The 576716-nt window shown below is 41.8% G+C and overlaps 5 protein-coding genes and 1 pseudogene across 11 annotated transcripts; 4 read left to right on the forward strand and 2 right to left on the reverse strand.

The window, feature by feature from the left end:
* Positions 1–491: 491 nt before the first annotated feature.
* On the forward strand, positions 492–147686 carry akap6 (A-kinase anchoring protein 6). Its single transcript, XM_088354684.1, has 23 exons — positions 492–692; positions 3276–3467; positions 4934–5111; positions 23185–23294; positions 23379–23538; positions 26101–26622; positions 28052–28315; positions 29559–29690; positions 29758–29883; positions 33605–33853; positions 41360–41482; positions 49215–49311; positions 51204–51376; positions 88711–88841; positions 92199–92319; positions 103494–103637; positions 106956–107186; positions 121443–121526; positions 121611–121763; positions 128573–130957; positions 133540–134748; positions 140131–140199; positions 146785–147686. Exons 2-23 carry the CDS (start codon positions 3331–3333, stop codon positions 146824–146826), a joined length of 6840 nt encoding a protein of 2279 aa, XP_088210810.1. The 5' UTR covers positions 492–692; positions 3276–3330; the 3' UTR covers positions 146827–147686.
* A 15125-nt stretch (positions 147687–162811) lies between these two features.
* Positions 162812–413544, forward strand: npas3 (neuronal PAS domain protein 3). Of its 3 annotated transcripts, XM_088354315.1 has the most exons (13): positions 171790–171816; positions 230439–230540; positions 249369–249448; positions 255961–256205; positions 300793–300875; positions 331211–331300; positions 364446–364632; positions 390882–391000; positions 393501–393694; positions 397983–398089; positions 406451–406598; positions 409845–409960; positions 410768–413544. In XM_088354315.1, exons 2-13 carry the CDS (start codon positions 230538–230540, stop codon positions 412129–412131), a joined length of 2736 nt encoding a protein of 911 aa, XP_088210441.1. In that variant the 5' UTR covers positions 171790–171816; positions 230439–230537; the 3' UTR covers positions 412132–413544. The 3 variants fall into 3 exon arrangements, with proteins under 3 accessions (XP_088210439.1, XP_088210440.1, XP_088210441.1); XM_088354313.1 differs by lacking the exons at positions 171790–171816; positions 249369–249448 and adding an exon at positions 162812–163244; XM_088354314.1 differs by lacking the exon at positions 249369–249448 and having other exon boundaries at positions 171320–171816.
* A 4833-nt stretch (positions 413545–418377) lies between these two features.
* sptssa (serine palmitoyltransferase, small subunit A) lies at positions 418378–420783 on the reverse strand. Its single transcript, XM_088354843.1, has 2 exons — positions 420615–420783; positions 418378–418742 (listed from the first exon to the last, which is right to left on the reverse strand). The coding sequence occupies exons 1-2, from the start codon at positions 420715–420717 to the stop codon at positions 418639–418641; spliced, it is 207 nt and encodes a 68-aa protein (XP_088210969.1). The 5' UTR covers positions 420718–420783; the 3' UTR covers positions 418378–418638.
* Positions 420784–422040: 1257 nt separating this feature from the next.
* On the reverse strand, positions 422041–428490 carry eapp (e2f-associated phosphoprotein). The gene is made up of 6 exons (XM_088354841.1): positions 428337–428490; positions 427632–427819; positions 427403–427504; positions 424954–425053; positions 424759–424884; positions 422041–422734 (listed from the first exon to the last, which is right to left on the reverse strand). The coding sequence occupies exons 1-6, from the start codon at positions 428405–428407 to the stop codon at positions 422464–422466; spliced, it is 858 nt and encodes a 285-aa protein (XP_088210967.1). The 5' UTR covers positions 428408–428490; the 3' UTR covers positions 422041–422463.
* A 54441-nt stretch (positions 428491–482931) lies between these two features.
* Positions 482932–551427, forward strand: prkd1 (protein kinase D1). 5 transcript variants are annotated; one of them, XM_088353914.1, is made up of 21 exons: positions 501490–501923; positions 519107–519245; positions 521203–521334; positions 522098–522273; positions 522346–522369; positions 523495–523702; positions 524885–524962; positions 525035–525242; positions 526053–526176; positions 526285–526362; positions 526457–526621; positions 528096–528207; positions 530744–530796; positions 533778–533850; positions 533967–534073; positions 535635–535796; positions 539780–539878; positions 539955–540115; positions 541544–541650; positions 546656–546741; positions 548415–551427. In XM_088353914.1, the coding sequence occupies exons 1-21, from the start codon at positions 501732–501734 to the stop codon at positions 548619–548621; spliced, it is 2691 nt and encodes an 896-aa protein (XP_088210040.1). In that variant the 5' UTR covers positions 501490–501731; the 3' UTR covers positions 548622–551427. The 5 variants fall into 5 exon arrangements, 4 of the variants coding, with proteins under 4 accessions (XP_088210042.1, XP_088210040.1, XP_088210041.1 ...); XM_088353915.1 differs by having other exon boundaries at positions 523498–523702; XM_088353916.1 differs by lacking the exon at positions 501490–501923 and adding an exon at positions 482932–482992 and having other exon boundaries at positions 522098–522369.
* LOC148352098 (U2 spliceosomal RNA) lies at positions 490845–490981 on the forward strand (annotated as a pseudogene).
* Positions 551428–576716: the final 25289 nt, after the last annotated feature.

Genomic DNA, 576716 nt, shown 5'->3' on the forward strand with positions numbered 1-576716 from the left:
TTATCTTTTATTTCTCACGCTCTCTCCCTCTCTCTCTTTTTCTTTCTTTGTCCCGCCCTCTCTCCTTTTCCCTCCCTCTTTCTCCTATTTCTTTATCTCTCTTTTTCTTTCTCTTTAATCTACTAGTCCGGCCCCCGACAGAATGTTTGTTCTATCGTGTGGCCCCTGAGTTCAAATGGGTTTGACACCCCCTAAATGTTGTCAAAATCCCAAATCTGTTTTTGTATTTTGAACTAGTTTGTTCTGCCCAACCAGGAAAGCAAAAAGGAGGAAAATGGAGCGGTGGGGGTTATCTTCCCACTCCTCTTCTTCCCCGTGGAATGGAGTGCCACACCCTTCCATCCAACCACAGCGCAGTCCCGCCTTCTCCATCCCAACCTCAGTTACCCCGGCAACAAGAGGCCCCTCTCCCTCTCTCTGACCCCTCCCATTCCTCCCCCCCTCCTCCCTGTCCCTCTCCTCTTCTCTCTGCTGGTGTTTCCCATCCTGAAGGTGCCGCATCATCTCTGAGTGTAGCATTAGCATCGCGCCAGCTAGCGCCGCAGTGAGACTGCTCCGTCCGCCGAGGGTGGTGTCCCCTCCTCCGTCCGGCCCATCCGTCCTTCATCTCTATTCCCTCCGGCATCCATCCGTCCGGTCGGTCTCTCCGACGAGTACTACTCGATTCCAGGGAAGACACTTACGCAGATGGGGTAAGTATTCTCCTGAATTGGTGCGAGTGTGTGATGCTACCTACTGGGAGTGGCTAGCTCAAGTCAAGGTAGCTAATTCGGGGACCTGAAATCCAGTTCCAGGCCAAAAGTGGGGCGAGACCCTCCTCAGCTTTATTCTGGTGACCCCGCCTGCACGGGCCCACGCCTTGCGTTCCTGGCCCAACCCTCCAAAAGTTTCCCAGGCTTGGGTTGGGATGCCGATTCTGGTTTCTAGCGTTGTGGGAATCCTTTGGATGGTTTTAGGGTCAGGTTAGGTTGACTGGGAGAGGGGTGGGGTCAGAGGAAACTGACAGAAATGGCTCAAACTACGATAAGATAAAAGGTTGATGATAATAATGAAAAGGGTTTGTAATCGTTGCTGTTGAGGTGTCAAGTTATGAGAGGGAGAAAGAAAGAAATGCAAAGAGAAATAGAAAAAGAGGAGAGAAAAGAGAAGGAGGGAAAGAGAGAATGGGAGAAAGAAGAGGAAAGCAAGAGAGAGAAAAAGAAAGAGAGTGCATAAGAAAGTAAAAAGACCCAGAGAGAGAAAGATACAAAGAAAGAGAAAATGAGAGACACAGTGAGCGAAAGAGAAAGAGAGAGGGAGAGAAGGAGAATAAGAGAGAAGGGGAGAAAGAAGAAGAAAGCAAGAGAGAAAAAAGAAAGAGAGAGCAAAATAAAGTAAAAAGACCCAGAGAGAAAAAGATACAAAGAAAGAGAAAATGAGAGACACAGAGAGTGAGAGTGAAACAGAAAGAGAGAGAGAGAACGAGAGAAAGAGGGGAGGGGAGAAAGAAGAGGAAAGCAAGTGAGGAAAAAAGAAAGAGAGAGAGAGAGAAAGAGAGAAGGGGAGAAAGAAGAAGAAAGCAAGAGAGAAAAAAGAGAGAGCAAAATAAAGTAAAAAGACTCAGAGAGAAAAAGATACAAAGAAAGAGAAAATGAGAGACACAGAGACTGAGAGTGAAACAGAAAGAGAGAGAGAGAACGAGAGAAAGAGGGAAGGGGAGAAAGAAGAGGAAAGCAAGTGAGGAAAAAAGAAAGAAAAGAAAGAGAGAGAGAGAGAAAGAGAGAAGGGGAGAAAGAAGAAGAAAGCAAGAGAGAAAAAAAGAAAGAGAGAGCAAAAGAAAGTAAAAATACCCAGAGAGAGAAACTTACAAAGAGAAAATGAGAGACATAGAGAGTGAAAGAGAAAGAGCGAGAGAGAATGACAGAAAGAGAGAAGGGGAGAAAGAAGAAGAAAGCAAGAGAGAAAAAAAGAAAGAGAGAGCAAAAGAAAGTAAAAAGACCCAGAGAGAGAAACTTACAAAGAGAAAATGAGAGACACAGAGAGTGAAAGAGAAAGAGCGAGAGAGAACGAGAGAAGGGGAGAAAGAAGAAGAAAGCAAGAGAGAAAAAAAGAGAGAGCAAAAGTAAGTCAAAAGACCCAGAGAGAGAAAGATACAAAGAAAGAGAAAATGAGAGACACAGAGAGAACGAGAGAAACAAAAGAGATCAAAAGAGAAATATTGAGAGAGGGAGAAAGAGAGAGAAAGAAAGAAATCCAAAGATGGATCGAAAGAGAGAAATAGAGAGGGAAAGAAAAGAGAAGAAGAGAAAGAGAGAAAGGGAGAAAGAGAGAAGGGGAAAGCAAGAGAGAGAAAGAGAGAGAAGAGAAAGTTAAGAGATAAAAAGAGAAATATTGAGAGAGGGGGAAAGAAAGAGAGAAGGGTATAAAGAGAGAAGGGGAAAGCAAGAGAGAGAAAAAGAGAGTAAAGAAAAAAAGGAAGAGAGAGCAAAAGAAGATAAAAGACAGAGAGAGAGAAAGAGACAAAAAAAGAACAAAGAAAGTGAAAAAGGGAGACAGACAGAGTGAAAGAGAGAAAGAAAAAGGGAGGAAGAGAGAGAGAAATAAATACAATTACGGCGTTTGAGAGAGGCACCTGGCTTTGGCAAAATCAAATTGACATATTTCAACCTGCAGCTCATTTTTCTCTTGCGCTTCCCTCAGCGTTGTCTCGCGGGCCAGATTCAACCCCTTAGCGGGTCTGATCCAGCCCGCGGGCCGCCTGTTTGACACCTTGGTATGGAAAATGTCTTTACCTCTAGACTTTAAGCCCCTTTAAACTACCTTTCAAGTTAAGTGTTAAATCACCTTAAAAGCTTTAACTCTGAGTCAAAATTCTGAATCATTATTTACCCATTCAGGATGTAAAAACGATACAAAAAACGATACCAAAAACTAATAATTTGGCATTGATAATCGATACAATTTTACTCATTTACTCTCACCTTTTCTATGTTAATTCTATTTGTTATGCTTTTAAAATGTTTGTCTACTTTGTTCACTGCCCTCAGTATCAAAAATGGTATCATCCAGTATCGGTATTATCTGTGTGTATGTGTTTTTCTCAGTCAATAGTGCCTTTTGTTACCCTGAAGTGACATCACAGTGATGTCATCATGTCTTCTCAGACTATTCAGCGACATCTCCGTTATAAGTAATAGAAAATCAATAATAAGTCACTTTTTTTCTTATATCCTTTTATCGCGCCGGGGCTTGTCGTCACGGCGACCCTCGATTGACTATCGTTGTTGACGCCACAGGCACCGCGGGTGAAAGGAATCTGCCCCTATCCGTCGCCTCGTCGTCTTGGTAACCATGAGCGTGGCGGCCCTGTCGCCCCTGAGCCCCGAGCCTCCCACCCCCATGCTCACCGCGGCCACGCCCACTTTACCCCAGGAGGGGGCGGGGTCAGCAGGACCCGAGATGGGAACAATCGAGACGGCGGCCGACAGGTAAACTACCGTACTTAATCGTTAAAGTTAAATATGAGTCGACACATTGGATGCAATGGGAATTGAACCCGGGTCGAAGTGGTAAGTGGTAAAAGCACGAGTGATTTAAATAAGTGTTTGGCAACCACTGGGCTGCGGTCCGGTACCGGGCTTTGGATCATTTGGTACCAGGCCGTACAGAAAGAAAGGAAAAAGTCTTATTTTTTTGCTTTTACCGTATTTCCTAGTGTATACGAGCATTTTTATTCACCCCCCCAAAAAAAATCACAGTTTTAATGTGTATCATACCGATGCAGTACATCACTATATTTGCATCCTTACCATAAGGCCGTAAGAATGGTAGATGACTAAGGAAAAGGCATTAGATATTATCTCTTCATCACTCTTTTATTACTCCTGGTGCCACTTTGTAAAGGAGCATTATGGGAAAGAGTTCAGCCCAAACAACGTTGGCCATCATGGTTGCGAGAGGAAAAATAATGTGATATTGGGATAAAATCGAATGCCTTTTCTTATGTTTTCTAGTTCTTTAGTGGTCTAGTGCAGGGGTGTCCAAATTTCTCAGAAAGCTGGTATGATTTGGTGAAAATAGATAGATAGATAAATAGATAGAAAGATACTTTATTCATCCCCGTAGGGAAATTCACACTTCCAGCAGTATCCTTGTGTTGAAAAATAAAATAATAATCAAATAAAAGAAATAGAATACAGAAATACCTAATATAACGTTTTTCTAGAGAGTATTTAAATAGTGCTCCGTAAAATACACACTAATTAAAATAGGGTAATATGCAAATGTGAGGGTGGGGTTTAATGTGGGCTTTTACTCCCCCAGGTGGAGTTAAAGAGCCTCATGGCATGAGGAAGAAATGATCTCCTCAGTCTGTCCGTGGTACAAGATGTGTTAGGGCATTCTATGCCACCTGGCAATAAATTCACCCTCCGTGAAGGGTTTGCAGCGCCTGACAATCATTTCAATTTCACTCGCGAGTTTTCATGAAAAAGCGCTGCTGTGCCGTTAAAACAGCTTCAAGTTGCTTCGCCTTTTCACAGGGTTTGTTTCCAGTTAGCTTATTTTTAGTCAGCTTGTTTTGTCTGATGCACTCATGATATTGTATTCTTTGAAAAGAGACACAGTCTTTTAGCAAATTAGGCAGACGCAGTTGTTTCGGATTTAGGTGACAAAATACTCCAATTTCCATATGTCTTGGAAGTGGCGGCCCTCACAGTCAATTTTCGTTGTTTTTTTTGTTTTGTTTTTTTACTTTCGCTGTTTTGGAAATGTTTCACAGGAAGCCAAGGGCAAGGTGTCTGATGATGAATCGGTCTTTGAAGGACATGAATGAAATACATTGTCAACTTTATGTTATTTTATGTATATACAGGAATAAATCCAGCTAATTATTGTGAGAGCGAATATGAATATAAGTGATGCTGTCTTTGACCCCGCCCCTTTATACCACCAGGACCAATGAGAGGCGCCCCCCGCCGGTGCAGGTGTGCGCCGATTGGCAGGTGCTGCTTCACCTGCCGCAAACCGAGGCTTGGCTCCGTGCTAGCGGCGCCAGGGTGGCGCGACTTACCCATTCGGTGGCGCAGGACGGCGACCACCGGCACGTAGACACGCACTTGCTGCAGCTCAAAGTGAGTGATATCGATTGTAATATCGATTTTCTTTCACGTCATTGTCAGAGACCAAAAACGGAGACAGGACACACGTAATCGAGTTCAAAAAAGGGGTCAAAGCCGGGAATCAAACAGGAACCAGGACAGGAGAAAGTCAGGGTCGAAAAGGCTTGCCTAGCAGGAGCTGAGGTTTGCAGACGGACTGACAACCGGTGACAGCAAAACGGGGGTATAAAAATTGACTGATATCCAATCATCGTCCGAGGCAGTTGGCAAAGGCATGAGTAATCATGAGAGTTATAGTCAAAACAATAGCAACATTTGCTAGCATACCTCCCGATAAACATATAATTGATCTGGTTAATGGAAACACCTTGAAAAATTACATAGGTAATTAAATTAAAGGTAAGGAACGTCGAGTAACAATACCTTAGTCAATATCGAGCTGATCGCCCATTTTTTTCCACTGCTGGCCTGTAGTGCAATGTTTCTCAACTTCTGGGTCGCGGCCAAATTTTGGTACCCGTTTTCAGTGGGTAGTGGTGGCAAAATGGAGCCCCGCTAAGCAATGTAGCCCTGCAGGGAAATGCTCCACACACTCGTAGGGGCTTCAAGATTAATTTCGTCGACTACGCCATCATGTGGACAGATAAATGTATAACATGCTTGCTTAAAACCACATGTCTTGGCCCTCACAGTCAACTTTCGTTTTTTTGTCGCTATGTCGGAATTGGCGTGAGTGTAAAATTTGCTATAAAAAATTCAAAAATATATATACCCAAGAGGTTTCTTTTTTGCAGATAATTTTGCCTGCTTTTGAAAAAGTACATGTTATCAATAATGTGCGATAGCTAGTTTGTAAGGAATTGGAAGTGCATATTTCTGTGATTCCCAGGTTTAAGGCAACACACACCTCGAATCACGGTTCATGAACCACTCATCTAGAATATTCGTCACGTGCTTCAGGGATTTCAGGAACACATCACTAGTCAGGGGACTTCGCCTGGGCAATAGATTACTATACATCCATCCATTATCTGCACTGCTTATCCTCAGTAGGGTCACGGGGGTGCTGGAGCTATCTTCAGGCAGTGGGCAGGGGACACCCGAAACTGGTGGCTATCTCACTCGCTCATTCACACCAAGGGACAATTTGGACTGGTCAAATAACCTAAATGTGGGAGGAAACCGGAGTGCCCGGAGAAAACCCACGCAAGCACGGGGAGAACATGCATACTACACACAGGGGGTTCGATCTCTTGACCTCAGAACTGTGCCGCACACGCGCTAAGCACTGCGCTGCTGTGCTGCTTCAATAGAATACTAACCAAAACAAAATAAATAAAGGTTAATTAAACTCCTTCACAATAGATGGCGCTAATGCCACGCAAATGCAAGTTAACATCCGCCATTTCACGTCAAGGACCTAGGTGAGGAAGCACAGCGCAGAAACAGATTAGTGCAGCAATGGAAGCCTTTATTCAGACGGGGAGTCAGGTATCAGGGTAACAGTATCGAAATCACCAAAGGCAGCAGTCGTGGTCCAAGAGGCAGGCGAGGGGTCGGTGATCTGCTAAACTCACTTTAGCAAAGATGGCAGTCCAAAGATCCGGCAGGAGGTCATTGAGAACCAGGAGGGCAGGCAAGGGTTCGGTACACTGTGGTAAACAAGACTGTGACAAAAGAGCTTAGGACATGACAAACTAGCCCAGAGCTTCTTCTTCTTGGGGTTTAACGGCGGTTGGCTTCCATCTCTTCCATCCTCGTCACCATTCCCCTACTCAAATCCTGGTAAAGGAGGAAACGGAGGGTTTAAATCAGGGGTGTCAAACTCATTTTAACTCGGGGGCCACACGATAGAACAAACATTCTGTCGGGGGCCGGACCAGTAAATTAAAGAGAGAAAAAAAGAGAGAAAGAAATAAGAGAAAGAGGGATGGAAAAAGACAGAGGGCGGGACAAAGAAAGAAAAAGAGAGACAGGGAGAGAGCATGAGAAATAAAAGATAAAAAGTGGTGAGAGAGGGGGAAAAGAAAGGGAGAGGAAGAAAGAAATCCAAAGAGAAATAGAAAGACAGAAGGAGAGAAAAGAGAAAAGTGCGAAGGGTAGGAAGAGAGAAAGAGAAAACAGAGAAAAGGAAAAAAGGAAGTTAAACCAAAAGAGGTTAAAAGACACAGAGAAAGAGACAAAGAGCAACAAAGGAAGAGAAAAAGAGAGACACAGAGAGTGAAAGAGACAGAGACAGAATGGGAGAAAAGGGGTGGAAGAGAGAGAGAGAGAGAGAGAGGGAGAGAGGGAGAGGGAGAGGGAGAGAGAGAGAGAGAGAGAGAGAGAGAGAGAGAGAGAGAGAGAAATAAATACAAGTACAGTGTCTTTGTGAGAGGCACCTTTCTTTAGCAACACCAAGTTGACATATTTCAACCTACAGCTTGTTTTTCTCTTGCGCTTCTCTTAGTGTTGCCTCGCGGACCGGATTCAATCCCTTAGCAGTTAAGTTCAGTGTTCTCACTCTCCGTTTGTCAGTCGGTCAACGAACCTCTGCCCTGCAAGATGAGGGTTCTGACTCGGTCCTGTTTTCCTTTTGGTATTTACTATCCGGTATTTTTCCCGTCTATTTTGTCCTGTTTAATATCGGTTTCCAGTCTCGTTCCCGTCTATTTTTGTCCTGTTTATTATTCTCTCCAGTTTTCGTTCTCGTCTAGTTTCTCCTGTCGGTCATCGACATCCTGATTTGTTGTCAATCCTGTCTGTCCCTTCCTGTCCGGTATCGACCCCATCTGTCTGATATCAACTCGGGCAATTGGAATCGGTCTCGTCGGTCTCTGGCTTCCTGTCCTTCCACGCCAGACCGGCTACCTAACGTGCATGACTCCCCATTTCCCGTAAAATAAAAGGCTTGTGTGAGAACGTCACGCGATTGGGTCCTGTATCTGTTCTGGTCCTGACACCCAGTGTGTAATATTTTGTCTAATGCAAACAAAAACCACGGAGGCAACCTTAAGTAGGGATTCCACTATGTACAAGAAATACAAATTTCTCAACCTGTGATCATTTTAAATATAACCATAAACATCAACCAGTTGAGGGTGTCCCCTGCCCACTGCCCGATGATTGCTGGGATGGGCTCCAGCACCCCCGCGACCCTACTGAGGATAAGCGGTGCAGCTAATGAGATGAGATGAGATGAGATGATAGTTTTTGCCTCGTATTCAAATCAATGTTGTTGGTTTTTATTTTACTGAATGAAGGTTTTTTTGTACAACTAGGATGCACTAAATATTGCACACTGTCCCTTTAATGTGAACTATTCAAATTAGGACAAATTCATATCTTAAAAGTTACCAGTGAGTCAGTGTTCAAATGTGTGAATGATTCTTCGCGCTTAACCCCATACATCATGTGTACTGATACCAGTTGTCGATATCGAGTTGATTGCCGAGTTTATTTCACTGTATTGGCTCTTTTGACTGCTACCCTGTAATGGCTGTTTTCCTCTAAAAATAGATTCAATTTCATGCAATTCTATAAGAAAATGATCCGATTTGTTTTTCGAAAGGACATTTTATTTATCAAGATACTTGTGGTATCGGTACTGGTATCAAATGATAATCAAACGAATACAAAATGTTCAAATGAAGTTGATATAAAATCTAAAAAGTTACCAGTGAGTCAATTTGCAAATGTGTGAATGATTCTTCGCGCTTCACCCTATAGATCATTTTCATTGATACCAGTTGTCGATATCGAGCTGATTGCCGAGATTATTTCACTGGATTTGCTCTTTTGACTGCTGCCCTGTAATGGCTGTTTTCCCCTAAAAATAGTAGCAATTTCATGCAATTGTATAAGAAAATGATCCGATTTGTTTTTCGGAAGGAAATTTAATGTATCAAGATACTTGTGGTATCAGTATTGGTATCAAATGGTAATCAAATGAATACAAAATGTTCAAATGAAGATGATATAAAATCGAAAAAGTTACCAGTGAGTCAATTTGCAAATGTGTGAATGATTCTTCGCGCTTCACCCTATAGATCATTTTCGTTGATACCAGTTGTCGATATCGAGCTGATTGCCGAGATTATTTCACTGTATTGGCTCTTTTGACTGCTGCCCTGTAATGGTTGTTTTCCCTTAGAAATAGGCGAAATTTCTATAAAATTCTATAAGAAAATGAGCAGATTTGTTTTTCGGGAGGAAATGTCATGTATTAAGATACTTGTGGTATCGGTACTGGTATCAAATGATAATCAAACAAATGTGAAATGTTCAAATGAGGACGATTTAAAATCTAAAAAGTTAGCAGTGAGTTAATGTGCAAATATGTGAATGATTCTTCACGCTTGACCCCATACATCATGTGTACTGATACCAGTTGTCGATATCGAGCTGATATTTGCGCATTTGACCGTTGCTCTTTAGTGGCTGTTTTGCACTTAAAAATATCAACGATCTCATGGAATTCTCTAAGAAAACAAATAATTTTTATTTTGGGGAGGACATTTCATGTATCAAAATATGAGTGGTATCGCTACTTGTATCACACCACGACCAACAATGGAAATAACCAAATGAGAACTTGGAAAAATCTAAGTTACCAGCGAGTCAGTTTGCAAATATGCAAGTAATTTCCTGACTCTAAGCCATCCCGTTTCCCATCATGCCTTTCTCAGCCTCCGGATGCTTACGCAATATTCTAATGCTCGTTTTATTTGCTTGATTTATTTTGCTCACTTGAATAATTCAACATCCGTTTACGTAAGAGGACGGATGTGCTCATGCAATTATGAAATCATCATATCTATGACGTCATGAATTAAACATTGAGAAATGAATACGTGTAGCTAATAAGTCATTGACTTGATTTAAACGGACTGTACTGTATTAGAGGTTGGAAGTCAACGTTTGCTGCCATCTAGCGGCGAAAAATCAGATTGTCGCTAACGACTATAAACTGCTCATTTGTGTTGATAAAACGTTATGTTATATTATTATTATTATTATTATTATTTTCAAATCGATACAAAAGGCATTTTTGTGTTACTGATAAAAATCCTTATCTTATTTGACTTTATTGTGGTTTTACGGCGACAATTCACCGAAAAACCGTGCTAATTCTAAACGGGTATTTCAAGGGGGACATCTAGTGGTTACTTGGTACAATTACAACTCATACGTATTTTAAATGGTCTGGGAGCTAGAAAAAGCCAAATAGCCTTATAGCACGGGTGTCAAACAGGCGGGCCGCAGGCCAGATCAGGCCCGCTATGGGATTGAATCCGGCCTCAGAGAAGCGCGAGAGAAAAACGAGCTGCAGGTTGAAATATGTCAACTTAATGTTGCCAAAGCCAGGTGCCTCGAACAAAGACACTGTACTTTTATTTCTTTCTCTCTTTCTCTCTCTCTCTCTCTCTCTCCCCCTCTCTCTCTCTTTCTCTCTCTCTTCCTCTCTCTCTCTCTCTCTCTCTCTCTCTCTCTCTCTCTCCCCCCTCTCTTTCTCTCCCACCCCTTTTCTCCCACTCTCTGCCTCTGTCTCTTTCACTCTCTGTGTCTCTCTTTCTCTTTTTAACTTATTTTGCTCTAACTTCCTTTTTTCCTTTTCTATTCCTCTCTTCCTACCCTTCGCACTTTCTTTTCTCTTTTCTCTCCTTCTGTCTTTCTATTTCTCTTTGGATTTCTCTCTTCCTCTCCCTTTCTTTCCCCCTCTCTCACGACTCTTTTTATCTCTTTGGTTTCTCACGCTCTCTCCCTCTCTCTCTCTTTTTCTTTCTTTGTCCCGCCCTCTCTCCTTTTCACTCCCTCTTTCTCTTATTTCTTTATCTCTCTTTTTCTTTCTCTTCAATCTACTAGACCGGCCCCCGACATACTTTAACTTGATTACTTTCAATTACTTTTGGATTACTCCAATACCAAATATGCTAATAAAAGACAAAAGAAAGTAAATAGGAATAAAATGACTCAATTTTGTGCAGGCTTGGGGAGTAACGGAATACACGGAACGGCAAAAATGATGTCGGCAAGCTGTTTGGGTTTATTTTCATTTTGTTTCTGTCGCATTTGATGTTCGTTTTGCCGGAGATCAAAGAGATCAAAGCCAGGAGAGAAAGCTTACCACGTGTTGTGAGTCATCATTTGATTCCTATTTAGTTTCTTTTGTCTTTTATTAGCATATTTGGTATGGGAATCATCCAAAAGTCAATGAAAGTAATCCAGTTACAGTAACCCTACCCAACCCTGCTTATCAATAATGGCAGGGGGGAAATATATGAACATATTTGTAGGTGAAAATGTTTGTGTGTTTATCCATCTTTCTGCCTGGGGCGCTTTTTGCCGCTTCGTGACCTTCACGTTGTCCCCAAGGACGCCATTAGTGTGTGTGTGTTTTTGTGTATGTGAGGCCTGGCATGCCATTGCAAGCTGCAACAGCTGCGTGAAAAAAAGTTGTGGCACGCCGTGATGTCCTGTTGGTAAAGTTTGTCAACCAGCGGGCCACGAGAGTGCGTCGGGGTGTCGAGCAGGCGGCCTGCGGGCCGGATCGGGCCCGCTATGGGATTGAATCCGGCCTGTGAGACAACGCTGAGGGAAGTGAAAGAGAAAAAAGAGCTGGAGGTTGAAATATGTCCACTTGATGTTGCCAAAGTCAGGTGCCTCAAACAAAGACACTGTACTTGTATTTCTCTCTCTCTCTCTCTCTCTTTTGCTCTCTCTCTATCTCTCTTTTGCTCTCTCTCTCTCTCTCTCTCGCTCTCTCTCTCTCTCTCTCTCTCTATCCCTCTCTCTTTCACTTGCTGTCTCTCTTTTTCTCTTCTTTTGTCCCTCTTTGTCTCTTTCACTCTGTCTTTTTACCTTCTCTTGCTCTTTCTTCCTTTTTTCTTTTTCTCTCTCTTGTCTCTCTTTCTCTCTCTCGCTTGCTTTCCCCCTCTCTCTTTCTCACCGTCTCTCCTTCTCTTATTCTCTTTTCTTTCCTTCTCTATTTATCTCTTTTGATTTATCTTTGGATTTCTTCATTTTCCTGTCTTTCTTCCCCCCTCTCTCACTATTTCTCTTTTTATCTATTTGGTATCAAACATTCTCTCTCTCTCTCTTATTTTCTTTCTCTCTTACTCACTTTCTCTCTTTCTCTTCTCTTTTCTTTCCTTCTCTATTTATCTTTGGATTTCTTTCTTTCCCTCTCTTTCTTTCCCCCTCTCCCACTATTTCTCTTTTTATCTATTTTGTTTCAAACATTTTATCCCTCTCTCATACTCCCTTTCTCTCTTTCTCTTTTTCTCTTTTCTTTCCTTCTCTATTTATCTCTTTCGATTTATCTTTGGATTTCTTCATTTCCCTCTCTTTCTTCCCCTCTCTCTCACTATTTCTCTTTTTATCTCTCTCTCTCTCTCTCTCTCTCTCTCTCTCTCTCTCTCTCTCTCTCTCTCTCTCTCTCTCTCTTATTCTCTTTCTCTCTTACTCCCTTTCTCTCTTACTCCCTTTCTCTCTTACTCCCTTTCTCTCTTACTCCCTTTCTCTCTTTCTCCTCTTTTCTTTCCTTCTCTATTTATCTTTGGATTTCTTTCTTTCCCTCTCTTTCTTTCCCCCTCTCTCACTAATTCTCTTTTTATCTATTTTGTTTCAAACATTCTATCCCTCTCTTGTACTCCCTTTCTCTCTTTCTCTTTTTCTCTTTTCTTTCCTTCTCTATTTATCTCTTTTGATTTATCTTTGGATTTCTTAATTTTCCTGTCTTTCTTCCCCCCTCCCTCACTATTTCTCTTTTTATCTATTTGGTATCAAACATTCTCTCTCTCTCTCTTATTCTCTTTCTCTTTTACTCCCTTTCTCTCTTTCTCTTCTTCTCTTTTCTTCCCTTCTCTATTTATATTTGGATTTCTTTCCTTCCCTCTTTTTCTTTCCCCCTCTCTCCCTATTTCTCTTTTTCCATTTTGTTTTTCTCTCCCTCTCTTTCTCTTATTTCTTTCTCTCTCTTTTCTTTCTCTCTAATCTACTAGTCCGGCCTGCGAGAGAATGTTTGTTTTATCGCGTGGCCCCCGAGTTAAAATAAGTTTGACACCCCTGGTCTAGTGTGTTACAGGAAAGTTTATTTAGCAAAAAAATTAAAGTATACGTTTATGTTTGACTCAATACAAGATGCCACACTTTCAAAAACTGTGCGTGTCTTTGATTATGTGTATGGAGATGGGGGGCAGCGTTCCCTCTAAGCTGCGCGCGTGCGCAATTGCGCACGGCTCGCACAATCTCAGCGCACAAAAATCAGGGCTCAAAATTACTAAATAAGAAGCAACTTAAGTCAAAGTTACAGTGCATGAAGGTCAAAATACACGGGTTCCCCTGACGTTGGGTCCTAAATGCGGTATTTTGAAGTCGAGTTGAAGGTGAACAAAGTTGAGTAAAGTTAGTAGAGTTGGTCGAGAACCGGCTTCTTCGGCTCGGCTCACTAAAAGGAACCGGCTCTTTCGGGTCCTAAACGGCTCTTCGGGTTGTTTTTGCTTCTTTTATCCCAACATGACCAAATGTTATGTTAACTTATGCACAAAATGACTTAAAGGAAGGGGGGAATAGAACAAAAAAGAAAAAAATACCAAAATGAAAAAGTAGTGAAAAGCTGAGAAAAAAAAAGAAACTAAAGGAAGAGGAAAAAAAGAAGGAAAAATTTAGAAAAAAAGCCAGAAAAAAAGAAAAGAAAGAATGTAGGAAAAAGGGAAATAGAGAACAAAAAGAAAAAAGTAACAGCTCGGAAAAAATAAACACAATGAGATTTTTTTTTAAAGGAATTTAAAAAAAAGTAGAAAAAAACACAGAAAAAAGAAGAAAAAGTTTGTGTTGCATTCAAATAATTTCCAATAATATCAAGTGAATCTTGTTGCCAACATTGTACTTCCACTAAAAAACGTGAATAAGTACGGTTCTGTATCTTACAACCGACTCAATAAGCCCCCAAAAATGTTAATATGCGACAAAATATATCAGGAAATAAAAAGAAATGGATATCTTGTGAAAGAATTGTAAGAACAAACGACCTTTGTACATGAGTCAATTCATTCAAAAGAGAAAAATCATTTTGCATTGCTGGAAACTCAGCGAAATATCAAGTTTTGGACATGTTTGATAATGAATTATCTTGCCACACTTGGGATTATGGTTGCTCACTGTTGTTTCAAGCGTTGCTCACCAACTTTGTGTGAACGCTCAGACCCGTAAGGAAAATTACAGGGAACCTTGCTGTGGGGCAATGTGTTTGTGCACTTTGTGGCAAAATATTGTGCGCGTGTCATACAGTGTGTGATGAAGTTTTTGTAGTGAGGGTGAGACGGGTCCCAAAATAACTGGCAACTGTTGCCCCCCCCCACCCTCCACTTCGCCACCACCCAATGAAAGAAGCAGGTCAACACGCATACACTAGTGTATGCACGTACACAACTACACTAACGCACACTTAGTCATAGGCTCACACAAACACTCGCTCAGAAATCCAAGACACGGCGTGGCGTCCAGACAGAAGTTTGGTTCCTGGCAGTTTTTGATTTTTGATTTCAAACTCCTTAGAAGAAAACAAAGACAAATAAGGTAAGAAATATGACTTTTTGGTGACATTTTTGTGGACCTGGAGAGAAAAGGTTGCAGGGGAGTGATTGGTCTGGAGGGTTTTGGTGACCTTGCTCGGTGATGTCATCCAGTGGTGGTTGCTATGGTTACGTGAGGCGAAGAGCAAATGATAGTGTGATCTGTTGACTTGGAAATGGTTGTTTGTAAATATGTCCGTTCTTTTTTTTAATTTATGATACTGATACCAATATCGATACTGATGATTAATCATCAAAGAGGTAACGTATTTTTGGAGTCTATTATTTACAGTAGGTTTCTTCATTTTTCTCATGTTGAGGTTTTTGAGTTTTTCCTTACTCTCATGTAGGTTTTAGATCAGGGGATGGTGTCATAGGTTTCTTCATTTTCCTCTTGTCTAGGTTTTTGAGTTTTTCCTTGCCCTCATGTAGGTTTAAGATCAGGGGATGGTGTCATAGGTTTCATCATTTTCCTCATGTTGAGGTTTTTGAGTTTTTCCTTGCCCTCATGTAGGTTTAAGATCAGGCGGTGGTGTAATAGGTTTGTTCATTTTCCTCATGTAGAGGTTTTTGAATTTTTCCCTGCTCTCATGTAGGGTTTAGATCAGGGGATGCTGTAATAGGTTTCTTCATTTACCTCATGTTGAGGTTTTGAGTTTTTCCTTGCTCTCATGTAGGTTTTAGATCAGGGGAGGGGGTCATAAGTTTCTTCCCTTGACTCATGATGAGGTTTGTAGTTTTTCCTTGTCCTCATGTAGGTTTTAGATCAGGGGATGGTGTCATAAGTTTCCTCATTTACCTCATGAGGTTTATAGTTTTTCTTTGCCCTCATGTAGATTTTAGATCAGGGGATGCTGTAATAGGTTTCTTCATTTACCTCATGTCTAGGTTTTTGAGTTTTTCTTTGCCCTCATGTAGGTTTTAGATCAGGGGATGGTGTCATAGGTTTCTTTATTTTCCTCATGTAGAGGTTTTTGAGTTTTTCCTTGCCCTCATGTAGGTTTTGGATCAGGGGATTGTGTCATAAGTTTCTTCATTAACCTCATGTTGAGGTTTTGAGTTTTTCCTCGCCCTTATGTAGGTTTTTTATTAGGGGATGGTGTAATAGTTTTCCTTATTTTCCTCATGTTGAGGTTTTTGAGTTTCTCCTTGCTCTCATGTAGGTTTTAGATCAGGGGGTGGTGTAATAGGTTTCATCATTTTCCTCATGTAGAGGTTTTTGAGTTTTTCCTTGCCCTCATGTAGGTTTGAGATCAGGGGATGGTGTCATCGGTTTCTTCACTTTCCTCATGCAGAGGTTTTTGAGTTTTTCCTTGCCCTCACATAGGTTTGAGATCAGGGGATGGGGTAATAGGTTTTTTATTTACCTCATTTCTAGGTCGTTATTGGGGACGGGAGAACAGACGTGGTCGAGATCAAAACAGGTTGTAATTAGGGATGGGAGAGTAGACGTAGTCGAGATCAAAACTGATCGTAGCGGCAGACAAACAGGAGCAAAAAACAGACAGGCGAAAAAGGGCTTGCCGTGTAAAAACAGAGATTTGCAGACGGACCGACAATGGGGAACTGACAGGACAGTTTAAATACTGACATCGAGCCAATCTGTCAACAAGCCGCAGCTGGCGCCACACGGGCGGGGCCAATTGGGCGCCATGGCAACCGTGACAAAAGGAGGTCTTCATTTGCTTGAAGAGTGCTATAGAAATGCAGACCATTTTCGAATTTTGTCATATGATGAGGGGAAAATACTGGAATTACACAATTACGTACTTGGAAACATTGTAAACATGGTGTTGTTGGAATTAACTATCAAAATGTACCGTTTACCAAATTGTTCGAATTAGTTATCTGACTCCATTAACCAAACACAACCTACATTCGCACAACATTTTATGCGCGCTCGTTTTTTGAGGGAAAAATTAACTGGAAAACCGACATTTCCACACGGGGGCAGATTTATTTTCATTAACAATTTAACTAAGTGTACTCCATCGAAAACAGCCAAATTAGTGACGTTTTAGTCTGTGGGAAGCCTTTTACTCAAGTCCTTTAGCTTTCTCCTATTGGCCATTTTCTCCCCGCAAAATGGCGTGCCGACTCTTCCCATGGGTGTGCCATGGAGGCCCCCTGGGCTTCACCGTTTTGTAGAAGAGTCCCGATGTCTGGGGTACTCAAAACAACACCGAGCGTTTCTACGTCATCAGGGTCTTTCTGCGTCTGGATGTACTGATTATCTCATCAGCCTTACGTCCCGTTCCCGCCGTTCCTGTAAACAACATTTTCCACCAGTGTGCCCTGACCTCGCACCACAGCCCAGTCAGTGAATATATTTTGCATTAAATGTAATTTGTATTCAATCGTATAAAATCCTTTATAGTCAAATCTACAAAATCCTTCAGTGTCTACTATATTTTTTTTATATTTATCTAGTATCTTTGATAATAAGATAGCATATTTCAAGTTTCCTCGTCGACATCAACCTCTTTGACCCTCTCGTGCAAATGACTCTCTTTGGAGAATTCAACCTCGGTTTGCCACCTTTGAAGCGCCGCATTTGACGGCGGTCCGGCAGATGGGAGGAGTTTGAAGGTTATTGGTCGAAACGGGCACCGCCTTTTGATGTTTTTGGCGCCTTTGATGCCGGCAGGGGGGGAATGACCTGACAGTGCGATTACACGTGTGTGCCCTGGCACATGAAAGACGCGAAGGAGTATCAGAAAGTTACAACGAGGCACTCGTCGGAGTTTTAAAGTGACGTGACACCTCTTTGATGATTCAAGCGGATTTCATGACACTGACAGAATGGGCCCCTTCTCCTCTCCTGGGGCGCTTTTTGACGTCCCAGCGGATCGATTCGGAGGCGTAGGCGTTTGTTCTCCGGTGTTCAAATAAAAAGTTGGCCTGTTTGATTCCCCTTGCGAATGGAGTCCCGCAAAGCTTTGATGAGACAGGTTTGGAGGTTGGCAAGGGTTAACGTTTGATGAAGGAGGAAGTTTGGCCGTAAGAACCTCCAAAACGAGTTGACCCAGAGGTGGTGTTTTCAGGAGGAAATGAAAGGTTTGAATTAGGGGTGTCGAACGGGCGGCACGCGGGCCGAATCAGGCCTGCTAAGGGATTGAATCCGGCCTGTGAGACATTGCTGAGGGAAGTGCAAGATGAAAACGAGCTGGAGGTTGAGATATGTCCACTTGATGTTGCCAAAGCCAGGTGCCTTTCATAAACACTGTACTTGTATTGCTTTCTTAATCATCCCTCTCTTTTTCTCTCACTCTATCTGTCTCTTTTTCTTCGTCCCTTTTTCTCTCAATCTCTCTCTCTCTTTCACTCTCTGTCTCTCTTCTTTCTCTTTCTTTGCTCCTCTTTGTCTCTTTCTGTGTCTTTTTACCTTCTTTTGCTCTCTCTTCCTTTTTTCCTTTTTCTCTCTTTCCTCTCTCTCTCTATCTCTCTCTCTTGCTTTCTCCTTCTTTTTCTCCCCTTCTTACTCTGCTCCTTCTCTTTTCTCTTTCCCTCTATTTCTCTTTGGATTTAATTCTTTCTCTTTTTTCTCCCTCTTTCACTATTTCTATTTTTATCTTTTGTTTCTCACACTCTCTCTCTCATTTTTCTGTCTCTTTTGTTGTCTTTTTATCTTCTTTTGCCCTCTCTTCCTTTTTTCCTTTTATCTCTTTTCTCTCTTTCTCTCTCTTGCTTTATCCTTCTCCCCTTCTCTGTTTCTCTCCTTTTCTCTTTCTCTTTGGATTTCATTCTTTCTCTCTTTCTTCCCCCTATCACTATTTCTCTTTTTTATCTCTTTTGTTCCTCACGCTCTTTCTCTCTTTTTCTCTCTCTCTTTTTCTCTCTCTCTTTTTTGACCCTCCCTCCCTACTTTTCTCTTTCTCTTATTTCTTTCTCCCTTTTTTTCTAATCTACTAGTCCGGCCCCCGAGAGAATATTTGTTCCGGAGTGAAAAGGATTTTGACACCATTGTCACCCTGGTTCACATTGTCGTTAGGTGTGAATGGGCGAGTTGTCTGTCCCTGTGAACTGGTTGCCAGCCAGTCACAGGGTGTCCCCTGCCCACTGCCCGAAATTAGATGGAATGGGCTCCAGCACCCCCGCGACCCTACTGAGGATAAGCGGTGTAGATAATGGACGGATAATCCGCATAGCTGTTTTAACTCAACAGTTAATACAAAAATGAAGCTTTTAATTAAATCTTACATATTTGAAGCTACTTTATGACTTAGGTTGAATCTTTAAAGATGCTTTATCTCTGGTTCTACAGCAGCTTTAATGCTTTTTGTTACAAAGCTTCATTCCCCTCCATTTTAACAGCACAAAAAACGCCCCCATGTGGACTCTAAACGCATCACGTGCCGGTCTCTCTTGTACTGTTAAAGCCCGTGTGCCCGTGACCAGTGTTCCCTCTAAGCTGCGCGCGTGCTCAATTGCGCACTGCTCGCACATTCTCAGCGCAAAGAAAATCTAGCCAACGCACAAAATTGAGGGCTCAAAATTACTAATTAAGAAGCGACTTAAGTCAAAGTTACAGTGCATGAAGGTAAAAATACACGGCTTCCCCTGACGTTGTGTCCTAAATGCGGTATTTTGAAGTCGAGTCGAAGTAGAACGAAGTTAAGTAAAGTTAGTAGAGTTTGTCGAGAACCGGCTTCTTCGGCCCGGCTCACTAAAAGGAACCGGCTCTTTCGGGTCCTAAACGGCTCTTCAGGTTGTTTTTGCTTCTTTAATCCCAACATGACCAAATATTATTTAGAATTATGCACAAAATGACATAAAGGAAGGGGGGAATAAAACAAAAAAGAAAAAAGTACCCAAAAAAGCTGAAAAAAGAAACAAAAGGAAGAGAAAAAAAGAAGGAAAAATTTAGAAAAAAGCCCAAAAAAAGAAAAGAAAGAAATGTCGGAAAAGAGTAAATAGAGAACAAAAAGAAAAAAGTAACAGCTCGGAAAAAATAAACACAATGAGATTTTTTTTAAAGGAATTTAAAAAAAAGGAGAATTTTTTTTTAGAAAAAATAAGAAAAATTTTGTGTTGCATTCAAATCATTTCCAATAATATCAAGTGAATCTTGTTGCCAACATTGTACTTCCACTAAAAATGTGATTAAGTACAGTTCTGTATCTTACAACTGACTAAATAAGCCCCCAAAAATGTTGATATTATGCGACAAAATAGATCAGGAAATAAAAAGAAATGGATATCTTGTGATAGAATTGTAAGAACAAAGGACGTTTGTAGGCCGTACAACCTTTGCAATAGTACATGAGTCAATTCATTCAAAAGAGAAAAATCATTTTGCATTGCCGGAAACTCAGCAAAATGTAACTTGATGTCAAGTTTTGGACATGTTTGATAATGACTTAGTTGCCACACATGTGATTGCTGTTGCTCACTGTTGTTTCAAGCGTTGCTCACCGACTTTGTGTGAACGCTCAGACCCGTAAGGAAAATTACAGGGAACATTGCCCGTGACCTACATTATGGTGGTGGACCACCGCAACCTCATCTCATGAGACGGCAAAGGTCATCTAAATTTACCTCTGGAGCGTTTATAGCGTCCCGGCTGGCTACTTGGTCCACTCGGCACTCTGTCAGAACTTGATAACAGGCGCTGGCAAATTTCCTCTTCTGGTTTGGTAACGTCGGAACTAGAGAACTTGTCTTGAAGAAAGTACAGTTAGGTCGTAGTGAGTCAGGATTACATTTCAGACACAGCGACAAAGCAACATTACAAATAGATATACATGCAAAGCAGGGGTGTCAAACTCATTTGAACTCGGGGGCCACACGATAGAACAAACATTCTGTCGCGGGCCGGACGAGTAGATTAAAGAGAAAGAAAAAGAGGGATCGGGGCGGCAGTGGCTCAGGAGGTAGAGCGCTCGTCTTGGGATCAAGAGATCGCAGTTCGAATCCCGGCTCCTCTGTGTTACATGTCAAAGTGTCCTTGGGTAAGACACTGAACCCCCAATACCCCCAATAAGCAGGTGAGCGCCTTACATGGCTGCACGGCCGCTATTGGGAAATGTGAAGCACATTGTAAAGCGCTTTGGGAAGTCATTGACTTGAAAAGCGCTATATAAATGCAGATCATTTCATTTCATAAAGAAATAAGAGAAAGAGAGAGGGCGGGACAAAGAAAGAAAAAGAGAGAGAGGGAGAGAGCGTGAGAAACAAAAGATAAAAAGTCGTGAGAGAGGGGGGAAAAGAAAGGGAGAGGAAGAAAGAAATCCAAAGAGAAATAGAAAGACAGAAGGAGAGAAAAGAGAAGAAAGCGCGAAGGGTAGGAAGAGAGAAAGAGAAAAGAGAGAAAAGGTCAAAAGGAAGTTAGAGCAAAAGAGGTTAAAAGACACAGAGAGAGAAAGAGACAAAGACAGAGTGGGAGAAAAGGGGTGGAAAAGAAAGAGAGAGGGAGAGAAATAAATACAAGTACAGTGTCTTTGTGAGAGGCACCTGGCTTTGGCAACATCAAGTGGACATATTTCAACCTGCAGCTTGTTTTCCTCTTGCGCTTCTCTGAGTGTTGTCTCGCGGGCCGGATTCAATCCCCTAGCGGGCCTGATTTGGCCCGCGGGCCGCCTGTTTGACACCTGTGATGTAAAGGAATAATGAAATGGTATTCACCTTGCTATGATGTAACTTGAGCTGGTTGAGTGGAGTAGTGGGTGGTTGCAAAAAGGGGAGGAGACTGCAAGGTCGGATCATCAAAATGATACCGATTTTAAACCTTCCACCTTCAAGGATTTTCATGCTGTTGGGAATTAAATATGAAAATGGACCGTTTACCAAATTGTTCGTATTAGTTATCTGACTCCATTAACCAAACACAACCTACATTCACACGACAATTTATGCGCGCTCGTCTCTTGAAGGAAAAGATGAACAAGAAAGCCGACATTATCACACGGGTGCAGATTTAATTTCATTAACATTTTAACTAAGTGTACTCCTTCGAAAACGGCCGAATTAGCGACGTTGGAGTATCTGGGAAGCCTTCTTCTCAAGTCCTTTAGCTCTCTCCTATTGGCCATTTTCTCCCCGCATAATGGCGTGCCGGCTCCTCCCATGGGCGCGCCAAGGAAGCCCCCCCTGGGCTTCACCATCTCGTCGAAGAGCGTCGCGATGTCTGGAATACTCAAAACAACACCGAGCGTTTCTACGTCATTAGGGCCTTTCTGCGTCTGGATGTGCTGATTATCTTATCAGCCTTACGTCCCGTTCCCGCCGTTCCTGTGGACAACATTTTCCACCAGGGTGCCCTGACATCGCACCACAGCCCAGCCAGTGAATGTCTTTTGCATTAAATGTAATTAGTATTCAATCATATAAAATCCTTTATAGTCAAATGTATAAAATCCTTCAATGCCCTCAGAAGATTACCTTGCTTTAGGGTAACAATTCACATGCTGTGCTCCATGGTTATCATGTTGTTACTTCTCCCTTTAGCATCAATACAATTTTTGGGACCCATGGCGAATAAATAGAGTAAAATACAGTTTTGTATTTACAAAGCACATCAGATTCTGAGCTATATGAAAGGACAGAAAGGCATTATGGGAGTTACTTCTGTCACGGTTGCCATTTCCCTCACTTGGGCCCGCCCGTTTGGCGCCAGCTGCTGCTCGTTGCCTGATTGGCTTCCCTCCTATTTGAACACAGTGCTCTCATTCACTCCTTGTCAGTCCGTCAACGAACCTCTGCACTTGCAAGACTTGTGTTTTGACTCTGTCCAGTATCCTGCTCATGTATCTAGTATCCAGTATTGATCCCGCCTGTCTCGTTCTGTTCGGTATCTTCCTCCAGTTTCCAGTATCTGGTATCGATCTCGCTTGTCCCTTCCTGTCCAGTATCTCGCTCCAGTCTTCAGTATCGATTCCGCCTGTCTTGTCCTGTTCGGTATCTTCCTCCAGTCTCCAGTGTCTGATATTGATCCCGCCTGTCTCGTCCTGATCGGCATCTTGCGCCAGTCTCCAGTATCTGGTATCGATTGTCTGTCTCGTCCTGTCTGGTATCTTGCTCTAGTATCCAATATCCGGTATCGATCCAGTCTGTCTCGTCCTGTCCGGTATTTTACTCCAGTATCCGATATCGATCCCGCCTGTCTCCACCTGTCCGGTATCTTACTCGTGAACCCTTTCTCGATTCGGTCTGTCTCCACAGACCTACCCGGTATCCGTCCTGTCCAGTATCTTGCTCCAGTATTCTGTGTCAATCCTGTCTGTCCTGTCCGGTATGTTACTCGTGTATCCGGTCTCGACCTCATGTGTCCAGTCCTGTCCGGTATCTCGCTGTTGTATCCAGTATCCCATAGCCGGTCTTGATCCCGACTGTCCCGTCCTGTCCCTTTCTTGTCTATCCGCTATCGATCCCGTCTGTCCCATCCTGTCCGATATCTTGCTCGTGTATCCGGTATCGATCCCGTCTGTCTTGACTGGTTTCGATCTCTTCTGCCCAGCGATCGTCGAATCGAGATCATGTATACATGTGTATGCTCATGATATCTGCACTTTTGTGCTTTTTTGCTGATCCAGGACATCTGCGAGGACATCTCTGACCATGTGGAGCAGATCCACGCTCTCTTGGAGACCGAGTTCTCCCTCAAGCTCCTGTCCTACTCGGTCAACATCATAGTGGACATCAGGTAAGTGACGCCGCGACTACACCCCAAAAACCATATCACAACCGTACTCAGATTTGATACGTTTTGTCTGTGGTGGTGTGCCAGGACCGTGCAGCTTCTGTGGCATCAACTGAGGGTTTCAGTTCTGGTCCTGAAGGAGCGACTCCTTCGCGGTCTGCAGGACCCCAACGGGAACTTTACCAGGCAGACTGACATCTTGCAGGCCTTCAGCCAGGACCAGGACCAGGGTCAGGATCAACACCAGGTATGTCCTACAGTCGATTGTAAAGAGGGAGAACTATGATTCTGGAGGACCAGGGGTTCCCGACCCTGGTAGATAATTTTGGGTTAGATCAATTTTTGAATAAATACTTATTTGAACAAAAGGATAGATTAAAATTGGATTAGGCTATTAAAAAGGAGAGACAGAAACAATATAATTGCCAAAAACTGAGTGATTTAGGAGCTTCATAACAAAGCCATGTGAGAACCAAACCACTCAACAATCAATTTTTGCAACATTTTATACCACCTGGGGTGAAAATTGAGACTATTAATGATTAAAACATAAGAATGGTCGGATTACCTTAACTCATTATGGAGAACAGACTTTAGGTTGTAAGAAGAGGGACATTAATGTTTTTTAACTGTCACGACCGGAACAAACAGTGGACCCAAATGCGTAACGTATCGCACAACACTTTATTAAGGTATCGGGCAGGGATCAGGGAGAGACGAAAAAAAACAGCGATCTGGTGCTCGCTGGGCAGGTGGAACAGGAAGCCCCCGTAGCCGGGGCCGGAAAGCAGAGCGTGATCGTGGATCGGAGCAAGTCAGGTAGCCGGGACAGGAGAACAGAGCGTGGATCGGAACAAGTTTGGTAGCCGGGACAGGAGAACAGAGCGTGGTCGTGGATCGGAAGAAGTCAGGTAGCCGAGACAGGAGAACAGAGTGTGGATCGGAACAAGTTTGGTAGCCGGGACAGGAGAACAGAGCGTGGTCGTGGATCGGAACAAGTAAGGTAGCCGGGACAGGAGAACGGAGCGTGGATCGGAACAAGTTTGGTAGCCGGGACAGGAGAACAGAGCGTGGATCGGAACAAGTTTGGTAGCCGGGACAGGAGAACAGAGCGTGGTCGTGGATCGGAACAAGTAAGGTAGCCGGGACAGGAGAACGAAGCGTGGTCGGGGATCGGAAGCTAGTCAGGGAACCAGAGACCATCGGGAAGACTTTATTAAGGTATTGGGGGGGATCAGGGAGAGAGGAAAAAACAGCGATCTGGTGCTTGCTTGGCAGGTGGAACAGGTAGCTCCCCGCTGCCGGTGACAGGTTGCGAGGCAGACAGCCGGGGACAGAGAACAGAGCGTGGTCGTGGATCGGAACAAGTAAGGTAGCCGGGACAGGAGAACGGAGCGTGGATCGGAACAAGTTTGGTAGCCGGGACAGGAGAACAGAGCGTGGATCGGAACAAGTTTGGTAGCCGGGACAGGAGAACAGAGCGTGGTCGTGGATCGGAACAAGTAAGGTAGCCGGGACAGGAGAACGAAGCGTGGTCGGGGATCGGAAGCTAGTCAGGGAACCAGAGACCATCGGGAAGACTTTATTAAGGTATTGGGGGGGATCAGGGAGAGAGGAAAAAACAGCGATCTGGTGCTTGCTTGGCAGGTGGAACAGGTAGCCCCCCGCTGCCGGTGACAGGTTGCGAGGCAGACAGCCGGGGACAGAGAACAGAGCGTGATCGTGGATCGGAGCAAGTCGGGTAGCCGGGACTGGAGAACAGAGCGTGGATCAGATCAAGTTGGGTAGCCGGGACAGGAGAACAGAGTGTGGATCGGAACAAGTCGGGTAGCTGGGACAGGAGAACAGGGCGTGGTCGTGAATCGGAAGCAAGCCAGGGAACCGGAGACCATCAGGAAGACTTTATTAAGGTATCGGGAGGGATGAGGGAAAAAGGAAAAAATAGCGATCTGGTGCTCGCTGGGCAGGTGGAACAGGAAGCCCCCGGGGCCGGTGACAGGTGGTGAGGAAGACAGCCGGGGCCGGAGAGTAGAGCGTGATCGTGGATCGGAGCAAGTCGGGTAGCCGGGACAGGGGAATAGAGCGTGGTCGTGGATTGGAGCAAGTAGGGTAGCCGGCACAGGAGAACAGAGCGGGGTCGTGGATCAGAACAAGTTGGATAGCTGGGACAGGAGAACGAAGCGTGGTAGGGGATCGGAAGCTAGTCAGGGAACCAAAGACCACCAGGAAGCCAGGGGCAGGGGATCGATGGCAGTAATCAGGGGAAGCAATCAGGCAGGAAGACGAGGTAGGGCAGGCAGGTCGCAGGATGCAGGAACAGGTGGGAATCAAAACGGGAACAAGAGTCAAAAGTGCTTGCCTTGCATGTGCTGAGGTTCCCTGACGGACTGACCAAGAGTGACCGGAAGGCAGCGCTTAAACAGGGAGAGGGATAATGAGGAAACGAGTGGCAGCTGGGGCTGAAGGAGTGACAAAGTGAGGGTAATCAGCGGGCAACTGAGAGGATCGTGACATTAACTATGTATGTAATATAAGCGTTTGCTTCTTACTACCCCTTTTCGAACATATTATGTAACGTTATATTGTTGTTGAGTTATTGTTTTTGTTCTGTTTCTTATTTTGATGTTCGAATAAAGTTTTCATTCATTCATTCATTCAACTATCGAATGCAAACAAAAAGAGTAATCACAGTTGCAAAAGTTGACTCCATTCCTCTGACAAATGTCCCAATGCGTCCCCAGCAAAGATGATGCGTCTAGGATCGAAAACACTGCTCTCATCCAACGCGCCTACTCTCGTTGCTTTTCAGACCAGTCGACTCGACGCCCTGACCGAAGTCGACGACTGCGGCCAGCTGACCATTCGTTGCAGTCAGGACTATTTCTCTCTGGACTGCGGCATCACAGCCTACGAACTCAACGACTACAGTCCAAGCGACGAGACTCGAGACAACCAGGACACTGTCCGGGACACCGAGCAAGTCTCGGAAACAGACGCAGAAGAAAACAAGGAATCGGGAGCACTCAACCAGGATGCCCGGAACTGTTTAGCTGCACTCGTAACCTCCGAAGATTCATTCAACTGCAACCGTCCTGCCGGGGATCAAAGCGAGACAGAAAAGTGTCCCCAGTTGGCAGATAACCACAAGGGGGAGCCGTCTTCCTTTGAAGGAGTCGCGCCGATCTCAAGCGAACCTGAAGAAAACAAGAGAGTCTCTGAGCAGGAAAACCAGGACCAACTCGCCACCGCCATCCCTACCACCCAAATGGATCCTTTGAGGGATCGTCTGGATCGCTCCAAGTTCTGTTTGGAGCTAGAGTCGGGTTGTCAGGTAACTGATTCACAGTGAGTAGCATTACCAGCTAGCGTCATTAGCATTGCAAATTATTTTGAAAAATCGCGATATGATATTCAGTAGAGCCCCAGGATATGACAATGAAATTGTCGTTCAGCAGGGGATAGAAACCTTATTTTAACTAAATAAATACATTAAAATAAGAGAAAAGTTTGTAGAAATTGCTAGTTGTTGTCATGAACCAGAACAGGATCAGGACCCAAACGCGTGACGTTTCTCATACAAGCTTTTTATTTTACGGGAAATAGGGAGTCATGCACGTTAGGCAGCAGTCTGGCGTGAAATGATAGAAAGCCAGAGGCCGACGAGATCGATACCAATTGCCCGAGTAGATATTGGACGGATGGGGTTGATACTGGACAGGACGGGACAGACAGGATTGATAATGAAACAGGATGTCGAAACTCAACAGGACAGACTAGACGGGATTGAAAACTGGAGAGAAAAATAAACAGGACAAAAATAGACGGGAACGAAACTGGAAACCGATATTAAACGGGACAAAAATAATTGGGAACAATACCGGACAGGGAAGGGAAATAGGACTGAGTCAAAACCCACGTCTTGCGGGGCAGAGGTTTGTTCACGGACTGACAAAGGAAGAATAAGAGCACCGAGCTTAAATAGACGGAAAGCCAATCTGTCAATGAGCCGCAGCTGGCGCCACACGGGCGGGGCCAACTGGCCGCCCTGGCAACCGTGACAGTTGTGTGTAATATACGTGAATATGATTAAAGTACAGTGCAGATAAACATACATGTAAAGAAAAAATGGAATTTTATTTACCTCTCGTTTGAAGTGGCTGTTCAATTGGAGTAGCGGGTGAATGCGAGGAGATGGCGGAATAAAAATAAAAATAAAACAAATTTGGAACATTCCACCTGCCATGCAATATAGCGAAGATGACGATTTTTGTGTCGTCATCGTATTTCTTGATTATCACAAGCTTTGCTTCCACGGTGTATCTTTTTTTTTTTGCTTCTCTCTTTAGCACCGTTTTAAACATTGAGACTCATAGCGAACGAATACAGTACCAAAAATGATACAAAATTGTATCGCTGACTTGCAAAGATTTTACATAGCACACGAAATTCTAACCCGAATAGAGAGAAAGGCATTGTGAGAGGTAGTTCAGCCAAAATTGTATTGGCATTTTTATGAAGCTGTGATGAAAACCAATAGCATAGGAGTATTTTAGATGATGTCCACCAATAGTAGACTGGCTTCTTAGCGAATCTGTTTAGAGGGGCAGGAAAAAATATAATTCCTGAAAATGTCTTAAGGTGAGGGACCATATCCCGGGGGTCTACTGTATTTGCCCTCACCTTTTTATCCTTAAAAGGTATCAAAATATTCCTGTGATTTGAAGCCAGTCTTCGGGTCTGATCAGTTTTTCGTGCACCAGGTCATGAACGGTGGCAGTATTCGGGATCCCATGACGACTAACGGGAATTCCGGGGAAGCCCCCTTACTCGCATCAGATCTGATGTCCCAGAGAAACCGAGTGGACCCTCTCACCTACAGCGATGGCGACTCCGACCTATCTGCCCCGTCCCCTACCATGGATCAGATCCTGTCTTCGGACCTGGAGGCCAGCGGGGAGGACTCAGACCCCAGACCTCCTTCTGGCAAGACGCCGTCCTGGTTGATGAAACAGAAAAGACACAAGGTGAGAAATTTTTGCTTGTTAAAGTTCTCTGTGTTCTAGGCAATCTAGGTTTTGGGAGTAACGGGATACAAGTAACGAAGTTGTCATGAACCGGAATCAAAACAGGATATCAAAATTAGGACAAACTAGACGAAATTGGAAACCGATATTAAACAGGAACAAAAACAGGATATTGAAATTAAACAGGACAAACTAGACGGGAACGAAACTGGAAACCGATATCAAACAGGACAAAAATAAACGGGAACAATACCAGACAGGGAATGGAAACAGGACTGAGTCAAAACCCACGTCTTGCGGGGCAGAGGTTCGTTGACGGACTGACAAAGGAAGAATGAGAGCACTGAGCTTATAAGACACAAGGTGATACATTTTTGGTTGTCAAAGCTCTCTGTGTACTAGGTCAATCATATATTTGCAAGCTTTGGGAGTAACGGGATACATGTAACGAAGTTGTCATGAACCGGATCAGGATCAGGACCCAAATGCGTGACGTTTCTCACACAAGCTTTTATTTTACGGGAAATGGGGGCAGTCATGCACGTTAAGAAGCAGTCTGGCGTGGAATGACAGGAAGCCAGAGGCCGACAAGATCGATACCAATTGCCCAAGCAGGTATCGGACAGATGGGGTCGATACCAGACAGGACGAGACAGACAGGATGGATATCAAAACAGGATATTGAAATTAAACAGGACAAACTAGACGGGAGCGAAACTGGAAACTGATATTAAGCTGGACAAAATAAACGGGAACAAAAACAGGTTATTGAAATTAAACAGGATAAACTAGATGGGACCAAAACTGGAAACCGTTAGTAAACAGGACAAAATAAACGGGAACAATACAGGAAACAGGACTGAGACCCACGTCTTGCGGGGCAGAGGTTCATTGACGGACTGACAAAGGGAGAGCGAGAGCTATTCCAGCTATCTACCTTGGTCATATCCCTCAAGAGTGGTGAGCGACAGCAAGACAAACACATACAATAACAAAAAAAAAATTAAAAAGGAAAAAAATAGCAAAAATGCTAATGATAGATGACAAAAAGTAAATGAGTAAAATAAAGGCCATGTTTGTTTTGTCTATTATGAGCATATTACTTTAGCAAAGTAATCCAAAATTAATTGAAAAATAGCAAGTTACTTTGCTGCAATATTAAGGTAATATTACTGATTACAGTAACTGTATCCGATTACATTTTTCAAGTTACCTTCTCAATCTTTTATATTTGGTCCGCCAGGAGTTCTTGCCTTCAGGAGGGGATTCGAACCCAGAGCACTGGTACGGGTCGGAGGAGTTTTTAGCGCTCCCCGTTCAGATCCACAAGAGCGACATTTTGGCTATCAACCTGGAGAGTCTGGCCCAGTCACTGGTGTGTGGAATTTGGAGATTTTGTCTCAGAAATTCCGAATCCTCAACGTTTTTACGATTTGTTGCAGAGACCCGGTGGTGAGAACCTTAGTCCTGATGCTTTGCAGGATGTGGATGACTGGGAACTGACAGAACTCAATCACGAAAACTGGGATTCTTCGGAGAGTGGGGACGGGGTCTCTTCCTCACCGCTGGTTAGTTTTTTGTTCCCGTTCCATCGGGGTTCATTCGTTCCTTCGTCATTTTCCCCACTAGTTGATTTTAACACACATCGTTTCACAGGCCCTTGTCTGCTATTGGTTGACATCGCATGAAAATGTCAAGTCATGTTTACAGTGGAACCTCCTTTTTCGAACGCCTCTCAGTTCGAACAAATCAGGTGAAAAAGGAAAAGTAGTGCGTACAACCATTGCATTTAGGAAATAAATAATAGCAAAATATGAAGGAGGTGTGCGAGTGTCTGATCTTGCTAGGGAATACAGCATGGCTAAATCTACGATCAGTACGATACTAAAGAATAAGGAGGCGGTGAAATCTAGTGATGCGGCTAAGGGAGTGAGTGCTATAAGCAAGCAACGGCCACAAGTTTTGGAAGAGGTTGAAAAACTTTTGATGATTTTCATAAATGAAAAACAGTTAGCGGGATATAATGCTAGTGAAGAGATGATTATTGCGAAAGCACTAAAAATGTACAGTGATTTGTGACAGATTCATTTGGGATATTAATCTCTGGCTGATATGAGAGTCAAGGAAGATGCAGATTTGATATCAACAGGAGGCCCCCAGTTACCGCGGGGAGAAAAACGGACCCACTCCTCTGAATGACTCCTCTTTCTCACCGTGGCCCAGTGACGCGATTGTTTTTATTAGAAGAAGTCAAGCAGTTGTAAAAACATAACATGATGAGTTTCCTGTACCCTTCAAAATAAAGACTGAAAGTATGCGTGTTTTTAAACAGAATCATATAAAAGAGTAGAAAAATAGAGAACAAGTATTAAAAAACAGTATGAAAGCAAGTATATTCCATCAGAGCCATTTGTAACGTGAAAAAATTACAAATAACTAGATGTAATATACCTTACAATTTGCCACCTGCGCCTTCTGCTGACCACCACAAAGGTAAGAAATTTTTACACGTTCATTTTAGGGTAATCTTTCGTACGGAAGATTACGATAACGCGAACGTACGATTAGCCTGGGTTAGCTTCATGTTTACGTTAAACATTCAAGGTAAACATTCAGGGTGTTGGAATGGAGCCCAACGTTCAGGGTGTTGGAACGGAGCCCCCTTTCCAATGAACCGCTCACCACTTGTTGTGGAGACCCCGACCCTGGTGCTAAATGACTTGTAAACGACCTGATTTTTATTTTTATTTTTACACGTTCATGTTAGCGTCATCTTTCGTACGGAATATTACGATAACGCGAACGTATGATTAGCCTGGGTTAGCTTCATGTTTACGTTAAACATTCAGGGTGTTGGATCGGATTAAAACGATTTACATTATTTTTAATGGGAAAAATGATTTCGGTGATCGAACAAATCGGTTTTCGAACAGGGTTCTGGAACGGATTATGGTCGAGAACTGAGGTTCCACTGTATTAGTATAGCCTTTAATCACAAAGAGTCTCAAAGGGCTGCACAGATCAAAGACTATTGCAAACTCATCTCATCTCATCTCATCTCATCTCATTCGCTGCACCGCTTATCCTCAGTAGGGTCGCGGGGGTGCTCGAGCCCATCCCAGCAATCATCGGGCAGTGGGCAGGGGACACCCTGAACTGGTTGCCAGCCAATCGCAGGACTATTGCGAACTATCAAAGACATTTTTTTGCATTTGTGAAACCTTCAATATCTACACAATAGTAAACAATGCTTTTGATAAACACAAATGCACTTTGCTGAATCATATTATAAGAACACTGAACTGATGCAGAAACAGTGCCTAAACGATGTGGACATGCACGAAACATCATCCCTCTCCAGGGTTGGTTAGGGGTTACTTTAACTGGATTACTTTCAATTACTTTTTGATTACTCCAATACCAAATATGCTAATAAAAGACCAAAGAAACTAAATATGAATAAAATGATGACTCACAACACGTGGTAAGCTTTCTCTCCTGGCTTTGATCTCTTTGATCTCCGGCAAAACGAACATCAAATGCGCCGGAAACAAAATGAAAATAAATCCAAACAGCTTGCCAACATCATTTTTGCCGTTCCATGTATTCTGTTACTCGCTTGGGGAGTAACAAAATTTAGTCATCTTATTCATATTTAGTTCCTTTTGTCTTTTATTAGCATATTTGGTATTGGAGTAATCCAAAAGTAATTGAAAGTAATCCAGTTAAAGTAACCCTACCCAACCCTGAGGAAGACAAACTATTAAACTGAGCTTCTTTGATGTGTAGACAAAGATCTGATCAAAGCCACCTCCTTGTTTCTAATGGTGCTTTTTTTATGCTGAAACCATTCCCAGAGGTTTGATACTTCCCGATGAGCAGCACAGAACACTTTATAATAGTTGTTTTTTAATAATGAAACAAGAAAATTGCTGATATGGTATGGCCGACTTACCTCCCACAATGCCTTTCTCTTCTTTCATTCAGTTCAGTTTAGAATCTTGTGTGCTTCGTAAAGATTTTGCGAGTCGGTGATTCAATACTGTATCATTTGTAGTATTCGCTATGGGTCCAAAGCTTGCAGTGATGCTGAAGGCGGAATAACCTTGGAAACAAAATTATTAAAACAATATTTTGTAATAAACCATGGCTGGAGAAAAAAGGAAAATGTCTCGGACATTAACCAGAAGCGGACAAGGAAATATTTGAGTGGTCTTAAGGAAAAAGACTAAATGGATATGGGGTGTCTCAAAATTGAAAGGCATTGGCTCAGGAAGTAGAGCGCGTGTGCCTTCTTCGTATTTTGGTTCTTTTTGTTTCCATGGTTATCATGTTTTTCTTTCTCCCTTTCGCATCACTGCAAACAATGCAAGTGCAGTATAAGATCACTGAGACTTTATACAGTGCACAAGATTCCCATTCGATCGAAGAGACAGAAAGCCTTTCTGGAAGTCCAATAGCTCTGGAGGTAAAGCGCTCGTCTTGGGATCAAGAGGTCGCAGGTTCGATTCCCGGATCCTCCGTGTTATATGTCGAAGTTTCCTTGGGCAAGACACTCAATCCCTAATGCGCCTGATAAGCAGGTAGTTGCCTGCTATCGGTGTGTGAGTGTGTGTGTGAATGGGTAAGTGTGAAGCAAATTGTAAAGCGCTTTGGGAGGTCTTCATTGACTTGAAAAGCGCTATATAAATGCAGACCATTTACCCTCAAGTAGGCACACCAATTGTTACCTTTTCTTAGTTGCATGGCTGTGACGACACAACATTATTAAAAATAAAGGGGCGATTAAAGCTGAGAAATATTTTAAGGGCATAACATTCCTCACCAGTGGAAGTTTTTAAATCAGTTTCATTGAAATCCACTGTCTCCTCCACCTCTGCATCCACCTGCTACTCCATCGGACCAGCCCATGTCATGTTACACCAAAAGTAAATAAAATGTGATTTATTCCTTTGCGTGTATATTTGTTAGATGTTTATAACATATGACAAGTACTCACTATATGCTGTTTAGTTATTTTTATGTTTTTATCTGGGGTACGAGGTATTAGCTAATTAACATAGGTTTCTATCCTCTTTGTGATCCCTACTTCAGAACAGATGGATGTCATTTCTTTTTTCCATCTTCGCAACATTGCTAAAATTTGTCCCATGCTGTCCCATTTCGATACCGAGATGATAATTCATGCGTTTGTTACCTCCCGTCTTACTGTAATGCCCTACTCTCTACTTCAACTTGGTAGCAGCCTAAATTTTAATAATGGATCCCACCTCTTGCTTCTTCCTCAAGGGTCCAGTCAGGCAGGACCCGTTGGGTCAGCTAAGTCCCGCCTTCTCCAACGACACCGCCCTCTCATTGGACGGAAGCATCGAGTCCGGTAGACTGAGCAAGCTTCAGTCCGAAGACGGGGAGGAGCGATTGCCCGGGTCTTTGGCGCCTCCTGTGGACGGACGTGGGAGTGCCACTCTGGTGAGGCAACTTCTGGAGGACGTGGGCCGGGACAGAGACAGAGATCCTGATGTGTGGGACAAAATGGAGGTAAATTTAATAATTAATCGCCCCCAAAAAACCTGAATATTTGTTTTTCAAATGACCGCATTTTCCAGAAAATAAATCGCACCTTTAAACCTTAAATTGGCCAGATATTTGAACATGCGCCCTATCATCCAGTGCGCCTTATACGAGGAGAATATGAGAAACGCTTTAGCATATTTGAGCAATTACGGATCAGTCGATGAATGATATTTTTCGAGCAACGAGGGCTCTGGCGAGGCCGCCACGAGTGATGGATCTGCGTTTTTTAGCTAATCCATCATCTCATCATCTCACCTGCAAAGGTCGCGTATGATTGGCAGGCGGATTATTGACGAGGAGGCTGACTAATCAGTCATATCTGTCCTATTGAATATGGCCCGATGTCGATACGCAGACGAATTTTGATGCATCATCAACGAGACCACTCGGCCTCCTGCTTGTTTTTTTCCCGCTTATTTCTCCCGACTTCTTCCCTGTTTTCGCTCGCTTTGGGTTTCACGTTGTTTTTAGTTGAGTGCTGTTTTGATGAGCAAAACGAAAGAGTAACATAGTCTCAAAGGGTTGCACAGATCAAAGACTATTGCAAAGGAAAAAAAAGAAGAAACGGGTCCAGAAACAGGTCGGCAATAGGTATCAGGCAGGAAAAACAGGGCAGGATAATGTCGGATAGTACAAAGCTTGCCTAGCTGAGAGAATAGGTTCGCAGACGGTCTGACGGCTTCCTCTTGAAAGACAGGGGTTTAAAAAGAGTCAACAGCCAATCAGATCCTGTGGCTGTTGGCGCCAACGGGGCAGCTGCAGATGCCCCGAATCAGTAATCATGACCTTGAAATCACAACTTAAGCTAACAGGGAGCCAATGCAGGTTAGCTAAAATCGGGATCATGTGGTCAAACTTTCTTGTCTTGGTTAAAAGCCTCGCTGCAGCATTTTGTACCAGATCCAGGCTCTTGATCTTGGACTTTGGGAGACCGGAGAGTAGGGCATTACAGTAAGACGGGAGGTACAAACGCATGAATTATAATCCCTGAATCCGACAGAGACAGCATGGGACAAATTTTAGCAATGTTGGGAAGATGGAAAAAAGCTGTTCTAGTAATATTTTGAATATATATATGACACCTACAGAGCAGTTTTTGAGAAAAAGTCACGGCTTTTAGATGGACCAATAACCAGCATTTCGGTCTTTTCAGAGTTAAAGCGCAAGAATTTGAGTGACATCCATTCTTTTATTTTAGTGAGGCTGGCCTCCAAATTTCCACAGTTTAGTGTGGCAGATGGGAACTGATATTATACTTGCAAATAACACCTAATGGAAGCATGTAAATTCTGAAGAAAAGGGGGCCAAGTACTGAACCCTGCGGAACACCACAGGTAACACGAAAGGGCTCAGATGTCATTTCACCATATTTAACATAGTGCGTCCTATCTGAGAGGTAGGATCTGAACCATAAGAGGACTGTTCCTGAGAGACCAATCCATTTTTCCAACCGTTCTAGTAAAATATGGTCCACAGTGTCAAAGGCAGCACTTAGGTCCGGCAGCAGCAAGACTGATGAAGAGGAGATACTATTTGGGCTGAAAATTGTCCTGATTTTATGGCTCATTTTTCTCTTATTTCACTTTTGAAATAATTCCTCAAACCAGCTCAATCATCTGTAATGGTAGAGAGCAGATCTTTCTTTTAACCCAAAACGCCAGTGATTCGGCGATCGATGGGCGGAAGACGTCAGGCAGCAGTCTGGCGTGGAATGACAGGAAGCCAGAGGCCGACGAGATCGATTCCAATTGCACGAGCAGATATCGGACAGATGGGGTCGATACAGACAGGATTCATATCAGGCACTAGAGACTGGAGTCCGATGACAAGCAGGACGAGATCGACGGAAACGATACCAGACACTGGAGATGGAAATTAAACAGGACAAACTAGATGGTAACGCTACCAGACACTGGAGATCGATAACAAACAGAACAAAATGACCGAGAACGAAACTGGAGATCGATATTGAACAGGACAAAATAAACAATACCGGGCAGGAAACCGGACAGAGTCAAAACCCACGTCTTGGGGTTGCAGAGGTACGTTGACGGACTGACGAAGGGTGGGTGAGAGCACTGAGCTTGAATAGGAGGGAAGCCAATCATTCAACGAGCCGCAGCTGGCGCCAAACCGGCGGGACCAATTGGGCGCCATGGGCAACCGTGACAATTATTAGTATTTGCTGATTTTGTTTATTTGAGGGATTTTTAGTATAATGTTTTATAAATATTACAATTTGAGGAAATTACATTATTATGTAACTATTGTTGGGATTTAACTATCAAAATGTACCGTTTTACCAAATTGTTCGAATTAGTTATCTGACTCCATTAACCAAACACGACTTACATTCATCCAACAATTATGCGCGCTCGTTTTTGGAGAAAAAAATGACCAGGAAGCCGGCAATTCCAAACGGGGGCAGGTTTATTATTCCTAACAGCAGAACTAAGTGTACCAACAGGAGACGGCCCCCATATGAGTTCCCTGGGATCATTTATACATTTCAATAAACAAATCAAAGACATCCTACTATTCCCCCATTGGCCATGTGCCATCTGCAGCCAACCCCAGCCTTCTCCCATTGGCCATCTTCTCCCCGCACGATAGCGTGCCGGCTCCTCCCATGGGCATGCCAAGGAAGCTGCCTGGGCTCCACAATCTCTGGTCGTCCTGCGTCACCCAGGCATTCTGTAATCAGAAGTGTCCTAGACAAAACTACTGCCATTTATGCATTCCACACAGCCTGCCCTGACCTTTTATTGTACATTGAACTAAAGCAGTCAATGAATATCTTTATTGCATTAAACTGAATACATGTAACTTGTAGTCAATCGTATAAAATCCTTTGTAGTCAAATGTATAAAATCCTTTACTATTAACTACATGTTCAAGAAAATAATTGTTGTTACTTGCAGCGCCCCTAGAAAAATAGTAAAATTAGAAGAAAAAATAAAATTCAGTGACAGGCTTTGGGTAAATCAGGATTATTTCCCATTATTGCCTTCTAAAAAGTTGAAAATATTGTAATTAATAGAAGATAATCCTTTAAATGAGAAATGTCAATTATTTATCTACATTCTACGGTTTGAGATGTATTTATTTAATTTCAATTTTGTTACCGATACTCGCTCATCTTTATTTCTATGCCCTGTAAATTCCTAAATCCAAACAGTTTTCACTCTTAAAATATGTAAATGAGTGCTACAAACATCCCGGAATGCCGAATAGTTTGAACCCACGCTGTGCCAGAGTGAAGAAGGCCTTAGACTTCATTAAGCTCCACAGACCAAAGCAATCGAGTTACGCTCACGCGCACGCAGGCAGTCTCGTCCCTCATTCCTTCGTGCTCTCGGCTAATTAGCTGATTAGCCGCTTAATTAGCAGCATGTAATGGTGGCGACGGATGAGCGGCGTAATTGAGGAAGTGAAGAAGAAGAGCTCCTCCTCCGTTTTTGTTTTTTTTAATCCCGATTTTGCCGCAGCGCCGTTCCACGCCCGGAACGCTTTATTTTATTTTTTTTTAACTACGATTTTTGAGGACTCGAGAATATTAAAGACCCAGTGTGTAATGTTGGACCACTAGATGGCACTGTCGTGTAATACGGACAAAAACCAGTGGGACAAAAAGCAGCAAGATGGCAGACAAACATGGCTGCACTAAATATTACGCACTGTCCCTTTAAAGCCACAGTGTGTATTATATAGTGACTTCATTCATCGAAACAAAACACTATTGATTCAAATAATATGCAAAAACACATTTACTATCCAAAAACATAAAGATTTGTAGGTTAAATTTCTTTAATAATTATTCTAAAAAAAAAATGAAAAATCAGAAATGTCTTACTACTACGGAAGCCTGAATGACCATTTTGCAAAGGTAGCTCGTCCCAGTGGAGCTTTTCGTTTACAATTACCCTCCACGGCTAAGTCGTGCATGTGGTGGTGGCCGAGTCCCATGATTCAGGCATCTAGTGCTTTTTTTTCACTGTTTCATTCTCTAGCCGGTCATATTAGCCACTTGGCTGAAGGTTATGGCTCGTTGCTAGCCGCTATTGTTATTGTCAGTTGCTCCATGAGTTCTGTGATTCAGGCACATAGTGCTCTTTTCTACAGCTGTTTCCTTCTCTAGTCACTTGTGTTAGCCACTTGGATGTAGGTTATGGCTCTTTGCTAGCCGCTACTGTTATGGTTAGCTGCTATGTGAGGTACAAGATTCAGGCACCTGGTGCTTTTTTCTCCTCCAGCTGTTTCCTTCTCTAGTCACTTGTGTTAGCCACTTGGCTGTAGGTTATGGCTTGTTGCTAGATGCTATTGTTATTGTTAGTTGCATCGTGAGTTCCGTGATTCAGGCACCTGGTGCTCTTCTCCACAGCTGTTTCCTTCTCTAGTCACTTGTGTTAGCCACTTGGCTGTAGGTTATGGCTTGTTGCTAGATGCTATTGTTATTGTTAGTTGCACCGTGAGTTCCGTGATTCAGGCACCTGGTGCTCTTCTCCACAGCTGTTTCCTTCTCTAGTCACTTGTGTTAGCCACTTGGCTGTAGGTTATGGCTTGTTGCTAGATGCTATTGTTATTGTTAGTTGCACCGTGAGTTCCGTGATTCAGGCACCTGGTGCTCTTCTCCACAGCTGTTTCCTTCTCTAGTCACTTGTGTTAGCCACTTGGATGTAGGTTATGGCTCTTTGCTAGCCGCTACTGTTATTGTTAGCTGCTATGTGAGGTACAAGATTTAGGCACCTGATGCTTTTTTCTCCTCCAGCTGTTTCCTTCTCTAGTCACTTGTGTTAGCCACTTGGCTGCAGGTTATGGCTTGTTGCTAGATGCTATTGTTATTGTTAGTTGCATCGTGAGTTCCGTGATTCAAGCACCTGGTGCTCTTCTCCACAGCTGTTTCCTTCTCTAGTCACTTGTGTTAGCCACTTGGCTGTAGGTTATGGCTCGTTGCTAGCCGCTATTGTTATTGTCAGTTGCTCCATGAGTTCCGTGATTCAGGCACCTGGTGCTCTTCTCCACAGCTGTTTCCTTCTCTAGTCACTTGTGTTAGCCACTTGGCTGTAGGTTATGGCTTGTTGCTAGATGCTATTGTTATTGTTAGTTGCACCGTGAGTCCCGTGATTCAGGCACCTGGTGCTCTTCTCCACAGCTGTTTCCTTCTCTAGTCACTTGTGTTAGCCACTTGGCTGTAGGTTATGGCTCGTTGCTAGCCGCTATTGTTATTGTCAGTTGCTCCATGAGTTCCGTGATTCAGGCACCTGGTGCTCTTCTCCACAGCTGTTTCCTTCTCTAGTCACTTGTGTTAGCCACTTGGCTGTAGGTTATGGCTTGTTGCTAGATGCTATTGTTATTGTTAGTTGCTCCATGAGTTCTGTGATTCAGGCACATGGTGCTCTTTTCTCCAGCTGTTTCCTTCTCTAGTCACTTATGTTAGCCACTTGGCTGTAGGTTATGGCTTGTTGCTAGATGCTATTGTTATTGTTAGTTGCTCCGTGAGTTCCGTGATTCAGGCACCTGGGGCTCTTCTCCACAGCTGTTTCCTTCTCTAGTCACGTATGTTAGCCACTTGGCTGTATGTTATGACTCTTTGCTAGCCACCACTGTTATTGTTAGTTGCTCTGTGAGGTAGAAGATTCAAGCACCTAGTGCTTTTTTCCCCCCTTTTGTTTCCTTCTCTAGTCACTTAGGTTATCCACTCGGCTGTACGTTATGGCTTTTTGCTAGCCGCTACTGTTATTGTTAGTTGCTCTGTGAGTTACAAGACTCAGGCACCTGGTGCTTTTTTCCCCCCTTTTGTTTCCTTCTCTAGTCACTTAGGTTATCCACTCGGCTGTAGGTTATGGCTTTTTGCTAGCCGCTACTGTTATTGTTAGTTGCTCTGTGAGTTACAAGATTCAGGCACCTGGTGCTTTTTTTTGACCCCAGCTGTTTCCTTCTCTAGTCACTTATGTTATCCACTCGGCTGTAGGTAATGGCTCGTTGCTAGCTGCTACTGTTAATTTTAGTTGCTCTGTGAGTTACAAGATTCAGGCACCTGGTGCTTTTTTTTTACCCCAGCTGTTTCCTTTTCTAGTCACTAGTACTATGTATTTATATAAGATTATCAAAAACATGATCCATCTCTCGCCGTTCTCTCCTCAGCGTTTTGACGTCGGCTCTTCCTTCAATCATCTTTATCGTCTTCATCTTGCTCATCTTCCTACCGTTTATCAATACTTTTCATTTACATTCCTCCTTTATTGATCTTTTTTTTCCTCCCAAAGGGTCACGCTTGGAATTTACATGCCGTCATACGCTTCACCGAGTCCAAAACTTTTCTGGAACTTTACGTAATGACGGAATTTTTCATTATTTTAAAATTCCATTTGAATACAAATATTTTCTTTTATTTTAACTAAAAAAACCTACATTTTTTTTTTTTTTTTTTTTTTTTTACATTTTATAATAAAAATAAATATTTGGATGTATTATAATGGTTTGATGTTTATATTTTATACATTATTTTACATTTATATTTTATTTCTTGAACGAAAAAAATAAATTGGCAATTCTAGTATCAAGTTCAATTAGATAAATATTATTCTTGCGTTTAAAAAGTCTTAAATCTATTTTGTGTTGAGCTGCGCTTTCTCCTTGTTCCGGGTTATGCTCTTATTAGCCAGCAGGGGGCAATAGCACTCCGTCGAATCTTCCTAGAAGTTTCTTTTAACTCAGTGCAAGCGTAAAACGCTGTATACACTTATATACTATATATTCTTATTTATTTAAATCAATTAAAAAATATATATCTATTTTAATCTAAATAAAAATGCAGTTATAGATTCGTTTAGTCTTTTGTATTCTGTATTTGTTTTAAAAAAGGATCGTTTTTAATAGACTCCAGAATTAATTTTTCCTCAATCCTTCAAATCTTCATTTTTTTTAGCCACCTAGAAAGTTGATTCACCATTTTCATAATTTGAGTTTATTAATGGAAACAGAAGGTTTCATTTAAAGGGGTATAAAGCAATATAAAGACAATAAAAATAAAATACCCTCTGAATGAATCTCATCTAATCCATCTAAATGTATATTTAAATCATGTTATGCATGTGTGTGTGTGGGTTTGTGTGTAAGTGTGTTCGTATGTGGCTTATAGATTCCAAAAAGACTAAACTGATTTTCGTGAATGTTTACACAGTTGTACTTTAGGCCTCTGGGAGCGTTTTTAGCTAGGTTTTGTATCAAGGCAACCTTAATAAATATTGACAAAATTGATAAACATCTGCTTTTGTGTACAATCAGTTCTGGAGCTGTATATAGCAATGTGGCTCTTTGACACTCTTTGGCGCTTTTTCAACAAACTAAGGCCCCAACAACCTCACCCAAGGAGAATGCCCAGCAACGTTGGGCCATTATGATTGTAATAGATAAAGAAACCCTTCTTTTTCTATCTCTGATTTTTGCACTCTGGACCCTCTCTTGCAGAAGTTTGAGAGTCAGCTGGATGGATTTATCGTCTGGCTGCGAGGGTCCCTGGACCGCACACGAGACTGGACGCCGCCCGCCGCCCAATTGGACCCTCTCCGCCTCTACCTGGACACGCACCTGGTCAGAAAAAAACCCTCCGTTTTGTTGTCTTTTTCTTCTTGTCTGTCTCCTGCTGTAACATTTTCCATATTTGATGGCACTTCATTTTTTTCTTTTCTCATTTTTGCGCTTGTCCACCCCGGCTTTTTGGTGGACAGCATACAGCAGCCTATTACATTCTCAAACAAGACAGTCACGCCCACCAAACACACACTTACACAACATGCACCCCGTGATAGCATTTGTTGTGTGCTGTCTGCTTCAGAACACAGTGATTGTATTTTTTTTTTAACTAATTTTACGATTTCTCTTCATTCCTGCTCATTTAGCTTTTCCTTTTTGAGTCTAAGGTTCACTGGAGAGTGAAAGAATCATTGCTGGTACAATTTAGTAGAATAAAAAATATGTTTTTGAATTGTGAATTCATGCATAATGTTATTGGTAAATCAATGATCAAAGGGTCTTTATTTCTTCTTCTTTTCCTTGATTATCTTTTGTTTTTCTTGCTTTTTTCTTCTTTTTTCTCTGTTCCCTTTTCTGATTGTTTTTGTTTCTTTTCCCTAGCATTTGACTTCAATTCCCCAGATTGATTTTTGTGTTTTTTCTTCTTTCCTTTTTTTTTAAAATCCCTTTTTCTTTTTTTTCCTCGTTTTTCCTTTTTTCTTATTTTTTTTGTCTTTTGTTTCACTTTCCTAGCTTTTTACTACAGTTTTTCTTGTCTTTTTGTCTTTTTTCTCTCATTTCCCCCCCCCCATTTTTTTTTTTCATTTTTCATGCCATTTTCATTCAAAATGGGATAACGACATGACGAGAGAGAAGGAGAACAAGATAAGGAGAAAGAAAAGGAGATAACGATAGAGAATTAGAGAATTAATTTTTGGTGGACAGCATACAGCAGCCTATTACATTCTCAAACAAGACAGTCACGCCCACCAAACACACACTTACATAACATGCACCCCGTGATAGCATTTGTTGTGTGCTGTCTGCTTCAGAACACAGTGATTGTATTTTTTTTTTTTTACTAATTTTACAATTTCTCTTCATTCCTGCTCATTTCGCTTTTCCTACTTTCTCTCCGTCACAGTTCCCTACCTTTGGATTCCTTTGATCCACCTCTCTACCTAAAGCCAACCCCCACCTCCCTGACTCCGGCCCCTCATTCCCCACCTCAGTTTGCCGTCTTTTACTGTCTCTCTTGATTTCACTCTGTCCTGATTTGTGGCCAGGGGAGAAAAATCAAACAATCAGCTACAAACACAGGAGAGAGAGAGAGAAAGAAAGGGTGACAGAAGGAAAGCGAGAGAAAAAGGTTTGGAGAGACAGACATGGGGAGGGACACGGAGCAAGAGACATGAAGAGCGAGAGAGAGAGAGAGAGAGAGAGACAACAGAGAGAGAGAGAGAGAGACAACAGAGAGAGAGAGAGAGAGAGAGAGAGAGAGAGAGAGAGAGAGAGAGAGAGAGAGAGAGAGAGAGAGAGAGAGAGAGAGAGAGAGAGAGAGAGAGAGAGAGAGAGAGAGAGAGACAAGAGAGAGAGAGAGAGAGAGAGAGATATGAAAAGAAAGAGAGAAACAGGCATGGAAGCAGAGACTTGGAGGGAGAGACAGACATGGAGAGACAGACATGGAGGGAGGGACAGACATGGAGAGACATGGAGGGAGAGACAGAGAGAGAGAGAGAGAAAGAGAAGATTATATAATGAGAGAGAGGACAAGAATATAGGAAAGAAAGAGAACGAGATAATGAGAAAGAGAATGAGATAACGAGATGACGAGAGAGAAGTAGGAGATAAGGAGAAAGAAAAGGAGATAACGATAGAGAAAAAGAATGAGATAACGAGAGAGAGAGGGAGAGAGAAAAAGGAAGAGAGAGAAAAAGAGTGAGGGAGACAGAAAATGAGAGAATAAAAATAAATAAAAAAATTTAAAAAGAGAGAGAAATAGAGTGAGAGAGAGAGCGAGAGGGAGTAAGAAAAAAAGAGAGAGAAAAAGAAAGGAATACAGCCAAAGTGTTTTTGTGGGCGGCGCTTGGCTTTCAAGTGGACATATTTAAAACCGCAGCTCATTTTTCTCTTGTACATTTCGCATTGCCGTCTCGCTGGCCGGATTCAATATGTTAAAATAGCCCCGTAAAATATATAGAAGAAAAGGTGTATAATATTTGGACTGACTTGAGTCATTTTTATCATCCTATTTTTTAAAATATTTGATATTCTCACCTTTGACCCGCTGCTCCACCTAAGCCACTCCCCTTTCTCCCTGACCCCGCCCCCCCCAATGTCTGCCGTTTTTCCCCGTCTCTCTTGATTTCACTCTGTCCTCATTTGTAGGAAAGAAAATCCAGAAATTCAAAACAAACAGCTACAGACATATGGACCTGCACGCATAAACACGCACGCGAAACCAAAGTGCGATGAGACGAAACATGGCCACGTGCGTGCGCGCGCGAGAACAGATTGTGTTTGCGTTGTAGATGGAAAATATATACAAGCGGCCCTGTTTTAAAGACGCGCGCGCGCGAGCTGTTTTGCATTCATTTGCATGTTCCTGGACAGACTTCCAAATGAGCACGCAGATCGTCCCTCCCTGCGGAACAGTGATGTGTCCTTGGCGGACGAAACGGCTCGATGAGCCGGCTCTTGGAGGGGAATGTCGGGAGCCGAAAGAATCATTGCTGTTGTGATTTAGTAGGATAAGAAATTCGTTTTTGAATTATGAATCTATGCATAATGTTATTGGTAATGGAGTGATTAAAGGGTTTTTATTTCTTCTTCTTTTCCGAGATTAATTTTCATTTTTCTTGCTTTTTTTCTTCTTTTTTTCTCTCTCCGGTTCCTTTTTCGGATTTTTTTTGTTTCTTTTTCCTAGCATTTGACTTCAAATTTCCCTGATTTATGAGTGTTTTTTTTCTTGCATTTCATTTTAAAACATTTTTTCTTAGTTTTTCTTCTTCTTTTTTATTGCTTTTTCTTTTTGTTTTCCTTTCTCCTTTTTTCTTATTTTTTTTCTTCTTTTGATTCATTTTCCTAGCTTTTTACGACCATTTCTCTTGTCTTTTTGTCTTTCTCCTCCTTTTTCCCCCACATTTTCTTTTTCATTTTTCATGCCTTTTTCGTTTCCATTTTTCTCTATCATTTCTGTTTTTTGTTTCTTTTTGTCCCGACTGTTTTTTTTTCTCTTTTTAACTCCCCCGTTTTATGCTTCTTGTTTATTTTTCCCTTAACTTTTTAATTCTAGTTACTTGTTTAGTTCTTCTTTTGTTTCTTCTTTTCCTAGGTTTTTCACATAGCCTTTTTTTCCAGTCTTCTTCTAGTTTTTCTTTTCCTTTTTTTAGCGTTTTTTTCTCCTTTTTCCATTTTATGCTGCATTTCTTTCTTTTTCCCCTATTTTTTTCTTCTATTTTGTTGCTTTTCTTCTTGTTCTTGTTCAAATCTGAATGTCAATGAAGACCTCCCAAAGCGCTTTACAATTTGCTTCACACTTACCCATTCACACACACACACACACACACACACACACACACACACACACACACACACTCACACACACTGATAGCAGGCATCTACCTGCTTATCGGGGGGATTCAGTGTAGCCGGGACGGGGGAGGAAGGGCGATAACGAGTCCAGAAAAGAGGTCGGCAACAGGTATCGGGTAGGAAACAGGGAAAAACAGGACGATGGCCGGGACAGAAGAGCAGGGCAGAAACGGGTCCAGAAATAGGTCAGCAGCAGGTATCAGGCAGGAGAAAACAGGGCAGGAGATTGTCGGAAGGTACAGAGCTTGCCTAGCTGAAAGCATCGGTTTGCAGGACGGTCTGACAGCTTCCTCTTGGAAGCCGGGGGTTTAAAAAGGGTCAGGGAACCAATCAGCGCTCATGGCTGTTGGCGCAATCATGACAAAATTGCCTTTCAAGATGACATGTTTTTGGTGTTGGATTTCATCAAATACATTGCCCCCCAAAATGCGACGTATACAGTGAGTGCCAGTTATACACGTTTTTCCCTCATTTATTCGGCATTTTTTGGCTCCGGAGAGAATTATAGACCAGAATATTCGGTAATTGCATTCCAGGAACGAGTTCCTTAGTAAGGCGTATTTGTTGCAAGCGCCGAAAGGGCGACTGGGAGCGCCGGTTGGCTTCAATTACAGTCAGTTTGCGCTAATCGCGGAATGAAAATAAACAAGGATGAAACGGCATCGCTAACAGGCTAACCGACGCTTTGTAGCCGCGCGCTTGATAGTCACGCCGGCGCTTTGTAGCGCGGCGGATCGGCGGGGCTTTTACGTGGTTCTTTTCGTTTTTTTTTTTTTGATGTCGATCACAATTTCTGCAGCGTTGGCTTTGATTGGATCGGCGTTGGCGCGGGGTTGCGCGTGTGCGCGAGCGTCAAAGTCAAGCCTCAATGTCACGGGGGCCTATCAGTGCGCCGCACACCCGGGCTAATATGCTAATGCTAAAGGAGTCAAAGCGCGGCAGCCGGCGCAGAGGTGCTCGGGGCTAATATGCTAATGCTAACAGGTAATCTGATGCGGCGCGCTTTGAAGCGGCTCCTTTCGCCGGGGTTAAGATTATTACCTGGAGGATTCTATTTAATGTTTGTGCTGAGAAAACATGTGCGTGTACAGTTTCTCACTCAAACGCACGAAAATCTTCAGACCCGAGAGTTTTTCGAGTTACGGGTTTTAAAAAGTGTTTCTACCCCATGAGATGAGTTGCTAAACAATGAACTTCCAAAATATCTTTGTTTTTTATTCAAAATATTTGTATTTGTTGTAAGATTACGTGGCAGATCTGATGAGAAGAATACAAAAGCAGCATCAACCAAATTTCCTGAGGAAAGGGGTGAATCTGCTTTGTACCCCGACCTATAGCCAGTCTCATGGTGGCCCCCTCCCCCCTCAGTGGTTTGTCCGATTATGCCTCATTCGAAATTTGGTGAAAAAAAAGAAGATATGAGATGAAGCTCAGGCGTGCTTGCAGGTAGTCAATGTTAGAATAAAATAAAGTTCATTATTATACCGTAGGGCAGCACGGCAGCGCAGTGGTTAGCGCTTGTGCAGCACAGTTCATGTCATGGGAACCTGTCGTGGGTTCAAGTCCAGCTCCGGACATCCTGTGTGGAGTTTGTATGTTCTCCCCGTGCTTGCGTGGGTTTCCTCCGGGCACTCCGGTTTCCTCCCACATTCCAAAAACATGCATTTCAGGTGAATTGGCCGGTCCAAATGGTCCCTAGGTGTGAATGAGTGAATGAGTTGTCTGTCCCTGTGTGCCCTGCCATTGGCTGGCAACCAGTTCAGGGTGTCCCCTGCCCACTGCCCGGAGATGGCTGGGATGGGCTCCAGCCCCCCCGCGACCCTAAGGAGGATAAGTGGTACGGCTAATGAGATGAGATGAGATATTATACCGTATATCCACACCCATTTGGCCCACTGTTTTAAAGGGCGCGCTTTCCTTGGTTCGGATTGGTTTTTTTGTCTGCTTACACGGCGCATCAGTATCCAGTGTCTGGCATCTTGCTCCAGTATCCAGTATCTGGAATCGATCCATCTGTCCCGTCCTGTCCGGTATTTTGTTCATGTATCCAGTATCCGGTATCGATCTCGTCTGTCCCGTCCTGTTCGGTATCTTGCTTTTGTATCCAGTACCCAGTATCAATCCCGTCTGTCCCGCCCTGTCCGGTATCTTGCTCGTGTATCTAGTATCCGGTATCGATCCCGTCTGGGCCGTCCTGTCCGCTATCTTGCTCGTGTATCCAGTATCTGGTATCGATCCCGTCTGTCCTGCCCTGTCCGGTATCTTGCTCGTGTATCCATTACCCGGTATCGATCCGGTCTGCCTTGCCCTTTCCGGTTTCTTGCTCGTGTATCCAGTACCCGGTATTAATCCCGTCTGTCACGTCTGTCCCGTCCTGTCCGGTATCTTGCTCCAGTGTCCAGTATCCAGTATCAATCCCGTCTGTCCTGCCCTGTCCGGTATCTTGCTCGTGTACCCAGTATTCAGTATGAATCCCGTCTGTCCTGCCCTGTCCTGTATCTTGCTTGTGTATCCATTATCCGGTATCGAACCCGTCTGTCGCGTCCTGTTTGGTATCTTGCTTGTTTATCCAGTATTTGGTGTCAATCCCTTCTGTCCTCCCCTGTTCGGTATCTTGCCCCAGTATCCACTATCCGGTATCGATCCCGTATGTCCTCTCCTGTCCGGTATGTTGCTCGTGTATCCAGCATCCAGTATCGATCCTGTCCCTCCGGTCCTGTCTGGTATCTTGCTCGTGTAATCAGTATTTGGTATCAATCCCCTCTGTCCTGTCCGGTATCTTGCTGTTGTATCCGGTATCGATTCCGTCTGTCGCGTCCTGTCCGGTATCTTGCTTGTGTAACCAGTATTCGGTATCAATCCCGTCTGTCCTGTCCTGTCCAGTATCTTGCTGTTGTATCTTGTATCGATCCCGTCTATCCTGTCCAGTTTCAATCTCTTCTGCCCCTGGCTTCCTATTTTCCCGCGCCTGACTTCTATGTCTCACTTCTTCCGCCCAGCGATCGCCGAATCGCTGGTGTTTGTGTTCCCGCGCATGACTGCTCTGTTTCCGTAAAATAAAGCTTGTGTGAAAACGTTACGTGTCTGGGTCCACCTTGCTTCGGGCACCCAAATTGCTAGCTACGGCTCTGGAGACACATAAGAATATTTTAGAAAATGATTTATTTTGGAATCCGTATCAGTGACAATAACAACTGAACAAAACACAAAAATAGAAGGAGAAAATAAAATACTCACGCATGGATAGAACCACTACATGTCACGGCCGGAAAAAGCAATGGACCCAAATGCGTAACGTTTCACACAATGCTTTATTAAGGGATCGGGAAGTCAGGGCGAAAGGAAAAAGACGGCTATCTAGTGCTCGCTGGCTAGGAGGAGCAGGAAGGCCTCGCGACCGGTGACAGGTGGCAAGTTGAGTAGCCGGGACAGGAGAACGAAGCGTGGTCAGGGATCGGGAGGAAGTCGGGTAGCCGGGACAGGAGAACAAAGCGTGGTCGGGGATCAGGAGCAAGACGGGTAGCCGGGACAGGAGAACGAAGCGTGGTCGTGAATCGGAAGCAACTCGGGTAACCAGGGACGATCGGGAAGCCAGGGACACGGGATGAATACAGGAAACAGGAGACGGAATCAGGCAGAATGCACAAACCGGTCGGGAACAGAACGGGAGCCAGCGTCAAAAAGTGCTTGCTTTGTCTGTCCTGAGGTTTGCTGACGGACTGACAAGGAATTTACGAGAATGATGTGCTTAAATAGGTAGAAGGCTAATTGGGGAACGAGTGTCCGCTGGGGCTGAAAGAGTGAGCGCAGGTGATTTTCCAACACCATCCAGCTCCAACTGAACGACACATGAAAGGAAGATGACACAAGAATTATATAAAGCACCTTTCAAATGATTTGCCATTAAAAGAGCCGTTTAAAAACATTCAGTGTACAATAAGACGATAAATTCCTGCACCAGAACAAAACAGCGATGAAAGCGCCATTACGGCCAAACCATGAAATCCAGCAGACTCACTAACCAGCTGTAACAAAACATGAAAGGGTAACTGAACAAAACATGAAAGTAGACATGGAATAATATCACGAAACACTAAGTAGATCTAAATGAACAGAACATGTAAGGAAGAATTTGCAATAATTGTAACAACACAAATTTTGATGGACTATAATGGACCGTAATAAGTAATCGATTACTTTCTCCATTTTATTCCAGGAGTTCAAACTCAACGTGGATGGGAAATCGGCACTGAAGGAGAGCATCATGGAGGACGGGGCCGCTCTTCTGGCCCTCATGCCCACCCACCAATCAGGTACGCCGCTCACTCGGACCCTTTAAATTAATTATTCATTTTTTAGATTAACACCTTGACCTTCAGAGAAGGACACGCCCCCTAAAAGATTTGGGGGTATCGGCGTTTAATAGGCAATGCCGGGCTTGAATACAGAACATGGAAGTCACGGTTGAATATGAAGAAGTGGTTTTCTTTAATCGTAGGATTGTTGGGAATTAAATATCAAAATGTACCGTTTACCAAATTATTCGAATTAGTTATCTCATTCCATCGAAAACAGCCGAATTAGTTTTAGTCTGTGGGAAGTCTTTTCTCAAGTCCTTTAGCTTTCTCCTATTGGCCATCTTCTCCCCGCATAATGGTGTGCCAACTCCTCCCATGGGCACGCCAAGGAAGCCCCCCTGGGCTTCACCATCTTGTCGAAGAGCGTCACGATGTCTGGAATACTCAAAACAACACAGAGCATTTCTACGTCATCAGGGCCTTTTTGCGTCTGGATGTGCTGATTATCTTATCAGCCTTATGTCCCGTTCACGCCGTTCCTGTAAACAACATTTTCCACCAGGGTGCCCTGACCTCGCACCACAGCCTAGCCAGTGAATATCTTTTGCATTATATATAATTTGTATTCAATCGTATGAAATCCTTTATAGTCAAATGTATAAAATCCTTCAGGATGAAAATGGTGAAAGTAAGAAAAGACTTGTTTGAAATACAGTCCAAATGCCAACCCCGCAAAAAAGGATGAAAAAGGATGAGTTTATTCGAGAATATCTAGGAATATCACATACTTGCACGCACAACAAAATGATGATTTCAATGATGAGATATATAGGTATTTCATCCAGTTAGCTAGTTAGCTAGACCACCTTTAAAGATGAAGTATAGTCATGTCGCTTGCGTTGCCTTCAGGACTTCGGGACATCCTACGCATGTTGTTCCTGCCTTTCCTATTTCCTTCCACTATTCTTTTCTTTGATTCTTTTTTCTTTCTTTTTTCCAATCCTAAATTCATTTCCTTTCTTCCTTCCTTCCTTTCTACCATTTTATTTCCTCATGTCTTCTTCATATCTTTCCTTACTTTCTTTTTCTTACTTTCTTTCTTTTTTGCTTCTTTGTCTCTTTCTTTCTTTCTTTCTTTCTTTCTCTTTCTTTCTTTCTTTCTTTCTTTCTTTCTTTCTTTCTACACATTTCCTTCTTTATATCCCTCTTTTCTTCCCTCCATCCCTCCAACCTTAAACAACATTTTCTACCAGGGTGCCCTGACCTCGCACCACAGCCCAGCCAGTGAATATCTTTTGAATTACATGTAATTTGTAATCGATCGTATAAAATCCTTTATAGTCAAACGTATAAAATCCTTTAGGATGAAAATGGTGAAAGAAAGAAAAGGATTGTTTCAAATACAGTCCAAATGAGATGTCTTCTTCATATCTTTCCTTACTTTCTTTTTCTTACGTTCTTTTTCTTACTTTTTCTTTTTTGTTTCTTTGTCTCTTTCTTTCTTTCTTTCTTTCTTTCTTTCTTTCTTTCTTTCTTTCTTTTCTTCCCTCCAACCTTAAACAACATTTTCTACCCGGGTGCCCTGACCTCGCACCACAGCCCAGCCAGGGAATATCTTTTGCATTACATGTAATTTGTATTCGATCGTATAAAATCCTTTATAGTCAAATGTATAAAATCCTTCAGGATGAAAATGGTGAAAGTAAGAAAAGGATTGCTTCAAATATAGTCCAAATGCCAACCCAACCCCGCAAAAAAGGATGAAAAAGGATGAGTTTATTCGAGAATATCTAGGAATATCACATACTTGCACGCGCAACAAAATGATGATGATGCCAATGATGAGATATTTAGGTATTTCATCCAGATTGGTCATTGCATATTCATGTCGTTTGCGTTGCCTTCAGGACTTCGGGACATCCTACGCATGGTCTCGGGCCAATGGGAGCAACTTCAGCTCCAAATCCGGCGGCAGCACGCATGGATGCTCCACGCTCTCCGCCTGATCCGGGCCCGCCTCCTCCTGGAAGCCGGCCAATCAGAGCAGCCCGTCCCGGAGCGTCCGGAAGAAAGCCCTAAAGTAAGAGACATTTTTAAAATTTCTTTCTATCTGTTCGACGTTCCCGGATTCCAGAATGTTCCTTGACTTCTTGTTCGTTATGCTAACGACTTGCTCGCGTAATTAGCGCTCGTCTGACTTCAACGCGACCTTGCCGGAAAGGTGCGCTTGTAATAAACGTATAGAATGATAAAGGCTCCTCCAATATTTATAAGATATTCATTACCAAAGATTAGATAGGCACTTGTATCAATAATTCAGGATTCTTCGTCCTCTGCATGGATTTATGGTCGGCAGATGCGTTGGGGGATAACAAACAGTGACAGTAGGTGGCGCTGTGACGAAATGAGCAAGGGTTAGTGGAGGAGAATCGGGGTGAAGATTTTGCTCCTTAAGATGCATTGTTCCATCCGTTTATTTGTTCATTCATCTGTCAATGTCCTACGGTCGTTTACTCCTTCATTTCTCTGTTGTGTTACTATTCTTCCTTCTTTTGTTACTTACTATACTTTTCTTTCGACATTTCTTGGTTACACAAACACAACTCCTTCCTTCTTTGGAACCTTCCTTCCTTTCTTCTGTTATTCCTTCATTTCCTCATTCCTTCCACTATTCTTTTTTTGGATTCTTCTTTCCTTCTGTTTTCCTATCCTTAATTTTTTTCCTTCCTTTCCTTCATTCCTTCCTTCCTTCCTACCATTTTATTTCTTCATGTCCATCTTTCCTTCGCTTGTTTCTGTCTTTCTTTTGTTTTTGTTTCTTTTTTTTTTTCTTTCTTTCTTTCTTTCTTTCTTTCTTTCTTTCGACCCTTTTCCTTCTTTATTTACCTCTTTTCTTCCCTCCTTCCCTCCAACCTTTTTCATTCTTTATGTCCCTCCTTAATTCCTTCTATCTATCAATTTATCTATCTATCTATCTATCGTTCTATCGTTCTATTGTTCTATCCATTATTCTATCGTTCCCTCTATAGTTCTATTGTTCTATCTATTGTCTATCGTTCTTTCTATCATTCTATCTATCTATCTATTGTTCTATCTATCTATCATTCTTTCATCTATCTATAGTTCTATCGTTCTTTCTATCATTCTATCCCTATCTATCTATCGGTCTATCGTTCTATCGGTCTATCGTTCTATCTATCTAGCTATCTAGCTATCTAGCTATCTAGCTATCTATCTATCTTTCTATTGTTATTTCTATCATTATATCGTTCTATCTATCTATCTATCATTCTATCTATCGTTCTATCGTTCTATCTATCTATCATTCTTTCGTTCTATCTATCCTTCTATCGTTCTATTGTTCTATCCATCGTACTATCGTTCCTACTATAGTTCTATTGTTCTATCTATTGTTCTATCGTTCTTTCTATCGTTCTAATCTATCCATCTATCGTTCTATCGTTCTATATATCTATCATTCTTTCGTCTATCTATAGTTCTATCGTTCTTTCTATCATTCTATCCCTATCTATCTATCGGTCTATCGATCTATCGATCTATCTATCTAGCTATCTAGCTATCTATCTATCTTTCTATCGTTATTTCTATCGTTCTTTCTATCATTCTATCGTTCTATCTATCATTCTATCTAGCGTTCTATCGTTCTTTCGTTCTGTCTATTGTTCTATCATTCTTTCTATCGTTCTATCTATCTATCTATCTATCTATCTATCTATCTATCTATCTATCTATCTATCTATCTATCTATCGTTCTATCTATCGTTCTATCGTTCTATCTATCGTTCTATCGTTCTATCGTTCTATCGATCTATCGTTCTATCGATCTATCGTTCTATCTATCTATCTATCTATCGTTCTATCTATCTATCGTTCTATCTATCTATCGTTCTATCTATCTATCGTTCTATCTATCTATCGTTCTATCTATCTATCTATCTATCGTTCTATCGTTCTTTCTATCGTTTTCTTTATCCATCTATCGTTCTATCTATCTATCTATCGTTCTACCTACCTACCTATCTATCTATCCATTCGTCTCTCTGACTTTCCATCCTTCCATCATCCCACTCCCTTCATCCGTCCTCCACATTTTCAGTTCACCGTCACTCCGTCTCTCCTCCACCTTCCATTCCTTCTCGTCTTCCTCCTCCTCCCATCCCCTCACACCGCCCCCCGCCACCCCCCACTCTGGGTCTCTTGTGTGTGGAGGGCCGATTCATGTAAATGTCAGGAAATATCACAGTCGGGGTTGTGGGATTAGGCGGCGAGCAAGACGATACACCGATACCCGCAAATATAACGCTCTGACAAGACCACCGGCGCGGGGATTAGGACGCCGGCGCGCGCGCAAGCCGTCACCGGCGCGCACGGCCTTACGAGATGTCTGCAGCGTGTCGCCGCATCTGAAGGATTTGCCGCGCGTGTGGCGAGATTTGCCGAGTGACATCTGTAGTGTTTTGTTGCACTTCGCGAGGTGGAGGGAAAGGTTGGGACGGGTAGGGGGGGGGGGGGGGGTGTTTAATACGAGCGCCCGAGTGGTGTAATATTTAACAGCTTAGCGGGATTTGTCTGTCACATTACACGCGCCCACGGAGGAGGGCGAGGGGCGGGGGAGTGCCGGGTCTTTGGTCCCATCGGTTTTTCGCGAGGATCGGCGACAAACAAAAAAAATGAGAACGTGAGAGGAAATCAAAGTGGAAGATCAGCGATACGATCTTATAAAGATGATTTTGGTTGCAAAAAAAACACTCAAGTGACATGTCCAATTCCTTATTATTTTTCTTTATCGGTTCCTAAATCTCGAGTTTTAACTCGGGGGGCCACACGATAGAAGAAACATTTTCTCGGGGGCCGGACGAGTAGATGAGAGAGAAATGAATACGAGAGAGAGTGGAAGAGAAAAGGAGAGAAGGTGGGACAAAGAAAGAGAGAAAAGGATAGAGAGAGATAAAAGAGAGAGAAAGATAAAAGAGAGAGAGAGAGCATGAGAAACAAGAGATACAAAGACAAATAGCGAGGGAGGAGGAATAAAAGAGAAAGAATGAAATCCAAAGAGAAATAGAAAGAAAGACAAGAAAGAAAAGAGAAAGGGAAAAAGAGAGAGAGAGAGAGAGAGAGAGATAGGGAGAGAGAGAGAGCATGAAAAACAAAAGAGATACAAAGACAAATAGCGAGAGAGGAGGAAAAAAAGAGAAAGAAGGAAATCCAAAGAGAAATAGAAAGAAAGACAGGAGAGAAAAGAGAAGGGGAGAAAGTGAGAGAGAGAGAGAGAGAGAGAGAGAGAGAGAGAGACAGAGCATGAGAAACAAAATCGATACAAAGACAAATAGCGAGAGAGGAGGAAAGAAAGAGAAATTCATAGAGAAATAGAAAGAAAGACAGGAGAGAAAAGAGAAGGAGAGAGAGATAGAGAGAGAAAGAGAGAGAGAGAGAGAGCATGAGAAACAAAAGAGATACAAAGACAAATAGCGAGAGAGGAGGAAAAAAAGAACGAAATCCAAAGAGAGAGAGAGAGAGAGAGAGAGAGAGAGAGAGAGAGAGAGAGAGAGAGAGAGAGAGAGAGAGAGAGAGAGAGAGAGAGAGAGAGAGAGAGAGAGAGAGAGAGAGAGAGAGAGAGAGAGAGAGAGAGAGAGAGAGAGAGAGAGAGAGAAAGGAAAACAGTAAAAATAGGTAAAAAGACACAGAGAAACAGACAGAGGAACAAAGCAAGAGAATAAGAGAGACAGAGAGAGAGAAAAGGGGAGGAAGAGAGAGAGAAATACAACTACAGTGTCTTTGTGAGAGGCACGTGGCTTTGGCAACATCAAGTGAACATATTTCAACCTGCAGCTTGTTTTTCTCTTGCGCTTCTCTGAGCGTTGTCTCCCGGGCCGAATTCAATCCCTTAGCGAGCCTGTTATAATAATATTAATAATGATATTTGTATTTGTACCATCCCTTTGATTTTGGGTTCTTCATTGTTAAATTGCTGCTAGAAAGTACTAGTGTCAGCTATCATTATGAGTAAAGTACCCTAAAAAGTGCTGGTTTTAATAAAAACACCTGGTATCGTTACCATACCTAGTAGAGGTAAGATTTTAGGCGCGAACCAGGCCAAAGCCCGGCATAAAATGTCAATCATTACGTTCAAGTACTTTTTTCTTTCTTTAATTATCCACCCGTCATTGTTCATTGTTTTTTTTTCTTTGTGATGGATCCGCGCAGCGCGGCATCAGGGTTGGGTAGGGTTACTTTAACTTGATTACTTTCAATTACTTTTGGATTACTCCAATACCAAATATGCAAATAAAAGACAAAAGATACTACTGGTAAATGTGAATAAAATGATGACTCACAACACGTGGTAAGCTTTCTCTCCTGGCTTTGATCTCTTTGATCTCCGGCAAAACGAACATCAAATGCGACAGAAACAAAATGAAAATAAATCCAAACAGCTTGCCAACATCATTTTTGCCGTTCCATGTATTCCAAGCCAGCACACAATCAAGTAATTTTATTCATATTTAGTTTCTTTTGTCTTTTTTTTAGCATATTTGGTATTGGAGTAATCCAAAAGTAATTCAAAGTAATCAAGTTAAAGTAACCCTACCCAACCCTGCGCGGCATGCACGCTCGACGACACGTGCGGTCGAAGGCACTGTTGGACCTATAAAAGCGGGCGCCTGGTCGGGTAGGGAGAAGAGTCGGACAAAATCAGCCTTCCTCCTCCCGAGTCCTCACAAAAAAATATGAAAATTTGGGTTTGCTTTTGCCTCGGTCACTCACATCAAGTTAAAAGGTTGGACTCGAGTGAGTTCGGGCTGTAATACTAACAAACCCGAGTCCTTTAAACATTCTCATACATGCACTGAGATACTCCTGAGAAGCTGTCATGTGGTTTTCTGGAACCTCCCCCAGGGAAAAACCTGCAAGTGGGTTTGAGGTGGGGTTTACCCTATGAGCACATGGCAACACAAAAATTGTTTTAGGAACCACGCACCAACACACACCTGACGTACTTTTTGCTCATCATCATTTTTTTCCTCCGTGGTTGTTTGGAGAAGGAGGACAGGAAATATTGAGGTAAAAAGTGATAAGTGACCCCCTGGGTGGCACTTCACACAGCTTGTGAATAATGTCTGTGTGTTGCGTGTACCGATGTGGTATTTTTCTTATCAGTGTAGCTGCTGGAGACAGCTTGTTGGCCTCGGGCGTCCATTTCACCCCACAGACCACACTCGTTTTTTGTGTGTGTGTGTGCAGAACAGGTGTGGGGGTGGGTGAAGGTAAAGAGGGAAGAAAGGAAGGACGAGCAGGTAACGATGTCATGTTCTTGCCCTGAGGAACCATCAAACTTTTTTTTCCATCAAGGAAAAGTAAACTTGTTGCAAACATGGAAAAATGTATTATATTCAATTAACAGTCTGAGGCATGGTACTATAAAAAGGAAATTAGGTATAGTTACTCACTACTTCTTCCAAAAAGTAACTGATTTTGTCACGGTTGCCATGGCGCCCAATTGGCCCCGCCCGTGTGTCACGGTTGCCATGGTGCCCAATTGGCCCCGCCCATGTGGCACCAGCTGATGCTTGTTGACAGATTGGCTCCCTGTCAGTATTTAAGCTCTGTCCAGTCCGTCACCTTTTGTCAGTCTGTCTGCGAATCTCTGTTTTTACACGGTGTTGGGAATTAAATATTAAAAATGTATCGTTTACCAAATTGTTCGAATTATTTATCTGACTCCATTAACCAAACACCACCTAACAATGTGCGCTCGTTTCTTGATGTGAAAAGACGGACAAGAGACCGGCATTTCTACACGGGGGCAGATTTAATTTCTTAAATAATTTAACTATGTGAACTCCATCGAATTAGCCGAATTAGTGTCGCTCGAGTCTCCATCAAGCCTCCTCTCTCGATTCTCCCTCTCGATCATCTGAAGTTCTCCTGGCCCACGTTTTTTTTCCGCGAGCGAGTGTGCCGGCTCCTCCCATGGGCGTGGCAGGAAAACTCCCACGCGGCCCCACCATCTCGGAGAAGAGCGTCCCGATGTCTGAAAAAACAGCAGAGCGCTTATCAAAACAACTTCTCCAAACAAAGCCTGTCGTTCTGCGTCAGAGTTCTGTTATCAAAATTCCCCAGCCAAAACATTCCGAATTTGGATCATCGTGACCTGTCATTGAACTTCAGCCCACTCAGTGAAAATCTTCATTGCACTCAATAAATGTAACTTGTATTTAATAGTAAAATGTATAAAAAAAGAGGTGGTCAAGATCAAAAGGGGTCCTAACCGGAAACAGACGGGAGCATAAACAGGACAGGTGGGAGTCAGGGTCGAAAAAAGGCTTGCCTAGTATACACTTAGGTTCTCAGACGGACTGACAACAGATGACAGAAAGGAATTGGTTTGAATAGGCACAGGGAGCCAATCAGAGTCCGAGGCAGTTGGCGCCAAAGGAGCGGGCACAGGTGAAGCATATCGGTAATAATGACATAAAGACGCACAGAAAAATACATAAACACACAAAAATGTACGTAAACATGCACAGAAAACATACATAAAGATCGTGATAAAGGGAGTCACAACTAAACATGGCTTGATGTGACTCGAATCATGTGCGGTCCATTATTAAGGTTTCTTCATTTTCCTTATGTTGAGATTTTTGAGTTTTTCCTTGCCCTCGTGTAGGTTTTAGATCAGGGGATGGTGTCATAATAGTCTGTGGTCTGTGACGCCCTTTGAGACTCCTTGTGATTAAGGGCGTCACAACTAAACATGACTTGAATCATGTGCGGTCCGTTATCAAGGTTTCTTCATTTTCCTCATGTTGAGATTTTTGAGTTTTTCCTTGCCCTCGTGTAGGTTTTAGATCAGGGGATGGTGTCATAATAGTCTGTGGTCTGTGCCGCCCTTTGAGACTCCTTGTGATTAAGGGCGTCACAACTAAACATGACTTGAATCATGTGCGGTCCGTTATCAAGGTTTCTTCATTTTCCTCATGTTGAGGTTTTTGAGTGTTTCCTTGCCCTCATGTAGGTTTTAGATCAGGGTGTAATAATAGTCTGTAGTTTTCAATAGTCTGTGGTCTGTGACGCCCTTTGAGACTCCTTGTGATTAAGGGCGTCACAACTAAACATGACTTGAATCATGTGCGGTCCGTTATCAAGGTTTCTTCATTTTCCTCATGTTGAGGTTTTTGAGTCTTTCCTTGCCCTCATGTAGGTTTTAGATCAGGGTGTAATAATAGTCTGTAGTTTTCAATAGTCTGTGGTCTGTGACGCCCTTTGAGACTCCTTGTGATTAAGGACGTCACAAATAAACATGACTTGAATCGTGTGCGGTCCCTTAACAAGGTTTCTTCATTTTCTTTATGTTGAGGTTCTCGAGTATTCCCTTGCCCTCATGAAGGTTTCAGATCAGGGGATGGTGTCATAATACTCTGTAGTTTGCAATAGTCTGCAGCTCTTTGTTACTCTTTGTGATTAAGGCTGTCACAAATAAACATGACTTAACTTGACTCTAAAACACAGGTGTCAAACAGGCGGCCCGGATTGAATCCGGCCCGCGAGACAACACTCAGAGAAGCGCAAGAGAAAAACAAGCTGCAGGTTGAAATATGTCAACTTGATGTGTGCCTCTCACAAAGACACTGTACTTGTATTTAATTCTCTCTCTCTCTTTCTTTTCCACCCCTTTTCTCCCACTCTCTGTCTCTGTCCCTTTTACTCTCTGTGTCTCTATTTTTCTCTTCCTATGTTGCTCCTTGTCTCTTTCTCTGTGTCTTTTTAACTTCTTTTGCTCTAACTTCCCTTTTTCCTTTTTTCTCTTTTCTCTATCTCTCTTCCTATCCTTAGCGCTTTCTTTTCTTTTTTCTCTCCTTCTGTCTTTCTATTTCTCTTTGGATTTCTTCCTTCCTCTCCCTTTTCCCCCCGCTCTCACGACTTCTCTTTTTATCTCTTTTGTTTCTCAGGCTCTCTCTCTCTTTCTTTATCCCCTCCTCTTTCTCTTATTTCTTGATCTCTCTTTTTCTTTCTCTTTAATCTACACGTCCGGCCCCCGACAGAATGTTTGTTCTATCGTGTGGCCCCCGAGTGAAAATGAGTTTGACACCCCTGCTCTAAAATGTTTATGCCTATGCTCCAAAGCGATATTGATATTGAAAAGTGCACATGCAAAAAAAAAATCGCATAAGTAAATTGCATATATTTATATATATATAGATTTTTTCTTTTAATGCTACTGGAGAATTTTAAAAAAAGGGCGTTTAGGGTCCTTAAAAAGTGCTTGAATTTGGCCATGAAAAAGGTGTACAAACCCTATTTTTTTCTTCCCACAACATTGGAAGAAAAATCCAAAAGTTTGAAAATCCAATGTGTCTAAAAACAAGTTGGAAAACAAACTTGAAAGTTTGTTTGCGTGACGTTTTTTTACATAATGTTTAATGCATGCCTTCGTATACCTGTAGGTGTCCGTGCGTGTGCCGGTAGCTTTTTTTGCATATACACACACACATCGTGCATGTGGGGAAAAAATTGTAAATGACCGCGACTTAAACGCGGATTAAAAGCAACATGGAGCTCCGGGTTTAATCCTAAATTATGGAAATTGAGAGTGCCGGCGTCTGATTGGTCGTTTCAGGTATCGAGCAAGAGTCCAACTGCGCATCGTTTATTTTTTTTAGCTTCTCAAGATTGTAGGAACCTGGGGACATTATTGAAATGAGTCGCAAGACCTGCCACATGCAAAGAATGTTTACGCTCGTTAAGCCTTAAAGTCAGTCTGAAAAAGTGATTTTGTATATATATATATATATATATATATATATATATATATATATATATATATATATACAGAGAGAGAGAGAGAGAAGAGAAAAGAGAAGAGAGAGAGAGAGAGAGAGAGAGAGAGAGAGAGAGAGACGATATAATTAGAAAAATGTTCAGAAAAGGGGTTAAGAAATCAATCAGGAATCAGGACATGAGGGAGTCAGGGTCGAAATGGCTTGCTTAGCGTGAGCTGAGGTTTGCAGACGGACTGACAATGGGTGACAGGTACAGATACATGGATAGGCATAGAGTAGGGGCCAGGAACCTTTTTGACCCAAAGAGCCATAAAAGCCAAAAAATGTTTTAAAAAGAAAGTGAGCGAGCCACATCATATATTTTCAGACAAAATTGAAAAAACTGCCAAACATGCTCTCTAGACAAAAGCTAATTCTTCATCACATTTTATTTTACTGTGTGTCATTTGATGATTTACTCAAATGTATGAAATGATAATAAGGCCAAATCCTGCCATTTACAATTTGTCTTCCACCTTAAGTTAAGAGTGTTGAGGCCATTTTTTCCATGAAATTTGTCCTTAATAACGGTTTCAAAACAACATGCATGCAAAGTTCTTTTGTAAAAATGTCACAAATTACTGCAAACGATCAGCATATCATCACTTTCGGTGTAGACTGCACTAAGTGAGAGAGAGAGAGAGAGAGAAGGAAGTGCCTTGCGCTGTGTGCAGGGATCCGCCCACCTTTACTGCTCACCCAATCAAAGTCAGCGTTTTTATTTCAGTTGAAATGGTTTCTTATCGAACTTCTGCATTCAGTTGCTTCGGCTTTATATGCACCAAAATCGTGATGAAATCACTTGACTTTGGAACGCCACAGAGAGATGTGCAGAGAGAGAGAGAGAGAGAGAGAGAGAGAGAGAGAGAGAGAGAGAGAGAGAGAGAGAGAGAGAGAGAGAGAGAGAGAGAGAGAGAGAGAGAGAGAGAGAGGAGAGAGAGAGAGAGAGAGGAGAGAGAGAGAGAGAGAGAGAGAGAGAGACGATATAATTAGAGAAAAGTTCAGAAAAGGGGTCGGTGCCGGGAATCAAACAGGAATCAGGACAGGAGGGACTCAGGGTCGAAATGGCTTGCCTAGCGTGAGCTGAGGTTCGCAGACGGACTGACAATGGGTGACAGGAAGACGGGGGTTTAAAAAGAGACAGGCAGCCAATCAGCGTCCGAGGCAGTTGGCACCAAAGGGGCCAACTCAGGTGCCTCGCATCAGTAATCAGGACAGGTATATCATTAAAATCACCAATACAAAAAATATCCTGAAATATATATTATGAAAAATATTCTTTGTAATTCTTACGATGTTTTTATATGTAAAAAATTGCAAAAAAAAGGCGTAAAATCATTTTTCTCTTCCTAGCCTTATCGGGACGTTACATGTCATGGTGAGCTAAATGAAATATGCAAATGTAATAATGGGAAATAATGAAGGCGGCTGGCGGTGGCAGGTATTGACACGCAGCGGTCTCCCAACACCCCCCTCCGAAAAAATCTCATTCATAAAGTCAATTTATGGAATCTAGATTTTCAATACGAAGCCCGATCCTCCGATCCTCTTTACTCTTTTCGCGTTGAGGCTTTTCGCCAATATTTAATTAGGAAGATTTAAGAGTGTTATTTTGACGCCCCCCCCACCCCCCTCTCATTAAAACTAGTCACACTCCGATGAAAGTTTCCTTTTTTCATCAAACGCCGCTTAAACGTTTCGTTTCAATCAAAGTCGGGACAAATAAACCCAAAATTCAATTAGGGAGTGTGGGATGACGAAGAACCAGAGACAGGAAGTCGTGCACTCTTTTTACTTGATTACATTTACTTAGAGCAGGGGTGTCAAACTCATTTGAACTCGGGGGGCCACACGATAGAACAAACATTCGGTCGGGGGCCGGACTAGTAGATTAAAGAGAAAGAAAAAGAGAGATGAAGATATAAGAGAAAGAGGGAGGGAAAAGAAGAGAGAGGGCGGGACAAAGTAAGAGAGAGAGGGAGAGAGCGTGAGAAACAAAAGATAAAAAGTCATGAGAGAGGGGGAAAAGAAAGGGAGAGGAATGAAAGAAATCCAAAGAGAAATAGAAAGACAGAAGGTGAGAAAAGAGAAAAGAAAGCACAAAGGGTAGGAAGAGAGAAAGAGAAAAGAGAGAAAAGGAAAAAAGAAGTTAGAGCAAAAGAGGTTAAAAGACAGAGAGAGAAAGAGACAAAAAGCAACAAAGGAACAGAAAAAGAGAGACACGGAGAGTGACAGAGACAGAGAGTGGGAGAAAAGGTGTGGAAGAGAGAGAGAGAGAGAGAGAGAGAGAGAGAGAGAGAGAGAGAGAGAGAGAGATGGAGAGGCATATAGAGACATAAAGAGAAAAACATGGAGGGAGAGAGAGAGAGAGAGAGAGAGAGAGAGAGAGAGAAGCAAAAGAGATAAAAAAAGAAGTCTCTCTATCTCCTTCTCTGGAAATTCTCTCTCTGGAAATTGTCCCTCTCAAAATTATCTCTGACTCGCTCAAAGTTCTCTCTCTCTCAAAATTCTCTCTTTCTTGAAGTTCTCTCTCAAAATTCTCTCCATTTGTTTCTCAAAATTCTCTCTCACTCTCTCAAAATGATCTCTCTCTTAAAATTATCTTTGTTTCTCAAAATTCTCTCTTTGACTCTCTCAAAATTCTCTCTTTCTTGAAATTCTCTCTCAAAATTCTCTCTCAGACTCTCTCAAAATGATCTCTTTCTTAAAATTATCTTTGTTTCTCAAAATTCTCTCTCTGACTCGCTCAAAATGATCTCTTTAAAAATTCTCTCTCTTTCTTGAAATTCTCTCTCAAAATTCTCTGATTGTTTTTCAAAATTCTCTGTCAGACTCTCTCAAAATGATCTCTCTCTCAAAATACTCTCTTTCTCGAAATTCTTTCTCAAAATTCTCTCTTTCTTGAAATTCTCTCTCAAAATTCACTCTTAAAATTCACTGTCAAAATTCTCTCTCTTAAAATTCTCTCTGACTCCCTCAAAATGAGCTCTCTCAAAATTCTCTCTCTTTCTTGAAATTCTCCTTCAAAATTCTCCCTCAAAATTCTCTCTGTTTCTCAAAATTCTCTCTCAGACTCTCTCAAAATGATCTCTCTCAAAATTCTCTCTCTTTCTTGAAACTATCTCTCAAAATTCTCTCTGATTGTTTCTCAAAATTCTCTCTCAGACTCTCTCAAAATGATCTCTCTCAAAATTCTCTCTCTTTCTTGAAACTATCTCTCAAAATTCTCTCTGATTGTTTCTCAAAATTCTCTCTCAGACTCTCTCAAAATGATCTCTCTCTCAAAATTCTCTCTCTTTCTTGAAACTATCTCTCAAAATTCTCTCTGATTGTTTCTCAAAATTCTCTCTCTGACTCTCTCAAAATGATCGCTCTCTCTCAAAATTCTCTCTCTTTCTTGAAACTATCTCTCAAATTTCTCTCTGATTGTTTCTCAAAATTCTCTCTCTGACTCTCTCAAAATGATCTCTCTCAAAATACTCTCTTTCTTGAAATTCTCTCTCAAAATTCTCTCTCTTTCTTGAAATTCTCCCTCAAAATTCTCTCTCAAAATTCTCTGTTTGTTTCTCAAAATTCTCTCTCTGACTCTCTCAAAATTATCTGTCTCAAAATTCTCTCTCTTTCTTGAAACTATCTCTCAAAATTCTCTCTGATTGTTTCTCAAAATTCTCTCTCTGTCACGGTCGCCTTGGTGACCAGTCTGCCCCGCCCCCTGGGCAACAGCTGAAAGCATTTCCACTAATGGTGGGTCTGTATTTAAGGCTGCATGGTGGGCTCTGCGGTTGCGGGTTCATTAATACTCATTATTCACAATCCCGTTCTGTTATGCCTTGTCCTGTTTTAGTCTGTTATGCCTTGTCCTGTTGAGTTCGTGCCGGAGGAACTCTGTATTGTTCTGTTTTGCCCCGGAGTATTGGGCGACTTTTATTTTATTAAATAAAACCTATGGATCGTCAACGCATTTGAGTTCTCCCTTCATGCCTCCTGCCTCCGTTCTGGTCCGGTCACCTTCCACGCCACCACGTCTCGCCCCGTGACAGAATGAACCCGCCAACAAAGAGAACTCAGCGAACGATCCCAGCGCGACTTGGGGAGAGCTGGAGAGCGCAGTTCGGCAGGCGCCTACTGAGTTGGCCTTCCCTGCTCGTTCGAACCACGGCCCCGCCCGTCGTGGCCCTTGCTGTGCCTCGAATCGACTCACGGGAGGAATTGACGCCTGCCTGTTCGACTCCCAAGCCTGCCTGTTCGACTCCCATGCCTGCCTGTTCGACTCCCATGCCTGCCTGTTCGACTCCCATGCCTGCCTGTTCGACTCCCATGCCTGCCTGTTCGACTCCCATGCCTGCCTGTTCGACTCCCATGCCTGCCTGTTCGACTCCCATGCCTGCCTGTTCGACTCCCATGCCTGCCTGTTCGACTCCCATGCCTGCCTGTTCGACTCCCATGCCTGCCTGTTCGACTCCCATGCCTGCCTGTTCGACTCCCATGCCTGCCTGTTCGACTCCCATGCCTGCCTGTTCGACTCCCATGCCTGCCTGTTCGACTCCCATGCCTGCCTGTTCGACTCCCATGCCTGCCTGTTCGACTCCCATGCCTGCCTGTTCGACTCCCATGCCTGCCTGTTCGACTCCCATGCCTGCCTGTTCGACTCCCATGCCTGCCTGTTCGACTCCCATGCCTGCCTGTTCGACTCCCATGCCTGCCTGTTCGACTCCCATGCCTGCCTTGAGTCTCCCTGTACTGATTTTGTTCAGTCTTTCCTGTCCTGTCTTGTCTGTTCTGAACCTGAACCCCCAGAGTGCGACTCTTCTGAACCTGAACCCCCAGAGTGCGACTCTTCTGAACCTGAACCCCCAGAGTGCGACTCTTCTGAACCTGAACCCCCAGAGTGCGACTCTTCTGAACCTGAACCCCCAGAGTGCGACTCTTCTGAACCTGAACCCCCAGAGTGCGACTCTTCTGAACCTGAACCCCCAGAGTGCGACTCTTCTGAACCTGAACCCCCAGAGTGCGACTCTTCTGAACCTGAACCCCCAGAGTGCGACTCTTCTGAACCTGAACCCCCAGAGTGCGACTCTTCTGAACCTGAACCCCCAGAGTGCGACTCTTCTGAACCTGAACCCCCAGAGTGCGACTCTTCTGAACCTGAACCCCCAGAGTGCGACTCTTCTGAACCTGAACCCCCAGAGTGCGACTCTTCTGAACCTGAACCCCCTGAGTGCGACTCTTCTGCATCGGCCTGACCTGAGTGCGACTCTTCTGCATCGGCCTGACCTGAGTGCGACTCTTCTGCATCGGCCTGACCTGAGTGCGACTCTTCTGCATCGGCCTGACCTGAGTGCGACTCTTCTGCATCGGCCTGACCTGAGTGCGACTCTTCTGCATCGGCCTGACCTGAGTGCGACTCTTCTGCATCGGCCTGACCTGGTGCGACTCTTCTGTAGAGGCCTGACCTGAGTGCGACTCTTCTGTAGAGGCCTGTCCTGTTTACCTGTTCTGATTCTGCTCTGATTTTGCCTGTCCAGCTTGCCCGCCGGACCCCGCCCTGCCGAGCGCCGATTCCGATCCGCCCGACGCAGATGGCGCCTGCCTCTCCCCGTTCCTGCGTGTTCGGAGGAGGGAGCGGGGTTGCCCCAATCGTGAGCGTCGAACCATTCCGGGGCGTGAGGTTGTAATTTTTTCTTTTTTGGGACCTCGGGAGCTGTCCCTTAAGAGGGGGGCTCTGTCACGGTCGCCTTGGTGACCAGTCTGCCCCGCCCCCTGGGCAACAGCTGAAAGCATTTCCACTAATGGTGGGTCTGTATTTAAGGCTGCATGGTGGGCTCTGCGGTTGCGGGTTCATTAATACTCATTATTCACAATCCCGTTCTGTTATGCCTTGTCCTGTTTTAGTCTGTTATGCCTTGTCCTGTTGAGTTCGTGCCGGAGGAACTCTGTATTGTTCTGTTTTGCCCCGGAGTATTGGGCGACTTTTATTTTATTAAATAAAACCTATGGATCGTCAACGCATTTGAGTTCTCCCTTCATGCCTCCTGCCTCCGTTCTGGTCCGGTCACCTTCCACGCCACCACGTCTCTTGACACTCTCAGACTCTCTCAAAATGATCTCTCTCAAAATTCTCTCTCTTTCTTGAAACTATCTCTCAAATTTCTCTCTGATTGTTTCTCAAAATTCTCTCTCAGACTCTCTCAAAATGATAGCTCTCTCAAAATTCTCTCTCTTTCTTGAAACTATCTCTCAAAATTCTCTCTGATTGTTTCTCAAAATTCTCTCTCTGACTCTCTCAAAATGATCTCTCTCTCAAAATACTCTCTTTCTTGAAATTCTCTCTCAAAATTCTCTCTCTTTCTTGAAATTCTCCCTCAAAATTCTCTCTCAAAATTCTCTGTTTGTTTCTCAAAATTCTCTCTCTGACTCTCTCAACATTATCTCTGTCTCAAAATTCTCTCTCTTTCTTGAAACTATCTCTCAAATTTCTCTCTGATTGTTTCTCAAAATTCTCTCTCAGACTCTCTCAAAATGATCGCTCTCTCTCAAAATTCTCTCTCTTTCTTGAAACTATCTCTCAAATTTCTCTCTGATTGTTTCTCAAAATTCTCTCTCAGACTCTCTCAAAATGATAGCTCTCTCAAAATTCTCTCTCTTTCTTGAAACTATCTCTCAAAATTCTCTCTGATTGTTTCTCAAAATTCTCTCTCAGACTCTCTCAAAATGATCTCTCTCAAAATTCTCTCTCTTTCTTGAAACTATCTCTCAAAATTCTCTCTGATTGTTTCTCAAAATTCTCTCTCTGACTCTCTCAAAATGATCTCTCTCTCAAAATACTCTCTTTCTTGAAATTCTCTCTCAAAATTCTCTCTCTTTCTTGAAATTCTCCCTCAAAATTCTCTCTCAAAATTCTCTGTTTGTTTCTCAAAATTCTCTCTCTGACTCTCTCAAAATGATCTCTCTCTCAAAATTCTCTCTCTTTCTTGAAACTATTTCTCAAAATTCTCTCTCTGACTCTCTCAAAATGATCTCTCTCTCAAAATACTCTCTTTCTTGAAATTCTCTCTCAAAATTCTCTCTCTTTCTTGAAATTCTCCCTCAAAATTCTCTCTCAAAATTCTCTGTTTGTTTCTCAAAATTCTCTCTCTGACTCTCTCAAACTGATCTCTCTCTCAAAATTCTCTCTCTTTCTTGAAACTATCTCTCAAAATTCTCTCTGATTGTTTCTCAAAATTCTCTCTCTGACTCTCTCAAAATGATCTCTCTCTCAAAATACTCTCTTTCTTGAAATTCTCTCTCAAAATTCTCTCTCTTTCTTGAAATTCTCCCTCAAAATTCTCTCTCAAAATTCTCTGTTTGTTTCTCAAAATTCTCTCTCTGACTCTCTCAAACTGATCTCTCTCTCAAAATTCTCTCTCTTTCTTGAAACTATTTCTCAAAATTCTCTCTCTGACTCTCTCAAAATGATCTCTCTCTCAAAATACTCTCTTTCTTGAAATTCTCTCTCAAAATTCTCTCTCTTTCTTGAAATTCTCTCTCAAAATTCTCTCTCTTTCTTGAAATTCTCCCTCAAAATTCTCTCTCAAAATTTTCTGTTTGTTTCTCAAAATTCTCTCTCTGACTCTCTCAAAATGATCTCTCTCTCAAAATTCTCTCTCTTTCTTGAAACTATTTCTCAAAATTCTCTCTCTGACTCTCTCAAAATGATCTCTCTCTCAAAATACTCTCTTTCTTGAAATTCTCTCTCAAAATTCTCTGTTTCTCCCCGGCACCAATCGCATCTCCCGGAACTAATGATCTCTCTCTCGCGCGCACGGCACCGTGAAGAGCGCGCAAACTCCTTCACGCGCGGCTCTCGCAATCACACGCAGGACACTCGCCGCCTCTCGCGCATAATTGCTTGCGAACCGATCGGAGATGCGACGCGGACGCAAAAAACACGCAGCCGTCTCATCTACTTAGCGGGGCTCGGCGCAAGGATCCGCAAAGGTCATCCGATCCGGCGCAGGCAGAGCGCCTCAATCAGGGAGCTAATAAACAAAACGGGCAGCGCGCAATCATAAACGGGCGGGCGAAAATGGGAGCGCCTCACTTTGTTTAAACGCGCGTCGACTTCCATTTATTAGGACGCCGGCGCGTTCATTACGCGTGGAGATTGCGCTTTCGGATCCATCCAAGTTCTAGCCTGGGAGGGAAAACCCAATTGCAGAACAGAACGTCAGATGGCAGTAAAGGAATTCAGTGTTCGATTAATAATCCTGAGTGTTTATGTGTTCTCACTAAGGGTGTAGGTTTAGACTTTGCATTGGTGGGGACACAGCAGATCATTTTAAAGCGATAATATGTCAAGACCAGATCGGACACAGGACCCACTTGCGTGACGTTTCCATACCTGTCAACTGGGTTGTGTAGGGTTACTTTAACTGGATTACTTTCAATTACTTTTGGATTACTCCAATACCAAATATGCTAATAAAAGACAGGAATAAAATGACTACATTTTGTGCAGGCTTGGGGAGTAAGGGAATACTTACCACGTGTTGTGAGTCATCATTTTATTCATATTTAGTTTCTTTTGTCTTTTATTAGCATATTTAGTATTGGAGTCATCCAAAAGTAACTGAAAGTAATCCAGTTAAAGTAACCCTACCCAACCCTGCATGTAGCATGCAGCCAATAGCCTTTAAGCTTCATTTCCGCATCTGTAACTATTAGAGCTTAGATCGGGCCAAAAAAAATCCAGCCCGAACCCGACCGAGTAACGGGTTTTGCGGGACGGAGCCCGAAGAAAACTTGAAATGTCATATTTTATTCGTGAGGACTCGAGAGGAGGAAGTGATTTGTGATCACAAATTCAAACTAAGTGGCCTTGATAGCATGGTGTCATGATGACTGATTTGCATCACCTGTGCCCAGGGTTGGGTAGGGTTACTTTAACTTGATTACTTTCAATTACTTTTGGATGACTCCAATACCAAATATGCTAATAAAAGACGATTCGTTATCTCCAATCCAATATTGCTGTGAGCAGGAACCAGCAGAAGGTACTTTTGTCGGGAGGTGCATTGTTCTAGCTTGCTAAGAGATGAACTAAACTCGGGCAGCTACAATCCATTATCACCAATCCAGTATTGCTGTGAGCAGAGACCAAATATAGGGACTTTTGCCGGGAGGCGTGTTGTTCTGTCCCTCCTGAAATTAACCGAACGCGGGAAGCCACGATCCATTATCTCCAATCTAGTATTTCTGTGAGCAGGGACCAGCAGAAGGATCTTTTGTCGGGAGGCGGGTTGTTCTGTCCCTCCTGAAATGAACCAAACTCAGAAAGCCACGATTCGTTATCTCCAATCTGATATTGTTGTGAGCAGGGACCAGCAGAAGGTACTTTTGTCGGGAGGTTCATTGTTCTGGCTTGCCAGAGATGAACTAAACTCGGGCAGCCACAATCCTTTATCTCCAATCCAGTATTTCTGTGAGCAGGGACCAGCAGAGGGCACTCTTGTCGGGAGGCGCGTTATTCTGTCCCGACTGAAATGAACCGAACTCGGGAAGCCACGATCCATTATCTTTAATTCGATATTGCTGTGATCAGGGACCAGCAGAGGGCACTTTTTTTGTGAAGTGTGTTGTTCTGTCCCGCCTAAAATGAGCTAAACCCAGGCAGCCACAATCCATTATCTCCAATCCAATTTTGGAGTGAGCAGGGACCAGCAGAAGGTACTTTTGTTGGGGGGCTTTTTGTTCTGTCCTGCCTAAAATGATCTAAACCCAGGCTGCCACAATCCATTATCTCCAAATAGTATTTCTGTGAGCAGGGAAAAGCAGAAGGCCCTTTTGTTGGGAGGTCCATTGTTCTGGCCTGCCAGAGATGAACTAAACTCGGGCAGCCACAATCCATTATCTCCAATCCAGTATTACTGTGAGCAGTGACCAGATGAAGTGACTGTTGCCGGGAGCCGTGTTGTTTTGTCCCGCCAGAGATGAACTAAACTCGGGCAGCCACAATCCATTATCTCCAATCCAGTATTGCAGCGAGCAGGGACAAGCAGAAGGTACTCTTGTTGTTGTTCTGCCCACCTAAAATAAAATACACGATTGGGGGAGAATGGATTTCTCACCATCAATTCAAGGCTATTCCAAATCAAACCTCCAATCCATCGACTTAAGCTGACGCGACGTCATCGCTTTCGAAAAATACGGCCCATCAGCATTTCAAAAAGCGAAAACAAACGGATGATACCAGATTATCACGCTCCGCTCGTGACCTTGAACGAAAAACAACACCGTATACGCAGAAAAACGCGACGAGCGCACACATGGGATTAAACGTGAATTCGGCGCGCGTGCACGTATGTGAAAGTGTGCGACTGATATTCGAATGAGAGTCCGCTTTGGTCTGGATAGAATGGGTAATGATACAGGATCGATAATGGATATGAGGACGGAGCGCTCCCGTCGATACCGTAATGAAGTTGAAGGCGTGACGAGAAGCTCGGTTTTAGTCTCGGAGATGAAGACGAGAAGGAGCCTGAGAAATTTGATCATGAGTGGAAAAGATGAACAGGAAGCCAAAATTTTCACAAGGGGGGCAGATTTCTTTTCCCTGAAAATTTAACTAAGTGTACTTCATCGAAAACGGACGAATTAGTGACGTTGGAATCTCTGGGAAGCCTTTTTCTCAAGTCCTTTAGCTTTCTCCTATTGGCCATCTTCTCCCCGCATAATGGCGTGCCGTCTCCTCCCATGGGCGTGCCAAGGAAGCCCCCCTGGGCGTCGGATTGTCTGGAATACTCAAAACAACACGTTTCTACGTCATCAGGGCCTTTCTGCGTCTGGATGTGCTGATTATCTTACGTCCCGTTCCCCCCGTTCCTGTAAACAACATTTTCTACCAGGGTGCCCTGACCTCGCACCACAGCTCAGTCAGTGAATATCTTTTGTGTTAAATGTAATTTGTATTCGATCGTATAAAATCCTTTATAGTCAAATGTAGAAAATTCTTCAGGTTCGAAAAGAAGTGTTGTGCTTCGAATGGCACCCAAGAGGTTTTTGGACCGATGCCTGGATAGATGAATGGGTGAATGGATGGATGAGTGGGTAAGTTTGGATGGAAGGATGGAGAAAATTATTGATGAATGGATCGTGAATGGATGAAATTATGAACTAATAATGGATTGATTAGACTATGGATGGATTTAAATAAGATTATTGATAGAGTAGAGGCAAGTAAGATTGTCAGGCTCGGGCTGGGTTGGGCTTCAATACTCACAGGTCGAGTCGGGTTAGATTTTTTTTTTTTTTTAGGCCAAATCTTACATCCAAGATGGACAGATAGATGAATGAGTGGATGGATGAAATCATTACTAAATCGATAGATGAAATGATTAACAGATGGATGAGTGGAAGATGAAATTATGAATTAATTGATGGATGGATGAAATGATTAATGAGTGGATGGGCGGGTGGATGGATTGATAGAATAATTGATTGTTTTGGATAAAAGGATGGAGTTAGACATGATTAATGGATGAATGGTGGATGGATGAATAGATAGATACATGCATTTATAAATGGATGGATGAAATGATTAACAGATGGGTGGAAAAATAATATTATGAATGGATGGATGGAAGGATGGTTGAAATTATTATTTGATGGACGCATGAGGGATGAAATGGTTAATGTTTTTTCCTATGTTTTAGCTTGTTAGCTTGAATGTGAGCTAGCATTTTAGCATATTTTGGATGAAGACATGTCAGGTGTCAGGGTGGAAAAGGGGGGGGCAGGTGCTGCCGCGGCTCCCAGTAATAGAGCTAATTAACATTAGCCACCATGCTAATTAACATGCCGGCTAATTAGGAAGTCATTAAGAAGTATGGCAAAATGAGATGAAGGGAGCAAAAAAAGAGGGAGGAGACACGAAGAGCATCATCTCGAGGAAAATTAGCGAGTGATGTCTAGCGTCTGTCCAAGCAGTCACCATCCGTCAGTTCGTCTTCTGTCCGTTCTCCGGGTTGATGAAAACGAGTAGTGGGATTTCCAAGATGCACCTGAAAGCAGCGCCGGTTTTAAAGGGATGGTGTGTGGTATTCGACTGCTAGGTGTCACTGTATCGTGTTTGTGCAGGGGTGTCAAACAGGTGGCCTGCGGGCGGGATCAGGCGTGTTAAGGGATTGAATCCGGCCCGCGAGAGAATGCCGAGGGAAGTGCAAGAGAAAAATGAGCTGCAGATTGAAATATGTCCACTTGATGTTGCCAAAGCTAGGTGCCTCTCACAAATGCTTTACTTGTGTTTCTCTCTCTGTCTCTCTCTCTCTCTCTCTCTCTCTCTCTCGCTTGCTTTTCTCTCCCTATCTCGCTTGTCTTTCTCTCTCTCTCTCTTTCTCTCTCTCTCTCTCACGCTCTCTCTCTCGCTCTCTCTGGGGCTTTTCCCTCTCTTGCTCTCTCTTGCTTTTATCTCTCTCTTTCTCTCTCTCACTCTTGCTTCTCTCTCTCTCTCTCTCTCTCTCACTCTTTTCTTTTGCTCTCTCCTTTCTATCTAACTTGCTTTTCGCTTTCTCTCTCTCTTCTCTCTTGTTTTTCTCTCTCTGTCTCTCTCTCTCTCACTTTTCGCTTTGTGTCTCACTTGCTTTTTGCTTTTTCTTGTTCTCTCTTTCTCACTCTCTCTCTCTTGCTTTTCTCACTTTCTCTCTCGCTTTACCCACTCTCTTTCTCTCGCTTTCCCCTCTCACTTTTCCCTTCTCTCTCTCTTGCTTTATTTCCCTCTCTCTCTGTCTCGCTCTCTCTCTCTGGCTTTTTGCTTTCTCTTTCGCTCGCTTTTCACTTTCTCTCCCTCTCTTCTCTTGCTTTTCTCTCTCTCTGTCTCATTTTTCGCTTTCTCTCTCACTTGCTTTTTGCTTTTTCTTGCTCTCGCTTTCTCTCTCTCTCTCTCTCTCTCTCTCACTCTCACATTTTTCTTCCCTTTTAGACTTTTCCTTTTTCTTCCTTTCTCTTTTTTCTGGCTATTTCTCTTTGACTTCTATTTTTTTAATGTTTTTATTTTCCCACCTTGTTCTTTTTTTCTTTCCTTTTCTGGTTTACTCTTAATTCTTTAAATTTGTTCTCCTTTTTTAAATTTTTTTCCCATTTTTTTTACATCCCCCTTCCTTTCTTTTCTTTCTTTTTTGGTTTACTCTTATCTTTTTCAATTTTTTTCCAATTTCATTTTCTCATTTTCCCCTTTTTTATTTTTCCCACTTCTTTTCTACATTTTTTTACATTCCCCTTATTTTTTTTTTCTTTCTTTTTTGGTTTACTCGTATCTTTTCTTCCACTTTTTCTTTTTTGCTCTCCAGATTTTTCTCTCTTTTTCCTTTTTCTCCTCTTTCTGTATTTTCTATTTTCTTTCTTTGTGAACATCAAGACTAAAGAGTGAGAGAACATAATATTGCGTTCTGGTCACTTTGAGTCTCCGTAGTTTTATTCTTTCCTATGCTTCTCAGCACTCGTTTTAGTGACACCATGCACGTATCGTGTTCAAATATTACACACTGTACCTTTAAAGAAGTGGCCTTAAAACTTTGTTAGCCTTTTTGTTTGGGGGCGTGGCGATTGTCCGGCGGTGCGTTCAAGTATTGAACCTGGCGTGGAAATAATCCAACTCGCGGGGAAGTCGCCAAACAATTAGCGCTGGCGCTAACTACATCGCTAGCCGGATTTTATGCTGACCTGGCGGAAAGACGACACTGATTTTTCGGTTGTCTCTCTTCCTCCCTCTTCCTACTTTCCTCGAATTGTTTTGCTCCCGATCCATTCCCGCTCGCCGCCATATTTAATTAAAATTGTATTTTAAAACATAATTAACTTTTTAATCCCCGAGACAACCGCAAATACCGCACACCCAGGAACACACCCGAGAATTTAATAGGATCAAAGAAAAGCAAAGACTTCGAGTTAAAAAATGATGAATTACGAGCCACCGTTTCCACTTAGAGAGAAAGTGTTTGTAGATCAAAGAGAAAGAAATGAAAAGAGAGTGGGGAAGAAAGAAAGAGAGAGAAGATGACAGATACAGAAAGAGAAAGAGATCAAAAGAAAGAAAGGAAATGAGAAGGAAATCAGGCAAGAAAGAGAGAGAAAGAAATGGACTAAGCGGAGAAAAAAGAAAGAGGAAAAAAAAGAGAGAGAGAGCATAAGAAAGTGAGAAAGAGAGAAAAAAAGGAGAGGGAAATATAGACGTAAAAAGAGTGAGAGAAAGAAAGGGAGAAAGAGTTAGAGAAAGAGGAAGCAAGAGAGAGTGCGTGAGAGAGAAACACGGAGGAGATAAAAAAAGATAGCGAGAGAAGGAAAGACAATGAGTGTAATAACATTGGGAAAGAGAGAATAAAGAGAGAGAGTAAGAAAGGGACTAAGCAAAGAAAAGAGAAAGAGAAAAAAAAGAGGGTGAGAGAGAGCATAAGAAAGTGAGAAAGAAAGAGAAAAAAGAGAGGGAAATAGAGACGTAAAAAGAGTGATAGAAAGAAAGGGAGAAAGTTAGAGGAAGAGGAAGATAGAAAAGCAAGAGAGAGAGAGGGAGAGAGAAACACAGAGAGAAGGAGATTAAAAAAAGAGAGCGAGAAAAGGAAAGACAATGAGTGTAATAACATTGGGAAAGGGAGAATAAAAAGAGAGAGAGAGAGAAAGAAAGGGATTAAGCTGAGAAAAGAGAAAGAGAAAAAAAGAGAGAGAGAGAGAGAGCATAAGAAAGCAAAAAAGAGAGAGAAAAAGGAGAGGGAAATACAGATGTAGAAAGAGTGAGAGAAAGAAAGGGAGAAAGAGTTAGAGAAAGAGGAAAATGGAAAAGCAAGAGAGAGAGGGAGAGAGAAACAGAGAGAGGAGATAAAAAAAGATAGTGAGAAAAGGAAAGACAATGAGTGTAATAAGATTGGGAAAGGTAGAATAAAAAGAGAGAGAGAAAGAAAGGGACTAAGCTGAGAAAAGAGAAAGGCAAAAAAAAGAGGGAGAGCGAGAGCATAAGAAAGTGAAAAAGAGAGAGAAAAAGGAGAGGGAAATACAGATGTAAAAAGAGTGAGAGAAAGCAAAAGAAATACTTAGAGAAAGAAGAAGATGGAAAAGCAAGAGAGGGAAAGAGGGAGAGAGAAACACAGAGAGAAGGAGATAAAAAAGATAGCAGGGAGGAAAGACAATGAGTGTAATAACATAGGGAAAGGTAGAATAAAAAGAGAGAGAGAGAAAAAAAGGGACTAAGCGGAGAAAAAAGAAAGGCAAAAAAAAAGAGAGAGAGAGAGAGAGAGAGAGAGAGAGAGCATAAGAAAGCGAGAAAGAGAGAGAAAAAAGAGAGGGAAATAGAGACGTAAAAAGAGTCTCTGTGTCATTCTTTCTATTTCTCTTACTCTTTCTTTCTCTTTTTCTTCCTCACTCTCTCACTTTCTTTGTGCATCTTTTTCTCTCTCTCCCTTTCTCTCTTCGGTTAGTTCGTTAGTGAATGTGGACTACATTTTTTTTCTCTTCAGCGAGGGAAAATTCTTTCCCACAATGGCTAACGAGGCCGTAAAAGGTGAGCCGTCTGCCGGCGCCCCCCCCCAGGACGCTCATTTAAATATTTCATCAGCATAACCGGTGCCAGCGACCCTCGGGAGTGGGCAACTTCGGGAAACGTGCCAAGAGTTGTAAAACATCTATCTGATTCCATGACGATGTCAGAATAGTATCGGGAGGGGGCGGGGCTACATCTGCTTTCCAGATTATTACTTCAGGAATTTCAAGCTGGTGTGTCGAGGTTTTTTTGGACCCATGCGGGGGAAGCAGGAACTGGAGGCAGGGGCGCTCAAAAGGCTGAAGATTCTTGGGGTTTTCTCCTCTTCGCTAGGACAGGAAACCAGTCACGGGAATGGGCCTTTCTCCTCGCTGCCAGGACAGAAAGGCCAAGCGCGGCTGAGGGGCCTTCTCCCCACTGTCAGAACAGAGGGGCTTTGTCTCCACTGCTAGGACAGTAAACCAGGTGCAACTGAGGGCCTTCTCCTCACCGCCAGGACAGAAAAACCAGGTGCGGCTGAGGGGCTTTCTCCCCACCATCAGAACAGCAAAGCAGGCGCGGCTGTGGGGTTTTCTCCCTTACTGTCAGAACAGGAAAGCAGGCGCGGCCATGGGGCTTTTCTTACACTGTTAGGAGAGTAAACCAGGCGCGGCTGAGGGTCTTCTCTTCACCGCCAGGACAGGAAACCAGGCAGGGCTGAGGGCCTTTCTCCTCGCCGTCAGGACAGAAAAACCAAGCGCGGCTGAGGGGCTGGCTTTCTCCCCACCATCAGAACAGGAAAGCAGGCACGACCGAGGGGCTTTCTCTCCACTGCTGGGACAGTTACCCAGGTGCAGCTGAAGGCCTTCTCCTCACTGCCAGGACAGGAAACCAAGCAGGGCTGTAGGGCTTTTTCCTTGCCGCCAGGACAGGAAACCAGGCGCGGCTGAGGGGCTTTCTCCTTACCAGCAGAACAGGAAACTATGCTCGGCCAACAGGCTTTCTCTCCACTGCCAGGACAGTAAACCAGGCGCGGCTGAGGGATTTTCTCCTCACCACCAGGACAGGAGAACAGGCACGGCTGAGGGGCTTTGTCTCCACCGCTAGGACAATAAACCAGGCGCAGCTCAGGGCCTTCTCCTCACCGTCAGGACAGGAAACCAGGCGTGGCTATAAGGCTTTTACCTTGCCGCCAGGACAGAAAACCAGGCGCGGCTGAGGGGATTCCTCCCTGCTGGCAGAACCCGAAACCAGGGTGCTGCTGAGGGATTTTCTCCCCACTGCCAGGACCGGAAACCAAAAGCCGCCTCTACCGTGTGGTCAGGTCATTTTAGTATGTTTTCAGGGTGATGGACCCATGCGGGGGAAGCAGGAATTGAGGCTGCGGTGCTCAAAAGGAGGAAGTGCATTTATTGACAAAAGGAACACAAAGTGACAAACAAATATGGGTTTATAATACAACGAAATGTCCAAACCAAACCTGACAAAGTCAAATTCAGAAACCAAGACCAAAACTGGAAATGGAAAATGCAAGGAGCAAAGTCACAAAGAAAAACAGAAATAAAAATGATCAAACGACGTGTGCTGTTCAGAATGTCCTTATAAAGGTGGCAGAATAATTAGGGACGGGTGTGTGGTTATTGGACACACCTGTCCTCAGTTTCAAACACACTCAGCGCCCCCGGTGGACGGAGGTCGCCTCGCCTTTCCCGCTCTCCTTTCCCCGCCGCATCTTCGTCATCTTCCTCCTCCTCCGACTCTCCGGTCAAAGCGGAATAATTGTCAATGAATATTTAACAAGGTTTCCGAGGGACGGGTAGACATTATCCCCACGACTCGCACTAAAACACACACACGTGGTCAGCGGTGCGTCGCGCTCGCACTGGATTTCAAGGTGGGGGAGCGGCCGAGGGGCCGTCTGATGATGAAGTGCAGAACAAACAGTAAATAAAATGCCTGGGCGATACAGTAACCGTGACACGCTACGTTACGCTAGGCTAGGCAGCGGCTGACATTTTCTTGTGGCGGTGACATTGAAACCAGGCGGTAGAGGTCGTCGGGCCGATCCCGTGCAGACGGGGATCCGGTACGGGAACGGAACGTTTCGAGGTGCGGAACTAGCCGGATGCTAACCGATAGCGGCCGCGTTTTATTCGTTCGTTATCCGCGCTCGCAAACATCTCTCTATAACGTCCATTTTTCAGGAAAACTCGGGATCAAATCGCTTTTCCAATTTGCGTTCATAAAAAATAGATTTCTTATGGTAAAAGGGATAATGGTTAAGGGGATAATGGTGAAAAGACCGCCATCAAAACAACAACACATGTTTATTTGGAGTACATTTTGAACTATCATATATGGCGGGGGTGTTAAAAGGTCCGGCCCGCTAAGGGATTGAATCCGGCCCGCGAGACAATGCTGAGAGAAGCGCAAGAGAAAAATGAGCTTCAGGTTGAAATATGTTCACTTGATGTTGTCAAGGCCAGGTGCCTCTCACAAAGACACTGTAGTTGTATTTCTCTCTCTCACGCTCTCTCGCTTTTTTCTCTGGCTCGTTTTCTCTCTCTCACTTGCTTTTCTCTCTCTCTCTCTCTCTCTCTCTCTCTCTCACTCTCTTGCGCTTTTCTCTCTCTTGCTCTCTCTATCGCTTGCTTTTATCTCTCTCTCTCTATCGTTTGCTTTTCCCTCTATATCTCTCTCTTGCTCTCTCTCGCTTTTTTCTCTCACTCTTCCTCTCTCGCTCTCTTTCTCTTGCGCTTTTGTCTCTCTTGCACTCTCTATCGCTTGCTTTTATCTCTCTCTCTCTCTCTCTCTGTCTCTCTATTGATTTTTTTCTCGGTCTCTCTCTTGCTTCTCTCTCTCTTTCTCTTTCTTTCTCTCTCACTCACTTTTCGCTTTCTCTCTCTCGCTTTTTGCTTTCTCTCTCACTTGCTTTTCGCTTTTGCTCTCTCTCTCTCTCTCGCTCTCTCTCTCACTTTTTGCTTTCTCTCTCTCGCTTTTTGCTAATCTCTGACTTGATTTTCGCTTTCGCTTTTTCGCTCTCTCTCTCTCTTGCTCTCTCTCGCTCTCTCTCGCTCTCTTTCTCTTGCGCTTTTCTCTCTCTTGCTCTCTTTATCACTTGCTTTTATCCGTCTCTCTATCTCTGTCTCTCTCTCTCTCTCTAACTTTCCCTACTCTCTTGCTTTCCCTTCTCCCTTTCACCTCTCTTGCTCTCGCTTTCCCCTTCTCTATTCCTCTCTCCCTCTCACTTTCTCTCTCTCTCTCTTGCTTTTCTCTCTCTCTCTCTCTATCTGGCGCATTTCTCCCTCTCTCTTTCGCACTTTTATCTCTCTCTCTCTCTCTCTCGCACTTTTTAGCCGTGTGCCGCTTACAGTTAGGGTGTTATCCATTCTACTTGTCCCTTACTACCTACCTTGTCTTTCCTTTGGCGCCTACCACCAGGAGACGTTTGGTATTTCGTGAACCTTCAAACGCCGAACGCCGCCCCCCGATAATGTTACGGCGGGATGGCACGTGCTCTCCCGTGGGAACGCGTTCCCCCCCCGGCGGCGGCGGCGGCGCTTTCGCGCGGCAGCTTGCGTCGTCGTCATCGTCAACCCTCACGGCCAATCTGCCGGCCATATAAACGTCTGGTGCCCGATGACAAACGACGGCTCAATTACCTTATCTGCTCTGATTTACCGTGCCTCTCAGGTGCAGAGACGAACACGCGCACGGAACGCGCGCACCCTTTTCCACCGCGCCATTTGCGCGTTCGCACTATGTACCGTCATTGGTAAAGTGCAAAATGTGGTGAGCTAGCTTGGAGAAACGGCAGATTTTCGCAGATAAACCCTTTAATTGTAAAGTACATTGCAGTCCGGGTCATTGTGTCCGTGTTTTAAAAGTACAGCTATGATTTAGTCCAGGGTTGAGTAGGGTTACTTTAACTGGATTACTTTCAATGACTTTTGGATTACTCCGATACCAAATATGCTAATGAAAGACAAAATAAACTAAATAGGAATAAAATGATGACTCACAACACGTGGTAAGCTTTCTCTCCTGGCTTTGATCTCTTTGATCTCCGGCAAAACTAACATAAAATGCGACCTGGGTTGGGTAGGGTTACTTTAACTGGATTACTTTCAATGACTTTTGAATTACTCCAATACCAAATATGATAATAAAAGACAAAATAAACTAAATATGAATAAAATGATGACTCACAACACGTGGTAAGCTTTCTCTCCTGGCTTTGATCTCCGGCAAAACGAACATAAAATGCGACAGAAACAAAATGAAAATAAATCCAAACAGCTTGCCAACATCATTTTTGCCGTTCCATGTATTCCGTTACTCCCCAAGCCTGCACAAAATTTAGTGATTTTATTCATATTTAGTTTTTTTTGTCTTTTATTAGCATATTTGGTATTGGAGTCATCCAAAAGTAATTGAAAGTAATCCAGTTAAAGTAACCCTACCCAACCCTGGGCACAGGTGATCCAAATCAGTCATCATGACACCATGCTATCAAGGCCACTTAGTTTGAATTTGTGATCACAAATCACTTCCTCCTCTCGAGTCCTCACGAATAAAATATGACATTTCAAGTTTTCTTCGGGCTCCGTCCCGCAAAACACGTTACTCGGTCGGGGTCGGGTTCGGGCTGGATTTTTTTAGGCCCGATCTAAGCTCTAATAGTTACAGATGCGGAAATGAAGCTTAAAGGCTATTGGCTGCATGCTACATGCAGGGTTGGGTAGGGTTACTTTAACTGGATTACTTTCGGTTACTTTTGGATGACTCCAATACCAAATATGCTAATAAAAGACAAAAGAAACTAAATAGGAATAAAATGATGACTCACAACACGTGGTAAGCTTTCTCTCCTGGCTTTGATCTCCGGCAAAACTAACATAAAGTGCGACCTGGGTTGGGTAGGGTTACTTGAACTGGATTACTTTCAATGACTTTTGGATTACTCCAATACCAAATATGCTAAAAAAGACAAAATAAACTAAATATGAATAAAATGATGACTCACAACACGTGGTAAGCTTACTCTCCTGGCTTTGATCTCTTTGATTTCCGGCAAAACTAACATAAAATGCGACCTGGGTTGGGTAGGGTTACTTGAACTGGATTACTTTCAATGACTTTTGGATTACTCCGATACCAAATATGCTAATAGAAGACAAAAGAAACTAAATAGGAATAAAATGATGACTCACAACACGTGGTAAGCTTTCTCTCCTGGCTTTGATCTCTTTGATCTCCGGCAAAACTAACATAAAATGCGACCTGGGTTGGGTAGGGTTACTTGAACTGGATTACTTTCAATGACTTTTGGATTACTCCGATACCAAATATGCTAATAAAAGACAAAAGAAACTAAATAGGAATAAAATGATGACTCACAACACGTGGTAAGCTTTCTCTCCTGGCTTTGATCTCCGGCAAAACGAACATAAAATGCGACAGAAACAAAATGAAAATAAATCCAAACAGCTTGCCAACATCATTTTTGACGTTCCATGTATTCCGTTACTCCCCAAGCCTGCACAAAATTTAGTGATTTTATTCATATTTAGTTTTTTTTGTCTTTTATTAGCATATTTGGTATTGGAGTCATCCAAAAGTCATTGAAAGTAATCCAGTTAAAGTAACCCTACCCAACCCTGGGCACAGGTGATCCAAATCAGTCATCATGACACCATGCTATCAAGGCCACTTAGTTTGAATTTGTGATCACAAATCACTTCCTCCTCTCGAGTCCTCACGAATAAAATATGACATTTCAAGTTTTCTTCGGGCTCCGTCCCGCAAAACACGTTACTCGGTCGGGTTCGGGCTGGATTTTTTTAGGCCCGATCTAAGCTCTAATAGTTACAGATGCGGAAATGAAGCTTAAAGGCTATTGGCTGCATGCTACATGCAGGGTTGGGTAGGGTTACTTTAACTGGATTACTTTCAATGACGTTTGGATTACTCCAATACCAAATATGCTAATAAAAGACAAAAGAAACGAAATAGGAATAAAATGATGACTCACAACACGTGGTAAGCTTTCTCTCCTGGCTTTGATCTCTGGCAAAACTAACATAAAATGCGACCTGGGTTGGGTAGGGTTACTTGAACTGGATTACTTTCAATGACTTTTGGATGACTCCCATACCAAATATGCTAATAAAAGACAAAAGAAACTAAATAGGAATAAAATGATGACTCACAACACGTGGTAAGCTTTCTCTCCTGGCTTTGATCTCTTTGATCTCCGGCAAAACGAACATAAAAAGCGACAGAAAAAAAATGAAAATCAATCCAAACAGCTTGCCAACATCCTTTTTGCCTTTCCACGTATTCTGTTACTCCCCAAGCCTGCACAAAATGGAGTCATTTTATTAATTGACTTAAAATCTTTAAATCAGTAAACCAGCCATAACTGAAGTGCTAAGGAGCAAGGGATCTCTGTAGTCCCTCAATTTTAACAAGCACTCCGCTGGCCCCTGTCGACTGGGTGAAATGGAGAAGGTAGGTAACAGCCCTGGTTATTAGAATCACTTGTACTGAAGCAGAAAAACATGCAGGACACACAGTCGCCAAGAACCCACCCTGGGATAATGGATTGCAGCCACACCGGTGCTTTCCATTTTAGGCGGAAAGAACTGAAAAATAGCCACCATGCATGACACAAATTTGCCTTTTCTCTATCATTGCCCTTAGCAATATGCCACAATAGATAATGGATAGAGGCCAATACAGTGCAGTTCATTTTAGGGAAACATTTCAGCGGCCCGTCCCATTAAAAGAATGCTTATTGTCACCCCAATAGTCGACCAGGGATAAGAGATCACTGCCACAAGGGCGCATTTCATATTGTTGTGGCCAGAATGACACACTTCATGACAAAAGTGCTTTCTGCTGGTCCCCAGTCACAGCAATATGGAATTGTGGGTAATTGAACGCGGCTGCTCAATTGCAGTTCATTAAGAGTAAAGAATAGAAACGAAAAAAGAGCCGCCAGACTTGACAAAAGTGTCTCCTGCTGGTCCTTGCGCACAGCGATATGGTAATATGGATAATGGATTGCGGCCGTGCGTTTGCAGTTCATTTTAGACGGAAAATAACGTAAAAAAAAAAAGAAACGCCGATAAAAGTGTTGAAGAACACAAAATCATTCTAGGTAAGGAAAAAGAAACTCGTTTACTCGTTTCTAGCCATTGTTACCAACGAAGAAGAAGATGTCCGATAAATCCATCCCCCAAGAAACCCAACGCCAGTATTTTTTTTTCATGATATAAACCAGGGGTGTCAAACTCATTTTAACTCGGGGGCCACACAATAGAACAAACATTCTGTCGGGGGGCGGACTAGTAGATTAAAGAGAAAGAAAAAGAGAGATAAAAAAATAAGAGAAAGAGGGAGTGAAAAGGAGAGAGGACAGGGCAAAGAAAGAGAAAGAGAGAGAGGGAGAGAGGGAGAGAAACAAAAGATAAAAAGTCGTAAGAGAGTGGGAAAGAAAGGGAGAGGAAGAAAGAAATCCAAAGAGAAATAGAAAGACGGAAAGAGAGAAAAAAGAAAAGAAAGCGCAAAGGGTAGGAAGAGAGAAAGAGAAAAGAGAAAAAAGGAAATTAGAGCAAAATAACACAGAGAGAGGAAGAGACAAAAAACAACAAAAGAAGAGAAAAAGAGGGTCACGGAGAGTGAAAGAGACAGAGAGTGGGTGGAAAAGAGAGAGAGAGAGAAGAGAGAGAAATAAATATAAGTACAATGTTGGCTTTGGCAACATCAAGTTGACATATTTCCACCTGCAGCTTGTTTTTCTCTTGCGCTTCTCTGAGTGTTGTCTCGCGGGCCGGATTCAATCCCTTAGCGGGCCTGATCTAGCCCGCGGGCCGCCTCTTTGACACCTGTGATCCAAACCATCTCATTTCGCGCGAGCACCTGAAAAGAATACGAGAGGATGAAAGCATTTTCCCTTGGCCTCTCCCACCAATCAATTCCATCCATTCATTAAATACTTCAGAAAAAAACATTTATTAATTTAAGAACATGGATATTTTATTTTGTATCTTGTGTGTTTCTGAATGCAAATAGGTGAACCAATGGCTTTTGATTGGCTTGGAGAGCACCGAGGTGGGGGGGATGTGTAATTGAGTCGCCGGGCGGATTTGCGCACATGTGTGTTTTATCCTGGTGGTCTGAATTATTTCTCTCTCTCTCTCTCTCTCTCGCTTTTTTCTCTCACTCTATCTCTCTTGCTCTCTTTCTCTTGTGCTTTTCTCTCTCTTGCTCTCTATCGCTTGCTTTTATCTCTCTCTATCTCTGTCTCTCTGTTCATTTTTTCTCTGTCTCTCTCTTGCTTCTCTCTCTCTCTCTCTCTCTCTCGCTTTTTTCTCTCACTCCATCTCTCTTGCTCTCTTTCTCTTGCGCTTTTCTCTCTTGCTCTCTCTATCGCTTGCTTTTATCTCTCTCTCTATCTCTGTCTCTCTATTCATTTTTTCTCTGTCTCTCTCTTGCTTCTCTCTCTCTCTCTCTCGCTTTTTTCTCTCACTCCATCTCTCTTGCTCTCTTTCTCTTGCGCTTTTCTCTCTTGCTCTCTCTATCGCGTGCTTTTATCTCTCTCTCTATCTCTGTCTCTCTATTCATTTTTTCTCTGTCTCTCTCTTGCTTCTCTCTCTCTCTCTCTCTCTCTCTCGCTTTTTTCTCTCACTCTATTCCTCTTGCTCTCTTTCTCTTGCGCTTTTCTCTCTTGCTCTCTCTATCGCTTGCTTTTATCTCTCTCTCTATCTCTGTCTCTCTATTCATTTTTTCTCTGTCTCTCTCTTGCTTCTCTCTCTCTCTCTCTCTCGCTTTTTTCTCTCACTCCATCTCTCTTGCTCTCTTTCCCTTGCGCTTTTCTCTCTTGCTCTCTCTATCGCTTGCTTTTATCTCTCTCTTTAACTCTGTCTCTCTATTCATTTTTTCTCTGTCTTTCTCTTGCTTCTCTCTCTCTCTCTCTCTCTCTCTCTCTCGCTTTTTTCTCTCACTCCATCTCTCTTGCTCTCTTTCTCTTGCGCTTTTCTCTCTCTTGCTCTCTCTATTGCTTGCTTTTATCTCTCTCTCTATCTCTGTCTCTCTATTCATTTTTTCTCTGTCTTTCTCTTGCTTCTCTCTCTCTCTCTCTCTCTCGCTTTTTTCTCTCACTCCATCTCTCTTGCTCTCTTTCCCTTGCGCTTTTCTCTCTTGCTCTCTCTATCGCTTGCTTTTATCTCTCTCTCTATCTCTTTCTCTCTATTCATTTTTTCTCTGTCTCTCTCTTGCTTCTCTCACTTTCTCTCTCACTTGCTTTTCGCTTTCTCTTTCGCTCTCTCTCTCACTTTTCGCTTTCCGTCCCTCTCATTTTTTGCTTTTCTGGGGGGGATGTGTAATTGAGTCGCCGGGCGGATTTGCGCGCATGTGTGTTTTATTCTGGTGGTCGGAATTATTTCTCTCTCTCTCTCTCTCTTGCTTTTTCCTCTCACTCTATCTCTCTTGCTCTCTTTCTCTTGCACTTTTCTCTCTTTTGCTCTCTCTATCGCTTGCTTTTATCTCTCTCTCTATCTCTGTCTCTCTATTCATTTTTTCTCTGTCTTTCTCTTGCTTCTCTCTCTTTCTTTCTCGCTTTCTCTTTTACTTGCTTTTCGCTTTCTCTCTCGCTCTCTCTCTCACTTTTCTCTTTCTGTCCCTCTCATTTTTTGCTTTTCTGGGGGGGGGGGTGTGTAATTGAGTCGCCGGGCGGATTTGCGCGCATGTGTGTTCTATTCTGGTGGTCTGAATTATTTCTCCACGCTCCCTAATGAAAAATAAATGGAAGCCACACACACACACAAAATATATAAATAATGTTTTTCCCTTAAACCGCATACGCTATGCGCGCAATAGCGGTAAAATACTCGAGTATTATGAAAAAATTGTAGATAGAATGGATATTTTAAGAAAAAAAAAGTAGAACTAAGGCATTATATAAGCCACAGATATATTCCCATTGAGAGTACTCAAATTAATAGATTAGGATTACTAGTAAAAGATGTACAGCAGGGTTGTCAAGCTCATTTTAACTCAGGGGCCACACGATAGAACAAACATTCTGTCGGGGCCGGACTAGTAGATTAAAGAGAAAGAAAAAGAGATAAAGAAATAAGAGAAAAGGAGAGAGGGCGGGACAAAGAAAGAAAAAGAGAGAGCGTGAGAAACAAAAGAGATAAAAAGTCATGAGAGAGGGGGAAAAGAAAGGGAGAGGAAGAAAGAAATCCAAAGAGAAATAGAAAGGCAGAAGGAGAGAAAAGAAAGCACGAAGGGTATCAAGAGAGAAAGAGAAAAGAGAGAAAAGGAAAAAAGGAAGTTAAAACAAAAGAGGTTAAAAGAGAGAGAAAAAGACAAAAAGCAACAAAGGAAGAGAAAAAGAGAGACACAGAGAGTGAAAGAGACACAGACAGTGGGAGAAAAGGGGTGGAAAAGAAAGAGAGAGAGAGAGAGAGAGAGAGAGAGAGAGAGAGAGAGAGAGACAGAGAGAGAGAGAGAGAGAGAGAGAGAGAGAAATACAAGTACAGTGTCTTTGTCACAGGCACCTGGCTTTGGCAGCATAAAGTTGACATATTTCAACCTGCAGCTTGTTTTTCTCTTGCGCTTCTCTGAGTGTTGTCTCGCGGGCCGGATTCAATCCCTTAGCAGGCCTGATCCGGCCCTCGGGCCGCCTGCTTGACACCTGTGATGTACAGTGAAGAAAATAAGTATTTGAACACCCTGCTATTTTGCTACTTCTCCCTCTTGGAGGGGTCTGACATTTTCATCGTACGTGCATGTCCACTGTGAGAGGGATAAACTAAAAAGAAAAATCCAGGAATCACAATGCATGATTTTTTTTAACAATTTATTTTTGTGATATAGCTGTATTTGAAAACCTGTATATCATCTGGAATTCTGACACTGAAAGACCTGTTAGTCCGCCCATGAGAGGTCCACCTGCACTCCATGTATCATCCTGACCAATGTTCCCTGTAATTTTCCTTACGGTCTGAGCGTTTACACAAAGTCGGTGAGCAACGCTTGAAACAACAGTGAGCAACCGTAATCCCAAGTGTGGCAAGATAATTCATGATCAAACATGTCCAAAACTTGACTTGAAGTTACATTTTGCTGAGTTTCCGGCAATGCAAAATGATTTTTCTCTTTTGAATGAATTGACTCATGTACGATTGCAAAGGTTGTACGGCCTACAAATGTCATTTGTTTTTACAACAATTTTTTCACAAGATTTCTATTTCGTTTTTTTTCCTGACATATTTTGTCGCATAATACTAACATTTTTTAAGGCTTATTTAGTTTGTTGTAAGATACAGAACTGTACTTAATCACATTTTTTAGTGGAAGTACAATGTTGGCAGCAAGATTCACTTGATATAATTGGAAATTATTTGAATGCAACACAAACTTTTTCTTCTTTTTTCTGTGTTTTTTTCTACTTTTTTAAAAATTCCTTTAAAAATTGTGTTTATTTTTTTCGAGCTGTTACTTTTTTCTTTTTTTCTACATTTCTTTCTTTTCTTTTTTCTGTCTTTTTTCTAAAGTTTTCCTTCTTTTTTTCTCTTCCTTTTGGGGCGGCAGTAGCTCAGGAGGTAGAGCGCTCGTTTTAGGATTAAGGGATCCCAGTTCGAATCCCGGCTTTTCCGTGTTACATGTCGAAGTGTCCTTGGGTAAGACATTGAACCCCCAATTACCCCCAATAAGCAGGTTAGAGTCTTACATGGCTGCAATACAAGGCCGCTATTGGGAAATGTGAAGCACAATGTAAAGCGCTTTGGGAAGTCATTGACTTGAAAAGCGCTATAGAAATGCAGATCATTTCATTTCATTTTGTTTCCTTTTTTTCTCAGCTTTTCACTACTTTTTCGTTTTGGTATTTTTTTCTTTTTTGTTCTATTCCCCTCTTTCTTTAAGTCATTTTGTGCATAATTTCACTTAATATTTGGTCATGTTGGGATGAAAGAAGCAAAAACAACCCGAAGAGCCGTTTATGACCCCAAGGAGCCGGTTCCTTTTAGTGAGCCGAGCCGAAGTAGCCGGTTTTTGACCAACTCTACTAACTTTACTCAACTTCGTTCTACTCTGACTCGACTTCAAAATACCGCATTAAGGACACAACGTCAGGGGAACCCGTGTATTTTGACCTTCATGCACTGTAACTTTGACTTAAGTCGCTTCTTAATGAGTCATTTTGAGCCCTGATTTTTGTGCGCTGGCTATATTTTCTTGTGCGCTGAGAATGTGCGAGCAGTGCGCAATTGCGCACGCGCGCAGCTTAGAGGGAACACAGATCCTGACTCATATGAACCTTTTATTATCTTTAGTTGGGGGTCACCAGTAGTGCATGGAGAGTGGTTGTCTACTGGTTAGGTTAGAAGTTAAAAAGACACAGAGAGAGAAAGAGACGAAGAGTAACAAAGGAAGAGAAAAAGAGAGACACAGAGAGTGAAAGAGACGGAGACAGAGACTGGTAGAAAAGAGGGGGGGAGAGAGAGAGAGAGAGAGAGAGAGAGAGAGAGAATAGCAGAAAGAGAGAGAATAGCAGAGAGAGAGAGAGAAAGAGAAACAAAGAGAGAAAAAAAGAGACACAGAAAGTGAAAGAGAAAGAGAGACAGAGAGTAAGAGAAAGGAGAGAGAGAGAGAGAGAGAGAGAGAGAGAGAGAGAGAGAGAGAGAGAGAGAGAGCATGAGAAACAAAAGAGAGAGAGAAAAAGAAATACAAGTACAGTGTCTTTGTTCGAGGCACCTGTCTCTGGCAACATCAAGTTGACATATTTCAACCTGCAGCTTGTTTTTCTCTTGCGCTTCTCTGAGTGGTGTCTCGCCGGCCGTATTCAATCCCTCAGTGGGCCTGATATGGCCCGCGGGCCGCCTGTTTGACACCTGTGCTTTAAACGAAGCACCACACCTTCAAATTTAGAAATTTGGGAAAAATTTCCTTCACTCGAAAAACAAGATGGACTCATCTACCTGTTGTCGTTTTTCTCTTAAAGCGCTAATCCGGAAAAACACGATTGTCCGTCGTACGTTGTTTAAAATTTCGGTTGTTTTGCCCCGCCTCTTCCAGGTGGAGCTACCATTCAGTTGCCATGACGCCCAGAGGGACAGCCTCCGGCAGATGGCCGCAAAACTCGCCGGCCTGCGCTACAGTCCTCCTACCTGCGGGGGGCGCTACATACACTCGCCGGACTCTCACAGGTTTGTCCAAGGGAGGAATGTGAATGTCTGTGTTTTTGACAGAGCTGTCAAAACTGTCAGCGGGGGGGCTACCCGAATATTCCAAACAATTTCGGCGCTAATGTTGAGAAAAAATGTCCGCCGATCCTGCCCGGACCCCCGACAAATGTATGAATAATACAAAAGCGAAAACGTGGACACACAGGCGGCATAATAAAACAGCCAGGGTTTGTACGTGTGTGTGTTAACTTTTATGCCATTGGGTCCCAAAACCCGATAGCATTCATATTTGATGGGCTCTTGCCTCAAGGGAGGGAGGGGGGCCATAATGGGGGGGAGTTAGGTTAGGCAACCTTGTTTTCACACCGAACCAGTAGACAACCACTCTCCATGCACTGCCTACCATTCACTACTGGTGGCCCCTAACTAAATATAAATATAAACTAACCAACCCCAGGGGTGTCAAACTCATTTTAACCTGGGGGGGCCACACGATAGAACAAATATTCTGTCGGGGGCCGGACTAGTAGATTTAAGAGAAAGAATAAGAGAGATAAAGAAATAAGAGAAAGAGGGAGGGGATAAAGAAAGAGAGAGAGAGCCTGAGAAACAAGAGATAAAAAGAAAAGTCGTGAGAGAGGGGGGAAAAGGAGAGGAAGAAAGAAATCCAAAGAGAAATAGAAAAATAGAAGGAGCGAAAAAAGAAGAGAAAGCGCGAAGGATAGGAAGAGAGAAAGAGAAAAGAGAGAAAAGGAAAAAAGGAAGTTAGAGCAAAAGAAGTTAAAAAGACAGAGAGAGAGAAAGACAAAGAGCAACAAAGGAAGAGAAAAACAGAGACACGGAAAGGGAAAGAGACAGAGACTTGGAGAAAAGGTGAGAGAGAGAGAGAGAGAAAAACAAAAGAGATAAAAAGAGAAGTCAAGGGGGAAAAAGGGAGAGGAAGAAAGAAATCCAAAGAGAAATAGAAAGACAGAAAGAGAGAAAAGAGAAAAGAAAGCACAAATGATAGGAAGAGAGATAGAGAAAAGGGAGAAAGGAAAAAAGGAAGTTAGAGCAAAACAAGTTAGAAAGACACAGAGAGAGAAAGATACAAAGGAAGAGAAAAAGAGAGACACGGAGAGTGAAAGAGACAGAGTGGGAGAAAAGGGGTGGAAAAAAAAGAGAGAGGGAGAGAGAGAGAATTAAATCCAAGTACAGTGTCTTTGTTCGAGGCACCTGGCTTTGGCAACATCAAGTTGACATATTTCAACCTGCAGCTTGTTTTTCTCTTGCGCTTCTCTGAGTGTTGTCTCGCGGGCCGGATTCAATCCCTCACCGGGCCCGATTTGGCCCGCGTTCCACCTGTTCGCCACCTGTGGTATAGACGGTAGGGAGAATATCAGTATATCATTAGGGAGAAATTCAAGATCTGCCGTGAACTCACTCAGTGCCATAACGTAAACATACATTTTCAGAAGAGTAATTTTTTAACGATTCTAAAGGCAATGAGGCTACTGTTTCGTAAGTGTCAAGCCTCTGTGAATGATATCAGTATGATATATCACCACTAGATGGCAGGAGTGACTTGGATCAACACTTATTGCCTCCTTTCGTTCCTGTATCCATCGTATTAGACTGTATGGCAGTGTGTAGATGCCGGCCTATATGGCAAGTAGTGTAGTGATAAAAGCTAATATACAGACGCTCCCCTACTTTGAATTACGAATATTTTTTTCGGGATGTCAAAAACTATCCGGACATTGCTGTAAGTTCGATTGTGTGCACCTTCATCCGAGTATAGGACAGTTCTGTTCTGCTACTTTCCGCCGCTACCACCGTGTGGCGCTGTGGGAGCTCACCCAGCATCCACCCCGAAGAAGAAATCTGGCTTCTACTTCCTGGTTTGTGTGTATACACACTGCACTGTATCTCTAGCACGCTAAGAACTTCGATATGGTTGGTGTAAAGTGTAAAGAAGAGGCAAGCGGTTTCTCTTGAAATGACAGTGGAATAAGAAAGCTTGATGCGGTTGAGAAAATGGTTGGATCACTTTTTTTCCGTCCACTTTTTACCATGGAGGAGGAAGTCGCCTAACTCTTGAAGCGCATCTTCCAAGAGTAAGTTGAACTCAACTTTGTTTATCTTTATAGAGCATATTATTTTATGTAATTTTTCTTTTTTAGTACAAAACAATACAGGTTACTTATACAAGCCTTAAACATACTTCTTAAACATTTAAATTATAGGAGGAAGTCGCCTTACTCCTCCAAAAGTAAGTTAAACTTAACTTTATTTATCTTTATAGTCAAGTTACAAACGATCTCGTTTGTAAGTGGGGCAGCGTCTTTATAAGTCAAGATTCAAAGCCTTATTCATTCTAAAAAAATATGCCTTCGTCATCGTCGGGACGGAGAGGGATGACGTTTCGTGCACCACAGAGGAAACCGGAAACATCTATCTATATCTGTCTGTCAATGGATCGATCGAGCTCTCTTTCGCTCTCTCTCTCTCTCTCTCTTTCTCTCTCTCTCTCTCTCTCTCTCTCTCTCTCTCTCTCTCTCTCTCTCTCTCTCTCTCTATTCTTCTATCTATCCTTCTATTTATCTATTTATCACACACACTCTCTCTCTATCCTTCTATCTAGACATCTATCTGTCTATCTATCTATCTATCTCTCTCTCTCTCTCTCTATCCTTCTATCTAGACATCTATCTATCTGTCTCTCTCTCTCTCTCTCTCTCTCTATCTATTGCTCTCTCTCTCTCACTATCTTTCTCTCTCTTTCTCTCTCTCTCTATCATCTATCTTGACATCTATCTAGACATCTATCCATCTATCTCTCTCTCTTTCTATCTATCTAGACATCTCTCTCTCTCTCTTTCTCTATCCATCTCTCTCTCTCTCTCTCTAGACATCTATCTATCTATCTATCTATCTATCTATCTATCTATCTATCTATCTATCTATCTATCTATCTCTAGACATCTATCTATCTATCTATCTATCTATCTATCTATCTCTATCACTCTCTCTTTCTCTCTTTTTCTTTCTCTCTCTCTATCTATCTATCTGTCTATCCATCTGTCTATCTATCTATCTATCTATCTATCACTCTTTCTTTCTCTCTTTTTCTTTCTCTCTTTCTCTCTCTCTCTCTCTCTCTCTCTCTCTCTCTCTCTCTCTCTCTCTCTCTCTATCTGGACATCTATCTAGACATCTGTCTGTCTCTGTCTCTGTCTCTGTCTCTGTCTATCTGTCTCTGTCTATCTGTCTATCTATCGTTCTATCATTCTCTCTATCTAAGTTTCTCACAGAGGCCAATCCCGTGCGTCGACCAGTCCCATCCCTCTGAAAATGTCCGCCCTGGTAACTCCATTTCTCGACGTTCCTCCCTTTCAGCCTGCAAGATTTAGAGAGCGCTTACGACGAGCTTTGGGATTGGCTGACGGACGTGTGCGACGCGCTGGCCGACGAAAACCAATCGCTGACGTCGGAACAGCACCGAAGGCATTTGCTACAAGTAAGGCCCGCCCACAAAAAACACACAAACTCATGTACCAAAGCACATTTAATTGGAGTATACGTTGAACAAAGATAAAAAAAACACGCCCAATTCTCCAAAACCCACACAAACTGAAACCATCTTGCAGAAAACCCCATGCAGACCATTTGGATGATACAGAGTGGTCATGGGAGAAAGTTTTGTGGTCAGATGAGACCAAAAAAAAAAAATTTTGTTCATCATTCCACTAAGCGTGTCTGGAGGAAAAAGAATGAAGAGTACAATCCAAAGAACACCATCCCTACTGGGAAGCATGGGGGTGGTAGCATCATGCTTTGGGGGTGTTTCTCTGCATATGGGACAGGATGAGTGAAACCCATGTTGATTTGCTCTGAAAAAACAGTACCCTAGATAAAAAAAAAACATTGAAATATATTATAGTACATACTTGAAAGTTTAATAGACATGCATGTGATTAACATTATAAATATAAAGGAAAAATGAAATTGTATCCACCTTTAGTGTGCCATGACTCGAGCTGGTCAAGTCTAGTACCGGCTGGATGCAGGGGGGGGAGGAGACAGCGGATTTGAAATGAAAAATTTTTCAAACCTTTAACTTCCTTCTTTTCCTTTCTTTAATCGCCTTCTTATTATCAATGATTTTTGCGATTGTTGATTGGTTAAGGACGTGCAACATAGTGAGGGTATTCATTCATGTGCTTTCTTTGTATTTCTTGATCATCACAAGCTTCGTTTCCATGGTTATCATCTTTTCATCATGGTTATCAATTGTTCGAATTAGTTATCTGATTCCATTCACCAAACACAACCTACATTCACGCAACAATTTATGCGCGCTTGTTCCTTGATGGAAAAGATGAACAAGAAAGCCGACATTTTCACACAGGGGCAGATTTCATTTCATTAGCAATTTAACTAAGAAAATGGCCGAAATAGTGACGCTGGAATCTCTGTGAAGCTTTTTTCTGAAGTCCTTTAGCTCTCTCCTTATTGGCCCACGTCTCCCCGCAAGATGGTGTGCCGGCTCCTCCCATGGGCGTACCAAGGAAGCCCAACATGGGCTCCGCCACCTCGCCGCGATGTCTGGAAAATTCAAAACAACACCGAGTGTTTCTACATCATCAGGGTCTTGATCTCAAAACATCGTCCTCCGTCAGAGAGAGAGAGAGAGAGAGAGAGAGAGAGAGAGAGAGAGAGAGAGAGAGAGAGAGAGAGAGAGAGAGAGAGAGAGAGAGAGAGAGAGAGAGAGAGAGAGAGAGAGAGAGAGAGAGAGAGAGAGAGAGAGAGAGAGAGAGAGAGAGAGAGAGAGAGAGAGAGAGAGAGAGAGAGAGAGAGAGAGAGAGTCCTGTTATTGAAATTCACTCGTCAAAGTACTCTGCATTTGGAACAGCGTGACCTGTCATTGAACTCCAGCCCAGTCAGTGAATATCTCGCATGAAACTCAATAAATGTAACTTGTATTCAATCGTATAAAATCCTTTATAGTCAAACGTATCAAATCCTTCAACGCTCATCCAAAGTAAATGCACCAACATGGCGACACACAAACACACCCAAAACGAGAGACACGCAAAAAAGGATAATGTATCTCTCCATTCCCTGGCATTGTTTGATATAATTCCCCCTCCAGTATCAGCAGCGTCGGCCATGACTAATTCATAGTCCAACACGCTCACCTGGCCTGCGAATTATTGATAAGTGTAAAGATGAAGCTAATTTCTCCAAAGGAGGCCGGCTCAAATATTCATCCGCGTATGAATATTCATGAAGCGCATCAATCTTCCATGAGGAAGGAATCGCCGGCCGCCGCCTCCGTCTCCTTTCTCGCTTTCGCCTTTTTTTGATGTGTCAAGCGCCGCTACTGAAATATTGATGCTCCTCCTCGCCGGGCCCAAGGTCGCCATCTTGTCCGACCACGTCGCCGTAGCCATCGAAAAACTCCTTCTCCGCCTTATTAGTATTCGCTCCATTAACATTGCTGATCTTTTCGCCATCGGGGGGAAAAAATTGGCCGGTTATCAACTCTCGGGGAGGCACCGATGCAGGAAACGGGTCGTAAGCCGGGTCGGGAGAGCAGACGCAGTCGGGATCAAAAACGGGTCGTAAGCCGGGACGAGAGAGCAGATGTGGTCGGGATCAAAACAGGTCGTAGTCGGAGACAAACGGAGAGATCAGAAACGGGCAGGTGGAAAAACGGGTGCAAAAACGGAACAGGCAGGAGTCAGGGTCAAAAAAGGCTTGCCTTGAATCAACAGAGGTTCGCAGACGGACTGACAACAGGGGACAGACAGGACTTGGTTCAAATACAGACAGGGAGCCAATCAGAATCAGTTGGCGCCAAATGAGCGGGTAGACTTGAGTCACCCTCATGTAGGTTTTAGATCAGGGGATGGTGTCATAATAGTCTGCGACGCCCTTTGAGGCTTCTTGTGATTAAGGGCTCGATTAACATTGCTGATCTTTTCGCCATTGGGGGGAAGAAATTGCCGGTTCTCAACTCTTGGGGAGTCACCGATATCGGAAACGGATCGTAAGCCGGGACGGGAGAGCAGACGTAATCGGGATCAAAAACGGGTTTTAAGCCGGGACGGGAGAGCAGACGTGGTCGGGATCAAAACAGGTCGTAGTCGGAGACAAACGGGGAGATCAGAAACGGGCAGGTGGAAAAACAGGTCCAAGAATGGGACAGGCGGGAGTCAGGGTCAAAAAAAGGCACGCCTTGTATCAACAGAGGTTTGCAGACGGACTAACAACAGGGGACAGACAGTCAGAACCCACGGCAGTTGGCGCCAAATGAGCGGGTAGACTCAAGTCACCCTCATGTAGGTTTTAGATCAGGGGATGGTGTCATAATAGTCTGCGACGCCTTTGAGACTTCTTGTGATTAAGGGTTCGATTAACATTGCTGATCTTTTCGGCATCGGGGGAAAAAAAAAATCACCGGTTCTCAACTCTTGGGAAGTCACTGATATCGGAAACGGGTCGTAAGCCGGGACGGGAGAGCAGATGTGGTCGGGATCAAAAACGGGTTGTAAGTCGGGACGGGAGAGCAGACGTGGTCGGGATCAAAAACGGGTCGTAAGCCGGGACGGGAGAGCAGATGTGGTCGGGATAAAAACAGGTCGTAGTCGGAGACAAACAGGGAGATCAGAAACGGGCAGGTGGAAAAACGGGCGCAAAAATGGGACAGGCGGGAGTCAGGGTCAAAAAAAGGCTTGCCTTGTATCAACAGAGGTTTGCAGACGGACTAACAACAGGGGACAGACAGTCAGAACCCATGGCAGTTGGCACCAAATGAGCGGGTAGACTTGAGTCACCCTCATGTAGGTTTTAGATCAGGGGATGGTGTCATAATAGCCTGCGACGCCTTTGAGACTTCTTGTGATTAAGGGCTCGATTAACATTGCTGATCTTTTCGGCATCGGGGGGGAAAAAAATCACCGGTTCTCAACTCTTGGGGAGTCACTGATATCGGAAACGGGTCATAAGCCGGGACAGGAGAGCAGACGTAGTCGGGATCAAAAACGGGTCGTAAGCCGGGACGGGAGAGCAGATGTGGTCCGGATCAAAAACGGGTCGTAAGCCGGGACGGGAGAGCAGATGTGGTCGGGATAAAAACAGGTCGTAGTCGGAGACAAACAGGGAGATCAGAAACGGGCAGGTGGAAAAACGGGTGCAAAAACTGGACAGGCAGGAGTCCGGGTCAGTAAAGGCTTGCCTTATATCAACAGAGGTTCGCAGACGGACTGATTACATGGGACAGACAGGACTGGGTTCAAATACAGACAGAGAGCCAATCAGAACCCACGGCAGTTGGCGCCAAATGAGCGGGTAGACTCGAGTCACCCTCATGTAGGTTTTAGATCAGGGGATGGTGTCTTAATAGTCTGCGACGCCCTTTGAGACTTCTTGTGATTAAGGGCGTCACAAATAAACATGACTTGACTTCTGAGTTTAAGGTTTAAAACTCTTTCAACTCAAGAATTAAGATGACATGTTAAATTTTAGTTTTACCATTTGTTTTATCCTTTTTCACTTCAAAGTCTGTACATGTTTTACCTAGGAGTGCCATGTCTAATCTCATTGCACACAATGTTTCACAACCTTGATATCATCGACAGTGTTGAGAATTAAATATAAAAATGTAGCGTTTACCAAATTGTTCGAATGAGTTATCTGACTCCATTAACCAAACACAACCTACATTGACCAAACAATTTATGCACGCTCGTTTCTTGAGAGAAAAGGTGAACAAGAAAGCCGACATTTTCACACTGGGGCAGATTTCATTTCATCAGCAATCTAACTTAGTGTATTCCATCGAAAACGGCCGAATTAGTGTCGTTGGAGTCTCTGGGGAGCCCTCTTCTGTAGTCCTTTCTCTCCTTATTGGCCCACGTCTCCCCGCACAATGGCGTGCCGACTCCTCCCATGGGCGTGCGAAGGTGGCCCCCCCTGGGCTTCACCATCTCGCCGAAGAGCGTCGCGATGTCTGGAATACTCAAAACAATGCCTGCCGTCCTCCGTCAGAGTCTGTTATCAACAGAACTAGACAAAATATTTTGCATTTGGAACAGCCTGAACCAAAGCCTACTCAGTGAAAATCTTCATTGCATTATGAGTCAATCGTATAAAATCCTTTATAGTCAAATGTAAAAAAATCTTTCAACAGTAAAGACAATTCAGTTAAATGATTTAACAGTTTTGAAAAATGAAAGTGTAAAAAAAACTCATTTTTGAAGGCTACAAATTTAAATGATGAGTCAATCGTATAAAATCCTTTATAGTCAAATGTATAAAATCCTTTATAGTCAAATGTATAAAATCTTTCAACAGTAAAGACAATTCACTTCAATTCAGCTAAATGATTTAACAATTTTGAAAAATGAAAGTGTAAAAAAAAAACTCATTTTTGAAAGCTACAAATTTAAATTATGAATCAATCGTATAAAATCCTTTATAGTCAAATGTATAAAATCCTTTATAGTCAAATGGATAAAATCTTTCAACAGTAAAGACAATTCACTTCAATTCAGCTAAATGATTTAACAATTTTGAAAAATGAAAGTGTAAAAAAAAAACTCATTTTTGAAAGCTACAAATTTAAATTATGAATCAATCGTATAAAATCCTTTATAGTCAAATGTATAAAATCCTTTATAGTCAAATGGATAAAATCTTTCAACAGTAAAGACAATTCACTTCAATTCAGCTAAATGATTTAACAATTTTGAAAAATGAAAGTGTAAAAAAAAACTCATTTTTGAAAGCTACAAATTTAAATTATGAATCAATCGTATAAAATCCTTTATAGTCAAATGTATAAAATCTTTCAACAGTAAAGACAATTCACTTCAATTCAGCTAAATGATTTAACAATTTTGAAAAATGAAAGTGTAAAAAAAAAACTCATTTTTGAAAGCTACAAATTTAAATTATGAATCAATCGTATAAAATCCTTTATAGTCAAATGTATAAAATCCTTTATAGTCAAATGGATAAAATCTTTCAACAGTAAAGACAATTCACTTCAATTCAGCTAAATGATTTAACAGTTTTGAAAAAACGAAAGCGTAAAAAAACTCATTTTTGAAAGCTACAAATCTAAATTATGAGTCAATCGTATAAAATCCTTTATAGTCAAATGTATAAAATCTTTCAACAGTAAAGACAATTCACTTCAAGAGAGTTTTGAAAAACGAAAGTGTAAAATAAAACTCATTTTTGAAAGCTACAAATCTAAAAATATATAACAAACTACTGAAAGCCCCCCCCCACCCCCCACCCTCAAAAAAGGTCTCCATCACGCTATCCTAACAATACTAAAATGTAAATAACTCCATGTCCTAAGGCGCAACGGAATAGCTGTTTATTGGGAACTGTCAAGCCGTCAAGGTGTCAACCTCCATAATGGCGAGGCCACGGGTGACGAGGGTTTGCATGTTCTCCCTTCACCTTCTTTTTATCTACCTGCCGCTTTCGCCGAGTGTGCGTTCGCACGCTCTTGTGTGTCTTCTTTAGAATAGCTCAGCCAATGGCTGCGTTCGCCTCTGTGCGACCATTAAAGAACCTCGCTGTGTTCCCCCCGAATGCCGGGGGAACTCGACCCTGTATCCATAGTAACACCGGGAGCCCACAAAACTTGTTCTATTTTCCTTTTTTCATCGGCGGGTTTTTTTGGCAGGGTCCGACTCTACTGTTTATTGTGATCTTACGGAGGCTATGGAAGTGGGGGGGGGGTGTTGACACCAGCAACTTTGTGGATCTGGACCGCCGGTGTAAATCTCGGCTGAGGACGGAGGCCCGGGGAGCGGCCCGACCCGCTATTAATACTTCGATGCTAATAAAAATAAGTCGAAAAATCCCTGCAGGAGTTTTGAAAGGGCAATGACTCTTGCGAGGTGGGAAGCCGCAGGTGCCGAGAAGTAGGAAGTTGTTTGCCGGAGTTGTTGTTGTTGCCAACTGATGAGGCGATGATCAAATAAAAGTACAACTTTATCGTTTTGGACTTTGGAAAAACCGAGTTGGGACAATATTAACTGTAAAGCAAAATAATGTAAACATTGTTTTTAAACATTGAATTGAGGCAAGGCAGAAGGAAGAATGGAAGCAAAGAAGGGAGGAAAGAAGAGGACAAAGGACGGCGGAAGGGAGGGGCATATGGAAAAAGGAAGTGATGGAAGAAGGAAGGTAGGAAGAAAAGGAAGGAAGGTCAGAAATAAAAGGGAGGGAGTGAGAAATGGGGCAAAGGATGGAGGAAGCAAGAACTGAAAGATGAAAAGATGAAAGTAAAGAAGAAGGCGATGAAGGACTGAAGGAAGGAAGGAATTAGGCAAATGACGGAGGAAGGAATGTACTGAACAATATAAAGGATAGAAGGAAGAAGGGAAGGGAGGAATTAGGCAAATGACGGAGGAAGGAATGTACTGAACTATATAAAGGATAGAAGGAAGGAAGGAAGGGAGGAAGGAAGGAATTAGGCAAATGATGGAGGAAGGAATGTACTGAACAATATAAAGGATAGAAAGAAGGAAGGAAGGAAGGAAGGAAGGAAGGATGAGATGGATGAAGGAAGCAAGGGAGGAGGTAGGAAAAAGAAGGGGAGGCAGAAATAAGGAAAAGAACGGAGGAAGGAAGGACTAAAAATTACAAATAAGGAAGGAAGGAAGGATGGATAGAAGGAAGCAGGAGAGAGTGAGAAACGGGGAACAGGACGGAGGAAGGAATGACTGTAAGATCAAAGGAAGGAAGGAAGGAAGGAAGGAACTAGGCAAAGGACAGAGGAAAGAAGGACTAAACTATAGAAAGGATGGAAGGAAAGAAGGAAATTGAGGAAGGGATAAGCCAAAAGACGGAGAAAGCAAGGACTAAACAATAAGAAGGATAGTAGGATGAAAGGAAAATGGAGGAAGGAATAAGGCAAAGAATGGAGGAAGGAAGGACTGAACAATAGAAAGGAAAGAAGGAACGAAGGTTGGAAGGAAGGAAATGGGAGGAAGGAATAAGGCAAAGGAGGGAGAAAGGGAGGACTAAAAAATAGGAAGGATAGAAGAAAGGGAAGATGGAAGGAAGGAAAAGGGAGGAAGGAATAAGGCAAAGGATGGGGGTAGGAAGGACTGAATGATTGAAAGGATGGAAGAAAGGAAAAGGAAGGAAGAAATATGGTGAACGGTGGAGGAAAGGAGGACTGAACGATAGAAAGAATGGAAGGAAGGAAGGAAAAAAGGAAGGAAAAGAGAGGCAGGAACAGGGTGAAAGACGGAGGAAGAAAGGACTGAACGTTAGAAAGGATGGAATGAAGAAAGGATCGAAGGAAGGAAAAGGGCGGAAGGAATAGGTCGAAGGACGGAGCAAGGAAGGACTGAACGATAGAAAGTATTGAAGGAAGGAAGGATTAAAGAAAGGAACAAAGTAACGGAACTAAGGAAGATCCGAGGAGCCTTCTGATTCGAACATCACGCGTGTCGTGTGTCAACTCAAAAACCACATCAAGCCACCGTGTCCTTGAGATACTCCGCTTGAAGGTCACTTACGTTTTGCCTTCAAAACGGGCAAACACACTCGCGGGAACTCAAGTGTGCGTGAGAGCGGATAAATGGAGTGTCAGTGTGCCACTTCCTGTCCTTTCATTGCCTCTGGGACATTGAGCTCAAGAGGCCGCATTCACACACGGGCAAACACAAACTCAAGCGCACGCCGTCTGCGCGATTCTTTCCCGCGCACACACATTGGGCCGGAACACAATCAGGCAAAGCGAAACCGTTTCCGAGCGAATAACGGAGCAGATGATAGGGCGGAGTCGCCCTCAAGGGGCGGAGTCGCCCTCAGGGGGCGGGGCCCGCTGACGCATCAGCCCCGCCTCCTCCGCTCGACCGGCATACGGCAGCCGAGGTGGCGCTCGTTTGTTTCAATTAGTTCTGAACGATGTTTGATGGCGGCCGTCCAGATGCCAAGGAGGAGAGTTACATCCGACCGGATTTCCCATGAGGCTGTGGGGCGCCTCGGACGGGACGAGGGTCGGGGTTTGGAGATGACCTTTGACCCTCTTTGTCATTCCAAGAACCTGAGTAAAGACTCAAACGTAAAGTTTTGAGAAATTGGTTTTAGATATGGATGGAAGGATAGATGGATAAATACCTTCATGGATGGGTGGATGAATTGATGGATAATGAAGGAAAGCATATGTATGGGTAGATGAAAAGCTGGACAGATAGAAGAAGTTCTGGACGGATTGATGGATGGAGAGAGAAATACATAAGTGGATGGATGGATTGATTTATGGATAAATGAAGACCTGGATGGATGGGTGAAAGGTTTGATGGGTAGGCAGAAGAAAGACATGAATGGATGGATGAAGGCATGGATGGATGAAGACCCGGATAGATAGATAGACCTGGATGGCTTCATGGATGGACAGATAGATTGATGAATGGATGCAATCATTGATAAGCGAACGATTAAGACCCCCGGATGGATGAAATATAAATGGGTGGATTAATTGATGAATTGATGGATGGGTGATGGCTAGATGGATGGTTAAAAGAAAACCTGGATGGATGAATGAAGACTTGGATGACTGGCTGAATGGATGGATTGATGAATGGATGGATAAAATCACGAATCAATGAATGATTGAAGACGGATGAAATACTAATGGATGGATTGATCGATGAATCGATGGATGGGTGAAAGCTAGATGGATGGTTGGATGAAAACTTGATTGGGTGAATGAAGACTTGGATGACTGGCTGAATGGATGGATTGATGAATGGATGGATGTAATCATGAATATGCGAATGATTGAGAGCCCCAAATGGATAAAATACAGATGGATGGATTAATTGATGAATCGATGGGAGGGTGACGGCTATATAGATTGTTGGATGAAAACTTGGATGGATGAATGAAGACTTGGATTACTGGCTGGATGGAAGGATAGATTGATGACTGGGTGGATGAAATCATGGATAAGTGAATGATTGAAACCCCCGGTTGGATGAAATACGAATGGATGGATTGATTGATGAATGAATGGGTGAGTGGCGGCAAGATGGATGGTTGGATGACAACCTGGATGAAACCCTGGATGAATGAATGAAGACCTGGATGACTGACTGGATGGATGGATAGATTGATAAATCGATAAAAGTCTGAATAGGTGAACGGATGAAGACCTGGATGGATGTATGAAGACCTGGATGACTGGCTGGATGTTTGGATAGATTGATGAATAGATAAAAGCATGGATGGGTGAATGGATGAAGACCTGGATGGATGGATAAAGACCTGGATGACTGTCTGGATATTTGGATAGATTGATGAATAGATAAAAGCATGGATGGGTGAATGGATGAAGACCTGGATGGATGTATGAAATCCTGGATGACTGGCTGGATGAATGGATGGATTGATGAATAGATAAAAGCATGGATGGGTGAATGGATGAAAACCAGGATGGATGAATGAAGAAGACCTGGATGACTGGCTGGATGGATGAATAGATTGATGAATAGATAAAAGCATGGATGGGTGAACGGATGAAAACCTGGATGGATGGATGAAGACCTGAATGAATGGGTGGATGAACGGATAAATTGATGAATAGGTAAAAGCATGGATAGGTGAATGGATGAAGACCTGGATGGATGGATGGAGACCTGGATGACTCTCTAGATGGATGGATAGATTGATGAATAGATAAAAGCATGGATGGGTGAATGGATGAAGACCTGGATGGATGAATGAAGAAGACCTGGATGACTGGATGGATGGATAAATGATGAACAGATCAAAGCATGGATGGGTGAATGGATGAAGACCTGGATGGATGGATGAAGTCCTGGATGACTGGCTGAATGTTTGGATGGATTGCTGAATAGATAAAAGCATGGATGGGTGAACGGATGAAAACCTGGATGGATGAATGAAAAAGACCTGGATGACTGGATGGATGGATGGATAAATGATGAACAGATCAAAGCATGGATGGGTGAATGGATGAAGACCTGGATGGATGGATGAAGTCCTGGATGACTGGCTGAATGTTTGGATGGATTGCTGAATAGATAAAAGCATGGATGGGTGAACGGATGAAAACCTGGATGGATGAATGAAGAAGACCTGGATGACTGGATGGATGGATGGATAAATGATGAACAGATCAAAGCATGGATGGGTGAATGGATGAAGACCTGGATGGATGGATGAAGTCCTGGATGACTGGCTGAATGTTTGGATGGATTCCTGAATAGATAAAAGCATGGATGGGTGAATGGATGAAGACCTCGATGGATGTATGAAGACCTGGATGACTGACTGGATGTTTGGATAGATTGCTGAATAGATAAAAGCATGGATGGGTGAACGGATGAAGACCTGGATGGATGGATGAAAAAAGACCTGGGTAGCTGGCAAGTTGTTTAAAAAAATGAATGAAAAAAAAATCAGATGAGCAAATGAATCTTCAAAGAGACTTTCCAAGACAAAGGTATAATGAAGACACATAAAGGCTGACGACTTCCTTCGCCGTTCCGGAACGTTCTCCGGCAAAATGATCCGCTGGCGTGAATACATCATGACTTCTCATCCATGTCCTCCCCTCCTTTTTCCCATTATCAGCATTTATCTCCAAGTTTTGTATCTCATTGATTTTAATGACGGTGTTCACAGAGCAGCCATGGCGAGCTGATGGCCATGGAGGAGAAGAAGACGGCTCTGCTGTGCCGGGTTCAGGCCTTGAGGACAAGATCACGCCTGCCGGAAAGTTTCCGGAACAAAATACGAGAACTGGTGGACAAGTGGACACGGATGGAGGTAGAAATTCTGTCTTTGTCCTATTATCAAAATGTAGCGTTTACCAAATTGTTCGAATGAGTTATCTGACTCCATTAACCAAACACAATCTACATTCACCCAACAATTCATGCGCGCTCGTTTCTTGAGGGAAAAGATGAGCAGGAAGCCAAAATTTTTTCACGGGGGAAGATTTATTTTCCCTATAAATTTAGCTAAGTCTACTCCATCGAAAATGGCCGAATGAATGATGTTGGAGTCTCTGGGCAGCTTTTTTCTCAAGTCCTTTAACTTTTTCCTATTGGCCATCTTCTCCCTGCATAATGGCGTGCCGACTCCTTCCATGGGCGTGCCAAGGAAGCCCCCCCTGGGCGTCTGGAATACTCAAAACAACGTCATCAGGGACTTTCTGCGTCTGAATGTGCTAATTATCTTATCAGCCTTACGTCCCGTTCCCGCCGTTCCTGTAAACAACATTTTCCACCAGGGTGCCCTGACATCGAACTACAGCCCAGTCAGTGAATATCTTTTGCATGAAATGTAATTTGTAGTCAATCGTATAAAATCCTTTATAGTCAAATGTAGAAAATCCTTCAGGTTCGGAAAGACAAGTGTTGCGCTTCCAATGGAACCCAAGAGGTTTTTGGACTGTTTCCCAGATGGATGAAATGATAGATGGATGGATGGATGAATGGAAGAGTCGGTAGATTTGGATGGAAGGATGGAGAACATTTCTGATGAATGCATTGTGACTAGATCTTTTACATTAAATGTAATTTGTAGTCAATTGTATAAAATCCTTTATAGTCAAATGTATAAAATCCTTCAAAGGACATTTTGAACAGCACACGTTATAGGGTCATTTTCAGTTCCTCTGTCTTTGCTGTATTCGGTTTGGTTTGTGTTTCTGGTTTCTTGTATGTAAGGTGCCTTGTGCCCACCTTCCTAATAATAATTTCCTTCATTTTTTAATCAATCATATCTTCCTTTCTATCTTTTTTTTCACCCCTTCCTTTTCTCCTTCCTTCTTTCTTCCTGCCTGACCTTAAGCATCCTTTCTTTTTATCCTTCTCAACCTCAGGCTTGCTTCCTTAGTTCGTTCCTTCCTTCCTTCCTTCCTTCCTTCCTTCCTTCCTTTCTTTCTTTCTTTCTTTCTTTCTTTCTTTCTTTCTTTTTTAACCCTAAGCATCCATCTTTTCTTGATTCTTCCTAATTTTCAGTATTCTTCCTTCCTTTCTCCCCTCCTTTATTCCTTTCTTCCCTCCTTCCTTATTTACTTCATCTCTTCCATCTTTTTCTCTTTCATTCATTTGCCTTCTTTCCTTCATTCCTTCCTTCTTTTCTTCCATTCTACCTTCTTTCCTCACTTTCTTCCATCCATCTGTCCGTCCTTCCCTTCTTCCTTCTTTCCTTCCTTCCTTTTTTTCTTTCTTCCTTTTTTTAACCCTAACCATCTGTCTTTTTTACTTCTTCCTACCTAGTTTCCATTATCCTTCCTTCCTCTCTTCCCTGCTTTATTCCTTTCTTATTCCTTCCTTATTTACTTCATCCCTTTCAGTTTGGCATTCAGTTTGGTTTGTGTTTCCGGTTCCTTGTATGTAAGTTGCCTCGTGCCCACTTTGTTCCCGGTTTTGATCATATATACCATCCTTCTTGCGAGCCCCCCTTCCTCAGACCCCGCTTCCCCCGCATGGGTCCATCACCTCCAAAACGTAACAAGTTGGCTCCGCCGGTCCCCCGGCGTCCCGAAGAACTTTAATCGGCGTCTGCTCACGGCGGCGGAAGAGCGAGCGAGCGTCGGTTTCATTTGCGAGAGGTTGGCTAACACGCGTCGCGCGCTAACTTTTGCGGCGTCTTCGGGGACGACGCAGATGGCGCCGCCGTCCTCCCACACTCGCTTTTCCCGGCGTTCCCGTTTGTTCCTCGGCGGGAACAAAGCGCCGACGCCGTCTTTCATCGGCGGTGATGAGACGGCGCCAGATGTGCGCGGCGGAATTAATCGGCGAGGGCGAGACGCCGACAAACTCGCAATAGAGTGACTTCCTTATTGCTTTTTTTCCTTCGTTCTTTGCTTTCTTTTTCTTCCTTCTTTCTTTGAGTTAGTTTTCTTGATGACTTTCTTGCCCCGACCGCATTATATTTCTCATTTCTTAATGCTGCTTTCTTGTTTTCTTTTAATCCTTGCATTCCTTAATTTGGTTTCTCTTCCTTTCCTTCATTTTTTTATCATATCTTTCTTCCTATCCTTTTTTCTCTCCTTCCTTCTCCCCTTTCTTCTTTCTTCCTGCCTGACCTTAAGCATCCCTTCTTTTTATACTTCTTCTCAACCTCAGGCTTGCTTCCTTTGTTTGTTTGTTCCTTCCTTCCTTTCTTTCTTTCTTTCTTTCTTTCTTTCTTCCTTTTTTAACCCTAAGCATCCATCTTTTCTTACTTTCTCCTAATTTTCAGTATTCTTCCTTCCTTTCTCCCCTCCCTTTTTCCTTTCTTCCCTCCTTCCTTATTTATTTCATCTCTTCATTCTTTTTTTTCTTTTTCATTCGTTTAGCCTTCTTTCCTTCCTTCCTTCCTTCCTTTCTTTTCTTCCTTTCTACCTTCTTTCCTTCCTTCCTCATATTCTTCCATCCATCTGTCCATCCGTCAGTTCTTCCCTTCTTCCTTCTTTTTTTTCTTTCTTCCTTTTTTTAACCCCAAGCATCTGTCTCTTTTTACTTCTTCCTACCTAGTTTCCATTATCCTTCCTTTCCTCTCTTCCCTGCTTTATTCCGTTCTTATCCCTTCCTTATTTACTTCCTCCCTTCCCTCTTTTTCTCTTTCATTCGTTTTGCCTTCCTCAGTTCTGAAATCTACATCCATGTCCTTCCTTTCCTTTTTAATATGATTGTTAATTATCATTTCTAACTTAACTTTACTTTTTTCCTTCCTTCCATCCTTCATTTTTCCCTTCCTTCCTTCTTTCGTTCCTTGCTACCTTCCTTCCTTTCTTCCGTCTGTCTCTACGTCCGTCCGTCCGTCCGTCTGTCCTAACTCCCTCCCTCCCTTTCTTCCTTTCTTCCTTTCTTCCTTCCTTCCTTCCTTCCTCCCTCCCTCCTTTCCTTCCTTCCTTCCCTCCTTCATTGTTTTTTTCTATCACTTTTCAATGTTCTCCTCCAAAATGTGTTTCTTGCTTTTTCTCTTTCTTTCTATGCTTCTTTCTTTAATGTTTTCCTCTCTTTCTTTCCTTTTAACCTAAATTATTACTTTTCCTTCCTACTTTTTGGACTTTTCTATAATCAAATTCAATTATCCCTATTTCTTTCTGCAAATGATTGACAATTTTTTGGTCCCCATCTCCTCTCTCAGAACATTCTCTGTGGACAACCGACTGAAAAGGCATCCGGCCTTGCTCACTCCTACGCGCAGGGGTCACCATCAACCCGGTCACCTTCGTCGCCCCCTCCAGGCTCCCCGGAGCATCTGCGGGCAAGCGTCAAGGAACTGAAGGCATGGCTTCGACACACCGAGCTGCTCATCTTCAACTCCTGCTTGCGGAGACCTCAATGCGACGCCCACCAGCAGCTGGCCAGCTTCAAGGTGAGCAGGACCCCGCCCCAAACACACATTGTATAGGGAGAGGCCAAGGAATGGCATTCCATTTCTGGGGCAGGCTTCTTGCCTTCATACCTACCTTCCTTCCTTCCTTCCTTACTGACCTCCAATCCCATCTGTTTTCCTTCCTTCCGTCTTTCTTTTCTTTCTTGCTTCCTGACCTCCAGGCCAACTTTCCTTCCTTCCTTCCTTTTTGACCTCCAATCCCATGTTTGCTTCTTTCCTTCCTTCCTTTTTATACTCTTTCCTTCCTTCCATCCTTCCTTCTTTTTTGACCTCCAATCCCATCCTTCCTTCCCTCCTTCCTTCCTTGCTTGCTTCCTTGCTGACCTCCAATCCCATCTTTTTTCCTTCCTTCCATCTTTCCTTTCTTTCTTAATTCCTGACCTCCAGGCCCACTTTCCTTCCATTCCTTCATATTCTTCTTTTTCTCCTTCCTTCCTCTCCAGCATCCTTCCTTTCTTATTTTGAATATCCTTTGTTTCATTCTTGACCCACTGCCGCATAATTCCTTCCTTCCGTCTTTCCTTTCTTTCTTCCTTCCTGACCTCCAGTTTCACCTTCCTTCCTTCCTTTTTGACCTCCAATCCCATGTTTCCTTCCTTCCTTCCTTCTTTCATTCCGTCCTTCCTTCCTTCCTTCCTCCCTCCCTTCTTTCCTTCCTTCTTTCCTTCCTTCTTTCCTTCCTTCCTTCCTTCCTTCCTTCCTTCTTTTCCTCTTTTTGACCTCCAATCCCATCCTTCCTTCCTTCCTTCCTTTCTATTTCTCTTTCTCTCTCCTTCCCATCTTCCTTCCCCTCCTTCATTCTTATCAGTCTTTCCCTCTTCCCTGCCTTCCTGACCTTGAGAATCCTCACTTTCTTATGTAACTCTAGCGATCTTCTGTCTTTCCCTGCTGACCTGGAGCTTCTTCTCTTACTTCCTTTCTTTCTTCCTGACTTTGAGCATTTTTCCTTTATTCCTGACATCGAGCATCCTTCTTTCCTCCCTGACTTCTAATATCCTTCCTTCCTTCTTGACCCACAGCCGCATGATTCCTTCCTTCCTACCTTCCTTTCCTCCTGACCTCCAGTCTCATCCTTTTCTCTCTCTCATTCCTTCATATCCTTCTTTTTCTCCTTCCTTCCCTCCAGCATCCTTGCTTCCTTCTTTTGAATATCCTTTCTTTCATTCTTGACCTCCTGCTACCTTCCTGTCGTTTTTTTTTCTTTGACCCTCCCTACCTCACCTGCCTCCATGCCTTATTTCCTTGATTCCATTTGTCGAGGCATAATCTGACAAGGAAGTTCCAAAAGTAAGTCCAACCAACTTTTAATGTCTTTGTAAACAAGAAGCGATAAGCGACGCTACATGGAGGCGTTAACGAAGGCCAAGGACCTATAGAGGGAAAAAGGAAGGAAGGAGCGTCGCCGCCACGGGACGCTAACAGGATTTTAATCAGCTGGTGTCACACAGAGAACAGCAGCTAGCACTTTTGATTAGCCTAGCGTCATTGCACGCAAGCACACACTGAAGTCAATGTATGCAAATGAGTGTGACATGCATACGGACAAGCAGGTCATTGACACGCAAACGTGTGTGCGCAAATATTTTTTGTGACGAGTTTCGAATGACACGCAACATGTGGCCCAAAAACTAGCTGTAGCAACACGCGAAGGTCCGATGTCAAAAGTCCTTATATGGTCATGGGAAAATGTTTTAACGTTTTAGCCAATAAGCAAAACCAATATTTCATTCTATGTTTTATACATGAAAGAGTTATGTGTTTTAAATACTTAACTTTTGTATGCGTAGGTCTTCATCATTATCAGCTAATAACTAAGCTACAAACTGAACTAACTTCTAATATCTGAGTTACTAACTCAGTTCTTTACTACCTTAGCGACTAACTAAGCTTGTATCTGAGCTTATAACTCAGCTTCTGATTGAGTTACTGACAGACTAAGCTACTCACTCACTCACTCACTCATTATTTATCATTATCAGCTACTAACTAACTAAGCTACAAACTGAACTAACTTCTAATATCTGAGTTACTAACTCAGTTCTTCACTACCTTAGCGACTAACTAAGCTTGTATCTGAGCTTATAACCCAGCGTCTGATTGAGTATCTGACAGACTAAGCTACTCACTCACTCATTATTTATCATTATCAGCTACTAACTAACTAAGCTACAGGCTAAACTAACTTACCTACTGATTGAGTGACTGACTCACTCATGTACTAACACACTTAACTCAGTCACTAAACCTACCTTCACTACTAACTCAGCAAGTTTATAACTCAGCTACTGAGTTAATGATATATTCTACTAACTCACTCACTAATTCAGCTATGTTAGCTACTAACTTGGCTAGTTTTTGAGCTTATAACTCAGCTAATGATTGGGTAACTGACAGACCCAGCTACTCATTCACTGACTCCCTCACTTGGCTGCTAACCTACTAAAAACACGACCTAACTACTGGAGTTACTAACTCATCTTCTAACATGGCTACTTAATGAGTTACTGACTAACTCATCTACTAACGCATTCATTCAGCTACTAACCAAATTGGTTAGTAACTGATCCTCCAAGTAAGATAACGATTCAGTTACAGACTGACTCAGCTACTGGGTCATTAAATCTGCTACTAATTGAGTAACTGAGTCTCTAACTCAGCTACTGACTGAGTTACTAACTCAGTTTTTAACTACCTTAGCTACTGACTAAGCTAGTATCTGAGCTTATAACTCATTTTTCGATTGAGTTACTGAGAGACTAAACTACTCACTCACTCACTCACTTGGCTGCAAATTACCAAAAAACTACCTAACTACTGGAGTTACTAACTCATCTTCTAACTTGGTTACTTACTGGCTTACTGACTAACTCATCTACTAACTCATTCATTCAGCTACTAACCAAATTGGTCCGTAACTGATCCTCCAACTAAGATATCGATTCAGTTACAGACTGACTCAGCTACAATGTTATTAAATCTGCTACTAATTGAGTAACTGAGTCTCTAACTCAGCTACTGACTGAGTTACCAACTCAGTTCTTAACTACCTCAGCGACTAACTAAGCTTGTATCTGAGCTTATAACTCAGCTTCGGATTGAGTTACTGACAGATTTAGTTACTCCATCAACTATTAAATAAGCTAGCTATTCTGCAATTAACTGAGTAACTGAATAACTGAACTGTTAACTTAGCTACTGACCAAATTACTGACTAAATCAGCCACAAAAACTCACTCACTCATTTGCTATCTATTCAGCTAACCAAACCACCAACTTGGTTACTAAATGAGTTCTCTCTCAGCTGCGGATTCAATCATTAACTCAGCTACTAAGTCATTTTATCTGCTACTCACTCACCCACTCATTCACTCACTTGCCTGCTAAATTATCAAAAAACTACCTACCTACTGGAGTTACTAACTCACCTTCTAACTTGGCTACTGACTGAGTTACATACCAACTCATCTACTAACTCACTCATTCACTAACCCATTCAGCTACTATCTAAACTACCAAATTGGTTACTAACTGATCCTCCAACTAAGATGCCGATTCAGTTACAGACTGACTCAGCTCCTATGTCATTAAAACTGCTACTAATTGAGTCACTGAGTCTCTAACTCAGCTCCTAACTGAGTTACTGACCCAGGTTTTAACTACCTTAGCTACTAACTATGCCAGTATCTGAGCTTATAACTCTGCTTCTGATTGAGTTGCTGACAGACAAAGCTACTCACTCACTCACTCACTCACTCACTCAATCATTTGGCTGCTAATTTACTAAAAAACTACCCAACTGCTGAAGTCACCTTCTAACTTGGCTACTGACTGAGTTACAGGCCAACTCATCTACTAACTCACTCATTCACTTACCCATTCAGCTTCTAACTAAACTACCAAATTGGTTACTAACTGATCCTCCAACTAAGATACCGATTCAGTTACAGACTGACTCAGCTACTATGTCATTAAATCTGCTACAAACCGAGTAACATACTGAGTCTATAACTCAGCACCTGAATGAGTAACTAATTCAATTACTAACTACCTTAGCTATTAACTCAGCTAGTATCTGAGCTTATCACTCAGCCTCTGATTGAGTTACTGACAGATTTAGTGACTTACTCAACTATTAAATAAGCTAGCTATCTGCGATTAACTGAGTAACTGACCAACTGAACTCTTAACTTAGCTACTGACTACTGAATAACTTGACTCAGCTACTGTGCCCTTAAATCTGCTACTAATTGAGTAACTTAGTCTCTAACTCAACGACTGACTGAGTGACTAATTCAGCGCTTAACTACCCTAGCTACTAACAGGGTTGGGTAGGTTTACTTTAACTGGATTACTTTCAATGACTTTTGGATGACTCCAATACCAAATATGCTAATAAAAGACAAAAGAAACTAAATATGAATAAAATGATGACTCACAACACGTGGTAAGCTTTCTCTCATGGCTTTGATCTCTTTGTTCTCCAGCAAAACGAACATAAAATGCGACAGAAACAAAATGAAAATAAATCCAAGCAGCTTGCCGACATCATTTTTGCCGTTCCATGTATTCCGTTACTCCCCAAGCCTGCACAGAATTTAGTCATTTGATTCCTATTTAGTTTCTTTTGTCTTTTATTAGCATATTTGGTATTGGAGTCATCCAAAAGTCATTGAAAGTAATCCAGTTAAAGTAACCCTACCCAACCCTGGTCCTGTGCTAAAAATAAATAAAAAAAAATCATCAATAAGCACGGAAAGACTATGGACCTTTGGTGTATTGTTACTTGAGCTGGTTGAGTGGAGTAGCGGGTGGATGCAGGGCAGGGGAGGAGATGGCGGATCCTGCAGTGGTCTTTTATTAGCATATTTGGTATTGGAGTAATCTAAAAGTCATTGAAAGTAATCAAGTTAAAGTAACCCTACCCGACCCTGGTTGTTATCAAAGACAATTAAGACATTTCATTCAATTATAATGATAAAAAATATGTTTTATTCCTTTTGACAATGTATGACGTAAATCTTTTTTAAATGTAACTTTTTTTATTTAAAAAAAAAATCAGTCATACATACTTATTTCTATGATCTACGTTCAGTGCAATATGTACATGATAGAAATTGTTACATCAAATGAAATATTAACTGTAATATTGGTTCAATGATCTATATTTCATTAATTGTTTTATACAATACATAAACTAGGTAATCTTTTTTTTCGTTACAAAAATTCAGGTCATGTTTGCTTCAGTATTCGAATCAAATCTCGGAATTCGAACAAACCCGAACGCAGCATGGGTGAGTGAAATGAGCGGCCATTTTGGCTACTCAGTTAGCATCATTTTAACACGTGTTTTAAAATGTATTTAGTTTCTTTTGTCTTTTATTAGCATATTTGGTATTCGAGTCATCCAAAAGTCATTAAAAGTAATCCAGTTAAAGTAACCCTACCCATCTCTGGCTACTAACTAAGCTAGTATCTGAGCTTATAACTCATCTTCCGATTGAGTGACTGACAGATTCAATTATTGACACACTTAGCTATCAAATAAGCTAGTAACTCTGCTAACTGAACTCTTGACTTGGCTACTGAACACGTTATTGACTAACTTAGCCACAAACTTACCCATGCATATAGTATCCTTTCAGGTATTATGATTTATTATTGAAATAATACTGATTTAATAAAGCAGACAAATGCAGTGCAGCAAAAACATAACCGTGAAATGCGCTCCATGAACAGTTTTTATGCAAAAAAGCCGAGACTTCTCATCTATGGCAGTTAAAGCCCTCCCCAGCCTAACCTCCCCCCCACCGCCAGGACTCTGCTAGCTCTTAATTGAATTAGCGCTCCACTAAGATAGCACGTCGCCACGCCGCGCTCCTCCGGTGGGCCCCGGGCATCCCGCGACTCCTGGTTGTTGGCCTAAAACTCTGTGGGGGAGAGAACGGGGGAGCCTCAAATTAATCGACTCTCACTTCCACACTCGCACGGGCGCGGTTCCTAGAAGGTTGAACTTCTCAGAAAGTCTGGCTGTGAAATGTGAGGGCGTGTGTTTTCCTTGATTCCTTCACTGTCTTTTTCCAGTCCATCTTTTCTCATTTACTTCCTCACTTCCCTTCAACCATCCCTCATCCTAGTTTCTTACTCTCCTCCTCCCCTTTCTTCCATCCCACTCTTCTTCCATACTTTGTTTCTTCCTTCTTAACCTCTAGCATCCTTCCTTCCTTGCATTCTTCTTTTCTTACCTCCTTGCTGCTTTCCTCCTGTCTTTTCTTCCTTCCCTCCATTGCTCATTTCTTCCTTCCTGACCTTGAGCCTCCTTCCTTCCTTCCTTCCTTCCGTCTGTACTTATTTCCTTCTTAACCTCCATTATCCTTGCTCCATTAGCCTTTATTCATTTTCTACGCCTCCCTCCCTCCTTCCTTCGTACCTTCCTTCCTTCTTTTCTGACCTCCAGTATCATTCCTTCCTTTCAACTGAAAAGAAAAGTAAACAATTTTATGTAAAAGAGCCAAGATTTATCGTGTATTGCTAAACCCCTCTACTTCTACCCTTTCTTCCTTTTTTCCTTCCTTCCTTCCTTCCTTCGTTCCTAACCCCAGCATTATTCCTTTTTTCTGTCTTTCTTTCTTTCTGTCTTTCTTTCTGTCTTTCTTTGTTTCTTTCTGTCTTTTTTTCTGTCTTTCTTCCGTCTTTTTTTCTGTCTGTCTGTCGTCCATCTGACTCTCCTCCTTTTTTCACACTCCTCTTTGGTCTTTCCTCATCTCCTCTTTCCCTACCATCCCTTCTTCCTTCTTTCCCTCCTTCCTTCCTTCCTTCCTTTCCTCATTCTTTCCTTCCTTCCTTCCATCCATCTTTCCTTCTCTTCTTCCATCCCACTTTCCTTCCTTCCTTCCTTCCTTCCTCCCTCCCTCTCATCCTTCCCCCCTTCCCTCATTCCTTCCTTCCTTCCTTCTTTTCTTCCTTCCATCTTTCCATCCTTTCTTCCATCCTTCCTTCCCTCCTTCCTTCCTTGCTTGCTTCCTCCCATCCTTCGTTGCTCCCTCTCATCCTTCCTTCCTTCCTTCCTTTTTATACACCCTTGTTCCTTTCTTCCTTCCTTTCTCACTCCCTCTGTTCCTTTCTTCCTTCCTTTCTCACTCCCTCTCTTCCTTTCTTCCTTCCATCCTCTCTTCCTTTTTATACACTCTTGTTCCTTTTTTCCTTTCTTTCTTCCTTCCTCCCTCCCTCTCTTCCTTTCTTCCTTCCTTCCAGCCTTCCTTACCTCCCTCCTTTTTCACACTCTCCTTCCTTCCTTTCGTTCTTCCTTTCGTCCTTCCTTCATTCATTCCTTCCTTCTATCCTCCCTCCCTCTCCAACTTAAAAAAAAAATGTCGGATTAGAGCCGGAATCTCCAAAAGCTTCTAGAAGGCGACAAAGGTTTATGTAAAGAACACGGCGACATGGACAATGATGAATAGGAAGGCGTTTGCGTTCCGAAGCCTCTCGTTAAGAGGCGCTCGTAACGGAGGGGTTGCGGGTCCGGCCGAGCAGGTGAGATGTTGCCGTGGCAACCGGAGCGGCAAACACCCCGGCCTTTCATCTCGACGTCGACCCTTCTGAAAAGACATAGGAGACTAAGGGGGTCTTTGATCAGCTGAAAGCCAAGCCTCTTGGAATGAAGGCCGGGGGAGCGAGGGCAAGATGGAGGGTGAGGTGCAGGCGATCATTTGGCGGGAATGAAAAAAAAAAATCGCAGCTTGCGAGAAAAGGTGTGGGACAGGTGAGTTGAAACAAGAAACAAAAATTATACTCTTTGCAGTCGCGACCAATCACTCAACTAATCAATTCACTCGGCTAGTTAATCACACACAAACTAAATCACTCAGCCGTGAATTCAGCTACTACCTCAGCTACTGATGGTGCTGGTACTGACCGAGCTACTAACTGACTTAATAATTCATCCACTAACTAACTAAGCTGAAACTTCTGACTTACCTACTGACTCACTCAAGTACTAGCTCACTCACTTGTTCAGTCACTCACTAATTAAGCCACAAACTTTCTAACTTGACCAGTTTTTGAGCCTATAACTCAGCAAATGATTGAGTTACTGACATACTCAGCTACTCACTCACTCACTCACTCACTCGCTCAGTTGGCTGCTGATTTACAAAGAAACTACCAACTACTGAAGTTACTAATTCACCTTCTAACTTGGCTACTGACTGAGTTACAGACTAACTTATCTATTAACTCATTCATTCAATCACTCATTCAGGTACTAACTAAATTACCAAATTGATACCTAACTGATCCTCTAACTTAGCTACCAACTTAGTTGCAGACTGACTCAGCTACTAAGTCTCTAAATCTGCTACAAACCGAGTAACATACTGAGTCCCTAACTCAGCTCCTGAATGAGTTATTAATTCAATTACTAACTACCTTAGCTAATTACTCAGCTAGTATCTGGGCTTATAACTCAGGCTCTGATTGAGTTACTGACAGATTTAGTTACTCACGCAACTATTAAATAAGATAGCTACTCTGCCATTAACTGAGTAACTGACTAACTGAACTTTTAGCTTACTACTGACCAAATTACTGACTAAATCAGTCACAAACCCACTCACTCATTTGCTTTCCATTCAGCTGACTAAACCACCAACTTGGTTACTAAATGAGCTTCTAACTCAGCTCCTGATTCAATAATTAACTCAGCTACTAAGTCATTTTATCTGCTACTGTGTTACTAACTCAGCCTCTAACTCTACTACTGCCTGAGTTACTGTCTAATTCAGTTACCAACTACCATAGCTACAAACCTCTCTACTATCTGAGCTTCTAATTCAGCTGCTGATTCAATCATTAACTCAGCTACTAAGTCATTTTCTTCTGCTACTGAGTCACTAACTCAGCCTCTAACTCTACTACTGCCTGAGTTACTGTCTAATTCAGTTAACAACTACCTTAGCTACTAACTTTTCTACTATCTGAGCTTATAACTCTAATTCCAATTTATAACTGTATGTAATTGACCTACTGACAGACTCAGCTACTCACTCACTCCCTCTGGGATTAAATCAGTTAGTAACTCAGCTACTAATTCTGTTATTGACTGAGTTACACAGTCGATTGCAAAATTAGTAGCTGAGTTACCAACTTGCTAGCTGAATTGCTAACTAATAGAACTTTAAACTTAGCTACTGACCAGTTTACGGACTCAATCAGCCACAAACCCACTCACTCATTTGCTATCCATTCAGCTAACTAAACCACCAACTTGGTTACTAGATGAGCTTTGAACTCAGCTGCTGATTCAATCATTAACTCAGCTACTAAGTCATTTTTTCTGCCACTGAGTTACTAACTCAGCCTCTAACTCTACTACTGCCTGAGTTACTGTCTAATTCAGTTACCAACTACTGTAGCTACAAACCTCTCTACTCTCTGAGCTTCTAACTCAGCTGCTGATTCAATCATTAACTCAGCTACTAAGTCCTTTTATCTGCTACTAACTGAGTTACTAACTCAGGCTCTAACTCTACTCCTTCCTGAGTTACTGTCTAATTCAGTTACCAACTAGCGAAGCTACTAACCTTTGAAATGAAATGAAATGAAATGAAAACCTTCTACTATCTGAGCTTTTAACTCAGCTACTAAGTCATTTTTTTCTGCTACTGAGTTACTAACTCAGCCTCTAACTCTACTACTGCCTGAGTTACTGTCTAATTCAGTTAACAACTACCTTAGCCACTAACCTTTCTACTATCTGAGATTTTAACTCAGCTACCAAGTCATTTTTATTGCTACTGAGTTACTAACTCAACCTCTAACTCTACTCCTGCCTGAGTTACTGTCCAATTCAGTTAACAATTACATTAGCTACTAACCTTTCTACTACCTGAGCTTATAACTCTAATTCCAACGTGTAACTGTTTGTGATTGACCTACCGACAGACTCAGCTACTCACTCACCTCCTCTGGGATTAAATCCGTTAGTAACTCAGCTACTAATTCTGTTATTGACTGAGTTACGCAGTCGATTGCAGAATTAGTAGCTGAGTTACTAACTTACTAGCTGAATTACTAATTAATAGAACTTTCAACTTAGCTACTAACCAGGTTACGGACTAAATCAGCCACAAACCCACTCACTCATTTCCTATCCATTCACCTAACTAAACCACCAACTTGTTTACTAAATGAGTTTCTAACTCAGCTGCTGATTCAATCATTAACTCAGATACTAAGTAATTTTATCTGCTACTAACTGAGTTACTAACTCAGCCTCTAACTCTACTACTGCCTGAGTTACTTTTTAATTCAGTTACCAACTACCGTAGCTACTAACCTGTCTACTATATGAGCTTATAACTCTAACTCCAACTTATAACTGTACATGATTGACCTACTGACAGACTCAGCTACTCACTCACCCACTCTGGGATTAAATCAGTTAGTAACTCTGCTACTAATTCTGTTACTGACTGAGTTACGCAGTTACTGACTACGTTACTCAGTTAGTGACTGAGTTACGCATTTACTGACTGAGTTACGCAGTCAATTGCAAAATTAGTAGCTGAGTTACTAACTTGATGGCTGAATTGCTAACTAAAAGAAGTTTAAACTTAGCTACTGACCAGGTTACGGACTACCTGATCTACTAACTCACTGACTGTTTCAATCCCACCGCATACTTATGGATCCCTTTCGCAGTAGTTTCGGTTCTTTGGTTTCCACTCGCTTCTCCTTCCTCTACTTCTTCCTCCGTGAAGAATTTCCCGTCTTCTTCCAGACCCGACCGACGTTAATTCGTCCCTGCGTTTCTTTTCTTACGACGTCGTCTCCACGCTACGTCACGCCGGTGGTTTGGGTTAGGGAGCCAAACCTTCACCCGGCAGACACACAAACGCTGGTTCGCCCGCTGTTTGGACTAGCGTGCCGGCAGCAAATATGCTTAACTGCCGACAAGCGGGGGGCGGCAAAGACACAGCGTGTGTTTGTGTGTGTTTGCTTGTCGGCGTGTTTAATATTTATCGGGAAAAAAATGAGGAGAAAACGTAAAGGGAGTGCTTCTCGGTGAGCTGGCGGGATTTGCATAAATTGTTTGCGGCGGACGCGTCTTTTCGTGTGGGCAGAGTTGGCGTATACACACAAACTCACAAATGTAACTCTTACATGCACACAAATACATATTTATGCACATTTAGTGTCAGTACAGTAGTACTACAGCAATAACATGCAGCAAATCGTACCATCCATTATCGGCACCGTTTATCCTCAGGAGGGTCACGGGGGTGCTGGAGCCCATCCCAGTCATCTTCGGGCAGTTGGCACACAGAGACAGACAACTCACTCACTCATTCACACCTAGGGACAATTTGGACCTGCCAATTAACCTGACATGCATGTTTGTGGAATGTGGGAGGAAACCGGAGTGCTGGGTGAAAATCCACGCAGAATGGAGAACATGCAAACCCACACAGGAAGGCTGGTAGCTGGATTCCAACCCATGACCTCAGAATTGCAATTTGTAACTGTCATGGTTGCCATGGCGCCCAATCGGCCACGCCCGAGTGTGTCACGGTTGCCTTGGCGCACAATTGGCCCCGCCCGTGTGTGTCACGGTTGCCATGGTGCCCAATTAGCCCCCCCGTGTGGTGCCAGCTGCGGCTCGTTGAGAGATTGACTTTCTGTTTATATAAAGCTCAGCGCTCTCTTGCTTGGGTGTCGGCCCGTCAAACAAACTTCTGCCCCACAAGGCGTGGGTTCTGACTCGGTCCTGTTTTCCTGTGATATCTCCAGTCCGGTATTGTTCCCGTTTATTTTTGTCCTGTTTAATATCAGGTTCCAGTTTAGTTTCCGTCTGTTTTGGTCCTGTTTATTATTTTCTCCAGTTTTCGTTCCCGTCTAGTTTCTCCTCTTAGTTATCGATATCCTGATTCGTTGTCATTCCCGTCTGTCCCTTCCTGTCCAGTATCGACCCCATCTGTCTGATATCAACTCGGGCAATTGGAATCGGTCTCGTCGGTCTCTGGCTTCCTGTCCTTCCACGCCAGACCGGCTTCCTAACGTGCATGACTCCCCATTTCCAGTAAAATAAAAGGCTTGTGTGAGAACGTCACGCGTTTGGGTCCTGTATCTGTCCTGGGTTGTCATGAAAAAAAAAACTAAAAAACCTGTCTATTATTTGGTTGAGTACTAGTATCATAATTCAAATGATATTGGAATGGTTTTAAAACAGCATAGACATAATTTTAGTATACTTTAAAAAACTAGCAAGATAACTTAAACTATAGCAAAGCACAAACTATCTAAAGACGTTCTCTGTAAAAAGAAAGGTTTAAATTAACCGATTCATAAGTTTATGAAGCAATATTTGATTAATTTTAATTTAGATCGATTAAAGATCTGTTTTAAAATGCAGCTTGATCATTCAAAATGCACCACTCACACAGCAATTATCAATTTCTCAATTGAATTATAGGAATTACCGTAGATTCCGGACTATAGAGCGCACCTGTTTATAAGCCGGACCCACCACATTTTAAGAGGAAAACTGATTTTGTACTTACACAAGCCGCACCTGTGTATAAGCCGCGTACGCCCACATTAAAAAAATGTAACACAAACACAAAATTAACCCAAACCCGACTTTAAGTCCCGCGATTGAAACTGAATGTCCTTCATTAAAGTACACAGTCCAAAAATCACAGCCGGCAAAATGAACAGAAAATGATACCGGTACTTAAGGTTTGATGCAGACCTGCAGAGTCCGGGTCCCGTTGAAAGTAATCCGAGGAAAAAAGTGTATATTTCCAAAGGTAAGGGTGGGAAAAATGTATATCCACTATTGTCCGCCGCGTCCACAAACAGGTCTCACCTTTACCCTACTTCCCGCCATCCCGCGTTTGTAACGCCCCTTCTTTTTGTTTCGCCCTTGCAAAACATATCAGAATAAGTGTCTCAAAACAATACATTACAAAAATATACAGTTGCAAATACGTGTTATACATGGTTACACATATTTACAAAGAAAGACGGTATACCGAGAGAGTTTTCAAAGCTTTAATAATAATAATATAACTTTCATCCCAAACGGTGCCCGTGACAGGGCAGTTAATGGTAGCAACATGCTACTAACACGCTCGCAACACAGTAAACGGGTCTGTTAAAAAACATACCGTACTTGTAAAAAACACGGTAAACCGTCCTTATCTTCCTCCTTAGAACTGAAGCCATCAAAGTCCTCTTCCTCAGTGTCGGAAAGAAACTTTGTCATATAGACGTCGTCCCACGCTCCCATCCACTCCTGATTCTGTGCCCTCCTCTCCGTCACGCAGCAGACCGGCTTTTCGGAACCCGTTGGGGATGGTGGATTTTTTAATGTGCCTTTCTTTTTGCATGATGAGGGTACGTTTACGCTAATTTAATTCATGCACAAGCCAAGAAGTTGCAGTCTTCCTCGGCGCATATATTCCACCGGTCTAAATCTTACCTTGTGTACTCGGGCGCCGCTGGCGGCCGTTAGAAAAATGACATAAATTGGCCGCATCAAGTCAAGTCAAGTCATTTTTATTTGTATAGCCCGAAATCACGAAGAGTCTGAAAGGGCTTCACAGATTATTACACTATATTACACAGACTATTTTTCAGCCGACGAGAAGAGTAGGTTATTCATATGCTATGGAGTAGAAGTGAGTTTTAAGCTTAGATTTAAACATTTCCACTGAGGTTGCAGATCGGATCTCAGGGGGAAGAGCATTCCACAGCACCGGTGCCCGGATGGAGAACGCTCTCGAACCAGCGGAACACTTCTTTGCTCTCGGGATCACCAGAAGACTGGCACTCTCAGATCGTAGGCTTCGGACCGGGACATAGGGGCAAATCAGATCTGAAAGATAAAAGGGAGCAAGTCCATGTATGATTTTGTATAATACTAAGAGAACCTTGAAATCACATCTAAGGCTAACTGGGAGCCAATGCAGTTTAGCCAAAATCGGTGTTATGTGATCGTACTTTTTTGTCCTAGTTAAAAGCCTCGCTGCGGCATTTTGTACCAGCTGAAGAGACTTGATTCTAGACTTCGGGAGACCAGAGAGTAGTGCATTACAGTAATCGAGACGGGAGCTAACAAACGCATGACTGAATAAGCCGCAGGGTTGAACGTTTGGGAAAAAAGTATCGGCTTATAGTCCGGAATTTACGGTAGCTTTTTTTAAACGTAACAGCGCTGCCCTTTTTCTCCCATAGAGCTTGTGTTCGGAGATTCGCGCCCGGCGCCGAGCCATCTGCTCGGTTTTGAAACTCTGCCAGAAACTCCTGCAGCTGAACCAGGTGAGAAACCCAACATAAGACAATCTAGGAACCGACCCATCTAACTGGACCGCCCGGCGTGTTTTCTTTTCGAATTTCTTTTAGCCGAACCCGGCGGGGGAGGCGGACCCAGAGGTGGAGCAGCACCGGCAGGCTCTGCAGCTGCTGTCCATCAACCTGGAGCGGAGGTGGGAAGCCATAGTCATGCAGGCGCTGCATTGGCAGAACCGACTCAAGAAGGAGCTGGGAGAACATATGGTAGGAAGCCCTGCCCCCATCGTCTTCGATGCTAAAAGTGAAAATGGCCCAATAGCTGTTTTCGGGATGTTTAAGGATGCGTGATAATGTTTGGCCTGATGGTTATTTTCCAACTTTTTTGGAGCTAAGGCACACATTTTTTCATTGAAAAATGTCAAGGCACACTATCCATTGTAAGTTTAAAAAAAAAAAATCTTACACTGATAAATAAATTAATGTTAAGTTCAATGTTCCCTGTAATTTTCCACGGGTCTGAGCGTTCACACAAAGCAACGCTGGAAACAACAGTGAGCAACCATAATCCCAAGTGTGGCAAGATAATTCATGATCAAACATGTTTTTTTTTTTTAACAAATTTAGCAACTTCAAACACCGTCATCCGATACCGGTAGTCTATCTATAACTTGACTTTTTACATCAAGTTACATTTTGCTGAGTTTCCGGCAATGCAAAGTTATTTTTCTTCTTTTGAATGAATTGACTCATGTACTATTGCAAAGGTTGTACGGCCTACAAACCTCGTTTGTTCTTACAATTCTTTCACGAGATATCCATTTCTTTTTATTTCCTGATATATTTTCTCGCATAATATTAACATTTTGGGAGGCTTATTTAGTCGGTTGTAAGATACAGAACTGTACTTTATCACATTTTTTAGTGGAAGTACAATGTTGGCAACACGATTCATTTGATAAAATTGGAAAGTATTTGAATACAACACAAATTTTTTCTTCTTTTTTCCGTGTTTTTTTCTACTTTTTTTTAAATTCCTTTAAAAAAAATCTCATTGTGTTTATTTTTTCCGAGCTGTTGCTTTTTTTCTTTTTGTTCTTTATTTCCTTTTTTTCCTACATTTCTTTTTTTCTTTTATCTGCCTTTTTTTTCTAAATTTTTCCTTCTTTTTTTTCTCTTCCGTTTGTTTCTTTTTTTCTTAGCTTTTTACTACTTTTTCATTTTGGTATTTTTTTCTTTTTTGTTCTATTCCCCCCTTCTTTTAAGTCATTTTGTGCATAATTGTACATCATATTTGGTCATGTTGGGATTAAAGAAGCAAAAACAACCTGAAGAGCCGTTTAGGACCCGAAAGAGCCGGTTCCTTTTAGTGAGCCGAGCCGAAGAAGCCGGTTCTCGACAAACTGTACTAACTTTACTCAACTTTACTCGACTTCAAAATACCGCATTTAGGACACAACGTCGGGGGAACCCGTGTATTTTGACCTTCATGCACTGTAACTTTGACTTAAGTCGCTTCTTAATTAGTCATTTTGAGCCCTCATTTTTGTGCGCTGGCTATATTTTCTTGTGCGCTGAGAATGTGCGAGCAGTGCGCAATTGCGCACGCCCGCAGCTTAGAGGGAACACTAGTTAAGTTATTACTTTGAGTTCTTTGAGTTCTGATATAAATTACTAATCCCAAGAAAATGGAATCAACGAACCAGGCTGTTTTGAAATAGCACACACAATTTATTACACAGAGAATCAATGATGGAAAAAAGTAGGGAGGGGGAGGCGCCGGAGATTATGGAAGTTTTCGACCGCTGAAAGTTACCTGCACAAAAAGAAAGTTTCCACTATAATGCTAGTTGATTTGGGGAGATTTCATTGTACAGAAAAAAATGCTTATTCCCAAGAACCAGCAAACATGGTGTTAAATCTGAAACCTGCGTAGAGATTTGGTCTCGTGCTCCGGATGGTCCCAACGCATTGCCCACGTGCTGAACTTAAGGCCGCAGTGCAGGCCCGCGCAGCCGCGCTATGCGGCCGACGTGCGATGAGTCAGTCAGGGAGGAGAAGAAGAGGCCGAGCTATCGCTCAGCTCCTCTTTTTATATGGACCAGGGACGCTTGACCGGATCATGCCTCTTTGGGCGTGGTCACAGATGTCCGAGACTACCAGTATCGGATGACGGTGTTTGAAGTTGCTAAATTTGTTAGAAAGCCAAAGAAGTGAGAAATTAGCGTAATGCCCATCCAATTGACATAATTACATACGGTGAGAACATTCTAACGAATCTTTGTGCTTATCAGTAACAAAAAAGTAGCTCTTAGGGTATAAAAGTTTGGTGTCCCTTTCTCTAGTCTCTCCAACACCACTTTTAAGGACATGTTTGTCAACGCTGCATAATATTCACTTCATCATAAACTAAAATTAGGACACACACAACAAAAAAATAATTGGTGTTTGTGTCAATTTTTTAAAAAATATTGAATGCCCCCAAAAAGTTATCGGTATCGCTCTGTAGAAGCAACATTTTATCGTTTTTTGGTATCGCTAGGGGAAAAAACAGTTATTGTGCATTTGTAGTTATATTTGTAATTTGAATATTCGAGAATTTTTCCGGTATGATTTGTGAATTCAGTTGTTTTTATTTTTGCAAGTACAAAAGCTTTTAGAAGCAAAAAATGTCTACATGTGGAAACACAAGGATGACAAATATGGCCGCCGGGACGGCGTAACCTTGGCACTCGAGTCATTTGACTTCCCGTGCGGAGACGACAAACAACGACTGCGCTTTAGCTTATAAATGAAGGCGACTGCCGCCCGATCGGCCCGACGTACGTTTTCCCGACTTTGTGTTTGCCATTGTGCTTTTGTGCGCTCGCGGCGGACACTCCCCGTCCGTCAACGTGAATCATGACTATGGAGAGACGAACAGCATCATCGGTCAGACACTAGTTCTAGGAGTAAGGGCTTGGCCCCAAAGTCAAAGAACGGACATCCCTCGCTTTTTCCGGTGAATGGGAAACGTAAATCCGTAAAGCAGAATTGCTGCTTCATAAACAGTCAAATTTACCTCGAGATGACGTCCTTACCGACTGAAAGTATAACACTGAGAGAGAGAGAGAGAGAGAGAGAGAGAGAGAGAGAGAGAGAGAGAGAGAGAGAGAGAGAGAGAGAGAGAGAGAGAGAGAGAGAGAGAGAGAGAGAGAGAGAGAGAGAGAGAGAGAGAGAGAGAGAGAGAGAGAGAGAATATCGAGTGGAAAAAAAATTGGAGTGAAAGAGCATTTTGAGAGAGAAGGAGAGATAGAGAGACAAAAATTTGAGAGAGCGATAGAGAGCAAATTTCAAGAAAGAGAATATTTTAAAAGAGCAAAAGATCAAGAGAGTAAGAATCCAGAGAAAACAAGAGAGAGAAATTTGAGAGAGAGAGAGAGAGAGAGAGAGAGAGAGAGAGAGAGAAGGCGATTTAATGAAAGAGAAGCAAAAGAGAGAGAATATCATAACATAAAGAAAGAGATAAAGAATATCGAGTGGAGAAAAAATTGGAGTAAAAGAGCATTTTGAGAGAGAAGGAGACATAGAGAGACAAACATTTGAGAGAGCGATAGAGAGCAAATTTCAAGAAAGAGAATATTGCAAAAGAGAAAAAGATCAAGAGAGTAAGAATCCAGAGAAAACAAGAGACAGATAAATTTGAGAAAAAGAATGAAGAGAAATGAAGGAGAGAGAGAGAGAAATGAGTGAAAAAGACGGAGAGAGAGCGAAATGACGGAGTGAGAGAGAAAATTAAGAAAGAAAAAGAAAGAGGGAGAGATAATAAGTGAGAAAAGCAAAGAGGGACAAAAGAAGGGAAAAAGAAAGAGGGAGAAAAAGAAAGAGGGAGAGAAAAACAAGGAAGAAAAATAAAGGAAGAAAGACCGACAAACAAAAAAAAAGGAAGATAAAAAGAGAGTGAGAGAGGAAGAGAGACAGAGTAAGCACAAAGAGAGAGTGAAAGAAAGAAATGAAGTAAGAGTAGAAAGAGAGATAAAGGGAAGATAGAGAGAAACATAAAGAAAGGTAAAGAGAGACACAAAGAGAAAAGGAAAGAGGAAGAGAGAAAAGGAAAGAAAGAGAAAAGGGAGAAAGAGGGATAAAAAGAGAGAAAAGCAAGAAAGAGATAAAGAAACAAAGATAGAGCAACAGAGAGAGAGAGAGAGTGAGAGAAAATAAGGGAAAGAGCATGACAAAGAAAGAAAAAAAACTGAGAGAGAAGATAATGATAGGGAGAAAAAGAAAGTGACAAAAAGAAAGAGAGAATAAGAAGCAAAACAGAGCAATAGAAAGAAAGAGGGTGAGCAAAAAAGAAAAGAGAAAAAAAGGGGAGAAAGACATACACAAAGGGAGCGAAAGAAAAGGAGAAAGAGAGAGACAGAAATAAGAAGAGAGAAAAAGAGAAAAATAGCAAACAAGAGAAAGAAATCGAGGCTCGCCCGGCCCTGGCGACATCCAGTGGACATATTTAAAACAGCATCTCTTTTTTCTCTTTCGGGCCCCCCCTCAGCGTCGTCTCTCGGACCCAAACCCATCCCTCGGTGGGCACGATCCGGCCCGCGGGCCGCATTTTCAACAACGAAAGCAAAGGAAACTCCGCCCTCGGGTGTCGGCCTTATCGGAAACACACAAATCCGTTTTGCATACGCACTCGGCCAAACTAGTTTATGAGATTAATAGGCTATGAATGACTAATATGCCCCAACACACACACACAGAACCACATTCATATTAACGAGATGAAGATCAATTTGTATAATTATGTCGGCGCAAGTGAACAATTCCGGCGTCTAAGCACATTCGGCCAGCCCGAGGATTTCGCTGCCGTGTTTACGTCCGACTCTGAATTATTCATCGCTTTTCTCTTCTCAGATCTTCTCACTTCTCACTCGGAGAAACGCCTTTATTGTTTCTTATTTTCGTTTGTTTTTTTTGTTGCCGGGCGAAACTTCATGAATCATTGTCATCGGTGTTTTTTCTAAACTGCGCGCGTAGTAATTAAGAAGCGACTCAAGTCAAAGTTACAGTGCGTGAAGGTCAAAATACACGGGTTCCCCTGACGGTGTGTCCTAAATGTGGTATTTTAAAGTCGAGTCGAAGGAAAACGAAGTTGAGTAAAGTTAGTAGAGTATGTCGAGAACCGGCTTCTTCGGCTCGGCTCGCTAAAAGGAACCGGCTCTTTCGGGTCCTAAACGGCTCTTCGGGTTGTTTTTGCTTCTTTCATCCCAACATGACCAAATATTATGTAAAATGATGCACAAAATGACTTAAAGGGAGGGGGGAATAGAACAAAAAAGAAAAAAATACCAAAGTGAAAAAGTAGTGAAAAGCTGATTAAAAAAAGAAACAAAAGAGAGAGCTGGGAGGAAAAGAGAGGGAGAAAGAAAAAGAAAAAAGGGGGGAAAGAGAGCACAAGGGACACAGAGAAACGGGGAGGAAAAAGAGAAGAAAGGAGAAAGAGAAATCGATAGAGAGAGGGCGAGAGAGAGAGCTGCTAGGAAAAGAGAGGGAGAAAGAAAGAGAAAAAAGAGAGAGAAAATGAGAGAGAGCACAAGGGACACAGGGAAAGGGGGAGTAAAAAGAGAAGAAAGAAATGGGAAGAGAAGAAAGTCAAGTCAAGTCATTTTTATTTGTATAGCCCTTAATCACAAAGAGTCTCAAAGGGCTGCACAGGTTATTACACAGACTATTTTTCAGACTATTATTACATCATCCCCTGATCTGGAACCAACATGAGGGCAAGGAAAAACTCCTTGAGAAACCTTGAGAAGGGGCCGCACAGGAGAAAGAGAGAAATCAATAGAGAGAGGACAAGAGAGAGCTTGGAGGAAACGAGAGGGAGAAAGAAAGAGCAATAGAGAGAACACAAAATTGTGGGAATGGGAGTAAAAAAGGAGGTGGATAAATGGATAAGAAGAGAAAAAAGAAGGAACATTTTAGAAAAAAAAAACAGAAATGAAGGGAAAAAGTAAATAGAGAACAAAAAGAAAAAAGTAACAGCTCGGAAAAAATAAACACAATGAGATTTTCTTTTATAGGAATTTAAATAAAAAAGTGGGAAAAAAAACCCGGAAAAAAGAAGAAAAAGTTTGTGTTGCATTCAAATAATTTCCAATAATATCAAGTGAATCTTGTTGCCAACATTGTACCTCCACTAAAAATGTGATGAAGTACAGTTCTGTATCTTACAACCGACTAAATAATTCCCCAAAAATGTTAATATTATGCGACAAAATATATCAGGAAATAAAAAGAAATGGATATCTTGTGAAAGAATTGTAAGAACAAACGACCTTTGTACATGAGTCAATTCATTCAAAAGAGAAAAATGATTTTGCATTGCCGGAAACTGTAAAAAAACTGTAACTTGATGTCAAGTTTTGGACATGTTTGATAATGACTTAGTTGCCTCACTTGGGATTGCTGTTGCTCACTGTTGTTTCAAGCGTTGCTCACCGACTTTGTGTAAACGCTCAGACCCGTAAGGAAAATTACAGGGAACATTGATTGTCATGTTTTAAATGGTTGTAACATGAAGTGAAGACGTCGTTTGAAAGTCAAGTGTCACTCACCAGGACAGGAAACAGGAATGAGAACCCAATCGCGTAACGTGACTCACAGTTTATTAGGGAGAGGAGGAACGCGCGCACACTCGATCCGGGGATCGATGGTCGCGGAAGTGGATTGAAATCACGACTAAAGAGTGGTCAAAATCAAACAGATCGGGCCGAAAATAAAACAGGATCGAAGACAGTCAAATTCACAGGACTTGGCGTATCACACAGAGTCTTTAATCCATGCATCTTTAAATTCAAACCATCTTAACTTAAATCAATTATCGCTTAGTTAAATCTGTAACACTTACGTTAACTGTCGAATTAAAGCAAATTAAACATACAAAATGATAATTTTCCCTTAACAGTTTGAGTTAAAGTTAAAGCTTTAACTCTGAGTTAAACATTTAATCCATGCACTAACTTTAAGTTTAAGCCATCTTAATTTAAATCAATTATGGTTTAGTTACTTACAAAACGATGATTCTGTCTTATCTGCAGGTCCCTGGGAACTTTCTGGATGAAGGCTTGTTGGACCCCCACCAAGTGACCCCTCCCCAAGGTCCTATGGCAGCCTCAGGTCCGGATGACTCATGGGAATGGGACGAGACCGATATGACCCTGACTGAACCTTCAGAAATACCAGAACCTGACCTAACGCACAACCTTCCCTGCTCAGAGAACAGTTTACCTTTGGATGACATCCCAGGGAATGACCCTCCTCAGATGAGTTCTCAGGTAAACCCACCTGTCTACCAGGTGTATAGCCTTCAGACGGTGGAGTGGGACAGACATCCAGAGCTTCCCCACCTGAAGAACAAGCAGCACATTTTTCAAAAGAGCTTGAGTAAGGACTCAAATTTCTCATCCATGGAGTCCCTTCCGGACCTCTTGGGTGGGTTGGTCCCAGGTGAGCGAGGTGGTGAGAGGAGACTCCAGAGGGAAGAAAGCAGGGACAGCGGACGATTGTCCGGCAGCCGTCACTCAGGAAGCGAAAGTGGAATTGTAAGCGACGGAGGAGAAGTTGATATGATGTGCCGTGAAATACTAGGCGATAAACGTTTGGACGTGACCAGTTTGACAGTGCACAAAGACGACCAAGAGAAGGACAGAATCCAAAGAATCTTAATAACTACTGAGAAAGGGAGTTCCAAAGACATTGAGATCTTGATGAAGGATCATCCTGACCATAGTTTAGATAAACTTCCCGAACTGTGCCACACAACCGCCAGTCCTGTCTTATCTCCAGGATCTTCCTTAGACTCCTTGCTGTCCCTGGGCTGTGAACTATTTCCTTCCAAAGAGCACCTCCATCGCAGCGCCTCCCTAGAAAGCGGCTTGGCCGTTTGTCAAAACCAAGATGGCGACACCAGCACCAGCCTGATCAGCCTAGTGGAGCTTGACCTGTGCCAGAACAAAGACGGTCCAGAAAAGGGAACGCAAGGGGAGCTGTCTTCTGGAGAACTGAGCAGGAGAACCCTTGATCTCTTAAAACGCCTGGAGAACATTCAGAGTCCTCTAGCAACAAAGATGACCCGTAGCGTTTCGGACATGACACTCCGCAGTAGATCTCCTCTCCACCGACGATTGGTTGCTGGCCGTCGGTCTCGGTGCCCCCACAAGGCTTTTACATCACTCATCAACGAAAACTCTGCATCGCTTACTGAGTTGAGCAGTGCCGAAGAGTCGTCGATTGGTTCCGAAGACATCACCGTTCTTCCCAACCACAAGAACCCACTCTTGGATCAAACTTACGCTGGGTCTGGAAAGCAGAACACCTTCAGGAGGTGCTGTAAGAGGAGCGGTCACCGGGAGGAGGTGGAATCCGTTAGCTTGAGCATGGTGGTAAACGTCTCCTGCACTTCTGCTTGCACCGACGACGAAGACAACAGCGATCTTCTGTCCTCTTCTACCCTCACTCTTACCGAGGAGGAGATGGGAGTCCAGGAGGAGGAGGAGGAGGAGTTGCTGTCACTCGATTCTTCCGGGAAAGAGGATGAGGATTGTGATGACGAGGCAGCTATGGAGGAGTCCTACATGCTGGGCTTGGACTACATGAACAAGGAGCTCCGAGCATGGGTGCGACCACCTCCGCGCACCTTAACTGAAACTGGACTTTTGGATGAACTTCAGTGTGGGACCAACACTGAGCAGGGACACCTGAACCCCACAAAGCAAGTCAAGGACGAGGAGGGCCGGAGGAACACCGCAAGGAACTTCATCAGCCAGTTTGTGGACGATGTTGAAAACGGGAATGTAGAGCAGGGCTGCCCCAAAAGCAGAGATGAAGATGACGAACTCTTACGAGAAGAGTCTGTGGTGTTCACCACGAGGGGAGAACCGTTCGGCATGAGAGGAGAACATCTCAGCACCAGAGAACCTCAAAGAGTGAATGAAACAGTTCTCGCTAGTGGAGAAGAATCAATCAGAAACTCCTTCTCCAAAACAGAGGACAGCGTGAACCCACTTCCATCTTCGCCGTCTTGTGAGTTCCTGCCTACCTCCTCTTTAGTGGGGCAGCTCAAAGGGGAGATACCATGCCAGAGCGCCCGCTCCTGCCTCGACAGGAAGGCCATCACCATCCAGGAGAAGTTCAAATTTTCTTCGCTGGTGACAGAGGAGAGCAGGAGCAAACTCCGAGACAAGCATTCCTGCCTGCCCACCAAAAAATGGAAGAGCTCCCACGGCTCCCAGTGTTGCCGGCATTCCTCCGCCTCCCCGGCAAACTCCCCCACTCAGGGGAGGGAGGCTGTGCACGACTTTGTCATGGAGATTCTGGATTTGACTTCGGAGGCCCGACGTAGCAAAGAGATTTCCGGGCAAGAAGGCGTCAACAAGTCCGACACTGAGTCAGGCCCCGCCTCCTTTCAGCATATCAAAGAAAAGGTAAAAAAAAAAAACCCACAAAATTTACATTTGGTACAATACAAATCAAATCCAGCTACGGGACTTACTGTGTGGAGTTTGTATGTTCTCCCCGTGCTTGCGTGGGTTTCCTCCCACATTCCAAAGACATGCATTTCAGGTGGATTGGCCGGTCCAAATTGTCCCTAGGTGTGAATGAGCGAGTGAGTTGTCTGTCCCCGTGTGCCCTGCGATTGGCTGGCAACCAGTTCAGGGTGTCCCCTGCCCACTGCCCGATGATTGCTGGGATAGGCTCCAGCACCCCCGCGACCCTACTGAGGATAAGCGGTGCAGCTAATGAGATGAGAGATGAGACATTACAGAAGGAGAAACCACTGCTTAGAATGAACATTGGACAGAACTACATTAAAAGTAGAAATATGCAAGTACCGATGCTTATTGTCAGTATCGGTGCCGATACCAGCTTTATTTCACAGTGCGATACCAGAAAGGGGCTGCCCTGTTATTGTGTGAATACAATAGATAGATAGATAGATGGATACTTTATTCATCTACTAGTGTGAACTTAGGGAAATTCACACTTCCCGCAGTATCCCTTGTGTTGATTATTAACAGATTAACAGGATGGTCTCGGGGTGCTGTGTTGTAGTTTAGCAACAGCGGAGTGGATGACATCACACGCTAGGCCAAAAGTTCGACATCCCTGCAGCAGATGGACATCTTTGCGCCCAGGGTTACACCACCTCATGTTCACATAGATAGCGGGTCCGCCTCCTCTCCGCTTCCCGCAGGCTTTTGTGTCTCTGTCTGCCCTAACAGCGCTGAAGCCGGGTAGCTCCACGTTAGCGTCTGGGATGCTAGACGTGAGCCACGTTTCCGTAAAACACAGCAACTGCATTCCCTGTACGCTTTGATGTTTTTCACCAGCACAGCCAGTTTGTCGGTCTTATTTGGTAGAGAGTTCACACTTACCATAATTATGGACGGTACCGCTAGCCGCTTAGCCTTAGCTCCGGCCCCCCTCATCACGCGAGTTGATTCCTCGAATAAACGCATTTTTGTGCGTTAAAACCCATAACCATAGGATAGAAAGTAATCCAAAGTGTCGTTGTCAAACGGGACGAAAAACACAGAAGATAGAAGCAGACACTTAAAACAAAAAAATCACGAAAAGAGCAAAATAACAAGGAGCTGCGGCAAAGGCTGCCGCTCGCGGCGGCACTTATCATGTTATCACCAAAGAAGAATAAGTATATTATAAGTAGTTATATGAATCATAACCCATAGTCCATGCAGTTCAAATGGAAAGTAAGTTGGAGGTATTTCTGTCAAAAGAATTGCTGTAGACATCAAAAGCTGGTTTTGTATCGATGACTACTCAACTGTTTATTGATATTAGTCTAAAAGTATTGAAACCCTGTTTTAAATAAGTAATATATAATACTAAAGAAAGTGTCACCAACGTGGTTCTCGCAGCCACCAGGTTCCCTAAGAACACCCAAGTACCCTGCAGTCTAGTCCTGAAAATAGCTCACGAGTGATGTCATCGGGTCATTATCCTCATGTTGAGGTTTTTGAGTTTTTCCTTGCCCTCATGTAGGTTTTACATCAGGGGATGGTGTCATAATAGTCTGTAGTTTAGAATAATCTGTGGTCTGTGCAGCCCTTTGAGACTGTCCCTTCTCAAGGTTTCTTCATTTTCCTCATGTTGAGGTTTTTTGACTTTTTCCTTGCCCTCATGTAGGTTTTAGATCAGGGGATGGTGTCATAATAGTCTGTAGTTTGCAATAATCTGTGGTCTGTGCAGCCCTTTGAGACTGTCCCTTCTAAAGGTTTCTTCATTTTCCTCATGTTGAGGTTTAGTGAGTTTTTCCTAACCCTCATGTAGGTTATAGATCAGGGGATGGTGTCATAATGGTCTGTGATATGCAATAGTCTGTGGTCTGTGCAGCCCCTTGAGACTGTCCCTTCTCAAGGTTTCTTCATTTTCCTCATGTTGAGGTTTTTTTGAGTTTTTCCTTGCCCTCATGTAGGTTTTAGATCAGGGGATGGTGTCATAATAGTCTGTAGTTTGCAATAATCTTTGGTCTGTGCAGCCCTTTGAGACTCTTTGTGATTAAGGGCCATACAAATAAACTTGACTTTACTTGACTTCTGTCTAAATACATGAATAATTCTTCCAAAAGTATTTTTAAAATAAGCTTATTATTTATTATGTAAATACTGAGTGCCCTTAAACAAGGTAAATGTTTCAATGGTTGACTGAGCCCACTTTTATAATGACAACTTGTTAATAACTTAGTAATAACATAGTAGTAACATAATAATAACATAAGTTGTTATATAAGGTAGCTCTTCAGTAACAAAAGTTGCTTTTCTGACTCCTGATTTAAACCGTTTTTGACAAAGCAAGTACGGTATTGGTTGCACTTGACGTTATTTCTAATTAGCCAAGCTTTGCATCTCTTTTCGTTTGTTTGAAGGGCAAACGCGGCGCGGCCGTCGTTCACTGCTTCCCTCTAATTGAATCGATCGCTCGGCGGGTCGCGAGCTAGCGCGCTAATTTCTTGTCTTGAGCTTCGTGTCCTCTGTCCTTGCCTCAGGTGACCCAGCATTCCCATCAGCCATTGCACCTGCGCAACGGCGACTTCTACGCCTACCTGTCGCTCTCGTCCCACGACAGCGACTGCGGTGAAGTCGCTCAGCGCGTCGACGACAAAAGCGCCGCGCCGTCTCCGATACCCAGCCCCGATGTCCAGGACGAGGAGACGCTTTTCCCGGCCTGCACTGAAGAGGTCTACCTAGGTCCGCCGCTTTGTTACAGCCTGCCGCCTCCCAATAAAACGCACAGACCGTCAGGTCCAGATGGCTTTCTGGAGATGGATGAGGTCTGCAGGTTCCTGGAACCTCGGTATGGTGAATCCTACCGAGGCTCACCTCTATGCTACGACATGCCATTAATTGAGAAGACACCACAGATCTCCAAACTTGAGGGCTCTCCCCCCGAAAATAAAACACCTCACACATCAGATGTCTCGGAGCCTCCTTACAGCTGCTTCTCAATCGACGATGGGGTTCCACAGGGCTCCAAACTATGCCCAAGCAATATCCCAAGGGCATGGCCTCAAAGTTGCTTAGCCCAGGAGAAGGTAGATGTCTTAGACCCCAAAGAGGACCACAGTGTCTTCTTTGCTGTCCCAGAACCTCCCTACAGCTCATTCTCTATTAATGAAGGAGTTCCGCAGGGCTCAATACCCTGCCCCAGCAAGATATCCAAGACAGAGGGTCCGAGATCCTTCTCAGAAGGAAAAGCGGCCCAGAGTTCTGTCCCCGTTGTCCTGGAGCCCCTTTCCGGCGCCTTGTCTGACAACAGAGAGGCTTCGGGTGAGGAAACCCAGAGCCTCGGAGGCCGCGACGCGCGATGGAGGCAGGAGGAGGCGCGTAGTAATGAGGCAGCTCCTTATCTTAATCCCCGGGCGCGTGTCGCCCCGATAGACTCCTTGCCGGCCCAGTGTTTGGCAGATACTAAAACGCTTCAATCCAATATTGGCGGCGTAATGACCAAGATAAGTGTCGGCGGCTCCGCGACAAATCCCTCAAAAGAGCCGCCCGCCTCCGCCCGCGCCGCCGCCACGCTTATTAATCCCAAAATTAACTGCGGACCGATCAAAGAGACTGATAGGGCGGCGGCGGCGGGGAGGCGAGGGTCGGCCAAGGCTCCTGGCGTCAAGCAGCCCGAAGGAAGGCCGGGGGAGGGACGGAGGCAAAAGGAAGCCAGGACGAGCACGACAACCATGGCCAAGAAGAAGCAGGTTGGTGTCATGGAGATTAAAATGATGCACCTGGCTCTCCCTTTACCCCCTTCACACCTACATTTTTCTGCATGTACCTTTTCTTTATATTTGTATTGAAATGAGAAGTCAGTGTTGTATACATACCTGTCGCGCTCCGGGGCTCCATGCCCTTACAAACTGTCGTATTTTCCCTTACATAATTCAAAATAATCGTACACCATATTTTTTTTTCAAACGTGTATATTTATCTAATTTAACATGTTCTATTGTACATGTGTTCCGTTACATCATAAATATTGTTAATTAACATTTTGTTGTGAGATACTGAGTTGCTCGACATGAATGAGGTTTATTATAAAAAAAAAGTTCAAAATTTAAGTAGCTTGGACGTTCACTGTAGAAGGAAAAAATAAATGCAAATAGAATCAAGTAGAATTTTCTTATTCAAATTATGAATTCATTTTCTGCATTAAATTATTCTTGGTAATATAGCGATGAAAGGGATAGCCACAAATCTGTCTTTTTTCATTTTCTCCTTTTTATACTTCCTTTTTTTCTTAACTTCTTTTAACAACATAATAAATCGTAATATAACGCATCAAAGCAAGTGAGCCGTTTGAGAGCCGGCTCTCTTTAATGAGTTGAGCCGAAAAATCGGGTTCTCTAAAAAGAGACGGACTTCCTTTCACTACATAACTACCACATGAAATCCGAGGCGGCAGATGCATGCGCACAGTAGCATCAAACCGCTCGCTTCGTTTGAAACACAAAAAAAGATAACGAGATAGAGGCTACCGCGGAGAACTCGTTTGACTTGATTGATTTGCCGTTTGGTGATAGTCGGTGTATACCGGATGGTACCCATCATTGACAAATTTGCATTTTTACGTACAGTTTTTCTTTCGTCTTGAAATGCATAATAAACATACTTTGTACGGCAAAAACGTACAGGTTGACAGGTATGTGTATAATACCTATCAAAATGTGACTGTTTTGAATTATACTATGGTGCAGCCCTGGAATATGACATAGATAGATAGATACTTTATTCATCCCCGTAGGGAAATTCACACTTCCAGCAGTCTACCCCGTTGTTTATTAACAGATGAACATGATGCCCAAGGGGTGCTTATAGCGGAGTGGATGACGTCACGCTAGTCCAAAAGTTCGACATCCCTGCGACAGATGGAAATCTTTTCTTTGTGAAAATCCAGGGATACACCACCTCGTGTTAGCAAGTCCGCCTCCTCTCCGATTCCCCCCGGCTTTCGTGTCTCTGTTTAGCGGCGTTGAAGCCGGATAGCTCCGGGTAGCTCCGGGTGGCTACACGTTAGCGTCCGGTCTGCTAAACGTGAGGCACGTTTCCGCAAAACACAGCAACTGCGCTCCCTGTGCGCTTCGATGTTTTCCACCAGCACTCGATGATCTTATTTGGTCGTGAGTTCGCATTTACCATGATTACGGATGATACCGAAGACTTATAATGCCGCTAGCCGCTTCGCTAGCTCCGGCTCTTCTTCCACGATAGGCCCCTTCATCACGCCGGCACGAGAATTCTTCAGGGCAAGGAGTTGATTCCTTGAATTAACGCATTTTTGTGTGCTAAAACCCATGTCCATAGGATAGAAGTAATCCAGAGTGTAGTTGTCAAAACGGGAAAAAAAACACCGAAGATAGGAGCAGACAATAAAACAATAGGGCAACTGCTGGAAAAGGCAGCCGCTCGTGGCAGCGCCGCTTTGATCTATGACATGTATGTGTTTATGTGTACAGCGGGGTATAAAAGAACATATAATAATCCTGAACCCCCTGGTACTCAAAATAATACATGATAATGAAAAATTATACAATTTTAGTCCCAATTATCGATTAGTTAAAACCATTAAACCTAGCGAGGGTAGCAATTAGTGTGCCCTCTTCATATTTCTTGATAAGCTTCCTTTCCATGGTCATCATGTTTTTGCTTATCCCTTTTGGATCACTCAAGCCTTGGGACCCACAGGGTATAAATACTTTATATGAAAATTTGTCATGATTACTGATGCGGGGCACCTGAGTCTGCTCCGTTGGTGCCAACAGCCGCGGACGCTGATTGGCTGCTTCTTCTTTTTTAAACTGACGCTTTCCTGTCAACATTTGTCGGATCGTCTGTGAACCTACGCTACACGCTAAGCAAACTTTTGTGACTCCTGACTCTATCCTGCCCTGTTGTTCTGTCTGATTCCCGTTGCCGACCTCTTTTCTGCTCCTCCGTCCCGGCTATCGACCTGTTTTTCCTCGTTCTCGACATTGCCTGCGCTCGACACGGAAGTGCCACTTCCGCGTTCCTATCGATCTGCTACCCGTGACTGACGATCCCCGGATCGTTGGTGCAAGTCCTTTCCTCCTTCTAAATAAACTGAGTAAAACGAAACGCAATTGGGTCCCGTCTCCATTCCTGGTTTGTGACAAAAATACAGTACTGCATCACCGGGTTGCAAAGTTTTTGATGCTGTGACTCAAACCAATAGCAGAGCAGTCTTTTATTTGAAGTCGACCAATGGCAGACGGGCATCTCGGAAACATAACTTGTCATTCACACGATCACTACATACATCATTTCTTGTTGTTGTCGTATAGTGGGGGAAATTCCGTTACGGTAAATGTCAGAAACCAGAATGGAAACAGGACACAGTAGCGTAACGTTTCCCAGGGGGCCAAAGCGAGTCAGAAACCGGGGAAAACAGAGTGTACAAGGTCAGGAGCCAAAACGAGTCAAAAAGCCAGGACACAGACGGGAGCAAAAACGGGCGGGAGTCAGAGTCAAAAAGCTTGCCTGTCATGATTGCCGATTCAGAGCACCTGTGACTGCTCAATTGGCGCCAGCAGCCCTGAGAGCTGATTGGCTGATGAACTCCTTTTAAACCCCCGGCTGTCAAGAGATCCCTGTCAGATCGTTTTGCTAACCGTTGCTCCCAGCTCGGCAGGCTCTCACGTTCAGACTCTGTTCCTGCCCTGTTTTTCTCTGCCCGATACCTGTTGCCAACCTGTTTCCGGACCTGACTCTGCCCCGTTCTGCCTTCCCGATCTCCGACTTGTTTTGCCCCGCTACCTGCCTGACACCCGACCTTGTTTCCGAACTTGACACCGCCCTTGCTCTCCCGTCCCGGCTAACGACTTGTATTACCTGGCAATCTTCAACCATCCTCGCTCGACACGGAATTGCCACTTCCCTGTTTCCATCCCCCTGCTACCATTGTCCGTCGATCATCGGATCGTTCCAGGTACGTGACATTGCCTAGTGTAACTGAGGTTCGCAGACGGTCTGACAACCGGTAGCAGAAAGCCGGGGGTTTAAAAGGTGGCAGGGAGCCAATCAGCGTCCGAGGGTGCCTCGCATCAGTAATCATGACAGTAATGATGTTGGACCGGGGCGGCAGTAGCTCAGGAGGTAGAGCGCTCGTCTTGGGATCAAGGGATCCCAGTTCGAATCCCGGCTCGTCCGTGTTACATGTCGAAGTGTCCTTGGGTAAGACACTGAACCCCTAATACCCCCAATAAGCAGGTTAGCGCCTTACATGGCTGCAAGGCCGCTATTGGGAAATGTGGAGCACATTGTAAAGCGCTTTGGGAAGTCATTGACTTGAAAAGCGCTATAGAAATGCAGATTATTTCATTTAAAGTACAAAAAAAACGTTGTAAAGCGGGGTCGCTGTATCCCAGGGTAGACTTCATGACGAATTATTCAGCTGAATATTTACTTCTTAAATATCTTTTTCATCAGGGTGGAGATTCGTCAGCATTTTCTAATTCATTTCTTTCCACTCTAATGCTTTTTAACATCAATGTTATGCTAATTTGGGGTCCCGGTCCTTATCCTCCGCAAAGAGCCTTCTCGATTGGAGTTTTTCTCTTCGGGATGCACATTTCGTCCTCCCTTCTCCGTCCCCCTTCCCCTCGCCCCCTGAGGTGTTAATGCAAGGTGGGATTTGCAGACGTCTCACTTTCAGGTCCAGGGAACAACATCAGCATAATTACTATCAGTCACATTTGATTAGGATTCATCAGCCTTGAATTAGCGCATTTGAGCTTTTTTTTTCCCACCCCCCCCCCCTCTCACTTTTCTATTTCCTCATGCAAATCAGCTTCGCTAGCGTCTCGATTTAGCAACTTTTAGCTGTTTTGATTCTTTGTCTGCTTTTGCACGCGGCGCTGCATAGCAATCAGCCGGCCCTTAAAGAAGCGCTACGTGACCATTGACGTGTTTGGCCGTCACGCTTCTGCCTTGTTTGTGCGCATTTTCGACACGGAGACCAAACAAAACAACGCTTTGCAATTATTTTGCCCTTCGCTACGCCGCGCTTCGGGTATTTTTCCATTATGACCATTATTCTTATATGAATTACCGTACTTTCCGCACTATAAGGCGCACCTAAAAGCCTTTATTTTTTTCAAAAGCTGACCATGCGCCTTATAATACAGTGCGCCTTATGTATGGATCAATATTAAGTCGCAAAGTCTTGCAACTAAGGCAAGCAGACGCCGACTAGATTTTCCCCCGGAGGCGAAGTCGTCCGCGGTGTATGCTGGGATTTATATAGCGGCGTTTCATTTCCTAACCAATGTGTCAATCATCATTCGAATCAGTCACTATCGGCTAAAGTTATTCGGAGGTAAAGGGGGCGGATCCTTTTTATCATTTACAGGCTTGCATAGGCTAAAGGGGCAAAACAAAGCCTGCAATTGGCCGAAAAAGATGAATGTGAATAGCACGTTGGGTTGACGGCATAGAGAAAGCATTTTTTACTATTCTGTATTTGTAAATATTTTATTCTCCTGGATTTACTACACTCACAGATATAAGAGGACCATGGTTGCACATTATTATTGAACACAATGACTTCGGTGAGCTACTCTGGCTATATATTTTCCCTGTATCTTGTTTCAGACTGAACTCGATGTTTCTGTGATAAGCGGTGCAGATAATGGATGGAATGGAGTGTTTATTTTTAAATTAAACTCAATTCCAAGTGTTTATTGTCATATGCACAGTAAAGTTGCGAGCGAAAAAGAAAATAGAAACTAAGGAATGATTGGCATTTCTTGAATCCCAAGATTTTAACCTTCCGAATGATGGAACGATGCATTTGAGTGACAGGTCACATCGTACGGACACCGCATCCGCACGTGTTCTCGACACGTATTTGCTTCTTTGCAAGCTTTGGGAATGTTAAGGGGGTAAAAAGTTGGACTGAACTATCTGACTGTTTTGTCGACGTTCCCATTGTAGCGCCTTATAATCCGGTGCGCCTTATGTATGGGAAATATAGGACCAAAAACTATTTTTGGGGGGTGCGCCCTATAACCCGGTGCGCCTTATAGTGCGGAAAATAAGATATTTCATTTTTCTTTCTTTGGCAGGTGAGCGCTGTCAATCAAACTGGGAAGTCCACGCTGGGGCGGAGCCAGGTCTTGGTTCGGCAGATGAGAGTAAGTTACGGCAGAAAAGTGTGTTAAACTGTCGGGTTCTGGCAACACACGAAAAAAGATTTTATAAAACGACTCATTTACAGAAAAAGAATCAGTATTGGACCGTGTACAGGAACAGAACAAGAAAGTTTACCAATATGTGTGGAATTCATAGGCATCAAAGCTTCAGGCTCAACCACACATCCCGTCTACATTATGTTGAGACTCTAACTAGATCTAAATGAAAAGACGCATGATATGTTGGTCTACCAAGTGGTTTTGCCGGAACAAAACATGAAAGCACAAGAAAGAATGCTACATGATCACGCGTGGAAAGAACAACTAGTACAAAACAATTCAACATTAAAGGTGGACAATGCAGGATATGCTGGAAGACTTACTTGATCTAACTGAACAAAACATGAATGGATGAGGAAGCAGGAAACATACTCCTATATGGAGTGAACAACTATCTAATGTTCCGATAGCTATAAGCCGCAACGGATCAAAACATGAAAGTAAAAGATGCAGGATATTTTGGAACACTAACTAACTCTAACCGAACCAAACATAAAAGTACGAGGATGCAAAATTGGATGGAATAAAAAAATGTTTGACTAGTTCTTACTAAACAAAACAGGAAGGAACAAAGATGCAGGAAACATACTCATACGTGTACAGGAACAGAACAAGAAAGTTTACCAATATGTGTGGAATTCATAGGTATCAAAGCTTCAGGCTCAACTACACATCCCGGCTACATAATGTTGAGATGCTAACTAGATCTAAATAAAAAGACGCATGATATGTTGGTCTACCAAGTGGTTTCGACTGAACAAAACATGAAAGCACAAGAAAGAAGGGAACATGATCACGTGTGGAAAGAACAACTACGTCATGATCCAACATCATCTAGCAGTACAAAACAATTCAACATTAAAGGTGGACAATGCAGGATATGTTGGAACACTAACCAGCTCTAACTGAACAAAACATGAATGAATGAGGAAGCGGGGAACATACTCACATATGGAATGAACAACGATCTAATGTTTCTGATAGTTATCACCCGCAACGGGTCAAAACATGTAAGTAAAAGATGCAGGATATTTGGGAAGACTAACTAACTCTAACTGAACCAAACATAAAAGGGCAAGCATGCAAAATTGGATGGAATAAAAATTGTTTTAATATCTATCCATCCATCCATTATCTGCACCGCTTATCCTCAGTAGGGTTGCGGGGGCGCTGGAGCTCATCCCACCCATCTTCGGGCAGTGGGCAGGGGACACCCTGAACTGGTTGCCAGACAATCGCAGGGCACACAGGGACAGACAATTCGCCCGCTCATTCACACCTAGGGACAATTTGGACTGGACAATTAACCTGACATGTTTTTGGAATGTGGGAGGAAACCGGAGTGCCTGGAGGAAACCCACGCAAGCACGGGGAGAACATGCAAACTCCACACAGGAGGTTTGATCTCACGACCTCAGAACTGTGCTGCACACGCGCTAACCATTGCGCCGCCGTGCTGCCCTACTGTTTTACTAGTTCTTACTAAACAAAACAGGAAAGGACAAAGATGCAGGAAACATACTCACACGTTAATAAAACGACATCATTTCCGAAACCAACCCACTCTAACAGAAAAGAACACGAAAGGCAAACGATGCAAGATATTTTGAAACACTAGCTCTAACTGAAGAAAACATGAATGATTGAGGAAGGAGGAAACATACTCACACATGGAGTGAACAACTATCTAATGTTCCTATAGCTATAAGCCGCAACGTATAAAAACATGAAAGTAAAAGATGCAGGATATTTTGTAACACTAACTAACTCTAACTGAACCAAACATAAAAGGACGAGGATGCAAAATTGGATGGAATAATTTTTTGGGGACTAATTCTTACTAAACAAAACAGGAAAGGACAAAAATGCAGGAAACATACTCACACGAGAAGAAAACGACATCATTTCCGAAACCAACCCACTCTAACAGGAAATAACACGAAAGAAAGACAATGCAAGATATGTTGGAACACTAACTTTAACTAAAGAGAAACGCACAGAAAAAGATGACGCTGTATGATGGAACACAAACTATTAACAAAAACGTGAGCAGTATCTAACTGAAAAAAAACATGAAAGAAAACAACACAGGCTCTTAGGACACAAACTGCACAGGAGTTTATGTCACATGATCTAACAGAAACAAAACATTGAAGAAGACAATGCAGGAAATGATAGAACACTTATTCTGACTTAACAAAACATTAAATGCAGACAGCAAAGGATATGTTAGAACACAGAGTCTAAACGAACAAAAACATGGAAGAAAGACAATGCTGGATATGTTGGAACACGAACTGCCACAAATACATGAATTGACGTAACGCAGAATCACTGAACAACACATTAAAGTTACCCTTTGAGTAATAATTAAAAGAACATCAGAGAACACTCACTATTTCCAACTGAAAAACACAAATAGAAAGAAAACACCAAGATTTGTCGGACACTGACAAAATCATGAAAGGAAATGTCGGTCGTCAAACTAACTGAACAAAACATGAAAGGTCACGGAGGACATACACTTTTTGTGACATATCTTGAAAACACTAAATCACAATCCATGACCTCAACAATCAATCTGAGGCTCCAAGTTGACAAAATCGAGCTGCTTGCCGGATTTTCTATTGTAATTACAATGTTATAACAATGTTATTACATTGTAAAATCAAACGAAGATGAGAAATGAGTGCCGGTGAGCGCGTGTGTGTGTGTTTTGTGTGCCTATGGCTGCCTGCAGGGCTAAGCAAACCTCAGTGCCCCTGTACCTTACACACGTGCGCACACACACCTACACAACAGACACACAGCCCTCAGGGCAGGGCACACGAGTCCTGGAGACGCCATGACAGCCCAACAGCTGCAGGTTTTTGTTGTAACACACACAGATACACAACCTGAAAGTGCACGGAGGATATCAGCCATGCATACATGGGAGGCTGACCCCCAGCCTTGCCCACCTGTGCAATTAAAGCAATGCCGAATCCGGCTCATGATGTGCGCCGTGACCCAGACGGCAGGGGGGTCCGGCAATCCTCTAGTGTATTTTGTTTGGTTTCGTGTGCATACGAGATTTTGAAGCCACAAAAATACTAGAAATGAAACAACACGGGAAAAGGAGCTTGTGTTAGGTTCTTTCTAGCACACAATGAGAAATGTTGATTTGTGACGCCCTTAATCACAGAGAATCTCAAAGGGCTGCACAGACCACAGATTATTGCAAACCACAGACTATTATGACACCATCCCCTGATCTAAAACCTACATGAAAGCAAGGAAAAACTCAAAACCTCAACTTGAGGTAATGGAATAAAACTAATACACCATTCTCTGATCTAAAACCTACATGAGTGCAAGGAAAAACTCAAAACCTCAACATGAGGTAATGGAAGAAACTTTTTCAACCATCCCCTGATCTATAACCTACATGAGGGCAAGGAAAAACTCAAAACCTCATGAGGTAATGGAAGAAACTTATGACACCATCCCCTGATCTAAAACCTACATGAGGGCAAGGAAAAACTCAAAACCTCAACATGAGGTAATGGAAGAAACTTTTTCAACCATCCCCTGATCTAAAACCTACATGAGGGCAAGGAAAAACTCAAAACCTCATCATAAGGTAATGGAAGAAACTTATGACACCATCCCCTGATCTAAAACCTACATGAGGGCAAGAGAAAACTAAAAACCTCAACATGAGGTAATAGAAGACACCTATTACACCATTCATTGATCTAAAACCTACATGAGGGCAAGGAAAGCCTCAAAACCTCAACATGAGGTAATGGAATAAACCTATTACATCATCCCCTGATCTAAAACCTACATGAGGGCAAGGAAAAACTCAAAACTTCAACATGAGGTAATGGGAGAAACCTATTACATCATCCCCTGAGCTAAAGCCTACTTAAGGGCAAGGAAAAACTCTAAACCTCATCATGAGGTAATGGAAGAAACCTATGACCCCATCCCCTGATCTAAAACCTACATGAAAGCAAGGAAAAACTCAAAACCTCAACTTGAGGTAATGGAATAAAACTAATACACCATTCTCTGATCTAAAACCTACATGAGGGCAAGAGAAAACTAAAAACCTCAACATGAGGTAATAGAAGACACCTATTACACCATTCATTGATCTAAAACCTACATGAGGGCAAGGAAAGCCTCAAAACCTCAACATGAGGTAATGGAATAAACCTATTACATCATCCCCTGATCTAAAACCTACATGAGGGCAAGAAAAAACTCAAAACTTCAACATGAGGTAATGGGAGAAACCTATTACATCATCCCCTGAGCTAAAGCCTACTTAAGGGCAAGGAAAAACTCTAAACCTCATCATGAGGTAATGGAAGAAACCTATGACCCCATCCCCTGATCTAAAACCTACATGAAAGCAAGGAAAAACTCAAAACCTCAACTTGAGGTAATGGAATAAAACTAATACACCATTCTCTGATCTAAAACCTACATGAGGGCAAGGAAAAACTCAAAACCTCATCATAAGGTAATGGAAGAAACTTATGACACCATCCCCTGATCTATAACCTACATGAGGGCAAGGAAAAACTCAAAACTTCAACATGAGGTAAATGAAGAAATGTATGACACCATCCCCTGATCTAAAACCTACATGAGGGCAAGGAAAAACTCAAAACCTCATCATAAGGTAATGGAAGAAACTTATGACACCATCCCCTGATCTAAAACCTACATGAGGGCAAGAGAAAACTAAAAACCTCAACATGAGTTAATAGAAGACACCTATTACACCATTCATTGATCTAAAACCTACATGAGGGCAAGGAAAAACTCAAAACCTCAACATGAGGTAATGGGAGAAACCTATTACATCATCCCCTGAGCTACAGCCTACTTAAGGGCAAGGAAAAACTCTAAACCTCATCATGAGGTAATGGAAGAAACTTATGACACCATCCCCTGATCGAAAACCTACATGAGCAAGCTGCTCACAGAATCAGCTCGTGTTCCGAATGCGAAAGTGGATCTTCCGGAGTGGTAGATCGTATTGTCGTTGACAGAAAAACAGGGCGATAGGAGAGCAAAATATGGTCGGGGTCAAAAAACGAGTCGTATTCCGACACGGGAGATCAAAACGTGGTCGGGGTCAAAAAACAGGTCTTAGCCGGAGACAAATGGGGAAATCAGGAATGGACGGGTGTAAAACGGGTAAAAAAGCGGGACCGGCAGGAGTCAAAACGCTCGCCTTGTAGATACAGAGGTTGGCTGACGGACTGACAACAGGCGAGTGAAAGGACTGAGCTTAAGTAGGACGGGGAACCAATCAGGAAGCCAGCAGCGGGCACAAGTTAAATTAATTAGTCATCATGACACTGTGGCTGTTTTTAAAGTATATAATATTAAAAGGCACTGCCAGACAAAACATGCGGTGTGTTGTTTGCTTATCATCCTCACATGGTTACTCTGTGCCCTGCTATTGTTATGTTCTGGATTCGCAAAAACAAAAATAGAACACAGAAAACAGGCGGTTAGGATAGCTTCATGCTAGTACACAATGCAAAAACAAAATTAGCATCATGTTCAAGCTTGTCATATATTCTTTATCCTCTGTGTTTTGTACCATTGTTATTATCATCACATGGTTACTCTGTGCCTTACTCGTGTTTTTCCTCACGTTTCTTACTTACAAAAATATAACACACAATAAAAAGAGGTTATTTTAGCTTCATGCTAGCACACAATGCAAAAATTAAGAATGAGCATCAAATTTAAGATGGTCATATATTATTTATCATCGGGATAAAAAAATCCATTACTGAAAGTTAACCTGTTTAGTTGAGTGCTTAGCGTCACGTGGTTAGGTTAGCTTAGGTTAGCTTCATGTGAGAAGACAATGCAAAAATCTGCCAAGGGGCTAACAGAATTAGCATCATGTTCAAGCTTGTCGTATATTCTTTATCCTCTTTGTTTGGTACCGTTGTTATTATCATTACATGGTTACTCTGTGCCTTGCAAGTGTTTTTCCTCGCGTTTCTTACTTACACACAATAAAAGGAGGTTATTTTAGCTTAATGCTAGCACACAATGCAAAAAAATCAATTAAGAGGCATACAGAATTAGCATCAAATTCAGGCTGGTCATATATTATTTGTCACCTGGAGAAAAAAAATCCATTACTAAAAGTTAACCTGTTTAGTTGTGTGATTAGCATCACGTGGTTAGGTTAGCTTAAGTTAGCTTCATGCGAGAAGACAATGCATAAATCTGCCAAGAAGCTAACAGAATTAGCATCGAGTTTAGGGTTGTCAAATATTAGTATATTTTGGCCGAAACTAAGTATATTATTTTTTGTTTATTTTCACCTGCATTTCCTTACACTGCCCCCTGGTGGCCGTTAATGACAAGAGGCGAAACATAAGAACCAGGCGTGCGCAGTACTGCCACTCCCCTCTAGGGAAAGATGGCGTGCCAGATCCTGACATGCAGTCAACATTCAAAAAAGTGAATTTTTTTTATCCTTTTCTTCTTCTTTTTGTCCAGACCGGCCCCGCAAGAGCGGGTACAATTCGGGTCCAGGTTTGAGGGTCCACGTTGCGGGACCAGCAAGACCTGAAAACGCTTTGCAAGAAAAAGAAAGAAGGGAGGAAGTCATGAAGAAGAAACGAGAAGAAGAAGAGATAATTGAAGAGATGATCAGTCTGTTGGGTCATAAACTATAACACACACACATACTGTATATTTACACCCGGGGTCACCAAGGTGGGGCTACGGGCACCAGGTAGCCCACCAAGATCACCTGAGTAGCCCGCAAACCAGTTCTGAAAATAGCTTACTAGTTATGTGTCATTGTGATTTTCTAGGAAATGTGATATCTAACTAGCATGAGAAATCATTGACACTACTACTGCAGCTTCTAGTGATTGCAGTACGATCCTGTAATAACATAATAGTAACGTAGTAATACCATAGTAATAACATAAGTTACTCTGGAAATGCCTAGTTTCGCTAATCGGTAGCTCTTAGCCTTAAAAAGGTTGGTGACCCCTGATTTTTACACTTGCACACACAAAACAAGACTCTATCCACAAACTTTTCATACGCTTGTCAAGATATATGACCCCTGTGACTGTTTCTATTTTTGGAGGAGATGCTGAAAGTTGAACACAAAAAAGGACATGACAAATATGCAAACGCACACAAAAGTGTACATGCATAAACAATACACACGCAAACCCACACTTGTCAAGATTTATAACCCACACGACAGTCCAGCGGAACAAACCAAAAACAAAAACATTCTAAGACACACACTAAAATGTGTGTACTTGCACAAAAAAATACTCGCACAAAAACATGCTTGTCAAGATTTATGACCTGTGTTAATTTATTTTTCCGTGCTGAAAGTTTTACACAAAAAATGATAAGACAAATTCCCAAACACACACGTGCCAAGATTTTTGACCCTCAATAACTGTTTTTTTTCGGGCTGTCATGCTGAGAATTGAAGACAAAAATATGACATCACACAAAGAATAAGTATAAATGCTGAAACACACATACACACACACACGTTTCGAGATTCATGCTAAACTATGTTCAGTTTTTCAAATACCTGTCAGGATTTATGACCCCAAGACTATTTTTTCTGCCAGATATGCTGGAAGTTTAATGCAAACAAATAATAATACACACATAAAAAACACAACTATTTACTAATATGTAAATTCACAAATACCCACTACAAGATTTATGACCCTGGTGACTGTCTTTTTAATGTCAGAAGTGCTGAAAGTTGAACGCAAACAAGTCACAACATACACCCCCCCCCCACACACACAGTGTAAATGCACAAACAGGCTGGTCAAGATTTATAACCCCGAGACTGTTTTCTATTGGATATGCTGAAAGTTCAACACAAACAAATGACAACACATTAAAAAAGAAAAATACTAACAAAAGTGGAAATTCACAAACACACATAACAAGATTTATGACACCTGTGACTGTCTTTTTAATGGCAGAAGTGCTGAAAGTTGAACGCAAACAAATGACAACACACGCATACAAACACACAACTGTCAAGATTTTTGACCACCAAGACTGTTTTTCTGCTGGAAATGCTGGATGTTTAATGCAAACAAATGACAAAACACACATTCAAAAACAGAAATACTCACAAAAGTGTAAATTCAAAAACACACGTGACAAGATTTATGACCTTGGTTGACTGTCTTTTTACTGTCGGAATTGCTGAAAGTTGAACGCAAACCAGCCACAACTCACACATAGTCTAAATGCCCAAACACACACTTGTCAAGATTTATGACCCCAGGGATTGTTTTTTCCACCGGATGTGATGAAAGTTGAACCAAAAATATGACAACACACACATACAAACACATACACTTGTCAAGATTTATGACGCCCACTGCTGAATGTGTTGAAAGTTGAACCAAACAAACCAAAACACACACATCAAAAAACATAAATACCCACAAATGTGTAAATTCCCAAACAACCACGACAAGATTTATGACCCTGGTGACTGTCTTTTTAATGTCAGAAGTGCTGAAAGTTGAACGCAAACAAGCCGCAACACACAGATACCAACACACACATAGTCTAATTGCGCACACACACACACACACTTGTCAAGATTTATGACCCTTACGTCTGTTTTTCCTGCTGAATGCGATTAAAATGTGGAACCAAAAAATGACAACACACACAAACACATACACCTGTCAAGATATATGACGCCCAAGACTGTTTTTCTGCTGAATGTGTTGAAAGGTGAACCAAACAAACCAAAACACACACATCAAAAAACATAAATACCCACAAATGTGTAAATTCCCGAACAACCACAACAAGATTTATGACCCTGGTGACTGTCTTCTTAATGTCAGAAGTGCTGAAAGTTGAACGCAAACAAGCCACAACACACACATACCAACACACACATAGTCTAAATGCACACACACACACACACACACACACACACACACACACACTTGTCAAGATTTATGACCCTTATGTCTGTTTTTCCTGCTGAATGCGATTAAAATGTGGAACCAAACAAATGACAACACACACAAACACATACACTTGTCAAGATATATGACGCCCAAGACTGTTTTTCTGCTGAATGTGTTGAAAGGTGAACCAAACAAGCCGAAACAAACACATCAAAAAACATAAATACAAAAGTGTAAATTCCCAAACGACCACGACAAGATTTATGACCCCGGTGACTGTCTTTTTAATGTCGGAAGTGCTGAAAGTTGAATGCAAACAAGCCACAACACACACATACCAACACACACACAGTCTAAATGCACAAACACACACTTGTCAAGATTTATGACCCCCCTGCCGGATGTGTTAAAGGTTGATCGCAAAAAAAAAAAGGAATTAAAACGAGCTCTGCCTTTTCCCAGTTTGGAAGCTGAACTATGTCGGAGTTTATTTGTGCCTTGTTTAGGACGACGTCGAGGACGAATCGGTGTGTAGTCGTGAAGGCGGGACGCTGCTTTTGTGCATTTTCTTCGTGATCGCATGAATTTGTTTATCACAAATGTTTTTGTTGTTTTTTTACGCTACGTCTTTGAAGAGTGAAAGTCGTTGAGAAATGAAGTCAATTTGCTAAAAACGAAAGAAGTGATGTTTCATCAGATATCTCGTAGCATCTTATCTCGGGAAAGGCATGCTAGGCTAGGCAAATCATCAATAAACATTCAAAATGGCCGTCGTCTTTGTTTCGGTTTTCTGGATGACGTCGTCTATCCTTACCTTGTTTCTCTGTGTCTTCGAACATGGCGTTCTCGAAGCTAAATGACTTGTGTAGGGATAATTTAAAATCCGTTTTTAGGGAACGTGGTGCTAAGGTATGCTAATGCTAACGACCCTTAAAATAGGTTTTAAGAAAAATATTTTCAGCAATTTTTTTTCTATTTTTTTTAATCAAAAATGCTAGGCTAAAGCTAACTGCTTTTGCAGTTGTTGTTCTTTTCCATAAATTAACACGGGTCATTTTCAGGGAGCATCATGCTAACCTATGCTAATGCTAACAATCAGCTAGCTTAGTAAATTATTTTTTCCTCAGCTAAGCGTAGCATTGTTCCAATAAAATATGTTTAAATTTTAGCTCGTTCGTTTGTTTCCTTCAACCGTGCTAGGCTACGGCTAGCTGCATCTTTATTTAGTTTTAGTTTCAATAGCCCACAAAAACATCTTTTTAAAATGTAATTTTTGCAGGAAAACTGATTTTTCTTTGCTCATGTAGCAATTTATATAGTCCATTAAGGAACATGGTGCTGGCCTATGCTAATGCTAACTATCTGTTTTGCTAAAATAAGTTAATATATTCTTAAGCTTTTAAGATGTTCTTTATTTTGCTAGAGTGTTTTGTGCAACTATATAAACTATACAAAAAAAAAAAACTATGCTATGCTATACTATGCTATGCTAGCTGGTGCTTCTTTGTTTAATATACAACAAAAACTCATTTTTAAAACGAATCCTGTAATTTCACGTGTTTTTAGGATGTGTATGTAAGACAAGCATACTCCACCTTGGGGAACATCATGGGAAGCTATGCTAATGCTAACGATTTTTCAGTTATTGTAATCAATATTTTTAGCTAAGCTAATGCCTTTTCAACCGTTCAATTTTAATCAATTTTGCTAATTTGTTAGGTGCAACCACGCTATGCTATGCTATGCTATGCTATGCCATGCTAACCACCATTTTGAAACGAATATTTTCACATGAGAAACGTGTTTTTTCTATATGTAAGTCAATCTACAATCCATCCTTAGGGAACGTCACGGTAAGCTATGCTAATGCTAACAATTTGCCAGTTATTGGAATCAACACTTTTTTTTAATTAAGCTAAGCTAATACCTTTTTCAACATTTCAATTTTAGTCCATTTTGCTAATTTGGCAACTGTGCTATGCTATGCTATGATATCCACCATTTTAAAATGAATATTTTCACATAAGAAATGTGTTTTTTGTATGTGTGTGTAAGACAATCCACAATCCATCCTTGGGGAACGTCATGGTAAGCTATGCTAATGCTAACGATTTGTCAGTTATTGTAATAAAATAAAAAATAAGCTAAGCTAATACCTTTTTCAATAATTTTATTTTATTCAAATTAGCTAATTTTTTTGTTGCAGCTGTGCTATGCTATGCTATGCTATGCTATAGTATCCACCTTTTTAAAACCAATATTTTCACATGAGAAATGTGTTTTTTTTGTTTGTACGTAAGACAATGCACAATTCATCCTTAGGGAACGTCACGGTAAGCTATGCTAATGCTAACAATTTGTCAGTTTTTGGAATCAATTATTTTTTTTTATATAAGCTAAGCGAATACCTTTTTCAACAGTTCAATGTTAGTCCATTTTGCTAATTTGGTTGTTGGAACTGTGCTATGCTATGCTATTCTATGCTATGCTATTCTATGCTATATTTGCTATGCTATGCTATATTATGTTATGCTATGCTACGCTATGCTATAGTATCCACCTTTTTAAAACAAATATTTTCACATGAGAAATGTGTTTTTTTCCTTATGTAAGACAATCTACAATCCATACTTACGGAACATTATTGTTAGCTATGCTAATGCTATCGATTTGTCAATAATTGGGATCAATACTTTTTTGTATGAATTAAGCTAATACCTTTTTCAAAAGTTCAATTTTAGTACATTTGGTTATTTGGTTGTTGCAATTGTGCTGTGCTATGCTATGCTATGCTATGCTATGCTATGCTATGCTATGCTATGCTATGCTATGCTATGCTGTGTTATCCACCATTTGAAAATGAATATTTTCACATAAGAAATGTTTTTTTTTTCCAGTACGTAAGACAATCCACAATCCATTATGGTAAACCATGCTAATGCTAACGGTTGGTCAGTTATTGGAATCAATCATTTTTTTAATCTAAGCTAAGCTAATACCATTTTTAACTGTTCAATTTTAGTCCATTTCGCTAATTTGTTTGTTGCGACTGTGCTAGGCTACGCTATGCTACTGCTAACCCACAAAATATTTTTCGGCGTATATTTTTACTTCGCAAATGTTTGGGTTTCGTTCGTTTGCGTAACAAGTACCCACGATGGCTCTTTTCGCCCGGCGAGAAGTCAACCGATTGTTTACGTTCGACTTGTTTATAATTATCCCCGTCGTCATTTCTCCGATATTTTCATCCTGCCCTCAATCACGTCCACTTTTCCCGAAGAAAAACTTGTTTTTTTTCCTTCTTCGCCACAAGGTCACGATAATCATAAACACGCTGAAAAAAAAGATCGTAAAGAAGATGAAGACGTCTTTTTATATGATCTTAACGTCGCTCTGATTGAAGGAGCCCCCGAAAATGATCCCGACGCTCCCTCTTTAGAATTATTCATTAAAACGTCGGAAAGAGGCGACCGCGACGCCGTCATGCAGATTTTCGCATTTGTTTGCGTCGCCTATTTTTTCTTTTTCTCTTTTTTTTCCTCATTCGTTACGTTTTGGTTGACGTCGCGTTAAAACGGGCAGAGAAGACGGCTTGTTTTTGTCTTTTGGTGTACTTTTTCAGACGGTAGACGGAGAGAAAGAGTGATAGGGGAGGGAGAGATAGGGAGAAAAACTGATAGAAAGATTGGGGAGAGGTGGAGAAAAGAGAGAGGAAGAGGGGGAGAGAAGAGAGAGAAAAGAGACAGAGAGAAATGATTGAGAAAGAAAGAAAGAAAAGAGCCTAAGAAATAGAAGGGGAGAAAATATAAAGAGTTAAAGAAGAAAGAATAGCGTGAGAAAGAAAGAAAGAAAGAAAGAAAGAAAGAAAAGAGCGACCGAAAAAGGGGGAGAAAATATAGAGAGTGAAAGAAGAAAGAATAGCGAGAGAAAGAAAAGGCAAAAAAGGTAAAAGGGAGAAAGACGAGAAAAGGGAAAGAAAGTGAGAACAGAGAGAGAGAGAGAGAGAACACAATGAAATAAGAAAGAGAGAGAGAGAGAAAAGAGAAAGAAGGTGAAAGAGGGGGGAAAGACTACAGAAAAATGAAAGGAAGAAAAATGAGAGAGGAAAGAGACACAGAAAGAAAAAGGATAGAAAAAATAGAGAAAGAAAGGAGGAGGGGAAAAGGGACATAGAAAAGTAAAAGAGAGTGAGAGAGAAAATATAGCGAGTGAAAGAAGAAAGACTAGAGAAAGAAAAAAGAAAAGGTAAGAGAGGAATAAAGAGGGAAAGAAGACAAAAGAAAAAGAAAGTGAGAACAAATGAAGAGAGAGGAAAAAAAGTGAAAGAAGAAAGACTAGAGAGAGAAAAAAGAAAAGGTGGATGAGGGAAGAAAGAAAAAAGGAGAAAGAAAGTGAGAACAAACCTAGAGAGAAAAATAAGAGCTGAAGACTAGGATAGTGAAAAATGAGGTAGACAGAGCAAGAAAGATAAAAGGAGATAAAAGTGAAAGAAGGGGAAAGACTAGAGAGGAAGAGAGAGAAAATACACACATAAAGAGAAAAGATAGTGAAATAAAAGAGGGGGGTAAGTAAAAGAGAGTGAGAGAGAAAACATAGAGAGTGAAAGAAGAAAGACGAGAAAGAGAACGAAAAAAGAAAAGAGAAAAGAGAAAAGGTGAGCGAGGAAAGGGAGAAACATGAGAAAAGGTAAAAAAAGTGAGAACAAATGGAGAGAGAGAAAGAAGAGTGGAGACTAGGAAAGAGAAAAATCAAATAGAGAGCGCAAGACAGAGAAAACAAAGAAAGTGAAAGAGGGGGATAAAACAGAGAAAAAAGAGAGGAGGAAAAAGAGAAAGAGAGACAGAAAGAGAAAAAAAAGACAGAAAAGAGGGAGGGAAAAAGAGATGGTTAAGAAAAGTAAAAGAGAGTGGCAGAGAAAATAAGGATGAATATATACAACTTTCAAAATTTAGCTGGGTTGAGTTTTAACAAAGGTCTCTCGTAAAGATGTGAGTTCCTGTTTCAGTTTCCATTTCACCAATCCACACTCCTTTCCTATAAAAACTGTGGTCAGCCATTTTTAGATGCATTTTCTAAGAGGAGACCTTCTTCTAGTAGAAGTATTAGCGCAAGCTAGCTGTAAACACTGTCGGCAATACTAACTTCTTCATAATAATTTTTTTTGGTAATGGCTATATTTTAATGACGTCATATTTTCAAATTATGCTAATGGACTCATGTTAATAAGTTATGCTAACAGATACATTCTAAAAAGTGATGCTAACAGATACATTCTAAAAAGTGATGCTAACGGCTAAATGCTAACTTCTTTATGCTAAAAAATGTTGGTAATGCCAATATTTTAACGACTTCATATTTACAAATTATGCTAATGGGTACATGTTGATGAGTTATGCTAATGGATACATGCTAAAGAGTGATGCTAACGGCTAAATGCTACCTTCCTCATGGTAAAAAAAATTTGGTAGTGGCAATATTGTAACGACTACATATTTACAAATTATGCTAATGGCCTCATGTTGATGAGTTATGCTAATGGAAACATGCTAAAAAGTGATGCTAACGGCTAAATGCTAACTTCTTTGTGCTGAAAAATTATTCTAATGCTAACCTGCTAATGACTCAGCAAATTGAATGGGCTTGATGCATTCTGGATGGGCCAATTCAAATGGAATGGCTCATTCCTTTCGAACATGTACATTTTAAATTTTTTAAATGTGTAATAACAGTGTTATTACTATGTTATTACCATGAATGTGTTTTTTAGACCTCCACAAGGCGTATCCTTGTTGCTAACGGTTGTGGGTCCATCTCAAATGAACATTCCAGTACCGGGGGAGGGGGGGGGGTGTGGTCGGAGTCCCCTCACAGAACCAAGTAAAAAATGACAATTACATCTTTCTGAGTTAATAACTTTATGCTAACTCATAATGCTAACAACTCAACGCTACTGGTTCTCTACCAACATCTGCCAGATCAATCACAACTCTTACAATTGCCGCGGGAATTGTCTAGTTTTATTTTGTAACCTTGTAATAAAAGTCCTTAATCGAACTACTTTCATGTTTCTTGGTCCAAATCTTCGGTCCAGTCCCGGGAGTTTGAACACGGGGCCCTGGAATGTCTCCGCCAACAAAACCTAGCTTTGAAACCCTGATTCTGGGGGCGTGGCCATGCAAATGAATCCAAACATCCGTCCAAATGTAAACGGATCACTTCCGTTATCTGGTACTTGAACGCATCTCGGGGACTGTAATTAATCGAGCGCGTCCACGTGTCCACGCGCGCGCGTGCGGCAATCGCGTCCGTCGGAAAACATTTCCGAAACAATTTGATGTAAAAGACTTCGAGGGGCCCGAAAGGCCACGCACACAAAAAAAAACCCCACAAAAAAAAAAATGCAAAGTGGAGATGACGGCGCCGTGCGTGTGCGCGCACCACGCGGTGACGGCTGCGATCAATCATGGCGACGCCTGCGCGCGTGCGCGCGGGAGAGACAAAGACGTAAGTCGACTATCAATCACTTGCGTATTGAAGTGCACGACTCAGATAACGGTGAGGGTGCGCGTGCGTGTGAGCGCCTGCACGCGTGGGTCAGTGCGTGTGGGTAAACTGTCACGCGTGGGTGGACGGCGTGTTTGAGTTTCTGTGTCGAGTCATTTTCGTCACAGATGTGCTTCCCGCGAGCCAGTTCTGGAAATCGGCCATTGTGATTTACTGGGATATGTGATATTCAACAGGCATGATGTTCTAATCCCATCCTATTTACGATAATGACCACCGGGTAATAACATAGTAATAACACGGTAACGACTTAGTAATAACCTAATTTGTTAATCCATGAAACCGGTATCGATTTGCGCTAATCGGTGACAAAAAGTCAGTGACCCCTGACCCAGAGCTTCGATAGTTATTGTTACCGATACCACCAACAACAAAAAAATGCATAATTTAAAAGAATTACTGTTAAACGGCAGAAGAAAATTGTTTATTTTATGTTTTTTTTAAGACTGATACTATAATTCAAATATTCCAGATATTTCGATACTGCATATCAATACTCTCTCTACATGGAATTCCATGTCCTCCCATGGGCGTGCCAAGGAAGCCCCCCCCGGGCGTCGCGATGTCTGGTATACTCAAAACAACACCAAGCGTTTCTGGATGTGCTGATTATCTTATCAGCCTTACGTCCCATTCCCGCCGTTCCTGTTTTTTTTATTTAGCTTTTTAATTAAAATACTTTTTGAATAGTTTTTTTCGACCCTGACTCCCACCTGTCTTTGCTCCCGTCTGTTCCCCGGCTTCGACCCGTTTTTGATCCTGACCACGTCTACTCTCCCGTCCCGGCTTTCGACCTCTTTTCGTCCCCGACCACGTCTAATGTCCTTTCCTGGCTTACGACTCGCTTCCGACCCCGACCACGTTTTTGCTCTCCTGTCCCGGCGACTGACCCGTTTTCCATTCCCGACACCGCCATCGCTCGCCACAGAAGATCCACTTCCGCGTTCAGAGTGAACTGCTTACCGCGTCCAGCAATCACTGGATATGTAATAGTTAGTAAGTGAATTACTCTATTTTAAAAGTAACTAGTTACCACTCACCAGGGAAAGTAAGAATATCTGTTACTTTAAAAAAGGTTGTTCTGTGTCAAATTATTTGACATTTTCAAAGCAGTACTTGAGTCAGTTGAATAGAGAAGAACAGATTTATCCGACACTCAGAGTGCAACAAAAATAAACAATATAATACAATAACAATCAGCAGTAAACAATATAAAGTGAGTTTAATCATTTAAATCTAACTCTCACAACCTGAGACAACTGGTCAAGTAGACATAGCCTACTGTACTTCAAGTATTTTCTTTACAACAGAAGTCAACTGTAAAATAATATGAGGTGAGTTTTACTCTATGGAATGAATTACAATCTCTAGTCGGACAACTGATCAAGTAGACATATGCTACTGTACTTCAAATATTTTCATGCAATAAAAGTAAACAGTTCAACCGTATAAATTTAACACTGCAATGTAAAATAAATAGATAGATAGATAGATAGATTTCTACTGCTCGAAATTCACACTTCCAGCAGTATCCTTTTGTTGTTTATTAACAGGATGGCCTCGGGGTGCTGTGTTGTAGTTTAGCAACAGCGGAGTGGATGACGTCACACGCTAGTCCAAAAGTTTGACGTCTCTGCAGCAGATGGAAATCTTTGTGCCCAGGGTTACACTACCTCGTGTTCACGTAGATAGCGAGTCCGCCTCCTCTCCGCTTCCCGCAGGCTTTTGTGTCTCTGTCTAACAGCGCTGAAGCCGGGTAGCTCAAGATAGCTCCAGGTAGCTCCGGGTAGCTCCACGTTAGCGTCCGGGATGCTAGACGTGAGCCACGTTTCTGTAAAATATGTTAAACTCTCACAACCTGTGACACTGGTCAAGTAGAAATAGGCAACTGCACTTCAAATATTTTGTTCACCACAAAAGACAACAGGAAAACAAAATAAGGCAACTATCCCATCCCTCTCTCTATGTTATGTTATGTGCTTAATAACACAAGAACTGCATTACCCATAATGCCAAATTGTTACTGAGCATGCTTGGTGTGTTCCTTGAGTTTTACAGTTGTATGTTATGTTTTACTTGCGAGTGACACGAAAGTAAACACCCATCTACTCGCCTCATCTCAATTTTTTCAGAATAACATGACGCTTTTGACTGCAGTAACGGTATTGGTGGAAATAGTAATTAGTTACATTACCCCATTACTGAAAATGATCATTCAGGACAGGGGTGTCAAACTCATTTTAACTCGGGGGCCACGCGATACACCAAACATTCTGTCGGGGGCCGGACAAAGAAAGAAAAAGAGAGAGCGGGAGAGAGCGTCAGAAACAAAAGATAAAAAGCCGTGAGAGAGGGGGAAAAGAAAGGGAGAGGAAGAAAGAAATCCAAAGAGAAATAGAAAGACAGAAGGAGAGAAAAGAGAAATGAAAGGGTATGAAGAGAGAAAGAGAAAAGAGAGAAAAGGAAAAAAGGAAGTTAGAGCAAAATAGTTTAAAAGGCACAGAGAGAGAAAGAGACAAAAAGCAACAAAGGAAGAGAAAAAGAGAGACACAGAGAGTGAAAGAGACAGAGACAGAGTGGGAGAAAAGGGGTGGAAAAGAAAGAGAGAGAGAGAGAGAGAGAGAAGAGAAAATGGGAGAAAGAGAGAGAAGAGCAGAAAGAGAGAGAGAAAGAATGGTAAAAAGAGAGGGAATAGCAGAAAGAGAGAATAGTAGAAAGAGAGAGAGAGAGAGAGAGAATGGCAGAAAGAGAGAGAATAGAAGAAAGACAGAGAATAGCAGGAAGAGAGAGAGGGAGAGAGAGAGAGAGAATGGGAGAAAGAGAGAGAGTAGCAGAAAGAGAGAGAGAGAGAGAGTAGTAGAAAGAGAGAGAGAGAGAGAATGGGAGAAAGAGAGAGAATAGAAGAAAGAGAGAGAGAGAATAGTAGAAAGTGAGAGAGAGAATAGTAGAAAGAGAGAGAGAGAGAGAGAGATAAAATGGCAGAAAGAGAGAGAATAGCAGAAAGAGAGAAAATAACAGAAAGAGAGAGAAAGAGAAACAAAGAGAGAAAAAAAGAAACACAGAAAGTGAAAGAGAGAGAGAGAGAGACAGAGAGAGAGAGAGAGAGAAAAAAAGAGACACAAATACAGTGTCTTTGTTCGAGGCACCCGGCTTTGGCAACATCAAGTTGACCTATTTCAACCTGCAGCTTGTTTTTCTCTTGCGCTTCTCTGAGTGTTGTCTCGCGGGCCGGATTCAATCCCTTAGTGTTCCTGATCTGGCCCGCGGGCCGCCTGTTCGACACCTATGATTTAGGATAATATTTATAATGGTTTTTGTCACATCACTGGTGAAAACCCACCAATGGTATCGCTGATGGTATTTATATTGGCCCATCCTTAGTTTGCAAATACCCGATAAGGATGAGTATCGGATACCGAATATCGATATTTCCCACTTATCGTTTTTTGCTGGATCTGTGATATTTTTCTCGAAATGTGTGTGTTTCCGTCACCGCCTTTGTGCGTGACAGTGACAAAAACAGGAGTGGATGTGGATTATCAATCATTTGCATGCGAGGGCGGAACGTTAAAATAACAGCGCTGCCCCCCCCAACGCCCCCCAACGCCCCCCCGCATCAACCGTAATTCCCGCCAGCAGTTCATTCATCACGCCGGTCCGAGGAGGCGGCCGCCACGTTACCGTGGCGATTACGCCGGCCGACCTTCGACCTTCGACCCCTCCCAGGTCCGTCCGACCTCATCCATCACGGCCTAGCCGTCATCGGATATGAGCGCTAGCGCTTTCGCCCGATGACGTTTGATTGGTCCTCTCGCTCGTCTCTCGTCGTCACGGTAACAAGTCGGGACGTCTTCATCGTCCGCGTCGTCGTCGGCGGCCGAAAAGTCGTGATTAAATGAGGGAGAGGGCTACGTGGTGCGTTCGAGAGCACGAGGTAATTTGTGGGACTGATGTCAAAGTTAGAAAGTTGTGACTTTCTGCTGACTTTTGGGGGGCTTCCTGGTGCCCCCCACCCGCATTTTGGTGACCATAAACAAGTTAGTCAAAGTACGACTTTAACCGTTACAGGGAGGGGTTAGGTGTTGTTGGGAATGAAATATCAAAATGTTCTTCCCGCATAATGGCGTGCTGACTCCTCCCATGGGCGTGCCAAGGAAGCCCCCTTTTTTACTGTTATCTTTGGGGGGCTTCCTGGTGCCCTCCACCCGCATATTGGTGACCTTAAACAAGTTAGTCAAAGTACGGCTGTAATCGTCACAGGAAGAGGGGTAGGTGGTGCGTTCGAGAGCACTCAGTAATTTGTGGGACTGCTGTCAAAGTTGTGACTTTCTGCTGACTTTGGGGCGCTTGCAGGTGCCCCCCACCCACATATTGGTGACCCTAAACAAGTTACTCAAAGTACGGCTTTAACTGTCACAGGAAGGGGGTAGGTGTTGTTGGGAATTAAATATCAAAATGTACCGTTTACATTCTTCTACCCGCATAATGGCGTGCCGACTCCTCCCATGGGCGTGCCAAGGAAGCCCTCCCCTGGGCGTCGCGATGTCTGGTATACTCAAAACAACACCAAGCGTTTCTGGACGTGCTGATTATCTTATCAGCCTTACGTCCTGTTCCCGCCGTTCCTGTAAACAACATTTCCCACCAGGGTACCCTGACCTCACACCACAGCCCAGTCAGTGATATCTTTTGCATTAAATCTAATTTGTAGTCGATCGTATAAAATCCTTTATAGTCAAATGTATACAATCCTTCAGTGGCACGTTCAAGAGCACTAGGTAATTTGAGGGACTGATGTCAAAGTTAGACATATAATAGAAATTTAGTCCAAACTGAGACATTTTTAGACCTATTTTAGACTACTAGTCCAAACTTAGACATCTACTAGAAGTCTATTAGAGTCCAAACGTAATTGTCCAATAGACATTTACTCTAAACTTAGACATATATTAGACGTCTATTGGGCATCTAGTCTACGATTAAACATCTTTTATACCACTTTTAGACGTCTAATTTAAACTCGGACATGTATGTAAGATGTCTATTAGACATTTAGTATAAATTTAGACTGATAGTCTTATAAACGTAGTGTCACGGTTGCCATGGCGCCCAATTGGCCGCACCCGTGTGTGTCACGGTTGCCATGGTGCCCAATTGGCCCCGCCTGTGAGGTGCCAGCTGCGGCTCGTATAAAGATTGGATTTCTGTCTATATAAAGCTCAGCGCTCTCTTGCTTCGGTTGTCAGCCCGTCAAACGAACTTTATTGTTGTCCTGTTTAATTTTGGGTTCCAGTTTAGTTTCTGTCCTGTTTATTATTCTCTCCTGTTTTCGTTCCCGTCTAGTTTCTCCTGTTCATTTTCGATATCCTGATCCGTTATCCGTCCCGTCTGTCACTTCCTGTCCGGTATCGACCCCATCCGTCCGATATCAACTCTGGCGATTGGAATCGGTCTCGTCGGTCTCTGGCTTCCGGTCTTTCCACGCCAGACCGGCTTTCTAACGTGCATGACCATTTCCTGTAAAATAAAGGCTTGTGTGAGAACGTCACGCGATTGGGTCCTGTATCTGTTCAGGTTCTGACACTTAGATATCGAATCAATGATAATGGTTAAAAGTTAAACAGATTTTAAAATTCCTTTTTGTCATCTAGTATAAACTTAGCCATCTATTATATCTAGTCTAAGTATAAGATAATAGATGTATTTAAGGTTTTTACTTACTGTTGAAACACTTTATGACAAAAACCCACAGAACAAACTGTAAACACCCAAAACTCCAGCAAAGCACCTAGAGCAATCTGATTGGGTGAGCGCTAGGAATTGGGAAAGCTATAAACACAGCGCGCACCCTCCTTCTCCCCCTTGTAAATAAATACATTGGTATCCTGGTTTGCAGTCATTTCTGACATTTTTACAGAATAACTTTACTTGCACCTTGTTTTGAAAGCATTGTTTAGGACTCAGGTGTCAAACAGGCGGCCCGCGGGCCAGATCAGGCTCGCTAAGGGATCGAATCCGGCCCGTGAGACAAAACTCAGAGAAGCGCAAGAGAAAAACAAGCTGCAGGTTGAAATATGTCAACTTGATGTTGCCAAAGAAAGGTGCCCCGAACAAAGACAATTTACTTGTATTTCTTTCTCTCTCTCTCTCTCTTTCTCTCTTTCCCTCCCTCTTTTCCACCGCTTTTCTCCCACTCTCTGTCTCTGTCTCTTTCACTCTCTGCATCCCTCTTTTTCTTTTCCTTTGTTGCTCTTTGTCTCTTTCTCTCTTTTTAACTTCCTTTTTTCCTTTTCTCTCTTTTCTCTTTCTCTCTTCCTACCCTTCGCGCTTTCTTTTCTCTTTTCTCTCCTTCTGTCTTTCTATTTCTCTTTGGATTTCTTTCTTCCACTCCCTTTCTTTCCCCCTCTCTCACGATTTCTCTTTTCATCTCTTTTGTTTCTCACGCTCTGTCCCTCTCTCTCTTTTTCTTTCTTTGTCCCGTCCTCTCTCCTTTTCCCTCCCTCTTCCTCTTATTTCTTTATCCCTCTTTTTCTTTCTCTTTAATTTACTAGTCCGGCCCCCGACAGAATGTTTTTTCTATCGTGTGGCCCCCGACTTGACACCCCTGATATAGAGTGTTTAAATAGTGCTATGTAAAATACACACTGTAATAAAAATAGGGTAATATGCAAATGTGGGGGTGGGGTTTAATGTGGGCTTCTACTCTTCTGGGTGGAGTTAAAGAGCCTCATGGCATGAGGAAGAAACGATCCCCTCAGTCTGTCCGTGGAACAAGTCTTTTAAAATGACACTTAGCCATATTGCTGCTTTATGATGCAATCACGGCAGCTTTTCACAATAAAACAAAGGTTTGATTCCGGTCCACTCGTGCATGGAACGCGTCATCACCGAGCGCACCCACGGACACGCGTGCACGCCACATTCCTCCACAAGTGCGCGCGCACACCCGCGCTCAACCTATTGCTGCGCTGCAGAGCTCACGTGTACGCGCCCCCAGCCGGCAGTCGGACAGACCAGCGGCCACTCGGCGGGGAGGATGGCCGCGCACCAGCTGCCTCTCTCGGCTTGCGAAGCGGAGACGCGCCGGCCGGAGCGCCACACCCACGCGCGCGCAACTATCAATAAGAAGAAAAAGAACAGTTTATTTCTCTTCAATTAACTCACTTTTTTTTTTCTTGCACCGCTTGTTGCTTTTTTTGCCTCCCCCCTTCTCTTTTTTGGACCGGAACCATGATCCGGACTTCCGAAGGTTAAGAAGAAAAGAATCGAGGTTCTGTTCCAGACCGGCACCATGATTCGGATCTTCCCGGACTTCAGCGTGCAGGTGACGGCGTCGGGTGCCGGTGGAGGCGTCGGCGGAGGGACGGTGAGCGGAGCCCCGGTGGGTCGCATGCCGGTCCCGGGAGCGACCAACGGAAGCCCGCAGAGTGTGCAGGGACTTCCGGGATACCAGCAAAGGTACCAGGGGACCTGTGGCATGCAAAAGTAGAAATTTGTTATTCCATAATCCATTATCGCTGTCAGGCCGGGTGTCTCTTTTTGCTGTTCGGTCCACCAAAAAGTGAACGGTACTCGTCCGGCCGCGATCTATTATCCCTGATGGCTTATTGCACCCCTTTTTTCGCTATATTTTTTTCCTAAAATGATTTGCACTCGTGCTGCCACGATCCGTTATCCCCGATCTCATATCGCTGCCCACCGTCAAAGAGCACTTGTGTCAGGAGGCGAGTCGTTCTGGCTCAACTGAAATAAAATTCATAGAGTGTCCACAATCCTTTATCCCTGATTATCTATTGCTGAGAGCAGGAGGGAACCTATGGCTTTATTATTATTATGTTTTTCTAAAATGATTTGCACTCGTGCTGCCACGATCCGTTATCCCCGATCTCATATCGCTGCCCACCGTCAAAGAGCACTTGTGTCGGGAGGCGAGTCGATCTGGCTCAACTGAAATAAAATTCACAGAGTGTCCACAATCCTTTATCCCTGATTATCTATTGCTGAGAGCAGGAGGGAACCTATGGCTTTATTATTATTATGTTTTTCTAAAATGATTTGCACTCGTGCTGCCACGATCCGTTATCCCCGATCTCATATCGCTGCTCACCGTCAAAGAGCACTTGTGTCGGGAGGCGTGTTGTTCTGGCTTACTGAAATCAAATTCACAGAGTGTCCACAATCCTTTATCCCTGATTATCTATTGCTGAGAGCAGGAGGGAACCTATGGCTTTATTATTATTGTTATCTGGTTCAGGCCACATAACCGTGTTTTTGAGTTCCACCTGAAATGATACGCACTTTTTGGTTGCGATCCATTATCCCCATTATCTGGAGTTTTGGCGCTCCCTAGTGGCTCCCAGGCGCTTTTTCAAAATTGTGTGATAATAGAAAATATTATGGTTTCTGTTGGAGGAAAAAAATGACGTTTTCCGATGAACATTGATGTAGACAATAGCATTTCACGGATCCGTTTGCTTTGCTTTGTCCCAAGACACACCACTTCCTGTGGTGTGTCTTGGGACAAGTACGGCCTGGCGGCACCCATCCATTTCCTGGCCGTTTTTTTTTTATTTTGTTAATGGTTTGCTTCCCACATGATACAAATAGTACCGATTGCCATGGTTACCATTATAAGAAAAAGCTTCCTGTTTTGAACCAGATACAGCAACTTCATCATCTGGTCACCATTCTGGTCATACCACTGTTCAGAAATGTGCCGGACCTCAGCCTTGCTGGGCAGGGGCACGTGACAATACTCGAATTCGATCTTAAATCACTGGAGAAAATCAATTTTGTCGCAAAATTCTGAGTATCGCATCGTAAGATATGCATTGCATCCCCGGTAGCTCTCATATTTTTGTTGAAAAATAAGCTTTGATTTTGTGATTTATTGAATCTCTTTGACCAGTAGAGGGCTTTGCTTTTCATAGATTTTTGTATCTGTATTCAAATAATTTATGCCTTTAAATGAATAAATTACTAGACGTATGGACACAAATGGTTTATATACAATATGAGGCTTATATTAGGGTTGCAACAACCAATCGATGGAATTGATTACAAATATATGAAAAGCATTGGCAACTCATTAGATCATCGATTTATTGTATCAGGTGATACACGAGTCACTAAGTATGTTAAATCAATGCAAATAAGAGTGCACACAATTCTGTTGTGACGCTGAGAGTTGTAGTAACACTTTAGTCCGACAGAGGGCGCCAAAACCGTTTTGATATAAAATGATATTTTACCTTTTTCATTATTTCTAATACAAAATAAATAAATAAATATAAAATTCCAAGCAAAAATGACATGAAAATGTCAACTTTTTTTTAGTGTTTGACTGTTTCATCGTGAAACAAAGTTAACCATTTTCAAGGGAACACAAAGTGCTGCAGAATTACAAAGAAGAAAATCAGAAAATAATGAAGTAAAATAATAATAATGTTTACCTCTATCCTTTTTTTGTTATAGTCAAGTTAATTGAAAAAATACTTGTATTTTTTTTATATATCATATAATATTCTGTTATTTAGAGGACTATTTTTTTATCCTTCCAAAAGATTTGAATGAAGAGAGGGAAATTAAAAAGGCTTTTAAGTAATCCGATTCATCGAAAAAATAATCAACCGATACATAGATTATAAAAATAATTGTTATAAAGCTTTTGATTATTAGCTTCTCCAGAAATATATGTTTTTGGGTTGGCTCATTCAACATTTCTCTATATAGGCCAGGGTGGGGAGGGATGTCGGTTCGTGTCTCTTTTCACTTGACTCTTCCCTGACGAGCCCCCCCTTCAGTCCCCTCGCTGAGGACTCCAGGATCCCTGTTTGGGACTCTGAGCTCCCTCAGCTCCTTTACTTCTTTGGCCGTCTCTTGTGCTCACAGTGTGAATGATTGCTCGGTGGTCTCGCACAGTGGGTTGTTTTTTTCTAATCATCGCACGCGGCGGGGACCCTGGCGCACACAAACACAGATACAAAAACACCTTCAGGTATTCCCTAGACAAGTGGCTCTCTGATGAAGTGTAACAGCTTTGAGGAAGGAGGGGGGGGGACATCAATCAGGGACGGACCCCCGCCCGGGTCCTCCGAGGGGAGGCCGCCGTTATTTAAATGCGCCGACCGGGGAGGATTTGCGCTTCCGAGCCTCCCGGGGAAGCTTCCGTCTGACGGGAACTTGAACCAATCTGGGGGCTGGTGACCTGAAAGACCCCCTCCCTTACCCGTAACACCCCCCCTCTGAACTCGCTTCCTACCCTCCAACAACAGCCCGTTTGTTCCGAGATTGATGCGCATTGGAGCGCCTCCTCCTAACCTCAACGTAGTTGCCCGGCTGGACAATGCCATAAGGTGGCGATAGTGTTCCATTTTTGGGGTGAATTAGAGGCTTTATAATTCTCATCTCATGTCATTAGCTGCACCGCTTATCCTCAGTAGGGTCGCGGGGGTGTTGGAGCCCATCCCAGCAATCATCGGGCAGTGGGCAGGGGACACCCTAAACTGGTTGCCAGCCAATCGCAGGGCACACAGGGACAGACAACCCGCTCGCTCGTTCACACCTAGGGACAATTTCAAACAGTTGATCCCTCTGAAATGCATGTCTTTGGAATGTGGGAGGAAACCCACTCAATCACAGGGAGAACATACAAACTCCGTACAGGAAGTCCGGTAGCTGGATTTGAACCCACACAGGAGGTTCCCGAGACCTTAGAACTGTGCCGCACACGCGCTAACCGAGTGTTAAAGAAAAAGAAGAAAAGGAGAGGGAAAGAGAGAGAGTGAGAAAGAAAGAGAGGGAGAGAAAGACAGAAAAAAAGAGAGAAAGATAGAGAGAGTTTTCAAGAAAAAAGAAGAGAGAGACAAAGAGAGAACATGAGAGCGTTTTAGAAAAATAGAGAGAAAGAGAGAGACAGAGAAAGAGAGACACTTTAAGAAAAAGAGAAAATAAGAGAAACAAAGAATGGGAGAAAGAGAGACAGAGAAAACGGGAAGAAAGAGAGAGAGAGAAAGAGAGCGCACAGGAAATCCGGTAGCTGGATTTGAACCCACACAGAAGGTTCCCAAGACCTTAGAACTGTGCCGCACACGCCCTAACCACTGCGCCGCCGTGCTGCCCGCTTTATAATTTTGTCATGAATAACTCCCAGGCAAGATTTTGGCTTCTGTGCATTTTTATAATTTTCTGATGTTACTTTGCCCAGATAATGTCACAAGCCAGAAACGGAGACAGGACCCAATGGCGTTCGTTTAACTCAGTTTGATTGAAAAAGAGAGCAGTGCTTGCTTCCAAGATCCGATGATCGTTGGACAGGGGTAGCTGATGGCAGGAACGCGGAAGTGGCACTTCCGTAAGAGCGAGGATAATCGTGGGTGGCAGGAAAGCTGGTCGATAGCCGGGACGGGGGAGCAAGGGCGGTAACGAGTCCGGAAAAGAGGTCGGCAACAGGTATCAGGCAGGAAACAGGGCGAAACAGGTCGATGGCCGGGACGGAGGAACAGGGCAGAATTGGGTCCGGAAACAGGTCGGCAACAGGTATCAGGCAGGAGAAAACAGGGCAGGATGATGTCGGAAGTACAAAAGCTTGCCTAGCAGAGAGCATAGGTTCACAGACGGTCTGACAGAAAAAAGGTCGGCAACAAGTATCAGGATTGGCCGGTCCAAATTGTCCCTAGGTGTGAATGAGCGAGCGAGTTGTCAGTCCCTGTGTGCCCTGCGATTGGCTGGCAACCGGTTCAGGGTGTCCCCTGCCCACTGCCCGATGATTGCTGGGATGGGCTCCAGCACCCCCGCGACCCTACTGAGGATAAGCGGTGCAGCTGATGAGATGAGATGAGATGAGATAAAGTACAAACATTTAAAAAATCAAATAAAAAAATATATATGTCATAGTTTTACAAAATAATAAACAAAAAAAAGGTATAGACTCAAAATAATTTTACAAATAATTATAATATTACCTCCCAGAAAATATTTACCAAAAATGAAAGAACTCAAGAATAAATACAAAATTAAAAACAAATACATTTGAATAAAAAACACTTAAACAATTAGCAAAACAAAAACAATAATTGAAAATAAATAATAATAATAAAGTTTTTCCTAAATAAAAAAAAAGGTTCAGGCTTTACTTGCCCAAGACAAACCGCAGGAAATGGTACCCCTACAACCCTAGTGCTTTAGGGATCCAACCAACCAACCAACCAACCAACCAACCAACCAACCAACCAACCAACCAACCAATTAACCAACTATCCAACTATCTAATCAACCAACTGACCAACTGACCAACTGACCAACTAACCAACTATATAACTAACCAACCAACCATCTAACCAACTAACAAACTAACCAACCATCTAAACAATTAACCAACCAACTAACTAACTAAATAACTTACTAACCAACTATATAAACAACCAACTAACCAATTATCTAACCCACCAACCAACCATCTAACCATCAAACCATCTAACCAACCAACCACCCAACCAACCAACCAACTAACCAACCATTCAACAAACTAACCAATTAACCAACCAACCAACCAACCAACTAACCAACTATCCAACTATCCAACTATCCAACTATCTAATCAACCAACTGACCAACTATATAACTAACCAACCAACCATCTAACCAACTAACAAACTAACCAACCATCTAAACAATTAACCAACCAACTAACTAACTAAATAACTTACTAACCAACTATACAAACAACCAACTAACCAATTATCTAACCCACCAACCAACCATCTAACCATCTAACCATCTAACCAACCAACCAACCAACCAACTAACCAACCATTCAACAAACTAACCAACTAACCAACCATTCAACAAACTAACCAACTAACCAACCATTCAACAAACTAACCAATTAACCAACCAACCAACCAACCAACCAACCAACCAACCAACCAACCAACCAACCATCTATATATCTGTACTCAAAAGAAAAGTAATGCATAATTGATTCCAGCAGCGTCAACTCGCTCATCAGCTCGATACCAGCTTAGGCAAAACGACGTTTTCAATGAGACGGTTTCCCCCAGGGAGTCGTCCACGCCATCGGTCACGCGGACGTCCCTCCGCGCCGATAGCGGGCGGCTTTCGACGAAAACCTCTCGGCCCTCAAATCCCTGGGCGGCCATTCGGGAGTCCCGACTATCCCCGGATCGTTTTCAGCGTAGCACTAAAAATTTGGCTCCGTCCAATCGGTTCGATTCATTTCTCGTTTTGTGGCGCTTTCTGAGGACTAATAAGCCTTTGACCTTGAGAGGTCGTCGATTGGGGTCATCTCGCGTCAAGCTAGGCGACGCTAACCGACGCTCAATCGTCTTTTTGTTTTGTTTCAACAGTAATTGACACGAAAACAGTCGTTTGAATGAATGAATGGAAGGCCTTTATTGTCCTCATAGGTAAACAAGGTAAACATTAAGGGTGGGGGGGATCGATACAAATGTCGATATTATCGATACTGAGCAATTATGATACGACATAAATTCAAACTTTCAAATTGAATCCAACTACTGAACTTATTTCGACGAGACACTCACAAAGTAAAGTGAGTTGTATTTATTTTTCTCTCTTTTTCTCTTTCACACTCTGTTTTCCTTGAAAACTCTTTTTTCTCTCTTTCGCCCTCCCTCTCTCTTTCTTGCTCTTTATGGATCTCTCTTTTTTCTTTTTCATAGTCTCTCTCGCTCTTTTTGTCTTTTCTTCCTCTTGTTGTTTTTCATGTTTTCTCTCTGTCTCAGTGTCTCACTTTTGCTTTTCTTCCTTTTGCTTTCTCTGTCTTTCCCTTTTTCTATCGTTCTCCTTTTTAAATTCTCTTTCTTTCTTACTCTTTTCCACTAGCGCTCTTTCTCTCGCTCTTTCGTCCCGTTTTCTTTGTCTCTCTTTCTCCCATTCTTTGTTTCTCTTATTTTCTTTTTTTCTTAAAGTGTCTCTCTTTCTCTGTCCCTCTCTTTCTTTCTTATTTCTCTCCTATCTCTCTCTCTCTCTTTTTCTTTAACACTCTCATGTTCTCTCTTTGTCTCTCTCTCTTCTTTTTTCTTCAAAACTCTCTCTATCTTTCTTTTTTTCTGTCCTTCTTTCCCAATCTCTCTCTCTCTTTCCCTCTCTCTCTCTCTTCTTTTTTCTTTAACACTCTCTCTCTTTTTCTGTCTTTCTCCCCCTCTTTTCCTTGCCACTCTCTCTCTATCCCCCCCTCTCTCTCTTCTTTAACACTCTATCTTTTTTTCTCTTTTTCTGTTTTTCTCTCCCTCTTTCTTTCCCACTCTCTCTCTCTTTCCCCCTCTCTCTCTATCTTCTTTTTTTCTTTAACACTCTCTCTATATTTCTCTCTCCTTCTCTGTCTTTCTATCCCTCTCTTTATTCCCACTCTCTCTCTCTCTTCTTTTTTTCTTTAACTCTCCCTCTATATTTATCTCTCTTTTTCTGTCTTTCTCTCCCTCTCTTTCTTTCCCACTCTCTCTCTCTTCTTTTTTTCTTTAATTCTCTCTATCTTTCTCTCTCTTTTTCTGTCTTTCTCTCCCTTTCTTTACCACTCTCTCTCTCTTTCCCTCTCTCTCTCTCTCTATCATCTTTTTTGCTTTAACACTCTATCTTTTGCTCTCTTTTTCTGTCTTTCTCTCCCTCTCTTTATTCCCACTCTCTCTCTCTCTCTCTCTCCTTTTTTTTAACTCTCTCTCTATATTTATCTCTCTTGTTCTGTCTTTCTCTCCCTCTCTTTCCCACTCTCTCTCTCTCTCTCTCGTCTTTTTTGCTTTAACACTCTATCTTTCTCTCCCTTTTTCTGTCTTTCTCTCCCTCTTTCTTTCCCACTCTATCTCTCTTTCTCTCTCTCTCTATCGTCTTTTTTGCTTTAACACTCTATCTTTCGCTCTCTTTTTCTGTCTTTCTCTCCCTCTCTTTCCCACTCTCTCTCACTCTTTCCCTCTCTCTCTTCTTTTTTTCTTTAACTCTCTCTCTATCTTTCTCTCCCTTTTTCTGTCTTTCTCTCCGTCTCTTTCCTTCCCACTCTCTCTCTCTTTCCCTCTCTCTCTAATCTCTCAACCACCCCCTGTGAGAATGTTTTTTTCTACCATTTGGCTGCTGAGTTCAAATAAGTCTGACATCTCTGACCTAGAGAGATTTGCTTCTTTTTTTGATATAATAAATTTATGGTGGCCCGAATAAATTATCGAACGAGCCATATCTAGCCCGCGGGCTTTATAGTTGACAGGTATTTTGCAGTATTTTTAATTTTTTGAACAACAAATGACACAAAAACAAGCGCACCCAAATAGATTTCTTTTTTTTTATTATCAGGCTTTTTTGGGAGCGTTTCATTTTCCATCAGCCAACAGGTCCACAACCACGCAGGAACTTTATGACGGGTGCGCGTGCGCGTGCGCTTTACAAGGTAGTTTTGCCCCAAATCGCCCCTCCCCTCCCGCCCCCCTCTTCCTCGCACGCCCCCACCTTGCGCTGACATTGGATGCAACCTGTAAGACGCGACCGGGGGGGAATTCAATCAACACGCGCGCGGAAGTGCGTGGAGTCGGTCGCGCGCACGCACGAGACGAGCGGCGTGTTTGCTTCACGCAGGATAATTCCACGCAGCCCTCGTTTGAGGACGCCGGTGAGGGAGGGGGGGGTCACTCGCCGCTCTCCACCGGCGTGTCATCCTCTTGAGGAGTTTTTTTTTCGATTCCACGCGTGGGGAGGAGTGGAAGCAAGCTTCGGATCTCTTCGGTGGAGGATCGGATCGACGGAGGTGTTTCCCCCCCGGTCCTCCCCTCCCTCGCTCGGCATGCAACCCGCCGAGAGACGTCCCCCCTTCCGAAGAAGCTGACGAGCGCGTGCACGCGTGGACATGGCTTTGTCTCGCGTGGCCGTGACGCATTGGCGCGGCTGCCGACGCCTCGCTGAAGAAGACTGAAATCCCCCCCCCATCCACACTCCTCCAGTGACCCCCCCTCCTGAATATGGCGCCCACCAAGGCCAGCATCCAGCACGAGCACGCGCGCACACAACGGTAAAGCGAGCGTGCGTGCGTGTGTGTGTGTGATTGGAGAGCAACAGTGTGGCGTGAGATGGCGTGCGCGCGTTTTTTTCGAGGGAATGTTGGAGTGCGCGTGCTTGTGCGTCCGCATGAAGTTTTATGACACGTGAAGGCAACAGCGGGTCACGTGGGTGAGGTTGAGCCTCGTTCATTGGTTGCTTAGGAAAATGTTTTTGTTTGTATTTGTTGTCTTAGGTTTTTTTATTGATTGACGGTTTTTTGGTCGATTTTTGTTTTAATTTTGGAGACTTGTAACTTATTCCAGGAAACAAATGGAGCCTTTTTTAAGTTTTTTTTTAAATTCTTGCGATTATTTTGGTCCAATTTCAATCGTTTTATCTTGTTTTATTTTGAAAAGTATCCCGAACCCCCTTCCCCTTTTGACTCCCAAACTCATTCTTTTTTTGTAATATTGACTGCTGTTTTTTTCTTATTTGTTATTGTTTTATTTTGAAATCTCGCAGCTGCGTTGCAAATAGATTCCCAAGTCCCTTCCCCTTTTCTGTCCTAAGATCATTTAAAAAAAATATTCTATCTTGGTTTTTGTGGTCCGATTTCGGTTCTGTTTTTCTTTTATTTTGAAAACTCGCAACTTACTTCATTAGAGAATCCCATACCCCCTTCCCCTTTTGACTCGTAAACTCATTACTTTTTTGCAATATTGACTGCTGTTTTTTCTTATTTGTTATTGTTTTATTTTGAAATCTTGCTGAGTTGCAAATAGATTCCCAAGTCCCAAGATCATTTTTTAAGAATATTCTCTGTCGGTTTTTGTGGTCCGATTTCGGTTCTATTTTTCTTTTATTTTGAAAACTTCGTAACCTATTTCAGAAGACAAAGCCCCCCCCTTATTTCCTCCTAGACTTGTTATATTTTTCAATAATGTGTGATGTTTTGTGTGGTCCAATTTCAACGGTTTTATTTTATTTTGAAAACCCTCAACTAAGTTCACTAGACAAATATAGCTTCCTAAGCCCCTCCCCCTCTTGGGGTCCCACGGCGGCGCAGTGGTTAGCGCTTGTGCGGCACAGTTCATGTCATGGGAACCTGTCGTGGGTTCAAATCCAGCTCCAGACTTCCTGTGCGGAGTTTGTATGTTCTCCCCGTGCTTGCGTGGGTTTCCTCCGGGCACCCCGTTTTCCTCCCACATTCCAAAGACATCCATTTCAGGTGGATTGGCCGGTCCAAATTGTCCCTAGGTGTGAATGGGCGAGCGAGTTGTCTGTCCCTGTGTGCCCTGCGATTGGCTGGCAACCAGTTCAGGGTGTCCCCTGCCCACTGCCCAGAGATGGCTGGGATGGGCTCCAGCCCCCCCGCGACCCTAAGGAGGATAAGCGGTACGGCTGATGAGATGAGATGAGACTATTGATATCTTTAAATATTTCAAGTACCACTTGTTCGGTCGCTTGTTTCAAAACGTTTTTGTGGCAATGTGATTTTTATCTTTCAAGTAAAAAAATCGAATAATTTTAATCATTATACGGTTAAAATAAATGAATCTTACTATTTATATGCATCTTACCCCAAATATGTGTAAAGTTACAGTCCCTGAAATTAATCAAGCATCAGAGTCACAAAAGCTTGCCTAGCAGAAAGCATAGGTTTGCAGACGGTCTGACAGAAAAAAGGTTGGCAACAAGTATCAGGCAGGAAACGGAGCAAAACAGGTCATTTTGGATCATTTATTTATTAAATTCACTGTAAATGTACATGTTATCTTGAAAGGAAATTTAATAAAAGAAAAGGAAATGGAGAACAACAGGCTGAATAAGTGTACTAAAGAACATGCTTACCAAAGCTTTACTCCCAAATCACGAAACCCAACAAAATTTTTGACTTCAGTGTCATTTTTACCAGTAAACAACTCCTTCAACTCTGGATAAGCCGCTTTCTTCTTCCGGTTCGAAAAATGTCCACCCACCATAGGGTAATGATCATCACAGGCCTAGAGCGCCCTCTGGTGGTTTAGTGTGAAAATAACATGTGAAGTGATATACAGTTGGAACTTTTAACCACTAGGGTTGTAGGGGCTCCATTTCCTGTGGTGTGTCTTGGGCAAGTACAGCCTGGTGGCACCCATCCCTCTCCAGGCCAACATACCGGGAGAGTTAACTGTGGTGTTTGCTGTTTACTTTCCACCGCTAACCGTTTCACCGGATGCTAACGTTAGCATAGCGCTAAATCTCCTGCCCGCTGCTATCAATAAACAGCAGCTTGCACACCCCAACGGAGCTTTATCGTCGACGGCGACTTTAATCGGGCATGTTTATGGACTGTACTCCCAAATCCGTTCAATATGTGGACTGAGCAATTCGGGAAAAACACTGGACTATGTGTAATGTAAGTTCAAACATCAAACATTCCGGTTGTATCCACCAACTCTGTTTGTCCCTAGGCGAATTTGATTTACAGCACCGGTCATACAAATTTAACACTCATCGATATATTAATTAAGGAATGACCTACAGTATATGGGTTTTTCCGGGCCGATACTGATTATTAGTATTAAAAGGAGGCCGATAACCGATATTTGGAGCCGATATTCAATTGCTGTAAAACCTTGTAAATTGGCGTTATCATTTTTTTAAATAATTCAAAATAAGACAAAGATTTCATGTTATATATTCAAACAGAACTTTAGTCATTATCTGAAACCTTTTAAAGTAAATACATTAGAATTCCAACACAACTAACATGGCTAACGATTACCTAACCCCCCCCAAAAAACAGTGCAGGAAATAAAATGAAGCTGAGCAGAAACTTGTTTAAAGTTAGGCTACAGAAAACCCCTCATTTTTGATTTTCCAATACATAAATCGAAAATTGTATTTATCCAACACGTCTTAAATGACTTAAAACAAAAAGTATAACAAGCAACGGAAATTTTAACAGAGCTGGCAGATTGAAAAATGTGGGCTCTCCTGTTTTAGACTCAGATTGATGAACTAATGTTATGATAAGAGCTAATAGATCAGTCTCCACCCGAACGTGCTGACCTAGAACAAGATAACTACACTTTTTACACTATCTTTTAATCGCACACACACTTTTCTACCGCTGACTTTTTAAAATGTCAATATTATCAGCGGCTTTGACTCACAGGCTCGAAAAGCGCTATATAAATGCAGACCATTTACCGGCATGTCGGCACTCAGGAGTTAGCTGTGCAAACTTTGTTTACTCTGCTTATTTGTCCTGCTTCAGTTGCAAGTGAGACAGAAGGCAGGAGAGAGGGAGAGAGGCTGAGCTGTATCTGAGCCTGAATAATTGTCCTGTCGGAAAAATCCAAATGCAGACACCGATATTCGTCAAATTCCCAAATAACGACCCATCCAGATGATCGGCCCACTCGATAATCGGTAGACCTTTAATAATAATGTGTTGATAATTTCATATATAAGTTTCCCTGGAGTATAAGTCGCACCCCTGGCCAAACGATGAAAGAAATGCCACTTATAGTCTGGAAATTTTATTTTGGTGTGTTTGTTTTTATTTTTCCAGATTAGTGATGAAACCAGAATTGGGCAGGAACTTTCAATTCAATATAAAAAAAAAGAAAAAAATCTATTGTCAGGAAATTTCACCCTCTGCATTCAAACATTTGGCTCAAGTTTTTGTTGGCGAATAGTTGTTGTTTTTCCTCATTTCATGTTCCAAAAAAAAACCCAAAAAGACGCTCAGTGTTTTGGATTTGGAATTTATTCCCCCAGGAAATTCCCAGCATGATCATTTTATCATCAAAACGCCGGCAGGTCTGTCTGTTTTTGTGTGTGTGTGTATTGTGTTCATTTGGGTTTATGCACAATTGTGCGTGTGAACGTGCATTTGTGTTTATTAACAATTGTGTGTGCACAAGCATTCGTGTTTATTCACAATTGTGTGTGCACAAGCATTCGTGTTTATTCACAATTGTGTGTGTACAAGCGTTCGTGTTTATTAACAATTGTGTGTGCACAAGCATTCGTGTTTATTAACAATTGTGTGTGCACAAGCATTCGTGTTTATTCACAATTGTGTGTGCACAAGCATTCGTGTTTATTAACAATTGTGTGTGCACAAGCATTCGTGTTTATTAACAATTGTGTGTGCACAAGCATTCGTGTTTATTAACAATTGTGTGTGCACAAGCATTCGTGTTTATTAACAATTGTGTGTGCACAAGCATTCGTGTTTATTAACAATTGTGTGTGCACAAGCATTCGTGTTTATTAACAATTGTGTGTGCACAAGCATTCGTGTTTATTCACAATTGTGTGTGCACAAGCATTCGTGTTTATTCACAATTGTGTGTGCACAAGCATTCGTGTTTATTCACAATTGTGTGTGCACAAGCATTCGTGTTTATTAACAATTGTGTGTGCACAAGCATTCGTGTTTATTAACAATTGTGTGTGCACAAGCATTCGTGTTTATTAACAATTGTGTGTGCACAAGCATTCGTGTTTATTAACAATTGTGTGTGCACAAGCATTCGTGTTTATTAACAATTGTGTGTGCACAAGCATTCGTGTTTATTCACAATTGTGTGTGCACAAGCATTCGTGTTTATTCACAATTGTGTGTGCACAAGCATTCGTGTTTATTCACAATTGTGTGTGCACAAGCATTCGTGTTTATTCACAATTGTGTGTGCACAAGCATTCGTGTTTATGCACAATTGTGTGTGCACAAGCATTCGTGTTTATGCACAATTGTGTGTGCACAAGCATTCGTGTTTATTCACAATTGTGTGTGTGCACAAGCATTCGTGTTTATTCACAATTGTGTGTGTGCACAAGCATTCGTGTTTATTCACAATTGTGTGTGCACAAGCATTCGTGTTTATGCACAATTGTGTGTGTGCACAAGAATTTGTGTTAAGACATAATTGGGTGTCGACAAGCATTTGTGTTAATGCACAATTGTGTGTGTGTGTGTGTGCACGAGCATTCGTGTTTATGCACAATTGTGTGTGCACGAGCATTTGTGTTTAGGCATGTTTGTGTGAGTGTGTGTGTGTGTGTGTGTGCGTGTGTGTGTGCACGAGCATTTGTGTTAATGCACAATTTTGAGTGCACAAGCATTCGTGTTCATGCACAATCGTGTGTGCACGAGCATTTGAGTTTATGCACGATAGTATGTGTGCACGTGCATTCGTGTTTGTGCCCAATAGTGTATGAGTCTAAAATCATCTGAAGCGTGCGCATCTTGGATTGAAAAATGGCTTTTCTCCATAGAGAAAGGTGGAACGTTGACAAAGACTTGTTGAATAATGTCTGTGGTCTTATGGGAGGAGTGGAAGGCACCCGGATGGAGATCGGGTTCCAAACCATTAACTCATTTTATTGGGAAAATAACACCAACGGGGTTCAACAAAACTACAGTACAATGCTAGTATAACATGCTAGCACATGTTGACTGTTACTGCTCACCTTGCACAATGTTGACTATTTTTTTGCACTATGATGACTATTTTTGCACCAAAAGCATAATTGCACAAACCCTCACGATACCAAACTGTATTACGATACCAACTGTGTGTAACATCCTACATGCCGACATTTCTTGTGTAAATATTGTGTAAACTATAACTATAACCTTATCCTCCTTGTTTTATAACCTTATCTTCTCTGTTCCTTTATCTTCTTGGCTTTTTTTTACCTCACCGTGAATGTGTGAAACTGGAGTGTCACGCCCAATTTCGTTGTCACAAGATGTTAACCCATTTTGTAACAATGACAATAAAGGTATATTCTATTCTATTCTAAAGAGTAACGGCAAAGCTTCCCGAATGAAACAAAAAGTAGAGGTTCAACAATGAGTTGGTCACTTTTTTTAATCATCAATTTAATCGTCAACTTTTATCTAAATTGATTCATACTTTTTGGTTTTTGAATCCAATCCATTTAACCAACACGTTTTGTTCATAGAATTAAGCTCAACGTCAGTAATTTAATTGTTTAATTTAATTGTTTTTATGACATATTTTGTGACACATTTTTGATCAAACCAGAAGGCAAATAACCCCTTTTTGAAATGCCTTCCAAATTTTCTCCCAAGTTGTGCCAGTCCCCTCAAAATGGCCGCCGCGTCTGCCTGTAATTCATCTTTTAATTTTTGCCGTCGGCATTCATCCGTCTTGCCTGCCCCTCGGCCGCCCCCCTTTACCGCCGCCGTCCAATCACACGTGCCATCTGCTCTGCCCCCCCCCAATTCCAAGCACCAGCCACTTTCCTGCGAGCTGCTGCTAGCGTAGCGAGCGAGCGAAGATCCATTTCTGGAGGCGTTTGAGCCCCGATAGGCATCTGGAGGAGAACAAATTAATTTCCAGGTAGCGAGCGAGACGGGGAGTCGCCCCACCGGGGTTGGGAACACCAGGAAGATGGCGATGAAGGGGCAGGACCAATGTTCTCTCTAATTTTCCTTACGGGTCTGAGCGTTCACACAAAGTCGGTGAGCAACGCTTGAAACAACAGTGAGCAACCATAATCCCAAGTGTGGCAAGATCATTCATTATCAAACATGTCCAAAACTTGACATCAAGTTACATTTTGCTGCAAAATAATTTTTCTCTTTTGAATGAATTGACTCATGTACTATTGCAAAGGTTGTACGGCCTACAAACGTCGTTTGTTCTTACAATTCTTTCACAAGATATCCATTTCTTTTTATTTCCTGACATATTTTGTCGCATAATATTTACATTTTTGGGGGCTTATTTAGTCGGTTGTAAGATACAGAACTGTACTTAATCACATTTTTTGGTGGAAGTACAATGTTGGCAACAAGATTCACTTGATAGAATTGGAAATGTTTTGAATGCAACACAACACACTTTTTCTTCTTTTTTCCGTGTTTTTTTTCTAATTTTTAAAATGATTCCTTTAAGAAAATCTCATTGTGTTTATTTTTTTCCGAGCTGTTACTTTTTTATTTTTGTTCTCTATTTACCTTTTTCCTACATTTCTCTCTTTTCTTTTTTTCTGGCTTTTTTCTGAATTTTTCCTTCTTTTTTCTCTTACTTTTGTTTCTTTTTTTCTCAGCTTTTTACTACTTTTTCATTTTGGTATTTTTTTCTTTTTTGTTTTATTCCCCCCTTCCTTTAAGTCATTTTGTGCATAATTCTACATAATATTTGGTTATGTTGGGATGAAAGAAGCAAAAACAACCCGAAGAGCCGTTTAGGACCCGAACGAGCCGGTTCTCGTCAAACTCTACTAACTTTACTCAACTTCGTTCTACTTCGTCTCGACTTCAAAATACCGCATTTAGGACACAACGTCGGGGGAACCCGTGTATTTTGACCTTCATGCACTGTAACTTTGACTTGAGTCGCTTCTTAATGAGTCATTTTGAGCCCTGATTTTTGTGCGCTGGCTCGATTTTCTTGTGCGCTGAGAATGTACGAGCAGTGCGCAATTGCGCACACGCGCAGCTTAGAGGGAACAATGGGCAGGACCAAATCGCATATTAACGCCGCTTCCTGTAGCTAGACATTTTTTAAATGTAGCTCCACTTTTAGTAGAAGTTGTACATTCGTTTTTGGTACCCTTTTTGAGCACAGTCTTGTTTTTGTGACACTTAAATTTCCAAGACTAGATCATCTAAGACTGGGGTTAAGAACCCTTTGACCCAAAGAGCCATAAAAGCAAAATATTGTGATTGGTTTTCTAAGAGAGAGAGAGAGAGAGACGTACCATATATTTAAATCAAAATTTTCAGCGCATTTTATGTCACTGTGTTTTGTTAGATTATTTGATAAAATTGATGAAATAAAAATAATAATGCTTGTGTCCCATATCAACAAACTACTCAAACTTCATTTTACCCTTCATTTTTTTCATAAGTAACAGTTTCAAAACAAGGTGCAATTAGAGTTCTTAGGTAAAAATGTCACAAAATACTGCAAACAAGGATACTGCTGATTTACTTTCAATACAGACAGCACTGGGTTGACATAAGTGTGCTGTGTGCATAGCTCCACCCACCCTTACCGCTCACCCAATCCAATTGATCTGTGTGCTTGGCTGGCATTTCTGGCTGATTACAGTTTTTCTGTGGGTTTTTAAACATAAAGTGTCTCAAGAGAGAACCTAAATCATTTAATGAGCTTCCATATAGAGGATTCCTTAGCAACATACAGCCTAAACAGTGTCTGTCGATGGTCTCCTTACGATGAGGCACAGTTTTGGGCATTCCAACATTGGGGATTTTGATATACCACTCCTATTCAGACTGACCAATCAGGTTATCGATAATAGCAACAAGCAATAACAGGAGAACCAAAAACGAATATTAAAGAAAAATAGCTCAATGTTGATGAGGTGCTGTGATTTTAAGTGGATCAAGTCATCGGTTATATCAATACCAAGTTCTGATAAGAGTAGGGATTTATTTATTTATTTATTTTAATTTTCTTTACTTAAATAATCCAAACAAAAACAACAAAAAACATATTACACAATGTATCAAACTCATTTAATTTTTTATTTGAAATATTAAAAAAACAAATATTTTAAAAAATACAATACAACAGCATTTATGATAATTCCTGTTTTTTCATTTTTAATGAAATAATGAATAAAAACTAAATTGAAGGTTTTTAAAAATAATAATAAAAAAGAGTAATAAATGAAAAAACATACAACAAAAAGTATAATCATTTTTAAAATAATGAAAACAAATTTAAAAAATCAAAATGTTTTGTTATATTTCTTTGAAAATAGAAAAAAATACTCTATTTAAAATTAGCATGTACAGTATATAGTATACAGTGAATAGGCAGCACGGCGGCGCAGTGGTTAGCGCTTGTGCGGCACAGTTCATGTCATGGGAACCTGTAAAGGGTTCAAATCCAGCTCCAGACCTTCTGTGCGGAGTTTGTATGTTCTCCCCGTGCTCCCACGTTCCAAAAACATGCATTTCAGGTGAATTGGCCGGTCCAAATTGTCCCTAGGTGTGAATGAGCGAATGAGTTGTCTGTCCCTGTGTGCCCTGCGATTGGCTGGCAACCAGTTCAGGGTGTCCCCTGCCCGGAGATTGCTGGGATGGGCTCCAGCCCCCCCAGCGACCCTAATGAGGATAAGCAGTGTAGCTGATGTGTGATGAGATATACAGTATAATCCTTCCTGATGAGATCAGATAATATCGGTATGGCTGCACGGTATCGATGGTGGATCAATTGTATCGGGAAAACACTAAATAGGACCGATACTAAAATATGAGTCAAGTGTCACTGTTGATAAGCAAAACGTCTCTGGTGAAACCCAAAGAAGTAGTGGAGATTCCTAAGGCCACAATAAAAAGAAAATTAAAATAGAAAAAAATGCTAATACAGTACTTTCTCACATTTTGGGGGTTAAAAAAAAAAACATTATCCTCCTTCATTCCTTCAGCATCTTCCATTCTCTCCATCCTTCCACTTCCCTTGTGGTCCTGCTCATCTTCTCTCGGTTCTTCCTTCTCGGAGTGTTTGTGTGAGTGCGCGATAGTGACAAAGTGTGCGAGGGTTGTTGGAGCTGCTGAGTGTGCAGCCTTAGCAAGCGCTAATATCTACCTGTCCTTGAAAACACTCTTCAATTACGCCTCGGACGCCTTTAACACGGCCGCCCCGCTCCCAAGACACACACACACATATTTGAGGGGATTTTGTACTCTCACTTCAGATTGTTGTTTCGACACTATGTAAAAATCCCTCGGTAATGGAAGTAAATGGGGACTGGAACCCCCTGTGATATAGGAAAATCCACAAATAAGCTAACCCTATTTTTAAATGGGTTCCATCAGCCCCTACTTGCAGCCATAGTAGATCAGGGATAATGGATCTCAGTCCCGCTCGTGCTGTTCATGATACGTGGGAAAAAAACGAAGGAAAGAACTGCCACACATGACACACATCTGCTCTATCGGCCGCCACTCTCAGCAATAGTTTACTAGAGATAATGGATCGCAGCCAAACTGGTGCGGTTAGTCAGGCGGGCTCCAATGGCACACTTCAGCAGCCCCGTACAATGATTAAATGCGCTCTGCAGGCCCCCACCTCTAAGCAATAGTCGACTGGTGATAATGGATTGCTGCTTCAACGGTGCATTGCATTTAGAACAGCACGCCTCCTGAATAAACTGCATGTCAACGTTACAGCAATATGGGATTGGAGACAATGGATTGCGGCCACACGATTACAGTTAATTTTAGGTGGAAATGACAGCAAAAACGGGCCGCCAGGCCCCTAAACACATGAGCTCTACCAGTCCACACTTGCAGCAATATGCAAGCAGGGATAATGGATCGTGGCCTCACAAGTGCATTTCGTTTTAGGTGGAAATAATGGGGAAAAAAAAGCCACCATACATTTGTTCTCTCGTCCCCTGCTCTCAGCAATAGTTTACTAGAGATAATGGATTGCGGCCCAATTGGTGCGGGTTATTTCAGGCGGGCCACAACGGCACACTTTAGCAGCCCCATACAATTATAAAACTCGCTCTGCAGGCCCCCTTCTCTCAGCAATAGTCGACTGGTGATAATGGATTGCTGCTTCAACCGTGCATTTCATTTAGGTGAGCGAGAACAGCACGCCTCTTGAACACAGTGCATGTCAACGTCACAGCAATATGGGATTGGGGACAATGGATTGCGGCCACGTGATTACAGTTTATTTTAGGTGGAAATGACATCAAAAACTAGCTGCCAGGCCCCAAACACAAATGAGCTCTACCAGTCCACACTTGCAGCAATATGCAATCAGGGACAATGGATTGCAGCCACACAATTGCAGTTAATTTTAGGTGGAAATGACAGCAAAAACGGGCCGCCAGGCCCCTAAACACACATGAGCTCTACCAGTCCACACTTGCAGCAATATGCAATCAGGAACAATGGATTGCGGCCACACGATTACAGTTTATTTTAGGTGGAAATTACATCAAAAACGAGCCGCCAGACCCCAAATCCAAATGAGCTCTACCAGTCCACACTTGCAGCAATATGCAATCAGGGATAATGGATCGTGGCCTCAAAAGTGCATTTCGTTTCAGGTGGATATTATGGGGAAAAAAACAGCCACCAAACATTTGCGCTCTCGTCCCCTGCTCTCAGCAATAGTTTACTGGAGATAATGAATCACGGACTAAATAGTGCAGTTGATTTTTGACGGGCCACTTTAGCAGTGATAATTAGTATCGGTATACGCAGTGACTGAACTGGAACTGATAATATTTTGATGAATTATTTTATGTTCAGTAGTGAGTTCCTTTGGCTTTTCTTAATTATATGCCAGGATACATATCGTAATATCAGCTTTAGATATCGGTTATTGACCACTAACAGTTAGTATCGTATCAGTAGTTTCTGAATTGGGACAGATAATTATTGGATTCATTTTATGTATAATTTTGGGTTGTCTGATTTTTTTTTTTTAACTATATGCCAACATTTTTTACTCTAAGTAAAACTGAATATTAGCTTGAAATATTGGTTATTGACCATTAACAGTTGGTATCGGTATCGGTAGTTACTGAACTGAAACAGATAATAATTTGATGATTGATAACATGCTCAGTTTTGGGTTTTCTGGATTTTCTTAACTAAATGCCAGAATTTTTTACTCGAAGTAAAACTGAATATTAGCTTGAACTATTGGTTATTGACCACTAACACTTGGTATCGGTATTGGTAGTTTCTGAACTGAAACAGATAATAATTTAATGATTGATAACTTGTTCAGTTTTGGGTTTTCTGGGTTTTCTTAACTATATGCCAGCATTTTTTACTCCAAGTGAAACGGAATATCAGCTTTAAATATCGGTTATTGACCACTAACAGTTGGTATCGGTATCGGTAGTTTCTGAACTGAAACAGATAATTATTTGATGATTGATTTTATGTCCAGTTCTGGGGTTTTGGGGGTTTCTTAACCATATGCCGCCATTTTTTTACTCAAGTCAAACGGAATATCAGGTTTCAATATCAGTTATTGACCACTAATAGTTGGTATCAGTATTGGTAGTTTCTGAACTGAAACAGATAATAATTTGATGATTGATAAGTTGTTCAGTTTTGGGTTTTCTGGGTTTTCTTAACTATATGCCAGCATTTTTTACTCCAAGTGAAACGGAATATCAGCTTTAAATATCGGTTATTGACCACTAACAGTTGGTATCGGTATCGGTAGTTTCTGAACTGAAACAGATAATTATTTGATGATTGATTTTATGTCCAGTTCTGGGGTTTCTGGGGTTTCTTAACCATATGCCGCCATTTTTTTACTCAAGTCAAACGGAATATCAGGTTTCAATATCAGTTATTGACCACTAATAGTTGGTATCAGTATCGGTAGTTTCTGAACTGAAACAGATAATAATTTGATGATTGATAACTTGTTCAGTTTTGGGTTTTCCGGGTTTTCTTAACTATATGCCAGCATTTTTTACTCCAAGTGAAACGGAATATCAGCTTTAAATATCGGTTATTGACCACTAACAGTTGGTATCGGTATCGGTAGTTTCTGAACTGAAACAGATAATTATTTGATGATTGATTTTATGTCCAGTTCTGGGGTTTCTGGGGTTTCTTAACCATATGCCGCCATTTTTTTACTCAAGTCAAACGGAATATCAGGTTTCAATATCAGTTATTGACCACTAATAGTTGGTATCAGTATCGGTAGTTTCTGAACTGAAACAGATAATAATTTGATGATTGATAACTTGTTCAGTTTTGGGTTTTCCGGGTTTTCTTAACTATATGCCAGCATTTTTTACTCCAAGTGAAACGGAATATCAGCTTTAAATATCGGTTATTGACCACTAACAGTTGGTATCAGTATCGGTAGTTTCTGAACTGAAACAGATAATTATTTGATGATTGATTTTATGTCCAGTTCTGGGGTTTCTGGGGTTTCTTAACCATATGCCGCCATTTTTTTACTCAAGTCAAACGGAATATCAGGTTTCAATATCAGTTATTGACCACTAATAGTTGGTATCAGTATCGGTAGTTTCTGAACTGAAACAGATAATAATTTGATGATTGATAACTTGTTCAGTTTTGGGTTTTCCGGGTTTTCTTAACTATATGCCAGCATTTTTTACTCCAAGTGAAACGGAATATCAGCTTTAAATATCGGTTATTGACCACTAACAGTTGGTATCGGTATCGGTAGTTTCTGAACTGAAACAGATAATTATTTGATGATTGATTTTATGTCCAGTTCTGGGGTTTCTGGGGTTTCTTAACCATATGCCGCCATTTTTTTACTCAAGTCAAACGGAATATCAGGTTTCAATATCAGTTATTGACCACTAATAGTTGGTATCAGTATCGGTAGTTTCTGAACTGAAACAGATAATAATTTGATGATTGATAACTTGTTCAGTTTTGGGTTTTCCGGGTTTTCTTAACTATATGCCAGCATTTTTTACTCCAAGTGAAACGGAATATCAGCTTTAAATATCGGTTATTGACCACTAACAGTTGGTATCGGTATCGGTAGTTTCTGAACTGAAACAGATAATTATTTGATGATTGATTTTATGTCCAGTTCTGGGGTTTCTTAACCATATGCCGCCATTTTTTTACTCAAGTCAAACGGAATATCAGGTTTCAATATCAGTTATTGACCACTAATAGTTGGTATCAGTATCGGTAGTTTCTGAACTGAAACAGATAATAATTTGATGATTGATAACTTGTTCAGTTTTGGGTTTTCCGGGTTTTCTTAACTATATGCCAGCATTTTTTACTCCAAGTGAAACGGAATATCAGCTTTAAATATCGGTTATTGACCACTAACAGTTGGTATCGGTATCGGTAGTTTCTGAACTGAAACAGATAATTATTTGATGATTGATTTTATGTCCAGTTCTGGGGTTTCTGGGGTTTCTTAACCATATGCCGCCATTTTTTTACTCAAGTCAAACGGAATATCAGGTTTCAATATCAGTTATTGACCACTAATAGTTGGTATCAGTATCGGTAGTTTCTGAACTGAAACAGATAATAATTTGATGATTGATAACTTGTTCAGTTTTGGGTTTTCCGGGTTTTCTTAACTATATGCCAGCATTTTTTACTCCAAGTGAAACGGAATATCAGCTTTAAATATCGGTTATTGACCACTAACAGTTGGTATCGGTATCGGTAGTTTCTGAACTGAAACAGATAATTATTTGATGATTGATTTTATGTCCAGTTCTGGGGTTTCTGGGGTTTCTTAACCATATGCCGCCATTTTTTTACTCAAGTCAAACGGAATATCAGGTTTCAATATCAGTTATTGACCACTAATAGTTGGTATCAGTATCGGTAGTTTCTGAACTGAAACAGATAATAATTTGATGATTGATAACTTGTTCAGTTTTGGGTTTTCCGGGTTTTCTTAACTATATGCCAGCATTTTTTACTCCAAGTGAAACGGAATATCAGCTTTAAATATCGGTTATTGACCACTAACAGTTGGTATCGGTATCGGTAGTTTCTGAACTGAAACAGATAATTATTTGATGATTGATTTTATGTCCAGTTCTGGGGTTTCTGGGGTTTCTTAACCATATGCCGCCATTTTTTTACTCAAGTCAAACGGAATATCAGGTTTCAATATCAGTTATTGACCACTAATAGTTGGTATCAGTATCGGTAGTTTCTGAACTGAAACAGATAATAAATTGATGATTGATAACATGTTCAGTTTTGGGTTTTCCGGGTTTTCTTTACAATATGCCAGCATTTTTTTACTCCAAGTAAAACTGAATATTATCTTGAAATATTGGTTATCGACCACTAAAAGTTGGTATCGGTATCGGTAGTTTCTGAACTATTACAGACAAGTATTTTGGGCTGAAAAACCATTTTTTTCTCGCTAGTGTCCACTCTAGAAACTCAGAAACAGTATCTTGAATAATCCGTATAGGATTTTCTGGTTTCCACGCGTCCCCAAAGAATTTCGTACGATTGACCGAAGAAGAAAGCGGCCATTTTGTTTTGGACAGACTCCAAGTTTGTTGTCCTTGCCAGATGTCGCCCGGCGCTAACCCGAGTTTCCACCGCACGCGCACTCGCCTTAAGTGTTTGTTTTTTGTGCGGGTGACCTTATCGGCAAAGCGCACCCCCCGCCCCAAAAACTTTGAAGTTATCGAGTGTCGCGGCGTTGGCATTTGAACTCTGCAGCCTCCAAATTACCAAGGTGACACTTGTGGCATTTAGCGCAAAACGACCAGGAGAAAAACACACAAACACGGAGGTAAACACGCGCACAGGCGCCATCGTAAACTTTTGCAAAGGTTAAATGGTTTAAGGTAAAATGAGTCGAGTGAAATGTTGTAGCGCTTGAGCTAGCCTCACAACTTTAGCCGAGGAAACGGACGTGTGTTGGATTAGCTTAGCGGGGTTAGCACAGACTTCTCTAACTTTAAATATGATTTATTATCGCTTATGTGCAATTAAAGCTAGGTAAACCATTTGTTAACATTCAAATGCTATCCCTGCTAGCCTAGCGTAGTCTACCTTGGTTGATTGTTAGCTTCGGAAGGACGCTATCCTAGCGGAAATGGAGGGAGCACTTGTCTAGCTGGACCGTTTTTATTTTGATGAAATGAAATGCTAAATTTAGCCTAGCATAGTCCAGCCGCGTTGAGTGTTAAATCGGGGGACGCTAGCTTAGCATTGGCGCAGACGGAGACAGCAACTGTCCAGCTGAACTTTTTTTCTGGAGGAAATTAAAAGCTAGCCTAGTTAGCCTAGCACTGTCCAGTCGCATTGAGGGTTAGCTCAGGGAGGATGCTAGCTTAGCTTATCTTTGAATTTTTGTAGATGTAGGGAGCAACAGTCTGAATGCGCTGCTTTTGTTTTGATGAAATGCTAGCCCAGGTAACCCAACATATTCTAGGTTTCTAGTAGCTGAACCCTTTTTATTTTGACGGAATGAATTGCTAGCCTAACATCGTCCAACCTTGTTGAGTGTTAGCCTAGAAAGGATGCTAGCTTAGAGAGAGAGAGCATAGATAGAGGGAGAAACTGTCTAGCTGAACTATTTTTATTTTGAGAGAATTAAATGCTATCCAACTCAGCCTAGCATAGACTAGCCTTATTGAGTTTTAGCTTCGAAAGAATGCTAGCCTTGCATTAGTGCAGATAGAGCCACTGTCTTGCTGAAGCCTTTTTGTTTTGATTAAATTAAATGATAGCCGGGTTAGCTTAGCTTATTTTCTACCTGAGTGTTAGCCTATGGATGCTAGCCTAGTATTAGCGCAGACGGAAGAAGCAAATATCTAGCTGAACCCTTTAATATTTTGATAAAATTGAATGCTAGCCCATTTAGCCTAGTATAGTCCAGCCGCATTGAGTGTTAGCTCAGGGAGGATGCTAGCCTCGCTTATCTTACCATTAGCACACTGGACTGTTTTTGTTTTGATGAGATGCTAGCCCAGTTTACCATTATATTCTAGCCTATTTGAGTTATGGCTCGTAAAGGAGCAGAGGCTAGCATCAAACCTTTTTTTGTTTTGATTAAAATAAATGATGACCAGGTTAGCCTACCATCTTTTTTTCCCGAGTGTTAGCCTAGGAAGGATGCTAGCCTAGCATTAGCGCAGACTGGAGACACAAATGTCTAGGTGAACCCTTTTTATTTTGATGAAATTAAATGCTAGCAGTTTGTCTAGAAAAGTCTAACCTTGTTGAGTTTTAACCAAAGAAGGATGTTAGCCTAGCCTATCATATCATCAGGGGAAAAACTGTCGTACTGGATTAGTTTTACTTTGATGAAATGCTAGCCCAGTTAGCCCAACATAGTCCAGCCTGGTTGATTTATAATTTAGGAAGAAGCATAGCCTAGCAAGTGTCTAGCTGAACCCCTTTTATTTTCATGAAATAAAATGCTAGCTCAGTTAGTCTAGCATAGTCCAACCTTGTTGTATCATAGGAAGGATATTAGCCTAGCATAGCAATAGCGCAAATGAAGGGAGAAACTTTTGACAGCCTGTCAAGAGAGTTTTTAGAAACGAGTCTAAGACAATTTTCCCCCTAATGTTATGATAGGCTAGGCTAACATCCTTTCTTGGCTAAAACTCAACGATGTTAGAGTTTGCTCGGCAAACTGTGCTAGCATTTCATTTCATCAAAACTAAAAGGATTCAGCTAGACAATTGCCTTTCCCGTCTGTCCTAAAGCTAGGCTAGCATCCTTCCTAGGCTAAGACTTGAGCATAGTCTAACCTTGTTTTATCCTGGCAAGGATACTAGCCTAGCCTAGCATTAGCGTAAATGCAGGGAGAAACTCTCTTGATGGGCTGTTTCGAGACCCTTTAAGCGACAGTCGTCAAGAGAGTTTCTAGTATCGAGTCTAGTCAGTTTTTTCCCCTAATGCTACAATGGCTAGGCTAACATCCTTTCTCGGCTAAAACTCAACGAGGTTAGACTTTCCTAGGCAAACTGTGCTAGCATTTCATTTCATCAAAACGAAAAGGATTCAGCTAGACAATTGCCTTACCCGTCTGCGCTAAAGCAAGGCTAGCATCCTTCCAAGGCTAACACTTGGACATAGTCTAACCTTGTTTTACCTGGCAAGGATACTAGCCTAGCCTAGCAATAGCAGAAATGGAGGGAGAAACTCTCTTGATGGGCTGTTTCAAGGCTTGTCAAGCGACAGCCAATCAAGAGAGTTTCTAGTTACGAATTTAGTAAGACAGTTTCTCCCCTAATGCTATGATAGGCTAGGCTAATATCCTTTCTGGGCTAAAACTCAACGAGGTTAGATTTTGCTAGGCCAACCGTGCTAGCATTTCATTTCATCGAAACGAAAAGGGTTCAGCTAAACAATTGCCTTTACGGTCTGTGCTAAAGCTAGGCTAGCATCCTTCCAAGGCTAACACTCTGACATAGTCTAACCTTGTTTTACCTTGGCATGGATACTAGCCTAGCCTACCATTAGCAGAAATGGAGGGAGAAACTCTCTTGATGGGCTGTTTCGAGGCCCGTCAAGCGACAGCCCGTCAAGAGAGTCCTTTCCTGTCTGCGTTAAAGCTAGGCTAGCACCCTTCCTAGGCTAACACTTGAGCATAGTCTAACCTTGTTTTATCCTGGCAAAGATACTAGCCTAGCCTAGCATTAGCGTAAATGCAGGGAGAAACTCTCTTTCCAGGCAGAGGAAATTGTCACTGCGGTCAGTGTTTAGGGGGCGGGCAGCAGGTTGAGGTGCTCACCAGTGGAACAAATTGAAAACCAAGCGCTTATCAATCACCGCGCGGGGCGCCAACTTTTATTCATGCTAGCAAATTGAAAACAGATGTTTTATTTGCGATTCAGATTTGGATTTCTTTGGGTTACTCTTCCTTGTGAAGTGGGCAGAGGGGCAGTTCTTCGACTGGCCTCCAGGGGCTTGTTCCGAGCCCACTACTATTTTAGCGCTCATTTATTTTTGATCCTGTTTGCTAACGATGCTGTAATAACACTTTCTATTTTCGTTTTTTTTTTCTTAGAAACTCAAAACACCCGCGAAGATGGAAAGCGTGAGGTCCATGACTGCTCGCGGATATTAATGAGAATGATAGCGGCTTTAAAAGCGAGTCCGGAGTCTGTTCCGCACGCTGACCAAAGTCATTAGCGTGGGCGGCGCACACAAAAGCGTGAAAAGACACAAACGCACTCTTTTATCCCCTCGTCCTCTTGATCATTGCAGCTCTGCTTACCTTTTAGTCCCCGCTTTCATATTTGCTAATAACGTCTCGGAAGGGGGACATGATCTTCACCCAGTCTAGTCGGCAGGTCGTGGGAGGAGCCAGAGGAGGTGGGGGCGGGGCTATGTAAATGAGTTTATGAATGTAAAAAATAGTTTTTAATATAAGTATTTGATCGATTGAGCTATGAAGTGTTTTCACCCTTATCTGCACCGCTTATCCTCAGTAGAGTCGCGGGGGTGCCGGAGCCCAGCTGTCTTTGGGCAGTGGGCAGGGGACACCCTGAACGGGTCGCCAGCCAATCACAGGGCACAGAGAGACGGACAACCATTCACTCGCTCATTCACACCTAGGGACAGTTTAGACCGGCCAATTCACCTGAAATGCATGTTTTTGGAATGTGGGAGAGAACTGGAGTGACTGTAGGAAACCCACATAAGCACGGGGAGAACATGCAAACTCCACACAGGAAGGTTCGATCTCATGACCTTAGAACTCTGCCGCACAGACGCTTACCACTGCACCGCCGTGCTGCCCCTTTAGTTAACATGTTCAACTAATTTTATAGAAACTTACTCCAGGTCACCATGGTAACATCCTTATGTTCGATGGTTACATGGGGCGGGGCTATGTAAATGAGCGTAAAATATAGTCTCCATCTTTTGATAAAAATATGAGAATATGAGCGACAAAATACTGTGTCCTTTAGTGAAAAAGTTTGAATAGTGTTATTTTAACACTTAAGGTTCACTCCAGATCACCATGGTAACAGCATCCTTATGTGCTATGATTCAGCGGGGGCGGGGCTATGTAAATGAGCATTTGAGCAAAAAAATGGTCTACATTTTTTGACAAAACTATGAGAATATGAGCAACAAAATGCTGTGTCCTTTAATAAAAAAGTTTGAATATTTGTATAGTAACTCATGTCATTTTTAACACTTTAGTTTAACTCTCGATCGCCATGGTAACAGCATCCTTATGTGCTATGATTTAACGGAGGCGGGGCTATGTAAATGAGCATTTGAGCAAAAAAAATATATATAATGAAACTATGAGTATATGAGCAACAAAATGTGTCCTTCAGTAAAAAAGTTTGAATATTTGTATAGTAACTTGTAAGTTATTTTAACACTTTAGGTTCACTCCAGATCACCATGGTAACAGCATCCTTATTTGCTTTGATTCAACGGGGGCGGGGCTATGCAAATGAGCATTTGAGCAAAAAAATATAGTCTCCATTTTTTGATAAAACTATGAGAATATAAGCTAAAAAATGCTGTGTCCTTTGGTGAAAAAGTTTGAATATTTGTATAGTGTTATTTTAACACTTTAGGTTAACTCCAGATCACCATGGTAACAGCATCCTTATGTGCTATGATTCAATGGGGGCGGGGCTATTTAAATTAACATTGGAGCGTCAAAATGGTCTCCATTTTAAAATGAAAATATTTGAGAGTGTGAGCTACGAAACGTTGTGGTCGTCCGTGTCAAGAAAATCCTGTTTTTAAAAAAAAATAAGGTACACTCCAGGTCACCATGGTAACAGCATCCTTGTGTGATGAGTAAACGGGGGCGGGGCTATGTACATTTTTGAGCATACAAAAAAGTCCAAATTTTTCAAGAGTTTGAGCTATAAACATGTTCAACTAATTGTATAGGAACTTACTCCAATGATTGTATGGGGGCGGGGCTATGTAAATGAGCGTTAGAGTATGAAAATCATTCTTAATTTTTATGAAAGTATTTGAAAGTGTGAGCGACAAAATTTTGTCTCATTCAGTGAAAAAGTTTGAATATTCGTGTCGTAACTCGGCGTTAATAAAAATACGCTTTTCTATTGATTGCGGCTCCAGGGGCTTGTTCCGAGCCCACTACTATTTTAGTGCTCATGTATTTTGGATCCCTTTTGCTAACGATACTGTAATAACACTGTCTATTTTCGTTTTTTTCTTCGGAACTCAAAACGCCCACAAAGATGGAAAGTGTGAGGTCCAGATATATTTGGTTTTTTTTTGGTCCAATATGGCTCTTTGAACATTTTGGAGATAAGGATTACTTTGCAGGATAACAATTTCGTATACAAGTAATTTCATGTTAAATCTTAATATTCTTTTCCTTGTTCTCGTTTTCTGCGTTCACTCTCAGATCCCCCACCACAATGTCAGAGTTGGAAACCGTTACCAGCTACAGTTAGAGTAAAAATGATTTGATCCCTTGTTATTTTGTTTTTTAAAAGTTTGTATATGTTAGCTTGTTAGCTAGCACGGCTAACGCTATCCCAAGTTTCTCGAAATAGCGTTTTTTGCGCTTTCCGACCAATTGAGACATCATCCGACGGCCGCACAATTTTGATTTGACCAGTTATTGCCGGTGGTGTTGAATAGTATAGCTGTTTTGGTGTATGTTGTTTAGTGTTTACTGACTTTGCCCGGTGGTTACTACGGTCTACTGCCGTCCGTCATGGTGTCGTCACGTGGTTGGATCACATTTGTCAATACGTCTATTAGAGTCGGTGGGAAAGTGTTTGCCTTTTTTTGTGTGTATGTTGCGCATAGGAAAGTGTGTTTGTCTTGTTTGTGTGTGTCCTGTGCGATATTTGTGAGTTAATGTATATCTACTGTATATGTTGGTACACATGGTTTTTTGTGCGTGTGTTTATCTATCTCTCTATCTCTCTCTATTTATCTATCTCTATCTCTCTCTCTATTTAATAATAATAATAATAATAATTTCCTTTGTATTGTCATTCTTTGTAACAATGTACCCAGAACGAAATGTCGATACACCTGACCCGTTGTAGCGAGCCGATGCAGCCGCAGCCAACAGAGGGCGCCGCCATTTTTACCAATGTTATAAGGTATGACTCGGCCGAGGCGCGAACCAGCGACCTCCCAGTCTCAAAGCGGGCGCCCTACCATCTAGGCTACTGAGCTGGTATCTATCTCTATCTCTCTCTCTATTTATCTATATCTCTCTCTCTCTCTCTATGTATCTATCTCTATCTCTCTATCTATCTATCTCCTTCTATCCATCTATTTATCTCTATCTATCTATCTCTATCGCTATCTCTTTCTCTCTCTCTTTTTCTCTGTCTTTCTCCCTCTTTCTCCATCTATCTCTTTTTCTTTTTCTCTATCTATCCATCTCTTTTTCTCTTTTTCTCTTTCTATCTATCTCTTTCTCTCTGTGTGTCTCTCTCTCGCTTTCCCCCTTCACTCTTTCTCTCTCTCTCTCTCTCTTGCTTTCCCCCTTCGCTCTTTCTCTATTTCCCTCTCTCTCTCCCTCTCCCCTTCTCTCTCTCTCTCTTTCTCTCTCTTTCTCTCGCCTTCCCCTTCTCTCTTTCTCTCTCTCTCTGGCGGCTTTCCCCTTCTCTCTCTCTCTGGCTTTACCCTTCTCTCTCTCTCTTTTTCTCACCTTCCCCTTCTCTTTTTCTCTCTCTGGCTTTCCCATTCTCTCTTTATCTCTCTCTTATCTCTTTATCTCTCTCTCGCGCTTTCCCCCTTCACTCTTTCTCTCTCTCTCTCTCTCTCTCTCTCTGTTTCTCTCTCTCTCTCTCTTTCTCTTGCTTTCCCCCTTCGCTCTTTCTCTATTTCCCTCTCTCTCTCCCCTTCTCTCTCTCTCTCTTTCTCTCTCTTTCTCTCGCCTTCCCCTTCTCTCTTTCTCTCTCTCTCTCTGGCGGCTTTCCCCTTCTCTCTCTTTCTCTCTCTCTCTCTCTCTCTCTCTCTCTCTCTGGCTTTCCCCTTCTCTCTCTTTCTCTCTCTCTCTTTTTCTCACCTTCCCCTTCTCTTTTTCTCTCTCTCTCTCTCTCTCTCTCTGGCTTTCCCATTCTCTCTTCATCTCTCTCTTATCTCTTTATCTCTCTCTCTCTCTTTCCCATTCTCTCTTTCTCTCTCATTTTCCCCTTTTCTCTTTCTCTCTCTCTCTGTGTCTTTCAATGTGCATATTCACGTTTGTGTGTGCGTGTATACGTTGATATGTGCGTATTTATATTTTGGTATATGCAACCATGAGAATGTGTTTCTGTGCAGTTTGTGTGTCTTGTGCCTGTTCACATTTGTGTGTCTTTGTGTGTCTTTGAGTATATATACGATGGCATACCATGGGAAAGTGGGTTTATGATGTTTGGTTTTTTTGCGCATATTGGTGTGTATATGTTAGTGTGTGTTTTTTATAAGGTTTTCTGTGAGTCGTGGTGTTTGTTTCCACGTACACGGGCTCGTTGGTATGTGTGGTATATGTTTGTGTGTGTATATTGTGTGTGTGTGTGTGTCTAGCCACGTTGCTGTTCTCGAACTTGTGTGACCGAGAAAAAAAATAAATAAAAACAAGTATATTTTCCAAGCGCAGATAAGAGCCGGTGTAACTTTGCCGGCTGTTTATTTACATTTTAATAACGTTCATCCTTCATTGGCGCTGTCAAGATGGCTGGCTTAAGAGCTAGCGGGCGTGCTAACGTGAGCCGGCGCTTCAGCTTACCTGTCTGTGGATTCTTGGGGACATTTTTGACTTCATATTTATTATATGCTGCTGCCAGGAGTGGCAAAAATGTCATATCACGAGTTTTGCAAATAACATTACTGTCTAGATTTTGATGACAAATCTTTAAAAAAATGGTCATTCCTTTATTCTTTCTTTCGAACAGTCATTTCTTCTTTCATTCCAACAATCATTCCTGTCTTCTTAATTTACAACAATCATTCCATTCCTTCCTTACATTTTTCCTTTCTTCTTTTCTCCCTTTCTCCCTTCCTTCCTTCCTTCCAACCATGATTCTCCTCCTTCCTTCCTTCCAACCATGATTCTCCTCCTTCCTTCCTTCCAACCATGATTCCCCTCCTTCCTTCCTTCTTTCCTTTCAATCGTGATTCCCCTCCTTCCTTCCTTCCTTCCTTTTAAATGTGATTCCCCTGCTTCCTTCCTTCCTTCCTTCCAACAGTGATTCCCTCCCTCCTTCCTTGCTTCCTTTCTTCCTTCCAACTGCGATTCCCTTCCTTCCTTCCTTCCTTCCTTCCTTCCTTCCTTCCTTTCTTCCTTCCTTCCTTCCTTCCTTTCAACCGTGATTCCCCTCCTTCCTTCCTTCCTTTCAACCGTGATTCCCCTCCTTCCTTCCTTCCTTTCAACCGTGATTCCCCTCCTTCCTTCCTTCAGTCTTTCCAACCGTCATTCCCCTCCTTCCTTCCTTCCTTCTAACCGTGATTCCCCTCCTTCCTTCCTTCCAACTGCAATTCCCTTCCTTCTTTCCTTCCTTCCTTCCTTCCAACTGTGATTTCCTTCCTTCCTTCCTTCCAACTGTGATTCCCTTCCTTCCAACCGTTATTTCCTTCCTTACAGCTGCGATTCCCTTCCTTCCTTCCTTCCTTCCTTCCGTCTTTCCAACCGTTATTTCCTTCCTTCCTTCCTTCCGTCTTTCCAACTGTGATCTCCTTCCTTCGTTCCTTCCAACTGTGATTCCTCTCCGTCCAACTGTTATTTCCTTCCTTCCAACTGCGATTCCCTTCCTTCTTTCCTTCCTTCTCTCTTTCCAACTGCGATTTCCTCCCTTCCTTCCTTCAAACTGTGATTCCTTTCCTTCCAACCGGGATTCACCTCCTTCCTTCCTTCCTTCCTTCCTTCCTTCCTTCCTTCCTTCCTTCCTTCCAATCGTGATTCTGTTCCCTCCTTCCTTCCTTGTTTCTTTTCAATAATCATTCACTCCTTCTTTCTAACAATCATTTAGTTCCCTCTTTTCTTGCTTTCTAACATTTCTTCCTTCCTTCCTACCTTCTAATCAATTTAAATAAACTTTTCTTCTATTTAATCATTTTCCCCCTTCCTTTGTTTTAATTTTCCCCCCTCTGTCATGGGAAAAATCCATCCATCCTTTCCCTGCACCGCTTATCCTCAGCAGGGTTGCAGAGGGTGCTGGAGAGGAGACACCCTCAACTGCTTGCCAGCCAGTAGCAGGGCACACAGAGACAGACAACCATTCATATGCTAACAAATGAATAGGCAGAATTTGGAGTCTTCAAATCACCTGCCATGCATGTATTTGTAATAGAATAGAATATAGAATAGAATATACCTTTATTGTCATTGTTACAAAATGGGTTAACATATTGTGACAACGAAATTGGGCATGACACTCCAGTTTCACACATTCACAGTGAGGTACAAAGCCAAGAAGATAAAGGAGCAGAGAAGATAAGGTTATAAAACAAGGAGGATAAGGCTATAGTTAAAATAGGTTGCGTGCCCGGAGGAAACCCACGCAGGCACGAGGAGAACATGCAAACTCCGCACAGGAAGGCTGGTAGCTGGATGAGCAATGATTGTGTTTTTTTTAAAAGCTTAATCTGGCGACTTGAGATACAATCAAATATTTCAATCCGTTTCAGTTTTTTTTTTTGTAACCGTGTGTGAACGCTGACCCGCACTTGTCCCCTGTTTTTGTCCTTTAGGCGTCTAATTGGGTGCCTGTTTAGAAAAGGCAAAGGTGTCGAGTGGGTGAAATTCCCAGAATGGATCTTTTTAATTCTAAGGACCCGTAGTCGCTAATTGCTAGCTATTAACAAACTGCAGGGGGGGGGGGGTCACTTCAAGTTGTATGTGTGCGCTTGCGTGATGGAATGTCCAAATAAGGTCGTGTGTTTCCTGGTGGGAAACGGATTGTGTGTTGTGGGAATAATGGGAATGTGTGTTTTCAAGAAAAGCACTTAGCATTAGCATTGTTCGGCTAATTGGTATTGCCAAGCAAGCATTGCAAGTTGTATTTATTATTTGTTTGTTGCTATTTATTTATTCGTTTACCTGCAAAAATAGAGATCATTTGTTCCTTCCTTTTATATTTCATATATAAGACGTACAGAATTTTAAAATTTTTAACAAGTCATTATAAAACTCATGAAATAATTAGTAATGAATATTGGCGTAGACTATATATTAGAATAGATAACAACATGCAGTTATGTTGTAATTACTATTTAGAAAATAGACTGCTCTCTCACTCTCTCTCTCTCTTTCTCTCTCTTTCTGTCTTTCTCTCTCTCTTTCTCTCTCTATTTCGCTCTCTATTTCTCCCTGTCTCTCTCTCTCTTTCTCTTTCTCTCTCTTTCTCTATTTCTCTCGCTCCCTTTTTCTCTCTCTTTCTTTCTCTATTTCTCTCTCTCTCTTTCTGTTTTTCTCTTTCTTTCTCTTTTTCTCTCTCTCTTTCTTTCTTTCTTTCTTTCTTTCTCTGTTTCTCTCTTTCTCTCCATTTGTCTCTCTCTATATATATATTTCTCCCTGTCTCTTTCTCTTCCTTTTTCTTTCTCTGTTTCTTTTTCTTTCTCTCTTTCTTTCTCTTTCTCTTTCCCTATTTTTTTCTCTCTCTCTCTCTTTCTCTCTCTTTCTGTCTTTCTCTGTCTTTCTCTCTCTTTCTCATTCTATTTCTCTCTATTTCTCCCTGTGTCTCTCTCTTTCTCTTTCTCTCTCTCTCTCTCTTTCTTTCTTTCTCTGTTTCTCTCTTTCTCTCCATTTCTCTCTCTCTATATATATATTTCTCCCTGTCTCTTTCTCTTCCTTTTTCTTTCTCTGTTTCTCTTTCTTTCTCTTTCCCTATTTTTCTCTTTCTCTCTCTCTCTCGCTCTCTTTCTCTTCATCTCTCTCTCTCTATCTATTTCTGTATTTCTCTCTTTCTCCCTTTGTATCTTTCTCTTTTTGTATCTTTCTCTCTCTACCTCTCTCTCTCTCTTATTATTTATATATATTTATGTATAATCTCTCTCTCACGCAGACAAGAAATGTTTTTTTATTCATTTTTAAAATATACTGCTTATAGTTAATATAAAAATACATATTACAATATATTCTGTATATTATTTTTAATAAAATATATTTGATTATACATTTCTGAATGTATCTAAATTCTTAATGTGATATAGTAATTAGGATGGCACAGTTGTGGGTGGTTAGCGTGTCTGAGGTTGTGTTTTCAAATCCAGCTACCAGCCTTCCTGTGTGGAGTTTGCATGTTCTCCCCGTGCTGGCGTGGGTTTCCTCCGGCCACTCCGGTTTCCTCCCACATTCCGAAAACATGCGTGTCAGTTTAATTGGCCGCTCCAATCTCGGAGACAAGCGTCCCGATGTCTCTGGTTCCTCAAAACAACAGAGAGCGTTTTTCAAAACAATCCCTGCCGTCCTCCGTCATCAGGGCCTTTCTGTGTCTGAATGTGCTGATTATCTTATCAGCCTTACGTCCCGTTCCTGCCATTCCTCTAAACAATATTTCTTACCAGGGTGCCCTGAACTTTCACTGCTCATTGAATACAGGCACAGTCAGTAAATAACTACAGCATTAAACTCAATAAATGTACCGTATTTTGCGCACTATAGGGCGCACCGGGTTATAGGGCGCACCCCCAAAAAATAGTTTTTGGTCCTATATCTTCCATAGATAAGGCGCACCAGATTATAAGGCGCTACAATGGGAACGTCGACAAAACAGTCAGATAGTTCAGTCCAACTGATTACCCCCTTAACATTCTGAAAGCTTGCAAAGAAGCAAATACGTGTCGTAGACACGTGCGGATGCGGTGTCCGTACGATGTCACTCAAATGCATCGTTCCATCATTCGGAAGGTTAAAGTCTTGGGATTCAAGAAATGCCAAACATTTCTGTGTTTCTATTTCCTTTTTTGCTCACAACTTTACTGTGCATATGACAATAAACACTTGGAATTGAGTTGAATTGACTCAACTCATCACAGAAACATCAAGATTGTTCTAAAACAAGATACCGGGAAAATATAAAGCCGCATAACTCACCTAAGTTCTCACGTTCAATAATGATACGCAATCATGGTCTTCTTACAACCGTGAGTGAAGTAAATCCAGGAGAGTAGAATATTTACAAATACAGACTAATGAAACATGTTTCTTTATGGCGTACTGTAGCAAGCTTGCTACGCCATTGCTAAACTCGGCTGATTGAAGGGTTTGTTTTGGGCATCTAGCCAATCCGAGGCTCCGAATAACTTCAGCCAATAGTGATCGATTCAAATGATGATTGACACATTGGTTAGCCAATGAAACGCCGGTATATAAATCCCAGCATACACTGCGGACTTGCTACGCCATTGCTAAATTCGGCCGATTGCAGGGTTTGTTTTGGCCATCTAGCCAATCCGAGGCTCTGAATAACTTCAGCCAATAGTGATTGATTCAAATGATGATTGACACATTGGTTAGCCAATGAAACGCCGGTATATAAATCCCAGCATACACCGCGGACTTGCTACGCCATTGCTAAACTCGGCCGATTGCAGGGTTTGTTTTGGGCATCTAGCCAATCCGAGGCTCCGAATAACTTCAGCCAATAGTGATGGATTCAAATGATGATTGACACATTGGTTAACCAATGAAACGCCGGTATATAAATCCCAGCATACACCGCGGACTACTCCACGTTCGGGGTAAAATTGAGTCGGCGGCCGTTGAGTAAGTTGCGAGACCTTGCGAATTTAATATTGAGCCATATATAAGGCGCACTGCGTTATAAGGCGCATGGTCAGCTTTTGGAAAAAAATAAGACTTTTAGGTGCGCCTTATAGTGCGGAAAATACGGTAACTTGTATTCAATCGTATAAAATCCTTTATAGTCAAATGTATAAAGTTCTCAAAAAGCGCTTGAATTTGGCCATGAAAAAGGTGTAGAAATCCTGTCAAACAACTTGAATATTTTCAGCGAGTGTCTGCGGTCGTTTGTGTGTTCCCAATATTTGAGATGAAGATACGTATTAAAAAAAAAAAGTCGATTTGCATATCTGAGCCGCGCCGCATTTTTAATCAACGTCCCTCTGCAAATAATTTGTTGTTGTTATTGTGAGAGAGGGGGGAGGAGGGCGCCATTTTGTTTCCTCACTCCCGAGGTTAAACGCTTCTAAATGCTTCCTTCATCTCTGCACGTTTTCATTCCGACATCACGAAGGCGCTTGTTGCAGTTTGTCTCTTTCCTTTGACTCGGAGTTGGACTTCCCACCGCAGTTCATTCACTCGCTAATAAGTGAAGAGCTCCGGCGAGCACGCGCGCGCGCGCGCACTCGCGCACACATTCGCTCAGGGCCACGAAGCCGCCGTGACAGAAATTGGGCAGCGGGTTAATAACTAGCAACGATCGTCACACTGCCCGGGGACGCGCGCCAGCGCGTGCGCTCTAGTGTGTGCGCGGGCGTGGGCGCGGCGGTACGCGTGTGTGCGGGCAGCTCGCCGAAATATGAGTTGGTGTCAAGGAGGTGAGGCTGGATTACAGGTAAAGGGTAAAGGCAGTCATTTTTTTTTAAAACTTTTCTTCTTTCCTTCCTCGTATAAGTCCTCTTTTTCTAACATTCCATCCTGCCTTATTTTTAATCTTCCTTCCTTCCTTTCTATTTAACAACCCTTGATTCCTTCCTTCCTTTTTAACAACCCTTCCTTCCTTTTTAACAACCCCTCCTTCCTTTTTAACAACACCTCCTTCCTACCTTCCTTTTTAACAACCCTTCATTCCTCCCTTCCTTTTCAACAACCCTTCATTCCTTCCTTCCTTTTAACCACCCTTCATTTCTTCCTTCCTTTTTAACAACCCTCCTTCCTTCCTTCCTTTTTAACAACACCTCCTTCCTACCTTCCTTTTTAACAAACCTTCATTTCTTCCTTCCTTTTTAACAACCCTTCATTCCTCCCTTCCTTTTCAACAACCCTTCATTCCTTCCTTCCTTTTAACCACCCTTCATTTCTTCCTTCCTTTTTAACAACCCTCCTTCCTTCCTTCCTTTTTAACAACCCCTCCTTTCTTCCTTCCTTTATAACAACCCTTCATTCCTTCCTTCCTTTTTTAACAACCCCTCCTTCCTTCCTTTTTAACAACATTTCCTTCCTTCCTTTTTAACAACCCTTCCTTCCTTTTTAACAACCCCTCCTTCCTTCCTTCCTTTTTAACAACCCCTCCTTTCTTCCTTTCTTTTTAACAACCCTTCATTCCTTCCTTCCTTTTTAATAACTCTTCATTCCTTCCTTCATTTTTAACAACATTTCCTTCCTTCCTTTTTAACAACCCTTCCTTCCTTCCTTCCTTTTTAATAACTCTTCATTCCTTCCTTCATTTTTAACAACATTTCCTTCCTTCCTTTTTAACAACCCTTCCTTCCTTCCTTCCTTCCTTCCTTCCTTCCTTTTTAACAACCCCTCCTTCCTTCCTTCCTTCCTTTTTAACAACCCCTCCTTCCTTCCTTCCTTCCTTTTTAACAACCCCTCCTTCCTTCCTTCCTTCCTTTTTAACAACCCCTCCTTCCTTCCTTCCTTCCTTTTTAACAACCCCTCCTTCCTTCCTTCCTTTTTAACAACCCTTCATTCCTTCTTTCCTTTTTAACAACCCTTCGTTCCTTCCTTCCTTTTAAAAACCCTTCCTTCCTTTTTAACGACCCCTCCTTCCTTCCTTTTTAACAACCCTTCCTTCCTTTTTAACAACCCCTCCTTCCTTCCTTCCTTTTTAACAACACCTCCTTCCTACCTTCCTTTTTAACAAACCTTCATTTCTTCCTTCCTTTTTAACAACCCTTCATTCCTCCCTTCCTTTTTAACAACCCTTCATTCCTTCCTTCCTTTTAACCACCCTTCATTTCTTCCTTCCTTTTTAACAACCTTCCTTCCTTCCTTTTTAACAACCCCTCCTTTCCTTCCTTTTTAACAACCCTTCATTCCTTCCTTCCTTTTTTAACAACCCCTCCTTCCTTCCTTTTTAACAACATTTCCTTCCTTCCTTTTTAACAACCCTTCATTCCTTCCTTCCTTTTTTAACAACCCCTCCTTCCTTCCTTTTTAACAACCCCTCCTTCCTTCCTTTTTAACAACCCTTCCTTCCTTCCTTCCTTTTTAATAACTCTTCATTCCTTCCTTCATTTTTAACAACATTTCCTTCCTTCCTTTTTAACAACCCCTCCTTCCTTCCTTCCTTCCTTCCTTCCTTCCTTCCTTCCTTCCTTCCTTCCTTCCTTTTTAACAACCCCTCCTTCCTTCCTTCCTTCCTTTTTAACAACCCCTCCTTCCTTCCTTCCTTTTAGCAATCCTTCCATCCTTCCTTTTAACAACCCTTCCTTCCTTCCTTTTTAACAACCCTTCCTTCTTTCCTTTTTAACAACCCTTCCTTCTTTCCTTTTTAACAACCCTTCCTTCTTTCCTTTTTAACAACCTTTCCTTCCTTGCTTCATTTTTAAATACCCTTCCTTCATTTTTAACACCCTTCCTTCCTTCCTTCCTTCCTTCTTCCCTTTCTTCTTTTTAACAATCTTTCTCCCTTCCCCTAAAAACCATTCCTTCCTTTTAACAGTCATTCCTTCCCTCCAACTTTCTAACAATCCTCCCTTCCTGCCCTCTATCGTTCATTTTAACCCGCTTCTTTCTTTTTTCCTTCAGTCTGTTCTCCAATCCTTCCTTCCATTTTTTTTATCACCCAAATCTTTCTTTTGTCTGTCTGTCCCTTATTCTTTCAGTTTTTCATTTATTCCTTCAATGCTGCTTTTCGTTTCCTTCATTATCACTGTAACCCCTCAATTTTTCTGTCCATCTGCTCTTTGTCTTTCCTCATTCCTTCTTTCCTCCACTCCTTTACATTTTCTTTTGTGCTTACTCCTTTCTTTCCTTTCTTCCCCTTTTCCTTTTTCCATCCTTCCATTCCTTCCACCCTTCCTCCTGTCCAATGCTTGTCCTCACTCATGTTCCCGTCTCTTTCTTGTCTGACTTCCTGTAAGACAATCGATCTGGTAGAAAAACGTAACTCCCGATTTCTCAATTCTCAATCCTTCTTTCATTCTTGGTCCTTCATCTCCGGCCTTCTCGTCTCATCGTCCTTCTTCCCGTCTTCTCTTTGTCTCCTCGTCTTCTCTCTTCACATCCGTCCCCTCACGTTCCTTGTTTCTCTTCTTATTTCCTCCCCCGGTGGCCTCTTGTCCTTTTTGTTTCTTCCTCTCGAGTGAAGTACACCCGGTCAAGTCTTTTTTTTTTTTTCCGCCGTCGCCTTCGGAAAATAAATGTTTCATTCCGTAAAGCGTATTGCGGCGTCCCTGACAGGTGTAATTGTGAGGGCGTCATCTGTTCTTGTTTGCAGAAAATGCATTTGCGTCCGTCTCTCTTTCCCGCCGCCTCTCTCGCTCTCGTCCTAATCTGGCCGCCATCATCGCGCTGTCCGGCCGACAAATCCCCCCGTTATTTGAACAGATGCTCGGGAATCCATTGTGCTGATAAGTTGCCTCTAGTTAGCATTTAGATTACCCGCAAAAATGGAACAATTTACTACTCTCCCTCCCAGCGTAAACCCCCTTTCCCGCCATCATTTCGTCCTCTGACGTTTTGGACACCCCCCCCCTCGCTCCCCTGCCCTGCGCTTTGGTCCTCCCCCCTACCCAAGCCCCAACACCCTTCAAGTGTGTGTCACGCTTTGTGCTCCGCTGCTTTGCTAGCAATTACACTGACGACTGTGTTAGGAGGCGAGGGAGGGGGCGGAGACAAACGCAAACGGTGGGAAAATAGGTTTTAGCATGTCGCTAACTCTTGTTAGGAGTTAAAATATTAAAATGTACCGTTTAACGAATGAGTTCGAATTAGTTATCTGACTCCATTAACCAAACACAACCTACATTCGCCTAGCAATGTACGCTCGTTTCTTGATGGCCGGCATTTCCACACTGGCGGCAGATTTAATTTCTTAAATAATTTAAATAAGTGAACTCCATCGAATTAGCCGAATTAGTGTGGCTCGAGTCTCTGTCAAGCCACCTCTCTCGATCTTCTGCTTCCTTCTCTCGCCCACGTTTTTTCCGCAAGCTGGTGTGCCAGCTCCTCCCATGGGCGTGCCGGGGAAGCCCCCACGTGGGGTCCACCCCCTCGCCTCGATGTCTGGAAAAACTCAAAACAGCAGCACGTTGATCAAAACAATGCCTGCCGTCCTTTGTCAGAGTCCTGTTATCAAAGTTCCCCAGCCAAAACATTTCGAATTAGCCGAATTAGTGTCGCTCGAGTCTCTGTCAAGCCACCTCTCTCGATCTTCTGCTTCCTTCTCTCGCCCCACTTTTTTTTCCGCAAGCTGGTGTGCCAGCTCCTCCCATGGGCGTGCCGGGGCAGCCCCCACGTGGGGGTCCACCCCTTCGCCTCGATGTCTGGAAAAACTCAAAACAGCAGCGCGTTGATCAAAACAATGCCTGCTGTCCTTCATCAGAGTCCTGTTATCAAAGTTCCCCGGCCAAAACATTTCGAATTTGCCGAATTAGTGTCGCTCGAGTCTGTCAAGCCTCCTCTCTCGATCTTCTGCTTCCTTCTCTCGCCCCACGTTTTTTCCGCAAGCTGGTGTGCCAGCTCCTCCCACGGGCGTGCCAGGGAAGCCCCCACGTGGGGGTCCACCCCCTCGCCTCGATGTCCGGAAAAACTCAAAACAGTTTTAGCGTGTTGCTAGCTGACGTCCGCTAAAAGTTGCAAATGGTAAAACGTACATTATCTTACAAACAGATTTACCTTCTTTATCCTCTGCAGACAATTCGATTACAAGGTAGTTTGCATGAGCAAACTGCTCAATTGGTATTTGGTAATGGCATCAGAAACAATAGTGCCACCTGCTGGGTAAGATTATTACAACTTAATCTTACCACTAATTTACTTTAGCTAGCACTGACGTCTTTATAGAATACTGGGAAGTATAATCATACGCTAGCTATTAGCACAACTTATAGGTGTACCTTTTTTATCCTCTGCAAAGAATTTGATTTCTGAGTAATTTTATTTTACAATTTTCTGTAACAGTATTGGATTATTGTGTATTTTACGATAGCATTATCGGTATTTGGTATTCGTATCGGTAACAATACTACCACCTGTTAGCGAAAACTGTTACAACTCAATCTTTCCAATAATTTGCTTTTGCTAACTTTTCGCTTGCAATAAAAAGGACAACTGTGTTCGGAGGTGAATGGTGTGCGGACCCAAGCGCAAATAGTGGGGAAATGTTTTAGCATGTGGCTATCTGACCACTCGGAACCATTAAATTTGACGGACGCTAAACTGCTTAATACTTTTTTATAAAATACTATGGAAAATATGAATTTGCTTATTTTTAACGCATCTTAAAGGTATACCTTCTTTATCCTCTGCAAAGAATGAGCCTACTGATGAGCTTGCGCTGATGTTATAGGTATTTGGTTTTGGTATCCCTTAACAACACTGCCACCTGTTGACAGAGATTGTTACAACTCAATCTCACCACCAGTAAATGGACTGCATTTATGAATTGCTTTAACCAGTCGGAGGACCTCCAAATCGCTTTACAACACACTTCACACTTTACTCATTCGCACACAGGCGCACACACCACTACCGGAGTCATCCATGCAAGGCGCCGGAGGAAACATTTATTTGCTTTTGCTCACTTTTTGCTAGCAATTTAACTGAGGAGCTTGCTAGTAGGTGGAGAGTTAGCATGGAGCCAAACTTTTGGAAATTAGCTGTTAGCATGTTGCTAACTGCTTACTGGTAATGGTTGTGTTTGGCAGATGGAGAAAACGCTACTTTTTTTTTATAAAAACTGGGGAAAGGGAATCACTTAGATTTCCTCACTTTTGTTGCACCTAAGACTTATAACATTGGTAAAATGGCGGCGCCCTCTGTTGGCTGCGGCTGCATCGGCTCGCTACAACGGGTCAGGTGTATCGACATTTCGTTCTGTGTACATTGTTACAAAGAATGACAATACAAAGGAAATTATTATTATTATTATTATCTTACAGGTATACCTTCTTTATCCTCTGCAAAGAATTAGATGACTGTAGTTTTAAAGTTACAGTGTCTGGAAATCGTCGAAGACTAACTGCAAAATACATTTAGATTTATCATAAGGTATCGTGATGTTTGCGGATACAAATACCAGGATCCTTTTTACGGTCAGGAATGAGAAAAGGCAAAACGACGAAGAGAAAAAGGCCAAATGAAATAGTTTTCCAGATGTTTTCACACCAGCGTAATTGGTGTTTGGTATCGATGTCAAGTGGGGTACAGTTCAATCTTACTATGAAAAAACTAGCGATTTTATCTGAAGTGATGCCATTTTTTTTCAAACTTGGCAGGGTCATCACGCCTGTGATTTTAAATGAGTTTCCTGTGATTGCGCGTTCAATCTGAGTGTTTGAAGACTAGGCAAAAACACATCATTTTTTAAATTGTGTATCTAAATAATTCCTGCTTGATGTTTGTGTTTGTGGTATTTGACAAGAATTGTGTAATATTATGTTCTATTCCACCTTAAAGATTGTGTCCGTAACTTCAAAAAATCCTACTCGCTGACGCCATCTTTTGTCTGAAATCATCATTGCAGCCTCTCTTAAGCTTCTTGTGTTGTGTGTGCACGTATGCGACTCTTAGAATTTGTCAAATAAAGTTTTCAGAAGATGTTTATTCTAAAAGCAGACATTTTCATTGGTTCAATAAAAAATGATTATTTTTTTAATAATTTAGGGGTTAAAAAGGCTGCCATTTTTTTCCTTTACAAATTTTTGTACTCGTATTGTTTGAGTGAAAAGCCATGAATCATAGGAGTCGAAAAAGAGAACTCGAATTATGAATATTTACTTATTAAATTGTCAAGACCAGAACAGAGACAGGACCCACTTGCGTACGTTTCTCTCAGTTTTATGCAATATTGCACAACCGTTACGATACCAACGTTATCACGACACCAACGTTATCACGACAACCCTGTATGTAACATCCCACATGCCGACATTTCTTGTGTAAATACCATGTAAATTATAACTATAGCCTTATCCCCCTTGTCTTATAACATTATCTTCTCTGTTCCTTTATCTTCTTGCTCATACCTCACTATGAATGTGTAAAACTGGAGTGTCATGCCCAATTTCGTTGTCACAATATGTTAGCCCATTTGTAGCAATGACAATAAAGGTATATTCTATTCTATTCTATTGGGAAGAAGGAAAAAGATTGCACACACACGATTGCTGGTCGCGGGGAGCAGGTTGCTCTGAACGCGGAAGTGGTATTTCCGTGGCGAGCGATGGCGGTGTCGGGAGCAAAATGAACAGGTCAGTAGCCGGGACAGGGGAGCAAAAAACGTGGTCTAGATCAGAAAATGGGGCGAAGCAGGGAAACAGACAGGACAGGAGTGAGTCAGTGTCGAAAAGCTTACCTAGCGTAAGCTGAGGTTCGCAGACGGACTGACAACCGGTGACAGAAAGACGGGGGTTTAAAAAGTGACGGGGAGCCAATCAGCGTTCGAGGCAGTTGCTGCAAAGGAGCGGGCACGGGTGCCTCGCATCAGTAATCATGACAAAAATAAAGCAGACTTTTTATGACTTACATAAAAATAAATTTGTTTTTTTGAATTCTACTACTACTTCTAAAAGGACTACTTAATGTGTTCTTATCGTGAAGCAGCCCGAGCAATATGCCCCAAAATATGTAAAACAAGAGTCTTGGCGTGAGAGGGAGAGCTCGTTTGATTATCTTCATCAGCGTACAAAACAGAAGTCTCATTAGTCTTCAAACAATTGGCTTTTTATATCCTAATACAACATCTCGTATTACTTTCGCCCGTCTCCCTCGCACGTGTTTATCTCAAAATGCACGCTACCAGACAGAATGTTTTGTCCTCTTTCGACTTTACCAATTTCCAAGAACTGTTGGGGTCGGCTTGACCGCATGTTCCCCGCCAAGAAGAACTTGGCAAAGAAGAATGTCATTCTTAGCAGCCCAAGGCGATTATTAATAACATTCGCGGACGCTTACACTCGGGAGAAACAAGCCGGGAATTTCCCGTTTTAAACTAATGCGTTCTTCTTATGTCAGCTCGACTCCAATAATCCACAACATTCTGCCCCGAACAGCCTTGCTAAATGTGAAATGAAAACAGAAGGTTTATGTTATAAGGGCTCTTTGAACTGTGTTGGGTATTTAATAGAGAAAATATTGTACTTTCAACTACATGATGAGACCTTAAACGACACACCCCAATTTTTCCTATTTTGATTTATTTTTTTGCGAGAAAAAAATCAAGAAGTTTTTTCGGAATCCACATTTTTTGAGCATTTTTCCCCTAATGAAAGAGAGCGAATTTATACAAACACAGCGACGTAGCGGGTGATTGCCATGGCAACAGGCCCCATCATGCAGTATTGATACTTGTTATTGTTTTTGTTTGGCGTCGCGCGGAAGGAGCTAGCGCGACCTTGGGTGTCAGCCGATGACTGTCTCGGCTAATTTGCAGCTGACGTCTCCTCCGCCTTCGTCGCCGCCTTCGTCGCCTTCTTCATCCCGGCCTCTTCCTGTCCCTTAGCGCCGCCACGGAGCTCGCAATCCTTCACGCTCGCGCAACAGGAAATTAAAGGGGGCCCCCCCCCCTCTCCTCCCTTCCAGGGCCACTTTTTGATTTGTGGGAGGCGCTATCGCTAATGAAAATCACTGAAAACACTTGTCGGTTGGAGCCACAACACAACATCGGGCGTCGTGATACGGCGCTAGTGTTTTTGCAGGAACCGAAAATATCAAAGAGCTTGTTTGTGTCTTTTAATTCTAGCTAAGATCTTTTTCCGGGGGTTTCCATCATTTTGGCTTTGCTGATTTTCATTACGTTGTTTTTTTTTAGAGCCCCGCCATACCGTTGTATGGCAAAATTGAGTGTTTTCAAGATTTACCTTTCATAAATGGAATAATTCTCTTAGGCTGCCACTCCAGGCCTTCCATAGAACTGCACCTGTGGTCTTTTATTTCCTCACTAGCGTCCTCAAGGTGGAAATTGACAGCTGAAATCTCTGAGCTAGCTTTTTTTGTATCCTTCTTTTTAACCATGGGGCAGCAACTCGCGGCTCTGGAGTTGCATGCAGTTTTTTGGCGCTCCGTAATGGCTCCCTGCAGAAATGTTTGATAATGGAAAATGAGAGTTACTGTAGGAGGACAAACATGACATAGTTTCTTATTGTTTTCCAATAAATATAGGTCTATACAGTCTAGAATATACATGTGTTGTCTTCCTTATCAGCGGCGCGGTGGATAGCGTGTGTGCGGCACAGTTCTGAGGTCATGAGTTCTAATCCAGCTGATTTTCATTACGTTGTTTTTTTAGAGCCCCGCAATACCGTTGTATGGCAAAATTGAGTGTTTTCAAGATTTACCTTTTCATAAATGGAATAATTCTCTTAGGCTGCCACTCCAGGCCTTCACTAGAACTGCACCTGTGGTCTTCTATTTCCTCACTATGGTCCTCAAGGTGGAAATTGACAGCTGAAATCTCTGAGCTAGCTTTTTTTGTATCCTTTTAAGCCATGGGGCAGCAACTCGCGGCTCTGGAGTTGCATGCAGTTTTTTGGTGCGCCGTAATGGCTCCCTGCAGAAATGTTTGATAATGGAAAATGAGAGTTACCGTAGGAGGACAAACATCGTTTTCCAATAATTATAGATCTATACAGTCTAGAATATACATGTGTTGTCTTCCTTATCAGCGGCGCGGTGGTTAGCGCGTGTGCGGCACAGTTCTGAGGTCATGGGTTCAAATCCAGCTACCAACCTTCCTGTGCGGGGTTTGCATGTTCTCCCCGTGCTTGAGTGGGTATCCTCTGAGCACTCCGGCTTCCTCCCACATTCCAAAAAACATGCATGTTTGTTAATTGGACGGTTCCAATTTGTCCCTAGGTGTGAATGTGCGAGCGAATTGTCTGTCCCTGTGTGCCCTGCGAAATAGAAGAGCGATTCTTCCACTGTATCACACCAGCTCGGTGGACTTAGGGTTGGGCGGCCGCCCAGGACTGGCAGGTCACAGGTTGAAGCCTTGGTTGAGTCATACCTTACATCAGTGGTACCCATTGCCTCCCTTTTTGGCGCTCGGCATTAAGGGTTGGAATTGGGGGTCTTGATGATATTGTGTGTAGAATAGTTGTGGGTCAGAGCTTACCAACAGAATGAGGACACACTTGTTTGGACAGGAAATTGCTAAGAAAGCCAAGTTTTGATTTGGGACAGCTGGGCGGTTGGAACGGACAGAAAGTTGGCTGGGTCAAGAAATCTGCTTGAAGTTCGGGGAAATGGCGTAATTTTGGAGAATCGAAAGAGGACGCACACACTCCGGGAGAAACAACACGTGATATTTCTGACGGGAAACGGAGGGTCTAATCGCTGATGTCTTTGAGAGACGAACGAGAAACGCTGTGGAGCTTTGATGAAGGTTAATAAACGGCTATCTCCCTTTCTCTCATATCGTCTGCGTATGTTTTGGGGCGAGGCCCATATACGTTCTTCTCCAAAATAATAATGACTAAAACATCAGAAAATATCTTACCCAAAAAAGTTCCATCCCATGGGAGGAGCGTTCCCCACCTTTGCTTTAAAGCAACGTAGAAAGGTTCTGAAATGCCAACGGTGATCTTGTTTCCTGACTTGATCTTCTCCATCCTTTCATTGACATCTCCCACGATAAGAAAGCAACCCCCCCCACCGTCGCCCACCCCCCACCACCTGTCCGCCACTGTCCTTTCGGGCTTTTAGGCAGCTGCATGGGAGCAAGGTCACCGGCAATTTGTGCCCCTTTTGTGTGGGCTTCTTCTCCCTCTGGCTTTCTACTCTCAGGCTGGCACCAGGCCAAAAGTCAATGTCTTCATCCACTGCTCACTTTGTGTATACTGGTATATGTACTGTATTTATTCATGTATAGAGCGCACCCATCCATCTATTATCTGCACCGCTTATGCTCAGGAGGGGGTGCTGGAGCCCATACCAGCTATCTTTGGATAGTGGGCAGGGGACACCCTGAACTGGTCGCCAGCGAGTCTCAGGGTACACAGGGACTTGCATGTTTTTGGAATTGGGAGGAAACCGGAGTGCCTGGAGGAAACCAAGGTGAGCACGGGGAGAACATGCAAACTCCGCACAGGAAGGCTGGTAGCTGGATATGAACCCCTGACCTCAAAACTGTGCTGTTTTGTAGAGGTTTTTGAGTTTTTCCTTGCCCTCGTGTAGGTTTTAGATCAGGGGATGGTGTAATAGATTTCTTCATTTTCCTCATGTAGAGGTTTTTGAGTTTTTCCTTGCCATTATGTAGGTTTTAGATCAGGGGATGGTGTAACAGGTTTCTGCCATTACCTCATGTTGAGGTTTTGAGTTTTTCCTTGCCCTCATGTAGGTTTTAGATCAGGGGATGGTGTCATAGGTTTCTTCCATTACTTCATGTTGAGGTTTTGAGTTTTTCCTTGCCCTCATGTAGGTTTTAGATCAGGGGATGGTGGAATTGGTTTCTTCCCTTACCTCACGTTAAGGTTTTGAGTTTTTCCTTGCCCTAATGTAGGTTTTAGATCAGGGGATGGTGGAATTGGTTTCTTCCCTTACCTCATGTTGAGGTTTTGAGTTTTTCCTTCACCCCATGTGGGTTTTAGATCAGGGGATGGTGGAATTGTTTTCTTCCATTACCTCATGTTGAGGTTTTGAGTTTTTCCTTGCCTTCATGTAGGATTTAGATCAGGGGATGGTGTAATAGATATCTTCATTTTCCTCATGTCTAGGTTTTTGAGCTTTTCCTTGCTCTTATGTAGGTTTTAGATCAAAGGATGGTGTAATGGGTTTCTTCATTTACCTCATGTAGAGGTTTTTGAGTTTTTCCTTGCCCTCATGTGGGTTTTAGATCAGAGGATGGTGGAATTGGTTTCTTCCCTTACCTCATGTTGAGGTTTTGAGTTCTTCCATGCCCTCTTGTAGGTTTTAGATCAGGGGATGGTGTCATAATTGTCTGTAGTAGTTTGCAGTAGTCTGTGCAGCCCCTTGATACTCCTTGTGAATAAGGGCTATACAAATAAACATGACTTGACTTTTTGACATATACAATTTAAAAAAATACATGTACACAAAATTAAGGGAAAAATTACATATATATTCAAAAACTAAGACATATATATGCATTAAATTAGGGAAAATATATATATTTTAATTTATAGAAAAAAATTATTAGCATTTACTGTACAATATATAACTATAAATTAGAAAAATTAAATGTATATTATTTCAGTTTTTCTTCCTGCTTATCTTCACTGAGGTATCGGGTAAATATGAGATCATTGGGAAAAATTTTATTTTTTGTAAATAAGTGAATAGGAATTTCCCTGAATGTAAGCATATTTGTACATACTTTTAAAAAATGCTGAAAATTAAAAAAAAAAATACAAAAAAACATAAGGATTATTACATGAGAGTGGTATATATTATTATTATTATATTATAATTATTTTTTGGATGAAATCAAGTCAGCGTTTATTTCCCCAAAACTGCTTCTTATCAATGTTTCTCTCTTTGCATAGCGCGTGATAAATATTCATGCCCATTGGCTATGCTTCCTGTGTGTGTCTTTGTGTGTGTCTTTGAGTGTATCCGTTTCCTGCGCTTGCTCATTAATGTGTTTTGGCTTTTGTGAATGCAGGACATGGCTTGTTTACATTGGAATGTTTTGAAAACACGGACCCGATATTGGCGCTAACGCGCTCCCATTAGCATTAGCATGCGTGTCGAAAGTTTTAACGTTCCTTCCTCCGTTAAATTTCGTTCCTTCCTTGCTTCCTGCCTTCCTTCTTTTACTCCTTCTCTTGTACCTTAATTCCTTCTTCCATACATTCCCTTCTTCCTTCCCTTTCTTCCCTTTCCTTTCCTTGTACTTTCCTCCACTCCCCTCCTTTTTTTCTATTCTACCATGTCTCATTTCTTTATTTTTAACCTTCCTTTTTTCTCTGTACCTTTATTCTTCCTTTCATTTCCCCATTTTCTTTCCTTCCTTGCTTCCTGCCTTCCTTCTTTAACTCCTTCTCTTGTACGTTAATTCCTTTTTCCATACATTCCCCTCTTCTTTCCCTTTCTTCCCCTTCTTTTTACCCTTTTTTTCTATTCTACCATGCCTCATTTCTTTATTTTTAACCTTCCTTTCATTTCCCCCATTCTTTCCCTCCTTGTTTCCTGCCTTCCTTCTTTTACTCCTTCTCTTGTACCTTAATTCCTTTTTTCATACATTCCCTTGTACCTTCATTCCCTTCTTCCTTTGTACCTTCCTCCCCTCCCCTTCTTTTTACCCTTTTTTTCTATTCTACCATGCCTCATTTCTTTATCTTTAACCTTCCTTTCATTTCCCCCCTTCTTTCCCTCCTTTCTTCCTGCCTTCCTTCTTTTACTCCTTCTCTTGTACCTTAATTCCTTTTTCCATACATTTCCTTCTTCCTTCCCTATCTTCCCTTTCCTTTCCTTGTACTTTCCTCCACTCCCCTCCTTTTTTTCTATTCTACCATGTCTCATTTCTTTATTTTTAACCTTCCTTTTTTCTCTGTACCTCTATTCTTCCTTTCATTTCCCCTTTTCTTTCCTTCCTTGCTTCCTGCCTTCCTTCTTTAACTCCTTCTCTTGTACCTTAATTCCTTTTTTTCATACATTCCCTTGTACCTTCATTCCCTTCTTCCCTTGTACCTTCCTCCCCTCCCCTCCTTTTTACCCTTTTTTTCTACTCTACCATGTCTCATTTCTTTATCTTTAACCTTCCTTGTTCTCTGTACCTTATTCTTTATTTCATTTCTCCCTTCGTTCCCTCCTTGCTTCCTGCCTTCCTTCTTTTACTCCTTCTCTTGTACCTTAATTCCTTTTTCCATACATTCCCCTCTTCTTTGCCTTTCTTCCCTTACTTTCCTTGTGCCTTCCTCCCCTCCCCTTCTTTTTACCCTTTTTTTCTATTCTACCATGCCTCATTTCTTTATCTTTAACCTTCCTTTCATTTCCCCCCTTCTTTCCCTCCTTGCTTCCTGCCTTCCTTCTTTTACTCCTTCTCTTGTACCTTAATTCCTTTTTCCATACATTCCCTTCTTCCTTCCCTTTCTTCCCTTCCTTTCCTTGTACCTTCCTCCCCTCCCCTCCTTTTTACCCTTTTTTTCTACTCTATCATGTCTCATTTCTTTATTTTTAACCCTCCTTTTTCTCTGTACCTGTATTCTTCCTTTCATTTCACCCCCCTTCTTTCCCTCCTTGCTTCCTGCCTTCCTTCTTTTACTCCTTCTCTTGTACCTTAATTCCTTTTTCCATACATTCCCCTCTTCTTTGCCTTTCTTCCCTTACTTTCCTTGTGCCTTCCTCCCCTCCCCTTCTTTTTACCCTTTTTTCTATTCTACCATGCCTCATTTCTTTATCTTTAACCTTCCTTTCATTTCCCCCCTTCTTTCCCTCCTTGCTTCCTGCCTTCCTTCTTTTACTCCTTCTCTTGTACCTTAATTCTTTTTTCCATACATTCCCTTCTTCCTTCCCTTCTTCCTTCCCTTTCTTCCCTTCCTTTCCTTGTACCTTACTCCACTCCCCTCCTTTTTACCCTCTTTTCTATTCTACCATGCATCATTTCTTTATTTTTAACCTTCCTTTTTTCTCTGTACCTGTATTCTTCCTTTCATTTCCCCCCCTTCTTTCCTTCCTTGCTTCCTGCCTTCCTTCTTTTACTCCTTCTCTTGTACCTTAATTCCTTTTTTCATACATTCCCTTGTACCTTTATTCCCTTCTTCCCTTGTACCTTCCTCCAATCCCCTCCTTTTACCCTTTTTTCTATTCTACCATCCCTCTTTTCTTTTTTTAACCTTCCTTTTTTCCTTCTCTTTTATTGTTTTCTTTCCTTCCCTTGTTCAATTCTTCCTTTCTTTCCCCTTTACCGTACTCTACCATACTTCCCTTTATTCTTTCATACCTTTTGTCCTTTTTTCTTCTTGAACTTTCCCTCCTTCCTTTTACCTTCTTTTTCCTCTTACCTGTATACTTCCTTTCATTTTTTTACCTTCCTTTCCTTTTTTAATTCCTTGTACCTTCCTTTTAAACCCCTCCTGCACTTTCTTTACTTTTTCTCTTGCATCTTCTTCATTTCCTTCCCTTGTACCTTCATGCCTTCTCATATACCGTACTTCCGCCCCCTTCCTACTTTCATACTTTCGCTTTTACCTTCCTTCCTTCCTTTTTCTACAGTACACCATCCCTTGTACTTTTCTTTCTTTCTTCCATATTACCTTCATATCCCCCTTGTACCTTCATTCCTTCCCTTATACTTTTTCACCTACCTTTATTCATACCTTCCCTTGTGCTTTTAATCCTCCCTTCCCTTTTACCTTCCTTCTTTTCCGCTTTCCTTTATTCCTCCTTTCCTTTCTTCTTTCCCAGGTACCATCCTTCCTTTTTATACACCTTCCCCTGTACTTTTTTTCCTTCCCTTGTACCTTCATTCATTCCTCTGTACCTTCTTTTTTTTCTTTCCTCTGTACCTTCCCTTATACTTCCTCCACCTACCGTCTTTTATACTTTCCCTTTTACCTTCTGTCCTTTCTTCCATTGTACCTGCCTTCCTTCTTCTACTCCTTCCCTTATACCTTTCTACCTTTCTTCTTTTTTACCTTCCCTCTTTTCTTTCCTTATACCTTCTTTCCTCCCTATATACTTTCTTACCCTTCTTTTATTCGTACCTTCCCTTGTACTTTCCATCCTTCCTTCCCGTTTTACCTACCTTCTTTTTCTTTTACCTTTATTCTTTTGTTTTTTCCTTACCCTGTCCCTTTGTTGTCTCTACTACACATTCCCCTGTACTTTCCTTCCTTTATTGCCTTGTACCTTCTTTCCCTTCTTTTCTTTTCCTTTCCTTTCCTAAATCCTTCCCATATACTTTCCTCCCCTTCCCTCTTTTGTACCTTCCTTTGTTTCTTTCCTTTCCTTTCCTCTCCTGATTCCTTCCCATAAACTTTCCCCCCCTTCCCTCTTTTGCACCTTCCTTTGTTCCTTTTTTTTCTTTCTTTTTCTTTTCCTTTCCTTTCCTTTTGAACCTTACCTCATTCTTTCCCGTATATTTCCCTCTCCTTCCTTCTTTCATACATTTCCTTGTACTTTCCATCCTTCTTTCCCTTTTATTTTCCTTCTTTTTCTTCTACTTTAATTCTTCCTTTCGACTTGACCGTACACCTTCCTTTTTTCCTCTGTACCTTCATTACTTCTTCCTTTTTTTCCTGTTCTTTTCGTTTCTGGTCCTTTCCTTTCCTTTGTACCTTACATTATTTCTTCCCATATACTTTCCTCCCCTTCCCTCTTTTGTACCTTCCTTTGTTTCTTTCCTTTCCTTTCCTCTCCTGATTCCTTCCCGCTCCTTCCCTCTTTTGTACCTACCTTTGTACCTTCCTTTGTTCCCTTTCTTTCCTTTGTTCCTGTCCTTTCCTTTCCTTTAAACCTTATCTTATTCTTTCCCGTATATTTCCTTCCCCTTCCTTCTTTTACACATATCCTTGTACTTTCCATCCTTCCTTCCCTCTTATTTTCCTTCTTTTTCTTCTACTTTTATTCTTCCTTTCTTCTTTTCCTTTCTTTCTTACCCTGTACCTTCATTCTTTTCTCCCACTACTTCCCCTGTACTTTCCTTCCTGTTATCATCTGTACCTTCATTACTTCTTTTTTTGTCATTTTTCTTTTTTTTTCTGGTCCTTTTCCTTTTTCTTTTTCCCGGTCCTTTTCCCTTTTCCTTTTCCTTTTCCTTTTCCCGGTCCTTTTTCCTCTTCCTTTTCTTTTCCCGGTCCTTTTTCCTTTTCCTTTTCTTTTCCCGGTCCTTTTTCCTTTTCCTTTTGCCTTTTTCTTTTCCTTTTCCCGTTCCTTTTCCTTTTCTTTTCCCGGGTCTGTTTTCCTTTTTCTTTTTCCCTGTCCTTTTCCCTTTTTCTTTTTCCCTGTCCTTTTCCCTTCTCCTTTTCTTTTCCCGGTCCTTTTCTGTTCCGGGTCTGTTTTCCTTTTTCCCTGACCTTTTCCCTTTTCCTTTTCCCGGTCGTTTTCCCTTTTCATTTTCTTTTCCCGATCCGTTTTCCTTTTCCTTTTCCCGGTCCTTTTCCCTTTTCATTTTCTTTTCCCGATCCGTTTTCCTTTTCCTTTTCCCGGTCCTTTTCCCTTTTCATTTTCTTTCCCCGATCCGTTTTCCTTTTCCTTTTCCCGGTCCTTTTTCCTTTTCCTTTTCTTTTCCCGGTCCTTTTTCCTTTTCCTTTTCTTTTCCCGGTCCTTTTTCCTTTTCCTTTTGCCTTTTTCTTTTCCTTTTCCCGTTCCTTTTCTTTTTCTTTTCCCGGGTCTGTTTTCCTTTTCCTTTTCCTTTTTCCTTTTCCTTTTCCCTTTTTCTTTTTCCCTGTCCTTTTCCCTTCTCCTTTTCTTTTCCCGGTCCTTTTCTGTTCCGGGTCTGTTTTCCTTTTTCCCTGTCCTTTTCCCTTTTCATTTTCTTTTCCCGATCCGTTTTCCTTTTCCTTTACCCGGTCCTTTTTCTTCTTTCCGTTTTTCCTTTTCCTTTTCTTTTCCTTTCTTTTCCCTTTTCTTTCCCTTTTCCTTTCTGGTCCTTTCCTTTCCTTTGTACCTCACATGATTCATTCCCTCGTTCCTACCTTCCTTCTTTCTGTCCCACAGTATCTTCCCTCCCTTTTCCGACCGTTTACATTCAAATCTTTTCAACTCGCGTAGACACTATCCCCACCACTGCGCTCGTATTAGCATTAGCACGCGTGTCGAAAGTAATAACGTTTCTCTCCGCGTGGCAAAAACACGCTAAAGTTTTGTGGATTTCTTCGGCGTTTTGTTTTTTCGTTTAAGGAAAAAAAACGAGTTATAAATAAAATTTACATGGCCGTTTTCCGGAATTGAAAAGCGGAGGCGGCGAGTTATTCGCTAGCGGCGAGGACGACCTTGACGCCGACGGCTGGAGAGTTTTTCTTTGTGTCTGTTTGAGTGTTTTACTTGTAATGAAATGCGCACGTCCGCTAAAGGCGTGATTAGCATATATATTGTATTGACACACGCTTGCGCTTTCCTTTTTTTATTCTTCCTGTTTCCTTCGAGTGCGACTGTTTCTTTTTTTTTTGGGACGATTTTTTTTCTTTATCCGCGCCGCATGCCACCTCCGCAGTGGTCGGCCATTATTTACACTCCACCTCAACAGGGAATTAGGTACGGGAAATAAAAAAATAAAGAGGCGGCCTTCCGCGCCGCTTTGGTTGATGTCGGGATGTGATGATGTCATGGTTTGGGATGAGGTCGGGTACTGGGATTGGATTTTTTGTTGATGGTAAAATTTTGGATGTGTTTGAGTGAGTGGTGGATTGTTGCTTATACTTCCCTTCTAACTTCCTTTATTTGCTTCCTTCTTTCTTTCTCCAATTTCCTCCTACCTCCTTCCTTTTCCCCCTACTACCTTTTGCTCATCTTCTAACTTTCCCCCTTTCCTTCTACCTTTTTTTTGGCCTTCCATCCTTCTTTCCTTTTCTACTTCCACTTTCTCTCCTTTCTTCCAGCCTTCTTCATTGCTCCTTTATATTTTTTTTCATTTTATCTGGCTTTCCTTCCGTCCCCCTCTCGTGCTACATTCTTTCTTTCTTTTCTTCCTTCATTCTAATAACAACTCATTCCACCTTCTCTTTCCCAACAATCATTCCTTAATTCATTCTTACTTTCTGACTATCCTTCCTTCCTTCCTTCCTTCCTTCCTTCCTTCCTTCCTTCCTTCCTTCCTTCCTTCCTTCCTTCCTTCCTTCATTTTTTTAAACCTCCTTTCTTACCTTCTTTCTTTCTCTTCTTTCCTCTGTTTCCTCCTTTCTGCCCTACTACCTTTTTCTCATCTTCTACCTTTCCTCCTTTCTGTCTACCTTCATTACTCATTTCATTTTGTCGTTCATTTTTTTGGCCTTCCATCCTTCTTTCCTTTCCTTTTTCCACTTTCATTCCCTTCTTCCAGCCTTCTTCATTGCGCCTTTATATTTTTCTTCATTTTATCTGTCCTTCCTTCCTTCCTTCTCTCATCTTTTTTTCCTTCTTCATTTTAATAACGACTCATTCCACCTTCTCTTTCCCAACAATCATTCCTTAATTCATTTTTTCTTTCTGACTTTCCTTCCTTCCTTTCCTCAAGCCTTCATTTAATTTTTCTCATCTTCGTTTTTCTTACCTTCTTTCTTTCTCTTCTTTCCTCCGACTTCCAATCCCTCCTTTTCCCCTACTACATTTTACTCATCTTCTACCTTTCCCCCTTTACTTCTACCTTCATTACTCATTTCATTTTGTCGTTCATTTTTTCGGCCTTCCATCCTTCTTTCCTTTTCTTTTTTCACTTTCATTCCCTTCTTCCAGCCTTCTTCATTGCTCCTTTATATTTTTTTGCATTTTATCTGTCTTTCCTTCCTTCCTTCTCTCCTGCTACATTCTTTCTTTCTTTCCTTCCTCATTCCACCTTCTCTTTCCCAACAGTCATTCCTTAATTCATTCTTACTTTCTGACTATCCTTCCTTCCTTCCTTTTCGTCAAGCCTTCATTTCATTTTTCTTGTCTTCACTTTTCTTACCTTCTTTCTTTCTCTTCTTTCCTCCGTTTCCTCCTTTCTGCCCTACTACCTTTTTCTCATCTTCTACCTTTCCTCCTTTCTGTCTACCTTCATTACTCATTTCATTTTGTCGTTCATTTTTTTGGCCTTCCATCCTTCTTTCCTTTCCTTTTTCCACTTTCATTCCCTTCTTCATTGCTCCTTTATATTTTTCTTCATTTTATCTGTTCTTCCTTCCTTCTCTCATGCTACATTCTTTCTATCCTTTTTTCATTCTAATAATGACCAATTCCACCTTTCTTTTCCCCACAATCATTCCTTAATTCCTTCTTTCTTTCTGACTTTCCTTCCTTCCTTTCCTCACGCCTTCGATACTAATTTCATTTTTCTCCTTTTTTTATTACCTTCTTTCTTTTTCTTCTTTCCTCCGACTTCCAATCCCACCTTTTCCCCCTACTACCTTTTCACTCATCATCTACCTTTCCCCCTTTCCTTCTACCTTCATTACTCATTTCATTTTGTCGTTCATTTTTTGGGCCTTCCATCCTTCTTTCCTTTTCTTTTTCCACTTTCATTCCCTTCTTCCAGCCTTCTTCATCGCTCCTTTATATTTTTCTTCATTTTATCTGTCATTCCTTCCTTCCTTCTCTCACCTTTCTTTCCTTCTTCATTCTAATAACGACTCATTCCACCTTCTCTTTCCCAACAATCATTCCTAAATTCATTCTTTCTTTCTGACCTTCCTTCTTTCCTTTTCTCACGCCTTCGATACTAATTTCATTTTTCTCCTTTTTTATTACCTTCTTTCTTTTTCTTCTTTCCTCCGACCTCCTTTCCCTCCTTTTCCCCCTACTACCTTTTTACTCATCTTCTACCTTTCCCCCTTTCCTTCTACCTTCATTACTTATTTCATTTTGTCATTCATTTTTTGGGTCTTCCATCCTTCTTTACTTTTCTTCCACTTTCCTTCCCTTCTTCCAGCCTTCATTGCTCCTTCATATTTTTCTTCATTTTATCTGTCTGTCCTACCTTACTTCTCTCCTGCTACATTCTTTCTGTACTTCTTTAATTCTAATAACGATCCATTCCACCTTTCCTTTCCCAACAATCATTCCTTAATTCCTTCTTTCTTTCTGACTCCTTCCTTCATCCCTACCTTCCTTCCTTTCTTCACACCTTCAATACTAATTTGTTTTTTCTCATCTTCATTTTTCTTACGTTCTTTCTTTCTCTTACCTTTCTACCTCAGTTCCCTCCTTTTCCCCTACCACCTTTTTACTCATCTTCTACCTTTCCCCTTTTCTACCTTCATTACTCATTTCACAGAGTCGTTTTTTTTCTGTCCTTTATCCTTCATTTTCTCCCTCTACCTTCCTTTCCCTTCTTCCAACCTTTATTGTTCCTCTATTTTTTCTTACATTTTTTTCTGTCCTTTGTTCCTTCTTTTCTTATCTCCTTTTACATTCTTTCCTTCCTTCTTTGTTTCTCACAATAATTCCTTTCTCCTTTTCTTCCTGCCTTTTCTAACAATCCTTCCTTCTTTCCTTCCTTTCCTCCTGCCGTCAATACACCTTTTGTTTTTTTCCTTCCTTCTTCTTATATCCTTTCTTTACATTCTTTCCTTTCTTCATGTTTTTCTGTCCTTTGTTCCTTCTTTCTTATCTCCTTTTACATTCTTTCCTTCCTTCTTTGTTTCTCACAATAATTCCTTTCTCCTTTTCTTCCTGCCTTTTCTAACTATCCTTCCTTCTTTCCTTCCTTTCCTCCTGCTGTCAATACACCTTTTGTTTTTTTCCTTCCTTCTTCTTATATCCTTCCTTTATTTACATTCATTCCTTTCTTCACTATTCCTGTCTGTCTTGCCCTTCTTTTTTCTCTTCCCATTAAGTCCCTTTATTTCTACCCTACATTCTCTTTTACCTCTCTACCTTCGATTCTTTACTCACTCCTACTTTGTTTCCTTCCTTTTTTTCTGTACTGTTTCTTTCTTTTAAAGTTCATTTCGCATTTCATATATTCCTTTCCCTCTTTTTTCTGACCTCCTTTTCTCGTAACTTCATCGTTTTTTTTTCCTTTCTTTCTATGCCTAGTTCTTTTTTCCACCTTACTTTCATTTTTTCCTTACTTCTTATCCAAGGTAATTTCTCCTTTAATTTTTTTCCTTTATTCCTTCTGTCAGCCCTACCTTTTCCTCCCCTTCTGCATTCCTTCCTTTCTTTTAAAGTTCATTTCGCATTTCATATATTCCTTTCCCTCTTTTTTTTCTGACCTCCTTTTTTCCTAACTTCATAGTTTTTTTCCTTTTTCCCATGCTTACTTCTTTTTTTCCACCCAACTTTCATTCTCTCCTTACTTCTCATCCAAGGCAATTCCTCCTTTTATTGTTTTCCTTCATTCCTTCTGTCTGCCCTGCCTTCTGGAGGAGTGGACAGCAGAAGAGCGTTTTCAAGCTATTCGCTTTTCCCATGCGCTCACATCTTGCGTCTCCACGGCGACCGGATGCCTTTTTCATTGAGCGTGTGTCTCCATGGGAGTGAAAGGAAGCGAGGGGACCATTAAGCCAAGGAGGATGAGGGAGTGAGGCATGATGGGAAACTATGCACACTGCCTATATTGTTTTTGGGGGGTTTCAACTCCACATGAGACTTGAGCTGACTAGTTAAGGTTGTGGGGTCACATATTGTCACATGACCACAGTATAAAATCTTGGCCTTCATTCTTCATTTTTTTTCTTCTTTTCTTCCTTCATTTTTCCTTCCCTCGCATTTAACTTTCTTCCTTTCCTTCTTTTCTCCTGAATTTCCCTATTTCCTCATTTCCTTCTTTCTCTCCTCCCTTTCTTCCATTGTTTCTTATTTCCCTTGTACCCTTCTTCATTCCTCTTTTTGTACTTGGCCTTTGCTTTCACTTCTACCATCTTTTTATTCCTACCTTCATTCTTCTTTCCTTTTTTCTTCCTCTTTTGCCTTCTTCCAGTCCTCCTTCCAGACCTTTCTTAATCAATGTACTTTACCGTGCACCTTGCTCCTTATTTACCTTCTTTCTTCCTTCATTCTGCCTTTATTTTTTTTCTTTGTGTTTCTTCCTTCCTTCATACCTCACTCTCTTCCTTCACATCTTCCTCTCTTCCTCCCTTCATACCTTATTCTGTTCTTCCCTTTCTTCCTTCCTTCCTTCCTTCATACCTTACTCTTTCTTTCTCCCATTCCTCCTTGTTACCTTACACTTTTCCTTCCATCCTTCCTTTATACCTTACTATCTTCCTTCCATCCTTCCTTCATACCCAACCCATTTTCTTCCATCCTTCCTTCATACCTTACACTTTTCCTTCCATCCTTCCTTCATACCTTACACTCTTCATTCCATCCTTCCTTCATACATTACGCTCTTCCTTCCATCCTTCCTTTTTACCTTACTCTCTTCCTTTCCATCCTTCCTTCATACCTTATTTTCTTCCCTCCATCCTTTCTTCATACATTACTCTCTTCCTTCTATACTTCCTTCATACCTTACTCTCTTCTTTCCATCCTTTCTTCATACCTTACTCTCTTTTTCCATCCTTTCTCCATACTTTACTTTCTTCCTTCCATCTGTCCTTCATACCTTACTCTCTTCCTTCCATCCGTCCTTCATACCTTCCTTCTTCCTTCCATCTTTCCTTTATACCTTACTCTCTTCTTTTCATCCTTCCTTCATACCTTACGCTCTTCCTTCTATCCTTCCTTCATACCTTACTTTCTTCCTTCCATCCTTCCTTCATACCTTACTTTCTTCCTTCCATCCTTTCTTCATACCTTACTTTCTTCTTTCCATCCTTCCTTCATACCTTACTTTCTTCCTTCCATCCTTCCTTCATACTTTACTCTCTTCCTTCCATCCGTCCTTCATACCGTACGCTCTTCCTTCCATCCTTCCTTCATACTTTACTCTCTTCCTTCCATCTGTCCTTCATACCGTACGCTCTTCCTTCTATCCTTCCTTCATACCTTACTTTCTTCCTTCCTTCCATCCTTCCTTCATACCTTACTTTCTTCCTTCCATCCTTTTTTCATACCTTACTTTCTTCTTTCCATCCTTCCTTCATACCTTACTCTCTTTTTTCAATCCTTTCTCCATACCTTACTCTCTTCTTTCCATCCTTCCTTCATACCCAACTCCCTTCCACCCTTCCTTCCTTTATACCCAACCCCCTTCCTTCCATCCTTCATTTATACCCATCTGCCTTTCTTCCATCCTTCCGTCATACTCAACTCCCTTCCTTCCATCCTTCCTTCATACCTTATGCACTTCCTTCCATCCTTCCTTTATACCTTACTCTCTTCCTTCCGTCCTTCCTTCATACCTTACATTCTTCCTCCCATCCTTCCTTCATACCTTACTCTCTTCTTTCCATCCTTCCTTCATACCTTACTTTTTTCCATCCTTTCTTTACTCCTGACTCTCTTCTTTCCATCCTTCCTTCATACCCGACCCCCTTCCTTCCATCCTTCCTTCATACCCAACCTCCTTCCTTCCATCCTTCCTTTATACCCGACCCCCTTCCATCCTTCCTTCATACCTTACTCTCTTCCTTCATCCTTCTTTTATACCAAACCCCCTTTCTTACATCCTTCCTTCATACCCACTCCCTTTCTTTCATCCTTCCTTCATACCCAACTCCCTCCCTTCCATCCTTCCTACATACCCAACTCCCCTTCCTTCCATCATTCCTTTATACCTGACCCCCTTCCATCCTTCCTTCATACCTTACTCTCTTCCTTCATCCTTCTTTTATACCAAACCCCCTTTCTTTCATCCTTCCTTCATACCCAACTCCCTCCCTTCCATCCTTCCTACATACCCAACTCCCCTTCCTTCCATCATTCCTTTATACCCAACTCCCTCCCTTCCTTACTTCCTGCATACCTTACACTCTCCCTTCTTTTGTACCTTCCCTTGTACCGTCCTCCTTTCCGAATTCCACTACTCTTTTCATTCCCCCTGGAAAGCGTAAGTGAAGGAGATTCCAAAATCCTCTGGTTCATCCTTTCCCCCTCCTTCCTCTTGTGGCACGCCGGCTCGGCCCTCCCCCACTCACTCTGCTCCCCCCCCCCCCCCTCCTGTCTTCCCACCCCCACCGCTCCTCTCACCCCCCTGCACAAATCAGATATGACAGGAAATATTGTCCTTGTAATGGAGACTCAGGGCACTCCGCCTCAATGTGTGCAGCTAAATAGGCCTGATATACATCAACACACACACACACACACTCCCGCTCTCACTCTTTGCACCGCGGCGCACAAACACAAGCACGGGCAGAGTCAAGTCAAGTGAATTATTGGTCTGCGCTGTGACGGTCATCTGGGTTTGTTGTCATCATGGCACAAAAGCTTTTATACGGTTAGCCGCTAATTGGACGCCGCTTGATTACAAAAAGTGTGATTGTCTTTTGGTGTTGGCGTTTGCCTTTGCGGAGGTCACCGTGACATAGGTGGGCGGGGCTTAGCCGTTTTATTTATTAGGAAGAGTCAATATGTCGTTTCATCAGATTGACCTCCGAGTTTTATTTTGAAACTCATTTGCATGTTGACAGTGTTGGGAATGGATATCAAAATGTACCGTTTACCAAGTTGTTCGAATTTTGTTCGCGCGCTCGTTTCTTGAGGGAAAAGATGAACAGAAAAGCCGATTTAATTTCATTAACAATTTAACTAAGTGTACTCCATCGAAAACAGGCAAAAGTGTCATTGGAGTCTCTGGGAAGCTCTCTTCTGAAGTCCTTTAGCTCTCTCCTATTGGCTATCTTCTCCCCGCTTGCCGACTCCTCCCATGGGCGTGCCAAGGAAGCCCCCCTTCACCATTTCGTCGAAGAGCGTCGCGATGTCCGGAATACTCAAAACAACGCTGAGCGTTTCTCAAAACAACGCCTGCCGTCCTCCTTCAGAGTCCTGTTATCAACAGAACTAGACAAAATAGTTTGCATTTGGAACAGCCTGACCTGTCATTGAACTAAAGCCTACTCTGTGAAAATCTTCATTGCATTATGAGTCAATCGTATAAAATCCTTTATAGTCAAATGTATAAAATCCTTCAACAGGAAGTCTTTGTGTTGTCCCCCAATGGTGTTTTGGCTTGCAGACGACGTTTCTATTTCAGGGAGGGGTACGGTCTGGCGTCTACTAAGAGCAGCAGAAAATAATCATTATTTTTCATATCATTAGCCGAGTAAGGAAGTAATTAAAATTTTACCTCTACCCTCAACACAAAGTATCAAAGAGCGGCACAGTGTTGGCAACCTTTCGCTCAGTCATTGAGATCGGTGTTACGGTCTGACATACCTCCCATCACCAGAAGGCCCCAACCCGGGTTTGAACTGGGCACAATGGTTCATCCTCCGAAACCATAACAGCTGATGTGCGATGGGACACACTGGGATCGTCTTGGGATCAAGAGGTCACAGGTTCGATTCCCGGCTCCTCCTTGTCATATGTCAAAGTGTCCTTGGGCAAGACACTGAATCCCTAATACCCCCAATAAGCCGGTAGGTGCCTTGCATGGCTGACTCCCTGTTGGTGTGTGAGTGTGTGTGTGTGAATGGGTAAGTGTGAAGCACATTGTAAAGCTTGGGAGGTCTTCATTGACCATACAAACGCAGACCATTTACATTTCTTTTAGTAATTTTGATTCTTCCATCTACTTCTGCTTACACTTCTATGGCTTTTATTCTTTTGTCTTATACTCTTGTTCTACTTTTACCTCTTCTACTTCTTATACTTCTTTGTCTATTTCTTACTCTCCTCTACTCCTTTCTACTCCTTGTTCTTTCACTTTTATCTCTTCTTCTTGTCCTTTTCTTTTTCTTGTACTTTTTTTTCTCCCTTTCCTTCTCCTTTTTTCCTCTTTTCATTTTCTCCCTCCCTTTTCTTTCTTCTTTTTCTTTACTTCCTTCTCTTAATAGTTACTGTCCATGTCCCTTTCCCTTTTCACTTTCATCTACTTCTACACATACTTCTTCTTTTTTATATTTTAGTTTTCTTCTCATTTTCCTCTTCTCCTTTTTCAGTGTTTCTTTTCCTCATTTGTATTAACCTCAACTTATTCCATATCCTCCTTTTCCTTCTCTTTTTCTTCCTCTCTTTCTTCTCTCCATTTTCTTAGCCAGAACAAAATAGACATGCTGTATAAGCAGGGTTGGGTAGGGTTACTTTAACTGGATTACTTTCAATGACTTTTGGATGACTCCAATACCAAATATGCTGATAAAAGACAACTGCAGGATCCGCCATCTCTTCCCCTGCCCTGCATCCACCTGCTACTCCACTCAACCAGCTCAAGTAACAATACACCAAAGGTCCATTGTCTTTCCGTGCTTATTGATGATTTATTTATTTATTTTTAGCACAGGACCAGGGTTGGGTAGGGTTACTTTAACTGGATTACTTTCAATGACTTTTGGATGACTCCAATACCAAATATGCTAATAAAAGACAAAAGAAACGAAATATGAATCAAATGATGACTCACAACACGTGGTAAGCTTTCTCTCCTGGCTTTGATCTCTTTGATCTCCGGCAAAACGAACATCAAATGCCACAGAAACAAAATGAACCCTACCCAACCCTGTGTATAAGTAATCCTAGAAAATTTTAGCGAGCTACTCATAAGGAAAAAGGGGACTTCTATTTTTTTTCCATTTTTTTTCCCCTTTCTATCTTCTTCTCCCTCGCTAACCTTTGCGGCAGACATGAGGAGCGTTTGATTGACTCGATCTGGCAGACGACACGCTTTCTCTCACGCTGCTCTCGAGGTGCCGGGCGGGATGCTGCTAACATCAAAGGCGTTGCCGGCGCTTTAAACACTTCAGAAAACACTAAACCCTTCTCGCCCCACTACCACCAACACCTACCGTCCATCTTCCCCCAAAACCCGCCCACTGCGTTTACCAATCTCACCCAAATTCATTCTAGCGTCATCACCAGGGTTGGATAGGGTTACTTTAACTTGATTACCGTAAATTCCGGACGATAGAGCGCACCTGATTATAAGCCGCACCCACCGCATTTTAAGAGGATAACCGCTTTTGTACTTAGACAAGCCGCACCTGTACATAAGCCGCATGCGCCCACATCAAAACATGTATCACAATCACAAAATTAACCTGACTTTGAGTCCCGCGATTGTTACTGAATAGACAGTCCAATAACCACAGCCGGCAAAGTGAACGGATAATGATACCGGTACTTAAGATTTGATGCAGACCTGCAGAGTCCGGGTCCCGTTAAAAATAATCCAAGGGAAAAAAAAGTATATTTCCAAAGGTAAGGGTGGGAAAAATATATATCCACTATTGTCCGCTGCGTCCACAAACACGTCTCACCTTTACTCCACTTCCCGCCAGCCCCGGTTGTTTTCACCCCTTCTTTTTGATTCTCCCGTGGAAAACATATCAGAATAAGTCTCTAAAATAAATACATTACAAACATATACAGTTGCAAATACATATTATACATGGTTACACATATTTCCAAAGAAAGACGGTACACCGAGAGAGTTTTCAAAGCTTTAATAATAATATTATAACTTTCATCCCAAACCGTGCCTGTGAAGGGTAGCAAAACGCTACTAGCAACACGCTCGCAATACACTAAACGTGTGTGTTAAAAAAAATATACGGTACTTGTAGAAATCACGGTAAACCGTCCTCATCTTCCTACTTATAACTGACGTAATTAAAGTTGTCTTCCCCAGTATGGGGAAGAGACTTTATCACACGTCGTCCGACGCTCCCTTATTCAAAAACACGCTAGCAACACACTCGCAAAGTAAGGTTTACGTGTTGGCTCAGCATTTTCCCCAGAAAGACATTCTACTCTTCTAGACCAGAATTACATTGAACATTAACTCCATATTTTACAGACAGTCATGTTGGGTACCTCAGACGTAAAAAAGCAACCCGGAAAAAGCTGACTCAACACATTTGTATTTGTGGCCTCAGAATTTCCCCCGGAAAGACATTCTACTCTTCTAGGCGAGAGTGACATTGAATATCAACACCATATTTTGCAGGCAGTTAGTTAGGTTACCTCAGATGTTCAAAATGCCCCCCCAAAAAGCTGACCCCGCACATTTTGTTTTATTAACTCAGTATTTTTCCCAGAAAGACATTCTACTCTTCTAGACCAGAATTACACTAAACATCAACACCATATTTTACATGCAGTCAGGTAGGCTACCTCAGACGTAAAAAAATGACCTGAAATGGCTGACTCAACATATTTGGTTTTGTTGACTCAGCATTTTCCCTAGAAAGACATTCTACTCTTCTAGGCCAGAGCAACATTGAATATCAACACCATATTTTACAGGCAGTTAGTTGGGTTACCTCAGATGTACAAGAAAAAAACAACTTGAAAAAGCTGACTCAACATATTTGGTTTTTTTAACTCAGTATTTTTCCCAGAAAGACATTCTACTCGTCTAGACCAGAATGACATTGAAAATCCACCCCATATTTTACAGGCAGTTATTTAGGTTACCTCAGTTGTACAAAATGCCCCCCAAAAAGCTGACTCTGCATATTTGGTTTTATTAACTCAGTATTTTTTCCAGAAAGACATTCTACTCTTCTAGACCAGAATTACATTGGATATTAATCCCATGTTTTACAGGCATTTAGGTGGGTTACCTCAGACGTAAAAAAATGCCCCCCAAAAAGCTGACTCGGCACATTTGGTTTTGTTGACTCAGAATTTTCCCAAAAAAGACATTCTACTCTTCTAGACCAGAATTACATTGAATATCCACCCCATATTTTACAGGCAGTTATTGAGGTTACCTCAGATGTACAAAATGCCCCCCAAAAAGCTGACTCTGCACATTTGGTTTTATTAACTCAGTATTTTTTCCAGAAAGACATTCTACTCTTCTAGACCAGAATTACATTGGATATTAATCCCATGTTTTACAGGCATTTAGGTGGGTTACCTCAGACGTAAAGAAATGCCCCCCAAAAAGCTGACTCGGCACATTTGGTTTTGTGGCCTCAGAATTTTCCCCGGAAAGACATTCTACTCTTCTAGGCCAGAGTGACATTGAATATCAACACCATATTTTGCAGGCAGTTAGTTAGGTTACCTCAGATGTTCAAAATGCCCCCCCAAAAAGCTGACCCCGCACATTTGGTTTTGCTGAGTTAGCATTTTCCTCCAGAAAGACATTTGACTCTTCTAGATCAGAAAGACATTGAATATCAACACCATATTTTACAGGCAGTTAAGCAAGTTACCCTAGATGTGAAAAATGCCCAAAAGGTTTTTCTTTTACAGTTCTTTGAGACTTGTTGCGATTAAGGGCTATACAAATAAATATGACTAGACTTGACCCATTTTTCTTGTATTTATTATCATTTCCCACACAATGAAATGACTTCATGCTTTAAGAAAAGATAATTGTTGGACTAATGGTTTTAATAGTCTGTGATTATTTAACAATTGAAATAGCGTTTACGGCTGCAAATAATGGCTCCCTTTCAATAAACTTGTCACATGTACACATGATAGCATAGTTTTCGTCTTCTTTTAACGCTTAAATTATATATGTCTCTTTTTTTGGGTGTGTGTTCCACAGTGACCCCTACTGGGAGCGTCCGGCCAATGCGGGCAGCTGCTCGGCCGCCCGGCCCAAGACCCTTCACCTGGCCGGAGGACAGCAGCATACCTCGTCGCCATGGTAACTTACCTCACACTGTTTCAGCAACGCCGATTTTGACGCTATTGCTAATGCTAATTTATGTAATGCACGGACTATTGATGATGTAATCTGGTATTCCCACCGAAACCTATCGTATTTTCCGCACTATAAGGCGCACCTAAAAGCCTTTATTTTTTTCAAAAGCTGAGCCTGCGCCTTATAATACAGTGCGCCTTATATATGGATCAATATTAAGTCTTGCAACTAAAGCAAGCAGCCGCCGACTCGATTTTCCCCCGAAGGCGAAGTCGTCCGCGGTGTATGTTGGGATATATATACACCGGCGTTTCATTTCCTAACCAATGTGTCAATCATCATTTGAATCGATCACTATTGGCTAAAGTTATTCGAAGGTAAAGGGGGCGGATCCTTTTCATCATTTACAGGCTCGCATAGGCTAAAGGGGCGAAACAAAGCCTGCGATTGGCCGGAAAAGATGAATGCGAATCACACGTTTGGTTGCGCTACGGCATAGAGAAAACATTTTTTACGATTCTGTATTTGTAAATATTTGACTCTCCTGGATTTACTACACTCACGGTTGTAAGAAGACCATGGTTACGTATCATTATTGAACGTGATGGCTGCAAGAGAACTTGGGTGAGCTATGCGGCTTTATATTTTCCCGGTATCTTGTTTTAGAACGATCTTGATGTTGCTGTGATGAGTTGAGTGAATTAAACTCAATTCCAAGTGTTTATTGTCATATGCACAGTAAAATTGCGAGCGAAAAAGAAAATAGAAACTAAGGAATGGTTGGCATTTCTTGAATCACAAGACTTTAACCTTCCGAGTGATATTTGGAACGATGCATTTGAGTGACATCGTACGGACACTGTTTCCGTACATGTCTGAGACGCGTATTTGCTTCTTTGCAAGCTTTGGGAATGTTAAGGGGCTAATAAATTGGACTGAACTATTCTACTGTTTTGTCCACGTTCCCATTGTAGCGCCTTATACTCCGGTGCGCCTTATGTATGGAAAATATAGGACCAAAAACTATTTTTGGGGGGCGCGCCCTATAACCCGATGCGCCTTATAGTGCGGAAAATACGGTACTTCTTTCTTAGTTTTTGAGTGACTATTTTCATATACGACGTTAGCTTAGCATTGGAGTTGTGGCGAAGATCGGAATGACATCCATATTTTTTAAAATGGTGATTTTGATCGCTCGATTTTGCATATTTGGTTGGGATTATATTATGAAGGACAAGGGTGAAGAGATAATGTTGAGATGCTAATATTCAGAGGATTTAAGTTTTAATCCAAAAGGTATACAAACGATTAAGAATTCAAATATTTGGCTTTTAGTTACTTTGTTCCACTTTTAGTTGTATTTATTATTCTATTTTAAAATGTATCCAAAGCATGAATTGTTTATAAAATTAGCTTAATAGTTTATAATTTTTCACACCTACTTAATATTTTTGTCCTTGATACGAAAATATTAAAATAACAGAATAATTGTGTATGGTAAGTACTACCGATTTTTTTTATTTACATAATTATGATTAAATACAGGAATATTTAAATATTTTTTACCTTTGGTGGGATGTGACTTGAACTGGTACGAGGGAGTATCGGGTGAATGCAGAGAAAAATGGGTTTTAAAACTTGCAATGATTTCCATTTCCTTAAGCTTCATTGTTTTGATCACCTCTTTATTCTTAATAATTGTACTAATTAGTTATTACCTTTGGCGCGTGCTAGGTTCTGAGGTCATGAGATTAAACCTTCCTGTGTGGGGTTTGCATGTTCTCCCCTTGCTTGTGTGGGGTTCCCCAGGTCACTCCGGTTTCCTCCAACATTCCAAAAACATGCATGTCAGGTTAAATTGGTCCAAATTGTCCCTAGGTGTGAATAAGCGAGTAAGTTGTCTGTCTCTGTGTAGCAACCAGTTCAGGGTGTCCCCTGCCCACTGCCTGAAGATGGCTGGGGCTCCAGCACCCCCGCGACCCTACTGAGGATAAGCGGTGCAGAAATTGGATGGATGGTTATTACCTTATTCTTTAGCGAGGGCAACAAAGCATGTATTTGTATTTATTCATTATGCTGAGTTTGTTTCCATCCTCATCATATTCTTGCTTCTCCCTTTAGCATCACTGCAATCCTTGAGACCCATATCCAATTCACTGTACAAAAAATATAGTATTGTATCGCGCTAAATGGCAAAGTGTTTATGGAGCTCTCGAGATTTGGAAGAGAAAGGCATTGTGGGAGGTAGTTTGGCCAATAGCATATCTGCTCTTTCATAATGCCGTGGCACGAACTAATCGAGGTCAACCAATAGCAAAAAGGCATCTCGGAAACATATGACACTGCAGTTTGATTTGGGACGAAAAAATCGGTTCTTGATATCAAATAGTGGGGGAAATGCTGTAACGAGGAGTCAAAAAAACCTCTAATTCCACGTATAATGCGAAAACATCCTAAATTCGGGATACTATCACCCCAGGGGTTGACAGTACTCTTCGGAAAACGTGTGTGGGTTTGTGTTACATAAAGCAACTGTAGAATGGCTCTATTGTCCCCTATCTATTCTTCCCTCTCCGCCCGCTGAGCTCTTTGTGGAAAAAAAAAAAAGCGGATTTGGAATATCATAGCGCGAGTGCGTAGGAGCGCTAGCTAGCGAGAGCGTGTGTGTAGCAGACGTGAAATGAAAGGAGGATTTGTGTAAAGTCAGTCCCGGCGTAAAAAAAGACGACAGTTATTAGCTCATTACAGGACGAGCTTAAGTCACACTTGTTGGCGGCGACTGCGTTATTATGCTGGCAATAATCCCATTGGAAAGGGAATAATGGATTATTAGGCAATCTGAATCGTTTAGATGCCTTGAGACCAACGAATAACCCCGTATACTGTAATCCCTCGCTACTTCGTGCTGGGTACTTTGCGGTGTCGCAGGTTGAAAAGTGTTCTGTGATCCATTATCCCCTGAGCACATTTTTGTCGAGCCAGGCAGGTTTTTTTTTGTGGGTTACACAAATAAAAATGACTTGACTTTTAGGTGAAAATACCGTATTATTATAATCAATAACAATATATATTTTGTGTTCTATTCTGTGTGAATATAACCATTGACTGCAGTTCCCTTTTTGGCCAGAGGTGTCAGTGGCGAGGTAAGAAAGTGACAAATCTACCTTCAAATATCAGGTCAATTTTTTTTTTTTTTTTACGAGTGCAGTTCAAAAATGCGCACGTATGGCCCCTGCGGTACACAATCGGGGATAATGGATTTCAAACAAAATCGTGTATTTCATTTTAGGAGATTCAGAACAAAACGCCTCCTGACAAAAGTGCCTTCTGACAGTCCTTGCTCAAAGCTATATGGGTTTGCGGGTAATGGATCACAAGAGCATGAGTAATGTTGATTTCTAAACAAGTTCTCTCTTTTTCTCCTCTTTTATCTCCTTCTCTCTTTCTTTCTTTTAATTTCTCTTTGGATTTCTTTCTCTCTCGCCCCCTCTCTCACAATTTTTTTTTTTATCTCTTTTGTTTCTCAAGTTCTCTCTCTCTTTTTTTTCTCTCGCTCACTCTTTCTCCCTTTCTCTTTTTCCTTGTCCCACACTCTCTTTTTCTCCTCTTTTATCTCCTTCTCTTTCTTTCTTTCAATTTCTCTTTGGATTTCTTTCTTTCTCGCCCCCTCTCTCACTATTTCTTTTTATCTCTTTTGTTTCTCAAGTTCTCTCTCTCTCTCTCTCTCTCTCTCTCTCTCTCTCTCTCTCTCTCTCTCTCTCTCTCTCTCTCACTTTCTCCCTTTCCATTTTTCCTTGTCCCACACTCTCTTTTTCTCCTTCTCTCTTTCTCTTTTTCAATTTCTCTTTGGATATCTTTCTCTGTCTCTCTCGTTCCCCCTCTCTCACTATTTCTCCTTTTATCTCTTTTGTTTCTCAAGTTCTCTCTCTCTCTCTCTCTCTCTCTCACTCTTTCCCCATTTCTCTCTTTCCTTGTCCCACACTCTTTTTCTCTGTCTCTCTTTTTCTCTTTCTTTGTTCATCTTTGTCTCTTTCTCTCTCTGTGTCCTTTTACCTTCTTTTGCTCTCTTTCTTTCTCTCTCTTGCTTTCCGCTTCTCTCTTTTTCTCCTCTTTTATCTCCTTCTCTCTATCTTTCAGTCTCTCTTTGGATTTCTTTCTCTCTTTCCCCCTCTCTCACTATCTCTTATCTCTTTCGTTCCTCAAGTTCTCTCTCTCTTTCGCTCTCTCTCTTTCTTTTATCTCCTTCTCTCTTTTTCTCTTTCAGTTTCTCTTTAGATTCCTTTCTGTCTTTCCCCCTCTTTCACTAGTTCTTATCTCTTTCATTCCTCAAGTTCTCTCTCTCTCTCTCTCTTTCTCTCTCTCTTTATTTTACCTCCTTTTCTCTTTCTCTCTTTCAATTTCTCTTTGGGTTTCTTTCTCTCTTTCCCCCTCTCTCACTATTTCTTATTTCTTTTGTTCTTCAAGTTCTCTCTCTCTCTCTTTCTCTCTCTTGCTTTCCACTTCTCTTTTCCTCCTCTCTTATCTCTTTCTCTCTTTCAGTCTCTCTTTGGATTTCTTTCTCTCTTTCCCCCTCTCTCACTATTTCTTATCTCTTTTGTTCCTCAAGTTCTCTCTCTCTCTCTCTCTCTCTCTCTCACTTTCTCCCTTTCTCCCTTTCTATCTTTCCTTTCCCACACTCTTTTTCTCCTCTCTTTCTCTTTTTCAATTTCTTTTTGGATTTCTTTCTTTCTCTCTTTCCCCCTCTTTCACTATTTCTCTTTTTATCTTTCTTTTCTCAAGTTCTCTCTCCCCCTATCTCTCTTTTTCTCTCCCTCTCACTCTCTCTGTTTTTTCTCCCGAGAGAATGTTTGTTCTATCGTGTGGCCCCCGAGTTAAAATGAGTTGACACCCCTGGTCTAGACTTAAAAAAGTACAGGGTTTTAAAAAAAGGGGGCCACCTAAGCTGCCACCCAAAAAAAAAAACGTCGCCGTTTTCCTCCGACAAACTCATCACACGCTTGCTCTGCCGCCTTCACAAACAATCAGACAAACGAGCGCTCTGATCGATACTCGGCGACGGACGGAAAGACGGGCGAGAGGCTGCACGGGAACACTTCAAACGCACCCGTTTTTTTCCCTTTTTTTTTTTTTTTAAACAAACACGCACGCCGGTGAGTGAATTCGATTCATTATTAACGTGCCCGCCGGCAAACAAAGACGACGAAATCTAGGAGAAAAACACAAAGACGGAGGAGATGTTGAATCATTGAAACGGGCCACAACAAAAACAAAAACAAAAAGAAGAAAAAAAAAACGTTTTCCAGGTGACGGAGGCGGGAACGAAAGAGCAGGAAGTGACTTCCAAGGCGCCATCAAAGACACGGCAAGGAAAAACACAAGGAATTCCCCACCTGGGCCACATTTGATAGCGATAACAGAAATCATACATTCACAATCATTCGTAACAACGCTCTGTAGGATTTTGGCCCACTCTTCTTTGCAAAATTCAGTATGTCAAAAAAGATAAAATGGATTTTGTGGTCTACAGATTTTTTGGGGAATAAAAACATCAAAATGGCTTAACATTTAAAAACAAATACCCTTTAAATGATAGTGGTTGAATTTGTTTTTGAAATGTGGTATCCAAATTCCTCAATTTTCTGCTGAGAGAGAGAGATATGAGAGAGAGATGTGAGAGAGAGACCGAGAGAGACCGAAAGAGAGACAGAGTGTGACAGAGACTGAGAGAGAGAGAGAGAGAGAGAGAGAGACCGATTGTGACAGACTGAGTGTGACAGAGAGACCGAGAGAGACCGAGTGTGACCGAGAGAGAGAGAGAGAGACCGAGAGAGAGACCGAGAGAGAGAGAGACCCATTGTGACAGACCGAGTGTGACAGACCGTGTGTGACAGGGACAGAGAGACCGAGAGAGACCGAGTGTGACAGAGAGAGAGTGAGACAGAAAGACAGAGAGAGAGAGACAGAGAGAGAGACAGAGAGCGAGACCGAGTGTGACAGAGAGACAGAGAGACCAAGAGACCGAGTGAGACAGAGAGTCCTCGAGAGAGGCCGAGAGAGAGACCGATTGTGACAGACTGAGTGTGACAGAGAGACCGAGTGTGACCGAGTGTGACCGAGAGAGAGAGAGAGAGACCGAGAGAGAGAGAGAGACAGAAAGACCGGAGAGAGAGAGAGACCGAGAGAGACCGAGAGAGAGAGAGACCCATTGTGACAGACCGAGTGTGACAGACCGTGTGTGACAGGGACAGAGAGACCGAGAGAGACCGAGTGTGACAGAGAGAGAGTGAGACAGAAAGACAGAGAGAGAGAGACAGAGAGAGAGACAGAGAGCGAGACCGAGTGTGACAGAGAGACAGAGAGACCAAGAGACCGAGTGAGACAGAGAGTCCTCGAGAGAGGCCGAGAGAGAGACCGATTGTGACAGACTGAGTGTGACAGAGAGACCGAGTGTGACCGAGTGTGACCGAGAGAGAGAGAGAGAGACCGAGAGAGAGAGAGAGACAGAAAGACCGGAGAGAGAGAGAGACCGAGAGAGACCGAGAGAGAGAGAGACCCATTGTGACAGACCGAGTGTGACAGACCGTGTGTGACAGGGACAGAGAGACCGAGAGAGACCGAGTGTGACAGAGAGAGAGAGAGACAGAAAGACAGAGAGAGAGAGACAGAGAGCGAGACCGAGTGTGACAGAGAGACAGAGAGACCAAGAGACCGAAAGAGAAAGAGAGAGACCGAGTGTGACAGAGAGAGAGAGAGACAGAGGGAGAGAGAGACCGAGTGTGACAGAGAGAGAGACAGAGGGAGAGAGAGTGATAGAGAGAGCGAGAGTCCGAGTGTAACGGAGAGACCGAAAGAGAAAGAGAGAGACCGAGTGTGACAGAGAGAGAGACAGAGGGAGAGAGAGACCGAGTGTGACAGAGAGAGCGAGAGAGAGAGAGAGAGAGAGAGAGAGAGACCGAGTGTGAGAGAGAGCGGGAGACATCAAGGCCACATTACTGCATTTCAATTCAATGTCAATCCGGACTTTGCTTTGGCAACTCCAGAGAGCTATTTTGTTTTTTTGTTTTTTGTTGAGCCAATCAGATCGTTTTTTTTCAGATCGTTGTTCTTCTGCATGATCGTAGAGAGGCAGGAAATCATGGCTGGTAGTTCTCCACCAGGATCTTCTGTTAAACACCAGAATACATGATCCCGTCAACCACAGCAAGTTATCCTGGCTCTGAGGCAGCAAAGCATTCCCAGACCATCACACTGCCACCACCATGCTTTACAGTTAGCGTCATGTTCTTTTCGTCAAATGCGTCAAATTTTTGTTAAGGGCGCACTCCGTCCAAAAAGTTACATTTTCCGAAACTCTTGAGGATAACCAAGATGCTTTTTTGGCAAATGTGAGACGACTCTTTGTGTTCCTCTGCGACGGCAGTGGTTTTCGCCTGGGAACTCTCTCATGGATGCCGTTTTTTGGCCAGTGTCTTTCTTAACTTGGATATTTTTCGAGGTTCTTTTGTAAACTCCCGGAAAAACCGTCGTCGCACTCTTTGAATCATCTTTGTTGGTCGACCACTTCTTGGAAGATTTGCCACTGTTCCCAGTTTTGTACTTTTGTGGATAATGGCTCTGGCAGTGGTTCGCTGGAGTCCTACAGCCTTGGAAATGGCTTTGCGACCTTTTCCGGAGTAATACGTATCAATCATTTATTTTCTTTTACTTACTTACTTTTTTACTTACTTACTTAATTACTTTTTCACATAGGGTAAGATGGGCTTTGTTTTTTTTTGTGCCTTATTAAATAGAAGCAAAATTTTAAAACTGCATTTTGAATTCCTCTGGGCTGTTGCTTCTCCCTTTAGCACCACTGCAATGCTTGAGACCCATATCTAATTCACAGTACAAAAAAATACAGTATTATATCGCAAAGTGTTTACAAAAAACTCGAGGTTTGGAAGAGAAAGGCATTGTGGGAGGTAGTTCAGCCAATAGCATATCTGCTCTTTCGTAATGCCGTGGCAGAAACTAACTGCAGACCAGTATCTTACAGTATATGAGGTCAACCAATAGGAAAAAGCCGTCTCAGAAACAACACCACGATTTTATTATTAAAAAAATTCAAAAGAAGGTAACAAAATTGATGACGCTACAAAACGCTTGGTACATTGTGTGATATTAAAATTTGTCTGATGATGTAAAATATTTTTGAATGATAAATATGCAAAAAACATCAAATTAAGGAAGGGGGCATATACTTTTTCCACGGTGCTGTAATCCAATTAAGGTCTGACTCTGAGTTTTCTGATCGTAATGGTTGAGATATTTGATGCTGCAAAGCACTCTGGGATTTGTAGTACAGTACATAGATTAATAAACTCCAGCTAAAAAAGCCACATGCGTATGAGTCGATTCCTCAAGGACGTTTTCGTTTTATTTTCTGCCCTCACGGAAAAATGCTACAGTTGTATACATCCTTATATAGTGTAAGTCCATACTTTTTGGGAGCCGTGTTTCGAGGTATTGAAACAATTTTTTCGGAATGCTCCAGAAATCCAATGTTCCGTTTTGAATCGGATTATTGGCTACATGTAAACAGAGTCGTATTTTAGGACAGATTTTCTCTTTTGTCAGTTCTTACCTCACTGCTGACACCTCAGGCCAAAAGTGGAACTGCATCCTTTGTATGAAAAAAAAATACGGGAAGCCGGGATTATAAATGTGCCTTCAATGAGTCGTATTTGTGTTGATGTTGTGTTGCGCATCGATTTACTCGACGCGCGGAAAACATTAAAGCGATAGCGCATTAGCGCTAGCTCCCGCGAGCTAGCTCACCTGAGGAGCTGGCTTTGATTTCTGCCGCAGCCGCCTTTGATTATTTGCGGTTCTTCATTTTGAGGTTTTAATTGAACCGAGTAGTGTGTATTTGTTTGTGTCTGTAGCCCGTGAGTATATAAACTAAAATAAAATGGATTTTGTGGCCGTCAGATAATTTTGGGGAAAAAAAAACATCAAAATGGCTTAAAAATTTAAAAACAAATGTGTCAAGACCAGAACAGGAAACAGGACCCACTCGCGTAACGTTACTCACAGGTTTATTGGGGAGAAGGGAAAGGCTCGTACACACAATTCGGAGATCGCTGGTATTTCCGTGGCAAGCGATGGCGGTGTCGAGAGCGAAAAAAAAACAGGTCAGTAGCCGGGACGGGGGAGCAAAAATCGTGGTCGAGATCAGAAAATGGGTCGTTATTCGGGATGGGAGAGCAGACGTGGTCGAGATCAAACAGATGGTAGCGGGAGACAAACAGGAGTAAAAACACGGGACAGGCGAAAAAGGGCTTGCCGTGTAAAAACGGAGATCCGCAGACGGACCGACAAAAGTGACGGGACAGAGTTTAAATACTGACAGGGAGCCAATCCGTCAACAAGCTGCAGCTGGCGCCACACGGGCGGGGCCAATTGGGCGCCATGGTAACTGTGACACACACGGGCGGGGCCAATTGGGCGCCATGGCAACCATGACCAAATTCCCTTTAAATAATTGGGGTTGAATTTTTTTTTTTTGAAATGTGGTATCCAAATTCCTCAATTTTCTGCTTAAGCAGAGTACTCCTAATTTATGTCATGAATAATTGATATCAGAAAAGATAGGTTCTAAAGTCCTATATGGTTTATATTGTAGTTTGTTGTATTTTATGTTCACTTGTAGTGTAAAAATACTTAAAACAGTGATTTTTTTTTAAATGTTTATTATTTTTAAAATTAATAATTGCTTGTTTTTATGTTTTATATACATGTATATAAACTGTATGTATTTTAAAACAGTCTAATTCGTTTTTTTTTTATATTTGTATTATTATTGATTACTTATTTCCAATAGTAAGTCAAATTTTTGTTAACTTTTATTTTAAGTATAAGTATTGTGCCGTTAGGCAATATTTTTTGAATTCATGTTTATTAGTTTTTGTATTTTATAATATATATATATATATATATATATATATATATATATATATATATATATATATATTTTTTTTTTTAAATTAAAAAAACAGGAATAATTTTGAAATAATACCATCTTCACTGTTCAACAGTGTACGACATTTTGTGTCAATACCATGTAATTTAATTTGTAGTTATATTTATAACTAATATTAGTAATCACTGAATTACATGGAAATATATTACAAAAATTAAAAAACCCCAAAATTGTATTTCTTTTTAAATCATCCTTAAAAAAATACCGCTTTTTATAAATAATGACATATTGATATATATCCGATTAAAGTGAACTGAACCCAATCATCATCTCATCTCATCAGCTACACCGCTTATCCTCAATAGGGTCGCGGGGGTGCTGGAGCCCATCCCAGCAATCATCGGGCAGTGGGCAGGGGACACCCCGAACTGGTTGCCAGCCAATCGCAGGGCACACGGGGACAGACATTAAATGATTCTCTTGTGAATCCGATTTGAATCAACAGAAATGAAGTGTAATGCTCAGCTGCTGTATCCGCCATCTTAATTCTTTTATTTTGAAGGTCTTCCCGACAGGAAGTTCCGGCATAAAAGCTCGACTGGACTCCATAAAGTTTTGGAGGTGAACAATAGAACTAAAATATTGTATAATTGCCACAGATTTAAACTAAATACGTTAATAATTGAATAAACAGTGGTGGGCCTCATCAGGGATGACAACGACCTGGCCTACAGAGAGGAGGTGGAGCAGTTGGTGGGCTGGTGCAGGGACAACAGCCTGGTCCTGGTCCTGAATGTCGACAAAACTAAAGAGATCATTGTCGACTTTAGGAAAAACCAGCCCAACCATGCCCCACTTTGCATCAACAACAAGGCTGTGGAGGTTGTCAGCAGTATCAAGTTCCTAGGGGTGCACATTACAAACAAACTCACCTGGTCCGTAAACACTGCATCACTGGTTAAGAGGGCACAGCAGCGCCTGTACTTCCTGCGGAGGATGAGGAGAGCCCACCTGCCCCCACCCTCCCTCATTACATTCTACAGGGGCACCATAGAGAGTATCCTGACCAGCTGTATCTCTGTGTAGTGTGGAGGCTGCAGCGCTACCGACTGGGGTAGTGTGAGGAGGGTAACGAGGACAGCAGAGAAAATAATCGGGACTACACTTCCCTCCATTCAGGACATTGGCCAGAAGCGCTGCCTATCCCATGCAAAAAACATTACCGGGGACCCCTCTCACCCCCATCATGGACTGTTCACTCTGCTAGCCTCTGGGAAGAGGTACTGCAGTGTGCGGTGCAGGACCACCAGGCTCCGCAATAGTCTAGTCCCCCTGGCCATTAGACTGTTAAATGGTCAATCTAACATATAGTTAACTTAAATCTAAACGGCTGCTAATCTGACTTTTGCACTACTGGCAGTTTTTTTTATAGCTTGCCACTCCTTGCACATTGCTCTCTGCACTATTGTAATTACAGCGTTATTGTTACAGTGTTAATGTTACTGTGTACCTGACTTGTTAACCTGACTGCCCATATTGCACATCTGGTTAGCTACTCTTCTTGCACTATCGGCACTATGGTAAAATACTACACGTAGCCAAAATACAATACAACATTATTTATATCTGTACATTCAAGGAAACTGTGGGGGTCAGATGCATCGACATTTCGTTCTGTATACACGTGTACTAGAATGACAATAAAGTAGATCTGAATCTGAATCTGAATCTGAACAAATCACATTTTTGATTGTGTTCCTATTATTCGGACTATAAGTCGAAACTTAACGCGAAAAGACCAATTTTCGAAACTTGGCTTGAAGTCCCTTTCGAGAAAATTGAGCACGTAGCGCTCGCTGCAAGCTTGATGGACAGTTTCCATGATGGCCGTCCCCTTCATCATCTTCCTCATCTTCATCTTGCGGTCGTCGCCGTGGCGATTGAGCCGAAAGTCGCTACTAAGGACCCCACCCCCGCCCCCCATTCCCTTATAGTCTGTCCCCCATCATCGGGTCTCCATTTTCCGCCGTTCTGCTCGGCTTCCCGCACAAAGGAGATTTAGCCGCCAATCCTCTCCCGATAGGCCGAAATTAGGGGAGGGTGGACGATAGGCAGGACTTGGTGTACATTTCACACAGTCGTAAAAAAGATTATTTACTCTTTGAGTGCCGTCGACGGAACTACCCGTCGTAGGAGCTTTGAGTGTTGTTGACGGCTATGTTCCGTCAAGGCGATTTATTTAAAGAGAGAGAGAGAGAGAGACATAGAGAGACAGAGAGAGACATAGAGAGAGAGACAGAGAGAGAGAGACATGGAGAGAGAGAGAGAGACAAGGACAGACATAGAGAGACATAGAGAGAGAGAGACAGACATAGAGAGACATAGAGAGACATAGAAAGAGAGAGACAGACATAGAGAGAGAGAGAGAGAGAGAGACAGACATACAGTAGACAGACATAGAGAGAGCGAGAGAGAGACAGACATAGAGAGACATAGACAGACATAGAGAGAGAGAGAGACAAAGAGAGAGCGAGAGAGAGACAGACATAGAGAGACATAGAGAGAGACATAGACAGACATAGAGAGAGAGAGAGACAGACGTATAGAGAGACATAGAGAGAGACAGACATAGAGAGAGAGAGAGACAGACGTATAGAGACATAGAGAGACATAGACAGACATAGAGAGACATAGAGAAAGAGAGAGACAAACATAGACAGACATAGAGAGAGACAGACATAGAGAGACATAGAGAGAGAGAGACAGACGTATAGAGACATAGAGAGACATAGACAGACATAGAGAGACATAGAGAGACATAGAGAAAGAGAGAGACAAACATAGACAGACATAGAGAGAGACAGACAAAGACAGACATAGAGAGAGAGAGAGAGAGAGAGAGAGAGAGAGACAGACATAGACAGACATAGAGAGAGACAGACATAGAAAGACAGAGAGAGACAGACATAGACAGACATAGAGAGAGACAGACATGGAGCGGCGATTTATTTAATGACGAAGCAATGCCTTGGTCACCTCCCCTAAGAAACCCCCCTAAGTCTATTTTATACTGAAGTGACAAACTCCAGCCACTAGTTGGCAGTAACTTCTTTATGACCGGGAAAATCAACTTGAGCTAAAAGTTAAATTGGAGAAAATTAGCTTGCGGTTCGGTCAACATTTTGACACGATTAGGCCTTCTAGAAAACTGAAGGTGAGCTATAACTATCATAAGTAGTTCATGTTATCGGACTTTTGATATATTTGCTTTGACGTTTTTATTGTTTAAGTTCTCGTGCATCCATTCAATATTGTGGATGTGAAGTGTGAAAAAGAGGCGAGCCGTTTTTTTTAAATGAAAGTGGAATACGAAAGCTTGATGCGGTGGAGAAAATGTTTTTTTTTTTTTCGGCCACTTTTTACCACGGAGGTGGACCTCTTGAAGCGCATCTTCCGAAAATAAGTTGAACTTAACTTTATTTATTTTTATATTATACAATGTTTAGTTTTTGGTACAAAACAATATAGGTTGCTTATACAAACCTTTAACATACTTATATACAAAATGATAGCACTGAAGCAACTTACCAACAAATTGACTTTACGAACAATCGTCCGGAACCTCGTTCGAAAGTGGGGCAGCGTCTGTACTCCGACATCAAAAGAGCTGTACGTAATTTGGAACTTTGTTACTCCCTGTGGTGTGTGACGCCCTTTGAGACTTCTTGTGATTAAGGGGGTCACAAATAAACACTTGACTTGACAGGACGGCACGGGGATTGAGTGGTTACCGCGTCTGCGGCACAATTCTGAGGTCATGGGATCAAATCCAGCTACCAGATTTCCTGTGCATAGTTTGCATATTCTCCCCATGCCTGTGTGGGTTTCCCCCGGCTTCCTCCCACTTTTCAAAAACATGCATGTAAGGGTAATTGGTCTGTCCCTGTGTGCCCTGCCCACTGTTAGAGGATAGCTGGGATGGGCTCCAGCACCCCCCGTGACCAGTGTTCCCTCTAAGCTGCGCGCGGGCGCAATTGCGCACTGCTCGCACATTCTCAGCGCACAAGAAAATCTATCCAGCGCACAAAAATCAGGGCTCAAAAGCACTCATTAAGAAGCGACTTAAGTCAAAGTTACAGTGCATGAAGGTCAAAATACAAGGGTTCCCCCGACGTTGTGTCGTAAATGCGGTATTTGGAAGTCGAGTCAGAGTAGAACGAAGTTGAGTAAAGTTAGTAGAGATGGTCGAGAACCGGCTACTTCGGTTCGGCTCACTAAAAGGAACCGGCTCTTTCGGGTCCTAAACGGCTCTTCGGGTTGTTTTTGCTTCTTTAATCCCAACATGATGATGACAAATATTATGTAAAAGTATGCACAAAATGACTTAAAGGAATGGGGGAATAGAACAAAAAAGAAATAAATGAAAAAGTAGTGAAAAAGTAGTGAAAAGCTGAGAAAAAAAAGAAACAAAAAGAAGAGAAAAAAGGAGGAAAATTTTAGAAAAAAAGCCAGAAAAAAAGAAAAGAAAGAAATGTTGACGTTGTGTCCTAAATGCGGTATTTTGAAGTCGATTCGAAGGAGAACGAAGTTGAGTAAAGTTAGTAGTTTGTCGGGGGACCGGCTTCTTCGGCTCGGCTCACTAAAAGGAACCGGCTCTTTCGGGTCCTAAACGGCTCTTCGGGTTGTTTTTGTTTCTTTAATCCTAACATGACTAAATATTACGTAAAATTATGCACAAAATGACTTAAAGGAAGGGGGGAATAGAACCAAAAACAAAAAAAATACCAAAACGAAAAAGTAGTGAAAAGCTGAGAAAAAAAGAAACAAAAGGAAGAGAAAAAAAAGAAGGAAAAAATTAGAAAAAAGCCAGAAAAAAAGAAAAGAAAGAAAAAAGTAATCAGAGAACAAAAAGAAAAAAGTAACAGCTCGGAAAAAATAGACACAATGAGATTTTTTAAAATAAATTTTTAAAAAACAGAAAAAAAACAGGAAAAAAAAGAATAAGTGTGTTGTGTTGCATTCAAATCATTTCAATGATATCAAGTGAATCTTGTTGCCAACATTGTACTTCCACTCAAAAATGTGATTAAGTACAGTTGTGTATCTTACAACCGACTAAATAATTCCCCAAAAATGTAAATATTATGCGACAAAATATATCAGGAAAGAAAAAGAAATGGATATCTTGTGAAAGAATTGTAATAACAAACGACGTTTGTAGGCCGTACAACCTTTGCAATAGTACATGAAAAAAATGTAAACTTCGTGTCAAGTTTGATAATGGATTAGTTGCCACACTTGGGATTACGGTTGCTCACTGTTGTTTCAAGCGTTGCTCACCGACTTTGTGTGAACGCTCAGACCCGTAAGGAAAATGACAGGGAACATTGCCCGTGACCCTACTGAGGATAAGCGGTGCAGATAATTAATGGATGGATGGACTTGACTTGATTTGGGCCTGTGACGATTATCCATAGTCACCGCGTTCAATGCCATCGACGTCTACACCCGTCCAACGTCTCATTTTACCATAACAAGCCACTAATCAGTTATCGAGACTGTTTTTTTCCTCCCCACCCGTTTTTTTGTTAATAATTCACCTTGGGCTAGACATTGGGCGACATCGCAAAGTCCCGAGAGAGCACAGATGCTTTTCTGATTGGACGTCCACTTTGTTAGCGTGACCCGACCTCGTCACCGAAGGACGACGGAGCGTTCCATCTGTGCCTGTCCAGGGGGGTGTCGGAGTGGGCGGCCTCACCCATTTTTTTTTTCTCAAGCTACCTGTTGGCGGTGAAACCCTGACACCGGGAAGACGAGTGGAAGAAAAGATAATAAGAAGGTGGAAACAACAATCTCTATGCGCTCAAGTAATGATAGCTTGCTGGTGATGGAAATGGAGCGAGCTGGCATATGGAGGAGGGGGGGGGGCAAAAGGTTGCAATGTGCAAGAAAAGAGAGAAGCGAGGGAGGGGTCCAATCAAAAGAAAGGTAGCAAATAGGGAAGGGAGGAAGGAATCGAGAAAATGGAAAAAAGTTCACGCGGTTGGTGACTGCTTCATGGGAGGATTTCAGATGAGGAATTCATACGTTGTATAAAGAAATGGAGTCAAATAAATCGGAAATAATAAAAAAAAATCAAACGAGTTGAGATAATCACGAAACTGAATGGAAAGTTTGTCACAGTTGCCATGGCGTCCAATTGGCCCCGCCCGTGTGGCGCCAGCTGCAGCTTGTATACAGATTGGCTCCCTGGCAGTAGCTCAGGTGGTAGAGCGATCGTTTTAGGATTAAGGGATCCCAGTTCGAATACCGGCTTGTCCGTGTTACATGTCGAAGTGTCCTTGGGTAAGACACTGAACCCCCAATACCCCCAATCAGCAGGTTAGCGCCTTACATGGCTGCATGGCCGCTATTGGGAAATGTGAAGCACATTGTAAAGCGCTTTGGGAAGTCATTGACTTGAAAAGCGCTATATAGATGCAGATCATTTCATTTCATTTTATTAAACTCTGTCCTGTCAGTCCCCTTTTGTCGGTCCGTCTGCGAATCTCTGTTTTTACACGGCAAGCCCTTTTTCGCCTATCCCGTGTTTTTGCTCCGTCTGCTCTCCCGTCCCGAATAACGATCTGTTTTTGTTCTTGACCAAGTCTACTCTCCTCTCCCGGCTTCGACCCATTTTCTGATCTTGACCACCTTTTTGCTCCTCTATCCCGGCTACTGAACCTACTCCCCGCGACCAGCGATCTCTGGATTGTGTGTGCGCTCCTTTCCCTCCTTCCCAATTAAACTGTGAGAAACATTCAGCTGGTATACAGATTGGCTCCCTGTCAGTATTCAAACTCTGTCCCGTCAGTCCCCTTTTGTCGGTCTGTCTGCGAATCTCTGTTTTTACACGGCAAGCCCTTTTTCGCCTATCCCGTGTTTTTGCTCCGTCTGCTCTCCCGTCCCGAATTACGACCTGTTTTGATCTCGACCACGTCTGTCTCCCGTCCCGAATAACGATCCGTTTTTGTTCTTGACCACGTCTACTCTCCTCTCCCGGCTTCGACCCATTTTCTGATCTCGACCACGTTTTTGCTCCTCTATCCCGGCTACTGAACCTACTCCCCGCGTCCAGCGATCCCCAGATCGTGTGTGCACTCCTTTCCCTTCTTTCCAATAAAACTGTGAGAAAAGTTACGCGAGTGGGTCCTGTCTCCGTTCTGGTCCTGACATACTTAACTTTATACCATATAAAACTAGTTAAAATAAGTCATGATAATAGCAAATTTGTATTCGAATGATAAAATAAATATCAAATTTATTTATTTTTTTAAATCAAGAAAGCAACTATAATAAAATTGTAGTCAGATAGTAAAATATATATCAAATAATAACATTTACAATAAGTAATAATAACAAAATTGTTGTAAAAAGTCAAATTCATTTTAAAAAATGTAACATTCCTTTATTTACTATAATTTATTTTGAAAATACAGTAAAAAAAGAAATAAATATTTCCAGAAAATGTCTTAAAATATTCTAAAATAAGAACTAAAAATATTTATTGAAATATTAATATTATTTTATTTGAGAAACCACTTAATATAAGCTAAATAAGGGAAAAAATATATATTTTAAATATTTTTTAACTGATAAACATGCTAATAAAAAATAATATAATTAAAAAAATTGAAATATAATTATTAAGAATATTCATAATTTCCTTGAAAAACAATTAAAAATAATCCATTAAAAATAGTAAAAGTATTTTAATTGAAAAACAAGGTAAATTACACTTAAATAGAATACAATTTGTAAGATTAATATTATTATTATTTTCCTTATTGGTAGAACGATTGCATTTAAGTAAAGTAAGAAAATATGACTTTAAGATTATTATTATCGTTTCAAAATGAAAAATAATACTAAATATTAAAATACAAAACTAAGATTATCATTATAGTTTTAATAGAAAAATGTGAAATACTGTTTCATTAAATGTTCAAAATATAAACATATTAATGTTAGATACTGTATACTAAAATAATCAATATTTTAAAATGCAATATACTATTGTACAACGCATTTAAGATTATTATACTTATTTTTTGATGAAATAAATTACTAAATTACTAAAATACTACAATAAATATTAAATATTATTATTGTTAATTTCTTTAATGGGAAAACAATCACAAATCAAGAAAAATGAGTATTTTATCTGAAACACGATTTAAACTACCGAATACTAAAATGCAGAAATAATAATTTGAGATTATTATCTCATCTCATCTCATCTCATTAGCTGCTCCGCTTATCCTCAGTAGGGTCGCGGGGGTGCTGGAGCCCACCCCAGCAATCATCGGGCGGTGGGCAGGGGACACCCTGAACTGGTTGCCAGCCAATCGCAGTGAGATTATAATTGTTTTTCTTATTTTACTAGGAATAAAAAAACAATGTGAAATATACAGTAAAGCCCAAAAAACTCTGCAGGTGTGATCCAGCAGGTTCTCTCGATGTTGTTTTTGTTGCGCCGTTCGGTCGACGGGATTTCTGCGTGTTTTGGCTTCTTTGAGCCGGCGTGCCAGCGTGTTGGAGGCCAAAGGTGTGTTGTTTCCACTCTCTTGCCAAACTAATTAGTACTGGAGAGCTGCGAAGCCTGCAGAGATTACGCCACGCTGTGCGCGTGCAGGTGTGTGTCTGTGCAAGTGTTTGTGTGATGTCGTGCCAAAGTAGCTCTTTGCTTCTGTTTTTCGCCACTCTCGTACAACTCAAACACAAACAGTGCGACTCCCACGCGTCGCCGCAATATGTGGGATGATTGTATGTGTTTGTGTGTAGTGTGATAGTCGTATGATCCTTCTTTGTCATTTTCATCTACCCAGGTCTTCATCTATACATCTTGGTCATCAGACATCAATCCTTCCATCCAGATCTTCATCCATCCATCAATCCTTCCATCCAGGTATTCATCCATCCATCCAACTTTTGGGCAATCAATGTATCCATCCAGGTGTTCATCCATCCATCAATCCATTAATCGGTCCTTCAAGCCATCTATCATCTATCCTTCCATCCAGGTCTCCATCTTTCTGTCTACCATCCAGGTCTTTATCTCTTCAACCATCTTTTTATCCCTTCATATCTTTGGCCATCAATCAAATCAGAGTTCTACATATCCATTGTTGTATTCAGCTATGTATCCATCCACCCACCCAGGATCTGTCTATCCATCCATCCATCCATCCATCTAGATCATCAGCCATCCATCATTGTATCAGTTCAGATATTCAGCTATCCATCCACCCATCTATCTATCCATCTGTCTATCCATCAATTCAGCCAGATGTTCATCTGTCCATCCATTCATAAATCCCTCCATTTTAATTAATTCAACTGTCTTTTAATCCATCCATCATCTATCCATTTATCCAGGTCTTCGACCTTCTGTCTATAATTCAGGTCTTCATCTATCTATCCAACAATCTGTTCATCCATCCATATCTTCATCCGTCAATCCATCCAAATCTTCAATTCCAGCCAGGTGTTCACCCATCCATCCATCAATCCATTAATCTGTCTTTCAACCCATCCATCATCCATCCATCCATCCATCCATCCAGGTCTCCATCATTCTGTCTACCATCCAGGTCTTCATCTGTCTATCCATCCATCCATCCAACCAGATCATCATCCATCCATCGTTGTATTAATTAGATATTCAGCTATCCATCCATCCATCCATCCATCTATCCATCTGTCTATCTAATCCATCCATCTGTCTATCTATCCATTCAGCCAGGTGTTCATCCGTCCATCCATTCATGAATCCATCATTTTAATCCATTCAACTGTCCTTCAATCCATCCATCATCTATCCATCTATCCAGATCCTTCTGTCTAGAATTCAGGTCTTCATCTGTCTATCCAACCATCTGTTCATCCATCCATATCTTCATCCACCCATCAATCTATTCATATCTTCATCCATCTATCAGGTATTTGGATACCCATCCATCCACCCATCCACCCACCCAGCTCTTCATCTGTCTATCCATCCATCCAGATCATCATCCATCCATCATTGTATCAATTCAGATAGTGAGCTATCCATCCTAGTCTTCCTCCCTCAAACCATTCAGGTATCTATCCATTAATCCATCTATCCGTCTGTCCATCCTTTCATCCATCCATCCAAATCCTCATCTGTCAGTCAATCATCTATTCAGGTATGCATCCATCCACCAATCCATCCATGTTTTTTTTGGAATGTTTGTAAAAATGAGCATTGACGGAGCTTCACCGAACCACCTTCAATTTGGTGGACATGTCCACCAAAACAAGTTTAATGGACATACGTCATACATTGAACAAAAAGTCGCCCATTTTAGTTGGATTAACAATTTGAAGCAGGAAAAAACAATTTCAAATAAACAGATAAAGTGTACCTGAGATGTAAACGAGACACCAAATCCATCATTTTGACTGAGAAGCCAATTTGAACCCCCCCCCCCCCCCCCCCCCTCATTGCCCACATTTTTAAAAATTCTGTCCCAAGAACTCACGCTCTAAATCTGACAGAAAGTCGGCCATTTTGTTTTGAGACGTGCCATCCCTGATCAATTCTGACAGCGGTTCCGCCGATGGACATCTGACATCTCTGTCCTGACGGGACACGCGGAAAAGTCTCAAGGACAAAAGGCAACGGCGCGTCGGCCATTTTGATTAGAAAGCGCTCATTTGGGAGTAAACGGCGCTGATGGAAACGGATTGCGCCCTTCGAATCAATTACCGCATGTTAATTTATCAATCTGGACGCTTGACAAGCAAACCCCGAACGCTGCCGGCTTTGTGGCTCCTCCAGAAGGTGCCTTGGGGGGTTGAGGTGATTTACAACCCCCCCTCCGAGCCACCTCTTGGTCTTATCTCCTCGTGCAAGTCACTCAACACACTTTTTGCCTTTTTTCCTCAAATTGTTGCTCGAAACCTGAGGACGTTTCCAGCCTCGCTCGCAGCGTTAAAAATCACTTCCCCCCCGATATCCCCCTCTTCCCCAGTGTCTTCCTCAGCCTCTTTCCCATCATCAACTTTCCAGTTAATTGGCATTTTATCACAATGTGGTAATATTGATAAAATTCCACAAAAATTGTTTTCGGATTGGTGTGCAAAGTAGAAAGAGATGAAAAGTCGAGGTGCGTTCGTGGTCTGCATAAAAGTGCGGGAATGATCATGCTTACCTCATTCTAATATCGCAATACCTCGTTTATCGCGGTTAATTGTGATCGGAACGCCCGCAGTTTGCGAAAATTTGCGCCTGTAGCAATAATCAATTGGGGATAATGGATCTCGGCTGCATGGGTGCTGATCAATTCAGCATACCTGTCAACCTGTACCTTTAAGACGAGTACGACGTACAAGGAAATCTGTACGGAAAAACGCAAATTTGTTAATCTCATGCGTCTGCCGCCTGGGGATTTCCCATCATGCATCATTCCGAAAAAAAAAAAGGTATAGTGTACGATTATTTTGTATTTTGTACAGGAAAATGCGACAGTTCGTACGGGCATGGAGCCGTGGAGGTTGACAGGTTTGATTCAGGCAGAAAGAAAACTGAAAAAAAGCCGTTCTCAGCAATTGTCGACCAGGGATAATGGATCGCGGCTGGATAGCTGCTGGGTTTTTTTAGATGGAAAGAATGGGGAAAAAATTTGTTCTCGGGACCCCTCTAAGCAATAGTCAACCGGGGATGTTGAGGCAACACAAGTGTTGTTCATTTTAGATGAATATGTCACAAATTTTCTCTCTCTGCCCCTCCTATCATCTAAAGTCGACTGGGGATAATCGATTGTGGCCAAAACACCGCAGTTAATTTTAGAAAGCCCGCAATGGCATGCTTCAGCCTCTGAACTGAAAAAAAAGTGCTCTGAGGGTCTCACTAATCGTTGATCAGGGGCAAGAGACTGTGGCCACAACCTTTGACCAGTTTCCTTTTGCAGCCATGGGATTGGGGATAAGGGATCGCAGCCACACGGGTGTGGTTCATTTCAGGTGTAAAAAGCAGCAAAAGAAGAGTTGCCTGTTCTTTTTAGGTGCAAAACAATCATAAAAATGAGCCACCTCGCATGATACGTCTGCTCTCTTGGCAAAAGTTGACTGGGGATAATGGATTACGGCTTGAACAGTGAAGTTCATTTCAGGCAGGCCATAATGGCACACATAAGCGCCATGAACCTAAGAAAGAAAAGCGCTCTGCCGGACCACGCTTGCAGAAATAGTCGAACAGGGATAATGTATAATGACTACAACTGCGAATTTCATTTTAGGTGGGGCAGAAAGGCAAACACCAAAATTGCCTTTTGCCAATCCCCTTTCGCAGCAATATGGGATTGGGGATAATGGATCATGCCACCGCGAGTGCAGTTCCTTCTAGGCAGAAATAACGGCAAAAAAAAAGCCGCCAGGCCAGACAAATGTGTGCCCTGACAATCACCCCTCACAGCAATGTGCGATAGGGGAGAACGGATAACAGCCACAACCTTGCATCTCTGATCTGGCCCGCCCCCCCAGACAAAAAGGCCTTCTGCAGGTTCTCACTCACAGCAATAAGGAATTGGGATTGAGTGATCTTGAACCAAAAAGGGATTGGGGATAATGAATAAGACTGCAAGAGTGAGGTTAGTTTTAGGTGGAAATAACGGCAAAAAAAAGCCGCCAGGCCCTACAAAAGTGCAGTCTGTGTTTGCATCAATATGTGATTGGGGATAATGAAGTGCAGAATATTTTTGCTTTGAATTTTAGGTTTGGCCAGACCAGAATGCCCAAGTGTCTTCTGCCGGTCCTTCCTTGCAGCAATATTGGATTGGAGATAATGGAGCATGGCCACATGACTCTATTTCATTTTAGGTGTAAATTACGGCAAAAAACAAGCTGCTGTTCCCGACAAAAGTACTTTTTGACGGTCCCTGCTTGCTACACAATATTCGATCAGGGATAATGGATTACAGCCGCTCGAGAGCAGTTCAATTTTTGTGGAACAGCATAGCAGAAAAGAGCTGTTAGTAGCAATAGTTCACTGGGGAGAATGGATCGCGGCCACAACCGTCCATATCATTATAGTCAGTCCAGAATGGCACGTCTCTTGATAGAAGTCCCTTCTGCCGTTCCCTACTTTCAGCTATACGTGATCAGGCATAATGGATCTTGGCCTCACGAGTGCAGTTGACAGCACGGCAAAGAAAGAGCCACCAGGACCGACAAATGTGCTATGCCGACCCTTGCTCGCAGCAATAGTTGACCAGGGATAATGGATTGTGGCAAAAACTGACCATTTCATTTTAGGCGGTCCTACATGGCTTGCAGCTTAACAGAAATGCCTTCTGCTGTTCCCTACTTGCAGCTATACGCGATCAGGGATAATGGATCGCATCCGCACAACTAGAGTTAACATTTTATGGAACAGTGCGGCAAAAAAAAAAAGCCGTCACGCTCGACAAAAGCACGTTCTACCCGCCCTCGCTTGCAGCGATATGGGAGAGGAGATAATGGATCGCAATTCGCACTGAGGCCGCGATGTATTGCAATGAAAGTTATTTTTCATTCTATTTTTCAACATTTATTTCCCAGCCAGCTTCTCCTTTCTGTGTGTGCATAGAGTATTTCAGTATCGGTAAATCTGCCCGGCGACCGGGCCGCCCTGTCACATGACGCACGCACCGTTTGACCTCTAATTGACCTACGCGTTAAACTTTGACCTTGGCGCTACGCTAGCTGCCAAGCGCCAAAACACACATCTTACTTCCCGCCCGACAAACGCGACGCAGCTCGCTGAGCTTTACGACGTCGCTCGCACGCTGCCTCTTTAAAACGCCATCAAGTCGCCGCACGACTTTACGACGTACTTTCGACGCCTTTTTTTTTTTTCCCCGTGCGCGCACACACGGCCACACCCGGGCACGCATTCTTACCATCCATCACAAACTACGACCCGCGGGCTACATGCTAAGCTTTTTCATTCGACGCGCCAATCAAAAAAGGGAAAAAATACGTAAAAAATTGGAAGTTATTTGTTGTGTTAGCTACCTTAGCTACGTTAGCTAGGGACTGTTAGCTAAGGGCGTTAGCATGATGCTAAGGGAGGTTTTGGCCTGGCAAAATAATCATCCTATTTATTGGACATTATTTGTTATATTAGTACAGTAAAAAGGTTTGAATATCGGTCTTGTCATCGTAGTGTCTCAAAGTTAGCAAAGGATTGTTAGCATAATGCTAATGGATGTTTTAGCCTAGAAAAATAAACATCACATTAAAATATTAAAATATTTGTTGTATTAGAACAGTAAAAAGTTTGAATATTGCCTTGCCATCAAAAGAGTAGCGTTTCAACGTTAGCTAGAGACTGTTAGCTAAGGGTGTTAGCATGATGCTAATAGATGTTTTAGCGTTGAAAAATAAACATATTATTTGGACATTATTTGTTGTATTAGTACAGTAAAAAGGTTTGAATATCTGTCTTGTCATCAAAAGTGTAGTGTCTGAAATTTAGCAAAGGATTGTTAGCGTGATGCTAATGTATGTTTTAGCTTGGAAAAATAAACATCACATTAAAGTATTAAAATATTTGTTGTATTAGAACAGTAAAAAGTTTGAATCTCGCCTTGCCATCAAAGAGTAGCGTCACAACGTTAGCTATGGGCTGTTAGCTAATGGCCTTTAGCATGATGCTAATGGATGTTTTAGCCTGGAATAATAAACATCACATTAAAATATTAAAATATTTGTTGCATTAGAACAGTAAAAAGTTTGAATATCTGTCTTGCCATCAACAGTGTAGCGTCTCAATATTAGCTAGGGACTGTTAGCTAAGGGCGTTAGCATGATGCTAATGGCTGTTTTGGCCTGACAAAATAGGCATCATATTTATTGGACATTTTTTGTTGTATTAGAACAGTAAAATGTTTGAATATCTTTCTTGTCATCTCAACTTTAGCTAGGGGCTGTTAGCATGATGCTAGCTCCTGTTTTGGCCTGCTAAAATAATCAACAAATGGATCAAATATTATTTGTTGTATTCCTTCCTGTCGGCTATATTTGCTGTTGAAAGGGTAGTTAAGAACTGTTAGCATAAAGCTAACGCTTATAATGGCCTAGCAAAATAATCAACAGGTGAATCGCTAATTAGCTTTGGTACAGTGAACATAATATAGAATATTTTGTTGACGACATTTGTTATCGGAAGTGTCTCAATGTTAGCTTTTATTTGGGCACTGTTAGCGTGAAGCTAAAGCATGTTTTTAAATAAATGCTAAATGGTGATTAAGTATTTGTTGTATTTGTACAGTGAAGATGATATAGAATTAATTTGTGGACACTATATGTCACCAAATAGGTCTTGTCTCAATGTTAGCCATGTGCTAAGGACTATTAGCCTGTTAGCTAAGGACCGTTAGCATGACGCTAATGCTAATTTTCACTTGGCAGGTTACAAGCCCTGCGCAAGGAGAAGTCCCGGGATGCTGCCAGGTCGCGGCGCGGGAAAGAGAACTTTGAGTTCTACGAGCTAGCCAAAATGCTACCGCTGCCTGGCGCTATCACTAGCCAGCTGGACAAAGCGTCCATCATTCGCCTCACCATCAGCTACCTGAAGATGAGGGACTTTGCCAATCAGGGGGACCCGCCCTGGAACCTGCGCATGGACGGACCGCCCCCCAACACCTCCGTCAAAGGTACGAGAATATATGCCCGTTAAGATAATGCTTTCTACACTATTGTTGTTCATACACGAAATGTATTTAAAAAAAGAAAAAAAACCTCTTGTTTGGTTCACAAATAAATGTTAGACCGAAACAGCATACAGTATTATCTCAGTTATCGGGGGGCAGAACGTAAAAAAAACCTTTCATTTACTTAATTATATTTTAATTACTCAAGGACAAACCCAATATACAGTCTCGAATATTTGTTCAACAAACAAAAGTTCTGTACTTTAAAAACGTTTTTTTATAAATACTGCGGGGCAACCTCCAGTTTGATTTTGATTGACTGTCAAATAATAATTTTACAAATAATTTTGCTGTTTAATTCCACCACTTCATGAATTAAGAACCTGATCCACTTTACGTCACGTGATGCTTTGTCGCCATCGTGTGGATGTTATGGAAAACTGCATTTACCTTTCAGTTCTCTCCTAGAGAAACCACATATTTTTCTATTATCATTTTTTAAAAATGCACCAGAGAATCACTAGGGAGCGCTGAAAACCGGTGTGTTGCCCCTTAGCAGGTTTAGCGGGTGGAAAGGTCAAAATTTGTTGGCCATAGAAAGCGTCTTCCTCTGTTTAAACGATCATAAGGCAGAACAAAATGCCCTTTGAAAATCTGCAAAGCAGTTAACCAGCAAAAACCGAAGCGCAAAGTATGGAGGTAGCTCTGTATATGCTACTTTTGTTAGCTTATCATGTTTTGCAAGGTACATTTTAAAATACTCGAGTACAGTAAAACACAATATCGTGTTTTTTTAATTTTTGGCAGGGTTGGAGGAAAATCACAGATTTTGATTTTATTTTGATGTTGAAAACATACAAAAACACAGACAAGCTTACAAAGGGACGGACAGATGGACAGAAGGACAGATGTTAGCTAGCGTGCTAACCAATCGTCTTTTCCCGGCACGGCGACCTTCGCTTTGATTTTGTTTTTGTTTTTTGCTGAAGAAGCTAACAAGTTTTACCTTTGAAATCTACAAGCGTGTGCGTTTGTGTCCTGGATCTCCAAAGTGAGGCGGCGCATACGGTCGCCTCACCGGAGCAGATGGCGTCATTGTTGTCGGCACTTTGAAGAGTCGCGTGCATTTTAATGAAAGCGACCCAAACACCTGCCTGTGTGTCCGCGTGTGTTTTTGCCACGTTTTTTCGCTGGTGTCGCATGAGGAGACGCCTCGACAGCCGTCTTAGCTGTTTGCGCGTAAGACTTGCATCAGGTGTGTTCCCATTCCACACCTGTAGGGGGCAGAACAGTAAGGATGAAGTTCTTATATAGTAATAATCTCAGCGACGGCTATAGACGTCCATTATGGATGAAGGCTACACAGTTTTTTTCTCAATTCTTATGTAAAAGTTGCATCGGGTGTGTTCCCATTCTAAGCCTATAGGGGGCAGAACATTTAGGTCAAGGTTAACACACCGTATATATTCTTCATTTGCCAAAGAAGTCTATTAAAAACATCTGTTTTCCAATTTTTCTTATAGTGTTTTGAACACGGAGTCCATATTTTGGACTTGTTTTCCCGGTGTTACACATCTGTCTTAGGTGTTTGCGTGAAAAACTTGCATCAGGTGTGTTCCCATTCCACACCTGCAGGGGGCAGAACATTCAGAGTGAGGTTATTACATGGTAATTAACTCAGCGGCGGTTATAGATATCAATTATAGTTGAATGCTACACAATTTGTTTTCTTAATTTTTATGTAAAAGTTGCATCGGGTGTGTTTCCATTCCAAGCCTATAGGGGGCAGAACATTTAGGTCAAGGTTAACACACCGTATATATTCTTCAACTGCCAAAGAAGTCTATTAAAAACATCTGTTTTCCAATTTTTCTTATAGTGTTTTGAACACGGAGTTCATATTTCGGACTAGTTTTCCCGGTCTTACACATCTGTCTTAGCGAAATACTTGCATCAGGTGTTTTCCCATTCCACACCTGTAGGGGGCAGAACATTAAGGATGAGGTTATTACATATTAATTAACTCAGCAACGGCTATAGACGTCAATTATAGTTGAATGCTACACCATTTTTTTTCTCAATTTTTATGTAAACATTGCATCAGGTGTGTTTCCATTCCACACCTGTAGGGGGCAGAACATTAAGGATGAGGTTCTTACATAGTAATAAACTCAGCGACAGCTATAGACGGCAATTATAGATGAACGCTCCACAATTTTTTCTAAATGTTTATGTAAAAGTTGCATCAGGTGTGTTTCCATTTCAAGCCTATAGGTGGCAGAACATTTAGGTCAAGGTTAACACACCGTATATATTCTTCAACTGCCAAAGAAGTCTATTAAAAACATCTGTTTTCCAATTTTTCTTATAGTGTTTTGAACACGGAGTTCATATTTCGGACTAGTTTTCCCGGTCTTACACATCTGTCTTAGCGAAATACTTGCATCAGGTGTTTTCCCATTCCACACCTGTAGGGGGCAGAACATTAAGGATGAGGTTATTACATATTAATTAACTCAGCAACGGCTATAGACGTCAATTATAGTTGAATGCTACACCATTTTTTTTCTCAATTTTTATGTAAACATTTCATCAGGTGTGTTTCCATTCCACACCTGTAGGGGGCAGAACAGTATGGATGAAGTTCTTACATAGTAATAAACTCAGCGACGGAAATAGACGTCAATTACGGATGAACGCTACACAATTTTTTCTCAATTTTTATGTAAAAGTTGCATCGGGTGTGTTCCCATTCTAAGCCTATAGGGGGCAGAACATTTAGGTCAAGGTTAACTTACCGTATTAATTCATCAACTGCCATGGAAGTCTATTAAAAACATCTGTTTTCCAATTTTTCTTATATTGTTTTGAACACGGAGTCCATATTTTGGACCAGTTTTCCCGGTGTCACACATCTGTCTTAGCTGTTTGCGCGAAAAACTTGCATCAGGTGTGTTCCCATTCCACACCTGCAGGGGGCAGAACATTCAGAGTGAGGTTATTACATGTTAATTAACTCAGCGGCGGTTATAGATATCAATTATAGTTGAATGCTACACAATTTGTTTTCTTAATTTTTATGTAAAAGTTGCATCGGGTGTGTTTCCATTCCACACCTGTAGGGGGCAGAACAGTAAGGATGAAGTTCTTACATAGTAATAAACTTAGCGACAGCTAGACGTCAATTATGGATGAACGCTACACAATTTTTTCTCAAATTTTATGTAAAAGTTGCATCAGGTGTGTTTCCATTCCAAGCCTGTAGGGGGCAGAACATTTAGGTCAAGGTTAACACACCGTATATATTCTTCAACTGCCAAAGAAGTCTATTAAAAACATCTGTTTTCCAATTTTTCTTATAGTGATTTGAACACGGAGTCCATATTTTGGACCAGTTTTCCCGGTGTCACACATCTGTCTTAGCTGTTTGCGCGAAAAACTTGCATCAGGTGTGTTCCCATTCCACACCTGCAGGGGGCAGAACATTAAGAGTGAGGTTATTACATGTTAATTAACTCAGCAACGGCTGTAGACGTCAATTATAGATGAACGTTACACAATTTTTTTCCCTAATGTATATGTAAACATTGCATCAGGTGTGTTCCCATTCCACACCTCTAGGGGGCAGAACAGTAAGGATGAGGTTCTTACATAGTAATAAACTCAGCGACGGCTATAGACGTCAATTATAGATGAACGCCACACAATTTTTTCTCAATTCTGATGTAAAAGTTGCATCGGGTGTGTTCCCATTCTAAGCCTATAGGTGGCAGAACATTTAGGTCAAGGTTAACGCACCGTATATATTCTTCAACTGCCAAAGAAGTCTATTAAAAACATCTGTTTTCCAATTTTTCTTATAGTGATTTGAACACGGAGTTCATATTTCGGACTAGTTTTCCCGGTCTTACACATCTGTCTTAGCTGTTTGCGCGAAAAACTTGCATCAGGTGTGTTCCCATTCCACACCTGTAGGGGGCAGAACATTAAGGATGAGGTTCTTACATAGTAATAAACTCAGCGACAGCTATAGACGGCAATTATAGATGAACGCTCACAATTTTTTCTAAATGTTTATGTAAAAGTTGCATCAGGTGTGTTTCCATTTCAAGCCTATAGGTGGCAGAACATTTAGGTCAAGGTTAACACACCGTATATATTCTTCATTTGCCAAAGAAGTCTATTAAAAACATCTGTTTTCCAATTTTTCTTATAGTGTTTTGAACACGGAGTCCATATTTTGGACTTGTTTTCCCGGTGTTACACATCTGTCTTAGGTGTTTGCGTGAAAAACTTGCATCAGGTGTGTTCCCATTCCACACCTGCAGGGGGCAGAACATTCAGAGTGAGGTTATTACATGGTAATTAACTCAGCGGCGGTTATAGATATCAATTATAGTTGAATGCTACACAATTTGTTTTCTTAATTTTTATGTAAAAGTTGCATCGGGTGTGTTTCCATTCCAAGCCTATAGGGGGCAGAACATTTAGGTCAAGGTTAACACACCGTATATATTCTTCAACTGCCAAAGAAGTCTATTAAAAACATCTGTTTTCCAATTTTTCTTATAGTGTTTTGAACACGGAGTTCATATTTCGGACTAGTTTTCCCGGTCTTACACATCTGTCTTAGCGAAATACTTGCATCAGGTGTTTTCCCATTCCACACCTGTAGGGGGCAGAACATTAAGGATGAGGTTATTACATAGTAATAAACTCAGCGACAGCTATAGACGTCCATTATGGATGAACGCTTCACAATTTTTTCTCAATTCTTATGTAAAAGTTGCATCCGGTGTGTTTCCATTCCAAGCCTATAGGGGGCAGAACATTTAGGTCAAAGTTAACAGACCATATTAATTCTTCAACTGCCAAAGAAGTCTATTAAAAACGTCTGTTTTCCAATTTTTCTTATAGTGTTTTGAACACGGAGTCCATATTTTGGACTAGTTTTCTTTTCCTTGCGCGAAAATCTTGCATCAGGTGTGTTCCCATTCCACACCTGTAGGGGGCAGAACACCCAGGATGAGGTTATTACATGTTAATTAACTCAGCGATGGCTATCTACATCAATTAAAGATGAATGCTACGCAATTTTCTTTTCAATTTTTATGTAAAGCTTGCATCAGGTGTGCTCCCATTCCACACCTGTAGGGGGCAGAACATTAAGGATGAGGTTATTAGATGTTAATTAACTCAACGACTGCTATAGATGTCAATTATTAATGAAGGCTACACCATTTTGTCTCCAAGGTTGACGGAGAACTTATCAGCGTTACGAGCATCGGGTTTTTATTCAAGCCCCCCACCCTCTCGACATTTCCGCCCTGTTTAAGCATGAATCAGTTTTTTGTGCAGGTTTGTTTGTGTGCTACTATGTTTTTCCTGGTGTTGCACAAGTAGACACTTTGACCACCATTTTAGCTGTTTTAATGTAAAGTTGCATTAAGTGTATTCTCATTCCAAGCCTATAGGGGGCAGACATTTCAGGACGAGGTTAATTTACCGTTATTACTTACCGAATTCCATAACTTGTCAGGACCACAACGGAGACGGGACCCACTTGCGTAACGTTTCTCACAGTTTTATTGGAAACAAGGGAAAGGAGTGCACACACGAGCGATGGCAGTGTCGGGAACGGAAAAAACAGGTCAGTAGCCAGGATAGAAGAGCAAAAAATGTGGTCGGGATCGGAAAACATTCGAAAGCCAGTAGAGAAGGGGAGACGTGGTCGAGATCAAAAACGTATCATTATTCGGAACGGGAGAACAGACGTGGTCGAGATCAAAACAGAAAGTAGCGGGAGACATACAGGAGCGAAAAACGGGACAGGCGAAAAAGGGCTTACCGTGTAAAAACAGAGATTCGCAGACGGACCGACGAAAGGAGACTGACAGGACAGAGTTTAAATACTGACAGGGAGCCAATGTGTCAACAATCTGCAGCTGGCGCCACACGGGTGGGACCAATTGGGCGCCATGGCAACCGTGACATAACTAGCTTATAACTAGTAAATAAAAACTATTTATCAGCGCCGGTTTCATGTAATTTAACTAATTAATTTCAATTCATAAATTTAAGAATAAGTAAATTTACCATCAAGCAGATTTAGAAATTCTCAATATCCTGAATTAATGTAATAAATGTATTAAAATGGTAAAACCCTGACCCTAGCCCTTTTTTTGTCCTTCATAATAAGATGCCTTAGCTAAATGGTTACCGACAAACAATCAGCAAAATAGTCACCATTTACTTATATAATCATGAAAATTTTTTTTGAATACGAAACACATTTTTATTTTATTTTAAATGGTCTTCTATATTAAGGTGTAATAACTTCAATTAATTAATTAATGATCATTTGGAAAAATAATCTGCGCTAATGTTTATAACCAATAAAATATTTGGAGAATTTTGGATAACTAACTAACCAAATCCTCAGATTTAATTTTTTTTGTCTTTCATCTTAAGGTGTAAAACGAATCAATTAATTGACAAAAAATCATTAAGCACACGTGATCTTAAACCTACAGTACCGTTTAAAAGTTTGTGGTCAACCAGACAATTTTGTGTTTTCCATGAAAAGTCAAACTTTTTTATTTTTCAACTCTTCCCATTCAACCACTTGAATTTCTTCGCTTTGACATTCAGAGCACTGGGCAGAAATCACATCACACCCTTTGGAGGCATTTGCCATGCTTAGTTTATAACAAATGAGTTGCAAAATACATAGAAAGTCAAGTTGGGACATTGGGAAGGTAAGAATGAATGAGTTGTATTTAAGAAAAATAATTTTATCCTCACTTATCCTTGAATTTCTTCGCTTTGACATTCAGAGCACTGGGCAGAAATCACATCACACCCTTTGGAGGCCATTGCCATGCTTAGTTTATAACAAATGAGTTGCAAAATACATAGAAAGTCAAATTGGGACATTGGGAAGGTAAGAATTAATGAGTTATATTTAAAAAAAAAAAATTTATCCATTAAACTTCGCCAAAGATTGGACATTTTTAAGCAACCCAAAATTTTGAATGCTAGTGTATATACAGTGAAGAAAATAAGTATTTGAACACCCTGCTATTTTGCTATTTCTCCCACTTAAAAATCACGGAGGGGTCTGAAATTGTTATCGTAAGTGCATGTCCACTGTGAGAGAGATAAACTAAAAAGAAAAATCCAGAAATTTCAATGCCCGCCACTTGGGGGCGCCACTTGATATTTTGCCGCCTTAGGTAAACCGGGAAGCGTCGTTATTCTGAAAGCGAGACGTTTGAATAAGAAAATTGCGTGGAGCTAGCGTCCAGGTCTTCTTTGCGTCTTGTTGTTTGTCTCGTCACGAGCCGAAGATAATGGGCATGGCAACAATTGCACAAAAGCTTAGCGGGGGGGCGGTTAGACGGTTGTAATAGCTGCAAAATAATCCACTTTGTTAGCGCGAGACGATCGGGACAATTACGTGCAACGGCGCTTTGACGTTTTGTCTCCTTGCTAATCTGTTCTCCATTTTTTCTTCGCAAATAGGGAGATAAATACCTTTCCTCACTTTTTAAGGAGAGAGTCATACATAAGATGGTTCTTTGATAACAAAAAAGTAAAACCCATTACAAAGAAAAATCACACGTACAAAAAACAATTTCGTAAACACTCGTTTGAGGCAATTAATGGAGACCAAAACCCCAAAATCTGAAAAAGTAAGCCCGAACATAAAAAATGACAGCCCATGGTCTCAGCAATAGTCCACTGGGGATAATGGATTGAAACCAAAACAGTGCAGTTCATTTAAGCTGAGCCACAACAGCTCACCTTACCGGCTTAAACCGGAAAAATCTCTGCCTGCCCTTGCTCTCAGCAATAGCCGACCAGGGATAATGGATGGCCAAAACAGTGGTGTTCATTGTACGCAGGTCACGATGGCACACTTCTGCATCTTTAACTAAAACACATTTTTAAAAGTACTCTCCTAGCCCCTTCTCTCAGCAAATGTCAACTTGTGATAATAGATCATGCCACAACCATGCATTAATAATTTTAGCCGGAACAGCAACCCTCCAAACAGAAGTGCTCTGTGCCAGTCCCTGCTCAAAAACAATATGGGATTGGAGATAATGGATTGTGGATGCACAGGTACAGTTTATTTTAGGCAGAAAAAAAAGCAGATACAAAAGAGCCCAAGGTCTGACTTAAAGTGCCCTCTACTGGTTCCTCGCTTCCGGTAATAGTCAACTTGGGATAATAGATCAAATTATTTATCACCACCAGTTTCAGGACAGGTACTGTCCATCATGGGTGGAAAGAATTGGAAAAAAAAATGCCATGTATGACCCAAATTTTCTCTGTTGGCCCCCTTCTCTCAGGAATTTGACAGCGGATAATGGATCAAAACAGTACAGTCCATCTTGGGTTGGCCACAACGACATGCTTGAGCATCCCAAACTTAAAAAAAACAAACACTTTTTTTGGCCCCTGTTCTAAACAATAGTCAATTAAGGATAATGGATCTCAGCCACAACCGAGCATATCATTTTAGGCTGACCAAAACAGCATTCCTCCCAACAAAAGCACTTTCTGCCAGTCCTCTCTCACAGCAATAGGGGATTGGGGATAATGGACCGGGGCTGAGGTTCGCATCAGTGCAGTTCATTTTAGGCGGGAATTATCCCAACAACAAAAAATCCATTCGGCCTGGAAAAAGTGTCTTATGTTGGTCCTCATTCGTAGCAATATGGGATTGGGGATAATGGATAGTGACCACTCACGTGCAGTTACTGTTAGGTGGAATTAACGAGAAAAAAGAACCCAAAAAGTGTGTTCTGTTGGTCCCTGGCATCATTAATACGCGATCGGGGATCATGAATCACATCAAGTGCAGTTCATTTCAGGCGCATGCTAACAGTTAGCAAGAAATAAGCGTCGGGGTTAGCCGTTAGCGACGACGCGAAGGTCACGGTCAAGGACATCCGTCCCCCGGACGTCTGCGCTAACGCGGTTAGCGGCACGCTAACGCCGCCGGCTAATCTGTTTACGGACGCTTAAGACAAATGCGATTGTGTGATGTCATTTCAACGGCTTTCGATTGGCTTAGCCGATGTTGACTGGGTGTCGCTTAGCAAGCTGTCACCCGATTGGTCGGATTGCTTTTTGGGTATGTTTTTGATGCGCTTCATTGGGTTTTGATTTTTTTTGAAGTTGAGTTTTCTATTGCTTCTGTTTTCGTCTCAAGTAGATTCAAAGTGCAGGAAATTTAGATTCTTGTTTTGTTTTTTGGACTTATTTTCAGAAAGTTTGGATTTTTTTATTATTGTTGTTTTGATACTTTTTCTGTTTTTTTTTTTTTTTTTTTTTTTTTTTTTTTATTTTTTTTTTTCTATATTCAGCTTTTTCTTGCAAATTTTTTTTTCCAGACAATGATTACATTATTTTTCAGTTGCTTTGATTTTTCTCAATATCTTGATTAATCCCCGTGTCATTTTTTCTTCTTTTTTATTTCATGAATTTAAATTAAAAAAATATAAGAAAACTCTTGTTTTAAATGGTGAGTTACCAGTTAATCCCAAGTGACTCGCCAAATATTTCTTGTGAATTGTTTCAACTAAAAGAGTTAGTTATAAGCTATAAGTAACCATCCATCCCATTATCTGCACCGCTTATCCTCATTAGGGTCGCGGGGGTGCTGGAGCCCATCCCACACAGAGAAAGGCAACTCACTAGCTCATTCACACCTAGGGACAATTTGGACCGGCCAATTAACCTAACATGCATGTTTTTGGAATGTGGGAAGAAACCGGAGTGCCCGGAGGAAACCCACGCAAACACGGAGAGAACATGCAAACTCCTCACAGGAAGGTTCGATATCAGGACCTCAGAACTGTGCCGCACACGCGCTAACCACTACGCCGCCGTGCTGCCCGCTATAAGTAACAGTTTCTTTATTGTTTCATTAGAATGAAACTGATATAAAATCCATTATTCCTTTTTCCAAAAATAAGTATTTTGCACAAGAAATACAAACCAAATCGCAAAATAGTTAACTAGTTTATTACGAGTTAATTAAAGAAAAAAAGACTTATTACTCACTGGGTAATTTTGGAAGTTCGACACAAGCTATGAGTAGCAATTTTATGACATATTAAATTTGTTTTTATATCCATTATCCCTTTTTTAAATACATAATTTTTTTCTGTTCCCGACACCGCCATCGCTCGCCACGGAAGTCCCACATTTTACAAAAAGGAAAATACAAAGACCTATAAAAATGCCGATAAAATTATCAGGTGATTTCAAAAGAGAAGAAAAACGAGAAAGAGAAGAAGAGGGAGAGGGACAGATAAATAGAAGAAGAGAGAGAGCAAAAGAGAGATAGATTAGGAAAGAGAGAAAAGAGAAAAGAAGAATGTGAGATGAGAAGAAAAACAAGCAAATACAGAAAGAAAGAGAAAGATGGAGACACAGAGAAAGGAAGGAAGGGAATGGAAAAGGACAGAAAGAGGCAAAGAAAGGGAGACAAATGAGAGAAAAGAGAGGGAAATGAGAAAGAGAGAGAGAGAAAAAGATAAAAGAAGTAAACTGTCACGGTTTCCATGGCGCCCAATTGGCCCCGCTCGTGTGGCGCCAGCTGCGGCTCGTCGACAGATTGGCTTTCTGTCTAATTAAGCTCTGTGCTCTCACTCTTCCTTTGTCAGCCTGTCAACAAACCTCTGCCCCGCAAGACGTGGGTTCTGACTCGGTCCTGTTTCCTGTTGTTATTTCCTGTCCGGCATTGTTCCCGTTTATTTTGTCCTGTTTAATATCGGTTTCCAGTTTCGTTCCCGTCTATTTTTGCCCTGTTTAATTTCAATATCCTTTTTCAATATCTATCCTGTCTGTCCCGTCCTGTCCGGTATCGACCCCGTCCGATATCTGGTCAGACAATTGCTATCAATCTCGTCAGCCTCTGACTTCCCGTCTTTCCACGCCAGACCGCTGCCTTACGTGCATGACTCCCCATTTCCTGTAAAATAAAAGCTTGTGTGAGTAACGTCACGCATTTGGGTCCTGATCCTATTTTAGTTCATGGCATAAACATGACTTAACTTCGTTTTACTATTCAATTGTGGCAACTAAAATCTAAGAACTCGTTTTTTTTTTCAATTATTAAATTTGCATTGAAATTGATTTAAAATTAAAAAATATACATAAAAAATATATTAAAAATATATATATATAAAAAATATATATTTTGGCTAGGAAAATCCTTAAAAAATGATATTTTATTTCTGGGCTAGCATTAAAACCTCACAACAGGGAAACACCAATTCACAAGTACATAACATAAATGAACAAATAAATCATTTTCTTATCGACAAAAAATCCGCTAATGGTGCCAGTAACCAACGACAGGAATGCATCTTTGTGTGCGTGTGCTTTCATATTTCTTAGTGTGTCTTTTTGTGGCCTTTGGTGCCCTCTGCTGCCCTCGGCATGCATAATAAATTAGCAGTTGGCGCTCAGAAACGCAAGCCCGTAAATTCCGGTAAAACTGCACGGACGTGTGTGTGTGTGTGTGTGTGTGTGTTTGTGTGTTGTTGTGCTGCTGCGGGATGCTGCAAAGGTCAGGCTTGTTTGTGTGTGGCAGCAGATGTGGAGAGCGCGTGACAGCGAGTCAAAAGGCGCAACACTAAACTGCAGAAGAGCAACTGATGGGTCAATTAACGCAAAAGGGCAAGGGGGGGGAAATGCCGGAGGGGGGGGTGTCGGATAGGGGGGGTCGGGCGAAAAATATGGACTCCGTGTTCATAACGCCGACAGTTCCACAACTTTTGCATCGTCCACTTAAGGAAAAGTTGCCAAACAAAGGTCTAGAATTCATGTCTATAGCTGTTAATGAGTCAAATACGGTTTTATAGCCTCGTCTTGCAGGTTCTGCCCCCTACAGGTGTGAAATGGGAACACACCTGATGTACCGTAAATTCCAGACTATAGAGCGCACCTGATTATAAGCCGCAGCCACCACATTTTAAGAGGAAAACCGATTTTGTACCTACACAAGCCGCACCTGTATATAAGCCGCATGCGCCCACATTTAAACATGTAACACAAAATGAACCCAAACCCGACTTCAAGTCCCGCGATCGAAATTAAATGTCCTTCGTTAAAGTCCACAGTCAAAAAAATCACAGCCGGCAAAATGAACGGAGAATGATACCGGTACTTAAGGTTTGATGCAGACCTGCAGAGTCCGGGTCCCGTTGAAAGTAATCCAAGGAAAAAAGTGTATATTTCCAAAGGTAAGGGTGGGAAATATATATCAGATGAACACATTTACTCACGCAACTCCTTTTTCTTTAAATGACTTTTTACCCCCTCTTCTTTCCTTGTCTGTCCCTCACCTTTAGCGGTCCCCACTTAAACTCGGCACCCCGCGTTTGTTCCGTCCCTCCTTTTTCATTCACCCGTGCAAAACATATCAGAATAAGTGTCTAAAATAAATACAAATAAATACATTACAAAAATATACAGTTGCAAATACATATTATACATGAGTTACACATATTTACAAAGAAAGACGGTACACCGAGAGAGTTTTCAAAGCTTTAATAATAATAATATAGCTTTCATCCCAAACGGTGCCTGTGACAGGGCAGTTAATGGTAGCAACAGTCGAGCGCCGCTGGCGGCCGTTATAAAATTTACATAAATCGGCCGCATCACTGTATAAGCCGCAGGGTTGAAAGTTAGGGAAAAAAGTATACTTATAGTCCGGAATTTACGGTAATTTTTACAGCTAAGACAGTGTTGCGACACTGGGATTATAGTTTGCATTGTCCACTTGAAGAAGAAGTTAGGTTAGAGATGTCTAGAAATGGTATCTATAGCTATGAAAGGCCTCAGTTAGAACCCTAGGGCCCCCTACAGGTGCGATGTGGGAACACACCTGATGCAATTTTTACACACAAATACCGTAAATTCCGGACTATAGAGCGCACCTGATTATAAGCCGCACCCACCACATTTTAAGAGGAGAACTGATTTTGTACTTACACATGTCAGAGGGACCAGAACAGAACAGGAAACCCCAGAGCGTTCGATACAGTTCTTTATCTAGGGAAGCGTACAAGGCTAGCAGGAGACGCGATGGCCGTCGGACGTCAGCAGCGGCGCCGGGAAAGTAGCTTCGGAACACGTAGCCAATCGGAGAGCGGAAGTCTAGCAGGTCAAGTTTACCGGGACTGGAGAGAAGATCGTAGCGTGGGACGGAAGCAGGTCGGATCGGAGGCAGGCAGAATCAGGTAAACGGATCAAGACGGAACAGGTAATCAGGAGAGTCATACATGGAACAATCGTAATCCTCAGACGAAGAGGTCTCGGCGTAGCGTGCTTAAAAAGGGAACATAAACCAATCAGAGGACGTCCACGTGATAGCTCCAGGTGACTCTAGTTAGCAATCACGACAACACAAGCCGCACCTGTATATTAGCCGCATGCGCCCACACATGTAACACAATCACAAAATTAGCCCGAACCCGCAACTGTAACTGAATATAAAGTACACAGTCCAAAAACCACAGCCGGCAAAATGAACGGAAAATGATACCGGTACTTAAAGTTTGATGCAGACCTGCAGAGTCCGGGTACCCGTTGAAACTAATCCAAGGGAAAAAAGTCTATATTTCCAAATGTAAGGGTGGGAAAAATATATATCCACTATTGTTCGCCGCAACAACAGGTCTCACTCACCTTCACCCCACTTCCCATCAGCCCGCGTTTGCTCCGCCCCTCTTTTTTTAATTCGCAAAACATGGCTCAGGAGGTAGCGCGCTCGTCTTTGGATCAAGAGATCGCAGGTTCGATTCCCAGGTCCTCCGTGTTACATGTCGAAGTGTCCTTGGGTAAGACACTGAACCCCTAATACCCCCAATAAGCAGGTTAGCGCCTTACATGGCTGCACGGCCGCTATTGGGAAATGTGAAGCACACTGCATGTAGCTTGAAAGCTGCGTCATGTGCCTTTCTTTTTGCAATTTGCATGATGAGGATATGTCTACGCTAATTTAATTTGTGCACAAGCTAAGAAGTTGCAGTCTTCCTCGGCGCATATATTCCACCGGTCTTAATCTTACATTTGTACTCGAGCGCCGCAGGCGGCTGTTAGAAAAATGACATAAATTGGCCGCATCACTGAATAAGCCGCAGGGTTGAACGTTTGGGAAAAAAGTAGCGGCTTATAGTCCGGAATTTACGGTAGCTAAGATTGTAGACTTGAAGAAAAGTTGGCATAGAAATGCCTATAATTTTGGTATTTTACCGTCAATGGCAGTGGAAGAGTTCATTGCGGTGTAATCACTTTGTCCTAAACATTCTGCCCCCTACAGGTGTGGAATGACAACGCGGCTGACTTTAACATGCAAATAGTTAATAATGTTGACTTGAAGAAAAGTTGGTAAAGAGATATCCAAAATTCTCATCTGTAGCTATCTATGGCAGTTGATGGGTTAATTTTGGTGTAAAGTCAGCAGTTTGAACCCTCTGCCCCCTACAGGCGTGATATGGGAACACACCTGATGCTAACATCTTAGACAATTTTGCGACACCGGGAAAATATAAACTCCTTGCTTATAACGTCGACAGTTCCACTAGTTTGTATTGTCCACTCGAAAAGGTTGGGAAATAGATTTCTAAAATTGGCTTCTATAGTTATCAATGGCAGTTGATGAGTTAATTGCGGTGTAATGACCCCAGCTAGAACCTACTGACCCCTGCTGGTGTGGAATGGGAAAACACTTCATGCAACTTTTACACAAAAACAGTTAAGATTGTAGACTTGATGAAAAGTTAAGACAGACATGACTAAAATTGAGGTAATTTACTGTCAATGGTAATCGATGAGTTGATTTACAGTGTCGTCGCCTCATCCTGAGCATTCTGCCCCCTACAGGCTTGTTGATTTTTGTTTTCACCTTTTGTCCTTATTCTTTTTTTTCCCTTCTATTATCTTACTTGTCTTTTTTTTAATTTTTCCCTTTTTTTCCCTTTATTTCTTTTTTTTTTTCATTTTTCACTTTACTTTTGTTTTTTTTTCTTCCTACTTTTTCTATTTTCTTTTTTCCTTTTCTCTTTTCTATTTCCCTTTCTTAATTTTTTTCTTATTTTTTCACCTTACTTTTGTTTTTTTTCTTACTCTTTTATTTCTCTTTTCCTTCTTTCCTTTTCTCTTTTCTATTTTTCCCTTTTAAGTTTCTTTTTTCTTCTTGTTTCTTCCTTTTCCCTTTTTTATTCTTCTTTACTTTCAATCTTGTTTCATCTTACTTTTCCTTCCTTTTTCCTTTGAGATTATCTTTTTCTTAGAAATGAGAACTTGAGACTCTGTAAATGATATCCTCCTTTGTGCTTTGTAGCACTCCTTTTCACTTGCACTACACAATACAGCAACAGCTAGTGGCCCAATTTTACACACTGTCCTTTGAAAAATAAAATCAGAAGCGGGGATTCTCCCACCCCGGAGAACCTCCTTTCCCCGGCCCCTTTTTTTTCAAGGTCACCTTGAAGCCACACGAGTGACTCGTTCCTGTAAACAAGGTTCAAACAGAAGCCCCTCCCCGTCGCACCCGGCCCCCTCCCCGCTTTTAAACCCCCCCCCCCCCCGTCCGTGATGAGTGATGTCACAACGAGTGAAAGTGATGCGAAGCATCACTTCATCCCGCGCTGGAACGACCTTGGCGCCGACCTTGGCTTTAAACACTTCTCACCTGCCCACGAAGACACGGGGGAAAGGAATGCTTTTCATGTCTTTGTGAAAGCCGGCCGGAGGACACCCAGATGAATGGGAGAGAACGGATAAACAGGGGTGGGTGTAGACATAAATGAGGGGAGGTCTTCTGAGGTACGGGAAGGGGGGGGGGAACAGTTGGGGGGTGTCATATTCGCAGGGTTGGGTAGGGTTACTTTAACTGGATTACTTTCAATGACTTTTGGATGACTCCAATATCAAATATGCTACTAAAAGACAAAAGAAACTCAATAGGAATAAAATGATGACTCCCAACACGTGGTAAGCTTTCTCTCCTGGCTTTGATCTCTTTGATCCCCGGCAAAACGAACATAAAATGCGACAGAAACAAAATGAAAAGAAATCCAAACAGCTTGCCGACATCATTTTTTGCCGTTCCATGTATTCCGTTACAATTAAATAATACTGCTTAAGGTAACTGTTCTGCCTTTGAGAAACATATAGAGTGGTCTTGGAGTGCCCTCTTGTGGTTAATATGCTAATTGTTTGTTGCTAAAAGGAAACAAAAGAGAAGCGCAGGACTTTGAACTCAGCTCAGGCGCCAAATTTCCGTATGTATAGAATGTAATGTGATTACTTGAATGATGATTTTTATTTATGATAATGTTTTGTAATCAGGGTTGGGTAGGGTTGCTTTAACTGGATTACTTTCAATTACTTTTGAATTACTCCAATACTAAATATGCTACTAAAAGACAAAAGAAACTCAATAGGAATCAAATGATGACTCACAACAAGTGGTAAGCTTTCTCTCCTGGCTTTGATCTCTTTGATCGCCGGCAAAACGAACATCAAAGGCGACAGAAACAAAATGAAAATAAATCCAACATCATATTTGCCGTTCCATGTATTCCGTTACTCCCCAAGCCTGCACAAAATGTAGTCATTTTATTCCTATTTCGTTTCTTTTGTCTTTTATTAGCATATTTGGTATTGGAGTCATCCAAAAGTAATTGAAAGTAATCCAGTTAAAGTAACCCTACCCAACCCTGCTTTTGTATTGAACTCCATTACTTCCTATATTCCTCTTTCCGTGTGCCGTATTGAAGCTGAACGTCCATTGTCAAAGCAGAACGGCAGAATTCATGTCAGTTTACAGCAGCCCATTGACACAAATAGGTGATCATTGATAGCAACAGTTCAAAGTATGTGCTTGCAGCAAGATAGAGACTTCATATTAGTCATCAAAGTAAAAAAAGAAAGTATCTTGATCAGTGCTGGATTGAAAAAATGGCCTTGAAAGTGCTTGAAACGAGTCAACTAAGTCATTGTGTGGTTTTTGAAATGTAAAATGAAATTACCAGGGGTTGGGTAGGGTTACTTTAACTGGATTACTTTCAATGACTTTTAGATGACTCCAATATCAAATATGCTAATAAAAGACAAAAGAAACTAAATAGGAATCAAATGATGACTCACAACACGTGCTAAGCTTTCTCTCCTGGCTTTGATCTCCGGCAAAACGAACATAAAATGCGACAGAAACAAAATGAAAATAAATCCAAACAGCTTCCCAACATCATTTTTGCCGTTCCATGTATTCAGTTACTCCCCAAGCTTGCACAAAATTGAGTCATTTTATTCCTATTTAGTTTATTTTGTATTTTATTAGCATATTTGGTATTGGAGTAATCCAAAAGTAATTGAAAGTAATCCAGTTAAAGTAACCCTACCCAACCCTGCATATTCGTGTTCAGTGAACTGCAAAGTTTTCGGCGCTATTTGACAGAAAGGAATTCAAATCCTTCAAACACAGGTGTCCAAACTGTGGCCGGGGGGCCATTGAGGCCCACGTATAACATTTTAGTCCAGGGGTGTCAAAGTCATTCTAACTCGGGGGCCACACGATAGAACAAAAATTCTGTTGGGGGCCGGACTAGTAGATGAAAAAGAAAGAAAAAGAGAGGTAAAGAAATAAGAGAAAGAGGGAGGGAAAAGGAGAGAGGGCAGGACAAAGAAAGAAAAAGAGAGAGAGGGAGAGAGCGTGAGAAACAAAAAAGATAAAAAGTCGTGAGAGAAGGGGAAAAGAAAGGGAGAGGAAGAAAGAAATCCAAAGAAAAATAGAAAGACGGAAGGAGAGAAAAGAGAAAAGAAAGCGCAAAGGGTAGGAAGAGAGAAAGAGAAAAGGGAGAAAAGGAAAAAAGGAAGTTAGAGCAAAAGAAGTTAAAAAGAGAGAGAGAGAGACAAAGAGCAACATAGGAAGAGAAAAAGAGAGACACAGAGAGTGAAAGAGACAGAGACAGAGTGGGAGAAAAGGGGTGGAAAAGAGAGAGAGAGGGAGAGAGAGAAATAGAAATAAAAGTACAGTGTCTTTGTTCGAGGCACCTTTCTTTTGCCACATCAAGTGGACATATTTCAACCTGCAGCTTGTTTTTCTCTTGCGCTTCTCTGAGTTTTGTCTCGCAGGCCGGATTCAAACCCTTAACGGGCTTAATCTGGCCCGCGGGCCGCCTGTTTGGCACCTGTGTTTTAGTCGCTTGCCGCGAATCGTGAAAATAACACAGGCTCCTTTGCAGTGTGCAACAATTTTTTTTTTCAATATCTAAAGATACAAGTTATGAAATAGTTGTTTTTATTAAGCTGATCATACTTGGAAATGTCTTAACTAACCCTAGACGTGAGGGTCTTTTCTGTTAAAGTCACAAAAAAATAATCATTCAAAAATAATAGAAATTAAAATAAAACTAAAAAACGAAATGGAAATTAAAACAAAACAACAACTAATAGAAAAAAAATCAAAGAAAAAATGAGCAAAAGAACTAAAACAAGAAACAATCACCAAACCAAATAACAAAATGAAAATAAAACAAAAACACAACAAAATAGAGTAAAACACATTTAAAAGACACACAATCGGAACGCACCAAAAAACTGCCAAAACTAATGAGAAAACTACCAAAAGTAATCAACAAAGAAAAAAAAACACTAAACAAAACTAAAACTAAAAAAATCTAAATAACAAAAGAAGTCACCAAACAAAACAAAACAAAACAAAACAAAACAACAACAAAAACAAAATTATAAAAGCAAAACAGAAAAGAAAAACTGGGAAAAAAACTACAAAAACTAATCGTGAAACAAAAAGAAAAAAAAATGACAAAACAAAACATGAAAACAAAAACAACAAAACAAAAATCACAACATCAAAATAAAAAGAACTAAACAGAGTCACAAAAACAAAAACACAATTATAAAAGCAAAACAAAAAACAAAAGTGGGGGTGGAAAACTTCCAAAACAAACAATTTAAAAATCACAAAACAAAACATGAAAACAAAAACAACAAAACAACAAACAGATATGAAACAAAAACAAAACATGAAAACAAAAACAACAAAACAAAAATCACAACATCAAAATAAAAAGAACTAAACAGAGTCACAAAAACAAAAACACAATTATAAAAGCAAAACAAAAAACAAAAGTGGGGGTGGAAAACTTCCAAAACAAACAATTTAAAAATCACAAAACAAAACATGAAAACAAAAACAACAAAACAACAAACAGATATGAAACAAAAACAAAACATGAAAACAAAAACAACAAAACAAAAATCACAACATCAAAATAAAAAGAACTAAACAGAGTCACAAAAACAAAAACACAATTATAAAAGCAAAACAAAACACAAAAGTGGGGGGGGAAAACTACCAAAACAAACCATTTAAAAATCACAAAACAAAACATGAAAACAAAAACATCAAAACAACAAACAGATATGAAACAAAAACAAAACATGAAAACAAAAACAACAAAACAAAAATCACAACATCAAAATAAAAAGAACTAAACAGAGTCACAAAAACAAAAACACAATTATAAAAGCAAAACAAAAAACAAAAGTGGGGGGGAAAAACTACCAAAACAAACCATTTCAAAATCACAAAACAAAACATGAAAACAAAAACAACAAAACAACAAACAGATATGAAACAAAAACAAAACAAACAAAAAACACAAACAACAAAACAAAAGTCACACAAACAAAAATAAAAAACCGACAAAAACAAAGGCAAAAAAAGTTTGCAAAGATAACAATCAAAACTAATCACAGCTCAAAACAAAAAAGAAAGTCTAAACGAAAACAAAACCACAGATTCCAATGAATCAAAAACAAATCAGAACTGCAACCAAAACCGGAAATCTCATTACAAAAACAAAACAATAAAAATAGAAATAAACTGATGAAAACAGATTTTAAAAAATCAAACAAGTAAAGAAAAAATCAGAAAACAAACAAAAAACAAAAAAGCGAACAAAACAAATAAAAAAAAAAACTAAAACGATAGTTTTTTAAAGTATTTGGTGATTTTAAAAAAACAAAAAACCTCAACGTGACCTGTGCACTAAAAAAAATCCAGTGACAAAAATTAACAAAGAAAATAAATAAAACTACTTCCAAACATTGATTACTCTTCACATCATTAACAAACGTTATCCTTATTATATTTTCAAATTGACTCAATAACTTGAGTGAAATAGTACCTAGACTGAGAACAATGGTATGTCATTTACCATTTTTTACTTTTTCTAATGTTCTTCTATCAAAAAGATTCATATTTAATGAGCAAAATTCTCTGCATTTAACTTTCAGCAGTGTGTAACCTTCAGTAGTTTTCTTTAGAGGAAAAACTTTGGACTCTTGTGTTTTGGACGAAAAAACAGCCCTAGAAAAAAAAAAGAAAGATAAATAACTTTGAAGTTCTTGGAAACGATCAATTAATCCCCAACACAAAAAGCGCTTCTCCTCCCGGAATTGATAAATTCAGAAACCCCCCAAAAAGAGAACGCAAACATCGTTTCTCACTGGCGTCACATTATTGCATCATTTACACGCGCATTCGCAGTCAATCCATTTCCCATTTTTTATTTCGGTACGTCTGGCTCGGAGATAAAATCCACTTTTTGACGCATTTAGGTCAGGGGTGCGATACCGTGTTTGTACCGCTAGCATCGGGGGCGCCGCGGCGCTGTTTTACCTCAAAGGTTGGTAAGAAGAAGTGTACGGGATCCAACCTACCAACCTATCTACCCACCTACAGTTGGCGCAAGATATTATAGACGATGCATGAAGATGAATAGAGGATAAATAATGAACTCTCAGGTAAAGGTAAATACCTCCGTATCCTTCGCGTTTGCAGTATTTTGTGACATTTTCCCAATTGAACTCTGCTCGCACCTTTCTTTAAAAATTATTATTCATGACAAAATGCACAGTTGAGGCCACAATCCAATATCCCCATCTGACTATCGCTAAAACCAGAGGCTGTCAGAGAGCTTTTTTTCTGAACTTCACTGTTTTAGATACAATCCATTATCTCTAATCATATTTGCCGAAAGAGGGAAACAACAGGTGGCAGCACGGCATTGCAGTGGTTAGCGCGTGTGCGGCTCAGTTTTGAGGTCATGGGTTTAAATCCAGCTACCAACCTTCCTCTGCGGAGTTTGCATGTTCTCCCCGTGCTTGCGTGGGTTTCCTCCGGGCACTCCGGTTTCCTCCCACATTCCAAAAACACGTTAATTCAGTCAGGTTAATTGGCCTGTCAAAATTGTCCCTAGGTGTGAATGAGCAAGCGAATTGTCTGTCCCCGTGTGCCCTGCGACTGGCTGGCAACCAGTTCAGGGTGTCCCCTGCCCACTGCCTAAAGATGGCTGGGATGGGCTCCAGCACCCCTGTGACCCTACTGAGGATAGGCGGTGCAGATAATGGATGGATGGATGGAAGGATTGGAAATAACAGAAGGCAATTTTTGCTGTCTGTCCTGCCTAGAATGAAATGCACATTTGTTGCTGAGATCCATTATCCCAGGTCGAATAGTACTGAGAGCAGGGGCCAGGCATAGGGAATTTTATCCAGTTATTGCCGCTAAAGTGTTCCATTGTGGCCCACTTAAAATGTGCTGCACAATTCTAGCCACTATGCCTTATCTACTATAGCCGAGGGCTGGGCTCCAAGATGACAAATTTGTATCGCTGATGCGTGCCATTGTGGCTGCAATGTTTTTGACATGATCCATTATCCTTAGTCGATTATTTTAGCTGTAAATAAAGAGCAGAGGTGCGGCCGTGATCCATTATCCCCAGTTGGCTATTGCTGAGAGCAGAGGCTGGCAAAGTGTTTTTTCACCAGGTTCATACCGCTTAAGCATGCCATCGTGGCCTGCCTAAAATGAACTGCACTGTTTTAGACGCAATCCACTATCTGCAGTCGACCATATCTGAGAGACAGCAAATTTGCGTCATGCATGGTGTCTCCTCTGTGTTTTTTTTTTTTTTGCTTAAAAGGAAGACATAATAGGCAGCCGTAATCCATTATCCCCAGATGATCATTGCTGTCGAGAACTTTTTTTCTTCCTGCTGAAGCATGCCATTGTAGCCTGCCTAAAATGAACTTAATCATACTCATATTTGCTGCAAGAGGGGAACAGCAGAAGGCACTTTTGTTGGCAGGCTTTCTGTTCTCTCCCACCTAAAATCAAATGCACATTTGTGGCCGAAATCCATTATCCCCGGTCGACTTTCGCGTAGAGAAGGGGCCCGGCATAGCACAATTTTTTTGGTTTATTGCCGCTAAAGTGTGCCATAGTGGCCCACTTAAAATGTGCCGCACTATTTTAGCCGCTATTCTTTATCAACTATAGTTGAGACCTGTGGCCCAGGAAAGCAAATTCGTGTCATGCTTGGTGATTCTTACTTTTCTGCGGTAAATGAAGAGCAAAGGTGCAGTTGCAATCCGTTATCCCCAGTCGAGTATTGCTGAAAGCAGGGGCTAGCAGAGTGCTTTTCCGGGAGGGGTTCTTGCTGCTTAACCGCCCCTTTGTAGCCTGCCTAAAATGAACTGCACTGTTTTAGACGCAATCCATTATCTGCAGTTGACCATATCTGAGAGAGAGCAAATTTGAGTCATGCATGGTGTCTCCCCTATCTTTTTTCTTTTTTGCATAAAATGAAGACCAAGTGGGCAGCCGCAATCCATTATCCCCAGATGATTATTGCTGAAAGCAGGTGCTATCAAGAACTTCCTGCTGAAGCATGTCATTGTGGCCTGCCTAAAATGAACTTAATCATATTTGCCGCAAGTAGTTGAGACCTGGGGCCCAGGAAAGCAAATTTGTGTCATGCGTGGTGATTCTTACTGTTCCGCGGTAAATGAAGAGCAAAGGTGCGGTCGCAATCCATTATCCCCAGTCGAGTATTGCTGAAAGCAGGGGCTAGCAGAGTGCTTTTCCGGGAGGGGTTCTTGCTGCTTAACCGCCCCTTTGTAGCCTGCCTAAAATGAACTGCACTGTTTTAGACGCAATCCATTATCTGCAGTTGACCATATCTGAGAGAGAGCAAATTTGAGTCATGCATGGTGACTCCTTTATCTTTTTTCTTTTTTTTGCATAAAATGAAGACCAAATTGGTAGCCGCAATCCATTATCCCCAGATGATCATTGCTGAAAACAGGAGCTGTCAAGAACTGTTTTTCTTCCTGCTGAAGCACGTCATTGTGGCCTGCCTAAAACGAACTTAATCATATTTGCCGCAAGTAGTTGAGACCTGGGGCCCAGGAAAGCAAATTTGTGTCATGCCTGCTGATTCTTACTGTTCTGCGGTAAATGAAGAGCAAAGGTTCGGTCGCAATCCATTATCCCCAGTCGAGTATTGCTGAAAGCCGGGGCGAGCAGCGTGCTTTTCCGGGAGGGGTTCTTGCTGCTTGACCGCGCCATTGTAGCCTGCCTAAAATGAACTGCACTGATTTAGACCCGATCCATATTCGCCTAAAATGAACAGCACCCGCGAGCTTGTCCAAAGTGTGTGTGCGTAAACTTTTGCGACAAGAACACACAGGATGAATTGGTTTCTGTACACTATTGGTTCCTATTGTGTCCTTATCAACTTCTAATCAGTTGTGTGTGTTTTGTGTGTATTTGTGTGTGTGTGTTTTGGGGGTGTGTGCACATTTTCCCATAAGAGTCGTGCCTCAGCCCCACGATGAGCATCATACATCATAGTTCCACCGTACCAGATAGCTTATCTCTCTCGTGCATAAACACACACATGGGCACACAAAACGCACACAAGCTCACTGGGAGTTATTATTATTGTTGTTGTTTTTTTCATTTGGCGCGTTGAGATAAAACATAGATTGGATGTGATTGTCAAACAGCTTGCCAGGAAGCGCCCTGTTAGTTTATCATGTTACGTGTTAAAAGCTCCCAACCCCTTCCCCCCAAAAGAATGCGAGAGTGTTCATGTTTGTGTGCGTCTGCAGGCTTGGTTTATTTTTCAGGAATACATATATATTAGAGGAAAAATCGGGCTTAAAACATTCAGCCCGACCTGACCCGAGTCGCGTATACAAACCCGAACCCGACGGATTAAATTGATTTGATAAACAAGCCGAAATAAACCTGAAGTATTAATTCTCCGCTGATGTAAACATAAAGCTTTAATCTGGCTGTGCGTACTTTAGCGCTTAACTGTGCAACTACGCATTTTGGCGACGTGCAGCGAACAAAAGTGAAACTTAACAAAATGGCACCTAAAAGAAAATCAAATTCTACAAAATACAAGCTGCAAATAGTGAAAGATTTGTCCCAAAAGCAGAGAGGAAGTTTATAAAGCTTGTAAGCTATTGGCAAGAAGCAGAAATGACATCTGAGATGAGGGAGGTGGAAGGAGGAAGTCGCGCGTCTTTTACACGGAGGAGGAAAATGTCTTTGGATTCAGTGATTTTGAGTTTAACTGATAATTTGGTAAGCGTTTTCTTTATCTATATAGTTACTTGAGTAAAAGTAAGTGCATGCTGTGTAGATCTACAAAGGGAAAAAACAGCGAGATAGAAGAAAATGATTGACATTTATTGGGAAAATAGGCAGGGTCTACGAAACTCCTGACCATGCCTTTTATACTGCATTACAAAGTAATAAGAATGACAATGATAAAGAATTACATCCAAAAATAAAATACGCTTAACTTTTTGGCAGACTTTTTCTTCTCATTTTAAGTTCCTTTTATGCCTTTGCTGTCACGGTTGCCATGGCGCCCAATTGTCCCTGCCCGTCACTTTGCTTTTGTCCGTCCGTCTGTGAATCTGTTTTTACGCGGCAAGCCCTTTTTCGCCTATTCTGTGTTTTTGCTCCTGTTTGTCTCCCACTACTATCTGTTTGATCTCGACCACGTCTGCTCTCCCGTCCCGTTTTTGCTCTTGAACACGTTTACTCTCCTCTCCTGGCTTTCGACTTGTTTCCGATCCCGATCACGTTTTTGCTCTTCTATCCCTACTGAACCGTCTTTTCCGTTCCCGACACCGCCATCGCTCGCCACGGGAGTCCTTCTTCCACGTTCAGAGCGACCTGCTCCCTGCGACCAGCGATCACCGGATCGTGTGTGCGATCCTATCCCTTCTTCCCAATACAACTATGAGTAACGTTACGAGAGTGGGTTCTGTTTCCGTTCTGGTCCTGACATTTACTATTTTTAGTGTGTTTATAAGAAACAAGAAAAGTCTTCATTGGAATGAGCAAATTGTTTTATTAGAGCAGATGGTCGACCATTTCACTGTAATCCCTGACACTGCCCCTCCCACTTCACTTACGAAAAGCCGCGAAGTACACCCAACTTTTATGTAATGTATAATGGATCACAGCCACACCGGTGCTGTTCATTTGAGGCGGAAATTATGGAAAAAAGAGCTGCCCCACGTGACAGATTTGCTCTCTCTCTCAGCACTACTTGACCGTGGATAATGGATTGCAGCCAAACCAGTGCATTTCATCTGATGTGGGCCAAAATGGCCTGCTTCAGTGTCCCAAACTGAAAAAAAACAACTCTTCCGGTTCTTGCTTTTAGCAATAGTTGGCTGGGGATACAGACGCTCCCCTACTTACGACCATATCTTCCTACTTCGAATGTAAACATCTCTCCTTCACTGGCCCGTAATCCCACCGCTGCCACCAATTCAGCGTGTGTTTTGGGTGGGTAATGGAATGCTCCACGTTCATGAAAAAATACTCAGAATCACTTAGTCTCTTTGGAGGGTGACAACCGTGAGCACCTGTCTATTGGAAACACACCGAAGTCTTTTCAAAACTAAACTCTCACGCTCCATTACACTCTCGTGACATACAACGCTCTTCTGACCTCATGCGCACCTCAATTTCTACGCCTACTCCCCCTCCAGCGCTCTAAGAATGTTGACGAAGTGTAAAGAAGAGGCGAGCCGTTTCTATTCAGACGAAAGTGGAATAAGAAAGCTTGATGCGGTTGAGAAAATGGTCGGATCGCTTTTTTCGTGCACTTTACCACAGAGAAGGACCTTTTCAAGCCCATCTTCCAAGAGTGAGTTAAATTCAACTATTTGTCACGGTTGCCATGGCGTCCAATCGGCCCCGTTTGTGTGCCGCCAGCTGCAGCTTGTTGACAGATTGGCTCCCTGTCAGTATTTAAACTTTGTCCTGTCTACTTTTGTCAGTCCGTCTGCGAATCTCTGTTTTTACACGGCAAGTCCTTATTAGCCTGTTTTTGCTCCTCTTTGTCTCCAGTTACGATCTGTTTTGATCTCGACCACGTCTGTTCTCCCGTCCCGGATAATGATCCGTTTTTGTTCTTGACCACATCTACTCTCCACTCCTGGCTTTTGACTTGTTTCCGATCCCAAACACGTTTTTGCTCTTCTATCCCGGTTACTGACCCGTTTTTTCCGTTCCCGACATCGCCATTACAAAACAATACAGGCTACTTATACAAGCCTTAAACATACTTACATAAACCTCAAACATACAAAATATAGCACTAGAGCAACTTACGAAACAATTTCACATTACGAACGATCGTCCGTAAGTAGGGCACCTGTAATGGAATGCAGTAAAAGCGTTCCACTTCATTTTGGCTGGGCCACAATGTCCCACTTCAGCGGCCCCTGCTTTCAGAAATAGTCCACCAAGGATAATGTATTGCAGCCACAACTGTTCATTTAATTTTAGGCCGGTCAGAACGACATTCTGACAATTATTCCCCCAAAAATCATCTTAAAAATATAGTGAAATATAAAATAAAATATAAATGTAAATAGTCTGCATTTATATAGCGATTTTCAAGCCACCGAAGACTTCCCAAAGCGCTTTACAATGTGCTTCACTTCACACTCATTCATTCACACACACACACTCATACACCGATAGCGGCTGTGAGATACGATTGGGAGACAAATATAATACTTTCTGGGCTGAATGCAATGCATTGCATTTGGCATAAGAGTGCTACTGCACCCTCAACACATTGTCCCCACTGTCAAGCATAGTGGTGGCAGCATCAACCTCTGAGGTTGCTTTTCTTCAGAATACTTCAAAGTAGCAGTCGAAAATTAATTTTCATTTTCAGACTTTTGAAATATTTCTATGTTTTCTTTAGGAAAAAGGAGTTTTATATACTGTTATTTTAAAGCATTGAAAATTCTGAAATATTTCAATGCTTTTCTCGACGTTTTCTTCCTCTCCTGGCCGTTTTTTGTGTCTGCGTGTGTTGGGGTGTGTTTGTGTGTAACATCAAGCCGGCGTGCTAATCGATTGATGTGGACATGTGTGAAGCGACGGCACGTTGTTCGACACCGCCCGCTGCCACCTGTGCGCGACAGCGAGCAGGTGCGAGTCAAAAACGGAGATGGGATGAGATCTTGTTAGGTGGCTGCTTGCCACGGAAACTCGTTTACGTTTTCTATGAATTAAAACACTGAGATAATACACACAAAATGTAGATTTCTTTTTTTTAAGTACTGTTATCCTTTGCTACTTTGCGCTTCGTACTTTGCGGCCTTAGTGCATTATGGGTTCGAAAAATGTTTTGGGATCCATTATCCAGGATCGCATAGTGCAGCGAATGGAGGCAGCCGCAGCGCATTTTAATTAAACCGCACACATCCGGCCGCAATCCATTATCCGCAATCTGTTATCCGCAATCCATTATCCGCAATCCATTATCCGCAATCCATTATCCACAATCCATTATCCGCAATCCATTATTGCTGTGAGCTGAGACCAGCTGAGCACACAATTAAAACTCTTTTTGCTTTTTGCTGTTATAACCGCCTAAAATGAACTGCACTCATGCAAATGATATTCATTATTTTGGGATACAGTTTTCCCAATCCCATATTACTGCTAAAGGGTTGGGTAGGGTTACTTTAACTGGATTACTTTCAATTACTTTTGCATGACTCCAATACCAAATATGCTCATAAAAGACGAAAGAAACTAACTATGAATAAAATGATGACTCACAACACGTGGTAAGCTTTCTCTTCTGGCTTTGATCTCTTTGATCGCCGGCAAAACGAACATCAAATGCCACAGAAACAAAATGAAAATAAATCCAAACAGCTTGCCAACATCATTTTTGCCGTTCCATGTATTCAGTTACTCCCCAAGCCTGCACAAAATGGAGTCATTTTATTCATATTTAGTTTATTTTGTCTTTTATTAGCATATTTGGTATTGGAGTAATCCAAAAGTAATTGGAAGTAATCCAGTTAAAGTAACCCTACCCAACCCTGTCCATTATTCAGGATCACATGGAGCAGCCACAGCGCATTTTGAGAGATCCTATTGGCTCTTTTTTGCCATTCTGTGCTGCAAAAATTGAACCGCACACATCCAAGCCGCAATCCATTATCCGCAATCCATTATTGCTGTGAGTTGAGACCAGCTGAGCACAAATTAATACTCTTTTTGCTGTTATGTCCGCCTAAAATGAACTGCACTCATGCAAATGATATGCATTATTTTGGGATATACTCTTCCCAATCCCATTTTACTGCTGATGGGGACCAGCAGAGCATGTTTTTGTTGAACCGGTGGCTCTATTTTGCCGTTCTGTCCACCAAAAGGTGAACTGCTATCGGGCAGCCGCGTTCTATTATCCCCTATCCCATATTTCTGTAAGCAGTAGGCGAGCAGAAAGCTGTTTTGTAAGGGAGCTCATTGTATTGGCCTGTCTAAAAATAAATGCAGGGTTGCGGCCACAATACATTATCCTCAGTCGACTAGTGCTGAGACCAGGGGCTGCCTGTGTGCTTTTTTTCTTGCTGCTAAAGCTTTCCGTTGTGGCCCCTCTAAAATGAACTGCACTGCTTTGGACGCCTCCTATTATCCCCAATCCAATATTGCTGTGAGCAGGGGTCTGCATTTATGTCAGAAGATGTGTCATTTTGGCCCGTCTGAAATGAAATGCACTGTTGTGGCCGCAAACCGTTATCCCTCTGTCTACTACAGCTGAAAACAGGGGCCGGCAGAGCATATTTTATTTTTTGGGTTCAGACCGCTGAAGCGTGCCATTGTGGCTGCGATGTTTTTGACATGATCCATTATCCTAGGTCGATTATTGATGAGAGCGGCGTGCCCAGAGGAGATTTGTGTCATGCATTGTGGTTCCATTTTCCTTTCTTTCCACCTAAAATGAACAGCACCCGTTCAGCCATGATCCATTATCCCCCGTCTACTGTTGCTGCAAGTGGGGGCTGGGAGAGCGCATGTTAAAAATGGAGGAGGGACTACTTAGCAGATTTTTGAGAAGTTCTGGTCCTCAATAACAAGGATAAACAAGGCAATACTTTACTAATGTTTTCATATACAATAAACACCCTCACTTCCCCTTTAAAGTCCCCATGGTGTCCTCTACTACATCTGCCTTACACACCTACACGAAGTGGGCGCACCACACTATTGGGCATGACACACATTTTGAACAAAATATGTCAGAAGATGTGTCATTTTGGCCCGCCTGAAATGAAATGCACTGTTTTGGCCGCAAACCGTTATCCTTCTGTCTACTACTGCTGAAAGCTGGGGCCGGCAGAGCACATTTTTTTGGGTTCGGACCGCTGAAGCGTGCCATTGTGGCTGCAATCTTTTTGACATGATCCATTATCCTAGGTTGATTATTGATGAGAGCGGCGGGCCCAGAGAAGATTTGTGTCATGCATGTGGTCCCATTTTCCTTTCTTTCCATCTAAAATGAACAGAACCTGTTCAGCCACAATCCATTATCCCCTGTCTACTCTTGCTGCAAGTGGGGGCTGGGAGAGCGCATGTTAAATACATAATATACGTACAATAAACGCCCTCACTTCCCCTTTAAAGTCCCCATGGTGTCCTCGACTACATCTGCCTTACACACCTACACAAACAGGGCGCACCGCACTATAGGGCATGACACACATTTTGAACAAAATCCAATACTTTAATGCTCGCCTTACAGTCATGATGATACAGTATGTTTGTATATATATCATTTTTTTTCACCGTCGACCTTCATCTGACTGTGTCGTCTTCTCTTTTAACAAGTTTATTTCCTTTTTTTTATTGGCTCTCAACAAAAAAACCCAGGCCAAGAATATGTCAAAGTCGGAAGTTTATTGCAACTTCCATTCTTGGCAAGCATCCCTTTGTTTTCGATATTTGCGTCACGAGACAGTAGAGTTGAAATATTGGCTTCTACGCCGAGATTTTTCTGGATGGCTCGTCTTTACTCTTTAGCAACAATGAAGTCCCAGAAAAGACTGCGTCCAAACGGCTTTTTTACATGTATCTTTAAAATGATATCAGATTCGATACAAGTGATAGAGCGATCCACAAGTGCTCGACGATACCCTAGGAGAGTCCCTTTTACTTTATTCTTTCTTCCATTTTCCTTCTTCCTTTCTAGCCACAATACAATCCATAGAACCTGAAACGAATAAGCAGGACGAAGGTCCTTCTGGAGCCGGGGTGGGAAAACTACAGCCTGCGGGCCACATGTGGCTAGAAATTGTGACAGAAGCTGGCGCCACATGGGTGGGGCCAGTTTGGCGCCATGGCAACCGTGACATAAAGTTGAGTTGAACTCACTCTTGGAAGATGGGCTTGAAGAGGTCCTCCTCTGTGGTAAAGTGCACAAAAAAAGCGATCCGACCATTTTCTCAACCGCATCAAGCTTTCTTATTCCACTTTCGTCTGAATAGAAATTCGTAATCCGGCCTCCGAACGAAAATGGTGACAGTATAATGACAATATGTATCAGAGTAAACATAGTACTACCACAAAAAGATTTTGTGCCAGTTTTGTCTCCCTATCTCTTTGTGTGTCCACTACAAAAATACGACTACAGAAATACTACAAGAGAACAACAAAATTACTACAAGACTTAATATCCATTTTAGTACTTAAAAACTGACACATAATAAATACATGTACAGTATTATTACATAAATACAACACAAATATTTCTATAGATAATTCACAAAGTTCCTGATGGCAAAATATTAGAAAAACAATACAAAACACAACAACAATACTACTACAAAAGTAAATATCAAATGTATTACTTAAAAATGGCTACCTAATATATTATTTTGCTTTCATTCTGAAAAGAAGAAAATACTACATAAATACTACTACAGTAAGACTATATCACAGATTTACGACCGAAAATCTATTACAATACTCTCTCTATATATATATATATATATATATATATATATACTTGAAAAATACTACAACAACACTTCTACAGTAATATTGCCTAAATACTACATAGACATTTTACCAAATTCCTGCAACAAAAATCTTTAGTAAAACAAGACAAAACACAGCAACCGTAATACTACAAAACTAAATATCAAATTTAGTACCGTATTTTCCGCACTATAAGGCGCACCGTGTTATAAGGCGCACCTTCAATGAATGATATATTTTTAAACTTTTACCATAGATAAGGCGCACCCCATTATAAGGCGCTATAAGTGCATCCTGGTTTAAGATCAGGTAATTGTGCAATTTTGTAATTGTAATCCTGTGCAGTCCTTCGAGACATTTTTGTGATTAAGGGCGTCATAAATAAATGTGACTTAACTTGACTTGGCTACAGGAGAGCATGAAGTTACGTTATGCAACCATTAGATGGTGCCGCGCTAAAGGGAATGTCAACAAAACAATCAGATAGGTCAGTCGAACTTTATTAATAGATAACAAACAAGCTTTCCACAACTCCATTCACTCCCAAAATGAATAAACAGCTGTTTTATTATTTTCTCTGAGGTAAAGCATTTTCGTGACCCATCTTTAACATCTTTGAACAACAGCAAGGCATAACATTTTACTTTTCCTCCATTTAGTCAACACGCAAAAAAACGTCTGATACTGTTATGGTAAATTAAACGTTAGTGCAATCGCAATATAGTGACACTCGTAATGTGCAAAAACAATAACAGTAAAGCAATAACATAATAACTGTAAAATGTAAAACGTAAACACACACCAAGTAGGACCACCTCTGAATTCTTTAATGTTAAGTTCCCGTGCCAGCGCTGTTGCCTTCATTCGAATAGTTATTGTACTGACACTTCTACTTGCTGCTCTTTGTTCAACAACCCACTGTTCAAGTGTGTCCTCTAACTGTGGCCATCTCGCTTTATTGCCACGGAAACTTTGTTTAGTCTTCCTTACTTGGCCATCGATTCATTAATGTTGAACTCTCTCGCTGCTGCTCTATTCCCGTGTTCTACTGCGTGACCGATCGCCTTGAGTTTAAACTCTGCGTTGTAAGCGTGTCTCTTAATAGGAGCCATTTCAGGGTCCTTATACAAACGCGCAAATAAAAGAGAATCGTTGTTTAATATTTCCCAGTATGCACAGCGCACTTCTTCTACGCGGAAAATGGAGTCGGTGGCTGCTTACCGTAAGTTGCGAGACCTTGTAATTCAATATTGATCCATATATAAGGCGCAGCGGATTATAAGGCGCATAGTCAGCTTTTTAAAAAAAATTAGATTTTATGTGCGCCTTATAGTGCGGAAAATACGGTACTTAAAACAAGGACCTCATATATTTTTTTTACTTTATTTGTGAGCGATTGATACCAATTTAATGAGACTAATCTTATTAAAAACGAAGGAAATGTAACCTGTAATTATATGGATGTTTATTTATTCATAGTTAAAAAAAATGGATCTCCAGGATCGACCCTATGACCAACATTTATGAACCCAATATGGGCCCGCACTCCAAAGGTTTGCCCACCCCTGTCTTTGAGGGTATATGACCAACTACTTAAATAAAAAAAAATATATACAGGTGGCGTTAGTCTCAGTGCCAAAGACGGCTATCAACGTCCAACTTCCCTCCACAACAATTGATTCCGCAGAAGAACAGAAAAAAACCGAAACTTCCCGTGTACTGTGGCGATCCCCGTGCGGGTATTCAAGCCTTGTTCAGTTCACCGCTGGGGCGTCATGGCCCCCAACTAATTACACTTTGTGTGTGTGTGCGGTACAGTAGGCTGCTCCCTAATTACTTGTCTGCGCTCTCTATTCCCCCAATGCCAATAGCGTCCTGCCTGGCTGGATCCTCACTCGCTCTGTGTGTGTTTTGTGTGTCTTTGTGTGTTGTAAAGACACCAAAGGTGTCTATCAAAGGCGGACATTACGGTCGGTGTGAATTGAGCCCACCGAGCGTCCCGGAGCGACCTTCACGCGGCCTGCAGACCAAAACCAGGGCAAAGCGAAAGCGCGCCACCTTTTACGGTTCAAAACGGATAACTCCGCCTCCCCCCCAGTCAGCTACCGTCTCATAGGTTGGCAAGAGCTTGGTAGTGTTAGGGATTAAATATCAAAATGTATACCGTAAATTCCGGACTATAGAGCGCACCTGATTATAAGCCGCACCCACCACATTTTAAGAGGAAAACCCATTCTGTACATACACAAGCCGCACCTGTGTATAAGCCGCATGCGCCCACATTTTAAAATGTAACACAAAATTAACCCAAACCCGACTTCAAGTCCCGCGATTGAAACTAAATGTCCTTCATTAAAGTCCACAGTTCAAAAATCACAGCCTGCAAAATGAACGGAAAATGATACCGGTACTTAAGGTTTGATGCAGACCTGCAGAGTCCGGGTCCCGTTGAAAGTAATCCAAGATAAAAAAGTGTATATTTCCAAAGGTAAAGGAGGGAAAAATATATCAGATGAACACATTTACTCACGCAACTCCTTTTTCTTTAACCAACTTTTTACCCCCTCTTCTTTCCTTGTCTGTCCCTCGCCTTTAGCGGTCCCCACTTAAACTCGGCACCCCGCGTTTGTTCCGCCCCTCATTTTTCGGTCACCCGTGCAAAACATATCAGAATAAGTGTCAAAAATAAATACAAATAAATACATTACAAAAATATACAGTTGCAGGTAAAGTTAGGGAAAAAAGTAGCGGCTTATAGTCCGGAATTTACGGTAGTTTACCAAATTGTTCGAATTAGTTATCTGACTCCATTAACCAAACACAACCTACATTCACCTAACAATGCACGCTCGTTTCTTCATGGAAAAGATGGACAAGAGACCGGCATTTTCACACGGTGGCAGATTTAATTTCTTAAACAATTTAAATAAGTGAACTCCATCGAATATGGCCGAATTAGTGTCGCTCGATTCTCTGTCAAGCCTCCTCTCTCGTTCTCAGCCTTTTTCCTCTCGGCTCACGTCTTTTCGCTAGCGGGTGTGCCGGCTCCTCCCATGGGCGTGACAGGGAAGCCCCCACGTGGGCTCCACCACCTCTCCTCGATGTCTAGAAAACAGCAGAGCTTTTATCAAAACAATGCCTGCCGTCCTCCGTCATCAGGGCCTTTTCTGCGTCTGGATGCGCTGAATATCTTATCAGTCTTACCTCAGGTGCCCTGAACTTTCACTGCTCATTGAACTTAAGCCTACTCGGTGAAAACCTTCATTGCACTCAATTAATTTTACTTGTATTCAATCGTATAAAATCTTTTATAGTCAAATGTATAATATCCTTCGGTAGTTAGCTTGGTAGTTAACCGTCCCGAGCGGGTACTCTAATCCCTAGTTTATCTTGGTTAGTGAGGACTAGATATGTGACATGTCCCCCCCACACCATTTTTAACATGTGCTCTGCCGACTTCCGTTTGCAGCAATACTAGACTGGGGATAATGGAGCGCGGCTGTATGGGTGCGATTCATTTTAAGTGGAAAGAACGGGAAAAACAGACACAAATTTGTTCTATATTCCGCAATAGTCATCTGGGGATAATGGGTCTTAGCTGCATGGGTAGACCCCCTTTTTTTTAGCATGCACTTTGCCGGCGTCCTCTCGCAGCATTTGCCTAGTGGGAATAATGAATCGCAGCCACTTGGGTGCTATTCATTTTAGACGGATAAAATAGGGGAAATTTGCTCTATTGACCCCCGTGCTCAGCAATAGTCAACGGGTGATAACGGATTTTAGCTGCATGGGTCAACCCCCCATTTTGAACATGCGCTCTGCTGGCCCCCACTCGTAGCAATTGTCTAGTAGGAATAATGGATCGCGGCCACTTGGGTGCTAGTCATTTCAGGCGGATAGAATGGTGGAAAAAGAGTTAATATGCATGACAGAAATTCTGCCGCCATGCTCAGCAATAGTCAACTGGGGATAATAGAACTTGGCAGCATGTGTGCTGTCCGTTTTAAGTGGAAAGACTGGGGAAGAGAAGCCTGCCACACATGACTCAAATTTGCTTTATGAAAAAGTTGACCAAATATAATGGATCACAGTGGCACAAGTAATGTTCATTACAAGTGGAAAGAACGAGAAAAATAGAGTCCTTACGCTTGAAACCAATTAGCTCTCTCAGGCTCTGCTGTCAGCAATATGCGACTGGGGATAACGGATCACAGCCAAAAAAATGCAGTCCATTCTAGGCGAAAAGAGAAAACTTGGCCCATGCCCTCACTATCAGTCAACCAGGGATAATGGATCATGGTTCAAACAGTGCATTTTCTTTTAATTGGGCCACAATTGCACTATTTAGCTTCCCCAACCTGGACAAAAATGTTCTCTGTCAGCCCCAGCTCTCACTAATAGTCAACTAGTGATAACGGATTAGTGCATTTAACTTTTTGCTGGACTGAATGGCAAAGAAGAATCACCAGGCCTGATGAAAAAGCGCTCTGCCGGCCTTCACACTCAACAATATGCAACTGGGAATAATGGATTGCAACCAAAACAATGCAGTTCATTCCAGGCGAACCAAAATGGCACACTTCAGAAGCCTGATTAAGAAAAAAACTCTGTCAGGCCATGCTCTCACTATCAGTCAACCAGGGATAATGGATCATTGATGAAACCGTGCATTTCATTTTTGTGGGGCCTCAATGACACTCTTCAGATTCCCCAACCCAAACAAAAATGTGCTCTGTCAGCCCCTACTCTTACCAATAGTCATCTAGGGATAATGGATCAGTGCATTATTTTTGCTGGACAGAATGGCAAAGAAGAGTCGCCAGGCGTGACAAAAAAGCGCTCTGCCGGCCTCCACTCGCAGCAATATGCAACTGGGAATAATGGATTGCGACCAAAACAATGCAGTTCATTTTAGGCGGACCACAATGGCACACTTCAGAAACCCGATTAAAAAAGAAAACTGTCGGCCCGTGCTCTCACTATCAGTCAACCAGGGATAATGGATCATGGATAACACTGTACATTTCATTTTTGGTGGGCCTCAATGACACTCTACAGCTTCCCCAGCCCAAACAAAAATGTGCTTTGTCGGCCCCTGCTCTTACTAATAGTCATCTAGGGATAATGGATTAGTGTATTTTTTTTCACTGGACAGAATGGCAAAGAACAGTCGCAAGGCCTGAGAAAAATGCGCTTTGCTGCCCAGCATTCACAGAAATATATGATCGGGGATAATGGATCTTGGAATAATTTTCAACTGCCAATGCACTGAGGCCACGAAATACAAAGCGCAAAGTAGCGAGGCATGACAGAATTACTCGCTGGATGAAAATGATTCTTCTTGACGCTATGAGCACAGCTAGCTAATCGTCGTTTTATTTTGAAGGAAGGAATGTTTTTTTTTGTTGTTGTTTTTTTTAAGTTTTATTTTATTCCGTAATGAACGCCCGTAGATTATTAACGCCAACGCTCGGGGAAATTTCAAAGAGGCCTCTCAAAGGCGCCTAATTCCTATCGCATCGATTCAAACGCCCGCGGCATCGATGACTATTTAAACAGCCCGGGGGATGGGAGAGGGTGCGCAACGTTAGCACACCCCTAGCATATGCCACAGCTAAGGTGGGCAAACTATGGCCTGCGAGCCACGAGTCAGGCTTTTTCATCCGGCCCGCCGAACAGAAATGGTCAAAATATCACGTGAATATATTTGTTACAGTGAGTAAATATAGTACTACTCATGAGTATGTCTGAGGGCCGACTATTCAGCCTGGAATTCCCTGACCAATCCTTAACAAATCCACCCTCTGTGAAAGGTGCGTAGTGCTCGACGATCGGCATTGCAACTTCGTAGCTCGCCTTTGTAGCATTTTCATTTGACTTGCAAGTTCTCGTAAAAACAGCTTCCAGTTGCTTTACCTTTTCACAGCATTTGTTTCCAGTTAGATTTCTATAGTCAGCATGTTTTGCCTGGGAGTGCCTCTTGGTATTATATTCCTTGAAAACAGCTTCAATCCATTGACAAATTAGGCAGACACTACTGTTTCGGATTTTGGTAAGAAAAAAAAAATACTCCAGTTTTCACTTCTGGAAGTGTCAGGGATTGACATTATTAAGACTATTTAGTGGCTATATTTGCACAGATAAAATACATGTATATAGTTTAATTCTACATGATGGTGGAAGCAAAGAACTTACGTCCTTCCTGGCTGAGGTTCCAAACAGAGAGAGGGAGTGGTTAATTTCCCGTCAAGAGAAATCAGTACAGACAAGAACATGACTTCAAAACAAAAGAATACAAGATTGATAATCGTACAAGAGATATAATTACACTCATTGTTGAAACGTTACTTTATGTGTGTGTGTGTGTATGAGAAACATTGTTTTTATATTTAGTAATATAAAAACAAGCTAATTACCTTGAGACAGAAATTCAAGAGATTTACATTGAAAACCTGACAGGAAGCGGCGGCCCTCACACTCAACTTTCCTTTTTTTATTTACAGTCACCATGTGGGAAATGGGGTAAGATAACATTTTCAGAGAAAGCCAATGGAAAGGTGGCCAAAGGGCTACTGCCAGAATCTGGTAAAAGATTTTTATTTTATATTGTGGTCATTATTCCTGGCGGGCCACATATTATTTATTTTATGACAGAGGCTGCGGGCCAGTAAAATTTTCATCATGGGCCGTAATTGGCCCCCGGGCCGGTCTTTGATGAGCTTCCATATAAAGGTTTATTTAGCGATATACAGCCAAAACATCGTCTGTTGGTGTGACACCTTGACTGAAAACTGTAGTTGCAATTTTGTCCTATATATATTATAATGGTTGCATTTTACATCCGAGCCATATGTACTCATTAAAATAGCCATATATGGCCCGCGAGCCATAAGTTTCTGACCCCTGCGATAAAGCTACGAACCGTCGCATTTGTTTTGGTGGCTATTTGTGCAAGCGCTGCATGACTGACTGGCATTTTACACCAGAGTCGTGCACACATGTCTTGTAAACTTTGCCCCGCCTTTATTGACGAGTGCCATTAAAACCTGCTTCTGATTGGCCGGCGGTGACAATTATTGTTGGCCAAACACTCCATCACCTTTCGGAGCACCCTGAGAAGTATGCCCCAAAATATGCACAAAAGTACACGGAAGCTTTGAAAAGAGAGGGAGAAGCCGTTTATTTCGTTCGTCGGAGTCCAAAACAGAGGTCTCCTTCGTCTAAGAGACAATCAGTGTTTTTATACCCTCTTGAGCAAAGACATTCTTAGTGCGTCCCCTCGCGATGACGCACTTCTTTTTTCACATTGTGCATGCTTTACGGGAATGGACGGGAATGTTTTTTCAGAATGTTTTCGTCCCCTTTCGATTCTCCAAAGTTACACAATTACCAAGGAAATCGTTGGTTTCGGCCTGACATCTAAAATCCTATCAGCTTGCCAGGGGAATATTGTTATTTTGCAACCTATTCCAAACCAAGCAAGTGTTTTCATTAATAACACTCGCTGACATCTAAACTCGGGAGAAACAAGCCTGGAATTTCCCGCCTTAAACAAATGTGTTCTCCTTACGTCAAGCTCGACTCCAATAAACCACAACAGACCCAAATAACAAACTGAAACTATAATTCCTCGAAAGAAAATGCAGTGTTTTGCGGTTACACTATGAATCAGTGTTTATTATGATTGGATATTTTCAATACAAGCTACAAGTTGAAACTAATGTCAGGAACTTCAAGCGAAAGAACAAAGTTCAGCCTGGTGTCAGGAAACCTTAAGAACAGATGGCAAGCAGAAATGAGGAAGTTACGGTTTCCTGCTGACCAATACAACGCCTAAAAAAATGACCTAAAACTGAGAATTGGCTGAAAACACAAAAATGTGCTACCGATAGCAAGCAGAAAACAGATGTTGCGGTTTCCTGTTGACCTATACAACACCTCACCTGCTATTTCCTGTTTCCTGGACTTTCCCTTACTGCTACTTCCTGTTTCCTGGACTTTCACTTTCTGCTACTTCCTGTTTCCCTTACTTTCTCTTCCTGCTACTTCCTGTTTCCTGGAGGTTCTCTTCCTGCTACTTCCTATTCCTGGACTTTCGCTTCCTGCTACGTCCTGTTTCCTGGACTAGCTTTTCCTGCTACTTCCTGTTTCCTGGACTTTCTCGATAACAGATGGCAAGCAGAAATGAGGAAGTTACAGTGTCCTGTTGACCTATTCAACACCTCAACTGCTATTTCCTGTTTCCTAGACTTTCCCTTCCTGCTACTTCCTGTTTCCTGGACTTTCACTTTCTGTTACATCCTGTTTTCCTTACTTTCTCTTCCTGCTACTTCCTGTTTCCTGGAGGTTCTCTTCCTGCTACTTCCTATTCCTGGACTTTCGCTTCCTGCTACGTCCTGTTTCCTGGACTAGCTTTTCCTGCTACTTCCTGTTTCCTGGACTTTCTCGATAACAGATGGCAAGCAGAAATGAGGAAGTTACAGTGTCCTGTTGACCTATTCAACACCTCAACTGCTATTTCCTGTTTCCTGGACTTTCCCTTCCTGCTACTTCCTGTTTCCTGGACTTTCACTTTCTGTTACATCCTGTTTTCCTTACTTTCTCTTCCTGCTACTTCCTGTTTCCTGGAGGTTCTCTTCCTGCTACTTCCTGTTTCCTGGACTTTTGCTTCCTGCTATTTCCTGTTTCCTGGACTATTTTTTCCTGCTACTTCCTGTTTCCTGGACTTTCTTGAGAACAGATGGCAAGCAGAAATGAGGAAGTTACGGTTTCCTGTTGACCTATACAACACCTCAACTGCTATTTCCTGTTTCCTGAACTTTCCCTTACTGCTACTTCCTGTTTCCTGAACTTTCACTTTCTGCTACTTCCTGTTTTCCTTACTTTCTCTTCCTGCTACTTCCTGTTTCCTGGAGGTTCTCTTCCTGCTACTTCCATTTTCCCTTACTTTCTTTTCCTAATACTTCCTGTATCCTGGACTTTCACTTTCTGCTACTTCCTGTTTCCCTTTCTTTCTCTTCCTGCTACTTCCTGTATCCTGGAGGTTCTCTTCCTGCTACTTCCTGTTTGCTGTACTTTCGCTTCCTGCTACTTCCTTGTTCTCGGACTATCTTTTCCTGCTACTTCCTGTTTCCTGGACTTTCTCGAGAACAGATGGCAAGCAGAAATTAGGAAGTTACGGTTTCCTGTTGACCTATACAACACCTTAACTGCTATTTCCTGTTTCCTGAACTTTCCCTTACTGCTACTTCCTGTTTCCTGAACTTTCACTTTCTGCTACTTCCTGTTTTCCTTACTTTCTCTTCCTGCTACTTCCTGTTTCCCTTTCTTTCTCTTCCTGCTACTTCCGGTATCCTGGAGGTTCTCTTCCTTCTACTTCCTGTTTGCTGGACTTTCGCTTCCTGCTACGTCCTGTTTCCTAGACTATCTTTTCCTGCTACTTCCTGTTTCCTGGACTTTCTCGAGAACAGATGGCAAGCAGAAATGAGGAAGTTACGGTTTCCTGTTGACCTATACAACGCCTAAAAAAAAGAACCTGAAACTGAGAATTGGCTGATAACTAAAAAAATGTGCAACAAAAGGCAAGCCGAAAACAGATGTTGCGGTTTCCTGTTGACCTATACAACACCTCACCTGCTATTTCCTGTTTCCTGGACTTTCCTTAAGTGCTACTTCCTGTTTCCCTTACTTTCTCTTCCTGCTACTTCCTGTTTCCTGGAGGTTCTCTTCCTGCTACTTCCTATTCCTGGACTTTCGCTTCCTGCTACATCCTGTTTCCTGGACTATTTTTTCCTGCTACTTCCTGTTTCCTGGACTTTCTTGAGAACAGATGGCAAGCAGAAATTAGGAAGTTACAGTGTCCTGTTGACCTATACAACGCCTAAAAAGAACGACCTGAAACTGAGAATCGGCTGATAACACAAAAATGTGCAACAGAAGGCAAGCAGAAAACAGATGTTGCGGTTTCCTGTTGACCTATACAACACCTCACCTGCTATTTCCTGTTTCCTGGACTTTCCTTAAGTGCTACTTCCTGTTTCCCTTACTTTCTCTTCCTGCTACTTCCTGTTTCCTGGAGGTTCTCTTCCTGCTACTTCCTATTCCTGGACTTTCGCTTCCTGCTACATCCTGTTTCCTGGACTATTTTTTCCTGCTACTTCCTGTTTCCTGGACTTTCTCGAGAACAGATGGCAAGCAGAAATTAGGAAGTTACAGTGTCCTGTTGACCTATACAACGCCTAAAAAGAACGACCTGAAACTGAGAATCGGCTGATAACACAAAAATGTGCAACAGAAGGCAAGCAGAAAACAGATGTTGCGGTTTCCTGTTGACCTATACAACACCTCAGTCCGTCAGTCGTTTCTATCAAAAAGGAAGTGCGGGTTCTAGACAAGGAATTACTTCGAAACTCAAACTTAATGACACACTCACACACACATTAGTAAACGCTTTCAGTAGTGTTTGTTTTTGACCGTTTCTGTTTGTTAGCACTCGTTGCTTAGCGCCGAGAGCGTAGCCGCGGGGCTTTTATCATTCTCCTTTTTATTTTGTTGTTTGGGAATCTCCGCGGTCCTCTTAACGCACCGGGTCTTTCGAAAGATGATTTTGAAGATGAAGACGAAGCGTGCCGGGAATGGTGTTGGCTATTAAACGAGCTAGCCTGATGACATCATTAATGGCGAGCAACGTTGCGGCGGAGGAAGAAAGAGGAAGGGGTGCGGGTCCGGGTAGAGTCAAAGGTTTGGATTTGTCCTAATGAGGTCTGCGGGGACCCCACAAACACCTCGGGCTATGAACGCAAAAGCACACTCCACCTGACTGTCCGTCTGGTATTCATATTAATGCTTTCAAATGTTTTTTCTTCACTTCCTGTTTCCTGGACTTTTGCTTCCTGCTACTTCATGTTTCCTGGACTTTTTTTTCCTGCTGTTTTCTGTTTCCTGGACTTTCACTTCCTGCTACTTCCTGTTTTCTGGACTTTCTCTTCCTGCTGCTTCTTGTTTCCTGGACTTTCTCTTCCTGCTACTTCTGGTTTCCAGGACTTTCTCTTTCTGCTACTTCCTGTTTTCTGGACTTTCTCTTCCTGCTGCTTCTTGTTTCCTGGACTTTCTCTTTCTGCTACTTCCTGTTTCCTGGACTTTCTCTTTCTGTTTCCTGGACTTTCTCTTCCTGCTACATCCTGTTTCCTTGACTTTCACTTCCTGCTATTTCCTGTTTCCTGGACTTTCTCTTTCTGTTACTTCCTGTTTCCCGGAATTTGGCTTCCTGCTACTTTCTTTTTCCTAGACTTTGTTTTCCTGCTACTTCCTGTTTCCTGGACTTTCTTTTCCTGGTACTTCTTGTTTCCTGGACTTTCTCTTCCTGCTACTTCCTGTTTCCTGGACTTTCTCTTCCTGTGACTTCCTGTTTCTTAGACTTTCTCTTCCTGCTACTTCCTGTTAACTGGACTTTCTCTTCCTGCTATTTCTGGTTTCTTGGACTTTCTCTTCCTTCTACTTCTGGTTTCCTGGACTTTCTATTCCTGCTATTTCCTGTTTCCTGGACTTTCCCTTTCTGCTACTTCCTGTTTCCTGGACTTTCCCTTACTGCTACTTCCTGTTTCCTGAACTTTCTCTTTCTGCTTCTTCCTGTTCCCTGGACTTTCTCTTCCTGCCCCGTCATGTTTCCTGGACTTTCTCTTCCTGTTTCCTGGACTTTCTGTTCTTGCTACATCCTGTTTTCTGGACTTTCTCTTCCTGCTTTTTCCTGTTTCCTGGAATTTCGTTTCCTGCTACTTTCTTTTTCCTGGACTTTCTTTTCCTGCTACTTCCTGTTTCCTTTACTTTCTCTTCCTCTTCTTCCTATTTCCTGGACTTTCTGTTCCTGCTACTTCCTGTTTCATGGAGTTTCTCTTCCTGACACTTCACGTTTCCTGGACTTTTGCTTCCTGTTACTTCCTGTATTCCTTACTCTCTCTTCCTGTTACTTCCTCTTTCCCCTACTTTCTTTTTCCTGGACTTTCTTTTTCCTGCTACTTCCTGTTCCCTGGACTTTCTGTTCCTCTTACTTCCTGTTTCCCCCAATTCCTCAAATTGGAGTATTTTATGTTTAATTATTTCCCACTTATAACCCAAGTTTTATTTGATTTCAATGCTGGACTATAAAAAAAATCAAATCTTCCACATTGAAAAAAATGGATTTTCCTGATTTATGGATATTAATCAGATGTTTTTCTAGATAAAAGTTGAATGTTTCTAAGTAAGTGTTAAATTTCGAAAGAAAAGTCAAATGTTTTTGTTCGAATAAAAACATTTTATTTTTATACTAAAATCAAATTTTTAACCCCAAAAGAATTATGGGAATTTTTCCTGAAAACGGCGAATGTGGTCCAGAATAGTGCTCCAAAAATTCAGGATGTTCATTTTGTATATTTCTTACACATTCATGTAAATAAATAAATACACTAGTTATTCATGTTCCCTGAAATAATGTAGGTAAATGTTTTTTTTTCGAATATTTTTCTAGATTTTTTTTTTTGTGTTGGGGAAAACAATTTTTTGATAAAAATGTTGCCTTAAAAATGTATTTTTTTTTAGAAGACGTTAAAAATCCTACCAAATAAATATGTAAAACCTGGACATTTGTTTTTCTGGTTAATTATTTTTACTCTTTGAAATTGTATTCAAAACTCTTGACAGAAAAAAACTTTTCTTTGTTTTCTTTTTCTTTTTTTGGGTAATCTGCCGAAATCACCGCACTTCCTCCTGCGTCTTCAAGAACAAAATATGAAATGTCAGGTTTGTTTCCAGCTCCGTCCCTCAAATCAATTTCATTGGTCGGGCTCGGGCTATATTGGGCTTCAACACCCGCGGGCTCGGGTCAGGTCGGGCTGGATTTTTTTAGGCAAGATTCTACCTCTACAAAAAAATGTCCCAAATACTTCCCAAAAAACTGAAATATTACAACCTGATATTTATTTTATAAGTGAATAGTTTCGTGGATAATGTAAAATGTGATTTTTTTTTTTTCTGGAAAAAAACGCTTTCAAGGGGTGATTAGCATGTGGCTAACCTGCAAACGCTGCACAGCTGACCTGACTGGTTCCTCTTGTCCTGTGCAATGTGTGTTCGTCACGCCAGGCTGGCTCAACGTGTGTGTGGACCTTGTGAGTGCGTGCACGTGATTGTGCACGCACGAGCGTGTGATTGTGCACGCACTTTTTGTGTGTACGTGTGTGTTTGTGCACGTGAGGCTTGGCTTGTTTCAGTGTGTCTGAGTCTCACCGAGTCTTCTTCTGTCCTGTCCTGTGCTTTCTCTCCTGTTGCGTGTGCGTTTGTGTGCATGTGCGTGTGCACGTGTGTGTGTTTGTGTAGCGATCGGCAACCAGAGGAGGAGGACCCCCAGCACTTTGGCCTCGGACCTCTTTGAACCACACCTGGGCAGCCACATTTTGCAGGTAGGACCGCCCCCATAAGTCTCACTCATACAGTATACCAAATGTCATATCACATCATATTAACTTGATTACTTTCAATGACTTTTGGATTACTCCAACACCAAATACGCCAATAAAAGACAAAAGAAACTAAATATGAATAAAATCATGACTCACAACACGTGGTAAGCTTTCTCTCCTGGCTTTGATCTCTTTGATCTCCGGCAAAACGAACATAAAATGCGACAGAAACAAAATGAAAATAAATCTAAACAACTCATCATTTTTGCCGTTCCATGTATTCCGTTACTCCCCAAGCCTGCACGAAATGAAGTCATTTTATTCCTATTTAGTTTCTTTTGTCTTTTATTAGCATATTTGGTATTGTCCTTAAAAAGTTTGGAATAAAATATTTTATCTTTTAAGTATGTGTTAACAATGCCCCGCCGAGTTCAAAGAGCCTTTATATATATATATGTTTTGCACCGCGTTACCTGCTTTGATCTTACTTTTATCATCGGTATTCTGCCCACAGAGCGCATTAGGCTAGACAAAAGGAGGTGGGGGAGAAGGGGGTGGTGGAGAGTCATTTCCTGTGAGTGCTGGTTGTTTTCCTTTATTCTAGGATGAAAATGGTGAAAGTGAGAAAAGGACTGTTTCATCTCATCTCATTAGCCACACCGCTTATCCTCAGTAGGGTCGCGGGGTGCTGGAGCCCATCCCAGCGATCATCGGGCAGTGGGCAGGGGACACGCTGGACTGGTTGCCAGCCAACCGCAGGGCACACAGGGACAGACAACTCACTCGCTCATTCACACCTAAGGACAATTTGGACCGGCCAATTCACCTGAAATGCATGTCTTTGGAATGTGGGAGGAAACCGGAGTGCCCGGAGGGAACCCACGTAAACACGGGGAGAACATACAAACTCCGCACAGGAAGTCTGGAGCTGGATTTGAACCCAGGAGGTTCCCAAGACATGAACTGTGCCGCACACGCGCTAACCACTGCGCCGCCGTGCTGCCCAGGACTGTTTCAAATACAATCAAAAAAACAACCCAAACCATTAAATATTTAAAAAAAAAATGTTTTTTTCGAGTGCGTCTAAGAGAGACATGACGAGCACGCAGCACTCAGGCAGCTTGTTAGAGGCTGCAATGATGATTTCGGCCAGAAGATGGCATCAAGAAGTAGAATATTTTTGAAGCTACATACACCACCTTTAAAGCCCCATTGTGTAAGATTTGACCACGAGATGGCAACGTTGTCTAATATGACAAAAAAAGTCCCACAGAACAGCGTAGCAGCAAGATGCCAGACAAACAAGCGACCTCTGGGTAGGGATTCTAAGAAGAATTAGAAATACAAATTTCTCGGCCTACAATTTTTTTTTTTATCAAAACATTAACATTGTTATTATAGTCTTTACTGATTGAAAGGTTTTGTACTACCGTAAATTCTGGACTATAGAGCGCACCTGATTATAAGCCGCACCCACCACATTTCGGGAAGAAAACCGATTTTGTACATACACAAGCCGCACCTGTATATTAGCCGCATGCGCCCACATTGGAAAACGCAATTCAAACACGAAATTAACCCATACCCGATAAAGTCCAAAAAACAGCCGGCAAATTAAACGGAAAATTATACCGGAACTTAGGATTTAATGCAGACCTGCAGAGTCTGGGTGCCCAAAAATATATATCCACTATTGTCGGCCGCGTCCACAAACACGTCTCACCTTTACTCCACTTCCCATCAGCCCGCGTTTGCCCCGCCCCTTCTTTCTCATTTGTTCGTACAAAACATATCAGAATAAGTGTCTCAAATAAATACATTACAAAAATATACAGTTGCAAATACATATTACACATGGTTACACATATTTACAAAGAAAGACGGTACACCGAGAGAGTTTTCAAAGCTTTAATAATAATATTATAACTTTCATCCCAAACCGTGCCTGTGAAGGGTAGCAAAACGCTACTAGCAACACGCTCTCAACACAGTAAACAGCTCTGTTAAAAAAACATACCGTACTTGTAGTAAGCACGGTAGACCCTCCTCATCTTCCTCCTAAAGAGACTTTGTCATATAGACGTCGTCCCACGCTCCCTTATTCAAAAACACGCTAGCATCACGCTCGCAAGGTAAAGTTCACGTGCGCTAGCTGTTTCCTTCTTTATCGGACTGCTCGTTTGCTTTTAGCTTGAAAGCTACGTCATGTGCCTTTTTTTTTTGCAATTTGCACGATGAGGATATGTCTACGCTAATTTAATTTGTGCACAAGTTAAGAAGTTGCAGTCTAAATCTTCCCTTTTGTACTCGAGCGCCGCTGGCGGCCGTTAGAAAAATGACATAAATTGGCCGCATCACTGAATAAGCCGCAGGGTTGGACGTTTGGGAAAAAAGTAGCGGCTTATAGTCCGGAATTTACGGTCCTTGGAGCCACTAAATATTTCACTGTACCCCTTTAACATGATAGTTAGCGTGTTAGCTAGTGCGTTAGCTAGCGTAATGTCCTCCTCCCCCCAACAGTTCTTCAATAAGTTGTCCGGTCTGGCGGGTTTAATCCCCGTCCCGCCCCTTGCGTAGCGCGTAGGCGTCGCTAAGTGGCTAGCTGGCATTCATTAGCGGTGCGTTCGGGCGCGATCAATCACGCCGCGCTCTTCAAATGTCATCGGCAAACTTCTCACAATCAATTATGGCCGCCGATTAATGAGGCCAATTTGCAGACACGTCCCGTACGGTGTAAAGGTTAATATATGGACGTTTACATTTGCGTCGAGGTGACCATTGCGCCGGCTGGTTAGCGTGCGTTGACGTTCCAGAAGGACATGCTATGCTAGTCACGATTGGAAGCACCTGATAGGACAATTAGCGCTAATGCAGACATACAGGTTCATAATATGTAGTAAATACTGTAATCCCTCTTTTATCTCGGTCAATGGGGACCAGAACCCCCAAGATATGCCATAAATGTGTTCTGCCAACCCAGGCTTGCAGAAATAGTCAACCAGGGATAATAGATCACGGTTGCATGGGTGCTGTTGATTTTAAGCAAAAAGAACTAAAAAAAGAGTCGCCATGCATGACTCAAATTCGCTCTCAAGGCTCAAGCTCTCAGCAATAGTCCACTGGGGGTAATGGATTGCAGCCCAAACAGTGTTCATTTTGGAAGGGTCACAATGGCACACTTTAGCAGCACTAATTGAAATATGAATTATGCTCTGCCAGTCCCTGAGCAGGGATAATGGATCACAGCAACAATTGTGTATTTCAGCACGCCTCCAGGGAAGTGCCTTCTGCCGGTCCCTGCTCGCAGCAATCTGCAATCAGAGATAACGGATCACGACAGCAAGGGTGCAGTTATTATTAGGCGAAAAGGATGGAAAAAAGAGCCACTATGGATGGCACAAATTTGCTCTCACTGTCCCAGCTCTCGGCAATAGTCGACTGGTGATAAAGGATCACAGTCACAAAGATGTAGTTTATTATACGCTTCATCGGCATAAACTAAAAACAAAATGCGTCCTGCCGGCCGTGCTTTCCATTATTGGTGACAATGAATCTCAGTTTAAACAGTTAACTTTTTTAGAGAGACCACAATGGCATACTTCAGCATTGCTAACTGGAAATAGGCGCTTTGCCGGCCCCTGCTCAGAGCAATAGTCGACTGGGGATAAAGGATCACAGCCCAAACAGTGCAGTTCATTTTGAAAGGGTCACAATGGCACTCTTGAGCAGCATGAATTGAGATATAAATTATGCTGTGCCAGTCCCTGACCGGGGATAATGGATCACAGCCACAACTGTGTATTTTCATTGGCATTGGCTTCTGTCGGTCCCTGCTCGCAGCAATCTGCAATCAGGAATAATGGATCGTGATTGCAAGAGTGCAGTTATTTTAAGGTGAAATTGGTGACAATGGATTGCAGCTCAAACAGTTTAATTTTCTTTTAGAGAGACAACAATGGCATACTTCAGCATCACAAACTGGAAATAGGCGCTTTGCCGGCCCCTGCTTGGAGCAATAGTCGACCGGGGATAAAGGATCACAGCCCGAACAGTGCAGTTCATTTTGAAAGGGTCACAATGGCACTCTTGAGCAGCATGAATTGAGATATAAATTATGCTGTGCCAGTCCCTGACCGGGGATAATGGATCACAGCCACAACTGTGTATTTTCATTGGCATTGCCTTCTGTCGGTCCCTGCTCGCAGCAATCTGCAATCAGGAATAATGGATCGTGATTGCAAGAGTGCAGTTATTTTAAGGTGAAATTGGTGACAATGGATTGCAGCTCAAACAGTTTAATTTTCTTTTAGAGAGACAACAATGGCATACTTCAGCATCACAAACTGGAAATAGGCGCTTTGCCGGCCCCTGCTTGGAGCAATAGTCGACCGGGGATAAAGGATCACAGCCCGAACAGTGCAGTTAATTTTGAAAGGGTCACAATGGCACTCTTGAGCAGCATGAATTGAGATATTAATTATGCTGTGCCAGTCCCTGACCGGGGATAATGGATCACAGCCACAACTGTGTATTTTCAATGGCATTGCCTTCTGTCGGTCCCTGCTCGCAGCAATCTGCAATCAGGAATAATGGATCGCGATTGCAAGAGTGCAGTTATTTTAAGGCAAAATTGGTGACAATGGATTGCAGCTCAACCAGTTTAATTTTCTTTTAGAGACCCCATTTGCATCCTTTAGCGACACAAACTGAAAAAAAGCGCTTTGCTGGCCCCCTCACAGCAATATTCAAACGGGGATAATGGATTGCAGCCCATACAGTGAAGTTCATTTTGGAAGGGTCACAATGCCACACTTGTGCAGCAGGAATCAAAAAACATTTTATGCTCTGCCGTCCCTGACCAGGGATAATTGATCACAGCCACAATTGAATATTTGATTGGCCCGCCTCTCGAGAAAAGCCTTCTCGCAGCAATATATAATCAGGAATAATGGAACGCGACTGCAAGAGTGCAGTTATTATTTGCTAATGTTAGGTGGGCCGCGATAGCATGCTTCATTGACACAAACTAAAAACAAAACGCGTCTTGTGGACACCTGCTCTCCGATCGTTAAATGGTGATAATGGATTGCAGCTCAAACTGTTTCGTGCACTTTGGCGGTCCCCACTCACAGCAACGCTATCGGGGGATAATGGATCATGGCCGCACCGGTGAATTTCAATTTTGGTGGACGGGCCGCAAAAAGGAGCTGTAATTTTCCGGCCAATGCTCGCATCAAAAACTGCAATTAGGGATAATGGATTACAGAATAATTTGGGTGGGGCTTACACCACACCAAATTACATTTTGCCGTTTGCTCGATTACAGCTGGGGGCGGGGCTTAAACACACATGTCCTGTGTCTTCTTGACAGGTGAGGGGCGATTGGAGGTAGGGGGGCTTTTGTTTTGGTCTGGGGGGGATTGTGGGGGGTGCGCTCCAAGGCTAGCCGTGAACTTTGACCCCCTCTACCTCCCCCTGTGGCGCCGGTGTGTCATTAGAACCTTGAGTGGTGCAAGACTGACACAGTAGGGGCAGAAAATAGAAATGAAAAAAAATATACTCTCCCCTCCCCCCTCCATTCATCTTTAATGGCGATCTGTCGTTCTTTTCCGTCGTGCGCGTGCGGCGCCGCCCGGTGTCGCAGCAGCTGGCAAGGCCAGCCCCCAGAGGCATTGTGGGTAAGCGAGGGAGGGGAAGGCGACGGCACCGGTCCCATCGGCAATCTGTTGCCCGTCCAAGGCGTCAATCCTGTAAAGTGTGGCATCGTTTAGCGCGACGCGGTTCCCGGGTTGTTTGTTTCGTCCTTGGCGGTGTCTCCGACGGGCGGGGCTTGATTCGGATGCTGTTTTGAGACATGAAATGAAATGAAATGATCTGCATTTATATATCACTTTTCAAGTCAATGACTTCCCAAAGCGCTTTACAATGTACTCCACATTTCCCAATAGCGGCCTTGCAACCATTTAAGGCGCTATTATTGGGGGTATTAGGGGTTCAGTGTCTTACCCAAGGACACTTCGACATGTAACACGGACGAGCCGGGATTCGAACTGGGATCCCTTGATCCCAAGACGAGCGCTCTACCTCCTGAGCTACTGCCGCCCCATGGCATATAAAATGTAATATAGAAACCGGAAGTGATGTCACAGTTGTAATAAACAAACAGGAAGTGATGTCACAGTTGTAATAAACAAACAAGAAGTGATGTCACTTCTGATTATAACAACGTGTAATGAAGAAACCGAAAATGATGTCCGTCTGATTATAATAACATGTAATGAAAACAGGAAGTGATGTCATGTCTCATTATAATATGTAATAAACAAACAGGAAGTGATGTCATGTCTCGTTATAATATGTAATAAACAAACAGGAAGTGATGTCCGTCTGATTATAATATAATGTAAAGTTGGCCGTTTTGGATATGTGCATTTCTCAAAATTCAATGCAATGAAAATAACTTTATATTCCTAAATATAAAAACAATCTTTCTCACACACACTCACATAAAGTCACGTTTCAAACATCAGTCTAATTATATCTTTTATACGTTTATCAATCTTATATTCTTTTATTGTGAAGTCGCGCTCATGTGTGTTCCTTTTCCTGTTTGTGTCAATAAAACCACACCTGACCGGAAGTCCCCAGTTCTGGGTCATCCTCGAGGTGGATTTTATATCTTAATATCTGTTTTTACTTGGGTAATACTGCCACCAAAGAGTTTATATAATGTTTATCCCAGTTCGAGCCGGGATTTAAACTGGGATCCCTTGATCCCAGGACGAGCGCTCTACCTCATTTTCGCTGGGGACGCATAGTCTCAAATCAACGTATGTCCCCGGGACGCAACCTTTTTGCTACAAAATTGTCATTATTACCCGATTACTTTTCTTTAACAAAGATTTACCGCACTCCTAACTTTTCGTCAGACATATCCGCCATTGTTGTTTTGGTCTCGCGGTTCGAGTTTTCGTCAGTCGACAGTGATGGGAAGTCCGTCTTTTTTTAGAGAACCGGCTTTTTTGGCTCAACTCATTAAAAAGAGCCGTCTCTCAAACGGCTCACTTGCTTTGATGATTGATATTACGAAATTTGTTGTATATGGAAAAAAGGGAAGTATAAAAGGAGAAAATAAAAAAAGACAGGTTTGTGGTTATCCCTTTAATCGGTATATTACCAACAATAATTTGAGAAAATGAATTCATCATTTGATGATTAAAACTGAATGAATATATAGATTTATATCATATATTTGTCGCCGATTTACGATTTCACCCTCGGTAACACTCAATTTTGGGGAGCCATAGATCTCTGTTAGGACCCATAGATTTTTGAGCATGCGAGTCCCCGGGACCCATCACTTTTCATCACTTCCTGTTTGTTTATTACAACCGTGACATAACTTCCGGTTTCTCTATTACATTATGTTATAATCAGACGGACATCACTTCCTGTTTGTTTATTACATATTATAATGAGACATGACATCACTTCCTGTTTTCATTACATGTTATTATAATCAGACGGACATCATTTTCGGTTTCTTTATTACACGTTGTTATAATCAGAAGTGACATCACTTCCTGTTTGTTTATTACAACTGGGACATCACTTCCTGTTTGTTTATTACAACTCTGACATCACTTCCTGTTTGTTTATTACAACTCTGACATCTCTTCCTGTTTCTCTATGACATTATATTATAATCAGACGGACATCACTTCCTGTTTGTTTATTACATATTATAATGAGACATGACATCACTTCCTGTTTGTTTATTACATATTATAATGAGACATGACATCACTTCCTGGTTTCATTACATGTTATTATAATCAGACGGACATCATTTTCGGTTTCATCATTACACGTTGTTATAATCAGAAGTGACATCACTTCCTGTTTGTTTATTACAACTGTGACATCACTTCCTGTTTGTTTATTAGAACTCTGACATCACTTCCTGTTTGTTTATTACAACTCTGACATCACTTCTTGTTTCTCTATGACATTATATTATAATCAGACATGACATCACTTCCTGTTTTCGTTACATGTTATTATAATCAGACGGACATCGTTTCTTTGTTTGTTCCCACCAAATGTCACATTTCCTTTCCCTCTCCTAGATTCCCTTTCCTTACTTATCCCTTTCTTTTTTTTTCCTTTTTTTTTCTCCGCTTTTTTCTCCTGCCCAAAGCGGCGTGCGCCCGCTTGATTTCCCGGCCGCTCGGCTAATCAAAACGCATGAAGGCCGTCAGGCCAAATGAAGACAAATGGAGGACGGCGCCGCTTTGGACTCATTAGCCGTGAGGCGACGCCCTCCCCCGCCTCTCGTACACACCCGCCACGTCTCAATTTGGACCCCGACTCGAATGCGCTTGATTGGTTCTGTGACCGATGAGACATTTTGTACTTCCGTCAGTGGCCATTGGGGGCAGTGGAATCCAGTGGAGAGGCAATCAGAATCCTTAGTCTCACTATCACCCTCTGTGAGGCACAGCCTTATCTGCCTCCCCTGATTGCATTCGACTAGTAGAATAATCAGTCAAACAACATTCATTCGACATCCCAATGAGAATCCTTGGTCTCACTATCGCCCTCTGCCATGAGGCAAGAGAATTGCATGCCTCGTCCGGCGTCTGCAGACGCTCAGCACAGAAATATGTTACATACTATTTGTTTTAACATTTCATGTATTTTACTTTTCTTTTCTTTTCTTTTTCTATTTTTGCATGATGACAGATGAGGCGCAGTTTCATCTGCCTCCCCTGACTGAATGTCAATGAAAGAATCATTACTCAAACAACATTCATTTGACATCCAAATTGGAATGCATTGTCTCACTCTCACCCTCTGCCATGAGGCAAGAGAATTGTGTGCCTCACTCTCAGTACAGTTACAGGTTACATACTAATTCTATTAATAATATTCATAATGTAACCATTTTAAATCCTACTTTTCTATTATATCACCTGCCTCCCCTGGCTGCATGTCACTGGTACAATCATCATGCAAACATTCCTTCAACATCCAATTGTAAATGCTTGGTCTCACTATTTTCATTTGCCATGAGGCAAGACATTTGTGTGCCTCACTCTGCATCTGCAGACGCTCAGCGCAATAATACCTTACATACTAATTGTATGAGGAAAATTCATACTATAACGTAACCATTTTAAATTGTATTTTTCCATGATGGCATGTGAGGCACAGCCTTATCTGCCTCCCCTGACTAGTAGAATAATCAGTCAAACAACATTCATTCGACATCCAAGTGAGAATCCTTGGTCTCACTATCGCCATCTGCCATGAGGCAAGAGAATTGCATGCCTCGTCCGGCGTCTGCAGACGCTCAGCACAGAAAAATGTTACATACTATTTGTTTTAACATTTAATGTATTTTACTTTTCTTTTATTTCATTTTATTTTTCTATTTTTGCATGATGACAGGTGAGGCACAGCTTCATCTGCCTCCCCTGATTGCACTCGACTAGTAGAATAATCGGTCAAACAACATTCATTCGACATCCAAATGAGAATCCTTGGTCTCACTATCGCCCTCTGCCATGAGGCAAGAGAATTGCATGCTTCTTTTATTTCATTTTATTTTTCTATTTTTGCATGATGACAGGTGAGGCACAGCTTCATCTGCCTCCCCTGACTGAATGTCACTGAAAGAATCATTATTCAAACAACACTCAATTGACATCGAAATTGGAATGCATGGTCTCACTCTCACCCTCTGCCATGAGGCAAGAGAATTGTGTGCCTCACTCTGCATCTCCAGACACTCAGCGCAATAATACCTTACATACTAATTGTATGGAGAAAATTCATACTATAATGTAACCATTTTAAATTATATTTTTCCATGATGGCATGTGAGGCACAGCCTTATCTGCCTCCCCTATTGCACTCGACTAGTAGAATAATCAGTCAAACAACATTCATTCGACATCCCAATGAGAATCCTTGGTCTCAGTATCGCCCTCTGCCATGAGGCAAGAGAATTGTGTGCCTCACTCTGCATCTGCAGATGCTGAACACAGAAATATGTTACACACTATTTGTATCAATAATATTTATAATAAAACTAAAAGACTCATTATTCAAACAAGGTTTTTCGAAATCCACAAGGGAATCCATTATCCCACTACCGCTTTCTGCCATGAGGCACAAGAACTGTGTGCCTCACTCGGCATCTGCAGAGACTCAGTGATATGTTGCTTACTAACTATATCACAGGTGTCAAACTGTCGGCCCGCGGGCCGGATCAGGCCCGCTAAGGGATTGAATCTGGCTCACGAGACAAAGCTGAGGGAAGCGCAAGAGAAAAACGAGCTGCTGGTTGAAATATGTCCACTTGATGTTGCCAAAGCCAGGCGCCTCTCACAAACGCTGTACTTGTATTTCTCTCTTTCTCTCTCTCTCTTTTACTCTCTCTTTCATCCTCCCTTTTTCTCTCACCTTCTATCTCTCTCTCTTTCACTTGCTCTGTCTCTCTTTTTCTTTCTTTGTTCCTCTTCTCTTTCTCTGTGTCTTTTTACCTTTGGCTCTCTCTTCCTTTTTTTCCTTTTCTCTGTTTTTTTTCTCTCTCTCTCTTGCATCCCCCCTCTCTTTCTCCCCTTCTCTCTTTCTCTCCTCTCTTTCTCTCTTTCTATTTCTATTAGGATTTCTTTCTCTCTCTCTTTCTTTCCCCCACTTTCACAATTTCTCTTTTTTTCTATTTTGTTTCTCATATTATCTCTTTCTCATTTTTGCCCTCTTTCTTTCTCCCTTTCTCTTTTTCTTTGTCCCACCCTCTCTTTTTCTCTCCCTCTCTTTCTCTTATTTCGTTCTCTCTCTTTTCTTTTTTTTAGGAAGGAAACAAAGCCTATACAACAAAGACAGTTAAAACATCTTCTTTGTTACTTTATCTCTTTGTTTTCCTTATCCTCACTGTAAAATGTGGAACTGGAGTGCCACGTCCAATTTTGTTGTCACAATATATCCCATGTTGTAACAATGACAATAAATATATATTCTATTCTATTCCTTCTTTCTCCCATCTCTCCTTTTCATCCTTTCTTTTTCGTTCTTTCTTTCTCCATTTCCTTCTCTTTCTTTCTTTCTTTGTTTCTTTCTGTCCATCTCTCCATTTCATTCTTCCTTCCTGATTAGTCCGGCCCCTGAGAGAATGTTTGTTCTATCTTGTGGCCCCCTAGTTAAAATGAGTTTGACACCCCTGAACTATATCAATAATGATCATAACATATTGTAACCATTTACTGTAAATTCCGGACTATAGAGCGCACCTGTATATAAGCCGCATGCGCCCACATTAAAACATGTAACACAATCACAAAATTAGCCCAAACCCGGCTTTGAGTCCCGCGATTGTAACTGAATATAAAGTACACAGTCCAATAACCACAGCCGGCAAAATGAACAGAAAATGATACCGGTACCTAAGGTTTAATGCAGACCTGGACAGTCCGGGTACCCGTTGAAACTAATCCAAGGAAAAAAAGTCTATATTTCTAAAGGTAAGGGTGGGAAAAATATATATCCACTATTGTCCGCCACGACAACAGGTCTCACTCACCTTTACCCCAATTCCCGTCAGCCCGCGTTTGCTCCGCCCCTCTTTTTTAATTCGCAAAACATATCAGAAGAAGTGTCTCAAATAAATACATTACAAAAATATACAGGTGCAAATACATATTATACATGGTTACACATATTTACAAAGAAAGACGGTACATGGAGAGAGTTTTCAAAGCTTTAATTATAATATTATAACTTTCATCCCAAACCTTGCCTGTGAACGGTAGCAAAACGCTACTAGCAACACGCTCGCAACACAGTAAAGGGGTCTGTTAAAAAAAACATACCGTTCTTGTAGAAATCACGGTAAACCGTCCTCATCTTCCTCCTTATAACTAGCGTCATCAAAGTCGTTTTCCTTCAGTACGGGAAAGAGACTTTGTCAAATAGACGTCGTCCCACACTCCCTTATTCAAAAACACGCTAGCAACACGCTCTTAAGGTGAAGTTTACGTGCAGTAGCTCTGTTTCCTTCTTTATCGGACTTCTCGTTTGCTTTTAGCTTGAAAGCTACGTCATGTGCCTTTCTTTTTGCAATTTGCATGATGAGGATTTGTCTACGCTAATTTAATTTGTGAACAAGCTAAGAAGTTGCAGTCTTCCTCTGCGCATATATTCCACCGGTCTAAATCTTACCTTTTGTACTCGAGCGCCGCTGGCGGCCGTTAGAAAAATGACATCAATTGGCCGCATCACTGAATAAGCCGCAGGGTTGAAAATTTGGGAAAAAAGTAGCGGCTTATAGTCCAGAATTTACGGTATAAGTTTTTGATTGTATTTGTCCATGTTGCCAGGTGAGGCACAGTCTCATCTGCCCTTCCTTGTCACTCCTACAATCATCTATCAAACCTTCATCCGATGTCCCTGTTATTTTTTCCCTAAGTGATTCTAAATAATAATAATAATAATCCATTTGAGAGGCCTTAGAAGTCTGTCAGCCGTCTCATCGGTTCGGGATGCTAATCAGCGCGAGACATTAGCATAGCCGCGGCTCGTCGTTCATCACCATTAATGACCGGGAGCGCTGACTGATGATTCGTCACTATAGCCGCTTCCTACAATGCTAGGCTAATATTACATCCTAATAACGTGATGTCATTTCCTGTTGAACGAGGTCATCGCTCGCCCTTCGTCCCGACGGGACAAGGTCGTCTCGAACCAGGTGTTAAAGTCGATCATTATTAAGACTATTTCGTGGCCATATTTACACAAATAAAATACATATATTTACGGGGCGGCAGTAGCTCAGGAGGTAGTGCGCTCGTCTTGGGATCCCAGTTCGAATCCCGGCTCGTCTGTGTTACATGTCGAAGTGTCCTTGGGTAAGACACTGAACCCCTAATACCCCCAATCAGCAGGTTAGCGCCTTACATGGCTGCAAGGCCGCTATTGGGAAATGTGGAGCATATTGTAAAGCGCTTTGGGAAGTCATTGACTTGAAAAGCACCATATAAAATGCATTTCATTTCATTTCATATATATTGCTAAAATCGAATCATACCCAAGAGCAGATTTTACTCACGTCCTCCATGTGATGTTGATAGAAGGGAAAGAGACCCCGCCCACAACGTAGGCGTGATTTATTATACTTCAGGGAGAAACGGCACACATGAGCATTTCACAATAAAAGAATATAAGCTTGTTAAACGTACAAGAGATGCAATTAGACTGATTATTGAAACCTTACTTCATGTGTGTGTGTGTGAGAGAGATTGTTATATTTTGGAATATAAAAACAAGTTATATTCACACGGTGAATTCCGAGAAATATTACAACCAAAACGGCAGCACGGCGGCGCAGTGGTTAGCGCTTGTGCGGCACAGTTCATGTCATGGGAACCTGTCGTGGGTTCAAATCCAGCTCCAGACTTCCTGTGCGGAGTTTGTATGTTCTCCCCGTGCTTGCGTGGGTTTCCTCCGGGCACTCCGGTTTCCTCCCATGTTCCAAAAACATGCATTTCAGGTGAATTGGTCGGTCCAAATTGTCCCTAGGTGTGAATGAGCGAATGAGTTGTCTGTCCCCGTGTGCCCTGCGATTGGCTGGCAACCAGTTCAGGGTGTCCCCTGCCCACTGCCCGAAGATGGCTGGGATGGGCTCCAGCCCCCCCCGCGACCCTAATGAGGATAAGCGGTACGGCTAATGAGATGAGAGATGGCCGGTCCAAATTGTCCCTAGGTGTGAATGGGCGAATGAGTTGTCTGTCCCTGTGTGCCCTGCGACTGTCTGGCAACCAGTTCAGGGTGTCCCCTGCCCACTGCCCGAAGATGGCTGGGATGGGCTCCAGCCCCCCCCGCGACCCTAATGAGGATAAGCGGTACGGCTAATGAGATGAGAGATGAGATTACAACCAAAACGACCAACCTATCACAGGTCATCGACTCGTTTACCTCAAAGACGATGTGGTTTTCCGTCTTCCCGGCTCGACAGGAAGTGCTGAAGTCATCGAGGAAGTGACATCACGCCTTCTAACGAAGATGGTCGACGGGTGTATTTTTTGTTTTCCGAACAGTTTCTTTGCAGACAGTTTGCCGATACGCACAGCCGCACACGCGGCATCTTGCTGTTATTGACACGTTGACCTTTCCTGACTCCCCCGCGCCCTCACCTCAGTGGCCCCTCCCTTCCCCCGCCGCTCGCCCGGCCTCCCGCATAATCGCCCCCTCGCCCGCCGATCGATGACTTCATCCCGATCGTTCTATCAGCCAATCAGCAGCGAGTTGACCTTTTTGGACTTGGCAATGATGGCGCAAAAAATGACCTTTGCAGAGCGAATGTCAGCCAGACGGCCTGACAGTCGGCACAAGATCGAGTCATGTTGGCCGGATGTTGCCTCCGCTAAACAGGAAGTGACTCGCCGAAACAGGAAGTGTAAACAAGTAAACAGAATGTACCCCCCAGAGCAGGGGTGTCAAACTCATTTTAACTCAGGGGCCACACGATAGAACAAAAATTCTGTCGGTGGCCGGACTAGTAGATTAAAGAGAAAGAAAAAGAGATAAAGAAATAAGAGAAAGAAGGGGGGAGAGGGCGGGACAAAGAAAGAAAAAGAGAGAGAGAGAGCGTGAGAAACAAAAGATAAAAAGTCGTGAGAGAGGGGGAAAAGAAGAAAGAGAAAAGAGAGAAAAGGAAAAAAGGAAGTTGAGAAAGAGCCAAAGAGCAACAAAGGAAGAGAAAAAGAGAGACACAGAGAGTGAAAGAGACAGAGACTGAGACAGAGTGGGAGAAAATGGGTGGAAAAGAGAGAGAGAGAGAGAGAGAGAGAGAGAGAGAGAGAGAGAGAGAGAGAGAAACAAAAGATAATAAGTCATGAGGGAGGGGGGAAAGAGAGAGAGAGGCAGAAAGAAATCCAAAGAGAAATAGAAAGACAGAAGAAGAGAAAAAAGGGTATGAAGAGAGAAGGGGAAAAGAGAGAAAAAGAAAAAGGAAGTTAAAGCAAAAGAGGTTAAAATACACAGAGAGAGAAAGAGACAAAGAGCAACAAAGGAAGAGAAAAAGAGAGACACTGAGAGTGAAAGAGACAGAGACAGAGACAGTGGGAGAAAAGGGGTGGGAAAGAAAGAGAGAGAGAGAAAGAGAGGGAGAGAGGGAGAAAAAGAGAGACTCAGAGAGTGAAAAAGAAAGAGACAGTGGGAGAAAAGGGGTGGAAAAGAGAGAGAGAGAAATAAATACAAGTACAGTGTCTTTGTGAGAGGCAACTTTCTTTGGCAACATCAAGTTGATATATTTCAACCTGCAGCTTGTTTTTCTCTTGCGCTTCTCTGAGTTTTTTTCTCGCGGGCCGGATTCAATTCCTTAGCGGGCCTGATCCGGCCCGCGGGCCGCCTGTTTGACACCTGTGCCCCAGAGTAATGTTCCCTGTCATTTTCCTTACGGGTCTGAGCGTTCACGCAAAGTCGGTGAGCAACGCTTGAAACAACAGTGAGCAACCGTAATCCCAAGTGTGGCAACTAATCCATTATCAAACTTGACATGAAGTTACATTTTGCTGAGTTTCCGGCAATGCAAAATGATTTTTCTCTTTTGAATAAATTGACTCATGTACTATTGCAAAGCTCAGTGGCCTTGGGGGTATGGCGCCCGCCCCGAGACTGGGAGGTTGTGGTTCAAGCCTCGGCCGAGTCATACCTAAGACTTAAACATTGGTACCCGTTGCCTCCCTGCTTGGCGTTCAGCATTAGGGGTTGGAATTTGGGGGTTTGGTCACCTGACTCCCAACACCTCAGTTGGGTTGAGCGGGGGGGCTGGGAATCCCCTCCTCTAAATCAATCCCCCAAAAAGAGTCAGAAATGACTCTAGCCACCTCCCACTAGAGCACAGGTGTCAAACAGGCGGCCCGCGGGCCAGATTAGGCCCGCCAAGGGATTGAATCCGGCCCGCAAGACCACACTCAGAGAAGCGCAAGAGAAAAACAAGCTGCTGGTTGAAATATGGCAACTTGATGTTGCCAAAGCCAGGTGCCTCGAACAAAGACACTGTACTTGTATTTAGTTCTCTCTCTCTCACTTTCTTTCTGCCTTTCTTTCTGTCTGTCTTTCTTTCTGCCTTTCTTTCTTACTGCCTTTCTTTCTGCCTTTCTTTCTTTCTCTCTTCATACCCTTCGCGCTTTCTTTTCTCTTTTCTCTCCTTCTGACTTTCTTTCTGTCTTTCCGTCTATCTGACTTTCTTTCTTTCTGACTTTCTTTCTTTTTGACTTTCTTTCTTTTTGACTTTCTTTCTTTCTGACTTTCTTTCTTTTTGACTTTCTTTCTTTTTGACTTTCTTTCTGACTTTCTTTCTTTCTTTCATTCTTTCGTTCTTTCTTTCTGACTTTCTTTCTTTCTGACTTTCTTTCTTTCTTTCTGACTTTCTTTCTTTCTGACTTTCTGTCTTTTTTTCTGTCTTTCTTTCTGTCTTTCTGACTTTCTTTCTGACTTTCTTTCTTTCTTTCTTTCTGACTTTCTTTCTTTCTTTCTGACTTTCTTTCTGACTTTTTTTCTGTCTTTCTTTCTTTCTGTCTTTCTTTCTGTCTTTCTTTCTGTCTTTCTGACTTTCTTTCTTCATACTATTCGCGCTTTCTTTTCTCTCCTTCTGACTTTCTTTCTTCATACTCTTCACGCCTTCTTTTCTCTCCTTCTGACTTTCTTTTTCTCTTTGGAATTCTTTCATCCTCTCCCTTTCTTTTTCCCCTCTCTCACGACTTTTGATTTTTTGTTTCTCACGCTCTCTCCCTCTCTCTCTTTTTCTTTCTCTTGAATCTACTAGTCCGGCCCCCGACAGAATGTTTGTTCTACCGTGTGGCCCCCGAGTTAAAATGACTTTGACACCCCTGCACTAGAGGGATATGGCTGTGGTATATATATATATATATATATAACTACTGCAAAGGTTGTACGGCCTACAAACGTCGTTTGTTCTTACCATTCTTTCGCAAGATATCCATTTCTTTTTATTTCCTGATATATTTTGTCGCATAATATTAACATTTTTGGGGGCTTATTGAGTCAGTTGCAAGATACAGAACCGTACTTAATCACATTTTTTAGTGGAAGTACAATGTTGGCAACAAGATTCACTTGATAGAATTGGAAATTATTTGAATGGAACACAAACTTTTTCTTCTTTTTTCTGTGTCATTTTTTCTACTTTTTTTTTTAAATTCCTTTAAAAAAAAATCTCATTGTGTTTATTTTTTCCGAGCTGTTACATTTTTCTTTTTGTTCTCTATTTACTTTTTCCCTACATTTCTTTCTTTTCTTTTTTTCCGGCTTTTTTCTAATTTTTTGCTTCTTTTTTTTCTCTTCCTTTTGTTTCTTTTTTTTTCTCAGCTTTTCACTACTTTTTCATTTTGGTATTTTTTTCTTTTTTTTTCTAGTCCCCCCTTCCTTGAAGTCATTTTGTGCATAAATTTACATAATATTTGGTCATGTTGGGATTAAAGAAGCAAAAACAACCCGAAGAGCCGTTTAGGACCCGAAATTCCTTTTAGTGAGCCGAGCCGAAGGAGCCGGTTCTCGGCAAACTCTACTAACTTTACTCAATTTCGTTTTACTTCGACTCAACTTCAAAATACCGCATTTAGGACACAACGTCCTTTTAGTGAGGCGAGCCAAAGAAGCCAGTTCTCTACTAACTTCGTTCTACGTCGACTCGACTTCAAAATACCGCATTTAGGACACAACGTCAAATGTCGTTTCTTTTTTATATCAAAGTGATTTTTCAAGCCACACCCTTCGCAAAGATTGTTTTTTCCTTTCCTTTTTTTTTCCCTCCAGTCTTTTGTCCCCAAACTCTTTGTCCCTCCATTGCTCACCTTCCTTCTAAATTGCTTTTAATCACGCCTCCTGTTCCCCTTCGTTCGGCCTTGATTTCTTAACTTGTCGCTTTGCCATACATCACACCTTTTTCTTTCCCCCTGCATTTGTTTTTCACGTGCGCGATCCCGCACACACAAGGGAGCGCGCACGCTAGCACCCAGTCTCATTTGTCAGGCCGACAGTAACATTTAAAGCGGCCGTTGTGAATGGTTAAAAGATGGCCTCATCTTCATTGCGCGCGTGCCGCAAAGAGCCGATCGATGCGGTAATCTACGGAAGGTGGAAAGCGGCGAGAGAGCGAGAAAAGCATTCAGTGGCGCTCGCTAATCAATGGCACGTCTTTCTTTTACTCCCCGAATGTCCTCATTTGGGCGGCGGGTGAAGTGCTGCCATCTGCTGGACATATCGGAAAGGCATTGGATTACGGTATTTTCTTGATAGATAGATAGATACTTTATTCATCCCCGTAGGGAAATTCACACTTCCAGCAGTATCCTTATGTTGTTTATTAACTGATTAACAGGATGGCCTCGGGGTGCTGTGTTGTAGTTTAGCAACAGCGGAGTGGATGACGTCACATGCTAGGCCGAAAGTTCGACGTCCCTGCAGCAGATGGAAATCTTTGTGTTCAGGGTTGGGTATGGTTACTTTAACTTGATTACTTTCAATTACTTTGGGATTACTCCAATACCAAATATGCTAATAAAAGACAAAAGAAACTAAATAGGAATAAAATGACTCAATTTTGTGCAGGCTTGGGGAGTAACGGAATACATGGAACGGCAAAAATGATGTTGGCAAGCGGTTTGGATTTATTTTCATTTTGTTTCTGTCGCATTTTATGTTCGTTTTGCCGGAGATCAAAGAGATCAAAGCCAGGAGAGAAAGCTTACCACGTGTTGTGAGTCATAATTTTATTCATATTTAGATTATTTTGTCTTTTATCAGCATATTTGGTATTGGAGTAATCCAAAAGTAATTGAAAGTAATCCAGTTAAAGTAACCCTACCCAACCCTGGTTGTAGTTTAGCCACAGCGGAGTGGATGACGTCGCATGCTAGGCCAAAAGTTCGACGTCCCTGCAGCAGATGGAAATCTTTGCGCCCAGGGTTACACCACCTCGTGGTCACGTAGATAGCGAGTCCACTTCCTCTCCGCTTCCCGCAGGCTTTTGTGTCTCTGTCTGCCCTAACACCGCTGAAGCCGGGTAGCTCCACGTTAGCGTCCGGGATGCTAGACGTAACCCACGTTTCCGTAAAACTCAGCAAACTGCACTCCCTGTACGCTTTGATGTTTTTCACCAGCACAGTCAGTTTGTCAGTCTTTTTTGGTAGAGAGTTCACATTTACCATGATTACGGACGGTCCCGAAGGCTTATAATGCCGCTAGCCGCTTAGCTAGCTCCGGCTCTGCATCCACGATAGGGCCCCCTCATCACGCCGGCACGAGAATTCTTCAGGGCAAGGAGTTGATTCCTCGAATAAACGCATTTTTGTGCGTTAAAACCCATAACCATGGGATAGAAAGTAATCCAAAGTGTAGTTGTCAAACGGGACGAAAAACACCGAAGATGGAAGCAGACAATTAACACAATAAATCACAAAAAGAGCGAAATAACACGGAGCCCCCGGAAAGGCTGCCGCTCGCGGCGGCGCCTATGATATTAATATGGGTGCACCTTCAAAAATTTTCCTTTTTTACAGTAAACCTTTAATATTCACAGTTAATAGGGACAAGCCCCCCCACTCCCCGCAAGAGTGAAAATCCGCAAAGTAGCATCGCACCCTCATAAAAGCCCCCAAGGGTCAAACTTATCTCGATATGACACGCTTATCGACTGAGAATAGACAACTGGGACAAAATAACATATAGATCTATAAATAAAAACAAAGAACACAAAAATCAGATTTGAATAAATCGTCTTTGGGCAGCACGGCAGCGCAGTGGTTACCTCTCGTGCAGCACCGTTCTGAGGTCTTAAGATCGAACCTCCTGTGTGGAGTTTGCATGTTCTCCCCGTGCTTGCGTGGGTTTCCTCCGAGCACTGCGGTTTCCTCCCACATTCCAAAAAAACATGCATGTCAGGTTAATTGGCCGGTTCAAATTGTCCCTAGGTGTGAATGATCGAGTGAGTTGTCTGTCCCTGTGTGCCCTGCGACTGTCTGGCAACCAGTTCAGGGTGTCCCCTGCCCAGTGCCCGAAGATAGCTGGGATGGGCTCCAGCACCCCTGTGACCCTACTGAGGATAAGCGGTGCAGCTAATGAGATGAGATGAGGAAGGTTTCTCCTTCCAGTGCAAAAAAGCGATTTAGAGAGTGGCCGGCTAGCTCCTCGCTAGCATCTTGTAACTTCGGTCATGTCTCTGTGATAATTAAATACAAGGGTCACGAATGTAGCGGTTTCCCCCGAGTTGTCCTCATTTGGGCGGTGGGTGATGTCCGCGGGCGTAAAGTGCTGCCATCTGCTGGACATATTGGAAAGGCATTGGATTACAGTATTTTCTGGATACCCCGCAAGAGTGAAAATCCACAAAGTAGCATCGCACCTTCATAAAAGCCCCTAAGGGTCAAACTTACCTCGATATGACACGCTTACCGACTGAGAGTATAAAACTAGGACAAAATAACAAATATAGATCTACGAATAAAAACAAACAACACAAAATTGGATTTGAATGAATCGTCTTTATCGTCATACAAAAATAAAAGAAAATAGCAAGGTTTCTCCTGTAAGTGCAAAAAAGCAATTTAGAGAGTGGCTGGCTAGCTGCACGCTAGCATCTTGTAACTTAAACTTCGGGCATGTCTCTCTGATAATTATAATACAAAAGTCGCGAATGTAGCGGTTTCCCCCCGAGTTGTAGCTCCAAGTCATCCGTTTCATGGGTAATGGATCTGGCGTGGGTGAGATACAGGCTGTACAGGCTCCACACTGTAAAGTGAAATCTTGTCGTTTAATGGGTAAAATGTCTTAAAGGGAGGCCCCAAAAATCTCATTTCACCCTGTAATATGGAAATGTCGTACATAATGTTTTGTTGGTGCTGTATAGTGAGAGGAATTCTGTTAAAATGCCCCCCAAATAATTTCACACCATAAAGTGAAAACGTCGTACAGGTATATTTTCTTGGTGTGGTATCGTGGGAAAAATACTGTAAAGAGGGGCTTAAAAAATCATATTCCAAACCATAAAGTGAAAACTTTGTTTTTTAAGTTTTGTTGGTATTGTATAGGGTGTAAAACGCTGTAGTTTTTTAAATTTCACACTTTAATGTGGAACAGAGTGATATCACACATGTGGTTCTGGTTTTCTTTAATTTCAAGATGAAAATGGTGAAAGTAAGAGAAGGACTGTTTCAAACATAGTCCAAATGCTTGCCCGGACCCTAGAGAAATAGAAAAAAGGAAGAGCTTAGTTTAGCGCTTTTTAGATCTTCACACGCAACGAGAAGAGCAGCAATTAGAATATTTATGAATTTCATACTTAACTTTTAAAAATTGGCCTAAAAAAATCTAAACCATACTGCAAAGTTATGTCATAAATAATCTTTTGATGTTTTTATTTATAATAGGGGAAATTCTGTTCAAAGACCCCCCCCCCTAAAAATCTTTTTTTTCACTCCGTAAAGTGAGAGAAGAAAAAGTGTGGTATAGTGGGGAAAATGCTGTAAAAAGGGGCCTAAAAAATATATATTCCAAACCATATAGTGAAAACTTTGTTTTGTTGTTGTTGTATAGTGGGTAAAATTGTCACGGGGGACCAGAACGGAGGCAGGAGGCAGGAAGGGAGAACTCAATTGCGTTGACGATCAAAACTTTTATTTACCAAAATAAAAGTAGTCCAAAACTCAGGGACAAGACAGAACAAACAGGCTTTAACTAAAAACGTGCAAACACAGGTTTCTTCCGACTCAAACAAAACAGGACAGAGCAAAACAGAACGGGAAATGCAGACAGAAAATGCAAAACAGAAACTGCAATGAGCCACTACCCGTAAAACCCAAAACCCCCCTTAAGTAGCAGACGCGCAAATTAGGCGATCTGCTTCAGCTGTTGCCCAGGGGGCGGGGCCAGCCGGTTGCCACGGCGACCATGCTGGACACGACAAAAATGCAGTATTGTTTTACTTTATTTCACACCTTAATGTGGAACAGAGTGATATCACGGGTGTGGTCCTGTTTTTCTTTAATTGTAGGATAAAAATGGTGAAAGTAAGAAAAGGACTGTTTCAAAAATAGTCCAAATGTCAGCCCAGACCCTAAATTTTTTTTCACAATCTTAGATTTTCACACGCAACAAGAAGATTGCAGGCAGAAGATGGCGCCAGCAATTAAAATATTTTTGAAAATTCATAATGCACCTTTAAAAACGGGCCTAAAAATATCATCACTGCAAAATGAAGATGTCATAATGTTTTCTTAGTGCTGTATAGTGGGGAAAATGCTGTAAAGAGGGGCTTAAAAAATTATATTCCAAACCATAAAGTGAAAACTTTGGGTTTTATGTTTAGTTGTTGTTGTAAAGTGGAGAACATTTTGTGAAGAGATGTACAATTTTTTAAATTTCACACCTTAATTTGGAGCAGAGAGATACTAGCGTGTGGTTTCTTTGATTGTAGGATGAAAATGGCGAAAGTAAGAAAAGGACTGTTTCAAACATAGTGCAAATGCTAGCCCAGACCCTAAAATTGTTTTTAAATCTTAGATTTTCACGCGCAATATGAAGATTGCCGGCAGAAGATGGCGTCAACAATTAGAATATTTTTGAAAATTTATAATCCACCTTTAAAAATGGGCCTAAAAAAATCTTAAACCACACTGCAAAAAGATGTCATGTTTTCTAAGTGCTGCATAGTGGGGAAAATGCTATAAAGAGGGGCCCAAAAAAACTATATTCAAACCATAAAGTGAAAACTTGTGTAGGATGAAAATGGCGAAAGTAAGAAAAGGACTGTGGTACGGTGGGGGAAAATCTGTAAAGAGGAGCCGGAAATTAACAATCAGCTTGAAATAAGTCCAAAACGCCTTAAGGCGGGGTAATTGTATCTCGGGGGAGGGGTGGGGGGATTCAGTCTACTGTATTTTGCGAGTGTGTTTGTGTTATATCGACATTAAGAGCAACAGTCCAAAGTAGTTTTTCCGTGTCTGCAGACTGTTTTTTTCAACATTTTCATTCCGCCTAATAGGACAAAGCAATTTATTTTGGCGAGCACGCCCGCACACACACACACCCACATACACACGCCGCAAATCAAATAAATAACCGCACAATCAAAATCGCAATTACCTGCGGAATTTGTGAAGGGTAAACAAAGCCCGCACGCAGGCGGCGTTAGCGTCCTAGTTAGCATGCCGAAATGAATACAGTTAGATCCGAAGCAATTTCCTTTTATTTATCTTAGCGGCCGTGCATAAATAAAGGCAAGGGCATCCAGGCAATTAGCATAATTACTAGGAGGCGGTCAGAGCCTTTTGTGATTCGCACCAATATGCCGATGGAGACAATAGGATGCGTGCGCGACCATATTCTTTCTTGTTTTCTTAACTTCTCTTCCGTCTGTGACGCACGCGCCCGGGGAGCCTGGAGGCGCGTGCGTTATTAATATGTAAATAAGGTGCAGGGGCGGGGAGGGGCCTTAGAGACAATATCCAGTCCGACAGGCGAGGTCAGCTGACCGGGGATACGGCGCTCTCGATTCCGATTGGTCCGGCTGGTGAATATTAATGAGGCCTTCGAGGAGTGAGACAATACCAGATTTTTTTTAAAATAAAAGATGGTTTCGCCTTATAGGGGGGAGAAGAACACTGTTCGAAAGACGTAGTGATCGTGAGAGAGTTTCAGTAGTGTGTGAGAGTTTTTGTGATTTGGGTTATTGTGTGTGTGTTTCAGTGGCGGCTGACAGTTCCCTGTGATTTGTGTTAGTGAGAAAATGCGAGTGTTTCAGTAGTGTGTGTTTCCTGTGATCCGTGTCATTGAGTGTATGTGTTTCAGTAGTGTGTGAGAGTTTCCTGTGATTTGTGTAATTGAGAGAGAGTGTGTGTTTTTCAGTGGTGTCTGAGGATTATCTGTGATTTGAGTTATTGAGAAAATGCGTGAGTTTCAGTAGTGTGTGCGAGTTCCCTGTTTTTTTGTTATTTTGAAAATGCGTGTGTTTCATTAGTGTACCTGAGTTTCTTTTGATTTGCGCTATTGAGAAAATGCAAGTGTTTTAGTAGTGTGTGAGAGTTTCTTGTGATCTGTGTCATTGAGAGAGTGTATGTGTTTCTCAGTAGTGTCTGAGGATTATCTGTGATTTGTGATATTGAGAAAATGCGTGAGTTTCAGTAGTGTGTGAGAGTTTCCTGTGATCTATGTCATTGAGAGAGTGTATGTGTTTTTCAGTAGTGTCTAAAGATTATCTGTGATTTGTGATATTGAGAAATGCATGAGTTTCAGTAGTGTGTGCGAGTTCCCTGTTTTTTTTGTTATTTTGAAAATGCGTGTGTTTCAGTAGTGTACGTGAGTTTCTTTTGATTTGCGCTATTGAGAAAAGGCAAGTGTTTTAGTAGTGTGTGAGTTCCCTGTGTTTTTTGTTACTTTGAAAATGCGTGTGTTTCAGTAGTGTGCATAAGTTTCTTTTGATTTGTGTTATTTAGAAAATGCAAGTGTTTCAGTAGTGTGTGAGAGTTTCCTGTGATTTGTGTAATTGTGAGAGTGTGTGTGTTTTTCAGTAGTGTCGGAGGATTATCTGTGATTTGTGTTATTGAGAAAATGTGTGTTTCAGTAGTGTGCATAAGTTTCTTTTGATTTGCGCTATTGAGAAAATGCAAGTGTTTTAGTAGTGTGTGAAAGTTTCCTGTAATCTGTGTCATTGCGAGAGTGGATGTGTTTTTCTGTAGTGTCTAAAGAGTATCTGTGATTTGTGATATTGAGAAAATGCGTGAGTTTCAGTAGTGTTTGCGAGTTCCCTGTGTTTTTTTGTTATATGGAAAACGCATGTGTTTCAGTAGTGTACATGAGTTTCTTTTGATTTGCGTTATTGAGAAAATGCAAGTGTTTTAGTAGTGTGTGCGAGTTCCCTGTGTTTTTTGTCATTTTGAAAATGCGTGTGTTTCAGTAGTGTGCATAGGTTTTAGTCGTGTCTGAGAGTTTTCTGTGATTTGTGTTGTTGAGAAAATACGAGTGTTTCAGTAGTGTGTGGGAGTTCCCCGTGATCCGGGTCATTGAAGGAGAGTGTGTGTGTTTTTCAGTAGTGTCTGAGAATTATCTGTGATTTGTGTTATTGAGAACGTTTCAGTAGTTTGTGCGAGTTCCCTATGTTTTTTATTTTGAAAATGCGTGTGTTTCAGTAGTGTGCATGAGTTTCTTTTGATTTATGTTATTGAGAAAATGCAAGTGTTTCCATAGTGTGTGCGAGTTCCCTGTGTTTTTTGTTTTTTCAAAAGTGCGTGTGTTTCAGTCGTGTCTGCAAGTTCCCCGTGGTGGGTGTTATTAAGAAAATGCCTGTGTTTCAGTAGTATTTGGGAGTTTTCTTTGATTTGTGTTATTGAGAAAGTGTTTGTGTGTGTTTTTGTCGTGTCTGAGAGTTTCCTGGGATTTGTGTTGTTGAGAAAATACTGTGTTATTAAGAAAATCCAAGTGTTTTAGTAGTGTGTGCGAGTTCCCTGTGTTTCTTGTTATTTCAAAAGTGCGTGTGTTTCAGTCGTGTCTGCGAGTTCCCCGTGATTTGTGTTAAGAAAATGCCTGTCTTTCAGTAGTATCTGAGAATTTTCTGTGATTTTTGTAATTGAGCAAGTGTTTGTTTGTGTTTTAGTAGTGTCTGAGAGTTTCCTGTGATTTGTGTTATTGAGAAAATGGGTGTTTTTTAGTAGTGTGTGAGAGTTCCCTGTGATCTGTGTCATTGAGAGAGTGTGTGTGTTTTTCAGTGGTGTCTGAGGATTATCTGTGATTTGTGTTATTGAGAAAGTTTCAGTAGTGTGCGCGAGTTCCCTGTGATTTGGGTTATTAAGAAAATGCCTGTGTTTTAGTAGTATCTGAGAGTTTTCTGTGACTTATGTTATTGAAAAAGTATATGTGTGTGTTCTAGTAGTTTCTGAGAGTTTCCTGTGAATTTGTTATTAATAAAATGTGAGTCTTTTAGTAGTCTGTGAAAGTTCCCTGCATTTTTTGTTATTTCAAAAGTGTGTTTCAGTAGTGTGTGAGAGTTTTCTGTGATTCGTGTTATTGAGAAGGTGTATGTGTGAAATGTATGTGCTAAAGCTAAGCTAATTCTTTTTTTGAACAGTGTGTTCGAATTACATAACTGTCGATCCTTGGTGCAACAATTAAAGCTGGGGTGCGTCGTTTGAAGTGTCTTTAAAAAGTTGAAAATGAAACATTTAGTCTTTTGAGTAATGGTTATTAATGCCTGAGTTCGAAGAGCCTTTACTCTTTATTTTCCATTGCGCCTATCTGCCTTTATCTTACTTTTATCAGGCAGAACAAACCCCAAAAAGATGAAAAAAGAAAAGTTTATTTAAGCCTCTTAGAAATGCATGCAAATCGTGTGTTACTCTGCCGCCATCTCCTGGCTTAAAGTCATGATTGCAGGCTCACGTTTCCAAATCCCACACCCCACCTTTAAGCAAAGACTACTCTAGCTAGTTATCTTTATCACTCACTTTTTTACATTAGCATCTCATGCTAAATTAGCACTTGTTCGAGCTATTCTTCAAGGTCATACTCTTTTATTTGACGCTTTTTTAAATGATCGTCGCATCGAACTGCGTAATCTGCAAGTCGCTAAAGCTAAGCTAACGCTAATGTTGTTTACTATCTGCCAGTCACACACTTAAAAGACAAGACGCACACTTCCACGCACACGCCTCGTGTGTCAGTGGGGATTCTGGTGTAATTACCGAGCTGGCTTGTGTGTTTTTGTGTGTCCGTGTGTGTTTTTGTGTGTCACTCGTCTTACTTAGCGCAATCATCTTATCTCGCCGTTGTGAGAAAGGTGCACACCTGCCGTGCGCGTGCACGTATGTGATAGCATGCGCCCGTGGAGTGTCACGGCATGATCTTGGCATAAATCCACCATTAGACACACTCCGCTGTGTTTTTGTGTGTTTGTGTTTGTGTGACACACACGCTTTAATAATGGATCGGATAGAATGGAATAGAACGCCTTTATTGTCATGACACAGAGTGTCATGAAATTCTAAGCTGCCCCGTATAGTGCACATATACACATAGAGCCGGCCCAAGGCATAAGCGAGCTAAGCGGCACCTTAGGGCCCCGCAACCACTAGGGGGGCCCCAAGAGTGTGTCCACTCAAAATTACTTCTACACAAAAACAACAAAAATACTACACAATAACTACAAAACTTAATATCAGATATAGTGCTTAAAAACAGGGACTTTATATATTATTTTGCTGTCGTTCTGAAAATGAAAAAAAAGTTGTATATTACTACAAAAATACGGCTACAGTAATACTACAGTACAAAATACTACTAGAGAATGATTCATTCCAAAAATACTAAAAAAAGACAACGACAGCAATAGTGAACAAATTCTACAAAAATATCACAATGGAAATACGACAAAAATTCTACAAAAATACTACAAATAATCTACAAAAATACTACACAATAACTACAAAACTGAATATCAAATATATTCCTTAAAAACAGGGACCTCATATATTATTTTGCTTTTGTTCTGAAAATGAAAATAAGTTATATATTACTACAAAAATATTGCTACAGTAATACTACAGCACAAAATACTACTAGAGAATTATTCACTCCAAAAATACTAAAAAAAGACAACGACAGCAATAGTGAACAAATTCTACAAAAATACCACAATGGAAATACGACAAAAATTCTACAAAAATACTACAAAAATTCTACAAAAATTCTACAAAAATTTTACAAAAATACTACAAAATTATTGCTTTGGAAATACATCAATTATACTGAAACATTAAAAAAAACAATACTATAATGTAAAAAAACTACCTGAGAAATATTACTCCAAAAATACTACGACAAGATGTGTACAACAGAAATACTGCAAATTTCACCCATAGCGATACTACAGAATTTATCCCATGAAAATATCACAAAGATAAAAAAACAGTAATACTACTACAGAAATACTACAGATATAACCAGGAATATAATTGAGTCAATTTTGGCAGAAAAGACCTTTTCTTGCTAGGAGTATTCTTTTATTTATCTTTCGTCGAATCGTTCGCTTCAAAACGCGTGTTTTCCTTGCCTTCGCGGTCTTCTGAAGAATTTCTCCGCCGTTTTTTCGTGCCGGAATTATTGCCGTTGTTATCACTTTCTGCATTATGTTTCGACTTATTATCGACCCTGAAGAAATGACCATTTTTTTGTTGATTTGCACCTAACACCAACTGTTTAATGTGCTCAATTTTTGCTTACATAGTTCAGTACCTTTGGGAAATTCTGTGTCAATATTAGCTTGTTACAGAACAGGAATGGAGACAGAACCCAATTGCGTTTGTTTACTCAGCTTTATTTAGAAGGAGGAAAGGACTTGCACCCACGATCCGACGATCACGGGTAGCAGATAGCTGGGAACGCGGAAGTGGCACTTCCGTGTCGCGCGAAAGCAGTGTCGAGAGCGAGAAAAACAGGTCGATGGCCGAGACGGAGGAGCAAAAAACATGAACGGGTCCAGAAAAGAGGTCGGCAACGGGGATCAGACGGAAAACAGGGCGGGATAGATTCAGGAGTCACAATAGCTTGCCTAGCGTGTAGCAAAGGTTCGCAGACGATCTGACTAATGTTGACAGGAAGGCGGGGGTTTAAGAAGAGTACAACAGCCAATCAGGGTCGGCGGACTCAGGTGCCCCGCATCAGTAATCATGACAGTGTTCAAAATGACGCTGAAGATTTGATGTCTTGAAATGGGATATCGTGGTACTGCATCATAAACAGAGTGATTTCCCATTCCGTTCAACAAAAAAACTAAACATCTTCCCATTCTTCCTGAAATGCCCTGTGTTCATCTTCATTTTTCCCTTTCGCTTTGCATTTTGCCATTTTGACCATGAGAGGAACAGTCTGCACGCTCATGAAATGTTTACTTAAATTCCCGGCATTAGACGTAACCTACGCAGATGATTGGTAGTCAGTTATGTGTCCGGAGCAGCATAAAAACAACAAATCTGCCAAATTCATTTCATAATATTATTTATTTTTTGTTATTAATTCTGATGGATTCAAGTGTGTTTTAAGAGGGGAGAAAAACTAAACATGAAACGAGGCAAAGAGCCACATTTACAGTGGAACCTCGGTTCTCGACCATAATCCGTTCCAGAACCCTGTTCGAAAACTGATTTGTTCTATCACCGAAATCATTTTTGCCATTAAAGATAATGTAAATCGTTTTAATCCGTTCCAACACCCTGAATGTTTACCTTGAATGTTTAACGGAAACATAAAGCTAACCCAGGCTAATCGTACGTCCGCGTTATCGTAATCTTCAGTATGAAAGATTACGCTAACATGAACGTGTAAAAGAAAAAAAAAATCAGGTCGTTTACAAGTCATTTAGCACCCGGGTCTCCACAACAAGGGATGAGCGGTTCATTTGAAAGGGGGCTCCGTTCCAACACCCTGAAAGTTGGGCTCCGTTCCAACACCCACATAAAGCTAACCCAGGCTAATCGTACGTTCGCGGTATCGTTATCTTCCGTACGAAAGATTACGCTAACATGAACGTGTACAAAAAAAAGGATAAAGAAAAGAATTATGGATAGGATTTCTTACCCTTGTGGTGGTCAGCAGAAGGCGCAGGTGGACCGCCGTTGCTTGCTTTATAGCACTCACTCCCTTAGCCACATCACTAGATTTCACAGCTTCTTTATTCTTTAGTATCGTACTGATCGTAGATTTAGCCATGCTGTATTCCCTAGCAAGATTAGACACTCGCACACCTCCTTCATATTTTGCAATTATTTCTTTCTTAAATGCAATAGTTGTACGCACTACTTTTCTTTTTTCACCTGTAGCAACTTTGCTGCTTGCACTGACTTTCTCCGGAGGCATAATAAGGGGCTAAAACACCCGTACGCCGCTCAGCATCGCACCCTAGCGTATGTGTAATGTAAGATCGAACATCAAACATTCCGGTTGTATCCAGCAACTCTGTTTGACTCTTCCTGTCTGCTTCTGTGAAGATCGAGTTCCACACTGACACAGTATAGGTCACCAGGCTCTCTATGGTGGAGCACTAGAAGATCACCAGCAGGCTTGTGCTCAGTGGTTCTTTTGGGGCACTCTCAGGAACTGTAGGTTCTGCTGGGCCTTTTTGACCAGGGCTGTCCTGTTGGTTGTCCACAGAGATGTGGACCTCCAGGAATTCCAATGGCTGCCTTCACTCCACACAATCACCGTTGATGTAGTATCAAATGGCGCATGAATGATATTCATAACGATACGCGTTTTTTGTGTTTCAGTCCCTGGATGGTTTCGTATTTGCACTAAACAAAGAAGGACGCTTCCTGTACATCTCCGAGACGGTTTCCATCTACCTGGGACTCTCTCAGGTAAGTCTATGCTGGCTATGTCCAACTCTTAGCCCATTCGGCCCGGCTACATCATTTTACATGGCCCATGAGAAGATGCTGAGAGAAGCACAAGAGAAAAACGAGCATCGGACAACGACCCGCAGTTTTAGATATGTCCACTGGATGTCGCCAAAGCTAGGCACCACTCACAAAAGACTCACTGTAACAGTATTTGCTGACTACCATTAAGAAATCAGAGAACATTTAGGAAATCCATCTCAATGTTATTTCACAAAAAAATAAAATTACGGATGCGCTATGTAAGAGGGCAATACGAGAAATACAAAATTAGAAGAAAATTTACTTGCAAACAGAATACAGCGACATCTATTGGTTAAATACACACTGTCCCTTAAAAATATATATTTTTTCCTGATATCATTGCGGATTAATCAAGAATTTCTCAACAATTTTGTCTTTGTGTCAAATCTTGAGTGACACGCACATTTTGATCATCGTCACTGCGCCTCCTGGTGGACAAAATTGGCAACAACTCATTTTGTAGATAAAAATTAAGTCATGTTCGCAACTGTATCGTTTTATGGGTTGGACTACCGCTTTCTGTCCCTTCATCTCCTAAAATCTGGTGTCCACATGAACAAGAAGCTCAGAATTTAGGAGATGATTTTAAAAAGTCTGCCTATTTTTTTTAATTTATTTATTACTTTTATTTTTTTTTTCAAAATTTGAACAAGAACAAAAAAATCTTCAATGGAGACTAGTATTTTACTCTATGGCAGCTTTATTTTGAAGTAAGACTTCATGTGTAAAAATAGGGTGCGAAATAAATAGTGTGGGCGATACTAGGAATTTTGCTATCCATCCCGTCAAAATAAAATAAATGTTCTATTTGTTTATGATCTACAATACAAACTTTAGCAATATAATAAAAATATACATATTACAATTACTGTTTATGAACAAAAGTCAAGACAATCAAACCAAAACAGTAGCAATGTAAAAAAAAAATACAAAAGTAAAATAATCCACATGGCAACTGTACCTTCCATTCCACAATAATTTCAAAATAAAGTCAAAGTGTCAATAGTGTAAAGAATACAATGAAACAACAACAAGAGTATAATTAAATAAAATACTTCGACAACAAGAACTGTTTTAGAACAAATATCAAGAGTGACTAGACAACTCAAATATTTTTCATTGCACAGTATTTTGAAAATAGGATGCAACTTGAAAATTACAGTACATATTTATTTTCACACTTCTGTCAATAGTATATATTATTTCACAGTTTTTTTCAACAAAAAGAGAAAAAAAAACAAATATTATTTTTGTGGGGATTTTTCTGGCTATTATTTTGAAAATCGTTAGGATTAAAACAAGTTATTATTTACCGCAATCAGTAAACGAATTTGCCTCTAGGTGTTGCTTGTGCGCCACCATATTTTTTTCCGAAGGATGCTAGAATTTCCCACACTGATAAAAAAAAATATTACTTTGAGTTCTTTGAGTTCTGATATTAATTACTAATCCCGAGAAAATGGATTCAATGAACCAGGCTGATTGAAAGAGGACACACAATTTATTAACACAGAGAATTATTGATAGGGGGTAAAAAGGGAAGGGGAAGAGCCAGAGATAGTGGGAGTTTTCGACCGCTGAAAGTTACTCGCCCAAAAGGAAAGTTTCCACTATAATGCTAGTTGATTTCGGGGGGATTCTCTTGTACAGAAAAAAACGCTCATTCCCAAGAACCAGCAAACTTGGAGTTAAATCCTTTTACTTGTTGTTGTGGAGAGATTTGGTCTCGTGCTCCGAATGGTTGCAACGTGTGGGCCAGGGACACTTGACCAGATCATGCCTCTTTGGGCGTGGTCTCAAATATTTAAGACCACCAGGATCAGATGACGGTGTTTGAAGTTGCTAAACTAGTTAGAAAGCCAAAGAAGTGAGACATTTGCGTAATGTTCTGTACTTAAGAAACATTATTTTATCAATACATAGCCTTGGATGTTTTAATTACATTCAAAACTTCATGTTATCGGTTTTCATTGTGGTACATGGTGAATTGGTACATTCGGGAACTGTCCAAAAGGGGACGCTGTAGTTCCATCCATTCCTTAGGGAATTATTTGAAACAAAGAAGGTGGATGTCATTTTTGTGCTGGGCTTATCAGCTCTACTGTTCATTTTTGCGCTTTCGTTTAGGGTTGTGATGGCCCTGGGGAAAAAACTGTCTGTGAGCCTGTTTGTCCTAGTTGTGTGGGATGTATAGTGCCCCCCAGAGGACAACAGATCAAAGAGATGGTGGCCAGGTTGCTAATTGTCTTCTGGACTGGAGAGCCACTGATGATCTTTTGGGCTGTGTTGATTACTCTCACAAATGAGCCTTTCATTTGATACCTTTTATTGAAACCGATACTTCGAATTACACATCTCTATCCATTTCTATTATCGCCCGAGCTCTCCAATCAGGGCTCGTTTAATTCCGTGGGCAAAGACGATTGTCAACAAAAACGATCTTCATTTACAATCTCATCAACCTTCTATTTGTCGGCGCGCGCTCGTAAGCTAGCTAACGAGTCGCGCTCGTCCCCGTCGATTCACTCTCCACTGACTCCGTTTAATGGAGGCCCCAAGGTCGAACTTTGACCTTGACGGGGCTAATATCTCGTTAGCAAAAGAGATGAGAGAGCGAGTGGGAGTGAGACGTCGATGAAAGCTTGTTATTTTTTGTTTGCAGTGCTAACATTTTGATAGCATAGAAAGAAATTTTTCTAGACGCTGGTGGAAAAAAAGATGGAGGAGACAAACTGGGGTCTGTGAATAATCTGGTCAGGAAGAGCCCCGATCTTCATTAAACCGCCATTTATACGGTATTAAATTCCGGGAGTAGCTTTGTAACCTGAAACGTTTGTAAGTAGAGACGCCTTTTGCATGTAAATGCGCTAATCCGTTCCAAGACCCGCAAAAGTGTGATATTTTTTAATACGTCCTAAAAGAGCAACAGAACATGGAACAAATTCATTTCATTCATGTAAAAAAAGACAGAGAATAAAGGAAATTATAAAAATATTTATTTACCTTTCATATGGCTACTTTGTGTACTTGTCCTCAGCAGTGTTTTTTTTGCCTCGCGTTCCTTGAAAAACTGATCCAAAGACATCTGCTTTTATTTGCTTTTGATATTCCGTCATTATAAGGAGCGATAGCCTGACCTGTCAACACTTTATCTGGGTAATTCCTTTCCACAAATTTCGGGTTTCATGGATTTTGCCTAAATATTTTTAAATTGGGCTGATGGAATGATTGCTGCATCCTCCTCCTTGTTGTCTCTGAACTCCTTCCGCGCGGCGGTGTGTGTTTTCATACCTTTCTATTTTCTCTTGCTTTTTTCCGATGGCCAGTAAAAGTCTCTTCCTCTTCCTTTCCCCCTTGTCACTTTTCTGCATGTCTTTCTGGGGGTCAATTGTGAATGATAGGTCCTTGTAACGGTACTATCCAGTAGACTGTTTACAGAGCGTGAAGGGGACACGAAGGGCATGCTGTGATTCACGCACATGCACCATGTGCCAGGTAGAACTCCGGGAGCAGTAAATTGGCAGTGTATTTGTGACTTTTTATCCGAAAACGCCTTTGTAACAAGAGGCAATATTTGTAACCTGAAACTTCTGTATGTCGAGACATTTGTAAGTATGGTAGCACTCTTTCAGTATGTAACAGTCGTCATCACTACTGGACATCTCTCGTAAAAACATCTTCAAGTTCGGTTAGGACTGATAACTCCTACTTGCCGTAATGGTTTTCCACAATAATGAACAATGAGTTTTTTTATTTCTAAGGAGCGCCCTCTTGTGGTAATATCGTAGTATCGTATCCATCTATCTGTCTGTCTGTCTGTCTGTCTGTCTGGCTGGCTGGCTGGCTGTCTGTCTGTCTGTGTCGGACGGACGGACTGTCTAATGTTATTGTCTGTCTGTCTGTCTGTCTGTCTGTCTGTGTCGGACGGACGGACTGTCTAATGTTATTGTCTGTCTGTCTGTCTGTGTCGGACGGACTGTCTAATGTTATTGTCTGTCTGTCTGTCTGTCTGTCTGTCTGTGTCGGACGGACGGACTGTCTAATGTTATTGTCTGTCTGTCTGTCTGTCTGTCTGTCTGTGTCGGACGGACGGACTGTCTAATGTTATTGTCTGTCTGTCTGTCTGTGTCGGACGGACGGACTGTCTAATGTTATTGTCTGTCTGTCTGTCTGTCTGTCTGTGTCGGACGGACGGACTGTCTAATGTTATTGTCTGTCTGTCTGTCTGTCTGTCTGTGTCGGACGGACGGACTGTCTAATGTTATTGTCTGTCTGTCTGTCTGTCTGTCTGTCTGTCTGTGTCGGACGGACGGACTGTCTAATGTTATTGTCTGTCTGTCTGTCTGTCTGTGTCGGACGGACGGACTGTCAAATGTTATTGTCTGTCTGTCTGTCTGTGTCGGACGGACGGACGGACTGTCTAATGTTATTGTCTGTCTGTCTGTCTGTCTGTCTGTCTGTCTGTGTCGGACGGACGGACTGTCAAATGTTATTGTCTGTCTGTCTGTCTGTGTCGGACGGACGGACTGTCTAATGTTATTGTCTCTCTGTCTGTCTGTCTGTCTGTCTGTCTGTCTGTCTGTCTGTCTGTCTGTCTGTCTGTCTGTCTGTGTCGGACGGACGGACTGTCTAATGTTATTGTCTGTCTGTCTGTCTGTGTCGGACGGGCGGACTGTCTAATGTTATTGTCTGTCTGTCTGTCTGTCTGTGTCGGACGGACGGACTGTCTAATGTTATTGTCTGTCTGTCTGTCTGTCTGTCTGTGTCGGACGGACGGACTGTCTAATGTTATTGTCTGTCTGTCTGTCTGTCTGTCTGTCTGTCTGTGTCGGACGGACGGACTGTCTAATGTTATTGTCTGTCTGTCTGTCTGTCTGTGTCGGACGGACGGACTGTCAAATGTTATTGTCTGTCTGTCTGTCTGTGTCGGACGGACGGACGGACTGTCTAATGTTATTGTCTGTCTGTCTGTCTGTCTGTCTGTCTGTCTGTGTCGGACGGACGGACTGTCAAATGTTATTGTCTGTCTGTCTGTCTGTGTCGGACGGACGGACTGTCTAATGTTATTGTCTCTCTGTCTGTCTGTCTGTCTGTCTGTCTGTCTGTCTGTCTGTCTGTCTGTCTGTCTGTCTGTGTCGGACGGACGGACTGTCTAATGTTATTGTTTGTCTGTCTGTCTGTGTCGGACGGGCGGACTGTCTAATGTTATTGTCTGTCTGTCTGTCTGTCTGTGTCGGACGGACGGACTGTCTAATGTTATTGTCTGTCCGTCTGTCCGTCCGTCCAATGTTATTCTCTCTGAAATATCGAAACTTGCACCCGTTACCTCTCCTGGTGAATGTAGCAACGGTTATTCTAGTTCAAATTTAATGTTTTTGTTTTAAATTATCTCAAAATCCAAATGTTTGAAGCATGGAATTTAGTGTGTATACTTTTTGAAGATTAGCCTTCCTCGTTTAAGACTTTTGTCCATGATCAAACGCCTTCGTGAAAATTTTCTCGAGCGGTCGCCCATTTTCCCGCCACCGCCATTTCGCCCCCACGCGGCGTAATCATTAGCGGCAAAAACAAGATGGAGGACGAGGGGACGTTTGATGAAACGTCCCCGTTGCTAACACGTGAGCACAGACGCGCTAATCGCACGCTAAGCGCTACGTCGGCTAGCGCGCGATAAAAGCCAAAGAACAAGATAAGCGTGGCATGCTTGGGGGACCCGTGTGACAATTAATCAATTATTTGATAGACATCATCAATCAATGCCGGAGGTGGAATTAATCCAGGGGGTGAGGAAGTTGGGGGAGCCGGTGGGGGGGTTATTTTTTTTGACGAGCTTTCCTTTTTAATTGACTGAAGCGATTGTTCGTCGCCTCACGTCACCTGATACTTATGCACAACAAAATCCGACTTTGATTTTAAGTTGGATATGGCTACTTTGTGTACTGGTCCTTAGCAGTGTTTTTTTTGCCTCGCGTTTCTTGAAAAACTGATCCAACGACGTCTGCTTTTGTCGGCCTTTGACATTCCGTCATTTTAAGGAGCGATATCCCGACCTGTCAACACCTTTTCTGGGTAGTTCCTTTCCAGAAATTTTAGATTTCATAGATTTTGCCTAAATATTTTTAATTTGGGCTGATGGAATGATGGCTACATCCTCCTCCTTGTCGTCTCTGAACTGCTCCTGCCCAGCGGTGTTTTTTTTTCATCCATTTCCATTATCTCTTGCTTTGTTCCAATGACCAGTAAAAGTCTCTTCCTCTTCTTTTCTACTTGTCCACTTTTCTACATGTCTTTCATGGGGTCGATAGTGAATGATAGCTTCTCGTAGCGTTAGTATGCCGTAGACTGTTTACAGAGTTGGAAGGGGACACGAAGAGCATGCTGGGATTCATCCACATGGACCAGGTGCCAGGTAGAACTCCGGGAGCAGTAAATTGGCAGTGTATTTGTGACTTTTTATCCTAAAACGACTTTATAACCAGAGGCAATATTTGTAACCTGAAACTTTTGTATGTCGAGACATTTGTAAATAGAGGTAGCACTCTTTCAGTACGTAACAGTTCCCCACAACAATGAACAATGAGTTATTTTAGCTTTCCTTTTTAATCGACTAAAGCGATTGTTCTTCGCCTCACGTCATATGATACTTATGCACAACAAAATACGACCATTTTATTTTAAGTTGGAGAATTGTATTTGTTTTCCAGTACCTGTCGTCCCGGGGTCGCCATTATACGAGGTTGTCACCGACGATGATGATGGGTAGACGAGGAAGGAGCCACTTAATTGAGCCTTCCCGGTGGACCTCCTCGCACACACATTCATATTTGATGACTCTCGAGCTAGCGTGTCGTTACGACGGAAAGGGGTCTCCGACAAGTCCTGGAGAATCCACGAGGCTATAATTCCGCTTTTATTTTGACATTACCGACTTCATGAGAAGCAGCGGTGCGCACAAATCGACGTAATGTGGTGCTAAAGCTCAAGGCCTTCTAATTTAGTGCAAAGAGTTACCAGTTTGATGCGCGTGACTAAGATAAGAACCGTATTCAGTCATGATGCTATTACATTGTTATTACTATGTTATTACCAGGTTATAACAATAATGGTTGCGCACTATTTTGGGGGGGGGTGTTTCCCTTTTTTGGAAGGGTCATTGGCACTTGAGAATGGAAAACCCAAAGAGTAAGACTGACTTAAGATGGGGACTAAAATGGTGTTGATATTTAATATTGTTCGATATCGGAGTCAACCAATTCAAAGTGCTGAGTCAGCTTTTTGGAGCATTTTTCACATCAAGGGTAACCTACCTGACTGCTAGTGAAATATGGTGGTCATATCTGAAAATGCAGATTCAACAAAACCAAAAGTGCTGAGACTAATTTTTGAGCAACTTTCGCATCTAGGGTAACCAGTCAGTGGGCTACTTAGAATTTCTTAGGGGGCTATAAGGGGCCTGCTTTAATTTTGACAGCACTAATTAAGTAAGAGGCAGTGCTGCACACAAATAGACATAATGTGGTGCTAAAGCTCCTGCTCTTCTGTCTTAGTGGAAATGGCTACCAGTTCGATGTGTTTCTACAATAAAAATGTATTGTGAATTTCCCTTCGGGGATGAATAAAGTATCTATCTATCTATCTATCTATCTATGTATTTATCTATCTATCCATCTATCTATCTATCGTTCTATCTATCGTTCTATCTATCGTTCTATCTATCGTTCTATCTATCGTTCTATCTATCTATCTATCTATCTATCTATCTATCTATCTATCTATCTATCTATCTATCATTCTATCTATCGTTCTATCTATCTATCTATCTATCTATCTATCTATCTATCTATCTATCTATCTATCATTCTATCTATCGTTCTATCTATCTATCTATCTATCTATCTATCTATCGTTCTATCTATCTATTGTTCTATCTATCTATTGTTCTATCTATCTATCGTTCTATCTATCGTTCTATCGTTCTATCTACCGTTCTATCGTTCTATCTATCGTTCTATCTATCTAACTATCGTTCTATGTATATATATATATATATATATATATATATATATATATATCGTTCTATCTACCTATCATTCTATCGTTCTATCTATTGTTCTATCTATCTATCTATCGTTCTATCGTTCTATCTATCGTTCTATCGTTCTATCTATCGTTCTATCGTTCTATCTATCTAACTATCGTTCTATTTATATATCTATCTATCATTCTATCTATCTATCAATCTATCTATCTATCTATCTATCTATCTATCTATCTATCTATCTATCTATCTATCTATCTATCTATCGTTCTATCTATCGTTCTATCTATCGTTCTATCTATCGTTCTCTGTATCTATCTTTCTATCTATCAATTTATCTAGCGTTCTATCTATCGTTCTATTTATCTATCTATCGTTCTATCTATTGTTCTATCGTCTATCTATCTATCTATCTATCTATCTATCTATCTATCTATCTATCTATCTATCTATCTATCTATCTATCTATCTATCTATCTATCTATCTATCTATCTATCTATCGTTCTATCTATCGTTCTATCTATCGTCCTCTGTATCTATCTTTCTATCTATCCATTGTTCTATTGTTCTATCTATCCATTGTTCTATCTATCCATCGTTCTATTGTCTATCTATCGTTCTATCCATCATTCTATCGTTCTATCTATTGTTCTATTGTTCGATCTATCCATCTATCTATTGTTCTATCATCTATCGTTCTATCTACCTATTGTTCTATCTATCTATCGTCTATCCATCTATCATTCTATTATTGTTCCGATGTTACTATTACCAGGCAAATATTGATGTCATTATTGACAGAAACAGTTTTTTTAGAGAAGGATATTAAAATATTTTAAAAAGTGTATACTTGTACTTCTCTTTTTATTTAAAGAAATATAAATATGTGCAAAACTGCCCTTTTGGTTTTCCGATACATACCAATACTTGCTCTCCAAACTTTTCAAGTCGCTTTGGCGACATCCAGTGAACATATTTAAAACTGCAGGTCATTCTTTTGACAAGGAGCTGCTTGTTTTTTCCCCTATGCTTCTCTCAACATCGGCTCGCGGGCCGGATTCAATCCGCCGATGGGCCTGATACAACCCACGTGCCGTTGTTTGGTGACCCCTAGGGTTTTTCCTCAGACCGGGATTTGCCGCCCTCTTGTGGCTGATTTACCGACAGGAACGAGAAATGTGAGGAATGAAAATTGCTATTAATTTCTTTATTTAAAAATATGGAAGATTTGAGTGATATCGGTAACCTGTATCGGTAACTTGGATCAATACAAAGAATAAACACTCTAAAAATGCATGCATGGGGGGATTGGAATTGTGGGAGAAAACGGGGAGAGGTTAGGTCGGGAATCGGTTGGGGTGCCGACCCCTCCCGCCTCTCGCCGCATTGGTTCCCATTTCACGCACCCGCGAGGTGAAGCCAGCGCGCGACCTTGACAAGGACGTCGCGCATTTCAATTCGGCTTTTCAAAAAAGTTCTGGCTTTTTTGTTCTTTTTTTTTTCTTCTCTCGTCGAGTCGTTTGTTTCGGTCGGATTCACTCGTGAAAGTTGAAAATTATTTGAAGGTCCGACCTCGGCAAGGTCGGACGAAAAAAACAAAACGCTGTTTTTCGTAAAATATTCAAAGAACTTTACGTGACCTTGAGAGAATAGTAAACAGCTAAAGTGTTCATTTGCTAATGATGTTAGGGTCATAAACTTTCATGGCTATTAAGAATATTAATTTAGGATTCATTGCAAATTATTCACGTTTTATTTTTGGCATATGGGTTTCATGTTCGAAGTTTCCCGAAAGCACATCGCCCACATAGTGCTCTTCATTTTAGGCAGAAAGAATGGAAAAAGACAGCTTTAAAAATGAGACAAATTTGTTCTCTTGACACCTTCTCTTAGTAATAGTCGACTGGGGATAAAGGATCGCGGCCACACGGGTGCTGTTCATTTTAGGCTAAAAGAACAGGAAAAAAGATCCACCAAGCATCATGCAAATTTCCTCTCTCTGCCCCTCTCTCTGCCCCTCTCTCTGCGATAGCAGACCTGGGATAACAAAACAAAGCTAAAACAGTGCAGTTCATTTTAACCGGGCCACAGTGGCATGCTTCAGAAGCCCAAACTGAAAAAATATGCGCATTGCTGGCACGCGGTCCCAACAATGGTCAACCGGGGATAAAGGATTACAGCTGCACAGGTGCTGTTCATTTTAAGTGTGAAGACCTGGAAATCAATAATCACTAAGCACGATGCATTTTTGCTGTCTCTGCCCCTCTTCAGCGTTACCAGACCATGGATAATGGATCAAAGCTAAAACAGTGCAGTTCATTTTAACCGGGCCACAGTGGCATGTTTCAGAAGCCCAAACTGAAAAAATATGCGCACTGCTGGCCCGCGCTCACAACAAAGGTCAACCGGGGATAAAGGATTGCGCCTGCATGGGTGCTGTTCATTTTAAGTGGGAAGAAATAGAAAAAAATATCCACCAACCATGATGCACATTTGCTCTCTCTGCCCCGCTCTCTGCGATAGCAGACCTGGGATAACGAATCAAAGCTAAAACAGTGCAGTTCATTTTAACCGGGCCACAGTGGCATGTTTCAGAAGCCCAAACTGAAAAAATATGCGCACTGCTGGCCCGCGCTCACAACAAAGGTCAACCGGGGATAAAGGATTGCGCCTGCATGGGTGCTGTTCATTTTAAGTGGGAAGAAATAGAAAAAAATATCCACCAACCATGATGCACATTTGCTCTCTCTGCCCCGCTCTCTGCGATAGCAGACCTGGGATAACAAAACAAAGCTAAAACAGTGCAGTTCATTTTAACCGGGCCACAGTGGCATGCTTCAGAAGCCCAAACTGAAAAAATATGCGCACTGCTGGCCCGCGCTCACAACAAAGGTCAACCGGGGATAAAGGATTGCGCCTGCATGGGTGCTGTTCATTTTAAGTGGGAAGAAATAGAAAAAAATATCCACCAACCATGATGCACATTTGCTCTCTGCGATAGCAGACCTGGGATAACAAAACAAAGCTAAAACAGTGCAGTTCATTTTAACCGGGCCACAGTGGCATGTTTCAGAAGCCCAAACTGAAAAAATATGCGCACTGCTGGCCCGCGCTCACAACAAAGGTCAACCGGGGATAAAGGATTGCGCCTGCATGGGTGCTGTTCATTTTAAGTGGGAAGAAATAGAAAAAAATATCCACCAACCATGATGCACATTTGCTCTCTCTGCCCCGCTCTCTGCGATAGCAGACCTGGGATAACAAAACAAAGCTAAAACAGTGCAGTTCATTTTAACCGGGCCACAGTGGCATGTTTCAGAAGCCCAAACTGAAAAAATATGCGCACTGCTGGCCCGCGCTCACAACAAAGGTCAACCGGGGATAAAGGATTGCGCCTGCATGGGTGCTGTTCATTTTAAGTGGGAAGAAATAGAAAAAAATATCCACCAACCATGATGCACATTTGCTCTCTCTGCCCCGCTCTCTGCGATAGCAGACCTGGGATAACAAAACAAAGCTAAAACAGTGCAGTTCATTTTAACCGGGCCACAGTGGCATGCTTCAGAAGCCCAAACTGAAAAAATATGCACACTGCTGGCACGCGGTCCCAACAATGGTCAACCGGGGATAAAGGATTACAGCTGCACAGGTGCTGTTCATTTTAAGTGTGAAGACCTGGAAAACAATAATCACTAAGCACGATGCATTTTTGCTGTCTCTGCCCCTCTTCAGCGTTACCAGACCATGGATAATGGATCAAAGCTAAAACAGTGCAGTTCATTTTGACAGGGCCACAGTGGTATGCTTCAGAAGCCCAAACTGAAAAAATATGCGCACTGCTGGCCCACGCTCGCAACAATGGTCAACTGGGGATAAAGGATTGCGCCTGTATGGGTGCTGTTCATTTTAAGTGGGAAGAAATGGAAAAAAATATCCACCAAGCACGATGCATAATTGCTCTCTCTGCCCCTCTTCAGCGTTACCAGACCATGGATAATGGATCAAAGCTAAAACAGTGCAGTTCATCTTAACCGGGCCACAGTGGAATGCTTCAGAAGCCCAAACTGAAAAATTATGCGCACTGCTGGCCCACGCTCGCAACAATGGTCAACCGGGGATAAAGGATTGCGGCTGAACGGGTGCTATTCATTTTAAGTGGGAAGAACTGGAAAAAAATATCCACCAAGCAATATGCATATTTGCCCTCTCTGCCCCTCTTAGATAGCAGACCATGGATAATGAAACAAAGCTAAAACAGTGCAGTTCATTTTAACCGGGCCACAGTGGCATGCTTCAGAAGCCCAAACTGAAAAAATATGCGCACTGCTGGCACACGCTCGCAACAATGGTCAACTGGGGATAAAGGAATGCGCCTGCACGGGTGCTGTTCATTTTAAGTGGGAAGAAATGGAGGAAAAAATATCCACCAAGCATGATGCAAATTTCCTCTCTCTGCCCCTCTCTCAGCGATAGCAGACCTTGGATAACGAATCAAAGCTAAAACAGTGCAGTTCATTTTAACCGAGCTACAGTGGCATGCTTCAGCAGCCAAAACTGAAAAGAAATGCGCACTGATGGCCCCAGCTCGCAACAATGGTCGACCGGGGATAAAGGATCGCAGCTTCACAGGGGCTGTTCTTTTTAGGGGGGGAGAATGGGAAAACAGACCTGCCAAGGATGATGCAAATTTGCTCTCTCTTCCCTCGCTCTTCGCGATAGTCAACTGGAAGTAATCACTGCCAAAAGAGTGCAGTTCATTTTAGGAGGCCACAATAGCACACTTTAGCGGCTCGAACTCGAAACAATGGTCAACTAGGGATAAAGGATCGCGGCTGCACAGGTGCTGTTCATTCATCTTATCTTTTTATTTAACCTGGGTGTGGAGAAAACATTTCTCGCCAAAATGAACTCAGAAAATAGATGTGGTAAATCTTCCTAGCTATTGTTTCTGTGAATATAAATCCCATGTTTTGATTTTGACTTTAACTCCGGGGAAAGAAAAAGAGAGATAAAGAAATAAGAGAAAGAGAGAGGGAAAAGGAGAGAGGGCGGGACAAAGAAAGAAAAAGAGAGAGAGGGAGAGAGCGTGAGAAACAAAAGAGATAAAAAGTCGTGAGAGAGGGGGAAAAGAAAGGAGAAGGAAGAAAGAAATCCAAAGAAAAATAGAAAGACAGAGGGAGAGAAAAGATAAAAGAAAGAGCAAAGGGTAGGAAGAAAGAGAAAAGAGAGAAAAGGAATAAAGGAAGTTAGAGCAAAAGAAGTTAAAAAGACACAGAGAGACAAAGAAACAAAGAGCAACAAAGGAGGGGAGAGAGAGAGAGAGAGAGAGAGAGAGAGAGAGAGAGAGAGAGAGAGAGAGAGAGAGAGAGAGAGAGAGAGAGAGAGAGAGAGAGAGAGAGAGAGAGAGAGAGAGAGAGAGAGAGAGAGAGAGAGAGAGAGAGAGAGAGAGGTACAATGTCTTTGTTCGAGGCACCTGGCTTTGGCAACATCAAGTTGACATATTTTCTTCTTGCGCTTCTCTGAGTGTTGTCTCGCGGGCCGGATTCAATCCCTTAGCGGGCCTAATGTGGCCCGCGGGCCGCCTCTTTGACACTTGTGATCTAAATCGATCCTTGTGATTAGATATTATGTGAAATTTTGTTGCATTATTTTTTGTAAATGGACGATTTTTGTGGTCATTTTTCTACCAATTTTGATCAGTGTTTCTCAAAAGGTGGTTCGGGACCCTAAAGTGAGTCGCGGATCCATTTTCAGAGGGTCGCGGGCCTTCATTTCAAACTTGTTTGGTTTTCAAAATAAGAGCTGCTAAATTAAATACGATTCCCGTCGAAATATGGAAGGACCGCCTACCGTAGCTAGGGGGGTCAAAAAATGACGCTATAAACATGCTAATTGGGACAATTAGACCCCCTCCCCTCATTTTTTGTCCCCGCTATTGTTCCTCTGCTGTTCCTCATCCCCCTCGCTCCTCTTTTTCCATCCTGCTGTTATTGTGATTTCCGCGGCGTCGCAGTAAAAACCCCGAGCGATACCTCGGGGACGGCCGCTAAAGGAGTTGACGACCCGCCGGGGCAGAGCGGCCCTAAAGTTGAAGGTCGTTCAAAGGCGTCCCGGCGCTGGTTTAGGGAGGGGGCGGGGCTTATGAGCGGCAACCAATGACGCGGGCGAGGAATGCAAAGCGAGTCGGTAGGATGTGAATCAGGGGTGTCAAACTCATTTTAACTAAGGGGGCCACAAGGTAGAACAGACATTCTCTCAGGGGCCGGACTAATGAGGAAGGAAGAATGAAATGGAGAGATGGACAGAAAGAAACAAAGAAAGAAAAGAGAGAAGGAAATGGAGAAAGAAAAAAAAAAGAAAGAAAAAGAAAGAATGAAAAGGAAAGATGGGGGGAAAGAAAGAAAGAGAGAAGGAAATGGAGAAGGAAAGAAAGAGAAAAAATAAAGAAAAAGAAAGAATGAAAAGGAAAGATAGGAGAAAGAAGGAAAGAAAGAAAGAAAAGAAACAAAGAAAGAAAGAGAGAAGGAAATGGAGAAAGAAAGAAAGAAAAAAAAGAAAGAAGGAAAGATGGGAGAAAGAAGGAAAGAAAGAAAAAAAGAAAGAAGGAAACATGGGAGAAAGAAGGAAAGAAAGAAAGACTAGTAGATTGATGATAAAGAAAAGAGAGAGAACAAAATAAGAGAAAGAGAGGGAGAGGTAAAGAGAGAGGGTGGGACAAAGAAAAAGAGAAAGGGGGAAAGAAAGACAGAGAGGTAAAAATGAGAAAGAGAGACAATATGAGAAACAAAATAGAAAAAAAGAGAAATTGTGAAAGAGGGGGAAAGAGAGAGAGTGATAAAGAAATCCTAACAGAAATAGAAAGAGAGAAAGAGAGAAAAGAGAGAAGGGGAGAAAGAGGAGGGGGATGCAAGAGAAAGAGAAAAAACAGAAAAGAAAAAAAAAGGAAGTGAGAGCCATAGAAGGTAAAAAGACACAGAGAAAGAAAGAGAAGAAGAGGAACAAAGAAAGAAAAAGAGAGACAGAGCAAGTGAAAGAGAGAGACACAGAAGGTGAGAGAAAAAGGGAGGACGAAATAGAGAGAGAAAGAGAGAGAGAGAAAGAGAGAAATGCAAGTACAGCGTGAGAGGCGTCTGGCTTTGGCAACATCAAGTGGACATATTTCAACCTGCAGCTCGTTTTTCTCTTGCGCTTCCCTCAGCTTTGTCTCGCGGGCCAGATTAAACCCCTCATCGGACCTGATCCGGCCCGCGGGCCGGCAGTTTGGCACCCGTGATGTAAATGAAGTCGATCATTTTTATCGACGCCGGCGATCGATGGGCTGCGGAAGGTCAACGGCGCCCCCTGGAGACGCCGAGGCAATTTCAATCCCAACCCTGGAGGAGGTCACGCGTGTCCTTTGCAATATGGAGGGGAGGAAGGGTTATTTGCGTTTTCTCAGGTGTTTTATTTGCGTGGTTGCATTAGAACTGTAGATTGAAGTGAAGGCGGTAACCTTGGCAAGTTGTCGTTTTTCCGAGCGCACTTGAATGCAACGTCCACATTAGAATGACAGTAATTGCTTGTTTATTGCGGTTAATGGGGACCTGATGCCCCGCAAAATGTTAAAATCCGAAAGGTAGCCCCACCGTTTTTCACAAGCGCTCTGCCGGCTTCTGCTCGCAGCAATAGTCGACCCGGTAATGGATCATGGCCTCACAGTTCACTATAGCCATTACGCACAAATTTGCCATCCAAGCCCCTGCCATCACTAATAACAGATCGCAGCCAAAACAGTGCATTTCATTTCAGGCTAACCACAATGGGATGCTTCAGATTGGGGGATAATGGATCGCTGCTGCAGGAGTGCAGTTAATTTTAGGCAGAAGTACAGTAATGGCCCCCGCTCTCCCGCCCCTGTTTGCTATAATAAGCGATCAGGGATACTGGATCGCGGCCACACAAGTGCAACTTAGTGCAATTTACTTTTTGCTTAAAATGAACGGCAAAAAGAACAGCCAGACCCGACAAATTGATCTGTGCTGGCCTCTGCTCGCAGCAATAGTCGACGGAGTAATGGATCCTGGCCTCACGGTCCATTATAGCCACTACGCATTAAACAAATTAGGCCATGTCAGCCCCTGCTATCAGTAATAATGGATTGCAACCCAAACAGTGGATTTCATTTAAAGTTAACCACAATGGGGTGCTTCAGATTGGGGGATAATGGATCGCTTCTACAGGAGTGCAGTTGATTTTAGGCAGAAGTACAGTAATGGCCCCCGCTCTCCTGCCCCGTTTGCTATAATAAGCGATCAGGGATACTGGATCACGGCCGCAAAAGTGCAATTTACTTTTTGCTAAAAAGAACGGCAAAAAGAAAAGCCAGGCCCGACAAAATTGATCTGTGCTGGCCTCTGCTCGCAGCAATAGTCGACGGAGTAATGGATCCTGGCCGCACGGTTCATCATAGTCACTACCCATTACACACATTTCAGCCCCTTCCATCAGTAATAATAGATCTCAGCCAAAAACAGTGCATTTCATTTGATTCTAAACACAATTTGATGCTTCACATTGGGGGATAAAGGATCGGTTCTACAGGAGTGCAGTTAACTTCAGGCAGGAGTACAGTAATGGCCCCCGTTTGCTATAATATGCGATCAGGGATACTGGATTGCGGCCGCACGAGTGCAATTCACTTTTTGCTGAAAAGAACGGCAAAAAGAGAAGCCGGGCCCGACAAAATGATCCGTGCTGGCCTCTGTTTGCAGCAATATGGAATCGGGGATAATGGATCGCGGAATATTTTTCAACCTGTGATGCACTGAGCCCACAAAATACAGATGGCGCTGTAGCGAGGATATACAGTCGACATTTTTGTCCTAATTAACATTGAAAATATTATTTGTCTGACGCGGAATCTTTCTTCTTTTTCATGTGAAGTGAGGGAGAAGGAAAACGAGGAGGGGGCATTAAAGGAGGGAGGGGGGCGAGGTCATGTGATCACTGCTGACGGTCACTCTAAAGTTTTCATTTAAGTGCAAATCCGTTTCATTGTCGCCTCCTCCTGAGACGTGTCGGCACAAATCACTTTGTTGTGGCTTTAGATACCGGATACTTTCTCTTTTTTTCTTAGATTTGGATTTTATTTCATTTTTATTAAAATGTTTAGATTCCTAATCAACTCAATTCATTTTTAGAATAGAATAAAATAGAATATACCTTTATTGTCGTTACAAAATGGGTTAACATCTTGTGACGACGAAATTGGGCATGACACTCCAGGTTCACACATTCACAGTAAGGTAAAAAAGCAGAGAAGATAATGGAACAGAGAAGATAAGGTTATAAAACAAGGAGGAATAGAATATACCTTTATTGTCGTTGTTACAAAATGGGTTAACATCTTGTGACAACGAAATTGGGCATGACACTCCAGTGTCACACATTCACAGTGAGGTAAAAAAGCCAAGAAGATAAAGGAACAGTGAAGATAAGGTTATAAAACAAGGAGGAATAGAATATACCTTTATTGTCAATGTTACAAAATGGGTTAACATCTTGTGACAACGAAATTGGGCATGACACTCCAGGTTCACACATTCACAGTGAGGTAAAACAAAGCCAAGAAGATAATGGAACAGAGAAGATAAGGTTATAAAACAAGGAGGAATAGAATATACCTTTATTGTCGTTGTTACAAAATGCGTTAACATCTTGTGACAACGAAATTGGGCATGACACTCCAGGTTCACACATTCACAGTGAGGTAAAAAAGCAGAGAAGATAATGGAACAGAGAAGATAAGGTTATAAAACAAGGAGGAATAGAATATACCTTTATTGTCGTTGTTACAAAATGGGTTAACATCTTGTGACAACGAAATTGGGCATGACACTCCAGTGTCACACATTCACAGTGAGGTAAAAAAGCCAAGAAGATAAAGGAACAGTGAAGATAAGGTTATAAAACAAGGAGGAATAGAATATACCTTTATTGTCAATGTTACAAAATGGGTTAACATCTTGTGACAACGAAATTGGGCATGACACTCCAGGTTCACACATTCACAGTGAGGTAAAAAAAAAGCCAAGATAATGGAACAGAGAAGATAAGGTTATAAAACAAGGAGGAATAGAATATACCTTTATTGTCGTTGTTACAAAATGGGTTAACATCTTGTGACAACGAAATTGGGCATGACACTCCAGGTTCACACATTCACAGTGAGGTAAAAAAAAGCCAAGAAGATAATGGAACAGAGAAGATAAGGTTATAAAACAATGAGGATAAGGTTATAGTTTATTATTTTCAAAAAGAAAATTTGTGTTAAAAGATAAAAGATATAGAATACAAAAATACCCAATATAACGTTTCGCTATAGAGTATTTAAATAGTGCCACAGAAAATACACAGTTTAATAAAAAATAGAGTGGGTTTTTACTCCCCCGGGTGGAGTTAAAGAGCCTCATGGCATGAGGAATAAATGATCTCCTCGGTCTGTCCGTGGAACAAGACTGTGACAGCAGTCTGTCGCTGAAGCTGCTCTTCAGCTCGGAGATGATTCGTTGTCGCGAATATGGGTGGTCAATAAATTATTCTAACAAACAATTTATCGACCCGTTGAATCAAAGAGCCGAGTTTATTCTTCTCAAAACTCGCCTTTTTGGAGCACCACATACGTTTCGAGGTCATGATCTCAGGAAAACGGATGAAAAACCTTGTTGAGTTAACCTGAAGGTGTTTTAGGTGTTCTCTTTACCGTTTTTGTTAGTTCAATATACTTTCATCAAGACACTCTTGGATTTATGGACTTTTATCTTACTGTCACGAGGGAGACCGGACCAGAACGGAGGCAGGAAGGGAGAACTCATTTGCGGTGACAATCATAACTTTTATTTAACAAAATAAAAGTCGTCCAAAACTCCGGGACAAAACAGAACAAAAACATTCTTACACTCAGAATGGGCAGGTACAGGTTTCCTCCGACTCAAACTAAACAGGACAGGGCATAACAGAACGGAAAACGTATAATGAGCCAGCCCCCGCAATACCCACAACCCAACCTTAAGTAGCACACACGCAATTAGCTGATTTGCTTCAGCTGGTGCCCAGGGGGCGGGGCAGACCAGTCGCCACGGCGACCATGCTGGGCATGACATCTTACTAATCATCTACTGAAGAAGCTTGAAGAGAACACAAATCTCATCTCATCATCTCATCAGCCGTACCGCTTATCCTCATCAGGGTCGCGGGGGGGCTGGAGCCCATCCCAGCCATCTCCGGGCAGTGGGCAGGGGACACCCTGAACTGGTTGCCAGCCAATCGCAGGGCACACAGGGACAGACAACTCATTCGCTCATTCACACCTAGGGACAATTTGGACCGGCCAATTCACCTGAAATGCATGTTCTTGGAACGTGGGAGGAACCAGAATGCCCGGAGGAAACCCACGCAAGCACGGGGAGAACATACAAACTCCGCACAGGAAGTCTGGAGCTGGATTTGAACCCACAACAGGTTCCCATGACATGAACTGTGCCGCACAAGCGCTAACCACTGCGCCGCCGTGCTGCCAGAACACAAATCAATGATAGGAAAATAAAACAAAGACAACTAGAAGTTGAGAACTTAAACTCGCGCCATTTGGATAGACATTGGCTTGATTATTACGTGCATTTTGAGTTCCCTCTTTAACTTCACCCCAATACCTAGCAACGAGATGTTCTGCGAAGTTCTGCTTTGATGAAGATGACGGCCCAGGCGTTATGTCCTCAGCTATAGAGCGATGAGGAATCCTGGTGGGCTTGAGGACCACAGGATGCAGGGCGATGAAGCAGAGGTTGACTGCTGGTGGCTTGTTGAACTGAGACTTGGTCAGGACCGGCCAGGATTTGGATCCAGTTCTTCCTGTTAGGATATGCCTTCTTGCTGGCCAATTTCAGACTCTCCTTGCGAAGTGAGACGTGGACCAGTTCTCGGTTTCGGTCTACTGGGAGGGGCGGACCACTGTGGTGGAGTTGTCACGGCAACCTTTGATGCGCAAATGCTAGCTAACGCCCCCCTCCCCAACCTGATATTCCACCAGTATCATTCAGATAATATGTCTATGTGATTGACTTAAAACACAGTATTCACTTCACATATTTTGACATTTTTTGATCATTTTCTGACATTGCGAAACAAAATTCTGACCAAACGTTGAATACTCTACATCGTAAACAATATTTTGACGTTGTAAAAGCCGACAAAAATATGTTTTTCAAATTTGATTTTCTTTAGAAAACGACACTGTTATACTTCTTTTGAAATTGATTAGTTTTCTTAAATTGGTTTTGAAACAATTAGATCACAGGTGTCAAACAGGCGGCCCGCGGGCCAGATCAGGCCCACTAAGGGATTGAATCCGGCCCGCGAGACAACACTCAGAGAAGCGCAAGAGAAAAACAAGCTGCAGGTTGAAATATGTCAACTTGACGTTGCCAAAGCCAGGTGTCTCTCACAAAGACACTGTACTTGTATTTATTTCTCTCTCTCTCTCTCTCTCTCTCTCTCTCTCTCTCTTTCTCTCTCTCTCTCTCTCTCTCTCTCTCTCTCTCTCTCTCTTTCTTTTTCTCTTTTCCACCCCTTTTCTCCCACTCTCCCTCTCTCTCTCTCCTTTTCTCTTCCTTTGTTGCTCTTTGTCTCTTTCTCTCTCTGTGTCTTTTAACCTCTTTTGCTCTAACTTCCTTTTTTCCTTTTCTCTCTTTTCTTTTTCTTTCTCCCTACCCTTTTCACTTTCTTTTCTCTTTTCTCTCCTTCTGTCTTTCTATTTCTCTTTGGATTTTTTTTCTTCCTCTCCCTTTCTTTTCCCCCTCTCTCGCGACTTTTTATCTTTTGTTTCTTAAGCTCCCTCCCTCTCTCTCTTTTTCTTTCTTTGTCCCGCCCTCGCTCCTTTTCCCTCCCTCTTTCTCTTATTTCTTTATTTCTCCTTTTCTTTCTCTTTAACCTACTAGTCCGGCCCCTGACAGAATGTTTGTTCTATCATGTGGCCCCCGAGTTCAAATGAGTTTGACATCTCTGAATTAGATTGAAATAGTATATTAGGTGTTTTGCAGTATTACTGTAAGATTTTTTTTTTTTTAGTATTTCTGAAGTCGGATTTTTATTGAAGTTCCGTAGTTTGTCGTTGTTGTAGTTTTATTCTTGTAGTATTTTTGTCGTATATCTGAAGTAATTTTTTGTCGTATTTCCATAGAAGTATTTTTTTAGTATTTCTGTAGTACTTTTGTTGTATTTCGATTTTTTTGTTGTATATCTGTAGTATTTTTGAATGTCAGTAGTTTTAGGATTATAGTAATTTTGTAGTATTTTTTTTAGTACTTTTGTATTTTGTAATATTTCCATATACTAATGTTTTCTGTATATCTGTAGTATTTCTGTAGTATTTTTTGTAGTAGTGTTACTGTAGTTTTATTTTTGTATGATGTTTGTGGTATTTCCATAGGAGGACTTTTATAGTATTGCTGTAGGTGTAGTTTGTAGTATTTTGGTTGTAAACATCTTGTAGTAGTATTTTTGAAGTAATATTTCTGTAATAGTTTTTTTACATTATAGTATTGTTTTTTTATATAAATATTTCAGTATGAGTATAATTGATGTATTTCCAAAGAGGTATTTTTGTAGTATTTTTGTAGAATTTTTGTAGTATTTCCATAGAAGTATTTTTCTGTTGTAAACTTTTTGTAGTATTTTTGTATTAATATTTCTCTGGTAGTTCTTTTACATTATAGCATGCTGTATTTATATTTTTTTAGTATTTCAGTAGAAGTATAATTGATGTATTTCCAAAGCAATATTTTAGTATTATTTTTGTAGTATTTCCATTGTAGTATTTTCATATTTCTTTAGTATTTTTGTAATATTACTGTAGTTTTTGTGTAGTATTTTCGAGTAGTAGTAGTATTTTGTAATATAGTTTTATTGTAGTAGTATTTTGTATTTTTATTTTTAAAATAAAATTAAAATAATATATGAGGTCCCCGTTTTGAAGGACTATATTTGATATTTCGTTTTGTATTTCTTGGGTAGTATTTTTGTTGTATTTCTGTAGAAGTATAATTGATGTATTTTCAAAGCAATATTTTAGGATTATTTTAGTCGTATTTCCATAGTAGTATTTTTGTCATATTTCTTTTTTTAGGTTTTTTTGGTAGTATTTTTGGAGTAAATCATTCTGTAGTAGTACTTTGTAATATAGTTTTACTGTTGTAGTATTTTTGTATTTTTATTTTTAGAATGAAATCAAAATAATATATGAGGTCCGGGTTTTGAAGCACTATATTTGATATTTAGTTTTGTAGTTCTTGTGTAGTACTTATCTTGTATTTCTGTAGAAGTGAGAACCACCAGGAAAAGTATGTGTGTGTCTGCGTGTGGAGTCAAACTTTGGAACAATTTACAAGATGAGATCAAACAATGTAGTATTGTAGTATTTTTGTCATATTTCTTTAGTAATTTTGTAATATTACTGTAGTATTTTTGGAGTAGTAGTAGTAGTAGTATTTTGTAATATAGTTTTATTGTAGTTGTATTTTTATTTTTAGAATGAAATTAAAATAATATATGAGGTCCGGGTTTTGAAGCACTATATTTGATAATTAGTTTTGTAGTTCTTGTGTAGTACTTTTCTTGTATTTCTGTAGAAGTGAGAACCACCAGGAAAAGTATCTGTGTGTCTGCGTGTGGAGTCAAACTTTGGAACAATTTGATAGACGAGATCAAACAATGTAGTATTGTAGTAGTTTTGTCATATTTCTTTAGTATTTTGGTAATATTACTGTCGTTTTTGTAGTATTTATGGAGTAGTAGTAGTATTTTGTAATATAGTTTTATTGTAGTAGCATTTTTGTATTTTTATTTTTAGAATAAAATTAAAATAATATATGAGGTCCGGGTTTTGAAGCACTATATTTGATAATTAGTTTTGTAGTTCTTGTGTAGTACTTTTCTTGTATTTCTGTAGAAGTGAGAACCACCAGGAAAAGTATGTGTGTGTCTGCGTGTGGAGTCAAACTTTGGAACAATTTACAAGATGAGATCAAACAATGTCCAACTATTCACTTTTTGGAATAAAAATACAAAAAAACATTACTGGCGGAATACAGAGATGGAGAAAATGGGTGATACGAGAGATTAGGAATAGTGCGTCTAGAAGTGACAATGGTGGCACTGTAAAAGTGAACCACTCTTGGGGGCCCCCTAGTGGTCGCGGGGCTCTATGCAGCCGCTTAGCTTGCGGTGTGTGTCGGTGTCAGCAGGTCGAAGAATCTTTAGCGATCCGGGCCACTGAGACGCCAATGTGTGAGAGCCGGCATCGATCGCCCGCTTCCTGCTCCTCTGGGGCTCCTCTCACACATACGGGAGTCAGTTGCGTGTTGTCGTTCCAAACACCCAAAATGCATTGCAACCAATGTTCCCTGTCAAAATGAATAAAGAGTAAAATGACACAATAACCTGATCTTAAACCAACATGCGGGCAAGGAACAACTCAAAAGAGAAACCTTGAGAAAGTTTTTCATTTGAATCCACTGTATTCTCTACCTTTGCATCCACCCACTAACTCCACTATACCAGATCAAATCACGTCACACCAAAAGTCAATAAAATTTCACTTTTCCTATACACGTGTGTTTATGTTATTGGCGTATATTGCATATTTGGTTACCTGCTATATCATATTTTGCTATTTTAATGTTTTTTGTGGGGTAATGGGGGGTTCGGAGCTAATTTCCTCACTATACTATACGGCATTTTTACCTGGGGTCACCTGCAATGTTCCTCTAATTTTCCAGGGGTCTGAGCGTTCACACAAAGTCGGTGAGCAACGCTTGGAACGACAGTGAGCAACCATAATCCCAAGTGTGGCAACTAATCCATTATCAAACTTGACATGAAGTTACATTTTGCTGAGTTTCCGGCAATGCAAAATGATTTTTCTCTTTTGAATGAATTGACTCATGTACGATAGAGCGCACCTGATTATAAGCCGCACCCGTCACATTTCGGGAGGAAAACCGATTTTGTACATACACAAGCCGCACCTGCATATTAGCCGCATGCGCCCACATTGAAAAAAACGCAATTCAAACATAAAATTAACCAATACCCGATTAAGTCCAATAAACACAGCCGGCAAATTGAATGGAAAATGATACCGGTACTTAAGATTTAATGCAGACCTGCAGAGTCCAGGTGCCCGTTGAAAGTAACCCAAGGAAAAAAGTGTATATTTCCAAAGGTAAGGGTGGGAAAAATATATATCCACTATTGTCGGCCGCGTCCACAAACACGTCTCACCTTTACTCCACTTCCCGTCAGCCCACGTTTGCTCCGCCCCTTCTTTCTCGTTTGCTCGTACAAAACATATCAGAATAAGTTTCTAAAATAAATCCATTACAAAAATATACAGTCGCAAATACATATTATACATAGGTGACACATATTTACAAAGAAAGACGGTACACCGAGAGAGTTTTCAAAGCTTTAATAATAATAATATAGCTTTCGTCCCAAACCGTGCCTGTGAAGGGTAGCAAAACACTACTAGGAACACGCTCGCAAAGTATAGTTTCCTTCTATATCGGACTGCTCGATTGCGATTACCTTTTGTACTCGAGCGCAGGCGGCCGTTAGAAAAATGACATAAATTGGCCGCATCACTGAATAAGCCGCAGGGTTGAACGTTTGGGAAAAAAGTAGCGGCTTATAGTCCGGAATTTACGGTAATTGGAAATTATTTGAATGCAACACAAACTTTTTCTTCTTTTTTCCGTGTTTTTTTTCGACTTTTTTTTAAAATTCCTTTAAAGAAAAATCTCATTGTGTTTATTTTTTCCGAGCTGTTACTTTTTTCTTTTTGTTCTTTATTTACTTTTTTTCCTTTGTTTCTTTCTTTTCTTTTTTCCGGCTTTTTTCTAAATTCTTCCTTCTTTTTTTCTCTTCCTTTTGTTTCTTTTTTTCTCAGCTTTTCACTACTTTTTCATTTTGGTATTTTTTTCTTTTTTGTTCTATTCCCCCCTTCCTTGAAGTCATTTTGTGCATAATGTACATAATATTTGGTCATGTTGGGATTAAAGAAGCAAAAACAACCAGAAGAGCTGTTGAGGACCCGAAAGAGCCGGTTCCTTTTAGTGAGCCGAGCCGAAGAAGCCGGTTCTCGACAAACTCTACTAACTTTACTCAACTTCGTTCCACTTCGACTCGACTTCAAAATACCGCATTTAGGACACAACGTCGGGGGAACCCGTGTATTTTTACCTTCATGCACTGTAACTTTGACTTAAGTCGCTTCTTAATTAGTAATTTTGAGCCCTGATTTTTGTGCACTGGCTAGATTTTCTTGTGCGCTGAGAATGTTTAGAGGGAACACTGATGGCAGCGTTGGTGTTTTGCTTCCTTCACGGTCGGCGTGAGGTGATTGTTTTTGAGCATCCTGCGTTCCGTTTGCTGTAATAGATCACGTTCTATCACACTCAGGTGACACGCAAACACACGCCGACACGCCAAAGACTTCATATCGGAGCCTTCATTTGTCATCTTTTGAGCGGCTGACAAGCAGAGTGTATTTATTTCGGTGTGTCGGTGTGTGTGTCGCCGAGAAATTCATCCTCGTTCATCGGACTGATAACATACTTGTCCTATCTGTCCAAACGCTCACACTTTTAGTGGTAATCCCGCCTGTTGGCAGGCATCCCATAATAACAAAGTATAAGTAGGAAACCGCTTCCAAAACGTTCCCCGTGAAGGATTTTACTCATTTGACTATAAAGGATTTTATACGATCGAATACAAATTACATTCAATGCAAAAGATAACGTAAGAAAAAGAAAGTAAGGAAAGATATGAAGAAGACATCTCATTTGGACTGTATTTGAAACAATCCTTTTCTTACTTTCACCATTTTCATCCTGAAGGATTTTATACATTTGACTATAAAGGATTTTATACGATCGAATACAAATTACATGTAATACAAAAGATATTCCCTGGCTGGGCTGTGGTGCGAGGTCAGGGCACCCGGGTGGAAAATGTTGTTTACAGGAACGGCGAGAACGGGACTTGTTTCCTTAACTGTGCTTCATGCGTTATACGGGATTGTGTGTGTCCTAACATGCCACTCGAATTTCCTCAAGTCGTCAGCCAGGGCCAAGTTTGACCAGCTCTACCTCTGGTTCTCAAGGGCAGCATGTCCTGTCTGGTTTTTGAAGATTCTCTATTCCAATGCAGGTGATTCCAAGCTTGCTAATGGATCCATAAATTGTGTGACGGATTTTATACATTGGATTATGAAGGATTTTGTACGATCGAATACAAATTACATTTAATGCAAAAGATATTCACTGACTGGGCTGTGGTGCGATGTCAGGGCACCCTGGTGGAAAATGTTGTTTACCGGAACGGCGGGAACGGGACGTAAGGCTGATAAGATAATCAGCACATCCAGACGCAGAAAGGCCCTGATGATGTAGAAACGCTCGGTGTTGTTTTGAACATTCCAGACATCGCGACGCTCTGCGACGAGATGGTGAAGCCCAGGGGGGCTTCCTTGGCACGCCCATGTTAGGAGTAGGCACGCCATTGTGCGGGGAGACGTGGGCCAATAAGGAGAGAGCTGAAATAAAATGAAATCTGCCCCCGTGTTAAATTGTCGGCTTTCTTGTTCATCTTTTCCCTCAAGAAACGAGCGCGCATAAATTGTTGTGTGAATGTAGGTTGTGTTTGGTTAATGGAGTCAGATAACTCATTCGAACAATTTGGTAAACGCTACATTTTGATAATTGATTCCCAAAAGCCATCACATACAAGGCCTTGCAAAAGTATTGGCCGCCCAATATCTTTGATTTAATCTTGTATTTTCTCAGAATCAACAACACGTGAAACACAATTGTGAAAATAAACCAAATGTATTTCAAGTTTTAGACTGCTTGGGTAAGGTGATAAGGTGTTCACGTGATGGAGTGGGCATGGCGTCGGAAATAAGGTTGCATGGACAGGTGCTGGAAGAAGTTGAAAGCTTTAGGTACTTCGGTTGGGATGTGGCTGCAGTTGTTGTTGTTGTTTTTGAGTCACTCAAGGCGCCTAAGGTAATCCTTAGTAGCGCTAGACTCGCTCATGGGAGGCTCCGTAGTTCTCCGAAGGAGAGGGGGCTGCGACTGTCCTGTGCCGCCAGGCCTGATGGGGTGTGACCCAAGCAAACCAAGCCTCTGAAGTCCTTATACGTTTGGACAGGCCGGTGCATGATTCATGGAAGCCCCGTGGGCAGGTAGTACAGGTGATTGGGGTGTGGTCGCAGCGAATGGTTCGAAAGCACCACTGGCATTTGGACTGGGGGCCAGGGTTGCTCTCGATGTCGCCCGCCCTAAGAAGAACAGAGAGAGGAGAGTAGAAGAAAGATTACATAGAGAAAGAGAGGGACAGATAGAAAGAGACAGACAGACAGAGTAAAACGCAAGAAGGGGGAAAAGAGTGAGAGAGGTGGGGGGGGGAGAGTAGGAAAGAGAGGGATAGAGAAAATGAGAGACAAGAGTGTAAAGGGGGAAGAGAGAAAAGGAGAGACAAAGAAGGAGAGAGGACCAGGAAAGATAGAGAGAGCGAGTCTGAGTGGATTGAGTTGGATTTGTAAGGCTCCCCCGGGAGAGAGCCCTTCGCAGGACACCACAGGAAGGTTCCTAGTCTTTGTCCTGCGGCTGCAGTTGTTGGAGTGGAGTGCGAGGTATTGCACAGAGTGAATCAAGGAAGCATAGTGATGAGAAGAGTGATGAGCAACAAGAGTATGAGTATGGATGTTAAGAGGGGACTGTATGAGAGTGTGATTGTGCCGACTGTGTTGTATGGTGCAGAGACTTGGAGCCTGAACGCAGATTTTAGAAGGAAATGAAATGTTTTTGAGATGAAGTGTTTGAGGAGTATGTTAGGAGTGACAAGATTGGATAGTTTGACAAATGAATGTGTGAGAGACAAAACTGGAGTAGTAGTGGAACTGAGAAAGCGTGTGGATAAAAGAGTACTTGGTTGGTTTGGACACATGGAGAGGAATGTTGAAGAGGATCTACAGAGCAGAAGTAAATGGAAGGAGACCAAGAGGAAGGCCACGATTGACATGGATGGATGGACTTCTGAGTGCGCTGCAGGAAAGAGGTCTAAATATAAAGGAAGCTAGGGCTCTTGTTGGTGATAGGAATGAGTGGAGAGGTGTTGTCAAAGGATAGTGGGCTGTTGGACGCGTTCTAAGGGATGGGCAAGGTACCTGTATGATGCGGCAGGGGTAAACCAGTGAAAGGTGTCGGGCCCTGCTGTTGAACAGAAGAGTGTGTTATGTCACCCTGACCCGAGTGACTTCTGGTGTCCCGTTTCATCTGGAGGGACGAAAGCATGACCAACTTGGGTGCCGAGGTGCTTAACTTGTTTGGATGTTTGGGCATTTGGGTTGGCCATGGTCCAAAGAATTTGGTGTTTTTGCTAGATTTTCCTTTTCTTTAAAATTGTTTTTATTTTTGTATGCGTTTGTCTTGCTGTTGGTCACCCCCCTTGAGGGAGATGACCAGGGTAGATAGATAGAGGTAGATAGGTAGATAGACCTCATAGCTCGTCTTTGTAGCGTTTTCATTGGACTCGCAGGGTCTCACGAAGAAGCGCTGCTGTGTCGTGAAGACAGATTCCAGTTGCTTCACCTTTTCACAGCATTGGATTTCAGTTAGCTTTTCGTAGTCAGCTTGTTTCGTCTGGCAGTGCCTCTTGATGTTATATTCTTTGAAATTAGCTAAAGTCTCTTGGCAAATTAGGCAGACGCAGTTGTTTTGGATTTCGACTAAAAATACGTCAATTTCCACTTGTCGTGGAGTGCCGGCCCTCACAGTCAACTTTCCTTTTCTTATTTACTGTCGCCATGTCGGACATGGGGCAGGCTAAAATTCTCACAGAAAGCCAAGGGCAAGGTGTCAGAAGGGGGCTACTGCCATTCGCTGGTAAAATGGTGATTTTTATTTTTGGGGGGTACAATTTTATTTCATACTGCGGTCAACATACCTGGCAGGGAACATATAATTGATTTTACCAGAGGCCAAGGGCCAAAAGAAATTCGATCACGGGCCCCAACTGGCCCCAGGGCCGGCCTTAGGACATGCCTGCTCTATAGGATTGAGGTCTGGACTTAGGGCTGGCCGTTCTAACACCTAGATATTGTTTGATTTAAACCATTTGTTGATAGCTTTATATTTAGGACTGTTATTCCGTTGGAAGGTTTACCTGCACCCGTCTCAGGTATCTTGCAGACTCCAACAGTTTTGCTGCCAGAATCACCCTGATTGGCTCTATCCATCTTTCTATCAACTCTAATGATAATACCAGTCCCTGCTAAAGAAAATCAACCCCAGAGCATGAGGTTGCAACCCCCATGTTTGATTGTGGGGATGGTGTTTTCAGGGTGATGTGCAATGTTACTCTTACATCAAATGTAATACTTTGCATTCAGCCCAAATAGTTCAATTTTGGTGTCCTCTGACCAGAGTACCTTGTTCCGCATGTTATCTGTGTCTCCCATGTGGCTTCTTGTTAACACCAAACGGGCCATTTTATGGTATTCTTTCTTGTGAAAGGATAGTGGGATTGTGGACGCGCTCTTAAGGATGGGCTGGGCACCCGTATGATGCGGCAGGGGTAAACCAGTGAAAGCTGTCGGGCCCTGCTGTTGAACAAAAGAGTGTGTTGTGTCACCCTGAGCCGAGTGACATGGCCGCTTTCTGGTGTCCCATTTCATCTGGAGGGACGAAAGCATGACTAACTTGGGTGCCGAGGTGCCTAACTTGTTTGGGTGTTTGGGCAATTGGGTTGGCCATGGTCCAAAGGTTTTTATGTGGGTTTTTTTGCTATTTATTTCCCTTTTATTTTCTTTGTTATTGTATGTGTGTGTCTTGCTGTCAGTCACCCCTCTTGAGGGATATGACCAAGGTAGATAGATAGATAGACGACCTATAGTTGTCCAATGTGATTCGTCCCACATCACCTGTGTAGGCCTGCAAGCCATCCAATGTGATAATGGGCCTCTTGGTTGCCACACTAATTAGTTTTCTCCTTTTTTAGGCCGAAATTTTAGAGTAACGGCCAGTTCTTGGTATGCTCTCTCCATTTTGTTATTTTTGCTCACACGGGGGCTCTGCGAGATCTGTAAATCTTGCAAAATCTTCTTGTATCCCATTCCTGGGTTGAACTTTTACACAACGCTATCCCAGACCTGCCTGGTGTGTTCTTTGGTCTTCGTAATGCTGTCTGTTTTCCAGTGTATCCTTTCACAGACCTCTGAGCCTATCACAGAGCAGGTACATTTCAACTGAGACTTATTGACACACAGGTGCATTCTGTCTTTGTTAGTCGTTTAGATCAACATTGGAGTCAGTTGGCTTAACAAACAGGAGCCAATGTTTTTGTAAGTAGAGTATAAAATGGTTTCGCGTCACGATTCTGTCTGATACTTAGAATATATTTTCAGTTTTGGAGGTAAAAGTTTGAAGACTGAAATGTGGCAATATGACAAAAAGTTCTTGGGGGACAATAATTTCACTAGGCACTGTGAATAAACTGCTTTTCTTTTTAACTTTAAGACCCAATTTTATGACCTATACCCTACTTTAAACTAAAACGTCCGACTTCCTGTTTTGTGCTATCCTAACAAAAATAAACAAACCGGTTTCCACGCCGACGAGGCAGACCGTCACAAATCTTCGAGTCAAGAATCGGTGCGAGGAACGTCCGAGTCGAGCCGAGAACGGGCGCTAGCTCGTTAGCGACCGACGACTAATTATGCGCCGTCAAAGTCGGAATATTATCCCACTTAGCTCATGTTTAATGTCCTCATTAATTTTGCGCGCTGCCAGCCAGCCCACATCCATTTATTTGATTACTTCTTTGCAAAGTCACCAGGAGCTCAAACATTCGTCGCCGGGCACTGCCCGTGTGTACGTACGTGCGCTAGTTGGCGCGCACGTTTTCAAGCTAATGAAAACGCCATCAAAGATTGAGATTAATGGGAAGCTGTAATATTTTTAAAATTAACCTCCTTGTTTTTATTGCCGCCATGTTTTATTTTCAGGGTACATTTGTTTTACTCACCCTTCAAACGCCGATTGAGCCGAGCTAAAATGTGGAACAAATTTGTACACGGAAAAAAAGGTTAGAAAGGACGTGTTTATGTGAGAGTTTTTCGTTTTAAAGAGACAGCGTGTATTATTTTTTACTTTTCGCGGATAAAATAGATATCCTGGAATTCCTTGTGGTTAATGGGGACCAGAACTCCTGTCCTTATTCGGAAAAGTTTGCCATCCCCATTTTTAACATACACTCTGCCGGCCACTGTACGCAACAATAGTCGACAGGCAGGGTTGGGTAGGGTTACTTTAACTGGATTACTTTCAATTACTTTTGGATTACTCCAATACCAAATATGCTAATAAAAGACAAAAGAAACTAAATATGAATAAAATTACTAGATTTTGTGCAGGCTTGGGGAGTAACGGAATACATGGAACGGCAAAAATGATGTTGGCAAGCTGTTTGGATTTCTTTTCATTTGGTTTCTGTCGCATTTTATGTTCGTTTTGCCGGAGATCAAAGAGATCAAAGCCAGGAGAGAAAGCTTACCACGTGTTGTGAGTCATCATTTGATTCATATTTAGTTTCTTTTGTCTTTTATTAGCATATTTGGAATTGGAGTCATCCAAAAGTCATTGAAAGTAATCCAGTTAAAGTAACCCTACCCAACCCTGTCGACAGGGGATAATGGATCGCGGCTGCATGAGTGTTGTTTATTTTAGGCAGAAAGAATGAAAAAGCCACCATGCATGACACAAGTTTGCTCTTTCGGTTCCAGTTCTTTGCAACAGTCTACTGGGGATAATGAATCATGGCCAAGACAGTGCAGTTCATCTTAGGTGGGCCGAGAAAAATGTGCTCAAGCAACCGTTGGTCCCAGCAATAGTCAACCAGGGATAACGGATCAGGGCCACAACCGTCGATTTTATTTTAGGAAAGCCAAAACTGCATGCCTCCCGATAAAAGATCCGTTTCCTGGTCCACGTTTGCAACAATATCAGATCGTATATAATGGATCGTGGCTGGAGAAATCAAGTTCATTTTAGTGGAAAAGTGTGTTGTGCCGGTGCTTGCTAACAGCAATATGCGTTCAGGGATAATGGAACGTGGCTGCATGAGTCCAGTTTACTTTTTGGCGGACAGAACTGCAAAACAGAACTGCCCGGGCCTATTCTCGCCCACAACAATATGCTATCGAGGATAATGGATTGCATCCGCCAGAGTACAGTTCACTTTCTGGTTTACATTATATTTAATGTAGACAATAAACATACTATTTTTGTTAGTGCCAATTTTTCTACCACTTGATGGTGTTTGTTTAATTTTTCTTATTTTTTAGAATGTAACTTGAAATTTTTCATTTAAAATCGTTTGTGCGTGAAGGTTTTTTTACACCGTGACGTTTTGAATGTAAATTATATATACATTTAAAAAACACACAAAATAAAATATATGTTACGTTTATTTTCCTGCCACTTGATGACATGAGTGTTTCATTTTGGTTATTCGTGGAAGTACAGTGAATTATTTTTCAATTTTCTCCCTTAATTTGTGCGTGTTTATCCAATTAGCTCTGCTATATGTAAGCAAAAACCACAACTCCCATGAGGCTCGGTATTTTCAGCGCTACGCCCTCTTTAACTGGCACTAGGGTTTAAAACGCACCAGGCTGCCTGCAAGAAATCGCTTAATAACACGATTACAGCGAGGTAATCCCTTTGTCTACTCGGAGGAATTAACCCGCAAAATACAGCGCACAATACTTTTAATTTGCCGCCAATTTTCTTTTGTTTTGAACTAGAGAAAAATGGTTACAGTGACTCTTAATGTGAAAAATTACGTTCTTAAATCATGACTCCTAACCCAACTCATTCACTTCCATTGACGGCTAAAAACGTCAATTGTGATTCCTAAAGAAGAAATACCGATTTTTTTTTCAGGTGGAGTTAACGGGGAGCAGCGTTTTCGATTACGTACACCCGGCCGACCACGTAGAGATGGCGGAGCAGCTGGGCATGAAGGTGCCGCCCGGTCGGGGTACGTCGTCACTGTGCCCGAGCGCCCCCAACGAGGACGGCGCTTCGTCGGCTTCGTCCACTTCGCCGCACCCTGAGACGCCGGAACCAGGTAACCAAGACCGCAATCGCTAGCTCAGGGTATGTACACCACAAGAAAGCAGCCGTGTCACTCGGGTCAGGGTGACACAACACACTCTTCTGTTCAACAGCAGGGCCCGGCAGCTTTCACTGGTTTACCCCTGCTGCATCATACGGGTGCCCTGCCCATCCCTTAGAATGCACATAAACATCCCACTATCCTTTGACAACACCTCTCCACTCATTCCTGTCACCAACAAGAGCTCTAGATTTAGAACACTTTCCTGCAGAGCACTCATGACACCATCCATCCACTTCAATCGTGGCCTTCCTCTTGGTCTCCTTCCATTGACTTCTGCTCTGTAGATCCTCTTCAACATTCCTCTCCATGTGTCCAAACCAACTGAGTACTCTTTTATCCACACGCTTGCTCAGGTCCACTACTACTCCAGTTCTGTCTCTCACAATTTCATTTCTCAATCTATCCAATCTTGTCACTCCTAACATACTCCTCAAACACTTCATCTCAAAAACATTTCATTTCCTTCTCAAATCTGCGTTCAGGCTCCAAGTCTCTGCACCATACAACACATTCGGCACAGACACTCATACAGTTCCCTCTTAACATCCATACCCATACTCTTGTTGCTCATCACTCTCCTCAGAACACCCAAAACCTTGCTTCCTTGATCCACCAACTGCAGCCACATCCCAACCCAAGTACCTAAAGCTTTCAACTTCTTCCAGCACCTGTCCATGCAACCTTATTTCCAACACCATTCCCACTCCATCACGTGGACACTTCATCACCGTACTCTTCCCAACATTCACACATAACTAACGCCTATCACATACTCTTCCAAACTCCATTACCAACCTTCTCAATGTTTCCTCAGAATCAGCCACAAGCGTGTCATCTGCAAACAACAACTGACTTACCTGCCACCCCGTTACACTGTTATCCATCATCTCTACTCCTCTGCCAAAAACTCTTGCATTCACCTCTCTCACCACACCATCCATGTACCCATTAAACAGCCATGGTGACATCACACACCCTTGTCTCACACCAGTCAAAACAGGAAACCACTCACTTTGGGGCGGGAGACCGGAAGGTCTCGCAAACCCTAGTTCTAGGGTCGCTAAATGTGAGAGGATGTGGAAGTAAAGCGACTGAGTGGAAGAGAGAGGAGATTGGAAGGATGATGACTAAAAGGAAGGTTAATGTGTTAGTCTTGAGTGAAACATTTATTTCTAGACACAAAATATCTACAGAATACTGTGCCAAATTAAATAAAGAAAACTGGGTGATCCTTTTCCAAAAGCCAGTTTCTGTAGCCGGGGATCGTAGCGCCAAGGACCCCTCCCTTGGCCGCTACCCAGCTCTCTGAGCACCCGACCCCTTTGGCCCTACAGGTGGTGAGCCCATGGGAAGAGGGTCCCACGTCGTCCCTTTGGGCTGTTCCGGGCGAGGGAAATTCAGGACGAATGTTTTTGCTCGTCTGATCTGCGTTTTGTCTGGCCACTCACCTAGAACCTGTTTGCCATGGGTGACCCTACCAGGGGCTTAAAGCCCCCGACAACATAGCTCCTAGGATCATTGGGACACACAAACTCCTCCACCACAATAAGGTAGCAGGTCAAGGAGGAGGAGTTTTCTCCACAGGGTGTCTGGGTTCTCCCTTAGAGATAAGGTGAGAAGCTCAGTCATCCGGGAGGGACTCTGTGTGGAACCACTGCTCCTCCGCATTGAGAGGAGCCAGTTGAGGTGGCTCGGGCATCTGATAAGGATGCCTCCTGGACGCCTCCCTCGGGAAGGGGTTCCGGGCATGTCCCACAGGCAGGAGGCCCCGGGGGCGACCCAGGACACCCTGGAGAGACTATGTCTCTCGGCTGGCTTGGAAACACCTCGGGATCCCGTCGGATGAGCTGGAGGAGGTGGCTGGGGATAAAGACGTCTGGGCTTCCCTTTTAAGGCTGCTGCCCCCGCCACCCGACCTCAGATAAGCGGAAGATAATGGATGAATGGATGGATGGGTAAACCTTTCAGTAGTTTCTTTCAAAGGTTGGGTTCAGTCACAGTCAAGGTCAAAGTCCAGGGAATTCCAGAAAGGAGAACTACTACCCCAAGATCACGGGTGGTGAACGGTGGTAGGGCTTCATCCTCCAAGTGGATATCGCCATCAAGGTTGACTCCAAGGCTTCCAAGGGAGAAGACTGGAGCTCCCAAGTCTACCTTGTAGAACCGGGGCTGCTCAGTTTCAGGGGGGGTTCAAAAACTTGACCTGTACGGCTTATATTAAGTTCAAGTATCATCTTATTAGCATAATGCACAACAAAATTCGATTTTGTTTCCAAAGTGGAAAATAAAACGTGTTACAAAAATGATCACGTTGTAATTTTCATTTACAAAATTAAAACATAACGTTTGCCATTTTCACAAAACACACCACCTATAAAGCAGTAAATCAGAATACCAGTCCGTTTTTTACTTTTTACACAGTAAAAATGCTTTTTGAAAACGTAAACAATACTCACACAGTCATCCCTCTACTTACGAATTTAATTCGTTCCAGGAGTAGATTGGTAACCTGAAAAATGTTGTAAGTCGAGACGCTTTTTTAATGTAAATTCGCTAATCCGTTCCAAGAAATTCAAAAGTATGATTTTTTTTTTTTTTTTAATAAATCATAAAAAAACATCAGAACATGACACAAATACATGGTAAAATTACAATACCACACGAAAAACTTAAAACAAGAGACACACAATGTAAAAACAGTGCAGCTCATTTTAAGCGGGCCACGATAGCATGCTCTCGTCACCCAAACCAAAAGAATTATGCGCTCTGGACCTGCTCTCAGGAACCGTCGACCGAGGATAAAGGATCCTGGCCAAAACAGTGCAGTTCATTTTTAACGGGCAAGAATTGCTCGCCTCCTAACAAAAGTGCCTTCTGCTGGTCACCACTTGCAGCCACAAGGGATTGGGGATAACAGATCACAGCTGCGCAAGTTCAGTTCGTTTTGGGCAAGAAGACGGTAACAGAACAAAAAGCAGAAGAGTGCTCTGCTGATCTCCTTCCGCAGTAATATGCGAATGGATCGTGGCCGCACACAAGTGCAGTCCGCTTTCTGGTGGACAGAACGTGAAAAATGCCGGACAAAAATGCACATTTTGCTCACAGCACTATGTAATTGGGGATAATGGATATCACTGAATATTTTTCAACCCACAATACACTGAGGCTGCAAAATACTAAGCACACATTGTGAGGGATCGCAGTATACTGTATGAGTAAGCCTAGTGGGTGTGAGTGTTCCAAGAAAAGGAAATTAAACCATTATTCCTGGATGTTAGCACACTAGCATCAAGCTAAATTACAGTTTTTGGAAGTTTTGTTTACATTAGTGGTGTGGTTCTCAAAAAGTGGGACAAGTGCCTGGGGTGGGCGCGTTTGACTTTTGGGATTTTTTTTTGTAACTTTACTAGAATATAGTGCAATTGCACCTCCTCTACACTAGGGTGCAGTGGCATTCTTATTTGGTGTTTTGTGAAAATTGAGCCTCTACCCAGGGCATTAAGCAGGCAAAGAGAGACTGGGTTAAGAGATAAACAAAAGTCTCCCCACAAAAGCAAGGAGTGATTGCTATGTTATAAATGTTGGCAGCGGACAGCACAAAGCCAAAAACAGAAAATTGCATTAGGCTAAGTTAGCTTTTTCAGAAAAGATGAAAAGAACAAAATAGACAAAATAGATGCATATCTCGTTAGGGGTCTTTTTTTTCCCCTTTTGGATTTCGAGAAATGTTCAAAATGAAAGTACAGTGGGACCTCGGTTCTCGACCATAATCCGTTCCAGAACCCTGTTCAAAAACCGATTTGTTCGATCACCGAAATCATTTTTCCCATTAAAAATAATGTAAATCGTTTTAATCCGTTCCAACACCTTTACCTTGAATGTTTAACGTAATCATAAAGCTAACCCAGGCTAATCGTACGTCCGCGTTATCGTAATCTTCCGTACGAAAGATTACGCTAACATGAACGTGTAAAAATAAAAAAAAATCAGGTCGTTTACAAGTCATTTAGCACCCGGGTCTCCACAACAAGTGGTGAGCGGTTCATTGTAAAGGGGGCTCCGTTCCAACACCCTGAATGTTGGGCTCCGTTCCAACACCCTGAATGTTTACCTTGAATGTGTAACGTAAACATAAAGCTAACCCAGGCTAATCGTACGTTGGCGTTATCGTAATCTTACGTACGAAAGATTACGCCAACATGAACGTGTAAAAATTAAAAAAAAAAGGATAAAGAAAAGATTTATGAATAGGATTTCTTACCTTTGTGGTGGTCAGCAGAAGGCGCAGGCAAGATCAGACACTTCATATTTTGCCATTATTTATTTCTTAAATGCAATAGTTGTACGCACTACTTTTCTTTTTTCACTTGTAGCAACTTTGCTGCTTGCACTGACTTTCTTCGGAGGCATAATAAGGGGCTAAAACACCCGTACGCCGCCCAGCATGGCACCCTAGCGTACGCACTCACGCATTACCGGCGTTCGAACTCCGATTTTTTGACCGAACAGCGAAGCAAGAATTTCTCGAAATTTTGGGTCGGACTCCGATTTGTTGGAACTGAGAGGCGTTCGAAAACCGAGGTTCCACTGTAGTAATAGAGATCCGACTCGGCCGATTAGCATTCAGGGCGCGGCGTCCCCCCCGGAAGACTTTTCACCTGGCAAAGCTTCTCACGCCGCTGACGATAATTTGAGAATTAGAGCGAAATCCATTTGTAAATTAAACAAAGCGACTTGATCTGGGCGGAGGGACGTCACTTCATCAGGACGTTCAAACACGCCGCAGATTGCTTCGCCCGCTACGGCGCTCCACTGAGACACCGCGCTAATTACATCCCACGCGCGTTCATACGCCGCGTCTGACACGAGTTGAGGGGGGGTTTATTAATTGGACTTTTTTTATTTTTGACTTTTTTCACTCGGCGTAAACGTCTCGCCGCTCAAGATGGCTGACACTCGCCGCGAAAAAACACGGATGCTAATCCGCGGCGAGAAAGCGTAGGACGTGCGGTGTCATTTTGTCCTGATCTTTCTCGAACGAGGCGTGACTTGCTGACGATATGCTAATATTAGCAGCAGTCACGTTTGCCATGAAGGAGAATAGAGAGCGAGATGAAATTTTAAGCTAGTCGCAGCAGTGAGGTTCGAGTTGGTGAGGCACAGTAGCCGGGATAGAAGAGCAAAAACATGGTCGGGATCGGAAACAAGTCGAAAGCCGGGAGAGGAGAGTAGAGGTCGTCAAAAACGGTTCGTTATTGGGGACGGGAGAACAGACGTGGTCGAGATCAAAACAGGTTGTAATTAAGGACGGGAGAGCAGACGTGGTCGAGATCAAAACAGATCGTAGCGGTAGACAAACAGGAGCAAAAAACAGGACAGGCGAAAAAGGGCTTGCCGTGTAAAAACACAGATTCGCAGACGGACCGACAAAAGGGGGCTGACAGGACAGAGTTTAAATACTGACAGGGAGCCAATACGTCAACAAGCTGCAGCTTGCCACACGGGCGGGGCCAATTGGGCGCCATGGCAACCGCGACACCAAGCGTGGGAAATTGGGCGCCATGGCAACCATGACAGGTTCCTACCTTTTTTAGCTATTTAACAAGCTATGTAAATAGCATTTTATTATGATTTTCATGCTATCTTGCTAACATTGTATCAAGCTTAAATGTTGGCCTCCTTTTTAGCAAGCTAGCTAGCTTTGTTTTTAGCTTTCTATCTGACATTTTCGAGGGCAAGTTTAGCTAGCTATCCGGCTCCCTTTTAGTCATTTACCTGTTCACCTGTCTAGCTAACTATCTTTTTCGCTATTTAGCAAGCCATCTAGCTTAGTTGCTACTTGAGGAATTGATATCAAACTGTGTGTCCTTGGCGCTAATAATGAACAAATATTAGCTCTAAGTTTAAAAATGGTTTGAGACCCCTGATATACACGATTATTACACATAAGTAGTACTTATTTTATACTATTTTGTTCATGTTTTTATTTGGAGTAATCAGAGCTAAGTAGTTTTTATCCCCCACTATACGGCATTTTCACTTTGCAATCCTCTTTTCAGAACAGATTCATGTCGTATCCCGGGGTCTTTGAAATTTGGTCGCATTTGTGAGTAAATCGGTCTCAAGAGACTTCCATATGATCAGTATTGTACAGTCCTTTAAACCATAGTTGTAGTGTTTTGTGTGATAGCTAAGTATTATGTCGCTAGGCTAAATTTGATGTTAGCGCTAGTCGGAAAGTTTGATGAATTAAAAAAAAAGGAAATAAAAAAAGAACGCCTCTGTTGACCTTTTCATTCGTTAGCGGCGTTGCAGATTGGAAAATCATCTTGAAAGACGCATGATGTAACCTGAGTTTTCAAAGTCCTTCGGGAGGATTCGTGCGAAACGGCTCATGCTACGCTCTTCTCCACCACCAGGGGGCAAGTCGACACATTTTTCGTCGGGATCCCAAGGTCACGTTTGCAGGCGGAATCGGGAGCTAACATGTTTTTGTCGCGCTGACCTGCCAACACTAATTTCAAGCACTCATGCACTTGTAGCAAACCACGAGGCGCTCTAAAGCGGTTATACCTGCCTCAAAACACTTTGAACATGATGGATGCAAATAAGACAATGCTGACAACAAGATGCTCAGAGTAACCACCACATATTTAATGCAGATCAATTTCCTATACATGCTCTCAGAGCCAACAATGAGGCACTCTAAGTTAGTACATTTAATTGATTATATAACGTTGTACACGCCTATCTAAAACCTTTTTTTAACTTTAGTGGTTAGCGCGTGTGCACCACAAGGTCTTGGGAACCTCCTGTGTGGGTTCAAATCCAGCTACTGGACTTCCTGCGCGGAGTTTTCATGTTCTCCCCGTGCTTGCGTGGGTTTCTCCCGGGCACTCCGGTTTCCTCCTACATTCCAAAGACATGCATTTCAGGTGGATTGGCCGGTCCAAATTGTCCCTAGGTGTGAATGAGCGTGCAAGTTGTCTGTCCCTGTGTGCCCTGCGATTGGCTGGCAACCAGTTCAGGGTGTCCCCTGCCCACTGCCCGATGATTGCTGGGATGGGCTCCAGCACCCCCGCGACCCTACTGAGGATAAGCGGGGCAGCTAATGAGATGAGATGAGATAAATTGCATCCTTAAGATCCCTCTGTAGCACACTCACCTCAGACAACGGGGCATTCGAAATGTAATGGATTAATAAACTTTGTGGCACACATCTTTCCCCCAAAAATTTTAAGCGTGAGTCAAAGTCGAGACTTTCAGGTACTCCGTAGCGCACTCATGCACTCGCAGCAAACCACGAGGCGCTCTAAGAAATCACGCCTGCCTGAAACCACTTTCAACATGCTCGTTGCAAACTCAGACAATGCTGACGAGTCGCTCCAAAGTATCCACAGCAGGTTGAATGCTAATCTTTGCCTATGCATGCACTCAGAGCAGACAACGAGGCACTCTAAGACATTACATTTAATTGATTATATACGTCGTTGTACATGACCACATAAAAAAATTCAACCCGAGTAAAAATGTTGTCCTTCAGATTCTCTGTAGTGCACTCACTCTCCAGACAATGAGGCACTCTACGTTAGCGCATTTAATTGATTATATAACGTACACGTCTACATTTTTTAACCCAAGCAAAAAAAGTCCTCCTTCAGGTTCCCTGTACCAAACTTACACTCCCTGCAGACAACGAGGCACTCTAAGTTGGTCAATTTAATTTATGTATAAACTTTGTTGCACTCACCTGTGTGAAAACTTGAAAACTTTCACCCTTCAGCTTCTCCAGGTTCTGTGTAGTGCACTCACACGCCAGACAATGAGGCACTCTAAGTGAGTAAATTGAATCAATTATTAAACTATGTTGCACTCGTCTGTGTGAAAGGATGTTTTTAACAAGAGTCAAAATTGCTCCAATCAGATTCTTTGTACTGCACTCACACTCATTCCAGACAATGAGGCGCTCTAAATAGATAAATGTAATTGAGTATTAAACTTTGTGCACACTCACATTCAAGACAACGAAGCACTCTAAAATAAATACATTTAATCGATTAATAAACTTGCACATACATATACAAAAGCCATTTTTTTAGCTTTCTCTCTTAGGTTATCCGTAGCTCACTTATGCATTTGCTGCACTTGCAGTAAACCACGAGGCGTTCTAAAGCAGTCACGCCATCCCAAAACCACATTCAATGTGCTGGCTGCAAAATCAGGCAATGCTGACAACGAGGCACTCAAAAGCATCCACGTCGTATATTATGCCAACTAATTTTCCATGCATGCACACACAGCTGACAATGAGGCACTCTAATTTAGTAAATTGAATCGATTATTCAACTGTCGTATACATTGCATCCTCCTTAAACTTACCTAAAACTGTTGCTAACATTATTTTAAGCACACATGCACTCGAGGCAAACCAACATGTTTTCCAGGTTCTGTGTAGTGCACTCACACTCCAGACAACGAGGCACTCTAATTTAGTAAATTGAATCGATTATTCAACTGTTGTATACATTGCACCTTCCTTAAACCCAGCTAAAACTGTTGCTAACATTATTTTAAGCACACATGCACTCGAGGCAAACCAACATGTTTTCCAGGTTCTGTGTAGTGCACTCACACTCCGGACAATGAGGCACTCTAAGTTAGTAAATTGAATCGATTATTTAACTTTGTTGTATACATTGCATCCTCCTTAAACTTAGCTAAAACTGTTGCTAACATTTTTTTAAGCACACATGCACTCGCGGCAAACCAACATGTTTTCCAGGTTCTGTGTAGTACACTCACACTTCTGACAATGAGGCACTCTAAGTTAGTAAATTGAATCGATTATTTAACTTTGTATACATTGCACCTTCCTTAAACCCAGCTAAAACTGTTGCTAACATTATTTTAAGCACACATGCACTCGGGGCAAACCAATATGTTTTTCAGGTTCTGTGTAGTACACTCACACTCCAGACAACGAGGCACTCTAATTTAGTAAATTGAATCGATTATTCAACTGTTGTATACATTGCACCTTCCTTAAACCCAGCTAAAACTGTTGCTAACATTTTTTTAAGCACACATGCACTCGGGGCAAACCAATATGTTTTTCAGGTTCTGTGTAGTGCACTCACACTCCAGACAACGAGGCACTCTAATTTAGTAAATTGAATCGATTATTAAACTATCTTGCACCCGTCTGTGTGAAAGGATGTTTTTAACAAGAGTCAAAATTGCTCCAATCAGGTTCTCCGTACTGCACTCACACTCACTCCGGACGACGAGGCACTCTAAATAGATAAATGGAATGGAGTATTAAATTTGTGCACACTTATACGGAATTTTTTTTTTAGCATGTGTTAAAATCGCGCCATTCAGGTTCTCTGTAGCGCACTCATGCACTCGCAGCAAACCACGAGGCGCTCTAAAGCATGCCTGAAAACACTTTCAATGTGCTGGCTGCAAAATAAGACCATGCTGACAACGAAGCGCTCTTTTCACATGCATTCTCCAGACAATGAGGCACTCTAAAGTAAAATCTAAGATGTAAGTAAATCTTCTTACTTAAGGAAAAATGGTCACGTATGTAAAACAGGTTTGACTCATGCCATTCTCTCACTGTGGACGACGAGGCACTCTAAATTTTATGTACGAAAATCTAAATTATCGCCATGATTTTGGAGGCAAAGTCTGCAGAAGTGGACTTTTCGCTTCACAGTTTTTCTTCCTGAAAAAAAGTGATTAGCCACCGTTAAGCTAATTGTCTTATTTCAACATGGCCGCCTCGATTGTTGACGCTAATGACACGATTAGCCCGCCGCGCTAATGCGGCGCGTTTATCATCATCATTGCGTACTGCCTTGGTCGTTTATGCAAAATGAGGAACTGTCTGTTGAGACCGCAAGGCTGACTAAACGATCCCAGAGCAGGGACGCGATTAACATCATGGATGGGAGGGGACGAATGATGGATGGGGCGGGGCTTAGCCGTCGAGGGAACTTTTTGGTGCATTTTTTCGTGTTCTCACTGTTTTTTTCCATTTTCCTGTCTACTTCCTGTCTTTATTACTTTTCATTTCAATTTTGTTTTCTTTATGGCTTTTATTTTGTCTCTTTCCAATTCCTTTTGTTAGGATTAAATATCAAAATTTACCAAATTGTTCGAATGAGTTAACAATTTATGCGACCTCGTTTCTTGAGGGAAAAGATGAGCAGGAAGCCGAAATTTCCACACGGTGGCAGATTTCATTTCATAAACAATTTAAGAGCACTCCATCGAAAACGGACGAATGAGTGACGTTGGAGTCTCTGGGAAGCCTTTTTCTCAAGTCCTATTGGCCATCTTCTCCCCGCATAATGGGGTACCGACTCCTCCCATGGGCGTGCCAAGGAAGCCCCCCCTGGGCGTCGCGATGTCTGGAATACTCAAAACACCGAGCGTTTCTACCCCATCAGGGCCTTTCTGCGTCTGGATGTTCTGATTATATGATCAGCCTTATGTCCCGTTCCTGCTGTTCCTGTAAACAACATTTTCCACCAGGGTTCCCTGACCTCGCACCACAGCCCAGCCAGTGAATGTCTTTTGCATTAAATGTAATTTGTATTCGGTCGTATAATATTCTTTATAGTCAAATGTATTAAATCCTTCACTTTTTTAGTACTGTTTTTACTAATCCACGCTTTAGGTTTGATTCTATTTCCTGTTTGCGCTTCTTTTGTTGCTTTTCAATTTCCTATTCTTTTAAAGCTAGCTAGCTTGCTAAAAAGGAGGCCAACATTTAGCTTGATACAATGTTAGCAAGATAGCATGGAAATGATAATAAAATGCTATCTATATAGCTTGTTAAATAGCTAAAAAGGTAGGAACCTGTCATGGTTGCCATGGCGCCCAATTGGCCCCGCCCGTGTGGCGCCAGCTGCAGCTTGTTGAAAGCTGCTCCATTTCCTGTCCTTATTACATCTGCACCTTTTCTATTTCCTGTTTTTCCCAGCTTTTATTTTTCTCCACATCTTGTTTGTTTCCACTTGTTTGTTCCCTGTCTTTATTATTTCTACACTTTTCAATGTTTCTGTTCTTTCCAGAATTTATTTTTCTCAACTTCCTGTTTATTTTCACTTTCTATCAATTTCTGTTTTTTATTACTTTTACTCATTTCAATTTCCTGGTTTTATATTTCTAAGCTTCCTGTCAAATTCTTATCTTTATTATTTTTTTTTTCTTGACAAAAAAGATGAACAGGAAAGCCGACATTTGCACACGGGGGCAGATTTAATTTAATTAACAATTTAATTAAGTGTATTCCATCGGAAAGGGCCAAATTAGTGTCGTTCGAGTCTCTGGGAAACCCTCTTCTGAAGTCCTCTTGCTTTTTTTCACTTCGGCCCCACGTCTCCCCGCAAGATGGTGTGCCGGCTCCTCCCATGGGCGTGCCAAGGAGTTCCAACGTGGGGGTTCTCAAAAAAAACACCAAACGTTTCTACATCATCAGGGCCTTGTTCTCAAAACAACGCCTGCCGTCCTCCGTCAGAGTCCTGTTATCAAAATTCCCTCGGCAAAATATTCTGATTTTGGAACAGCGTGACCTGTCATTGAAATAAAGCCCAGTCAGTGAATATCTTGCATCAAACTCGATAAATGTAACTTGTATACAATCGTATAAAATCCTTTATAGTCAACTGTATCAAATCCTTCACCACTTTCACTCAATTTCCTCCCGTTTCTACTTTAATTCTTTTCCATCTTCTGTTATTTCCAGCTTTTATTTTCTCCACTTCCTGTCACTTGCAATTTCCTTTCAATATCCTGTCTAATACTCTCACTCTTTTCAATTTCCTGTTCTTTCCTTCTTTTTTTTTGTCTCCACTTCCTGTCTTTGTCACTTCCTGTTTTGTTTACACTTCCTCTTAGGGTTACATGCTGTTACCCCTTCCTTCACTTCCTGTTTGTTCATTTTAACAGTCTTTCTAGTCTTTCGAGTCAAAAGAATCCTAAATCGATCAATATAGCGATTCGGGGGCTAATCTTAAACTTGAGGCCGGCGCGCTCGACTTTTTCCTCTTTTTCCTGGACTCCGCTTCCTGATTGTCTCCCTGAAGAGGAAGAAGAGCTGAAGAGAGCTTAGAGGAGCTTTAACTTGGCGGGATGAAGAGCGGCGAGAGGAAGTGGAAGGATCAAGGCGGCTTGACGCTTTTACGTTTGAAGGGGAAGACGAGGACGAGCTCTCGGGATGGTGGGAGCTCCTGGAATCGAACATGGCCCCCTCCTTCACGTGCCCACCACCAGGGTTGGGTAGTTACTTTAACTGGATTACTTTCAATTACTTTTGGATTACTCCAATATCAAATATGCAAATAAAAGACAAAAGAAACTAAATATGAATAAAATGACTCAATTTTGTGCAGGCTTGGGGAGTAACGGAACACATGGAACGGCAAAAATGATGTTGGATTTCTTTTCATTTTGTTTCTGTCGCATTTTAAGTTAGTTTTGCCAGAGATCAAAGGAATCAAAGCCAGGAGAGAAAGCTTACCACGTGTTGTGAGTCATCATTTGATTCATATTTAGTTTCTTTTGTCTTTTATTAGCATATTTGGTATTGGAGTAATCCAAAAGTCATTGAAAGTAATCCAGTTAAAGTAACCCTACCCAACGCTGATTACAAAACATTATCATAAACAAAAATCATCATTCAAGTAATCACATTACATTCTATATACACGGAAATTTGGCGCCTGAGCTGAGTTCAAAGTCCTGCGCTTCTCTTTTGTTTCCTTTTAGCAACAAACAATTAGCATGTTAACCACAAGAGGGCACTCCAAGACCACTCTATATGTTTCTCAAAGGCAGAACAGTTACCTTAAGCAGTATTATTTAATTGTAACAGAATACATGGAACGGCAAAAATGATGTTGGCAAGCTGTTTGGATTTATTTTCATTTTGTTTCGGTCGCATTTGATGTTAATTTTGCCGGAGATGAAAGAGATCAAAGCCAGGAGAGAAAGCTTACCACGTGTTGTGAGTCATCATTTTATTCATATTTACCGTTAAATCCGGATTATAGAGCGCACCTGATTATAAGCCGCACCCACCACTTTTTAAGTAATTTGCCACTTTTGTACTTACACAAGCCGCACCTCTGTACAAGCCGCATGCGCACGCATTAAAACTTGTGACATAACCACAAGTTTAACCCAGACCAGGCTGTAAATTCCACGGGGGGAGGATTTTGTAAGGTTTATTGTTCTAATTCTTTATCAATTATCCATTATCTGTTATCGGTCAAATCATAATACGCTACAAAGCCAAGGGGCCGAGACACTTGCTCTCAGCCAAGAGGCTGAGTCAAGGTCCTAGCCACAGAGCCAAGCAGCGATCGTTGCGAATGCACCGTTCCCGGAGGTACTGCCGATGCGTGGAGTGGACAGAGCAAGCTCTTATTCCACAATTGTAACTCCATAGATAGTATACCAATTCAGAACCACAGTTGACATAACTAAATAAATAGGCATCATCATCATCAATCGGCATCATGATTGGAAAATGATACCCCTAATTAACGTATGATGCAGACTTGTAAAGTCCGGGTCCCGTTGAAAGTAATCCAAGGAAACAAAATGTATATTTCCAAAAGTTAAGGGTGGGAAAAATATATATCCACTATTGTCCGCTGCGACAACAGACAGATCTACCGGTAACTCAGCTTTACCCCCCTTCCCATCAGCCCGCGTTTGCTTCGCCCCTTCTTTTTGATTCGCTCGTGGAACACATAACAGAATACATCTCTAAAATAAATACATTACAAAAATATACAGTTGCAAATACATATTATACATGGTTACACATATTTACGAAGAAAGACGGTACACCGAGAGAGTTTTCAAAGCTTTAATAATAATAATTATATAACTTTCATCCCAAACCGTTCCTTTTAAAGGTAGTTAGAATCACGCTCTCAATGTATCAAACGTGTCTGTTAAAAAATAAGCATCCCGTAATTGCGAAATTCACTGTTGATCGTCCTCAACTTCCTCCTCATAACTATCGCCATCAAGGGCGCCTTCCTCATTATCGGAACGTACCTTAACTTTACAGACAATGTATGTATAAACTTAGTCATTTTATTCCTATTTAGTTTCTTTTGTCTTTTATTAGCATATTTGGTATTGAAGTAATCCAAAAGTAATTGAAAGTAATCCAGTTAAAGTAACCCTACCCAACCCTGCCCACCACTACACCCCCCCGGACCAAAGCGCAGTCACGGTGTTGACATTGTTCTACGCTCCCGTCTCCCTCAGCGATCTGTACATGTTTACTTAAATCTCCTTCTCCATATATATTTAAATGCGTGTCGGTGAGCGCCCGCCTTTGTCACGATCGCTCCTCACCTCGTTGATCTCCCTCGGCTGCCGTGTTGCATTGTGGGTAACAGACAAGAGCAACAGACGGGGAACATGACACTCTCTCATATATCGAAGTTTTGTGTCGGATTGAAAAGACAAAAGCAGATAAAAGTTACTAGGAAGTCATGTTTATTTGTGACGCCCTTAATCACAAAGAGTCTCAAAGGGCTGCACAGATCAAAGACTATTGCAAACTACAGACGATTATGGCACCATCCCCTGATCTAAAACCTACATGAGGGCAAATAATCCACATATTATCAACATAAAATATAGTTTATTCATATGCTATAGAATAGAAGTGTGTTTTAAGCTCAGATTTAAACATTTCCACTGAGGTTGCACTGTGTTAAATATGGTGAAATGACATCTGAGCCCTTTAGTGGTGTTCCACAGGGTTCAGTACTTGGCCCCCTTCCTTTCGGCATTTACATGTTCCATTAGATCACAGGAGTCAAACAGGCGGCCAGCGGGCCAGATCAGGCCAGCTAAGGGATTGAATCCGGCCCTCGAGACAACACTCAGAGAAGCGGGAGAGAAAAACAAGCTGCAGGTTGAAATATGTCAACTTGATGTTGCCAAAGCCAGCTGCTTCTCACAAAGACACTGTACTTGTATTTATTTCTCTCTCTCTTTCTTTTCCCCTTTCCTCCCACTGTCTCTGTCTCTTTCACTCTCTGAGTCTCTCTTTTTCTCCCTCTCTCCCTCTCTTTCTCTCTCTCTCTTTCTTTCCCACCCCTTTTCTCCCACTGTCTCTGTCTCTGTCTCTTTCACTCTCAGTGTCTCTCTTTTTCTCTTCCTTTGTTGCTCTTTGTCTCTTTCTCTGTCTTTTTAACTTCTTTTGCTCTAACTTCCTTTTTTCCTTTTCTCTTTTTTCTCTTTCTATCTTCCTACCCTTTGCGCTTTCTTTTCTCTTTTCTCTCCTTCTGTCTTTCTATTTCTCTTTGGATTCCATTCTTCCTCTCCCTTTCTTTTCCCCCTCTCTCACGACTTTTTATCTTTTGTTTCTCACACTCTCTTCCTCTCTCTCTTACTTTGTCCCGCCCTCTCTCTTCTTTTCCCTCTCTCTTTCTCTTATTTTTCTCTCTTTTTCTTTCTCTTTAATGTACTAGTCCGGCCCCCAACAGAATGTTCTTTTTATCGTGTGGCCCCCGACTTAGAATAAGTTTGACACCCCTGCATTAGATGATATTATTCGGAAGTATAATATCGGTTTTCTCAACTAAATCTTCCGATGGAGGCATCTGCCACAGTTAGAGCATCATCTGCATTGGTACCAAAAACATTTATGTGTCTCATTTCCTTTGTTTTCTTGTTCTGGTCTAAGAGAGTGTAATGTCTTTCTGGGAAAGACGCTGAGTCAGCGAAACCAGGAATGCCGAGTCTGCTTTTTTTGACAGTTTTTACATCTGGGGTAACCTACCTGACTCCCTGTGAAAGATGGTGTTGAAATTCAATGTCTTTCTGTCCTACAAAAATTGATTTTTTTCCTGTGAAAAAAATGCTGAGTCAGCTTAACCAAAAGTGCTGAGCGGAGTTTTTGGAGGGCATTTTTTTCTCATAGATGTCAACCCTTCTAACTTTCTGCAAGACATTGTCTTGACATTGAATGTTGCCCTGTCCTGGGAGAGGGGAATGTCTTTCTGGAAAACCTCTGAATCAGCAACACCAAAAGTGCTGAGTCGGCTGTATTTGTTTTTTCATCAACCACGAGAATGACCTACCAGATTGCTTGTAAAAGTTTGTGTTCCTGGCCAAACTTTTTCTAGTCTACAGTAGAATATCCTTCCGGGAAAGCTGCTGAGTCAGCAATTCAAAAAATGTCAGTCTTGTTGGCAGTTTTCACATCTGGGGTAACATACCGGAATCCCAATGGATTTTTTTTCTGGGAAAAATGCTGAGTCAGCTTAACCAAAAGAGCGGAGTGGAGTTTTCGGAGGGCATTTTTTCTCATAGATGTCAACCCTTCTAACTTTCTTACTTCCGAGTCAGCAAAACCAAAAGTGCTGAGTCAGATTTTTGTTTTTTTAATCTAGAATGACCTACCGGATTGCTTGTGAAAGATTGTGATCCTGGCCAAACTTGTTCTGGTCTGTGAGAGTAGAATATCTTTCTAGGAAATCTGTTGAGTCAGCAAAACAAAAAAATGCAGTTTTCACATCTGGGGTAACCTATCTCACTGCCTTTATACAATCGTGTTTAAGTTCAATGTTGTTGGGGCCTGGGGGTGTGGAATGTCTTTCTGTAAAATTGTTGGTTCACTCTTTGCAAATTTTAAATTTGATTGTCTTTATTGTCATTGATATCAACATATGGTTCATTTTGTTGACATAGCCATCAACAGGAGCAGGTGGTACGTGTGTGTATTGGGTGGGCGTGACTGTCTGTTTATAGGACTGTGATAGGCTGCTGTATGCTGTCAGTCAAACAGCAGGCACAAGTCAATGTGTACACAGCTTTGTTAGCATGATCATATTACACTGACGCTATCATATTAATGAGTTAGCATGTTCTCTTGACACTTGATTTTTCTACAAAATCTTTGACCGAAGTTAGCCTACAGATGCGATCCACATAGCTAGCTACATTAGCTTTACATAAAAACCTTTAGCACTGAGATAAAACTGCAAAGCTGTCACGAGGTGGACCGGACCAGAACGGAGGCAGGAGGCAGGAAGGGAGAACTCAATCGCGTTGACGATCAAAACTTTTATTTACCAAAATAAAAGTCGTCCAAAACTCAGGGACAAGACGGAACAAACAGGCTTTAACAAAAAAACGTGCAAACACAGGTTTCTTCAGACTCAAACAAAACAGGACAGAGCAAAACAGAACGTGAAATGCAGACAGAAAATGCAATGAGCCAGCCCCCGCAAAACCCAAAACCCTCCTTAAGAAGCAAACGCGCAAATTAGGCGATCTGCTTCAGCTGTTTCCCAGGGGGCGGGGCCAGCCGGTTGCCACGGCGACCATGCTGGACACGACAAAAGCTGGCGGCTAGCATGTTCCTATTACACTGATGCCAAAATACGAATAAGTTAGCATGTTTTTTCGTCACCTTTTTTTAACGCAAGTTCTGTCACTTAAGTTAGCCTACTAATGCGATCAACGGAGCTAGCTACATTAGCTTTACTTAAAAGCCTTCATTATGGATGAAAGAAACCTCAGAGCTGGCGGCTATCTCTGTTAGCATACTTATATTAATCTGACAATAACTTAGCAATGAGTTAGAATGATCTCTCATCACTTGACTTATTATTTATGCCAACTTTTTGACCTAGGTTAGCCTTCAGATGCGATCCACATAGCTAACTACATTAGCTTTACATAAAAGCCTTCAGCACTGAGATAAAACTACAAAGCTGGCGGATAGCATGTTTGCATTACACTGATGCTAAAATACTAATAGGTTAGCATGTTTTCTGTTCACTTAACTTTTAATGCAGGATCTTTCACTTAAGTTAGCCTACTAATGTGATCAATGGAGCTAGCTACATTAGCTTTACATAAAAGCCTTCAGCACTGAGATAAAACTTCAAAGCTGGCGGCTAGCATGTTCGTATTACACCAATGCTAAAATACTAGCATGTTTTCTCTTCACTTTTGTTGCAAGATCTTTCACTTAAGTTAGCCTACTAATGCGATCAACGGAGCTAGCTACATTAGCTTTACTTAAAAGCCTTCATTATGGATGAAAGAAACCGCAGAACTGGCAGCTAGCTCTGTTAGCATACTTTTATAATTCTGACAATAACTTAGCAATGAGTTAGAATAATCTCTCATCACTTGACTTATTATTTATGCCAACTCTTTGACCTAGGTTAGCCTTCAGATGCGATCCACATAGCTAGCTACATTAGCATATTAATTATTCACTAAAAGAGGAGTTTGTCTTTGAAGGACTGTCGGATTTTTGTGACAAAGGTAGCGTCAACCTTGACGCTCGGTCACGTTAGCTTGTTATCAGCGTGACACAAAGAGCGCCTTCGTGTTTTAGCGCCACAAAAGACGCCGGCGGCCCGCTGAGACCTAGCGCCGCCACGTAGCCGCGGCGTTTCGGTTTTGTCCCGCGGGTTGTTTTTGTTAATGAACGCTTCGTCCTTCAAAGGCCACCGGAGTTTCGAAGCGATCATTTTACGAATATGAATGCGATCATGTCCGATTCCCGAGTCGCGCGGCGCCACCTGCTGCCTCCCGGGCTAATCTCCGTCCCTCAAGACGCGTCGCCCGCGGAATGAGAAATAGAAAACCCGCGGCACTTCTTCATCTTCTTCTTTATCGCTTGTTTTGTCTTTTTCATCGTCTTCTCGCAATTGTCTTGGTCCGTGTCCTTTTTTTTTCTTGAGTTGACGGCGGAGGAATAGAAATGAACGGAAAGTTTTTGCCACAACTTTTCTGGGCTTGGTTTTGGAGATCAGGTTTGGGATTGGATTTCAATTGGGGTTAGGGTAAGAGATAGGAATTATCTATCTATCTACCTTGGTCATATCCCTCAAGAGGGGTGACCGACAGCAAGACAAACACATACAATAATAAAAATAGCAAAAAACACATACAAACATTTTTGGACCATGGCCAACCCAAATGCCCAAACACCCAAACAAGTTAGGCACCTCGGCACCTAAGTTGGTCATGCTTTCGTCCCCCCAGATGAAACGGGACACACTCTTCTGTTCAAAAGCAGGGCCCGACACCTTTCACTGGTTTACCCCTGCCGCATCATACAGGTGCCCTGCCCATCCCTTAGAACGCATCTAAACATCCCAGTATCCTTTTACAACACCTCTCCACTCATTCCTATCACCAACAAGAGCCCTAGCTTCCTTTATATTTAGACCTCTTTCCTGCAGTGCACTCATAACACCATCCATCCACGTCAATCGCGGCCTTCCTCTTGGTCTCCTTCCATTGACTTCTGCTCTCTAGATCCTCTTCAACATTCCTCTCCATGTGTCCAAAACAACCGAGTACTCTCTTATCCATACGCTTGCTCAGTTCCACTACTACTCCAGTTCTGTCTCTCAACAATTTCATTTCTCAATCTATCCAATCTTGTCACTCCTAACATACTCCTCAAACACTTCATCTCAAAAACATTTCATTTCCTTCTCAAATCTGCGTTCAGGCTACAGTCCCCCTCTTAACATCCATACTCATACTCTTGTTGCTCATCACTCTTCTCAGAGCACCCAAAACCTTGCTTCCTTGAATCACTCTGTGCAATACCTTGCACTCCATCACACCAACTGCAGCCACATCCCAACCCAAGTACCTGAAGCTTTCAACTTCTTCCAGCACCTGTCCATGCAACCTTATTTCCAACGCCATGCCCACTCTATCACGTGAACACTTCATCACCTTACTCTTCCCAAGATTCACACATAACTTACGCCTATCACATACTCTTCCAAACTCCATTACCAACCTTCTCAATTTTTCTGAGGAAGGTTTTCCTCCTTCTGAGGAAACATTAAGAAGTTAGGAATTATAGTCATGTTTATTTGTGACGCCCTTAATCACAAGGAGTCTCAAAGGGCTGCACAGACCACAGACTATTATGACACCATCCCCTGATCCAAAACCTACACGAGGGCAAGGAAAAACTCCAAAACCTCAACATGAGGAAAATGAAGAAACCTTCAGAAGGGGTCCAGAATGACCGTGCTGCAATGGATGTTGCAAGGGAATCAACAAACAATACACACACATCGTCAAAATGAAATATAGGTCATTCATCTATCTATCTACCCTGGTCCTATCCCTCGAGAGGGGTGACCGACAGCAAGAAAAACACAGACAAAAATAAAGAAAAAACAAAAAAGTATTTCTACTTCCTAAGAGACAGCAAGGCAAAGGTCTCCCAAACCCTAGTTATAGAGTCACTAAATGTGAGAGGATGTGGAAGTAAAGCGACTGAGTGGAAGAAAGAGGCAATTGGAAGGATGATGACTAAAAGGTCATTCATAAGCTATGGAATTCACACTAGGTTCCTTGCTCTCCGAAATGATTATTTTCTAACTCAAAAGGATAGTTAAGGGGCCGGTCACACAGACATTTGCGGCTGAATCACGGCCAGAAATTTCTGCCTTTGAGGCGGACGCTATTGGACGCATTGAGATCGCTATTCAGACGAGATACAGCGGTGCTTAACACGAGGTCGGAAATTCGCGCGCGGGTGGCAGCGCGAAACTGTTTGGCGCTGCTCAATTCTTCAGAGCGCGGGTACACAGTCTTTCACGAGCGTATTGAGGCTGAACCACGGCCAGAAATTTCTGACCGTGAAGCAGATGTTGTTGGGCGCTGTTGGACGTTTTGAGACCGCCATATAGACGAGATAGAGCAGTGCTTTACTCGCGGTCGGAAATTTTCACGTGGTTGGCCGCGTTCAAAACTTTTGAGCTGCTCAAAAGTTTGAGCACGTGTAAAACCGCGTGCCGCACACGTGGTCAACACGAGGAAATGACGCGGAAATGACGCGGAACGACGTGCTCTGGCCGCGGCCAGGGCGTGCTTACACACGGGTAGGACGGGAAATTTCAGCGGGTAATCGTGGGTGGAGCATGGTAATAGCATGTTCTGCGCCTGTATCGCGGTGTTATTACGTGAAATTAGCGTGTTACGCGTGTGACGGTCAAGCGCGAATGCCGAGCACACGTCATTTGTGCTCGTGACGTCAAGGGGGTGAACATGGATCCCCGTCAGCGTAGTTTCTCTTCATTTCGAATAAATCTTTTGGTGCATTCGCAATGGTCACAGCAAGGCTTTAATGCCAGGACCTTAGCTTGGCCTTTTGGCTGAGAGTAAGAGTCCCGGCTCCTAAGCTTTGTAGCGTATTATGAACTGATCGATATTGGATAATGAATAAAGAAGATAGACCAATAACCCTTAACCCCCCCCCTACCCCCGGCAGCGTAGTGAACTCGTCTTAATCCATTTTTATTTCTTGACGTTTCTTTTCAAGATAATAAAATAAAAATGATTCCATAGCTTGAAATCTTGATCTTCACGAGACTGTGTCTTGTGCGGTTATGATTACTACAGCCCGGTGCCGAGATTTGCATCTCCTCGCTACAACTACTTTTACCTCGTTTTATCTCACTTTTAGGGAATGTAATGGCGAATATATAACTAAAACCACTTCGTCTTGCATTTGTTGGAAATGTATTACAACTTAAACCATTCCGTCTTTGTTTTTGTTGTGAACGTAATCGAACGGTAAATCCTCCCCCCCTCGCGTGAACGCGCATTCTGCTGCGCTTCCAACGAAAGCGATCGTATTCTATATAAAACGCTTATTAAAACAATAAAGCGAGCTAATTATAACAATTGGGAGATCCTAGTCTATATAACGCGTTTATTTAAACAATAAAGTGCGATCGTATTCTACAAAATGCGTTTGTTAACGTGGATGAAAAAGTCACGCGAGGGGGTGGGGCGGTGTGGGTGTTGCGTAGGAGTCGGATTTGGGCACAACACCGGCTCGGGAGCTTTTATACCCGTGGTCCACACGAGAAAATGACGCAGAAATGACGCGATGAGGAAGCGGAACAGTCGCCGGCGTCTGTTTTGCGAGCATACCACCGATGAACAGCGGGTTGGCCAATTTTGCGCATTTTCCATCCCGGGCAACCACGGGCAAAAAAAAAACGCAAAATTTTAGCCGTGATTCAGCCGCAAACGGCTGTGTGACCGGCCCCTAAGGGCAGGATTGCAAATATGCTGAAGTAGAACTTTCTGGCAGGGGTTTCAAACTCAATCGATTGTTCTCCCAAAACCTTGGATTACAGTGTCTGCTTTAACTAAAACAACCCAAACATCGGTAGGTTTCCCATATTTTATAGTCGATAGCAGGCAAACAATGAAAGGAGGGGGAGGAATAAGTTGTTGGGCATGTGACTTTAAAAAAACTACTTCATCAAAAGAGTAACTGAGTTAGTAACTGAATTGCTCTATAGTAGCATGAACTAGTTGCTAGGGAAAGTAACTATTTCTGTTACTTTAAAAATACGGAGTTATATGTCGAAAATTTTGAATTTTTCAGCAGTATTCGAGTCAGTTAAATAGAGAAGAACAGATAGGTAATTGTGTAATATTTATTGCACCTCACCAGCAACAGATTTATTCACTGTTAGCATAAACCATCACTTTTGATCATCAGTAACGGTAACAGCATTGCAACAGCCCAAAAAAATCACGAGTTAGATTACCCCGTTACTTAACGGCATTACAGACGCTCCCCTACTTACGAACGAGACGATTTCAGACGATTGTTCTTAAGTTGAATTTGTTCGTAAGTTGCTTCAGTGCTATATTTTGTATGTTTAAGGCTTGTATAAGTAACCTGTATTGTTTTGTACTAAAAATAAACATTTCATGAAATAATATGCTCTATAAAGATAATAAAGTTAAGTTCAACTGACTTTTGGAGGATAAGCTTCAAGAGTCAGAGGCAACTTCCTCCTCCGTGTGGCCGAAAAGAAGCGATCCGACGAATTTCTCAGCCGCATCAATCTTTCTTATTCCATTTTCATTTCTAAAGAAACCGCTCGCCTCTTCTTTAGACTTTAAACCAACCATATTGAATGGATGCACGAGATATCAAACAATAAAAATGTCAAAGTTCTTAGCGCTGTTAGGAATTAATTATCAAAATGTAGAGTTTACCAAATTGTTCGAATTAGTTATCTGACTCCATTCACCAAACACAAACTTCATTCTCCTAACAACGCATGCTCGTTTCTTTCTGGTAAAAGATGGACCAGAGTAGCCGACATTTTTACACAGGGGCAGATTTATTTTCTTAAGGTATTTAACTAAGTGAATTCCATCGAATTAGCCGAATTATTGTCGAATTAGTCTTCGTCGAGCCTCTTTCGATTGTCCCTCGATCTTCTGAAGTTCTTCTGCCCACGTCTTTTCGTGCTGACTCCTCCCATGGGCGTGCCGACTCCTCCCATGGGCGCGCCAGGTGCCAGCTTCACCACCTCCTCGCCGAAGGGCGTCACGATGTCTAAAAAAGTCATATCAGCAGAGTGCTTATCAAAACAATGCCTGACGTCCTTCTTGTGCGTCTGGCCTTCTCCCGTCCGCATTCACAGGAATTCTGTTATCAAAATACGTCTGATGCATTCCAGACAGCCTAACCTTCTAATATACCTTGCAGAAAAACAGTCAGTGAATCTCTCTACTGCATCAAACTGAGTGCATGTACTTACTTTGTAGTTAATTTTATAATATCCTTTATATTTTCTTCTGAAGTCGTTTAGCTTTCTCTTATTGGCCCGCGTCTCCCCGCAAGTCTCAGCTCCTCCCATGGGTGTGCCAAGGAATTGTTTGCGCTCAACATTCTTACAACACAACGCCACTCATCCTGCGTCAGCAAATTCACGAGTCCTGTTATCAAAATTTCCTAGACAAAATATTATGCGGGCACCACGGCGGTGCAGTGGTTAGCGCGTGTGCGGCACAGTTCTAAGGTCTTGGGAACTTCCTGTGTGGGTTCAAATCCAGCTGTGCGGAGTTTGTATGTTCTCCCCGTGCTTGCGTGGGTTTCCTCCGTGCACTCCGGTTTCCTACCACATTCCAAAGACATGCATTTCAGGTGGATTGGCCGGTCCAAATTGTCCCTAGGTGTGAATGAGCGAGCGAGTTGTCTGTCCCTGTGTGCCCTGCGATTGGCTGGCAACCAGTTCAGGGTGTCCCCTGCCCACAACCCGATGATTGCTGGGATGGGCTCCAGCACCCCCGTGACCCTTCTGAGGATAAGCGTGTATTCTGGGTGAGCTCTCACAGCGCCACACGCTGGTAGTGGCGGAAAGAAGCACTACAGTAATGTCCTGTACTCTGAAAAATGTGCACACGATACAAAATCTACCTCACAGCAATGTCTAGATATTTTTCACTATCCCGAATAAAAATTCGTATCTCCCGTTTTTCGTAACTCGAATGTTCATTAGTAGGGGAGCGTCTGTATCCTCGTTTGCAGTATTTAGAGACATTTTTACAAAATAACTTTGCTTGCACCTCATTTTGAAAACATTATTAAGGACAGGAGTGTCTGTATCCTCATTTGCAGTATTTAGAGACATTTTTACAAAATAACTTTGCTTTCACCTCATTTTGAAAACATTATTAAGGACAGGAATGTCTGTATCCTCATTTGCAGTATTTAGAGACATTTTTACAAAATAACTTTGCTTGCACTACAGCACTGTCCTGTTCTCGAATAAAGGTGCACAAAATACAAAATCTAACTTACAGCATTGTCCTGATATTTTTCAACATCCCCAAAAATTTTTGTATCTACCGTTTTTCGTAACTCGAATCTTCGGAAGTAGTGGGACGTCTGTATTTATTACGGGATTAAGTAACTGAACCGTCTGCCTAGGGAACAGCAATTAGAACCAATTTTGATCCATTCTCACTGGGTTGAAATCATTAGACGGGCGGGGGCCTCTACAATCTATCCAATGTGACGTTTCAGTTACTTATTCCTCCCCCTCCTGTCATTATTTGCATGCTATCCTCATCCACACGTTTTACAAATTGACATCCGTGCTGATTTCCTGAGAGGGGAAGACAAGGACGCGGGGTTTGGTCCATTCTTGAGAAGTCTTCACTTTTTGTTTTCATTCTCACTTTTTAGCGTGCGAGCTACCTACATAAGAAGTAAGGGGAAGACAAGGACACAGGGGTCTGTCCCCTTCTGAGACATTTTCACTTGATGTCTTCATTCTTGACTTTGTTGCTCCTCAAATGGATACATGACTGTCCATGATTGACCACTAGGAGTAAAAATGAACCTTAGGTTTTTAGGTGCTGCTTGAAAAGACAACTGTCTGTCTTTATTTTTTATATACCGTAAAATCCGGGCTATAGAGCGCACCTGAATATAAGCCGCACCCACCACATTTTAAGAGGAAAACCGATTTTGTACATACACAAGCCGCACCTGTTTATACATTTAAACATGTAACACAAACACAAAATTAACCCAAACCCGATTTCAAGTCCCGCGATTTAAACTAAATGTCCTCCATTAAAGTCCACAGTCCAAAAATCACAGCCGGCAAAATGAACGGAAAATGATACCGGTACTTAAGGTTTGATGCAGACCGGCAGAGTCCGGGTCTGGTTCAAAGTAATCCAAAGAAAAAAGTGTATATTTCCAAAGGTGAGGGTGGGAAAAATATATATCCACTCTTGTCCGCCGTGTCCACAAACACTCACCTTTACCGGTCCCCACTTCCCGTCAGCCCGCGTTTGTTACGCCCATTCTTTTTAATTCGCCCGTCCAAAACATATCACAATAAGTGTCTAAAATAAATACAAATAAATACATTGGAAAAATATACAGTTGCAAATACATATTATACATGGGTTACACATATTTACAAAGAAAGACAGTACACCGAGAGAGTTTTCAAAGCTTTAATAATAATAATATAGCTTTGACAATGCAGTTAATGGTAGCAACACTCGAGCGCCGCTAGCGGCCGTTAGAGAAATTACATAAATTGGCCGCATCACTGAATAAGCCGCAGGGTTGAAAGTTAGGGGGAAAAGTAGCGGCTTATAGTCCGGAATTTACGGTATATGAAATTTTGGGACATTTTGGACAACCGACATTATGGAGTAGACCTTGTTTGACTTTTGGTAAATTCCTGAATACACCAAAGTACAAAATAAACTGAGGAACATTGTTGTTTAGTCACCTGTTATTCTTCGAGCACTTTGTAGGATGGAGGTCTTTTATTTTGAAAGGACTCATAGGAAGTGGTCTGGTTGTGTTTCAGCTGAGTCGAGCAGCCCTGGCGTCCTTGCGCCGGACTACTGCCTGGAACGGTCTTTCTTCATCCGGATGAAGTCCACGCTCACCAAGAGAGGCGTCCACATCAAGTCGTCAGGATACAAGGTCGGTATTTTGAATTTTCAAGAGTATCGTAACAGCAAAGTCAAAACAAAGTCAAAGACCCGAAATTCAGCTGGCTTAAAACCGGTCCGGACCTGGGTACCAGGGTAATTCAAAACAAAACACCACGAAGGCCGGCGGCAAGTGATGAAGCAATGTGATTTCTGCTCAGTGCTCTGAATGTCAAACTGAAGAAATTCAACAAAGCGTGGGTAAACACTTCTTGTCAGAAAGATTCCAAGCATTTATGTGTAACTATTTTTTTATGTGGTAGTCGCAAAAACATAGTGTGAAAATAGGAGAAGAACACATAGAAAGAACTTGTCACCGACCAGGAACGGAGACGGGACCCAATTGTGTTTGTTTTACTCATTTTGTATTTAGAAAGAGGACAGTGCTTGCATCCACGATCCGATGATCGTCGGTCACGGGTAGCAGATAGCAGGAACGCGGAAGTGGCACTTACGTGTCGAGCGAGGGTAGTCGTTGGCAGCGAGAAAAACAGGTCTATGGCCGGGGTAGAGGAACCAAAACAGAAACAGGTCCGGAAAAGAGGTCGGCAACAGGTATCAGGCAGGAAACAGGGCAGGATTGTGTCGAAGAGTACAAAGGCTTGCCTAGCTGAGAGCATAGGTTTTACAGACGGTCTGACGAGTTCTTTTCAGAAGACGGGACTTAAAAAAGAGTCCAACAGCCAATCAGGTCCCGTGGCTGTTGGCGGCAACGGGGCAGCCGCAGGTGCCCCGAATTAGTAATCATGACAGAACTCGGCCGACAACATCAAGGAATGGACTGGTGCCAACTTTAACAATACCCCATAACAGACCAGGAACTAGAGTGTAGAGAGTTGTCCAGAGTTGCGTCTTAATGGTGCCCTGACGACCCAGTGTGTGGGGGGAATGGGGCATGTAGAGTTTTAGCATTTCTTAAACTGAAGTCTGACTTCGAAGACACTTCCAAACCCTTACAGTTGGAACATGCACTATTGAGCCGAGTATAGTCCACATATTAATTTATTACCCAAATCAAAGAGTTAAACACATTGGATCTTTCTTCCTTGCCAATTACATTCGTGTGTAGAAAGACGAGGGGGTTTCCGGGTGTTCCTCTGTTATAATTCATGCCGATGAAATGTTCACGCCCCATGACCAAGCCTCTGGCTGATTGGTCCGCGCCGTCGTCGATGCAAATTTCCCAAGCATGATTGAAGAATGGGAGGAGGGGTGATAGGACGTGCCAGGCACATACTACCCCACTCCAGGCGAGGTGATAAATCATTGTTATCTGCACAGAATGGAAGAAAAGGAACATTCCAAGGCAAAATGCGGTTCACGACAAACCTCTCATAGTTTGCCCTCAAACGCTGAAGTCAGATTTTAGAACAAGTATATTTGACTTTACGTAGGATAAAACAGTATATAACTCCAGGCAGTATAAGACTAGGCACTCTCTTAGATAAGACAGACTTCTTCGCCGTCATGCTACAAAAGGCTCCACAGCTGTCTTTTCAATCTTGCTGACATCCAGAAAATAATTAATAATATGTAGTTTCCTATTTCTTGTTTTTAGTATACTGAGCCTTTAAGGTAAAATAATCTGGAGTCTGATTTTTAGTCAGTACAGTACATTAAGTTTTGAGAATGATTTGTCTCAGTAAATAGTAATGCCAATTTAAATATTATTGTCAAAGACTGGCAGCGGCGGTACTGTGTTACTTTACTGTAGTAGACATTTCCCCGCTGTTTTTTTTAAATAAAATGTGTTAGGAATTAAATATTACAAAATGTATCGTTTACCAAATTGTTCGGACTCCATTCACCAAACACAAACTTCATTCTCCTAACAATGCATGCTCGTTTCTTTCTGGGAAAAGATGGACCAGAATAGCCGACATTTGGGGCAGATTTATTTTCTTAAAGTATTTAACTAAGTGAATTCCATCGAATTAGCCGAATTATTGTCGAATTAGTCTTCGTCGAGCCTCTTTCGATTGTCCCTCGATCTTCTGAAGTTCTTCTGCCCACGTCTTTTCACCAGCTGGCGCGCCGGTTCCTCCCATGGGCGTGCCAACTCCTCCCATGGGCGCGCCAGGTGCCAGCTTCACCACCACCTCGCCGAAGGGCGTCTCAATGTCTAAAAAAGTCATATCAGCAGAGCGCTGATCAAAACAATTCCTGTTGCCTTGTGCGTCTGGCCTTCTCCCGTCAGCACTCACAGGAATTCTGTTGTCAAAATACGTCTGATGCATTCCAGACAGCCTAACCTTCTAATGTACCTTGAAAAAAAAGTCAGTGTATCTCTCTACTGCATCAAACTGAGTAGTTCATTTCATAATACCCTTTATAAAATGTATAAAATCAAACAAAATGTAAGAAAAATATGTGGTTTTTACTTCAAATCCGGTGCAGCTTGTCTAAAAAAAGGGTTGAGTGTCTTTCTGTAGTCCGGAATTGAGGCTACTTTTTCGATAGTACTTGACAAACTGTCCCGGTCTTTCGCTCAGGTGATCCACGTGACCGGTCGCCTTCGCATCCGAATGGCGCTAACGCATAGCCGCTCGGTGCCCAATCAGATCATTGGAATGGTGGTGGTTGCGCACGCGTTACCGCCCCCTACCATCAACGAAGTGCGCATCGACTGTCAGATGTTCGTCACGCGCGTCAACATGGACCTCAAGATTGTCTACTGCGAGAACAGGTGAGGAGAAATGACACGTATATCTTGTTTTCACGCTGTGAGGTTTTAACATTTATTAAACTGAAATCTGACTCCGAAGACACTTTAGGTGTCTTGAATCAAAGAGTTGAACAAATCGGATCATTCCGCCGTGCCAAAATTAGAATCGTGTGCAGAAGACGACGGGGTTCCAGGGTTTTCCCATGTTATAACCCATGCAGATGAAATGTTCACGCCCCATGACCAAGCTCTGCCAAATGGTCCGCGCTGTCGTCGATGCAAATTTCCCAACCACGATTTCTCTTTCTTACGCTATCTTTCTCTCCCTCGCTTTTCTCTCTCTCTTTTGCTCTCGCTTTTCTCTCTCTCGCTTTTTGCTCTCTCTTGCTTTTCGCTCTTTCTCGGTTTTCGCTCACTCTCGCTTTACGCTCTCTCTCGCTTTTCGCTCTTTCTCTCACACTTTTCGCTCTCTCTCTCTTGCGCTCGCTTTTTTGTCCTTCTCTTTCTATCTCGCTTTCCGCTTTCTCTCTGTCTCTCACTTGATTTCCGCTTTCTCTCTCTCTTTCTCTCTCTCTCTGTCTCTCTCGCACTTTTATCTCTTTTTCTCTCTCGTTTTTCTCTTTGTCTCGCTCTCGCTTTTCGCACTCTCTTGCTTTTCGCTCTCTTTTTGTTTTCGCTCAATCTTGCTCATGGTTTTCGCCCTCTCTTGCTTTTCGCGCCCTCGCGCTCACTTTTCTCTCTCTTTTTCTCTCTCTTTCGCTTATTGCTTTCTCTCTCTTTTTCTCTCTCTCTCTCTCGCTTTTCATTTTTTCTCTCTCTTGCGCTCGCTTTCACTCTCTCGCTTTTCTCTCTCTTTCGCTTTTCTCTCTCTCGAGCTTTCGCTTTTCGCTCTCTCTCGGTTGTTGCTCTCTTTCTTGCTCTCTCTCTCACTCTCTCTCTCGCTTTCCTCTTCTCTGTCTTTCTCTTTTGCTCTGGCTTTTCTCTCTTTTTATCTCTCTCTCTTTTTGCTCTCTCTCTCTCTTTTACTTTCCTCTCTCTCGCTTCCCCCTTCTCTCTCTCTCCTCTCTTGCTCTTCTCTCTCTCTCTTTCGCTCTCTCTCTCTTTCGCTCTTTTTTACTTTCCACTCTCTCTTTCTCTCGTTCTCCCTTCTCTCTCTCTCTCTCTCTCCTCCTCTCTCTCTCTTTTACTTTCCTCTCTCTTGCTTCCCCCTTCTCTCTCTCTCCTCTCTCGCTCTTCTCTCTTACTCTTTCGCTCTCTCTCTCTTTCGCTCTCTTTTACTTTCCACTCTCTCTTTCTCTCGTTCTCCCTTCTCTCTCTCTCTCTCTCTCTCTCCTCCTCTCTCTCTTTCGCTCTCTTTCACTTTCCTCTCTCTTTCTCTCGCTTCTCCCTTCTCTCCCTCTTTCTCCCTCTCTCTGTCCTTCTCTCTCTCTCCCCTTCTCTCTCTCCTTCTCTCTTTCTCTTTCCTTCTCTCTCTCTATCTCTAATCTACCCGCCCAGCCCCCGAGAGAATGTTAGTTCTATCGTGTGGCCCCCCGAGTTAAAACAAGTCGGACACCCCCGCGCTCGACAAAACGAATGGAAAGCGTGTGACCGCATTCTCCGACTTCTCCACGTGAGCGGATTTTCATTCGGCCATCTTTTAAGATTCCCCACGCGACCGTCCGTCCGTCCGACGCTCGCCGGCATCCGACGCCTATTTATTCATGAGCCAATCGCGGGCCGTAAGCCGCCAGCGCGTCTCTGATGGATCTATCTGCTCGCCGCCGTCCAGATAAAAGCGATAGCATCTCGCCGGCGACTTAACCGGATGACCGCCGAGATTCTATCAAGAGAAGAAGAAAGCGCCGTGCTTTTTTCGTTTAAAAAGAAAAAAAAAAAATCTTTTTCTGCTGGCGGCGACACAATGAGGAGCGTGGGCCGCCTCCATTACAGGAAGAGGAAATGTCTTTTAGGGGGAACGAGGCCCCGTCGGAGGAAAAAAATTCCTTATTCATAAAATGGATCGTATAAACGTCGGATGTACAAAAGCGTGGCCGACGGATGAATCGCTCCGGTCGAGCGGGATGAAATTATACGGCGAGCGGGAATAAACGGGGGAACGGAAAGCCAGGACGGGACGAGATTTGCTGTCATCTCGCGTTTATTGCGGTGAATGGGTACCCAAAACCCCCACTCCATATGCAAACATACATGAAGTAGCCCTCTCAATCGTCAGGGTTCGTACGTGTGCTTGAAATCCTTGAAAATGTGTGTGCAGTTCATTTTAGGGGGGCCTCAATGGCACGCTTCAGCAGCCCAGACTGGAAAAAAAGAACTTTGTTGGCTCCTGCTCTCAGCAATGGTCGACTACAGCTAATAGATCGTGGTCAAACCAGTGCAGTTCATTTCAATCAGGCATCTCAGCAAAGGTCGACTATAGCTAATAGATCGTGGTCAAAACAGTGCAGTTCATTTCAGGCAGGCATCTATGGCACGCTTCAGCAGCCCAAACTGGAAAAAGTAGCTCTGCTTGCTCCTGCTCTTTGCAATAGTCAATTATAGGTAATGGATCATGGTCAAAATAGTGCAGTTCATTTTGGGCTGGCTTCAATGGCATGCTTCAGCAGCCCAGACTGGAAAAAAATAATTTTGTTGGCTCCTCCTTTCAGCAATGGTCGACTACAGCTAATAGATCGTGGTCAAAACAGTGCAGTTCATTTCAGGCAGGCATCTATGGCACGCTTCAGCAGCCCAAACTGGAAAAAGTAGCTCTGCTTGCTTCTGCTCTTTGCAATAGTCGACTATAGGCAATGGATTATGGCCAAAACAGTGCAGTTCATTTTGGGCTGGCTTCAATGGCACGCTTCAGCAGCCCAGACTGGAAGAAAAGAACTTTGTTGGCTCCTGCTCTCAGCAATGGTCGACTACAGCTAATAGATCGTGGTCAAAACAGTGCAGTTCATTTCAGGCAGGCATCTATGGCACGCTTCAGCAGCCCAAACTGGAAAAAGTAGCTCTGCTTGCTCCTGCTCTTTGCAATAGTCAATTATAGGTAATGGATCATGGTCAAAATAGTGCAGTTCATTTTGGGCTGGCTTCAATGGCATGCTTCAGCAGCCCAGACTGGAAAAAAAGAACTTTGTTGGCTCCTGCGCTCAACAATGGTCGACTACAGCTAATAGATCGTGGTCAAACCAGTGCAGTTCATTTCAATCAGGCATCTATGGCACGCTTCAGCAGCCCAAACTGGAAAAAGAAACTCTGCTTGCTCCTGCTCTTTGCAATAGTCGACTATTGGTAATGGATCATGGCCATAACAGTGCAGTTCATTTTGGGCTAGCCTCAATGGCACACTTCAGCAGCCCAAACTGGAAGAAAAGAACTTTGTTGGCTCTTGCTCTCAGCAACGGTCGACTACAGCTAATAGATCGTGGTCAAAACAGTGCAGTTCATTTCAGGCAGGCATCTATGGCACGCTTAAGCAACCCAAACTGGAAAGAGTTGCTCTCTTGGTCCTGCTCTTTGCAATAGTCGACTGTAGGTAATGGATCATGGCCAAAACAGTGCAGTTCATTTTGGGCTGCCATCTATGGCACGCTTCAGCTGCCCAAACTGGAAAAAAAGAGCTTTGCTGGCTCTTTTTCTCAGCAGTAGTCGATTACAGGTAATGAATCGTGGCCAAAACAGTGCAGTTCATTTAGGGCTGGCATCTATGGCACGCTTCAGCAGCCCAAACTGGAAAAAGGAGCTTTGCCGGCTCCTTTTCTCAGCAATAGTCGACTAAAGGTAATGGATCAAGGCCAAAACAGTGCAGTTCGTTTTAGGCGGGCCTCAATGGCACGCTTTAGCAGCCCAAACTGAAAAAAAGAGCTCTGCTAGCTCCTGTTCTCAGTAATAGTGGATCGAAGATAATTAATCAGATCCGCAACAGTCCATTTCATTAAAGGCATGCCAGGACGACCGGTGTCCTAACAAAAGGGCTTTTATCCAGTCCAAAATGGATCACGTCCGGATGAGTGCAGTTCATTTTATGCCTATATAACTGCAAAAATAAGGACCACCTTGCAAGACTAAAGTATGCTATGCCAGTCCTGGCTTGCAGCAACACACTATCAGGGATAATGGCTGACAAGTCGCGGCATCCTAGAGTTCAGTTCACTTTTTGGCAGGCAAAACAGCAAAAATTAGCCGCCAGGCCCGAGAAAAATACTCTGCCAGTCCCCGCACGTAGCAATATCAGGGATAATGGATCATGGCTTCTTTATGATTCGTATTCTGTTGTGCTATTGCCCGATGAGCCACTAGAGGGCGTTTTTTTCCACTTTTACAGGATAAGCGACTACATGGACGTTTCTGCCGTGGACATCGTGGGCAAAAGATGCTACCAGTTGATCCACGCCGAGGACGTGGACGCTATCCGGCAAAGTCACCTTGACTGTGAGTGCACCGACGCATTCAAAATAGAAAGCGCTCGTCTTGTAACCAAGAGGTCGCAGGTTCGATTCCCGGGTCCTCCGCGTTATATGTTGAAGTGTCCTTGGGCAAGACACTGAACTCCGTATGCGTCCCATATGCAAGTCGTCGCTGTGCATGGCTGACTGCTATCGGTGTGTGAGTGTGTGTGTGAATGGGTTTAAGTGTGAAGTGCATTGTAAAGCACTTTGCCATATTTATGCTCCTTTTGTTTCGTTTTACCATGAATGTGTTTTTTAGACCTCCACAAGGCATATCCTTGTTGCTAACGGTTGTGGGCCCATCTCAAATGAACTTGCCAGTACCGGGGGGGTGTGGGGGGGCATAGTCCCCCCACAGAACCAAGTAAAAAATGACAGAAACATCTCTCTGAGCTAAAAACTTTATGCTAACTCATAATGCTAACAAAGATCTTCCAGATCAATCACAACTCTTACAATTGCCGCGGGAATTGTCTGGCTCATATTTAACATGGCGGTAGCTGACTAAAGACGACGAGGGACAGCGCTCGGAAAAGACAAACCAGACGGATGGAGCCAAAGAGTTTGACGCGGAGCTCTGCGTCGGAGCCCGAGAGAGTTTGACACGGAGCTCAGCGTGGAAGCCCGGGGGCGCTTAGCTTAGATGGTCTCTGAGGACCCCCACCACCTTTAATCAACGCGCTAGCTAGCACACACACGCGTATCAAACGCTTTCCACACACCTGTACGGTAAAAAAAAGCGCAAAGTCGCTTCAATGTCAAAGACCGAAAGTTTGCAGCTCTTTGATTGGCTCAGAGGGCGTCCGTTGAAATGAGGGACGCGGGATACCTCTTTCAATTTGGACTGATACCGATACTCTCGAATAGTCATCGATACTAAATATCAATACCGTTAGGATATAAAATCTTCGACCTTCTGCAAAAAAACGCGCTTTCCCCAAAAACATTCCGAGCCACAGACGAGGTAAGAAACCTCCAAGAGGCTCCTCCTACCTTAAAACATCACATAGGGCTCTGAATCAAAGGGTTTAGTTTAAATATGTCAATTAAAAAATAAAAACTAGCTAGTTGTGGTAGTTTTGCCATTTTGACTCATTTTTAAAGGCCTAGTGAAAAATTGTTCTGGAGCTATTGGGGTCTCCAAGGTGGTGCCCGCGGGCACCAGTGTGCCCCCTGACGGCTGCTTTTAAGAACACCTGTTATAAAAACTTATCACCAGTGCGGGGTTGTTGGGATTTTTTAGGGGTTGAATCTATTTAACCCCACTTCCAAAAATTAACCTGGTAATAACATAGTAATAACATAGTAGCGACATACTGTAGTATTAACAGGAGAAGTTATAATTTTAGAAAAGCGTATTTGTGCTTGAAAAAGGCTTTAGACCCTGGGCTAAAATCTTGGGTTCAGGTTAGGATTAAGATTACAGTTGGGGATAGGGCCTTGGGTTAAAATTAGTATAGGATAATGGTAGGTTTAAGATTAGTTTTGGGGATAATGTTAGGTTTAGTGCTAGGGTCAAGGTGAGTGCTAGGGTTTGGGCTACGGCAAGGTTTAGAGTTAATGTCTGGGCTTGGGTTGGGGATAGTGTTTGTTAGGACTAGGGTTAAGGTTAGGGTACTGGATAGGGTGAGGGCTTGGGTTAAGGTTAGAGTAGGGTTAAGGCTAAGGTATGCCCAGGGGTTGATTTATGGGCTAGGGTTAGGCTGAAAGAATAGAGTTAGCATAAGGCTTGTTTTAGGGCTAGGGTTAAGTTGAAGGCTAGCCTATGGGTTTGGGATAGGGTTAGAGCAAGGTTTAGGGTTGGAGATAGGGCTTGGGTTGGGGCTAGGTTGTTGTTAGGATAAGGGTTAAGGCTAGGGCTATTGTTAGGGTCAGGGCTTGTGTTAAGATTAGAGTAGGGTTAGGGCTACTGTATGCCCAGGGGTTGATTTATGGGCTAGGGTTAGCATAGGGACTGGTTTTAGGGATAGGGTTACGTTGAGGGCTAGCCTTTGGGTTTGGGATAGGGTTAGAGCAAGGTTTAGGGTTGGAGATAGGGCTTGGGTTGTTATTAGGATATGGGTTAAGGCTAACGGCTATTGCTAGGGTCAGGGCTTGCGTTAAGGTAAGAGTAGGGTTAGGGCTAAGGTGGGTGTGGGGGTTAGTGTACGGACTATGGTAAGGCTAAGGTTAAGGGGTTAGGGTAAAGGTTAGCATTAGGATTAAGGCTAGGGTAAGGGTTTGTCTTAAAATCAGTGTAGGGTTAGGGCTATGGTAGGGTTTTATAATTGATCAACCAGATTATGTACTAAACATTAGTGTCCAGTTTTTTTAACGAAAAAACAATCGTCAAATAGCTCACCGGTGCTAGGTCATTGTGATTTTCTAGTAAATGTATTTCGTTAGGGGTTGACTAAGTCTATTTAACCCTACTTCCAATTATAACCTGACAATAAGAGAAATGCATATCAAAGTGGGTAGTTGTTGCGCTAATTAGTAACAAAAACTAGTTCCCAGATTGAAAAACTTTAAAAGTGTAGGGCACATCCAAAAACAAACGCTTTTAGCGATCACCGTTGTGTGGTAAACAACACTTGCATATTACAAAGCTTCCCGAAAAGACTCGTTTTTAAGAAAACTGAGGAAAACGGCTTTTTGTGAAAGGAAGCATTTCCAGCAGAGCGTGACAAGAATAGTGTGTTTTGCCTGTTAAGTAGACAGGACCGAGATAAGCTCTGTCTTTTTCTTGTCTGCCCTATCTTTTCTTGAGTGGAGAAAATTAAAAATGTCAACAATCAATCAATTTTCTCTAGCTTGTAATCAATGTTCCCTCTAAGCTGCATGTGTGCGCAATTGCGCACTACCCAGGGCTCGAAATTGCTCATTAAGAAGCGAATTAAGTCAAAGTTACAGTGCATGAAGGTAAAAATACACGGGTTCCCCTGACGTTGTGTCTAAATGCGGTATTTGGAAGTCAACGTCGACGTAGAACCAAGTTGAGTAAAGTCAGTCGAGTTTTTCGAGAACCGGCTTCTTCGGCTCGGCTCACTAAACAGGAACCGGCTCTTTGGGTCCCAAACGACTCTTCGGGTTGTTTTTGCTTCTTTCATCCCTATATGACCAAATATTATGTAAAACTATGCACAAAATGATTAAAAAGAAGGGGGGGAATAGAAAAAAAAAGAAAAAATACCAAATTGAAAAAGTAGTGAAAAGCTGAGAAAAAAAGAAACAAAAGGAAAAGAAAAAAAGAAGGAAAAATTCAGAAAAAAATCCAGAAAAAAAGAAAAGAAACAAACAAAGGAAAAAAGTAAATAGAGAACAAAAAGAAAAAAGTAACAGCTCGGAAAAAATAAACACAATGAGATTTTTTTTAAAAGAATTTTAAAAAAAAGTAGAAAAAAAAAGCACGGAAAAAAGGAGAAAAAGTTTGTGTTGCATTCAAATACTTTCCAATTATACCAAGTGAATCTTGTTGCCAACATTGTACTTCCACTAAAAAATGTGATTAAATACAGGTGTGTATCGTGCAACCGACTAAATAAGCCCCCAAAAATGTTAATATTATGCGACAAAATATATGAGGAAATAAAAAGAAATGGATATCTCGTGAAAGAATTGTAAGAACAAACGGCGTTTGTAGGCCGTACAACCTTTGCAATCGTACATGAGTCAATTCAAAAGAGAAAAATCATTTTGCATTGCCGGAAACTCAGCAAAATGGAACTTGATGTCAAGTTTTGGACATGTTTGATAATGACTTAGTTGCCACACTTGGGATTATGGTTGCTCACTGTTGTTTCAAGCGTTGCTCACCGACTTTGTGTGAACGCTCAGACCCGTAAGGAAAATGACAGGGAACATTGCTTGTAACTAGTTTGCTTAAAACTCATTCAGTGACATACATATAAATGAGTTTTCAGGAGTGTTGTCCCTGAGTGTTTTCATTAAAAAAAAGTTATAAAGGATTTGGCAAAGCTACTCAGTAAGTATCAAGCCCCTGGGAATGATTTCAGTATGAAAAATCACTACTAGGTGACAGGCATGGCTTATTTCTTACTTCTCTCTCTCTCTCTCTCTCTCTCTCTCTCTCTCTCTCTCTCTCTCTCTCTCTCTCTCTGCAGTGTTTTTTCTCCTTCTCCTTCTTTATTTCTTGCCTCTCTCTCTCTCTCTCTGCTGTTTTTTCTCCTTCTCCTCTTTATTTCTTGCTTCTCTCTCTTTCTCCATCTGCAGTTTTTTTTCTCCTTCTCCTTCTTTATTTCTTGCTTCTCTCTCTCTCTCTCTCTCTCTCTTTCTCTCTCCATCTGCAGTTTTTTTCACCTTCTTTATTTCTTTCTTCTCTTTCTTTCTCTCTCCATCTGCAGTTTTTTTTTCTCCTTCTTTATTTCTTGCTTCTCTCTCTCTCTCTCTCTCCATCTGCAGTTTTTTCTCCTTCTCCTTCTTTATTTCTTGCTTCTCTCTCTCTCTCCATCTGCATTTTTTTTCTCCTTCTCCTTCTTTATTTCTTGCTTCTCTCTCTCTCTCCATCTGCTGTTTATTTTTCTCCTTCTTCTTTATTTCTTGCTTCTCTCTCTCTCTCTCTCTCTCTCTCTCTGCTGTTTTTTTCTCCTTTTCCTTCTTTATTTCTTGCTTCTCTCTCTCTTTCTCCATCTGCAGTTTTTTTTCTTCTTCTCCTTTTTTATTTCTTGCTTCTCTCTCTCTTTCTCTCTCCATCTGCAGTTTTTTTCTCCTTCTCCTTCTTTATTTCTTGCTTCTCTCTCTTTCTCTCTCCATCTGCATTTTTTTTTTCTCCTCCTCGTTCTTTATTTCTTGCTTCTCTCTCTTTCTCTCTCCATCTGCAGTTTTTTTCTCCTTCTCCTTCTTTATTTCTTGCTTCTCTCTCTCTCCATCTGCAGTTTTTTTCTCCTTCTTCTTTATTTCTTGCTTCTCTCTCTCTCTCTCTCTCTCTCCATCTGCAGTTTTTTTTCCCCTTCTTTATTTCTTGCTTCTCTCTCTCTCTCTCTCTCCATCTGCAGTTTTTTTTCCCCTTCTTTATTTCTTGCTTCTCTCTCCATCTGCAGTTTTTTTTCTCCTTCTTTATTTCTTGCTTCTCTCTCTCTCTCTCTCTCCCTCTCTATCTGCTGTTTTTTTTCTCCTTCTCTTTCAACATACTTGAGTTTTTTTTTGTGAGTAAGATAAAAGCAGATAGGCGCAGTGGAAAATAAAGCAAAGTAAGGCTCTGTTTAAACTCAGTTGGGCTTTGTTAACTGTGGGGTCTAAATCGACCCCTTCCATGTTGTGGGAGAGCTATTTCAAAAGTTAGCTAACGCTAGAAAAATACGCCAAGCATTTTTTACAACTGGCAGTTGGAGAGGGGGAGGGGCCAGGAGAGGAGGAACTCACCCGCGCCCGTCTCCTGGCCACGCTCCTTAACTCTGGGGGGCTTTCCCCCCCTTCAAACCCTATTTTATTAAAGTAGAACAAAGACAAAGACCAATATTTGAAACAGAGAAACTAATACCATCTGGTTAGAAATACACTTTTGAGGAAATAGTTTAAGCCTACTTTACATGAACTCGTACTTAATGGAGGAGATATCTCATCTCATTAGCCGTACCACTTATCCTCATTAGGGTCGCGGGGGGGCTGGAGCCCATCCCAGCCATCTCCGGGCAGTGGGCAGGGGACACCCTGAACTGGTTGCCAGCCAATTGCAGGGCGCAGGGACAGACAACTCATTTGCTCATTCACACCTAGGGACAATTTGGACCGGCCAATTCACCTGAAATGCATGTTTTTGGAACGTGGGAGGAAACCCACGCAAGCACGGGGAGAACATACAAACTCCGCACAGGAAGTCTGGAGCTGGATTTGAACCCTGGACAGGTTCCCATGACATGAACTGTGCCGCACAAGCGCTAACCACTGCTCCGCCGTGCTGCCCTGGAGGAGATATTTCAATTTCAATATTTAAGGACACATCCAACGACGCACACCGGAAGTAGTCATGGATGCAGGAAGGCGGGACAAAACGAGAAGCCTGATCCCTTTTATGGCTTGTCGCCTCGGGCCGGGCCTGGGGCCATTTTTCCTTTGGCTCATTTTACCTTCGTTAGCCGCCGACTTGTTTTTTACACACAAGCGCAGTTTGCGTTTCATCAGAATGCGTCGCCATGGCAACTTACCTGCCATTTTGTCCCAAAATTTGTCAAGGGACGGTTACTTTTGTGTAGACGAATCTGCGGCCCGCAGGCCAACTGTGGCCCGTGGTGTCATTTTGTGTGACCTGGGAAACCATAGTGAGAGAAGCACAAGAGAAAAATGAGCCTCGATGACTTGTAGTTTAAAATATGTCCACTGGGTGTCGTCAAAGCCAGGAGCCACTTGCAAAGCACCCACTGTAGCTGAGAACATTGAGTAAACCCATTCTGTTGGTATTTTGACACCCCTGGTGTAGACGATTTATTTTTTTATGACTCTCTTTCTGTCTTTATTCCTCCCTTTCTTTATCTCCCTATTTTAATCTTTCTTTCTCTCTTTATTTCTCTCCTTTTTTTCTTCATCTCTCTATTTGTTACCCCCTTATTCATTTAGCTTCAACCTTCTGGTCCGTGAGTTTTTTTTCCTACCATGGGGCCCCTGAGCTCAAATGAGTTTGACACTCCCGGTGTAGATGATCCATTTCTTTTTGAGTGACTCTATTTCGTTATTTTTTTTCTACTTTTCTTTCTATTTTTTCTCTTTTTCTCTGTCTCTTTCGTATTCTCTTTTTCATCTGTTATTCTTTCGCCTTTTTTCTTTCTCTCCTTTTTTTTGTCTTTTTCTCTCGAATTTACTGATCTAGTCCCATGAGATTTTTTTTACTATGGGCCTCCTGAGCTCAAATGAGTTTGACACCCCTGGTGTAGAAGATCCATTTTTTTTAGTGTTTGAGTGACTCTGTCTTTCCTGCTTTCTCTCTCTCTCTCTCTCTCTCTATCTATCTGCTGTTTTTTTCTCCTTCTCCTTCTTTATTTCTTGCTTCTCTCTGTCTCTTTCTCTCTCCATCTGCAGTTTTTTTCTCCTTCTCCTTCTTTATTTCTTGTTTCTCTCTCTCTTTCTCTCTCCATCAGCAGTTTTTTTCTCCTTCTCTTTCTTTATTTCTCTCTCTCTGTCTCTCTGTCTCTCTCTCCCTCTGCTGTTTTTTTTCTCCTTCTCTTTCTTTATTTCTCTCTCTCTGTCTAGCTGTTGTTTTTTCCCCTTTTCCTTCTTTATTCCTTGCTTCTCTCTCTCTCTCTGTTTTTTTTCTCTTTCTCTCTTTTTCTGTATTTTGTTTTCTCACGTTCTCCATCTCTGTCTCTCTGTCTATTTGTCTTCTATTTCTCCTTATTTTTCTCTTTCTCTTCCTTTCTCTCTCATCTACTGGTCCGGCCTACCCTGTGGCCCCTGAGCTTGAGCGATTGGTGTAGACCACAGGTGTCAAACAGGCGGCCCGCGGGCCAGATCAGGCCCACCAATGGTTTACATTTGGCCCGCAAAACAGTGAGAGAAGCGCAAGAGGAAAATGAGCTGTAGTTTTTAATATTTCCACCGGATGTCACCAAAGCCAGGTAACACTTGCAAAACAATTGTGGTAGAATTTCTCCATTTCTCTCTGACTCACTTTTTTTTCCTTCCTCTTTTTCTTTCTCCTGTTCCCTCTCTCTTTCTCTCTTTTTCTCTATTTCTCTCTCCCTCTCTAACTCTTTCTTTTTCTCTGTCTTGCTCTCTATTTTCTCTCTCTAATTTATACTTTCTCACCCTCTTTCTTTCCCTTTTCTGACCTCTCTCTCTTTCTCTCTCTCTCACCTCACTTTGTCTTTTTCTCCCGCTGACTTTATCTTTCTGTCGTTTCACTTCTCTCATTCTTTTTATCTTTCTCTTTTTTCACTTTATTTTTCTCTCTATTTTAATTTCCCCCTTCTTCTCTATTCATTTCTTTATTCTGCTCTCTCTTTTTTACTTTCTCCCTTGTTCTCTCTATCTGTTTATCGCTCTCTCTTCCCCCCCTCTCTTTCTTTGTCTTTTTCTCCCTCTCTCTTTCTCTTAAACTTACTGGTCCGGCCCCCGTGAGATTTTTTTTATAGCATTTGTGGCCCCCAGCTAAAACGAGTTTGAAGCGATCATTTTTCCCGTTTGAACACTTGAGTGAAGTTAAAGGGAGGTTTGGAAGTGGAAACTGAGAGGGGAGGGCGCCATCTTTAGAGGAAAGGAAGAGTCACAGCACCACGTGGTGGACAAAAGAGCGCACTGCACCCAAAATGACAAAGCACGTTGGACCTGTCCGTTTCCTCTCAACTTTGTTTTTCTTTTTTTGCGAAATGAGAAATATTACAAGCGTGGGTTTTTCTTTTTTTTGCCCACGCAGTGTTAAACAAAGGGCAGTGCGTGACAAAGTATTACCGTTGGATTCAGCGGAGCGCGGGCTACGTTTGGATCCAGTCCAGCGCCACCATCGCCATTAACGCCAAGAACGCCAGCGACAAGAACATCATCTGGGTCAACTATGTGCTCAGGTTTGTTATCTCTTCAAATTCATAATTATTATTCTTGTGAACGGATTGTGTGATATCTAATTAATGTTGCATTAGAATTACCGTATTTTCCGCACTATAAGGCGCACCTAAAAGTCTTAATTTTTTTCAAAAGCTGACCATGCGCCTTATAATACAGTGCGCCTTATATATGGATCAATATTAGGTCGCAAAGTCTTGCAACTAAGGCAAGCAGCCGCCGACTAGATTTTCCCCCGAAGGCGAAGTCGTCCGTGGTGTATGCTGGGATTTATTTACCGGCGTTTCATTGGCTAACCAATGTGTCAATCATCATTTGAATCGATCACTATTGGCTAAAGTTATTCGGAGGTCAAGGGGCGGATACTTTTTATCATTTACAGGCTGGCATTGGCTTAAACGGCGAAACAAAGCCTGCAATTGGCCGAAAAAGATGAATGTGTATAGCACGTGGTTTGACTGCATAAAGAAAGCATTTTTTTTACTATTCTGTATTTGTAAATATTTTATTCTCCTGGATTTACTAAACTCACGGATATAAGAGGACCATGGCTGCACATAATTATTGAACACAACGACTTCGGTGAGCTACTCTTGCTATATATTTTCCCTGTATCTTGTTTCAGACTGAACTCGATGTTTCTGTGATAAGCGGTGCAGATAATGGATGGAATGGAGTGTCTATTTTTTAAAATTAAACTCAATTCCAAGTGTTTATTGTCATATGCACGGTAAAGTTGCGAGCGAAAAAGGAAATAGAAACTAAGGAATGGTTGGCATTTCTTGAATCCCAAGACTTTAACCTTCCGAATGATATTTGGAACAATGCATTTGAGTGACATCGTACGGACAACGCATCCGCACGTGTCTACGACACGTATTTGCTTCTTTGCAAGATTTGGGAATGTTAAGGGGGTAATCAGTTGGACTGAATCATCTGACTGTTTTGTCGACGTTCCCATTGTAGCGCCTTATAATCCGGTGCGCCTTATCTATGGAAGATATGGGACCAAAAACTATTTTTGGGGGGTGCGCCCTATAACCCGGTGCGCCCTATAGTGCGGAAAATACGGTACCCATTTTAATAAACCCCCTTGGATTTTTTTCACTCCACACCCACAAAACAGCCTGTATTTCATGCTTTCTAAAGTTATTATGAGTTAAAGCTTTAAAGCTTCTTTAGCACTTGAGTTAAACCAGTAACTTTTGAATTAAAGTTGCTATTCCAGAGTTAATGCTTTAAAGCGTTAGTACTACCCCATATTAAATACCCCCCTTGGGTATTTTCACTCTACATTCACTAAAAAGCTAGTATTCAATGCTCTCTAAAGTTATCTTGAGTTAAAGCTTAAATACTTATTTAGCACTCAAGTTAAAGCAGTAACTCTTGAATTAAAGCTGCTATTCTAGAGTTAATGCTTTAAAGCGTTAGTATTACCCCATTTTAAATAACCCTTTGAATTTTTTACACTCCACACCCACAAAACGGCTTGTATTTCATGCTTTTTAAAGTTAACTTGAGTTAAAGCTTTAAGACTACTTCAGCACTTGAGTTAAAGCAGTAACTCTTGAATTAAAGCTGCTATTCCAGAGTTAATGCTTTAAAGCCCTAGTAATACCCCATTTTAAATACCCCCCTTGGATTTTTTTTTCTCTCCACTCCTTCAAAACAGCTAGAATTTTATGCTTTCTAAAGTTAACTCAAGTAAAAGCTTTAAGACTTATTTAGCACTTAAGTTAAAGCAGTAACTTATTAATTAAAGCTGCAATTATAGAGTTAATGCTTTAAAGCGCTGGTATTACCCCATTCTAAATACCCCTCTTGGATTTTTTTCTCTCCACACCCACAAAACGGCTAGTATTCAATGCTTTCTAAAGTTAACTTGAGTTAAAACTTTAAGGCTTCTTTGGCACTTGAGTTAAAGCAGTAATGCTTGAATTAAAGCTGCTTTAAAGCTGATATTCCAGAGTTAATGCTTTAAAGCACTAGTATTACCCCATTTTCAATAACCCTTTGGATTTTTTCACACTCCACACCCACAAACGGCTAGTATTCAATGTCATGTCAAGTTTAAATTAACTTGAGTTAAAGCTTAAACGCTTCTTTAGCACTGGAGTTAAAGCAGTAACTCTTGAACTAAAGCTGCTATTCCAGAGTTAATGCTTTAAATCGTTATTATTACCCCATTCTAAATACCCCCCCTTGGATTTTTTTTCTCTCCACTCCTGCAAAACAGCTAGAATTTTATGCTTTCTAAAGTTAACTCGAGTAGAAGCTTTAAGACTTATTTAGCACTTAAGTTAAAGCAGTAACTTATTAATTAAAGCTGCAATTATAGAGTTAATGCTTTTCTATCCACGCCCACAAAACAGCTAGTATTCAATGCTTTCTAATGTCATCTTGAGTTAAAACTTTAAGGCTGAGTTAAAGCAGTAACTCTTGCATTAAAGCTGAGTTAATGCTTTTATTCCAGAGTTAATGCTTTAAAGCACTAGTATTACCCCATTTTAAATAACCCTTTAGATTTTTTTACACTCCACAGCCACAAAACAGATTGTATTCAATGCTTTCTAAAGTTAACTTGAGTTAAAACTTTAAGGCTGCTTTAGCACTTGAGTTAAAGCAGTAACTCTTGCATTAAAGCTGCTTTAAAGCTTTTCTTCCAGAATTAATGCTTTAAAGCATTAGTATTACCGAGTTTTAAATACCCCCTTGGATTTATTCATTCCACACCCTCAAAACGGCTAGTATTCAATGCTTTCTTAAATTAACTTGAGTTAAAGCTTCAAGGCTTCTCTAGCACTTGAGTTAATGCGCTAACTCTTGCATTAAAGCTGCTTTAAAACTTTTATTCCAGAGTTAATGCTTTAAAGCGCTAGTATTACCCCATTTTAAATAACCCTTTGTATTTTTACACTCCACAACCACAAAACAGCTCAAAAGTTAACTTGAGTTAAAGCTTTGACTCATGAGTTAAGGGTTAAAAGATACTTTTAACTATTGCATTAAAGTTTTAACACAAGAGTTGATGCTTTAGAGCACTCATGTTTTTTATAAATCAATCAATTTAACATTATTTCAACATTTGTTTACATTTAGATTTTAGTAACGATTTGTGTTCACTTATTTTGTACTTATAACAATTTTGACTTTATATTTTTAGCGAGTTAACTCGTTTTTTCTCGTGTTTTCGAGTGCATTTGTCCTTCCTATCGACGCACGTGACGTTTTCCTGTGTGTGTCCTCAGTAATCACGAATACAAGGAGACGCCCATGGACTTTGTCCAAATGCCGAGTCTTCCGGGAAAGAATACGGATTCTTCGGATTCCTCCGACTCGGACGCCGAGTCCAAAGAAATCCCCGGTAAATCTGACTTATTCCAAACAGGAAGTGAGAAGAATTTTCAGGGTTTGTACGGGTGCCTGAAATCCTTGAAAATGCTTGGATTTTAGTGTGTTTTCAAGGATTGTAAAGTGTTTGTTAATGCTTGGAATTGTTGCCATGTTTCTCAACAAATCTGCTAAACAAATATATGCTGACACTGTTCTCTAGTGGGTTCGCTTTGCCATTGAATTTCTTCTTCCCACGTGTTCAACGACAGCTGGTATCAGTTTGTGTAGTCCTCTCCTAGAAGTGTTATCGCCCCCTACGGGTCATGCCAAAGAGTACAGATGCATGCTATTAAGCCGTGATGGATGGGAAAAACAACTCTAGCGGACAGCACATGAATGAGCATTTTAGTTGAAACAAATACCAATATCCAAGACTTTTAAAGATGGTGCTCAATTGCTGTGCCAACTGGCAACGTTCTAAGCCTGATGGTATTTGCTTAGATGAAGACAGAAAATGGCAATGTTTATCTGTAAATCACACGGAGGGACTCGCAGCCCCCAATTTTTTCCAGCATTTGCAGCAAGGTGCATTTCATGTATTTTTTTTAATCAATTTTATGTTAAACTAGGCATCAGTTACGTCAAAGAGTCTCAATATAATAAGTTAGCTAGTTCTAACTAGCTCAGGGATGTCCAAACATCCCACTATCCTTTTACAACACCTCTCCACTCATTCCTATCACATCCTATATCACTGGGGGAAAACTCTTGTTCCGAAATTTTGAGTATCGTACAATAAGGTGTACAAACCCTGTATTTTGTTTGTCTGTCTCACCAGACAATGACAAGCTGGTCCAATCGGAGCGTGGCAAGGACATGGAGGCAGAGTCCCGACTCCAGCAGCTGCGTTGCAGCCAATCGCATTGCTCGTCCGAACAGGAAGTGAAGCGGCCGGAGGAGGCGGAGACGTCCAGCAACCCCGACAGTCCGGACAGCGACGAAAGCCTGGACGCTTCCGAAGCTGAACCGGATGAACCCGAGGACGGCGTGGAGGCAACGGCGAGGATGGACGGCGTCCTGGGCGGCGTCCTCGGGGGTCTTCAGATCAAGGTGGAGCATTACGGCGAGACGGACGAGCATCTCCGGCCTTCGCAGTCGTCTTCGTCAGAAGAGGACGAAGAGGACAACCTAGGCGGTGTGGAAAAGCCCCAGCGACGAAAGAGACGGAAAACGCAGAATTGGGACCGTGCCCGGAGCAGGAAGTTGCGTCTGTCCTCCGCCACACCCAGCCCGGTCCCGCTATTAGACTCCGCGCCCAACCTCCTGGTCGCCGGGTCCCCGGGCGGCGGTGGGGGCACTGCGGCCGCCGTCCTCAAAATCAAGACGGAAATGTCAGAGCCTATCAACTTTGACAACGACAGCAGCATCTGGAACTTTCCCCCCAACCGGGAAATTTCCCGCAACGAGTCGCCGTACAGCATGACGGCCAAACCCACCACCCCCGGCTCGCTCAAGCAGGGGGGCTCCCTGCAGGTCCCCATCCCTGATGCCGTCCTGACCCCGCCCGCCACGGAAGGCGGGGGCGGAGCTAGGAAACCCCCATACAGCGGAAGCTCAACTCCGTCTGGATTAGCGCCACACTCTGGCGGTTCCTCGGCGGACCCCCTGTCGCCCCCTCTGTCGGCGTCCCCCCGGGACAAGCAACAGGGCACCCCGACCACCTCTTCGTCTTCGTTACTCTGCCCCGGCGACCTGGAAGCGCTACAACGCTTACAGTCAACCAACGTCGTCCTGCCCCTGGTCCACCGCGTCACGGGGACCCTGGCCCCCAGCGACAGCACGCCCCCCCGCGTCTACACCACCGGGACCATCCGCTACGCCCCCGCCGACGTCACGCTAGCGATGGCGCCCGGCAGCCTCCTGCCCAACGCCTCGGTGAACTTTGTGGACGCCCCGGGTTTTAGCCTGGATCCCAAGACCCCCATGGAGATGCTGTACCACCACGTGCACCGTCTCAACATGTCGGCCGCCGCCGCTGCCGCCACGGGGCCCTTTGCGGGGTCCCCGGGGGCCGCCGCAGGGACGCAGATGTCCACTGCCGCCGCGGCCGCTAACGTTTTCACCACGGCGGACGGGATTTTCTCCACCCTGCCGTTCCCGGTCTACACGAACGGCATCCAGGCCGAAAGGAAGGACGACTAGGGGGGGCAGCCCAGACCGGGACGGAGACCGGGTTACTGTGCTTTCCGACTCTACTGTGTCGCCATAGGGCAAAGGGTGGAAGGTGGGGATTGAGGTTGGGAGGACTGTAGGAAGGATAAAGGATAATGGACAGAGTGACAACTGAAAGAAGGGACATAAGAGGACCAAGTGTAAGGGAGAAAAGAAAGGGAATTCAAGAACAGCAGAAGGAAAGAGTGATCGTGGAGGATAACCTGAAGGAGCGCCAGACCTTGTGTAGCACTTTTTTAACTCCTCGCTTCTTTTTTGCCGCCATTTTGCTCCGCTGCCAACCTCACTTCCTGTTTGACATGGCTTCCTAGCGAGGACCAAAACAAAACTCACAAGCGACTTGAGAATGTGGAACCACTTCCTGTTGCGCCCTCTCATCCATTTCGGAGTCGACCGTGACACTGAGGTTGAGCCGCTCGCATTAAAACATGATGCTAATGAGATAGCATTTATGCTGATTCGCTAACATTGATGCCCATCGGTTAGCATCTGTGCTCGTCAGATTGCCATGATGCTCGTCAGCTAGCATCAACGTTGAAAGGTTAGTGATGTGGCAAATGAGTTAGCAATAAAGCTGCCGATGAATGGCATGCACATAATAAGTGACGCAGCTAAACTCACAGAGGCTAATCAACTAGTTTTATGCTAATCAATTACAAAAATGAATGCTCATCAGCTAGCATTGGTCCTAATCAGCAATGATAATTGATGAAAATGACTGGAATCTATTGCTAAACAGTTAGCATCACTACTTAGCCTTATTGACAATTGCAGCTAATAAGCAACCTCATTGTTTATCTGGTTGTATTTATGCTAATGATAAGATAATAATGTAGGTAATAAGCTAGGTATAATGCAGACGATGAATGATATGCTCATAACATTCACGTTAATTCAAAAGTGTTACCTTTAAATTTAGTGAAGACGATTGACTAGTTTTTATGCTAATCGGTTAAAACTGATGTTCATCAGCTAGCATTGGTCCTAATCAGCAATGATAATTGGTGAAAATAGCTGGATTCTATTGCTAAACAGTTAGCATCACTGCTTAGCCTTATTGATAATTGAAGCTAATAAGCAACCTCATTGTTAATCTGGTTGTATTTATGCTAATAATAAGCTAATTATGTAGCTAATAAGCTAGGTATAATGCAGCCGATGAATGATATGCTCATAACATTTACGTTAATTCAAAAGTGTTACCTTTAAATTTAGTGAGGACAATTGACTAGTTATGCTAATCGGGTAAAACTGATGTTCATCAGCTAGCATTGGTGCCAATGAGCAAATACAATTGTTGAAATTGAATGTTTATCAATTAGCATCACTGCTTAGAGTACTTGTCTAACCTTTTTGGCGATTGCTGCTAATGAGCCAGCTTTATTCCGACAAAACAGTCATGATGCCAGTCAGCTAGCAGTGATGCTAGTTGGCTGGGTTAATAATATGGCTAATAAACTAGCAATAATGCTGAATGGCATGCTCATAACATGTACATCATTTATAAAGTTACAAAAATGGACGCTCATAAGCTAAAGCTGGTGTTAATAAGCAATTATAATTGATGAAAATGAGCAAAATTGTATTGTATTTTATCAGGTTCGTCTTTATGCTAACTGGCTAGCATGTCTGGTCACATTGAAGTAATTCTTTAGCCTTATTGACATTTGCTGCTAATAAACCCACTTTATTGTTGATATTTTAGCATGTATGCTAATACGTTACTAAAAGTGACACTCATCACGCAGCATTGGACTTCTTCTCTTTCAAGTTTAAATAGCATCGAAGCGGTTAGCATTGATTGACATTGAATACATTTTTAGAATTTCTGCTAATTAGCCAACCTGTAAGCTAATTAGTCACAGCGAGGCAATTGTCTGACTTTATAGATCCTAACGAGCCCGCTTAATGGTTAATATGTTGGCAGTCATGCTAACTGGCTAGCATGTCTGGTAAAATTGTGAATCTTGTAAGTTATTTAGTAACATTGAAGGGATTACCTAGCCTTATTGACATTTGCTGCTAATGAACCCACTTTATTGTTGATATTTTAGCATGTATGCTAATACGTTACGAAAAGTGACGCTCATCAAGCAGCATTGGACTTTTTATTCAAGTTTAAATAGCATCGAAGCAGTTAGCATTGATTGCTATTGAATAAATTATTAGAATTACTGCTAATTAGCCAACATGTAAGCTAATTAGTCACAGCGAAGCAATTGTCTTACTTTATTTATCCTAACGAGCCCCTTTAATTGTTAATCTGTTAGCATACATGCTAACTAGACAGTATTACTGCTATAACTCATGAAAATATTGTTAATCGGCGAGCACCGAGGACCCGACCCTACGCTAAACTGTGAGTTTTGACGCTAATCAACTAGCACAGATGCTAACGAAACAACACAGCTAACTCGAATAATGAATGTCTTGGACTCGGACCGGTTGCTGTTTCATTTGACACTTTTTTCCCCCGTGTTTCTTCCGGAATCTCCTCCAGCAACTCGGTCGACTTCCGTCGGATTCTGGAAAACCTGACTGCACACCCACCGGACGCCTCGTTGCCAAAAAAATACACACGCGCGAAAAAAAAAAAAAGAGGGGGAAAAAAAACCTGGAAAACGTGTGCACTGTGAATCGACGTCATTTGTATTTTTTGCTAAGACGAAAAAAAAAAAATCCCGCAAAAATGTGCTCAGCGCGTAAACGTGTTTTTTTTGTCCCTGATGTGTTTTTTGGTGTCGCTCACGGCCACTTCCTGTTTCTGTGTGCGTTGCTCTGTGCCGTGTGCGCCTCGTCGTCGTCGTCGTGTCTTCTCTGTGCTCCGTGTGAAACCCCAAACGAACCAGGAAGGTGCTGGAGGTTACTGTGCTGCAGGAAATTACAAAAAAATATATATATATACTGAAATATTGGTACTATCGTCTTCATTTTAATGATTTTCATTTTTGGGCTCATCTTCTCTGCTTTGCTTTCGTGCTGTTGTCTTGTTGACTAAACCGCCTGAAATCTCTGTGAAACTAGAGCAAAGCATTCTGGGATTTCAATGGGATAGCGCTTAAAACCTCCCGATGCGCTTTACAATGCGCTTTACACTTCTCCCATTCACAAACTGTGGCCTACCCGCTTATAGGGGTTCAGTGTCTTGCCCAAGGACACTTCGACATTTAACTCGGAAGGGGCCGGGATCGAACCAGCAACCTCTTGGTTCCGAGACGAGCGCTAAACATGCTAATGATAGATTCAGTTCTAACAAACAAAAACATCCTAAATAATTTTTGAAGAAGTGTTATTGATATAAATTCAGATAACTTTTAAATCTGTTAAACGCAAATTGACCACTCTTAAGACTTCTTTCAATTAATATCATTTAGCATGTTAGCTAATGGATTCAATTTTAAATTGAAAAAAAATTCTTTAAAGGCGTTTTCATAAAAATTCCGTACGATTTTTATTTTTTAGATAAGAACTTTCCAAAATGTTAAAAGCAAACTTAACCCAATTACGCTATATGCTAATGAACAGATTAAAGTTGAACAAACAAAAACAACACCATTTTTAACATATTCCAATCAACCCAATTAGCATTTTTGCTAATAAATGGATTTGATTTTAGCAAACACACCCAAAAAAGAAACATTTTTTAAAATTGTATTCATTAAAAATGGAGGGTGGCACGGCAGATGAATGGTTAGCGCGTGTGCGACACAGTTCTGAGGTCATGGGATCGAACCTTCCCGTGTGAGGTTTGCATGTTCTCCCTGTGCTCGTGTGGGTTTCCCTCGGGCACTCCAGTTTTCTCCCACATTCCCCAAAACATGCATGCATTGGCCGGTCCAAATTGTCCCGAGGTGAGAATGAGCGAGTGAGTTGTCTGTGTGTGGCAACCAGTTCAGGGTGTCCCCTGCCCACTGCCCGAAGATGGCTGGGATGGGCTCCAGCATCCCCGTGACCCTACTGAGGATAAGCGGTGCAGATAATGGATAGATGGATGATTAAAAAGGTTCTGTGCTACATTTTCACTCTCCAACAACTTTTTAATCTGTTATACGCAAATTTAACACTCATAGAAAGTGTAAAAAACGCTATTTATAGCTTGTACCCATAATTTAAAGAGACAGTGTGTGAAATGTAACCCCTCCTGATGTTAACAAAAGCAATATTGATAAAAATAATAAGCAAAACTACACGCACTAGTATACACTTGTGTATTTTCTGAAAAATTACTCAAATGATTTAAAATAATTTGTATTATAATAATAATATAGTGAAGTAAAATGGTGTGATTTGGTCACTTTAAGTCTCCGTAGTTTGTGCTTAGTCTATTTCTTTTAATTATACGACAACACTGACATCTACTGGTCACTTTACTTCACAGTCCCTTTACATACAGATTATTTATATCAAACGAATGACGGAAAATAGTCAGATTCAAAATAATTATTTACATTTAACCCCTACATTGCTAAGCAATAATATCAATTGAAGGTTTAAAAAAAACATTTCATTTTACCAGTTGCGCTTTTCCCAGAATGCTTTGCGGCTCCCTGCGTGCGTTGCCCGCATTTCTTAAGGTTCCCGTCAAACAGACTTTTACAAAATTCCCAAACATTTAAAATCTTTATAAAGAGACAGTTTTTTAAAAGAACTGAAAATGTTTTTGCAATAATAAAAAAATAATCTATTTTTCTAGCGCTTTCGGACGAGTCTTGCGAGCGCTTGTCTTTCAAGCTGATCAGTAGCGAACATTATCATCATTATTAATCAAATATATTTTCCCGGGAACCGACAAATGCGTTTAACGAACGCCTAGCAGGGGAAAATTTCATTTTTTTTTCTTTTCTCCGTTCCGTGTTTGTGGGTGAAAACTTGAAAATTGCGGCTGCTGTCCCCATCATTTAAATGTGAAGAAAAATGGTGTCTTGTGTTTTTGAATTTCTTCTTTTTTTATATATAAGAGACCAGGAGAAGAAAAGGACAGGGCTCTTCTCTTATATCAATGTTAACAGTGTTATTCAAGATAAAATAATGTAAAGAGTGGGAAAAAAAACTCAACAAACCACGGTACATTTCTATTTTTTGCCTCGCAGAAGAGGAAAAAGATGCTAACAGATGCTAACTGAGTGCCTGCCTTGTTTTGGTTTTGTTTTATCCGATTCCTTCTCGTGTTTTATGTCGTCCGACCATCGAAAATGCTGCAAACTGAGCGTGTGCAAACCTCATTTTTATAACGGTTCTTCTTTTCTACGTTTACTAAGTTGGCGTCACTTCCGACATCTCGCAGGAGACATTTTCACAATAAAAAAAAATCTTTCTCTTCGACTTGTTTGCTGGGTTTTCATCGGGATTTGAAACCTTTTTTTGTAATTTTACGTAATAATACACCATTTGAGTACAGTAGACCCCCAGGATACGACATGAACCTGTTCTGAGGTGGAGATCGCAAAGTGAAATTGTCGTACAGCAGGGGCTAGAAACCTATGTCGCTCAGATAAAAAATACAAAATATAAAGTACCACTTTAATGTATGATACTTGGACATGATTAGATATAATTTACTAATTATAATGCATATATCAGAAAAAATAACATCTTATTTACCTTAGGTGTGACCTGACTTGAGCTGGTCAAGTGGAGTAGCGGGTGGATGCAGAGAATGGGAGGACTCTGTTAAAACAAAACTGATCATCAATAGGTGACAGACACGATTCTCAGCGAAGGTAATGATGCATATGCAAAACCTCATTTTTTTATGTTTCTTGGTTTCCACATTTACTAAGTTGGTGTCATTTCCGACATCTTGCAAGAGACATTTTCACACACAAAAAAAATTGAGTTTTTGTTAGGGTTTTCATCGGGAAGTGACAATTTCATAGGGAATGATAAGTTCCTTAAAACACACAATGAGAGTACAGTAGACCTTAGGCAACATCAATCTATCATGAGGTGTGGATCGCAGAGTGAAATTGCCATAAAGCAGGGAATTGAAACGTATGTATCTCCAAAACCCCATTACCGCAGATGAAAACATTAAAATAATGTATAGTAATAATATACGTGCACATGATCAAATAAAAAATATACATGTAAAGGAAATATTACATTATTTTTACCTTTGGTTTTACCTGACTTGAGCTGGTCAAGTGGAGTAGCTGGTGGATGAACTCTTAATTTTGTTAGTTACCACCAGAGGGTGACAAATTTTCCACCACCATGTAAACAAAGCATTAAACAAATTTATTCCCCGTTCCCTATAGTTTACATGACACAATCTTAAACAACAAACCATTTGAATATATCTTGACATATACAGTGTTGACTTTACAGAAAATAAGCTTTCAAATACATATTCTTAGAGGAATGATATCTTGGTCCACGTGAAGGACATGAAAAGCAGTCCCAAAAATGTCCACAAGGTGGCAGGTGACGTTTTGTCCGCCTAGAGACCCGAATGGTGGTGGTCCGGGCAGGTTGAAGTCACTGGACCATCTGGAAGTAGCGCATGATAGCCATGATGTGCTGCGGCATGAAGACGTAGCCCGTGTAGACCGCCATGCCCGCCACACTGACCAGCAGCGAGTCTGACGAGTGCACGTTTAAGGACCACACACGCAAAAATCAAAGACCGTAAAAAATGTGGGAGGGGTCAGGAAATCAGGTAAAACAAGTATGTTAAGGTGTCACACCAACAGACCCCATTTTGGCTGTAGGTCGTTAAAGAATCCTTTATACGGAAGCTTATTAAACATAATGAAGTCACTGTTTAAAAACTTTGGCATGAAAACCCACAAAAAAACTGTAAACACCCAAAAACTCTAGCAAAGCAACTTGTAGAATACCGAAGTTGAGTTTCTTCCTAAAAATTTGCACATGCCTTTAATTAGGTGCAGTCTGTCGTCCGGAATTTAATATACATGTAAAAGAAAAATGAATTTTTATTCACCCTGGTGTGACATTACTTGAACCGGTACAATTGGGTAGCAGATGAGTGCAGAGAGGGGAGGGTAGTCTATCCCTTAGATTCCCTTGACTTAAATCGCTTCCTTGTGTTTAATAAAAGACCCAATCGTCAATTAGTTACGGCAAAATTCTACAGTGAGGGTAGCCAATCATGAGCCTTCTTCAAATTTCTTGATTCTGCAAGCTTTGTCTCCACGGTTATCATGTTTTTGCTTCTCCTTTTAGCATCACTGCAAGCTTTAAGACCCAAAGTGAATACAGTACAAGAAATATAGTATTCTATCGCCGACTCGCAAAGTCTTAATGAATCACTCAAGAATAAAGGGGAAAAAGGATTCTGAGCTGAATGAAAAGGCATTGTGGAAGGTAATTTAGCCAAAAGCATAACTGTATTTTCATTATGCAAATTAATAGCATACCAGCATCTTATATGACAACAGGCCATGTACAATTAAATATTCTAGTTCCACTGACAGAAAATGTTGCTTATTTTAAGCAATCTTATTTTGAGTGTACTGAAAGTATATCTATCAGAGATAAATACACGAGGGCAGCACGGCGGCGCGGTGGTTAGCGCGTGTGCGGCACAGTTCTGAGGTCATGGGTTCAAATCCAGCTACCAACCTTCCTGTGCGGAGTTTGCATGTTCTCCCCGTGCTTGCGTGGGTTTCCTTCGGGCACTCCGGTTTCCTCCCACATTCCAAAAAAAAACATGCATGTCAGGTTAATTGGCCGGTCCAAATTATCCCTAGGTGTGAATGAGCGAGCGAATTGTCTGTTCCTGTGTGCCCTGCGACTGGCTGGCAACCAGTTCAGAGTGTCCCCTGCCCGAAGAAAGCTGGGATGGGCTCCAGCAGCCCCGCGACCCTACTGAGGATAAGCGATGCAAATAATGGATGGATGAATGGATAAATACACGAAAATATCAAATACTGGTCAAAAATTAAAGCGACACACCCGTTTTGGGGTTCATTTGTTAACTTTTCTTACGTGATGTTTAGTTCAACATCCCTAAAACAAAAATAAATGTGGGGGAAAAAAAAAGATTGAATGTTTATAAACAACATATTCACTAAAAAGTGCGTTTGGTGACGTCATAGTAAAAGATGCGCGCGCATTCGTCGTTGTCAAACAGCTCCGACTGATGCTACTTTCAAAGAAATCCTGTTTAGCAACCAATTGCTTCCGTGATATCAATTCTGCGTCATAAACAAAACCAAAGAAGTTAACAAATAGCAAATGCCTCCCTTTTTCCTTTTAGGGGTGTTTGAAAACACTGTTTACTCCTGAGTGTTTTATTGCTAACTTCAACGTTGGGAAAGTAACCAAACAAGCGTGCCCATATATTAGATTACATATATATACTTAATGGTGCGCTAATGCACAAAGTTATAAATACGAGGCATGTTGAATGCAACACGGAAGCAGAAGAGCTACAAGTTAATACCGGACATAGACGCGTCTATGGTACGAGCGGAACGTAAAAAGGATACTGAAAACTGTCCTCTCCCACGGCTCCAGCATGTAGAGAGCAGTCACCAAAAGGTACTGGCGGTAGAACCACGACAAATTCTTCCAACAGTCGGCGAGAGCCATGTTTAGAACTTGTGCTAATGGCTAGCCTGCCACCCCTTGCTAAGGAGGATATGTATTTCCGGTTTCATGTAACGTCAACCAATCAGGAGGCAGATATTGACAAGAGGCAAAAGTGTCATCTCCCCTATTTTATACAGTATAATTTGTGTTCTTTTTGGTCACGTTACATTCGAAAGTTACTGTTTGTAAATAATTCTATAAAAACAAGAGGCAGAAATGATCGTTTTAACAAACTGAGTACCATAGTGTGTCGCAGAGATGCGTCAACAAGTTCGCCATTTTGGATGTGGCCGCATCACTGTAATACAGTGGAACCTCGTTAGTTCGCGGTTCCAATTTCGCGGGTTCAGAGCTTCGCGGGTCTAAAATTGTATGGTACAATTTTATTTATGCATGTATGCATTACTGTAATCTTAAACCCCCAGAAATCGAAATTATAAATGTTAATTTGTTGCGCAAAATGACGGACTAATTATGTTAGCTAATTGTAGTGTTTGCTTGTTTTTGAAAGCTGATAACAATTATTGGTTGTTCGTAAGTAAATTGTTTGGTAGAAAAGTGTTCTAGACCCTCAGTTGTTATTGTAAACAGACATATTTTACAGGTTTTTTTTTTTTTGTTATAACATGAATTTCACTCTCTCTCTACATGGTGTACTGTATACAGGGGGGTATACTGTATACCCGTATACGTTTTTTAAGCATTTTTGAAGAGGCACCGCTACTTCGCGGATTTTCAGTTTTCGCGGGTGGTCTTGGTCCCTATTAATCCCGATAACCGAGACTTCACTGAATTCAGAAGGACGTGTAGTTTTTAATCTGATTACAGATTGCTTACAGTTATCCGAATAAGGGACAAAAACTAAGGAAATAGACATTTTTTTTCCTGTCAAAATGTATATTTTATTCCTGATGTTGGTCAAATACTGTACTTTTCGTGAATTGTGTTCTGATATTTGATAGGTTTAACAATCCCTCGCTTCCAGTTCACTTTGCCAATTCAAATTTTATGCCGATAGTCGTTTTTTTAACAGAAAAAAACAGGTTCACACAGTAGTTATTTTGTTAAACAAATGCTGAAGCCTTTAAAAACGATTTATTTGCTTTCAGTCTTTAACGGAATAGTTGCATCGTTACTTTATGTATTTAGCCCATCACGTGTTCTTTTAGGAACCCTACTCTTAACGAGGGTTCACAGTATAGCATTACGTTTGTGTTCAGGAAATGTAAGTATTACTACTATAAAGCAAGAAATACATTTGTAGTTGTTTTTTTACAAATGATATACTGTGGGACTCAATGTACCTTAATAATTACCATAAAATATGATAAAAAGTTTTTTAAAAATGTATTTTTTATGTTCCTTTCCGTGTATGTTACATGTGTCAAAGGTACTTTGTTGTTCAAGAAATACAAAGCTTTTTTAAGTATCACCACCGAGAAAGTAACAAATACATCTGTAATTTGAGCTTTTTTGACAATTATGCACTTAATGTACCATAAGCTTCCCATAAAATATGCTGAGAAGTTGAAAAAAAACTATATAGTTATTCTAAAACTTTTACAGTATAACTGTTAAGAGGAATTTTCATTTCAGAAAACATATTCAAAACTCACTTTTAGTATCCCACCTGACCACCCATTCCTCTATATACACAGTCATGACAGATTACAAAGACATGTTACGGGCCCAGTAGTTCTGGATATGTCATAGTACTTTACAGGAACTCCAACGAAGCCTTTTAACTCAGCAGTGGCTGGACAGGATGTTAAAAAAGTGGTAGACATCGTCCTCGTCTAGCACGGCGACCTCTGTGGAGCACTCAGAGCACTGCACGGGATGGTAAACCTCGTCCGTGTCCATCGCGACTTCCTCTATCGATGCCGACTCGTTTTTCCTGCGCTTCCTGTTCCGCGGCGTCCTGTCTTCCGTTTTCTTGTAGCGCAGAATTTCGTCTTTGTTCACGTTGCAGTTCATGACGAACATGGCGCGGTACTGCGTGCGGTACTTCTCGTGTCTGCAAGGAAAAGCGGCAATGGATTATTTAAGCCACATCTGATGGGTTAGCATACCCAGTAATCCCACAGTGTATGGTAGTTCACTGAGCGGGTTCGCTACTTGGCGCATTGGGTTCTGCATTCTGATTAGCTAAATAGTCGCTCCGCCCCTTTTTCTGCCCGTGTCTGCCTGTGCCTTTTAAGTTATACACGTATGTAAAACAGCTTGACTAACTCAAACAACAATAGCGCAAATCTTTTTCGATTTTGAGTATCTCTGAAAGCCATCATGCAACAAAATGCTCTTCACCCACAAAAGCACAAAAAGGCGGAGGAAGATGCATTCGATTGAAAATTAAGTTGGACTTCTCCACACGCTTAAGAAAGGTAAAAGCATTTCTACTCCATTTTTGTGTCCCAATAACGTACACATATTGGTGATAGAATATCATCTGAAGGAAAGTTGATGGTTTTGAAAAATTCACAATAATTCTTTAGTTAATCTTTAATTCTGCTTAAACATATAATGATAATAATATAATGTCACACTAATAAGTGTATAACTAAAATAACCTTTTCTGGGCCAAGTTGAGATTTTTGCCTAATTTCAGTTCTCATATAAAGCTGTGTCCAAGATGGTCAATCAATCATATTCCAGATAACCAATCAATCATATTCCAGATAACCAATCAATAGTGCAATATAGTAGCAAATAAAAATTGAATTTGACAGTACAAAAGCTATTTGTTTAAAAAAAAAAAAGTTCTGCACTGTTATTTGTTAACAAATAATGGTCTTTGTTCTTTGGTTTCAAGGTATAATAGTGTAAAAAGAGTACTTTATTTTCCTTATTATAAGGTGCACCACTAAAAAAAATGAACTTTTGTGGTATATTTTTCATATATAAGGCGTGCTGGACTATAAGGTGCATCGATGTTAAACTATATAGAGAAATGGTTGCAGGAAAAATAAATACTTTTAAATTAAATTACTTCATAGAACATATATATATATATATATATATACACCACAGCCATATCCCCCTAACATTATGAATTCTGGTTTAACCGCTAAAATGTTCTTCCCCCTGAGATTCGATCCGCAACCTCAGTGGAAATGTTTAAATCTAAGCTTAAAACACTTCTATTCTATGGCATATGAATAACCTTTATTTTATGTTGACAATATCTGTTCATTATTTGTTATTGCAACATCTGTTCCTGCCTGGTCATTCTGGAAGAGGGATTACTTCATGTGCCGTCCCTTCTCAAGGTTTCTTCATTGACCTCATGTTGAAGTTGTGAGTTTTCCCTTGCCCTCATGTAGGTTTTAGATCAGGGGATGGTGTCATAATAGTCTGTGGTTTGCAATAATCTGTGGTCTGCGCAGCCCTTTAAGACTGTTCGTGATTAAGGGCTATACAAATGAATATGACTTGACTCGACTTAAAATTAATTTTAACAAAAATTTAACACTATCACCACAAAAGGACACTCGAAGACCACTCTCTGTTTCTCAAAGGCCCGACAGTTACTGTATGCATTATAATTTAACAACAATACGTATATTTTTTTAAAAACATTTCCCAAAATAAAAATGCTCATTCAGTAATCACAATTTGTTTCATACAGCTATTATTGTTCAAAGAAACAAAAGACGATTTGCAATGAGTGTTTGAAAGTTGGTGTTTGCGCCACAAGTGAATGTCTGCGCTTCCCGTTGTTTTCCTTTTAGCAAGAAACAATTATGTTTACCACAAGGGGGCGCACGAAGACCACTCTATATTTTGCTCAAATGCAGAACAGTTAACATATGCAGTATGTTTTATTTGTAACAATGTGTTTCCAATTATTGGTATATAAAGCGCACCAGATTTTAAGGCGCACTTCAAAATTCTGGCCAGTTTTTAGATGCGCCTTATAATCCAGAAAGTACGGGATTGAAAAAATAAATGATTCTACTTTGCCGGTTTTGACTATCGTGGTAACTTTTGGGACCACAACCCCCGGGAGAAACGAGGGACTACTGTATCGTGCGTCCTCACCTCTGACAGTCAAGACACAACGTTGTCATGCAGGCCGGGCAGTTGAGGATGGCGTCGCTGCTAGAAAGACCATTAGGCTGCGGGTGCCGCGAGTTAGCGGATGCCGCCGGACGCTTCTTGTGGTACCTGGAAGGGGGTAGCAAAGTGAAAGTGTGACCAGTAAAGGGGTTAAAAGCAGATTGGAGAAGCTCATACCTACGCCGCCTTGCATCCACCCAGGCCTGGTCCCGATCGTCCTGGTCTGGGTCGTATAGCAGCTCGTCGTTTGTTAGCATACGCCGCCGGGAGGAGCCACCTGAAAGAAATGTTGTTTATCAATGTGCTCCAGTGCCAAGAGGTAAAAACGTGCACTGAAACTTTTTAAAAATATTAAACTAGGATGACAACTAGAGGGAAGATCAGGCCTAAAAAGTCCAGCTCGATAAGCAAACCTGAATGTTCATGATTTTTTAGTGAAGAGGAGAAGGGCTTCTCCCTGGCCAAGTTTTATTTTCAAATTATCCACGGAATGGATACCGCCCCCTCTAGCGCAACCCACCTGACTAGTGTGCGGACACAATGATGCACGCAATCGAGCATGCAGACACGGGCTGCACGAAAAGGGGACGGAATCCATCGTGCGGATCCTCAACAAAGAAAAAGAAAACAAATAACAACGATGGGTGGATAATTTTTCTAAAAGTCAGTGAGAGAAGGCTGGCCTGAACCCGAATGTAATGATTGACATTTTAGGACCAAAATATAAGTCTGAGGACCAATTGCAGGGTGGGAAACTTTTGTTATTTCTATGCTATTACAAGATTGTGATTATTAGAAGTACTATTGACTTAGGCTCAGTCAACCATTGCACCATCTGCCTTATATAGATACATTTTTCTAATTTAAAAGGGTTGTAATTTAGGCTGTTATTATTGCCTGGGTATTTTAAACCCCAACCTGAGCCACTCAGCACCTGAATTCTTCACATGCTCCTCCAAGACCTTCTCTGTATAGAAGCCAAGTTGCATATTGTTTACATCCACGTGAATAAATTGTGCTTGTGGTCAACATTGAGAGCTTTAGAGTTGCCCTCATCATCATTCAGGGTTTGACAAAAGTCGTCTTAGAATTTTTGTGAGATCACTGCACATAAACGGCAGCATGGGTTTGTTGATTTGGTGCAATTCCAAAATAGCCATAACTTCCCTGGCGACCATGAGAAAGAAGTTGAGTTTGACTGGGAAGAGGTCATCATGTACAATGGCTTCAGGTTTCTGAATGGATTTGGTGCATGGCTTTGTCATTTTTAGGGGATTTGGCAGGGCTGATGTATGTTTTTAAAGAGTGCAAAATCTCAAGGGACACACTTAGCTACCTCTAAATTTTCTAGCCATCGGTGACTGCAGAAATGAAAAGGAGAGGACTTTAAACCTGTGACTTCTGTTAAGTCCTCTGACGTGCTGGCATATCCTTGAAAACAAGTTCCAGGCTTGACAAGGCATTGCTTAGGTCCCAGTCGGTGAATGCAAATCCTGCTCTGAAGGCACTATTTACTGTGTGCAAGCCACAACTTCCAACATGTGGCATTTGCCTCCCTGTTTGTTTTTCAAAGTTCTGCTGAGCTAAAGAGAAAGTCTTCCAATTTACATCCAGGCTATCCATTGATAGCTGAATTAGGCTTTCAGAACCTATCTACGAGTATACTTTTTATATCTTCGCATGAATTTTCTCTGTATTGTGATAACCTGAAAAATGTCAGGTATCTTGAGTGTAATTGGTTATTGTTCCACAATGTCACATGCATGTCAATCTGGCATTTCTTCGTTTCCTCATTTAAAATTTATTCAAAGGGAAAAACTTAGGGCAAATTATTTCTCTGCTGTGGTCTTCATTAAGAAAGAGAAATGAAGAAAAATGTCCCCTGCATTCTACATGACGCGTGGGGATAACAACTGGTTCCTTCTTTTATTGCCCAGCATATTTCTGCTTTGAGTGTTGGGTTACAGCTGACGGATGATGTTAAGGTGCTTCTGGGCTTGTTGGTCATCTCATTTGGAATAGATGATCCCGAGGTTGGAAGCTGGTCAGTGTTAAGCCCACTGCACTCTCTACACTCCTAGCTGCTGGCATGGATGTGGCTATGATATTTGATGCAAGTGTGGCACCAAATCAACACATTTTCATTTGTAGCACTTTTACTAGTTATTACGCATTATCATTATATTATTTTTTGGTTTGGCAGGTCGGATGATTAAGCCTGACAGGCTGCATCTGGCCGAGGAGGATAGTTTGCCCACCCACCCTACTTTAAATGCTTAGGACATAGCTAGCGACTGTGTCCACAAAAGTTTTTATTACAGCTACAATAGTTTAGTATATGTCTATTTCCCAGTAAACCTTTCAAGATGCAAACAGTTTGCCTCTATTTCTTAACACTGTAAGTACAATCACCAGCAAAATCTTGAAATATTGTCTTATTTGAGAAATATTCTATTGTGATCGAATAAACATGTTTTTATTTATTGAATAGCTGACTTGAATCTAGCAGTAAATTAAATTTCGTCTCCAAACACGAAGCCAAGAAAAAGGATTAATTGGCGGCCTGAATGTGTACAACTTTTTTAACCTGAATTTCTATCAGTGACTGAAATGAATGCATCCTTACTGGGCTTATTATCTTCGTCGGAGTCCGAGTCAAAGTAGATCTTGTCATACATTTGCGGTTCCGCAGGTTGTGAGCCGTCACCTCCGCCTCTGGAACTTTCCGCTGGATAAAACATGAGAGGATCCTCTTAGAAATTTTAAATGTAATAATCAAGCAAAGGCAAAGAAAGGCCTCAAACAGCAAAAATCAGAAAGTCCGTCTAGATTAAAGTCCCTGCTAAAATGCGGACCTGTGCAGGAGGGCGCGGGGGCCCATGTGTTTTTCATGGTCCTGAGAGTGGAGGTGAGCTCAGCTTCCATCTCTTTCTCAAATTCATCATTGCTGGACGACTCGCTCTCGCCCGTCAGGTACTCCCGGATCAACTTCTTCTTCTGCTCCGGGGTGCCGCACAGCAGTACATCCAGCTCGTCCTCAGAACTACCACACAAATATAACATATATGTGATCGGTCAAACATTGGCTTTTAGCATCAATCAGTTACAAATATAATGTGGAAAATTTCAAAGCAAGGCTACTATTGTCTTAGAATAGGCTGGGAGCACGGCAGAAAATAATCAACACAGTCCAGGAAATCATCACTTGTTCATTACCCAGTCTGGAGGACATTGCCAACTCAGAATAACCACAGAGAGACAACAACATTATAAAAGGACTAACCGGCCATTACATATTTGACCCACTGCCCCTTGGCAGGCACTACAAATCCCTTTTAAGGGAGGACTAACAAGCTCAGATAGTTTTATTGATCTACGTTTATTTAGGAGATGTGGTGCTGCTAATGTCATTGCACTATTGATTTATTTAAAACACTTGAAGCAAATCGCTTGAAATTGTTAAGATCCGAAGCATGTTTGTTTACATATTAGCAGCGTTGAAGCCGTAAGCTAACACTCAGCTAAAGCTAACAAACACGAAGGAAGAGTTAGCTAACAACCTGCTTAGCGCTCTCTCTTCGTCGCTCGGCTCCTCGATTTCATACGAGTCTATATTATTGCCCTTGTTCATTTTGTCAGTGGTTGTAAAATGCCTTTTAAAGAAAAAAAACACGTCGATGCTAAGAAGCTAGCAAACGAGTCTTTTCCGCCTTTTCTTCTTCTACGACTAAATGCGGCTGTTCTTTCCTCTTGGGGGGTTTCCGGAAGATGGCGCCCTGCGACCTTGTTAAATTCCATTTTATTGTAATACATTTTTATCAAAGTTCTTAGGTAAGAAATAATTTCGAGTTAATTTGATTTTAAATTTTTCAATCTAATTTCAAAATAAGTTTAAACTGAAATGATAGCATTTCATTGTACTGGAATGACAAATGTCATAAATTAGGTTTTAAGGACGATTTAAACGTGTAGCGTCTTAAAAACATATAAAGGGTTGAAATTGAAGTCACAAAACTGACATATAAAAGCAAATATTTACAAAACCTAAAGACATCAAGAAAACAATTTGTTCGGAAAGCTGTAACTTTAACAAAAAGCCTATAGAGAGCGCCAACATACAATTTTTGAATCGGTCCGGTTGAGGTTAGCAAGAGGCCGTTGTCTATTTAAAACACTTTTTTGAAAAGATTGACGTAAAATCCGTTTGTTAAAGGTTATTCATTAATACGTTAAACAAACTTTTAATTTTGTATTTTTTTCAACAATGTTCTTAACTTTATAGTCTAATCTGGTTGATAAATGTTAAAACTAACCTCACCATATCCCTAAATCCACACTGATTTTAAAACAAGCCTTAACCCTAATGCGAACCTTAACCCTGACCCCTTAAACTTAGCCTAACCATAGTCTGTAAACTAACCCCCAGCCTTATCATAGCCCTAATCTATAACCTTAATACAAGCCCTGACCCTAGCAATAGCCCTAGCCTTAACCCCTGTCCTAACAACAATCTAGCCCTAACCCAATCCCAATCTCCAACCCTAAACCTTGCTCTAACCATATCCCAATCCCATATGCTAGCCCTCAATTTAACCCTAGATCTTATGCCAACCCCAGCCTTTCAGCCTAACCCCAGACCATAAATCAACCCTGGGCCTACCTTCCCTCTAACCCTCTTCTAACTTTAACCCAAGTCCTGACCCAATCCATATCCCTACCCTTACCCTAGTCTTAACAAAAACTGTCCCCACTCCAAGCCCAGACCTTTACTCTAAACCTTTCTGGAGCCCAAACCCTAACACTCGCCTTGACCCTGGCCCTAAACCTAACTCTAGCCCCAAAACTAACCTTAACCCAACCATAAACCTATACTAATTGTAACCCAAGGCCCCATCCCCAACCGTAATGCTACTCTTAACCTGAACCCAAGCCCTTAGCCCAGGGTCTCCAACCTTTTTCAAGCACAAATACGCCTTTCTAAAATTATAACTTCTCCTGTCAATACTACAGTATGTAGCTGCTATGTTATTACTATGTTATTACCAGGTCAATTTTTGGAAATAGGGTTAAACAGATTCAACCCCTAGACCATATAATTAACACAATGGACACCCAGATTGTGTTATGTTATTACTATGTTGTTACCCGGTTAATTATTGGAAGTAGTGTTGAATAGATTCAGTCAACCCCTAAAAAAATACTAGAAAATCACAATGACCCAGCACTGGTGAGCTATTTTCAGAACTGGTCCGCGAGCACCTCAGCTGTCCTTAAAGAGCACCCTGGTGTCCGAGGGCACCGCGTTGGAGACCCTAGCCCTCAAACTCACCCTAACTAACTGTAGCCCTAACCATAACCTTAACAGTAGCCCTATCCTGGTCCTAACCTTGATCTCAACCCTAAGCATATCTTAGCCCTAACTTAGCGTTAATCCTAGCCATAACTGTGACCCTTCACCCTTTAACAGATAACCCTGTAGCCATCCCTAACCCAAGCCCCATCCCTAGACCTAATCCTCTCTCTAAAACTAGCCCAAGCCCTATTCTTAACCCTAGCCCTACCCTTACCCCTAACCTGAACCCAAAATGTAGACTAACACTCTAAATGAATTACAGGCGGAATCGAATCCATTGTTACCTGAACCCTAAACGCGATTGCGTGTTTTCTTGTTGTGGTATGTTTTGCTAGCGTGCCGTCTTCGAATGTGTGCCGACCACTTGTCGTAGGCGTCGATAAACACGCCTCGTCCGCCGCCGGCGTCCATCTTCGGAGCCAGGAGACCGTCTTGTTCGGCCAATTAGACGCAGGTGCGATGCTAATTAGCTAGGCGGCGTGCGAAGGAGGTAAAAATATAATCGCACACATCTGTATGACTGCTTGACAGCGTGTCTGTTAGCGTGCGTGTTAGCGCACGTGCTAGCTTGTCAAATCCATGCCGCTATTCTTCTAATAGGTTCGAATCTCACAAGAGTTTCTAGGTAACGAAAAACAGACTTTCAGCGTGACATCTAATTTCCTCATCTGTTTGCTAACACACACGCACATTTGCGCTACGGTTATGATAGGACACACGCAAACAAAAGGCCGCTAACTACAAACCGCTAATGAGAGGTTGCTAACGAATTTTCGTCGCTGTTAACTGGCCTCCACCACTATTTAGTACGGTTTACTTCCGTCCGTTATGGTGCCGTCACATGGTTAGGTCACCCTAACCCTAACCCCAACAGTAAAGGTTAAACTTATTTGATGTATAAAATATTAAAGGAGCCACGTTTTCCGAATAGTCATTTCTATATCAAATTAGCGCTGTTTTGTACTATAATCAAGAAACTGTCTCGTTATTTGGCGTTACAATATAAACTCTTTCTTTCTTCTCTGTGGCCTTTTGGCCGTTTTAAAATTACTTTTCGGACAAAATGGAAATGGTTTATCGTTTCAATTAGCTTAAAACAATGTTTCTTTATCTTTCTTATGTATGGAATTAGCAACACATGGAATTCCAGGCATGTTAGCATTAAGAATTTAGCTAGAAAATTAAAATTTTGATTTGGACTTTTTTTTAGGTTGCATTTCATGCTCCATGTTAGCATTGAGCTAGTCTACTTTCATATGAAGAACAATATTGTTTTCAATGCTAACATTGATTTTATTTTGTTAGCATTTTTCCAAACAAACAGGAAATGGTTCACTATTTTCGAATTGAGAACGATGCTAATTTCGCCAGCTCATGTACGGCGTTTTCAAGACATGTTAGGATTAAAACCTATTCAGAAAATATTTAAACATACATTAAAGGTAGTTTTTTGGAAGTTTCATCTCATGCTGTATGCTAGCATTGATTTTGTGTCCTTCTCATTGATGAACAAGATATTTTTAAGCTAATATTTATAGAACTTGAAGTTATATACTATTTTATGCACTGTTTATCTTACATAAAGTCACATATACTTGTTCTAAAATCTGACTTCAGTGTTTGAGGGCAAACTCTGAGAGTCGTAGCCTGTGCTTTGGAATGTGTCTTTGGTTTCTGTTTGTTTAGATAACAATGACTTATCACCTAACCTGGGGGCAAGGGCGATGACCTATCACCCCTCTCCCAATGCTTTAAAGGACGATTGGGATAATTGCATAAACACGGCGCAGACCAATCAGCCAGAGGCTTGGTCATGGGGCATAAACATTCCATCGGCATGAATTATAACAGAGGAACCCCCGGACTCTCGTCGCTCTGTCTACTGCACACGATTGAAATTTGAACAGTCAGAGACCAGATTTGTTAAACTATGTGATTCGGCTTAATAAATAATATGTGGACTATACCCGGCTCAATAACTTCTCCGGCTCCTGGACAGGCTCCAACTGTAAGGGTTTGGACAAGAAACGTGAAGTGTCTTTGGAGTCAGATTTAAGTTAAAGAAATGTTAAAACCTTACAAACTCTAGTTGAGTTTTTACACTGTTTGGTAACATTAAGGTAATGGATGTTTTTGGTATAATCATCAACAATGTTTGAAAATTATTTATGACATGTGCTAAGTAAGCTAGCACCTTAAACTACATGATCATCTCCTAAGCTTTTGGTATGCGCAAATCAGTGTGATTTTGGGAGCTGTGTAAAATGGGATTTTACACCCAAACACGAAACAGCTAGACATGCTGTTTTTGTAAATTGCTACTCTAAAAACACAACTCAACATACAATTCTTCTTTCGCTCCATTCAAACCCATACTCTTGCTCCCACTGTTATGATCCGCTGACGATGTAAACTGGGATGGCGTCCATTGACCCTTTGCACACACTTGACCTAACCACGTGACGGCCCCATAACAGACGGAAGTCAACCGAATTAAATAGTGGTGGAGGCCAGTTAACAGAAGACAATAACAAGAAAAACAGCTATACTATTCATTACCATTGGCAATGACTAGTCAAACTGTCACAGACCAGAAACGGACACAGGACCAAATAGCGCTCGTTTTCTCAGTTTTTATTAATAAAGAGGGAGAGCAGGGCTTGCTTCCACAATCCGATGGCTGACGGACAAGGGGAGCGGGCGATGCGGAAGTGGCACTTCCGTGTCTAGCGTGGAGGATCGGAGACAGGCGGGAATTACAAGTCGTTGGACTGGAGAGCAAAGGCTGTGTCAAGTTCGGAAACGAGGTCGGTAACAGGAGGCAGGCAGGTAACGGGGAAAACAGGCCAGGCAACAGGCGGGCAGAACGGGGCGAAGTCAGGTCCGGAAACAGGTTGGCAACGAAGATCAGGCAGAGAAAAGCAGGGCAGGAACAGAGTCAGACTAAAAGGCTTACTGAGCTGGTTCGCATATCGATCTGACGGCTTCCTCTTGGAAGCAGGGGGTTTAAAAAGAGAGCATCAGCCAATCAGCTGTCCTGGCTATCAAGCAGTCGCAGGTGCTCTCAATCGGTAATCATGACACAGACGAATATTTTGCTGTCTTCGGATGAGGTGGCTCACCTTGTCCGAAAGCACAAAGAGCGCTATTTAGAGAAATTGAGGATAGCATACAAGTTCTTTGTAGCTGGTCGGGTTACTGGTATGCCTTTCTCACTGACGCGGGAATGCACCTCATTATTGCAAAGGTGTTAGCCGTGTATGCTAACGTGTTTTCTCCTGGAGGCCATCAAATATCAAATCAACTGTAACAGGAAGCTGCTCAAATTGTATATCATTCTAAGCTGCAGTGGCTACATTGAGTGTATTTGGCGTTACTCGCTGTGGCTAATTTCCACTTCCCTGCAGATTCCCTCCCCCCCTTCACGCGTATTGATATACCGTAAATTCTGGACTATAAGCCGCTACTTTTTTCCCTAACTTTCAACCCTGCGGCTTATTCAGTGATGCGGCCAATTTATGTAATTTTTCTAACCGCCGCTAGCGGCGCTCGAGTATTGCTACCATTAACTGCCCTGTCAAAGCTATATTATTATTATTAAAGCTTTGAAAACTCTCTCAGTGTACCGTCTTTCTTAGTAAATATGTGTAACCCATGTATAATATGTATTTGCAACTGTATATTTTTGTAATGTATTTCTTTGTATTTATTTTAGACACTTATTCTGATATGTTTTGCACGGGTGAACGAAAAATGAGGGGCGGAACAAACGCGGGGTGCCGAGTTTAAGTGGGGACTGCTAAAGGTGAGGGACAGACAAGGAAAGAAGAGGGGGTAAAAAGTTGGTTCAAAAAAAGTAGTTGCGTGAGTAAATGTGTTCATCTGATATATTTTCCCCTGCCTTACCTTTGGAAATATACATTTTTTTCCTTGGATTACTTTCAACGGGACCCGGACTCTGCAGGTCTGCATCAAACCTTAAGTACCGGTATCATTCTCCGTCCATTTTGCCGGCTGTGATTTTTAGACTGTGGACTTTAACGAAGGACATTTAGTTTCAATCGCGGGACTTGAAGTCGGGTTTGGGTTAATTTTGGGTTTGTGTTACATGTTTAAATGTGGGCGCATGCGGCTTATATACAGGTGCGGCTTGTGTAGGTACAAAAGCGGTTATCCTCTTAAAATGTGGTGGGTGCGGCTTATAATCAGGTGCGCTCTATAGTCCGGAATTTACGGTACATTATTTGTAATGGGAAAAATGATTTCGGTGTTCGAACAAATCGCTTTTCGAACAGGGTTCTGGAACGGATTATGGTCGAGAACCGAGGCTCCACTGTATTGTGCGATGCTCGTGCACACGTGTGTGTCCATATTCATACATGTCAGGGAGGGGGAAGAAGCGAACAACCCCCCAGCCTCACAACACGACTCCACCTGTTGGCCCGCTGAGAGACGTGCACTTTCATTATCTTCTCCCACCTCACGTCATATGTCAGCACACACGCACGCACGCACGCAAAACACGCGCGCAGGCCAAAACACGCGCGCACAACTCCGTGGCGTGGCGCGAGGTTATTATCGGATCATGTCGGCCGAGCGGCGCGCACGCACGCGCAAGCACACGTGAAATGAATCGACTCAGGTGTGTTAGATGATGTCCCTCTCACACATGATGTTCTCGTGACAGGTGTGTCCGGATCCACGCGTGAGTCACTGTGTTTTTTGTTGAAACGAGTCCTCCGTGGTCACAGAACATGTCAGTCACGGCAACACGTTGGAAAGTCCATCTAAAGAAGACTCCCCCGGGATACGACATTAATCTGAGGTGGGTAGCGTCGCCAACATTTGTACTCAAGTAAAAGTATTGTTAATTCAGAATATTTCGACTCAAGTCGAAGTAAAAAGTAGTCATTCAATTTTGTACTTGAGTACAGGTTAAAAAAAAGTACTAGGTGAAAAAACTATTTAGGTACTGAGTACTGTAGCGACGTCTTATTGGGAGGTCGCTGGTTCGCGCCTCGGCCGAGTCATACCTAAGACTTATAACATTGGTAAAAATGGCGGCGCCCTCTGTTGGCTGCGGCTGCATCGGCTCGCTACAACGGGTCAGGTGTATCGACATTTCGTTCTTACAAAGAATGACAATACAAAGGAAATTATTATTATTATTATTATTTATTGATTTTGTTTAAACAATCTTTCATCCAATGTACCAGGGGTGTCAAACTCATTTTAACTCAGGGGCCACACGATAGAACAAACATTCCGTCGGGGGCCGGACGAGTAGATTAAAGAGAAAGAAAAACAGAGATAAAGAAATAAGAGGAAGGGAAAAGGAGAGAGGGTAGGACAAAGAAAGAGAGAGAGGGAGAGAGCGTGAGAAACAAAAGACATAAAAAGTTGTGAGAGAGGGGGGAAAAGAAAGGGAGAGGAAGAAAGAAATCCGAAGAGAAATAGAAAGACAGGAGGAGAGAAAAGAAAGCGCAAAGGGTAGGAAGAGAGAAAGAGAAAAGGAAAAAAGGAAGTTAGAGCAAAAGAAGTTAAAAAGACACAGAGAGTGAAAGAGACAGAGAGTGGAAGAAAAGGGGTGGAAAAGAGAGAGAGAGAGAGAGAGAGAGAAAAAGAAATACAAGTACAGTGTCTTTGTTCGAGGCACCTGGCTTTGGCAACATCAAGTTGACATATTTCAACTTGCAGCTCGTTTTTCTCTTGCGCTTCTTTGAGTGTTGTCTCACCGGCCGGATTCAATCTCTTAGCGGGCCTGATCCGGCCCGCGGGCCGCCGGTTTGACACCTGTGCAATGTACAATAAATTACATTTGATTTAAAGATCGATTAAATGAATCAAGGTAAATTCAAGTACTTTAATAAACCATAAAATAATAATAGTATAAATGAAGGAAATACATTAAGCACAAGTTGTCATGATTACCGATGTGATGCACCTGTGCCCGCTCCTTTGGCGCCAACTGCCTCGGACTCTGATTGGCTCCCTATCCATATTTGAACCCATTACTTTCTGCCACCTGTGGTCAGTCCGTCTGCGAACCTCAATTTACTCTTGGCAAGCTTTTTGACTCTGACTCCCGTCGGTCCCGTTTGGTCATCTGTTTACCACTCGTCCGTTTCTGATTTCCCTGTTTGTCTCCTGCTACGACCCGTTTTTTGATCCCGACTATGTTTTGATCTCCCGTCCCGGCTAACGACCAGTTTTTTTTTACCCCGACCACGTTCTGATCTCCCGTCCTGGCCAACGACCTGTATTTCCGTCTAACTACGCTACCATCTCCCACTCCGGAATATCCACTTCCGCATTCGGATCCCGTGAGCGGTTTGCTTCCCGCGTCCAGCGAGCACCGGATCGCTGGCGCTGCCTTTCCTATTGTTAGGGGAAAAACTATATTACAAATGTATCATTTACCAAATTGTTCGAATTAGTTATCTGACTCCATTAACCAAACGCAAACTTCATTCTCCTAACAATGCATGATGGTTTCTTAATTTAGGGAAAAATATTGACAAGAGACAGGCATTTCCACACGCGGGCAGATTTATTTTCTTAAAGTATTTAACAAAGTGAATTCCATCAAATGTAGCCGAATTATTGTTGAATTAGTCGAATTAGTCTTCGTCGAGCCTCCCTCTCATTCTCCCATCTCTCTTCTTCCGTCTTCTGTCCACGTCTTTTCACAAGCCCGGCGTGTTGGCCACCCCCCATGGGGCGGGTCAGATGTCAGCTTCACCACCTCCTCGCCGAAAGGCGCCACCATGTCTAAAGAAACTCATATCAGCTCAAAACAAGGCCTAATTCCCTCGTCAGCGCCCCGTTATCAAAAATACCCCAGCCAAAACACTCCACACTCGGAATGGCGCGACCTGTCATCGAACTTTAGCCTCCTCTGTGAAAAATCTTCATTGCATTTAATAACTGTAATTTGTGTATAAATCCCTTATAGTCAAATAAATAAAATATAAAATCCTTCACTATATATTTCAATAAGCTTGTGAGTGACGTTACACATCTCGGTCCTACTTCTGTTCTGGTCGTGACAGAAACTTGAATGAACGGATCTTTGAAAATTCTGAACAGCTTTGTCGCCCCCTGGGGGTGAGACACCACTGATTGGAAAAACATGTTTATTTTATAGCCTTCAATCACAAGAAGTCTCAAAGGGCTGTTCTTCATGAAAAAAATCAAATGCATTCTTCTGTTTAGCAGTCGAAACCACCTTGTAACTAGGGCGTCCCTTTTCTGAAAAAAGCAAGGTGAGGGAACACTGCCTTGGAGTGAGTTCGAGAACTGTAACCAAAAGCAGTTTTCCGTTCCCTACCCTTGCAAGTAAACCATACACAATTCTCTGTGTCTTTTTTGTATACAGGTTTTTGTTACAAGTGTTGGGTTGAACCTGACAGTTATATCATTGTTATATTTGTATACAGTGGAACCTCTGTTTTCGAACGCCTCTCAGTTCGAATGAATCGGTGTTCGATCAAAAATTTCAAGAAATTCTTGCTTCGCTGTTCGGTCAAAAATTCGGAGTTCGAACGCCGGTACGCTAGGGTGCGATGCTGAGCGGCGTATGGGTGTAGATCGCCCCCACCCCTCGTGACCAACTGTTATCACGGGCGCACATGCCTCTTGCTTTCGCTTTTAATATCGGTGAACGGAGTGTTTTAGCTCACTATGCCTCCGAAGAAGGTCAGTGCAAGCAGGACATAATAGCTAAATATGAAAGAGGTGTGCGAGTTTCTGATCTTGCTAAGGGAATACAGCATGCGCCTTCTGCTGACCACCACAAAGGTAAGAAATTCTATTCATAATTCTTTTCTTTATCTTTTTTTTTTTACACGTTCGTGTTAGCGTAATCTTTCGTACGGAAGATTAGGATAACGCGAACGTGCAATTAGCCTGGGTTAGCTTTATGATTCGAAGTAAACATTCAGGGTGTTGGAACTGAGCCCAAAATTCAGGGTGTTTGAATGGAGCCCCCTTTCCAATGAAGCGCTAGCCACTTGTTATGCTAAATGACTTGTAAACGACCTGATTTTTTTATTTCTACACGTTCACGTTAGCGTAATCTTTCGTACGGAAGATTACGCTAACGCGAACGTACGATTAGCCTGGGTTAGCTTCATGTTTACGTTAAACATTCATGGTAAACATTCAGGGTGTTGGAACGGATTAAAACGATTTACATTATTTTTAATGGGAAAATTGATTTCGGTGATAGAACAAATCGGTTTTCCAACAGTAATTTTGTTGTTGAGTTATTGTTTTTGTTCTGTTTTTGTTTTGATGTTCGAATAAAGTTTCATTCATTCTGTATTTCCTCAATCCAACCTCCACCAAGAAGAATTTTTCTACCAGTGGAGCAAACTTTCTTCATGACTTCACTCCGTTTTACGTCCTTCCGAAGAGTTCCTCGTCGGCGGGCGAGGCGAAGGGTGACACTTTGAACGTTTGTCGCACGGCGGGTCTTCGTGGCTTATGAGCCTCATCATCGCTAATTTCGTCGGGCTCCTCCCGCCTTAATTGGGCTCAGCGGCCCAATTAGCTCTAGCTGTTAGCACCTGCAGCCGACACGCGCATTTTCCCATCGACACGGCGGCGGGAAAGTGCGCTGATGAGTCGCGAGCGCCGTGCAAAAAAAGCGCGAGGTGTAAATGTTTGTCTTTTGTCTCTGCTGAGCGACCGCCAGTCATTTAGCGGCGTCGGGTGGGAGCTCGGCTTGTTACCGTGGCGACGCCAAACATGCCGCCGGCGTTCGCCGTTCCGCCCGTCGTGTTTTTACCATCTTGCGTGTGTTGTTGTCTGAGTGCATGCTAATTAGCTTTAGCAATGAGCTACTGCAGTTTTTAGGGAGTTGCACAGATATATTTGTAAATATTTCCAAAGGGAAGGTCGAAAACAATGCTAATTTAACCAGCGTTTTGCAATGTTAGCATTGAGCTAGTGTAGGTTCATTTGACAAAGAATATATTTTCCAGTATTTTGCTAGCATTTTTTCACACAAATAGGAAATCTCATCTCATGTCATTAGCTGCACCGCTTATCCTCAGTAGGGTCGCGGGGGTGCTGGAGCCCATCCCAGCAATCATCGGGCAGTGGGCAGGGGACACCCTGAACTGGTTGCCAGCCAATCGCAGGGCACACAGGGACAACTCGCTCGCTCATTCACACCTAGGGACAATTTGGACCAGCCAATCCACCTGAAATGCATGTCTTTGGAATGTGGGAGGAAACCGGAGTGCCCGGAGGAAACCCACGCAAGCACGGGGACAACATACAAACTCCGCACAGGAAGTCTGGTAGCTGGATTTGAACCAACACAGGAGGTTCCCAAGACCTTAGAACTATCTTGTTTTAGAACGATCTTGATGTTGCTGTGATGAGTTGAGTGAATTCAACTCAATTCCAAGTGTTTATTGTCATATGCACAGTAAAGTTGCGAGCGAAAAAGAAAATAGAAACTAAGCAATGGTTGGCATTTCTTGAATCCCAAGACTTTAACCTTCCGAATGATATTTGGAACGATGCATTTGAGTGACATCGTACGGACACCGCATCCGCACGTGTCTACGACACGTATTTGCTTCTTTGCAAGCTTTGGGAATGTTAAGGGGGTAATAAGTTGGACTGAATCATCTGACTGTTTTGTCGACGTTCCCATTGTAGCGCCTTATAATCCGGTGCGCCTTATCTATGGAAGATATAGGACCAAAAACTATTTTTTGGGGGTGCGCCCTATAACCCGGTACGCCCTATAGTGCGGAAAATACGGTAGTTTTCTGACTATTAACCAAACACAACCTACATTCACCAAACAATGCGCGCTCGTTTCTTGATGGAAAAGATGGACAAGAAACCGGCATTTCCACACCAGGGCAGATTTTATTTCTTAAACAATTTAACTAAGTGAACTCTATCGAATACGGTCGAATTAGTCGAATTAGTGTCGCTCGAGTCTCTGGGAAGCCTCCTTTCGTTCCCTCGCTTTCTTTTCTCGGCCCACGTTTTTCTGCAAGCTGGTGTGCCGGCTCCTCCCATGGGCGTGCCAGGGAAGCCCCCCTTGGGCTTCGCCATCTCCTCGCCAAAGGGTGTCGCGATGTCTGTCCTTGTGCGTTCGACCTTCTCCGTCAGCACTCACAGGAATTCTGTTGTCAGAAATACGTCTGATGCATTCCACACAGCCTAACCTTCTAATGTACCTTCAAGAAAAACAGTCAGTGAATAACTTGCATTAACTCAATAAATGTAACTTCAATCGTATAAAATCTTTTATAGTCAAATGTATAAAATCCTTCACCTTCTAAGACTGTCCGGTACCCCATACTCCCAAAGCACCCTTTCAGAGGAGCATGGTCAAATGCCTTCTCCAAATTTACTAAACACATGTAGACTGAATGAGCAAACCCCCATGCACCCTCATGGACCCCACAGACTCTCCAGACCTGAGCACTCCTCCATAATTTTTTAGGTTTCCCTATTCAACTCAGGTGACACATGTTGGGAATTAAATATCAAAATGAAGCGTTTACAAAATTGTTCAAATTAGTTTTCTGACTCCATCAACCAAACACAACCTATATTCACCCAACAATTTATGCGCCCTCGTTTCTTGAGGGAAAAGATGAACAGTCAAGTCAAGTCAAATTTATTTATATAGGCCTTAATCACAAAAATGTCTCAAAGGACTGCACAGGATTACAATGACACAATTACCTGATCTTAGACCAACATGCGGGCAAGGAATAACTCAAAACCTCAGCGTGAGGAAAAAAAAGAAACCTTGAGAAGGGACCTCACAAGTGGTATCCCCCTTTCAGGATGACCAGGGTGAATTACATTTAGCATTACAGTACACAAACATGGTAAACACATGTTGAAAATTTGTCCGGAAAGTGCATGACAGCAGCGATGCCCCCAGCCTGTAAACTAGTCCAGAAAGTCTATGACGGCCACGACGCAGCTTCCCATCTCTGCCAGTTGGTCCATGCAGGCGTTCACATGCTTCAGGTCAAACGCTGGTCCGCTGACTCATCTCAAATCGTCCTTCTCCTTCGTATCACCACCAGGCCGGCAGTCGGAAAAAGACAGGACGATACAGAATGAACAGGAAGCCGACATTTCCACACTGGGGCGGATTTAATTTCATTAACAATTTAACTAAGTGTACTCCATCGAAAACGGCAGAATTGGTGACGTTGGAGTCTCTGGGAAGCCTTTTTCTCAAGTCCTTTAGCTTTCTCCTATTGGCCATTTTCTCCCCGCATAATGGCCTGCCGACCCCTCCCATGGGTGCGCCAAGGAAGCCCCCTTCACCATCTCGTAGAAGTGTCCCGATGTCTGGGGTACTCAAAACAACACCGAGCGTTTCTACATCATCACGGCCTTTCTGCGTCACCAGCGACTGGATGTGCTGATTATCTTATCAGCCTTAAGTCCCGTTCCCGCCGTTTCTGTAAACAACATTTTCCACCAGGGTGTCCTGACCTCGCACCAAAGCCCAGTCAGCGAATATCTTTTGCATTGAATGTAATTTGTATTCAATCGTGTTGGAATTTCTTGTTAAATCAACACAAACTTCAATTAATCATCTGACTCCAATTTGTGACCTTTCCCAATCACCACTCATCCAAACAATTTGCGCGCTCTTTTCTGCATAGAACGTTCTCAGAAGCCGGCATTTCACTCACGAGTGGATTTATTTCGAACACACAAATCACTACATCTCTGCACGCTTCTCCTTCCAAAAACCGACTCTTCTCCTTCTTCCGAGTTGCTCAGCAAAGCATCTCCTCTGCCACTTGGTTGGGTCCCATTGGTCTCCCGTTCCCGGAAGAATGGTGCGTCGACTCCTCTGTCTCGGCCCCCAGACAGCTGGTCACCTCCCACTGCCTGAGAGCTGCCCCACATGATATACTCCACAAAACGTTTGCACAAAACCCAAATTAAACTTCCATATTCCTTTAAATCGTATAAAATCCTTTATAGTGTATAAAATCTTTCACACGATTTATGGATCCATTAGCAAGCTTGGAATCACCTGCATTGGAATAGAGAATCTTTAAAAACCAGGCAGGACATGCTCCACTTGAGAACCAGAGGTTTGCTGCAGAGGGTGTAGAGCTGGTCAAACTTGGTCTTGGCTGACATTTTGAGATCATTTGAGTGGCATGTTAGGACCAGGGTTGGGTAGGGTTACTTTAACTGGATTACTTTCAATGACTTTTGGATTACTCCAATACCAAATATGCTAATAAAAGACAAAAGAAACTAAATAGGAATAAAATGACTCCATTTTGTGCAGGCTTGGGGAGTAACGGAATACATGGAACGGCAAAAATGATGTTGGATTTATTTTCATTTTGTTTCTGTGGCATTTTATGTTCGTTTTGCCGGAGATCAAAGCCAGGAGAGAAAGCTTACCACGTATTGTGAGTCATCATTTTATTCATATTTAGTTTCTTTTGTGGGCAGCACGGCGGCGCAGTGGTTAGCGCATGTGCGGCACAGTTCATGTCTCGGGAACCTCCTGTGTGGGTTCAAATCCAGCTCCAGACTTCCTGTGCGGAGTTTATATGTTCTCCCCGTGCTTGCGTGGGTTTCCTCCGGGCACTCCGGTTTCCTCCCACATTCCAAAAACATGCATTTCAGGTGAATTGGCCGGTCCAAATTGTCCCTAGGTGTGAACAAGCGAGTGAGTTGTCTGTCCCCGTGTGCCCTGCCATTGGCTGGCCACCGGTTCGGGGTGTCCCCTGCCCACTGCCCGATGATTGCTTGGATGGGCTCCAGCACCCCGCGACCCTACTGAGGATAAGCGGTGCAGCTAATGAGATGAGATGAGATGGCCGGTCCAAATTGTCCCTAGGTGTGAATGAGCGAGTGAGTTGTCTGTCCCCGTGTGCCCTGCCATTGGCTGGCAACCAGTTCGGGGTGTCCCCTGCCCACTGCCCGATGATTGCTGGGATGGGCTCCAGCACCCCCGCGACCCTACTGAGGATAAGCGGTGTAGCTAATGAGATGAGATGAGTTTCTTAGCATATTTGGTATTGGAGTAATCCAAAAGTAATTGAAAGTAATCCAGTTAAAGTAACCCTACCCAGAGGTTTGCTGGCCAAACTTGGCTTTGGCTGCCATCTTGAGAAAATTCGAGTAGCATGTTAGGACACACACAATTCCGTATAACGCATGAGGCACCGTTAAGGAAACAAGGAAAATATGTTTGCGTGCGTGGGTGTGTTGTGTTTATTTTATTTATTTATTTCGCGTGTACGCACGCGCAGGCAAAGTTTACAGATCTCGCAAAAAGCCTGGGGGATTGTTTGCTAGTTTGTTTGGCAACATGCACGCTTGCACACAAACGCACACTGACACACAGAGTAAGCTCCTCCCCCTTGGGCGCATGGTCCAATAGGAGCATCCCCTCGCTCCCTCTCTCTCTCAGTGGGCGGTCCCTCGCTTGCGTGCTAACAACCGCGTTGTGCGTGCGGGTGAGTGCGTTGACGTTAACGCGCTGTGACATGTTACACTCAAACTACTTTAACGATCAATATTCGGTCCGAACGCACGCACGCGCACGCACAACACACACTGGCAAAGCGATTAAACGCGTGTTTGTCGACGTTATAATTCAATGTTAACACTTGCGCGTGCGCGCCGGATTAAAGCGCGTCCGGTGGGGAGTGTTGCACGGTGTGCGTGCACGCGCGTCGGAGGATTAACTGTTATTAAGATGATTACGGTATCTGTTTTTAAAGGCGCCTGGTTGCGCGTGCACGCGTGCCGGATTTCAACGCGTATTGGCGAGCTGGTGTGCGCGTGCACGTGTGAATTGGAGCGCGGGCATTTGTGTTTGCTAGCAAGGTCTCGGCAGCGATAAAAACACGACAGAAACGACACGCAAACTAACACGGACGGAAACAGGAGGGAGGAAGATGAGAGGAGGAAAAGGAAAACGGGATGATGTGAAAGAAAAGAAGAAAGAAGGGACAGAAAAAAAACGGAAGCAGGATAAATCTCAGCAATAGTCGACTGGGGATAATGGGTCACGGCAAAAATAGTCCATTTCATTTTAGGTGGGCCACAAACTGCACGCTTTAGTGACCCAAACCAAAGAAAAATATCCCGCCCCTGCTCTCAGCAATAGTCGACCTGGGACAATGGATTGCGACCACAATCGTGCTTTTCATTTTTTCCAGACAAAAAGTGCCCTCTGTTGGTCCCAGCTAGCAGCAATATTGGATTGGCAATAATGGATCATGGCTGCACAATTGCTGTTCATTTTAGGCAGGAATAACAGTAAAGAAGAGCCACCAGCATGCACAAAACTAATTTTCTCTCTCTCTACTCCAGCTCTCAGTAATAGTCAACCAGGGATAATGGATGGCGGCCAAAACAGTGCAGTTCATTTTAGGAAGACCACATTCACACACTTCAGCAGCTTGAACCGGTAAACGGTGCTCCGCTGGTCACCCAAATTTAAATGTGGGGTGCGTCATTTGAAGTGTTCTTAAAAAGTTGAAAATAACATTTTTCTCGATTGAGTATATGTGTTAACAATGCCGGACTGAGTTCAAAGAGCCTTTAGCATTTTTTCCCACTGCGCCTGTGTGCTAAAAGAAAACAAGTTTATTTGAATACAAATGTTTTCATTTTATAAATATAAATAATGAGTAAATAATAATAATATATATATTTATCATGAAAAAATATATAATAATAACAAATAAATAATAACTAACATTATATCTGAAAAGAAAATATTCTTATTTGACTATAGTTTCCCAAATTCAAAATGTTCAGTTTAAATTGGACAAAAATATAGAGATGAGAAAATTAGATTTAAATGGCGGTGGGAGGGGGAGTTTATTTCATGCCTGTTCTTTCGAGTGTTTTTGTTAGTGTAGCCTGAAAATCATAAATGTAAGAAAAAGCCTGTTTCAAATGAATGCCAACTCAAACCCTCCAAAAATATGGAAAAGAAGAGTTTATCAGTACCTGAGGAATGACTGAGGCTGTAGATGGCAGCAGAGAGTAGCAAAACTTCATGTTACGGATGCCACCTTAAAAAAAACTCTTTTAATTGCACACTTTGACTCTGCAGAAATATTGTGTTTTTAGTTAACTATTTCAAATGTACAAATTGTATACATGATGATTTTACATCCTTCTTTGGACGCCTTATTACATTTTACATTTCGTCAAGTCGCGCTCTCTCTTTCTTTCTTTTTTTTCCTTCTTTTTCTTGTTGTCTGGGGATCATGAGATCGCAGGTTCGAATCCCGGCTCCTCCATGTTACATGTCGAAGTGTCCTTGGGTAAGACACTGAACCCCTAATGCCCCCAATAAGCAGGTTAGCACCTTACATGGCTGCACGGCCTCTATTGGGAAATGTGAAGCACACTGTAAAGCGCTTTGGGAAGTCATTGACTTGAAAAGCGCTATAGAAATGCAGATCAGTTCAGTTTTCTTTTTTTCTTTCTTTCTTTCTTTCTTCCCGTCTTTCTGTGTTTCTGTGTTTCTTTGTTTCTTTCTCTCTCTCTCTGTGTCTCTCTATTTCTCTCTCTCTATAATTCTCTCTATTTCTCTCTATATATCTCTCTCTCTCTTTCTATTTCTCTCTATATATATATATATTTCTCTCTATATTTCTCTCTATATAGTTCTCTCTCTCTCTGTATTTTTCTCTATTTCTCTCTCTATATATTTCTCTCTCTATTTCTCTCTATTTTTCTCTTTCTATTTCTCTCTCTCTCTCTCTCTCTTCTATTTCTCTCTATTTCTTGCTCTCTCTCTCGAGCTTCTCTCTCTCTTTCTCTTTATTTCTCTCTATTTCTTGCTCTCTCTCTATTTCTCTCTCTCTCTTCTATTTCTCTCTATTTCTTGCTCCCTCTCTCTTCCTCGAGCTTCTCTCTCTCTTTCTCCCTCTCTCTGGAACTTCTCTATCTATTTATCTATTTCTATTTCTCTCTCTATTTCTCTCTATTTCTCTGTCTCTATATATTTCTCTCTTTCTATTTCTCTGTATATATATTTGTCTCTCTATTTCTTTCTATTTTTCTCTCTTTCTATTTCTCTCTATTTCTCTCTCTCTTCTATTTCTCTCTCTATCTCGAGCTTCTCTCTCTCTCTCTCTCTCTCTCTCTATTCCACTCTATTTTTGTCCCTTCGTATTTCTCTCTATTTATCTCTCTCCCTCTCTCTCTTCTATTTCTCTATATTTCTCGCTCCCTCTCTCGAGCTTCTCTGTCTCTCTCTCGCTCTCCCTCTCTTTCTCTCGAGCTTCTCTCTCTGTCGCTCTCTCGCTCTCTCTCTTGCGCTCCCTCTCTTTCTCTCAAGCTTCTCTCTCTCTCTCCCTCTCTCTGGAGTTTCTATCTATCTATCTATTTCTATTTCTATCTCTCTCTTTCTCTCTCTCTCTCTCTCTCTCATACACGCGCACGCACTTCGCATCCGGAGACAGCCACCATTGAAATTCTTGACATTGTGGCGCCAAAAGAGACTCAATGTTTTTTCTGCCCCGCCGAGACATTATTACACTCTATACCCCGGTGTCACACACACACGCACTCTCTCTCTCACGCGGGCACGCGCACGCTACGTCGTTAATGACAACAGAGGTCCGCTTTGACAGTGACAGGCCGCTCGTTAACGCGGCGATGTTGCGCTCACGCGCGCGCGCACGCTGTCACCCGCTGGTAAAAGCAATGACACTGTGCAGCGTGTGGTTTTTCTGGCTTTTATTTCCCCGGCCTTTGTTGAGTTCACGGAATGCCAGGAAAAAAAGAAAATACAGCTTCGGAATATGAAAATAATTTCGGACTCTTGAAGCGGAATGAAATGTTTATTAAAGATTTTGACGATATTGTTAGATACATTCATCAAAACATGACACAAAAAAAACTAATGCTGAGAGTGAGCATGGCCAAATTTGCTTTTCTCTTTGTTGTTGTTTTGTTTTAAATATATAATATTTAGTATCTATTTTTGTTTTTAATCGAATTTTTTAAAAAACACCATCATCAATTCATATATTACAGTTTACTTTTACAATTAAATTGAATTATCTTTATCATGTCACCAGGGTTGGGTAGGGTTACTTTAACTGGATTACTTATAATTACTTTTGGATGACTCCAATACCAAATATGCTAATAAAAGACAAAAGAAACTAAATAGGAATAAAATGACTCAATTTTTGGGGAGTAACGGAATACATAAAACGGCAAAAATGATGTTAGCAAGCTATTTGGATTGATTTTCATTTTGTTTCTGTCGCATTTTATGTTCGTTTTGCCGGAGATGAAAGAGATCAAAGGCAGGAGAGAAAGCTTACCACGTGTTGGGAGTCATAATTTGATTGATATTTAGTTTCTTTTGTCTATTATTAGCATATTTGGTATTGGAGTAATCCAAAAGTCATTGAAAGTACTCCAGTTAAAATAACCCTACCCAACCATGATTGTCACCAATAGCAACGTTGTTAAACATTGTATGCAACGAGATTAGACATGGCACTCCGGGCTATTTTTCTTCACTAGTGTTTTTTTTTTTTAAATTTTAATAGAAAATATGCAGCACTATAAATGAGAACGTTTTGTTTAAAATGCCATAAATAAAATAGTACTGTGTATAGTACTCTATTTCTTTTAAATAAATTAGTTTTTTAATGAACCTTGCTGAAAGAGTACACTGATATAAAATTCTTATGACTACAGAAAGTAAATACTCCGTTACAATATATGAATACATTTGATGTGCATTTATAACCGCTAGAGAAAAAATGTTAGCATCAAATTAAGAATGTTATGATTAAATAATAAAAGTAATATATCTAGAAAACGTATGCAATTATGAGTACACAGTCAGTCACACTTTTTAATAATCTAAAACTATTTAATGTGTTGAGTCGGAAAAAATGATATCCTGCAGGCCTTAATATTATGAATATCCAACCATGATTTTTTTGTTAGTTTTTTTAATCAAAAATATAAAGTACTCTAAAATAAATGAATAGTTTTTATATAAAAAAGTAGTTCTGTATATAGTACTCTATTTTTATAATGATTATTCAATTTGTTTGCTAGAAAAAATATTTTCCTGCAGGCCTCTAAATCTTGACATTTATTTTTAATTCGGATTTATTTTATTCTAAATTCATAAATCTAATATCAAAAAGGGATTTTTATTTTTGGAATGCAATTAAAAAATAACAAATACCACACATTTGGGCTTGGTTGCATATTAACTGTACTATTGCATGTCTTTTATTGTTGTAATCTTTCGTATTAGAGCCAAAAATCAAATATCTTATCAAAAAAGTCATATTATCAAGATTAAGACATAATACAATTTTCTGTTGATTTGTAATGAAATCCCAATTAATGACAATATTTTTTAATTAATACCTGTACATAAAGATCTTAAGCAAAATATCCTAATAAATATATTAAATACGGGATATTCTAAGTGCATGGTTTTTCTCATTCCAAACGCAAAATAACAAATTTGAATAACAACGATAATAATAGTAATAGTGAATAGTAATAACAACAATCCATCCAAATAAATCGTACATAGTAAATAGTCTGCTTTTATATAGCGCTTTTCGAGTCACCAATAAAAACATGAATTTTTTTTTCAAACCTTATTTTAAACACAATTTTTTCGATTGTCAGTTCACCTCATCCTGTGTATTACAATTATATTGTATCTTAAATTTCGTTTTTTATTAATTCTATCCATTTAAATACTTATTAAATCGCTGTGTATCGTGAATATCATCGTATGTTGAATTTTTGTCTGGATTTGATCGTAAAGATCCACATTTAAATCAGTTATTTTTATGTAGGCTATAAACTGAAGCCGAGAGATGTCTAAACACACAAAATCTAAAACAATAAACACGGAAAATCATCTGCATCTCCCGCATCATCGTCATCTTCTTCCCATTTTCTTTTTCTTTTCTTTTTTTTTTTGGCATTGACGCAATTTAATCAGCTAATTAATCGACCGCTTTAAGCAGTAAAGCGTGTGCGAAAGACGCGGACTGGCCTATTATTATTATTATTATTATTCATTCCCTCCGCTCACGCACACCAACACGCACGCCCACGCGCACACGCGCAGCCGACTGGTGTACACTAACAAAGGAGCCCCCTAATTGGACCGAGACATCAGGAGGTGTCAATCAAATGTCTTTACAAAGCGACAATCTCCTGCAAAAAAAAGCCATTATACGCCACCACACTGGGGAGCTGCGCGCGCACGCGTCCACACAAACGCAACGCGCACACAAACGCAACACGCACCCGAACGCAACACGCACAGCCTGTGCAGCGTAATGAGATGTTGGTGGTTTGATCGGACACCTTGAGGCCAAAAAGGAAATGTTCTCACAGCTTTTTCAACCAGCGTGCGTGTCCGAGTGTGTGTTTTGGGTTGTGGCGATACACGCACGCTCTCTAGCAAACACAAAATAGAGAAGAGTGTGTTGTCCTCGAGAGAAGGATTTTTTTTTTCTGCAGGGCGAGGACATAAAGTGGAGACTGCATGTTGTGTTTTATCCATGTGGACAGAAAACCGATCATCTGGTAACTTTGCGGTCTAATAATATTGTAAATTCATGTTTTGAACATCATACAAGGTTCAGAAGATGTGGCCCCGGATCTAGGATGACAACTTAATAATATTACCGTACATAAAGGGGTAGTCAGAAGCATCTTCCCTATTAAACACACCAATTATATAACAACAATTGTAATACTTTTAATAATAACAGTTATGGTATAACAACACTGCGATTGGCTGGCAACCAGTTCAGGGTGTCCCCTGCCCACTGCCCGGAGACAGCTGGGATGGGCTCCAGCACCCCCGCGACCCTAATAAGGATAAGCGGTACAGCTAATGAGATGAGATGAGATATAACAACAGCAACAATAAAATCATAGTTCACTCGATAAATGTAACTTGTATTTAATCATATAAAGTCCTTTATAGTGAAATATATAAAATCCTTCAGTAATGATAACAAAGTAAAACACACAGATAAAAAATTGTCAAAGTTCACTTTTCAGCTTCCTCTACTTGCGAACCTTAGATTCGTTAATTTTCAATTCTCTCGCGGCTGCTTGGTTTTCGTTTTCTCCCACGTAGCAGCGTTAAAACCAACACACCATGGCAGACGAAAACACAGTGTGCAATCAATGGAGGGAAATTGAAGTTTTAGATTTGATTATAATTTCGGTTGGACACCTCTGTTCAGCCTCCGGTAGCACAATAACTTTCAAATTGCTACATACGCTACAGCGTTAGCATCCATGAGTACTTCCACTCACAATGCATTACGTCTGGCGTCCCCTGTCCTCTACTGCACAAGCGGGACACTTGTCGCGTTCACACAGGAGACGTATAAAACTCACAGGAGCTAATTAACTAACTAACAATTGCCGAAATAATAAACAAAGTATACAAATAAATAATGAATTTAATACAAAAATATAGAAATGTGTTTTTTTAAAATCTTCATATACAATGTGATTAATTCATGACATATATTTAATTTTAGATCAACATCAGCCTAGTCATCCTGGAAGGGGGATGGCCTCATGTGCAGTCCTTTCTCAAGGTTTCTTCATTTTCCTCATGTTGAGGTTTTTGAGTTTTACCTTGCCCTCATGTAGGTGTTAGATCAGGGGATGGTGTCATAATAGTCTCTAATTTGCACTAATCTATGCAGGTCTTTGAGACACCTTGTGATAAAGGGCTATACAAATAAACATGACATCGCATACAAGTCACATTGTCATGTCCTGCACGGTTGTCATGGCGCCCAGCTGGCCCCGCCCCTTGACACCGGCTGACCTGCATTTCCTGATTACTCCTATGGGTACTTAAACACGCCTTGTTGAAAACCTGTTCATGCCTGTTTGATACCTGCTTGTTCTTTTTGTGCTTGTTGGACTTTGTTGCACTTCGGTGTAACATCCTGAGAGATTCCTGCAAGTTCTGTTTAATCCCGTTAAATGCCTAGTCTGTGGTTTTGCCTGCATTTGAGCCTGCTTTGTTTTGTTTTTGGTCCGTTTATGTGTTGGACAACTTTTCTTTCTCAATTAAAGTGACAGATCGTCCACGCAAATGAGTTCCTACTTCCTGCTTCCCCGACCCGTTTCGAGACAGTCCCGTTCCGTTTCATGACACACATTTAGTTGGAAACGTCACAAAAACATCGGCTTTCACACGAGTTGTCGTGAATTCACTCATTCATGGAAGATAAACTCGTGTTTATTTAATAACTCAAGGAACAGCCAACATCCCATGCACAACTAGATCTGTGTGGCATAATGCAGTAATCCCTCGGTTATCGCGGTTAATGGGGACCGAGACCACCCGCAAAAACTGAAAATCTGCAAAGTAGCGGCGCCCCTTCAAAAATGCTTAAAAAAACGTATACAGGTATACAGTATACCCCCCCCCCCTTTATACAATATACCATATAGAATACGGGTAGAGAGAGGGAGAGTGAAATTCATGTTATAACAAAAAAAAACTGTAAAATATGTTGTATGTACACGGAATAGGACTGCGGCAAAACCACTACGAACCATTCAGTATGATTGTATTAACCGCTCTCAACCACATGCAGCCAACGCAATTTATTTCGCTACCGGTTACATATTGAAAATAAAAACAGTGAAAATGTGATATTTGATGAGTGTTTGTGAAGCGTTTTGGGAAACAACAGTTAAAAAAATGGTCTGTGTTCATTTTAATGAAAGCGAAAGAGCTACCTTCTGACAATAACAACATACTTTAGCTAGCGGCATCGAACGGCTTGTCATGTCCAGCATGGTCGCCGTGGCGACCGGCTGGCCCCGCCCCCTTGGCACCGGCTGTAGCAGATTTTCTCATTTGCGTGTGTGCTTCTTAAAGGCAGGGTTTGGGGATTGCCGGTTACGGGTTCATTGCATTACTTGGCATTATTCTGTTCTGTTTGACTTGAGGAAACCTGTACTTGCCCGTTCTGAGTAAAGGCCTGTTTTGTGAGTATTCCTACACTGAGTTCCTGTTTGCCTGTAAGCCTGTTTTTGTTTTTGTCCCTGAGTGTTGGACGACTTTTATTTCCTTAATAAAAGTAACTGATCGTTAACGCGAATGAGTTCACCCTTCCTGCCTCTGGTCCGGTCTCGTGACACGGCTTTTACAACAAATACACGAAACCACACACAATTGGCCGTGTTTAGGTAGTACAAACAACCGCTCGCTTTTGGTTTCATAAAGTCAAACTTGAGATGAAATGTGACGGAAGAGAATATACTTACGTCGCGTTTGCCGAGTTCCCTCCTTGATAAACTGAGCGCCACATAAGAAGGGGGTGAGGTGGGAGGAGTTGGAGGGGGGGGGGGGGTGAGCAACGCGGCAATGACTAAGCATTGTGTCAGGGCCTCCCCCTCCCCTTCACAATAAGAGTGTCCACACCGTGTCCTCAGTTGACATAAGCTCGCGCTTGCTCAAGTCAATAAATGCTTTTATTGAGAAGGTAAGGTATATTTTTTAGACCCGCAAAAGTGGAACCGCGAACTAGCGAGGTTCCACTGTACACTACATTGTCATTGAGTTATTGTAAGCAACAATCTTCCATACATAAATTATTTTTTTCAGAACATTTTTTATTATCTTCATGCTTTATTAAGTCTTGCTGTGGTTATTATTATCATGTTTCTGTCTTATAACCAACCAAACATGACATGTCAGGGAAATACACGCGTGTGTGAGAATGTTTGGCAGCCGTCTGCTTGCTGTCGCCCGACATTTATTCGTCACTCTCGCATGATCTCACACGACATGTTTGCGTTTGGGCAATAAGCTAGCAAGCGCGGCTAGCCCCGGCGCTAGCATGTGCTAGGTGAGCAATGGCTGATGTTTAACCCTTTATTGACGGAGTAGCGTACAGGCCGATTTCGACGTCTGGCAATAGCTACCATATTTATGTGTTAAGGAAATGTAATTACAGTTTAATATGAAAAAGAAAACAAGAAGCTGATTTGGATTTTTCAGGATTATCATGAAGTCGGGACTATAACTGAACTTGATTAAGATTACTTAAACTGGAAATATGAACTATTATAAATATATACGAAACAGTTTTTAAGTCTTGCTCTATCAGTGTCTATATATTTTAGTGGAGTTTTTGCACTGACTAGAATAGAATAGAATATACCTTTATTGTCATTGTTACAACATGGGTTGAATATATTGTGACAACGAAATTGGACGTGGCACTCCAGGTCCACATTTTACAGTGAGGATAAAGAAAACAAAGAGATAAAGGAACAAAGAAGATGTTTGTACTGTCCTTGATTGCATAGGCTTTGTTTTTCACCAGAGGGGGTGGATGAAGGGGTCAGGGTTGGGTAGGGTTACTTTAACTGGATTACTTTCAATTACTTTTGGATTACTCCAATACCAAGTATGCTAATAAAAAACAAAAGAAACTAAATGTGAATAAAATGACTAAATTGTGTGCAGGCTTGCGGAGTAACAGAATACATGGAATGGCAAAAATGATGTTGGCAAGCTGTTTGGATTTATTTTCATTTTGTTTCTGTCGCATTTGATGTTAGTTTTGCCGGAGATCAAAGAGATCAAAGCCAGGAGAGAAATCTTACCACGTGTTGTGAGTCATAATTGTATTCATATTTAGTTTATTTTGTCTTTTATTAGCATATTTGGTATTGGAGTCATCCAAAAGTAATTGAAAGTAATCAAGTTAAAGTAACCCTACCCAACCCTGGAGGGGGTGAGGGACAGACAGAGATGGCCAGATCCAACTAGGGTTAGGGTTAGTACAGGGGGGGTGTGGTGATAGACATTGTTTTCGCTGTAAAGAGGGTGACTAATAGAAAGGTAGGTGCATTAAAATAATGACAATAAAAATGCACAATAAATTACAAAAATATCAGGACTAAAACTCAAAACGTAGAATAGAAATAACAACAGATACATGATCCACTAATTTATTGCCCTTTTGACAATCAAAATGTATAAAGTAATGTTCAAAGTATTTAAATATTTTTTTAATAGGTTACACATACCAAAAAATACTCTACAAGATGCATTACTTACTCTAGTTTAGATCGATCTGCTCCAGACAAACGTGTTCCTTCATCCAACCTTCCACTACCAAAGCGTAAGAGGAAATACATTGTTGGAAGTTGTTGCTACTTCTGGGTGTTTGGGAGAACTACTTTCTTTGAAATTAAGGATTTTATCGGAAGCCCGTCTATTCTTCTTACATAGACCGTTTAAATGTTCTCTCTTAGCCCTATGGTCGCTAATTTAAATAGCACCAAGCAGGGGCGCTGGCGCCCCCATGGTACTTAAAGGGTTAAGCGCAATGACATGCTTTCATGATACTACCAAGTGGATGGACCCAGAAAAATTCAGCAGGATTTATTTTTGGGAATTTTTTTTCTCTAAAAAAAATGTCTTAAGAAAACCCCAAATTTCCGAAAGAAATTTGGTGGGATTTTTCTATCTTTAATTTTGAAAATCGTTTGGTTTGAAACAAATTATTCTTTACTGCAATCAGTAAAAAAAATTGCCTCTAGGTGTTGCTGGTCTCATCTCATCTCATCTCATTAGCTGCACCGCTTATCCTCAGTAGGGTCGCGGGGGTGCTGGAGCCCATCCCAACTTTCTTTGGGCAGTGAGCAGGGGACACCCTGAACTGGTTGCCAGCCAATCGCAGGGCGGTGTTGCTGGTGCTCTACCATAAATCTTTTTTTTTCTCTGAAGGATGCACTGATAAAAAATGTAATTACGTCATTACTTTGAGTTCTTTAAGTTCTGATGTGAATTATTAAACCCAAGAAAATTGATTCAATGAACCAGGCCGATTGAAATAGGACACACAATTTATTAACACAGAGAATTCATGATAAGAAAAAATAGGGGAGGGGAAAGTGCCAGAAATAATGGGAGTTTTTGATCGTTGAAAGTCTGGTAGTTGCTAGTACAAAGTTTCCCGCTATATTGCTAGTCGATTTTGGAGAAATTCCCTTGAACAGGAAAAAAAAACCTTGGCCTCATGCTTCGGATGGTCGAAACATGTGGACCACATGCTGAACTCAAGGCCGCAGTGCAGGCCAGCACTGCCGCTTGGCGCGGCCACGTGCGAGACCAGCTAACCAACCAACCAGCTAGACTGAAGAAAAGAGAACGGCTATCGCTCAGCCAATTCTTTTTACATGGACCAGTGACGCTCGACCAGATAATGCCTCTCTGGGCGTGGTCTTAGATATCTGATACTCGCAGTATGGGGTGACAGTGTTTGAAGATGCTAAACTTGTTAGAAAGCCAAAGAAGTGAAACATTTGCTAAATGTTCTGTACTAGAGAATGCCCCTTCGATCGGCATAATTACGCACGGTGAGAACATTATTTTATCAATACATGGCCTTGGATGAACTGATTGCCGGCCAGTCTCAGGGAACACAGAGATAGACGACCATTCATATGATAACTTATAATAGGGGACAATTTGGAGTCATCGATTAACCTGCCATGCAAGTCCGAGACCATGGTACTCAGCCAGAAAAGGGTGGCATGCTCCCTCCGGGTTGGGGATGAGATCTTACCCCAAGTGGAGTTCAAGTGTCTTGAGGTCTTGTTCACGAGTGAGGGTAGGATGGAACGGGAGATGGACAGACGGGTCGGTGCAGCGTCTGCCGTCATCCGGACCCTCTACCGGTCCATCGTGGTGAAGAGGGAGCTGAGCCGAAAGGCAAAGCTCTCGATTTACCGGTCGATCAACGTTCCTACCCTCACCTATGGTCATGAACTTTGGGTTATGACCAAAAGAACACGATCCCGGATACAAGTGGCCGAAATGAGTTTCCTCCGCAGGGTGTCTGGGTTCTCCCTTAGAGATAAGGTGAGAAGCTCAGTCATCCGGGAGGGACTCTGTAGAGCCACTGCTCCTCCACATTGAGAGGGGCCAGTTGAGGTCGCTCGGCATCTGATAAGGATGCCTCCTGGACACCACCCTCGGGAGGTGTTTCGGGCATGTCCCACCGGCAGGAGGCCCTGGGGGCAACCCAGGACACGCTGGAGAGACTATGTCTCTCGGCTGGGCTAGGAACGCCTCGGGATCTGATGAGCTGGAGGAGGTGGCTGGGGATAGGGACGTCTGGGCTTCCCCTTTAAAGCTGCTGCCCCCTGCGACCTAACCCCAGATAAGCGGAAGATAATGGACGGATGGATGGCATGTTTTTGGAATGTGGGAAGAAACTTAAGTGCCTGGAGGAGCCCCACGTAAGCCAGGGAGAACATGCAAACTCCGCACAGGAAGGCTGGACGCTGGATTTGGACCCATGCACGACCTCAGGACTGTCCCGCGGACGTGCTAACCACTCATCCGCTGTGCTAATCACTCAGCCGCCGTGCTAACCACTCATCTGCCGTGCTAACCACTTGGCCGCCGTGCTGACCACTCGGCCTCCGTGCTAACCACTCATCTGCTGTGCTAACCACTCATCTGCCGTGCTAACCACTCGGCCGCCGTGCCAACCACTCGGCCGCCGTGCCAACCACTAGGGCGCCGTGCCAACCACTATGGCGGCCGTGCTAACCACTCAGCTGCCGTACCAACCACACGCCGGCCGTGCTAACCACTCATCTGCCGTGTTAATCACTCATCTGCCGTGCTAACCACGCCGTGCTGACCACTCGGCCTCCGTGCTAACCACTCATCTGCTGTGCTAACCACTCATCTGCCGTGCTAACCACTCGGCCGCCGTGCCAACCACTCGGCCGCCGTGCCAACCACTCGGCCGCCGTGCCAACCACTCGGCCGCCGTGCCAACCACTCGGCCGCTGTGCCAACCACATGGCGGCCGTGCTAACCACTCAGCTGCCGTGCCAACCACATGCCGGCCGTGCTAACCACTCAGCTGCCGTGCTGACCACTCGTCTGCCGTGCTAACCACTCGTCCGCCGTGCTAACCACTCGTCCGCCGTGCTAACCACTCAGCCGCCGTGCCAAACCCTCGGCCGCCGTGCGAACCACTAGCCCACGTGCTAACCACTCGTCCGCCGTGCTAACCACTAGTCCGGCGTGCTAACCACTCCTCCGCCGTGCTAACCACTCGGCCGCCGTGCTAACCACTCGGCCGCCGTGCTAACCACTCGGCCGCCGTGCCAAACCCTCGGCCGCCGTGCCAACCACTAGCCCACGTGCTAACCACTCGGCCGCCGTGCTAACCACTCGTCCGCCGTGCTAACCACTCGGCCGCCGTGCTAACTACTCATCTGCCGTGCTAACCCCTCAGCCGCCGTGCTAACAACTCAGCCGCCGTGCCGTCCTCCTCCCGAGTCCTCACAGATAAAATATGAAATTACGTGTTTGCTTCAAACTCAGTCCTGAAAATTAGGTGAATTGGTCGGGCTTTAGTTTTTTTAAAGTCCTTTTCTCCGCTTTGGCCTGGGCAAGACTCAATAATATTGGATCAGGCCCCATTATCCCCAGTTGTGTTTTCATGGGTCTGTGGTGCACGTGAGTGACTTGTATGTGTGAGAGTGCATTTGTTTGTGAATGCGCATGTTCGTGCGCGCGTGCACCTGTATCCCTTTCCAAGTGAACAGCGCATCCGTCTCGCTGCGCATGCGTACCACGCGAATTCGTGTACACCTGCTTGTCTTTGTGTGTTTGTGTGCGTTCTCTGGCGTTTGCGCGTAATTAACAGCGCGTTCCTCCCATCCTGCCCGACAGCCGCAAACGCGTCAGAAAGAAAGATAGCTCCAATCAATGGCGTCATCCGCGCCCGGCGCGCCGCGCGCACCCGGGGCGCCAAAAAGAAAAGCGGCGCATTCGCGGAGGGTGTAATTATACCAGGCCTCCGCTTTGCCATTGATGTGCAGATGAAGACGGCGTCGTGCGTTTTCTCTGCGCTTTTTTTTTCTCGGTCTGCGCCATGCGCGCGCGTGCGCGTGTTTTGCTTTGCGTTCTGTCAACTGAACAGCTGGATTGCCATTTTTCACTCAAATTAGATTTGGCCTCAAGCACCGGCGCTGGGGGGAATTAAAACCCGAGGAGGAAGACGGCACTGGCGCGCTTTTGGGCCTTATGGAAAAAAAATGGAGGAAAAAAAGATGGAGGGGGGAGAACCGGCGGCGGGTGGAGGCGGCAAGCGTTTAGCGGTGGCGCCGTTGTCTATTCAGCTTGCGCCTACTTCCACTTTGCACTTTTTTGTTCCGTGTTCTTTGAAAAGCGCACAAAGGGGGTGCCCGACGCCCATTGGCGGCATCTGCAACTCAGGCCACGCCCACATCACAAGGCTATACCATGTTTACGCGCGACAAATCCACCTCCATCACTACACAATTGATGGTGGCTATGCTAATGCTAACTATTAAGGGTGGGCGCATCGATCCAAAAAGCGATATTACCGTAAAATTCGGACTATAGAGCGCACCCGCATTAAAAGATGTGACACAATCACAAGTTTAATTCAGATCAGGGCTGTAAGTTCCACAATTGTAACTAAATGGGATTTTGTAAGGTTTATTGCTCCATATTATTTGTCAATTATCCATTATCTGTTATTGGTCAATCATAATACGCTACAAAGCCAAATTGTAACTTTTTTTTGGTTTGAACAAATTTATTGACACTAAGAACAGAAAACAATCATGACAATCTCAACAGCAATTAAGCACATTCACAATATTATATTCCAATATTACGTTTTTAACAGCAAACACAAAGTGAGGTTTGAACAAACCTTCTCGAAAATCAAACATATTCACAATTTCATTATATAACATCTTTGTTAGTGTCAATAGATCCGTCCAGGCCAAAGTCGATTGTCCTCGGTCTGAACAAATCCACCGACACCAACAGCAGCAAAACACATCCATCAAGCATATTCACATTTTTTTTATATTTGACAATATGACGTGACGATATGACGTTTAAACATTTTTTCCTGACATTTTCAACATCAATTAAACAATTTCAGAGTTATTTTCTTTTAACAGTAGTAAACCAGCGTGTAAAAGGCAATACTATTGTGCAAGGGCATAGCTCTGCCATCCCACCCTCCCAAGCAGCATTCTTCCAGTCCTCTGTGTGGGTCCTTTCCATTCTGCGTGGGTCCTCTCCCTTCTGGGTTCCACAACCCAGGCCGTTGCTGCCGGGACTCCCACAGTGTAGCTCCGGCTCCCCCCTCCGGGTGGGTACAGACGAGTCTTCTTTATGGCTGCGTCCTAGGCCCGCCGCTCGCAGATTGTATGGTATCTGCAGCCATTTGGAGCACAGCCACGGGGGGGATCTGCCTGCACCTCCATACCAGCAGGTTTCTGGAGGTCCAGATGGCGTCCTTGATGGCGGCGAGAGTGAGCCAGTCCCTGGCAAAGTCGTTCCGATGCCTCCTCGACCGACTCACCCCGTAAAGCACGTACTGTGCATCAGGGACCTCTCCTGCTGGCAAGTCCGGGAACTTTCCTAGTTGTTCGGCCATTGTCCACAAGACCTTGGCAGCGCTGCACTCACAAAAAAGGTGCCTCACCGACTCCTGGGCGCCACAGCCAGGTCGAGGGCACGTCGAAGTCGCTGACATTCCTCGGTGGTGCATTACAGCTCTGACTGGGAGAACTTCATGAGCCACCATCCATGACAAGTCTCGTAGTCTGTTTGGGAGGGCAGGATGATTGACGTTGCTCCAAACCGTTGTGGATTCGCCAAACGCAAGCCCCCGCACAGGGCTTACTGTAGCTCGCTCTTGCACAATAGCAATAAGGGCCCTGTGGTTTTGTAAAGTGTGACATTCTTGTGTTTCCAAATCAAACTTCTTCAAAAAATCCCGGATAAAGAGATGTGTTGGTGGCAAGTTAAACGAAACTGGAATCAAACGATTGTCTGGTACAAGCTTTAGCTTCCGCAAATATGAGCCCATCCAAAAACGGGTCATTGCTTGACTTTTCGGGTTGTTGGGTGGGCCCACAGCGTTTTGGAAGTGGAGAGAGACATATTTGCTTCCCAGGAAAAGCTGGAGGTCAGGCACTCCTTTCCCCCCTTTTTCCTTTTTCTTTTTCATTGTATCTCTTTTTATCCTTTCCCACTTTGAGCCCCAGACAAAGCGAAAGATGGCTCGGTCCATTTGTAACAGCACGTTTCTTTTAGGCATAAAAATTAAACTGATTGACAAAAGCATTGGGAGGATGATCGCTTTGATGATTAGGACCTTCCCCTCTATTGTCAGTTTTCTTAGTGACCAAAAAACAAGTTTTTGCTTAACTTTCCTTGTCACGTCATCCCAGTTGGTCTCGCCTCCTCCATCCGCATTGAACTTTATCCCTAGGATTTTCTGGTCTGTCTTTAACACCGTCAGCGGGAGTCCTGCCTTTTCTGTCTCTTTCCACATTCCATAAAACTTCACTTGTGATTTTTCTCTATTTAGCCTTGACCCAGACGCCCTCCCAAACAGGTCAGTCAAGTCAAGGGCTCTTTCAACAGATGCGCGGTCAGTACACAAAATATTAAAATCATCCATGTACAAAACACACTTGGTAATTTGTCCCCCACTTCCTGGGATATTGATGCCTTCGACAAATCTATCTTTTCTTAACATTTGTGCCAAAGGTTCAATGCAAAGAACATAGAGAAGGGGAGACATAGGGCAACCTTGACGTACACCGCAGTTGATCTCGATTGCTTCCGATAAATTCCCGTTAATCATGAATTTGCTGTAGATGTCTCGGTATAGCAGTCCTACCCAATTGATGTATTTTTGGGGAAAACCACATTTTTGCAATACCCTGAAGAGGTATTGGTGCGAGACTCGATCAAAGGCTTTTTCAAAGTCTAGGTTTAGGACCGCTAGTCGCATGTTTCTGTCTCTTGCATAACAAATGGTGTCACGGATCAGCATGAGACTGTCGCTGATCTTCCTTCCCACAATGGCACAGGTTTGGTCTGGATCAACCAAGTCTCCCAAGACAACAGACATTCGTGTTGCTAGAAGCTTGCTGAAAATTTTACAGTCCACGTTTAAAAGCGTTATGGGTCGCCAGTTTTTTAAGTCAATTTTGTCTCCTTTTTTGTGCAATAGAGTAACTATCCCGATTCTGAAACTGTCTGGCATATGGTCTCGACTGGAAAATTCGTTAAAAACAGTTAACAGATCTGGTGCTAAAATATCCCAAAAAGTCCGGTAAAATTCGAGGTTGAGTCCGTCCTCCCCGGGTGATTTGCCTTTTTTCATAGTCTTTATGCAATCATTCAGTTGGTCTTGGGTAAAGTCCGATGTTAAAAAGGGGTCTTGACGCACTGATCTTGAAATATGATCTAATACATGCCCCATTTCATTCTCATATGTTTCTTTCTTTTCAAATAATTTTTTGTAGTAGTCTTCGACCAATCTGGTTATTTCACTACTTTCCTTTGTTATTTGCCCGTTTTCGTTTTGAAGTTTAAAAATCCCCTCATTTTTGCCCATAATTTTTTTAAAAAAGTAGCGTGTACATTTTTCCCCTTCTTCTATTTCTCTTTCTCTGCTTCTTATTATGATGCCTTTGCTCTTTATTTCCGCCAAAGCGTTTAGTTCTTGTTTGATCTCTTTGATTTCATCATTAAAGTCCATCCCCTTTTCTGTTAGGATGAAATAGCGTTGGAGTCTTCTTTGTAGTCCCGACATGCGTTTCATCTCTTTGAGTTTCTTGTTTTTCCCTGCATTTTTAAAAAAGGTCTGTGTTCGTTTCTTTGTCATTTCCCACCATTGTGCTCGTGAATCATACGAGTCTTGAAGGGTCTGCCAGTCTTTGTACAGCTCCCTGTATTGTGCGGCTAGAGCCTCATCCTCCAGCAGGGAGCAGTTTAACTTCCACAAACCCTTCCCAACAGTCATACCTGAAGGAAATGAGAAAGAGCAGGACAGTAGCAAGTGATCCGAAAAAAAAACTGGAATTAATCTTGCATCACTCTGTGCTAAACCCCTCGTAAATATGTAGTCTATTCGAGAGGCTCTGGCATTGTCACTACTGAACCAGGTGAAGCCCTCCTCTCCTGGATGTATGGATTTGAAACAGTCCACCAGTTTAAATGTCCGGCACATGTCTTGTAATAAAGTTGATGTTTTATCTACTTTAAACTCCTCATCATTCCTCTTTCTATCCTTCCTACTTAGGATGCAATTAAAATCTCCTCCCACGATTAGTGGTTGATGGCCTAGCATATGCGACTGGATGTCCTCTAAAAGTTCGTACCTGAGTTGTCTGTCGGCATGGCCGTATATGTTAATGAGGTTAAAATCATTCCCTATATAAGAAAGTCTTGCTAAGATTGCGCGTCCGTCTCTCATCACAGTACTCCCCTTTATGATGAGTTGAGGGTTGTTTATTAAAATGGCTACCCCATCGTTACGGTTTTCATTCGAGCCACTCCATAATGACGGATATGGCCAAATCTCTTCCCACTGTTTATAATTTTTTAGAAAGGGGATGCAGCATTCCTGTAGTAAAAACACATCCGTTCTGATAGTTTTTAAGAACGATAAAACACTGTGAGCCTTAACCTTTGATCTCACACTTCTCACATTGATAGTAGAGAATGTAATGTTCATAATTGTTGTTAAAGTATTTAAACTAGTTAGACAAAACCGGGGGATCTGAGTCCATTCTTTGGTGATCATCGAGATCATCGAGAGTGTCACCTGTGTCAGACACATCACTTAAGAGTAGTACCTCATTTTGAGACTCACCGGGGAAAACTCTGGGACCCTCTGACTCTCTGTCTGTGGTTCCAGGTCTTCCCCTTTTTTCTGGGTTAGGGGGTGAGCCAGAGGACCTATCAAAGGGTCTCTTACTTCCTTGCCCACTAAGGGTCAGATTTTTTCCCTCCCCGACTTCCTCCGTCTCAACTTCATACAGTTCCCTTGTGGGCTTATTCACCGGCAATCGGCTTTCTTCTAAATCTCTTATCTTTGTTTCTGGTTTTTTCACCACTCCCAATTTTGTCTTACTTTTACTCCTCTTTCCAGTGCCCGTATGGGTTTTTGGAGAGTCATTCGCCTTTTCGATTTGTTTGACTTCTCCAAATCCCGGCAATGGCGTAGCAAACAAATTTGCTAATTTGAACTCTCTTCCAGGCCCTTCCTGATTAGTATGTGTTTTCGGAGTGGCAGTTGCTTTTTCTATTCGTTTGTCATGTCCAAATTCAGGTATTTTATGAGAAATCGAATCAGAATTTCCAGGTTCTTCCTGTTTCAATTTTGATTCTCTGGTCTCTGCTCCAGGGGTTTTGGTAGGTACATCTGTTTTTTCAATTTGTTTGTCTTGTCCAATTTCTTTGTGCATTTCTTGATCAATTTCATTGGGTATTTCCATAACTTTATTCATTTCCTGTTCATCTTCATTGGGTATTTCTATAACTTCATTAATTTCTTGTTCATTTTCATTTTGTATTTCCATGACTTTATTAATTTCATTGTCTTTGTTATCTTTATTCACTTCATTGTCTTTGTGACATTTATTCATTTCATTATCTATGTTGTCTGACATCATTTCATTGTCTTTGTTGTCTTTGTTAACTGCCTTCCTAGCTTTCAATTTGTTAGCAAACGAATTCGGGCAGTTTCTAAAGAGGTGATTCGTTTCTCCACAGAGATTGCATTTTCTGCTATTGCTACATTCCTCAAAGGAATGTCCAATTGTTCTGCACTTTCCACAAAAAATTCGATCACATACCTCAGCCAGATGCCCATGCTCACCACATTTGCGACAGAGTTTCGGTTGCCCTTGTTAGTGGATAAAGCCACGGTTTTCCCCCAGGAATATAGTCGACGGAATTTGTTTCATTCCCTGAAAGCCCTGAGGATCTTGCCGTAGTTGGACTGGTACCCTCCAGGCACCATTCCAATAGCCTTTCTCACACCTCACCTTCATAGCCTGGCCTTTTACTGAGCAGTATCTACTCAACCAATAACAGACGTCATCAGCACTGATCATTTCACTAAACATTCTAACAACGACAATCTTGTTAGTATTATCAGTCAGCTTCTCCACTGTAAATCCTGAAAACTGGGACCTCACTCCCTCAAAGCGATTCCAAAACTCTTGATAAAGAGCTGCCGTTTCAAAACTCACATCAAAGCCTTTGCCAGAAGTCATTTTTATGACAGCATGTACCTCCTCCTTTTTAAACTTCAGAATCTTTTCAACAAACTTGTTAATAAAATCCGTCCTTGACATTCCCTCCGAAATTGCCACAACATCTTTGAGCAAGAATCTCACGCAGTTACGTCTCCGCCCGCCGGTATAATGCCCGGCCATGGCAGGACTCGGCTGCTTTACTTCTAACTATGTTAAAATGGTTAGAATTGTAAAATTAATAATTAACAATACTCTTAAAACCGACGCCAATGACAGTATAAACGCATAGAACGAGCAGTGCTAACCTGATGCGTCCACCATCAACCGCAGCTAGACCACTAAATAGTTAGTACAGAATCCTAGAATCACAGTCGGCATCATGAATGGAAAATGATACCCGTAATTAACGTATGATGCAGACTTGTAAAGTCAGGGTCCCGTTGAAAGTAATCCAAGGAAAAAAAATGTATATTTCCAAAGTTAAGGGTGGGAAAAATATATATCCACTATTGTCCGCTGCGACAACAGACAGATCTACCGGTAACTCAGCTTTACCCCACTTCCCATCAGCCCACGTTTGCTCCGCCCCTTCTTTTTGATTCGACCGTAGAACACATAACAGAATAAATCTTTAAAATAAATACATTATAAAAATATACAGTTGCAAATACATATTATACATGGTTACACATATTTACGAAGAAAGACGGTACACCGAGAGAGTTTTCAAAGCTTTAATAATAATAATAATCTAACTTTCATCCCAAACTGTGCCTTTGAAAGGTAGCAACACGCTAGTAGGATCACGCTCGCAATGAATCAAATGTGTCTGTTAAAAATAGCATCCTTAAATTGTGAAATTCACGGTAAATCGTCCTCAACTTCCTCCTCATAACTATCGCCATCAAGGGCGTCTTCCTCATTATCGGAACGTACCTTTACTTAATAGACAATATATGCATAAACTTAGAGGTTGCAGTCTTTCTTGGCGCACATATTCTACTGGTTTTTATCTTACCTTTTATACTCAAGTGCCGCTGGTGGCCGTTAGAAAAATTCCATAAATTGGCCGCTTCACTGAATAAGCCGCAGGGCTGAACATTTGGGAAAAAAGTAGCGGCTTATAGTCCAGAATTTACGGTATCAAGTACTTGGATCAGATCAACCTGTCGATCCCAGTTAAATCCTAAAGACATAAAAAAATCCTGAATTTAGCGCCATTGACGGATCTAGTTAGCTCTGTGCTGCTAATGCTAATCATAAACTGTTTTGAGATGCGTTTTATTCAGCACAATGCTAAGCTAATTATTGTAATTGTGTGTTTTTGATCTCATGTCACAAAATCCTGATAAACAAATGCAATCTAAGCCAGTGTTTTTCCATTGGATATTATCCAATTTGTGTGCCTGTGCGGTCTAGCAAAAGCTTACCTTTATTTGGGATTTACTTTTACCGGGGATTCAACGGCACCGACTGGTGTTGTCCAGCAGGATCTGTTTTTCAATGGAAGAAATTTTCGTCGCCTCAAAAAGTGTAGAAAAAACACTGGTATACTGTAAGCCTAGCTAAAGTTAGCCATCACTAAACAGACAAAAGGCCCAAGGTTAGCAAATGTTAGCGAGTCTGCTATGTGCTAGCAATGCTAACCATGGAGATTAACATCATGAGAGGCGTTTTATGATGCACAATACTAAACTCATTGATTATTACAGTGTTCTCAAAATAACAACAGAAATGTGCTTTATGCTAAGCTAAAGTTAGCCAAAGCTAAATCAACACAAAGCCTAATGCTTAGCAAACGTTTTCATGTTTGCTATGTGCTGCTAATGCTAACAATTCCAAGCTAATGTATTATAATAGTGTGCCTTAACACGATTTCTCAAAATAATGACAAAAAAATCTCTTTATGCTAAGCTAAAGTTAGTCACAGCTAAAGCAACACAAAGTCCAATCTTAGCAAACGTTTTCCTGTTTGCTATGTGCTGCTAATGCTAACAATTCTAAGCTAATTTATTATAATAGTGTGCCTTAACACCACTTCTCAAAATCATGACAAGAATGTGCTTTGTGCTAAGCTAATGTTAGTAAAAGCAAAATCAACACAAAGCCCAATGCTTAGCAAACGTTTTCATGTTTGCTATGTACTGCAAATGCTAACAATTCTAAGCTAATTTATTATAATGGTGTGCCTTAACACCATTTCTCAAAATTATGACAAAAAAATGTTCTTTATGCTAAGCTAAAGTTAGTAAAAGCCAAATCAACACAAATCTCAATGCTTTACAAACGTTTTCATGTTTGCTTTGTGCTGTCAATATTAACAATTTTAAGCTAATTGATTGTAATAGTGTTTCTTAACACCATTTCTCAAAATTATGAAAAAAAACTGCTTTATGCTAAGCTAAAGTTAGTCAAAGCTAAATGAACACAAAGCCCAATCCTTTGCAAAAGTTTTTGTTTGCTATGTGCTGCTAATGCTAACAATTCGAAGCTAATTCATTATAAAAGTGTGCCTCAACACCATTTCTCAAAATATTGACAAAAAATGTGCTTCATGCTAAATAAAGTTAGTCGAAGCTAAATCAACATAAAGCTCAATGCTTAGCAAACGTTTTCATTTGCTGCTAATGCTAACAATTCTAAGCTAATTTATTATAAGAGTGAGCCCTGAAGCCATTTCACAAAATAATAACAAAATAAATGTACTCTAGCCCAAGCTAACGTGTGCCAATACTATAAAAACGCCAACGCTTAACATATGTTAGCTAGTTTGCAGTGTGTCATTAGCTTCTATTTCTGGCAGGTATGCTAACCGAAGCTAAGCTAATTCTGTTTCTTTTAAAGCTAGTACATTGTGGTTTGACAGTTAAAGCTTGACAAAGAAGCTAGCAGAATTAAAAAAATATATATTTTTATTTTTTATTTTTAATCCCTAATAGAGAAATTGAATCCCGGCTAGACTTACCTTATCTCATCTTAAATAGTTAAGTGGCTTTGCCGTAATTAATTTTACCTTACTGCAGTATTTCCAGTGTGTGCGTTTTCAAACGGGTTGTATTAAAACTAGACGGTTCTTCCGGTGGCCTGCAGGGGGAAGCAGAGATCAACGCACGTCATTATTGTCCAAGTTGAATGTTTCAGTTTTCTGCTTAAAAATAGAAATATTTGCATTAATAATAGAACATTTATTCCCTGTTGGCATTCTGATACGGTGATATGAGCATGCACCATAGAAATACTCTTTTTAAATCAATATAAAACATTTTTTTATTAGGAATGCGGCAAATAAACAAGTTCGTTTAGAAGTTTATTGGGTTCATTCCGAAAGCTAAAAGTGAAACCGAAATATTGAATCTTTTTAAACGTTAAACAGTGTTCAGGACACACGTTTTCCTCTTCTTTTTTTTCAAGTTTTGTCTTTTTATGTTTTTCACATGTAATGAAAGAAAGGATTTACTTGCTTCCTCAATATTTTTTGATTATACTATAAATGTCTTTAATACTTTGTATTTAATTAACTAGATACGGATGTCACATTTGCAGTTTTGTATATCGGTAAATTGCTTAAATCTACAGTATTTTGCTTTTGACAAATATCTATCTATCTCTATCTCCATCTCGCTATCTCTATCTCGCTATCTCTATCTATCTATATTTCTATCTCTATCCATCTATATATCTCTATCTCTATCTATCTATATCTCTATCCATCTATATCTCTATCTATCTATATATCTATCTCTATCTATCTATATATCTATATCTATCTATCTATATCCCTATCTATCATATATCTATCTCTATCTATCTGTATATCTATCTCTATCTCTCTATATATCTATCTATCTATATCTCTTTATATATCTATCAATCTCTATCTCTCTACATATCTATCTCGCTATCTCTATCCATCTATATTTCTATCGCTATCCATCTATATATCTATCTCTATCTCTATCTATATATATCTCTATCTATCTATATATGTATCTCTATCTATCTATATCCCTATCTACCTATATATCTATCTCTATCTATCCATATATCTATCTCTATCTATCTCTCTATATATCTATCTATCTATCTATATCTCTCTCTATATATATCTATCCCTATCTCTCTATATATCTATCTATCCCTATCTCTCTGTTTATCTATCTCGCTATCTCTGTCTATCTATATTTCTATCTCTATCCATCTATATATCTATCTCTATCTCTATCTATATCCATCTAAATCTCTCTCTATCTATCTCTCTATATATCTATCTATCTATCTCTATCTATCTATATATCTATCTCTATATCTATATTTCTATCTCTATCTCTATCTATCTGTATTTCTTTCTATCTATCTATCTATCTATATTTTTCTATATTTCTATCCCTATTTATCTATATCTATCTCTCTTTCTCTATCTCTCTATCCCTATGTATATCTATCTATAATTCCCTATCTTTCTATCAATATCTCTATATCTCTATCTTTCTATATCTCTATCTCTCTCTATCTATCTATTTATCCATCTCTCTATCGTAATTCTTTTTAAATTCATGTCTTCACAAAATTATGTGTTCAAGATTTCCTTTTAGAGGCTACTGTTCATTAATTGATTAATTGCCGCCTCTCTATTTTACTATTAATTAACCTTCGATTGACCAATTAATTGCTTCCTTTATTTCTGTTCAGTGGTGTTGATTCATTGGTTCATCGTTGCCTATCTATTTTGACTGTAAATTAACTTTTAATTCGTTGATTAATCGCTCCCGCTTGATTTTTACTGTTGATTAACTCTCGAATAATCGATCAATTGTTTCTTCTCTATTTTATGTTCTGAGCTACTATCATTGATTGATTAATCGTTGCTCTTTATTTTACTGTCAATCATTTTTCAGTCACTCAATTGCTTTCGTTCGAATTTTTTTGTATTTTGTTCGGAGGCTACTGTCATTAAAGGTACAGTGTGTACTATTTAGTGCCTCCTAGTGGTACAAAAATGTTTCCTTCGGTAAAAAAAAACTTTTAATAATTGGAAAAAATACATGAACTGTCATACCATTTTTCATTTTTATAAGAAAGCATAGTAATTTATTTTACTACTTAGGTCGCTGCAATGTTTGTCTGGCATCTTGCTGTTGCGTTGTGCTCTGTGGTTTTGGTTCCCATTGGACAACAGTGTTGCAAATTGAATCTCAGGCCATAATGGAGAACACTTTCGAATTTGCGGATTTCTTCTTGGCTCTTGGGATCACTAGTAGACCGGATAAAATATATATAGATTTAGTTGTTGTTGTTGTTGACATTTATTTATTCTGAATATGCGTTACAAGCAGTGCAAGGCTTCTTGATGATTGGCAAAAAAATTTGGGGGAAACGAAAACATAAACATATAAAACGAAGTAATAGAAGTCAAGTCAAGTCAAGTCAAGTCATTATTATTTGAGACACCCTTAATCACAAAGAGTCTCGAAGGGCCGCACAGGTTATTACGCATACTATTTTCAGACTATTATGACACCATCCCCTGATCTGGAACCGACATGAGGGCAAGGAAATACTCAAAAACCCCAACATGAGGAAAATTAAGAAACCTTGAGAAGGGACCGCACAAACAAATGAAAACAAACCAAACAAAACAAAAGACATATTCAGGAAGAAGTGACAATATCATTTTAGATCTCACCCCTTTCCAAAAACAAAGGCGCACTATAAGAAAGGGCGCAGTTTCCGTTGTTGGTTCTATTTCAGAATTTAACTCTTTTTTTGGCACAGCACAGACAAGTATGCGGGTGCGCGTATTTAAAAATACAGTGTTAGCAAAACTGAGTTTGGTTGTGGATTATTTAAGTATTGTTTACAGAGTAAAACACACGGATAAAAACGTTCCTTTTCAGCTTCCTGGCAAACCTTCGATTCTGTTTGGACCAGCACAAAGGATAGACCCAAACGCGTATCGTTTACCACAAGTTTTATTGAACGAAAGAGGAAGAGCTGCGCCAACGATCCGGTATTCCCTGGACGCAGGAGACAAGTCGCTCTCGCCCTCGGATTGTGATTTGAACACGGAAGTGGATCTTCCGTAGTGAGCGATGGCGGTGTCAGGAACGGAAAAACTGGTCGGTAGCCGGGACTGGGAGAGCAAAGCGTGGTCGGGGTCGGAAACGAGTCGTAAGCCCAGGCGGTTGAGTAGACGTGGTCGGGATCAAAACAGGTCGTAGCCGGAGACAAACGGGAGCAAAAACGGGACAGGCGTAAGTCAGGGTCAAAAACTGCTTGCCTGGTATACACAGAGGTTTGCAGACGGACTGACGACAGGGTAAAGACAGAACTGGGTTCAAATAGTGACAGGGAGCCAATCAGAACCCAAGCCGGTTGGCGCCAAATGAGCGGGCACAGCTGAGTCACAGCAAAAATCATGACAGATTCATTAATCTTCAATTCTCTCGCAGCGGCTGCTCGGTTTCCATGTTCTTCCTCTTAGCATAGAAATCAACACACCATGGCAGACAAAAAAACAGAAAGCATTCAACGGAGAGAAAGTGAGGTTTTGGATTTAATTCATATTTGAGGGCACAATTCTGTTCAGCCTCCGGTAGCACAATAACTTTCAAATTGCTGGATACGCTACGGCGTTACCATCCATGACTACTTCCGTTAACAATGCATTTAGTGTGACATTGTGCATCCTGTTCCGCACAAGGAGGGTGTGATGGCAATCAAAACAAGCGACACTTTCACATTTAGTTGGAAATGTTACCGATCTCACACAAAACATGGGATTTCAGTGCTATGTCGTGCTAATATCACACACTGGGGCTTTAATTGCTTAATTTTTGCCTTTATATTTTACTGTCATTCAACTTTCGCTTGATAAATAAATTACTTCCTCTTTATTTTTATTGTTTAGAGCAGGGGTCGGCAACCTATGAACCACGAGGGGTTAACCAGTGATGAAATTTAGACCTTTTCATTGTTGTTTAGCGGCTTTACGGTAGCGCCCGTCCTCCTCTTCTGCTCCGTGTGTGAGCGTGTGTCTGCGCGGTGCCTCGCAGAGGAGTGATCTGTGTTTAAACCCTCCCACAAAAACACCGGCGCGCGATAAATGACCGAATCACGACAGCTCCTCTAGCGAAAAAATCTTGTTATTTTCAGCCAGCGTGGACAGATGACTGAGGCTTTGTGCAAGAAATGACCATGCTGTTTGTGTATTATGCCTCGAGAGCATTGTACCTCGCAAGTGTTAAACGTCATGAACATGAATTCAAGGACGAGTCTGGAAAGGCGGGGACATTAAAACGCGCTGTGTCCAGGTACGGCAAACAATGACATACCCTGAAAACCATTGTCACTGCTAAAAACACCACCACTGAAGCAAGCTATCACATTGCTCACTGCATAGAAAAGCACAGATAACCATTTACTGATGGCGAATATATTAAAGGGGTGTGTTTTGATATAAGATTTCATTTATGAATGGTATGGTAGCTGTCCATGTCAGTTGTTTTTTGAGTGTAGTTCATTGTTGATGAAGAATGGTTGAAGAAATGGATGTCTACAGGCCTTTCCACATGTTGCTCACAATCATTTTTTAGTTTGTTGATGAAGAAGATTGGTCGGTTGTACGATTTCAATGGGGTAAAATGACAGCTCTGTTGGATGTACAAAAATGAATGTGCGAGTCATTAATCTTGGTGCGGCACACTGATTTACGAGGAAATTTGAAAGTGGCACGCCAAACTGAAAAGGTTTTAGAGGAATCCTGTCGATTCTTCGCCGCTTTGCTGTTTTCACTGTTGATCACCATACATCTCATCTCATCTCATTAGCTGCACCGCTTATCCTCAGTAGGGTCGCGGGGGTGCTGGAGCCCATCCCAGTAAACATCGGGCAGTGGGCAGGGGACACCCCGAACTGGTTGCCAGCCAATCGCAGGGAACACAGGGACAATCGCTCGTTAGCACCTAGGGACAATGTGGACCGACCAATCCACCTGAAATGCATGTCTTTGGAATGTGGGAGGAAACCCACGCAAGCACGGGGAGAACATACAAACTCCGCACAGGAAGTCCGGTCACTGGATTTGAACCCACACAGGAGGTTCCCAAGACCTTAGAACTGTGCCGCACAGGCGCTAACCACTGTGCCGCCGTGCTGCCCGATGATTGCCGGGCAGATGCTCCAGCACCCCCGTGACCCTACTGAGGATAAGCGGTGCAGCTAATGAGATGAGATCATCATTCAAAAAATCGCTTCCTCATTTTTTTCCTGTTTTTCAAAAGAAAATCCGATTATTGTGCGTATTATAAGCGATCCTCGCTTATAAAAACAAAAGATAAAGATGCGTTGTGCTGTGGTAGTGTTGTGTTTTTCTTGACTCTGTGTGGGAAACAATGAAGGAAAGCAACACTTGTTTTGGTATTGTCACTCGCTTGTTGTGATGTGTTGTCTTTCAAGCGCTGTTTACACTTCGCCGAGCAAACACGGCCGTCTTGTTTTGTTCCCGCTCACCCGGGCAATTATTTCACGCACGCGCGAGAACGCGCAACGACTTTGACGGAGATAACAATTACACACCTTCATTAAGCAGCAAACACCGCACGTGGATGTTTGGAGGAAACACTCAGGGGAAAAAATAGGAAAGTTTATGGTAACTTAAAGATACCGTATTTTCCGAGCTAAAAGGTAGACCGCAAAACCTTAATTTGGACAGAAATTTGACAGTGGGTCTTATATTCCAGTGCGCCTTATATACTGTAAAATACGGTGGTTAAAATTGGAAATGTATACGGTAACTGTTATGCCTTTGAGAAACACAGAGCAGTCTTGAGGTCTCTCTTGTGGTTTCCATGTAAATTATTTGTTGCTATAAGGCAGTGATATCAAACTCATTTTAGCTCAAGGGCCACACGGTAGAAAAAATATTATCTCAGGGGCCGAATTAAGAGGCTAGAGAGAAAGAAATAAAGAAAGAATTAATTTAGAGAAGGAGAGTGAAGGAGAGAGAAAGAAAAAGAGAGGATGAAAGAGAGATAAAGAAAAAGAGAGAAGGGGGAGACAGAGGTATGGAAAGAGAGGGAAAGAGAGAGGGATAAAGTGTCAGGACCAGAATAGGAAACAGGACCCACTCGCGTAACGTTTCTCACAGTTTTATTGGCAAGAAGGGAAAGGAGTACACACACGATCCGGAGATCGCTGGTCACGGGGTGTAGGTTGCTCAGACGCGGAAGTGGGACCTCCGTGGCGAGCGATGGCGGTGTCGGGAACGGGAAAAAAGAGGGTCAGAACGTGGTCGATATCAGAAAAGGGTCGTTATTCGGGACGGGAGAACAGACGTGGTCGAGATCAAAACAGGTCGTGATTCGGGACGGGACAACAGACGCGGTAGAGATCAAAACAGATCGTAACGGGAGACAAACAGGAGCAAAAACAGGCAAAAATAGATTTGCCTTGTAAAAAAAGAGATTCGCAGACGGACCGACAAAAGGGGACTGACTGGATAGAGTTTAAATACTGACAGGGAGCCAATCTGTCAACAAGCTGCAGCTAGCGCCACCCGGGCGGGGCCAATTGGGCGCCATGGCAACCGTGACACTCGGGCGGGGCCAATTGGCACCGTGGCAACCGTGACATAGAGAGGAAAAGCGAAATAAAGGAGAAACAGAATGAACAAAGAGAAGAAAAAAAATTAAAGACATTGATAGAGAAAGAAAGACAGAAGAGTGAGACAAAGAGAAGGAAAATAAAAACATATTTTTAAATATTCAGTAACAAGTATTAAACAAAAAGACTTTATATTTTATATTTATATTTTAAATGTATTTGTTGTGAATTCTGCCATTCCTTTCCGCCTTCCAATCCAGACTTTAAACACGGAGGAAACCCACGCAGGGGACGAGGAGAACATGCAAACCCCCAATGGGAGGATAATGGTAGCTGGAATTGAACCCTGAACCTCAGCACTGTGGGGCTAACCACTCATCCACTGTGTCGCCGTTTTATGCAACCACTTCTCTTATATCAGATCTTTTGATTTATTTTGTATGCAACCCTAACTCTTACTGTAGTATAAATCCATGCGCCTTATAATCCAGTGCACTTTATTCGTGAAAAAAAAACGACTTTATTTTGGTGGTGCGCCTTATAATACGGCTCCCCTTATAGTTTGGAAACTACGGTACGTAATAAGTTGTAACATGAGCTAGCGTTTCTATTTCTCGGTCTCGTTAAATCCTAATGAATAATTCAAATCTCCAGGTAGATTCCCTCAGGTGGGGCTCAGCCCATCTGGAGGTACCTGTTGTGCATGATCGTGTATAACGTTCGTGTGTTATTGTGTACGAGTACACGGATGCGTCGACCGTATTAACAAGTTGCCACATGTTTCCAGCAGCCGGGAGAAAGACGATTCCAGCAGGGAAAATCAACAACTCCTCTGAGGGATTTTTTGTTTTTGTAGCAAAACGTCACGGCTACGCTAACTCGGCGACCTTTTTTTATGCTGAAATGTTTATTCGTTTATTTATTTATGTTGCGTTTTTTTTTTTCTTTCTTTCTTTTTTTCTTTCTTTCTTTTTTTCTTTCTTTCTTTTTTTCTTTCTTTCTTTTTTTCTTTCTTTCTTTTTTTCTTTCTTTTTTTCTTACTTTTTTTCTTTCTTTCTTTCTTTCTTTTTTCTTTCTTTTTTCTTTCTTTTTTCTTTCTTTTTTTCTTTCTTTTTTCTTTTTTTTCTCTCATACACGCGCACACACTTTGCACTTTCTTTCTTTCTTTCTTTTTATTCTCTTTCTCTTTATTTCTTTCTCTCTCTCATACACTCGCACACACTTTGCACTTTCTTTCTTTATTTCTTTTTTTTCTCTTTATTTCTTTCTCTCTCTCATACACGCACATGCACTTTACATTTTTTTTCCTTCTTTTTTTACTCTTTCTCTTTTTTTTCTTTCTCTCATACACTTTGCACTTTCTTTCTTTTTTTTTCTTTCACTCTCTCTCTTTCTCTCTCTCATACACGCGCACGCACTTTATTTTTTTTCTAAACCATAAATAATTTAGAAAGTCTACAGTAGGTTCTGGGGCAGAAGAAGATGCTAGCTTTGGACAAGTTTTGGGTGCAAGGCTAGGTTTTGTCACTGAAAAGGACCAGGCTAGTTTTTAGCGCTAATTTTTCCAATATAAAACAATGCAAATTTGGAAAAACAAAACCTAGCCTTTTGCTAGTTTTAATAGCAAATGTTACCTGAACAGGAAAATATTGCCTCTAGTTACAAAGGTGTTTCAGGATACAAAGTCAAAAATACAGTACAGTACGCTGAACGTAAACAAATTGGCTATCTTTTAAACTCTGCCTTATTTTATCTTATGCTCTTCGTATCACCGTCACAGTTCATAGACAAGGAGGACAAGGACATTTTAGCAAAATATCATGAAGTCGGGGCAGCATGGCGGCGCAGTGGTTAGGCACAGTTCTAGGGTCTCGGGAAGCTCCTGTGTGGGTTCAAATCCAGCTACCGGACTTCCTGTGCGGAGTTTGTATGTTCTCCCCGTGCTTGTGTGGGTTTCCTCCGGGCACTCCGGTTTCCTCCCACATTCCAAAGACATGCATTTCAGGTGGATTGGCCGGTCCAAATTGTCCCTAGGTGTGAATGAGCGAGCGAGTTGTCTGTCCCAGTGTGCCCTGCGATTGGCTGGCAACCAGTTCAGGGTGTCCCCTGCCCACTGCCCGATGATTGCTGGGATGGGCTCCAGCACCCCCGCGACCCTACTGAGGATAAGCGGTGCAGCTAATGAGATGAGATGAGAACATGAAGTCACGGAATTCGTGGAAACGAATCTCCGGGAAAAGTGTTGACACGTCGGGCTATCGCTACGTCTCGACTTCCGACGGCTCGTCAAAAGCCGGCAAAAGCAGACGTCATTGGATCAGTTTTTCAGGAAACTTGAGGCCAAAAGATAAATGAATATTTCAACTTGTTCCTTTCTTTGTGTTTATTTTGTACATGATGTGCCTCGATTTGTGTTTATTGTGTGGTAATTTAATTTTAACTTGTAGTCGTTTCATGTTCTATTGCTTTTTTTATGATTTATCAAAATATATTATACTGTATTCTTGTGGGGCGTGGAACAGAAAAGCGCATTTACATTCAAAATGGGTCTCTACTCACAAGTTTTTAGGTTATGAAGCTACTCCCCAAACAAATTGACAGACGCTTCCCTACTTACGACTACTCGACTTACGAAAAATGGTGGATATGATCATTTTTTTCAGGATGTGGAAAACTATCCGGACATTGCTGTAATTTAAATTTTGTATCGTGCAGCTTTTTCCGAGTACAGGACATTACTGTAGTGCTTCTTTCCGCCACTACCGGAGTGTGGCGCTGTGGGAGGTCACCCGGCATCCACCCTGAAAAAGAAATCCGCTTCCTCTTCCTAGTTCGTGTGTAAACATACTATACTGTATCTCCAGCGCGCTAAGAACTTTCAATATGGCTGGTGTGAAGTGTAAAGAAGAAGCCAGCTGTTTCATTTGAAATAAAGGTGGAATAAGAAAGCCTGATGCGGTTGAGAAAATGGTCGGATCGCATTTCTTTCCGTCCACTTTCTACCGCTCTTGAAGCCCATCTTCCACGAGTGAAATAAACCTCACTTTATTTATTTTTATAGAGCATATTATTTTATGAAATGTTTATTTTTAGTACAAATCAATACAGGTTACTTGTACAAGTCTCAAACGTATTTATATAAACCTTAAACATACAAAATATAGCACTGAACCAACTTATAAACAAATTCAACTTACAAAGGATCTCTTTCGTAAGAAGGGCCACATCTGTAAAGGTACCACTGTATTACTTTTCTGTAACGAAAAGAGGATGCGAGTTCTCGACGTAGCAGAAGATGACGCTAGCACTTAGCATCAAGGAGGTCAAAGTTAGAGCGGAACAGGATGGCATTCTGTCATGATTACCGATGTGATGTACCCGTGTCCGCTCCTTTGCCAACAGCCTTGGACTCTGATTGGCTCCCTGTCCCTATTTGAACCCACTCCTATCGGTCACCTGTTGTCAGTCCGTCTGCGAACCTCGGTTTACTCCAGGAAAGCTCTTTTCGACCCTGACTCCTACCTGTTTGTTGCTCCCGTCTGTTCCCCGTTTCTGATCCTGACCACGTCTACTCTCCCGTCCTGGCTTTCGCCCACTTTTGTCCCCGACCACGTCTACTCTCCTTTCCTGGCTTACGACTCGTTTCCGACCCTGACCACGTTTTTGCTCTCCTGTCCCGGCCACTGACCCGTTTTTCCGCTCCCGACACCGCCATCGCTCGCCGCGGAAGTGGAACTTCCGCGTTCAGAGCGACCTGCTTCCCAGCGATCACCGGATCGTGGAGGCAACCCTTTCCTTTCTTCCAATAAACTTGAGAGAAACGCAACGCAAGTGGGTCCTGTCTCCGTTCTGCTATTAACACATTCACTATCGCTGATGAATAAATGTAACAGGTGTAATAATAACTTTTGTTTTATTGAAATTCCTGCTGAAATATGTGTATAGTTTTTGGTAAGTGTCCTGCAATGATGAGTCCAACAGTGCCACCTGCTGGTATGGGGTAGGGTTTGGTTTGGCTTTAGACATGTGACCGGAAGGCGGGGTTTGTTGGCAGTCTACAGAGAGAGCTGTCAACGGTAAGACACATCTTTTGGTGCTCCGAAAAAAAGTTAATTTTAAACATTAAAACCACAGCTGACAAATCCCTCAACATGCACAGTAACGTGATTGATATTGTCAAGCTGTTTGGATTTATTTTCGTTTTGTTTCTGTTGTACTAAAATGTTAATTCCCCTTGTAGAGATCAAACAGATCAAAGCCAGCAGAGAAGCTAATGTTGTGACTCATTTCATTTCTGCAGGTAAATTGTATCCGTTTTTATACTCATCATTGTTATTATTTCTATATTCTCATACATATCTGAATATATATCTGAATCTGAATGTATAAAAAGGATGATGTTGGTTAAAATTCAGACTAAATAATAATATGTTGAATTCATTATAAACGTTAAAAAACCATTATACGATCTCTTGTTAAAAGTATCTTGTTAAAATGGATGTAAAAATGTATTGTGATATTCTAAAATGGACTGTACTTCCTGAATCCATTCAATACGTGGACTGAGCAATTCGGAAAAAAAACTGGACTGTGTGTACTGTAAGATCAAACATCCAGTTCGATCCACCATTTCTGTTTGTCCCTCACCCCCCTCATCACCCCCCCCCCCTCCGGAGGAAGCAGAGCCTATTTACGACAAAGACAACAAAGACAATTAAAACATGTTCTTTGTTCCTTTATCTCTTTGTTTCATTATCCTCACTGTAAATGTGGAACTGGAGTCGTCCAATTTCGTTGTTACAATATATCCCATGCTGTAACAATGACAATAAAGGCATATTCTATTCTCATCTCATCTCATTAGCCGTACCGCTTATCCTCATTAGGGTCGCGGGGGGGCTGGAGCCCATCCCAGCCATCTCCGGGCAGTGGGCAGGGGACATTCTATTCTATTCTATTCTAAAATGTATTTTATGTAATTTGAAAAGAAAGATATGCGTTGTTAGCAGTCTACAGAGAGAGCTGTCAACGAGATCAAAGAGATCAAAGCCAGCAGAGAGCTAATGTTGTGACTCATTTCATCTGCAGAAACAGTAATAAAAACCTCATCATCCAGTTCAGCGTGAATGTGGATCTTTGGCGGGACAGGTACACCGCGGTTACATAAGAAAAGGCTAATGTTTGACACGAATTGTAGCATAGTTTTTGGTACGACAGGCCAAAAATATGCAGTTTTATGGTGCAAAATAGAGGAAGAGAACCAAGCTAGTTTTCAGCTTTTAAGTGGCCCCATCTGGCCACCCCCATATACGAAAAATATCTGGGGGCGCCACTGAAAGTAGAACACTTTATATTTCACAGCGGAACTCCATGACGCTAGTTTTGAGCTTTTATGCAAAATGCACGGAACATAATGTATGGAGTGTTGTTTCAGGGGCACCGTTACCATAGCGACGTAGCACACCTCCATCCGACACATACTTTTAATGTCACTTTTTAATGCAAAACATTATTTTGAGGGAAAAACGGGGGGAAGGGGGCGCTAGACATTGCAAAATTCACCCAAAATACATCAACCCGACCCTTTAATTCAGGGGTGTCAAACTCATTTTAACTCGGGGGCCACAAGATAGAACAAACATTCTGTCGAGGGCCGGACTAGTAGATTAGAGAGAAAGAAGAGGGAGAGAATATTAGAGAGAAAGAAGATAGAGAGAGAAAGAGAGAGAGAGAGAAAAGATAAAAAGTCGTGAGAGAGGGGGAAAAGAAAGGGAGAGGAAGAAAGAAATCCAAAGAGAAATAGAAATACAGAAGGAGAGAAAAGAGAACAGAGAGAAAAGGAAAAAAGGAAGTTAGAGCAAAAGACAGAGGGAGAGAAAGAGACAAAGAGCAACAAAGGAAGAGAAAAAGAGAGACACAGAGAGTGAAAGAGACAGAGACAGAGTGGGAGAAAAGGGGTGGAAAAGAGAGAGAGAGAGAGAGAGGGGGGGGGGAAGAAAGGGAGAGGAAGAAAGAAATCCAAAGAGAAATAGAAATACAGAGGGAGAGAAAAGAGAACAGAGAGAAAAGGAAAAAAGAAAGTTAGACCAAAAGACACATAGAGAGAAAGAGACAAAGGAAGAGAAAAAGAGAGACGCAGAGAGTGAAAGAGACAGAGACAGAGTGGTAGAAAAGGGGTGGAAGAGAGAAAGAGAGAGAGAGAGAGAGAGGGAGAGAGCGTGAGGAACAAAAGATAAAAAGTCGTGAGAGAGGGGGAAAAGAAAGGGAAGAAAGAAATCCAAAGAGAAATAGAAAGACAGAAGGAGAGAAAAGAGAAAAGAAAGCGCGAAGGGTATGAAGAGAGAAAGAGAAAAGGAAAAAAGGTAGTTAGAGAAAAAGAGGATAAAAGACACAGAGAGAGAAAGAGACAAAGAGCAAAAAAAGGGTGGATGAGAGAGAAAGAGAGAGAGAAAAGGGGTGGAAATGAGAAAGAGAGAGAAAGAGAGATAGAGAGAGAGAGAAAAGGGGTTGAAAAGAGAAAGAGAACGAGAGAGAGAGAGAGAAAGAGAGAGAGAGAAATAGAGAAATAAATACAAGTACAGTGTCCTTGTGAGAGGCACCTGGCTTTGGCAACATCAAATGGACCTATTTCAACCTGCTGCTTGTTTTTCCCCCGCGCTTCTCTGAGTGTTGTCTCGCGGGCCGGATTCAGTCCCTTAGCGGGCCTGATCTGGCCCGCGGGCCGCCTCTTCGACACCCGTGCTTGAATCGCTTTCGCTCTGTGCGTTCGCTTCATCATCACGCACGCGCCCGTGCACAAGACGGCAACATTAGCACCCGAGGGAGTGCGCGGCGCACACGCAAGCGCGCGCGTGGGCATGTTCCAAACAGGTGAAGGCGTTTACGCTCGCTTATTAATTCTAACGAGGCTTGACGTCTCGAAGCCGTCGGGAGTTTTTTGGCATCTCGCAGGACCGGGAAACAATTACGCGCCGCCGGGGCGAGCGGGGGACCCAAATCTCTTTTTATTTTCTTTCTTGCAGACTTTATTATCAATTAGCTCCAGTGTTAAGGATATGTGAGAGTGTGAACGTTTCCTAATGCGTGAGAAGATGAGCGGGGACATTGGGGTTCAGCCTTTAGGCTCCATTCAATCCAACATGGCAAAACGAAATACGGTGCGTGCGTAATGACGTCACGCGATGGAAAACGTCTTACCGCAATTTCACGAGTAAGAGCGTAAAAAAACCAGGCCAGATAAACTGTATTATGACACCAAACTGTATGTAACATCCTACATGCCGACATTTCTTGTGTAAATATTGTGTAAATCATAACTATAACCTTATCTTCTCTGTTTCTTTATCTTCTTGGCTTTTTTACATCACTGTGATAGTGTGAAACTGGAGTGTCATGCCCAATTTCGTTGTCACAAGATCTCATCTCATCAGCCGTACCGCTTATCCTCATTAGGGTCGCTGGGGGGTTGGAGCCCATCCCAGCCATCTCCGGGCAGTGGGCAGGGGACACCCTGAACTGGTTGCCAGCCAATCCCAGGGCACACGGGGACAGACCACTCATTCGCTCATTCACACCTAGGGACAATTTGGACCGGCCAATTCACCTGAAATGCATGTTTTTTTTGGAACGTGGGAGGAAACCGGAGTGCCCGGAGGAAACCCACGCAAGCACAGGGAGAACATACAAACTCCGCACAGGAAGTCTGGAGCTGGATTTGAACCCACGACAGGTTCCCATGACATGAACTGTGCCGCACAAGCGCTAACCACTGCGCCGCCGTGCTGCCCGTTGTCACAAGATGTTAACCCATTTTGTAACAATGACATTAAAGGTATATTCTATTCTATTCTATTCTATATTCAGGCTTCAAATGTCAGCCGGCCCTGGCGTCTTTCTTTCTTTCTTTTTTTCTTTCTTTCTTTCTTTTTTTCTCTCTTTCCTTTCCTTTGTTTTCTTTTTTTCTTTTTTCTTTTTTTCCTTTTTTCTTTCCTTATTATTCTTTCTTTCTCTTTTTCTTTCTTTCTCTTTTTATTTCTTGCTCTGTCTTTCTCTCTCTCATACACACACACGCACTTTGCACTTTCTTTCTCTTTCTCTATTTTTCTTTCACTTTCTATTTTTTTCTTTCTCTTTTTTCTTTCTCCCTCTCTCTTTCTCTCTCATACACGCGCACGCACTTTCTTTTCCTCTCTCTTTTTTCTTTCTTTCTCTCTCTCAGACACGCGCACGCACTTTCTTTCTTTCTTTCTTTTTTTTCCTCTCTCTTTTTTTCTTTCTTTCTCTCTCTCATACACGCGCACGCACTTTGCACTTTCTTTCTTTCTTTCTTTCTTTTTTTTTCCTCTCTCTCATTTTTTCTTACTTTCTCTCTCTCATACACGTGCACGCACTTTGCACTTTCTTTCTTTCTTTCTTTCTTTCTTTCTTTCTTTCTTTCTTTCTTTCTCTCTTTCTTTCTTTCTACTTTTTTCTCTCTTTTTCTTTCTTTCTCTTTTTTTCTATCTTGCTTTCTTTTTCTCGATTTCTATCCTCCCTCAGTGAAGGATCTGCTCAATATACACTTACCTTTACTTATGTAATTATTTATAAGACTTTTCTTTTTTTTGTACTTAATATTTTTCTGAAGTTCAGAAGCCTCCCGACTTACGTTCATTCAACTTACAGATTCCAGGAGATACGATCATTTTTTTCAGGATGTGGAAAAATATCCAGACATTGCAACAAGTTAGATTTTGTGTTGTGTGCACCTTTTTCCAAGTAGAGGACATTACTGTAGTGCTTCTTTCCACCACTACCGGCGTGTGGCGCTGTGGGAGGTCACCCAGCATCCACCCCGAAGAAGAAATCCGGGTTCCTCTTCCTAGTTTGTGTGTAAACATTCTATACTTTATCTCCAGCGCGCTAAGAACTTTGACGTTTTTATGGTTTAATATCTTGTGCATCCATTCAATAGGGTTGGCGGAAAGTGTAAAGAAGAGGCGAGCCGTTTCTTTTGAAATGAAAGTGGAATAAGAGAGATTGATGCGGTTGAGAAAATGATCGGATCGCTTTTTTTCGTCCACTTTCTACCTCGGAGGAGGAAGTCGCCTAACTCTTGAAGCTCATCTTCCAAAAGTAAGTTGAACTTCACTTTATTATCTTTACAGAGCATATTATTTTATGAAATGTTTATTTTTTTAGAACAAAACAATACAGGTTACACATACAAACCTTAAACATACAACATAAAGCACTGAAGCAACTTATGAACAAATTCAACTTACGAACGCTCGTCTGGAACTGATCTTCATAAGTAGGGCAGCATCTGTATTTCCAAATTTCCTTGAAAATAACCATGACAGGTGAGCTAATTTTGGAACTGGTCCACAGGCTACCCAGTTGTTCTTCAGGGGCTACCCGGGGCCCGTGGGGAACACATCGGGGACCCCATATGTATATAAATCTAAAATCGCAAGAGAATACAGAAAAAGGTATTAGCATGGCAACGAAAGATGCCCCCCAATGTTTGTTCATTCTTTTGATACATCACTTGTGTATATACTCCCCAGGCAGGGTTTGGTAGGGTTACTTTAACTGGATTACTTTCAATGACTTTTGGATTACTCCAATAGCAAATATGCTAATAAAAGACAAAAGAAACTAAATAGGAATAAAATGACTCAATTTTGTGCAGGCTTGGGGAGTAACGGAATACGTGGAACGGCAAAAATGATGTTGGATTTCTTTTTATTTTGTTTCTGTCGCATTTTATGTTAGTTTTGGCGGAGATCAAAGCCAGGAGAGAAAGCTTACCACATGTTGTGAGTCATCATTGGATTCATATTTCGTTTCTTTTGTCTTTTATTAGCATATTTGGTATTGGAGTCATCCAAAAGTAATTGAAAGTAATCCAGTTAAAGTAACCCTACCCAACCCTGGTCCTGTGCCAAAAATAAATAAAAAAACATCCGCAATAAGCACGGAAAGACTATGGACCTTTGGTGTATTGTTACTTGAGCTGGTTGAGTGGAGTAGCGGGTGGATGCAGGGCAGGGGAGGAGATGGCGGATCCTGCAGTTGTCTTTTATTAGCATGTTTGGTATTGGAGTAATCCAAAAGTCATTGAAAGTAATCCAGTTAAAGTAACGCTACCCAACCCTGTCCTCAGGTGAGTGACTGAAAGTGTGTTTGCACGTGTCCGCCTCTGTATGTATTACGCACTACCTCACAACCGTGCACACCAAGAAGTGAAACACGCGAGCACACACTTCACCACCTGCGCTGGCGAAGCCGCAGCACATCGTTCTCGAAGCCGTCAATCAAAAGCTTCGCTAATGGACTTCCAGATTTGCAACAAACACTCGTGCACGCACATGCAGTAACAGCTGTACGTTCCCATTGGAGAGAGTGGGGGAGGTGAGAGTGGGACTTGGGTACACAATCATCTCTCACATACACTTGAGGAGACAAGATGGCGTTTGAGTGATGCTTCCCAAAGCCAAAAAACAAAAGCAAGTGTCTGGAAATTCTACACTAGCATTGCGCTAAAGCGGTTAGCTCTCGACTTAAGCGTTTATCAGTAGGTTGCATGCCAACGTGGCTAGCACTGATAAGTAGCATCGTTTATACGCAGGGTTGGGTAGGGTTACTTTAACTGGATTACTTTCAATTACCGTACTTTCCGCACTATAAGGCGCACCTAAAAGCCTTTCTTTTTTTCAAAAGCTGACCATGCGCCTTATAATACAGTGCGCCTTATATATGGATCAATATTAAGTCGCCAAGTCTTGCAACTAAAGCAAGCAGCCGCCGACTCGATTTTCCCCCGAACGCCAAGTAGTCCGCGGTGTATGCTGGGATTTATTTACCGGCGTTTTATTGGCTAACCAATGTGTCAATCATCATTTGAATCGATCACTATTGGCTAAAGTTATTCGGAGGTCAAGGGGCAGATCCTTTTTATCATTTACAGGCTGCCATTGGCTTAAACGGCGAAACAAAGCCTGCAATTGGCCAAAAAAGATGAATGTGTATAGCACGTGGTTGACGGCATACAGAAAGCATTTTTTACTATACTGTATTCGTAAATATTTTATTCTCCTGGATTTACTGCACTCACGGATATAAGAGGACTTTGGCATTATTATGAACACAACGACTTCGGTGAGCTACTCCAGCTATATATTATCCCTGTATCTTGTTTCAGACTGAACTCGATGTTTCTGTGATAAGCGGTGCAGATAATGGATGGAATGGAGTGTCTATTTTTAAATGAAACTCAATTCCAAGTGTTTATTGTCATATGTACAGTAAAGTTGCGAGCGAAAAAGAAAATAGAAACTAAGGAATGGTTGGCATTTCTTGAATCCCAAGACTTTAACCTTCCGAATGATGGAACGATGCATTTGAGTGACATCGTACGGACACCGCATCCGCACGTGTTCTCGACACGTATTTACGTCTTTGCAAGCTTTCGGAATGTTAAGGGGGTAATAAATTGGACTGAACTATCTAACTGTTTTGTCGACGTTCCCATTGTAGCGCCTTATAATCCGGTGCGCACTATGTATGTCAAAAATAGGACCAAAAACTATTTTTTCGGGGTGCGCCCTATAGCCCGGTGCGACTTATAGTGCGGAAAATACGGTACTTTTGGATTACTCCAATACCATATATGCTAATAAAAGACAAAAGAAACTAAATATGAATACAAAAACATCAAGATCGTTCTAAAACAAGATACCGGGAAAATATAAAGCCGCGTAGCTCACCTAAGTTCTCTTGCAGCCATCACGTTCAATAATGATACGTAACCATGGTCTTCTTACATCCGTGAGTGTAGTAAATCCAGGAGAGTCAAATATTTACGAATACAGAATAGTAAAACATGTTTTCTCTATGCCGTAGTGCAACCCAGCGTGTGATTCACATTCATCTTTTTCGGCCAATCGCAGGCTTTGTTTCGCCCCTTTAGCCTATGCGAGCCCGTAAATGATAAAAAGGATCCGCCCCCTTGACCTCCGGATAACTTTAGCCAATAGTGACTGATTCAAATGATGATTGGCACATTGGTTAGGAAATGAAACGCCGGTATATAAATCCCAGCATACACCGCGGACGACTTCGCCTTCGGGGGAAAATCGAGTCGGTGGCTGCTTGCTTCAGTTGCAGGACTTTGCGACTTAATATTGATCCATATATAAGGCGCACTGTATTATAAGGCGCATGGTCAGCTTTTGAAAAAAATAAAAGCTTTTAAGTGCGCCTTATAGTGCGGAAAATACGGTAATCCAAAAGTAATTGAAAGTAATCCAGTTAAAGTAACCCTACGCAACCCTGTTCATATGTAAGTATTGGCAATAAACAGACGTTATTAAAGGAGCTGGGCAGATTTTGGAACCTATTTACTCGCTGCTGCTATCTTTGTGTCATCATTGCAGCTTCTTTTAAAGTCCTTATGATGCGCATACAAGTACAGTAAACCTCGGATAAGTCGGACTCGCCTAAGTCGGATTCTCGGATAAGTCGGACAAATTGCGTGGAACGTTTGTTCTCTAGGCTTTTCTGTAGTATTACACCTCGCATAAGTCGGATTTTATAAGTCGGATCCTCGCCTAAGTCGGATGGATTTTTCCGTACAATTGACCCTTTTTAATGGTTTTCGCCTCTGATAAGTCGGATCGGTATCAGGTCGCCTAGGACATCTCCCAAATGCTCTAAATTTCAGCCTCCAGTGGCAGTAAGCGATGGAATTTTCCGGGAAGATTTTCACTCCTCACAGATTTTCCGGGAAGATTTTCACCCCTCCCAGATTTTCCGGGAAGATTTCTTGATGTGACGTGGCGTTCCGTGATTGGCAGAGGCTATTCATCAAACTCCTCCTCAGTGTTGAATGATAGCACTCTCAATCACAGCACGCGGTCATAGAACAAAGCCTCGTAATCATAATCCCATTGTTTCTTATTACAGTAGTGCTAGCATTCAAATTGAATTTGTGTGAATTTCTTTGGACTTCCTTGCGGTCTGTGCGGTCTACGGTGTGGCGATGGCCTCAAGTTCTAAAACCAAAGGCAGGAGTCTCAAGACTAGAACGTATGAAGAAAAGCTCGCTATCATTGAATTCCAAGAAAAGAATCAGCACATGAAGCAAAAAGACATCGCGGCGAAGTTTGGAATGAGCCCTCAAACTTTGAGCGACATTCTGAAAAGCCAGAAGAAGATAAAAGATATGTGTGCGACAGATTTTAGAGCTCCGACCGCTAAAAGGCAGAGGGTAAATGATCATCCAGATGTCGACAAAGCACTGATTTTGTGGTTCCGTCAAAAATCATCGAGGCCTGAAATCAGAATTGACTGTGGAATGATGCTAATGCAAGCTAACAAATTTCGCCAACAGTTTTCACCGGAATCGGCTGAACTTGCACCAGCGTGGATCGACAGGTTCAAAAAACGATATGGACTTGGGCGGATTACTAAAGCCGGGGAGTCGGGCGGAGTGGATACAGAGGTTGTTGAAGAATGGAAAAGCGGAAAACTGCGAGAAATACTCAAGAATTATGAGCCAAAGGATATTTATAACGCGGACGAGACGGGCCTCTTTTGGCTGCTTTTGCCGGATAATTCCATCGGTTTTATTGGACAATCTCATCACGGTGCGAAACAACCAAAATCTCGACTGACAGTGCTTGTGGGTTCCAATATGGACGGTACTGATAAGTTGCCGTTGCTGGTTATCGGAAAAAGTAAAAAACCGAGAGCCTTTAAAAACGTAGAAGTTCCGGTGCTGTATGAGGCCAACAAGAAGGCTTGGATGCTGTCGTCGTTGTTTGAAGCTTGGCTGAAAAAGTTGGACAGGAGGATGGCGTTCGAAAAGAGGAAGATCGTTATGGTGGTGGATAATTGTCCGGCGCATCCAACCATTGAACTGAACAATATCGAATTGGTGTTTTTACCACCAAATACCACTTCGCACACCCAGCCGATGGACTCGGGTATCATAAAAAACCTGAAGTATTTCTACAGACGTACACTGGCATTGCGAAGACTTGAGGCAACAGATGATAACGCTCCTCCGTTCTCATGGACGATTTTGGACGCAGTAATCGCACTTAAGTCTGCGTGGAAGCGAGTGACTGCCAAGACCATCGAAAACTGTTACCGAAAAGCTGGTTTTGAGAGACCTGCAGAGATCGCTGACGATGTAGGAACCGACGATCAAGTCCGTGACGAATCACCAGAGGTCGTGGAGGACACTTCAGAAGAGGAAGTGACAAACTTCCGGAACATATGGTCGCGACTACGAGACTTGTTTGGAGAGGCAGTTCCAAGTAACCCTGATGATTATCTCTGCGTAGACGACAATGTAGAAACTGTCCAGGAATTAACAGATGAACAAATTGTTGAAGTCGTTCGTGATCCTTCAGCGGAGGAAGGTCTCCTTCGTGACGAGGAGGAGGATGAGCAAATGGACGTTGAAAGACCGCCCCCGAAACTCAACGACGCCTACAGTGCACTGCGCACTTTGAGGTATTACGGCCTTGCTGCATGCCCAGAACTCGAAGACCTTGCCGATCAGATGGAGACGTTGCTGCTGAAACAATCCCAGTTATCTATGCAACAAACCAAAATTACAGACTTTTTCAAATGAGTACAATGTAACTCCGAACCTAACAGACTTACGAATCTAACGGACGATGAATCGTACGGATAAAATTACATAACCAGTTCATATACAGTGTATTATTAACCATAGTTCATATCAACCATGTTCATGTTCATTTTAAGAACTTTTTTGATAATAAATCACGTTCATGTTACAAGATATCATTGCTTGGTATTTCATTTTACATATACAAGTATGCACTTTTCTAAGAGTTAAATTTCTTCTTAGTTCGAAATTTTGCGACCTCGGATAAGTCGGATCCTCGGATAAGTCGGATGAAAATGACCGGTCCATCTGGATCCGACTTATCCGAGGTTTACTGTACATGCATTTCTTAGACATGCTTCAATAAACTCATCTTGGGGTTTGGGTTGGCATATGGGCAGGCCTTTACCTACTTTAACCATTTTAAATGAAAACTCTAGGCCCTACACACACACACACACACACACACAGAGACAGAGAGAGAGACAGGGAGGGAGAGAGACAGAGAGAGAGGGAGTCAGAGAGAGTCAGAGATAAAAAAGAGTGTGAGAGAATGAGAGAGTCAGAGATAAAAAAGAGTATGAGAGAGAGACTCAGAGATAAAAAAGGGAGTCAGAGAGAGTCAGAGATAAAAAAGAGAGAGTCAGAGAGAGAGAGAGTCAGAGATAAGAGAGTAAGAGAGTGAGAGATAAGAGAGTGTGAGAGAGTCAGAGATAAAAGAGAGAGTCAGAGAAAGAGAGAGAGAGAGTGAGAGAGTCAGAGATAAAAGAGAGAGTCAGAGATAAGAGAGAGAGAGAGAGAGAGAGAGAGTGAGAGAGTCAGAGATAAGAGAGAGAGTGAGAGAGTGTCAAAGAGAGTGTCAAAGAGAGATAAAAAGAGTGTCAAAGAGGGAAGAAAATAGTCAAAGAGAAATAAAAAAGAGTCAAAGAGAGAAAAAAGAGAGTTGAAAAGAAAGAGAGAGAGAAAAAAGACAGAGAGAGTTAGAGAGAGAGAGAAAGAGTCAGAGATAAAAAAAAGAGTCTGTGTGAGAGGGAGTCAGAGAGAGTCAGAGATAAAAAAGAGTGTGAGAGAATGAGAGAGTCAGAGATAAAAAAAGAGTATGAGAGAGAGAGTCAGAGATAAAAAAGGGAGTCAGAGAGAGTCAGAGATAAAAAAGAGAGAGTCAGAGATAAGAGAGAGTAAGAGAGTGAGAGATAATAATAATAATAATAATAATTTCCTTGTATTGTCATTCTGTGTAACAATGTACACAGAACGAAATGTCGATAAGAGAGTGTGAGAGAGTCAGAGATAAAAGAGAGAGTCAGTGATAAGAGAGAGAGAGTGAGAGAGTCAGAGATAAGAGAGAGAGTGAGAGAGTGTCAAAGAGAGTGTCAAAGAGAGATAAAAAGAGTGTCAAAGAGGGAAGAAAATAGTCAGAGAAATAAAAAAGAGTCAAAGAGAGAAAAAAGAGAGTTGAAAAGAAAGAGAGAGAGAAAAAAGACAGAGAGAGTCAGAGAGAGAGAGAAAGAGTCAGAGATAAAAAAGAGAGTCAAAGAGATAAAAAAAGAGTCTGTGTGAGAGGGAGTCAGAGATAAAAAAAAGAGTCAAAGAGAGATAAAAAAGACAGTCAAAGAGAGAGAGAGAGAGAGAGAGAGAGAGAGAGAGAGAGAGAGAGAATATGAGAGAAAAATAAAAGATGGAGAGATCACAGAATCTTTTTCTCTCTTGCTTCTCACAGGGTTGTCTCGCAGGCCGGATTCGTTCCCCCGTGGGCTTGTTTCGACCCACCGGCCACGCGTTTTACACCCACGCCCCACACCATCCGATACCCGTTCCTTTCCGGTAAATATACCGTTTCCTCCTCCCATATAATGTCCCGTCTACGTTCAAGCGATCCGCTTTTCCGGGCCACAACGGAACCCGACGACGCGAATCACGGTTTTGAAAGCGGCGAGGGTTGAAAGCCTGAGCGCGAAAACGCCGGTACGCCCGTCCGGATGTAGGAAAGCGTGACTGTGTTTTTGTCCGCTTTAATTGTGGCCGTGGTGCACGCTTCACGTCTACGCCTCTGCCTTTAATTGGCTGCCGGGTTGGCTTGTTAAGCCTCCGCATACAAGCTGGCACCTTCGCCTCCTTTCGATAGTGCGAGTGTGTCCGTCGGAGATTGCGCACATTAAGAGTTTGCCACTCTTGATCCCTTCCTCATCGATTTGCCGCTAACGCGTTCGCTTAGCCGCGCCGGAAGTCTGTTAGGCAAGTCGAGTCATGTTTATTTGGATGGCCCTTAATCACAAAGAGTCTCAAAGGGCTGCACGGGTTATTGCTAACCATAATGGTTCAGGCACTGGTTCTCAACTGATACTCTTAGGGATCATTTCTATAGTTTTTGACTTGTATCTTTGATTTTTGCATTTCGGAGATGGAATATGAGCTTGCTCTGTCCACTCCACGCATCGGCCCGGTATTGCAGTACCTCCGGGAACGGTGCATTCGCAATGATCGCAGCAAGGCTTTAGGGCTAGGACCTTAGCTTGGCCTTTTGGCTGAGAGTAAGTGTCCCGGCTCCTAGGCTTTGTAGCGTATTATGAACTGACCGATAACGGATAATGGATAATGAATAACGAAGATAGATCAATAACCCTTAAAAACCCCAAAACCCCAGACTATTATTACACCATCCCCTGATCTAAAACCTACATGTGGGCAAGGAAAACCTCAAAACCTCAACATGAGGTAATGGAAGAAACCTATGACACCATCCCCTGATCTAAAACCTACATGAGGGCAAGGGAAAACTCAAAAACCTCTACATGAGGTAAAGGAAGAATACTATGATACCATCCCCTGATCTAAAAAAGAGAGTCAAAGAGAGAGAGAGTCTAAGATATAAAAAAGAGAGTCAGAGAGAGAGAGACAGAGATAAAAAAAAGAGAGACAGAGAGGCAAGGAAAAACTCAACAACCTCAACATGAGGAAAATGAAGAATACTATGACACCATCCCCTGATCTAAAACCTACATGAGAGCAAGGAAAAACTCAAAACTTTACCATGAGGTAAATGAAGGAATGTATGACACCACCCCCTGATCTAAAACCTACATGAGGGCAAGGGAAAACTCAAAAACCTCAACAAGAGGTAAATGAAGAAACCTATGACACAATCCCCTGATCTAAAACCTACATGAGGGCAAGGGAAAACTCAAAAACCTCAACAAGAGGTAAATGAAGAAACCTATGACACCATCCCCTGATCTAAAACCTACATGAGGGCAAGGGAAAACTCAAAAACTTAGACATGAGGTAAAGGAAGAAACCTATGACACCATCCCCTGATCTAAAACCTACATGAGGGCAAGGAAAAACTCAAAAACCTAGACATGAGGTAAATGAAGAAACCTATGACACCATCCCCTGATCTAAAACCTACATGAGGGCAAGGGAAAACTCAAAAACCTCTACATGAGGTAAAGGAAGAATACTATGATACCATCCCCTGATCTAAAAAAGAGAGTCAAAGAGAGAGAGAGTCTAAGATATAAAAAAGAGAGTCAGAGAGAGAGAGACAGAGATAAAAAAAAGAGAGACAGAGAGGCAAGGAAAAACTCAACAACCTCAACATGAGGAAAATGAAGAATACTATGACACCATCCCCTGATCTAAAACCTACATGAGAGCAAGGAAAAACTCAAAACTTTACCATGAGGTAAATGAAGGAATGTATGACACCACCCCCTGATCTAAAACCTACATGAGGGCAAGGGAAAACTCAAAAACCTCAACAAGAGGTAAATGAAGAAACCTATGACACAATCCCCTGATCTAAAACCTACATGAGGGCAAGGGAAAACTCAAAAACCTCAACAAGAGGTAAATGAAGAAACCTATTACACCATCCCCCGATCTAAAACCTACATGAGGGCAAGGAAAAACTCAAAACCTAGACATGAGGTAAATGAAGAAATGATTTTGGATACTACCAAAAGAACCTTAAAATCACATCTTAAGCTAACAGAGAGCCAATGCAGGTTAGCTAAAATCGGGGTCATGTGATCAAACTTTCTTGTCTTAGTTAAAACCCTTGCTGCAGCATTTTGGACCAGCTGAAGGCTCTTGATTTTGGACTTCGGGAGACCGGAGAGTAGTGCATTACAGTTATGGCGGTGTTGTGCAAAAAATCTGCGCGCTGGAGATAAAGTACAGTATGTAACCACTAGTCCTGGGCAAGCCCTCACTCAGACATTTTATACCCGAAAGAGCTCCTTTTAGTGAGCCGGGCCGAAGAAGCCGGTTCTCGACAAACTCTATTAACTTTACTCAACTTCGTCCTACTTCGACTCGACTTCAAAATACCGCAATTAGGACACAACATCAGGGGAACCCGTATATTTTTACCTTCATGCACTGTAACTTTGACTTAAGTCGCTTCTTAATTAGTCATTTTGAGCCCTGATTTTTGTGCGCTGGCTAGATTTTCTTTTTTTTTCTTCTTTTATAGTCAAATGTATAAAATCCTTTACACGGGACGGGTGCGGCTGAGCGACGTTGTCCCTCCCTACCCAGAGCAGTGGACAGAAGCGGCCGAAGGACAGTCTCCTTGCCGCCGGAACCTTGTCCTTCCCAGGGTAGAGTAGTGGTAGAGGGACCTTCTTCACACTACCCTAACCCAGCACTAATGATTACCGTAAATTCCAGACTATAAGCGGCTACTTTTTTCCCTAACTTTCAACCCTGCGGCTTATTCAGTGACGCGGCCAATTTATGTCATTTTTCTATCGGCCGCTAGCGGCGCTCGAGTGTTGCTACCATTAACTGCCCTGTCAAAGCTATATTATTATTATTAAAGCTATGAAAACTCTCTCGGTGTACCGTCTTTCTTAGTAAATATGTGTAACCCATGTATAACATGTATTTGCAACTCTATATTTTTGTAATTGTATTTATTTTAGACACTTAGTCTGATATGTTTTGCACGGGTGAACGAAAAATGAGGGGCGGAACAAACGCGGGGTGCCGAGTTTAAGTGGGGACCGCTAAAGGTGAGGGACAGACAAGGAAAGAAGAGGGGGTAAAAAGTTGATTAAAGAAAAAGGAGTTGCGTGAGTAAATGTGTTCATCTGATATATTTTTCCCACCCTTACCTTTGGAAATATACACTTTTTTCCTCGGATTACTTTCAACGGGACTCTGCAGGTCTGCATCAAACCTTAAGTACCGGTATCATTTTCCGTTCATTTTCCCGGCTGTGATTTTTGGACTGTGGACTTTAACGAAGGACATGTACTTTACATGATGCACTAGCTGATCGTGACATTATGGATGTATCGGTGCTTTCGCACTGATCGCTGCATGACTCTGTGGCTAGGACCTTGACTCGGCCTATTGGCTGAGAACAAGCGTCTCGGCCCGTGGCTTTGTAGTGAATTATGAATTGACCGATAATGGATAATGGATAATTGATAACGAAAATAGAATAATAACCCTTACAAGTCCCCCCCCCCATTTACTTTCAATTGCGGGACTTGAAGTCGGGTTTGGGTTAATTCTGTGTTTGTGTTACATGTGGGGGCAGTGGGCGGCAGTGGCTCCTCCGTGTTACATGTCAAAGTGTCCTTGGGTAAGACACTGAACCCCTATTACCCCCAATAATCAGGTTAGCGCCTTACATGGCTGCACGGCCGCTATTGGGAAATATGGAGCACACTGTAAAGCGCTTTGGGAAGTCTTGACTTAAAAAGCGCTATATAAATGGAGATGATTTCATTTCACATGTTTAAACGTGGGCGCGTGCGGCTTATATACAGGTGCGGCTTGTGTATGTGTAACAGAGTTGAAATTTGATTGTTTTGAATGTTTTTTTGAATTCTCACAAAATCATTGTTTTTGTTGTATTACTGTTAATATTCCGGTACCTTATTCAATTGTTAAGTCATGGGCGTCTGCGACTGTCTTTTTCGTTTGGCACTTTATGGGCTTCAGCGCTTGCCGTAGCTTAAGTGAATTTGTAAGCGCTGAAGGTAAGACGTGCCCAATATCAGTTGGATAAAAAATGCATATTTTGCTAGACATATGAGCTGCTTTCGCAAATTATTTTTGTATATAAAGATATATAAGTTGTGCTAAATGATGTATATTTAAATAAGCACTAAATAAGAAGTAAAGCAATACAGCTTGAAACGATGATGCAACGTGTTTTGATGCAAACACGCCACGAGGTGCGTCCTGTTGAGTGATGACCCGTTTTTTTGTATCTTTAATATTTTAGATAATTGCAGTCGTGAACAGATGCCCCTGATTTTTGTATTGTTTTGTTTACTAGTGCAGGTACGTGGGAAAGTTATGTTCATTGTTATTATGGAAGTTTCATTATTAATGTGCTCGCATGTTGTCTGCTTGCCGTAGCTTAAGTGAATTTGTAAGCGCTGAAGATAATTGCAGTCGTGAACAGATGCCCCTGATTTTTGTATTGTTTTGTTAACTGAATGCAGGTACGTGGGAAAGTTATGTTCATTGTTATTATGGAAGTTTCATTATTAATGTGCTCGCACGTTGTCTGCTTGCCGTAGCTTAAGTGAATTTGTAAGCGCTGAAGATAATTGCAGTCGTGAACAGATGCCCCTGGTTTTTGTATTGTTTTGTTTACTGAATGCAGGTACGTGGGAAAGTTATGTTCATTGTTATTATGGAAGTTTCATTATTAATGTGCTCGCATGTTGTCTGCTTGCCGTAGCTTAAGTGAATTTGTAAGCGCTGAAGATAATTGCAGTCGTGAACAGATGCCCCTGATTTTTGTATTGTTTTGTTTACTGAATGCAGGTACGTGGGAAAGTTATGTTCATTGTTATTATGGAAGTTTCATTATTAATGTGCTCGCATGTTGTCTGCTTGCCGTAGCTTAAGTGAATTTGTAAGCGCTGAAGATAATTGCAGTCGTGAACAGATGCCCCTGATTTTTGTATTGTTTTGTTTACTGAATGCAGGTACGTGGGAAAGTTATGTTCATTGTTATTATGGAAGTTTCATTATTAATGTGCTCGCACGTTGTCTGCTTGCCGTAGCTTAGGTGAATTTGTAAGCGCTGAAGATAATTGCAGTCGTGAACAGATGCCCCTGGTTTTTGTATTGTTTTGTTTACTGAATGCAGGCAATAAACCCAGAGACTGTGAAACCTTGTGTTGTGCATGAAAGAGGGTCGCTACATATGTACAAAATCGGTTTTCCTCTTAAAATGTGGTGGGTGCGGCTTGTAATCAGGTGCGGCCTATAGTCCGGAATTTACGGTACACACGTATACCCACTGGGGAACGCAAAACTTTCCTCTGCGCCATGCGGGGTCCTTGAGGACTTTGGCGGATGGAGATTTTCGCATCAGGGTAACGCCTGTCCCCCCTTTTCTCCGAGACCCCGCCTGCGAGCCTCACCGGGATCCGGTTGAGTGCGACGTACACTCTGACAGATTTGACACCTTTTTCCCCTCCTTTCTCCGCGGGTGCTATTCCCGTCGCTGGTGTGTACGCGAAAGTGTTAAAAAAAAAAGGCGACACGCTAACTAAACATGTTTTGCGTTGTTGTGCAAATGTTTAGAGGCAAAGTTTGCCCACCAAGTCCGGGGACGGTACGGAAACTGTTTTGTGTGAATGAGGAGGAAGGCATAGTAGTTGTGGGTTAAACAAGGAAATGCATTCTCTCGGTTGCAGTGGTTCCTGTGTCTTTAAACCTATGACACCATCCCCTGATCTAAAACCTACATGTGGGCAAGGAAAAACTCAAAAACCTAGACATGAGGTAAATGAAGAAACCTATGACACCATCCCCTGATCTAAAACCTACATGTGGGCAAGGAAAACCTCAAAACCTCAACATGAGGTAATGGAAGAAATTTATGACACCATCCCTGATCTAAAACCTACATGTGGGCAAAGAAACCCTCAAAACCTCAACATGAGGTAATGGAAGAAACCTATTACACCATCCCCTGATCTAAAACCTACATGAGGGCAAGGGAAAACTCAAAAACCTCTACATGAGGTAAAGGAAGAATACTATGATACCATCCCCTGATCTAAAAAAGAGAGTCAAAGAGAGAGAGAGAGTCGAAGATATAAAAAGAGAGACAGAGAGGCAAGGAAAAACTCAACAACCTCAACATGAGGAAAATGAAGAAACCTATGACACCATCCCCTGATCTAAAACCTACATGAGGGCAAGGAAAAACTCAAAAACCTAGACATGAGGTAACTGAAGAAACCTATGACACCATCCCCTGATCTAAAACCTACATGTGGGCAAAGAAAACCTCAAAACCTCAACATGAGGTAATGGAAGAAACCTATGACACCATCCCCTGATCTAAAACCTACATGAGGGCAAGGGAAAACTCAAAAACCTTTACATGAGGTAAAGGAAGAATACTATGATACCATCCCCTGATCTAAAAAAGAGAGTCAAAGAGAGAGAGAGTCGGAGATATAAAAAGAGAGACAGAGAGGCAAGGAAAAACTCAACAACCTCAACATGAGGAAAATGAAGAATACTATGACACCATCCCCTGATCTAAAACCTACATGAGGGCTAGGAAACACTCAAAAACCTAGATATGAGGTAAATGAAGAAACTTATTACACCATCCCCTGATCTAAAACCTACATGAGGGCAAGGAAAAACTCAAAAACCTAGATATGAGGTAAATGAAGAAACTTATTACACCATCCCTGAGGGCAAGGAAAAACTCAAAAACTTCTACATGAGGAAAATGAAGAATACTATGACACCATCCCCTGATCTAAAAAAAGAGAGTCCGGACGAGTAAATGAATGACATAAAGCAGGGGTGTCAAACTCGTTTTAACTCAGGGGGGCCACACGATAGAACAAACATTCTGTCGGGGGCCGGACGAGTAGATTAAAGAGAAAGAAAAAGAGGGATAAAGCAATAGGAGAAAGAGGGAGAGAAAAGGAGAGAGGGCGGGACAAAGAAAGAAAAAGAGAGAGAGGGAGAGAGAGGGAGGAACAAAGATAAAAAGTTGTGAGAGAGGGGGAAAAGAAAGGGAGAGGAAAAAAGAAATCCGTAGAGAAATAGAAAAACAGAAGGAGAGAAAAAAGAAAAGGAAAAAAGGAAGTTAGAGCAAAAGAAGTTAAAAAGACACAGAAAGAGACAAAGAGCAACAAATGAAGAGAAAAAAAGAGACACAGAGAGTGAAAGAGACAGAGAGTGGGAGAAAAGGGGTAGAAAAAAAGAGAGAGAGAGAGAGAAAGAAAAAGAAATACAAGTACAGTGTCTTTGTTCGAGGCACCTGGGTTTGGCAACATCAAGTTGACAAATTTCAACCTGCAGCTTGTTTTTGTCTTGCGCTTCTCTGAGTGTTGTCTCGCGGGCCGGATTCAATACCTTAGTGGGCCTGATCTGGCCCGCGGGCCGCCTGTTTGACACCTGTGCCATAAAGAGTGTGTCCTAGCTGAAGGATGGGGGCCTTTCAGGAGGCTCACTAATAAATTTGTCATGATTACTGGTATGATGTACCTGTGCCCGCTCCTTTGGTGCCAAATGCCTCGGACTCTGATTGGCTCCCGGTCACTATTCAAACCACAGGTGTCAAACAGGCAGCCCAGGGGCCAGATCGGGCCCGCTAAGGGATTGAATCTGGTCCGCGAGACAACACTAAGAGAAGCGCAAGAGAAAAACAAGCTGCAGGTTGAAATATGTCAACTTGATGTTGCCAAACCCAGGTGCCTCTCACAAGGACACTGTACTTGTATTTATTTCTCTCTCTATCTCTTTCTTTTCCACCCCTTTTCTCCCACTCTGTCTCTGTCTCTTTCACTCTCTGTGTCTCTCTTTTTCTCTTCCTTTGTTGCTCTTTGCTCCTTCTCTCTCTGTGTCTTTTTAACTTCTTTTGCTCTAACTTCCTTTTTTTCTTTTCTCTCTTTCTCTCTTCATGCCCTTCATGCTTTCTTTTCTTTTTTCTCTACTTCTGTTTTTCTATTTCTCTACGGATTTCTTTTTTCCTCTCCCTTTCTTTCCCCCCTCTCTCATGACTTTTCATCTTTTGTTTCTCACGCTCTCTCCCTCTCTCTCTTTTTCTTTCTTTGTCCCGCCCTGTCTCCTTTTCCCTCCCTCTTTCGCTTATTTCTTTATCCCTCTTTTTCTTTCTCTTTAATCTACTAGTCCGGCCCCCGACAGAATGTTTGTTCCATCGTGTGGCCCTCGAGTTAAAATGAGTTTGACACCCTCGTCTATCTGTCACCTGTTGTCAGTCCTTCTGCAAACCTTAGTTTACGCTAGACTGTTTTCCCGCTTCGACCCATTTTCTGATCTGGACCGCGTTTTTTGCTCCGCTGTCCCGGCTACCAACAAAATTATGATTCGAAGATGTGAGATTTATGTTGGTTACCCCTTAGGTTTTATTTGTTCCCCCTACTAAGAGTTAATCCCTTGTAGTTTTTATCAACTCTGCATTTGTGGAAAAAAAAATCAAACAGCAGTTGAATTTATTCCCACTACAGTTAATTTAACTCAGGGCAAATCATGCAGACTGGAAATTGACAAAATTAGCATAAAAACCTCAATTTACATGATTGATTGAAACAATTCCTGAAGTGGTATGTTTGTAGTGTTTCTGTAGTAGTTTTGCAGTATTTCTGTAGTATTACTTTTGTAACTATAACTATAAACTATAAACTATCAAAATGACTTGGCTTGACTAGTAGTTCCGTAATATTTCTGTAGTAGTAATTTTGTTTCATACTATTAATGAAGTAGTATGTTTGTAGTGTTTCTGTAGTATTTTTTTAGGACTTACGCACCAGTATGATTGTAGTATTTCATTAGTAGTTTTGTAATGTTTCCGTAGTAGTATTTTTGTAGTATTTCATTAGTAGTTTTGCAGTATTTCTGTAGTAGTATTTTTGTTGCTATTTAAATATAAATTACTTAGCTTGACTAGTAGTTCCGTAATATTTCTGTAGTAGTATTTTTTTTTCATACTATTAATGAAATAGTATGTTTGTAGTGTTTCTGTAGTATTTTTTTAGGACTTACGCACCAGTATGATTGTAGTATTTCATTAGTAGTTTTGTAATGTTTCTGTAGTAGTATTTTTGTAGTATTTCATTAGTAGTTTTGCAGTATTTCTGTAGTAGTATTTTTGTAGCTATTTAAATATAAATGACTTGGCTTGACTAGTAGTTCCGTAATATTTCTGTGGTAGTATTTTTGTTCTATACTTTTACTGAAGTAGTATGTTTGTAGTGTTTCTGTAGTATTTTTGTAGGACTTACGTAGCAGTATGTTTGTAGTATTTCGTTAGTAGTTTTGCAGTATTTTTGTAGTAGTATTTTTGTTGCTATTTAAATAAAAATGACTTGGCTTGACTAGTAGTTCCGTAATATTTCTGTAGTAGTACTTTTGTTTCATACTATTAATGAAGTAGTGTGTTTGTAGTGTTTCTGTAGTATTTTTGTAGGTCTTACGTAGCAGTATGTTTGTAGTATTTCATTTAGTAGTTTTGTAATGTTTCTGTAGTAGTATTTTTGTAGTATTTCATTAGTAGTTTTGCAGTATTTCTGTACTAGTATTTTTGTAGCTATTTAAATAAACATGACTTGGCTTGACTAGTAGTTCCGTAATATTTCTGTAGTAGTATTTTTTTTTCATACTATTAATGAAGTAGTATGTTTGTAGTGTTTCTGTAGTATTTTTTGAGGACTTACTTAGCAGTATGTTTGTAGTATTTCGTTAGTAGTTTTGCAGTATTTTTGTAGTAGTATTTTTGTTTTATACCATTACAGAAGTAGTATGTTTGTAGTGTTTCTGTAGTGTTTTTGTCGCATTTTATCAGTAGTTTTGTAATATTTCTGTTGTAGTATTTTAGTTTTATACTTTTACTGAAGTAGTATGTTTGTAGTATTTATGTAATAGTATTTTTGTAGCTATACAAATCAACATGACTTGACCTGACAAATCCTTATTTTAACTAAATGTACCTGTAATTTAATTTGTATGTAACGAACACAATTACATGTTTTGTATCCTGATTACGTAACAAGATACATGTATTCCGTTCAGGGTTGGGTAGGGTTACTTTAACTTGATTACTTTCAATTACTTTTGGATTACTCCAATACCAAATAGGCTAATAAAAGACAAAAGAAACTAAATATGGATAAAATGACTCAATTTTGTGCCGGCTTGGGGAGTAACGGAATACATGGAACGCCAAAAATGATGTCGGCAAGCTCTTTGGATTGATTTTCATTTTGTTTCTGTCGCATTTTATGTTTGTTTTGCCGGAGATCAAAGAGATCAAAGCCAGGAGAGAAAGCTTACCACGTGTTGTGAGTCATCGTTTTATTCATATTTAGTTTCTTTTGTCTTTTATTAGCATATTTGGTATTGGAGTAATCCAAAAGTAATTGAAAGTAATCCAGTTAAAGTAACCCTACCCAACCCTGATTCCATTACCCTCCAAGCCTGCTTACTCTATGCTTCTTCTCACTCCTTTCTGAATATGTCTTTTGTTTTCTTCTACTTCGTTTTATGATTTATGTAGCTTCCTTATTTTTCCTTTTCCCATTTTTCCATCTTTTCATTTCCAGAAAATTTCTGACAATCAGAAAGCCTTGCACTGCTTGTGACAACAAAAACAACTAGATAGATTGATCGATTTCTCACTAAACATGACATTTATTTTTTTTCACAAAAATTCAAATTTCTCGTCTAATTGATTATTTTTAACATAAGAATCCTTTACACGGTTATATTCATTGAAATAATGAGACTTTTTAAGACGAATTAATCACTGCGCTAGCTTTAGCCTTTGTTGCTAAGCCCGTAACTCCTCCCTCGCGGTTGGCTGCACCTCTCCGACACGTGACTCCATGGGTCCAATAGGAGCAACGTGCGGGTGGGCTGCTGTCACCATGGCAACCTCGGTAACTTTCTCTTGTTTTCCGGCAAACTTGTGCGCCCTTTGTACGCACAATCGTGTCACATGATGATGATGATGATGACCGCCATCATGAGAAGCAACACTCTCCCCCTTCCTCCTCCCTTTCCATCCACTTTCCTCCTCCTCTTTTCCCTCCGAGTCCGGCGGTCTGCCTCTCCGGTTTTGTCGTTCCTATTTGGAACTTCTGACGTCCAAAGCCCACCTCCTCCCCTTCCTCTTAACCCCCTCCATTTACTCCTCCCGCTTGTTCCTTTTCCCTCCTCGGCGGTCGCCTATCTGGCTCCGGATCCTTTCGCTCCGGCATGAGTGCGCCTCCGCTTATTCGCACTCCCAGCCCGCTCTCCTTCCCTGGGGGGCCACCGGGAGGAGGGGGAGGTGGCACGCTGTCTTTCCACATCCAGATCGGTCTTAGCCGGGAACCGGTCCTCCTGGACTCGGCGGACGTGAGTCTGGCGCAAGTGCGCGAGGTCGCCTGCTCTATCGTGGACCAAAAGGTAAGACCAGAAAGCGTGACATTAATCATAAAATATACAAGTTTTCATATGTTTTCCACCCGAAACGTGTGTTATAAATCATCACATTAACGGGCAGTATTTACATATAAGCTAGCAAAGATGCTAAGAAGTACGGTACAAACTTCCTTATAAGCCGAAACTTTTCAAACAATCACGTTAAAGACGCCCATAAAGTAAACTAACCTACATTTTGACATAAGTTGAATTTAAAAGTGTGAAACCACAATTTACAAACGGTAATTACCGTTTAAAAATGCTATTACACTTTTAAGCTAAAAACGGCTAGCAAAGATGCTAACAAGTGGTTAGTTTTGGCACAAAACTTTTCAACCGATCATGTTACAGACGCCCATAAAGTAAAGTAACCTACATTTTGATATAAGTTGAATTTAAAAGTGTGAAACCAAAATTTACAAACTGTTTTACCGTTTAAAAATACCATTACACTTTTCACCGAAGCTAAAAACGGCTAGCAAAGATGCTAACAAGTACCGTACAAACTTCCTAGCCGAAACTTTTCAACCAATCATGTTAAAGACGCCCATAAAGTAAACTAACCTACATTTTAATATAAGTTGAATTTAAAAATGTGAAACCACAATTTACAAACTGTTTTACCGTTAACAGATACTATTACACTTTAAAGCTAAAAACGGCTAGCAAAGATGCTAACGAGTTCCGTACAAACTTCTTAGCCGAAACTTTTCAAACAATCCCGTTAAAGACGCCCATAAAGTAAACTAACCTACATTTTGATACAAGTTGAATTTAAAAGTATGAAACCACAATTTACAAACTGTTTTTACCGTTAACATATAATATTACACTTTTAAACTATAAACGGCTAGCAAAGATGCTAACGAAAACCCTACAAACTTCCTTATGAGCCGAAACTTTTCATCCAATCATGTTACAGACGCCCATTAAGTAAACTAACCTACATTTTGATATAAGTGGAATTTAAAAGTGTGAAACCTCAATTTAAAAACTGTTTTTACCGTTTACAGATACTATTACACTTCACGGAAGCTAAAAACGGCTAGCAAAGATGCTAACGAGTACTATACAAACTTCCTAATGAGCCGAAACTTTTCAAACAATCCCGTTAAAGACGCCCATAAAGTAAACTAACCTACATATTGATATAATGTCATGATTACCCAAGTGGAGTCACCTGGGGTAATCATGTGGCGCGCTGGAATGTGCTTCCTGATTGGTCAATGCTCCCCTTTTAAACTCGTTACGCGGAGAACTCCTTGTCGGAGGATTCACATCTGTACCCCGTATGACGCTCCCGATTACCTGTGCCTTGTTTACCTGATTCTCTCTGCCTGCCTCCGATCCGACCTGCTCCGTCCCAAGCTACGATCATCTCTTCAGTCCCGGTAAACTCAACCTGCTTCCGTCCCACGCTACGATTGGCTACGTCGTCCGAAGTTTCCCGCTAACCCTTGTGCTTCCCCAAATAAAAGACTTGTAACGAACGCTCTGGGGTCCCCTGCTCTGTTCTGGTAATCCTTGTGACATATAAGTTGAATTTAAAAGTGTAAAACCAAAATTTACAAACGGTTTCACCTTTTACAGATACTTTTAAACTTTTAAGCTAAAAACGGTTAGCAAAGATGCTTAAAAGTGGTTAGTTATGGCGCAAAACTTTTCAAACAATCATGTTACAGACGCCCATATAGTAAACTAACCTGCATTTTGATATAAGTTGAATTTAAAAGTGTGAAACCAAAATTTACAAACTGTTTTTACCGTTTAAAAATACTATTACACTTTTAACGGAAGCTAAAAACGGCTAGCAAAGATGCTAACGAGTGGTTAGTTATGGCGCAAAACTTTTCAACCAATCATGTTACAGACGCCCATAAAGTAAACTAACTTACATTTTTATATAAGTTGAATTTAAAAGTGTGAAACCACAATTTACAAACTGTTTTTACCGTTTACAAATACTATTACACTTTTAACGGAAGCTAAAAACGGCTAGCAAAGATGCTAACAAGTGGTTAGTCATGGCGCAAAACTTTTCAACCAATCACGTTAAGGTACGCTAACGTACTTCCTAACCAGGTTTGGGCATGTTACTACAAAAAGTAATTAGTTATAATTACTACTTCTTCCCAGAACTGAGTAAAAGTAGCTAGTGACCAAGGAAAGAGAGCATTTTCGTTACTTTATGTCAAATAATTTGAAATTTTCCAAGCAGTATTCGAGTCAGTTGAATAGAGAAGAACAAGCAGTTAGTTATGTTATAAAACCTTGTATTTACCCTACACTTGAAGTGTAACAAAAATAATGAGTAAACAAGACCATTAAATAAACAATATAAAGTGAGTTTCACTCTATAATGAATCATTAATTCTAGTGAGACAACTGCTCAAGTAGACATATGCAACTGTTAGCGGTGATCAAACATAGAGTAAAAGATGAAGACTGAAGCTGCTATTTAATTTGTAAATACTGTAATACTTTGAAAAATACTATTACGGAATATTATGACAGTAATACTACATTTATATACTAAAAAAATAAAGAATGGAAATACGACAAAAATACTACATCTATACTATAGAAATGCTACTACTATGGAAATAATACTGCAAAAAAATCTACAAAAATACAGCCCTTTGAGACTTTTTGTGATTAAGGGCTAAACAGTTCAACAATAGAACATGTGTTTAACACAGCAGTATAAATCAAACTCTTGCAACATGAGACAACCGGTCAAGTAGAAATCTCCAACCGCACTTCAAATATTTTGTTCACAACAAAAGTCAACAGTAAAACAGTATGAATTGACTACCCAATCCCTTCTCTCTATCTCTCTCACTTCCTCCCCTCTCTCTCTCTCTCTCTCTCTCTCTCTCTCTCTCTCTCTCTCTCTCTCTCTCTCTCTCTCTCTCTCTCTCTCTCTCTCTCCCTGTCTCTGAGATACCTGACAAGCAGTAGTTTTGGAACAATTATAGTTTAAAGACACAGAAACCACTGAAAAAGAATCCTAAACTAGTTTCCCCAAATGAGATGTTAAGTATTGTGATATTACGGTAGGACATTCTCCATCATGTGACATCATCATGCACGCATTGTTTTGTGTTATTGTAGATGGCTGCCGCAATAGGTTGAATGAGAACAGTTTTCACATTCGCGTGTTGTTGGTGAAGAAATATACCAAAATGCTGATCGCGTCACAGTTGCCATGACGCCCAATTGGCCCGGCCCGTGTGGCGCCAACTGCAGCTCATTAACAGATTGGCTTTCCGTCTTTTTAAGCTCAGTGCGCTCTCTCTTACTTTGTCAGTCCGTCAACGAACCTCTGCCCAAGAAGACGTGGGTTCTGACTCGGTCCTGTTTCCCTGTTGGTATTTCCAGTCCGGTATTGTTCCCGTTTATTTTTGTCCTGTTTAATATCGGTTTCTAGTTTCGTTACCGTCTATTGTTGTCCTGTTTATTATTCTCTCCAGTTTTTGTTACCGACTTGTTTGTCCTGTTAATTTTCGATATCTTGTTTCATTATCTATCCTGTTTGTCTGTCCTGTCTTGTCCGGTATTGACCCCATCTGTCTGATATCAACTCGGGCAATTGGAATCGATTTCGTCGGTCTCTGGCTTCCTGTCTTTCCACACCAGACCACTGTCTAACGTGCATGACTCCCCATTTCTCGAAAATAAAAGGCTTGTGTGAGAACGTCACGCGTTTGGGTCCTGATCCTGTTCTGGCTCCTGACAAACCGAGGATGTCCAGCTCCTTTATGCTGATTTTACTAGACAAAGTAACGCGCCACTTTTGACCCTCAGTAACGGTAACGGTGTTGTAACGACGGAAAAAGTCATTAGTAACGCCCTTATGGCGTTATTTTAAATGGTGTTAACCTAACACTCTTGCTAACTAACGTTGAATTTAAAAGTGTGAATCCACAATTTACATACTGGTCTATCAATGTTGACCGTTTACGGATACTATTACACTTTTAAAGGAAGCTAAAAGCGGCTAGCAAAGATGCTAACACAATTTACAGACTGGTCTATCAATGTTGACCGTTTACAGATGCTATTACACTTTTAAAGGAAGCTAAAAGCGGCTAGCAAAGATGCTAACACAATTTACATACTGTTCTATCAATGTTGACCGTTTCCAGATGCTATTACACTTTTAAAGGAAGCTAAAAGCGGCTAGCAAAGATGCTAACACAATTTACAGACTGGTCTATCACTGTTGACCGTTTCCAGATGCTATTACACTTTTAAAGGAAGCTAAAAGCGGCTAACAAAGATGCTAACAGAATTTACAGACTGGTCTATCAATGTTCACCGTTTCCAGATGCTATTACACTTTTAAAGGAAGCTAAAAGCGGCTAGCAAAGATGCTAAAACAATTTACATACTGTTCTATCAATGTTGACCGTTTCCAGATGCTATTACACTTTTAAAGAAAGCTAAAAGCGGCTAGCAAAGATGCTAACACGATTTACAGACTGATCTATCAATGTTGACCGTTTCCAGATGCTATTACACTTTTAAAGGAAGCTAAAAGCGGCTAGCAAAGATGCTAACACGATTTACAGACTGGTCTATCAATGTTGACCGTTTACAGATACTATTACACTTTTAAAGGAAGCTAAAAGCGGCTAGCAAAGATGCTAAAACAATTTACATACTGTTCTATCAATGTTGACCGTTTCCAGATGCTATTACACTTTTAAAGGAAGCTAAAAGCGGCTAGCAAAGATGCTAACACGATTTACAGACTGGTCTATCAATGTTGACCGTTTACAGATACTATTACACTTTTAAAGGAAGCTAAAACAGCTAGCAAAGATGCTAACACAATTTACAGACTGGTCTATCAATGTTGACTGTTTACAGATACTATTACACTTTTAAAGGAAGCTAAAAGCGGCTAGCAAAGATGCTAACACAATTTACAGACTGGTCTATCAATGTTGACCGTTTACAGATGCTATTACGCTTTTAAAGGAAGCTAAAGCGGCTAGCAAAGATGCTAACACGATTCAACGACTGGTCTATCAATGTTGACCGTTTACAGATACTATTACACTTTTAAAGGAAGCTAAAAAAGGCTAGCAAAGATGCTAACAAGTGTTAGTTATGGCACAAAACTTTTCAACCCACCACGTTACAGACGGCGTTTACGTAAGCTAAGAAACATGCTAACAAATGTTGAACCCACAAATTCCAGACTGCGCCCTGTAAATTTTTACCCATACATATACTTTTAGACTTTAAATCAGTGGTCACCAAACTACAGCTCGGGGGCCGTATCAGACCCGCCAACAGATTTAATCCGGCTCGCAAGACGACGCTGAGAGAAGCATTAGAAAAAAATGAGCTGCTTCTGGTCAAACAAGGACATGTCATTTTTAATATATGCACTGAATGTCGCCAAATCATTCGATAAAACACTTGAGTGTGATGACTTTGCTTTTACTCTTCATAAAATATTTTATCTGTAAATGTTTCAGGACCAGAACGGAGACAGGACCCACTTGCGTTACGTTTCCCTCAGTTTTATTGGGAAGAAAGGAAAGGATTGCACACTCGATCTGGTGATCGCTAGTCGCGGGAAGCAGGTCGCTCTGAACGCGGAAGTGGCACTTCCGTGGGGAGAAATGGCGGTGTCGGGAACGGAAAAACGGGTCAGTAGCCGGGACAGGAGAGCAAAAAACGTGGTCGGGATTAGCAACTAGTCGAAAGCCAGGAGAGGAGAGTAGACGTGGTCAAGATAAAGAAAAACGGATGGGAGCAAAAACAGGAGTGAGTCAGGGTCGAAAATTTTGCCTGGAGTAAACTAAGGTTCGCAGACGGACTGACCACAGGGGACAGATAGGAGCGGGCACAGGTGACTCACATCAGTAATCATGACAAAATGAATGTATTTGTATATTTTGTGTGTTTCAAAACTAATTGCATTAAATGGTTGCTTTATAAACAAATAAGACGATGAAACACAATTTGTGCCATCAATCGAACGAGAAAAAAATTGATCGACTTATGTTCAGTATCGGATTTGTATCGGATTTCACACTCCCTATCGGCATATACAAAAATTTAAATAAATCAATCACTTATTTTTTTCTTTCTCCGGCCCCTGAGCAAATTTTCTCAAACCAACGTGGCCCAAATAGTTTGCTTTAAAAAGAAGCTAAAACAGACACTATTAACATTTAACGTAAGCTAGCAAAAATGCTAACAAGTGCTACATTATGGCGCACAAAACTTTACAACCAATCACGTTTCAGGAGGCATTAAGTGTTGAAAGTAAGCTAACGTAAATGCTAACTAATGTTGAATATAACTGTTTGGATCCATATTTTACGCACTGCTTTTAAAATGTACACTTTAACTGAAACTAGAAATGGCTAGCAAAATGCTAACAAGTTGTTCATTATGGACTTAAACTTTACAACCGTCACGTTACAGAAGGTATTAAACATTGAAAGTAAGCTAACGTTCATGCTAACAAATGTATCAGCGTTAAACCACAATTTACAGACTTTGCTTCCTAAATGTCGGCCATTTACAGATAGTATGAGACTTATAAAAAAATCTAGAAATCGCTAGCAAATCCCGAACAAATGATTCACAAATCCTCTCAACCAATCACGTAACAAAATGCGTTAAAGTGATCTTACTTATATGCTCCCATACGTTAAAATATTAGCCTGAACACACAATTTAGCAAAACAGCAAAGATACGAACAAGTGCATCATGATAGCACAAAACCTTTCACCCAATCATGTTACAGGCAACATTAGAGTCAGCTAACTTACGTGCTGGCAGTCAAAATCAAAAAACGGATCGTAATTCGGGACGGGAGAGCAGACGTGGTCGAAATCAAAACAGATCGTAGCGGGAGACAAACAGTAGCAAACGGGACAGGCTAAAAGGGCTTGCCGTGTAAAAACAGATTCGCAAACAGACCGACAAAAGGGGACTGACAGGACAGAGTTTAAATACTGACAGGGAGCCAATCTGTTAACCAGCTGCAGCTGGCGCCACACAGGCGGGGCCAATTGGGCGCCATGGCAACCGTGACACACGGGCGGGGCCAATAGGGCGCCATATTTTCAACCAATCACGTTACAGACAGTGTTGGGGGGCTGGAGCCCATCCCAGCCATCTCCGGGCAGTGGGCAGGGGACACCCTGAACTGGTTGCCAGCCAATTGCAGGGCTAAACAAATGTGTATTATAATTAAAATGTTTACTACTTGCAGTTGCGATTAAATAACCTTTAATGTAGGCTAGCAAAGAAGCTAACAAGTGCTTCATTTTGGTGAGCAAAGTATTTCAACAGATCACGTTACAGAAGGCGTTAAACATTGATAGTACGCTAATTTAAATGCTAACAAAGGCTGAATTGAACAGTTTGAACCCACATTATAAAGAGACTATTATGCTTACAAGGTATGCTAGTATAAAATCCAAACAAATGTTACATATTATGAAAAAAAGTCTTTGCATGTTTTAAAGATTTTGGATGCCATTAGATCAGGGGTGTCAAACTCATTTTAGCTCAACACGGTAGAAAAAAACATTATCTCGGGGGCCGGACTAATAGATGAGAGAGAAATGAAGAGAGGAATAATTAAGGAGAACGAGGGGGGAAAGAATGAAAGGGAAGGGAGAGAGTTAGTAAGAGGGAGAGAAAAAGACAGGGAAAGAGAGATAAATAAAGGACGAGGAGAATAAACAAAGAGAGAAAAAAGAAAAGACAAAATTAGAGAGACACCAAGAAAGAATGAAAGTGAGAAGGGAGAGAGACAAAAACAAAAACACAATAAAGCGAGGAAAAGTAAAAAAAGAGAACCTTGGAGAGTGAGGAAGAAACAAAGAGAGAAAATGAGAGAAAGAGACAAAGAAAGACAAGGAGAGAGGGAGAGACAGAGAAAGTGAAAGAGAGAGAGAAAGAAAATGAGAAATAAATAAAGGAGAAAGGTAATAAACAAACAGAAAAAAATGAAGAAAAAGAAAGGAACAAAATAGAGAGAAACATAGCGAAAGAAAGAGAGAAGAGAAAGGGACAAAGAGAAGCAAAGTACAGACAGGAAAAATCAAGAAAAAAGGAGAACCTTGGAGAGTGAGGAAGAGGCAAAGAGAGAGAAAAGAAAAAAAATAGAGACACTAAGAAAGAATGAAAGTGAGAACAGAGAGAGACAAAGACAAAAAACATAATAAAGCGAGGAAAAGTTTAAAAAAGAGAACCTTGGAGAGTGAGGAAGAGACAAAGAGAGAAAATGAGAGAGAGAGAGAGAAAAAAAAGAAAGACAAGGAGAGAGGGAGAGACGGAGAGAAAGAGAGTGATAAAGAGAGAGTGGAAACGAGAGAGAAATAAAGGAGAAAGCTAATAAACAAACAGAAAAAAAGAAGAAAAAGAAAAGAACTAAATAGAGAGAAACATAGAGAAAGAAAGAGAGAACAGAAAGGGTCAAAGAGAAGCAAAGTAAAGACAGGAAAAATCAAGAAAAAAGGAGAACCTTGGAGAGTGAGGAAGAGACAAAGGGAGAAAAATGAGAGAAAAAGAGACAAAGAAAGACCAAGAGAGACAGAGTGAGAAAGAGGTAGGAAGAGGGTGAAAACAAGAAAGATGGAGAAAGTAAGCGAATGAGCGAAAAAAGAAAGGGCAAAAATAGAAATATAAAGAGAGAAAGAGAGAGAGAGAGAGAGAGAGAGAGACTTATAGAGAGAGAAAGAGAGAAAGAAACAGAGAGAAAAATCTACTGTAAGCAACTTTTTAAACGTATTGCAAGAATTAGGTTAGTTAAGGTGAGCATCGCTGCTTAAGAGTGACATCATCGGTCAGCAACCCTTGGCATGAAAATACAAACGTTAAAAATATCAGCAACATCATTCAGCCTTCTAAGTGGACGCTGACTCGCTTTTTTATTTCCAAAAAAGGAAAACACTTGACTCGGCCCGACCACAAGATTTTTATCTGCTAATCAACGTTTATTCAAAGATGCCGTACATCCAAACTCTTTTGCTGTTTGTTTCCTCTGTTAGGGTAGTACAGACTTTCATGGACATACTTTCTTTTTGACTCAGTATTTAAGTCTTACATGAAAAGTAAGTATTTACATACTTTGCTGATCCTTAACCTTTTTATCTACTTAAATTTTCAATCTACTTTATAAAATGTACATTACATGACAATAAAGACAAATTTGTTCTATTCTAAAACAAAAGGAATGTTTATCTATCTATCTATCTATCTATCTATCTATCTATCTATCGCTCTCTCTATCGCTCTCTCTATCGCTCTCTATCTATCACTCTATCACTCTTTCTATCTTATTGCTCTCTCTATCGCTCTTTCTATCTCATTGCTCTCTATCTATCGCTCTATCACTCTTTCTATCTCATTGCTCTCTCTAGCTATCGCTTTATCACTCTCTCTATCATTCTATATCTATCGCTCTATCTTTCTCTATCTATCGCTCTCTTTCTCTATCTATCGCTTTCGCTTTCTCTATCGCTCTATCTTTCTCTATCTATCGCTCTAGCTTTCTCTATCTTTCTCCATCTTTCGCTATAGCTTTCTCTCTCTCTATCTATCGAGACATCTTTCGAGACATCTATCTATCTATCTATCTATCTATCTATCTATCTATCTATCTATCTATCTATCTATCTATCGAGACATCTATCTATCTCTCTATCTATCTATCGAGACATCTATCTATCTATCTATCTATCTATCGAGACATCTATCTATCTATCTATCTATCGAGACATCTATCTATCTATCTATCTATCGAGACATCTATCTATCTTAGCGTTCTATCTATCTATCGCTCTATCACTCTTTCTATCTTATTGCTCTCTCTATCACTCTTTTTATCTTATTGCTCTCTCTATCTTTCGCTCTATCTTTCTCTCTCTATCGCTCTCTCTATCGCTCTCTATCTATCACTCTATCACTCTTTCTATCTTATTGCTCTCTCTATCTATCGCTCTATGACTCTTTCTATCTTATTGCTCTCTCTATCACTCTTTTTATCTTATTGCTCTCTCTATCTTTCGCTCTATCTTTCTCTCTCTATCGCTCTCTCTATCGCTCTCTATCTATCACTCTATCACTCTTTCTATCTTATTGCTCTCTCTATCGCTCTTTCTATCTCATTGCTCTCTATCTATCGCTCTATCACTCTTTCTATCTCATTGCTCTCTCTAGCTATCGCTTTATCACTCTCTCTATCTTTCTATATCTATCGCTCTATCTTTCTCTATCTATCGCTCTCTTTCTCTATCTATCGCTCTCGCTTTCTCTATCGCTCTATCTTTCTCTATCTATCGCTCTAGCTTTCTCTAGCTTTCTCCATCTTTCGCTATAGCTTTCTTTCTCTCTATCTATCGAGACATCTATCGAGACATCTATCTATCTATCTATCTATCTATCGAGACATCTATCTATCTCTCTATCTATCTATCGAGACATCTATCTATCGAGACATCTATCTATCTTAGCGTTCTATCTATCTATCGCTCTATCACTCTATCTTATTGCTCTCTCTATCTATCGCTCTATGACTCTTTCTATCTTATTGCTCTCTCTATCACTCTTTTTATCTTATTGCTCTCTCTATCTTTCGCTCTATCTTTCTCTATCTATCGCTCTAGCTTTCTCTAGCTTTCTCTATCTATCTTTATCGTTCTATCTTTCTCTATCTCTCTCTATCGCTCTATCTCTCCATCTATCGCTCTATCAATAACTATCTTTCTATCGAGCTATTGCTCTATTTATTTTACAACACTGTTGGGCATAAAACTTTCTATAGTGCAGTGGTTAGAAAATTCGCTTAACACACGAAAGGTCCCCAGTTTGATACCGGGTGGAAACATATGTTGGCCTAAAGAGGGATAGGCACCACCAGGCTGTACTTGCCAAAGACACAACACTGGAAATGGTGCCCCTAAGGGATCCAACCAATAACATTTTATTGGCGTTGACACTCAAAACTGCCTACCAGCACACAAGCTAGCATACAAGATATTGGCGCCTCAAAAAAACACATAAGGATATTAGCATGACATGGTTGTATATAAATGTTAGCAAGCGGGCACACTAATATACCGCAAACCAGTCATCCAAACTACCATATTAATTGTGAGTTTGTGTGTTTACCGGGAACAGATTTAACTCCTAATTCTTGCACCAGTTAATGTGCAAAGCTAGTATGTTTTGCAACAGCGTGTACGTTTGTGTTGTGTATGTGGTAAAAAGGAAAATTCAATGCGGGTCATGCAGAGATCATGTGAAATGCCGCAGGCTAACCACACCAACAGTCAATAACATTTGAACCCCTGCTGGGTCATGTGACCAATGCGGGTAATTTGTTGGTATAAACGTGCCGGCGGCCATCTTGGTAGTCAGGAGACTTCCTGTTGAAAAATCTCATGAGATCCCATTGATGTTTGTTTGCAAGTCATGTTGTGTTTTTGCTTCCGGCGCTCAAGTTTTTACTGCTTTTACTGCATTGTCTGTGTGTGTGTTTGTGTGCGTTTGTTGTGATGTTAGCACAATGACTCAGTCGGAGACGGGGCAAATTCCCGTTGGAGGACACAAAAAAATCCCGCTTCTGTTCGCTTTGCGCGCCCTAGCTAACAAGCCCCTAGCAAACACACACACAAGCGCTAACACCAATGAGACACTTACATCTGCTCACAAACACATGCATTGAAACATGAACACACACATTCATACATGCCGTGTGGATGTATAAACACATATTTACATACACACAAAAACACATGCATTCGTACACAAACATGAATCCTAATACATAAACTGGACGACACACACACAAACGCACATTAATCCATTAATTTGCTCTAATTGTCGCACTTTAGGCGACATTTTTGCACCTGAATTCTTAGCGACGATGCTAACGGCGCCCGGTGACATAAACGCACGCACACAATCGTACAAGTGCGCAGTGGTGCTAGAAAGAGCAGCAGGTGACCTCAACACCTGCATGACAGCATGCCATATTTAACACGTTCACACAAATGAACTGATTAATCTGTGTGTGTTGGGGTGTGTGCGTTTGTGAGACTGCTGCTGTATGAAGTTTCACCAAAATTAAAAACTGGTACTTAGTCTTACATGTGTCAATTAGCTAACATTGGCACTAGCCATAGTGGCCATTTAACCCATTTTAGTTGCTAATAATTATATCATTGTTTTTAGATTTTGAAATTGTTCTTTTTCAAGACAATTAAATGAAACAAAGGTGACGTCAGGACCAAAGTGGTTCCGTAATTCTGTTTTTGAACAAGTCTTTCTTAGCAGCCACTAGCATTTTCACGCACTAGTCCCAAATTTGCTGAGTGTATTAGCAACGCTAGCCCCATTAGCATGAGAGTCGCTAGAGCTTCAGTCAATGCTGGCAACGGTTTCTTTAAATCAGAGGTGACCAATGTGGGGGCAGCACAGCGGCACAGTGGTTAGCGCGTGTGTGGCACAGTTCTGAGGTCATAAAATCGAACCTTTTGTGCGGAGTTTGCATGTTCTCCCCTTGCTTGCGTGGGTTTCCTCCGAACGCTGTGGTTTCCTTCCACACTCCAAAAATATGCATTTCATGTTAACTGGCCGGTCCAAATTGTCCCTAGGTGTGAATGAGCGAGTGAGTTGTCTGTCACTGTGTGCCCTGCGACTGGCTGGCAACCAGTTCAGGGTGTCCCCTGCCCACTGCCCGAAGATAGCTGGGATGGGATCCAGATAAGCCCTGCAGATGAGGATACAGTAAGCTGTGCAGATAATGGATGGCTGGATGGAGGACCAATGTGGCGCTCGTGAGCACCAGGTAGTCCCCGTAAGATCACCTGAGTAGACTCTGGGCCAATTCGGAAAATAGCTTTCCAGTAATAGGTCTTTAAACATTGATCAACTGATGCAACCTGGACACATCATCAGTGATGTTACCTGGAGTCTCATAGTGTTTTGGGTCCTTCCCCCAGGCGACCAAGCCAGGGTTGATCAGACCCCAACTCTTTTCCAGGTAGCGCTACCTCACCTCGATAGGCTCACATCTTGCTTTCCACCTGTTGCTCTGGCACTCCTTCACTAACACAGAATATTTTGTTCTCTTTCTCTCATTGGCCTACTCAATACGGTCCTCCCTTGGTACAGTGAGTTCCAGGAGAACTATCTGCTTGAATGCCTCAGAGATAAGAAGCATGTCGGCCCGCAGTTTTGTGGTGGCTTTTAATATACATCGACTGATGGAACTTGGTCACATCATCAGTGATGTTACCTGGAGTCTCATAGTGTTTAGTTCCTCCACCCTGGCGACCCAGCCGGGGTTGATCAGACCCCAACTTGTTTCCAGGTAGCGCTACCTAACCCATGGGTCACATCTCTTTAACCAAAACAACCTTGAGGCAAAATCAGCTGCCTCTGTGACCTCTTCAATGGCCATTTACTTGTTGGCACCTGCTGCCCAAGATGTTGTAAACCCTGAAGAGGGACAGGCCAGCCAACCCTCTGCATCTCACCTCGATAGGCTCACATCGTGCTTTCCACTCGTTGCTCTGGCACTCTTCCACTAACACAGCATATTTTGTTCTTTTTCTCTCATTGGGTTGCTCAATACAGTCCTCCCATGGTACAGTGAGTTCCAGGAGAACTATCTGCTTGAATGCCTCAGAGATAAGAAGCATGTCGGCCTGCAGTTTTGTGGTGGCTTTTAAAATAAATCGATGTTACCTGGGGTCACAGGGTGTTTTGGGTCTTTCAAATATCATACCCCCCTTACCCAGGCGAGCCCAGCGGGGCTAGGTCAGACCCCAACTTGTGTCTAGGTAGCGCTACCTCACCCACGGTGTACTTCTCTTCAACAAGAGCCACCCTGGGGCAATTTCTGATGCCTCTGTGACCTTCTTAATGGACCTTCGCTTGTTGGCACCTGTGAACAGCATTTTCCGAGCCGAGGCTACGAGCAGGAAAATAAGGGGCAATAAATCAGAATGAGGGGTCAAGTCCATGCAAACTTTTGTAAGTTAGCAACATAACCTCAAAAAGACATCTTAAACTGACAGGGAGCCAGTGCAGGTCAGCTAAAATTGTGGTAATGTGATCAACCATTCTTGTCTTAGTCCAAAGCCCAAAAATAGTAGTTCAAAGTTGGTGACCCCTGCCCTGTTTTATCTGAGCGCAAATACATAATTCAGTTTTAAATTTCCAGAAATGGGCAGCACGGCGGCGCAGTGGTTATGAGATCAAACCTCCTGTGTGGAGTTTGCATGTTCTCCCCGGGCATTCCGGTTTCCTCCCACATTCCAAAAACATGCATGTCAGGTTAATTGGCCGGTCCAAATTGTCTCAAGGTGTGAACGAGCGAGTGAGTTGTCTGTCCCTGTGTGCCCTGCGACTGGCTGGCAACCAGTTCAGGGTGTCCCCTGCCCACTGCCCGAAGACAGCTGAGATGGACTCCAGCACCCCCCGCGACCCTACTGAGGATAAGTGGTGCAGATAATGGATGGATGAGATTTAGACCATAATTTAGGTCCCAAAAATTGTGGCGAATAACAATATCCTGTTGAAAATCGGGCCTTTAAAACAAATGTCTCCTAGTTTAATAAAACATTCAAAGTTTTCCTATTTATACTTTAATTTTTGTTTGTTTATGTTTCAAATATTTTTACTTAAAAAGAATTGCCTTGAAAGTGTGATGTACCCTGAATGGTCACGCATCATTTCCTGTACATTAATAACATATTATAAGCGGTTCTATTTGTATAGAAAAACTTTGCAAACGCGGATTATATAAAATGCGCCGCTACACCATTTTAACGTCCCCCAATGTGGAAACAGATCTCCAAAAGCACACGCATAATGGCTGACACTTATAATAAAGTCATTTATGTCAGTTTTTTTCCTCCTGTTGCCCAGCAACCGAAGATGATGATGCTGATGATTGCGCCTGTGAAGTGTCCTCCTGCCATTATGGCTTTTTACACACTCGCGCACACTTTGTGTGTACAAAGTGTTTGCCTCATCCGCATTCGAGGGGGACGTTTTGTACCGATAGCAATCACGCCTCGCGCTTGCGCCCGTGCACGCCATCTCCACTTTCCTTATAACGAAAACTTTTCCGGTGGCTACCCATCGTGATTTACGGAGTAAAAAGTGTGTATGATGTTTGCGCTAAAAGAGGGCCGAAGAGGAAAAGGAGCCTTGAGCGGCGGCTGCTGCCATGCCGACTGAGTGCCGTCGCCCTGGCAACAAGTATCAGGAGGAGGAGGAGAGGAGACGAGAGGACCGTAGATAAAGGAAGTGAAGAGGTGAAGATCTAAGAGGGGGGAGCAAAGGATACAGCGCATCCTCCTCTTCCTCCTCCTCCTTTTGTTCGTTTGTCGGCGAGGCAAAAACAATCAAGGGAAAGACATCATGGCACGGTGACGCGCTTCCGTTCGTCACTCTTCAAAGTACTCCCGAAATAATTTCCGTGGAGGTGTCTGCTATTTCAGTGAAATGACGCAAAATACTTTTTTCGAAAGAAGTTTACTACTTGATTGATACTTCACTTTTATATATATAAAAAAAACTAATCTGATCTATATTTTCATACAGAATCTAAAAACCAATGCGAAAAATATTACTGTATTTATTTGTGTACCCCTGATTATTGTCTTCAAAATTGGTATAGTCACTAAGCTCAAACTAAGCACTGAAAATGAAAAACCTGGTTGAATATTTGTGGCCTTGATTTAAATGTGTCATAACCAGAAAAGGAGGAGGACCCAGATGCGTAACGTTTTCACACAAGCTTTATTTAGAAGTGAGACAGAAGTCTGGCGTGGAAAAACAGGAAGCCAGAGGCCGACAAGATCGATACCAGATACACGAGCAGATACCGGACAGACGAGGTTGACACCAGACAGGATCGATACCGGAGATTGGCGCAGGATAACGGACAGGATGAGACAGGCAGAATCTATACCGGAGACAGTAGCAAGATATCAGACAGGACGAGACAGACGGGATCGATACCAGAGACAGGAGTCAGATAACAAACAGGACAAGATAGACATGATCGATATCCGATACTGGAGACTGAAGTCAGATATCAGACAGGACGAGACAGACGGGATCGATACCAGACACTTGGGACTGTAGTCAGATATCAAACAGGACGAGATAGACGCGATCAATACAGGACAGGATTCACAGCAGGATACCGGACAGAGTCAAAACTCCCGTCTTGCATGTGCAGAGGTTTGTTGATGGACTGACAAGGGGTGAGTGAGAGCACTGAGATTAAATAAGAAGAAAGCCAATCAGGCAACGAGCCGATGCTGGCGCCAAACGGGCGAAGCCATGTGAGGGCAGTGGGCAACCGTGACAAAATGCTTTTTTGACTATGTAAACTCCGAACTTAATATCAACATAAAATATACAATGTATTTATTTAGCCTCTGATTCATCATCAGATACACCAAACTACGAGAGTAAAGAAACTCTTCGAGCATGTTAGTCCTTGATTGAATCTACAGCGTCTGCCATAGGTCAAAAAGGTGGTGGCTAGGGCTAGAGGAGTACTGCTGTTGGGGTATGGCGGGCCGGAAATATCATCCAAACTGGGAAGAGAGCAGCTGATGATATTTTGAGCTGTGTTGCTGACTCTGCAATCTTATATAAGAAGGGTTTCTGTTTTCCTAAAAAAATCACTGCAGAAAACAATATATATTGGTATATTGTGTGTCCCAAATTTCCTGGAAAGTTTGGAAAAATCAGACTAAATAGTTCAATCACAGTCCTTTGTTGCGTAATGTTGTTATAACATTAAACGTTCTAATGACAACCTGGAACTCTTTTGTAGAGACACTAGGACAACTCCATCTTTCCCATTTAAATAATAACCGGTAATCAAGTATGGATGACAAACGCAAACGATCTCACTCAACAATGACTAATGGTGTTGAGTGAAAGCGTGACAATGATGGAAAGTCCTAACCACGGTGACGAGTATTGAGCGTAAGAAGTGTAATTATTTTGGCATGGACGCAATTTCATTCAGAAACGACGACAGCAAGTATTAATCAAACTTCTAATGCTACAAAATTTTGCTCTTGCTAACGTGCACTGCCATTAGCTGATTTTAAGCTAATGCTAGCTTTGTCGTCCGTCTCTTTAGATCCCAGAATGCGGCTTCTATGGGATTTATGAGAAGATCCTGCTCTTTCGCCATGACTCGACATCGGACAACGTTCTGCAGCTTTTACGTTCGGCCTCGCAGATTCAAGAGGGGGATCTGGTGGAAGCTGTCCTCTCTGGTATGCTCACTTTTGTTCTTTTAGAAAATGTATTTTAAGTACTGAGATCTTTCTCAAATTTAGTCAAGTGAAGATAAGTCAAGTCAGGTCAAGTTCAATCGAATCGAATCAAATCGAAGGGAGTCTAATCGAATCCAATTAAATTATATGTATTTAAAACGAACTGAATTAAATAACATTTTAATTGCATTCAATTTAATGTCATTTTTCGAGCATCTCTTCTTCAACTATATATCATCTTTGTTGTTAGACTTCATAACAAAAACATGTTGTTCTGGGCACCCAACAGGAAATGAAAATACTGGCCATCAAGTAGCTATTTCCATGAAAACATTTAAAAAAAAATTGTGTCTCACTGAAGGTGCTATTTCTCCAGAGTTTTCAGGTTAGTGTAAAAAAATAAGTCGCAGACGGCAAAGGAAACTCTCCTAATTAGTCTAACATCAAATTAATTATTTCTTTTTCCTTGTCAACTGCAACGCTTCAAAGAAATGCCAAATGAGACACAGCGCAAATAATGGCAGCAGTGTGTGTGTGTGTGCATTGGTCCTGCTCTAAACAAAAGATGTAAACAAACATTTGATTTAATGGGTACTGTTTCCTGCTTTTAATGTTATCCCAGCTGTGCTTGCGCGTACATGTAAATGTGTGTTTACATATGCATGAGTGTGCTTGATGATTTGTGTGTTTAGGTGTGTCATACACAAGCGTGTTTGCACGTGTATGCACGTATTTTTAATTGTTTTTTGGGGTAGCAAATTCAAAGTTCGACATATTCAACAGTTTCAATTTGTGCAACCACAAAGTGGTTTTATTCATTTTATACTTTCATGTTTATTTACCCAGTGGCTTCGCGAGCAAATTTGGGGTTTTAGGTTAGGTTTTAGTGAACATTAATTTTACATTTTTTGGATTATTGGATTATTATTATTATTATTACTATTATTATTAATTATTATTAATTTCCTCATGTTGAGGTTTTTGAGTTTTTCCTTGCCCTCATGTCGGTTTTAGATCAGGGGATGGTGCAATAATAGTCTGTGGTCTGCAATAATCTGTGGTCTGTGCAGCCCTTTGAGACTCTTTGTGTTTAAGGGCTATACAAATAAACATGACTTGACTTGATTAAAGGGGCGTGGTTTCCATTCTTTGAATCTTCCTATTGCAGGTAGCAGAGTCTGAAATAACGTCTGCCCGGACGCCCGGGGTGTGCATCTTTTACATCGGGCGTAAAACTTACAAAACGTCTTCGCCCGGGTGGCCGACAACTTTTTCAAGAAAAAATAAAAAACGAAAGATTTTTTTGGGGATCAAAAGTTTTATCTATTCCAACTTCGAAATCGGTGGTTTGGAAATTTCGGAATTTCGGTTTGTTTGGCAATTTGCATACTCGGCAGCCAATCGGAAGCCTGCATCGAATAACTTTGTGATACCGGACTTTCCTGAGCGTTATAAGGTCGTGCGTTTGCATATCGTTTTCCAAAGTAGACGCACAGATAACACAAGAAAAGTGGATATGTGGTTAGGAATCAAGCCAAAACCTCAGCCCCAGAAGAAAGATTCAAAAAGAGCTAACAAAATACATGACGCTACAGAACGTATGGAAAACAGCAATGTTATATAGATGCAATGAATGTTATAAGGAGATTTATAATAAACTTCATTTTAAAGTGTTGTTCGATTATATATTATGATTATCAATCCTTAATACTTTGGAACAATGTTTTTTTTTGCGATGAGTCGTCTTTTTGTGTTTCAAGTTGGGAAAAATGGGGCAGGCAACTTTATGGCTGGGCAGCCAACTTTTCACAGTTATCTGCCCTTGGTGTCCGCTAACTCTTTCCCATGAGTTTCAGACACTGCCGGTAGTCAGAGTTTGATTAACGGTGCATATTTTACCCATTTTTATCTCATTCTTTTTTATATTTTTTCTCTGTATTATTGGTTTGGTGCTCAGCCTCGGCCACAGTGGAGGACTTCCAGATCCGGCCGCATTGCCTGTTTGTGCACTCGTACCGGGCGCCTGCCTTCTGCGACCACTGCGGCGAGATGCTGTGGGGACTAGTGCGCCAAGGCCTCAAGTGTGAAGGTTGAATTGAAAAATAATTAGAACATACTGTTTGTATTTCATCATCTTGCTGTGAGATATGATTAATAATGATGTCATCACTTTAACCTCATTCATTTTTCATGAATTAGTTCTATTGGATTTATAGTTTGCAAAAATGCATTGAGTTAAAATACTTCCTGTGTCAACAAAATAATTTGGTGTCATCAAGCAGCTTTAAGGGAAATTACACCCTAAATTTACAATGTAATCAGGAAAAGAATAATAATCAGACATCATAAAACAGCTAAAAATTTGTGCTACTGCCTATTTACTGCCAACACTACTAAATGTATGCTTTTAAGTTATCTTTTTCCATTAAAAACGTTTTATTTTGATGCCATTATTAAAGGAGCTGTACAAAATATGGAGATCTTCTGTGTTAAAGCCTCGGTCAGCTCATTCATGATGTGCTCGCTAGTCTGTACATTTCTAGGACTCGAATGACATTCATTTTTTCATCCTTCTTTGGGTTTGGGTTGGCGTTTGGACTCTACTAGAAGCAGGCCTTTTCTTACTTTTACCTATTTCATGCAAGCCCCCATTCCTCTTACCCAATGTGTTCCGCTCCAAACAGCTTTAATGCAAGTAAGATAAAAGCAGATGGGTGCAGTGCAAATAAGGCATAAGGGCTCTTTAAACTCAGTTGGGCATTCTTAACACATACTGTACTTAATAAAAAACTTTTAAGGACCACTCAAACAACGTGCCCCACCTGAGGAAATAAATATGTTGTGTGTTTTAGGCTGCGGTCTAAATTATCACAAGCGTTGCGCCTTTAAGATCCCCAACAATTGCAGTGGGGTGAGGAGACGCCGCCCGTCCAACGTGTCCCTGACGGGGGGTCTGGCCAACCTTGGGGCGCGGCCCCTTTCGGCGGAACCCTCGCCTCCGCCCCATTATGGTGACGAGGCTCTACTGGTCAGCACCGCCACACGCTTTTCTGCCATATTGTCGTGCTTCACTTCACGTTTTCTCTTTTTTGTCTTGCAGTCCCCTGTCAGTCCAAACACAGAGGTAAGGTTTGCAAAATACTGTAGGTTACAAACGAGGTTTAGGTATTGTACTCAGGGTTTTGTATTAAACAGACCCGGTCCAGACATCAGTTTCAAGGGGGGCATATCAAATGCATGGGGAGGGCACAAATATTCTTACCCACAAGAAAGAATAGGCCCCTTATGGACCTCACCTAGCAGCGGGTGTGTGATTAAGACTTCAAAACCATCAGGGTTTGACCTAAAAGTAAACAAAATATAATTCACTTTAACTAGAATGAAATAAAAAAAATTGATAACATGAAGTTAATTAAAATCAGGGTTCTCTTTACATATTAAGGTCTTGACAGTCAGGGTTTAAAATAAAGGCGAAGGTTTCAAATCAACCTTTTAGAAAGAAATTCAAGATCAGGAGTCACCAACCTTTTAGAGGCTAAGAGCTATTTTTTGTTTCTCATCAGCCTGAAGGCGACTTATGTTATTACTATGTTATTATTATGTCATTACCAGGTTTTAATTATTAAATGTAGGGTAAAAATAGGCTCAGTCAAACATTTCAGAATAAACAACATCTGTCTTGGGCACTGTGTGTTTTAATTGTTTAATCTATGTGCTGTATTTTGACAGAATTTTGGAAAAATTGTTCTTGTATTTGAAGACACTGATCACGTCAATGATTTCGAATGCCAGTTAGAAATAAATTTTCCTAGAAAGTCACAACCACCAGGTACTTCAGAGCTATTTTCAGAACCAATACCTGGTTCCAGTGGGCACTATGTTGCTTGCTAGATATTTCAAATACGGGGTCAGGCATTGTCTTAAGGTTGTAAACGAGGATTAACCAAGAACATTTCAAATCCAAGAACTCCTTCTTTGCAAAATTATAACCCATGGGTTCTCCAGGGTGAATGTAGAAAAAGTGGGTTTTTAAAAAGTTTTACATTTTGGTTATAATTTTAAACAAGTTCAGAATTTAGATTTCAGACTTTAGTTTTCAGTTGAGATTTTCATGCTTTGATTCAACATTATGAATGAGGGTTAGGATATATAACTAGGGTTTAATGAAATTAAAGCCTGACATAACAGTTTGAAACAAACCATGTGCTCTTTTGGATGGAGAACGCTTAGCATGTCACATTTGTGCCAGAAGAGTTCTTGGGACGCGTGGTGGGGCAGAGAGCGCCGCGCTAGCTGCCAGTCGTACGTGGGGCGACCCATCGAGCTGGACAAACTTCTGCTGTCCAAGGTCAAAGTTCCTCACAGCTTCCTCATCCACTCGTACACGAGGCCCACCGTCTGCCAGCATTGCAAGAAACTCCTCAAGGGTATCTTCAGGCAAGGCCTGCAGTGCAAAGGTATCATAATGTGTCTTTGCATCTTACCTTCTCTGCACTCCAATGTATTTATACGGACCAATTTATTTTCAATTAGGCACAGAACGTTTATTGTTCCTCGCCACGATTATGCAGATGTGTTGCAAAATATTCCACGCGCCGGGCAACTTGAGAAACTTAGTCTCAAAATTGAACCACTTTTAAAATGGTGAATCCCATTAACACAACATATGAGACAGCTCAGAAAAGACAACGGTTGTTGTGAATAGCGATTGCAAACAGCTCATCCAAATTGGAACTTTGCTAACCCTATCACTGGGGGCCCTATGACTGTTTTGTCGGAATTGCGTGCTTCGACCTCCAAAAGCTGTGTGGGGTTTTTCGGCCACTGACATAGCATGCGTTCCTTTTTTGCCTTCGCCTCCTTTTAGGTAGGCAATTGTGGCTTTTAGTTTGTTTTTCTCGCCGCGTGTGTCGCGGTCGGTATAATATTCTCCAGTTAACTCCCCGTTAGTGGTGTGGCTGCCATGGGCTTCCTGTTTTGTTTGCTACTGGTTAACCCCCGTTAGGTGCACACAGTCTGTTGTTTGACATGCTAGCCAGCTAGCCTGCCGTGTCCTTTGGCTTATTTCTGTCCGTTTTCGAGTTTGTCGCTGTTGCCCGTTTGTGTTGATGGTTTCAAGTTAGCCTGGCTTCTCACTGCGCGTTTTTTGGCCGGCCAGCCTTGCCTTTTTCTGCCAAGGCTGCGGCTGCGTTACATTGATCAGTCCCGGTTAGCCCCCATTAGCTCTCCGTTTGCTATTTTTGCCTGTTAAACCCTGTTTCGCTGCTGGCCCTTTTTTTGACCATTACTACATCCACCTGGAACACAAGGCGTCACAAAAACTACAAAAACATAATTTGAAACATTCACAGTCTTTTCAACTAATTAACATGTTAACCAATATGGTGACTGGCTTGCTGGTGTTCTTCACAGCTCAGGAAATCAAAGAGGCATTATTTTGTAAACTAATTGGAATATATACATTAAATATATGTAGATTTTATACAAAAAAATATGTACTATTTCCTTACATTTGGCTTGTTTTAGAATTTGAAAATACCTTTCAGGGCCTCTATACTGAGTTCCACTTTCAGATCTAACACCAAAGCCATACATGCAGTATGGCTCATTATGGTATTCAAAGTTGTGTTTTTGTTCAGATTGTCGGTTCAACTGTCACAAGCGTTGCGCTCCCAAGGTTCCAAACAACTGCTTGGGTGAAGTTTCAAGAAATGGAGGTGAAAATATAAATACACAAGCGCTAACGCACATAATCGTTTGCAAAAAATTCTTGCATTGTCGATCTACAGAACTCCTTAGTCCGGGAGCGGAGTCTGATGGCAACATGGCGGACGGCTGCCTGGACGATCCGGAGAGGGTTGTTGGACTGATAGACGACCCCGACGACACGGGCATAACGACAGACGACATGGCCATCGCCGTGACGATGGATGGAGGACCTGGAGATCCGGGAGACCTGCACGATCCGGATGGGGACGACTCTAATAGAGCTATTAGGTGCAAAATAGAATAGAATAATAGCTTTTATTGTCATTATACAAAAGTACAATGAAATTTGAGGCCAGCAAGGAGTAGGGTTGTGAATTTGACTTTTAAAACAAGGCCAGATGATCTTTTTTTGCTTATCAATTAAAATATTTTTTGTTGAACATTTGTAGTTAACATTGCAGTTGAATAAATGAAAGACCCCCGCGACCCTACTGAGGATGATCGGTACAGAAAATGGATGAAAATTAATTTAAGACGATTACAGCCAGTTCAGAGCCAGTGTAGAAGACACAAAAACGTACTTGAGTATTCTGGCATTATTCTAGGAATCCATCCATCCATTATCTTCACCGCTTATCCTCAGTAGGGTCGCGGAGGTGCTGGAGCCCATCCCAGCCATCTTAGGGCAGTGGGCAGGGGACACCCTGGACTGAATGTCAGCCAGTTGCAAGGAACAGAGAGACAGACAACTCACTCACCTATTCCCGGAGGAAACCCACGCAAGCACGGGGAGAACATGCAAACTCCACACAGGAAGGTTCCATCTCATGACCTCAGAACTGTGCCGCACACGCGCTAACGAATGCGCTGCCGTGCTGCCCCTATTCTAGGAATCATAACTGTATTATTATTTATTTTTTTCTGTTCGATTTTTTTACTTTTTTAACCTCATTTTAACCACTTTACCCTGAAAGTTCTGACTATTTTTTAAGAATTCTTACCTTCAAGTCAAAATTCTGACTTAACACAGAGTTTGTGGTCCAACACACAATTTTTAAAACCGGCAACTCAATAAGACGTTTGTCCCACCCCCTGCAGCCCGTCAACCAGTAACAACATCCCACTCATGAGAGTCGTCCAATCAGTCAAACATACCAAGAGGAAGAACAGCAATGTGATGAAGGAAGGCTGGATGGTCCACTTCACCAGCAAGGACAATCTAGTAATCCTGACGTTACTTTTTTCCAGATACTTAGAAGTTAAAAGATGAAACTTTGCAATTTATTTCAAGTTCAGTCAAGTAAAATCCAAACTATTGCCTGATTTTTAGAGAAAGAGACATTACTGGCGCCTGGACAGTAAATGCATCACGCTGTACCAGAATGACACAGGAAGTAAATATTACAAGGTACTGTAAATGATAACACATTCTTCATATTACCATGATCATCAGTAAGCTCAACATTTTATTTTGAATCCGTGCGTTTCTGTGAACCATCCAGGAGATCCCGCTGTCAGAGATCTTGTCACTGGAGGCCGCTCGTACCTTCTCGCTTCTCCCTGATGGAGCTAACCCGCACTGTTTTGAGATAACCACCACGACGGCACTGGTGTATTTTGTGGGAGAGGATGTGAGCGGTGGTGGCGTTTCGGGCGCTAATATGCTGGTGAGGCAACATATCTGGGCATTTACTGGTCACGCTAAAGACTACGTTTACATGCCGGGGATAATATGACTGGAAACGGAATGTTGAATTTCTTACGAATGAATCCTCTTCATCAGTGGTCCGCAACATTTCTGTACCAAGGTCTGGTTTATTGTCTAACAATATTTTTGCAGCCCAGTCCAATAAAAATATTAATAACAATAACGATAACATGCTAATAATGCTAATAAGCCTAACTCCATTCTGTAACCACTAGGCAACTAGATGATTGGGCTGAACTATTTCCCATAATGCTCCATTACAATGTTGTATAACGTTGCACTGTAACAATAGTGTGATGATGAGATAAAAGCTAAGGCTTTTTCTTATGTTATTGACTGTACATTTCTAGTGGTCTACTGGTTAGGATTTGGAGCTGTGGTCAGCCATATTTGTCGATGCTCACAGATACTTCAGAGTTTTCTTTTTGGTGAAAGAGAATGTGTGTATGGTATACAGGAATAAATGGGGTACAAGCTGTTTAGATGACTGGAGACTAGTCGTTTACGCATTAAATTTTTGCTGATAAATAATGGATGATTCCATTCAGCCCTGCGACTGGCTAGCAACCAGTTCAGGGTGTCCCCTGCCCGCTGCCCGATAATGGCTGGGATGGGCTCCAGCACCCCTGCGACCCTACCTGAGGATAAGCGGTGCAGATAATGAATGGATGGATGGATGATTCCATTTATTTCACTCACAAAAATCAACAAAATAACATGCTTGTTTCCTACTAAAGTGAGCTCCTCTTGCGTCCTGCTTGTATCTGGCTAGCCAAAAGCATTGACTTACATGATATATGGAAGGATTCAACTGTTTTATGGTCTATATATACTGTAGATCAGGGGTGGCCACCCCGGTCCTCGAGAGCCGTATGCCCTCCATATTTTGAAGGTTTCTCTGCTCCAACACAAGTGATACCAATTTTCCGCTTGTTAGCAAGCTTTGTGAGAGCCTAATAATGATCCAAGTGATTTAAATCACATGCGGCTCTCGAGGTCTGGGTTGGCCAGCCCTGCTGTAGATGGATACACCTGGGTAGTTTTTGCTGTTGGGGCAAAATATAAAATGGAAATGTCCTGGAAAAATTTGGGTGATCAGGCCATAGTTTCCGTGTATTATTTGTCTCTGTACTACAAGTCCCAGAGTGCTTTGGGGTATAAAAATATCCCTGTTGAGGGAAAGGAAACACCCACGGTAAACAATAGTTAACTGTGTCACAGTTTAGTGGGGGCTCCATTAGGCTGATGTCACGGTTCGAATTTATTTCATTCCTAATAAACCCTGCAAACTGTTTATGAATTTGGAAACTCCTCATCATTAACCAAGTATTTGAAGAAACTTCAAAATGATGACTGGATAACTCGGACCTATCATATGTCCACACAGTGCTTTTCCTTTACCAACTGCTTCGGATGATGTCACTTCCTTACAGGTGAGCGGCGCAGGTCAGGATGTGGCCCGCATGTGGGAAATGGCCATCCAGCACGCCCTCATGCCCGCCGTCTCCACGGGTGTTTCTCACAGTTGCCACGGCAACGGGCACAGTGAGTAAATCGCAGACGCTAACAATCGTTTCAAATGCGGCGCCGCCGACCACCGATTTGGTGATCCGTTGGCGCCGACTCCCACGCGAGCCACGGTGGATATTTTGGACTTATTGACGTCAGTGCGGTTGTGACTCACGTCCATTTGAGGGTTCTCCCGTCGTGGCCCAAGTACACAGTAAACAGCAGAAATCGGCGGAAAATATGGTAGACTTGTCTATCATGTGAGGACATTGGCCCTCCCTACAAAATATTCTCAACAATATCGAAAAGCTTTTATCACTAATGTCATTAATTACCGTAAATTCCGGACTATAAGCCGCTACTTTTTTCCCTAACTTTCAACCCTGCGGCTTATTCAGTGATGCGGCCCATTTATGTCATTTTTCTTACGGCCGCTAGCAGCGCTCTAGTGTTGCTACCATTAACTGCCCTGTCAAAGCTATATTATTATTATTAAAGCTTTGAAAATACAAGGAAAGAAGAGGGGGGTAAAAAGTTGGTTGCGTGAGTAAATGTGTTCATCTGATATATTTTTCCCACCCTTACCTTTGGAAATATACACTTTTTTCCTTGGATTACTTTCAACGGAACCCGGACTCTGCAGGTCTGCATCAAACTTTAAGTACCGTTATCATTTTCCGTTCATTTTGCCGGCTGTGATTTTTGGACTGTGGACTTTGATGAAGGACATTTAGTTTCAATCGCGGGACTTGAAGTCGGGTTTGGGTTAATTTTGTGTTTGTGTTATATGTTTAAATGTGGGCGCATGTGGCTTATATACAGGTGCGGCTTGTGTATGTACAAAATCGGTTTTCCTCTTAAAATGTGGTGGGTGCGGCTTATAATCAGGTGCGCTCTATAGTCCGGAATTTACGGTACGTCTTTTTTTTTTCAAATTAAGTGATCACTTTTCTTTAGACTTACAGTAGAGCCTCGGATATGAATTATCCGTTCTGAAGTGGGGATCGCAAATAGAAATTTATGTATTGGGGGGGAGGGATAAAAACCTTTGGTAAGTCGCGAATGCCTTTCGAAACCCCGATAGTCCAAGTAAACTTGAATTGGTCCGGTTAGTGATTATATGCCAAGGGGTGGGGGAACAAAACAACGGATTGGAATTAAAACTGATTTTAAAACTTAAACTGGTGAAGATTGCCATGCCCTCATAAGATTTTCTTCCTTTAATCGCCTGTTTTTAAAATTCTCTGATTGTCTATTGCAGTGTTTTTCAACACTTTTTGAACCAAGGTACACTTTTATTGACCAAAAAGTTCAGAGGCACACCGTCCGTTGAAAATGTTTGAAAATGAAGTTATGTCAAATATTTTACTGGACTACCTCCTAAGCAGATAATTAGTACCGTATTTTCCGCACTATAAGGCGCACCTAAAAGTCTTAATTTTTTTTAAAAGCTGACCATGCGCCTTATAATACAGTGCGCCTTATATATGGATCAATATTAAGTCGCAAAGTCTTGCAACTAATGCAGCAGCCGCCGACTAGATTTTCCCCCGAAGGCGAAGTCGTCCGCGGTGTGTGCTGGGATTTATATACCGGCGTTTCATTTCCTAACCAATGTGTCAATCATCATTTGAATCAGTCACTATTGGCTAAAGTTATTCGGAGGTAAAGGGGGCAGATCCTCGTTATCATTTACGGGCTTGCATAGGCTAAAGGGACAAAACAAAGCCTGCAATTGGCCAAAAAAGATGAATGTGAATAGCAAGTTTGGTTGGTTGTCTACGGCATAGAGAAAGCATGTTTTACTATTCTGTATTTGTAAATATTTTATTCTCCTGGGTTTACTACACTCACGGATATAAGAGGACCATGGTTGCACATTATAATTGAACACAACGACTTCGGTGAGCTACTCCGGCTATATATTTTCCCAGTATCTTGTTTCAGAGTGATATCGATGTTTCTGTGATGGGTCTTTTTAAAAATTCAACTCAATTCCAAGTGTTTATTGTCATATGCACAGTAAAGTTGTGAGCGAAAAAAAAAATAGAAACTAAGGAATGGTTGGCATTTCTTGAATCCCAAGACTTCAACCTTCCGAATGATATTTGGAACGATGCATTTGAGTGACATCGTACGGACACCGCATCCGCACGTGTCTACGACACGTATTTGCTTCTTTGCAAGCTTTAGGAATGTTAAGGGGGTAATCAGTTGGACTGAACTATCTGACTGTTTTGTCGACGTTCCCATTGTAGCGCCTTATAATCCGGTGCGCCTTATCTATGGAAGATATAGGACCAAAAACTATTTTTTTGGGGGTGCGCCCTATAGTGCGGAAAATACGGTATATAAAAAGAAAAAAATAATACCTATGTGCCACGCGAAAACCAAAAAACTGAAAAGTAAATTGTTTCCCTATGATGTGAACATTAAAGGGTCCATTTGGTCATTGAGAATCGATAACTTTGGCTTTTCCTCCAAAAAGTGCCCCCGCACACTTGTAGCCAGAAGAAAATTGTTGATCCCCAGTGGCAAATTTCTAATTTTTTTCTTTTGTGTTTTACAACAGAGGAAATCTCCATCAGTATTTCGGTCTCCAACCGTCACATCCAGGAGAATGTGGTGAGCGCACGCACAAACACACAGTCATTACACGTTTTGTGTGTGTGTAAAGTGCTCACCTCGGCTGCAGATAATGTAGATTTGTGAGCAAGCGTTCGCGTATGCGATGACCCGCCGCCCAAGGTGAGCGGTCGCACGGTCCACGCGGCCCCGGAGCTGGAGATGATTGTGATTACTCAGTGAGGCTGAGCGGGCGTTGCCATGGCAACACGTGGCAATTAGGCTGCCGGCAGCCAGTAATATTGTCTTCTTTGTGCCCGCCTGAGTGAGGTGTGATATTAGCCTGTCAGTGCACACACATCCCCATCCGCGCACACAAACACCAGCGGATGTGACTAGAAAAGCTGGAAATGTTTTAGGCACAAGACGTAAGCTACAGAATCGACACGACGTGCAAGAAAACATACACAGGAAAACATGACAGGAAAATGCGCAACATGCTTAGGAGTACAGTACATAAACCCTACACACAACATGCATACAATTTACTATATACCAAGCACACAAAAAACATTTTGTTTTGTTTCATTTTCCTTTTTTTTTTAATTTTTGCATTATGTTGTGTTTTGTTTTGCTCTCATCTCATGTCTGGTATCATTTTATTTCATCTTACATTGTTTTTCTGTGGGGCAGCGCGGTGGTTAGCGCGCGTGCGGCACAGTTCTGAGGTCATGGGTTCGAATCCAGCTACCAACCTTCCTGTGCGGAGTTTGCATGTTCTCCAAGTGCTTGCGTGGGTTTCCTCCAAACGCTGTGGTTTCCTCCCACATTCCAAAAACATGCATGTCAGGTTAATCGGCCGGTCCAAATTGTCCCTGTGTGAATGCGCGAGCGAATTGTCTGTCCCTGTGTGCCCTGAGACTGGCTGGCAACCAGTTTAGGGCAGTGTCTGCCCACTGCCTGATGATGGCTGGGATGGGCTCCAGCACCCCCGCGACCCTACTAAGGATAAGCGGTACAGATAATGGATGGATGGATGTTTTTTCTGTGTGTGTTGTGTCTTGTTATGTCATTTTGTGCCGTGTTATGTCTGGTCGTGTAAATGTAAATGTTCTGCATTTATACAGTGGAACCTCGGTTCTCGACCATAATCCGTTCCAGAACCCTGTTCGAAAACCGATTTGTTTGATCACCGAAATCATTTTTCCCATTAAAAATAATGGAAATCGTTTTAATCCGTTCCAACACCCTGAATGTTTACCTTGAATGTTTAACGTAAACAGAAAGCTAACCCAGGCTAATCGTACGTTCGCGTTATCGTAATCTTCCGTACGAAAGATTCCCGTAACATGAACGTGTAAAAATAAAAAAATCAGGTCGTTTACAAGTCATTTAGCACCCGGGTCTCCACAACAAGTGGTGAGCGGTTTATTGGAAAGGGGGCTCCATTCCAACACCCTCAATGTTGGGCTCCGTTTCAACACCCTGAATGTTTAACGTAAACTTAAAGCTAACCCAGGCTAATCGTACTTTCGCGTTATCGTAATGAAATTAAATGATCTGCATTTATATAGCGCTTTTCAAGTCAAGACTTCCCAAAGCGCTTTACAGTGTGCTTCACATTTCCCAATAGCGGCCGTGCAGCCATGCTTATTGGGGGTATTGGGGGTTCAGTGTCTTACCCAAGGACACTTCGACATGTAACACGGAGGAGCCGGGATTCGAACTGCGATCTCTTGATCCCAAGACGAGCGCTCTACCTCCTGAGCCACTGCCGCCCCGTAATCTTATGAATAGGATTTCTTACCTTTGTGGTGGTCAGCAGAAGGCGCCCGCACACCTCCTTCATATTTGGCTATTATTTCTTTCTTAAATGCAATAGTTGTACGCACTACTTTTATTTTTTCACCTTTAGCAACTTTGCTGTTGCACTGACTTTCTTCTGAGGCATAATAAGGGGCTAAAACACCCGTACGCCGCTCAGCATCGCACCCTAGCGTACGCACTCACGCATTACCGGCGTTCGAACTCCGATTTTTTTGACCGAACAGCGAAGCAAGAATTTCTCGAAATTTTTGGTCGGACACCGATTTGTTCAAACTGAGAGGCGTTCGAAATCCGAGGTTTCACTGTATAGCTTTTCAAGTCAATGAAGACCTCCCAAAGCGCTACAATGTGCTTCACACTTTCCCTTTTGCACACACTAACTAACCGATAGCAGCATCAGCCATGCAAGGCAACTACCTGCTGCTCATCGTGGGTACTAGGGATTCAGGAAATGAAACAAACAAAATCACAATAAAATGAAATGTGGTCCCTCTCAAACACAAATGGAATGGCACCGATTGACTGAACAGGAAGAAGAGATCAGCATCTACTGTCTAATTGACCCACGTCTCGTTCATCTCTGGCTTTTTTAATTCCTTGTTCTTTTGTTTTATGCTTTGTCACGTTATGTCATTTTTTACTTCCGGGTTTGTTTTGTTTCGTGTTTCTCATTTTGTTTCTCGTCTCTCTTTTTTTTTCAGTTTTGCTTTTTAGTTTTTGTTTTGGGTTATGTTGTGCCGTGTTATGACTTGATTTGCCGTGTCTCATCCCGTCCTGTCCGATTTTATTTATTTTTCGTTTTTTTGTGCTATGTCCTGTTATGTCGTTTTGATTTTGTTTCATGTCTATCATCTCGTGTGCTCTTGTTTTATTCAATTTCAAATTGTTTTTCGGATTTGTGTGTTATATTCTGTCAAATTCCACCGTATTTTGTCATGTTGTGTGTTGATTTTATTTTGTTTTAAAAGAGTTTTCAATAAAGTTTGTAAATATACCGTGTTTTCTTGGGAGCCAGAGTTGCCATGGCAACAGATGTTTTTGTTTTTGTCTTGAACATTTAGGGGCCACAAGAGCAACGACATGTTTATTCAATTGTTGTTACAACTGGACTGTGGTTTGGTCTCAAGGTTTTTTATGACTAAGCTTTAAGGCTCATATTTCTTGAACATGTTTATTCAATTATTGATAATGAAACTTTTCTTTGTGTGTTTCAGGACATTAATTCCATCTATCAGATCTTTCCAGATGAAGTGTTAGGCTCAGGGCAGTTTGGAATAGTTTATGGAGGTAAAACACGTATGAGGAAATTAGGATTGATATTTTGATCAGAACCATCCCAAAATTGTTGATCGGCGAATATCTCCACCATTTTTGACATGTCGAGTGCTTGTGCGTGTCGCCAGGGAAACACCGGAAGTCAAGCCGAGATGTTGCCATCAAGATCATCGACAAGCTTCGCTTCCCCACCAAACAAGAAAGTCAGCTGAGAAATGAGGTGGCCATTTTGCAGGTACTCACTCGAGCGTTCATGTTTCCATGCAACAACAAGCAGGGGGTAAAGGTTGGCGGGCTCTTACAGGAAATGGATGACAAGATCTTGGTTCGTAAGATCTTAGATCGTAAGATCTTTGTCATGATTAGTAATGCGGGGCACCTGAGTCTGCTCCATTGGCGCCAACAGCCGCGGACCCTGATTGGCTGCTGACCTCTTTTTAAAACCCCGCCTTCCTGTCAACATTTGTCGGATCGTCTGCGAACCTTAGCTACACGCAAGGCCAGCTCTTTTGACTCTATCCTGCCCTGTTTTCTGTCTGATTCCCGTTGCCGACCTCTTTTCTGAACCCGTTTTACGTTTTTGCTCCATCGACCTGTTTTTTTTCACTCTCGACATTGCCTTCGATCGACACGGAAGTGCCACTTCCGCGTTCCTGCTATCTGCCACCTGTGACCGACGATCATCGGATCGTGGATGCAAGCCCTTTCCTCCTTCTAAATAAAGCTGAGTAAAACGAACGCAATTGGGTCCTGTCTCTGTTCCTGGTCCGTGACAATCTTAAGGTCTGGCCTCAGATGTCAATCATAAACTCGGCTCGGGCTGGGCCGGGCTTCTCTCTCGCTGTTTTTTTTTTTTTTTTAATTAGTGGTGTGTCGTCCGGCGCTAAAAATAGCTTGCCCACAATAGCTTGCCGGCAATGTAATGGTGGACCGACTCACCACACTTTTCAGCCGTGACATCACACCGTGGTTGTATTTACATGCCAGACACCCGTCATGTGTTCTGTGGTTCTTTTCCTTTGTCCAACAATGCCGGTATGCTAATCACCATGCGCTGACGCACGTGTTTTTCCGGGCTCGGTCCCTCATCAAGTTCATTTGTTGAGCTCGGGCAGGGCATAGCTTAAATAACCCCAGGCCTGGGTCGGGTCGGGCTGGACTCTTTAGGGCCGATCTTACCTCTGATGACAGCCATACCAAAAAGTGAAGGACTGTCACAGGAAATGTGTCACAGGAAACAGAGTCAGGACCCAGTAGCGTTCGTTTACTCAGTTTTATCGATAAAGAGAGAGTGCAGTGCTTGCTTCCACGATCTGATGATCGACGGACACGGGTAGCAGGTGGCAGGAACGCGGAAGTGGCACTTCTGTGTCGAGCGAGGATAATCATAGGCAGCAGGGATACTGGTCAATAGCCGGGACGGGAGAGCAAGGGCGGTATCGAGTCCGTCAAAGAGGTCGGCAACAGGTATCAGGCAGGAAACATGGCAAACACGTCGATGGTCGGGATGGAAGAGCAGGGCAGAAACGGGTCTAGAAACAGGTCGGCAACGGGTATCGGGCAGGAGAAAACAGGGCAGAAAAATGTCGAAAGGTATGGAGCTTGCCTAGCTGGGAGCATAGGTTCGCAAATGGTCTGACGGCTTCCTCTTGGAAGCCGGGGGTTCGAAAAGAGTCTTTGAACCAATCAGCGCTCAGGGCTGTTGGCACCAATTGGGCAGTCACAGGTGCCCTGAACCAGTAATTATAACAAAATGGAGTCTCAGGAAGTTGCAGCATTTTTCCTTTTGCTGGCAGAACCTTCACCACCCCGGCGTGGTCAACCTGGACTGCATGTTTGAGACTCCCGAGCGCGTTTTTGTGGTGATGGAGAAGCTTCACGGAGACATGCTGGAGATGATCTTGTCCAGCGAGAAAGGCCGACTGCCCGAACGCATTACTAAGTTCTTGGTCACGCAGGTCGCCGAATATCTTCTTTCTCTTCAACTGTCAGTCGTTTTGTCATTTCATGAAGGTAGTTATTTCATTTTAAAGCCACTGAGTGAGTGACTAAGTGAGTTAGTTGTAGCTGAGTGAGTAAACGAGTGTGTTAGCTTGTAGCTGAGTGATTTGCTAGGTTAGTCTGTGTTTGAGTTAGTCATTTAGTTAGTTTGAAGCAAATGTGAAGCTGCATGAATAGCTCAATTTGTAGCTGACTGATTAACGGGTTAGTGTGTTGCTGAATGAGTAGTTGAGTTAGTTTGTAACTTGGCAACTGAGTGACTTTCTGAGTTTATTTGTAGCTGAGTTAGTTTGTAGCTAGGTGTTTCGCTTAGTTTGTATTTTGATAAGTCTCCTAAGTTGTTGCTGAGTTAGTTGTTAGCTTATTCAGTGTGTAGCTGATTTAGTTGATTAGTTATTTTGTAGTTGAGTAAGTTTAAAGCCACGTGATTTGCTTGGTTTGGAGACGAGTGAGTGAATTAATAAGTGTGTAGCTGAGAGAGTAGTAGAGTTAGTTTTTAGCTAAGTGAGTCCAGTCGCTGAGTTAGTTTGTAGCTGCGTGAGTCACTTAGTTTGTAGCTGAGTGGGTCGCTGATTCAGTTTGTAGTGGTGTGAGTCGCTAAGTAACTTTGTAACTGAGTGAGTTTCTGCGTTTGTAGCTGAGTGTTTCGCTTAGTTAGTAATTTAATAAGTTTCCTAAGTTGTTGCTGAGTTCGTAGCTTAGTTAGTGTGTAGATGATTTAGTTGATTAGTTATTTTCTAGTTGAGTACGTTTTAAGCCATGTAATTTGCTTAACTTGGAGCCGAGTGAATTCAGATTCAGATTCAGATTCAGATCTACTTTATTGTCATTCTAGTACACGTGTATACAGAACGAAATGTCGATGGATCTGACTCCCACAGTTTCCCTCAGTGTCCTTCAGTGTACAGATATAAATAAAGCTGTATTGTGTTATTTACCATAGTGCCGATAGTGCAAGAAGAGACGCTAACCAGATGTGCAAGATGGGCAGTCAGGTTAACAAGTCAGGTACACAGTACCATTATATTGTAAACAATAACACTGTAAGTAATAACACTGTAAGTAACAATAGTGCAGAGATCAAATGTGCAAGGAGTGGCAAGCTATAAAAAAAACTGCCACTAGTGCAAAAGTCAAATTAGCAGCCGTTTAGATTTAAGTTAACTATATGTTAGATTGACCATTTAACAGTCTAATGGCCAGGGGGACTAGACTATTGCGGAGCCTGGTGGTCCTGCACCGCACACTGCAGTACCTCTTCCCAGAGGCTAGCAGAGTGAATAGTCCATGATGGGGGTGAGAGGGGTCCCCGGTAATGTTCTTAGCATGGGATAAGCAGCGCTTCTGGCCAATGTCCTGAATGGAGGGAAGTGTAGTCCCGATTATTTTCTCCGCTGTCCTCGTTACCCTCCTCACACTACCCCAGTCGGTAGCGCTGCAGCCTCCACACCACACAGAGATACAGCTGGTCAGGATACTCTCTATGGTGCCCCTGTAGAATGTGATGAGGGATGGTGGGGGCAGGTGGGCTCTCCTCATCCTCCGCAGGAAGTACAGGCGCTGCTGTGCCCTCTTAACCAGAGATGCAGTGTTCACGGACCAGGTGAGTTTGTTTGTGATGTGCACCCCTAGGAACTTGATACTGCTGACAACCTCCACAGCCTTGTTGTTGATGCAAAGTGGGGCATGGTTGGGCTGGTTTTTCCTAAAGTCGACAATGATCTCTTTAGTCTTGTCAACATTCAGGACCAGGCTGTTGTCCTTGCACCAGCCCACCAACTGCTCCACTTCCTCTCTGTAGGCCAGGTCGTTGTCATCCCTGATGAGGCCCACCACCGTTGTGTCGTCAGCATACTTCACGATGTGGTTTGTGGCGGACCTAGGGACGCAGTCGTGTGTCATCAAGGTGAACAGCAAGGGGCTTAGGACGCAGCCTTGGGGGGAGCCCGTGCTGAGGTAGATGACATCTGAACTGTTCTGACCTATCCGCACAGATTGGGGTCTGTCACAGAGGAAGTCCAGCAGCCAGTTCCGCAGGGGGGTGTTGAAACCCAGAAGCCCCATTTTGTCTACCAGATGTTGTGGGATGATGGTGTTGAATGCTGAACTGAAGTCCAGGAACAGCATCCGCACATGGGTGTTCTTCTCCTCTAGGTGTGTCAGGCTCAGGTGAAGCGCAGAGGAGATGGCATCCCTGGTGGAGCGGTTTGTCCTGTAGGCAAACTGAAAGGGGTCGAATGAAGAGGGGAGACTGGAGGTGATGTGCTCTTTAACCAGTCTCTCGAAGCACTTCATTATGATAGGAGTCAGTGCAACGGGCCGGTAATCGTTGAGTGATAAGATCTGGGTTTTCTTTGGCACTGGGATGATGTTGGCAAATTTGAAGCATGATGGTACTTTGGCTTGGTCTAGCGAGGTGTTGAAAATGTCTGTTAGTACACAAGCCAGCTGATCAGCGCAATGAATAAGTGAGTAAGCGTGTAGCTGAGAGAGTAGTACACTTAGTTTTTAGCTAAGTGAGTCCAGTCGCTGAGTTAGTTTGTAGCTGCGTGAGTCACTTAGTTTGTAGCTTGGTGGGTCGCGGATTCAGTTTGTAGGTGTCTGAGTCGCTAAGTAACTTTGTAACTGAGTGAGTTTCTGCGTTTGTAGCTGAGTGTTTCGCTTAGTTAGTAATTTAGTAAGTCGCTCAGTTTGTTACTGAGTTAATAGCTTTGTTAGTTTGTAGCTGAGTGAGTTGCTTAGTTGTTTTGTCGCTGAGTTATTTTGAAGCAACATGAGTTCCTTAGTTTGTAGCTGAGTGAGTGAATGAGTGAGTAAATGTGTAGCTGAGAGGGTAGTAGAGTAAGTTTTTAACTAAGTGAGTCTAGTCCCTGAGTTAGTTTGTCGCTGCGTGAGTCACTTAGTTTGTAGCTGAGTGGGTTCTGATTCATTCAGTCTGTAGTTGTGTGAGTCGCTTAGTTACCTTGTAACAGAGTGAGTTTCTGAGCTAGTTTGTAGCTGAGTGTTTAGCTTAGTTAGTAATTTAGTAAGTGGCTCAGTTTGTTACTGAGTTAATAGCTTTGTTAGTTTGTAGCTGAGTGAGTTGCTTAGTTGTTTTGTAGCTGAGTTATTTTGAAGCAACATGAGTTCCTTAGTTTGTAGCTGAGTGAGTGAAAAAGCGAGTTAGGGTGTAGCTGAGAGAGTAGTAGAACTAGTTTCTACTTAAGTTAGTCCCTAATTTAGTTTGTAGGCTCTGCGTCATCTCTACTTTAAGAACATTGTCCACTGTGACCTGAAACTGTCAAACGTCCTACTGGCTTCATACGATCCTTTCCCTCAGGTTATAAGTCATTTAGTTTGTTGCTGTGTGGGTTGCTGGGTAAGTCTTTAGCTGAGTGAGTAACTGAATTCATTTGTAGCTGGGTGAGTCACTTCGATTGTAGCTGAGTGGTTCGTTTAGTTTGGTATTGAGTGAACCGCTTAGTGTGTTGCTGTGTTTGTAGCTCAATTAGTAGCTTTGTTAATTTGAAGGCGAGTGTGTAGCTTAGTTATTTTGTAGATAAGCTGGTCTCTTAGTTTGTTTGTAGCTGATTCAGTTGCTGAGGTATTTTGTAGCCGAGTGAGTCAATTAGTTTGTTGGTAGCTGTGTGGGTGCCTGAGTAGGTTCTAGGCCAAGTGGTTTGCTTGGTTATGTTGTGGCTGAGTCAGGTGTGTAGTTGGTTTGTAGCTTAGTTAGTCAATACCAAAAATAAAAGTTTTTTTTTTGGGTGAGTTACAAGGTTCAACTATTTATTAGCTGAGTTAGTGGCGGAATTAGCGGCCTAAAAGTCAGTGAATGAGCGAATGTACATAAGTAAATGTTTTTTTTCATATTGGGAAAAAGTCTTTTTTTCCTGGCCGCAATATCAATAATGAATCAACTGATTTTTGTGTTTTTGCTGACTTTACTTGCGGTGTTCAGATCCTAGTGGCTCTGCGTCATCTCCACTTTAAGAACATTGTCCACTGTGATCTCAAACCGGAAAACGTCCTGCTGGCTTCAGCCGATCCTCTCCCTCAGGTTCCAAACATACTAAACCAAAATTGGACAAACATGTTGGAAAATGTAACTCTTCTTAAAATGTCCCTGGTCATAGGTGAAACTCTGCGACTTTGGCTTTGCACGCATCATCGGTGAGAAATCCTTCCGACGCTCAGTGGTGGGTACGCCGGCATACCTGGCGCCGGAGGTGCTGCGCAATAAAGGGTATAACCGGTCTCTGGACATGTGGTCGGTCGGAGTCATCATATATGTCAGGTAGCATCTAAAGTCCACCAATCGTCTTTGCCTCTTTGGTATATTGTCAAGCCAGGTCACATTTATTTGTACAGCCCTTAATCACAGACTGCAAAGGTCACAATAACAATCCCAATTACTGCATAGGGTTTGTCATTTATTTTGTTGTTGTTGATATTTGTTTTAAAATATGATTTAGTCTGAGATTAGCAATGTAAGTGGATTAGTTTGTTTGTAAATAATTGATGGAGTACAGTATTTGTTTGTTGGTTGGTCATCAGTCCATCCGTTTGTTAGTTTCTCACATTTGTTGTTGTTTTTTTTGTGTTGTTTTAGTCTTTTTTTCATTAAGAAGGATTGTTTGTCTGTTCCGTTATTTGTTTAGGCATATTTGTTGTTTGGTTATGGTTTGTTGGTTGGGTTTTGTTTGTTGCTCGAGAATTAAGTTAGTCCGTTGGTCAGTCGGTCAGTAATCTAGGTCATCTGTTTGTTAGTTTCACTACTTTTGTTGTGAGATACTTGATATGTTATTTTTTCTAGTTAAAAAGCATTTCTGTTTCTCTATGCACTAGTTAGTTAGTTAGTTCTTGTTCCACGGACAGACTGAGGAGATCATTTCTTCCTAATGCCATGAGGCTCTCTAACTCCACCCAGGGGAGTAAAAGCCCATATTAAACCTCACCTCCACATTTGCATATGACCCAATTTTTTTACAGTGTGTATTTTCTGTAGCACTATTTAAATACTTTATATCAACACGTTATATTGGGTATTTTTGTATTCTATATCTTTTATTTTATCATTTTATTTTTCAACACAAGGTTACTGCCAGAAGTGTAAATTTTCCTACGGGGATGAATAACGTATCTATCTATCTAGCTAGCTAGTTAGTTAGTTAGTTAGTTAGTTAGTTAGTTAGTTAGTTGGGAATTTAATGATTCGTTGGGAATGTACTTATTCTGTTTATTAGTTACACTACCTTTGTATTGAGATACTTGATCAGTTAGTGAGGTAGTTCTTTCAATCTTTTGTTAGTTTATTTCCTTATGTTGGCTAGTCTGGTATGGGGTGATATGTTGATTTATTTGATCTGTACTCAGTCAGAAAGATATTCAGTTGGAAAGCTATTCAGTACTGATTAAATCACTTGGATTGCTATTTGATTAGTTTGGCCAACTTTTTAATTTGTTGGTCAGACATTCCGGTATTATATTAGTTACATTTTCCATTTATCCCATGTTAATATTTGATCATAAAACGTTTTGCTAGTTAGTTTGTGGTTATTAGTTCATTAATTCAAAAACAGAATCCTTCCTTATTAAACTAATCATAGTCAGGTGTGTAGCAGTGGGAGTTGAAGTGTTAATCTCTTGAATTTGAGCTGCTGAATTTTAACTACTCATTTTCATGAACGTCAGCTAATACGTTACTGTCTTTTGCTGTCTTCAGCCTCAGTGGAACTTTCCCATTTAACGAGGACGAAGACATCAACGATCAGATTCAAAACGCTGATTTCATGTACCCGCCGCACCCTTGGAAAAAAATATCCACCGAAGGTACGTTTGTTTGATTTGATAAGGCCTGCTGTTAGCATTAACGTCCAGCAGAACGAATAAGAAACATACAAAGACGTTGAAGTATTATTGTTTTAGAAGTTGCTCCAAGGCTAAGCTAAAGTCTAATGTGATTTGCGAACTGCTGGCTAGCCGAAGTGTTTAATATTTCGCTCTGACGTCAATTCTGCACTCTATTTTGCCGCCCTGTAATGGAATGTACCTTTTGACATCATGACTTTTGTTTGTTGCGGTCATGCTAAGTTAATCGCGCTAACTTGACTCACTGTGCCAGGATGTTTGACTCTGTGGAGCGTAAAAATGAGGCAACTATGAATGGAAGTGTCAGGTGTGATACTCTAAGAACTTTGTGTTCCTGTTTGCCGGCCTCTCTCCCGCTGGCTTTAATGAGCAACCTTCGAATCCACCAGGGTCGCCGTTAGCGCGCTAGTGCTTTTCACGCCTCTATCTTGGCCGCCATTTTTTCACTGCGGAAAATATTTTATTCTATTTTGTTTGGGTGCCTTGGTGACCTAAACTTGGATTCACAGACTGGGAATCAGGTAGTGAGTTGTTCTTTTAGTTAGTGAGGGGACAAGTTAATAAGTGGTTGTTCTGTGAGTTTGGTCTTCCCTTTTGACCTTGAGTTTATTTTCATCTTGTGTTATTCAACACTGTATTACAAATGATATATAATGTATTGTTTGGTTAGTAATTTATTGTTAATTTGGTAATTTATTGTTTTAGATTGTTATGTGGGCGGCACGGCGGCGCAGTGGTTAGCGCTTGTGCGGCACAGTTCATGTCATGGGAACCTCCTGCGTGGGTTCAAATCCAGCTCCAGACTTCCTGTGCGGAGTTTGTATGTTCTCCCCGTGCTTGCGTGGGTTTCCTCCGGGCACTCCGGTTTCCTCCCACATTCCAAAAACATGCATTTCAGGTGAATTGGCCGGTCCAAATTGTCCCTAGGTTTGGATGAGCGAGTGAGTTGTCTGTCCCTGTGTGCCCTGCGATTGGCTGGCAACCAGTTCAGGGTGTCCCCTGCCCACTGCCCGGAGATGGCTAGGATGGGCTCCAGCCCCCCCGCGACCCTAATGAGGATAAGCGGTACGGCTGATGAGATGATGAGAGATTGTTATGTTTTTCTTTATTAGAAGGTTTGACTTTGAATAACTGAGCAGTTCTGAAATCTTTGGGTGTGAGTTATTGAGTGAGTGAGACGGTTGATTAGTTGGTGAAACAGAAAGAAAGCGGGCCAGTTGGTTGGCAAAAGAGTGAGTCAGTGAATGAGTTGGTCACCTAATTAGTTGGTTAAATAGTGAGAGAGTGAGTGAGTTAGATGGTTAAACAGTCAATCAGTCAGTTAATTGGTTAATCAATAAGAGAGCTGTTTAGTTGATTAAACAGTGAGTCACTGAGTGAGTTGGTCAGTTAATTGGTTGGTTAACAGCCAGTCTGTTAGTTACAGTTAGTCAAATTAGTCTTTTAGTTGGTTGAAAAGTTAGTTGATGAGTGAGTTAGTTGATATTTTGGGTAATCAGTACGTGGGATAGTCAGTTAATTAGTTGGTTAAACAGCGAGTCAGTTATATAATCAGTTAGTCAGTTGTTAACACACTGGTTAAACAGTTAGTCATCGAGTGAGTTTGGTAATTAGTTTGTTAAACAGTTCAAAAGGTAGATATTCAATCAGTGTGTGGGTGAGTGAGTTTTCTTAGTTCTTACATTTGTTTCTTGTTTTTTGACTTCTTATGTTTGTTACTTAATATGTGAGTTTATTATTATTTTGTTATTTCTCTTTTTTTTCCAAGCTTGTAATTTTTTCTATTTCGGACCGCGCAGACAGCAGGAAGTAGAACGAGGCCTGACAAGCGTTTAAGTCTGAACTGCCTGTTGAGCGAGCACTAGGACGTCAACATGGTGACTCACACCAAAAGACTAAAATAGACAAAATTAAATTGATGTGGCAGGTAAGATGAGAACTACCGCCATCACCAACGTCATGTTCAACCTTTCTGACTTTAAAAATCGAAACATTTTTTTGTGTGTGTGTTCAAGGTTGTTTGAACGAATAAGTGAAAAAGTTGGTAGTTAGGTGCTGTTGGTTGTCTTTTTGACTCAATCGTGACCTATGCATCCTTGTTTAGTTTTACAATCTTTATACCATATTTTCTGGACTATAAGGCATACCCAAAAATGCAATATTGGCCAGAAATTTGAATGGCTGTTTTATAATCCAGCACACCTTGTGATTGGAAATATTTTACCATAATTGTGAAGTTATCGATCAGTAGATGCATTTTAGCTCTGAAATTGCACCACCACCAAGAGGATGCTCTTGACATGAATGTTCATAATTGCATAAAAATAAATGCAACAGGAATCAAACCCGGATCGCAAAGGGGAGAGCACCGGGGGCCTATCCACTAGATTAGATCTAATCTCATTATCACAATATTTTTAGTCATGGTACCAGACACAGTATGTTAGAGAAATTGGAAAACAGAAAGTGGTTAAAAATCGGCAACAAATTTGGTTTCACTTTTCCTCAGCTCAAACTAAGCATTGTAAGTGACAAACGTTTTGAATATGTGCTGCCATGCCTTTATTGAAATCTTTCAGAATAATCGAATTACTTCCCACAATACTTTTCCTCTATTCCAGTTCAGAATCTTGCGCGCTTTGATTTTGCCGGCGTTGCATTACTGTATTTCGGTGGTCTTTAACCTTTTCTGTACCGAGATCCACTTTAATGTCTGACAATATTCTCGCAGGCCGGTGCAATAACAACAATTTGGTAATGTAAAACTGTGAGATAAGATGAGACTTAATGCCTTTTATTATTTAATTTGTATCTTTAGGGCTCTAGCGGAAAGACTTTGATGCGCTCCCAGCTGTAATCCAGGCTTGGTTCCAATTTTATGCGATTGTGATCAGTGATGTATTCTGACTGATTAATCAAAGCACAAACATACTACTTCTTATTTTCTGTCCAAACCTAGTCCTTACTGTAGTTTTCATTCCATCCACCTTGTGCGCCTTATACAGTGGTACCTCTACCTAAGAATTTAATTGGATCCAGCAGTGACGTTGTATAAGGACATTTTTTTAAATCAAAACACGTTTTCCCATTTAAACGAATTAAAATAGGATAAATCCGTTCAAAAGTCATCAAATGCAACCGAACCTCTATTAAATCAACTGCAACTGCCCTTTAGTTACACTAATGTTCAGTCATTGTTTTTAAATATACTAAACAGTGTAAAAAAACAAAACAAGAAATAACGCTAAATAAAATGCAAAAGATGAAGTTACTGCACAGACGCTGACCTACTTACGAAAGAGATTTTGGACGATCGTTCTTAAGGTGAATTTGTTTGTATGTTGCTTCAGTGCTATAGTTTGTATGGAATGTATGTTACAGGTTTGTATGTTTAAGGTTTGTATAAGTAACCTGTATTGTTTTGTACTAAAAATAAACTTCTCATTAAATGATATTCTTTATAAAGATAATTAAAGTTGAGTTTAACTTGCCTTTGGAAGATGCGCTTCAAGAGTTAGGCGACTTCCCCCTCCGTGACAGAAAGTAGCCGAAAAAAAGCGATCAAACCATTTTTTCAACCGCATAAAGCTTTCTTATTCCACTTTCATTTCAAAAGAAACAGCTCGCCTCTTCTTTACACTTTATGTTAACCACATTGAATGGATGCACGAGATATTAAACAATACAAACGTCAAAGTTCTGCTTGCTGGAGATACAGTATAGAATGTTTACACACAAACTAGGAAGAGGAAGTGGATTTCTTCTTCGGGTGGATGCTGGGTAAACTCTCGCAACGTCACCTCACGACGATAGCGGTGGAAAGAAGCTCTACAGTAATGTCTTGTACTCCATCAACCCTGCGTTTCTGGCTTTATTGGTCTTTTTGCGAACGCATTCTTTATTTTTGCTATATTTTCTGCCATAGGAAGCTTTTCCATGTCTTCATTTATTACCATCCGCCGTCCTATTTAGGGTTTCTTTCTTGTCTTAAGACAGTGGAGATTGTGGACATGCATCGCCCGTTTCCCCCTAGCAAATCTGCAACTTTACCCCCTCATATTTTGCAATAATATTTTGCTTCTTTTCTCTTCTGCGCATTGGCGGATATGATCGGAGCCCTGGTGGCTGCAAGCAACAAATTAACGGACGAGTCCAATTGGTAATTAAATGCAGGGGGGTTGCAAGTGTCTCGCCTAGCTGATAAACTACGGAGGTATGCTAGTGGTAACATCACTGACTTCCTATACTGGAAGATGTTAGTTGAATGCAAACTTCGGATACTAAAACATTCGTGAAATGGGTCGATCGTAAAACGAGGTACCACTTTATATGAAAGATGATCACAAATTACTATTTTGGGGGGGGGTGCGCCTTATAATCCGTTGCAGAAAATATGGTCATTTAATAATGATTTCAAAAAACTTACAAGTGAGCAAATAGGATGTGGTTACCTTGTCAACCGCCAACGTCACACTGAGTGAAAGGAGGTGTGTCTTGTCACTTACAAGGCAGGAAAAATGCTCATAACCGCAGGGGGCGGGGGTTTTCAGGAGCTGGAGGAAGGGGAAAGGTACTCCGTTGAAGCAGCGATGCATTCATGTGCATAATGCCAAGCGATGGTGCAGCCCCCCCATCCCTGAACGACCCCACTCTACGCCCCCACCTCCTTGAACCCAACCGGGCCCCACATCCCTCCCTCGCACCCTTCTGGGTGCCCTGCCCCGCCAGAGCCGCTCAGACCGCTGACCCCAGAAGAAATGTTAACATCATGTTAGCTTAGCTCATTAGCCTCTGCTGACCCTCACTCCGGGAGGGTGTGAGGGGGGGGTGGGGAGGTTACATCCTACATCCTCTTGCTGACAAGGCTGCGGGATTTAGCCTCTTCCTGGGCTGAACGTGGGCTGGACTAAAACACGAGGGGAATAACTTAGTGATTTTTTTTTCTTCTTGTAATGTTTTTCTTCAGCCATCGACCTGATCAACAATCTTCTGCAGGTGAAGATGAGGAAGCGCTACAGTGTTGACAAGACACTAAGTCACGCCTGGCTGCAGGTTAGAACAGTGAGTGGGGAACAGTGTTGGGTGCGTTACATTGAATTAGTTGAATACTAGTTACCTGATTTAAAACGTAAATCTGTTGCTCCCCCATAGATGACTGACGTCGAAAGATGCCAGTTTCTCTGAAAGTAACAAATTACTGTAATAATAATAATAATAATTTCCTTGTGTTGTCATTCTGTGTAACAATGTACACAGAACGAAATGTCGATTGCACCTGACCCGTTGTAGCGAGCCGATGCAGCCGCAGCCAACAGAGGGCGCCGCCGACCACTTTTTAAGTCTTAGGAATGACTCGGCCGGGGCGCGAACCACCGACCTCCCAGTCTCAAAGCGGGCGCCTTACCATCTAGGCTACTGAGCATTGAAGCCGATCCCCTATGACTTATTTAAAATGGCCTCGTAATAGAATAAATTGAAAACGTGTAGGCAGCACGGCGGCGCAGTGGTTAGCGCGTGTGCAGCATAGTTCTGAGGTTATGAGATCGAATCTCCTGTGTGGAGTTTGCATGTTCTCCCCGTGCTTGCGTGGATTATCCTCCGGGCACTCTGGTTTTCTCCCACATTCCAAAAACATGCACGTCAGGTTAATTGGCCGGTCTAAATTGTCCTTAGGTGTGATTGAGCGAGTGAGTTGTCTGTCTCTGTGTGCCCTGCGACTAGCTGGCGACCAGTTCAGGGTGTCCCCTGCCCACTGCCCGAAGACAGCTGAGATGGGCTCCGGCACCCCCGCGACCCTACTGAGGATAAGCGGTGCGGATAATGGATGGATGGATGGATGAAAACGTGTACACCAACCTGTAGAAGCAGTTAATTGGCTCGTGCAATGTTGAGAGCTTGCAAAGGAACACCTAGCTGAGATATTTCATATCCATTTTGTCTCTAGGTTTCAAACCATACAAGGATTTCCTCTTTATGTCCAAATCATTTTCCTTTTTCTCCAGACATGGTGCATTGCAAAAAATAATTTTACATAGAAAAAAAACACCATTCAGCACTCTTTTACTGTAATTCTGTGCTCATATTTTCCCTGTTGATTTGGTCATTTCTGTATAAGCCGCGCCCCCTTCTCATGCGCTGTCTACCATTCGTTACTGGTCGCCCACAACCAAATATGCGCCTATAAATTTACCCCCTGTATCTGTTTTTTTTATAGTTGTCAATACAGCTTGGATGTGAGTATATACAGTAGGGAGAATATCTCCATTAGAAGAAATTAAGCGTTCTCAAAGTCTATGCTTGAGAAGGTGCCACGGTAACTGTATTTAATTCTACTTTGTGGTTAAATATAAATGTGCCCACCCCTCTTTAATGTTGCTGGCGGATGGAGGGTTGGATGTTACATCGTGAGTGAAGGGGGAATAGTTAGCCATCAGAAGACGTTGAAATTCTTGATCTGCTTTCAAACAGTAGCAGAGTAACACATGTTGTAACGACTATTGTGTTGCAATTTCTTTATTAATAATGCATTACGGTACTTGTTACCGAGAAAAGTAATCGTGTTCCAAGAACGTCTTCGTTGTAACGCGTTAGTCCCAACACTGGTTTGGTTTGAGTGACCGAGTGAGCGAGTTGGGTGAATTTTCGGGTAGCCGATCCAGTTAACGAAACAAACCAGTGAGTGTCAAACTGGGTTTTCCCCCCATGGTGGTTGCGGCTTATTGCAGGACTACCAGATGTGGCTGGACCTCCGCAGCCTGGAGAGCCGCGTGGACGAGCGCTACGTGACGCACGAGAGCGACGACCTGCGTTGGCATCACCACGCCAGGCTCAGTGGAGTGCACGCCTACCTGGGCGGCCAGCAGGGGGCGCCACTCTATCCCACCCACGAGGACGAGCTGGAGACGCTGAGTGAACGCGTCAGCGAACTCTGAAAATCGGCGCAGGAAATTAACCCGCAAAATTAAAAAAAAAAAGACAAACAAAAAAACAAACTGAGAGGAAGTTGCCGGAAACCAACGAGAATGAGTGGCTAAACAAACAAGAAACCACACTGACAGAAAGATGAACGGGAACAAGGAGTAAGTTACAACAAATCAGACAGGAAGTTGATTGGATAAACAGCAATTTGTGGCTAAAGGAACAAGAAACAAATTGGAAGTTGAATCAAAGCTAACAGAAATTTGAAACAAATCTGACAGGAAGTGGATGGAAGAAACAGGAAGTTGGAAAATGAAAATTGTAACAATCCAAAAATGAAATTTAAAAAATGGGAAGAACTTGAAAAAAGATGAAACAAACAATACCAAATCTTCAAGAGTTGCACCAGGAAGTGAACTTATCAAAATAAAAAAACGAAAGAAAGAATGTATAAAAAACAGAAAGTTGGTAGAAACAAACAGGAAACCAACAGAAAGTTGAATGGGAACTAACAGGAAGTTGAAACAAACATGACAGGAGGATGACGGGGAGAACAGGAAGTCGGTGGATACAAATTGGAAAGTAGAAATAAAACCAAAAGAAGCTTAAAAAAAACAGGAATATTTAAAACTGAGAAAACTTGAAGAAAAACGAAACAAATGTTGGCGTGTGACAATCCGTGTCGTTCAGTTGAGGACATTTGTGACAAAGTTCCAAAATAAAAGTAAAACAGAGGGCAGCGCTTTCCCACAAAGGCCAGCCATTGGTCAATTGGGAGTTGAAACACAACTAACAGGAAGTTGAATGAAAACAAGTTAGAAGTTTAAACCAATCTGACAGGAAGTTGATGTGAAAAACGTGAATATGTGGCGATACAAACTATAAACTAAAAAAATGGAAAATCTATACATTTCAAATAGAACATTGCTCTGGTAAGTGATCTCACCAAAATAAAAATGGATACATAGACCATGTCATTTAGCCTGGAGGCAAAAAGCTAAAGCGAGATCAAAATGGCCGGCTTTGAAGTTACGGTTTAATAACATACAACACATGACACATCACAGTCAAAGCTGGATGCAAAGCAACACTTGCACTGGTCAGAAGACAGAGGAAAATAAAATCCGTCCTTGCTCATAGTTTAGGTCACATTGTGTGTTTGTGTGCCAGAATCGTAGAAAAAAATGTTAGCGAACGTAAATTAAAGTTTTACAGGATCCCAGCGGACACTTTGTAATATAGTGAAAAGACAAGTCATATTAGGTAAGATAAATTAAAAGTTTATGATTGTTACTATCGAGTCCATGCTACTTATTATATTAGCAAAATATCTTATTTTCTTAGCTTCAGCTAACTTGGCTAGCCTAAATGTGAACATTAGTTTTGCAAACACTGCCTGCATCTACTCGAAAAGCACGCATTGCAAACAAATGTCAGGCAAGTCATTTATGGGATACATTTAATTATTGATGTATTTTTTATTTTTAAGAAAAACAATGTTTGATGGCATTTAGGCTACACGCTAATAATTAGCTGAAGCTAAGGAAATGACAAGATATTTTGCTAAACTAACAAGTGATATGGACTCTGTAGCGGCGACACGGCAGGGCAGTGGCACAGTTCGGAGGTCATGGGTTTGAATCCAGTTACCAGGCTTCCTGTGCGGAGTTTGCATGTTCTCCCCGTGCCAAAAACACGCATGTCAGGTTAATTGGCCGGTCTAAATTGTCCCTAGGTGTTAATGAGCGAGTGAATTGTCTGTCCCTGTGTGCCCTGCGATTGGCTGGCAACCAGTTCAGGGTGTCCCCCGCCCACTGCCCGGAGATAGCTGGGATGGGCTCCAGCACCCCCGCGACCCTACTGAGGATAAGTGCTGTAGATAATGGATGGATGGACTCTATAGGAACAATCATATACTTTTAATTTTTCTTACCTGATATAAATTGTGCTCTGCAAACCTGAGCATTTTTGATGAGTGCCTCGGTCCAATCGTCTCGCTTTAAAGCATTTAACCACAACTCTCTTTTCTTTGATCAAGAGTGTCCAATGGAATCCTGTAAAACTTCAATTCATGATCAATAACGTTTTTTATCCGGTTCTGGCACTCATGACGACAACTAACAGCAATGACAGTTTTCTTTTCATCTGTCTTCTGACCAACGCAAGTATCCTTACGCTTCCAGCTCCGACTGAATTTATGAAAGGGTCTATATAAAAAGATTATGTGAAGTTGCAGGAAGCAAACAAGAAACCAATTGAAAGTTGAAACCAAACTAACAGGAAGTTGAATGACAACAAACAGGAAGTAGAAACAAACCAGAGGGGAAGTCGATTGGTAAAACAGGAAATGAATAATGACACTCAACCGAAATAAGCCTGACATCAAATCAAGCGCATGTCAAACTGATTTAGTTGTATCGCTGTAAAATGAGAACAGCTTGAAGAAAAATGACACACAAAAATAAAATCTTAAGATTTTCACCACGTGAACTTAAACTCTGCCTACCCAGCTGTTCCGTTTCGTGTAAGCAAGCCACAAGTAGCAGCTCGTCTTTTCGTGTACTCGACGCTAGTCCAACGCTTATTTCAGGCTAAACTTTGTCCATCCCGTCTCTTTCATCAACCAACTATACGAAGCTAACACTTAGCATTCAATGCTAACGGCCCATTTCTCCGTTTTTGTCAGCATCCACGCTCATGATGAAGCAGAAGTGTATGGTTACAACATGATAGCGTGTTAGCAATCAATAAACAACAAACTCACTATGTAAGGAAAACCATTTTTTTATTAATAAAATGTTGTATAAACTCCTAACCAGTGACAGGTCACCTTTTCTTTGGTGTGTTTGTTGCGGAGGAATCAAGCTAACAAGTTAGCCAACTTAAAGTTAAGAAATTGGTCAACAGTTAGCCAGATAGCGCCCCTGATTTTGAGAAATGAGCGAGCAAAAGTGATTTTCTGGTAAAATCACCATTTTCTAGAAAAGTTTAATCTACAAATACGAATAAAAAACTGTCAATGCGCTAGTAGCATTGTAGCTAGTAGCAATCAGTTTTGCCTTATTGATTTAACCAAGTTATATTTATTATCGCATATAGCCTTGCGATTGGCTGGCAACCAGTTCAGGGTGTCCCCTGCCCACTGCCCTGGGATGGGCTCCAGCCCCCCTGCGACCCTAATGAGGATAAGCGGTACGGCTAATGAGATGAGATATTTATTATATTCTCTTGGAAATGCACGCCATTAATATGAATTTTTATATTTTCTCTCTTCTGTTTGTTAATAAAAAACGTAATTTTTTAGAACATAGGATTAAAAAAAAATGTGTATGATTCTTAAAGGGACAGTGTGTATTATTTTACCAGTAAATGTCTCTGTCTCGTGTAGTGCAACCAAAAACAAGTGCTAAAAAGCACAAGGGTGAATACAAATTACTATGGAAATACTAAAAGAATAAACCTACAAAAATACTACTATGGAAATACTTTGAGAGAAATACTACACAACTACTGTAATACTGTAACACAAATATACTACTACAGAAATGATACTTTAACACAAATAATGCATTTAAATCCATAGTGGGTTTTTATTACCAATAGGAGTCACTAAACAACACACTGTCCCTTTAAATGCAGCTCACGTAGATTATGGATCCGTGTGGTACTGATTGATTGACTTTCATATTCATTTTAAGATATTTTTGATTCTTAGTTTGTATATATTTACAAGTTATTTAATAACAGTGTGTTTTTATTTGTTTTTATGGCGTTTTGGGGTGTAAAACCCCCATTTGGACCCAACCTCAACTGGTTCTCCAGTGGCCCCCAATTCAAATGCGTTTATTCAATATTTGAAGCGTCCGCTACCACTAGATGGCGCTCTGACAAAGGCCACTGCTTAAAGCGTGTGTTTTTGTGTATTTTCGCGTGTAAAACACCTACCGCGGTGCTTGTTGGGACCCAGCAGGCCACACACACACACAAAAAATACACAACAACACACAACATTTAAGAAAAAGTAGTCAACAACAACAAACAAATCCTTGTGACCTACCACGCGCCATCCAAGCAGTGCGCATGCGCGAGTTTTTTCCTCCCCGGTAATTAAAGATAATTGGAAGGCGAAAGAGCGATTTCATTTTATTTTGAAATCCAGACAAACAAAACCCAAAAACAACGCACCTCAAACACACGTATTTTTTTACGCTTACGTTTGTAAATATATTGAATATTCTTGCATGGTTGAGGTTTAAATATTTCTTTCGAAATGATAGACTACTATTTACTACAATTAATGCGAAATTGTGTTTACGTCATAAAAATGCAAAAATCTTCGTAAATGCATGAAAAGGTTTCACAAGTTTTGCAATATTTATGATATACAGTGAAGTTCGGGGTCACCACAGACAATAGTGTGTTTTTCATGAAAAGTCCGTTTCTTTTATTCATTTAAAATAGAGTTTTGGAAAAGATTGAGAATTTTTAAGCGACCCCAAATGTTATTGTATGGTAGATGAAGCTATTTTCAGCATAAAATGCATTTATATTCTGTATATTCCAACACACACCCCCAAATATATTTCACATGATCAATTCGCTTATTTCATATTTTATGTATTTATTTTAAGGACCCCCTTTTCTTTTTTAAATACAGTTTACATGTAAATCTGAATAAAAACATTTACTTTTTTTTCTACTGTTTCGTTAAATGTTAAGTTATATAAAATATCATTTGGGTGATGTTTTTCATGGGGTTTTCGTCCCACAGTGGCGGGTTATTATGAACCAAATGACAACAGGGGATTTTTTTAAATTGTTAAGAGTTGTATTTAAATATTCTTACTGTAAACAAATGAACGTTTTCTTTAATTACATTTGCATTATTGAGTAAGAAATTCGTTATTAAGTATGTATAACCATTGTACAGCGTTTGGTTTATTTAACGTGTGGTTTTAAAAGTCTGATGAATAATATTTAATACATCCGGTTTTTTTTTTCAATTTTTTTATTGAAAAAAAATGATTAAAAGCCATTATTAATGGAATCGTGTCAACAATAATATAAGAAAAAGGAAAGTCGAGTATGTTGGAATAGTAATGTTTAAATATGATGTTGTTTGCGTGGGTGCTATTTTTCAAAATATACTCGTTATTTCCCAAGAATAAATATCAATTATTTAAAAAAATATATATATTTTTTTTACAACGTTACACCAAAAATCCCTATTTTCCTTTTATCATTCCACACGCATTAAGCTAACACAATAACACCCTTTCGACATTGCATTTTTTTCAAGTATTATTATGAATAGAAACGTCATTCTTTTGCTTATATAAAGATTATTTTAATTTTACCTTATTTTGCGAAGATTTTGCTCCTCGTCCTATTCTCGTTCGCGTGAAATGTCGTCTCGAGCGTTTTTCCCCCCACCCCACCCGTTCTCTTTTTTCTCCTCTTTTTTTTCTCCCCCCTTGTTTTCTTTCTTTGTGTTCTTTTCGCTCGTTAAGCCGCATGAGGCCTCTTTTTACCCTCGCTTTCGTTTATTTATTTATTTCTTTTCGGTTTTTATTTTCCCCGCGCACATAATAATAACATTACTACCGCTAATAATAATAACTGCAGAAATAATAATAATAATAATGGTGAGAAGAATAATAACAAAAATCAATATCATAGTGATAATAATAACAAGAACGGCGGCGGCGCAAACGGAAGAAATTCGTTTTAATACGAATTGTCTTCGACATACGAGCTTAATTGATGCAAATTAAGATTCGAGGGAATTGTTGTAAAGTGTTTTATAGGCTAAGGAAGATTTTACGAGAAAGAAAAATCTATATGTAGAATTTTAAACACATTTCGTCAAAATTCACTCCGCTCGGAGGGCCTTTTGAGGTTTTTATTTATTTTATCCATGTTTAGTTATTTTCCTGCTACGTTTTTTCTTTCTTTAAAAAAAAAAAAAACAACAAAAACGTGTTTTTTTATCAATATATTCAGAGTAATTTGCGTACGTGCACATTCGCACAGGGGTGCCTCTGCACACGAGCTCGTTTAGCGAGCGAATTTTCCAGATAGGATATCATTAAAAACGAATTGATCCGTTCCCACTTCTCCAAAATTGTGCAAGTTAACGCTAAATAGCGATAAAATAATTCCCTCTAATCACTAAAAACACGATGGAATTGGAATTCAACGTAAAAAATACAGTATTAACATGATATTAAAGGGACAGTGTGTAATGGTATAAAAGAACCTTCATTCATTAAAGAACACTCATTTGAAAAATCGGCGAAAATGCATGAAACATCATAGCAATATTATTATTTAGAAATATTAATTTGTCTAGAAATCGGTAGTTGTTTTACATACCTTGTAGTTGCCGCCGTATTTGTCCGGCATCTCTCTACACCGTGCTCATTTGTTACGGGTTATCCTTCGCCTTAGGCAATAGAGTGCCATCTAGTGGTCAAATATTACACAATGTCGGAGGGATGACGAAGCGCTATGTAAGATATTTGCTGGACACTTACAATTAAAGGGACAGTGTGTGTTATTTGCATTATTTATTTAAAGGAAACGATATTGATTTTAACCATAGGAAAGGTTTATTACCTACCATCTATTTTTTTCAACATAGGATGAGAATCGCAATTGTCAGCCATTTTGTTGCAAAGTGTTCCCGTTTTGTTCCTCTTTTCTCTCCTTTTGCCTTTTTCTGATAGTTTTCTTCCTTTGTTTTGGCTTTCTTTCCTTTTATTTTTTTCAGCCTTCTCCATTTTTCATCATTCCTATAATCTTCTTTGCCCTCACTTTTGTCTTCTTTTGTTTCCTTTTCCTTTTTTTTCTCGTCTGTTCTTCATTTTTTCTTTGAATTTATACTTAGATTCATTGTCTATTTTGTTTCTTTTCTTCCTGTTTTCCGTTTCCCCCTTTTACTGTACTTTTCTCTTCTTCCTGCTTTCCATTTTTTCTTTTTCTCCTTTCCTTTCTTTTCTTTTCTTTTCTTTTCTATTTTCTTTAGTTTTTTTTCCTTTTTTCCTTTAATTTTTTTTTCAGCCTTTTTCATTTCTCATCATTCCTCTAATCTTCTTTGCCCTCACTTTTGTCTTCTTTTGTCTCCTTTTCTTCTTTTTTCTCCTCTGTTCTTCATTTTTTTCTTTGAATTTATACTTAGATTCATTGTCTATTTTGTTTCTTTTCTTTCTGTTTTCCGTTGTTCTCGTTTTTAACTCGTCTCTTCTTCCTTCTTTTCATTTTTTGTTTTCTGTTTTCCTCCTTTTCTTTTCTTTTCTATTTTCTTTCGTTTTCTCGTTTCTTTTTTATTTTTAATTGATTTTTCTCTTTAATTCCAGGGAGGCTGGGCAAAAAAAAAAAAGAAGGCAAATTGGTGCATTTTCAGACACTTTGAGTCTCCGTAGTTTGTATTTTTTTCCTTGTGCTTTTTAGCACTCGTTTTTTGTTTCATGACACGGAATAGCGACATGTAGTGTCCCTTTGAAGAGACTGTAACTTTCAAATACTTTCAATTTTTTTTACTATTCTAATTTTGTTATTTTTCTTTCCTTTTTTGCTTATTGTGTCTTTGCTTCCCCTTCAAAATGTTACAGAAATAAGGAATAAGGCGAATTAGAAGCAAAGTTTTTGTTCCAAATGAATCTCGCATATCAAAATTCTTGCGTTGAGAGCTGCTCGCATAAAGAGGCATGACTGTTTCGTTCTTTTTTTGCGCGTGCGTATGAGAGATAGTTTGCATGTACCGTAATTTCTGGACTAAAGCGCACTGGATTATAATCATCCAAAACAGTACTTTGTGATATCGGTTTTAGCAATAATGGACTGGCAATGCATCCAAAGCAACCTCAGAAAAATAATCAACTTATTTCATAGAGCATGGTTATGATGGATTCTGGTGAGCACTACTGAAATGAATTGATTAGCGTATTTATTATTATTCTCTTTCTTTCCCTCTCTATCCCTTTCTTTCCGTTCTCTCTTTCCCCATTTTTCTCTTTCTCTCTCTTTCTACCTCTCTCTTTTTGTTCTCTCTTTCTATCCTTATTTTTCTCTTTATTTCTATCGCTCCCTTTCTTTTCTTTCTCTCTTTCCCCATCTTTCTTTCTCTCCTCATTTTTCTCTTTTTCTTTATTTCTCTCTCAATCCCTTGCTTACCATTCTCTCTTTCCACATTTTCTCTTTCTCTCTCTTTTTACCTCTCTTTCTTTTGGTTCTCTCTTCCCCCTCTCCCTCTCCCTTTCCCTTTATTTTCTTTTTCTCTTACCCCATCTTTCTTTCTCCCAAATTTTCTCTCTTTATTTCTCTCTCCATCCCCTTCTTTCCATTCTCTCTTTCCCCATTTTTCTCTTTATTTCTCTCTCTCCCTTTCTTTTCTTTCTCTCCTCATTTTTCTCTCTTTCTTTATTTCTCTCTCAATCCCTTTCTTACCATTCTCTCTTTCCCCATTTTTCTCTTTCTCTCTCTTTTTACTTCTCTCTCTTTTGGTTCTCTCTTCCCCCCTCTTTCATGATCTCCTTATTTTTCTTTCTTTATTTCTCTCCCTTTCCCTTTCTTTTCTTTTTCTCTTACCCCATCTTTCTTTCTCCTTTTTTTTCTCTTTATTTCTCTCTCCATCCCTTTCTTTCTATTCTCTCTTTCCCCATTTTTCTCTTTCTCTACCTCTCTCTTTTTGTTCTCCCTTTCCCCCTCTGTTTTTCTCTCCTTATTTTTCTCTCTTTTTGTTTTCCCTTTTCTTTTTCTCTTTCTCCCTCTTTCTTTATCTCCTTATTTTTTCTCTATTTCTCTCTCTATCCCTTTTTTCCATTCTCTTGTTCCCCTTTTTTCTCTTTCTCTCTATTTTGACCTCTCTCCCCAGTCTTCCCCTGTATTTCATTCCCTCTATCTTTCTTTCTCTTTGATTCTGCTTTTCTTTTCTCTCTCCCCTTCATTTCTCTCTCACTTCTTTCTGTCTCTTTCTTACTTTCTTTCTATTTTCCTAGCTTTCTTTTTTCTTTCTATTTTCCTAGCTTTCTTTTTTCTTTCTTTCTTTCTTTCTTTCTTTCTTTCTTTCTTTCTTTCTTTCTTTCTTTCTTTCTTTCTTTCTTTCTTTCTTTCTTTCTTTCTTTCTTTCTTTCTTTCTTTCTTTTCCCTTTTCTTTTCCCTTTTCTTTTCCCTTTTCTTTTCCCTTTTCTTTTCCCTTTTCTTTTCCCTTTCCTTTTCTTCTACTAGTCTGGCCTCCGCGGGAATGTTTCTTCCACCACGTGGCCCCTGAGCTAAAATGAGTTCGACAACCCAGCCCTATGTAGTAGAGATTTATTGTAACACACATAAAACTATCAAAGAACCCTATGTCTCGTAGTCTCTTAGAAAAGCATGCTCTCACACATACCCACGCACCTTTACATGTGAACGTACTTTCTCACAAAGTCACAATCTCTCGCAGCAAACACACACACATAAATACAATATCACGCTAATACACAAAAATCCATCCATGCTCTCAAGACAGGTGCTCTCATATAACTGCACAAACATCTAAACTCACAGAAATAGTCACACACACACACACCAAGTCTCAAAGACACAATCTAAATCTCACTGAAATATATGAAAATCCAATTTCAATACTTTCTCACGTATACACATCTGCTAGTGTACTAAAGACTCACAAACCTCCTGCCATACTCTCACACAAAATTCATACAAAACACATAAATGCCTTCTCGCACATACTTTCAAACAGTCTCATGTATTCTGCACATTTACATGCAGACACACTGTCTCACAGTCACACTTTCTCAAACAACACACACACATACATACAATATCCCACCAATACACAAATATCGATTCATGTATTCAAGACAGGTGCTCTCATATAACTGCACAAACATCTAAACTCACATACATACCAAGTATCTCTCTCTCTCAAAGACACAATCTAAATCTCACTGAAATATATCAAAATCCAATTTCAATACTTTCTCACGTATACACTCCCGCTAGTGTACTAAATACTCACAAACCTCCTGCCATACTCTCACACGAAATTCATACAAAACACATAAATGCCTTCTCACACATACTTTCAAACAGTCTCATGCATTCTGCACATTTACATGCAGACACACTGTCTCACAGTCACACTTTCTCACACAACACACACCAAATTATATTTAATCTCACACAACAGACAAAATGCATGCATGGATTCAGACAGTTGCTCTCTCATAACTCCACATACATATACACTCACAAAACCTTCAAATCCACGCTAACCCTATCTCAAAGACACAATGTATTACACGTATATATCTATCTATTTTTTCCCAAATATGCATGCTATACTGGAAATGCTCACACAACTTTTGCCATACTCTCACTCACAAATTTACACAGAACTCAGACGTGCCTTCTCTCACACATACATTCAACACTGTCCCACCTTGTACATTTACATGCAGACATACTGTCTCGCGCAGGAGATACACTTAAATAAACTCAAGCCATCTTTCACACACACTCGTTAACACACGTTCTCACACATAAATTTAATTTTTTTTACACATACAGACACACAAATATAGATCCTCTCTCGACTTAAAATCACAAGAACGCTCACACATTTTCATTAACATAGATTGACGCACACCAATCGATGCATACATACACATGCCCGGTTTGTCAAGTCTCTCACACACACACTCCCCCTTCAGTGTTCATTTTAGCTGTGAAAAGTCATGGGTCCCGGGGACTCGCATGCTCAAAAATCTATGGATCCCAACAGAGATCTATGGCTCCCCAAAATTTAGTGTTATCGGAGTTGAAATTGTAAAGCTCTGACAAATATATAATAAAAATCTATATATTCAATCAGTTTTAATCATCACACTTACCGTATTTTCTGCACTATAAGGCGCACGGGGTTATAGGGCGCACTCCGAAAAAATAGTTTTTGACATACATAAGACGCACCGGATTATAAGGTGCTACAATGGGAACGTCGACAAAACAGTCAGATGATTCAGTCCAACTGATTACCCCCTTAACATTCCCAAAGCTTGCAAAGACGCAAATACGTGTCGAGAACACGTGCGGATGCGGTGTCTGTACGATGTCACTCAAATGCATCGTTCCATCATTCGGAAGCTTAAAGTCTTGGGATTCAAGAAATGCCAACCATTCCTTAGTTTCTATTTTCTTTTTCGCTCGCAACTTTACTGTGCATATGACAATAAACACTTGGAATTGAGTTTAATTTAAAAATAGACACTCCATTCCATCCATTATCCGCACCGCTTATCACAGAAACATCGAGTTCAGTCTGAAACAAGATACAGGGAAAATATATAGCCGGAGTAGCTCACCGAAGTCGTTGTGTTCAATAATAATGTGCAACCATCGTCCTCTTATATCCGTGAGTGTAGTAAATCCAGGAGAGTCAAATATTTACAAATACAGAATGGTAAAACATGTTTTCTCTATGCCGTAGTGCAACCCAACGTGGGATTCACATTCATCTTTTTCGGCCAATCGCAGGCTTTGTTTTGCCGTTTAAGCCAATGGCAGCCTGTAAATGATATAAAGGATCCTCCCCTTGACCTCCGAATAACTTTAGCCAATAGTGACTGATTCAAATGATGATTGACACATTGGTTAGCCAATGAAACGCCGGTAAATAAATCCCAGCATACACCGCGGACTACTTGGCGTTCGGGGGAAAATCGAGTCGGCGGCTGCAAGTTAGTTGCAAGACTTTGCGAAATTAATATTGATCCATAAATAAGGCGCACTGTATTATAAGGCGCATGGTAAGCTTTTGAAAAAAATAAAGGCTTTTAGGTGCGCCTTTTAAGTGCAGAAAATACGGTAATTGGTAATACAAAGCAGTCAGATTTTTCAGTTCACAAAAATATTGTACATTATACTAAATAATATTGCTGAAATATTAGTCTATTCATTCATGCAATTTTAATCACTTGAGATTTTTCAGTTCATATATTCTTCGTGGTTTGCCGTCCCTCCACAGTTGTAATGCCTTCTCAAGGTCCAATTGAAGCAACGGAATTTCCATAGCTCATTTGTGGTTTTCATTGTCGTTGCGCCGATCCAATGTGCTTTTCTGAAAGTTCGTATTGCGAAATGATTTATGCGATCCAGTTTTTTTGTCACGCCGGGTGCACGCATCACAGAACATGTAGCCTCCGTTATCATCCTCCTCATAACGTCACCAGGAATATAATTGAGTCCATTTTGGCAGAAAAGTCCTTTTCTTGCTAGGAGTATTCTTTTGTTTATCGTTCGCTTCAAAACACGTGTTTTCCTTGCCTCCGCGGTCTTCTGAAGAATTTCTCCGCCGTTTTTCCGTGCCGGAATGATTGCCGTTGTTACCACTTTCTGTATTATGTTTCGACCTATTACCGACACTGAAGAAATTACCATTTTTTTGTTGATTTGCACCTAATACCAACTGTTTTTACCGAGGCATACTTCTCTTTCACTCGACAACCGCCAAAACAATGACGTCATCTCGAAGCGACGAGATCTCGTTTGCCGAGATCGGCGCGAGACCAAAACAACAATGGCGGATCTGCCTGACGAAAAGTTTGGAGTGCGGTAAATCTTCGTTAAAAAAAAAAAGTAATCGGGTAATAATGACAATTTGGTGTCCAAAAAGTTGATTTGACCCAATGCGGGCAAATGAGAACAGTTACAGATGGAAACACCATCTCCCTCACTCTCACACACACAGCCAGGGCGCTAGCTACTAAGCTAACGGTTAGCGCGCGGAGGAGGCATCCTCTCACAAACTCTGCGCTTTTGATCGACGGCTCGGGAACGAAGTGTTTGACAAAGTCGATTAACTTTTCCCGCTTCCTAATTAATTGTCGCGTAACTGGCTTTGTGTTTCCTCGTCGCTCGCTGCTGTTTACTTCCTGTATGGCGCTTTAATGTCGCCATCATTATCGCAGCACGCCGCCCGCTTCCCGCCCTCGCCATCACACAGATGTGTTTGTAGCGCTCGTCGCCGCCGGTAAACACGGGCTGGCGAACTGGCTGGCGGCGGGGAACCTTTTCAAAAGTTCCCTCGGGAGGCCGGCGATGCCCCGGTGGCTCGCGGGCGAGATGTCCGATTCCGAGCGAGTGACGGATCTGCTCCTCGGGTGGTTGCCGTGGAAACAGACTTTCATCCGGATGCTCCTCCTGAAGGGCCATTAGATGAATTATCCAAAAAGTAGATACAATCAGTGATTTAATGACATACATACTGAAGACAGAAAAAGGCACTACATGATCTTTTACGAGAAGATCCACTTGAGGATCATCAAAGATCCACTTGAGGATCATCAAAATGATCTGAAAGTGGATGCATTGATCATCCGCTAGGACACTCACATGAAAATCGATCATAAGACTTCAAGGATCTGTTATGTCATCCATCAGAAGATATGGAGTTTATCTTTCAGAGAGGATCAACTTGAGGATCATTACAAAGATCTGACAGAAGATCTTTTGATCAACTGCTGGGAAATTCAGTTAAAAATTGATTGTAAAACTTGGAGAATATGCTATATCACCCGTCATAGGATTACGAGATGATTTCTTCTGACAGGATCCACTTGAAGATCGTTAAAAGGATCCGAAGGTAGATCCACTGATTATCCGGTAGGGGATTCACCTGAAAATTGATCATAAGACTGGATCTCTTATGCTATCCATCAGAAGTTTGGAGATTATCTTTCGGAGAGGATCAACTTGAGGATCATTAAAAGGATCTGACAGAGGATCCATTGATCAGCTGCTGGGAAATTCAGTTAATAATCGATAGTAAAACTTGATAATTGATGGAAAGACTCAGAAGATCAGCTATATCATCCATCAGAAGATCTAGAGTTTATCTTTATGAGGTGATCAACTTGAGGATCATTACAAGGATCTGACAGAGGATCTATTTATCAGCTGCTAGGAAATGCAGTTGAAACTTAATCGTAACACTTTGAGAATTTGCTATATAACCTTTTATAAGAATCAGAGATGATTTCTTATGACAGGATCCACTTGAAGATCGCTAAAAAGGTGGGACAGTAGATCCACTTATCATCCGGTAGGAGATTTACCTGATAATTGATGGTAAGACTTAGAAGATCAGCTATATCATCCATCAGAAGATCTAGAGTTTATCTTTATGAGGTGATCAACTTGAGGATTGTTACAAGGATCTGACATTTAAGGATCTTAAAGTGGATCTGTTGATCAGTGCTTGTTAATTTTCCCTGATAACTGATGAATCGACTATATCATCCATCAGAAGATTTAGTGATTATAATTAATGAGAGGATCTACTTGGAGATCATTAAAAGGATCTGACAGTGGATCAATCGATCATCTGCTAGGCAGTTCGACTGATAATAGATCGTAAGGCTTAGGGAATCCAACATAAAATTCATCTAGAAGATTCACAATTAGTGCTTGTGTGGGATCAGCAGATTTTCCGAATCAAATAATTGAACGGGAATTATTTTAACAGAATATATATGTACTCTCAGTCTAGAAATGGTCGATGCAGTGGAGGATTCACTCCGTTATATGCTTAAGAATTCTGAGAAGAATCCACTGGATCAAGAAGGTACACTAAAATCTGTAGTAGGTCAGAACCACTCAATTGAGCTTGGTCTTGTGATTTGGTCAATCATTCTTTGGAGGATACACCGGATCATCAAACCTGTTGTCTAAAACATATAAAGTGTCAGGATTCATGAAGAGATCTACTAAAATCTTGATGTCGAAGTGTCCTTGGGCAAGACACTGGACCCATAATGCCTCCGATAGGCAGGTAGGTGCCTTGCGTGGCTGCCTCTGGCTATCGGTGTTGGAGTGTGTGTGTGAATGGGTAAGTGTGAAGGACATTGTAAAGTGACCTGACCATTGACCATTTACCAAGAACACCTTTAGTAAACTGACCTGAAAGTGGAACAGATCCACTGCAATACTCACTAAAGGGTCTTCCCATGAAATCAGACAAAACTGTTTCATCCTCTAGAGATCCACTCTTAATAAGGGGAGTACCCACCAGATGTCGTGTCATAAAAATCCTAGAGTGGATACATTGATCATCTGTTTGAAGACTGAGGAGCCCACCACAACAAACACCTGTGATATCCCAGGGAGTCTATTGAAGGATTTACAAGAGGATCAAAAACCATATGGTTCCCCACCATAACCAGGCACTTGGTCATTTACCTGAGACTCTATCAGAATATTTACCAAAGGATCCTCCATCCAATGGGAAGGTCCAATATTCAGCTCATTGTCAAAAGGATCTGTAATTGTAATGAGGGATTTACAAAGAGAGCCACTAAAATCCCATGTAGGTCTGAACCACTTGAGTTTAGTCTTGTGATTTGGCCGATCGGATCAGCCAGGTCACCAAACCTTTTGTCTAAAACATATAAAGTGTCAGGATTCACGAAGAGAACTCTTAAGATCTGTAGTAGGTCGGAACCACTCAATTGAGCTCGATCTTGTGATTTGGTCAGTCATTTTGGGGGATCCACCGGATCACCAAACCTGTTGTCTAAAGCATATAAAGTGTCAGGATTCATGAAGAGATCTACTAAAATCTGTCGTAGGTCAGAACCACTCAATTGAGCTTGATCTTGTGATTTGGTCAATCATTCTTTGGGGGATCCACCGGATCACCAAACCTGTTGTCTAAAACATAAAGTGTCAGGATTCATGAAGAAATCTACTACAATCTGTCATAGGTCGGAACTACTCAATTGAGCTCGGTCTTGTGATTTGGTCAATCATTCTTTGGGGGATCCACCAGATCACCAAACCTGTTGTCTAAAACATATAAAGTGTCAGGATTCACAAAAAGATCAACTAAAATTTGTAGTATGTCGGAACCACTCAATTGAGCTCGGTCTTGTGATTTGGTCAATCATTATTTGGGGGATCCACCGGATCACCAAACCTGTTGTCTAAAACATATAAAGTGTCAGGATTCACTAAGAGATCAACTAAAATATGTTGTAGGTCAGAACCACTCAATTGAGATGGGTCTTGTGATTTGGTCAAAAGTTCTTTGGGAGATCCACCAGATCACCAAACCTGTATTCCAAATCATATGAAAGTGTCAGGATTCACAAAGAGATCTACTAAAATTTGTAGTAGGTCAGAACCACTCAATTGAGCTTGATCTTGTGATTTGGTCAATCATTATTTGGGGAATCCACCGGATCACCAAACCTGTATTCCAAATCATATGAAAGTGTCAGGATTTATGAATTGATCCACAAAAAATCAGTAGTAGGTCAGAACCACTCAATTGAGCTCGGTCTTGTGATTTGGTCAATCATTTTTTGGAGGATCCACCGGATCACCAAACCTGTTGTCCAAGACATATAAAGTATCAGGATTCATGAAAGGATCAACTAAAATCTGTTGTAGGTCGGAACCCCTCAATTGAGCTCGGTCTTGTGATTTGGTCAACCATTCTAAGGAGGATCCACCGGATCACCAAACCTGTTGTCCAAAACATATGAAGTGTCAGGATTCACAAAGAGATCTACTAAAATCTGTAGTGGGTCGGAAGCATTCAATTAAGCTTGATCTTGTGATTTGGTCAATCATTATTGGGGGATCCACCGGATCACCAAACCTGTAGTGTAAAACATATAAAGTGTCAGGATTCACAAAGAGATCGACTAAAATATGTTGTAGGTCGGAACCACTCAATTGAGCTCGGTCTTGTGATTTGGTCAATCATTGTTTGGAGGATCCACCGGATCACCAAACCTGTATTACAAAAACATATGAAAGTGTCAAGATTTGCGAAGGGATCCACTAAAAATCTGCAGTAGGTCAGAAGAACCCACTTGAGCTCAGTCTTATGATTTGGTCAGTTGTTCTTTGGAGGATCCACCAGATCACCAAACATATTTTCTGAAGGTTGTGAAAGTGTTTGTCACAGTTCTTGAACAGATCCACTAAAAATCTCCTGGAGGTCAGAACAACTTACCCTACATCGGTCTTGTGATTTGGTGGTTCGTTCTCTGGATCACCTCATTTATTGTCCAAAGAATGGCAGGATTCATGAAGAGATCCACCAGATCACTGACAAAGCGTTTGTTTTACTCCATGATGTCAAACTTAGTTGACTAATCACAAGATTTGTTAGCGCAGCTTTAACCTATGGATCGAATTGATCTGTTAACACGTCGATCGACTAATCAACCTACTTGATCCTCTACCAGTCGATCACTGCATCACACGGTCAAAATTTGTCTTGTCATTGATAACGACTGGTGAACATTTTTAAAAAATGGATTATGAATGTCTCAATGGATAGCGAAGATATTTGTTTTTCAGTTTTGTGTGCTTGTTTAGGGTGGTGATAGCCCTGGGGTAGTTATAGTCCCTGAGTTTGTTAGTCCCTGTAGCGTCTGTTGCCAAATATGTCCTCCAGACTGGGCAGAGAGCAGGTGATGATTTTCTGATCTGTTGATGACTCTCTTAAGGATTTTCTCTCAGCAGCTATGTTCCCAGCATACCACACTGTGGTCTTAAAGCAACAGGGTCTTGTTTTTACAACAAAGAACGAAACAGGATTTGGCATCTTCCGCTATGTTTTGCGCGAGAAGGGCGAAAAGACAACAAATGTTTTTGCGGTGTGAGTTTCCGGTGCGACGCGTTAATTGTTCCTCCTTTTGTTTTTTTGCCGCTTTGTCTCGTCGCTGGCGTCAACAGACGGGGGGACGCCGAACGGCGTCTCCTCGCCGCCTTCTGTTTCGTCAAAACAGGCGAACCCGTCACACCGACGCCTTTCCCATCCGCTGCATTACCGTGGCAACCGCAGCATCATCCTTTCCGTGTAGCATTTGTAAAGCATTGTGTGAGTAGCGTCCTCGTATGAGAGAGTGTTATTTAAACAGCAGAAATTTCATCTTGGTTAAAAAAAAACTTGACATTTTGCATTAAGGGTTCTTTTTTTTTTTAAAAGACCCTGCCAGTCATTTTTGTCTCCACTTCACCTCCTAAAGCAGGGGTGTCAAACTAATTTTAACTCAGGGGCCACACGATAGATCAACCATTCTGTCGGGGGCTGGACTAGTAGATTAAAGAGAAAGAAAAAGAGAGATGAAGAAATAAGAGAAAGAGGGAGGGAAAAGGAGAGAGGGCAGGACAAAGAGAGGGAGAGAGTGTGAGAAACAAAAGAGATAAAAGGAGAAGTCGTGAGAGAGGGAGAAAGAGAGGGAGCGAGAGAAAGAAATCCAAAGAGAAATAGAAAGACAGAAGAAGAGAAAAGAGAAAAGAAAGCGCAAAGGGTAGGAAGAGAGAAAAGGAAAAAAGGAAGTTAGAGCAAAAGAGGTTAAAAGACACAGAGAGAGAAAGAGACAAAGAGCAACAAAGGAAGAGAAAAAGAGACACAAAGAGTGAAAAAGACAGAGAGTGAAGGAAAAGGGGTGGAAGAGAGAGAGAGAGAGAGAGAGAAATAAATACAAGTTCAAGACTCGAGCGACGCTAATTCGGCTAATTCGATGGAGTTCACTTAGTTAAACTTTGATAAATTAAATCTACCCCCGTGTGGAAATGCCGGTCTCTTGTCCGTCTTTTCACAAAAAGAAAATGAGCGCGCATTGTTTGGTGAATGTAGGTTGTGTTTGGTTAATGGAGTCAAATAACTAATTCGAACAATTTGGTAAACGCTACATTTTATATTCCCTAACACAATAAAGCCATTCATTCCTGACCCCTGACTTAGCATGTCTCTCCCACGTGGATGTGTAAGACCGTACATGTATATTAACACGTATTTGTGTGAGAGCAGTTTGGTGCTAATGGTGTCACTGGTGATACTGGTGATGACAAGCGTGGAGGCTCGGAGGGGGTGGGTGGGGGGTCATCATCCATCCAAATCAGGCTTAATCAAGACGGCGCCCGGCACCAAATCAGACAAGTGATTGTCGCCATTCAGCCGGCGATGGCGAAGGGGGCGACCGCGCAATCATCGCTCACTTCCTGGAGATTCTTTTGCCAGCCAATCGGATGAAGACCGGCGGATAAAAAACTAACCCACCCCCCGCTATCAGATGCACTCGTTTTTTAGATGAAGATGACGTCGGGGGCAGATAGCTTGACCGAATGTTAGCGCTGGTAAATTGCGTGGGGCTCCCTCATGTGGTAACACAAAGTACTGAATTTATAACACGTCACATTACAGTAAACCCCCGGGATACAACATTAATCTGTTCCGATCGCAAGTTGAAATTCGTATAACGGTATATAGACTTAGATAGGTGTTATAAATTCACTTGTATTTATCCACATATTTTAATGAAGAATTTACCGTATTTTCCGCACTATAAGGCGCACCTAAAAGCCTTTATTTTTTTCAAAAGCTGACCATGCGCCTTATAATACAGTGCGCCTTTTTTCCTTTTCTCTGTTTTCTCTTTCTCTCTTCCTATCCTTTGCTCTTTCTTTTCTCTCCTTCTGTCTTTCTCTTGGATTTTTTTCTTCCGCTCCCTTTCATTCCCCCTCTCTCACGACTTCTCCTTTTATCCCTTTTGTTTCTCACGCTCTCTCCCTCTCTCTCTTTCTTTGTTGCGCCCTCTCTCCTTTTCCCTCCCTCTTTCTCTTATTTCTTTCTCTCTTTTTTTTTTCCTTTTTAATCTACTAGTCCATCCCCCGACAGAATGTTTGTTCTATCGTGTGGCCCCCGACTTAGAAAAAGTTTGACACCCCTGCTTTAAGAGGTGAAGTGGAGACAAAAATGACTAGCAGGGTCTTTTTAAAAAAAAGAACCCTTCATGCAAAATGTCAATTTTTTTAATCGAGATGAAATTTCTGCGGTTTAAATAACACTCTATCATACGAGGACGCTACTCACACAATGCTTTACAAATGCTACACGCTAAAAGGAAAAAATAGAAATCGTCAAAAAGTCCCAACATTCCGCACAGTTTTGTTAACCCAAGCTAGTTAGCATACACGGATGTGCTAACGTTAGGCCAGATAGGAGCTCTGACCTTACTCAAATATTGTTAGATGATTGTCACTGAGAGTTTTCAGGTACCGTATTTTCCGCACTATAAGGTGCACCGAAAAGCCTTTATTTTTTTCAAAAGGTGACCATGCGCCTTATAATACAGTGCGCCTTATAATACAGCCTTATTTATGGATCAATATTAAGTCGCAAAGTCTTGCAACTAAAGCAAGCAGCCGGCTACTAGATTTTCCCCCGAAGGCGAAGTCGTCCGCGGTGTATGCTGGGATTTATATACCGGCGTTTCATTGGCTAACCAATGTGTCAATCATCATTTGAATCCGTCACTATTGGCTAAAGTTATTCGGAGGTAAAGGGGGCGGATCCTTTTTATCATTTACAGGCTCGCATAGGCTAAAGGGGCGAAACAAAGCCTGCGATTGGCCGAAAAAGATGAATGGGAATCCCACGTTGGGTTGCACTACGGCATAGAGAAAACATTTTTTACTATTCTGTATTTGTAAATATTTGACTCTCCTGGATTTACTCCACTCACGGTTGTAAGAAGACCATGGTTACGTATCATTATTGAACGTGATGGCTGCAAGAGAACTTAGGTGAGCTATGCGGCTTTCTATTTTCCCGGTATCTTGTTTTAGAACGATCTTGATGTTTCTGTGATGAGTCTATTTTGAAACTCAATTCAATTCAAAGTGTTTATTGTCATATGCACAGTAAAGAGCCCCGTTTCCCTGCACAATAAAATTCTTACTTTGCTGTCCACACAGTTGCCAGAAAAAAAATAAAATGGAAACTAAGGAATGGTTGGCACTTCTTGAATCCCAAGACTTTAACCTTCCGAATGATATTTGGAACGATGCATTTGAGTGATTGGTGACATCGTACAGACACTGTTTCCGTACATGTCTGAGACACATATTTGGCTGAAGTTTCCTCTTCGGTTTCCTCATGTTGAGGTTTTTGTTTTTCCTTGCCCTCATGTAGGTTTTAGATCAGGGGATGGTGTCATAATAGTCTGTGATCTGTGCAACTCTTGTAATGAAGGGCCTCACAAATAAACATGACTTGTTTTGACACTCCTGCTCTCCAGAGTAGGAAAACAACAATATGTGTCACGGTTGCCCATGGCGCCCAATTGGCTCCGCCCGTTTGGCGCCAGCTGCGGCTGGTTGACTGATTGGCTTCCCTCCTATTTAAGCTCCGTGCTCTCACTCACCCTTTGTCAGTCTGTCAACGAACCTCTGCACCCACACGATGTGTGTTTTGACCTGATGAAGATAAGACCAATTTATTGAATCGTCTCATACGTGTTCAAAGAAATGCAGGAATCAAATGACGTAAGAGGGAGTTCTTTTTTATTGATACACAATTTCAACAAGAAACTCAAGATATGCGTGGGTCTTTATAGTTTTCAACATAGCACGTGTACCCGGTTTGGCCCCGTCCCTTTTCACGCTACATGCCCAGGGTTCCGTCCTTATTTGGAAGTGTTTTAAGTTTATGCCAGTTTATGTCACCTTGCCCTTTGCCGTTATCTCTTGTCCTCCCTTAAGGAGGATTGTTTATACTAATTCGTCCGCCGAGACCTTCCCGAGATGTAAGCAACATTTCCCCCAACTGTAAGCAAGTCTTTCTAAATGTATGCAAATCTATTCTACAAATGCAAGTTTATTTTCTACAACAGACCCTGTCCGGTTTTTGTATCCTGTCTGGTCTCGATCCCGTCTATTTCGTCCTGTTTTGTTATCGGTCTCTCGTCTCCAGTTTCTGGTATCTTCCACGTCTATCTCGTCCTGTCTGATATCTGTCTCCAGTCTCCTATATCTGTCCCGTTCTGTCCGGTATCGACACCATCCGTCCGGTATCGCCTCGTGTAACTGGTATCGATCTCGTCGGTCTCTGGCTTCCTGTTGTTCCACGCCAGACTTCTGCCTTTCTTCTTCCGCCCAGCGATCGCCGAATCACTGGCGTTTGTGTTAACGCGCATGACTGCCCCATTCCTGTAAAATAAAGCTTGTGTGAGAAACGTTACGCATTTGGGTCCTCCTCCTGTTCCCGTTCTTGACAATATGAGCGAAAACCTATTAGAGTTTCATGTTTCCAATCAGTTAAACTCCAAATATCGGGTAGAAATTCCCATTCCCTTTCTCCTGGGCTGTAAAATTCTCATCTATTGAACGGAATGAAAACAAAAGCGACATTTAATCAGCGCGCCGTGTCTTAATAGTTGAGAAATGGAAATAAAAGAAAATCGAGTTTCTTTCCCGCTGTTTCTGTTGAATTATTGATATTGTCGACCCTGTGATGTCGAAGTCATAAAATAATACCTTGCGCTGAAAAATACGTGATTAAAACGCCGTGATATAATTCATTGTTTGATTTTGTTTCCCCTCCTACTTGATTGTTCCGTTTGGATTTCTTCTTGAGTCTTATCGCAAGCGGCACGTTATGAAAATCCGGCTGTTTTTATTCTTAAAATACAAAGCTCCTCTACTTACCACCATTTAACTTACAAAGAACGGGAGATAGTAATTTTTCCGGGATGTCGAAAAATATCCGGACATGCTGTAATTTTGTCTTGTGCACCTTTACAGTACAGGACGTTACTGTAGTGCTTCTTTCCGCCACTACCGGCGTGTGGCGCTGTGAGAGCTCACCCAGCATCCACCCCGAAGAAGAAATCCGCCTTCTCTTCCTAGTTCGTCCGTAAACATACTATACTGTATCTCCAGCGCGTTAAGTGTAAAGATGAAATGTAAGTGGAATAAGAAAGCTTGATGCGGTTGAAAATAATGCTTTTTTTGGGCCACGTTTTACCACAGAGGAGGAAGACGCCTAACTTGTGAAGCCCATCTTCCAAAAGTAAGTTGAACTTAGCTATATTTATCTTAATAGAGGAGGGGTGCCAAACTCATTTTAACTCAGGTGCCACACGATAGAGCAAACATTCTCCCGGGGGCCGGGCTAGTAGATTAAAAAGAAAGTAAAAGAGAGAGTAAGAAATAAGAGATAAAAAGAGAGAGGGTGGAACAAAGAAAGGGAGAGAAAAAGAGAGAATGTGAGAAACACAAGAGATAAAAAGAGAAATAGCGGGAGCCACAGTGAACCTATTTGTAGGGCTGCAACAACCAATCGGTAAAATAGTCTAAAATCAATAATTAAACGTATTGGCAACTAATTACATCATCGAATCGTTATATCACGTGATTTGTGAGCCACAATGTACTTTAAATCCATGCAAACCGGTTTAATGTCAGGCAATATTCTCACAGCCTGGCTCCAATCAACAATTTGGTTTTCTGTAGTATTTTGATAGTAGATTTTTTTGTAGTATACCTGCAGTATTTTTGTAGTATTACCGTAGGTGTATCTTTGTAGTACTTCTGCCATAATATTTCTGTAGTAGTATTTTTTGAATTTATTTTTGTCGTAATTTTTGGGGATCGTAATATTACTTAAGCGTTATGTTTGTAGTATTTCTGTAGAAATATTTTGGATGTATTTTCTCTGTAGTATATTTGTAGTACTTTTGTAATATTATAAAATAAAATAACCTGATGATGCTATAAAACCTAATACATTTTCATAAGTTCACTGTATTTCTAGTGATCTGGTGGTAAGGAACCAATGCTCTTCCCGCTGAGATCCGGGTTCAATTCCTGTTGCATTAAATTTTATGCAATTGTGATCAGTGATATTTTACGACTGATCCACTAATATACAAATTTAATCCTTTATGGTGCAACCTTAGCCTTTACTGTAGTTTGATTGCCTTTTAAATAGAAATATGATCACAAAATACCATTTTTTAGGTGCTCTTAGTCTGGAAAATACGGTATTTTTTGTTGTCGCTCTAAAAACCTTCAATCGGTCTATAAATGCAATTTTGGTCTTGCCGCCCGTACCTTCTTCGTCGCGGCGGCTCAGGAGACGCCTCGCCTGGGAAAAATCTGCCGCCTGGTTCCCAGGCTCACTAGGGGCCCGGCCGCGGCAGCGTGGCCCCAAACCGCAACTCGTCCCCGGGGACGCCGAGGAGGCGGCGGGGCTGGCGGGAGCAGGTGGAGCGTGGGAAAACCTGCACCAATAACACAAGCCGAAACATCCAGACTGTTTTTTTTTTTCATTTTGTACTAATATGTTGGGCCTACCTCTCAATACCTAAAGGACTGAAAACTTCAGCCCAACCCGACCCGAGTCGCGGGTGTATCAACCCGAACCCGCCCAAACTTGACAGATGAATTTGATTCGATAAACGAGCCCGAAATAAACACGAAGCTTTGCTCCAACCGTGCGATTCAGCTGAAAAACGCAGCTGGGGATTTACTCGGGGCCCAGATGCGAACGAAAGTGAAACTAAACAAAATGGCACCGAAAACAAAATCAAATTCTACAGTTTACAAGGGACAGATAGTAAAAGGTTTGGCCAGAAAACAGAAAGATTGTGAAGCTTGTAAGCTATTGGCAAGAAGCAGAAATGACATCTGACATGAGGGAGGTGGAAAGAGGAAGCCGTGCGTATTTTACCTCAACACTGAGGAGGATAATTTCTGGGATATTGTGATTTTGAGTTAATCTGATAGTTAGTTAAGCATTTTCTTTTTCTAAACAATTTCTTGAGGAAAAGTAAGTGCATGCTGTGTAGATCATTCACTAAGGAAAAAGAGAGAAAATAAAAAAAAAACAAAAAGAAAAAACCCTGCGAGAGAGAAGCCCGACTGGCCAGATTTAGGGATTGACATTTTAAGCCAGGGATCATACCTCTGGTGTGGATCAACTTTCCTCGGTGCTTTTCCTCACATGGTTTCTCTGTGCCTTGCTATGTATTTTTATAATCTTTGGCAGTGTTGTAAAAAATAACAAAGTTACATAATTGAAGTAATCCTTTTTTCTGCTGTTACTACAGTAATACCTACGGTAGTACTTACGGATTTAATCTGTTCTGGGAGAAGCTATGTAACCTGAAAACTTTGTGTCTCTCTCTCTCTCTATCTTTGTCCATCTCTTTCTCTCTCTCTCTTTCTTGCTATGTCTCTTTCATTCTCTCTCACTCTTTAATTTTCTATCTCTTTCTTTTTCTATCCCCCTTTCATTCTCTTGCTATCTTTCTCTATCTCTTTTTATGTATTGTGCTCTCTTTCTATCTTTCTTTTTCCTTCTCTTTCTCTAAATCTCCTATTTTTTTCTCTCTCCGTCTCCCTCCCTTCTCCATCCTTTTCTCACTCTCTCTTTCTTTTCCTCAGTTTCTTTATTCTACTATTCTTGTGAGTTTTGTTTTTCTACCATGTGGCCCCCGAGCTCAACTTGTCATGATTTGCCAATTGCTCTCACCTGCGCTCACCCGTTTAGCCCCAGCTGCCACTCGTTCCCTAATTAGTTCTCCTCCTATTTGAACACGTCATTCTCATTCACTCCTTGTCAGTCCGTCAGCAAACCTCCGCACATGCAAGGCAAGCATTTTTGACTCTGGCTCCCTGTTCCTGTTTCCTCCTCATCCGTCCTTGGCTTCCTGATCGTCTCCACTTACCTGACACGTCCTGATCTCCGACCCCGCTCCGTTCTCCTGTTCCGGCTGCCCAACTTGCTTCCACTCTCCGACCATGCTTCGTTCACGAGAGCTTCCTGCTCCTCCTGCCCAGCGAGCACCGGATCTCGTTTTTTTTTTGTCTTCTTTGATTCCCCAATAAAGCATTATGTGAAACGTTTTGCGTTTGGGTCCACTACCTGTTAGGTTGTGCCCACCTGGGTTAAACCCAGCTCTTCAGTTTAATTTGTAGAATTATTATTCATTCAAATAATCTATTCACAGCTAAATTTACTATATAATTTCCGTCCATTATCTGCACCGCTTATCCACAGTAGGGTCACGGGGGTGCTGGAGCCCATCCCAACCATCCTCGGGCAGTGGGCAGGACACACCCTGAACTGTTTTTTTTTCCTGGACCACACCGAGTAGCCGGACTTTGAAAAAATAGAGCTGGAGAAAAGCAATGCAGTTGAGGACATTCGTTACAAAGTTGCAAAATACTGTGCAGATGAAACCCACTCCTATCTGTCCCCTGTTGTCAGTCCGTCTGCGAACCTCAGTGTACTCTAGGCAAGCTTTTTGCGACCCTGACTCCGATCTGTTTTTGCTCCCGTCTGTTCCCCGGCTTCGACCCGTTTTTTGATCCTGACCACGTCTGCTCTCCTCTCCTGGCTTTCAACTCGTTTCCGATCCCGACCATGTTTTTTTGCTCTCCTGTCCTGGCTACTGACCCGTTATTCTCGTTCCTGACACCGCCATCGCTCGCCACGGAAGTCCCACTTCCGCGTTCAGAGCGACCTGCTTCTGGTGATCACCGGATCGTGGGTGCAACCCTTTCCTTTCTTCCCATAAAAGTGAGAGAAACGTAACGCAAGTGGGTCCTGTCTCCGTTCTGGTCTTGACAGAAATTCTAACAAGCTCTGCTGGGAACTCACATTACAAGATAAAAGAAAGGATCCTAATGAAGAAGAGACTTTTGTTAAAACTGCACACAGCTGGATTTTGAAGGTTGTTTCATAAGAAGGCTGACGCATTGGAAGACCACTGCTGGTTAAGTACTGATATGAAAGGATTGAGCAAGTACCGTATTTTCCGCACTATAAGGCGCACCGGGTTATAGATAGATAGATAGATGGATACTTTATTCATCCCCGTAGGGAAATTCACACTTCCAGCAGTCTACCCCGTTGTTTATTAACAGATGAACATGATGCCCTAGGGGTGCTTGTAGCGGAATGGATGACGTCACGCCAGTCCAAAAGTTCGACATCCCTGCGGCAGATGGAAAACTTTTCTTTGTGAAAATCCAGGGATACACCACCTCGTGTTAGCAAGTCCGCCTCCTCTCCGATTCCCCCCGGCTTTCGTGTCTCTGTTTAGTGGCGTTGAAGCCGGATTGCTCCGGGTAGCTCCGGGTGGCTACACGTTAGCGTCCGGAATGCTAAACGTGAGCCACGTTTCCGCAAAAACACAGCACTCGCTGATCTTATTTGGTCGTGAGTTCGCATTTACCATGATTACGGATGGTACCGAAGACTTATAACGCCGCTAGCCGCTTCGCTAGCTCCGGCTCTTCCTCCACGATAGGCCCCTTCATCACGCCGGCACGAGAATTCTTCAGGGCAAGGAGTTGAAATTCCTTGAATACACGCATTTTTTGTGCGCTAAAACCCATGTCCCATAGGATAGAAGTAATCCACAGTGTAGTTGTCAAAACGGGAAGAAAAACCCCCGAAGATAGGAGCAGACAATAAAACAATAGGGCAGCTGCTGGAAAAGGCAGCCGCTCGTGGCAGCGCCGCTTTGATGCACTAGGGCGCACCCCCAAAAATAGTTTTTGGTCCTATATTTTCCATACATAAGGCGCACCGGATTATAAGGCGCTACAATGGAAACGTCGGCAAAACAGTGAGATAGTTGAGTCCAACTTATTACCCCCTTAACATTCCCAAGGATTGAGGAAACTGAAGGGACAACCGCACATCAGGTCATCCCCCTTCCAGGATGACAAGGCTGCAATAGATGTTGCAATAACAAAAAATACAATTAAAATAATATAAAATGATTATAGTATAATGTAAATAATATTCGTATAAAAAGGATGACCAGGTTGCAATAGGTGTATTATTTACAAACAATACACAGATATCGTCAACCTGAAATATAGGTCATTGTCATTGCCAATTGTCCTCACCTGCGCTCCCTCGTTCAGCCCCAGCTGCCACTCGTTCCCGAATTAGTCCTCCTCCTATTTAAACACTCGTTCACTCCTGGTCAGTCCGTCAGCAAACCTCCGCATATGCAAAGCAAGCATTTTTGACTCTGGCTACCTGTTTCTGTTTCCTGCTCGTCTGTCCCTGGCTTCCCGATCGTCTCCGGTTACCTGACTTGTCCAGATCTCCGACCACGTTCCGTTCTCTGTCCCGGCTGCCCGACTTGCCTCCGCCCTCTGACCACGCTCCGTTCTCCCATCCCGGCTGACCGACTTGCTTCCGATCTCTGACCACGCTCCGTTCTCTTCAAGAAAATAACGCTACTACAGAAATATTATGGCAGAAATACTACAAAGGTACT

This window comes from Urocampus carinirostris, chromosome 15, assembly GCF_059441175.1.
Source record: "Urocampus carinirostris isolate Australia breed hairy pipefish chromosome 15, RoL_Ucar_1.0, whole genome shotgun sequence".
In the NCBI taxonomy this organism is placed as follows: Eukaryota; Metazoa; Chordata; class Actinopteri; order Syngnathiformes; family Syngnathidae; genus Urocampus; species Urocampus carinirostris.

Bases quoted from the DNA above. Each gene is read 5' to 3' on its own strand.
- npas3 (XM_088354313.1), top strand. From the start codon at position 163,078: ATGATTCGGATCTTCCCGGACTTCAGCGTGCAGGTGACGGCGTCGGGT. The intron at 230,541-255,960 runs GTAACTTACCTC...TTCACTTGGCAG, and splicing joins CAGCATACCTCGTCGCCATG to GTTACAAGCCCTGCGCAAGG. The intron at 391,001-393,500 runs GTCGGTATTTTG...TCTTTCGCTCAG, and splicing joins TCAAGTCGTCAGGATACAAG to GTGATCCACGTGACCGGTCG.
- sptssa (XM_088354843.1), bottom strand. From the start codon at position 420,717: ATGGCTCTCGCCGACTGTTGGAAGAATTTGTCGTGGTTCTACCGCCAG. The intron at 418,743-420,614 runs GTATCCTTTTTA...TGCACTCGTCAG, and splicing joins GTGGGAGAGGACAGTTTTCA to ACTCGCTGCTGGTCAGTGTG.
- akap6 (XM_088354684.1), top strand. From the start codon at position 3,331: ATGAGCGTGGCGGCCCTGTCGCCCCTGAGCCCCGAGCCTCCCACCCCC. The intron at 33,854-41,359 runs GTAAATTTAATA...CCTCTCTTGCAG, and splicing joins ATGTGTGGGACAAAATGGAG to AAGTTTGAGAGTCAGCTGGA. The intron at 140,200-146,784 runs GTAAGTTACGGC...CTTTTTGTCCAG, and splicing joins TCTTGGTTCGGCAGATGAGA to ACCGGCCCCGCAAGAGCGGG.
- eapp (XM_088354841.1), bottom strand. From the start codon at position 428,407: ATGAACAAGGGCAATAATATAGACTCGTATGAAATCGAGGAGCCGAGC. The intron at 425,054-427,402 runs GTAAGGATGCAT...CATTTCTTTCAG, and splicing joins CGACGAAGATAATAAGCCCA to GTGGCTCCTCCCGGCGGCGT. The intron at 422,735-424,758 runs GTGAGGACGCAC...TTTTCCTTGCAG, and splicing joins TTGTGTCTTGACTGTCAGAG to ACACGAGAAGTACCGCACGC.
- prkd1 (XM_088353913.1), top strand. From the start codon at position 501,732: ATGAGTGCGCCTCCGCTTATTCGCACTCCCAGCCCGCTCTCCTTCCCT. The intron at 533,851-533,966 runs GTAAAACACGTA...GCGTGTCGCCAG, and splicing joins GTTTGGAATAGTTTATGGAG to GGAAACACCGGAAGTCAAGC. The intron at 541,651-546,655 runs GTACGTTTGTTT...GTTTTTCTTCAG, and splicing joins GAAAAAAATATCCACCGAAG to CCATCGACCTGATCAACAAT.